Raw genomic sequence first — 576716 nt, forward strand, 5'->3', positions numbered from 1 at the left:
ACTGATCATGGTATCAGCTACTTTTTGAGAAAACCCTGCCTGAGTTAAAACCCAAGATTCAACGGCCAGGCCGTCAAACGTAGGACCTCTGAGTTCTGGTGGTAGATCGGCCCTTGAGATAGAAGATCTGGCCGATCGGGGAGCCGCCATGGAACCCCGGCGAGAAGTTGTACCAGGTCTGCATACCAGGTTCGTCGAGGCCAATCCGGGGCGATCAGGATAGCCGGCACTCTCTCCGATTTGATCTTCTTGATTACCCTCGGGAGCAGTGCCAGAGGAGGGAACAGATAAGAGAGATGAAATTGGTTCCAAGACAGTACCAGCGCATCCACGGCGATAGCCTGGGGATCTCGGTACCGAGAGACAAAACTGGGCACCTTGGCATTCACCTTGGACGCCATTAGATCCACGTCTGGAGTTCCCCAAAGATGGCATATCTGCAAAAAAACCTCGGGATGGAGAGACCATTCCCCGGAGGCTAGACCCTGACGGCTTAGGAAATCTGCCGCCCAGTTTTCTTCGCCCGGAATGTGGACCGCTGAGATCACAGAGTGATTTCTCTCCGCCCAGAGTAGAATCTGTTTTACCTCCTGCATGGCTGCCTTGCTGCGGGTGCCCCCCTGGTGATTTATGTAAGCTACCGCTGTGGCGTTGTCCGATTGAATTCGGACAGGGCGACCCGCCAGAAGATGGTGAAAACGTAACAAGGCTAGCCGAACTGCTCGAATCTCTAAGATATTGATGGGGAGATCTGATTCCCGAGGAGACCAGCGTCCCTGAGCTGTGTGATGGAAGAACACTGCTCCCCAACCCAGGAGACTGGCATCTGTTGTGACCACTAGCCAATTGGTTGGAGGAAAGGGCTTCCCCCTGAGTAGAGATGGGCTGTTTAGCCACCAAGAGAGAGCCTGCTTGATCTGGAAAGACAACCGAAATCTGCGGTTGAGAGAGGATTTCTGTTCCACACTGATAGGATTGCTCGTTGGAGGGGTCGAAGATGAAGCTGTGCAAACGGAACTGCCTCTATGGTTGCAACCATCTTTCCTAACACCCTCATCCCGGACCGAATCGTATGAGGGTATGGTTGTAGAAGATTCCTCACTTCCCGCCGAAGGGCTAGGACCTTGTCCTGGGGAAGGATAGATAGGGCTTGAGAGGTGTCGAATATCATGCCTAAAAAAGAGATTTTCCGAGACGGCTGTAGGGATGACTTCCTTAAATTTACCAACCAACCTAGACGGTAAAGGGTGTCCAGAGTGATGCCGACATTTTCCCTGCAAGATTGAAATGTCGGTCCCTTGATCAGCAGATCGTCTAGGTATGGCAAGACGACTATACCTCGGGAGTGCAGAATGGACACCACAGTCGACATGACTTTTGTGAACACCCTGGGAGCGGAGGCCAGTCCGAAAGGTAATGCCGTGAACTGGAAGTGTAGATTGTTTACGGCAAACCGGAGAAATCTTTGATGAGGCGGAAAGATGGGAATATGAAGATAAGCATCCTGAATGTCTACTGAGGCCAAAAATTCTCCCTTTTTCAGAGAGGCGATGACCGACCGCAGAGACTCCATCCGAAAGTGTCGAACGCGGACAAACCTGTTTAAGAGTTTGAGATCTAGGATAGGCCTCACTGCTCTGTCCTTTTTGGGCACTACAAAAAGATTGGAATAAAAGCCCTGAAACCTTTCTTCCTTTGGCACAGGAGAAATGACACCGCTGATACGGAGAGACTCTATGGAATTGAACAAGCTTTGACGGAGAGATTTGCACCTGGGAAGACGGGATGGGAAGAACCGGGAAGGAGGAAGACGGACCAGCTCTATCTTGTAACCTGAAGATACGAGCTCTGCCACCCACTGGTCGTGAATTACCTGAAGCCAGACCTGGCGAAATAAAAGTAGACGTCCGCCTACTTTTTTGGAGACACCCAGAGGAGGCCTCCAGTCCCTTGGCCGAAAATCTTTGAGTCCTAGATCCTCTGGATCTAGAAGACTGGGGACGCATTCTTCCCCCTTGGCTGGCCGTATAAGAGATCCGACCGTCTCGGTCCTGATTGGGCCGACCCTGCGCAGGAGAGTCTGATGCTGGGGCCCATCTGACATAGCGAAAGGTTCTAAAACGGGCCTGAAATTGGCGCCGAAAAGGCTGTCTAGCCTTCTGCTGAGGAAGAAACTTGCTTTTCCCTCCTGTGGAGTCGGAAATGAGCTGATCCAGCTTTTCTCAGAACAAACGACCACCCTGATACGGCAGGGATGTAAGAGATTTTTTAGAGGTAGAATCAGCCCGCCAGGACCTTAACCAAAGGGCCCTTCTGATGGCAATAGCATTAGACGCAGCCGAAGAAGCACAATCTGCCGCATCCAGAGATGCGTTAATCAGATAGCTACCAGCAGGGCCGGCGTCAGCACCCGGCGTACCCGGGCAATTGCCGGGGCCCTGACAAGATGGGGGGGCCCACTCATGCTGTCTGGGATCAAGGCCGCCATCAGGGCATTACTGCCCTAACTGGCGTATGGGGCCCGATGAGCAGAGGAGGCCCGCATCGGGCCCCCTCTGCTCATCGGGCCCCAGCGGCAGGATTCAGTTAAACACTACAGTTAAAAGCTGAAGAAGGAACCCAGCGCTGGAAAGTGGTTTGGTCCTCATCACATCCTGCACATGCTGTGGTGTGGTCACATGGGCATCATGTGCCGACTGACGTCACGCAGGTCCTACACTTGCTCTCAGGACGCTGCACTTACACACCGTGACCGGCTCACTGCGGACCACTGGAGCGAGGCACAAGGAGTAGCTGTCACCAGCGGGACAGCGCTCCCATCCATCAGTCTTATCTAGACTGCAACATCTTCTTACTATGTCAGGAATACAATTTACAGAACACAGGGGATTTTGCTACAAAGACAAAGGTACTGCCCCTCCTCTAACTTTTTATTGCCTTGCTAATAGTGGTTAGAGATAACCCTGACCTCTTCTTTGCTGTATACAGCTATCTATTATTTGGAGTCTGCACCAGTGCACTTTAGAAGTGGATCTCTCATGCTAATTGCACCATCTATGGGACACTAACCCTATGTACTGAGGTCTGTGGCCGATTACTGCCTGCTACTAGCCATCTCTCTACCTGACCGCCAATCTAACCAACATTTTAATCTATTTAAGCTACTGACTGGTATCTGCCATAACCTACATATGGTCTTATATGTTTTAACTGTTTAACCCTATTTGTATTAAATCGTTTTAATTCTATAGGAGGATAAGCGAAAACACTCTTCTCTTCATTGAATGGTTAAAAGCTGCCAGCCAATCAGCAGCTGGCAGGTGACGTTAGTGCGCACATTGCCAGTGTATGATATCATTGTCATCCGCCAGCAAGTGCGCACTTGAATTGCGTGGAGGGATCATCGCCGCAGGAGCGCGGCCATGTAAGTAGACAGTTTTTATTTTTTTTCATTGAAAGCAGCAGGAGGCAGGATGGGAGACACAGGGGGAAGAATAGAGACACAAGGGGCAAGAATCCTGTATATATACACTGATGCAATGCAAGGCTTGTGCATCGCTCTCGCATAATTGGCATATTGGGGTTGACTTATATAAAGCCCCTCTGCTGTATGGTATTGTGGAATTTACAATAGCTATCACTCATGTAAGAAGTTAAATCTTTGGCATTGTACTATAGCTATATTTCTCTGCTGTATCTGTGCATCATGAATCGTGGTATGTGTTAAAGGGGTAGGGCCCACTGAGACTCTTTCGCCCGGGGCCCTCAAAAACCTGGAGCCGGCCCTGGCTACCTGAGACGACATTTCAGCCAATTCCGCTGACACATTACCTTCTTGGAGAGCCTTAGATAACGAGTCTGACCAAGATATCATAGCCCTGGCAACCCAAGTTGCTGCAAAGGAAGGAAAAAGTGCTGAGCTTGAGGCCTCAAAGACGGAACGAGCCAAGCTCTCTATAAGACGATCCGTAGGATCCTTAATCGATGAGCCATTAGGGAGAGATAGCAACGTGTTAGAGGCTAAACGGGACACTGGAGGATCTACAGAAGGATTTTCTGCCCAATCACTACAAAGTTCCGAAGCAAAGGGATACCTAGCCTTCAGAGCTCTTTGCCCTGAAAAACGTTTGTCCGGGTGCTCCCGATTGCGTCGAATCAGGTCCTCGAACTCAGGGTGAGAGGAAAAGACCCTATGGGCCCGTTTAGTCCGCTTAAATGAGACCTTATGATCAGAGGAAGAGGGGAGCTCGTCTTCTAACCCCAAAGACTGATTGACAGCTTCAATTAGGCTGTCTACTGACTCCTGAAACCCAGGTTTATCAAAATTAAGAGACCCTTCCGACTCGTAGTCAGTCTCAACTTCCCCGCTTTCAGCAGGGGAAGGAGAGCGAGATACGGAACTCCAGGATGCGGAAGCACCTGAGTGCCTGGGCGACACTTTGTGATTCCGCTTTCCATGCGTCTGTCGAGTGAGAGCGCGGCCCCTGCAGGCCGAAGACTCCTGAGACCCCGAGGCCCTCTCTGAGACAGGTGGATTACCGGTCCCGACCGCCGGGGTCTGCAGAGATTTGATCGCTTCAGTAAGGGACGCCATGGATTGAGACAAGGACGTGACCCATTCCGGTGGAGCTACCCCAGCATCTGCTTGAGGGACCGGAGCCGGAGAGACTACTGGAGAACTGGCAGGGGGGGCTCCTGGACGCGTTCAGAGTCACAGGCCTCGCAGAGGCGATTACTTTGGGCGTGCGGAAAAAGGGCACTACAAGATACACAACTGGTAAAAAGAACCGTGTGAGTCTTAACCCTTCTAGACATAACTATCCGTAATGCTATACCCAGGGCCAGAGACTGGGAAAAAAAGAATGCTTCAGCCAGATGGAGGAAGAAGCACTTACCCCAGTCCTGTGTCCCCACGAATACAGAGATGGATCCTGACGGCACGATACGGAGCCCAAATGTGCTGCCTTATATGTCCAGCAGGCTATAGGGGAAGGGACCGCCAAACTATGCTGCAGCCTAGAGTAGGACCGAAGCCGGGGCCTCAATTTTCCCCTTCAGTGAAAGGAGAAGCCGGAACCGGACGTGACGCGCCGGAAGGGGCGGAGCCCCGCAGCACGGCCTGCTGGACGGAAGTCCCGGGCTCCAGGAAGCAGCCCCACGCCTGCAGGAAGCCAGGGAGGGCCGAAGCCTCTGGAGGAACAGCGGTGCCGATCTCCGCCTCCAACGCCGCGGCGTCGCTCCGGAAGACGCTGTGGCGTCGCTGACCTAACGCCGCGGTGCCGCTCAGGATAACGCTGCGGCGCCGCTGTCCTAACGCCGCAGCGCTGCAGGCGCCGCCGCGCTGGATCAAACCGCAGCGCCGCCACCCAGCACGCAAACAGGACGCCTGCCTCACCTGGAGACGCCGCAACAGGTAACCTAACCCGGTGCCAGGAGCCCCCCTTAGTCACACCACACTCAGCGAGGGGTGGAAATAAATGATGGTGCAGGAACCCAAACTCCATTATCCCAGGATAAGGAGAGGGACCGTCCTCCACCCCAGCTAACACCCCGCGCAGGGGTGTAGAAATCAGGGGGGAACACACGGACGTCTAGGTGCACCTGTACAGCCTGGGGTCTAGATACCTCAGGGTGGTCAGGGCCAAGTCCAGTGAAAAAATCCCATGTAGCGGGGAAGGATACGTGGAGAATATCGCACGTGCTTGCCCGTTGATGGTTTGGGGAGATCGGACCCTCAAAAAGGTCCGTCGCCCCCTCAATCCAAAATGTTGAAAGTCGGGTACAAAAATCCAGGACCCAGAGATGTGCCTCCTTGAGACACTAAGCATAAACTGGAGTCTCTGGTAGCCGGTGTCAGGGTGTATACGATGGAGGAGGAGCTAACTTTTTTTCAAGTTTTCTTAGTGTCAGCCTCCTGGCGGCAGAAGCATACACCCACTGTCCTGTGTCCCCCAATGAGGCGAAGGAGAAAAATGATTTTTTATTTTCATGGCTCTGCGTTATAAACTTTAGTGAAACACTTGGGGGGTCAAAGTTCTCACAACACATCTAGATAAGTTCATTGGGGGGTCTAGTTTCCAATATGGGGTCACTTGTGGACGGTTTCTACTGCTTAGGTACATTAGGGGCTCTGCTAACGCAACATGACGCCTGCAGACCAATCCATGTAAGTCTGCATTCCAAATGGCGCTCCTTCCCTTCCGAGCTCTGCCATGCGCCCAAACAGTGGTTCCCCCCACATATGGGGTATCGGTGTACTCAGGACAAATTGTACAACAACTTTTGGGGTCCATTTTTTCCTGTTACCCTTGGGAAAATAAAACAAATTGTGGAGCTGAAGTAAAATTTTTGTGAAAAAAAGTTAAATTTTCATTTTTATTTAAACATTCCAAAAATTCCTGTGAAGCACCAGAAGGGTTAATAAACTTCTTAAATGTGGTTTTGAGCACCTTGAGGGCTGCAGTTTTTAGAATGGTGTCACACTTGGGTATTTTCTATCATATAGACCCCTCAAAGTGACTTCAAATGTGATGTGGTCCCTAAAAAAATGGTGTTGTAAAAATGAGAAATCACTGGTCAACTTTTAACCCTTAACTCCCTAACAACAAAAAAATTTTGGTTCCAAAATTGTGCTGATGTAAAGTAGACATGTGGGAAATGTTACTTAGGCTACTTTCACACTGCCGTCGTGTGACGTCCGTCGCAATGCGTCATTTTGGAGAAAAAATGCATCCTGCAAAGTTGCCCGCAGGATGCGTGTTTTCTCCATAGACTTTCATTAGCGACGCATTGCGATGGATTGCCACACGTCGCATCCGTCGTACGCGTCGTGTTTGGGCGGACCGTCGGCACAAAAAGCGCTACATGTAACGTTTTTTTGTGCGTCGTGTTCGCCATTTTCGACCGCACATGCGCTGCCGGAACTCCGCCCCCTCCTCCCCGCAACTCACAATGGGGCAGCGGATGCGTTGAAAAACTGCATCCGCTGCCCCCGTTGTGCTTTTACTTCACAGCATGCGTCGGTACGTTGGCCCAATGCACTGCGACGGGCCCGTACCGACGCTAGTGTGAAAGTCGCCTTATTAAGTATTTTGTGTGACATATCTCTGTGATCTAAGGGCATAAAAATTCAAAGTTGGAAAATTGCAGACTATTCAAAATTTTCACCAAATTTCCGTTTTTTTCACAAATAAACGCAGGTAATATCAAAGAAATGTTACCACTATCATGAAGTACAATATGTCACGAGAAAACAATGTCAGAATCGCCAGGATCCGTTGAAGCGTTCCAGGGTTATAACCTCATAAAGTGACAGTGGTCAGAATTGTAAAAATTGGCTCGGTCATTAACGTGCAAACCACCCTTGGGGGTAAAGGGGTTAAGAATAAATTTAATATCTAGAAATTCGAATCACCATCATTTTCTCCCATTAAAAATAAATGTTATAATGGAACAGATTTGGTCTCGCGGTAACCACAAAGGTCCAACATTAGCAAAGCACTGTCACACATCACTGCCCTGCACACGGCGGGCTCCGCCCCTGTAGACACACTCAGGGCTCCGCCCCTGTAGACACACGCCGGGCTCCGCCCCTGTAGACACACGCCGGGCTCCGCCCCTGTAGACACACGCCGGGCTCCGCCCCTGTAGACACACGCCGGGCTCCGCCCCTGTAGACACACGCCGGGCTCCGCCCCTGTAGACACACTCAGGGCTCCGCCCCTGTAGACACACGCCGGGCTCCGCCCCTGTAGACACACGCCGGGCTCCGCCCCTGTAGACACACGCCGGGCTCCGCCCCTGTAGACACACGCCGGGCTCCGCCCCTGTAGACACACGCCGGGCTCCGCCCCTGTAGACACACGCCGGGCTCCGCCCCTGTAGACACACGCCGGGCTCCGCCCCTGTAGACACACGCCGGGCTCCGCCCCTGTAGACACACGCCGGGCTCCGCCCCTGTAGACACACGCCGGGCTCCGCCCCTCTATGGACAGGCCAGGCTCCGCCCCTCTATGTACTAACACGTTACGCTGCCAAACCACGTGTTGTGGACGTAGATCACGTGCCGGAAGCAGCGTGCTCCTTTCGCTTTGTTTTGGCCGCGGCGCCTCTGTCGGTCCGTTACTGACTGCCTGCTATCGGGAGATGGAGGCCAGCCTGACCTGCGCCGTGTGTCTGGGGGTGTTCCGGGAGCCGGTCACGCTACCTCGCTGCTCCCATAACTTTTGTAAGAGCTGTGTGCAGGACTGCGCCACCCAGCAGGAGAGCACAGTGGTTCAGCCCAGGAGTGACAAGTATGTTACCGTGGCCTGTCCGCTCTGCCGGAAAGTGAGCGGCCTCTTGGGCGGGCTGACAACGCTGCCCGTTAACACCACATTGGCAGAGGTTGTCAGACTGCTACCGCAGAACGGAAGAGTCAGGGAGAGTGAGACCGCGGACTGCGGCAGCTCGGGGAGGAGCCCCTGCGCGGAGCACCCGGAGAACAAGCTGGAGCTGTTCTGTAAGGTCTGTGAGGAGGCGTGCTGCGGCAAGTGCGTATCCCTCCGCCACCAGGGCATCTTCCACAACGTCAACCTGATGGACATGGTCTTCCAGGAGGAAAAGGTGAGACCTCTTGTGGTGACAGTCAGTACTGCACCCATCTGGCTGATCATGTGATGTCCATCATCCTGTATCACTGCAGAGCTCCAGACTTACCAGTGAGGTGTGTGGGAAAGCTGGGTGACCGCGCAGTCCTCATGTACATCAGTCATAGGCTGCAGCGGCTCCTGTGTATCATGAATGTGGACCTCTGGCTTATTCTCTTGATAATCGGTCTGGCCAGTCCTGCATTGTTTCCCTATGATAATGAATTACAACTGTATGTAGAGTAGGTCACAAATGAGCGGCCAGGGGCCTCCTACTGGTTCCCTCTGCCATCAGACCCCAAATCATTGCTTTATGACTGTCCACATTAATAATGGCGGGGTCTCCTCTGGCTCTAAGAACCTCTGTCCACAGTCATAAAGCAACGATTGGGGGTCTAATGGCAGGGGTCTCCTATTGGTTCGAAGAACCATTGTCCCCTTACATATGGATGTTCGTCATGGAAGCAGAAAAGCAAACACCCTGCCTCCAGGCACGTAATGACCCCTCTTATATTCCTCTACTAGATGGTGGCCCGATTCTAACGCATCGGGTATTCTAGAATATGTATAGTAGTGTATAGCACGGCCCGCAGAGCAATGTGGGCACCATATCCCTGTTAAAAAAATAATTAAAATAAAAAATCATTATATTCTCTCCTTTCCCGCTCCTCGCGACGCTCGGTTCCCAGTAATGCATTGCAGCAATAACACATGACGATGTAGCGGTCTCACTACGTCATCTCCGGTCATTGCCGCAATGGATTCTTGGGTCCGGAGCATCGCGAGGAGCAGGAAAGGAGAGAATATAATGATTTTTTTTATTTTTAACATTAGATCTATTTACTATTGATGCTGCATAGGCAGCATCAATAGTAAAAAGTTGGTCACACAGGGTTAATGGCAGCGTTAACAGAGTGCGTTACACCGCGTTATGCCGCTGTGTAACGCAGTCTAACGGACTGCTAAAACGCTGAGGGGGCACTGATTGGAGGGCAGTAGGGAGGGGCGAATTCGCGGCCGGACTGTGCCCGTCGCTGATTGGTCACGGCCGGCCGCGACCAATCAGCAATGTGGGATTTCCGTTACAAACAGACGGAAGTACCCCTTAGACAGATATATATATATATATATATATATATATATATATATATATATATATATATATATATATATATATATATATATATATATATATATATATATATACACATACATACATACATACATACACACACACACACACACACACACACACACACACACACACACACACACACACACACACACACACACACACCTTTTAAAGGGAGGGGTGGTCTGATCATCTTAAAGGGAATCCAATTCATGCCGCTTGGACCAGGCATCGGCTGCATTACTGCAACCATGCAACCCTATCATGAAGTACAATATGTCACGAGAAAATGTCAGAATCATCAGGATCCGTTGAAGCGTTCCAGAGTTATAACCTCATAAAGGGACAGTGGTCAGAATTGTAAAAATTGGCACCGGTCATTAACGTGCAAACCACCCTTTGGGCTTAAGGGGTTAAAGGGTCAATATTGACTTTCAGGATTGCCGCTTCAAATAGGTGGCGCTACAGAGGTTCTTCCTGCTTTCTGAAGACACCATTTACAAATTTTATTTCCCACAGGAGCATTGCATGGCCTGTAAGTCTCCTTACACTGACATGCCACTATCAACAAGGAGAGATGTTACCCCTTAGACCCCAGTTAGAAGCCTCTCGTGATGCCAACATAGATGGAAAATCATTGTAAAGCATGAAGAACAGGTGTAATCCTCAGGTCACGTGGATCCATCATGCTAATGACGCTAATTTACAAGAAGAATGTGTGATAGACAAACAAAACATTATACAAGTTATCATAAACAATTGTCTGTAACTACATAATGTAAGATGCTGCAGCACACTGACTCCCAAGAGATTGCGACGATCAGAAACTAAGCTGCAGCTGATAAGCTGAATTAGGCTAGCTTTATATCACATTATGAAAATATGAAATTCAAGTAATCCAGGGATCTATACATGTTATATAAATTCATGCTTCACAATGATTTTCCATCCATGTTGTAATTGGCTTAGAGCTAGTTATATAGTTCACTCTGTATATCCTGCCATATCTCGAGACAATGGGAGCTTAGACGCCAGAAACGCATCAGGTTTTATATATTTTTTTGGACTCCATGTTTTTAATTAATCTTTAAGAAAGCATGAAATACGAAAAAATTATTAGACGGATGTGCCGCTCATTTCCGCTTATCCTTGAACCTGCATAAGAAATGCTTTAACTTTAATAGTGTGGAGATGCCATTGTCCCTGACCTCCCCACTTCTGATGGTGCCAGTCGGTGTTCTTTGTGGGTGCAGTTAGCTGACGATGCGCTCCGGTCCCACAGAAGAGGACCGCGGCGGAGGCATCTCCTGTGATGTTTATGCCACCGCCCAGTGTCTCCTACGTGGTGTCTGGGCCGCGGCCCCGTGTCTCCTGTGTGACGTATATTCTGCAGACCTCCCACTGCTTGAGTTCTATAAATGTTATGTGAGCAGTGATGACATGCCGTGTAATATACGTTTGTGTTCGGTACGACTTGCTGCTGTGAGGTTTTCACCAAACTCATCAGTGCAAAGAGTCGTTTGTGCTCCAGACCGGTGCAAATCTGGAAAAGCAGCTACCAGTAGCAATATCATCAATGTCACCTAACCTCACCTGCACCAAAAAGGAGCCGCTCCAGCCGTCACATTAGGGGCGAGTTGTCTAAATGATTGACCAAATATAGTAAGATGTGTATGTACGCGGTTTGTGTTGTGAAATCTGCTGACCGTTTTGCTAATATATAAAATATCTGGCTTGTGTGGCTCATGTTCTAAATTTTTTTTTTTTCTATTTTCTAGCTTCTGTTTTTCAACAGTTTGAAGTCGCTGCGTGAAATACATGAAAGACTTGGAAAGGAAATATCTGAAGATGAGAATGACACTGAAGTAGGTTGTATTCTCTGATAATTGGTGTACAGAAAAATGGCCCCCTGTATGCACTGTAATATTTTGTTGTCTCAGATCTTCAGTACTTAAGTGGTTGTCCAGGTTTGGCAGGCAATTCTGCACTCACTTTGTGACTGCAGCTTGTGAATTCTTACATTGTGTAGTGTCAGGATTATCTAGTGATGGCAGCGAGGCTTGGGTAGTCGTGACCACAAGTACGAGAGATGCATACTTCCGACCACAATCCGACTAGACGTAAACAGCCTCGCTCGTCACTTGTATTGAGTAAAGCTGCTCACTTCTAGTAGCAATGTGGCCAGGCGTATGAATTTTAGGGTATGTGCACACTTTGCGGATTCTCTGCGGATCCGCAGCGTTTTTTGCGGTGCAGAAACGCTGCAGATCCGCAATTGATTTACAGTACAATGTAAATCAATGAGAAAAATAAATGCTGTGCACACTTTGCGGAAAATCGGCTGCGGAAACGCTGCGGTTTAAAAGAAGTAGCATGTCACTTCTTTTTTGTGAATCTGCAGCGTTTTTGTACCCATTCCATTATAGAAAACCGCAGGGATAAAAACCCAGCAAATCCGCAAGAAAAACGCACAAAAAACGCGACAAATCCGCAGGTGCGTTTTCTGCCAGGAGAGGCAGAATCCGCACCAGAAATTCCTAAGCCTAATCTGCAATGTGTGCACATAGCCTAAGGGCTGAGCGCCTGATTCCAGAGATGTAATTTACTGGACTGCTTGGTACAGTTTTGATAGCATCCATCTTTCTTCTTTTACCCTTGTCAGTACCTCAGAGATGGGGGATCTGCCCTTCAAGGACAGGAAACCTATAGAATGAAAAGGAGTAACCTCTCCAATCACATCAGTGGTTTCCTGTTCTTGGGTGTTTGTCCAGGGAGAAGAGACCTTGTCCACTTCTTCCTGGGGTCAGACAAGTGCGACGCTGGTAAGGAGTGCATGACTGTGGGGCGGCGGTGTAAGGGCCAGCCCAGATAGCGCTGAGTGTTTGGACTGCTGTGGCATGGGGCATGTCGGTGTTAAAGGCTGGTGGTGTTAAAGGTCTAACCTTTTCCACCCCCTGCCGCCACTGTGGTACTGGTCAACGGAGTTTTAGTGTGGTCACTTTAGAAGGGTAGCTTCTAGTGGTCCGTAGGTCATCGGGATGGACAAGCCCACAGCCTCCAAGGTGGATCACTCTGAAAATCCGATTCTTCCTCCAAATCTAGACAGATCTGGAAAGTGTGTCGCTAAAATGAAGCACAAGGAATGTGCATTGTGGGAAGCCAAATTGCCAGGTGAATGGGATAAAACATGGTCAGTCATGTATAGAGAAACTAATGTGAAGAATCGCCTACATTTACCTTGGAAATTATATCTATTAATAAAGAGGTGGTCCAAAACACAAATTAATTTTCATCCTAAATGCCTATCTATTTAATGCCGTAATATACTTTAGTTAAAAAGTCCCTACTGTTCACTCACTAGACAAATTCTTGATATTTTTTATTTTACGACTTCCTTTTTTGATGACTCTGCGTATCCTGGCGTGCAGAGATTTTCAAACAAAGGATGCGTCTGGGGGTGTGGGGTGGTTGAGGCTGCGGTCACTGCTGCAGCCTTTGTTTCCCTCTCTGAAATGAAACGTCACCACTGATGCCCATTTCAGGGGATTGGATAGTCCCTTCTCTACTGAGCATGTCTCGGTTGTCAAGTCTGACGGAATTTCGGTAGATTGTTGTCTGTGCAATATGCAGCTCCTATCAGAAGTTCTAAGATGGCAGGAGAGCACCCTGTTAGTGTGCACTGGAGAAGAATACCTGGCGTGCTCTTAGCAGTGCGCTCTCCAGCTTGTAACCCCAGATTCAGATGAAGGGAATTAGGTCTCCTCCTCCGATGAGGGTGAAGCAGGTTGGCCTTGGTTTCTGGTAAAGATCTTGGGGACAAATTGATTAAAGCCATTAGGTCCACCATGAATATAGAGGAGCTTAAAGGACCTAGGTCCATTCATGATCTTGGGGGCCTAGCACATCGTGAACATCAGACCTTACCGGTTAGCGAGCAGATTCTAACACTAATAAAACATGAGTGAAAGAGCAGAAAAGGTTTCAACCTGCGCCAGTGAAGCGGAAATGCGCCTCTCAAGAAGACACTTTGGTGCGTGATCCATCCATGTTAGACAGTGGGAGTTGGCACCATAAGGGTACGTTCCCATGATGAGTGACATTGAGTTTTTGATGCTGCAGATTTTCTGCACAAATTAAATAAATTACGTTAGATGTGGGGGGAGGGGGGGGTTTCAATCCATTTTTAGATTTTTTTACTGCTGTTTTTTTTTTTTTTTCCTCTTTTTGGCATGTCATGTTTTATGCAAAGCTGCTTTGTTTTTTTTTATCCTTGTATTAGGTTTTAGCACAAGTTTGATAATCATGTGGGATTGCAGGTTTGATGCTTTCCCGCTGCGGAAATGTACTAAAAATGCATGTGTGGAATTTCTGCATCTAATGCAAGTCTATGGGGAAATCCTGCACATAAAATTCAAGGGAAATTGACATGTTGCAGACTTGAAAGGTGCGCCGCAGGAGAGTTTACACTGAGCAAAAAAAAAAAACGACAGTGAGCAGAAGATCTTTATAAATCCCATCCACTTTCCTGATGTGCAGTTGTGAGATGCAGTGAAAATACCTGGTATCAAAAACTCACAAAAAAACCTCCTTATGAGCAGCAGGCCAAGTAATGATGGTCTTTCTCCGCTGTAGATGGTCAGAATGAGCCCTGTATAGCCCCGCCCACACTTCTGATTGGCAGCTTTCTGTGTACACTGTCTGCAAGCTGCCAATCAGTGCTGGGGGAGGGGTTGCACAGATTAGCTGGACTGTCTTGCATGTGACACCTAGTCCAAACACATCCCTGGAATCAGGATCTCTGTCCCTACACTTATCCTGCGCTCAAATTAATTAGCAAAAATCTGTTGACAGATTCCCTTTATTGTAAAACAGGAATTGTGTCTCATGTTCTGATTTCTAAGTTAATTGTTCTTTTTTTATTTTTAACCTGCGAAACCTTTAAATTGGACCGCTCTGCGGTAAGTGATATCTAAGTATTTTTCTGACGTGTAGTAAAATGTACATTCAGATATGTGCAGAAATAAACTACTGGTGACTGACATGTTATGTTCTACATTCTGAGATATTGGGATATATTTATGAATGTGCCAGAGTTACCGCATAATTTGCAGCAAAAAACTGTCTTTAATGACTTGCACCATATTTATTATGTGTTAGATGCTTCTCATGACCATGGGGGGTTGGGGGGGCGTGTAACCTTTCTGTTTCAGGCACAATCCGGCTAATTTTATAAAAAAACAGATCCATGGCAAATAGTGAAAAACTGAGACGGATTTGTTTTTTTTGTTTTCACCCGAATACAGTGACTTTCTGTTCCAGAGAGAGATTTTTTTGACGGATCCGCCTGATGTGTGAAAGTAGCCTAAGTGGTGTAAACTCTGACCAGTGCGTATTAAAATCAAGTTCACACTGTCTAAGAATCAGCTTTGGTAAATTAGCCCCACTGATATGTGTATCCTGATGCCTGAATTGTATCTGATTTTATTTTAGTCTATTCTAAAAGCACATGAAGACGCAGTCATGGCCTCTTTTGACGAAGTGCAGAAAGCTCTGGATTTCAAGAAGAACCAACTTCTGGACTTGATTAAGCAGCAGCAAGCCACATGTAAAAAGCGCGATGAAGTACGGAAAGTAACAAAAGCTCATCACAAAACGACTGTTGAAAGCCTTGTAAAGGATTGTGAAAGCATTGTGGATAACTCTGATCCAAGCAGCTTCCTTAAGGTAATGCAGCAGTGTGTGTCACTACTTCTGGGAGTGTAGGGTGTATTCATTCATAACCGTTTGCTGAAAGAAGCTTGCATATGCCTCTTGTCACATGTTGGATTACACATGTCCTGCTACTACGGAATGTGTGTCGTTAGAGCCTTAGCGCTAACTTGCATAACCCTAAGGTACCTGCTGTATTCACTCACCCACAGTAGTTTCAATTTTCAGCCTGACCGTGGATCTCCTGACCCAAACTCTTCGCGCAGTCTTATGTGATGCAGGTAGATAAGGAGACGCACGACAAGATTTGTCATGTATGCCCTGCATATCATAAGTGTTGGGAATACTTTAATTATTTTCCTCCTAAAGAAACCTATTGACAACACATCTCGCATACATGCTCCTAGAGGCTATAACAAATCCACATAAATGTGTTATGATATAAACATTTGTGTGGTGGCCATGTGTCAAGTCGCCTGGCTACCATTTTCTTTAGAAAAAGAAAACTTCTTCACTCGCCCTCCACAGGTCTGAGCCTCTGCCGCTGCTCCTGTTGTCTGTGATTGACTGCTGAGGTCACTGGCTGCAGCACTGTTAATGTCACGTCCATGCTGCAGACAATCAGACAACTGGAGCAGCAGAGGCTCTAAAGTGTGTGTGCAGAAGTGGGGGGACAGGTGTTTTCTGAAACCGGAAAACTTTTAAGCTGACCATACACAATAAATGGCTAACTGCTTTGTTACTCATCACTTCCGCCCCCATACCCCATACGTGGCTGACTTGTATCTAATGTGTATGGGGACCTTTAGGCCATGTTCACACGTTCAATTATTGGTCAGTATTTTACCTCAGTATTTGTAAGCCAAAACCAGGAGTGGAACAATCAGGAGGAGTATAATAGAAACATATGCAGCACTTCTGTATTTATCACCCACTCCTGGTACAGATACTGAGGTAAAATACTGAAGGTGTGAATGCGGCCTTAGTCACACTATCAGGTGGTGTGCTTATGTATTTCAATTAACCTTATTTCTTTCCATTTACAGGTGGCTTGTGGCCTAAATAAAAGGTATGTGTTCTAGCCATCCCTAGCCCTATTCTATTTTGCAACTTTTTTTTTTTTTATTATTATTATTATTATTATTATTTATACGTTTATTCCTCTAATAGTGAGGGGCAGGCAGGAGGGTGGGTCTTAACTCTCCTCATTACTCGCCTGATTTCTTACATGCGCTACTATTAACCCCTTTATGACCTTTGGATTTTCTGTTTTCCCGTGTTCGTTTTTCGCTCCCCTCCTTCCCAGAGCTGTAAGCCTGCCATCACACTAGCAGTATTTGGTCAGTATTTTACATCAGTATTTGTAAGCCAAAACCAGGAGTGGAACAACTAGATGAAAAGTATAATAGAAACATATGCACCACTTTTGCATTTATCACCCACTCCTGGTTTTGGCTTACAAATACTAATGTAAAATACTGACCAAATAATGATAGTGTGACGGCAGCCTTACTGTTTTTCCATCAATTTGGCCATGTGAGGGCTTATTTTTTGCGGGACGAGTTGTACTTTTGAACGACATCATTGGTTTTACCATGTCTTGTACTAGAAAATGGGAAAAAAATTCCAAGTGTGGTGAAATTGCAAAAAAAGTACAATCCCACACTGGTTTTTTGTTTGGCTTTTTTGCTAGGTTCACGAAATGCTAAATCTGACCGCCATTATGATTGTCCAGGTCATTACGAGGTCATAGACACCTAACATGTCTAGGTTCTCTTTTATCTAAGTCAGTGGTTCTCAACCTTTCTAATGCCGTGACCCCGCAATACAGTTCCTCATGTTGCGGTGACCCCCAACCCAAAAAATAATTTTGGTGGCTACTTTAAAACTGTAATTTTATTAGTTATGATTCGGAATGTAAATATCTGATATGCATTATGTATTGTATTCTCATTGCTACAAATCAAACATAATAAATAATCACAAAAACAATTACCGTATATACTCGAGGAGGCTGCGGCACCGAAGATCAGCTGTCCGGGGGAAGGAGCGGGACGGCGGGAGCAGGTAAGTATGTCATATTTGCCTTCCCTCGTTCCACACGCCGGGCGCCGCTCCATCTTCCCGGCGTCTCTCCGCGCTGACTGTGCAGGTCAGAGGGCGCGATGACGCATATAGTGTGCGCGCCGCCCTCTGCCTGATCAGTCAGTGCAGAAAGACGCCGGGAAGATGGCGCCGAGGAGCTGCAAGCAAGAGAGGTGAGTATGTGTTTTTTTATTTTTTTATTGCAGCAGCACAGATTTATGTGGAGCATTCTATGGGGCAATGGTGCAGAGCGCTATATGGCAGAGCTATGGGGCAACGGTGCAGAGCACTATATGGCAGAGCTATGGGGCAACAGTGCAGAGCACTATATGGCAGAGCTATGGGGCAACGGTGCAGAGCACTGTATATATGGCACAGCTTTATGTGGAGTATCTATCTGGGGCAACGGTGCAGAGCATTGTATATGGCACAGCTTATACTCGGGTCGGCTTATACTCGAGTATATACGGTATTTTGAGAAATATTTATTACGAATTCCAATAAATAACAGCTAGAGAGGGGTCCAACCTGACCGCTGCCGCCCCTATAACATCCATATCCCCTGATAGGACGTATGAGCAATGGCAGCTTGGGCCGGACGGACGGTGCAGAACGTCTCATCAGACACCGGACAGCACACAACTGACCCCAATGCTCCAGGAGGGCCAGCAGCACCCTCACCCCCTTCAGTACCACCCTGGACCATGTGTAGAGGGGGCGACCGTGTCGCGGAGTCATGTGAGGACAGGGGCTCAGGGCCACAGGTTGCTGCCTGCTAGGAGCCCCCGGTATAAGGGCAGACATCATGGCTCCGCACCATCCAGGACTGCCAGACACAACAACACAGCTGCCGACCACCACCGCCCCCAGATCGCACGCCGAGGGCCGGCTCAACGGTCACACACAGCGAATGGGTTCATCAAAACAGAGACTAATGTCCTGGCTGCCGGGTGCTCCGCTCACCTTCCTGGGCTTCTCCTCCAGGAGCTTCATTCACGCCCTGCTACTCTACCAACGCTGAGCCGTGGAGTCTTCCTGCCGCCCGCTACGGGGCCCGCGGTGTCCGGCGGCGACTTTACCGGAGCTGAACCGGCCCCGGCGACAACTTCCGGGGCAGCTGCCAGGCGACAGGGAAGGAAGATGAGCGCAGAGCAAGAACTGCTGGTCAGACAGGAGCAGACGAGCGGGGAACGGATCGAGCGGTAGATCTGTGTGCAATAGCGCTAGTGAGGCTGGACAGGACTCTCTGGTGGCGACCCCTGTGTTTTGGTCGTTCGACCCCCCCCTCGGGGTCGCGACCCCCAGGATGAGAACCGCTGATCTAAGTGGTGAAAAAAAAATTCCAAATTTTGCTAAAAAAAAAAAAAATTGCGCCATTTTCCAGTACCCGTAGCGTCTCCATTTTTCGTGATCTCGGGTTGGGTGAGGGCTTATTTTTTGCGTGCCGAGCTGGCGTTTTTAATGATACCATTTTGGTGCAGATACGTTCTTTTGATTGCCCGTTATTGCATTTTAATGCAATGTCGCGGCGACCAAAAAAACGTAATTCTGGCGTTTCGATTTTTTTTTTTTTTTTTTTAATTTATTTATTTATTTTTTTTGAATGGGGTGAAAGGGGGGTGATTTAAACTTTTTATATATTTTTTATTTTTATTTTTTTCAAAAAATTTTTAACCCCTTTACCCCCAAGGGTGGTTTGCACGTTAATGACCGGGCCAATTTTTACAATTCTGACCACTGTCCCTTTATGAGGATATAACTCTGGAACGCTTCAATGGATCCTGGTGATTCTGACATTGTTTTCTCGTGACATATTGTACTTCATGACAATGGTAAAAATTCTCTGATAGTACCTGCGTTTATTTGTGAAAAAAATGGAAATTTGGCGAAAATTATGACAATTTTGCAATTTTCCAACTTTGAATTTTTATGCAATTAAATCACAGAGATATGTCACACAAAATACTTAATAAGTAACATTTCCCACATGTCTACTTTACATCAGCACAATTTTGGAACCAAAATTTTTTTTTGTTAGGGAGTTATAAGGGTTAAAAGTTGACCAGCAATTTCTCATTTCTACAACACCATTTTATTTTAGGGACCACATCTCATTTGAAGTCATTTTGAGGGGTCTATATGATAGAAAATACCCAAGTGTGACACCATTCTAAAAACTACACCCCTCAAGGTGCTCAAAACCATATTCAAGAAGTTTATTAACCCTTCTGGTGCTTCACAGGAATTTTTTGAATGTTTAAATAAAAATGAACATTTAACTTTTTTTCACAAAAAATTTAATTCAGCTCCAATTTGTTTTATTTTACCAAGGGTAACAGGAGAAAATGGACCCCAAACATTGTTGTACAATTTGTCCTGAGTATGCCAATACCCCACATGTAGGTGTAAACCACTGTTTGGGCGCATGGCAGAGCTCGGAAGCGAAGGAGTGCCATTTGACTTTTCAATGCAAAATTGACTGGAATTGAGATGGGACGCCATGTTTCGTTTGGAGAGCCCCTGATGTGGCTAAACATTGAAACCCCCCACAAGTGACACCATTTTGGAAAGTAGACCCCCTAAGGAACTTATCTAGAGGTGTGGTGAGCACTTTGACCCACCAAGTGCTTCACAGAAGTTTATAATGCAGAGCCGTAAAAATAAAACAAAATTTTTTTTCCCACAAAAATTATTTTTTTAGCCCCCAGTTTTGTATTTTCCTGAGGGTAACAGGAGAAATTGGACCCCAAAATTTGTTGCCCAATTTGTCCTGAGTGCGATGATACACCATATGTGGGGGGAACCACTGTTTGGGCACATGGGAGGGCTCAGAAGGGAAGGAGTGCCATTTGAGTGCAGACTTACATGGAATGGTCTGCAGGTGTCACATTGCGTTTGCAGAGCCCCTAATGTACCTAAACAGTAGAAACCCCCCCACAAGTGACACCATTTTGGAAAGTAGACCCCCTTAGGAACTTATCTAGATGTGTGCTGAGCGCTTTGACCCACCAAGGGCTTCACAGAAGTTTATAATGGAGAGCCGTAAAAATAAAACAAAAATTTTTTCCCACAAAAATTATTTTTTAGCCCCCAGTTTTGTATTTTCCCGAGGGTAACAGGAGAAATTCGACCCCACAATTTGTTGTCCAATTTGTCCCGAGTGCGCTGATACCCCATATGTGGGGGGGAACCACTGTTTGGGCGCATGGGAGGGTTCGGAAGGCAAGGAGCTCCATTTGGAATGAGGACTTAGATGGAATGGTCTGCAGGTGTCACATTGCATTTGCAGAGCCCCTAATGTACCTAAACTGTAGAAACCTCCCACAAGTGACACCATTTTGGAAACTAGACCCCCTAAGGAACTCATCTAGATGTGTTGTGATAGCTTTGAACCCCCAAGTGTTTCACTACAGTTTGTAACGCAGAGCCGTGAAAATTAAAAAAAAAAAATCTTTCCCCCCAAAATTATTTTTTAGCCCCGAGTTTTGTATTTTCCCAAGGGTAACAGGAGAAATTGGACCCCAAAAGTTGTTGTCCTATTTGTCCTGAGTACGCTGATACCCCATATGTTGGGGTAAACCCCTGTTTGGGCACACGGGAGAGCTCGGAAGGGAAGGACCACTGTTTTACTTTTTCAACGCAGAATTGGCTGGAATTGAGATCGGACGCCATGTCGCGTTTGGAGAGCCCCTGATGTGCCTAAACAGTGGAAACCCCACAATTATAACTGAAACCCTAATCCAAACACATCCCTAACCCTAATCCCAACAGTAACCCTAACCACACACCTAACCCTGACACACCTCTAACCCTAATCCCAACCCTATTCCCAACCGTAAATGTAATCTAAACCCTAACTGTAACTTTAGCCCCAACCCAAACTGTAGCCCCAACCCTAACCCTAACCCTAACCCTAGCCCTAACTCTAACCCTAGCCCTAATGGGAAAATGGAAATAAATACATTTTTTTAATTTTTCCCTAACTAAGGGGGTGATGAAGGGGGGTTTGATTTACTTTTATAGCGTTTTTTTTAGCGGATTTTTATGATTGGCAGCCGTCACACACTGAAAGACGCTTTTTATTGCAAAAAAATATTTTTTGCGTTACCACATTTTGAGAGCTATAATTTTTCTATATTTTGGTCCACAGAGTCATGTGAGGTCTTGTTTTTTGCGGGACGAGTTGACGTTTTTATTGGTAACATTTTCGCGCACGTGACATTTTTTGATCGCTTTTTATTCCGATTTTTGTGAGGCAGAATGACCAAAAACCAGCTATTCATGAATTTATTTTGGGGGAGGCGTTTATACCGTTCCGCGTTTGGTAAAATTGATAAAGCAGTTTTATTCTTCGGGTCAGTACGATTACAGCGACACCTCATTTATATCATTTTTTTGTGTTTTGGCGCTTTTATACGATAAAAACTATTTTATAGAAAAAATAATTATTTTTGCATCGCTTTATTCTGAGGACTATAACTTTTTTATTTTTTTGCTGATGATGCTGTATGGCGGCTCGTTTTTTGCGGGACAAGATGACGTTTTCAGCGGTAGCATGATTATTTATATCTGTCTTTTTGATCGCATGTTATTCCACTTTTTGTTCGGCGGTATGATAATAAAGCGTTGTTTTTTGCCTTTTTTTTTTTTTTCTTACGGTGTTTGCTGAAGGGGTTAACTAGTGGGCCAGTTTTATAGGTTGGGCCGTTACGGACGCGGCGATACTAAATATGTGTACTTTTATTGTTTTGTTTTTTTTATTTAGATAAAGAAATGTATTTATGGGAATAATATTTTTTTTTTTTTTCATTATTTTGGAATATTTTTTTTTATTCTTTTTTACACATTTGAAATTTTTTTTTTTACTTTTTTACTTTGTCCCAGGGGGGGACATCACAGATCATTGATCTGACAGTTTGCACAGCACTCTGTCAGATCACTGATCTGACATGCAGCGTTGCAGCCTTCACAGTGCCTGCTCTGAGCAGGCTCTGTGAAGCCACCTCCCTCCCTGCAGGACCTGGATCCGCGGCCATCTTGGATCCGGGGCTGGAGGGAGCAGGGAGGGAGGTGAGACCCTCGCAGCAACGCGATCACATCGCGTTGCTGCGGGGGGCTCAGGGAAGCCCGCAGGGAGCCCCCTCCCTGCGCGATGCTTCCCTGTACCGCCGGCACATCGCGATCATCTTTGATCGCGGTGTGCCGGGGGTTAATGTGCCGGGGGCAGTCCGTGACCGCTCCTGGCACATAGTGCCGGATGTCAGCTGCGATAGGCAGCTGACACCCGGCCGCGATCGGCGGCGCTCCCTCCGTGAGCGCCGCCGATCGCGCTGGACGTACTATACCATCCATGGTCATAGGGGCCCACCCCACATGGACGGGATAGTACGTCCGATGTCAGAAAGGGGTTAACTTTTTTTTTTTTTTTTTTTTACTTTTGCCATGCTTCAATAGAAGCTGGCACAAGTCGATCGCCTCTGCTACATAGCAGCGATCATCAGATTGCTGCTATGTAGCTGAACTGCAGACTTGCTATGAGCGCCAACCACAGGGTGGCGCTCACAGCAAACCGGCATCAGTATCCATAGAGGTCTCAAGGACCTCTATGGTTACTATGTAGAAGCATCGCTGACCCCCGATCATGTGACGGGGGTCGGCGATGCGCTGATTTCCGGCCCAATGGCCGTAAGCGCAGGTTAAATGCCACTGTCTGCGTTTGACAGCGGCATTTAACTAGTTAATAGCGGTGGGTGAATCGCGATTTTACCCGCTGCTATTGCGGGCACATGTCAGCTGTTCAAAACAGCTGACATGTCCCGGCTTTGATGCGGGCTCACCGCCGGAGCCCGCATCAAAGCGGGGGTTCTGACCTCAGACGTACTATCCCATCCGAGGTCAGAAAGGGGGTAAAAATAACCAAACTGATTCATGCTTACATGGTCTGTTCGGAAGATATTTTAAGTTAATATGCACTTCGTATGCAATCTGTCACCAGATTTTTGCTGTTCCACTTGAGGGCAGCCTAAAGTAGGGTCTGGGACCCTGATTCCAGTGCTGTTTCTTACTGGACTACTTGCGGTCATTTTACTAAAGCACTAATCTTCTGCAGCTCTGCAATTCCTCTCTATGATGAGCATCTTTCATATTAGCCATAGATCGGCAGCTTTCTGCCTGTGTGGACTGAATGCTGTCACTCGGTGGTGCAGGCAGGGTTAGAGCATCACAGAGAGGACTAGCAGATCTGCAGCAGAGAAGTCGTCTTTATATTCAGAAGCCTAAGGGCTCTTATTTGTCCGTTATAATCTGTCGGATCACAATGTATAGATTGGCCTCACATCTCCTGAACAAATGGTTAAGGCTTCATATATGTTTGAAACAGTCGCGCTCAAGTCAGGAGCTGTGCGGCTAGTCTGTGCATTGTGATCCGACATCGGACCCATCACGAACATATAAAAGAGCACTATATAATAATAATCTTTATATAGCGCCAACATATTGCGCAGCGCCTACTAAACCTGGTGACTGGACTCCCTTTTATTCTGCTGCTGAATCGGCATATCCCTTTAGAATTTCCATTTGGCTCTATGGTTTTCACTGGGAGTTGTTGTATTTTTACAGATTTATCCCTATTACAGGATGAAATCTAACCTTGAACTTATGGAGTTCTGTGCTGATCACCGTGAAGATGTGTGGAGATTTGAGCCACAGTGTGTAGATGTGCAGGCTGTACTAGATGCTGTGACGACACTGAAAATTACAAGCGGCTCCAAGGGTTAGCAGCTCTTCTAGCTTTTTAGTGTAATCTATTGCAGTCTTTATTTAATTGCTCCCTTCCTTATTAATGTCCTTAGGTTGTTGGTGCTAAACTTTATTTTTTTAAGATTAAATAATGATTTACATTGCTGTAATGTTCTTGGAGGTGTTGGAATATATTATAGTCATTTATTTTTTTAAAGTTTTTGTTGAATAAATAAAGTAGAATATTGAGTGTCTGCGGCTGTTCTTAATTTACCCTTTGGACATGTGTGATGTGGTCTCTGTAGCCTAGCCTACATCAATACCTGTAGCCGCTGGCTGTACTACACAGCTAACATCTAGCTTTAAAGAGATGGTGCACTACTTTTTCATTGATGACCTATCCTTAGAATAAAAAGGAAAAGTGAAGGAGCTTGTTCTAATGTGGGAAAGAGGATCGAACCAAAGGGTGCCATGTCTCTGGCTGGGGCAGCACAGCAGTAGCGAACTAAGGGAAGACTGAAGAGGTGGCAAATCCAAAAGGTAAGTAAAAGTCAATAATTTAGTCTTGTATCCATTAAAACGACAAACAAGGGATATAAAATCCTTGTGAGTTTTTAATGGATATAAGATTAAAGAATGATTTACTTTTTGGATGTGCCGTCTCTCCTATTTTTGGGATAGGTCATCAGTGTCTGATTAGTCCAGTCCAACTCCACACCTCCGCCGATCAGCTGTGCACGGTGTCTGTGGCCGCTGGTGGGAACTGCTCGATTGGATCTGCTCCATCTGACAGTGGTTGTGGCAGGGTACTACACATCCACCTTCTATTCAAATCAATGGGGGGCAGGTGTCCAGTACTCTGCCGCGACCACTACAAGAGGACAGAGCAGCTCCGCAAGCGAGAAGTTGCACCCGCCGACACAGAACAATTGATCAGCGGGGGTGCCGGATGTAGGACCCCAGCCAAACATTGATGAGCTATCCTAGTTTGTTTTGCTCAGTAACTTGGATTTTACCAAACGCAACTGATAAAGTGATGTGCAGATTTGGTGTATTTTGTGTCCTCATTAAAAAAAAAAAGCGATTTTAGTATTTTTTTTCCTAAGATTACAGCAATTCATTCAGGTCTACGGGTTAAAATCCACAAATAAGGCACATTTACTGCAATGGAAAATGACATGCTGTGGGTTTTATTTATATATACAGTGCGTATAAAAAAAAAAAATGGTGGGCTTGATAAATCGAAGAATGCACAGAGGGAAATACAGGCATCTACGCACGAGGCGAGCTTAGGGTACCGTCACACTAAAACGACGCTGCAGCGATACGACAACGATGTCGATCGCTGTAGCGTCGCTGGAGAGCTGTCACACAGACCGCTCTCCTGCGACCAACGATCCCAAAGTCCCCTGGTAACCAGGGTAAACATCGAGTTACTAAGCGCAGCCCTGCGCTTAGTAACCTGATGTTTACCCTGGTTACCAGCGTAAATGTAGAAAAAAAAAACACTACATACTTACATTCAGTGTCTGTCCCCCGGCGCTGTGCTTCTCTGCACTGACAGTGAGCGCCGGAAAGCACAGCGGTGACGTCACCGCTGTACTTTACGGCTGGCCGGCGCTCACCAGTCAGTGCGGGAAGCTGAAGGCGAGGGACATGACCAGACACCGGGAATGTAAGTATGTAGTGTTTTTTTTGTTTGTTTTTTTTTTACATTTACACTGGCAACCAGGGTAAATATCGGGTTACTAAGCGCGGCCCTGCACTTAGTAACCCGATGTTTACCCTGGTTACCAGTGAAGACATCGCTGAATCGGCGTCACACACCCCGATTCAGCGATGTCAGCGGGAGATCCAGCGACGAAATAAAGTTTCAAACAATCTGCTACGACGTACGATTCTCAGCGGGGTCCCTGATCGCAGTAGCGAGTCAGACACAGCGAGATCGTAATTATATCGCTGGAACGTCACGGATCGTGCCGTCCTAGCGACCAAAGTGCCACTGTGTGACGGTACCCTTAGCCTGACAAGTCTTGATATCTTTTCAGACTACATTTTTGCCGTATTTTCCCACTGTAAAACTTAGCCTCTATGTATTGATCATTGAGTTAGGAACAATTAGAAAAATAATCTTATGTCTTTGTTGTAGACGGGAAGAAACAAAATGGAAAGTTTTCATTTAAATCTATATCCAGAACTTGGAATCCAGGAATGGCAGCTAATGAGAAGTATTGTGTAAGTGGCCACAAGCTCCGTCTCCTCCTTACCTGCCAAGCCGGCTATATAAATACTGTCTATATATTGTCTATTGTTTTCCAGCCTGTTCAGGATCAAGAACTGATTTATCTTCAAGGCCAGTTTCAGAAATTGTCCATACGTTATGTATGCATAACAAAGATGCCAGAGTATCAGCACTTGTGCTACGAGGTAACAGACGGCTAAGGAGCATTCTTTCTTCAAGAGTTACTAAACTTATTATTTTTATTTTTTTGTAGGCCCTTAAATTCTGTACAGATTGGTGGATGGCCGGAAGCACTAGTTTAATGCCGCTGTCAATGTTTGACGGTGGCATTTAACTAGTTAATAGCGGTGGGTGAAAAGCCGGAGCCTGCATCAAAGCGGAGATTCTCACCTCGGACGTACTATCCCGTCCGAGGTCAGAAAGGGGTTAAGGATGTGCATATTTAGGCATCTGCGTTATTTTAGTTCCCTTTTCCTCCTAAAAAGATTTGTTTAGCAATTGAATTGTACAGATTATGGATGACGTTAAGGTGAAAAAAAAAAAAAAATTCTAAAATGATTCCTCTTAGGCCGGCTTCACACTTGCGAGTTTTACGGACGTAAGAGCGCAGAAACTACGTCCGTAAAACTCGCAAAAAATACGGCACAATTATTCTCTATGCCTCTGCTCCTATCTACCGTATTTTACTGATCAGTATTATACGGCTTTGTACGGCCGTACAAAATCGCAGCATGCTGCGTTTGTCACCGTACTGCGCAAGAAATACGCCAATGAAAGTCTATGGAAGCGTGAAAAATACGGATTACACACGGACCAGCAGTGTGACTTGCGAGAAATACGCAGCGCTGTTAGAGAGAAAAGCCGACAATTCAGTGCGGTGTACAGTAAAATCACACTGACCGCTTACAGTAGAATAGGTAGAATAAATGTGTACACATAGAATAGGTATATATATATATATATATATATATATATATATATATATATATATATATATATATATATATATATATATATATATATATATATGTCAGTAGACACATATATGTATATATATTAATATTTATTCCAGCGCTATACAGCTTGAAAGCCGGTAATTCAATTACCGGCTTTTTCTTTCTCCTTCCTAAAACCCGACATGATTTGAGACATGGTTTACATACAGTAAACCATGTCTTCTCTCCATTTTTTTTTGCAGATTCCACACTACTAATGTCAGTAGTGTGTATCTGCAAAATTTGGCCGTTCTAGCTCTTAAAATAAAGGGTTAAATGGCGGAAAAAATTGGCGTGGGCTCCCGCGCAATTTTCTCCGCCAGAGTAGTAAAGCCAGTGACTGAGGGCAGATATTAATAGCCTGGAGAGGGTCCATGGTTATTGGCCCCCCCCCCCCTGGCTAAAAATATCTGCCCCCAGCCACCCCAGAAAAGGCACATCTGGAAGATGCGCCTATTCTGGCACTTGGCCACTCTCTTCCCATTCCCGTGTAGCGGTGGGATACCCTTTTCTGGGGTGGCTGGGGGCAGATATTTTTAGCCAGGGGGGGCTAATAACCATGGACCCTCTCCAGGCTATTAATATCTGCCCTCAGTCACTGGCTTTACTACTCTGGCGGAGAAAATTGCGCGGGAGCCCACGCCAATTTTTTCCGCCATTTAACCCTTTATTTTAAGAGCTAGAACGGCCAAATTTTGCAGATACACACTACTGACATTAGTAGTGTGGAATCTGCAAAAAAAAATGGAGAGAAGACATGGTTTACTGTATGTAAACCATGTCTCAAATCATGTCGGGTTTAGGAAGGAGAAAGAAAAAGCCGGTTAGCGCTGGAAAAAATAGTTATATATATATATATATATATATATATATATATATATATATATATATATATATATATATATATATATATATATATATATATATATATATATATATATATATATATATATACATATACGTGTCTACTGATAGATATATATAGATAGATATATATATATATATATATATATATATATATATATATATATATATATATATATATATATATATATATATGATAGATAGATATATATATATATAAGATAGATAGATAGATATATATATATATATATATATATATATATATATATATATATATATATATATATATATATATATATATATATATATATATATATGATAGATATATAGATAGATAGATAGATATAATATAGATATATATATATATCTATCTATCTATCATTTTTATATATATATATATATATATAATTTTATTTTTTTTTTTCTTTTTGGGACACATGGATCATTTCAATAGCGGTATGTTGGTTTTGCAAGCCTGCGAGAAAACCACGCAGTACGGATGCCATACGGATTACATACAGAGGATGCCATGCACAAAAAACGCTGACACACCCTGCCTACGGAGGAGCTACGGACCACTATTTTCGGGACATTTCAGCGTATTACGGCCGTAATATACGGACCGTATTTTCATACGCTGAGTGTGAAGCCGGCCTTAGTATGACTTTTTTTTTCTTGCATGACAAAAACATGGGGTGTTGACTTTATATCCTCTGTATCATGTAAGAAACTTTATATTGGACCTTTGAAAAATGAAACTAAAACCAGATCTGTCATTTCTATAGACTATGGCACAACGGATGCTAGTTGTCGTTAAAGGTTATAAACGTGTTTGTGTTTAATTGGTAGGAACTTCGATTGAAGCATTATGAGCCGTCCGTTGTCGTTGTACAAGAAGGAGAGGCAACTGCTTCTGAAAGGCCAAATCTATTTGTTTCCAGTGACTGCATTTACAAATTTTCCATGCCTGTAATAAATCCTGTAAAGACCACCAGACTGAAAAGACAAGATGGATTTGATCGGAACCATGCAGATTCCATCAAAAAACATGTACTGAAAGAAAAATCTACAAAGGCAGACCACGAGAGAATGGAGACAAATTACTGCGTCTCTGCAGCTCCTGCACTGAGAAAAGAGATGTCACTCATGTTCCCAGGTTTTTCCAGGTCTTCCTTAGAAGGACTGAACAATAAATTGCCCTCTGACATTAAAATGGAAGAAACGCCTACTCTCGGCAGTGATCTAAGCAACAAAGCCTCATTTCCAAATTTTTGTGTGGGGAAATCAGAAATTGGAACTATAAAGAAGTCTGGCAGGTTTGAGAAACCTTCTAAAAAGCTGAAGTCTGTGGCATGTGTTGAATCAGTTGCGAGTACGTCTGCTATGGCTGACAACTCTGCCAATACAGTCAGCAGTGTGGGTAATGCAGAAGGTACGGCTCCTCGCTACCTAAATTCCTCTCAGTGCCCGAAAAGCTGCTAATTACCATAAAACCTAATTCTTGAAGTATCTCGCTGCAGTAGGAAAGTTTTAATGCGGAATTATTCTGATTGTAGATTAAGATTGGCTCACTTGGGTTTAGATATTGCCGATTATTGGAAAATCTTGATGATTTTTATTCTCGTTTTTTTTGGATTGTTAGGTTTTGTTGTATTAGGGCAGAAATTAGTGTTTGGTCAGCGGAGATTAATTAGAATAATTAAGATCTTATGTCTGATTACCTTGTCATAATGTGTTCATCTTTTTTTTTTTTTTTTCTTTTCACTTTTCCAGAGAGCATGTCTGTCATTTCTTCCTCTTCAGATGAATTTTATGATGCAAGTTGTAATATCGATCAAGATGTGGCGGAGCCCTGTGAACAGAGCAGCAATCGTAACTCTGCAGGCACTGAGGAATCGTAATCTGTACAAAGGAGTCAGCATTAATGTTATAATATAGTTACGTAAATTAAAAAAAGACCAAGGTCCATCAAGTGCAAGCCTTCTATAGGGTACATCGCAATCTTGTTGGGGTGGATGGACACAGGCCATAGACACGAGTTTCCCAAAGCTGTAAAATCTGAAGATATTGTTATAGAAATGTAGCTTGTAATAAACACATCTAAAGAAACTGGCTTCATCTCTGATACTGTAACATCTCCTGCCGGCAAGTCTGGAGAGTTATGACATGATCTAGTAATGACAACGTTTTTCTCTGCATGGTGGAATTCCCATACATCACTGTTGTGAATTCTGTGGCAGAGCTCCCTCCTGTGGTCACAAGTGGTACTTCGGCTGATTCTCTCTGGGAGCTTCCGTTTGTGGAGGAAACTGGTACTGCTGCTTCTGAGTTTCCTCCCTCAGGTGATCTGGTGAGGTCGTTAGGTGCTTCTCTACTTAACCCCACCTAATGCTTTGATTCATGCTTCCTGTCAATGTTCCAGTGTTGGACTTGTGTTTCTCTGGATCATTCCTGTGGCCTGCTGCTCTGCATAGCTAAGTGCTTCTTTGCTATTTGTTGCTATTTTTTCTGTCCAGCTTGTCCATTTTGTTTTGCTGGAAGCTCTGGGACGCAAAGGGTGTACCTCCGTGCCGTTAGTTCGGTCTTTTTGCCCCTTTGCGTGGTTTTCTTTAGGGATTTGTGTAGACCGCAAAGTTATCTTTCCTATCCTCGTTCTGTCTAGAATATCGGGCCTCACTTTGCTGAATCTATTTCATCCCTACGTTTGTCTTTTCATCTTACTCACAGTCATTATATGTGGGGGGCTGCCTTTTCCTTTGGGGTATTTCTCTGAGGCAAGGTAGGCTTGTTTTTTCTATCTTCAGGCTAGTTAGTTTCTCAGGCTGTGCCGAGTTGCATAGGGAGTGTTAGGCGCAATCCACGGCTGCCTCTAGTTGTGTTTGGAGAGGATCAGGGATTGCGGTCTGCAGAGTTCCCACGTCTCAGAGCTCATTCTATTATTTTGGGTTATTGTCAGATCATTGTATGTGCTCTGACCTCCATGTCCATTGTGATACTGAATTGCCTATCATAACACATCACTACTTGGTTTGTCTTGTCACTGTGTTCTCTGGCCTCAAGCATCGAGACCAGTAAAAGACTAAAGTTGACTTTACTTGAGTGGGCTCACAGCGCTGGCCCGTTCATGCCCTTCCACTATTTGAGAGTTCTACAAAGCTGCATATTCTCAGGTGTTTTTTTTTTTTCCTCTCGCAGTTTTCCTAGACGAACTCAATTCAGATGTCATCGCTCATCAAACACAGAGGGTAGTTTGGTGAAGTCAAAAGGATCACGTCAATTTTTTTGTTTTGTTTTCGTGCTCCCTAATCTTTAACGTGTAAGTGCATTAAAATACTTAACTGTTGCTGCCTCCTGTTTTTATCACTGCTCCGGTTCTCTCCTGCCTCACGTGGTTGCAGTTGTGACCTCCTGGCTCACAGAGCATTTATGAATGAGAAAGTGATCTCTGGCCCAATGTAGGTCTAAGACACAGTAGGTATCGCTCTAACCCAGCGGTCCCCAACCTTTTTGACCTTGAGCCACATTCAGCACTGAGAGAGGGTCGCGAGCCACATTCATCTCTGAGAGTGGGTCAAGAGCAACATCCTGCTTATGTCCCCCTCAAAGTTGTGTCAACCAAAGCCACCGTTGTGGGTATAATGATAACCAAAGCTTTTCCATAGAAATCACTCCAAAGCAGTACACTGAAATCCAGGGGTTCCCACAATACCCCAATTCAGTATTATCCCATCAAGGCACCCAACACTGTTGTATCCAGCTTCAAGAACCTACTCTAACAGCAGGTAGTATCATCCTCCAGCGTACCATACCTAAAACATCTCTAAACCCCTAAGACCAGTATATGTGCATCCAGATCTTATCTTCTGTGCTGGGCTACTCAAATATTCACAATTTTGAGATGTACTCTTCATACCTGTTTGCTAGACCTGGAGCTAATGCACCAAGCTGGCAGTCACGAGCCACAATTCCTGGGACCGCGAGCCACATGTGGCTCCCGAGCTACAGGTTGGGGACCCCTGCTCTAGCCTCACACTGAGAATGTGATCTCTGGTCCATTCATAAACTGAGCCGGCAGGTTCCAACTGCAGCCACGTGATGCAGGAGAGAGTCGGAGCAGCGATGGGAGGGAGCGACGGGTATTTCAATCCACTTGGTGAATACATGATAAAATCAGTGACAGAAGAGACACTAAAAAAAAGCCTGGGAGCTCCTTTTTTAATAATGTATTGTTGCATAAGCGGTTTTCTTGTCGGCGTCGGCTGGGGAGGAAATGTTCGATACCAGCCTGTCACTAACTTTTTTTTTTCTTTTTAATTAAGCAGACTTTTATTGAAGCAGCTGATAAAAACTTCATACCAATGCAAAAGTTACATTAGTAATATTTCTTAATCACCAAAACAATATTGATGTACATAACCACTGTTAATGAAGCTGAACGCTCCCACCCCAAAGGGCCATGCCACTTTTCATGGACTAATCTGAACTGTAATTCCAAACTATATGCATTATCCAAGTGTGTGTGTGTGTGTATATACAGTGGGGCAAAAAAGTATTTAGTCAGTCAGCAATAGTGCAAGTTCCACCACTTAAAAAGATGAGAGGCGTCTGTAATTTACATCATAGGTAGACCTCAACTATGGGAGACAGACTGAGAAAAAAAATCCAGAAAATCACATTGTCTGTTTTTTTATCATTTTTTTTGCATATTATGGTGGAAAATAAGTATTTGGTCAGAAACAAACAATCAAGATTTCTGGCTCTCACAGACCTGTAACTTCTTCTTTAAGAGTCTCCTCTTTCCTCCACTCATTACCTGTAGTAATGGCACCTGTTTAAACTTGTTATCAGTATAAAAAGACACCTGTGCACACCCTCAAACAGTCTGACTCCAAACTCCACTATGGTGAAGACCAAAGAGCTGTCAAAGGACACCAGAAACAAAATTGTAGCCCTGCACCAGGCTGGGAAGACTGAATCTGCAATAGCCAACCAGCTTGGAGTGAATAAATCAACAGTGGGAGCAATAATTAGAAAATGGAAGACATACAAGACCACTGATAATCTCCCTCGATCTGGGGCTCCACGCAAAATCCCACCCCGTGGGGTCAGAATGATCACAAGAACGGTGAGCAAAAATCCCAGAACCACGCGGGGGGACCTAGTGAATGAACTGCAGAGAGCTGGGACCAATGTAACAAGGCCTACCATAAGTAACACACTACGCCACCATGGACTCAGATCCTGCAGTGCCAGACGTGTCCCACTGCTTAAGCCAGTACATGTCCGGGCCCGTCTGAAGTTTGCTAGAGAGAATTTGGATGATCCAGAGGCGTTTTGGGAGAATGTCCTATGGTCTGATGAAACCAAACTGGAACTGTTTGGTAGAAACACAACTTGTCGTGTTTGGAGGAAAAAGAATACTGAGTTGCATCCATCAAACACCATACCTACTGTAAAGCATGGTGGTGGAAACATCATGCTTTGGGGCTGTTTCTCTGCAAAGGGGCCAGGACGACTGATCCGGGTACATGAAAGAATGAATGGGGCCATGTATCGTGAGATTTTGAGTGCAAACCTCCTTCCATCAGCAAGGGCATTGAAGATGAAACGTGGCTGGGTCTTTCAACATGACAATGATCCAAAGCACACCGCCAGGGCAACGAAGGAGTGGCTTCGTAAGAAGCATTTCAAGGTCCTGGAGTGGCCTAGCCAGTCTCCAGATCTCAACCCTATAGAAAACCTTTGGAGGGAGTTGAAAGTCCGTATTGCCAAGCGAAAAGCCAAAAACATCACTGCTCTAGAGGAGATCTGCATGGAGGAATGGGCCAACATACCAACAACAGTGTGTGGCAACCTTGTGAAGACTTACAGAAAACATTTGACCTCTATCATTGCCAACAAAGGATATATTACAAAGTATTGAGATGAAATTTTGTTTCTGACAAATACTTATTTTCCACCATAATATGCAAATAAAATGTTAAAAAAACAGATAATGTGATTTTCTGGATTTTTTTTTCTCAGTTTGTCTCCCATGGTTGAGGTCTACCTATGATGTAAATTACAGACGCCTCTCATCTTTTTAAGTGGTGGAACTTGCACTATTGCTGACTGACTAAATACTTTTTTGCCCCACTGTATGTATATATATATATATATATATATATATATATATATATATATATATATATATATATATATATATATATATATATAATGTCTTATCCAATCACCCCATTGTTTTCCAAATTTACCAATTCAAAATCTATTTTCTCAGCACTGTCTCAACAAAGAAATTATCCAGTGAGCACAGTACTCTGACAATACCGCAGGCAGAGGCGCCTACAGCAGCTATAGCTTGAGAACACCAAACATTTCATGATAAGGTCTCATTCACCCCTTTTTTCCTTCTTCTAGTTCATGGATCGAACTCGTTTCTAGTCTGTGGGGCCCTTCACATGTCTATTTTTGCTGACCAAGTGGCCTCCATAACATCACTTGGTCTTCTCCAGCTGTGTTCTGAGTCTTGAATTTAACTCGCCAATGCATGCATGAGTCGGTAAAAAAAAATCAGATGGCACGCAGATGCTATCCATTTACTGTCAGTTTTTCACTGACTATTAGGAGAAGATAGTGAAACCTCCATCAGTTTTATTTTCATCCAGGGAATAACCAGGAATAAGTGACCAAGCTGATGGTAACTGATGACCCACTGACCAAGAAAATCACCCATGTCTGAATGGGTCCTAACTCTGCTTCCTGGACCATTAGTCATTTGGAAAATGAGCAGTGAGAGGCCAGCAGCAGCTTATAAATAATCATGGCTCTTTTCTGAAACTGGACTACAAAGGATTAAGGCTATGTGCACACGTTGCGGACTAGGCTTAGGAATTTCTGGTGCGGATTCTGCCTCTCCTGGCAGAAAAACGCACATGCGGTTCCGCAGCGGTTTTTGTGTGTTTTTGCTGCGGTTTTTACCCCTGCAGTGTTCTATAATGGAATGGGTACAAAAACGCTGCAGATTCACAAAAAATAAGTGACATGCTACTTCTTTTAAACCGCAGTGGATTTTCCGCAAAGTGTGCACAACGTTTTTTTTCTCATTGATTTACATTGTACTGTAAATTGATTGCGGATCTGCAGCGTTTCTGCACCTCAAAAAACGCTGCGGATCCGCAGAGAATCCGCAACGTGTGTACATACCCTAAATGTGAGACACATCTGAAATCGGCTGCCATGCTGTGCAATCTGAGAAGACCGAAATCTTTAGAGAGCTGTGGCCCCGCTGAGAGTTGAGTGCATCACCCTGTCAGTATTGCAGGCCAGGGGCCACAGTACCTGTCCTGTTAATGATGGAGGTTGCAGCAGTCGGACCATTACTGAATACACGTCATGGTCTGTATTACCCAGGAGGCCTGTTGTCAATGCATTGAAGTCCCAGTGTGGACTGAAACGCGTTGGTGTGAATAATGCCTTAATGGTCTTTCCTAAGGATAAGCCTTAGCCATCTGTTGAACGGCAGACACACCTATAGCTTTAGGTTGTAGACGGTGCTTTGCATGTCAGTCATTTGTCAAATTTCTCTGTATCTGTCTCCTACTAAACATCTGTATCATTTGTTGCAAATAAACAGTTTACCGCAAGGTATGCTACTCCATTAACCATCTGCACCAGCATTATTACTACAGATGGACTTTCTTCTGTATGATAATATTTTATCACTATCCACCAAAGTATATGGTATGTACACACAAAGCAGACCACCTTAGTCTGCTGGCTCATGACGTGGGGGCTGCCTGGCTTGCTCACTCACTTTATTAGATAAATCTGCCCTCATCTTTGTATCCGCTGTAAAGCCTCTTTCACACGTCAGATATTCATGTTTATGTGCTGGTTTTTTTTGGGCTCAGGTAGAACTCCTATCAAGTAGTCCTTGCAAATTCGTGGAGACATTTCTGATATTGTTTTGAGTGTAGGGTCTAACTTGCCAATTGTGAATTTCTGACCAAACTCTGAAGAAAATCACTGGTGACCTTTTTTTTTTTTATCACACGTCAAAAACAAACTGATGTCTGAATGAGGCCTATTTGTCAGGTGGCTTCGCTTTGGTATCAAGCTTGGCCTACCAGCCAGCACTTAATCTTTTGGCTAGAGGGTTTGGAAGGGGGAGCTCTCTGTGCAGAACTGTCCCTAGAAGTAGAGCTGCTGTGCTCTAACAATAATGCAGATCTCACTAATGTTACAAAGCATGGTATTCTTTACACTTCAACTGTGTCATGATACATTGAACTTTAGTTGTAAATTCAGGGCAAATTGATTTGCATTTATTTACGAAAACATCTAAAATTTGACAAGTGTTTAAAATTTTGCAATTTTGAAACTTTGAATTTTTATGCTCTTAACAGATGGTCATACCACACAAAATAGCTAATAAATAACACTTTTTTTTTTTTAACTAAAATGCTTTTTTAGCCCCAATTTTTTTCTCATTTTTACAAAGTTAAAAGGACCACACAATTTGTTGTGTAATTGCTTTGACACCCTATATGTGATGTGATCGGGGAATACTGTTTTAACAGACGGCAGAGCAATATTTGATTTTTGGAGTGAAACTTTTGTTTCTGGAGACACGCACTCTGTAAATTAAGTAAGTGCGCGCTCCTGGCTACAATAATGCCAAACATGTGGACAATAGGTGGTTCAGGTACATTGAGGCTCAGAAGGTAGGGAAGTATTTTGATTTGTGAGCACAGATTTTGCTGAATTTCATTTAGGGGGAGCTATGTGGCTTTTTCAGTGCATTTGTGCTACCAATTACAAGGACACCCCCTACTTATCCTTTAACCACTTCCTGACCTTAGTCGTATCCATATGTTTTGGTTGGGAAAGACTTTCCGACCTTGGACGTGTGGATACGTCATGTCGATGTCACAGGATCACCTACAGGTGTTCAGCGAATCTGACAGCGGACACCAGGCTCTCACTGACAGGAGAGATACCTGCACTGCTCCTGGCAGTTTAATCCACTAAATGCTATGATTAATATTGTTGGCAGCATTTAGAAGGGAAAAGGAGGGGGCTTCCTCTCCCCTCCAGTCGGCGCCAGCGCTACGTCATCACAAGGGCCCAAACAGGGGATGGTTGTATGAGAGGTTGCTCCTAGATTGAAGATAGCCTGTGGACGTTTTACAGACTCGGCGAGATCTTGGACTTCCCTTCCCCCTGTCAAGCAGTCTGTAGCCAACACCTTTCTGAATGGAGATCCCTTAGCCATCAATCGCTTTACCAGTACGGGATCGGGGGGTCTCAGCCTTCCCTTCCCCTTGTCAAGCAGTCCGTGGCCAACACCTCTCTGAGAGAGGTCCCTCAGCCAACAGCCAGCCTGTGCATAATCGGCAGAAATGCAGCATTCCTGATGTGATGCCGCTTCCCTCCATGGTGGGCTCTCAGTATTATAACAGCTCCCCTGGTTTTTCTAGCGGGTGTGGAGCCAGCACAGGTAAGTGCACGGTGAAATGTTATGTTGATGGTCTAGGTCAGGGGTCCCCAACTCCAGTCCTCAAGGCCCACCAACATGTCATGTTTTCAGGATTTCCTTAGTCTTGCCCAGGTAATAATTGCATCACCTGTGCAATGCAAAGGAAATCCTGAAAACATGACCTGTTGGTGGGCCTTGAGGACTGGAGTTGGGGACCTCTGGTCTAGGTCTCTGGGCTGATGCTAGCCTCATGCCTTAGTACCGAAGCTGGGCCTAGAGCCTCATGTGCTGAGGTTTGATTTCATGTATATGCAGCTAGGCCTTGGACCTCTAGGCTATAGTAACGCCATATGTCCAGGCCACATCTCATGATTTGACTTTAGTTAGCTGCATTTCAATGAATGCACAGAGCCTTATGATTGGGCTTCAGAGTGACTTGTGAAGCGTTTCCCATTTTTTGGTTTAATAAGTGCTTCACTCTTCTTTGCAACTTAACTACTCCATCCACAGGAGGACACATAGTGTTAAAGTGAACCTGTCACCTGAATTTGGCGGGACGGGTTTTGGGTCATATGGGCGGAGTTTTCGGGTGTTTGATTCACCCTTTCTTTACCCGCTGGCTCCATGCTGGCTGTAATATTGGATTGAAGTTCATTCTCTGTCCTCCGTAGTACACGCCTGCGCAAGGCAGTACACGCCTGCGCCTATATTTACCTTCATTTGCGGTGAGGCGCCCTCTGCTGGTTGTTCCTCGAGCGTGGGAACTTTCCTAGAAAGCTCCCAGGCTCGAGTTCATATGAGGACAACCAGCAGAGGGCGCCTCACCGCGAATGAAGGTAAATATAGGTCATTGACCTACTTTACCTTCATTCCCCGGGGTTTTGCAGCCACGAGCACCGCTGCATTATAGCAGAGCTCCTGGCTGCAAAATATTTTAACCCCTTCAGATGGATTTACATCGTGGGATGTTACAGATCTTCGGAAGGTATGTATATTATTGGTTTATTATTTTATCTTTGTTACAGAGCGAGGGTCTTCAGATGGATTGAGCGTAGAATAAATTATTACAACAACCTGTTTTTATTTCATTAAAATACTTTTTAATGTGTTTGTGTTTTTTTAACCCTTTACTACTATTGGATTAGTAATGGATAGGTGTCATAATTGACGCCTCTCCATTATTAATTTGGCTTAATGTCACCTTACAATAGCAAGGTGGCATTAACCCTTCATTACCCCATATCCCACCGCTACACGGGAATGGGAAGAGAGTGGCCAAGTGCCAGAATAGGCGCATCTTCCAGATGTGCCTTTTCTGGGGTGGCTGGGGGCAGATGTTTTTAGCCGGGGGGGGGGGGGGGGGGCGGGCAATAACCATGGACCCTCTCCAGGCTATTAATATCTGCCCTCAGTCACTGGCTTTACTACTCTGGCGGAGAAAATTGCGCGGGAGCCCACGCCAATTTTTTCCGCCATTTAACCCTTTAATTTCATAGAACGGCCAAATTTTGCATATACACACTACTAACAGTAGTGTGGAATATGCAAAAAAAAAGGGGGATATGAGATGGTTTACTGTATGTAAACCATGTCTCATATCATGTCGTGTTTAGGAAGGAGATAGCAAAAGCCGGCAATTGAATTACCGGCTTTAAAGCTATCTCGCGCTGTATGAAATATTAATATATACATATATGTGTCTACTGACATATATATATATATATATATATATATATGTAGACAGTATATATGTTTTTATGGGTTTTTTTTACACATGGATCCCTTGTATAGCCGTATGTTGGTTTTGCAAGCCTGCGAGAAAAACACGCAGTACGGATGCCATACGGAGGATGCCATGCGCAAAATACGCTGACACACCCTGCCTACGGAGGAGCTACGGACCACTATTTTGGGGACTTTTCAGCGTATTACGGCCGTAATATACGGACCGTATTTTCATACGCTGAGTGTGACGCCAGCCTGAAGCATGGTGACACTGTTGGGGATTTATTCAAAATTGAAGGCATACTGAACCAGTATGGCTATTACAGCATCTTGTAGCGGCATGCTATTCCTTCCGGTTTGCGTTTAGTTGGACCATCATTTATTTTTCAACAGGACAATGACGCCAAACCAACCTCCAGGCTGTGTAAGGGCTATTTGACCAAGAAGGAGAGTGATGGGGTGCTACGCCATATGACCTGGCCTCCACAGTCACCAGACCTGAACCCAATCGAGATGGTTTGGGGTGAGCTGGACCGCAGAGTGAAGGCAAAAGGGCCAAAAAGTGATAAGCATCTCTGGGAACTCCTTCAAGATTGTTGGAAGACCATTAACGGTGATTACCTCTTGAAGCTCATCAAGAGAATAATAATAATCTTTATATAGCGCTAACATATTTCGGAGTGCTTTACACACATTATCATCACTGTCCCCAATGGAGCTCACAATCTAAATTTCCTATCAGTATGTCTTTGGAATGTGGGAGGAAACCGGAATACCCAGAGGACACCCACGCAAACACGGGGAGAACATACAAACTCCTTGCAGATGATGTTCTTTATGGGATTTGAACCCAGGACTCCTGCACTGCAGTGCTATCCACTGAGCCACCGTGCTGCTGCCAAGAGTGTGCAAAGCAGTCATCAAAGCAAAAGGTAGCTACTTTGAAGAACCTAGAATATAAGACATAATTTCAGTTGTTTCACACTTTTTTGCTAAGTAAAGTTAAGTCCATATATATTTGGACAGACAACATTTTTTCTAATTTTGGTTATAGACATTACCACAATGAATTTTAAACAAAACAATTCAGATGCAGTTCAAGTTCAGACTTTCAGCTTTCATTTGAGGGTATCCACATTGAAATTGGATGAAGGGTTTAGGAGTTTCAGCTCTTTAACATGTGCCACCCTGTTTTTAAAGGGACCAAAAGAAATTGGACAGATTAAATTTTAAATAAAATGTTCATTTCTAGTACTTGCTTGAAAACCCTTTGTTGGCAATGACTGCCTGCAGTCTTGAACTCATGGACATCACCAGACGCTGTGTTTCCTCCTTTTTGATGCTCTGCCAGGCCTTCACTGTGGTGGTTTTCAGTTGCTGTTTGTTTGTGGGCCTTTCTGTCTGAAGTTTAGTCTTTAACAAGTGAAATGCATGCTCAGTTGGGTTGAGATCAGGTGACTGACGTGGCCATTCAAGAATATTCCACTTCTTTGCTTTAATAAACTCCTGGGTTGCTTTGGCTTTATGTTTTGGGTCATTGTCCATCTGTAGTATGAAACGACGACCAATCAGTTTGGCTGCATTTTGCTGGATCTGAGCACACAGTATGTCTCTGAATACCTCAGAATTCATTCGGGTGCGTCTGTCCTGTGTCACATCATCAATAAATACTAGTGACCCAGTGCCACTGGCAGCCATGCATGCCCAAGCCATCACACTGCCTCGGCCGTGTTTTACAGATGATGTGGTATACTTTGGATCATGAGCTGTGCCACGCCTTCGCCATACTTTTCTCTTTGCATCATTCTGGTAGAGGTTGATCTTGGTTTCATCTGTCCAAAGAATGTTCTTCCAGAACTATGCTGGCTTTTTTAGATTTTTTTTAGCAATGTCCAGTCTAGCCTTTTTATTCTTGATGCTTATGAGTGGTTTGCACCGTGCAATGAAACCTCTGTTTTTACTTTCATGCAGTCTTCTCTTTATGGTAGATTTGGATATTGATACGCCTACCTCCTGAAGAGTGTTGTTCACTTGGTTGGCTGTTGTGAAAGGGTTTCTCTTCACCATGGAGATTATTCTGTGATCATCCACCACTGTTGTCTTCTGTAGGCACCTTGGCATGTCAGAGCGGGGTCGCTGGTCAGTGCGCCTGCCGTCTGGGCCACGCTTGGCCTTCGGTATAGGCTGCTGGTTGCCCATGTCAGTGGAGTCCATGGCGGCTGGAGGACCAGGAGGCGGAGCGGGGGGCAGCAAGACGTACTCGTTCAAGGTGGTGCTGCTCGGAGAGGGCTGTGTGGGGAAGACGTCGCTGGTGCTGCACTACTGCGAGAACAAGTTCAACAACAAACACATCACCACCCTGCAGGCATCCTTCCTTACAAAGAAGTTAAACATCGGCGGCAAGAGGGTAAACCTTGCTATTTGGGACACCGCTGGGCAAGAGCGATTCTATGCACTTGGTCCAATCTACTACAGAGACTCTAATGGAGCTATATTAGTCTATGATATAACAGATGAGGACTCCTTCCAGAAGGTAAAAAATTGGGTGAAAGAACTGCGGAAAATGCTGGGAAATGAAATCTGTTTATGTATAGTAGGAAACAAATTAGATTTGGAAAATGAAACCTCTGTATTTACTTTCATGCAGTCTTCTCTTTATGGTAGATTTGGATATTGATACGCCTACCTCCTGAAGAGTGTTGTTCACTTGGTTGGCTGTTGTGAAGGGGTTTCTCTTCACCATGGAGATTATTCTGCGATCATCCACCACTGTTGTCTTCTGTGGGCACCCAGGTCTTTTTGCATTGATGAGTTCACCAGTGCTTTCTTTGTTTCTCAGGATGTACCAAACTGTAGATTTTGCCACTCCTAATATTGTAGCAATTTCTCGTATGGGTTTTTTCTGTTTTCGCAGCTTAAAGATGGCTTGTTCCACCTGCATGGAGAGCTCTTTTGACCGCATGTTTACTTCACAGCAAAACCTTCAAAATCCAAGCACCACACCTCAAATCAACTCCAGGCCTTTTATCTGCTTAATTGAGAATGACATAACGAAGGGATTGCCCACACCTGTCCATGAAATAGCCTTGGAGTCAATTGTCCAATTACTTTTGGTCCCTTTAAAAACAGGGTGGCACATGTTAAGGAGCTGAAACTCCTAATCCCTTCATCCAATTTTAATGTGGATACCCTCTAATGAAAGCTGAAAGTCTGAACTTCAACTGCATCTGAATTGTTTCGTTTAAAATTCATTGTGGTAATATCTGTAACCAAAATTAGAAAAATGTTGTCTCTGTCCAAATATATAAGGACTTAACTGTATATAATACCACATGTGTTAATTCATAGTTTTGATGAATTCAGTGTGAATGTACAATTTTCATAGTCCTGAAAATACAGAAAAATCTCTAAATGAGGTGTGTCCAAACTTTTTGTCTGTACTGTATGTGTGTGTGTATGTGTATAAATATACATATATATATATATATATATGTGTGTGTGTGTGTATATACTGTGTGTGTGTGTATATATATATATATATATATATATATATATATGTGTGTGTGTGTGTGTTTTCACAAATATTTAAGCCCATGGATCCATTACATGTCCATTTTGCAAGGTGGTGAGATTTTTCTCGCCGTACAAATGCCATTCGGATGACACACAGATACTTTTTGGAGAAAAAATTGCATCCTCGTATTGAATACGGATCACTGTTCAGGAACTTTTCTGTGTTACTCGGTCTTAAAAAACGGACCATATTTTTATGCTTTAGGTCAGACACTCTCTACGTTGATTTTATATTTTTTTGATTTTGTCAGATATCTATATTAGTGATGAGCGAGCATACTCGGTAATGCTTGGTACTCGCCCGAGCATCGCTGTACTCGGCGAGCACCGAACATTTCCAGGTTTGCTCGGTAGGAGCTCGGTTCCCCGCTCTGCATGTTTGGCGCTCCTTAGAGAGCCAATCAACATGCCCCTGCACGTAATGCCATATTCATCTTGGTTGTGGCATTACAGTGATTGGTTAGCCACGCAGCGTCATCAGATCTATAAGAGACCTGGTGCCTCCACGCCATGCTCGTCGCATTTAGCTCCGAAGTCAGACAGTATAAGGAGAGGTGCTGCTGAGATAGGGTCAGAAGAATTGTGGATAGCTATGAAAGAGCAGTCATATTTATGTCTGACACCGCTGAACCTACAGCCAGGCATGTCATGTGTGAATGTGACAATGGCCATAACCTGGTGGCGGCTCTGAGGCGAGGTGAGCTTACACATGTACCATGCCTGGCCCATGTGCTTAACCTCGTCGTTCAACGGTTTCTCAAAAGCTACCAGGAGCTGCCGAATCTGCTTGTCAAAGTACGCCGTCTGTGTGTCCATTTTATAAAGTCAGCTACAGCCACCTTTGCCGTGCTTCAGCAGCGTTTGAAGCTTCCGGCTCACCGACTGGTGTGTGATGTCCCCACATGTTGGAACTCTACACTGCATATGTTGGAAAGGATTTGTGAGCAGAAGAGGGCATTGCTGACTACCAGCATCAACAAGGCTGTCGTTATTCAGTTCAGACTCAACATCGTACCAACGGGAGAGGAAAAAATCAAGTCGCACAGCCCATGTTGGAACCCGGTGTGCAGTTGGTTACTAGAACTGACGTACTCAGGAGGTGCTCGCGTTAGAAAACAGTACATGAACTATATCATAGAAAGAGAAACACGCGGCAACACTCACCGAGCCTGTGGTAGGAATTCAACTTTATTGAAGCATCTTTATAACAATCTTCACGGCACGGGGGAGTAGGAAAAGAAGAGGTGTGAGCAGGGAAGGAACGACGGCCGTTTCATGCCAAGACCGGCGCTTCTATGGGTTCAAGCCGTAGTGGAGTGGACATAGATGTCAGACATATGCACCGTCCTACAAAACTTTGAGGACTCCACCAAGATGGTGAGCAGCAATGATGCCATAATTAGCGTCACCATCCCACTTCTCTGCATTCTGAAAAGCTTTCTGCTCACAATGAAAGAGGATGAATTGCAGGCAAAGCACAATGACATGGAGCAAGGAACCGTATAGGGTGACTACACACACCCCAGCCTCATATCGTCCCAATGTGGATTGGTAGACGAGGGGGAGTAAGAACAGGATCTACTTACATGCACTATAGATGGTACTACAAGCACAACTGTCATACGGTCAGTTCAGCATGGAGGGCCTGAGGACTGTGAGAAGGAGGAGGACAGCATGGTCAATCATCCTGTTGGTGAGGACACGGAAGTCTTGCCTGTTAGCAGTCTGGCATGCATGGCTGACTTTATGTTGCGCTGTGCTTCCTGTGACCCTCGCATTATTAAAATTTTCGGTGACACTTCTAGACACATGCTACAAGGAGAACTTTCAATTTCTTCTTCCAGAGGCAGACATGTCTACAAATATGGTGCAGTACCAGAGGGCCATTGTTGTGGGATTATTTTAAAAAAATCCGACCTATGAACGCTGGCGGCAGATGTCATAGTTCCTTGGACAACCAAGGAGTACAGGTGAGAGAGACACAACTCCAATCCAGCAGAGGCAGGGGAACACTGGCAAAGTTCTGAGAGAGTTTTTTCAGACCCTCCCATCGCCCTGGCCCAGAGGCATGGAGTACTGTCACAAGGAGTGCAATGTTTGGGCAGATGCTGAGGAAATACCTAGCTGATGGTACCAACGTCCTCCGTGATTCCTCTGTTCCTTTTAATTATTGGGTATCCAAGCTGGACATGTGGCATGAACTAGCTCTCTACACTGTGGAGGTCCTGGCCTGCCCTGCCGCTAGCGTTTTGTCAGAGCGAGTTTTTAGTGCCACTGGTGGAATTATAACTGATAAGCGCATCCGCCTGTCAACTGAAAATGCTGACAGGTTGACTCTTATAAAAATGAACAAGGGCTGGATTGGGCTAGACTTCTGTACATCACCGAATGACCGTGAAACATAACCTCCAATATAGTGTCTTTTTTGGGGAGGTGTATTCCCATGTTCCCCTTCACACCCACACATGGGTATACACTTCCTGATTTTGGCTATTTGGTGTTATCCTCCTCCTTCTCCTCATCCTCATCATTCACCACCTCTAGAACACCAGAGTGAATGTGTTCCATGATGCTACAGCCACTCTAGTTTTTTGCAAGGGTGTTTATGATGGCCGTAAATATATTATTTACAAAAAAACAATGTGTACCCCCAGGGGGAAATTTTTGTCAGCCCATACACTGTGGTTTCCTGTGGCCATCCAGTACGTGGGTTCAAAGGCTTATTGGGGTGCATGTAACTTTGGGGCAGGGCAGGCCTTACATTCAATGCATAGGCAAACACTATGGGAGACCCACTTTCTTACAATGGGAACATTTTTCAGGAGGCCCTCCTGTACGTGTAAAGGGGTACTGGGGTGCGTTCTAATTTTTAATATTGTAAAAATGCCCAACGAGAAGAGTGCAAAATATAATATATAAAAACAATAGAAGGTGTATAAATATATATATATATATATATAATATATATATATAATGCATATCTTAAAGAGGCACCTTATAAATAGAACATAAATCCCCCCAAAATGATATAGAATATGTGATAATATCGTGATGAAAAATACAAAATGGATGCGTATCAAAGTGCTAAAGTGCAAAAGCAGCAATGAAAAAAGAAATCGTTATATTAAGCACAAAGTTCAAAACAATATTGGGTAATCAAGTACCAAGTACAACAAATGCTGGTGTATATAAAAGTGCTGGAGTGCATATACAACTGTAGAATTATGGATATAAGGTGCTAATCAGTAGCGCCCCCCTACTGGGGGGGCAGATGGGGTCCTCGCCCGGGGTCCCATCCCATGAAGGGGCCAACCCAGAGCAACAGCTGCTTCTGTCCTCAGGCAGCACTCAAGAAGACCACGGCAAATTGCCTGCTCCTCTCTCTTCCAGAGACGCTGCACGCTGACTAGCAGAGACTCTGTGCAGTGTACTGTGCAGCCAGGGCTGGGTTGATAAATTTCTGAACTGCTGGGCTGTCAGTACTGCAGTTAGCTCAGCTTCCTGTGTGCTTTGCTTCATGCACATTGGACCTCCCCTGGGTCCTAGTGCCCACATTACATTTACCTCAGACACTTCCTGACCATGTCTGACCTCATCATATGCTCTGCAACTGCAGCACTTGGATCAGAAATTGCATGTGCCATCAGTAAACTACATGCCTGCAAACTTCATTGGACGGTGGCCAAAATTTATTAAGTTTACTATATTCTCAGGTATGTAATGGTCTCTGTGGGGTGAATGTGAGAGGGTGGGGACTGAAGGGGTGGTGGGTGGAGGATAGGGCAGCGGGGCCTTATTATTATACTTATTATTACAATGTTTAGTGTTATGCACTACATCACATGTAGTAGATGCTGTTTGGGGGGCTGATGGGGAGGTAGGGGCTTATTATTCATACAGCCGGGGTCTTATAAGCCCAGCCTGTGAGTATAACAAGCCCCCAGGGCTGCTGTTAGTGGTAGGCAGACCAGTCAGCTGCCTAAGGCCCCCACTCCCCAAGGGGCCCCCAGCCAGTCACCTGCCACCAGCGTTGACTCCCCCCCCCCCAGTGCCAACTGTCTCCCTGCCAGCGCCAACCGCCCCCACCAGTGCCGACTACTCCCCCGCCAGCGCTGACTCATTTAACTATACCGGCGTCTAAGATGTCGGTACAGTTCAATGCAATGATGGAGGAGAGAGCATCAGCTGATGCTCCCTCTTCCATCATTCCCCTCTGCCTCTGACACTGCGGGTGCGCGATGATGTCACTTGATCATGTACCTGCTGTGTGCCAGGCAGAGCAGCTGCTAAGACCGAAGCACAGAGCGGAGAGCAGCGTGGGGCACGAGGAGAGGATTGTGTTTTTTTAATATATGAATGAGTGAGGTGAGGGGAGGGGGAGTGGATTGGCAACATTATATTCTATGGGGGGCTGTGTTAGAATCTAATACAGCCCCCCATAGAATATAACACAGCCCCCCATAGAATATAGTACAGCCCCCCATAGTATATAATGTAGGCCCCCATGGAGTCTAATACAGCCCCCCATAGAATCTAATACAGCCCTCCATAAAATATATGGGGGCTGTATTAGATTCCATGGGGGCCTACATTATATTCTATGGGGGCCTACATTATATTCTATGGGGGCTGTATTAGATTCGGTGGGAGCCTACATTATATTCTATAGGACCTCTATTAGATTCTATGGGGGACTACATTATATTCTATGAGGTGCTGTATTAGATTCTATGGGGGCCTACATTATATTCTGTGGAGGGCTGTATTATATTCTGTGGGGGCTGCATTATATTCTATGTGGGGGCTGTATTATATTCTATGGGGTAGGCTGTATTATATTCTATGGGGGGCCTATAATAATTTCTATTGGGGCTGTATTATATTCTATGGAGGGGCTGTATTATATTCTATTGGGGCCTACATTATATTCTATCGGGGGCTGTGTTATATTCTATGTGGGGCTGTATTATATTCTATGGGGAGGATGGCATCATACTCTTTTATGGGCTACATTATATTCTATAAGAAGGTAGGCTGTATTATATTCTATTGGTGGCTACATTATATTCTATGTATTAAATTTATTCTATGTATTAAATGTATTATATTCTATGAGGGGTGATTGCATCATACTCTATGAGGGGGCTGCATTGTATTCAATGGGTGGCTCCATTATATTCTATGTGGGGCTAGATTATAATGTATGGGGGGCTTCATTATACTCTATCAGGGGGCTACATTATATTCTATGGGGGCTGCATTATATGATATGAGGAGGGCTACATTGTATTGTATGGAGGAGCTACATTATATTCTTTGGGGGCTGAATTATATCCTATGGGGGTCCGCATTATACTCTATTAGTCGACTACCATAGATACTATGGAGGGTCTGCATTATACTATATGAGTGGGCTGCATTATATTCTATAGGGGGTTACATTATATTGTATGGTGGGGCTCCATTATACTCAGGGGGCTACATTATATTGTTTGGTGGCTGCATTATACTCTGTGGGTTGGCAGCATTATACTATATGTGGGCTGCATTATACTGTATCAAGGACTATGGGGAATACATTATACTATATGAAGAACTATGGGGTGCATTATACTATGGGAAGTGAATTGTACTACATGGATGACTCTGGCGGTGCAGCACTATGAGGAGTGTACTATACTATATGGAGGACTGAGCAGTGTATTTTAATATATGGAGGACTATGAGGAGTGTATTATACTATATGGATGACTATGGGGAGTGTATTATACTATATGGAGGACTATGGGGCAAATTATATTATATGGAGAACTATGGGGTTTGCATTTTACAATATGGAGGACTGTGGTGCATATTATACTATGTGGAGGGCTATGGGGTGTATTATACTAAACAAGCAAAATGCTGCATATTCATCGATTGTTTATGCGGGAACAAAAATCATTGTTCTGAGCAGCACATCGCCAGTGTAAACTGTAGACATGCTGGTGATAACATGATACTGTATGGGGACAGATTGATCTAATAGTGATTGTTCTGTTCCCATCATTCTTTCTCAGTTGTTGTAAAGAGGCCGGGAAACAAGCGAACGACTTCAATATTGTCGATCACACTCGTTTAGAGGCCTGAACTCAGCGCATGTAAATAGAACAGAAATTCTTCTGTGTGATGTGCAATATGTTAGCATTTTGGGCTCCATTTTAAACTTATTGCCTAGGGACCCACTTTGCCTAAAACCGGCCCTGCAAGCCCCCATACAGTAACCACGGCATGAGCTTTTTTATATGTAGTACTGTTATAGTATGTAACATTACTATTATAACAAAGTTATTAAAGGGAGCCTGACAGGTGATACAGGAAGCTCATGGTTTGTGCAGCATCTATCAGCCACGGCTGTAGTATCTCACCAGGTATGTTTGGCTCTATAAAGCTGCAGGGTTTCAGAGAAAAATATACTACTAGCTGCTGAGGTACAGCCCTGGCAGTAGTTTCTCACCAGGTATGAATGTCTGCGGTGTTTGAGAGAAAAACATACTTTTAATAGCTGCTGGTGAGTGAGCGGCGCTGTGTACTAGTCCTACAGACAGGTCCCTGGCAACTTCTCCCCACAAGCTGACAGTGCGGTGCTGTGCAATACTCCTACGGACAGGTCCCCAGCGGCTTCTCCCCACACGCTGACAGTGCGGTGCTGTGCACTAGCCCTACAGACAGGTCCCTGGTGGCTTCTCCCCGCCTGCTGGCAATGCGGTGCTGTGCACTAGTCCTACGGACAGGTCTTTGGTGGCTTCTCCCCACCCGCTGACAGTGCAGTGCTGTGCACTAGCCCTAAAGACAGGTCCCTGATGGCTTCTTCCCGCCTGCTGGCAATGCGGTGCTGTGCACTAGTCCTACAGACAGGTCCCCTGTGGCTTCTCCCCACACGCAGACAGTGCGTTGTTTGCCCCAATCCTATGGACAGGTCTCCGGCGGCTTCTCCCAGTCCACTGACAGTGCGGTGCTGTGCACTAGTCCTACGGACAGGTCCCTGGTGGCTTCTCCCCACATGCTAACAGTGACTGAGAAGTATCTTCCTATGTGCACATGCAGTATAGTTGAGACTTGTCAGTCACTGACAAAAAGCTAAATTTGTTTGTGTGTGTGTATATATATATATATATATATATATATATATATATACATACACAGTGTATATATATAGTGTATATATATTGTAGGGATTTCACTCACTCAGCTGCGACGGCTGACACTCAGGAGACGTGTTCCTTTAAAGTTCACTGGGTTTATTGCTTCATAAACCATGTGGCAAACAACAGAAAACAAATAGCCTTTGGTTCAGGTAAAGAAAAACAAGTGTCCAGTTCATCCGGCTCAGTCCTGAAGCCGTAACACACTCAGGAGGGTTTCACCTCCACACATACCTACCTGTGTTAAGCATTAGGCTTTCTTTTATATGTCTAACCACACCCAGAACCCATCACATGACCAGACATGTGGTTGTGACATCACCACAGGTCCTGAAACACATATAGGTAGCCATGGTTACATCACAGCAACAAGCCATCTATAAGACACATATCTCCCATCGATTAGACATCCTTTAGCCACGCTACATACCTCCCCCCTCTGCCTAAAGCCGTGGGGCTTGGCACTTTCTCCCACTAGACAAGGGATTCTTGACAGGGCATCAGCATTACCGTGCAGCTTTCCGGCCCTATGTTCCACATGGAAACAGAAGTCCTGCAGGGCTAAAAACCAACGGGTGACCCTAGCATTTCTACCCTTCGTTTCCCTCATCCACCTAAGTGGGGCATGGTCGGATATCAGTCTAAATTTACGTCCCAGCAAATAGTACTGTAATGTGTCGACTGCCCATTTTATGGCCAAGCACTCCTTTTCAACGACTGAGTAGTTCTTTTCAGACGAGGACAGCTTCCTACTCAGATAGAGAACAGGATGCTCCTCTCCATGTAGTTCTTGGGAAAGGACTGCTCCCACCCCAACATCTGAGGCATCTGTCTGAAGAATAAACTCTTTCTTGAAGTTTGGGGCCATCAGAACGGGTTGCTTACATAAAGCCTCTTTCATTTCTTGGAAGGCTGAATCTGTTTCTTCGGACCACTTAACCATTACTGATTTTGTCCCTTTTAGCAGGTCAGTCAGAGGCGCCGCCATTGTGGCGAAGTTTGGGATGAACCTCCTGTAATATCCCACGATTCCCAGGAAGGCTTTAACTTGCTTCTTGGAAACTGGTTTTGGCCATGTTTGAATTGCCTCCACTTTACTGATTTGGGGTTTTATTTCTCCATGACCCACTATGTATCCAAGGTACTTAGCTTCTTCTTTACCCAATGCACACTTCTTCGGGTTTATTGTAAATCCGGCCTCTCTTATAGCATCAAACACCGCTTGGACTTTCTCCAGATGACTCTCCCAGTCCGGGCTAAAGATGACGATATCATCTAGGTACGCAGCAGCGTATGCCTTGTGGGGTGCAAGGACTCTATCCATAGCCCTTTGGAAGGTGGCCGGAGCTCCCTGTAGGCCAAATGGCATCCGGACATACTGGAAGCATCCATCTGGTGTAGAAAACGCCGTCTTCTCCTTGGCTTCCTGTGCCATGGGGATCTGCCAATACCCCTTCGTCAAATCCAAGGTGGTTATGTACCTGGCGGGCCCAAGCCTTTCGATGAGCTCATCAACTCGGGGCATGGGATATGCGTCGAACTTGGAGACCTCATTCAACTTCCTATAGTCGTTGCAAAATCTCCACTCCCCATCAGGTTTTGGGAGCAGGACAATTGGGCTCGACCAACCGCTCTTGGATTCCTCAATGACTCCAAGCTTCAACATACGCTCCACTTCCTTGGAGACTATTTCTCGACGGGCCTCAGGAATTCTATAGGGCTTCACGTTCAGGCGCACATGGGGCTCTGTCAGGACCTCATGCTCTATGACCTTCGTGTACCCAGGCAACTCGGAAAACAGGTCCCTGTTTTTCTGGAGTAACTCCCGGCATTGCTGTTTCTGGGACTCCGATAGCGTCTCTGCTATAGTAACCGCTCCAACCTCATCTTCTGGGTTTCTTAACAACGATGGAGTTACTGTCGGCTCTCTATCTTGCCACGGCTTGATAAGGTTGACATGGTATACTTGGAATGGTTTCCGTCTTCCTGGTTGGTGAATTTTATAGTTTACTTCACCAAGTTTCTCGACAACCTCATATGGCCCTTGCCATTTGGCCAAGAACTTGCTTTCCACTGTCGGAACTAACACAAGAACTCGGTCTCCCGGATTGAATTGCCTCACTCTTGCAGACCGGTTGTAGACCCTGGCCTGAGCTTCTTGTGCTTGGAGAAGGTGTTCTTTCACGATAGGCATCACCTTTGCAATCCTCTGCTGCATCAGGGCCACATGCTCAATGACGCTTCTGTGGGGCGTGACTTCGGCTTCCCAGGTTTCCTTGGCTATATCCAGGAGTCCTCGTGGATGTCGGCCATACAGAAGCTCAAACGGTGAGAAACCTGTGGAGGCCTGTGGAACTTCACGAATGGAAAACATCAAATAGGGTAAGAGACAATCCCAGTCTCTACCGTCTTTCTCTATAGCTTTTCTCAGCATGCTCTTCAGTGTCTTGTTAAATCTCTCAACAAGGCCATCTGACTGGGGATGGTACACCGAGGTCCTCAACTGGGAGATTTTCAGGGCTTTGCATAGTTCCCTCATCACCTTGCTCATGAAAGGTGTCCCCTGGTCAGTCAGGATCTCCTTCGGCAGACCTGTCCGGGAAAAGACATGGACCAACTCGCGAGCTATACTCTTTGAAGAAGAATTTCTCAAGGGAATTGCCTCAGGATAGCGTGTGGCGTAGTCCAGGATGACTAATATATACTGATGGCCCCGGGCTGATTTAACTAAGGGAACCGACCAAGTCCATGGCAATTCTCTCGAATGGCACCTCAATAATGGGCAGTGGCACAAGGGGGTTCCGGAAATGAGGAGTGGGAGCAGTTAGCTGACATGTAGGGCAGGACCTGCAATAGTTCACTATTTCCCGGTGGCACCCAGGCCAATAGAACCTCTGCACAACCCGTTCCTGCGTTTTTTCCACCCCTAGGTGTCCACCCAAGATGTGTGAATGGGCCATGTCCAACACCTTCCGTCTATATGGACCCGGCACTACCAACTGCTCTACCAACTCCTCCCTTATTTTCGTGACCCGGTACAACAACTCCCTGCTCATTAGAAAATGGGGAAATCTTGTGTCTGCCCCCGGCTCCTGTACCACCCCGTCAATAACTGTGACATAATTAAAGGCTTCCCTCAGAGTGGGGTCCCTATGTTGGGCAGTCCCAAAATTTTCACCGGATACCTCTAACTCCAGAATGTCAGATGCAGGGGACACTTCCTCCTCATCTCCAGCCAGGACACAAAAAGGAAATCTGTCTGACTCTGGGTGTGGCACCACCCTTCCCGGGTTCACTGGTTCCCTACTCTTGCTAGGGAGCTCAGAACCTTTCCCCCACAAATCCCAAAACAAACAGAAATCCCGGCCAATAATTATAGGGTGCAACAAGTCCTGAACGACGCCGACTATGTGGGACTCCGTGCCACATGTCGTTTCAATGTTCACACTGGCCACAGGGTAGTCCTTTGCATCACCATGTATGCACCGCACTCCGATCTTCTTTCCCGGGAGCAGGTGGAGAGGAAAAGTGGCCCTCACCAGGGTCACTAGGCTCCCCGAGTCTAACAGTGCCGTTACTGCTTGACCGTTCACCTTCACGGGACATGCTTGAGGTCCCTCGTTGGGCGGAGAGTTCACACTGCAAGCTGGATACGCATAGTATGAACAACGGCGTCCCATGCTGCAGTCCATCTGCTCAGTGGTTTGGGAACAACGGGCAGCTATATGTCCTGGCTTGTGGCACCTCCAACAAATAATATCACCCGTGGGGACCTTGGGCACCACCTCCCCCGCCCTTTGTGACCTTGGACGCACCACCCCTTTTTGGGACTCAGCTGCCTTCTGGGATCCCCAGTACGGCATGGGCTGCCTCCCGAAGGAGCCTTCCAACCCTTGGTACCTCTCAACCAGTCCGATCAGCTCGTCGGCATTCTGGGGATCACCCTGGGCAACCCAAGACTGTATAGGCCTCGGGAGGGAATGGACAAACCGATCCATCATCACCCGTTCTACCATCTGTGCAGGCGCAGAGGACTCTGGCTGCAGCCATTTCTGGACCAGGTGCAACAGATCAAACATTTGGGAACGAGGTGGTTTGTCCCGGTGATAGCCCCAGGAGTGAACTCGCTGTGCCCTGACAGTCAGTGTCACCCCCAAACGTGCGAGAATCTCGGCTTTCAATTTGTGATACTCTTTGGCATCCTGCAAGGTCAAATCATAGTACGCCTTCTGGGGTTCTCCCGTCAGGTATGGCGCAAGTACCTCTGCCCACTGCTCTGGCGGAAGTTTTTTCCCTCTCAGCGACCCTCTCAAACACCGTCAGGAAGGCCTCAACATCATCCCCGGGAGTCATTTTCTGCAATGCGTGTCTTACCGTTTTCCGGACGTGGGTGTCATCAGCCAAACCTGGGGTTGGGGCGCTCGCCTTGCCCTGGATGGCGGTTGCCAGAAGCTGCATCTGCTGCTGATGCTCCTGCTGGCTCTGCTGCATCTGCTGCCGTTGCTCCTGCTGGCTCTGCTGCATCTGCTGCTGGCTCTGTTGTAACTGCTGCCGTTGCTCCTGCTGGCTTTGTTGCATCTGCTGCCGTTGCTCCTGCTGGCTCTGTTGTATCTGCTGCATCAACAGCCTGTTGGTCTCTTGCTGCCTTTTCTCCTGCTGTGACTGCATCTGGACCAATTGTTTCAGCAGGTCCTCCATTTTCTCCGGCAATGCTTGCTGGCTTGCAACAGCCTTGACCCAGGACATTCAAAATAAACTCACGTCTCCGCTGGGAACGCTGCCCGCATTCTCCACCAATTGTAGGGATTTCACTCACTCAGCTGCGACGGCTGACACTCAGGAGACGTGTTCCTTTAAAGTTCACTGGGTTTATTGCTTCATAAACCATGTGGCAAACAACAGAAAACAAATAGCCTTTGGTTCAGGTAAAGAAAAACAAGTGTCCAGTTCATCCGGCTCAGTCCTGAAGCCGTAACACACTCAGGAGGGTTTCACCTCCACACATACCTACCTGTGTTAAGCATTAGGCTTTCTTTTATATGTCTAACCACACCCAGAACCCATCACATGACCAGACATGTGGTTGTGACATCACCACAGGTCCTGAAACACATATAGGTAGCCATGGTTACATCACAGCAACAAGCCATCTATAAGACACATATCTCCCATCGATTAGACATCCTTTAGCCACGCTACAATATATATATATATATATATATATATATATATATACTGTATATATATATATAAGGGAATTAGGGGGTCTGGTCTTGATGCTGTCAATAAAATCACAATACAAAAAAATAGTATACTATATTGCTTAAAGGCCAAATATTACCAAGCACAAAGAAATATACTAGAGATGATAGATAGTGCCTTACCATTTATAAATGTTCCTTCCTTACAGCAGAGGTTGGCACCCTGGGAAGCGATATGGCGCCCCCGCTCCACGTCAACTGACCCTTATTTACCCTCTACAGTATTCCCTAATCAAAAAGCCACCACCAAACACCTATTGATATCAAATGCTGTTAGTGCAAATATAGTAATTGATCTGTTGGTGCTTCTTTGATAACCTAAATTGAGCTAGATGTGGCTATGGCTCCACATTAAGGGTATGTGCACAAACTGCGGATATTGCTGCGGATCTGCAGCAGTTTTCCCTGAGTTTACAGTACCATATAAACCTATGGAAAATGAAATCCGTGGTGCACATGCTGCGTAAAAAAACGCGCGGAAAGGCAGGGTTTTTTCCGTAGCATGTCAATTTTTTGTGCGGATTCCACAACAGTTTACACCTGCTCCACAATAGGAATCCGCAGGTGTAAAACCGCAGGTGGAATCCGCACAAAAACCGTGCAAAACCGCGGTAATTCCGCAGTAAATCCGCAGTGCGGATTTCCTGCGGATTTACCAAAAATTAGTGCGGAAAATTCACACCATTCCGCAAAGTGTGCACATACCCTAAGAGAATAAATTGGCATATACAGTTATATGAAAAAGTTTGGGCACCCCTATTAATCTTAAGCTTAATGTTTTATAAAAATAGTTTTTTTTTTGCAACGGTTATTTCAGTTTCATATATCTAATAACTGTTGGACACAGTAATGTTTCTGCCTTGAAATGAGGTTTATTGTACTAACAGAAAATGTGCAATCTGCATTCAAACAAAATTTGACAGGTGCATAAGTATGGGCACCCCACCAGAAAAGTGACATTAATATTTAGTAGATCCTCCTTTTGCAGAAATACCAGCCTCTAGTCGCTTCCTGTAGCTTTTAATGAGCTCCTGGACCCTGCATGAAGGTATTTTTGACCATTCCTCTTTACAAAACATTTCCAGTTCAGTTAAGTTTAATGGTCGCCGAGCATGGACAGCCCTCTTCAAATTATCCCACAGATGTTCAATGATATTCAGGTCTGGGGACTGGGATGGCCATTCCAGAACAGTGTAATTGTTCCTCTGCATGAATGCCTGAGTAGATTTGGAGTGGTGTTTTGGATCATTGTCTTGCTGAAAGATCCATCCCCTGCGTAACTTCAACTTTGTCACTGATTCATGAACATTATTGTCAAGAATTGGCAGATACTGAGAGGAATCCATGCGTCCCTCAACTTTAACAAGATTCCCGGTGCCGGCATTGGCCACACAGCCCCAAAGCATGATGGAACCTCCAACAAATTTTACTGTGGGTAGCAAGTGTTTTTCTTGGAATGCTGTGTTTTTTGGCCGCCATGCATAACACCTTTTTGTATGACCAAACAACTCAATCTTGGTTTCATCAGTCCATAGGACCTTCTTCCAAAAAGAAATTGGCTTCTCCAAATGTGCTTTTGCATACCTCAGCCGACTCTGTTTGTGGCGTCCTTGCAGAAACGGCTTCTTTCGCATTACTCTCCCATACAGCTTCTCCTTGTGCGTTGTATAGTTGACCGATGCACAGTGACACCATCTGCAGCAAGTTGATGCTGCAGCTCTCTGGAGGAGGTCTGAGGATTGTCCTTGATTGATCTCACCATTCTTCTTCTCTGCCTTTCTGATGTTTTTCTTGGCCTGCCACTTCTGGCCTTAACAAGAACTGTACCTATGTTCTTCCATTTCGTTACTATGTTCCTCACAGTGGAAATTGACAGGTTAAATCTCTGAGACAGCTTTTTGTATCCTTCCCCTGAACAACTATGTTGAATAATCTTTATCATTGGACAGTTGTTTTGAGGAGCCCATGATGCCACTCTTCAGAGGAGATTCAAACAGGAGAACAACTTGCAAGTGGCCACTTTAACTAGCTTTCCTCATGATTGCATACACCTGGCTATAAAATCATATAAAATCATATAAAATCAGTAGCACAATTATGAAGCATAACTGAACACAAAGGCCATAACAGGTTAACAGTTAGTACAAGAGAGCTAAATGGTTCATCCTACAGTATATAAATGCACTAAGATGGTCCCAATAACATTGTCTACATGCGTAATAACATAAATAACAATAAAGAAATGGCACATGAAGAAGACAGAACTGCCCCATATATATCAAAAATACACAGTAGATTTGGAGGAAAACACCTGAACATGTCTATGAAAATAATGGCCAAAACAGTAAAAAAAAGCATAGGTGTAGCAAACATGTTGCGTTCGGCGGCACATCAAAATGACGCACGTGGATGCATCCGCAGACAAACGCATGTCCCTGCGTACCCAATGTTAAAGATAGGTACCCAGGACGGATGAACAGCTGTGCGGATATGAAGAGAAAAAGTATGCAGCCCTGCGCAGTGCTGACGAACGCAAATGTGAACCCGGCCTTAGCTGTTTGCTATATCTATGCTTTTTTTTTACTGTTTTGGCCACACTACCAGGAGACAGACATGAATACAGTGCACCCCGGCTTCATGAACTACATTTTCTTTTACTTTTGTTCCTGCCATAGTGAGGTCGTAACATCCGAACACCATATGGTGCGGGCCTATGGCAGAGTAGTGCATCACTGGCATTAAGCTTCCACTTAAAAATTGCACCAGTGTCATAATCCATGTGGTATTTTCCGAAATACTGCCTGTACCACGTGCCACGCCAGAGAGGCAACGGGAGATTAAAGAGGTTAATAAGTGGTTCAAAAATTAGTGTAGGAAGGAGGGGTTTGGGTTCCTGCAGGACTGGGCCGACTTCTTAGTTGGCTACAGGTTCTATGCTAGGGACGGGCTGCACCTCAATGGGGAGGGTGCAGCTGTGCTGGGGGAGAAAATGGCTAGAAGGTTGGAGGAGTGTTTAAACTAGGGATTGTGGGGGAGGGTATTCAATTTATAGGAGGGGAAGATAGTGCAGACAGAGACCTGGGCACAAATAAGGAAGTTGGGGGTGGCGGTGGCATGCGGGGTGGGGTTAGAACAGTTAATAATTTAAGAAAGAATAGAGGTACAGAGAGGAGCATCAAGTGCATGTATACTAATGCCAGAAGCCTCGCCAACAAAATTAGAATTAGAACTAATGTTGTTGGAGCATAATTATGACATGGTGGGGATATCTGAAACATGGCTGGATGAGAGCCATGACTGGGCTGTTAACTTGCAGGGTTATAGTCTGTTCAGAAATGACCGTACAGATAAGCGAGGGGGAGGGGTGTGTCTATATGTTAAATCGTCCTTAAAACCCATCCTGCGTGATAATATAGGCGAATTTAATGAAAATGTAGAATCCCTGTGGGTGGAGATAAGGGGTGGGGGAAAAAATAATAAATTACTGATAGGGGTTTGTTATAAATCTCCAAAAATAATGGAAGCAATGGAGAATATCTTCGTAAAGCAAATAGATGAAGCTGCGACTCAAGGAGAAGTTTTCATGTATCCTTTAAAAAGATGTGTAATAGAGGGGTTACAAGGACACTAAACTTCAGGAGGGCAAATTTCCAACGGATGAGAGAGGATCTTGGTGCAATTAACTGGGACGATATCCTGAGACACAAAAATACACAAAGAAAATGGGAGACATTTATTAGCATCCTGGATAGGACCTGTGCACAGTATATACCGTATGGGAAAAAACATACTAGGAATAGGATGAAACCAATATGGCTAAATAGAGCTGTAAGGGGCGGAATAAGTGACAAAAAGAAAGCATTTAGAGAATTAAAGGAAATAGGTAGTGAGGAGGCATTAAATAAATACAAAAAATTAAATAAATTCAGTAAAAAGCAAATCAAGGCAGCAAAGATTGAGACAGAGAGACTCATTGCCAGAGAGAGTAAAAATAATCCCCAAATATTCTTTAACTACATAAATAGTAAGAAACTAAAAAATGATAGTGTTGGCCCCCTTAAAAATAGTCTGGGTGAAATGGTGGATGAGGATGAGGAAAAAGCAAATATGCTAAATGACTTTTTTTCATCAGTATTTACAAAAGAAAATCCCATGGCAGACAAAATGACTAGTGATAAAAATTCCCCATTAAATGTCACCTGCTTAACCCAGCAGGAAGTGCGGCGGCGTCTAAAAATCACTAAAATTTACAAATCTCCGGGCCTGCATGGGATACACCCCCGAGTACTGCAGGAATGAAGTACAGTCATTGATAGACCATTATTTTTAATCTTTAAAGACTCCATAATAACAGGGTCTGTACCACAGGACTGGCGTATAGCAAATGTGGTGCCAATATTCAAAAAGGGGCAAAAACTGAACTCGGTAATTATAGGCCAGTAATCTTAACCTCTGCTGTGGGTAAAATCCTGGAGGGCATTCTAAGGGATGCTATACTGGAGTATCTGAAGAGGAATAACCTCATGACCCAGTATCAGCATGGGTTTACTAGGGACCGTTCATGTCAGTCTAATTTGATCAGTTTCTATGAAGAGGTAAGTTCCGGACTGGACCAAGGGAACCCAGTGGATGTAATGTATATGGACTTTTCAAAAGCTTTTGATACGGTGCCACACAAAAGGTTGATACATAAAATGAGAATAATGGGGATAGGGGAAAATATGTGTAAGTGGGTTGAGAGCTGGCTCAGGGATAGGAAACAAAGGGTGGTTATTAATGGAGCACACTCGGACTGGGTCGCGGTTAGCAGTGGGGTACCACAGGGCTCAGTATTGGGCCCTCTTCTTTTTAATATATTTCGTTATACCAAGAAACAGAAAAATGATCGGCACAGAGCTTCACTATAGCGCAATTGGAGATTCGCTTAAACGATCTTTTTCAGAAGGACAGATGAGGTCTCCCTTGCTGTGAGCTGCGGGTGGTGCTATGCAATCGTCAGAGTTTTGTACTAGACCATATAATGAGAAGAAAAATGATGCAGCACTCACCCTTGCGCTTCTTCCAAGTGTGCTCTTTATTCAGCAAAACATACTATGCATAGTATGAACCGGCATACGCAGTGATCTGTGAGGGAGCGGGAGTGAGGAGAGTCCGGTCTCTCCTCACTCCCGCTCCCTCACAGATCACTGCGTATGCCGGTTCATACTATGCATAGTATGTTTTGCTGAATAAAGAGCACACTTGGAAGAAGCGCAAGGGTGAGTGCTGCATCATTTTTCTTCTCTTTTTAATATATTTATTAATGACCTGGTAGGGGGCATTCAGAGTAGAATTTCAATATTTGCAGATGACCCTAAACTCTGCAGGGTAATCAATACAGAGGAGGACAATTTTATATTACAGGATGATTTATGTAAACTGGAAGCTTGGCCTGATAAATGGCAAATGAGCTTTAATGGGGATAAATGTAAGGTCATGCACTTGGGTAGAAGTAATCTATATATATAATTGTCTAAGGGTTTTTCTGTCTGTCTGCCTCGACCAATCAGCGACGGGCACAGTATCAACGTAGAAATCCGGGCACAGCGACGATGATGTCATAACGGACGTAAAAATCCCATGTTTCTGATTCAGCTACGGGCACAGTATCGATGTAGATGTCATAATGGTTGCCTCGACCAATCAGCGACGGGCACAATCTGCCACGAATTCTGGAATCATCATTGTCCATATACTACGGGGACATGCATATTCTAGAATACCCGATGCGTTAGAATCGGGCCACAATCTAGTATATATATATATATATCTATATATATAATTGTCTAAGGGTTTTTCCGTCTGTCTGTCTGTCTGTCTTTCTGTCTGTCTGTCTGTCTGTCTGTCTGTCTGTCTGTCTGTCCTGGAAATCCCGGCTCTCTGATTGGTCGAGGCCGCCAGGCCTCGACCAATCAGAGACCGGCACAGCATCGACGTAGAAATCCCGCGTCTCTGATTGGTCGAGGCCGCCAGGCCTCGACCAATCAGCAACGGGCACAGCGACGATGATGTCATAAAGGACGTAGACATCCTGCGTCTGATTGGTCGAGGCCGCCAGGCCTTGACCAATCAGCAACGGGCACAGCGACGATGATGTCATAATGGTTGCCATGGCGACGATGATGTCATAAAGGTTGCCTCGACCAATCAGCGACGGGCACAGTCTGCCGCGAATTCTGGAATCATCATTGTCCATATACTACGGGGACATGCATATTCTAGAATACCCGATGCGTTAGAATCGGGCCACAATCTAGTATATATATAATTGTCTAAGGGTTTTTCTGTCTGTCTGTCTGTCCTGGAAATCCCGCGTCTCTGATTGGTCGAGGCCGCCAGGCCTCGACCAATCAGCGACGGGCACAGCATGGCGACGATGATGTCATAAAGGTTGCCTCGACCAATGAGCGACTGGCACAGTATCGACGTAGATGTCATAATGGTTGCCATGGCGACAATGTCATAAAGGTTGCCTCGACCAATCAGCGACAGGCACAGTCTGCCACGAATTCTGGAATCATCATTGTCCATATACTACGGGGACATGCATATTCTAGAATACCCGATGCATTAGAATCGGGCCACAATCTTGTAAGATGTATAATTATGTGCTTAATTCTAAAACTCTGGGCAAAACCGTCAATGAAAAAGACCTGGGTGTATGGGTGGATGACAAACTCATGTTCAGTGGCCAGTGTCAGGCAGCTGCTACAAAGGCAAATAAAATAATGGGATGCATTAAAAGAGGCATAGATGCACATGAGGAGAACATAATTTTACCTCTATACAAGTCACTAGTTCGACCACACTTAGAATACTGTGTACAGTTCTGGTCTCCGGTGTATAAGAAAGACATAGCTGAACTAGAGTGGGTGCAGAGAAGAGCGACCAAGGTTATTAGAGGACTGGGGGGTCTGCAATACCAAGATAGGTTATTACACTTGGGGCTATTTAGTTTGGAAAAACGAAGACCAAGGGGTGATCTTATTTTAATGTATAAATATATGAGGGAACAGTACAAAGACCTTTCTGATGATCTTTTTAATCATAGACCTGAAACAGGGACAAGGGGGCATCCTCTACGTCTGGAGGAAAAAAGGTTTAAGCATAATAACAGACGCGGATTCTTTACTGTAAGAGCAGTGAGACTATGGAACTCTCTGCCGTATGATGCTGTAATGAGTGATTCATTACTTAAATTTAAGAGGGGACTGGATACATTTCTGGAAAAGTATAATGTTACAGGATATATACACTAGATTCCTTGATAGGGCGTTGATCCAGGGAACTAGTCTGATTGCCGTATGTGGAGTCGGGAAGGAATTTTTTCCCCAGTGTGGAGCTTACTATTTGCCACATGGGTTTTTTTTGCCTTCCTCTGGATCAACATGTTAGGGCATGTTAGGTTAGGCTATGGGTTGAACTAGATGGACCTATAGTCTTCATTCAACCTTAATAACTATGTAACTATATAATTATTTTTGTCTCTCACAAATTCTTTTTGCTCGGTTTTATTTCTACCTGAATAGGTATCAGTCTTTTGTCCAATTTTTTTTTTTTAAAGGGTCTGCCACTGATTTTCGGTAAGGCCGGGTTGACGTTTGCGTATGTGTGCACAATGTATACATGCGTACCCATCCGCATGCATCTTGCGTTCATATATTTAACATTGTGTATGCAGGGACATGCGTTAGCATGCGTTTGCCTGCGAATGCGTACGCGTGCATCGTTTTGCGGGGTGTGGCGAACGCAACCTGTTGCATTTTTTGAGGCATCAATTTTTGCTGGTTTACCACAAAGAAATGCAAAATTTTGCATTTCTGTGCGGGCGCCGCACCCTTTAAATTGCCACATGTGGACACTTCCACATACAACGCATACGCCTGCATACCCAATGTTAAAGATAGGTACGCAGGGAAACTCTGGATGCAGCCGGCAGTAGGCGGAGCCTGGGCGGAGCTTCACGGAGGAAGCAAGGAGGAAGTATGCTGCCATCCCCAGCGCACAGGAACTCAAGTCTGAAACCAGCCTTAGCGCAGACGTATGCATGGGGATGAGTGCGTCAAAACAACGCATTACTGTCTATGGGAACGCATTGATACGCAACGACATGCGTACGCATGCATTCGATACGCATGTGTTCTTCACACTAATCATGTCCAGGAAATGATGTCACCACCTGCAAAATCCCTGATGTATAAAAGGGGGTCTGGAGACAGGTAGTCCATTACTCTCAAGACTCTGGATGCAAGCAGAAGACTCTGGACAAGACTTTGGATGTAAGTATAGAAGCTTTGAAAATGTATGCCTGTCTCTCACTGCATTCTGTACTTATGTTTTTATGTTTTTTTTTTCTTGCTTGCTCCTTCCTTTCCGTGATTACCTGTTGTGGATTGCTCCTGTGGCCCTGTGTAAGTATGAGTGTGTGTACTATGCTGCTCTGCCCAGTCTAACACTCTGCCCAGTTTCACACCCTTTGTGCCTTATTTTTTCCTTGTAGACTGTGCGCTGCTGCAGTCCCCGTTTTGTGCTGCTTTTTCGGTGCAGTGCTGCTATCGCCTTGCTGTGCTACCTGCTGTGCTGTTGGACTGCTGCAATGTAAGTATTGGCCTTCAATTTTTTTTTTTTTTTTTTTGCTTTAACTACATTGTTTTTGTCTTTTTCAAACAAGTTCAATTTTTTCTGTTCTTTTCTGTAGTGTTTCACTTGACTGCTGCGTGCTCTTCAAACATGTCCTCCAGTGAAGACTTGACTGCTTCCCAGGGTGGACATGGCACTGATTATGTAATCACATTGGATATACTGATTGGTACGTATTGGCAATACTACGGAAGTGGTAAACAGGGGTGGAATAAGGGTAGCCAGGGCCCCGGGCTGTTCAGACACTGCGGGCTCCCCGGTCATGTGACGGGGTCATATGATGAGGTCATGTGACAGGGTCATGCGACAAGGTCATCATATACCTGAACAAATTATTGCAGAAAAATAGTTGCTGTGTGAAACTATAACCTGTCAAACATCCATTGATCTAGTCAATTTACCCTTCAGTTAGGAAGAAGAAAAAAAAAAAGAAAAAAAACACATTACTATCACCATAAGTGCCAGTATTCACAGGAGATCTGTACTTGGTATGCAGTGTCTGTGTAGAGGTAATACAGTGATCACCGGTGACATTATACACAGGACCTCTGTATATACTGTAGTATACAGTGTATAGTGTCAGTGTATAGGTAACACTGACTCACCAGTGACGTCTCTAGGTGAAGTCCTTCATCTTTCATCCAGCACAGACCACCATCACTTCATCCAGCCAGGACTCGTTTCTGCAGGAAATAACACAGTTATCTCGAGATCCGCTTGCAGAACACATTACTTAATTTTTCCTAACTTCTACATTACACCACATGAAGAAAAAAGGCAACATAGTGTCACTCTACACAGTAACAGGACTGCCCCCCCCCCATTTAAAACAGTGTCCTCAAAAAATAAAATAAATACATCACTGCAGTAATAATATCCCTTAATTATCCCCTATGGTAATAATAATATCCCCCATCCTGGCCCCATGTATCTCATTCCTGACTCCAGCCATATGTTCTCCCTTCCTGCCCTCATGAGTATCCATTCTGCCCCATATGATCTCCCCATGCTGCCCCATCAGTCTCCATCGTATCCATCCTGCCCCATGATCCTGCACGATCTGTCTCCAATCCTGCCCCATGTCTTTCATTCTGCCCTGTGTCTCCAGTCATGCCCAGTATCTACATTCTGCCCATGTCTCCAATCCTGCCCCACCTGTCTCCAGTCCTGCCCCCAGTGTGTTCAGCATCTCTGATCCAATGTCCAGCGTCTCTGCCCCCATTGTCCAGCATATTGCCCCCAGTGTGTCCAGCATCCTGCCCCCAGTGTGTCCAGTATATTGCCCCCAGTGTGTCCAGCAATCTGCTCCAGTGTGTCCAGCATATTGCCCCCAGTGTGTCCAGCATATTGCCCCCAGTGTCTCCAGCATATTGCCCCCTGTGTGTCCAACATATTGCCCCCAGTGTATCCAGCATATTGCCCCCAGTGTGTCCAGCATATGGCCCCCAGTGTGTCCAGCATATTGCCCCCAGTGTCTCCAGCATATTGCCCCCAGTGTATCCAGCATATTGCCCCCAGTGTGTCCAGCATATGGCCCCCAGTGTGTCCAGCATATTGCCCCGTTTGTCCAGCATTCCGTCCCAGTGTCTCCAGCATTTTGCCCCTAGTGTGTCCAGCATCCTGCCCCTAGTGTGTCCAGCATATTCCCCCAGTGTGTCCAGCATATTGCCCCAGTGTGTCCAGCAATCTGCCCCAGTGTATCCAGCATATTGCCCCCAGTGTGTCCAGCATATTGCCCCCAGTATGTCCAGCAATCTGCCCCAGTGTCTCCAGCATATTGCCCCCAGTGTATCCAGCATATTGTCCCCAGTGTAACCAGCATAGTTCCCCCAGTATGTCCAGGATATTGCCCCCAGTGTGTCCAGCATATTGCCCTAGTGTGTCCAGCATATTGCCCCCAGTGTGTCCAGCATATTGCCCCTAGTGTGTCCAGCATATTGCCCCCAGTGTGTACAGCATATTTCCCCCAGTGTGTCCAGCATATTGCCCCCAGTTTGTCCAGCATATTGCCCCCAGTGTGTCCAGCATCCTGCCCCCAGTGTGTCCAGCATCCTGCCCCCAGTGTGCCCAGCATATTGCCCCCAGTGTGTCCAGCATACTGGCCCGGGCCCCCTGGATTGCCGTTCACAATGAAAAAAAGTTCTCCTCACCTGTCCGCGCTACGGCGGTGAAGCTCTCTCCTCGCAGCTGAAGCGCGCACTTGCCGGAGACTGACAATGGCATCAGACGCCGGCGACGTGCACGGTGCGACTGATGTCAGCTGCCAGCCTTCGATTGCCTGGCAGCTGTTAACTATTGACGTGCGGGCATGCGCTCGCACATCAATAGCGTTTGACTGGGGCCGGTGAGCAGATGCCCATACGCCAGTCAGGGCAGTAATGCCAGATTGACCCTATTATAATCTGCCCCTGGTGGTAAATCATGTATTTTCTTTACAGGAATCTTCCAGTGCGGAAGACCAGGAGCAGTCAAGTGGAAATGAATCTTCCCAGGGCCGTCGGGTTCAAATTCGTGAGGAGGAAAGGCGGAGTGTAAGTATTGTTTTCATTATCAGACTTGTAATTGGATTTTTTTTTCAGGTTTGAATCTTTAAAACTGTATGATTTTTTTTAAATTTTATTTGACCTATAGGTTCGACAATGTGAGGAAGGTCAACATGTTATTCACAATGACCTACTCATTCCACTGGTTCAAGAGCGTGTAGCGTTTGTGGGACCCCCGTGATAGTAATCATTCCGACTCGACGACGACTTGGGGAAGAAGAGGCCAGATCGCTGTTGGATGATTGGGACCATGCAAGGCCACAAGTCAGAAAGGATTTTTGTAAGTATTGCAATGTAGTCACTGTTTTGCTGTAAAGGTTGTTTTCTTTTTTTACAATTAATTTTTTTTCTTTCCCCTTCACAGTCAAGAGAGTAAACGTTCATTGGCGTTTGATGAAGGATCGCTTCAATAAGGATATCAGATGGGAGATGCAGATTAAAGGTGGCGCTGCTCCAAAGTTTTCGAAGTATAAATATAATCAATTGCATGCTGACTTTTCTGAGGCCTGCGCTTGCTCAGCGAATGTGAGTATCTTTTCGGTTGTCTGACCATTATATAAACTTTAAAATTTGTTTTAGTAATGTTTTTCTTTAATTTTCCACACAGAACCTGGAGCAGCACTATAGAACCTGGATCTTCCTCTGTTGGAGCGGCCCCTCATCGACCAGCCAATGAACAGTCTCAACAGTCCCAATCATCCACCAGCGATATAGCAACCGGTCAGGCTTAACAGGCTGGGGAACAGTCAGCCAGTCCATCAGATCTTCCCCTCTCCCAGCCCTCTGCCACTGCTTTTGTTGGGACTTCTCGTCAACCCCAGAAAGCCTGGGAGAGGTCAGTCATGCCCTAGTTTATTCACTTAAGCTCGGTCTTCCAGGGTGGGATGAAGGTGATTGGAGACTGGACAGTGGGTTCACTCAGGTGAACACACTTTTCCAGGATGTGCATAGACGCCTTGACCGCCTGGAAGCCGACCTTCTGAGACCGGCGAAACAATTTTTTTTTTCAGCAATAGAGCTGGGCGTGTCAGAAAATCTTATGCCTGAACTCCAGCTGAACATCATGCAGGCCTGCCAGGCTGCCTACAGCAAGGCATTACAGCAGCAGCAGTCCCAAAGCTATCAGCCGCAGGTGCGATTTTACCAGCATCAACAAGCACAGCATCACTGGCCTGTTCCCCCGGTTCACAGCTACACCATGCTCCAGAGTGCAGCAGCCCTGCAGCAAGCAGCATCCACCACGCTTCAGAGTGCAGCATCCACATCGCCCCAGAGGGTAGCACCCCTGCAGAAAGCAGCATCCATCATGCTCCAGAGTGCAGCATCCACCATGCTCCAGAGTGCAGCACCCCTGCAGCAAGCAGAATCCACCACGCTGCACAGTCTAGCACCATGCACTGCTACAGAGGCGAAAACAAAGAAACTCAGAAGGACTCCAACTATTGACTTGGCGCTGCACCTTAAGACCAGGAGCAAGAAATCTCGGCCAAAAATGCTGCTGCTACCTCCACCCTCATCTTCCAATGGGTCTCTGTCTAATATTTCACTACCTTCCCTTGGTTTTCCCCCTTCCAATTTGCCTATCCCTTCCCACAGTTCAACTCCTAATATGTTGTCTACTCCCAGTGTGTCCTGTCCCATCCAGGATCCATTCCTTCATTTAATTGCCCCTTCCCCTGTAACCCCTTCATCATCAAATGTAACTCAATCATCCCAGCTTAACACCCCCAAGGTCCACAGTATATCACTGTCATACAGACCCCAAACATAAAACCCATTTTTGTTAAATAAAATTTTTATTTGCACAATCCCTGTTTTCTTTGTCTCTTTATGCGAAAGCACACACATGTAGGTATTGTATTGCTGAATCAAGTTGTAACGGGTGTTTAACTGGAGGTGTTTTATTAGTAGTAAAGTTAGCAAACATATGTAGTAAGTCAGCAAGCATATAACATTTTCTTAAAGTGTATTAAACCATATCGTCTTGCCATGCAAGACGTCCAGTATCTGAAACAATGTAAGCAGCATACTTGTCCCTCATGTGGGCAACTTCCACTGTAGTTCTCAAAGGGTGATCATGGTAATCATTTGCCAGGATGTAGATGTGCATAATGGTAAGCGTGCGTTAAAGGGTCTACATTGACTTTTAGGATTGCTACTTCCAATAGGTGGCACTAGAGTTCTAGTCCTCTTCCTCTCTGAAGAGACAATTTGCATATTTCCCAGAGGAGCATCGTGGCTTTAAGTCTCCTAATCTCGACATGCTTAGTGAAAGCGCCCACAGGGCCGTGGGGTACTCGGTACCGGGTCCTGCAGTTAACAGGAGGATGTCACGGTGGCAACCCAGTCCGTGGCCCTGGGCATCAACATTAAAGGGAAAAGTCTTTAAAGGGAATAAAGTTTGGGTTCGTGACGCCACCTGTGGTGTTCGGTCAGTGGGGATCGACGCTGCTTTAAGGGGTCCACTGGGGTGATGTTATGGCAGCTACATGGTATAACTTCCCACAGGTGAAGTGTTTCCCCAGGGCTCCTGTGGTGTAGATGAAAGATAGTGAGGAGTGCAGTAAAGAATGAGGACACAAGGTAGCAGTTGCTTTACCTTGGTTTACTGAAGACTTCAGCATCCACAGTCCAGAGCACCAGATCACAGGGCAGGCAGGGTCTGGCCAGCTTGAAGGGACGTTAGGAGTCCCCTTACCCAAGTGGAAATCAAAAGCCTTCCTCTAGCACCGTGGTAGTCCCTTACTGCTTAAAGCTTCACATAAGGTCCTCACAGATGTTATCTTTCTCTCTGTCCCCAGATAGGATAGGACATAACCGGTATGACTGGTGGCTTGAGGCTGTTTATAGGGACTCCAGCATGCCCCGGCCTCTGAGGGGTGCCACCGTGCCTCCTGGGTATTAGGTCAGACAGGTAACGTGGAGTTCAGCTGTCCATCAGTCTCTGATGTAAGTCATAGAGGTCCTTACAACCTCAGTTGTTCCGGCTACCGGTCTCTGCGCCTCAGAAGGAGGCAGCCTGCTCGGAGCTGGTCTCCCCTTGATGTCCTCTCCTGTGCTTTGCTCTCCTGCACGTACGCTGCAATCAATTCGGCCTTCTAAATGTCTTTCCATGAACTGCTGCACTGCGGCTACACAGCTCCGTAAAACCTTCCTCTGCCTCAGACCTAGTCTGTTTCCTGGCAAGAACTGAACTCACGATGTTCTTTCCTTCTCAGTTTCCTCTTTCTGCCAGCAGCTGCAGACCCCCACATCTGCTGAGCTATTCTCCTATCGTACCAACTCCGCCTCAGCTGATGTTCCACGACAAGCTCCCTTCTGGCAATCTCCCTCTCTCTAGCACATCTTTCTGCTTCCTTCCCCTCTGTCTCTCTGACAGGAACTGACTGAAACTCTCTAACTACTTTCCCTCCAAAACTACCTTATATATGGGGAGTCACCTAGTAAATAGGATCAAACGCTCCCCCTGGTGGCCTGGAGTGTGAATGTGTTACATGTTTGTGGTACCTGGTTGCAATTATCCCTTCTTGCTTTCAAGCGTAACATCACTCTCCCCGTGAGGAAAGCAATGCTACTGTGATGACCAGGACCCTGGGGCGCCACACTTAGCATGTCAGTCTTTGCAAGGAGAAATGATACTTCTTGGACCTCGGTCAGACGCCTCTCAGTCAGCCAAACCAGATCTCCACTTTGCACTGACAAGGGGCAAAGTATTCTGAATACCTTGGGTGCTGTCTCTTGGTCTTCCGGAACCACCACATCGGTGGCTTAAGCCAGTTGCTGCTTTTGGGAGATAGTCAGGAGGATTCGGGAAGGAGATCCTAGGAGCCGTGGACGATGGGATTCCGAATCCAATTCTCTAGGACCGGTGATAGCTAGGTCAAAAATGGATACAGGGTTGACATCGATGAAGATAAGAAGTTGCATTTTTCTCTGGGATATTTGGTCGACATGGTGTTTTATGACATCCTGAAGATTCAGAAGTCTGATATAATATGCCTGCAGGAGTTCAGCAAGAAAGGCAGGTATGTGCTGGTGCTGTCTTCTATGGCTGCTTGCCTGAATGTGTTTACTGCCCTGAAAAATCGAATTGCAAATCCTTTGCTGGAAGGGCTTAACTTTACTGTGCTGTACTCTAAGGGGATATCCCACTTGTAGTTTTCATGCACAACCCTTTTGTTTGCCTGGATGCCATTACTTTATTTTTGAAGAGACATTGCACTTATATTCAGTACTCCCACAGGGTCCTGAATGGAGAAGGGTTCTGGACCGGGAACTACAAATTGAGATTTGGCATGGATCCCCAAGGCCCGGGAGGCATCCATTGCCCCCTCTTAATTTTTCAATTGGGAAAAATAGTTTTTTTTGTTTTTCCCGGATACCCCGATATACTGCAGGAGGTGTAAAAATTTCGGGCATACCCAGGATAATTGTGGGGAGATGCCAACTTGCAGGAATTTCAATGGTTCTGGCCATATGGCCAAAAACTGCACAAATCCTGTTATGTGTAATACTTGTGGTGAGGAGTGCCATAAGTATTAGGACTGTAAGACCAGGATCAGTCCTAGCTCTTACGCTGAGGTCTCAGGTGGAACAGCTGCGCCCCCTGCTGCTGTTGTGGATATTCCACAGGTTACTGGCTCGGATCTTATTGAGGAACCTGAAATCATGGATGCACAGGAGGTGGCCCTGTCCCAAACGGAGTCTCGCCGCCAAGAGGCTGTAGTTTTGGAATTTGCTGAAGTTGAACGTGACCTCCCTCATCAGTCTGATGTCTGTGGAAAGGGGGAGTTGGATGGTTCTCTTGGTAGTTCCCCCTGGGTATCTTGGATAGCTACTGAGGAGGAGTTGGCTAGTTGTGGAAATCAAGGTGACTTCACTCTTGCAAGGCCCTCTGAGGATGAGGAGCCTGGAATTTCCTGTAAGAAGCCGAGGACAAATTGGGTAGACGCCGGCAAAAATTTTTAAGTCCGTTGAGTGAACATAGTTACCCTCAGAACGTCTTTTTTCCTGACACCAATTCTTTTTTAGGCATTCCCGCAGACGTAAACAGTTTTGGGTTGTTGCAGTTCCAGTTGGAAGGTGAAAATGGCTGAAACAGAAGTGGCCTGTTTGTCGTCATGTAAATAATACCATCATGTTATGGCTCCCCAAGCTGGTTGGGGCATTGTGTCCCTGACTGTCAGGCTAATTAGATCCAAATCCAGGAGGACATTCGTCCTAGATTATATCAAACAGATGAATGCTCATATCTTTTGTCTTCAGGATTGTGGGATTGCAGACTCTCCAAGTGATAAGGACTGGCCTTACGGACAGCATGTATGGTCCAGCTCATGCGTTAACAGGAATGATGGGGTAGGGATATTATTGGGTAACAGGGAAATTAGTTAATTAGTTTAGATAGCTACACTTTGGTAGAGGTGGGTAGATGTATAATTGCATATGTTAGCGATAGGGCATGGCGGGCTAGAATTATTAATGTGTACTGTCCATCGGGAAATGACAGAAAAAAGGAAAAATTTGGAAAAATTAAGTTTGTTTCTTCTGGGCAAAATGCCCACAGTTTTAGTTAGAGACTTTAATTGCATCACAGAAGGGAATTGTCACAGACTGGTAAAAAGTTATCCAATCTTATTTCTGATTTTTCCCTTCTAGATGCTGCTGCTCTGAAATTTGGCATCCCACCACCAACAACATACCATGCTGATAGGGGTGGTATTGCATCCAGGATAGATAAAATGTTTTCCAAAAATATGTTGTCTAAGAATTTTGAACAAAATGCTGTACCCTATTCTGATCATGAGTGTTTGAGAGGTGTACAATTGATGACCGTGTGTATGGGGGTGGGGTTTGGAAGCTAAATGTAAAATTGTTAGAAGATGAGGATGTGATGAGTGAATTAAAAATAAAGTATAAAGAGTGGAGAGTATGTAAGAGGGATTTTGTGTGTGCTGGAATGGTGGGACTGGGTTAACGTGTGTTGCAAAAAAATCTTTAAAAAATGGGGCTATAAAAAAGCTGCTATTTGTCGGAGCAGATTTAAGGATTTAAAAAGGCATTTAGATTGGTTAAGAAAGTGTGGAGAAAGTGGGATGGATGTGTCAGATCTGCTGTTTGTGACAAAGGCTATGTGCACATGTTGCAGATTTGCCTGCGGATTTTTCCTCACAGAATCTGCATCTCTTGCTGGAAAACGCAGCCAAAAATCCATGCGTTTTTGGTGCGTCTATTGTGTGGATATGATGCATTTTTTCATCCGGATTTGCATGCATTTTTGAAAGCTAACTAAAGATCTATTATTGAACAAAAAAAAAGAATTGTGATGTCATTTCTTGTCTCTTTTTTGCATACTCTATTGTAGAATGTTTACACATACAGCTAGATAGATCTATAGATAGATGGAAAGAGATAATACCAACCCCGATGCTTAGTAATAACTAGGGTTGAGCGACTTTTACTTTTTTAGGGTAGAGTCGGGTTTTGCGAAACCCAACTATCTCAAAAGTCGAGTTGAGTGAAATCGGCCGATTATCGGGAAAAGTCGGGGATCGACCGAAACACGAAACCCAATGCAAGTCAATGGGGGAGCATAGACGGCAGTGAGTGGAGGCCAGGAAAACACCTACAGTGCCCATTTTAATGGCAAAAACATCCATTCTTGGTACTGAAGCTTGTCAATCTTAATTTGCCTTATAATAATAGTTAGTCATTGGACATTGGGGGTCATTTGACTAAAGTTGTGGGGGGTATGGCTGGGTCAAGTATTTAGTGGGCCCAGGAAACGTGGACCACGTCACGGCAGTGGAGCAGGGAGAGGTAAGTATTTCAACTTTGCAAGTGCTGTGATCCTGAGCAAGCAGGGGTGGCCCACTCGTTCGCATTGGCACAGGGCCCCTCAAAGTATGGTGGTGTGTTTGCACGGCGGGGGCGCCTCCCATTGGCAGCGACACTTTTGCGTACTATGAGGGGCCCTGTGCCAGTGACGTCGCCAACGAGTATCCCCCCCACACCTGATGAAGGAACCTGCACTTTCATCTGCACCTTCCTCTTTGTCCCCGTGTAAGGTGGTATAGTATGCGGGAAGGGGAACCTCACTTTCAGCAGGGTCAGAATCTGGCTGTGTAGCGTGCAAGGGGAATGTAGCGGTCTGGGTCAATGTACCAGCAGAGTCATCTAGCACTGGCTGGGCAATGGGCAGGATGAGGAGGAAACACAGATATAGTCCCAAATATAAAAGTAGGCTAAAAGCAGTTCAAAATTGGTAGCTGGACTAAACAGGCGGCATTGCTTTGTTCAGTGGAGGACAACTGCAATGAGAGGCTGAACACAGTGAGTAGGCCCAAATCAGTAAGTAGTCTGAATGCAGTTCAAAATTGGTAACAGTAGTAAACAGGCGGCACTGCTTTGTTCAGTGGAGAACAGCAAGGAGCGGCAGACACCGTTAGTAGGCCCCAACCAAACTAGTAGGCCAAATGCAGTGTTATATTACCAACTACTTAATGAGAGCATGAAGATCGAAGTTCAGGACAGGAAACCAGGAGAACAGCAAGGAGCGGCAGACACTGTTAGTAGGCCCCAACCAAACTAGTAGCCCCACTGCATTTGTTCCATTTAACAACTATTTAACAAGAGCCTGAAGATAGAAGCTCAGGAAAGGCAACCAGGAGAACACCTTGGAGAGGCAGACACTGTTAGTAGGCCCCAACCAAACTAGAAGCCCCACTGCAGTTTTAAAATTCCGATAGGCTGAAAACCTGACAATTGCAGGTCATTTTTTTAAGAGGACAGCTGTATTGAGTGGCACAGACAGACACTGCTAGTAGGCCTTACACCACAAAGTTGGCTCGATGCAGGTTTAAAAAATGGTTACATGGGTACACAGGCAGCATTGGTGTGGTCAGCGGAGGACTATTGGAAGGAGGGACCGCAGACAGACTTAGTAGGCCTAAAATTAAAAAAGTAGGCTCTATGCACTTTTAAATAGGTTCCAGGGGTACACAGGCAGCATTGGCGTGGTCAGCGGAGGACTATTGGAAGGAGGGACCGCAGACAGACTTAGTAGGCCTAAAATTAAAAAAGTAGGCTCTATGCACTTTTAAATAGGTTCCAGGGGTACACAGGCAGCATTGGTGTGGTCAGCGGAGGACTATTGGAAGGAGGGACCGCAGACAGACTTAGTATGCCTAAAATAAAAAAAGGTGGCTCTATGCACTTTTAAATAGGATCCAGGGGTACACAGGCAGCATTGGTGTGGTCAGCGGAGGACTATTGGAAGGAGGGACCGCAGACAGACTTAGTAGGCCTAAAATAACAAAAGGAGGCTCAATGCAGTTTCAATTATCTTGCAGGGGTACACAGGCAGCATTGGTGTGGTCAGCGGAGGACTATTGGAAGGAGGGACCGCAGACAGACTTAGTAGGCCTAACATAAAAAAAGGTGGCTCTATGCACTTTTAAATAGGATCCAGGGGTACACAGGCAGCATTGGCGTGGTCAGCGGAGGACTATTGGAAGGAGGGACCGCAGACAGACTTAGTAGGCCTAAAATAAAAAAAGTAGGCTCTATGCACTTTTAAATAGGTTCCAGGGGTACACAGGCAGCATTGGTGTGGTCAGCGGAGGACGGAGGGACCGCAGACAGACTTAGTAGGCCTAAAATTAAAAAAGTAGGCTCTATGCACTTTTAAATAGGTTCCAGTGGTACACAGGCAGCATTGGTGTGGTCAACGGAGGACTATTGGAAGGAGGGACCGCCGACAGACTTAGTAGGCCTAACATAAAAAAAAGGTGGCTCTATGCACTTTTAAATAGGATCCAGGGGTACACAGGCAGCATTGGTGTGGTCAATGGAGGACTATTGGAAGGAGGGAACGCAGACAGACTTAGTAGGCCTAACATAAAAAAAGGTGGCTCTATACACTTTTAAATAGGTTCCAGGGGTACACAGGCAGCATTGGTGTGGTCAGCGGAGGACAATTGGAAGGGGTGTCTGACACAGTTAGTACTCCATAATAATACATAGATGTTAATGTCTCGCAAAAAAACAAAACAAACAAAAAAAGGGTGGCATACTTAGGTACAGGGGTGGGCTCCTCTGATGACTTTCAGACATTGTTATTTGGCGCAAAGTATTTACTGGTGTAAATGTAGGACAGGGCCACTGAATATTTTAAGTAGCATCATACATGTCAACAAATTGGTATTGTCAGTGCCAGGCATTGAAGGATTTCACCGCATAGACTAAACAGCGGTGGAGCAGTGACAGATAATTTTGCAAGTGCTAGAGCACAGTTTGAGCTGGGAGGGGTGGGGGGCACTCTCTCGTTCCAGGCGGTACTGGCTCAAGGCCCCTCATGTTATAACGGTGTGTCTGATGTTGGGTGCGTGCCACCACCACCACAGACACTTCATTGTACTATGAGGGACCCGGTGCCAGTGCCGTCGACCAAAAGTGGGCACACCCACCTCTTCAGACAAACGGCACTCTCACGGGTGCTTCTGCCAAGTGGCGAGACCACGGCCACGTGGGGGGAGTCAGCCCATTTAGGGAGGTGTAAGCATGTCGTATGCTGGACATACAGCAGCTGCAAATGGAGAAATTGGAACACTCAGTAAGACCAGTCCAAAAGCAAGACCTTTTTAAAGGAAAGCTAGGTGTCAGCCAGGAAAGGTGGGGCAAAATAATTAGAAATCCATGAGTGGTTCATTTTAATGAAGGTTAGATCATCAACATTTTGGGTAGCCAGACAGGTCCTTTTTTCAGTCAGTATTGAACCAGCAGCACTGAATACTCTTTCTGATAGCACACTAGCTGCTGGGCAAACGAGCTCCTGCAATGCATATTCGGACAATTCAGGCCAGGTGTCTATTTTGGATGCCCAGTAATCAAATGGGAATGACGGGTGATGGAGAACATTGATAGGGGAGGAAAAATAGTTAGTAACCACACTGGACAAATGTTATCCCCTGTCACTTTGAATTGATGCTGCAGTACCTGTCCTGTCTGCGGTCATTGCGAAATCACTCCACAACCTGGTCAGAAAACCCCTCTGTCCAACTCCACTTCTGATTTGTGCACCTCTAACACCTCTCCCCTGTTGCCCCCTGCAGCTCATGTGAGAACCATCACCGGCACTGTGTGCTGGGAATGCCTGAATCAAACGGTCAACAAGAGTTGCTTGTTTGGTTACCAATATTTGTTCAAGGTTCTCATGTGGCATGATGTTTTGCAGTTTCCCCTTATAGCGTGGATCCAGGAGGCAGGCCAATCAGTAATCGTCATCGGTCATCATTTTTATAATGCGGGGGTCCCTTTTTAGGATACACAAGGCATAATCCGCCATGTGGGCCAATGTTCCAGTTGTCAATTCACTGCTTGTGCTGGGTTGAGGAGCACTTTCGGGCAAATCAACATCACTTGCCTCCCTCAAAAACCCTGAACCTGGCCTTGCAACGCCACCAGTTTCTATTGCCCCCTGAGAAGCTTCCTCGTGCAAAAAATACTCATCCCCATCATCCTCCTCATCCTCGTCCTCTTCACCCGCCACCTCGTCCAGTAGACTTCCCTGACCAGACAATGGCTGACTGTCATCATAGCTTCCCTCGTCCTCGGCTGCAGACGCCTGCTCCTTTATGTGCGTCAAACTTTGCATCAGCAGACACATTAGGGGGATGCTCATGCTTATTATGGCGTTGTCTGCACTAACCAGCCGTGTGCATTCCTCAAAACACTGAAGGACTTGACAGAGGTCTTGTAGCTTCGACCACTGCACACCTGACAACTCCATGTCTGCCATCCAACTGCCTGCCCGTGTATGTGTATCCTCCCACAAATACATAACAGCATGCCTCTGTTCGCACAGTCTCTGAAGCATGTGCAGTGTGGAGTTCCACCTTGTTGCAACGTCGATGATTAGGCGATGCTGGGAAAGGTTCAAAGATCGCTGATGGTTCTGCATACGGCTGGAGTGTACGGGTGAACGGCGGATGTGCGAGCAAAGTCTGCGCACCTTCAGGAGCAGGTCGGGTAACTTTCAGGAAGCACTGCACCACCAGGTTTAAGGTGTGAGCCATGCAAGGAATGTGTTTCAGTTGTGAAAGGGCTATGGCAGCCATAAAATTCCTTCCGTTATCAATCACTCACTACCTTGCCTGCCTCAAGATGTACACTGCCCAGCCATGACTGAGTTTCTTGCTGCAAGAACTCGGACAGAACTTCCACGGTGTGTCTGTTGTCGCCCAAACACTTCATTGCCAATACAGCCTGCTGAAGCTTGCCACTAACTGTTCCATAATGGGACACCTCGTGTGCAACAGTGGCAGCTGCGGATGGAGTGGTCGTGCGACTGCGGTCTGTGGACGAGCAGTCGCTTCTGCTGGAGGATGAGGAGGAGGATGAGGGGTGGCGAATGCCTACAGCCAACTGTTTCCTAGACCGTGGGCTTGGCAGAACTGTCCCAATATTGCTGTACCCTGTGGACCCTGCATCCACCACATTAACCCAGTGTGCCGTGATGGACACGTAACGCCCCTGGCCATGCCTACTGGTCCATGCATCTGTTGTCAGGTGCACCTTTCTACTCACAGATTGCCTGAGTGCATGGACAATGCGGTCTTTTACATGCTGGTGGAGGGCTGGGATGGCTTTTCTCGAAAAGAAGTGTCGACAGGGTAGCTCGTAGCGTGGTTCAGCATAGTCCATCAGGGCTTTGAAAGCTTTGCTTTCAACTAACCGGTAGGGCATCATCTCTAACGAGATTAGTCTAGCAATGTGGGCGTTCAAACCCTGTGTACACAGATGAGAGGATGAGTACTTCCTTTTCAAAACGAGAGTCTCTTGTAGGGTGAGCTGGACTGGAGAGCTGCATATGGTGGTACTAGCGGGGGTGCCAGTGGACATGGCAGACTGAGAGAGGGTTGGTGATGGTATTCTTGCTTTTGGCCTACATACAGTGTTTCCTACCAATAACCTGGTGATTCTCTGACTGCTTTGGCCTTGTGACGAAACCTCCACATTTGCTGCAGGTGGTGTGGTAAACGTTGGGCTTACAGTGAGGGAAGGGATGTAGCGTTGCTGACTAGCTTCATTGTGAGAGGGTGCAACAACGTTAAGAGACGTTTGGTAGTTAGTCCAGGCTTGCAAGTGCATGGTGGCTAAATGTCTACGAATGCAACTTGTATTTAGATTTTTAACATTCTGACCTCTGCTGAAGGTCCTTGAGCATTTCTTACAGATGACTTTGCACTGATCATTTGGATGTTGGTTAAAAAAATGCCAGACTGCACTCTTCCTACTATCGGATACCTTTTCAGGCATTGCACACTGAGCTACTTTAACCGGATGGCCACGCTGTCATACAACTGGTTTTGCCACACGTTTTTGGCCAGATACGGGCCTGCCAGATGGAACCTGTTGCGATGTTGATGCCTGCTGTGGCTCCTCCTCCTCCGCTTCAGAGCTACTGCCGGCTGCACCCTGTTCCCCCAATGGCTGCCAATCTGGGTCAACAACTGGGTCATCTATGACCTCCTCTTCTACTGTATGTCCTGTGCACCTTCTTCTGTGTCACCGTGTAAGCCGGTGCTATAGCGTTCGTGACGGAGCTCCATAGTCTCATCTGGGTCAGATTCTGGATCAGTACACTGCGAGGGCAATGTTGTGATCTGAGTCAAAGGATCAGCATAATAATCTGGCTGTGGCTGTGCATCTGTGCACTCCATGTCCGATTCATCTTGTAATGGGTATGGCCTGTTAACAATTTCCCTTTCTAACCCAGGAACGGTATGTGTAAAGAGCTCCATGGAGTAACCCGTTGTGTCGCCTGACGCATCCTTCTCTGTTGTTCTGGTTCAAGAACGCAAGGAAGCGACTTGTCCCTGACCGGGAACATCCAGTGACGACGCACTGCTTTTACATTTTGCACTTTCCGAAGAGGAGGCAAAAGAGCTAGAGGCAGAGTCAGCAAGGAAAGCCAAAACTTGTTCCTGCTGCTCCGGCTTTAAAAGCGGTTTTCCTACTCCCAGAAAAGGGAGCGTTCGAGGCCTTGTGTAGCCAGACGATGACGGTGGCTGAACAACTCGAGACTAAGGCCCCGTCACACTTAGCGATGCTAATGCGATCCCGACAACGATACAACCTGTCAGGGATCGTTGCTGCGTCGCTATGTGGTCGCTGGTGAGATGTCAAACAGTGAGATCTCCCCAACGACGCAGCAGCGATGCGGCGACCTGTAGCGACCTGTACAACTGTGATAGAAATATGTATATCATGTAGATCTCACTTGCATGTATACGCCTTTAAATCATATATATATATATATTCCTATAAATCACATATACTTACACAAAGCATATATATATATATATCTACTCAGCTACTTTATAATCAATTGCTTAAAATGGCTGACATAAACTAATATAAGCCAGACAGACTGTTCGGTGTTTTCCACCCAAAAACCAGAAGAACTCCAGATGTATTAAGTGCTGATGAGTTGTCTCAACTGAGTCCTGGTCAGATGCCTCAACTTTGCCCTACATACCGAGAGCTACATTTTAGTTGCATAATCAGCAGTCATATGAGCATTAATCACAATATTCCATATATATCAGATAACCAATAACTGAATTGTATGTTAATTAACTAACCGCCCCAACCACTCCTTGCTATATGTTATTATAAAAACTATGTATCAGGAAATAAATCTCCAGTCTTTGATTGAATGTCAAGCTGTCATCACGTGTCAGACTCATTCATTCTTTAAGGGCTCAGAAATAATTGGGAGCGGCCGCAGCACACACGGGTAGATTTATCCAACCCAAATTTCCATATCAAGTGGCGCCCAACGGCTCGGACGAAGATATCACAGGAGGGGATCCGGCTGACCGCACAGACGAGGGTGCGGGCCACGGCCTTGGCCCACGGGACGGAGACTGCAGCTCCATCAGAGTAAGGTAAGAAAATTCTATCATCTTACCTGAATGTCCCCTGTGCTCAGTCCGGGTCTGTACCTTTAGCCGGTCAGGTGTGGTCACCACCGCATTCCCAGGTAGTGTAAAAAGTCCGAGCCTGAACCTAAACCCTGGGATATAAGGAGAGGTGTCTGCTGTGTGCCGTGTATATGTTCTGTGTTTGTGTAACATCCGGGAGAAGAAAGGAACAGTGACTGTTTGTGGTTGCTGGGTAACAGACCGCAGGAGGTCAAATCGCTCGATAAGTTATTGCAGGATTCCCGTGCATAGGAGGGATAGTTAATCCCGGGGTAGTTGGCCCCAGGCTCCAGGCACGTGGTAGTGGTAACTTAGAGGGCTACTGCAGATTCCCGTAATGCCGACTATCTAGTTAGATAGGTTGGACCGGGGTGGTAGAAATCCCACCTGTTGTGTTTTTCACTCAGGTGGCCCGGGCATAGGTGTGCCCAGTGCGATTGGCAGTAGTCTGTTTACCCAGCGCTTCTTGCACGTGTCACAAAATAATAAAGAGGGTGTCGAATCTCCTGGATGTCAATGTTCTTTGTCTGTTAATGTCATGTATTGTTGCTTGACTACATAGAATTGAAAAATAAGTTTTTTTTTTCTCCTTCTCTCTCCCCGTCTGTTCTCTATTTAGAACTTCCCCTCCTCCATGCAGTTAGGAGAAATATATGCATTGTAAATCACACGGTCACAACCGTTTTTTTTTTGTCTTTTTTTTCTATTCTTTTTTGATGCTAAGTTTTCTGTTTTTGCATATATATGACATTTATTTGAAGAGGTGAAACTAAATGATATCTATCATTTTTGATGTGACATACATGATTTTTGGTATAACAGCAGCTGCTGATAAAAAGGGGAAGTGTGTCTCTGACTGCATTTGAGCGCAGCGTACACAGAAAAAAAAAAAAAAAAAAAAAAGGAGGGGGGAGAGGAGAAGCCGTTTTAATTTAATTTTATTTTCTGTTTTTTGTTGCTTTTTTGAAGTCTTTAGACCTTTTTTTAAGTTTTTCAAAGTTTCTTTATTTTTCTGCCTCCTCACTTTTTTGTTGTTTAAAAGGGGTCTTTATTTATTTATTTTTCTTCCTTCTCTGTGAAGATCCTGAGTTTTGGATCGTGTACCCAGTTTTTGTATGGTTCTTTTATGTTTTGATTTCAACATCTTGCATCAATTTTTTGAAAGCTCCCTTTTTTCTTCTACTTTTCGTGTCTTTATATACTTACCTACTTGAGATTTTTTATTGTTGTGTTTTTTATTTCTTTTTTTTTTGCAATGGGGAATAATTTGGGCAAGCAACAGGAGAGCCTTTTGCTTCCTGATGAGAAAACGGTTCCTCAAATAGTAGCGCAGCATGAAGGTGTTAAGTACGTGAAGAATTTTAGAAGCTCATGAAAGTATGTGAAATTCATCAGGGAACGGCAGAATTCAAGCTGCAGAATGGCATGACGTAGAAAGGAAAATAAGGGAAGTTAGCTGATGTTACATTGCTCAATGCTGATATGTGGTATACAGTAGCAGCAGAGCTTACATTGTTTAGGTGGTACTGAAAGATATGTGAAGGAGCCAGGAAGTGATTTTTATGTGTACAAAGTAGGGAAAGGTGTTAAACCATCAGCACCTCCCCCATATGGGGATGAAAAATATTGGGTGTGTGCAGACTGCACCCAGCAGAATCCATTGTACAGGGAGACTTGCTCAGCATGTGGTGCGCCCCGCCCAAACTTGGTACAGGGAGATGGCACTGTTACTCTGACAATGCCGGCACGGGCTGCATCAAAGGAGAAAGAATTCTCTTCTTGTCTTTCTCCTCCATCTTTTTCCTCTCAGTCTTCTGCACTGCCCTCTCCTCCTCCTCTTTCATCTCCACCTCTTTCTCCTCCTCTTTCTCTTCCTCACCCTTCTCATTATTCCACACCTCCTCCTACACCACACCCACCTCCTTCACACTTTTCATCTCCTCCTCTCTCTCTCTCTCTCTGAAGCACTCTCCCCCTCCTCTGAATCACCCATCTTTTCCTCACTCAGTTGCTCCCTCCCACCTTTCATCTCCGCTTTCTGGGCCACACTCTCCTTCTCCTGATCTGCTGCCTGTCGGGCAGGTGCCGAGTCCAGGCAGTGTGGTGTCTCTGTATCCAGTGCTCACAGCACAAGGCACATTCTATGTTCCCAATACAGCCAAGCCTCTGACAGTCATGGTATCGGGGGAGGAGGGTGGAGATCCCCCAGTAGAAGGCACCCCCCAAGCCGCAGCAGGCTTCCCCCAGGCAAACCCAGCAGCAGGCAGCTCAGGTCCGGGGACAGGGGGGGAGAGACAGGCATCAGATGTTGATCAGTATCCCCGGTCAGAGCAGCCAACATTCACACCACAATGGAACTATAATCCTCCACAGCCTCAGCAGGGTGGGAACACATCCTCTCACAAAAAGACAATATCCAAGACCGCTTATCAGCCACTGCATGACCCCAGTGCACCCTATCACAACTATTCCTCTGATGAGGATGAAGAGGGGACTTCATACATGCTACCCAGTACTAGAAAGAAAAACCCACGGGCACCTAGGAGACAGGGTCAGATAGAAGCACCACCATTACACTATGTGCACTTCACCCCAAGTCAGGTGACCAGCATCCTCAACAATCTTCCAGATCCAGAGATGCACCCCATGCCATTCTACAGAAGAATGCAGCAGAACCACCGCACATATGCAGCCACCTGGAATGATCTGTGGGCAGTGATGGAGATAAAGGCAGGTGATGCCTTCTGGCCAATCATGAAAGAACACTTCAAGCTTTCAGCAGATTTAGACGTACATGCCTGGGAGTCAGGGCCGAAGCTGATTGAACAACTCAGAGAATGGGCCAAAGGCAGGCTGGCTGGACAGGCCCTCAGCTTACATGACATGAGTCAGGAGAAGACAGAGACTGTGGAGAAGTTTCATGGCAGAGTAATGCAGGTTTTCCAGGACCTGGGCTTCACCATTCATAATCAGATACACAGACAGATGTTGGCACAGGCCTTTGTGCATGGACTCAGAGAACCAATCAAGAAGCCACTGATAGTGGCTGGACCCGAGTACAGGTCAATAGCAATGGACACCCTGCTCACCGTAGCCAAAGGGATCGAGTCCCAGCCAGGAGTGCGGAAGACAACACCCCTTATGGCGGCCATAGACTCTGAAGAGCCACCGCAATACCGAGACAGAAGGAACGTCAGATGTTTCAACTGCGGCAAATTGGGTCATTACCAGAGCCGGTGCAGAGCTCCATCACAACCCAAGACCCTGCCCAGAGGAGCAAGCCGAGGAGCAGACAAGGTGGACAGTGAAGCGCCCCATCCATAGGACAGGGGCAAGCCAGGTCCGCAAGACACCACGCTCCTGACATGCAAAACCCCTTCAGCAGGACCAACCCCTCAAATTACCCTGAAAGTGGATGGCGTTGTCAGGTCTTTTCTTGTGGACACTGGTGCAGCCAGAAGTGTGATGAGACATGTGGAACTCCCTGACCCTACCTGCCTATCAGAATCCTCTGTGTCTTGCGTAGGCATCGACGGTCAAGTCAGAAATTCTCAGCTTACAAAGCCTCTGAGCGTGTGCACTCAGCCAGGAAACTCTATCCTGTCCCAGTTTGTGGTGTCAAGAACCTGCCCACTCAACCTACTGGGGGCAGACCTTCTACAGAAACTAAAAGCAACCATAGTGTTCCAGGAAGATGGGACCGTGACCCTTTCTTCACCTCTGACCCAGGAAGAGTCAGTCATGCTGGCAGCCTTACAGGAACCTCAAACAACCCATGAAGGCCTACCCAAGGAGGTACTGGACGTAGTACCAGAAAGTCTATGGTCTAAGGGACCCCAAGATGTGGGAAAACTTCAAGTTGCCCCGGTGCGGGTATCACTCAAGCCAGGTACTCCATATCCTCGTAAGGCCCAGTATCCCTTGTCCATCGCACAGTCAAGCCGTCTCAGACCAATTGAAGGTGTTCCTGGAAATAGGGGTCGTTGTCCCCTGCACCTCTCCTTGCAATACCCCGCTTTTCCCTGTCAAGAAAAAGACTGTAAAAGGAGAGCCAGCCAAGTTCAGAATGGTACATGACCTAAGAGCGGTGAATGACGCTACAGTATTTGAAACTCCAATTGTGCCGAATCCACACACCCTGCTCTCAAATGTGCCTTCCACAGCAACAGTGTTCACAGTGATCGACCTTGCAAATGCTTTCTTCAGTGTTCCCCTCCATCCAGATGACCAGTTCCTGTTTGCCTTCACGCATCAGGGGGCACAGTACACATGGGCGGTGATGCCCCAGGGGGCCCAGAACAGCCCCTCGCAATTCACCAAAGCAATGTCCACAGTTCTCGCCAACTGGATCACAGAACATGCAGAAGTGACCCTGCTACAATACGTGGATGATCTACTCCTTTGTGCAGTTGACTTTGACACGTGTAAAGCACATTCCGTGTCTCTCCTACTCTACCTGGCGAAACAACACTGCAAGGTCTCAAAGAACAAAGTCCAGTGGTGTCTGAAGCGAGTTACATTCCTTGGGCACTGCATTGCTCACCAGACTAAACACCTGACAGATGACCGGAAGACCACAGTGGAGAGGATGGCTCCCCCAACATCTCCAAAGGCACTACAAGCTTTTCTTGGTCTAGTTTCGTATTGCAGAGCCTGGATCCCTGATGCTTCAGTCCTAATGCAACCTCTGTATGACTGCGTTAACGTAACCCCGTTCCTGCTAACAGATGTGGCCTGCAGTTCGTTCAAGAAGCTAAAAGACTCAGTGGTCTCAGCGCCAGCGCTAGGCCTACCTGACTACGAGAAGCCATTCCGTCTCTACCTGATGGAGAAAGAAGGCCATGCTACTGGAGTCCTGACACAGACTCACGGGGGAAGACAGAGACCTCTAGGCTATTTTTCAGCTCGCCTGGATCCAGTTGCAAGGGGAGCCCCCTCCTGCATGAGAGCAGTATTTGCAGCACACGCCCTCCTGGACAAAACAGCTGACATCATTCTTGGACATCCACTGGAAATCCTGGCTCCACATGACATCTCAGCAATTCTCAACCAAACCCAGCCAAAACATCTCTCCGCAGCAAGACATCTTCGTCTACAGTGCTCACTACTACTGCCTGACAACGTCACCATCTCCAGATGTACAGTCCTCAATCCAGCCACTCTACTCCCACTCCCAAGGGGGGATACAGATATGGACCCTCCAGATCAAAATCTGCATGATACCTTCCACAAGGATCTGGATTTGCTCCGACCAGATGATCATGATTGCTTCAGCATCATGCAACAGGAAACAGCAGGACTACCCAATGTGGCAGAAGAGCCACTGGCCAACCCAGAGTTGATCCTCTATGTAGATGGCTCCAGATTTGCAGATGATGAAGGAAGATTTCACACGGGATGTGCAGTGACCAGCAATCAAGAAATCCTGTGGTCCAGGAGTCTGCCACCTAGCCTGTCAGCCCAAGAAGCAGAACTGATAGCGCTGACGAAGGCTTGCCAGATTGCAGAAGGCAAAACTGCGAACATTTACACTGATTCAAGGTATTCGCATGGCATAGCACACGACTTCGGACCCATCTGGGCTGCAAGAGACTTCATCACAGCAAGCGGAACAACCGTAAAGCATCATGGAGCTATTAAAGACCTACTGAGCGCACTCCAACTCCCAAAAATGGTGGCAGTACTGAAGGTCAAAGCACATGGAAAACTGAACACAGTAGAGGCACGGGGCAACAACATGGCAGATATGGCAGCCAAAGAAGCCACCAAAGGAAGACAGTATGGAGAAATGGGAGAGGTCGTAGAGCCGGACGGCTACTACGTGGCAACTGAGGACAAGACACCAGATGAGATGACGTCTTGGGATCTATTAAAGAAGTTGCAAGAACAAGCCCCAAAGGAGGAAAAGGTGAATTGGATGCGGAAGGGTGCAACACATCAAGAAGGAAGGGTATACTCAATGGACTACAAACCCTGTTTACCCCGAAGCATGTACCCTATGGTGGTCCAGTGGGCACATGGGCCCACGCACAGATCAAAGACACAGATGAATGATCTGATTGGTGCTTACTGGTTTGCTCCAGGGATCTCCACCCTAACAGCCAAGTTCACTAGCAGCTGTCTGACCTGCGGCAAATGCAACCCTGGAAGAATGGAGAAAGTTCCCACACATCATCTTGCCAGACCGCTGTACCCCTTCCAGAGGATCCAGATAGACCACATCCAGATGCCGCCAAGTGGGGGATTCGAATATGCCCTTGTGGTCGTGGACGTGTTTTCAGGATGGCCAGAAGCTTTCCCAGTGAGGAATCAGTCAGCAAAGACTACTGCAAAGAAGCTACTCTCAGAGATCGTGTGCAGATACGGGGTCCCAGAAGTGATAGAGAGTGATCAGGGGCCCGCATTCACAGCAAACCTCACAAGGGAGATCTGGTCAGCAGTAGGGTCAGGCTTAGGCCTACACACTCCCTACCACCCCCAGAGTAGCGGGAAAGTAGAAAGACTGAATGGGACACTCAAAAACAGGATGTTAAAAGTTGCCCAAGAGACACGTAAACCATGGCATGAAACACTCCCCATCGCACTGTTTAGTGTCAGGCACACTCCCCGGGGCCCAGAAAAGCTGTCACCTCATGAGATTCTGTTTGGGTCCAGCCCTCGGTTAGGGGTATTTTTCCCCCAGCAGTTGACAATGCAATATGATACTTTGTCTGCTTATGTAATTGAACTCACCAAGAAACTTGCTAACATCCATTCTCGAGTTTTTTCTTCATTACCAGATCCAGGATCGGTACCCGGTTCGCACTCCCTGAAACCAGGAGACTGGGTGTTGGTGAAGAAGTTTGTGAGGAGAACGCTCGACCCCAGATTTGACGGTCCCTTCCAAGTGCTGCTGACGACACCAACCTCTGTGAAACTAGAGGGAAGGCCCACTTGGATCCACGCATCGCACTGCAAGAAGGCTCCCATACCAGAAGATACGCCTAAGCCAGAATGATCCGCAGGATGATGGAAAAGACAGTCAAAGAAACAACAAACCTGATGTCGCATCTCCTCCTGGACGAACCTATCCGAATTCAGATTCACCCACCTGATGGCTCCTCCAATCCTGATGACGACGAATATGTGGAACTGATTGAACAGAGTCGCCAATATGAGACCATGCATGTTTCTACCCCCGTTTAGGGACAGATCTCCTGATCGCTCATTGCGAAAGACTGTACGGTGTAGGGCGTAGACACTAGGTTTGCGTCGGATCGCTGGCAGCACAAAAGAGTTGCAGCGCTTTGGGACAGGAGGCTAGGCTTAGGGCAAGTGATATCTAAGGGGGGCTTGTGATAGAAATATGTATATCATGTAGATCTCACTTGCATGTATACGCCTTTAAATCATATCTAATATATAATTGCCTAGAATACTACTTCCTGCAATTTGTGCCAACTTCCTGTCCGGAGCTAATGTCCGGAGCTAATGTCCGGAGATAAGTGACGTCAACAGTGTCCAGTGTCTGATTGGTTGCTGCCTGCTGCGAGCGACCAATCAGAAACGTGCCGTACTGTGACACACTCCGCCCACCATTTTGGTGTGATTTTTGAATTTTTACCTCACAGCAAGTTTCTACTGCGTGGAGGCGGGCCCAGTGACGTTGCTCTTCAAGCTCCTGCCGAATTTCGTCAAAAAAATGATAATACCATTTACCAAAACTATATATATTTAGTTGTGAAGTGGTTCAGTGACATTTTCACACCAATTTTGAACTTTTGTTTGGTGTTTTCTCCATATACTGCCTATTATTCACTGACTGTTATACTGAGAGACTGCCGTTTATTAACCTCTTCTTTGCCACATTGGGTATATTGCTCTATTATTTGCCACATAAGGACATTGTCCATTATTGCCCAGCAATTTCTTAAATAACAAGAATTGTCAAGAGCTGGTAAGTGCAGCCATTTTTTGTTCTTTCTTACTATTATTTATTAATTGTATTATTCTTACATTTGAATAAATAAAGTATATATGGATTCTAGACTCCCGATTCTTTAGAATCGGGCTGCCATCTAGTATATATATATTCCTATAAATCACATATACTTACACAAAGCATATATATATATCTATCTACTCAGCTACTTTATAATCAATTGCTTAAAATGGCTGACATAAACTAATATAAGCCAGACAGACTGTTCGGTGTTTTCCACCCAAAAAGCAGAAGAACTCCAGATGTATTAAGTGCTGATGAGTTGTCTCAACTGAGTCCTGGTCAGATGCCTCAACTTTGCCCTACATACCGAGAGCTACATTTTAGTTGCATAATCAGCAGTCATATGAGCATTAATCACAATATTCCATATATATCAGATAACCAATAACTGAATTGTATGTTAATTAACTAACCGCCCCAACCACTCCTTGCTATATGTTATTATAAAAACTATGTATCAGGAAATAAATCTCCAGTCTTTGATTGAATGTCAAGCTGTCATCACGTGTCAGACTCATTCATTCTTTAAGGGCTCAGAAATAATTGGGAGCGGCCGCAGCACACACGGGTAGATTTATCCAACCCAAATTTCCATATCACAACGATGTCACATGGCAGCTATTTCATGACGATTCAGACCTCAATGAGGGACGTCCTGTCAACGAGGTCGTTGGTAAGGTGTCAAACACAGCGATGTGTGCTACCCAGCGGGACCTCAACGATCAAAAAAAGGTCCAGGCCATTCCGACATGACCAGCGATCTCACAGCAGGGGCCTGGTCGCTGCTACGTGTCAAACATAGCGAGATCGCTACTGAGGTCGCTGTTGCGTCACAAAACTTGTGACTCAGCAGCGATCTCGCTAGCGATCTCGCTTTGTGTGACGGGGGCTTTAGGTGCTATATTGCCTTTCCCACGACCACCAGATGCTCCACCACCACTACCATCATTACCAGCTGGCATTGACCGCCCACGGCCACGACCTCTTCCACCAGACTTCCTCATTCTTGGAAATATGTAACCAAACGAACAAACAGTATTTGGTGTCATGCCGTTGCTGCCGCCGCCTCTCCCCACTGCAGCTCGCCGGGGCCGCGCGCGCGTCGCATTCAGCTCTGCGCGTGCGCACATCTGATTCCTCTGTTGGCGCTCTTTCCTGTCCTCTCCGTCATCCTGGAGGACTGTAACCCGGAAGTAGCTCCCATGCTGCTATGTAAACCGCTTCCTGCTTCCTCGGTATGGTGGGGATTCTAAAGCGTGCCGCGGCTTTCTTAATCAATGCCAGTTGCATTTTGAATTATCTCCGCTACTTTATCCTACTGACCGAGCTAAGGTTGCTTTTATAGTATCCCATTTGGAGGGTGAGGCTTTGGCGTGGGTTAATCCCCTCTGGGAGCGTGATGATCCTTTGGTCTCCCAACTCAATCCGTTCCTGGATACCTTCTGTAAGGTTTTTGATGAACCTGGTCATCTGGTCTCTACCACTGAGTCCCTCTTTAATCTTTACCAGGGTACTCTCTCAGTAGCCCAGTACGCCATCCGTTTCCGGACTCTGTCCTCAGACCTTGGGTGGAATAATGAGGCTTTGGTTGGAGCGTTTTGGCGTGGTTTGTCTTCACGGATTAAGGATGAGTTGGCGGGACAGGACACTCCCACCTCTTTGGATGATCTTATCTCCTTGGCCATACGCATTGATCTGCGCTTTCAGGAGCGCACTCGTGAGCTTGCCAGAGAGAGGAGACCTCTTCGCCAGACCACTGTTGCTCGAGGGACTTCTTTTTCTCAAGCAGCCCCGGTGGCTTCTTCATCTTCTCCTGAACCCATGCAGGTCGATCGCCTTAAGTCTTCTGAGCAACGCCGCAAGGAGAGACTCGCACAAGGTCTTTGTTTTTACTGCGGCAGTGCCTCTCATCTCTTACGCGCTTGTCCTCAGAAGCCGGGAAACGCATCCGCCTAGGACAGGTAAGAGAGGCCTTCCTAGGTGGTTATGATTCCTCTCCGCCTCTGGTTTTGTCTGTTATTCTACATTTAGGTTCCCGTCACTTTTCTCTGGAGACTTATGTTGATTCAGGAGCGGATGGGAACTTTGTTCAGCTCGAGGTTGTTAACAGGCTTGGGATACCTGTTAGACCCTTGGAGACTCCTAGACAAATAGCTTCCGTCGATGGTCAGCCTTTGCGGGAGACCGTCAACTTGGTTACGGAGGAAGTCGAACTTCAGATTGGAGCTCTTCATCGTGAGAAACTGGCCTTTTATGTTTTACCTTCTTTGTCTCATTCTTTCCTTGGTTAAGAGATCACGAACCCATGCTGGACTGACGTACTGGAGATGTTCTACGGTGGGGACAGTCTTGTCTGAACAGGTGCCTGCTTCCCGTCAAGCCTGTGTCCTCCTCTCGGTCTGCTTCGGAATCCGTGGGAATTCCTCCAGCCTATTGCGCTTTCTCGGACGTCTTTAACAAGAAGGAAGAGGAGATTTTGCCGCCGCACCGCTCTTATGACTGCCCGATAGACCTTGTTCCTGGTTCTACTCCACCTAGGGGTCATATTTACCCATTGTCTCCTACCGAGACTCAAGCCATGTCCGAATATATTCAAGAGAATCTGGCCAGAGGCTTCATTCGAAAGTCTTCCTCACCTGCAGGAGCTGGGTTCTTCTTCGTTAAAAAGAAGGACGGTTCTCTTCGCCCATGTATAGACTACCGGGGTCTCAACACCATCACGATCAAAAACAAGTACCCACTTCCTCTCATACCTGAACTCTTTGATCGTCTACGTGGAGCACGAATCTTTACCAAATTGGATCTCAGAGGAGCTTATAATTTGATCCGTATCCGTTCTGGTGACGAGTGGAAGACTGCGTTTAATACCAGAGATGGTCATTATGAATATTTCGTTATGCCATTCGGTTTATGCAATGCACCCGCAGTCTTCCAGGAGTTCGTAAATGAAGTTTTTCGCGATCTTCTTAACACCTGTGTTGTGGTGTACTTGGACGATATCCTTGTGTTCTCTCCAGATCTGTCTACTCACAGAAGAGATGTACGGCAAGTACTTCAGCGTTTGAGAGAGAATCGGCTGTACGCAAAACTGGAAAAATGTGTCTTCGAACAGTCATCTCTACCCTTCTTGGGTTTCATCATTTCCGACGCTGGTTTGTGTATGGATCCGGGAAAAGTTTCTGCCGTGCTCAACTGGCCGTGTCCTCTTGGAGTGAAAGCAATTCAGCGATTTCTTGGATTTGCTAACTACTATCGGCAGTTTATACCTCACTTTTCCTCTCTTTCAGCTCCAATCTTCTCCATGATTCGGAAGGGTGCCAATCCTCATCTGTGGTCGTCTGAGGCTGAAGAGGCTTTCCGGTCCATCAAGCAAGCCTTTGCCTCAGCTCCTATTCTTCATCGTCCAGTGGCCAATAAACCCTTCATCCTTGAAGTAGATGCTTCTGCAATTGGAGCTGGAGCTGTGCTCTTGCAGAAATCCTCTTCTGGTCGTCTTGTGCCCTGTGGTTTTTTCTCTAAGATCTTCTCCTCCTCAGAAAAAAATTATTCCATCGGCGATAAAGAACTTTTGGCAATCAAGTTGGCATTAGAGGAGTGGCGGTACCTCTTAGAAAGGGCTTTACATCGTTTTATAATCTACAGCGATCACAAGAATCTGGCGTATATTCGTTCTGCGCAAAGACTTAATCCTCGGCAGGCCAGTTGGGCCTTGTTTTTCGCCAGGTTTGACTTCGAACTTCGTTTCTTGCCAGGAAATAAAAACTCCAAAGCCGACGCTCTGTCTAGGTCATTCCAGGTGGTGGATTTGGAGGACGAGCCTGCACACATCATTGATCCTGCCAGAGTCATCACAGTTGCTCCAGTCTCTCTCACTTCGTTGCCTCCGGGTAAGACCTTTGTCACTGAAGGGAACAGGAGACGTGTCTTACTTTGGGGTCACGCCTCCAAACTGGCTGGACATGTTGGTTTCAAAAAAACCTTTCGTTTGATCTCTCGTTTTTACTGGTGGCCAACGTTGTCTAAGGATGTCCAAAGTTTTGTCGCCTCTTGTCCTTCCTGTGCCAAGAATAAGATTCCCAGGCAACTACCTTCTGGGCTTCTACATCCTTTGCCAGTACCTTCCACTCCGTGGCAACATTTATCTATGGATTTCATCACTGATTTGCCTCACTCTTCTGGTTCCACCGTCATCTTCGTGGTCATGGACCGTTTCTCCAAGATGGCTCATTTCATCGCTCTCCCAGGTTTACCTTCTGCTCCCGAATTGGCAAAGATTTTTGTTCACCATATTTTTCGTCTTCATGGTCTTCCTTTGCATATTGTTTCTGACTGAGGTGTTCAATTCACCGCCCGCTTCTGGAGATCCCTCTCCAAATCTATGAACATTTCGCTTGATTTTTCTTCGGCCTACCATCCACAGTCCAATGGCCAGGTGGAACGTACTAATCAGACCTTGGTAACTTATCTCCGTCATTTTTCCAATTCTCATCAGAATGATTGGTCTGACTTACTGCCATGGGCTGAGTTTTCTTACAATAACCATCCCAGCGAAGCCACTAACAAATCTCCATCTTTTATCGTCTACGGTCAACATCCTCTTCCGGTTCCTCCTGTCTCTACTGTACCAGCGGCTGATCTTCTGTCTAGAGAGTTCTCCAGGGTCTGGCAGGAGACCAAATCCGCCCTTGAGTTGGCTCAAGTTAGGATGAAGAGACATGCGGACAAAAGACGTCTTGATTCTCCTATATTCCATCCTGGGGACAAGGTTTGGGTTTCTTCTAAATTTATCCGTCTCAAAATCCATTCACATAAGCTGGGTACTCGCTATATCGGTCCATTCGAAGTTTTGTCTCGTATTAATGACGTTTCTTACAAACTTAAGTTGCCTGCCTCTCTGCGTATTTCTAATTCTTTTCATGTGTCTCTCCTTAAACCTGTAGTTTTTAATCAGTTTCATTCTTCTAACCTTTGTTCTGCTTCGCCTGTTTCTGAGGATGATGTCTTTGAAGTTAGGGACATTTTAGCCATGAAAAAACTTAGAGGGAGAACTTTGTTTTTGGTTGACTGGAAGGGTTTTGGTCCTGAGGAGAGGTCCTGGGAGCCTCTAGAGAACATTCGGGCTCCTCGTATTTTGTCACGGTTTCTTTCTAGTCTTAAAAAGGAGGGGCGTAAAGATGGGGGTACTGTCATGCCGTTGCTGCCGCCGCCTCTCCCCACTGCAGCTCGCCGGGTGCGCGTGCGCGTCGCATTCAGCTCTGCGTGTGCGCACATCTGATTCCTCTGTTGGCGCTCTTTCCTGTCCTCTCCGTCATCCTGGAGGACTGTAACCCGGAAGTAGCTCCCATGCTGCTATGTAAACTGCTTCCTGCTGCTTCTCTGTGCCTGATGTTCATTTGTGTTTACAAGTGCTTCTGGCCACCTGTGGTCTCTGTGCGTTCCTAGCTCTCTGACTTTGGGTCTCCTCCGCCCTCTGCAGTGCCTGCCTGTTTCCTGTGTTCCTGCCTTGTTCCTTCAGTTCCTTTTCCTCTGTGGTACCTGCCCGGCTCCTATATCTTTTCCTTGCTCCCGTCAGCCTCGGTGTCTCCATATTGTCCTGCCAGCCTCCGTGCCTCCGTAGCGTTCCCATCTTCTCCCTTGTCTCAGTAGTTCCTTTCTGTTCCCTCTTTCCCTTTGTGCCTGCTGTGTTCCCATCTGATCTCAGTCGACCCTCCAGCTTCCGTGGCGATAGTCCCTCACGGGCCTGCCCCTAACTCTCCCTGTATAGGGGGCGGTCCACCTGGTCAGCTCGTCCGAGAGGGGTTCGTCATCACGGTCCAGTGGGTCCACTCTCCGTTTTTCACTGTTTGAATCTACATGCTCTAATAGGACTGCACTCGGGTGACATCCGAGTGCAGCCAGATTCTTACAGCGTCACATTTGGTACTGTAAAACCAGTTACAAGGTGGACTCACAATTGTTGTGAATTTAAATCTCCCTTTATAGGTGTGTGAGAGTGCAGGGAAAATCAAGCCCACCAGGGCCGGACTGGCCATTGGGCAGTTCTGGCAAATGTCAGAAGGGCCGGTGCCAGTAGTGGGCCGCTGCGCACCGACTCACCCTCCCCCACCAGCGCCGCAACCGCATTCAACTATACCGGCGTCTATGACGCTGGTACAGTTGAATGCAATGATGGAGGAGAGAGTGTCTGCTGACGCTCCCTCTCCCATCATTCCCCACTCTTCCACTGACACTGCAGGTGCACGCGCATTCACTGTGTCCCAGGCAGTGCAACGGCAGCCACCGAGACAGGAGCAGGGAGCAATGCGGGCACGAGGAGAGGTGAGGAGAGTGTGCTTGTTTTTTTTCACTGGACTGCGGGGCCATTCTCAGGGGGGAGGAGAGATGCGGGCTGTGCTGTATACTACTATGTGGGCTGTACTGTATACTACTATGTGGGCTGTGCTATATACTATTGTGTGGGTTGTACTGTATACTACTATGTGGGCAGTGCTATATACTACTGTGTGGGCTGTGCTATATACTACTATGTGGGCTGTACTGTATACTACTATGTGGGCTGTGCTATATACTACTGTGTGGGCAGTGCTGTATACTACTATGTGGGCTGTGCTATATACACTACTATGTGGGCTGTGCTATATACTACTGTGTGGGCAGTGCTGTATACTACTATGTGGGCTGTGCTATTTACACTACTATGTGGGCTGTGCTGTATACTACTATGTGGGCTGTGCTGTATACTACTATGTGGGCTGTGCTATATACTACTATGTGGGCTGTGCTATATACTACTGTGTGGGCTGTAGTGTATACTACTATGTGGGCTGTGCTATATACTACTGTGTGGGCTGTGCTATATACTACTATGTGGGCTGTGCTATATACTACTGTGTGGGCTGTGCTGTATACTACTGTGTGGGCAGTGCTGTATACTACTGTGTGGGCAGTGCTGTATACTACTGCGTGGGCTGTGCTGTATACTAGTGTGTGGACTGTGCTGTATACTACTGTGTGGGCTGTGCTGTATACTACTGTGTGGGCTGTGCTGTATACTACTACGTGGGCTGTGTTATCTGCTATGCGGGTTGTGCTATATGCTATGCGGGTTGTGCTATAAACTATGCGGGTTGTGCTATATTCTATGCGGGTTGTGCTATATGCTATGCGGGTTTTGCTATATACTATGGGGGAGGCAGGACTATACTATTGTGTGGGTATATTATATTCTATGGGGAAGGCTGTGTTATATACTATGGGGGTATATTATATTCTATGGGGGAGGCTGTGTTATATACTATGTGGGGTATATTATATTCTATGGGGGAGGCTGTGTTATATACTATGGGGGGCTGCATTATATTCTATGGTGGGGGCTACATTATATATTATGGGGAGTTGGGCTGTATTATATTCTATGGGGGGCTGTATTAGATTTTAAGAGGGATGATTGCATCATACTCTTTGATGGGGCTGCATTATATTCTATGGGGGCTACATTATATATTATGGGGAGGTGGGCTGTATTATATTCTAATGGGGGCTGTATTAGATTTTATGAGGGATGATGGCATCATACTCTTTGATGGGGCTGCGTTATATTCTGTGGGGAGGTGGGCTGTATTATATTCTATTCGGGGCTACATTACATTCTATAGGGGGCTGTATTATATTTATATTCTTTGAGGGGTGATTGCATCATACTCTATGAGGGGGCTGCATTAAACTATGAGGGGGCTGCATTATATTCTATGGGGTGGCTGCATTATACTGCATTACATCGGTCAGTTTTACACAGTCAAAATGCCTGTTATACCCTGCATATTCTAGAGCCTATCAGACCACTGTAGTTGGCAGACCAAGAAGTCATTATTTGAATTCTGGTTGCCATGATAACCATTGGCACCCTGTGGTGGCTTTGTGGGGGTCCCAGTGGGGTGAGAGAGGAAGCCCCCCTACCTCTTGCAACCTTCTAAATGCCATGATCGCTATTGATTGCACCATTTGGAGGGTTAAACAGACAGTGGTGGTGCTAGAACCGGTCCTATTATAGCAGTGGCTAAGCTCCAAGCATTGATCATGTGGGCACAGCTCCTATGTTAAGATAATCACCTGGACGCATTGGTATGTTCATTTGTAGAAACTCACTTTAAATTAGGACATACCACTACGTCTAATGTCGTGAAGGGTTTAAAGATGAAAAAAAAACTATAATATACAAAATGCTGATCATATATTAGGGAATTGCTTTATTACAAATTTCAAAATCCACAATGACATAAGCTTCAGACTAACATATAGTTTAAAAAAAAGTTTTGAATTACCTGTATGATGAATCTGGCTAGTCTAAAAGACTGATAAAATATATTGTGGGTTGGTCTTTAACACATTTATTTTTTTTGCTTTCATTAAGTAACCTCTTAAAAGTAAAAAGTATGTGCTCTCAGTGATCATTTTTTATGGAAAGTTTGTTAGATTTGTACCATTTGTAAACATTTTTTTTTAATTGTCAACTTTAAAGTGATTCTTGCTTGAAATGTAGTGATACAGTACTTAGACTTACTACACTACATCTAATTTCTCCTTATACATTGATTTCAGCTGTTCAAAGGCCAGTGCAACTGGGTCGGTTTCACACAATTCTTTCAAAGAAACACTGTAAGAAAAAGAGAAAAATCATAAGTTATTCATATCCTCGCTTGTACGCACAAGGCACAACAAATAAATCTAGCATTGCCTATCTGACCTTCCTAAGTAAAGTGTTAGGCTACTTTTTTCACATACTTATGGCCTATTGGCATATTTACATGTCAGAGTTTGTTTCCATAGGAAAAAAATACCATCTGGTTTTGATCCAATATGCAGATAAAAATCGTTACGTCAGAGCGGAAATCTGCTCTAACAGAATAGTGATGGCTGCAGCAATGAGAGCGCACACCCGTTCAGTGGATCCCTCGGGGCTTACGTTCATAACCCCTGCAAAAATGGGATTCAGACGTATGCACCGACGAGGCCATACACTATAATGGTGGCGTCAGAAAACGTGCTCTCTGACGTGCATCATTTTCGGGCGTGTACACCTACTAGAGGCGGACTCACAGGTGTCTACTGATTGATAACACTCATCAATATTTTGCACCTGTATTACTTCCATACTCAATTGTGACTTGTCTGCAACATGCAGTGAACTCATATCAGTAATTGTGGCCTTATTCCAGTGATGTGTTTTACTGTAGTTTTCCTTTCCAATGAATTGAATCAGACTATTTAGCCTTCAGCTGCTTATAATTAATATCCTTTGCTACTGACACTAAAAAGTGGTGTAACTAGCATCCGGTCGGCTCGGTGACAGATTTGACAGGAGCCCCCCTTATCCTGGTGTGTGTGTGTGTGTGTGTGTGTGTATATATATATATATATATATATATATAGAGTGAGAGAGAGAGAGAGAGAGAGAGAAGGATATATATATACTAGCTGAAGAGCCCGGCGTTGCCTGGGCATAGTAAATATCTGTGGTTAGTTATAGCACCTCACTTCTCTTATTTTCCCATTACGCCTCTCATTTTCCCCATCACATCTTTCATTCTCCCTCTCACATCTCTCATTTTCTCCCTCACACCTCTCATTTTCCCCTCACTCCTCTCATTCCCCCTAACACTTGTCATTTCAACCTCACATCTGTCATTTTCCGATCACTCCACTATTTTCCCTCACTCCTCTCATTTTGCACTCACACTTTTTCATTTTCACCTCACACCTCTCATTTTCACCTCAGTATATACATGTTTGTCATCTCCCTTATATATAGTATACACCTGTATGTCATCTCTTGTATATAGTATATAGCTGTATGTCATCTCCCCTGTATATAGTATATACCTGCTGTGTGTCATCTCCCCTGTATATAGTATATACCTGTATGTCATCTCCTCCTATATATAGTATATACCTGTATGTCATCTCCTCCTGTATAGAGTATATACCTGTGTCATCTCCCCTGTATATAGTATATATATGTGTGTCATCTCCTCCTGTAAATAGTATATACCTGTATGTCATCTCCTCCTATATACAGCATATACCTGTATGTCATCTCCTCCTGTATATAGTATATACCTGTAGGTCATCTGCTCCTGTATATAGTATATACCTGTGTGTCATCTCCTCCTGTATATAGTATATACCTGTATGTCATCTCCTCCTGTATATAGTATGTACCTGTATGTCATCTCCTCCTCTATATAGTATATACCTGTGTGTCATCTCTCCTGTATATAGTATATACCTGTGTATTATCTCCCCTGTACATAGTATATATCTGTATGTTATCTCCTCCTGTATTAGACCTCGTTCACACGTTATTTGGTCAGTATTTTTACCTCAGTATTTGTAAGCTAAATTGGCAGCCTGATAAATCACCAGCCAACAGGAAGCCCTCCCCCAGGCAGTATATATTAGCTCACACATACACATAATAGACAGGTCATGTGACTGACAGCTGGCGTATTTCCTATATGGTACATTTGTTGCTCTTGTAGTTTGTCTGCTTATTAATCAGATTTTTATTTTTGAAGGATAATACCAGACTTGTGTGTGTTTTAGGGCGAGTTTTGTGTGTCAAGTTGTGTGTGTTGAGTTGCGTGTGGCGACATGCATGTAGCAACTTTTTGTGTGTCGAGTTGCATGTGACAGGTTAGTGTAGCAAGTTGTGTGCAGCAAGTTTTGCGCATGGCGAGTTTTGCACGTGGCGAGTTTTATGTGTGGTGCCTTTTGAGTATGTGCAAGCTTTGTGTGAGGAAACTTTTGCATGTGTTGCAACTTTTGTGCATGTGGCAATTTTTCCGCGTGTGCAAGTTTTGCGTGTGGCGAGTTTTCCATGAGGTGAGTTTTGCATGTGTGGCGAGTTTTGCGTGAGCCTAGTTTTGCATGTGGCGAGTATTACACGTGGTGAGTTTTGAGCGGTGACTTTTGTGTTTCGACTTTTATGTGGCGAGGTTGGTGTATGTGTGGTGAAATGTGTGCTGAGGGTGGTATATGTGTTCAAGCACGTGGTAGTGTGTGGCGCATTTTGTGAGCATGTTCATATCCCCGTGTGTGGTGAGTATCCCTTGTCGGGGTCCCACCTTAGCAACTGTACGGTATATACTCTTTGGCGCCATCGCTCTCATTCTTTAAGTCCCCCTTGTTCACATCTGGCAGCTGTCAATTTGCCTCCAACACTTTTCCTTTCACTTTTTCCCCATTATGTAGATAGGGGCAAAATTGTTTGGTGAATTGGAAAGCGCGGGGTTAAAATTTCACCTCACAACATAGCCTATGACGCTCTCGGGGTCCAGACGTGTGACCGTGCAAAATTTGTGTGGCTGTAAGGGTCACCAATCTAACCCTAAGGGTCACCAATCTAACCTTAAGGGTCACTAATCTAACCCAAGAAGAGGTGCGAAACCGGCTAAATAAGATTAAAATAGATAAATCTCCGGGTCCGGATGGCATACACCCACGAGTACTAAGAGAACTAAGTAATGTAATAGATAAACCATTATTTCTTATTTTTAGGGACTCTATAGCGACAGGGTCTGTTCCGCAGGACTGGCGCATAGCAAATGTGGTGCCAATATTCAAAAAGGGCTGTAAAAGTGAACCTGGAAATTATAGGCCAGTAAGTCTAACCTCTATTGTTGGTAAAATATTTGAAGGGTTTCTGAGGGATGTTATTCTGGATTATCTCAATGAGAATAACTGTTTAACTCCATATCAGCATGGGTTTATGAGAAATCGCTCCTGTCAAACCAATCTAATCAGTTTTTATGAAGAGGTAAGCTATAGGCTGGACCACGGTGAGTCATTGGACGTGGTATATCTTGATTTTTCCAAAGCGTTTGATACCGTGCCACACAAGAGGTTGGTACACAAAATGAGAATGCTTGGTCTGGGGGAAAATGTGTGTAAATGGGTTAGTAACTGGCTTAGTGATAGAAAGCAGAGGGTGGTTATAAATGGTATAGCCTCTAACTGGGTCGCTGTGACCAGTGGGGTACCGCAGGGGTCAGTATTGGGACCTGTTCTCTTCAACATATTCATTAATGATCTGGTAGAAGGTTTACACAGTAAAATATCGATATTTGCAGATGATACAAAACTATGTAAAGCAGTTAATACAAGAGAAGATAGTATTCTGCTACAGATGGATCTGGATAAGTTGGAAACTTGGGCTGAAAGGTGGCAGATGAGGTTTAACAATGATAAATGTAAGGTTATACACATGGGAAGAAGGAATCAATATCACCATTACACACTGAATGGGAAACCACTGGGTAAATCTGACAGGGAGAAGGACTTGGGGATCCTAGTTAATGATAAACTTACCTGGAGCAGCCAGTGCCAGGCAGCAGCTGCCAAGGCAAACAGGATCATGGGGTGCATTAAAAGAGGTCTGGATACACATGATGAGAGCATTATACTGCCTCTGTACAAATCGCTAGTTAGACCGCACATGGAGTACTGTGTCCAGTTTTGGGCACCGGTGCTCAGGAAGGATATAATGGAACTAGAGAGAGTACAAAGGAGGGCAACAAAATTAATAAAGGGGATGGGAGAACTACAATACCCAGATAGATTAGCGAAATTAGGATTATTTAGTCTAGAAAAAAGACGACTGAGGGGCGATCTAATAACCATGTATAAGTATATAAGGGGACAATACAGATATCTCGCTGAGGATCTGTTTATACCAAGGAAGGTGACGGGCACAAGGGGGCATTCTTTGCGTCTGGAGGAGAGAAGGTTTTTCCACCAACATAGAAGAGGATTCTTTACTGTTAGGGCAGTGAGAATCTGGAATTGCTTGCCTGAGGAGGTGGTGATGGCGAACTCAGTCGAGGGGTTCAAGAGAGGCCTGGATGTCTTCCTGGAGCAGAACAATATTGTATCATACAATTATTAGGTTCTGTAGAAGGACGTAGATCTGGGGGATTTATTATGATGGAATATAGGCTGAACTGGATGGACAAATGTCTTTTTTCGGCCTTACTAACTATGTTACTATGTAGCTGCGACGGTTCAGATGCCAATCCCGGACATACACACATACACACACACACACACACACATTCAGCTTTATATATTAGACTAGCTGAAGAGCCCGGCATTGCCTGGGCATAGTAAATATCTGTGGTTAGTTATAGCACGTCACTTCTCTTATTTTCCCATCACGCCTCTCATTTTCCCAATCACATCTTTAATTTTCCCCCTCACATCTCTCATTTTCTCCCTCACACCTCTCATTTTCTCCCTCACTCCTCTCATTCCCGCCTAACACTTGTCATTTCGACCTCACATCTGTCATTTTCCGATCACTACACTATTTTCCCTCACTCCTCTCATTTTGCACTCACACCTTTTCATTTTCACCTCACACCTCTCATTTTCACCTCAGTATATACATGTTTGTCATCTCCCTTATATATAGTATACACCTGTATGTCATCTCCTGTATATAGTATATACCTGTATGTCATCTCCCCTGTATATAGTATATACCTGCTGTGTGTCATCTCCCCTGTATATAGTATATACCTGTATGTCATCTCCTCCTATATATAGTATATACCTGTATGTCATCTCCTCCTATATATAGTATATACCTGTATGTCATCTCCTCCTGTATATAGTATATACCTGTGTGTCATCTCCCCTGTATATAGTATATATCTGTGTGTCATCTCCTCCTGTATATAGTATATACCTGTATGTCATCTTCTATATATAGCATATACCTGTATGTCATCTCCTCCTGTATATAGTATATACCTGTTGGCAATCTGCTCCTGTATATAGTGCCAGTCATTACACTGGCTACCCATCCACTCCAGAATCCAGTACAAAACTACTACCCTCATCCACAAAGCACTCCATGGCTCAGCACCACCCTACATCTCCTCCCTGGTATCAGTCTACCACCCTACCCGTGCCCTCCGCTCCGCAAATGACCTCAGGTTAGCATCCTCAATAATCAGAACCTCCCACTCCCGTCTCCAAGACTTTACACGTGCTGCGCCGATTCTTTGGAATGCACTACCTAGGTTAATACGATTAATCCCCAATCCCCACAGTTTTAAGCGTGCCCTAAAAACTCATTTGTTCAGACTGGCCTACCGCCTCAATGCATTAACCTAACGATCCCTGTGTGGCCTATTTATAATAAAAAAAAAAAAAAAGGTTCCTCGCATCATGTTCTCATACACTTTATGCAGTATTAGCCCTCTGTGTCTGTACTGCTACATACTTAGGCAGGTAACTGGTTCATGCAGCTATACATGAACACCTGAGCCTTACACTATAGCTGGTCCGAATAACTAAAGCAATTGTTACCATCCACCTCTCGTGTCTCCCCTTTTCCCCATAGTTTGTAAGCTTGCGAGCAGGGCCCTCACTCCTCCTGGTATCTGTTTTGAACTGTAGTTCTGTTATGCTGTAATGTCTATTGTCTGTACAAGTCCCCTCTATAATTTGTAAAGCGCTGCGGAATATGTTGGCGCTATATAAATAAAATTATTATTATTATTATTATATAGTATATACCTGTGTGTCATCTCCTCCTGTATATAGTATATACCTGTATGTCATCTCCTCCTGTATATAGTATGTACCTGTATGTCATCTCCTCCTTTATATAGTATATACCTGTGTGTCATCTCTCCTGTATATAGTATATATCTGTGTGTCATCTCCCCTGTATATAGTATATACCTGTGTGATCTCCTGTATTAGACCTCGTTAACACGTTATTTGCTCAATATTTTTACCTCAGTATTTGTAAGATAAATTGGCAGCCTGATAAATCCCTAGCCAACAGGAAGCCCTCCCCCTGGCAGTATATATTAGCTCACACATACACATAATAGACAGGTCATGTGACTGACAGCTGCCGTATTTCCTATAAGGTACATTTGTTGCTCTTGTAGTTTGTCTGCTTATTAAACAGATTTTTATTTTTGAAGGCTAATACCAGACTTGTGTGTGTTTAAGGGCGAGTTTCGTTTGTCAAGTTGTGTGTGTTGAGTTGCGTGTGGCGACATGCATGTAGCTGAAGAGCCCGGCGTTGCCTGGGCATAGTAAATATCTGTGGTTAGTTATAGCACCTCACTTCTCTTATTTTCCCATCACGCCTCTCATTTTCCCAATCACATCTTTCATTTTCCCCCTCACATCTCTCATTTTCTCCCTCACACCTCTCATTTTCTCCCTCACTCCTCTCATTCCCCCCTAACACTTGTCATTTCAACCTCACATCTGTCATTTTCTGATCACTCCACTATTTTTCCTCACTCCTCTCATTTTGCACTCACACCTTTTCATTTTCACCTCACACCTCTCATTTTCACCTCATCACCTCAGTATATACATGTTTGTCATCTCCCTTATATATAGTATACATCTGTATGTCATCTCCTGTATATAGTATATACCTGTATATCATCTCCCCTGTATATAGTATATACCTGCTGTGTGTCATCTCCCCTATATATAGTATATACCTGAATGTCATCTCCTTCTATATATAGTATATACCTGTATGTCATCTCCTCCTGTATATAGTATATACCTGTGTGTCATCTCCCCTGTATATAGTATATATCTGAGTGTCATCTCCTCCTGCATATAGTATATACCTGCATGTCATCTTCTATATATAGCATATACCTGTATGTCATCTCCTCCTGTATATAGTATATACCTGTGTGTCATCTCCCCTGTATATAGTATATATCTGAGTGTCATCTCCTCCTGCATATAGTATATACCTGCATGTCATCTTCTATATATAGCATATACCTGTATGTCATCTCCTCCTGTATATAGTATATACCTGTATGTCATCTCCTCCTGTATATATATGTACCTATGTCATCTCCTCCTCTATATAGTATATACCCGTGTGTCATCTCTCCTGTATATAGTATTTATCTGTGTGTCATCTCCCCTGTATATAGTATATACCTGTGTGTCATCTCCTCCTGTATTAGACCTCGTTCACACGTTATTTGCTCAGTATTTTTACCTCAGTATTTGTAAGCTAAATTGGCAGCCTGATAAATCCCCAGCCAACAGGAAGCCCTCCCCCTGGCAGTATATATTAGCTCACACATACACATAATAGACAGGTCATGTGACTGACAGCTGCCGTATTTCCTATATGGTGCAATTGTTGTAGTTTGTCTGCTTATTAATCAGATTTTTATTTTTGAAGGATAATACCAGACTTGTGTGTGTTTTAGGGCGAGTTTCGTTTGCCAAGTTGTGTGTGTTGAGTTGCGTGTGGCGACATGCATGTAGCGACTTTTGTGAGATGAGTTTTGTGTAGCAACATGCGTGTAGCAACTTTTTGTGTGTCGAGTTGAATGTGACAGGTTAGTGTACCAAGTTGTGTGCAGCAAGTTTTGCGCATGGCGAGTTTTGCGCGTTGCGAGTATTATGTGTGGTGCCTTTTGAGTATGTGCAAGCTTTGTGTGAGGAAACTTTTGCATGTGTTGCAACTTTTGTGCATGTGGCAATTTTTCCGCGTGTGCAAGTTTTGCGTGTGGCGAGTTTTTCATGAGGAGAATTTTGCACTTGTGGCGAGTTTTGCAAGAGCCTAGTTTTTGCATGTGGCGAGTTCTGCGCGTGGCGAGTTTTGAGTGGCGACTTTTGTGTTTTGACTTTTATGTGGCGAGGTTGGTGTATTTGTGGTGAAATGTGTGCTGAGGGTAATATGTGTTCAAGCACGTGGTAGTGTGTGGCGCATTTTGTGTGTGTTCATATCCCCGTGTGTGGTGAGTATCCCATGTCGAGGCCCCACCTTAGCAACTGTACGGTATATACTCTTTGGCGCCATCGCTCTCATTCTTTAAGTCCCCCTTGTTCACATCTGGCAGCTGTCAATTTGCCTCCTACACTTTTCCTTTCATTTTTTCCCATTATGTAGATAGGGGCAAAATTGTTTGGTGAATTGGAAAGCGCGGGGTTAAAATTTCACCTCACAACATAGCCTATGACGCTCTCGGGGTCCAGACGTGTGACTGTGCTAAATTTTGTTGCTGTAGCTGCGACGCTTCCAACACTTTTCCTTTCACTTTTTCCCCATTATGTAGATAGGGGCAAAATTGTTTGGTGAATTGGAACGCGCGGGGTTAAAATTTCACCTCACAACGAAGCCTATGACGCTCTCAGGGTCCCGACGTGTGACTGTGCAAAATTTTGTTGCTGTAGCTGCGACACTTCCAACACTTTTCCTTTCACTTTTTTCCCCATTATGTAGATAGGGGCAAAATTGTTTGGTGAATTGGAACGCGCGGGGTTAAAATTTCGCCTGACAATATAGCCTATGACGCTCTCGGGGTCCAGACGTGTGACTGTGCAAAATTTTGTGGCTGTAGCTGCGACGGTGCAGATGCCAATCCCGGACATACACACACACACACACACATTCAGCTTTATATAGTAGATATATATATATATATATATATATATATATATATATACAGTATATATGTGTGTGTATATATACATATATATATATATATATATATATATATATATATATATATATATCTCCCATCCTAGTATATACGGTATGTTCCTTATACTGAGCTCCGTTCTGGAACATACATCCCCAATCCTGGTATGTATATCCCCCATTCTGGTATATGTCCTGTTCTGACGCTGTTCTTAAATGGAAAAAATAAACAATAAACTCCGCTACCATGGCGCGTGGCGTCCTCTTCTGAAGCCAGCAGCGGACTTCGGCGTGCAAGTGACAGGAGCGCATAACACTGTCATGTGCACCCAGTCACATGCATGCCGACATCAGCTGCTGGCCTCTGATTGGCTGGTAGCGTATATTGCCGCGCACGGACTTCTCGAGTCTATGTGCTGTAATACACTTCAGCTGAATGTGTGTCTTTGGACGCACATCCACAGTTGAAGTTTGTGCGGGCGTCGTCAGGCTCCTTACCCAAATGGACCTCTACGACCACAGTTGTTACACCCCTGACTTTATATGCTTGAAGCACCTAGTCTGTAGTGATTAGAACTTAGTTTTTCATATCAATTAAAACCCAGAAACCTTTAGATTAAAAAAGCTGTTAGCATAATTTTTCATGTGAAAGTAAAGGCATGGCCATAATGACACTGTTATGCAGATGAAATACATACCTTTAGTGAAGAAATCCGCTTTACGTCCATAGGGGCGGGACTGTGGGTAGAGTCTTCAGCTTCTGCCTTGAACCCTCTGGTGTCTGAAAATTTGCAAGGGTAGCATTTGCACAGATTTATCTTCTGGCGGTCTTCAGTAAAATGCTGCAAGTGGCCTTGTATTAGATTCAGATCTCTGCTCAATTATATCTCTAAGGACATCATTGAGCTGAGATCTCGCTCAGCTACCGGCACTATTTTATTGAAGGCTGCCAGCAGATCAAACTGCGCAAGCACCGTCCGCAGTGAAGCCTGCGCAAACTTTTAAACAGGAGGCAGGTCAATCTCAATGTAGTGACCTGTCATACAGACACTGGAGACAGGAGGAGGGGCCGGCGCAGGAACTGAAGACCCTAACCATAGTCTTGCCTCTATGCACCTAAAGGTTATTACACCAAAACTTCAAATGCTGATTAAAGAACAATGAGGATGCAGATTCCTTCACTAAAGGCATCTATTTCATCTGTATAGCAGCGCTTTTAAGGTCAGGGGTCACAATTGCAAGTGCAATGCGAGTCTCTCGCCTCAATACCCAGTACTGCCACAGGCACTCGGGACCAGAGTGTACGGCTGCAGTACCGGGTATTGAGGCGAGAGTCTCGTGCTGCCCTCACAAGTGTGACCCTAACAGACAAAATCAAGTTGACAGGTTCTCTTTACTTACCCATGATAAGTTTTTGGTGACGTTTTAACACTGCTATTTTCGCTGTGCAAAAAACACAGCGTTTAATGATTCCAGTAATATGAATGGGTGCATCTTTGAAAATTCTTCTGCAGAAACGCACTAAAAACACATGTAATCCACACTTGACTGTATCAATAAAGTTTTGTCAAAGCCGAATACTTGGAAGTGTTTAAAAACAAAAGAACATTATTTAACCCCTTAACAAATGCTGATACACATTAAATCGGCGGCCGCTGAGGGGCCTTATTCCCTCCCTATTCGGGAATAAGTGTATTGCGCCTCCCAGAGTCTGAAAATCTCCAGAGGTAGCCGAGACCCTAGAGGGCACGAACAGAGCCATTTTTCCAGTCCTCAATTACGTGATCACCGTTATTCAATGAATAACGGCAGTCACGTAAATTAAAAAAAAGTGTGTTGGCTATAAAAATCATTTCACTCACTTCTGACATGATGTAACATGTCAGACGAGAGAGAAATGATGTTCCTAAGCTGCCTTCAGTACCATTGCCAACCCCCAGGCCCTCCTGCTCCATCCCCCAGCCTCCTGCCTCCACTTCATGAAAACAAAAATAGTTGAAGCATGAGCAGTGCACTCGCAGAGATCTGCCAGCCTGCACCCAACAACAGCAGGGAAGTTTCCTATTGGACCCAGACTTTTGATCACTTCATGCAAATTCGAGTAGTGAGCAATTGCGCTCAACAAAATCCATGAGGGTAGTTTCGAAAAGGGGTCACTTGTGGGAGGCTTCTGTTGTTCAGGCACCATAGGTGCCCTGCAAATGAGACATGGAGGCCACAATCTATTTCAGCCAATTTCTGTCCCAAAACTAAAATGGTGCTTTTTCTGTTCCAAACCCTGCCAAAGAGAACATTTTGACTATATGTGGAGTATCGCTGTGACATTTTGTTCAAACTTTTTTTTTTGTGATATTTTCACAAATAAATGCAAGTCATATTAAATAAATGTTGCCACGCTAATGAAATACGATAAGTCACAAAAAAAAACAATCTCGGAATCAGTGGGATCCGTTGAACTGTTCCAGAGTTATGACCTCTAAGTGACAATAGTCAGATTTAAAAAATTTAGCCAGGTCATTAAGGTGAAAATTAGCTTGGTCACTAAGGGGTTAAAACATAAAATGCCAAAAAGAGACTAAGACCACAGCATCAAAAACAGTATAAAAACGTAACTGTAATGTAACCTAATTTAGCTAATAGGTGCAGAAATACTGCAGATTATCAGCAACATCAAAAACACACCAAATTCTTAGAGTGGGAAATGGCCAAAATATTTGGACTGCAACATTCGTTTGATGTCTAAGAACAGACTAACAAGCTTTATGTCATGATTTATTGTCTCTGTAACGCCTCCTTTACACGTTCTTGTTTCGAGTATGTGTGGTATCCATTTTTCACGGATACCTCACATACCCATTATAACCTATGGTGTTATGTAAATGTCCATTTTTTTTTTGCAGCATGGATGACAAGGGCCAATGCAATTCTATGGGTCTGATAAAAAAAAATAACAGAGCACACGGATGGCATCCGTGTGCTGTACATGTTCAACATTTCTTAATCTATACTGGAAAAATACCGATGATACACTGATGGTAAAAAAGGAAACACTGATGACACGGTACCATTTTTTTCACGTATGTCTTTAAGCACGGATGTGTGAAGAAGGCCAAAGGCCTGGTTAGACGGCTGTATTTCACATTTCTTGTACAGACAGCAATACCCGGATCGACCACTGGACTCCTGACCCAAACTAACAGCCTCACAAACTTGTAAAATTCCTTGAGGCTGGTAATTTATGTCATGAGACTCATAGTTGGTCAGGGCACTGCCAACTCTGTGAAACCATATGCGAGTGGCTAGTAAAGAGAGAGTATCATTGTCAAATTTAATGGGACTTCTTTTTTTTACATAGAGTTAAGTGTTGATGCAAACTTGTATGAAGGTGCACATGAGTATACAGTTTTATACGGCATTCGTTCAATTCCTAAGGTGCCTACTTTCAGGAAATGAAATTATATTTTATAATGTAGGTTTTATTTCTTTATATGAAAATTGTAGTGGCATAAAAAGGTTTAATGCCAAAATCTGGAGGGGATCCCATAGAAAATTATTCTAAAAGCATTGTTTGTATTTATTTTTTTAATTCTCCTAATTTTTGCTTTAAAATGGATGCAAAATACTGATTTCAATGCCGTCACTAGCACTAACACATCCAAGGGCATTATTACAATGTGCGAGCACTGAAGATGGGTGTTACCACTGTGGGGGGCACTTAAAAGCAAATTATTACTGACTGCAGAGAAGATCTCTTGTATATGGGCACTGATGGCGGACTATTATCACACAGTGGCACTATTTTTGTGGATGTTGTGGTAATCATTTGTGACAACATATGATAACATAACAGTATATCTGAAGTACAGCATTTTGAGGTATCATGCCATACTGCGGGCACACTAATAAAGGCAAATAGTGCAAAAGGCAATAGAATTGGGGTAACATTTTAATGCTGGTTTGTGTAGATAGAAGAAGGTTAGGTGGGTAGTGGAAAAGTAAGGTGCCAACGTCATCCTGCCTCTGCATACAAGTTCTTAATCGAAGAAGTCTTTGTTACAGTATGGGCCAGATGGAAAAAAGTTAGCTACAATTGAAGTAGATGCAGCGCACCAGAGATCTGGTCGTTGCAGTAACGTCGCTCTGCCACTAAGGGGAGAGATGGTACGTCTGATGGCACTAAAGGAGTTCTACTGACCAGGTATCACCAGCACACATTACACTTCACACTCCGGCCACTAGGGGGAGAAAAAGGCTTTATTTATTGGGCCCCTCCTCACACTGGTAAAACTAGGGGTTGGATAGGAAGTTAGTCAGAAGCTGACTGGGTTGGATTCAGGCAACATCCCGTGGCAGGGGGTGTTGCAGGGAGAAGATTCAGGGGGGTCCCTGTCAGGCGTGGGAACCTGGCAGGTACCTAGCGAACAGAACAGAACGTTACGGAACCGCGCCTGCACTACCTTGCGGCGGTATCCTAAGAAAGAGACACGAAGCGAAGGATATTGTGTAACAGTGAGAAACGAGATCAAGCACAAAGGAGAGCCAGTAGGAGTCGTGCCCCGAGAACGGCAACATCCTACTGAGGCGCGTAGCCGGTGGCCGGAATACCGAGGAAGTAACTGACTCTATGCCTTACTTCAAACTCCGCAGGACAGTTAATTATAGGTTGGCTGTCTACCTTACATCACCTACGCAGACATAGGGGGCAACGCGTGGAGAGGGGCATCTCTAGGGTCCCGGGAGAGCTCCGAGCCTACCTGTCAAACGGGTGCATCCTAGCCATAACATACCTGGGGGACGAGAAACTAGAAACATCTGGAATGAATTAGAAAGAACTAGAAAGAATGAGAACAGAAGTTGTGAGGACTATTCCGAATGCTCAGCAGGGTAGCACTACAACACACAGGCGCTATTGGTAGGCAACGATTTCCACCTGTAAAGGGAACTCTGGAGGTGCCATCGGACCGGCCGGTCTCAGACAGCCCTGTTAACTGTGCTCTGGATTGAGGATCCTGAAGTCTTCAGTAAAGAGGTAAAGAGACTGCAACCCTGTGTCCTCGTTATTGTCTGCACCGCACACCATCACCATCCACCTTACTGGGAAACCCTGAGGATATACTTCACCTGTGGGAAGTTACACCATCTAGCTGCCATCACATCACCCCAGTGGACCCCAAGCAGCGTCGGTCACCCTGACTGAACACCACAGGTGGCGTCACGAAACCTTGACAGACTCACATCACCTATCTTTGGACGCCCCTTCGCAGGGTCATGGACCAGGTCCAGCCACCGTGACATCCCCAGAACTAAGCCAGCAGAGGACCGGTACCGAGTAACCCGCGGCCCTGCGTCTGGGGGCGCTCCATAGACATACATTTTAATAGGATGTTAAAACGTGATGTGAATCTAGGCAGTCACTATGTGGTGGTAATATTCACCATGACCACGGTTTCTGGAAATAATCCGTCTATTGTGTTATTTTGTCAGTGTGTCTGCTTTTGCCATAAGTATTTTTCACGTACAGACCCATAGACTTGTATGGGAACTCTTCATAATTGATATCGATAAAACAAAATAGACATGTCTCTGTGATTTTTGCACAGACACACAGTCCCTAAAATAAAACGGACATGTGAAGAGATTCATACTACAATGGGTACGTGTTCTATATGTGAAAATTACGGCTAGAACATATTGATGTTACACGGACATCTGAATAAAGTTTTATAGTAGCTTTATATAAGAAAGGTGGATTATTTAATAAATAAAAGAACTGGTTAGGAATAATGTCTTACCTTATAGATGCAATGGTAAGGTAGAAGTCCCTTAGTTTATAATAGGCATCCCCTGAATTAAACCTGTGAAAGATGTACAAGAAAAGATTCCTATTTAGTGAATGAAAATGGCAAAATATGCATATTGTGGGGTTTAGCCACAAATAAAAGTTGATTTTAATAGATAGATCTTGGAATAATAATAACTTCCACAATTTGATATGTTTAAAAATAATGTTCCTGTGCTGAGATCTTATTCAGGTGCCCATGCTGTGTACTGTCTAATGGCTGTGTCTGACTGTGCAGGAACACTTCCCCCCTTTTCCCCCTCCCAACACTCACTTCTGCCGGCGAGTGCTGATCAGTACTTAAAGGGAACCTGTCACCTGAATTTGGCGGGACTGGTTTTGGGCCATATGGGCGGAGTTTTCGGGTGTTTGATTCACCCTTTCCTTACCCGCTGGCTGCATGCTGGCTGCAATATTGGATTGAAGTTCATTCTCTGTCCTCCATAGTACACGCCTGCACAAGGCAAGATTGCTTTGCGCAGGCGTTTACTATGGAGGACAGAGAATGAACTTCAATCCAATATTGCAGCCAGCATGCAGCCAGCGGGTAAGGAAAGGGTGAATCAAACACCCGAAAACTCCGCCCATATGACCCAAAACCAGTCCCGCCAAATTCAGGTGACAGAGTCCCTTTAATTGCTCAGTTTTTTTTTATTTTGTGCGCCCTGTATCAGCTGAGCACTGATAAGTGACACAAATCACTGATCAACATCCAGTTTTTCAGGACTTTTTTTGTCCCTATCAATCCCCCCCCCCTTTGCACCGCCTCCGTGCCTGCATCCTGAGTTTATCAGTGACGCAAATGACTGATCCGAACTTGTGCTTCCTGTTTTCAACTTTCTTTCCCCAATTTTTCTACCCCACCCCATTTTGCACCCCTCTGTGTGTGCGTCCTGCAGTCGCCATTATCAGGCGTAACCCAATGAATAGTATCCGCACACGCTTTAAGCAATAACTTTTTTTCCCTATTTTTTTTTACCCCTTTTTTGCACCACATCCATGTGTGCGTCCTACAGCTGTCAACTGCTGGTCGGTGACGAACATCACTGACCCGGTCTCCAGTTGTTTTTCTTTGTAGAAAAAAGAATTGAGTACAAAAATTTAGATTGTTGTTAGGATTAGATTAAGGACAGTAAAAATATACTGTAATAATCGTCGTCTACTGCAGTATTTTCTTACTGAATTGACTTAGAGTCAGATAGTAAAGAGTAAAAATATACCATAGTAATCGTCTACTATGGTATTTTTTACTTGATTGAGTCAGGTTTAGTGTCAGAGAGTAAAGAGTAAAAAAAATATTAATTTAGATTTCACAGTGACTTATTATGACTCATGCAGGGACTATTGACCTCCTGTTTCTACATATAGCTTAGAAGACTTCAGATAGTCAATTTTTAATCAGGTGATGTCTTAATGAAAAACAAAAGAATTAGCTGGTTGGAAGGGCAAAATGAGCAATTGTAAGTGCACAGTACTGTATATAATATGATGACTGCAATATATTACGAGAATAAAAACTTTTTTTTTTTTTTATCAATTAGTGTTTATTGAAGATTTCCAAAACAATACAGTGCAGTCAAACAGTAATAACAGTAACAGAGGTCAATTAAAAATGACCAGAAATAAGTAAGGAGAAAAACCAAACCAATCAGAAAGGAAGAAGTAGGGGAGAGAGGCGGGGGGAGGGGGAGAGAGGCGGGGGGAGGGATAGGTACAGTAGGGGGAATAGGGGAGGGGGGGGAGGAAAGGAGTATAGGCATTCACAAGACATTATCTAGCAATTCAGTTATAGACAAGGGGTCCTGGCAAACTATGGCAGAATAAGAATATTACAAACACAAAAACAGACATGTCAATTATGCTTACTTATTCCCACTCAAGTAAACGATCAAACAAGGTGGTGCGGGTCAATAGAGGAATGACCACTATGTAACCAAGGGTGCCAAATATTTTGTCCTTTGGTTTTGGCAGTCATGGAGTGAGCCAAAACGAGTTCATATTGGCAGTGGACATTAAGTTTATTAATTAATTCACTAATATTGGGAGGATTAGTGTCTTTCCATCTTGAGGCGACTAATAACCTGGCAGCTATTAGAATATGTGATAGTGTACCTCGAAGTATGTGTGGAATGTCCTCCAGGCCGATGTGAAGAATGGCCTGCCTAGGTGACAAAGTCAGCTGGATCCCCAAGACCTGTGCAATTAAAAGGTCCATATCTCTCCACCAGGGCTGAAGAATTGGACACGACCACCAGGTGTGTTCCAGAGTTCCCCTGTGACCGCACCCCCTCCAGCATTTGTCCGACCCGGCAGGGTCATAGTGAGCCACCTGAACCGGATATTGATACCATCTAAGGTGTACTTTTTTCAATTGTTCGAGATGATTGACGCAGGCAGATACCCGTAATACTTCATAGGATAGGAATACTTGGATAGGAAGTCCAGTTCCTGTTCCCACTTGATCATATATGGCAGTTTAACATCTTCTGCTGGGTCATTTAAGGCTTTATATAATATTGAAATTCCCTTCGGGCCAGAGTCAGGTAGCAAGAAATAACCATTAACCCTGTTATTTAAACGGGAGTTGAAGAAAGGCAAGTTTGGGGAATTATGAAGTAGATGACGTATCTGCAAATATTGATAGAAATATCTCCGGACATTCGGGAAGTTGGAGGCCAAGCGGTCAAAGGGGACAAGGCCAGCGGCATCCAATATCTGCCGTAATGTTACAATTCCAGCATCAACCCAAGGCTGGAAATTAATAAATGGGATGTGTGTCTCAAGGGCTTTTAAGGATAGGGAGTCATGAGATAATTTATTCAAGGAAGGGACCAGTGTCCTCCAATAGTGGAGCGCGATTTTCATGGTTGGTAAGGGAGGGGAATAATCAGTGATTGCAATAGTTTCAGCCTCAAGAATTGTGCGGGTAGATCTAGTTTTGGCATAGTAGTTTTCTATTTGGAGCCATCTATGGTCTTTGTCCGCCTGCCACCAGTCTCTAAGTCCAGTTAGTATGGCCGCTCTATGGTACAGCATGAGGTTCGGCATTCCCAGCCCTCCCCGTTTGTACGGATAGTACATCAAGGTCCTAGAGATTCTAGATTTTTTGTGTGACCAAATATAATCGTATGTCATAGTTTGTAATTTCAAAATCAAACGTTTGGGGATTTTTAATGGGATACACCTAAGGAGATACAATATTTTAGGCAAGATCATCATTTTGAAAACATTAATCCTGGCAATCCAGGATGTCATAACTTTGTGAAAATGGTCAAGTTGTGCCCTAACCTGTGTGATCAATTTAGAGAAATTCTTCTCGACAATCTGTTCAGAGCCTGTCAATATAACTCCCAAGTACGGGATACCCTCTGTCACCCATTTAAATGGAAACTCAGCCTCCATTTTCGACTTGGCCGCGCACGGAACTGCCACCGGAAACAACAAGGACTTTGTGGGATTCAACCTGTAGTATGACACATTACTGAATTCCCTGAGTTCCAAGGTAATAGTTGTCAAGGATGTCTCCAAGTTGACACAGGATAGAATAACATCATCAGCATACAAGCCAATTCTGTGCTCCATCTGTCCAACCCTGATGCCGGTGATATTAATAGAGGTTCTTATGCGTTCAGCGAGCGGCTCCATGCACAGTGCGAAAATAATAGGAGAGAGTGGGCAACCCTGACGAGTGCCATTCGTGATCTGAAGCGGACCAGATAAATAACCGGACGTCAAGACCCTGGCACAAGGAGTCGAGTACATAGCACAGATTGCTGAGAATATTGGGCCTGACAGTCCAAACCTTTCCAATACTGCCCGAAGATACCCCCAGTGCACCCTGTCAAAAGCCTTCTCAGCATCAAGCGACAGGAATGCACTGGGTAGGCCAGACAGCTCAGCTATTTTAATCAGATTCAGCATGCGCCGTACCCCATCTTTCATCTCACGTCCGGCCACAAAACCCACTTGGTCCGGTGAAATTATAGTTGGGATAATAAGCTTTAGTCTGGACGCTATAATTTTAGTGAATATTTTGACATCCGAATTGAGCAGAGCAATGGATCTAAAGTCACCAGGGTGTGTGAGGGGTTTCCCAGGCTTGGGTATGGTAGATATGGTAGCTTCCAAACCAGGAGCCGTCACAGTACCCGAGTCTCTCCACACTGAGAATAATCTCTGCAAATATGGAGTCAGCAACAGATAAAAGGATTTATAATAGTCATTCGTCAACCCGTCTGGACCTGGGGCCTTATGAGATTTAGTTTGTTTAATCGTCGAGTTAATTTCTACATCTGTGAAGGGAGAATTAAGGTAGTTTAGCTGCTCAGATGTAATACGGGGTAATTTTATAGAGTCTAGATATTTATAAATAGATTGGTGATCCGGCTGGGGAGTAGAAGGGTCATCTTTTAAATTATACAAGCCGGTATAATATTCTGCAAAAGCTTGGACTATGTCCTGAGGGTTCCTGAGGACCTTCCCATTTTTATCTAAGATATGGTCCACTCTTGATTTAGCTTCCCTCTTACGTACTCTGCGCGCCAGGAGTGCACCTGCCCTATCACCTGCAGCATATAGATTAGTCTTGAATTTCTTCATGTTATGTGCATATCTGGCCAAGAGATTTTCTCTCAATTTAAACCTAATCTGATAGATCTCCTCAGAGATAGAAGGCGTGGGAGCAGACTTGTTGATATTGTCTAAATATTGCAGGTGGGAAAGTTAAGTCTCTCTGCCACTCTCCCTCTTCCTTTTCAGGTAGGAAGCTCGTTGGAGAAGCACACCTCTAATCACTACTTTATGCACCAACCATAAGGACTCATCAGAAACCTCTCCATTATCATTTATCTGAAAGTAGTGTTCCAACTCCGAAGAGATCCTATCTAACACCTCCCCATTCAACAGCAATGCGTCGTTTAATCGCCACCTAAAGGCTGGGTTAGCTTGGTGTGCTAAAGTAAGAGTTAGAGTGATGGGAGCGTGATCAGACCACGTTATTAAGCCTATAGTTGCGGATCTAAATCTGGACAAGGTTGCACTGTCTGTTAGAAAATAATCAATACGGGAGTATGTGGAATGCCTGGAAGAGTAAAAGGTATAATCCCTCTAAGATGCACGCGAATATCTCCAATAATCATGCAGGTGAAATTCGCCTGTGAGGAGAGTCAAGTCCCCTCTAGGTCGTCTGCTACCAGAAGAGCAATCAAGGTCCACATGCATGGGAAGATTAAAGTCACCACATATTATATTGCTGCCCTTCACATTCTCAGAGACCTCATGAAGGGTTGTTCTCAGGAATTTATGTTGTCCCTCATTGGGAGCATAAAGATTTGTCAACGTGTGTAACTCACCATTCAATAAGCACGTGATAGTTAAGCACCTACCCGTGGGGTCATTATTTTGCGCTATCAATTTAAAAGCGATTGTATTTTTCACCATGATGCACACACCAGCCTTTTTGGTTGGGCCATTAGCAAATAGAATGTGTGGGAAGAGGGGATGACGAAGCCTAAAATTATCCTCGACCAACAAATGGGTCTCCTGAAGCAGATAATATCTGCCCTCGACCGCTTCACCTCCCTCCACATCATAGATCTCTTCTCAGGGGAGTTTAAACCCCTGACATTCAAAGAAAGAATTTGTAAAGTCATGGTACCATTATACTAAAGTCTATACGGCTGGTATTACCCAGTGACCCCACTGGCGATGTACCAAACTAATATACAAATAACTGCCAGTTCCATAATAGCAATCAAAAATCAATATAGACAGAGTATGCCCGGGGATTTGGAGAGAAAAAACCTGGAGGGAAGAAAGGGGAAGGGCAAGTATGTAGTAAAAAGAACCAGAAAATAAAAAGAAGTAAAAAAAAAAAGGCAAAAAAACCCAAAACAAATTATAGGTCAATATACGAGGAATCCTCGTAGGAACGTCCGGAACAGTCCAGACAGTCCGCAGAACAGAATCTGCGTGGAGGGGTGGAAGTGAGAGGTTCACAATTCAAAGGCCCACTGAGGGGTGCAGTAGGAGAGCTCAGCAATCCAGACACTGTCCGTGTGGCACTGTCAAACCGTAGACCAGTCTGAGGCTATTTTCTTTCCTGTATCCGCAGGTCTGGGAGCAAAGGGTATTTTCCAGGCCGTAAGCCTCTCCTCTGCCTGTTTAGGCGAGGGGCAGGCGACCGTGTGTCCTTCATAAGTGATAATCAAACGCACAGGATTAAACCCCCATCGGTAACGTATGTTGATGTCCCTCAATGCTTTACAGACATGGGCGTATTCTCTCCTTTTGGCCAGGGTAGCAGCTGACAAATCCGGGAAGACCTGGAGATCCCGGAATTCAGGGGGAAGGTCAGGGGGGCTCCTTATCTGCCGCAGGAATGTCTCTTTAGTAGTGTACAAATGAATCCGTGCAAGGATGTCTCTAGGAAGAGATGGGTCTAGATGCTTGGGCTTGGGTGTTCGATGTACCCTGTCCGCCAGTAGATCTCTCGAGGAAAGTGAGGGCAGGGCAGCCTGCATAAAATTCTGGAGGAAAGCAGCTAAATCTTTATCTGCAACATTCTCAGGGATTCCTCTCACACGACTATTGTTCCTCCTGGATATGTCCTCTAAGTCGTGCAATTTATTAAATGCCCCTGCTAACTTGCCTTTTATAACTTGGTTTTCATCCACCAGAGCGTTAATTACAGAGACATATTCGGACATTTTGTTTTCCAAATGATCCGTGCGGGCCCCTAAGGAGTTAATGTCTCCTCTTATCTCCTTCAACATGTCCTGCATATCCTCTTTTAATGAGGCACGTATAGATGTGAGGAATTCTTGCATATCCCCCCTGGTCATAGGTGCAGAGCTGCTATATTGTGCTCCCGCTGAGGTCTCACCTCTTTCTGAATCCTGGGAGCCGCGGGAGGAGTGTGATGATCTGGAGGGAGAAGCCCGCGCCATTTTCCCTGCGGCATATGCGGTTTGAGACCGCGGAAAGAAGTCTGGCAGGCGAGGAGGAGAGGCCTTCTTATTAGATCTGCCTCGGGTCATCATGTGCCCAGTCGTGCTGCGGTTCTAGCGGTAAGCGCCTCAGCGGTCAGGAGAGTCAGTGAAAGCCGGTATGAGCCGCGTTATGTCTGGTGATGCCAAAGCTCGTCATATCATTTTTGGTCCAGCATGACAAGATTAGGTGTGGGACAAGCCCAGGACAGTGTACTTGAGGGTGCAACTCAGTGATGAAGTTGTAGAAGCAGAGAAAACACATACAGGAAGCACACTGTCTCTGATATATGTCTCATTTTTCTCCTGGGTGCTGCTGCAGGAAAAGGGATGGGATTCCAAAGAAATAGTTTATCTTCTCTTATGGAGGAGAGTGACAGTGGTAGACAATCAGCTTCTGTTGACTAGAAGGGATATTGTCAGCCTCCCTTAACTCTCACACTGGAGTCGTGTTTGCTCAGCAGAGGAGGATCTGTCCTGGCCCCCCCACTATGAGAACAGGGCTATTGCAAGCCTGTGCAGGCTGTAATCACCTCTCTGCTCAGGGGAAATCTCCTAATAGATCTGACTGTGGGCAGAGAAGGATTAAGGAAACCTCTGGAAGATGATAAAAGTGCTGGTGTTTCTGCTGTTAGATGTGTGGGAAGCGAGAGGTGCAGAGAGCAAATCACAGGCCCTCCCCCACAGGAGAAGCACTAGCCTGTTACACTCACCAGGCCTCGAGGCTCAGGCTCCAGAGATCGAGAATAAAAACTTTGATGGAAGGAGGAGTGCTTATTCAAAGAGGACCTGACATCTGATGCATGTTGCCCAATTCCAATGCACAGTGGCTTCTCCCCATCCACTGCTCTGGATAACAGGTCTTTGCCTATATGTGCACGTAGGCAGACAACGGTTGAACTAGGGCAGCTGGCGAGGAGAAGCCACCGAGTAACCCCTGTCCGATTAGTATGACACGTGGCTTGGTCCCTGGCGACTATTACGTATGTTTTTCTCTGAAACACTGCAGTATTCAGAGTCAAACATGCCTGGCAGCCAGAACAGTCCGTGCCTGATACATACTGCCCACGGATTGGACAACATGTATCAGGTGTCAGGATCCGAAGACTGCCGAGTGCAGTCAATACTGCCTGCAGTTAATGAGCGGCCCCGGAAGGAGAGACAGCGGGACGGGAGGACGCATCGCTGGATGGGTAAGTATAATTATAATGTTTATTATCAATTTTAAGCTTTTTTTAGAGAACACTTGGCTCACTGCCTGAGACAGCGGGACACAGACCCTGATCTGGGACGGTTGGAACTAGGCTAGATGTCTTGTACCAATATTAAAGTTGTTTTCTGTATAGTCTTTTTATTTTTCCCGAACACTTGAACGCTTATTTAGATGTTTTGGACAAATTCATGAAATGCGACTTTCAGGACAAAAACAATTAAGCAAATTGCAAAAGATAAATAAGGCTCTAAGTGTTTAAAATTTTCTTTGTAATCTCCTGAGACAACGCTCTCTTTAGCTTGCCTTGGTCCATGTTCAGTGCAGTACACACCATGATACTATACAGCACTGTGACTACTTTTCTCCCTATAAAGAGGCAGACTGACTGATTATAAGTTTGTAGACATCGGTGATACTTAATGCAGAGGACATGTCTTAGTATAACATGTCTCTATGGTCAAATTATTTTCAACCTTTTCTAAGGATACCATCATTTTTGTACAGGCCATTTTCATTAGTTTTTTTTTTTTTTTTTTTTACATTTTATTGTGGATCCTCTATTCAAAAGCAATGTCTGATTTTCAATGGTTGATATTTAGTAAACTGAAAATTACTTTTATCGGTTTCAAGTTATTTCAGTGACCATTGTTGTGTCTTTAGCTGAAGGGTATTAACAGTTTTTTATCCATGTGTATAACAACGTTAATTGAGCCCAGGAGACCTGACTTCACTAGAACGACGCCAGCCCCGGAGGTGAGAATACGCTGTTTTGATTTTACATGGGGTAATATAGCAATTGAGAAGGGGTCGTCCGAATAGTGGACAACCTCATTAATTATTTTAGTAATAACTAGATAAACAATAGGAATGCATAACTATATTCTGTAAGTAAAGAAGAGTATAAAACATACCCATTATCGTCCACAATGGCTTTCAGGCAACCATGTTTGAAGAAATCCAAGGCATAGGAGTTAAGGTACCTTTTTCGTCCAGAAGTACAATTACTCACAAATGGTAAGAGTGGAATATGCTTCTCAGGAATGTAAGCGGTTTGCATCATGAGCTGTTGGAACATCATAGGTACCATTTCAAAGTTAAAGGAAAGAAACTTTTTCTCTAGCTTGATGCTATATATATTGGAAGTGGTATTATATTTCCCCTGCCTCACCCCCACCATCTAAACAAATGCAGTTGATTGCATTAATCATGTGCCTGGAAAAGGCCTGAGCCTGTTCATTTTTGTAATGTTTAAAATTGTAGCAATATGTCAGTTGATGGACTTTCCCTCTGATTGCTGTAATAAGATTTAAGACTATATGCCAAAACGCATAATATGGCACTCTCACCCCCTTTGGTAAGACTGGATCCCTCATTACTCTGCTTCTCTTCATGATAAAATTGAGTTGAGTGTACCTGCAACAGTGTACCTTTTATGTTCATTCATTTCATATTTTTATTGAACTTTTTACTTACACTGCTCAAGTTTTCCATGTTCAACAAGTCCTCATTGGTATTTCCTGAAAGACATGCGAAGGGGGAGATCCCATTTCTTCCCTCACGGGATGGCATCAGGTGATCGACCAATCCTGAATCCTTACACTCTGCACCTGAAAAGTCTGATTGCAGACAGTGCATTAGAGAGAACATGCTTAGAGAAATAAAAAATAGAAACAAACTTGAAATATAATTAAGATATAATGACATCATGGAAAAATTATTTATCTTATTCATTGGCAACTGGCTGCAGCAGGAGCCTCCCCATCTCCCTGAACAAGTCTCATCTGCCTAGCATCCATTAAATGAGAAGGTTACTGGTAAAGAAACCCATGTTCTCTGCAGGACAGCTTTTATGACTGATTTGCTAGCTTTTGTCGTAATTTAACCCCTTCTTAAAGCTGAGTATTTCTCAAGCCTTCAGAATTCATTATAAATCAAGTCGGTGATGTATGAGCTCCAGTGGCTGTTGAACTCCTATGTCACTGAGTTGATAAATGATGAGCTGAAAGGACTGGTATGCAAATTGTCTCTTCAGAGAGGTAGAGGACTTGAACGCTAGTGCCACCTATTGGAAGTAGCAATCCTACAAGTCATTATCAACCCTTTAATGAGCCTTGGCACATGCCTTAGATAAAAGCCAAATCAGAATCTCAATTTGTAGACACAGTGTTTCGGGGTATTGCCCCTCGTCAGTACAAAGTATGAGACCTGATTTCCCTGGGTGAGAGGCTGAGACTGGGAATTAAAGGGTAAGGTTTCTCCTTATGGAGAGTAACAGGTCTGGCATGCCAGTATAAGGAGACTTAAACGCCTGGGATAGACTTTTGACACCTGCTTCTGTGATCAAGCAGGCAGGGAAATGTGTAACCTCAGAAAGCAGCAGCTGCAATCTCCTGCTGTGTCGTATCTGTATACTCAATTATCAAAAGTGACATTTTTTTTAAAGGGAACCTGTCACCCCGTTTTTTGAGATTGAGCTATAAATACTGTTAAATAGGGCCTGCGCTGTGTGTTCCTATAGTGTATGTAGTGTACCCCGATTCCCCATGTATGCTGAGAAATAACTTACCAAAGTCGCCGTTTTCGCCTGTCAATCAGGCTGGTCAGGTCGGGAGGGCGTGGTGACATCGGTGGTTCTTCCTCAGCTTTACGTTGGTGGCGTAGTGGCGTAGTGGTGAACAAGCAGCGCGCGATCTGCGCTGTAATCCCTTGCATCGGTGGGGGCGGCCATCTTCCTGGGGCCGCGCGTGCGCAGATCGAGTGCTCTGCTGCACGGGGCTTCAGGAAAATGGCCGCGGGATGCCGCGCGTGCGCATTAGAGATCGCGGCGGCCATTTTCCCAAAGCCGAGATGCAAACTCGGCTTTGGGAAAATGGCCGCCGCGATCTCTAATGCGCACGCGCGGCATCCCGCGGCCATTTTCCTGAAGCCCCGTGCAGCAGAGCACTCGATCTGCGCACGCGCGGCCCCAGGAAGATGGCCGCCCCCACCGACGAAAGGGATGACAGCGCAGATCGCGCGCTGTGTCTTCACCACTACGCCACTACGCCACCAACGTAAAGCTGAGGAAGAACCAGCGATGTCACCACGCCCTCCCGACCTGACCAGCCTGATTGACAGGCGAAAACGGCGACTTTGGTAAGTTATTTCTCAGCATACATAGGGAATCGGGGTACACTACATACACTATAGGAACACACAGCGCAGGCCCTATTTAACAGTATTTATAGCTCAATCTCAAAAAACGGGGTGACAGGTTCCCTTTAAACCTAAAGCGGTTAAGGGTATTTGCACATAACCCCTTTTAGACAAGTTGCTCAAAGCATAAGTTGCTGCAGGAAAATGCTGGCAGTGTTTTTCCTGAGGCGTATTTTTCCATGCCTCTTGCATTGATCTTTTAGCTGTTTTCCTACTCATCATCAAGATAATTAATTAGCTAATTAATTAGCTCATTTTTTGCAGGATGAGTTGTAATTTTTAATGACAACATTTATTTTACCATTTAATGCTCTAAAAAATGAAAAAAAATCAAAATGAGGTTGAATAATAATTATTTGTTTGGTGACACTTTGCTGTAAAAAAAATTAATAGGTAACTATGAAGGAAACCTTGATTTTAGTATTTTTTTCCTATTTCAGTTTTCACACTTTGAGATAAATATCTTAATATTCTATTAGTTTGGACAATTGGGCACACAGCTATACCAAAGATGTTTGTTTATTTTAGATTTCTCAATTTAGCTATGGGAAAAAGTGATGTTTAAAGGGACACTGTCACCTGAATTTGGAGGGAACAATCTTCAGCCATAGGGGTGGGGTTTTCGGGTGTTTGATTCACCCTTTCCTTACCCGCTGGCTGCATGCTGGCTGCAATATTGGATTGAAATTCATTCTCTGTCCTCTGTAGTACATGCCTGCTCAAGGTAAGATTGCCTTGTGCAGGCATGTACTATGGAGGACTGAGAATGAACTTCAATCCAATATTGCAGCCAGCATGCAGCCAGCGGGTAAGGAAAGGGTGAATCAAACACACAAAAACCCCGCCTCCATGGCTGAAGATTGTTCCCTCCAAATTCAGGTGACAGTGTCCCTATAAACTATTATATTTAGTTTTTTTGTACAGTTTAATATTTTTATGTTTTAATGGACTTGAGCTTGTGATCACTTGAATCCTATGCAATGAGTGCAATACTGTTGTTTTACAGCTATTTGTGTTTCATACGTGTGCAAACATGGGACTCACTTGGGACTACTGTCAGCTGTCATGACAATGCAGCAAGTCGGAGGTTAAAGGGAACCTGTCACCCCCATAGCCCATAAGATCCTACTAACAGATTGCCTTTAAAGGGGCATTAAAAGATTAAAAAGAAAGTTTGCTCTGATCCCAACAGTTTAAAGGGAATCTGTCACTCCCAAAATCGAAGGTGAGCTAAGCCCACCGGCATCAGGGGCTTATCTACAGCATTCTGTAATGCTGTAGATAAGCCCCCGATGTATCCTGGAAGATGAGAAAAAGAGGTTAGATTATACTCACCCAGGGGCGGTCCCGCTGCTGGTCCGGTCCGATGGGCATTGCGGTCCGGTCCAGGGCCTCCCATCTTCTTACGATGATATCCTCTTCTTGTCTTCACGCTGCGGCTCCTGCGCAGGCGTACTGATTTGCCCTGAGGGCAAAGCAAAGTACTGTACTGCACTGCGCAGGCGCCGGGAAAGGTCAGAGAGGCCCGGCGCCTGCGTACTGCAGTACTTTGCTCGGACCCGGACTGCAGCGGGACCGCCCCTGGGTGAGTATAATCTAACCTCTTTTTCTCATCTTTCAGGATACATCGGGGGCTTATCTACAGCATTACAGAATGCTGTAGATAAGCCCCTGATGCCAGTAGGCTTAACTCACCTTCGATTTTGGGGGTGACAGGTTCCCTTTAAACTGTTGGGATCAGAGCTAACTTTCTTTCTAATCTTTTAATACCCCTTTAAAGGCAATCTGTCAGTAGGATCTTATGGGCATGCATGTCATAGAAAGCTGAATAAAATGATATCTTGATATCTGCGATCCAATGTTTTATTCCAGAGAAATCCAAGTTTTGCTTAATATATAAATGAGCTGTTAAGATCTACAGGCAAGACATAGATCTCCCCAGGAATCTTCCTCCAGAGATTATATTAAATGAATGGAGGCGTTACCAGTGTGAGACATGTAATGACTGAGAATCTGCTCAACTGATCTACAACTCTCACACTGGTAATGCACGGCAGTCTAAGAAAATAAAGTTGAGCTCTTATTGGTTTGGTTGCTATAGGCAACACGATCAGTTGACAATAGGTAATGGTTACAGCTCACCCCTTCCTGCATAGTCTCCCTCCGCACGTGACAGAGAATGGTTAAAAAACCTCTCCCATGGAAATCAATAGGTTATTTTTTGATTGAACCTTTTTTATATAAATATGTTTTTGCTGCTCAGACAAGATAGCTTCCCCACAATCCCGTAAAAGTAACAGAATAAAAAAATATACAAAAAAAATCTGAAGAAAAATATATGCTTTACTCTAGGATTTGAAAAGTTAAAAAAAAAATAAGGTGACACTATCAGTTTTGTTTGGTTTCATACAGTATATGGATGTGTAAATTGCTAGAACTTGACTAGTTTAATAAGGGAAACACAGTATGCCCCCTTCATGACTGCATTTGTGCTATTTTTCTTTAGGTTTGGTGTTTTTCATCTGCTTTTTATTTGTTCCCTGTTCTTTTAAATTTAAGTCTTTATTTAAGCTTACATGTGTTTTGGGTTTTTTTCATGTTTTTTTTTTTTTCATGTTCACCTTTGTGGAATGGGTTTGGGTATTTCAGATGTTTTTGGCTGCTTCCACAATTGTGACTTTTTTAAAAAAAATCCCCAAATACTTGTGCAAATATACTCTGGTCCAGCATGAAGTGATTTCACATACTTCTGAATATTTTGCAACATTTTAGCAGAACATGCAACTTTTTGCTCTTAAAAAGTTGCAAAAAAGGTTTAAGACAAAAACAAAGAGCATTTTTTATTTTGCAGAGAATTCTAGAAAAATGTGAGCCATGTTAAAAAAAAATTGGTGTAAAAGATATCAATGAATGCCACAAGAAAAGAAAGACTTTTTTGGCATTTTTCTCCATAGAAATGCTAAAATACTTGTTAATAAAATAAAAAACACTAATTAAAAGTCATCACCATTTTATACATGCATTTAAAAAAAACAATAATAATAACAACAACAACAACAAAACAACAAATTGTGAAGGAGGCCAAAAGCATTCTACAAATATGCTAGAAAATACTTACTGATTTTTGAAAGTGGTAGCTGGTGCTCCTTCTCCATATCTGCCAGTTTAGAACCTGCAAGAATGCATTGTCCAAATAGGGTTGCAACTTTCCAGTTGTATTCCTCCACAACAGAAGCAAACACTTCTGGAAGACAATCAAGGAAAACCTGTTCCAAAATAAAGTGTATGAGTTATTTATTTATTTTTTAATCTCATTTATTAAAATCTCCAGAACATGCATACTTGTTTATATGGTGGTAATGAGGTGGCATTATTCTACTGCGTCATCTATTGAAGCCATAGGTTGGATGTCCAGATGTTATATACCGTACCACTGATATATTTAAATTGTTTCCACCTTCCGACTACAGAAACATCTCACATGCTTGTTTTAGCTGAAAGAGTTTTCATTATCAAAATATTGATCCAGTGTAACGAGTTTTAAAAATATATTGGTATGAGATTTATGAAACCAATCATAGAATCATAGAGTGTTAGAGTTGGAAGGGACCTCCAAGGTCATCGTGTCCAACCCCTGCTCAGTGCAGGACTTACTAAATCAACTCAGACAATCAATCATAACACAGCATTTATTTCATATATTGCTATGGAAAAAATAAAAGCGTACTTGTTTGGTTGCTATGGGCAGCAAATACTATTTTTCATTTACATTTCAGTTTTCATGAATCTTCCTTATTGTTTTTAATCCTTCTCACAATATAGGAAAACACAATAATTATGCTATAGAAAAACTAAAGCTATATCCAACAAGGCCATTTTCATAAAAATTGCAGTATGTCTAAGGCCGGGTTCACATTAGCGTTTCTGTGCGCAGCGTATGATCCGCATACATCCACATGCGTCATGCGTACATTGTTGTGAATTCTGCTCTTGGGTTCCCTCCGGTGGTTGAAGGTGGGAATGCAGTTGTCTCTGAGTCACAGTCCTGGCCAGGTGTATCTGATAATTACAATTCGGACTGGGATATTTAGGTGTGCAGGATCCTTTAGCCCTTGCCAGTTGTCAATGTTCCTTGTGAAGTGATGGATCACTTTCTGGCTTCTCCTGCTCGCTGCCAATTTCAGCAAAGATAAGTGTTTGGCTCTTTTTGTATTTGTGGCACTCTGCTGTGTGCTTTTTTCAGTTTTTATTCCTGCTCTGATTATAGGATTCACTGGAGTTGCAGATTTACGCTCCTACATCTATTAGTTAGATGTAGGAAGTTTTTGTAATTTCTGCTGTGGAGGTTTTTGAAGGGTTTTTTACTGACGGCACAGAACTCTGTCCTATACTGTCCTATCTAGCTAGTGTGGCCTCCTGTGCTAAATCCTGTTTTCTGCCTGTGTATGTTTTTTCCTCTCCGACTCACCGCCAATATTTGTGGGGGGCTGTCTATCCTTTGGGGATTTTCTCTGAGGCAAGAGAGTATTCCTATTTCTATCTTTAGGGGTAATTAGTCCTCCGGCTGTGACGAGGTGTCTAGGTGTGTTAGGTACACTCCACGGCTACTTCTAGTTGCGGTGTTAAGTTCAGGATTGCGGTCAGTACAGTGGCCAGTGGCCACCTTCTCCAGTGAAAGTTCTCATGCAGCTCCAAGGTCACCGGATCATAACAGTACATATCTTTAACATAGTATACGCAGGGACATGCGTGGTTTCGCGGTGTGCTGCGATGCCCGGCGAACGCAACATGTTGCATTTTTGAGGCATCAAATATTGCACAATCTTCCGCATGCGGGTGATTGTGGGTGAGTGCGTAAAAAAAACGCATTACTGTCTATGGGAACGCATTGGTATGCAAGGACATGCATACACATGCGTTTGATGCGCATGCGTCCTTCGGACTGCGCATGTCCAGGAACCGATTGAGACATGCCCGTTAAGACATGCCCTCCTGGAAATATGTGCATAAACAACGCAAACGCAAGCAAAATGTATGCATACGCAGCGGGGTTTTTTTTCATCATGCATAAGCATAACCATGCATTTGCATGTGTTTTGGCATGCATTGTGTATGCAGATGATACACTGTGCACAGAAACGCTAATGTGAACCTAGCCTAAGATTCCTTTAACAGTTCTCTAATTTCAAGTATAAAAATAAAATATATTTAATACAATATATTTTTTAAATATATGCTCCCATAAGTGATCCCATTTTGAAAACTATGTGACACTTTTCCAGAGTCTTTGTTCTACCGGTAACGTTTGACACCCCTCCACATCTCTTGTGGCAGATGACGGACCCGAGTGGGGGATGGTTTTGTGTGGGATAAGTTAGATGTTTTATTGGTAACATTTTTGGGGGTATAAAACATTTTTTGATCACTTTCAATATAAGGTGGTGTCACATTCTTGTAATCTACGCTGATCACTTACGTCGGGGTTAATAATAATAATAATAATTTTATTTATATAGCGCCAACATATTCCGCAGCGCTTTACAAATTATAGAGGGGACTTGTACAGGCAATAGACATTATAGCATAACAGAAATCACAGTTCAAAACAGATACCAAGAGGAATGAGGGCCCTGCTAGCAAGCTTACAATCTATGAGGAAAAGGGAAGACACGAGAGGTGGCTGGTAACAATTGCTTTAGTTATTCGGACTGGCCATAGTGTAAGGCTCAGGTGTTCATGTAAAGCTCCATGAACCAGTTAACTGCCTAAGTATGTAGCAGTACAGAAACAGAGGCTATTAACTGCATAAAGTGTATGAGAACATGATGCGAGGAACCTGATTATGTTTTTATTTTTTTGAATGGGCCACACAGGGATAATTAGGTTAAATTATTTTAAGGCAGTAGGTTTACACAGGTTACACAGGTTTCTGTGTAAATCCCGCAAAAATGCGATTCAGACTCTGAGGGAATCGCCCACCATAAAGAGAAAGATGGAGACACATTGAAGTCCATTTAGCATCTGTTCAAGTGGTATCCATCTTTTTAGGCATTCACAGAACTGTGGTCGTCCACACCTATGCACTAAAAAGTCGTCTAAAATGATGGGACATCACTGAAATGGAGACGGACTCCATCTTCCTTTTTTCCTTCTGCGGTTTTGTCTAAATCTCGTTTTTGGGGATTTACACAGAAACCCAGACATAAGCGCTCAGGAGAGAGCTTAGAATAAATGTGAGCCAAGCCCTGTTCTGAATTTTGCGAGGTGAAATGAACATATAGACAGTAGTATAAGAATAGTTGTTTTTATTTTTGAGTGGTTCACCTTGCGGAATATATGATAAGATGGCTTCATTCTTCGGGTCTATGTGATTCAAATGACAGCAGATTAATATGATTTTTATGTTTTGCTGCCATCACACAGAACACACAGAAAAAATGTTTGTTTTTTATAAAAAAAAAAAGTTTTATAATTTTGGCGAACAACGCTGTATGAGGGCTTGTTTTTTGGACAACGAGTTGGGGATTTTTTTGGTACCACTTTGAGGTATATAACACTTTTGTTCATTATTTATTCAGATATTTCAGACACAGAATGACGAAAAACAGCAAGTCAGTAACTGTTTTTGTCCATTTTTTTGGCACAGTTCACTGTGCGCTAAAAGTGATAAGACCGATTTATTCTTCAGGTCAGCAAGATTACAGCGATACTATGCTTTGCTTCTTTTACAGGCTAAAAACATATTTTACAAAACTTTATTTTTTATTTTTTTCCCGATTAAGCCATATTAGAGTTTGTTTTTTGCAGGACAAATTGGTAGTTTTATTTATACCAAGGCAGATACTAGCAAGGAGGCTAAGGACATACAGACTTAGCAAGTCTAGCAGGTACTAACGAACATGGACTTAAAAACTAGCTAGCGTGTTTAGGAAACAGACTATCGACATTGCACCGGCAACTACATGCAGGTGAAGGTGCCTTAAATAGTAAGTGTCTTCTAGCCATTGGCTGGGGACACTTTAGGACGGTGCGCTCATGGAAGGAGACCACCCTAAGCACAGTGCCCCGGGGATCTGTGCACCATGCGCATACCCCGGACAGCAGCAGATAAGAAAGGAGAAGGAAGTGTGGGACAGGGGCAATGGTGGGTGAGTTAGTTGGTTTACCTGCTGGGGGAGGGAAGCAGCATGCAGGGACCCCGGCGCTACAGTACCCTCTCTTTACACCCTCTCTTTTTTAAGTCTGCAAGAAATTTCTCCAGAAGGTGAGGGGCATGGATGTTTTCCCTGGACTCCCAGGACATCTTCTCAGGACTAAATCCATTCCCATCCACAAGAAAAGTTTTTTCCTCTTATCCTCTTGTTGGCCAGAATGTTCTCTACCTCCAAAAATGTCTTCAGTGCTGACTGGGGTAGGAGTGGTACCCAGATCTTTGAAAAAATGACTGAGGACAACAAGCTTGAGGAGAGGCACATGAAAAGAATTGTGGATCCGTAAAGAGGCCGGGAGTCTGAAAATGTAGGCTACTGGATTAATTTGGTTTATAACCTCAAACAGATTGATGATGCAAGGGCCAATTTTATAATAGGGTATCTTGAGACAGACATAATTATATGACAGCCAGACTTTGACCCCACAACGAAACAGAGGCAGACCCAGACGTCTCTTGTCTGCGTGTCTTTCATCTGTTCAGAGGACTTCAAAAATGTGGAGTTGGCGTCCTCTCATATCTTAGATAAACCCTTGATGAGGGATTCAGCAGTAGTCATATTGGAGGAAGTAGAAACAGGAAATGGAATATTCGGATGTTGACTGTAGACCAGGGGTGTCAAACTGCATTCCTCAAGGGCTGCAAACAGGTCATGTTTTCAGGATTTCCTTGTACTGCATAGGTGATAATTTAATCACCTACACACATGATTACAGCACCTTGTGCAATGCTAAGGAAATCTTGAAAACACGCATGGTTTGCGGCCCTCGAGGAATGCAGTTTGACACCCCTGCTGTAGACCACAAAAAAACAGATTTGGCAGAGGATTCACTCACATCGCTGTTGTATGAAAATTTAGCTCAAGGCAGGATTTCGGCCCAGTCACTGTGGTGGGAATTGATGAAGTGTCGCAGGAAGTTGGTCAGGATCTAATTGAGCTGCTCATTCTGGACATAGGATTGAGGATGGCAGGCCGAAGAGAAATCCAGAGTGACATTTAGTAATGTAGGTGGCCCTCTAAAAGCGATAAGTAAATTGGACGCCTCTATTCAAGACAATATAGAGGCATAAATATGTAGAATATACTTCTCTACAGGCACTGGATGATCAACTTAAATATATATCTCAAAGCATAAAAAAATAAAAAATATAATCCCTTCACAACATATGACGTATGTACAGTGTGTACGGAAAGTTTTCAGACCACTTTAAATTTTTCACTCTTTGTTTCATTGCAGCCATTTGGTAAATTCAAAAAAGTTCATTTTTTTCTCATTGATGTACACACTGCACCCCATCTTGACTGAAAAAAATAGAAATGTAGACATTTTTGCAAATCTAATAAAAAGAAAAACTGAAATATCACATAGTCATAAGTATTCAGACCCTTTGCTCAGACACTTATATTTAAGTCACATGCTGTCCATTTCCTTGTGATCCTCCTTGAGATGGTTCTACTCCTTCATTGGAGTCCAGCTGTGTTTAATTAAACTGATAGGACTTGATTTGGAAAAGCACACACCTGTCTATATAAGACCTCACAGCTCACAGTGCATGCCTTGTAACTTCTGTGTAATGGTAATCAAGTAACACTGATGGGTGGGGAAGGTTCAAATTTCTACACATGTCCCTAATGATTCTATTGGCTCATATATTTTTCCTTTGTCTGTGACACTATTTAAAGTACCTATATGTGCTAATAAACCAGAAATACTGGGTACACCATATAAGGCTGTGCTGTATTGATTTCCCAAGTGCACGTAAAACAATTCTTATTAATTTGGAGGTCGAAAGACATAGAAGAGCGTGTATTTCGCTCACAGGTACATCATCTCCGAGACCGGCCTGAAAATGGATCCCGAGAAGGTATCCGCCATTTTGAAGTGGCCTCGTCCATATGGTCTAAAAGCTATCCAGTGGTTTCTCGGATTTGTGAATTACTACCGCCAGCTCATTCTGCATTTCTCCTCTCGGACTGCTACTATTTCAGCCCTAACCCGCAAGGGGGCCAATCCTAAGATATGGACTCCAGAGGCAGAAAACACCTTTGTTTCCTTAAAACATGCCTTCTCCTCAGCTCCTGTGCTGCACCGGCCAGACAATAACAAGCAGTTCTTTCTGGAGGTGGATGCTTCATTTGTTTAAATTCTTGTTACTTTAATAGCAAATTTAAAATTTAAAACTTTTAAGCTTTCTTGTATATGCCTCTTTATCCCTCTCATCCGGTAGTTTGGGATATATTGTTAATTATTCCCTTTGGACAGAAGCAGATTACATGCAAAAGACTGAACAATAGAAGCACCTCTTCCCTCGACACGATAGGCCTCCTGACGATGCTTGGTCATCTTTACCTGGTGGTTAACCTGCATGGACTCTGAAGATGTTGCCAGAACTGAGGCTTGCTGCATGATTAGCCTTTGAAAGTAGGATCCAGTCTTCTCTCGCTGGTCACCTCTTTTGAATTCTCCTGAAACCTGATGTCAACCAAAGTTGCAAGAGACACCAGGTCATCCAGTGAGGTGGGTATATCATGACTAGCTAGCTCATCCTTGTGTCAGGACTTGAACCCAGCAGCTCTTGTGCACCAGGCTGCAGCTCTTCCCTCTGAGCTTTTCAGCTTGCTGGACAGTTACTTGCTAATCCAGATACTAATACCTGTGTTGTTTCTGATTGTCTCTAACCTGATTGAATACCCTACTTAAACATGGGATTGCACTTCCTTCCTTGCAAGATTTTTGAGCTCACAGCCTTTACTCAAGCCTCCATTCACCTGCTGCTTCATTCCAAGATCATACTGCTACTACCGTGTACCGACCCCTGGCTAATCATGAGTACCTAAGCTGCTGATCCTTAACCCCTTTACCCCCGAGTGTGGTTTGCACGTTTGACCGGGCCAATTTTTGCTATTCTGACTACTGTCACTTTATGAGGTTATAACTCTGGAACACTTCAACGGATCCCGGTGATTCAGAGATTATTTTTTCGTGACATATTGTACTTCATGATAGTGGTAAAATTTCATAGGTATGATTTGCAGCTATTTGTAAAAAAAAAAACAGAAATTTGGTGAAAATTTTGCAATTTTCAAACTCTGAATTTTCATGCCATTGAGTCACAGAGATATGTCACAAAAAATAGATAATAAATAAAATTTCCCACATGTCTACTTTACATCAGCACATCACTTTCTATTCCCATTTTTGGGAGGTAGAATGAAAAAAAAGCAGCAATTCAGGAATTTCTTTTTTTGGGGGGAGGGGGGTTTATGCCGTTACGTGTGTGGTATAATTGATATCAAAATTTATATTCACCGCACTCTCTTGTGGATTATCATACAAAAATTATGAATTTATTGTAACATAATCTGGGAGCGTAACAGAATACTGAACAAAGCGACATATAAGAAAACATTTGGGCTCCGCTGGAGCCTTTGTCACAAAATCGCTTATTCAGGTGAAAAGGACATTTAGAGAGACTAGGGATAAGGATCCCAGTGGTGCTGCAAAAAGACTAGTAGAAAGTAATATCAATATGTAGTAGCGCAATATTCTGCTGCTGAGGATCTGTCTGAATCACAGTCTGAAGCGGCGCTCCCGCGCCCTGCTGTAGTGGAGTGAACTACGGTTCTGCGATTCAGACAGATCCTCAGCAGCAGAATATTGCGCTATTTCATATGGATATTACTTTCTGCTAGTCTTTTTGCAGCACCACTGGGATCCTTATCCCTAGTCTCTCTAAATGTCCTTTTCACCTGAATAAGCGATTTTGTGACAAAAGGCTTCGGTGGAGCCGAAACGTTTTCTTATATGTCGCTTTGTTCAGTATTCTGTTACGCTCCCAGATTGTTACAATAAGTTCATAATTTTTGCATGATAATCCACAAGAGAGTGCGGTGAATATAAATTTTGACTTGTATTTGTGACCATCTGGTCTGTTACACCAGCACCTCGTCTATTGGACAGAGTGCACGCTATTCTTATTGGTAAAATTGATGACAGTGTTATTATCGGGTCAGTACGATTACAGCGATACCTCATTTATATCGTTTTCTTATGCTCACAAAAAATAAAGGAAACACTTAACAGAATATAACTCCCAAGTAAATCAAACTTCTGTGAAATCAATCTGTCCATTTAAGAAGCAACACTGTTTGACAATCAATTTCACATGCTGTTGTGCAAATGTAATAGACAACAGATGGAAATTATTGGCAATCATCAAGACACCCTCAATAAAGGAGTGGTTTTGCAGGTGGGGACCACAGACCACATCTCAGTACCAATGCTTTCTTGCTGATGTTTTGGTCACTTTTGAATGTTGGTTGTGCTTTCACATTTGTGGTAGCATGAGACGGACTCTACAACCCACGCAACTGACTCAGGTAGTGCAGCTCATCCAGGATGGCACATCAATGTGAGCTGTGGCAAGAAAATTTGCTGTGTCTGTCAGCGTAGTGTCCAGAGGCTGGAGGCACTACCAGGAGACAGGCCAGTACACCAGGAGACGAGGAGGGGGCCGTAGGAGGGCAACAACCCAGCAGCAGGACCGCTACCTCAGCCTTTGTGCAAGGAGGAACAGGAGGAGCACTGCCAAAGCCCTGCAAAATTACCTCCAGCAGGCCACAAATGTGCATGTGTCTGCACAAACGGTTAGAAACTGACTCCATGAGGATGGTCTGAGTGCCTTACGTCCACAGATGGGGTTGTTCTCACAGCCCAACACCGTGCAGGACGCTTTGCATTTGCCACAGAACACCAGGATTGGCAAATTCGCCACTGGTGCCCTGTGCTCTTCACATATGAAAGCAGGTTCACACTGAGCACATGTGACAGACGTGACAGAGTCTGGAGATGCTGTGGAGAGCGATCTGCTGCCTGCAACATCCTTTAGCATTACCGGTTTGGCAGTGGGTCAGTAATTGTGTGGGTGCCATTTCTTTGGAGGGATGCACAGCCCTCCATGTGCTTGCCAGAGGTAGCCTGACTGCCATTAGGTACAGAGATGAGATCCTCAGACCCCTTGTTAGACCATATGCTGGTGCAGTTGGCCCTGGGTTCCTCCTAATGCGGGACAATACCAGACCTCATGTGGCTGGAGTGTGTCAGCAGTTCCTGCAAGATGAAGGCATTGAAGCTATGGACTGGCCCGCCCGTTCCCCAGACCTGAATTCGATGGAACACATCTGGGACATCATGTCTCGCACCATCTACCAACATCACATTGCACCACAGACTGTCTAGGAGTTGGCAGATGCTTTAGTCTAGGTCTGGGAAGAGGGCCCTAATGAGACCATCCGCCGCCTCATCAGGAGCATACCCAGGTGTTGTAGGGAGGTCATACAGGCACATTGAGGCAACACACGCACAACTGTACATCATTTCCTTGTCTTGAGACTTTTCCACTGAAGTTGGATCAGCCTGTAATTTGATATTCCACTTTGATTTTGAATATCATTGCAAATCCAGTCCTCCATGGGATATTTATTTTGATTTACATTGATCACTTTTATGTTTTATTGTTCTCAACACATTCCACTATGTAATTAATAAAGATTTGCAATTGAAATATTTAATTCAGTGACATCTAGGATGTGGTATTTTAGGGTTCCCTTTATTTTTTTGAGCAGTGTATTTTTTTTTCATTCAAATATTTATTAGAATTTTTTACTTTTTTTCCTACTATTTTTAAACTTTTTTGCGTTGTCTCACTATGGGACAATAATTTTTTGCAGGCTGATCGCTTCTATAGCATGGAGATGCAGCAGCATCATAATGACATCTAGTCACCATGGCAACGATCGGGACCCTGCGTCACGCCGCAGGGTCTCCGATCGAAAGGCAGAGGGTCTGTCAGACCTCTACAGTCTGTGATCACTCCTGGCACTTAGTGCCGGGTGTCAGCTGTCAGAATCAGCTGACACCTGGTGGAGATCACCCTCACACCACTCATGTGGACGGGCGATCGCGCAGATGTAATAGTCCGTGTGCCATGTACTGATGTGTAGTTTAGCTAGTAAAACAGATGTGCAAAATAATATTTGTGACATACAGATTAGGAGATAGATAGGCATGGTTAAATGTAGGGATTTGGGGGAATTTTCATTTTGCATTTAAAAAACCCCAAATGAAACCCAAAATGATTTGCACAAGAAATGAAAAACTCTGTACAGTCAACTTGTGATAAGCAAGCACATTGTCTCAGACTGACACTTATTTTATTTGATTTTTCTGTAAAAATTATTGTGCTGCCTTGCTATTTCTTTTTAATGCATTAAGAGAATAGAAATAATGAAATTGAAGTGTAGTAGGATCGCTGCCATATCTTTATCTTTATCTCTATGATCTCCCTTTGCCTTATCAATTGAATATTTATATTATTATTAGACTACTACACTCATCATCCTTATTGCTGCAGTTGTACAACACATTACTGTCTGGAGTACTTGTCCAATGTTTTAGGACTTTCTCTTACTATCTTTATTGCTGAGCTGTGAGCTCTGACATCCTCTCACTATTTGAAATCATGTTTAAAATGGCTGCTACGTTCCCTGCCTTTTATATAGGCTGTTATAGTCCCTTCTGATTGGTTGCACAAAACCATGTGATCTGATAGCTGCTAAGCATTTTTTTGGGCGATTTGCGCAAGTCAAAAAGCAAATTGTTTTAATTCATTGAGATCTGTGAATTTCATAAAATTTCGCTCAAATTTGATTTGCATTGAGTTGATTTGCTCATCTCTAGCTGCTATGCTTTGGTTTTTGGCAACCAAAAGTGTAAAGTTACAGGGATGCTACCCTCTAGTCAAGTTCACTGAATCCTGTAGGTCAAACATGTGCAACTTTTTTATTTTTTTACCTTTGACTGTGAAAAAACTTCATCCCCTGGAAATCTGTTTGGTGGTAAGTATTGTCTCCCGAATAGATTTGCCAATATCAGTACAATGTTTTCCATTACTGAGTCAGGGAATTTGGTAGGATCTATGTAACAATAAACACAATGGTATGAATTAGCATGTGCCTTGATATTTTTTTTTTTCATTTACAATGCCCAAATTAATCAAAACGGATTGTTAACTCCATTAGAAAGTTATCAATGGTCTATTTTATTTATTTACTGTGTTTAAAAAAAATCAGTAGTACACATGAAAACAAGAAACTTTGTATTGTATCTTATTTGAAAAATCTGCTTCTTTCTGCACCAGGATTAATCATTCATTTTCAAAATTCTCTATTTTTGGGTAAAATATTCCTTCAGTGAATACAGATTTTACCTTTACTGAGATTTCAGTTGTTGTTCATAAAGTTCTATAACGAACTGGTATTTCAGTAGAACTTGAAACAGAATGTCTGTCTGCCTCTAGGTCCTCACTTCTCCCTCCATATAATTTTAAAACCACAAACTGTCATTTATCTTAGTAACGTGAACATTTATCTTCACTGAAAATAGATTTTAGAGATTTTACCCATTAAGGAAGAAAAATCAATTCGGGAGGAGAAGCAAATTTCTCTGATAAGATATATTACAAACAGGGGCCATCTCGAGCAGAGAGGCATATGTCCTCTAGGACGGTATCACAACAGCTGTCACTGGCCACTTGGCTGCTTTAGTGGCCCCAGGCTGGAACTGCTTGGGTGTGCCAGTCTGGCCGCTTGACAATTTAGCAGAAGCAGCCACGCAGCACAGTTGTTGACTTGACGTTACTCAGAATGCCTAGCACTGCCCACTAGAGTGGATCTTCAAGCAAGACTCTGGGCCAAAAAGGAAGCAAGCAGCACAGCAGTAATTGACAGCAGCCCAATCCCTCATGTATATATGCAACTATAATTGTATGCATACAGTGGATATAAAAAATCCACACACCACTATTCAATTTCCAGTCTTTTGCAATGTAAAAAGAAATCATACCAAAAACAATCCATCTTTAATGTCAAACATATAAAATGTACAGGTCATTGTGATACATACTAAAATCATTTTGAGGGCGATTTTCCTGACATTTCCTCAATTTTATTTTACAGCAAAAGCCATGGTCATGAACAGCTTAAAACACAGCAAAGGAATCCCTTTTGCAAGTTATCAGCAAAAGGGTACAAAAAATTCCATGGCATTAGAGATAACATTGAATCCCGTGAAGACAGTCTTCAAGAAGTGACTGAAATTTGGCACAACAGTGACATTACTTAGGACTGGACATCCCTCAAAAATTGATGAAAATAAGAAAATTGGTCTGGAAGGCTGCAATGAGGCCTAAAGCAACAAGAAAGGAGTTGCAGGAGTTTCTAGCAAGCACACTGATGGCGTATGGCATGTGGAGTGCCCGCTAGGGCTGTGGGGTACTTGGGCCAGGTCCGACGGTTTTTAAAAGAGTGGTCACAACAGCAGTGACCCGGTCCGTGGCCCTGGGCGTCCAATGAAATTAATGAAATGATGGGAAATAAAGTCTATAGGGGATATATTTGTATAAGTTCTTATGATCAGTAGGGTCCTCTCTTTTTCCTGTAAAGTGTAAGCTCTTATAGTCAGCAGGGCTCTTTCTCTCCTGCAGAGTGTAAGCTCTTATAATTAACGGGTTGTCTTTCTCTCCTATAGAATGTAAGCTCCTATATTCAGCGGTGTCCTCTCTCTCCTATGGAGTGAAAGCTCAGTGAGGCTCTCTCTGTTCCCCAAGTGTATTTCCAAGCAATTATAAGATGTTCAGTATTGAAGTTTGCACAAATTGATTTGCTGCAAATCATTTTTTTTGGTTGAAGTGGGCGAATTCGACTTTCAAAAGATACACTTATCTGTAGTTCCAGCATCTATGCAGTAAGCTTGGTTTTGTTCCCAAATCTATGTAGGAAGCTTGGTTTTTATTTCTGTATATATGTAGTAAGCTAGATTCTGTCCCTACATCTATGTAGTAAGCTTGGTTTACTTCCCAAATCTATGTAGTATACTGATGAGTAAAAGGGTAACAATGTTTTGAACTTTTAACTTTCAGGCTCCATATCTCAACATCCACTATTGCTTCGTGAGAGTACCATCATTTTACAGGCAATGATCTTGGCTATCTCATACATAAATTTGACTTGAGGGCATATGATTAGTTATGCAGATTCTTGTCATGTCACTGCATTGTTACTGCTTTGCTCCTGGTGGTGGAAAAATCTTTTTCTTCCTGTATGATACAAAATACAGCCTGTTCTCACATAATAGTTTAGTGTATTCTTAGGTTGATTTCCAAGCGAAAGGTCACTGGTTTGAATCAAGGGGCATCCATGAAGAAGATTTCATAAGAAAAGAGAAATCGCATCATCCATCTCATCGATAGCAGTATTTCAGCCAAGAAAATTTTCAACTGCATCATGTGAGTGCCATGACAGTTGGAAGAATACAAAATGACGTCCATCCATCCATTCAAAAGCCAAGAGGTGGATGTTGAGGCAAAATATCGGAGGCAACAAGTTGGCTCATAACAAGGTCTTTTAGTTCTGGCATGACAAATATGACAGTGGAGGTGGCTCGTATGTTTCATAATAATGAGATCACGAACACCCATGCAAGCACCTTTGGTACTGTTGTCATCTCAATGTAGAATGCTTGCTTTTTGTTCCCGTATCTATGTAGTATGCTTGGGTCTGATCCAGCATAAAGTAAAATTGATTTTGTGATTCTGTTCCTGTATTTATGTAGTATACTTCATCCTATTCCAGTATCTACTATATAAAGTGTCAGTTATCTGGTGAACTTGATTCTATGTAGAGTCTGATATTTTGCATTTTGTGTAGTGGACTACTAGATCTGTATTTGGAATGCTGATTTTTGACTACTGAGTCAGATATTTCAATTAAATGGTTACTATAGTGTTAGATCACTGAACTATGCTTCATCAGCTACAATTAATGCAAAAATCTTGTTACTTACTGCTCGCCTTATTTTGCTGTGTTTGGTATTGTAGCTCTTAACGTACACTGGTATGAGATCCGTTCTAAGGATCGTGGTGGGTCCCAGTGGTCAGTTGGATACTTTTTGATTTTTGGAATAACCCTTAAAAGTGTAAAACAAGTCTGTACCTTAGATCATGTATTGCTATTAGTAGTTTAGTGTATTATAATACAGGAAAAATTCCATATTAAGCCATGGAGTGCTCTTCATTCTGCTTTTCCTATATTCCTTATAGAAATACAAAAAATGAACTAAAACTGAATGTCATTGGAAAACAATAATGTTTAATTTTCACAGTTCAATTTTAATAAATTCTATGAAACACTCCTAGGGTTAAAAAAAAAAAAAAAGCTTCAATGTGAAAATCACAAGATTACCAATTTTGTTTTTTTTAAGAAAGATCATGATATGAAAAAAATGCCAAAATAAAAAAAGACATGTAACATAAAACCTTGAATTAAACAAAAGTTAATTTTGTGATAAAGCGTTCCTTTTAATAAATATTCTTCCTATTGCTGGCCATGTCCCTGTATGCACCATAATTTGCAATTTTTTTGAAGCCCAAAAAAGATTACACGTGGGTTTCTAAATACGCCTTTCTGTTTTAGAGGAAAAAAAACTGCTAAAAAGGAGTAACTACCGTATATACTCGAGTATAAGCCGAGATTTTCAGCCCAAATTTTTGGGCTGAAAGTGCCCCTCTCGGTTTATACTCGAGTCAAGGTGGGTGGCAGGGTCGGCGGGTGAGGGGGTGAGGGCGCTGAGGTATACTTACCTAGTCCCAGCGATCCTCGCGCTGTCCCTGCCGTCCCACGGTCTTCGGTGCTGCAGCTCTTCCCCTCTTCAGCGGTCACGTGGGACCGCTCATTAGAAAAATGAATAAGCGGCTCCACCTCCCATAGGGGCGGAGCCGCCTATTCATTCCTCTAATCAGCGGTGCCGGTGACCGCTGATTAGAGAAAGAAGCTGCGGCACCGAAGACCAGCTGTGACAGGCAGAGGGAGCGTCAGGATCACTGGGACTAGGTAAGTATTTTATATTCACCTGTCCGCGTTCCAGCCGCCGGGCGTCGCTCCATCTTCCCGGCGTCTGCGCTCTGACTGTTCAGGTCAGAGGGCGCGATGACGCATATAGTGTGCGCGGCGCCCTCTGCCTGATCAGTCAGTGCAGAGACGCCGGGACCGGACGCTGGGAGCTGCAAGCAAGAGAGGTGAGTATGTGTTTTTTTTTTTTTTTTTATTGCAGCAGCAGCAGCGGCGGCACAGATTTATGTGGAGCAGCTATGGGACAAAATGAACGGTGCAGAGCACTATATGGGGCACAGATATGGGGCAAAATGAACGGTGCGGTGCAGAGCACTATATGTGTGACGATCTGACTGCACTCTGATGTAATCTGAGCGCAGTCCTATAGTGACCGTGAGAACGGAAGACTGAGACAATCTGACTGCACTCTGATGAAATCTGAGCGCAGTCCTATAGAGACCGTGAGAACAGATGACTGTGACAATCTGACTGCACTCTGATGAAATCTGAGCGCAGTCCAATAGAGACCGTGAGGACGGAAGAACCGGACAGAGAGTGGACCCTCTGGGTCATGGTACTGATACACCCAGGGACGAGCGAACCCGCGATGACAACCCCTATACAGGGATAGTTGGGGAGCAGGCCCGAGGGGAACAATACCGCAACAGCTGGCACCAAGAGGGACGGCTCTGGAAAGGACAGAAGGGACGAACCAAGGGAGACAGGCTGGGAAAACGGAGGGAAGACAGGAGGAGAATGAGCCTGAGAAAATGGACCAGGCCGGAGCAGAAAAGGATCTGAACCAGACAGGGCCAAGCGAAGGTACAAACTGCACACAACAATCAGGCACCTCCATTATGGAGGCGAGGCCTGATATAGCCCAAAGAAGTACCTGATTGGAGGAGACAGGAGCAGGGAGGGTCCGAAATGGTTAACTGGAGGAAGAAGTGCACGCCCGCGTCCTAAGGCGCATGTGTGGAGCAGGTACAGGACGGGAGGGAAGAGGAGCGCGCACCCCACGCCGAAATCCCCGAGCAGCAGGAAGAGGACGCGGGGAACCGGCGCGACACTGAGAGCGGCGAGGAGAAATGGAGAGAGCGGGACTGATAGGAGAAGCGGCCGCAGCATCAGAGGACAATATGGGGCAGAGCTATGGGACAAAATGAACGGTGCAGAGCATATATGGGGCACAGATATGGGACAATAATGAACGGTGCCGAGCACAGTATGGGGCACAGCTATGGGACAAAATGAACGGTGCAGAGCATTGTATATGGGGCACAGCTATGGGACAAAATGAACGGTGCAGAGCATATATGGGGCACAGATATGGGACAATAATGAACGGTGCCGAGCACAGTATGGGGCACAGCTATGGGACAAAATGAACGGTGCAGAGCATTGTATATGGGGCACAGCTATGGGACAAAATGAACGGTGCAGAGCATATATGGGGCACAGATATGGGACAATAATGAACGGTGCAGAGCACTATATGGGGCACAGCTATGGGGAAATATGAACGGTGCAGAGCACTATATGGCACAGCTATGGGGAAATAATTATCTATTTTTATTTTTGAAATTCACCGGTAAATGCTGCATTTCCACCCTAGGCTTATACTCGAGTCAATAAGTTTTCCCAGTTTTTTGTGGCAAAATTAGGGGGGTCGGCTTATACTCGGGTCGGCTTATACTCGAGTATATACGGTACATTAATTGCGCCAGCCAAAGTATTTCGGAATGTTGTATAACTTTTTATATGGTGAATAAGCTTTATTTATCTGAGACCACTAATGCCTTCAAAAGATTAAGGACATTCATAACCATTTACATGTTTAATTTTTAGTTTTTAGCTTACGAAAACATACACATATAATTTTTTTACAATTAGACAATATAAGAAATACCTTCTGATGTTGGTTTGCACAGTTGATGAAACAAGCCTTTTTCTAGAAAGCGGACAAACACAAAATTTGATGGTTCATGGTAATGTAAGTGAGTAACAAGTCCTGTAAATGCAATGGGATCACAATCTTCATTCAAGTATCCCTACAAGAAACAAATATAATGTACAAGATAATATTGTAAGTACAAGTCTTTTAAAAATTATTATTATTATTATTTATTGTTATAGCGCCATTTCGATGGTAGGCGAGAGTCTGATGTGTTGTGGTAGAGGGTTCCAGAGTAGGGGTGATGCGCGAGAGAAATCTTGTATGCGATTGTGGGAAGAGGAGATAAGAGGGGAATAGAGGAGATTGTGAGGATCGGAGGTTGCGTGTAGGTAAGTATCGGGAGACGAGGTCACAGATGTATGGAGGAGACAGGTTGTGGATGGCTTTGTATGTCATGGTTAGGGTTTTGTACTGGAGTCTCTGGGCAATGGGGAGCCAGTGCAGGGACTGACAGAGGGGAGAGGCCGGGGAATAGCGGGGGGACAGGTGGATTAGTCAGGCAACAGAGTTTAGAATAGATTGGAGGGGTGCGAGACTGTTAGAGGGGAGGCCACAGAGCAGGAGGTTGCAGTAGTCAAGGGGAGAGATTATGAGGGCATGGACTAGGGTTTTTGCAGATTCTTGGTTAAGGAATGAACGGATTTGTGAAATATTTTTGAGTTGAAGTCGGCAGGAAGTGGAAAGGGCTTGGATATGTGGTTTGAAGGAGATATCAGCGTCAAGGATTAAAAATAAAAAACTTTAGGTAAAAAAGCATGATTATAAAAAAAAATCATCAATTTCCCAAGCTGGGTATTTCCAGATGGGACTAGCACGCCTCTAATATATTGGGAATTTCTTCTGCAGAAATGCTGCCGGTTTGCCACATAGTTCACACTTTGCATTGTAAAGGTGAATTTTGCCTTGAAAATCTGAAGCATAAATTGACAAGGACTGAAAATCCACATCACGGGTCAATTTACGCTGTAGATTTTATAGGTAACATATGGATGAGATTTGGTAAAATCTCATTCACAATACTGCTTTTGTAATAAAGTGCAGATTTTCAATCCAGAAAAATTGCAGCAAATCAACCCATGTGAACATACCCCCAGAGGGCATTACTAGTCCAACTGCAGAATTATTTGCATTTGCTAAAAAAGGCATATAAAACTAACAATGCACAGGAATCACATTTTTTATCAAAATCTTTGGAAATCTGCTTTTTATTTACATCACAATCAACATTGCAATTTTTTTTAACCCCTTCGCCCTGGGCCATTTTCGATTTTTTTCGTTCTCATTTTTCGCTCCCCTTCTTCCCAGAGCGGTAACCTTTTTTATTTTCTGTCAATATGGCAGTGTGGGGGCTTGTTTTTTGTGGGGCGAGTTATGCTTTTGAAAGACTCCGTTGATTTTACCATATAATATACTGGACAATTGGGGAAAAATGAAATCCGCTGTCATGTGCTGATGCGGGCTCAGAGCCGGAGCTCGCATCCAAGGGGGAGACAAGAGATATGACGTATATATACGTCATATGTCGTGAAGGGGTTAAAAGAACTTTTTTCTTTTTTTTTTTTTAAATATATTCTAAAATTATTGGCACCATTAAAAGTGTTGAAATAAAACTAAAAATAGTGACGTATTTGGAAAGAAAAGGTGTCAATGTTCCTTTTTTAAAGGTGTTCCCATTTTAATTTTTTTATGTTTTCAGATGTATAATTAAAATCGATCCTCCACCCTGGGATCAAAAAGTGACATACATTTATCATGTATTGTCACCCTACATTGTGCCCTCCATGTATTTCCCGGTGTATCCTGTACTGAGATCCACGTGCCACGCCTCCTATTTCTGAGAGTTACTGCAGTGGCATGGGGAGACTAAACTACACATTTCTTGACTTCCTATCCCACAGTACAGGAAAAGTATAGGTGTGGTTTAGGCTTACCGCTGGTCCCCCCATGACTTAGCATGGCACTAAACCAAAAACTTGCATCCAGGAAGAAAAATACGCCACTTTGAATGAGAGACAGCGGGTGGCAAACAAAATGACCAGGTAGAGTGTACAAGAAACCATGTGAGAATGTGTAGTCACTTTTTAACCCTTTGCTGGAGAGTCACGCTAATTAACGTTATCATTTTTAAAAATGCCTGCTTATGTATGATTCCTATGTTTTTTTGCACTATAATGTATTGCATTTATCTATATGACAGTGATTTAGCCTGTGCAATAAATATTTTTATAGAATACACCAACTTAAAATGTATAGAAAAAAATAAGATACGTGTCCTTTTCATATTTTGTTTGAAAAAAAAATTACAGTCCTAATTGGGCACTAAAATACCTTTTAAATAGTTCTGCTCTTTCCAGTTATTTTTATATATTGGACATGATTTTTTATTTTACTTTTTATTTTATCTGGGGCAGGATTAAAAATAGCAGTTTGACTAGCAGTGGTTTTCTTCTTTTTTTAATATACTTATTTTTTATATGTTGTGTGTATTTTACGCAGTGTGTTATCCATAAGGTCATAAAAGACAATTGGTCATTTAAATACATCTTCTTAAATTACAAGTTTCCCAATAATATTAGTCACAGTTGTAGGACACATTAAGCCTCCTTACATTTCAAAAACCTGACCGGCACATCCAAACATAGACTCAGTGTGAACAGGTGCTGAACCTAGAGTCGCCAACTCGTATATAGTTAAGTAAATAAGGCAGCACACTGCAGCGCTAGAACATACAAACTTGAAAAACGAAATTTGAACTGCATCACTGCACTAGAAATATGAAAAATGAGAGCTTTTAGCGCATAAAAATGGCCAATTTTATGTGTACCCGGTAGCCCCGTTAGGGCATCTCTCTTATACTAGGTCCTAAACTTGCCTTACCTCGCTGAGAATAAACGTCTCCATCTGAATGGGTACATGTGAAAACCTCTTACTAGACTAAAATTCTCTCTCTCTGTGGAGGGGTATTGGAGCTGCTGTAATTAAAACACCTGAAGCTAGGCGGAGTGCACGATCAGAAGGCTAGAGAATACATTTCAAAAACCTGACCGGCACATCCAAACATAGACTCAGTGTGAACATGTGCTGAACCTAGAGTCGCCAACTCGTATATAGTTAAGTAAATAAGGCAGCACACTGCAGCGCTAGAACAAACAAACTTGAAAAACGAAATTTGAACTGCATCACTGCACTAGAAATATGAAAAATGAGAGCTTTTAGTGCATAAAAATGGCCAATTTTATGTGTACCCGGTAGCCCCGTTACGGCATCTCTCTTATACCAGGTCCTAAACTTGCCTTACCTCGCTGAGAATAAACGTCTCCATCTGAATGGGTACATGTGAAAACCTCTTACTAGACTAAAATTATCTCTCTCTGTGGAGGGGTATTGGACCTGCTGTAATTAAAACACCTGAAGCTAGGAGGCGGAGTGCACGATCAGGAGGCTAGAGAATACATTTCAAAAACCTGACCGGCACATCCAAACATAGACTCAGTGTGAACAGGTGGTGAACCTAGAGTCGCCAACTCGTATATAGTTAAGTAAATAAGGCAGCACACTGCAGCGCTAGAACATACAAACTTGAAAAACGAAATTTGAACTGCATTACTGCACTAGAAATATGAAAAATGGAGGGGTATTGGACCTGCTGTAATTAAAACACCTGAAGCTTATACCAGGTCCTAAACTTGCCTTACCTCGCTGAGAATAAATGTTATGCGCTAAAAGCTCTCAAGTTTTTGAAATGTATTCTCTAGCCTTCTGATCGTGCACTCCGCCTCCTAGCTTCAGGTGTTTTAATTACAGCAGCTCCAATACCCCTCCACAGAGAGAGAGAATTTTAGTCTAGTAAGAGGTTTCACATGTACCCATTCAGATGGAGACGTTTATTCTCAGCGAGGTAAGGCAAGCGTAGGACCTGGTGTAAGAGAGATGCCGTAACGGGGCTACCGGGTACACATAAAATTGGCCATTTTTATGCGCTAAAAGCTCTCATTTTTCATATTTCTAGTGCAGTAATGCAGTTCAAATTTCGTTTTTCAAGTTTGTATGTTCTAGCGCTGCAGTTTGCTGCCTTATTTACTTAACTATATACGAGTTGGTGACTCTGGGTTCAGCACCTGTTCACACTGAGTCTATGTTTGGATGTGCCGGTCAGGTTTTTGAAATGTATTCTCTAGCCTTCTGATCGTGCACTCCGCCTCCTAGCTTCAGGTGTTTTAATTACAGCAGCTCCAATACCCCTCCACAGAGAGAGAGAATTTTAGTCTAGTAAGAGGTTTTCACATGTACCCATTCAGATGGAGACGTTTATTCTCAGCGAGGTAAGGCAAGTTTAGGACCTGGTGTAAGAGAGATGCCGTAATGGGGCTACCGGGTACACATAAAATTGGCCATTTTTATGCGCTAAAAGCTCTCATTTTTCATATTTCTAGTGCAGTAATGCAGTTCAAATTTCGTTTTTCAAGTTTGTATGTTCTAGCGCTGCAGTGTGCTGCCCTATTTACTTAACATTCAGCCTCCTGTCTGCATTACATAACTGATCTGAGTCTGCCAAGACAGAAATACTGGCAAAACACGATTGCTAAGATGAGAGAAGTAAGCACTGTTAGTACTTCCTAAACTTTACACACAGCTTTGTTCAGTGTTGTGTATACAGCGATCAGGAAGGCAGAGACGGTATTATTCCATCTCTGCCTTCTCATTAGGAAGTCTGGCTATGTCTGACAGCCAACTCCTTGCTTCAGCAGCTGCAGACGCTCTGTTGAAAAACATCACTTCAAAGTCATATGCACACCAGATCAACATTTGAAGACACTGGGTTGTCTACAATTAGTTAACTTATCTCTTCACATTAGGCTTTATAAAAATACAGCAGTAATGCACTATGTACATAATACATACCTCACAGAGAAGAAATTGCAGTGAGAATATGCAGTACAGTTTTAGCATCTGTGCTTCTTGTGGCTTTTTGAATGACATAAGAGGATGCATCAAAATTGATAAAACCTAAGTTCAGAAACATAGTTTAACTGGTTAGTGACCCATGATGTACATTTTTGTTACAGGTTCTTAAGCAAAGTATAAAGTTGGTAAAGTAGCTCTGGCTGCTTCGTACACAGTAGATGCTGGCTGTGTTGCATAGCTGGCCTCTGCCTGTAACTTCAGTGAATACGATGACTAGTCGGGTGGGTATCCTGTGACTTCTCTTTGTCACACCTCACTTGATGGTCAGAAACCAAGCTAACATGCTGCTAAGACTATAAATATTTTCCATATCACTCCTTGGTATGTGAGCAGAGGACTGTACGACACCATTTCCAGTAACTGTAAGTTTTTAAAAACTTATAACAATATACGAACAATAGGAGAGTATATATTCAATATGGCTCACCAAGGGGAGTTTTATAATAAGAAAAATATTTAAGAAATAAGAAAAACACATTGGGACATATTTATGAATATTGGATAAGTCTAGGAAAGTGTAAGCTGTTTGATAAATCTGGTACATATTTAGACTGACTAGAGTAAGGGCCCGTTAACCCTGGCCAATTGCAGCTGGTAAACAATTGGCAATTGCCTACATGTTTCTTGATCGACGGTCGTTTAACAGACTGTTAAGATGGCTTTGAGCACTTACATTGTACTTAGAATCAGAATGGTCAGTAATAGATTGTTCTGTGCTCTCAGGCTATCATTGTTCTTGCTTATACAGGACATGTTCTACTGAAAACGATGATTTTGTAAGAAAGCCAAAAGATAATAGTCTGCTAGTCTGACGGGTAATCGACAGTCCATTTATACTGCATGAATATTGAAAAACAAGCGTTCCTAGAATAATTGTGCACAGTAAATGCAAGTTTATTCTGCTTATATTTTGGGATGGTTTCTGCCCGAAATTTGCTACAATGTTTTGACTTTTTTTTGTTTGTTTTTTAACTCATTCAGCAAAGTCATTGTGCATTCCTTTGGGTAGCTTTAGGGGCCACTTAGCATTGCTATCTACACTGGAAAACAAGTGGGTGGATAGAGGGTGGACTCTGCCTACAAGATCTGCACTTTATGTGGATATTCTTTTGGAGGTTACTTATTTAGTTAGTTATCTTTTGTATATACTGTGGGATCTGTGCCCTTTCTGATGTATTTATTATTATTTATTGTACTATGATACTGTGATATTTGCTGTCGGTTTCTGCTTGTTTTTAATAATCATATTTAATAAAATGATTTTAAAGTATCTGATGCTTTGATTTAATATTCACTTTTGAGTAGGTTCTTAGATTTTATAGTGAATATTATTTATTCATTTGGGTGAGTTTTCTCAATGAGTGATATTTGCTGTCAGTTTCTGCTTGTTTTTAATAATCATATTTAATAAAATGATTTTAAAGTATCTGATGCTTTGATTTAATATTCACATTTGAGTAGGTTCTTAGATTTTATAGTGAACTAGCTGAAGAGCCCGGCGTTGCCTGGGCATAGTAAATATCTGTGGTTAGTTATAGCACCTCACTTTTCTTATTTTCCCATCACGCCTCTCATTTTCCCAATCACATCTTTAATTTTCCCCCTCACATCTCTCATTTTCTCCCTCACACCTCTCATTTTCTCCCTCACTCCTCTCATTCCCCCCTAACACTTGTCATTTCGACCTCACATCTGTCATTTTCCGATCACTCCACTATTTTCCCTCACTCCTCTCATTTTGCACTCACACCTTTTCATTTTCACCTCACACCTCTCATTTTCACCTCAGTATATACATGTTTGTCATCTCCCTTATATATAGTATACACCTGTATTTCATCTCCTGTATATACCTGTACGTCATCTCCCCTGTATATAGTATATACAGGTCCTTCTCAAAAAATTAGCATATAGTGTTAAATTTCATTATTTACCATAATGTAATGATTACAATTAAACTTTCATATATTATAGATTCATTATCCACCAACTGAAATTTGTCAGGTCTTTTATTGTTTTAAAACTGATGATTTTGGCATACAACTCCTGATAACCCAAAAAACCTGTCTCAATAAATTAGCATATCAAGAAAAGGTTCTCTAAACGACCTATTACCCTAATCTTCTGAATCAACTAATTAACTCTAAACACATGCAAAAGATACCTGAGGCTTTTATAAACTCCCTGCCTGGTTCATTACTCAAAACCCCCATCATGGGTAAGACTAGCGACCTGACAGATGTCAAGAAGGCCATCATTGACACCCTCAAGCAAGAGGGTAAGACCCAGAAAGAAATTTCTCAACAAATAGGCTGTTACCAGAGTGCTGTATCAAGGCACCTCAATGGTAAGTCTGTTGGAAGGAAACAATGTGGCAGAAAACGCTGTACAACGAGAAGAGGAGACAGGACCCTGAGGAAGATTGTGGAGAAGGACCGATTCCAGACTTTGGGGAACCTGAGGAAGCAGTGGACTGAGTCTGGTGTGGAAACATCCAGAGCCACCGTGCACAGGCGTGTGCAGGAAATGGGCTACAGGTGCCGCATTCCCCAGGTAAAGCCACTTTTGAACCATAAACAGCGGCAGAGGCGCCTGACCTGGGCTACAGAGAAGCAGCACTGGACTGTTGCTAAGTGGTCCCAAGTACTTTTTTCTGATGAAAGCAAATTTTGCATGTCATTCGGAAATCAAGGTGCCAGAGTCTGGAGGAAGACTGGGGAGAAGGAAATGCCAAAATGCCTGAAGTCCAGTGTCAAGTACCCACAGTCAGTGATGGTGTGGGGTGCCATGTCAGCTGCTGGTGTTGGTCCACTGTGTTTCATCAAGGGCAGGGTCAATGCAGCTAGCTATCAGGAGATTTTGGAGCACTTCATGCTTCCATCGGCTGAAATGCTTTATGGAGATGAAGATTTCATTTTTCAGCACGACCTGGCACCTGCTCACAGTGCCAAAACCACTGGTAAATGGTTTACTGACCATGGTATTACTGTGCTCAATTGGCCTGCCAACTCTCCTGACCTGAACCCCATAGAGAATCTGTGGGATATTGTGAAGAGAAAGTTGAGAGACGCAAGACCCAACACTCTGGATGAGCTTAAGGCCGCTATTGAAGCATCCTGGGCCTCCATAACATCTCAGCAGTGTCACAGGCTGATTGCCTCCATGCCAAGCCGCATTGAAGCAGTCATTTCTGCCAAAGGATTCCCGACCAAGTATTGAGTGCATAACTGAACATTATTATTTGATGGTTTTTTTGTTTGTTATTAAAAAACACTTTTATTTGATTGGATGGGTGAAATATGCTAATTTATTGAGACAGGTTTTTTGGGTTATCAGGAGTTGTATGCCAAAATCATCAGTATTAAAACAATAAAAGACCTGACAAATTTCAGTTGGTGGATAATGAATCTATAATATATGAAAGTTTAATTGTAATCATTACATTATGGTAAATAATGAAATTTAACACTATATGCTAATTTTTTGAGAAGGACCTGTACCTGCTGTGTGTCATCTCCCCTGTATATAGTATATACCTGTATGTCATCTCCTCATATATATAATATATACCTGTATGTCATCTCCTCCTATATATAGTATATACCTGTATGTCATATTCTATATATAGTATATACCTGTATGTCATCTCCTCCTGTATATAGTATATACCTGTGTGTTATCTCCCCTGTATATAGCATATATCTGTGTGTCATCTCCTCCTGTATATAGTATATACCTGTATGTCATCTTCTATATATAGCATATACCTGTATGTCATCTCCTCCTGTATATAGTATATACCTGTAGGTAATCTGCTCCTGTATATAGTATATACCTGTGTGTCATCTCCTCCTGTATATAGTATATACCTGTATGTCGTCTCCTCCTGTATATAGTATGTACCTGTATGTCATCTCCTCCTCTATATAGTATATACCTGTGTCATCTCTCCTGTATATAGTATATATCTGTGTGTCATCTCCCCTGTATATAGTATATACCTGTGTGATCTCCTGTATTAGACCTCATTCACACGTTATTTGCTCAGTATTTTTACCTCAGTATTTGTAAGATAAATTGGCAGCCTGATAAATCACCAGCCAACAGGAAGCCCTCCCCCTGGCAGTATATATTAGCTCACACATACACATAATAGACAGGTCATGTGACTGACAGCTGCCGTATTTTCTATATGGTACATTTGCTGCTCTTGTAGTTTGTCTGCTTATTAATCAGATTTTTATTTTTGAAGGATAATACCAGACCTGTGTGTGTTTTAGGGCGAGTTTTGTTTGTCAAGTTGTGTGTGTTGAGTTGTGTGTGGCGACATGCATGTAGCGACTTTTGTGAGATGAGTTTTGTGTGGCAACATGCGTGTAGCAACTTTTTGTGTGTTGAGTTGCATGTGACAGGTTAGTGTAGCAAGTTGTGTGCAGCAAGTTTTGCGCATGGCGAGTTTTGCGCGTGGCGAGTTTTATGTGTGGTGCCTTTTGAGTATGTGCAAGTTTTGTGTGAGGCAACTTTTGCTTGTGTTGCAAATTTTGTGCATGTGGCAATTTTTCCGCGTGTGCAAGTTTTGCGTGTGGCGAGTTTTCCATGAGGTGAGTTTTGCACTTGTGGCGAGTTTTGCATGAGCCTAGTTTTTGCATGTGGCGAGTTTTGCGCGTGGCGAGTTTTGAGCGGCGACTTTTGTGTTTCGACTTTTATGTGGCGAGGTTGGTGTATGTGTGGTGAAATGTGTGCTGAGGGTGGTATATGTGTTCAAGCACGTGGTAGTGTGTGGCGCATTTTGTGTGTGTGTTCATATCCCCGTGTGTGGTGAGTATGATGTCGGGGCCCCACCTTAGCAACTGTATGGTATATACTCTTTTGCGGGGTTAAAATTTCACCTCACAACATAGCCTATGACGCTCTCAGGGTCCAGACGTGTGACTGTGCAAAATTTTGACGCTGTAGCTGCGACGCCTCCAACACTTTTCCTTTCACTTTTTTCCCCATTATGTAGATAGGGGCAAAATTGTTTGGTGAATTGGAACGCGCGGGGTTAAAATTTCGCCTCACAATATAGCCTATGATGCTCTCGGGGTCCAGACGTGTGACTGTGCAAAATTTTGTGGCTGTAGCTGCGACGGTGCAGATGCCAATCCCGGACATACACACACACATACACACACACACACACACACACATTCAGCTTTATATAGTAGATATTATTTATTTTTTTGGGTGAGTTTTCTCAATGAGTGGTTTATTAGCAGCATCTAAGGGGTTAAACAGATATGGATGGTGTAAACACTGATCGTAGCTGATACAGCAAGTTGTCAGCTATAGTGGACAGCCAATAACTGCTGGATTGTCACCTGTATGGGGAGGCTATTCTCTTATATCTCAGGTCAGTTAAAAGATGCATTGGCGGTCATTAAGGGGTTAATACAAAAAGTATGTGGTTATTTTTTTCTTTTTTGTGTAGTCTAAGCACCTGCTAAATCGGTATTACGGTATTGCATTATATTATGTTGTCTTTTCTCTTTTCCTTTTATAAAAAAAAATGTAAGAGGAAAAGTATTTATAATACTAATGACCTTAAAGAATCTTTTAAGGAACCAGTCATCTTGACAATATTATTTTACTTGCAGGCAGAATGGAGTTGACCAGATTGATAAACATTGATGTGGGAAAAGTTTCAGTGAGACTTGCATTATATTTAATGAAATCCCAGGTATTTATATGCATATGAGTCAAGTTATACCGAATCTTTTCCAACAAACCTGTGTATCCTTCTGCTCAGCTTCTCCTCAGTATAATACTGTCCATAACAGGTTTAAAAACAGAATATATTTTAGATGACAACTGAAGAATAATGAGAATGAGTTATGCTAAAAAAAGACTTTGAATGGTATATCAATTGAAGAGACAAATCTCTGAAACATAGACTTACCTTGGTATTTGCATCTTTTTTGTCATCTGCTTTGGCTGCAAGTAACATTAATCTGAGAATGAAGGAAACACTTAGAGGAAATTGCCCTTTTAATTGAGGAACATTGGACTTCAAGAGCTTTTTCATCTTAGGCATTGGGATATTGAAAAAATAGACATTTCCAACAAGGTCATGGCCTCTTCTTCCAGCCCTTCCTGCCATCTAAAGAGGGAACAGTACCGGTACAAACAATTTCTTACTTTGAAATGAATTATGTAACCTCAAGTTCTTGGAAAACAACTAGCATCTCGATAGCATTATCTTGTTGTTTATGGTATCTTGGTCATCAATTTGACAACATCAAACTACTAAAAGACCCTGAGACAAACTAAGGCCTGAATGATTGTAGAATGGCCTACTTTATAGTATTACACAGTCAAACATTATTTCCTTACCATTTTGCATTTTCTTACTAGCCATATGCTTGGTGCTGACAACTCCATGACCGTGCCTTATTATGGAACATATCTCATTTGTACATTTACTTTGCACTATAGATGAGTGAATTGGTTCAAATTGAATTTGTGCAAAATTTTAGGAATTTGGTGAAAACGTCAGATTGAAACTAATTTTTGATTTGCCTCAGGAAATTTCCAAAAATAGCCAAAGAAGACTCACGACATTAGGCACAGCCAGGAGGGCTTTTAAATCACATAATACAGACAGTTAATCAGTAGGGACAGTCATTCTGCTGTGCTTTACTTTCTTTTCAGGGCAATTTATACACATGGCAATTGGAGGCTTTGTAGTACTTGTGATTTGCATTGAATCAAATTTTGGGGAAAATATTGGCATAGCTGGTGATTTTGAATGCCAAAAGATTCACTCATCTCTACTTTGCATAATTTTATAAATAATCAATACCCCTCCTGAAAATATACATCCCTAATTTGCATCATATTTCAAAGCTCGATTTTGCCCATCTGACATATTAGATTATTACAAAATACAGTAAGTATCCTATGTATTGATCCACTAGAAATTATCCAACTATGGCATTAGTATCAATAGTAAAATTCTCCTGACTGTTTCACTTTCAAAAACAAATTGAGTAAATACCTGTCTGTAGTTCAGGGCATCTAGATACAGAGAGTCTTGTAGGAAAACCACAGATTTGCATGGCATGTTGATTCCCAGAGCAAGTGAGCTGGTGGACGACACAACCTGAAAATAATCACATTTCTAATCAATAAATCTAATACTAGCAAATGATTACCTGAAATAAATGTATAAATTTACAATTCATTCCAGTAAGGTTTGTCAGAATCAGGGCCCGCTTTACTACCCGATGCACAGAGGTAAGTGCCGGGGCCCTGAGCAAGTAGGGGGCCCACTCACTGTCGGGGATACCAGGCCCCCATCATGCTTTAAACTGTTTGAAATGTCCCAGGGCAGAGGGCTTGATAATGCCACTATAGCACACCCTCTGCACTGAGCGATGCAGGGCGAACAGATGCTGAGGAGATCAGAGCTCTCCATTATTTTATAGGTATGGATCATTATATGGGGCTCATTCTGTATGGAGCATTATATGGGGCCCATTATTCTGTATTGAGAATTATATGGGGCCCCTTATTCTGTATTGAGCATTATATGGGGCCCATTATTCTGTATGGAGCATTATATGGGGCCCATTCTGTATGGAGCATTATATGAGGCCCATTATTCTGTAAGCAGCATTATATGGGGCCCATTATTCTGTATGGAGCATTATATGGGGCCCATTATTCTGTATTGAGCATTATATGGGGCCCATTATTCTGTATGGAGCATTATATGGGGCCCATTCTGTATGGAGCATTATATGAGGCCCATTATTCTGTAAGCAGCATTATATGGGGCCCATTATACTGTATGGAGCATTATATTGGGCCCATTATTTTGTATGGAGCATTATATGCGGCCCATTATTTTGTATGGGACAATATATGGCATCCATTATTCTGTATGGAGCATTGTATGGGGCCCATTATTTTGTATGAAGCATTATATGAGGCCCATTCTCCATGGAGCATTATATCGGGCCCATTATTCTGTATGTACTATAAAAAGCAGATTTCACATCAATGACAAATGGGAAAAAAATATGCGTGCTCATGTGAACCTACAATTAAACAGGCCTTGCATTGCATGGATCTGTAGTACGGTACCCATAATAGAGAATAAAAAATGTTACATGTTACATCAGTTGCTATATTATAAATATATTAATATATTATTTCTTATAAGTATTACTTCTTAGGGAGGATAATTTTGGAAGGGTTACCATATGTTGGCACACAGAGCGCCTTCCATTACAGAGTAGGAAGCTGTATGGACATCCAGCACATGAGCCCTAATTTTGTTGTACAGAACCAATGATCAATACTGAAAAGCAAACCAACATCCAAAAGAGATTATGAGCCAGCCCTTCTCTTGCCTGATCTCACGTATGCTTTTCTGGATAACAGGGCAAAAATTCCCATAGACATATTACAAAACCTTGTTGAAAACCTTCCAAGAAGAGTGGAAGCTGTTATAGCTGCATCAGTGTCTGACAACACAAATGCTCTTCTGGATGACAGAATGGAGCATTATATTTCCATGAATTACAAAATCTTGCAAGATTTTATAGATACAGCTCCATATTAATGCCTATGGATATCATAAAAGTTCTTGTAGGTGCAATGTGTATGGACTATCATTCAATTTCAAATTATCCTCACTTGAAAGTAAATAATTGAAATCACAGGCTAATCCAATTTTGTGTGAATTTCATCACAGTAACTAATAATGTGACTCAGTAGTTTGTATGGCCCATGTGACTGTATGCATCTCCAACAATGTCCTGATGAAATAGCAAATGGAGTCATTGGGTACTTCCCACCTAGATTCTGGCATCATTTGGCTTCTGGACATACAATGGTGCTGCTTGGCAGTGTTGAATGAACTTATAATGCCCCAGCTGTTTTCAATTGGGTTCAGGTCCGAGGAACTTAAAAGGCATCACTGCTTTTATCATTTAGGACCTGTCTAAACACGATGCTCTCATAATGTATGGTATTTTCCACACCAGGAGGATCCGAGGGCCAATTTCATCAGCATAAAGTCTGACTATGGGTTTGAGGATTTCATCCAAGTAACGGCAGTCATTGTTCCATTAACTAACACATGGAATTTTTGCAAGCTGCCAAGAATAGGCCTCCCAGACCACCACCAAGTTGGTCATGCTGGACGATGTTGAATAACATTCACAATGGCATATCCAGATTTTTTAACATCTACCTCAGTATGCTACTTGCTCCCATATCTGAAGAAAGCAGGGTTCCGTTGGCAGACCTATTAAGTCTAGTATTCTCTGGCAAATGTCAATCAAGCTGCATGGTGCTGGACTGTGAGAACAGGTCCCAGCACAGGATGTCAATACCTCATGTTACCCTCATCGAGTCTGCCTCTGACTAGCTGGAAACATGCACACTGATAGCTCGTCAAAGTCATTTTATAGGGCTTTGACAGTGCTCCTTCTGTTCCTTTTAGTACAAAGGAGCAGATATTAGTACAGTTGTGCTCAAAAGTTTACATACCCCGACAGAATTTTTGCTTTCTTGGCCTTTTTTTCAGAGAATATGAATAACACCAAAACTTTTTCTCCACTCTTGGTTAGTGGTTGGGTGCAGCTATTTATTGTCAAAACTACTGTGTTTTCTCTTTTTATTCGCTTATTAAAGGGGGTTGTCCAGGCTTCTTAGAAAACTCTACATACACCCAATGCGAAAAAAACAAAAGAGTAATAGATCAATAATATAGAAAATATATATATTTTTTACAAATATCATGCACAAGATTGATTTGACATCTTGTGCATGATAATTGTAATAAAATGTATAATTTTCTATATTATTGAGATCTATTATGTTAGGGCTGGCGGAATGCACCGAGTAAATATAGAGATGTTATTTGGTGCGTTCGCAGCCCGGGGTCCACCGTGCAGGAAAAGAACCTGCTGCTGGCAAACGGTGGCACAATATGGCGGTAGAAGCGAACTCTGTTGCTTCACAGAGTCGCTATAAAGAAAGGACTGTGTCCTGTTCAACTCCACAGGAATACACAGTAACTGCCGAGCAGATAGCAGCTTGTGGTCACGCATTCCAGGAGGCAAACATGCAATCTCCTCACCGGAGGAGCCGGTATTCTAGTGGCTTATTTCAGCCGGGGCCCTGAAACCAAACACACAATCTCCTCACCGGAGGTGCCGGTATTCTAGTGGCTTATTTCAGCCGGGTCCCTGAATACACACAAGCGTGACCACACTGGCGCAAAACTCATGTCATGCATTGAAACTAGCCTTATATAGAGCTGCAGCATGTACAGGACCTTCCTAGAAGGACCAATGAGAGGCTGCCACAGAGCTTGAGGAACTACAGGACCTTCCCGGAGAACCAATTGGTCTTGCTGCAGTATCTAAGCATGTGACCCTCGATCTCCAATGAGAGATCTTAATCTGGGCTTGCTCAGAAGGGGAAAAGCAGGACTTTTCCCAAAAGCATCTGCTTGCCGCTGCCCAACACTGGCTTCAATGGCAGAAGCTGGAAAAGCAGCAATAACCCTTTGCACAGAGTCAGACTGAGCGAGACGCTGGGACTGACGTCTCCGCTGAGCAGGCTCCACTGCAGCAGGAAAATAATGGGAGACCGCAGCAGAGATGGCCCGAGATTCCCCCTGTGCAAAGGCGGGAACTCGACCCCTAACATATTACTTCTTAATTTTTTCTGCTTTTGGTGTATGTTCAGTTTGACACAAAGGGATCTATATGTATTTTTCTGTGAGGTCATTAACTAGTTGTTTATTTTTGCACTACAACAGTTTCCATCCATCATACACTAAACAGTCATTGCCATATAGTCAGTTTCTAAGGGTAAAAAAAGTGAATAACACACAGGAGGGATATCAAGAGCAGTCCACTGATCTATTTAAAAGATTTAGGGGTACCCTGATATCCTGTTAAAAGCAGCTATGGATAAAGTGGAGAAACAGCAATAGAGAATAATATAGTAGCTAAAAAGCAGAAAAAGAGACTAACCTTCTGTATTCAGTCTGGTCCCATGGACCGATACATACGCTCCTCCATTAGGAAAAACTGGCACATTTTGGGGAGAGACAAAGAACTACCGGAAATTGTGGCAAGAGGACCTCTCATTTCGAGCAAACGAAGTACTGGACTTAAGAATGTTTAAGGGTACCGTCACACAGTGAAATTTTGATCGCTACGACGGCACGATTCGTGACGTTCGAGCGATATATCTGTGACGTTCGAGCGATATCGCAATGTCTGACACGCTCCTGCGATCAGGGACCCCGCTGAGAATCGTACGTCGTAGCAGATCGTTTGAAACTTTCTTTCGTCGTCTAGTGTCCCGCTGTGGCGGCATGATTGCATGGTGTAACATATATCGTATACGATGTGCGCATAGTAACCAACGGCTTCTACATCGCACATACGTCATGAAATTATCGCTCCAGCGTCGTAGATTGCAAAGTGTGACAGCAGTCTACGACGCTGGAGCGATATTGTTACGACGCTGGAGCGTCACGGATCGTACCGTCGTAGCGATGAAAATTGCACTGTGTGACGGTACCCTTAGTCCGAAACTGCATAAGCAAACCAAGTACTAATTGGCTGAGTGTTGGAATTCCTAGGGGAAATCAGAAGTGCGAACATTGCCCGTTTTGTAAGTTTCATAGGACTGATTGAGTAATCCGCATGGGGGCAGTTAGCCATAATGTATTACAATTTATATAATGTAAAAAGGATTTTGTGGTGTACGTAGTCTTCTGCCCGTGTGGGCTTTACTACCTAGGTAAGACAATACGCCTCCTATACGTAAGAGGGAACACCACAAATCCATTTGTCAGGTAAAGGTGTACCATGTTTAATCAGTCATATTAAGGAGAAACATGGGGGAGATCCCGATGTCCTGATGTTTACAGGCATAGAAAGAGTCACTCTGCCTCTGCGGGGGGGGGGGGGCAGTCTGCACAAGTTATTGCTGAGGCAAGAAGCAAAGTGGATCATGCGCACAGGAGCGATGGGATTACATAATAGAGTGGATATGTCCATGTTTTTATGAAAAATAAACAACTAGTTAATGGAGAAATTTTAGTTTATTACATAATTAGCTATATAACGAATAGGGTATGCATTGTAAGTAAGCTTAGCCTAGCGTTGTCCTGATATTCATATCCCCCATAACAAGTAATGCAAAGATAACCTGAATAGGAGATTGTCTCCTTTCGTTCCCTCAAAAATGCCACACAGGGAATTAGATACATGTGATGCCGTAATGTTTTTAATAAACTGTATGTATTTTATCGTCTAGTGGGAGGTGGATACGAAGGGAGAAGTATACTTGAGCCATAGTATGTCTCCCTCCGTAACATCCTCTTACACACTGACCCATGGAAGCGCTGTGTAGCGCGAAATGGCCGTCGTCAGCACTGGCTTGCACATCCGATTAACCCATTCTCCTGGCTATGACATTTTAATCGTTTGAATAAAGCATGAAGTTTTTAGGACTGGTGAATGCCATTCATGTTGTTTCTTCTACAATCTATTTCCAAGTGTTTTTCTGGACATGCACCTGAAGTCCACTGACACAGCAAGATTGCAACACATGTGACCTAAAAGGTTTCAGCCGGACAGCGGTGCCATCATTTTTTCTATTGAAGCGCTGATATATATCTAAATATATATATATATATATATATATATATATATATATATATATATATATACTGCTCAAAAGAATAAAGAGAACAATAAAATCCCACATCCTAGAAATCACTGAATGAAATATTCTAGTTGTAGATCTTTATTCATTGCACAATGGAATGTGTTGAGAACAATAAAACCTAAAAATTATCAAGTTAAATCACAACTAATATCTCACGGAGGTCGGAAGTTGGAATGATGCTCAAAATCTAAGTGGAAAATGAAGTTACAGGCTGATCCAACTTCAGTGGAAATGCCTCAAGACAACAAAATGATGCTCAGTAGTGTGTGTGGCCTCCATGTGCCTGTATGACCTCGCTACAATGCCTGGGCATGCTCCTGATGAGGTGGCGGATCGTCTCCCGAGGGATCTCCTCCCAGAGCTGCACTAAAGCATCTGCCAACTCCTGGACAGTCTGTGGTGCAACGTGACACTGGTGGATGGTGCGAGACATGATGTCCTAGATGTGTTCAATCGGATTCAGGTCTGGGGAACAGGCAGGCCAGTCCATAGCTTCAATGCCTTCATCTTGCAGAAACTGCTGACACCCTCCAGCCACATGAGGTCTGGCATTGACCTGTATTAGGAGGATCTCAGTGCCAACTGCACCAGCATATGGTCTAACAAGGGGACTGAGGATCTCATCTCTGTACCTAATGGCAGTCAGGCTACCTCTGGCAAGCACATGGAGGGCTGTGCATCCCTCCAAAGAAATGGCACCCACACAATTACTGACCCACTGCCAAACCGGTAATGCTGAAGGATGTTGCAGGCAGCAGATCGCTCTCCACAGCATCTCCAGACTCTGTCACGTCTGTCACATGTGCTTAGTGTGAACCTGCTTTCATCTGTGAAGAGCACAGGGCACCAGTGGCGAATTTGCCAATCCTGGTGTTCTGTGGCAAATGCCAAGCATCCTGCATGGGTTTGGGCTATGAGCACAACCCCCATCTGTGGACGTCAGGCACTCAGACATCCTCAAGGAGTCGGTTTCTAGCCGTTTGTGCAGACACATGCACATTTGTGGCCTGCTGGAGGTCATTTTGCAGGGCTCTGGCAGTGCTCCTCCTGTTCCTCCTTGCACAAAGGCTGAGGTAGCGGTCCTGCTGCTGGGTTGTTGCCCTCCTACAGCCCACTCCACATCTCCTGGTGTACTGGCCTGAGTTTATAAGGGATACTCTTACAGATATACAAGCAATATATATTGTTGTGCCCAAGGGTTTTGTACGGTATCCTAATAGCAAGGAGACCGATTGATTGTGGTCTATTGTTTGGGGTCCGAATAGTGGTGACACCGAGTGATTTTGGATTGCATATATTTGGGAATAATCAGTACACCAGGGTGATCTGGATGTGCACTAGGCCAGATACTTATAATTTCTGTACATCAAACTGCATTGTGTCTGGAGTACATGCATTACGAATGAGTGTCATATCAAGGGGATCCGTACATATATGTGTAAACCTGGGGAGCATTTATACATGTTTGACAAGCACTACAGCACATTATTACATATTATACCCTTAAACATCTAACAAGGGACAGGTTAGTGGATAGTCGTCGTGGAGCGGGGGCGCCACTGTCGTACCACAATAGGGTGCCAACCTCCGCTGACAGGTAGGGGCAGAGTAGATAGCATCATAGACCCCTTTTTTTGTTTCAATCATACAAACGATTGTGGTTTGTTATGACTGTTTATGTGTTCCTATCCCATCCTGTTAGGGCCCAATAGGGGTAGGAGGGATAGTCGACGGTGAGCGGGGGTGCCAATTGCGCAGGATTATAGGGTGCCAAACTCCGCTGGCAGGCAGGGTGCAGGTAGTGCAATACAGGGCTAGGCACCACCCTGGTCTTTTCTATGATATGTTGTTGTCATGGTGATGGTTTGTGTTAAGTGCACTTATTTTGTTGGTTTTTAATATAATAATAATAAAGGTAATTTTTATCTAGTCAACACAGGGGATTTTTTTCTGTGAATTTCTTTTGGCCTGTCTCCTGGTAGCACCTCCAGCCTCTGGACACTACGCTGACAGACACAGCAAATTTTCTTGCCACAGCTCAAATTGATGTGCCATCCTGGATGAGCTGCACTACCTGAGCCAGTTGTGTGGGTTGTAGAGTCCATCTCATGCTACCACGAGTGTGAAAGCACAAACAACATTCAAAAGTGACAAAAACATCAGCCAGAAAGCATTGGTACTGAGATGTGGTCTGTGGTTCCCACCTGCAGAACCACTCCTTTATTGAGTGTGTCTTGATAATTGCCAATAATTTCTATCTGCTCTCTATTCCATTTGCACAAAAGCATGTGAAATTGATTGTCAAACAGTGTTGCTTCCAAAGTGGACAGTTTGATTTCACAGATGTTTGATTTACTTGGAGTTATATTCTGTTGTTTACGTGTTCCCTTTATTTTTTTGAGCAGTGTATATATAATGTATGTAGAGTGCAAATTTAACACCCCAGGGTCCTGGTTGTTACAGTGGCATTGCTTTCCTTACAGGAAGAGTGATGTCACGCTTGGAAGCAAGGGAAGATCTCTTCTATCAGGTAAACACATACAGTGGGGCAAAAAAGTATTTAGTCAATCAGCAATAGTGCAAGTTCCACCACTTAAAAAGATGAGAGGCGTCTGTAATTTACATCATAGGTAGACCTCAACTATGGGAGACAAACTGAGAAAACAAAATCCATAAAATCACATTGTCTGTTTTTTTAACAATTTATTTGCATATTATGGTGGAAAATAAGTATTTGGTCAGAAACAAACAATCAAGATTTCTGGCTCTCACAGACCTGTAACTTCTTCTTTAAGAGTCTCCTCTTTCCTCCACTCATTACCTGTAGTAATGGCACCTGTTTAAACTTGTTATCAGTATAAAAAGACACCTGTGCACACCCTCAAACAGTCTGATTCCAAACTCCACTATGGTGAAGACCAAAGAGCTGTCAAAGGACACCAGAAACAAAATTGTAGCCCTGCACCAGGCTGGGAAGACTGAATCTGCAATAGCCAACCAGCTTGGAGTGAAGAAATCAACAGTGGGAGCAATAATTAGAAAATGGAAGACATACAAGACCACTGATAATCTCCCTCGATCTGGGGCTCCATGCAAAATCCCACCCCGTGGGGTCAGAATGATCACAAGAACGGTGAGCAAAAATCCCAGAACCACGCGGGGGGACCTAGTGAATGAACTGCAGAGAGCTGGGACCAATGTAACAAGGCCTACCATAAGTAACACACTACACCACCATGGACTCAGATCCTGCAGTGCCAGACGTGTCCCACTGCTTAAGCCAGTACATGTCCGTGCCCGTCTGAAGTTTGCTAGAGAGCATTTGGATGATCCAGAGGAGTTTTGGGAGAATGTCCTATGGTCTGATGAAACCAAACTGGAACTGTTTGGTAGAAACACAACTTGTCGTGTTTGGAGGAAAAAGAATACTGAGTTGCATCCATCAAACACCATACCTACTTTAAAGCATGGTGGTGGAAACATCATGCTTTGGGGCTGTTTCTCTGCAAAGGGGCCAGGACGACTGATCCGGGTACATGAAAGAATGAATGGGGCCATGTATCGTGAGATTTTGAGTGCAAACCTCCTTCCATCAGCAAGGGCATTGAAGATGAAACGTGGCTGGGTCTTTCAACATGACAATGATCCAAAGCACACCGCCAGGGCAACGAAGGAGTGGCTTCGTAAGAAGCATTTCAAGGTCCTGGAGTGGCCTAGCCAGTCTCCAGATCTCAACCCTATAGAAAACCTTTGGAGGGAGTTGAAAGTCCGTGTTGCCAAGCGAAAAGCCAAAAACATCACTGCTCTAGAGGAGATCTGCATGGAGGAATGGGCCAACATACCAACAACAGTGTGTGGCAACCTTGTGAAGACTTACAGAAAACGTTTGACCTCTGTCATTGCCAACAAAGGATATATTACAAAGTATTGAGATGAAATTTTGTTTCTGACCAAATACTTATTTTCCACCATAATATGCAAATAAAATGTTAAAAAAACAGACAATGTGATTTTCTGGATTTTTTTTCTCAGTTTGTCCCCCATAGTTGAGGTCTACCTATGATGTAAATTACAGACGCCTCTCATCTTTTTAAGTGGTGGAACTTGTACTATTGCTGACTGACTAAATACTTTTTTGCCCCACTGTACATGCAACATGTTCGCACTCCAGGCCAGAAGGGGGAGCTCTGAACCCGACTTTCCATGGAGCTGCTCTTGATATACATTCTGGCTGGAGGGGAAGTGAGTGAGCAGTCTGTCAAGAAGAAAGACTAGTGTCAGACAGAGAGTGTCAGAAGGACTGAAGGGGGTCGTGCAGCCTTAGTAGCTACAGTTCCTGGGGAAAGAGATAGCGAAAGAAGGACAGTTGTAGAGAGCATGCAGGAGAGAAAAGTACCAGAGAGAGACATCTGGGAAGTATAGCTGTGACTGGGCTACCTCCCTGGCTGAGCCAGGAGGCAGAGACACATAGGGCCCGGGTCGTGATAGAAACCCTATATAAAGGCTCGAGTCACCTGTCGTACGGGTTTGTGTCCCACCTTTATGGAGAACAGAGGAACTGTGAGGACCTTGCTAGAAGCCATAGGCAGTAAGGGAGTATAACACCACCGTGCTATGAGGAAGGCTTTCATCTCCACCTGGTAGAGGGGACTCTGAACTTGCTTCCAAGCCGGCCGGACCCTGCCTATACCTGTGATCTCGTGCCCTGGACTGCGGTTGCCTGAAGCCTTCAGTAAACCAGGTAAAAAGACTGGAAAACTGTGTCCTCCGTTCTTTACAGCACCACTCACCAGCCTCATCTATTCACCGGGAGCCCTGCGGACCTACTTCACCTGTGGGAAGTTGTACCATCTAGCTGCCATAATATCACCCCAGAGGACCCCTTTAAGCAGCGTCGGTCCCCACTGACTGAATACCACAGGTGGCATCATGAACACAAACTTTATTAAACCCTTAAAAAGACCTTCCCCTTTGATTTGGTGCCCAGGGCCATGGACTGGGTCGCAGCCACCGTGACATCCCCTTTAAGTACCGGACTCGGTACCCAGTACCCCACGGCCCTGGCGGGCATTCCACATAGATAGATTGATGCAAGAAAAGCCGGAAAATCATCTGCTCATGTGACCGCGACGTCATTGAAGGTCCTTCACTCACCGCATTCTAAGGAACGGAGGGAGACGCTAGCAGCGCTGTGAGCCAGGGCCCGTCCGAGGGTGAGTATTTCCATGTTTTTTATTTTTATTCTTTATTTTTTACATGAATATGGATCCCAGGGCCTGAAGGAGAGTCTCCTCTCCTCCAGACCCTGGGAACCACACGCCGAAATGCAGGATCGCTCCTTGCACACGCCGTACCCGGCGTATAAGATGACCCCCGACTTTTGGGACATTTTTTAGGGGTCAAAAAGTCGTCTTATATGCCGGTAAATACGGTATACCTCTGCCAAGCATGTGGATGCTAAAGGTGGATTATTCACATTGGGGTTCAGAAGGGAGGGAGACATTTGGATTTGGTAGTGCAGAATTTGCTGAACTTCTTTTGAAGTGCGGGGAGCCATAGCGCTTTTCCATAGCTTTTGTGCTACCAGTAATGTGGAAGCCCCCTATATTTCCATTAACAGTTGACGGACCTGAGTGGGGACTTGCTTTTTTGTGGATTGAGTTGAAGCTTTTATTGGGAACATTTTACGTAACAATTTGAATCACATTTACCCAACGCTCTATACTGAGCACTTACTTTGGGAGTTTCCATCTAAATCGCTGAGTGACATGATTCAGATGCAACCCCGAGGGACACATTCACTATAATGAGGCAGCAGAGCTACTCTGGACTCCATCTGGCCTCTATTCAGTGTTGTCCTTTTCAGAAGTGCACAAAATTTGCAGACTGCGCTATTATGCAATCCAAATAAAAAGATAGACACCGCCAGATCACAGGCAAGACGGGATCCACAGTGCCTTCATCTGCATCATTGTAGGGAATCATTCACAGAGGTTCCATTTGAATTACGCATTTCAGAGATCTACACGGAAATCCTGGTGTAAGCACTCAGCTTGGAGCACAAGATAAATGTGAGCCGAGCCTTACCGCGATCTTTGGGAGGTAGAATGAACAAATCAACAGCAAGTAAATAATTGGTTTAATTTATTTTTTACGCCGTTCCTTGTGCAGCATAAGTGATTAGACGACTTTACTCTTTGGGTAAATGCGATTACAGCAATACCAGATTTATATTTGGTTTTTAAGTTTTGCTACTGACATACACTAAAAGACACTTTTTATTACATCACCATATTTTGAGAGCTATAAGTTTTCTATATTTCGACCAACACAGTCATGTAATGGCATGTTGTTTGTGGGTCGAGTTGACATTTTTATTATGATTTTTGTGGAGGCAGAATGAACAAAAACCATCAATTCAGGAATTGTTTTTTGTTTTTTATGTAGTAAAGTTGATAAGACAGCTTTAATCTTCGGGTCAGTAAGATTACAGCGATAAGGCATTTATATAGTTTTTTTGTGTTTTGGCAATTTTGCAAAATGAAACAGGAAAATACAAAACCATGGTTGAGAAGATAAAAACACATTCATCTAGGGTAGAAAGGAAATCTAAGGAGTGCCAAAAGTTAGCAAAACAACTTTAACCTCCCAGAAACCTAAAGAGGTGAAAGTGGAATGAAAACAAATGGACTCACTGAAGAAATTAAACTGGTGTTTATCATGGTAGGAAAACCCCTTAGTTGAAGGGCTGGAATTCTTAAACCCAAGTCCAGGTATAGCCGGCAAGGGAGTGCAGTGAAGGGTGAACATATAAAACCCAACCCAGAATGTGATAGTGCAGACCAAAGTGGGAAAATGGAAAACACCTGGAAAGAAGCAACACAAAAAGGAGGAACATACACAATTGGAACCATCAGCGTTTGGTCAGAGAAGAAAAGGTAATAGCTCAGCAGACAGAGGAACCAACCAAGCAGCAATAGGTCAGCAGATCGAATCTCCAAACTGTGCCTTGACACCATCCTGGAGATGCTGGATTACCTTTAGAAACATAATGGGTAGCAGATACTGCCTCGTTTTTCTAGGAGAGACAAGGACACTAGCTAAACAAGAGGAGGCTAACAGGAGTAATTATCTGTGGCTATCTCGTGCAAAACCACTAGATTTTTTGAGTTATCTTACTGTTGTATCTACAGTGTACATGTTTGCGCTTTCATTTGCGCAAAGCTCGTGAAACTGATTCACAAACTCTAATGCTACCTAAATAAACAGCTTAATATCCCTAAAGTTTAATTGACTTTGGGGTAGGATGGTTTCACACATCATGAAACCTGGATTATTCCTGCTTTGAAAAACCTGCTCTGACCATCAGATCTCCTGATTTAAGCTAACTGCTTCAGACATTGCTTATATTTAAACCTTAACTGGTAGAAAGTCACTTTAATCTCGGATTGCTTTGATATAAATGAATACACCACACATCAGAAAGAACTACATCTAATATTTTGAATGACCGCTATGATTTTTCATGACAGCACTAAATCTTCTAGTTATGCAATGAATAAGGCGTCATATTGCAACATGTATCTTTCCATTCTTCAAGAACAACCTACTTTATTGCTTGGATACTAGATGGAGAGTGATGATCAGTTTGTCTCGTCAAAATTCCCCATAGATGTTCAATTGGGTTCTGACCTGGAGATATTTTTATCTTGTTCATTTTCAGAAATGCAACAGATGTGTGAATTTATAATACTTTACAAGGGTAAGTTTTGCTGAAAAAGACATTGTGGCAAGTGGTTTAAATTAGATGAAAAATGTTTTGTTTGCATATGTTATCTATATATATATAAAGCTGATTGTATGTATCAAGCCACGCTGGCTCCACGTGGCCCGCCCACACCACATAGCCACACTCACTCAACATGCCAAGACCCATCCACACGGCCTATATTGTTAGTGCACACGGGTGGAGACACATTCACCTCGAAAGCCATCCTGCAAATTTCATCGGTTGGGATGTCCCAGCTATTGCGAGTTACAATCAGGGCTGCCGCCTTCAGAGTATCAGTGTGCGTCAGGCACGGGTCACATCTAGCTCCGCCATTTCTAGATTGGAGTTGCTCCTGTGAGGCATAAGTATGAGGAAATAGCCAATATATGAGGTAATCTACTATATAATTGTCTAAGGGTCACTTCCGTCTGTCTGTCTTTCTGTCTGTCATGGATATTCATTGGTCGCGGCCTTTGTCTGTCATGGAATCCAAGTCGCTGATTGGTCTCGCCAGCTGCCTGTCATGGCTGCCGTGACCAATCAGCGACGGCCACAGTCTGATTAGTCCCTCCCTACACCCCTGCAGTCAGTGCCCGACGCCTGCTCCATACTCCCCGCAGTCAGCGCCCGCTCCATACTCCCCTCCAGTCACCGCTCACACAGGGTTAATGCCAGCGGTAACGGACCACGTTATGCTGCGGGTAACTCACTCCGTTACTGCCGCTATTAACCCTGTGTGACCAAGTTTTTACTATTGATGCTGCCTATGCACCATCAATAGTAAAAAGATCTAATGTTAAAAATTAATAAAAAATAAAAAATCATTATATACTCACCTTCCGCTGCCTTTCCTGCTCCTCACGGCGCTCCTGTGACCGCTCCATGCAAGCAGCAGGTTCCGGTGCCAAGGATGGTATGCGAGAAGGACCTGCCATGACGTCACGGTCATGTGACCGCGACGTCATCACAGGTCCTGTGAGAAGGACCTTCCATGACGTCACAGTCATGTGACCGTGACGTCATCACAGGTCCTGCGCTCATACCAACCCTGGGACCAGAAGCTGCCGCGTGCACCGCACACAGAGCCAGGACTTCAAGGGGACTTCGGAAGGTGAGTATATGTTTATTTTTTATTTTAAGTCTGTATACTATGTGGCTCTGTGCTGTATACTCCGTCGCTGTGCAATATACTACGTACGTGTCTGGGCAATATACTACGTGGCTGGGCAATATACTACATCGCTGGGCAATATACTACGTGACTGGGCAATATACTATGTGACTGGGCAATATACTACGTGGCTGGGCAATATACTAAGTGACTGGGCAATATACTACGTGGGCTGTGCAATATACTACGTGCTCTGTGTTATATACTAGGTGGCTGGGCAATATACTACGTGGACATGCATATTCTAGAATAACCGATGCGTTAGAATCGGGCCACCATCTAGTCTAATATATAAGGCGAGAACCGATATAGGAGGTAATATAAACCCATGTATGGGGAAACATCAAATATATGAGGTAATATAATCTGATGTATGAGGTGAGATCTAGGGTTGAGCGAAACGGGTAGGCCATTTTCATAAGTCGCCGACTTTTGGCAAAGTCGGGTTTCATGAAACCCGACCCCTGTGTGGGGTCGGCCATGAGGTCGGCGATCTTCTGAATCTGGTATCGGAATTCCGATACCGAGTTCCGATATGTTTGCAATATAGGAAATCGGTATCGGAATCCATATTTAAGTGTAAAATAAAGAATTAAAATAAAAAATATTGCTATACTTGCCCTCTGACGCGCCCTGGTACTAACCGGCAGCCTTCCTTCCTTAGAATCAGCTCGTGAATGACCTTAGATGACGTCGCGGCTTGTGATTGGTCACGCGACCGCCCATGTGACCGCTCACGCGACCAATCACAAGCCGCGACGTCACCAAAGGTCCTTCAAGCGCTGATTCTTAGGAAGGAAGACTGCCGAAAAGAAGCAGGGCGCTTCCGAGGGTGAGTATATACCTAATAGAAATACCTAATAGGAATATACTCACCCTCGGACACGCCCTGCTTCTTTCCGGAAGCCTTCCTTCCTAAGAATCAGCGCTTGAAGGACCTTCGGTGACGTCGCAGCTTGTGATTGGTCGCGTGAGCGGTCACATGGGTGGTCGCGCGACCAATCACAAGCCACGACGTCATCTAAGGTCCTTCACACGCTGATTCTAAGGAAGGAAGGCTGCCGGTTAGTACCAGGGCGCGTCAGAGGGTAAGTATAGCAATATTTTTTATTCAAATTCTTTATTTTACACTTAAATATGGATCCCAGGGCCTGAAGGAGAGTTTCCTCTCCTTCAGACCCTGCGAACCATTGGAAACCCAATGCACTGCATTGGGTTTCGTGTTTCGGCCGACCCCGACTTTTTTATAGGATCGGCCGATTTCACTCGACCCGACTTTTGATAAAGTCGGGTTTCGTGAAACCCAACCCGATCCTATAAAAGTAAAAGTCGCTCAACCCTAGTGAGATCCAATATATGAGGTGATAATCTCAAAAATGAGGAAATTGCCAATATATGAGGTTATGTAATCTATTATATGAGGCGAGATGCCATATATGAGGTAATATAATCCAATGTATGAGGGAATAGCCAATATACAGTGCCTTGCGAAAGTATTCGGCCCCCTTGAACTTTTCAACCTTTTCCCTCATATCATGCTTCAAACATAAAGATACCAAATGTAAATTTTGGGTGAAGAATCAACAACAAGTGGAACACAATTGTGAAGTTGAACGAAATGTATTGGTTATTTTAAATTTTTGTGGAAATTCAAAAACTGAAAAGTGGAGTGTGCAATATTATTCAGCCCCTTTAACGTAATAATAATACTAATCTTTATTTTTTATATATCGCTAACGTATTCCGCAGCGCTTTACAGTTTTCACACATTATCATCGCTGTCCCCGATGGGGCTCACAATCTAAATTCCCTATCAGTATGTCTTTGGAATAATACTTTGGAGTAATACTTTGTTGCTCCACCTTTTGCTGCGATTACAGGTGCAAGTCGCTTGGGGTAAGTCTCTATCGGTTTTGTACATTGAGAGACTGAAATTCTTGCCCATTCTTCCTTGGCAAACAGCTCGAGCTCAGTGAGGTTTGATGGAGGTCATTTGTGAACAGCAGTTTTCAACTCTTTCCACAGATTCTCGATTGGATTGAAGTCTGGACTTTGACTTGCCCATTCTAACACTGGATACGTTTATTTGTGTGTGACGGGGTGTACGGCAGAGCAAGAAGGGACAACAGGCCGAGGGATGATTCAACAGATTTATTATGAAGAACGCTGTAACAACACATGCAGGTAGATCTACAGAGTCCACAATTAGTCCAATGGAACAGGTTCGGGGGCACCTCCCGATAATCCTTGTGCCAGGTAACAAAGCAATAGTCCACAATTAGTCCAAGGGATCCCAAAACAATCTTACGAACGACGAGATATGTCCTCAGCTCAAGTCTCACCCCGTTCGCTTCCACAGTCCTAGATGGGCGTGTGGTCTTGCCTCAGCTAAGAATCCCCACTCCTTCTCCTTCAAGGATCAACTCACATCTGATCTCAAAATAAGAATGGATTGTCTGAGTTCCTGGGATCCGCCCATGAAGGGGGGTAGGTGTCACACCTTCTATTCAATGGTTGGGTCCACCAGAAGATTCTAGACTGGTGGGTTCCGCTTAATCTATGTAGTATGTACATTTGACTAGCCACCTGCTGTGAGGAAGAATGGCTATTCCTCCACTAGTGATGTTGACAAAGCTTAATTACATTAGAGCTTAGGGCTGCAAGTATTGGGGAAAGGAGACATATTGTTACAGGTGAACTCCCAGCCCAAGAAAATACCTAAATTACAGCTAATAGACACCAGAGAACAGTTACATACATCAAATGGCATATTATTCAAATACAGGACAGGGCAAAAGTACATATCATGACAATCCCTTCCCCTCCCAATTTGTGTACGTACTAGGGACCTCTACAGGTCGCTGGTTAAGTACACACAAGCAGAGCGTAACTTACATGTGGTTTCATGCAGCCACGAATTGGCATCGTAGCTCTCCCACATCATTGCCCAGGAGAACATCTGCAGGCAGACCACCCATCACCCCAACCACACATCGCCTGACCCCAAAACCAAAGTTCAGATCCACAGAAGCTGTGGGAATAGTCCTCCATTGTCCACCAGCCAGTTCAATGACAATCCCAGGTCCTCGATGGATTGCCTCAGGCCGAACCACTCGGGGATCAGCCAGTGTGAGGAAAGCCCCTGAGTCACAAAATCCAATAAGTCTCTGTCCATCCAGCACGACCTCCTGCAAGTGCTTACCTCGATGAGCAGAAGTCGTCATAGCTGCAGGTCGCACACCATAAAATCCTAGTGGTGCAACATGGGTGGGTGAGGCACTAGGCCAGTCATCACGTAGTGGTGACAAGTCGTCCTCCATGGCACTTGGCTGTACATAATTAATAATACGACTGGGTACAGGATTAATCCTCATTTGAACAGCTGGGCAGGAGGCTTGCAGATGTCCCGGCTGTCCACATCGATAGCATTTGTGCTGGGTCTCATTCCATCCAAGGCGTCCTCTTGGGTGAGGGGTAAGGGCACCTGGAGGCCGGCTCCCACCTGAAGGTGCTGAAGGGGTTTGAGGACGACTTCTCCATGAGCTGGCTGGGCATGAGGCCTGCAGATGCCCCAGATGCCCACAACCATAACACCTGCGCTCTGCTACTTCCTCTCCTCGTCGTATTCCAGAAAATGCAGTAGAAGCAACTGGAGGCACTTTTGCACGGGTATCAGCATGAGGTGGTGGCTTAGAGGAATGGGGAACAATGGGGACAGAAGAACTGGGGGCAACCGGTGTTGTGGAGCTGGTAGGCCTCTCTCCATCCTCCAACAGAACCCTCCACTGAGGCTTAATGGTGAGAGCCTCATGAGCGAGAGATGCAGCTTCCTCCACAGTGGCTGGTCTCCTCTCACGCACCCATTCCCGGATCTCAGCAGGGCACTTGAAGTAAAACTGCTCTTTTAGGATAACCTGGAGGAAGGTCTCCCAGGTTAAGGCCTCCTCTGCCTCCAGCCAGCGATGACATATTTGTTTGAGTCTGTGGGCATACATCTTGAAAGACACTTACTCATCACAGGCTAAAGTACGGAACTGAGTCCTGTAAGTGTCTGGGGTAACAGCATAATGTTCTAGAATAGTCAGTTTAATCTCCGCGTACTCACAGTTCCCCTGAGGGTCCATAGCTCTATAGGCTGCGGCAGCTCCACCCTCTAAGAGCCCCACCAGATGTCGGACTCGGTCCCTTTCTGGGACTTCCATTAATCGACACTGATGCTCAAAGTCCTGGAAGAAGCCCTCAATGTCGCCTACAGCCTCATTAAAGGGCTTGAAGTCTTTGCAGAACACTCTGGGGAGTTCCCTCATGGTGGGTGCTGGGGTTAGAGTCTGTCTGGAGCTTCTAGCTGCTTCCAAAGCGATCTGCCTCTCCAGCAATGCCATCTCCTGAGCTTTGTGAATGGCCTCCCTCTCCTCGGCTCTGTGAATGGCCTCCCTCTCCTGAGCTCTGTGAATGGCCTCCCTCTTATCGTCCCTGGTGGCCTCTTCTCCCAGCAATGCCAACTCCTCCTCGTACCACACAACCCACTGACTTTTTTGGGTATTTACCTCCGGCTGCCTTCTTTCCTTCATTTGCTGTGAGGATCCTTCCTCAGCGTCATCTTGCAGGCGAACTCCTTCCAATGCCTCAATTAGCTGCTCCTTGGAGAGTCCTTTAAAACGGACTCCTACTTCACGGGCCTTTGATTTTAGGCTCCCCAAAGTCCAGTTCTTGTACTCTGCGGTGTTGGTTCCCGATGTTGGGCCATTGTCCTCCATTCCTTCTGCTCTGATCCCACTGCTTGCCACCAGTTTGTGACGGGGTGTACGGCAGAGCAAGAAGGGACAACAGGCCGAGGGATGATTCAACAGATTTATTATGAAGAACGTTGGAACAACACATGCAGGTAGATCTACAGAGTCCACAATTAGTCCAATGGAACAGGTTCGGGGGCACCTCCCGATAATCCTTGTGCCAGGTAACAAAGCAATAGTCCACAATTAGTCCAAGGGATCCCAAAACAATCTCACGAACGACGAGATATGTCCTCAGCTCAAGTCTCGCCCCGTTCGCTTCCACAGTCCTAGATGGGCGTGTGGTCTTGCCTCAGCTAAGAATCCCCACTCCTTCTCCTTCAAGGATCAACTCACATCTGATCTCAAAATAAGAATGGATTGTCTGAGCTCCTGGGATCCGCCCATGAAGGGGGGTAGGTGTCACACCTTCTATTCAATGGTTGGGTCCACCAGAAGATTCTAGACTGGTGGGCTCCACTTAATCTATGTAGTATGTACATTTGACTAGCCACCCGCTCTGAGGAAGAATGGCTATTCCTCCAATAGTGATGTTGACAAAGCTTAATTACATTAGACCTTAGGGCTGCAAGTATTGGGGAAAGGAGACATATTGTTACAGGTAAACTCCCAGCCCAAGAAAATACCTAAATTACAGCTAATAGACACCAGAGAACAGTTACATACATCAAATGGCATATTATTCAAATACAGGACAGGGCAAAAGTACATATCATGACATGTGAACCATTCCATTGTAGATTTTGCTTTATGTTTGGGATCATTGTCTTGTTGGAAGACAAATCTCCATCCCAGTCTCAGGTCTTTTGCAGACTCCAACAGGTTTTCTTCAAGAATGGCCCTGTATTTAGCTCCATCCATCTTCCCATCAATTTTAATCATCTTCCATGTTCCTGCTGAAGAGGGAGCAGGCCCAAACCATGATGCTGCCACCACCATGTTTGACAGTGGGGATGATGTGTTCAGGGTGATCAGCTGTGTTGCCTTTACGCCAAACATATCGTTTGGCATTGTTGCCAAAAAGTTTGAATTTGGTATCATCTGACCAGAGCACCTTCTTCCACATGTTTGGTGTGTCTCCCAGGTGGCTTGTTGCAAACTTTAAACAACACTTTTTATGGATATCTTTGAGAAATGTTTTTTTTTTGCCGCTCTTCCATAAAGGCCAGATTTGTGCAGTGTACGACTGATTGCTGTCCTATGGACAGACTGTCCCTCCTCAGCTTTAGATCTCTGCAGTTCATCCAGAGTGATCATGGGTCTCTTGGCTGCATCTCTGATCAGTCTTCTCCTTGTTTGAGATTAAAGTTTAGAGGGACGGCCGGGTCTTGGTAGATTTACAGTGGTCTGATACTCCTTCCATTTCAATATAATCGCTTGAACAGTGCTCCTTGGGATGTTTAAAGTTTTTGAAATCATTTTGAATCCAAATCCTGCTTTTAACTTCTCCACAACAGTATCACAGACCTGCCTGTTGTGTTCCTTGGTCTTTACGATGCTCTCTGTACTTCAAACAGAACCTTGAGACTATCACAGAGCAGGTGCATTTATACGGAAACTTGCTTACACACAGTTGGATTATATTTATCATCAATAGGCATTTAGGACAACATTAGTTTATTTAGAGATCCACAATGAATCTCTGGAGTGAGTTTGCTGCACTGAAAGTAAAGGGGCCGAATAATATTGCCCACTTTTCAGTTTTTGAATTTCCACAAAAATTTAAAATATCCAATAAATTTTGATCAACTTCACAATTGTGTTCCACTTGTTGATTATTCACCAAAAATTTCTATTTGGTATCTTTATGTTTGAAGCATGATATGTGGGAAAAGGTTGAAAAGTTCAAGGGGCCGAATAGTGGAACCTTTTATAATGGCACATAAGCAGTCTGCCATGGGCCATGCATGAGGCATCAGGGTCTGGGCCAGCATTTACAGCTTTCAATTGCAGTTTTAATAAGGGCCTGGTGGTTAAGGGAGTTGTTGTGAATTCAGCTTTTGGGCTCCCTCCGGTGGTTGTAGAGGGTAATGCAGTTGTGCCTGGACTGCAGGAGTGGACAGGTGTATCTACTAATTGCAAAACTGACTGGGGTATATAGCTTTGCTGGATCCTTTAGTCAGTGCCAGTTGTCCATTGTTCTTGAAGGATTCACTTCCCTGCTGGTCTCTCCAGTTTGCTGTGTTTTTCTACAAAGATAAGTCCTGGCTTTGTTTTTGTTGTCCACCTGCGGTGGACCTTATAGTTTTGTGCATTTTCATGTTTTTGTCTTGTCGAGCTTGGTCTGTGAAGGATTTTTTGCAGCCTAGCTATTTCTCTGGAGATGCAGATATACCCCCCATGTCTTTAGTCAGATGTGGTGATCCGTATTTTCTGCGGTGGATATTTTCTAGTGTTTTTATACTGACCGCATAGTACTCTGTTCTATTCTTTCTTTTTAGCTAGTATGGCCTCCTATGCTAAAATCTGATTTCATATCTGCGTATGTTATTTCCCTCTCCTCTCACAGTCAATATTTGTGGGGGGCTATCTATCCTTTGGGGATTTTCTCTGAGGCAGAATAGGTTTCCTGTTTCTGTCTTTAGGGGAAGTTAGATCTTAGGCTGTGCCGAGGGGTCTAGGGAGTGTTAGGTACCCCCCATGGCTACTTCTAATTGCGCTGCTAGGTTCAGGGTTTGCGGTCAGTACAGGGACCACCTTCTCCAGAGCACGTCTCATGCTGCTCCAAGGCCACCAGATCATAGCAGTACAACTAGCCAACAATGAGTTAATTGCATCTCAGAAGAAGGGTGGAAAGATTTTGAGCCATTTTTTTTTCCTTAGCCTGTTTGGTCTGTTCCTCCCTCTTTACCTCTGGGTGGCTACGGAGTCTAGTATTAACATGAATGTTCAGGAGTTAGTTTCTCGGGTGGATCCGCTTGCTGCTAGGGTACAGGGTATTTCAGATTTCATTGTTCAGACTCCTGCCATAGAACCTAAGATTCCCTCCCCTGATTTATTCTTTGGTGACAGATCCAAATTTTTGAGTTTCAAAAATAACTGTAAACTGTTTTTTTGCATTAAGACACCGGTCTTCTGGTGATCCTATTCAGCAGGTTAAAATCATCATATCTCTGCTGCGTGGTGACCCACAGGATTGGGCATTTTCCCTGGAATCTGGCAATCCTGCTTTGCTTAATGTTGATTCATTCTTTCAGGCATTGGGGTTGTTGTATGATGAGCCTAATTCTGTGGATCAGGCTGAGAAAATCTTGTTAGCCCTGTGTCAAGGTCAAGAAGCGGCAGAATTGTATTGCCAGAAATTTTGAAAATGGTCTGTACTGACTAAATGGAATGAGGATGCCTTGGCGGCAATTTTCAGAAAGGGTCTTTCTGAATCCGTTAAAGATGTTATGGTGGGGTTCCCCACGCCTGCTGGTCTGAGTGATTCTATGTCTCTGGCCATTCAGATTGATCGGCGCTTGCGTGAGCGCAGAATTGTGCACACTTTGGCGTTGTCCTCTGAGCGGAGCCCTGAGCCTATGCAGTGTGATAGGATTTTGTCTAGAGCTGAACGTCAAACATTCAGGCGTCAGAATAGGTTGTGTTTTTACTGCGGCGATTCTGCTCATGTTATTTCTGATTGCCCTAAGCGTACTAAGAGAATCGCTAGTTCTGTTGCCATCAGTACTATACAACCTAAATTTCTGTTATCTGTGACCTTGATCTGCTCATTATCATCATTTTCTGTCATGGCATTTGTGGATTCAGGCGCCGCTCTGAACTTAATGGACTTAGAATTTGCCAGACGTTGTGGTTTTCCCTTGCAGCCTTTGCAGAACCCTATTCCTTTGAGGGGCATTGATGCTACACCGTTGACTAAAAATAAGTAGATCAGAACAGAAAATGCGGCAGCACTCACCCATCTGTGGTCCAATTCTTTATTCAAAACATGAACAAATACAGCCTTGCGGTCCGAGGGAGTGCAGATGGACGGGAGGTGAGCAGGTGAACGACGACAGCTGTTTCGCGCTGATCAAAGTGCTTCTACAGAGACCTGTAGAAGCGCTTGGATCAGCGCGAAACAGCTGTCGTCGTTCACCTGCTCACCTCCCGTCCATCTGCACTCCCTCGGACCGCAAGGCTGTATTTGTTCATGTTTTGAATAAAGAATTGGACCACAGATGGGTGAGTGCTGCCGCATTTTCTGTTCTGATCTACATGTTTGCATCTATCTTCCATGCGAGCACCTCCTATACTGAAGTCAGTCCGTCACCACTCACTGCTGCTGATCTGCCGGAAGAAGGAAGGCTGTGCAGCTCACTTTTTCCTTTGTTTGTTGACTAAAAATAAACCTCAGTTTTGGACACAGCTGACCATGCTCATGGCACCAGCCCATCAGGAAGATTGTCGTTTTCTGGTGTTGCATAATTTGCATGATGATATTGTGCTGGGTTTTCCATGGTTGCAGCTACATAATCCGGTGTTAGATTGGAAATCCATGTCTGTGACTAGTTGGGGTTGTCAGGGGGTTCATGATCAGGTTCCTTTGATGTCAATCTCCTCTTCCCCATCTTCTGAAATTCCTGAGTTTTTGTCTGACTTCCAGGATGTATTCGATGAGCCCAAATCGAGTTCCCTTCTACCGCATAGGGACTGTGATTGTGCTATTGATTTGATTCCAGGTTGTAAGTTCCCTAAGGGCCAACTTTTCAACCTGTCTGTGCCTGAACATACCGCCATGCGGAGCTATATTAAGGAGTCTTTGGAGAAAGGGCATATTCGGCCATCTTCTTCACCGTTGGGAGCGGGGATCTTTTTTGTTGCCAAGAAGGATGGCTCCTTGAGACCCTGTATTGATTATCGCCTCTTGAATAAGATCACGGTTAAATTTCAATACCCCTTGCTTTTGCTTACTGATTTGTTTGCTAGGATTAAGGGGTCTAGCTGGTTTACTAAGATTGACCTTCGAGGGGCATATAATCTTATTCATATCAAGCAGGGTGACGAATGGAAAACTGCATTTAATACGCCCGAAGGCCATTTTGAATACCTTGTGATGCCATTCGGACTCTCTAATGCCCTATCTGTGTTCCAATCCTTCATGCATGATATCTTTCGGAGTTATCTTGATAAATTCATGGTTGTATATTTGGATGATATTTTGATTTTTTCCAATGATTGGGAGTCTCATGTGAAACAGGTCAGGATGGTATTTCAGATCCTCCGTAATAATGCTTTGTTTGTGAAGGGGTCAAAGTGCCTCTTTGGAGTGCAGAAGGTTTCTTTTTTGGGTTTCATTTTTTCTCCCTCATCTATAGAAATGGATCCGGTTAAGGTTCAGGCCATTCATGATTGGATTCAGCCCACATCTGTGAAGAGCCTTCAGAAATTCTTGGGCTTTGCTAATTTTTATCGTCGTTTCATTGCCAACTTCTCCAGTGTGGTTAAACCTCTAACCGATTTGACCAAGAAAGGTGCTGATGTGACGAATTGGTCCTCCGCAGCTGTTTCTGCCTTTCAAGAGCTTAAACGCCGATTTTCTTCTGCCCCTGTGTTGCGTAAGCCAGATGTTTCTCTTCCATTTCAGGTTGAGGTTGACGCGTCTGAGATTGGGGTAGGGGCCGTTTTGTCTCAGAGGAATTCTGATGGTTCCTTGATGAAACCGTGTGCCTTCTTTTCTCGGAAGTTTTCGCCTGCGGAACGCAATTATGATGTCGGCAATCGGGAGTTGTTGGCTATGAAGTGGGCATTTGAGGAGTGGCGACATTGGCTTGAGGGGGCCAAGCACCGTATTGTGGTCCTGACCGATCATAAGAATCTGATTTACCTTGAGTCTGCCAAACGGCTGAATCCTAGACAGGCTCGATGGTCCCTGTTTTTCTCCCGTTTTGATTTTGTGGTCTCGTACATTCCTGGTACTAAGAATGTTAAGGCGGATGCCCTCTCTATGAGTTTTTTTCCTGATTCCCCTGGGGTTCTTGAGCCAGTCGGCATTTTGAAGGAAGGGGTGATTCTTTCTGCCATCTTCCCTGATTTACGACGGGTTCTTCAGGAATTTCAGGCTGATAAGCCTGACCACTGTCCTGTGGGGAAACTGTTTGTTCCTGATAGATGGACTAGTAAAGTGATTTCTGAGGTTCATTGTTCTGTGTTGGCTGGCCATCCTGGGATTTTTGGTACCAGAGATTTGGTTAGTAGGTCCTTTTGGTGGCCTTCTTTGTCACGGGATGTGCGTTCTTTTGTGCAGTCATGTGGGATTTGTGCGCGGGCTAAGCCTTGCTGTTCCCGCGCTAGTGGGTTGCTTTTGCCATTGCCGGTCCCTGAGAGACCTTGGACGCGTATTTCTATGGATTTTATTTCCAATCTTCCTGTTTCCCAAAGAACGTCAGTTATCTGGGTTGTCTGTGACCGATTTTCTAAGATGGTTCATTTGGTGCCTTTGCCTAAATTGCCTTCTTCTTCTGATTTGGTTCCGTTGTTTTTTCAGCATGTGGTACGTTTGCATGGTATTCCGGAGAATATTGTGTCCGACAGAGGTTCCCAGTTTGTTTCTAGGTTTTGGCGGGCCTTTTGTGCCAAGCTGGGCATTGATTTGTCTTTTTCCTCTGCATTTCATCCTCAGACAAATGGCCAGACTGAGCGAACTAATCAGACCTTGGAGACCTATTTGAGATGCTTTGTGTCTGCTGATCAGGATGATTGGGTGGCTTTTTTGCCATTGGCCGAGTTTGCCCTTAATAAATCGGGCTAGTTCGGCTACTTTGGTTTCGCCTTTTTTTTGTAATTTTGGTTTTCATCCTCGTTTTTCTTCTGGGAAGGTTGAGCCTTCTGACCTTCCTGGTGTGGATTCTGTGGTCGACAGGTTGCAGCAGATTTGGGCTTATGTGGTGGACAATTTGATGCTGTCTCAGGAGGAGGCTCAGCGTTTTGCTAACCGTCGTCGGTGTGTTGGTTCCCGGCTTCGGGTTGGTGATCTGGTTTGGTTATCTTCCCGTCATGTTCCTATGAAGGTTTCTTCCCCAAAGTTTAAGCCTCGATTTATTGGTCCTTATAGGATTTCTGAGATTATTAATCCGGTGTCCTTTCGCCTGGCGCTTCCGGCCTCTTTTGCTATTCATAATGTCTTCCATAGATCTTTGTTGCGGAAATATGTGGAGCCCGTTGTTCCCTCTGTTGATCCTCCGGCCCCTGTATTGGTCGATGGGGAGTTGGAATATGTTGTTGAGAAGATTTTGGATTCCCGTTTTTCGAGACGGAAGCTTCAGTACCTTGTCAAGTGGAAGGGTTATGGCCAGGAGGATAATTCTTGCCTCTGATGTCCATGCTGTTGATTTGGTTCGTGCCTTTCATCGGGCTCATCCTGATCGGCCTGGGGGCTCTGGTGAGGGTTCGGTGACCCCTCCTCAAGGGGGGGGGCACTGTTGTGAATTCAGCTTTTGGGCTCCCTCCGGTGGTTGTAGAGGGTAATGCAGTTGTGCCTGGACTGCAGGAGTGGACAGGTGTATCTACTAATTGCAAAACTGACTGGGGTATATAGCTTTGCTGGATCCTTTAGTCAGTGCCAGTTGTCCATTGTTCTTGAAGGATTCACTTCCCTGCTGGTCTCTCCAGTTTGCTGTGTTTTTCTACAAAGATAAGTCCTGGCTTTGTTTTTGCTGTCCACCTGCGGTGGACCTTATAGTTCTGTGCATTTTCATGTTTTTGTCTTGTCCAGCTTGGTCTGTGAAGGATTTTTTGCAGCCTAACTATTTCTCTGGAGATGCAGATATACCCCCCATGTCTTTAGTCAGATGTGGTGATCCGTATTTTCTGCGGTGGATATTTTCTAGTGTTTTTATACTGACCGCACAGTACTCTGTTCTATTCTTTCTTTTTAGCTAGTATGGCCTCCTATGCTAAAATCTGATTTCATATCTGCGTATGTTATTTCCCTCTCCTCTCACAGTCAATATTTGTGGGGGGCTATCTATCCTTTGGGGATTTTCTCTGAGGCAGAATAGGTTTCCTGTTTCTGTCTTTAGGGGTAGTTAGATCTTAGGCTGTGCCGAGGGGTCTAGGGAGTGTTAGGTACCCCCCATGGCTACTTCTAGTTGCGCTGCTAGGTTCAGGGTTTGCGGTCAGTACAGGGACCACCTTCTCCAGAGTACGTCTCATGCTGCTCCAAGGCCACCAGATCATAACAGGGAGTGGTGTAAGCCTTCTTAGCTGGGAGCCCTGATTAGAGATGAGTGAACTTTTTAAGGTTCCGTTCGGTTCACCAAACAAGTTTGCCGAACAATTCACCGAACGTACTTGAATCCCATCAGTACAACCAAAGAAGAACATATAAGGAAGTTACACGCCCAATATAAAAATTGAAACAAATTTTATTAATATATTATAACATTAACATACATATAAATATAATTATAAAAAGGAACACAGACAAAGACACTGCCAACACGGGCATGTACCAAGAATAAGCACCATACAATATAAACAGATGTTCAGTATACGTAGAAAACAGCCACTATCATAAATAAATTCACCATTGATATATCCAATAGAGGTGACATAGATCAACGTGCATAAATAAATGCTACAAGACTATACCAACATATTTAAATAAAAATATACGAGCAAAGAATGCTTCATAAAATTTAGTTAAAGCGTGTATACACAATACAAGGTTTATCCTGGCTACGTCTATAAAAAGTGCTAGATGTTCAAAGTGCTTAGTGCCTCTATCAACATTATCCGCTATCCTCAAAAAATATATATATATTTTAATATGATTTCAACACTCCAATTAATTAATACGAGTGGTAGAGATATTGATTGGTTTTGCTATACAATATACAGAATATATGTACTTTCAAAGAGTATAGCAGAAAGCTAATTGAAAACTTGTCCAGCCACATGTCATTTGTTCCAGATGGTCAGTCTAAACAAAGGAATGTAAATGACCGAGTAATTTACATTTAGTGTACACTTTACACTTATCTTCAAAGATGAGAACCAATGGAATGGACTTGTTCCCATGAGATGGTATCATGTAAATGTTAATTAGACAGATACTTGTTAAGCTTTGAGAGATGCCAGGTGGGGAGTTCTTATCTATTTGGCCTGAAGGAAGTGTCACACTGGCATACAGGGTATAGATCAAAAGCCTTCAGATAAGATTCAATGGTCAGTTTTAACATATAAATGGAAGTATTGCTTGAGACTAGAGGGACAGAGAGACAGCTTGATGGAGAGAAAGACACAGATGGAAGAGAGAGGACAGTGAGAGAGATGGCTCATTGACTCCTACCATTTCAATGTAATGTATGACTATTGATTATGTGCTATTTTAATGATTGTTTATATTTATTATCTTTTATTAAGTAAATTCATTTTAGTTTATTCAATTTTCGTGTGAGAATGTATTTATTCATCACAATTCTTTGAACCGTAACAAAACACAGGCACAGAAGCCACCACAAATGTTACACAGACTGGAATAATGCAAGTTTAAACTTTCAGGAGACAACTGGATGATCTTATCCATCAGGACACCACCAGCAGCACTGAAGACATGTTCTGAGAGAACACTGGCTGTTAGGCATGACAAAACCTCCAAGGCGTGACAGGAGATCTCAGGCCACTCTTACATTTTTGAAGACCAAAATGCAAAAAGATCCAAACCCCCAGATGGCACTGATATTGAACTCCAGATACTCCTGCACCATCCTCTCCAGTCATTCACAACGTGTCAGACTTGTACTGTGTTGCGCTAACTGGTCTAAAAAATGTGTGAAATCACTCACAGAAATTGCTTATGCCACTAACGCTGCTGCTAATGTTTTTGCTATGACGTCTTGACGTTCCTGGGGTTGAACGTCTAGAACTGAGATGCACATTATGTGCATCACTGCTGTCTTGGGGAAAACCACTCTTACGTTTGTCTACAGGTGTGTTTCAATACTCCAGCGTGCTTTTCCTTTACATCTGGCTAAATTTACTCTTGTACAGTGGATTTAACAGAGTGGCAACCCAGTAGCCAGCACTATTTCTAACACACAGAATTTGGGCATCATGTTGAAGATAGTGCAACAAGAAGGAGTGTAGGGCACTTCCATGAGGTCCAAGTCCATGGTGTGTTGGTGGCAGGGTAAAACTTAAGGTTGCTTCCTCCATCCCCTCCCACCAACCATGGACAACAGAGAGGGGATCAGTATCCTCTTCATCTTCTGAGTGTTACACATCCAACACCTTGTCCTCCTCCATTTGTTCCTCTGCTCTTGCACTTTCACTAACAGTTTGTCTAGTACCACGAGTGCCCCTCGATCGCTGTAAGACACCCTCCCATGCCACTCAACTGTGTGACGACAATCCGGAAATTTTAGATATTGTTATGCATTTCACATCCTCCTCTCCTTCCACCTCTTCCTCTGGGACCACCACCTCCTCACGCAGACTATTCAAAGTGTGCTTCAGGATGTAGATGAGCTTGAATAGTTATACTGATGACAACATTGTCAGCGCTAACCTTCTTAGTAGCCATTTCAAAACTGTGCAGAAGGGTGCAGAGGATCATCATCTGTGCCCACTCTGCAATTGTGATTTTCACCAAGTCCGTACTGCGTTGTCCCAGGCTATGCAAAAGGACATATTGTACCAGTGCTCATCGCTGCTTCCAGTTACTGCAACATATGCAGAGCAGAATTCTACCATGTTGGAACATTGCAAATAAAACGGTTAACCGGTAGGTCAAAAGATGTCTGCAGCGATGCAAGTCGATGACCTGCGGGGGGCAATTGTCGGAGGTGAGCATACTGCGACTGTAATTTTTGCAGCAGCGTATCAAGGCCGGGATAGTGGTAGAGTTATTGCTGTAACATCAGGTTGAGGACATGAGCCACGCAAGGCACGTATGTGAGGTTGTCCCAGCATAGGGCCGCCACTAGGTTTGTACCATTATTGCATGCAGCCTTCTCTGCCTCCAGGTTCAGTGAAAACAGCCGTTGCTCTAACTCAGCCTGGATAGTTGTTGACAACTCATGAGCTGTGTGACTGCGATCTGCAAGGCATATTAATTTGAACACTGCCTGATTGCGGTGAGCCATGGCTGCGCAGTACAGAGGTGGGGAGAATCTATCTGCACTGTTGGAACATATGTCTGATTATGGGAGAGGTTGAGGGCATAGGTGAAGCTTATAGATGAGGTGGAAGGGCCAGAAGCAGTGGAGGAACTGTTAGATACAGAGGTTTGTCCCACGAGCCTTGGGAATTCAAAGACTTGTCGAATAGCCCCTTGACCTGCACCACAGCCACCAGAATCACCCAGTGTCCAGTCAGTGAGATGTAATGCCCCTGCCCATGTTTGCTCGTCCAGATGTCAGTGTAGAAATGCACCCTGGCAGACATACATTTTTTCAGGGGACGGGTGATGTCTGCGACATGTTGGTGTAGCTCACACACAGCTTTCTTAGAGAATTGCGACTGTGTAACTGGTACTGAGGAACTGCGACGGCCATCATCTTTTCGAAACCTTCTGTATCCACCAGGTGGAATGGCAGCATTTCTGTGGCCCACAGATTGGAGATGGTGGATTTCAAGCTCTTAGCTTTGGTATGCGTAGGAGGAAACATTCTTTTATGTGACCACAACTACGGGACCAAGGGCTGGATGCTGTGCTGAGAGAGGGCGAAGTACAGAGAACAGGACAAACTGTTGGACTGTGAGTGAGGTGCAGGCGGAAATGTTATGGTGGATTGAGAAAGATGTGTTGTGTTAGATGACACAAAAACAGCAGTCATGTCCACTTCCATAACAGATGATGGGCTCTCACTCACCCTGACTGTAGGGCATAAATTAGTGGAGCTTCTGTGGCCAGAGACCTGTGTCAGAAGACTTGGCATGGTTAATGAGGATGAAGAAGCAGCAGATGTGGTTGATAGCATGCCGGTGGTTGGCGAGGCCCCTAGTATGAATTTTAGCACAATGAGATTCCTAGGCAAGGGCATGTTGGTCGTGCATGTGCTGGTTCATGCATGTAGTTGTCAAATTATTGCATCTTTTGCCTCTACTGAATTTTTTTTTTTTGCAAATTTGGCAGATAACATGTGTTGGGTCAACATTTGCTGTCTCAAAAAAGACCCAGGCTAGGCAACCCTTGCCTCCACTGCAAACTGCATACTTGAGACCGTTGCTGGCCACATCTAGAAACCCAAAAGAGAAATGGACACAATGAGCTAAAATATAACAGTTTTTATTGAAAGAACTATATATATAAATATTTAACAATGATGAAAGGTAAAAATAGTTAACAAGATGCACAAAAAATAAAATAAGAGAGGCGACACTAGTGACGCACACGGAGCAAGTAATATACTATAGGAGCAACACAAAGACTAAATTATAAATAGTTCTACTAATGCCACATTTACCAATATAGAAATAAGGCAGTCCTCACTAGAAATCATGTGTAATGCATAGGTGCAGGTAGTAAGAGGTCCGGCTAATGAATAGCGTATATAAATGTATGGCAAACGAGATAATATATAATATATGTGCTCTCTGAGATACTAATGCAGGACAATATACACAATAGGATGTAAAGAATAAATAGGGATAAAGTGCCTAGTGCAAGATATATGCATATATATTCAGTAGTAATCCATACCAAGATAGAGTGGCAAAAAGAGCTATATGGCAAAGATAAGCCAAAATTAAGCCAAAATCCAATAAGGATAAGACATCCCAGGTAGAAAGTCCTGTACTAGAAATGGAGTCTAAAGTCTTCCACCCAAAGTATATCTGAACTGTCAGAAAAGTGCAGTATGCATAAGTAGGGTACAGACCTGGATCCGTGTGCGGGAGAGGGAGCCCCGACGCGCGTTTCGCATGTATTGCTTCCTCGGGGGGCGCCCTCTCCCGCACACGGATCCAGGTCTGTACCCTACTTATGCATACTGCACTTTTCTGACAGTTCAGATATACTTTGGGTGGAAGACTTTAGACTCCATTTCTAGTACAGGACTTTCTACCTGGGATGTCTTATCCTTATTGGATTTTGGCTTAATTTTGGCTTATCTTTGCCATATAGCTCTTTTTGCCACTCTATCTTGGTATGGATTACTACTGAATATATATGCATATATCTTGCACTAGGCACTTTATCCCTATTTATTCTTTACATCCTATTGTGTATATTGTCCTGCATTAGTATCTCAGAGAGCACATATATTATATATTATCTCGTTTGCCATACATTTATATACGCTATTCATTAGCCGGACCTCTTACTACCTGCACCTATGCATTACACATGATTTCTAGTGAGGACTGCCTTATTTCTATATTGGTAAATGTGGCATTAGTAGAACTATTTATAATTTAGTCTTTGTGTTGCTCCTATAGTATATTACTTGCTCCATGTGCGTCACTAGTGTCGCCTCTCTTATTTTATTTTTTGTGCATCTTGTTAACTATTTTTACCTTTCATCATTGTTAAATATTTATATATATAGTTCTTTCAATAAAAACTGTTATATTTTAGCTCATTGTGTCCATTTCTCTTTTGGGTTACTATATTGGATATTATGGCGGAGCTCTTTATCTCCGGTGCCCCATTTATAGGTTTATTGGCCACATCTAGAGTTGGAGCTGAGCAATGCTAGTCTTGGTTGCATCACTTCGCAACATAACCTCATCTTGCTCCTCCTCCACCTACTATGCTGAGCTACTCAGATGTGTACCTCTGGGTTCACACCAAGTGGGATCTATAACCTCATAGTCGTCCTCTCTGTTTTCACACGGAGAGTCGCCCACCTCCTCTTCCTGCCCTGACACCTACTTTGTCCGCCTCTGGATCCATCATGAAAACATTTTGGGCATTGGTGCAGATGCTTTCCTCTTCTTGATTCTGTGAATCTTTGGAGCAGACCTCTGTTGCCCATGAAATAGAATGCGTGAACAACTCTGCAGACTGGTCCATCTGTGGTTCTTCAGTCAATTTTACCTTTAGAAATTTGTGACGAGCGGGAAACAAGGGTGACTAAGATGCCACCTCTGATGATTGTACTGTGTGTGATGTTAAGGTGGAGGAAGAGGAGGAGAGGCCATTTGAAACAGCACTTGCCATCCACTGTAGCACATGCTCTTTCTGAGCCTTATCTACAAAGCGTACCACTGTGCGGCTGTAAAAAAAAAGGGAGTCAAGTAAACCATCCAGTAACAGATTTTGTCAGTGGTCTTTGGTTAGGACGAGACAGTGTTTGTTTACTTGAGCTTTCATTAACCTTAATATCTAACCCACCTTCACGTCGAACACCCAGCCTATTCCCCCTTCCACCATGACCACTCATGTTGCACGTAGCCTTTTCCTCTTGTAACCTGCTGTTTCACAACCTTAAGGTACCGTCAAACTATGCGACGCTGCAGCAATACCGACAACGATGTCGATCGCTGCAGCGTCGCTGTTTGGTCGCTGGAGAGCTGTCACACAGACAGCTCTCCAGCGACCAACGATGCCGGTTCCCTGTTAACCAGGGTAAACATCGGGTTACTAAGTGCAGGGCCGCGCTTAGTAACCCGATGTTTACCGTGGTTACCAGCGTAAAAGTAAAAAAAAAAAACACTACATACTTACCTTCCGCTGTCTGTCCTCCGGCGCTGTGCTTCTCTGCACTTAAGCACAGCGGCCGGAAAGCCCACGGTGGCGTCACCGCTGTGCTCTGCTTTCCGGCTGGCCTGCGCTCACATTGCAGAGAAGCAGAGCGCCGGAGGACAGACAGCGGAAGGTAAGTATGTAGTGTTTGGTTTTTTTTTACTTTTACACTGGTAACCACGGTAAACATCGGGTTACTAAGCGCGGCGCTGCACTTAGTAACCCGATGTTTACTCTGGTTACCAGTGAAGACATCGCTGAATCGGCGTCACATACGCCGATTCAGCGATGTCTGCAGGGAGTCCAGCGACAAAATAAAGTGCTGGACTTTCTGCAGCGACCAACGATGGCACAGCAGGATCCTGATCGCTGCTGCCTGTGAAACTGAACGATATCGCTAGCCAGGACGCTGCAACGTCATGGATCGCTAGCGATATCGTTCAGTGTGACGGTACCTTTAGACCCACAGATGACAGTCAACTGTCACTAAATGAACAATCACTATTTATTTTCTTAGTGTGCCTGAACAACACTGTTATGCATAATGATTTTTAAGTGGAAATCTGGCCTTGTGATTTGTCACTGAAACAAAGTTTTATCACAAACGATATGGATTAGCAAATGGGGCCTCCTGACTGCAACACAGTTTTAGCACAATCTAGTTAGATGCTGGAAGATCGATTTCATACAGGACAGGATCCTATCTAGGTAACTGACAACTTCACTTTCAGCAGCAGCAGCAGGACTAACAGCAGAGCCCTCTCTGCACTGTGACACTGAATAAATGGTGCCAGCAAAACAAGATGTCTGCTTTTTATATGTACAGGGACATGTGACTTCGTAAGCCGATCTCAGACGATCTTGTGTCATGACATTGTGGAAGATTTCTGCTCCCTGATTGGCAGCCGAAATGTACACACATTAAGTTATTAAAGAAAAAAATCACAATCCGCAGCTCCTCACCACTCCCCTCATCAAGCACATGCCCCTGCTCATCATGCAGCAGCACTAGCCAAAGTCATCACAAAAGCATTAGTGGAAATGCAATGATATACAGAACTGTGACCGACTTTTGCCGACTTTGAGTAAAAAACCTTGGGAAACTGAACACGAATCTGAATGTGCTATGTTCATGCCAAATTTGAGATTGGTGAACGTTTTCCAAACAAGTTGGCTCTTCTCTAGTCATAGCTAATAAAAAGGGAAAGCAATTCCTATTATAGAGTGAGAGTCTGACAGTGGTAGGGCAAGGTTCAAGTACAGGCTGTGATGGTCCCTAATAGTACCAAGCTACCAAACAGCAGGAGGGCAAACAGAGTTTAGTAGTACTCATGCACCCCCAACAGGACACTACCACCACAATATTTCACTCTAGGCATTATGCATTTAGGCTAGCTTCACACTAGCATTCCTCCGTGAAGCCTGCCCACTGCCGCGTCTCTTCCTTCAGCTCCACCTATGTTTGCATCCTGCGTATCCTATCTTTAACATTGGGTACGCAGGCCATGCGGATAAATGCGGATACCTTCGCATGCGTCGTTTTGAAGCTACGCAGACCAAAATTCAACATGTTGCATTTGATGCAGGTCAGCGCAGAGTCAACACAACACATGCAGAGGCATCCGCATACATCCGTATGGCCTGCTTACCCAATGTTAAAGATAGGGTATGCAGGACGCATGCAGACGTAGGTGGAGCTGAAGGAAGAGGCGTGGCAGTGGTCAGGCTTCACAGAGGAAGAAGGCTTCCGTCCGCGGCCCTGCCGAACGCTAGTGTGAAACTAGCCTTAGAAAAAATAATTTAGAAAAATGCATGGTTCCTACAGTGAAACATGGTGGTGACAGTGTGCTTATATGGGGCTGCAGGAGTCTGGTGTCGGGGAGGTACATTTCATTGATGAATTCACCGATATACTGCTCTATATTTAAAGAAAAGATGCTACCATTACTCCCTGGGCTTGGTACACATGCACTTTTCAAATATTACAATGATCCAAGTCACAAATCTGTTGCATTTCTGAAGAAGAACAGGGTAATGGTGATTCAGTGGCCAAATATGTCTCCTATTCTGCACCCAATTGACCAACTATGGGGATTTCTGAAGAAACAATCACTTTCCATACAGCATCCAGACTGTAAAAAAGTTTGTTCTTGAAGAATTAAAAAAAGGATATGTTGCAATATGTTGGCAACCTGTTCATTCCATGTCTATAAGATTTGGTGCTGTACTTAAAAATCATGTCATACAAAATACTAGTTGTAGTAATGGTAGTAGTTTTTATGTGGGGTGTATTCATTTTTTCATCAACTAATTTGAGTAAAACTGAAGATTTTGTAATGAAAGTCATATGACTAACCTTACTTTCGTGTTATGGGTTAGAAAAAATGTTCTATTAAATTTAGTCTTGTCATAATGTTGAATATTGTTCTTCTGTTCAGTGACATATTGATTAACATTTTACTTTTCAAAGGGAGTGTACTCATTTATGCTGAGCACTGAATATGCCCATGAAACAGGTCAGGAACATGGTGGTCAGGCAGGGTCTTCCAATTTGAAAACAGTCCGTATTTCATGAATGTGTGAAACCAGCCTTATATTGTGATGTGCAAGTGTTGCCTTAATTTTTTGTTACCAGCAGCAGTTTCCATATTGGGACACCCATCACTGGGTGTCCCAATATGGCGGTCGGTGAACTTCCTCCATTTGGAATTCTGGGATACAGTGACATCTGGACAGAACAGGAAATGAAAACATTACAAAGCTATTATATAAACAGATTATTGCAGTTATATATTTAGAATGTCCTTTTCTTGCTATCAGAATTAGGATATTGTATAACTGCTGATTTTAGCAGTAAAAATACTCACTCTTACGTAACCCATCCTAAATAACATCTCAACAAGTCTCCTTCCTTTTGCATCCACTGATCCATGGTGATAACCAATTCCTTTTTGTGTCAAACGTTTAAGATTATGGTGCCGTGAATTTCTTGATCTGTCGTACATTTGCAATAATGTCTATAAAAGATAACAGAATTTGCAAAAATTGCGTAAAATCCAGATTTTTTTTTTAACAAAATTATTGTTTGTGCAGTTACCTGGTTGGTGAATTAGATCACACAGTTCGGCAGTGCATGATATGATAACTGAAAACACAGTATCAGCAAAAACAAATTTAAAAAACCTACTATTACCGACACAATATATCTGTAGGTATAATCAATATGTTCTGAATCAGATACAGTTGTGCTCAAAAGTTTACATAACCCAGCAGAATTTTTGCTCTCTTGGCCTATTGTGTTTTCTCTTTTTAATTTATAATCACAGCCAAAAACATCCAAATGACCCTGATCAAAAGTTCACATACCCCATTTCTTAAAACCATGCATTGCCCCGTCTAACATCAATGACAGCTTGAAGACTTTTGTGGTAGTTGTGGATGAGGTTCTTTATTTTCTCCGATGGTAAAGCTGCCCACTCTTCTTGTCAAAAAGCCACGAGTTCCTGTAAATTCCTGGGCTGTCTGGCATGAACTGTGCGCCTGAGATGTCAACAGAGTGGCTTAATGATATTGAGGTCAGGAGATGGCCACTCCAGAACCTTCACATTGCTCTGCTGTAGCCAATGACAGGACAACTTGACCTTGTGTTTTGGATTGTTGCAATTTTGGAACATCCAAGTACATCCCATATGCAGCTTCTGGGCTGATGAGTGCAAATTTGCCTCCAGTATTTGCTGTTAACGTGCTGCATTCATCTTTCCTTCAGTTTTGACCCAGTTTCCTGTGCCTTTGTAGCTCACACATCCCCAAAACATCAGCGATCCACCTCTGTGCTTTACAGTAGGAATGGTGGTGGTGAATTGGCCATGTTGACCTCTCTCCAAATGTAACCTTTATGGCTGTGGCCAAAAATTTCAACTTTGGTCTCATCTCTCAAAATTATCTTGTTCTAGAAATTTTGAGGCTTGTCTCTGTGCTCTTTTGCGCATTGTAGGAGAGATACTGTGTGGCATTTGCGCAGTAATGGCTTGCTTCTGGTAACTTGACTATGCAGCCCATTTTTCTTCAAGTGTCTCCTTATTGTGCATCTTAAAACAACCACATAGCTAGTTTGAAGAGAGTCCTGTACTTCAGCTGATGTTATTTGTGAGTTTTTCTTTGCATCCCGAACAATTTTCCTGGTAAGTTGTGGACTAAAGTCTTGTTGGTCTACCTGACCGTGGTTTTGTTTTTACAGATTTTTCATTTATTAATCACAGTTTGAACTCTGCTGACTGGCATTATCAATTACTTGGATATCTTTTTGTATCCCTTTCCTGTTTTATACAGTTCAACTACCTTTTCCTGTAGATCCATTGACAATTCTTTTGCTTTCCCCATGATTCACAATCCAAAAATGTCAGTGGCTGGATAAAATATGCAAGTCTGTCTGGATCCCATATACTCACTAAGCTTTTATGCACACAAACTGATTACAAGCAAACAGGTCACAGGTGAGGATGTTACTTTTAGTAGCCATTCACACCCATTTGTGTCAACTTCTGTGCATGGCCAAAATCACCAGGGTATGCGAACTTTTGATCAGGGTCATTTGGATGTTTTGAGTTGTCATTATGATTTAAAAAAGAAAGCACAGTAGTTTGACAATAAATGTCTTCACCCAACCACTAACCATGAGTAGAGAAAAAGTTTTGGTGTTTTCATTCATATTCTCTGAAAAAGGCCAAGAAAGCAAAAATTCTGCTGGGGTATGTAAACTGTTGAGCACAACTGTACATATGCAACTACATTACATTTTTATAACATTGCCAAGTTCAATGGCCAAAATAAAAAAAAAAAAAATGGACACTCCTAGAAATATAGATTTGATATTTAAACATGGAGTCATTGTCCAAAAACATTGAAAGGAAAAATAACATATAAAGATATATTTTATTTATTCCAATTTTAAACAGGCTGACACACATAGCATGCAATAAAATCAGTCACACAGCGACAATAACAGATATTAATGGCCAAAAATCTACAGTAGATAACCGGCTAGGGAAAATGAGTTTCCAGTAAATAACACATGAAATTAAATCAAAAGTCACGCACTAATACAGTAAGGACAATCAAAACTGTTCATACATCAAGGAAGAAATAAAGTACCTGTGAATGTATATTATTAGGACCTCCAACTTATGGCAGTTGAAAGATAAACATCATCATACAGGGAGCAGGGAAAGGGAGTAGTGGTGCCTCACCATAATCCAAATGAACACAGGTGCCAGGAACAAGTGGCTGGAAACCACTCAATAGCAACAGCAAAAAGGAAAGGAAAAAGTTCCAGCACCAGGCATCTCTTCCTAAAATCTTCAGTACTTTATTCTCATGGTTTTACTCAAAAGAATGGGTATATAAGAGCAGTCCCACACGTCCAGATAAAAAATCGGTACCAGAATTATCCGTGTCCGTGTGCATGTGCGTTTCTGTGGCACATCAGTGCGGCACACGTTTGCCGTCCGTGTGCCACACGCACCGTGCTAAAGTTTAGCGCTGTCCCCTGCATCTGGTGCTGAAGCCGCCATTCATATCTTCTTTGCAGCAGCGTTTGCTGTAGAGAAGATATGAATATTCCTTTTTTTTTTTTTGTTTCTTGTGTTTAAAATAAAGATCCATGTTCCCACCCCCCTCCCACCCCCTGTGCGCCCGCCCGCTGTTCTTAAAATACTCACTCGGCTCCCTCGCTGGCTGGCGCTGCTTCCTGTCCTGGCCGCACCTTCTACTGTATGAGCGGTCACGTGGGGCCGCTCATTTACAGTAATGAATATGCGGCTCCACCCCTATGGGAGGTGGAGCCGTATATTCATGACTGTAATCAGATGGCTTCCTAAAGCTGATGGCCGCTGCAGTTCCCCAGTACTAGTTTCCCAGTCACAATTACTTCTCTAAGAAACATGTGCCTGCGCTACACCAGCATGTCGCAGACCATATCACTCATTCCCTGAAACATTCTATGTCTGCCAGGGTGCACTTCAACACTGACACCTGGAGGAACAAGCATGGACAGGAGCGTTACATCATGCTGACTGGGCACTGGGTGACTCTGGGGGCTGTGGGGGAAGTCGGGGAAGGGGCTGCGCCACAAGCCTTGAAATCCCCAAAGATTGCAGGGTGCTTGGGGATGGATAACGAAACCACTGCACACCTTAAGATAGAGAACTAAACTACTAGTCATCAGGGGTTAGAGAACTAAACTACTAAACAGCTATGATTGGAGAACAAAACAAATACACACCAGAACATTTAGAAGTAAACTAAAAGACAACAGGGGTTGGTGAACTAAACTACTAAACAACTTGGGTTGGAGAAATAAACTAGTACACACCAGGGGATGGAGAACTAAAGTACTAGACACCAAGGTGTCACTAGACACCATGTCTTTGAATCACCAGGGCTTTCAGAACAAACCTCTGTATCTAACACTTCCTCCGGTGCTTCTGCCTCTTCCCCCTCCTCTAGGGCCTCCACTTGCGCCCTCAAAATCTCTCTCAAGGAAACACATATTACAACACTGCTAAGAGACTCCCCTCCACCTCTGTACTGCGCTTTAAGGGGCCACTGCAATCAGGCAGTGTTTAAATTAATATGCTTTGGAGATCGCAGTCATACTGATCAAGAGTTGTGGACAGCTATCCATGCTGTGTTTGATCAATGGCTGTGTTCACTCAACCTGAAGCCAGGGAAGGCCATGTGCGATAAAAGTGCGAACCTGATTCCGGCCCTATGCCTGCGCAACCTCACACATGTGCCTTGCATGGCTCACATCCTCAACCTAATGGTACAGCAATTCCTCCACCACTGTCCCAGCCTGGATGCGCTGCTGCAGAAACCACTGTTGTTGTGTGCTCACTGCCACCATTCCACTTAAGTTGGTATAGAGATATTTCAGACTACCGGTTAACTAGTTGATATGCAATGTGACTACACTGTGGAGTTAAACTCTGCACATGGTGCAGTGACTGAGGCAGCAGCGCTGAAACCTGGTGCAGTATGACATTTTGCATAGCCGGGCACAACACAGTATGGACGTGAAGCAATTCAAACTTGTGGAATGGACACAGATAAAGGAGCTCTGCACCCTTCTGCACTTTTTTGAAAATGGCTACTAAGATGGTTAGCACTGACGATGCCGTCATCAGCATCGCTATTACTGTCATCTACATGCTGGAGCACACTTTATATAATCTGGGTGAGGAGGTGGTGGTGATCCTGGGGGAAGAGGAGAAAGCAGAGGAGGATGCCTTTAGGGTAAACAATATCTCTAAGTTCAGGCCTGTCATCTCACATGCGGTTGTCATGGGAGAAACAAATCGAGAAGGCCAGGAAAAGGATGAGAAGCAAGAGGTGATGCATGAGCTCTTAGGAGATGAGGATAATGATTCCCTCTGTTGTCCGTGGTTGCCAAGAGGGGATGGAGGAAGCAAGCTTGAGTGTTATCCCACCACCAGCACAGTATGGACTTCATGAAAGAGACCAACCTATGAGCACCTTCTTGTAGCACTATTTGCAACATGATTGTTGCCCATATTGTTAGGATTCAAAATACTACTGGGTTGCTGGTTTGCTCAATCCACGATACAAAAGTAAATTTTGACAGTTGCTTCCCTTTCTAGAAAGGGACATGCCCATGCTGCAGTATGAAAACATGCTTGAAGACAATCTTGACAGTAGTTTTCCCCAAGACAGCAGTGAGACACACAATGTGCATCGCAGTGATAGGCTTCCAACCCCAGGAACATTGAGTCGTCAACGCAAAAGCATAGGCAGCCTTGCAGTGCTGGAGTCCTGTGTCACAACCCCACCAAGGACAGCATCTGCAAAGAAGTTTGTATGTTCTCCTCGTGTTTGTGAGGGTTTCCTCCCAGTACTTATTTTTCTTCCCACGCTCCAAAAAAATACTGATAGGAAATTTAGATTGTGAATCCCAATGAGGACAGTGCCAGTAATGTCTGAAAAGCGATGTGGAATTATTGGTGTCATATAAGTGATTTAAAAAAAATTGAAATTGATGCTCAGTCGCACTCAGGTGGCATAAATATTAGTTTTGTAGACTACTATTGTCAGAAAAACGTAAGGATAGTGACACGGCTAATTGACTCAAAGGTGGTGGAGGACTGCCGATCTCGGCAACACACATAAAGGAGACCCAACTAGGAGTCTACACATTTCCAAATATGTGGCATCAATTTCATCACAGTAGAAATAGTATAGTAGGGACCTACAGGTCTTCCACTACTTCCAACCCAGTAGATGGACAGTTGGACACCCAACAAGGAGTGTTCACATTTCCAAAAATTTGTGGCAGACACTACCAAAGTGGCATCAATTTCTCCACAGTAGAAATAGTATAATAGGGATCGACACGTCTTCCACTACAGCAATCCCAGCAGATGGACACCCAACCAGGAGTTTTCAGATTTGAAAAATTAGCAGCAGACACCAACAAAGTGGCATCAATTTCACCACAGTAGAAATAGTATAATAGGGACGGACACGTCTTCTACTACACCCAACCCAGCAGATGGACACCCCCACAAGGAGTGTTCACATTTCCAAAAATTTGTGGCAGACACCAGCAAAGTGGCGTCAATTTCACCACAGTAGAAATAGTATAATAGGGACCAACAGGTCATCCATGACACCCAAGCAGGACTGCTCACATTTCCACAAATTTGTGTTAACATCAGCAGCACCAGCAACAGCAGGCACAGAAACCCCACTAAAAATATCACAGACTGCAATTACAAGAGAACAATGCAGCACACCAAAAACTAAAGCATCCAGTAACAGAAGTTGTCAGTTGTCTTTGGATAGGACGTGGCGTTGTTGGTTCACTAGTGCTTTCACAAACATTAAAACCTACCACACATACACCTTGAACACCAATCCTAATCGTAACATTGTTTTGCGTGGAATAGGAAGCCTATATAACATAGACTAGATGCACCAAACAATTTCAAACTGAGATCTACCCTACTTTATGACGTTAGCAACATAAGATTTTTTTTTTTCCTGTGGATGAGGCCTTTATGATAAAGAAGATATGGTCCAAACAATTTCAATATGAGATCTTCCCTACTGTATAATGTTAGTAACAGAAGAATTTTTTTTGTTTGGATAAGTTCTCCTGTAACAGACTAGATGCTCCAAACATTTTCAAAATGAGATCTCCTCTACTGTATCACGTTAGTAACAGAACAAAATTTGTTTTTAGTGTGGATGAGGCCTGTATAATCTACAAGATATGCTCAAAACAATTTCATGTTCGGATCTAGCCTGCTATATCATGTTTGCAAAAAAAAAAAATTGTGTAACAGCTGGGCACACAGAACAATTTCACCGCTACTAAATGACAATGTAGCATATGGCGGGCTGTATCACGTTTAGCAGCAGATTTTTTTTGTTTTTTAATATGCGTGAGGTCTGCAGACTTCTTCATTTCGCTGCCACAAAATTATAACGTGGGATATGGTGGGTTGTATTATGTTTACTAACAGATTTTTTTTTATCTGCATGAGCTCTACAGACAGCTGTATTTCACCACCACAAAATTATATCTTGGTATATTGTGGGCCGTATTATATTTAACAACAGAATTTTTTTAAAAATGGGCATGAGCTCTTCAGTAAGCATCATTTCACCACCAAAAAATTACAACATGGGATAATTTCAAAAGCTTCTTGCTTTTTATCTTCCTACTCCTACTGATTTCGGGGGACATCTCCCCCAACCCCAGTCCACCATCCCACAACCTCAACCGCTACCCTACCTCATATCAAAACCATTCTAAACTTATTAATATTACTTGCACTCCCTCGTCTCTCTCTTTCAATTGTTCTTTTGGAATCCACGGTCTGTATGTAACAAGCGTCCTTTCCAGCACAACTACTTTCTGAACAACTCTAAATCTGTTAGCCCTCACTGAAACCTGGAACCAGGACTCTGACACTGTCTCCCCTGCTGCCATTTCCCATGGTGGCTTACAATTCTCCCATTCCCTGAGACCCACAAACAGACCTGGTGGTGGAGTCGGCATACTCCTGTCCCCACAATGCACCTTCCAGGCCATCCCCCCAGTTCCATCACTCTCATGCCCTTCTTTTGAGGTCCACACCATCAGGCTCGTTCATCCCCTCTCCCTCAGAGTAGCGGTCATATATCGGCCCCCAGGATCACCCACCCACTTCCTGGACCATTTCTCAGCCTGGCTGCCGCACTTCATGTCTTCAGACCTCCCAACCCTTATCCTGGGAGGCTTTAACATCCCCATTAACAGCCCCACTTCCACATCTGCATCCCAGCTTCTATCACTAACTACTTCTCTCGGCCTCTCACAGCTCTCAACCTCTGAGACACACAAGGACGTAACACCCTTGACCTGGTCTTTGTCCGGTTCTGTTCAATCTCCTACCTAAACAACTCACCGCTTCCACTCTCTGACCACAACATTCTTTCCTTCATGCTCACAAATCCTGACTCACCCGAGCACACTCCTACCTACCATTCAGTCAGAAATCTACATGCTATTTACCCTCATACACTGTCAGACTCCTTACACTCATCCCTGTCCCGAATCTCCTCTCTTTCCTGTCCTGATCTGGCTGAATATCACTACAATGACACTCTTAGAAGCACCCTGGACCAAGTAGTGCCCCTCATCCTCTGAACCTCCAAACACAGAGTAAAACAGCCCTGGCTCACATCACAAACTCGACTTCTCCAGCGATGCTCTATAAGTGCTGAACGCTTATGGAGGAAAACTCGCACACCAGAAGACTTCATCAACTTCAAATTTATGTTAAAAACCTATAACTCTGTCCTTCACCTCACCAAACAGACCTACTACACCACCCTGATCTCCTCACTATCCAACAACCCCAAGAAACTTTTTGACACCTTTCACTCCCTCCTTAGGTCCAAAGCACAAGCCTCTATCACAGACATTTGTGCTGATGACCTGGCCTCCCACTTTATAGAGAAAATAGACAATATCCATCAGGAAATCCGCTCCCAGCCACCAAGTGCAGTGACTCCCATCCCTCTCTGCATTTCCCCTGGCTCACTCTCCACATTCGATCCCATCCCCGTATTATATTTAACAACAGATTTTTTTTTTAAAATGGGCATGAGCTCTGCAGTAAGCATCATTTCACCACCAAAAAATTACAACATGGGATAATTTCAAAAGCTTCTTGCTTTTTATCTTCCTACTCCTACTGATTTCGGGGGACATCTCCCCCAACCCCCGTCCACCATCCCACAACCTCAACCGCTACCCTACCTCATATCAAAACCATTCTAAACTTATTAATATTACTTGCACTCCCTCGTCTCTCTCTTTCAATTGTTCCTTTGGAATCCACGGTCTGTATGTAACAAGCTTCCTTTCCTGCACAACTACTTTCTGAACAACTCTAAATCTGTTAGCCCTCACTGAAACCTGGAACCAGGACTCTGACACTGTCTCCCCTGCTGCCATTTCCCATGGTGGCTTACAATTCTCCCATTCCCTGAGACCCACAAACAGACCTGGTGGTGGAGTCGGCATACTCCTGTCCCCACAATGCACCTTCCAGGCCATCCACCCAGTTCCATCACTCTCATTCCCTTCTTTTGAGGTTCACACCATCAGGCTCGTTCATCCCCTCTCCCTCAGAGTAGCGGTCATATATCGGCCCACAGGATCACCCACCCACTTCCTGGACCATTTCTCAGCCTGGCTGCCGCACTTCATGTCTTCAGACCTCCCAACCCTTATCCTGGGAGGCTTTAACATCCCCATTAATAGCCCCACTTCCACATCTGCATCCCAGCTTCTATCACTACCGTATTTTTCGGACTATAAGACGCACCGGACTATAAGGCGCACCCAGGTTTTAGAGGTGGAAAATAGGGAAAAAAAATATTTGAAGCTAAAAAATGTGGTAAAATATTTAATAACATAAATGACATACTATTATATGTGGTGTTATTATATATAATAGTATGTTATTATGTTGGAAGCTGCAGGACCAGTGTGGTGTCTGTAAAGTATTGTATGAAGATGCTGGAGGGTGAGTATAAGAATGGGGGCACAGGGCTTATATTTAAAGCACCACTCCAGCACTGCAAAATAACACTGGAGTGCTGCTTTAAAATCCCATGGGAGAACTATAACTCCCAGCATGTCCTGCAGATCCTATGACATGCTGGGAGTTATAGTTCACCAAAGGAGTGGCATAGTGCTTTATTGTGTTTTGTAAAGACTAACCTCTTAAATGTGACAGCCAGCCACACTGTGGTGAGGTTAAAGCTGGAGCATCCCATTACTTTACACAGAGCAGTCCCTCGTTTCCTTTCCACAGCACAGGTTTTGAGGAAGCTGCAGATTCTAGTGGAGACTGGAGAGCCTGAAGGACCTGTGATGATGTCAAGAAGAGGGAGGGCTCTGAGCTGCCATGTGATGCTCCAGCCCGCCCACTCCTGACATCATCACAGGTCCTCCTGCACAGAACTCAGCGTCCAGCCCAGGCATGGCAGGCAGGTATGCAGCCATCTCCTCTCTCCCTTGGCCCCTGCTGCTGCCTCCTCTCCCCCAGACACACAGACCTGCCCAGCTGCTGCAGGAATCGGGAGCACATGGTTTCTCCAGCGCTGATTCTGGGCAGCGGGGACATCCTGAAGTGGGATAACAGTGCGATCCCACTCACTGCTGCCCCCCTCCCCACATGCTACATCCGTACCATAAGACGCACCCACACTTTCCTCCCAAATTTGGAGGAAAAAAGGTGCGTCTTATGGTCGGAAAAATACGGTAACTACTTCTCTCAGCCTCTCACAGCTCTCAACCTCTGAGACACACAAGGACGTAACACCCTTGACCTGGTCTTTGTCCGGTTCTGTTCAATCTCCTACCTAAACAACTCACCGCTTCCACTCTCTGACCACAACATTCTTTCCTTCATGCTCACAAATCCTGGCTCACCCGAGCACACTCCTACCTACCATTCAGTCAGAAATCTACATGCTATTTACCCTCATACACTGTCAGACTCCTTACACTCATCCCTGTCCCGAATCTCCTCTTTCCTGTCCTGATCTGGCTGTACATCATTACAATGACACTCTTAGAAGCACCCTGGACCAAGTAGTGCCCCTCATCCTCTGAACCTCCAAACACAGAGTAAAACAGCCCTGGCTCGCATCACAAACTCGACTTCTCCAGCGATGCTCTATAAGTGCTGAACGCTTATGGAGGAAAACTCGCACACATGAAGACTTCATCAACTTCAAATTTATGTTAAAAACCTATAGCTCTGTCCTTCACCTCGCCAAACAGACCTACTACACCACCCTGATCTCCTCACTATCCAACAACCCCAAGAAACTTTTTGACACCTTTCACTCCCTCCTTAGGCCCAAAGCACAAGCCCCTATCACAGACATTTGTGCTGATGACCTGGCCTCCCACTTTATAGATAAAATAGACAATATCCATCAGGAAATCTGCTCCCAGCCACCAAGTGCAGTGACTGCCATCCCTCTCTGCATTTCCCCTGGCTCACTCTCCACATTCGATCCCATCACAGAAGAAGAAGTCTCTATGCTCCTCTCTTCTTCTTGTCCGACTACATGCACTACTGACCCCATTCCCTCTCATCTCCTCCAGTCTCTCTCTCCAGTCATCACAACTCACCTAACTACAATCTTTAATCTCTCCCTCTCCTCAGGCATTTTCCCACCTTCCTTCAAACACTCTATCATTATTTCACTATTAAAGAAACCCGCCCTCTACCCATCCTGCACAAATAATTACAGACCGGTCTCCAACCTCCCCTTCTTCTCTAAACTCTTGGAGCACCTAGTCTACTCCTGCCTTACCCGTTACCTCTCCACTCACTCCCTCCTAGACCCTTCACAGTCCGGCTTCCGCCCCCTACATTCGACAGAAACGGCATTCATCAAAGTGACCAATGACCTTCTAACAGCAAAATGTAATGGTGACCACTCTCTGCTCATTCTTCTCGACCTTTCTGCAGCTTTCGACACTGCTGACCAACCTCTCCTACTCTCTAGGCTCCAGTCACTAGGCATTAAGGACACTGCTCTCTCCAGGATCTCTTCCTATCTTCCTGACCGCTCTTTCAGTGTTCACTTCGCTGGCTCCACTTTGTCTCCTCTTCCTCTCACTGTTGGGTACCTCAGGGCTCAGACCATGGCCCCCTTCTCTTCTCTCTCTACATGGCCCCAACTGGACAGACCATCAGCAGATTTGGCTTTCAGTACCATCTTTATGCCGATGACACACAACTATACATGTCATCCCCTGACCTTACCCCTGCTGTACTACAGAATGCCAGTAACTGTCTGTCCGCAGTCTCCAACAGCATGTCCGCTCTCTATCTGAAACTCAACCTCTCCAAAACTGAACTACTTCTGCTCCCGCCATCTACCATCCTCCCTAAATCTGACATCTCCCTTTCTGTCGGTGGCACCATAATAACTGTGCAAACAGTGGAATTTCATGGCCACTAAATAAAAAGGTGAGATATGGCTTGCTGAATCACGGTAGCAACTGCAAAAAAAAAATTTCATGGCCAACAGCTCAAATCACAGAACAATGTCACTTCATCACTAAATGACAACGTGGAATATGCCTTGCTGTATCACATTTAGCAAGTGAATACATACATGAAGCACAATAGAAGCAGTGCACAACTCACTTGTAGGACATATGCCATGCTATCTCTGTCTGTGCACATCAATAATGGCACAAAAAACAACAATCATCAAACACCACCATTATCATAGCCAAAGTGCTCAAAATATTTTAGTGGCAATGCGAGTATTTTCCTGCATTTTTTACCAAATTTTTCCAATTTTTTCCGATTCTATAAAATTTTGCTTGTGTTTCCCACGAGCAAATTTGTTTAAAAAACGATTGCCAACATAAAATCGGTACGAACATGGCACATTCGGATTTGTGCCGATTTTATGTTTGGCAATCATTTTTCAAACATATTCGCTCATTACTAATTATAACCACTGTTGGCATTAACTGGGCAATATATAAGTAAAGATGTGACCAGATAGAGTATTGTGAGAAATATGATTCCTAGTTATCATGTGATGAGGATCATAATAAACAGGCAAATGAAAAGCATAATAAGGCCCATGAAACTGGGTATAATAATAATAATAATAATAATAATTTTTATTTATATAGCGCCAACATATTCCGCAGCGCTTTACAAATTATAGAGGGGACTTGTACAGACAATAGACATTACAGCATAACAGAAATACAGTTCAAAACAGATACCAGGAGGAATGAGGGCCCTGCTCGCAAGCTTACAAACTATGAGGAAAAGGGGAGACACGAGAGGTGGATGGTAACAATTGCTTTAGTTATTCGGACCGGCCATAGTGTAAGGCTCGGGTGTTCATGTAAAGCTGCATGAACCAGTTAACTGCCTAAGTATGTAGCAGTACAGACACAGAGGGCTATTAACTGCATAAAGTGAATGAGAACATGATGCGAGGAACCTGATTGCCTATTTAAAAAAAAAAAAATAAAAAATAAATAAATAAAAACAATAGGCCACACAGGGATCGCTAGGTTAATACATTGAGGCGGTAGGCCAGTCTGAACAAATGAGTTTTTAGGGTACGCTTAAAACTGTGGGGATTGGGGATTAATCGTATTAACCTAGGTAGTGCATTCCAAAGAATCGGCGCAGCACGTGTAAAGTCTTGGAGACAGGAGTGGGAGGTTCTGATTATTGAGGATGCTAACCTGAGGTCATTAGCGGAGCGGAGGGCACGGGTAGGGTGGTAGACTGAGACCAGAGAGGAGATGTAGGGTGGTGCAGAGCCATGGAGTGCTTTGTGGATGAGGGTAGTAGTTTTGTACTGGATTCTGGAGTGGATGGGTAGCCAGTGTAATGACTGGCACAGGGTAGAGGCATCGGTGTAACGGTTGGTGAGGAATATGATCCTGGCAGCAGCATTCAGGACAGATTGGAGCGGGGAAAGTTTGGTAAGAGGGAGGCCGATTAGTAGAGAGTTACAATAGTCCAGACGAGAATGAATAAGTGAAACAGTAAGAGTTTTTGCAGAGTCGAAAGTAAGAAAAGGGCGAATTCTAGAAATGTTTTTGAGATGCAGGTAAGAAGAGCGAGCCAGTGATCGGATATGGGGGGTGAATGAAAGGTCAGAATCAAGGATGACCCCAAGGCAGCGGGCATGTTGCTTTGGAGTAATGGTGGAACCGCACACGGAGATGGCAATGTCAGGCAAAGGTAGGTTAGTAGAGGGAGAGAACACGAGGAGTTCAGTTTTTGACAGGTTTAGTTTCAAATAGAGGGAGGACATGATGTTAGAGACAGCAGTAAGACAATCCCTGGTGTTTTCTAAAAAGGTCGGCGTGACAACAGGAGAAGAGGTGTATAATTGGGTGTCGTCAGCATAGAGATGGTACTGGAAACCAAATCTACTGATTGTTTGTCCAATAGGGGCAGTATACAACGAGAAGAGGAGGGGACCTAGGACTGATCCTTGAGGAACCCCAACAGTAAGGGGAAGGTGAGAGGAGGAGGAACCAGCAAAACATACAGTGAAGGATCGGTCAGAGAGATAGGAGGAGAACCAGGAGAGAACGGTGTCCTTGAGGCCGATGGAGCGGAGCATAGTGAGGAGGAGCTGATGATCCACAGTATCGAATGCTGCAGAGAGATCCAAGAGAATTAGCATGGAGTAGTGACCATTAGATTTAGCTGTTAGTAGGTCATTAGAGACTTTAGTGAGGGCAGTTTCAGTAGAGTGTAAAGAGCGGAAGCCAGATTGAAGAGGGTCGAGAAGAGAGTTATCTGAGAGATAGCGGGTAAGACGGGAGTGGACCAGGCGTTCGAGGAGTTTAGAGATGAAGGGAAGATTAGAGACAGGTCTATAATTAGCGGCACAGTTTTGATCGAGGGATGGTTTTTTAAGTAATGGATGTATGATGGCATGCTTAAATGAGGAGGGAAAAATACCGGAAGTGAGGGAAAAGTTGAATATTTTTGTTAGATGAGAGGTGACAGCTGGGGAAAGGGACTGGAGGAGATGTGACGGAATGGGGTCACTGGTGCAAGTGGTCGGGCGAGAAGATGCAAGGAGCCTGCTTACTTCTTCTTCTGTAACTGCGTCAAAGTCAGAGAGTGAACTAGATGCAGTGGGGGAGGGAGGACAGTGAATGGTATGAAGAGATTGGGAGATGATTTCCTGTCGTATGTGGTCAATTTTTTCTTTGAATAATTGGCCAGATCGTCAGCACGGAGATCCGTGGTTGGGGCCTGCTCTCTTGGGTTGAGTAGGGACTGGAACGTGTCAAAGAGACGTTTAGGGTTATTGGACAGGGAGGTGATGAGGGTGTTGAAGTAGGTTTGTTTGGAGAGGTGAAGGGCAGAATTGTATGTCTTTAGCATGAACTTATAATGGATGAAATCTTCGAGTAGATTAGATTTTCTCCACAGACGTTCTGCGCACCTGGAGCACCGCTGCAGGAAACGTGTTTGCAGCGTGTGCCACGGTTGTTGCCGTCTGTGCCGAGTTGTTTTATGTATAGGAGGAGCAGCTTCATCCAAAGCACTTTGCAGGGTTTCATTGTAATGCTTCAGAGCAGAATCAGGACATGAGATGGAGAAGATTGGGGCCAATGAGGACTGCAAGTTCTTCATAAGTTTCTGGGTGTTTATGGCCTGTATGTTTCTATAAGTGTAGAAAGTAGGGGTGACCTGAGCGGGATGGCAGTTCTTGATAGAGAATGAAAGAAGGTTGTGGTCAGAGAGTGGGAGAGGGGAGTTTGTGAAATCATCCACTGAACAAAGCCGGGAAAAGACCAAGTCAAGGGAGTTTCCATCTTCATGTGTTGGAGAGTTAGTATGCTGCGAGAGGCCGAAAGAGGAGGATAGAGATAAAAGGTGAGAAGCAGATGGGGAGAGGGGAGAGGCAATAGGGATGTTGAAATCACCCATGATAAGGGTGGGGGTGTCACAGGAGAGAAAGTGTGGAAGCCAGGTGGCAAAGTGATCCAGGAACTGATGACAGGGGCCGGAAGGACGATACACCACCGCCACTCGCATGGAGAAGGGGACGTAGAGTCTGACCACATGGACTTCAAAGGAAGGGAAGACAAGTGAGGGTAATTGGGGGATAACTTGGAAAGTACATTTGGGTGAAAGGAGCAGACCAACGCCTCCACCTGCTCTGTTGTCTGATCTTGGGGTATGAGAAAAGTGTAGTCCACCATATGAAAGAGCAGCAGCAGCGGTGGTGTCTGACTGCTGGATCCAGGTTTCAGTAAGAGCCAGGAGATTAAGAGAATTAGAAAGGAAGAAGTCATGAATGAAGGAGAGTTTATTACACACAGAGCGAGAATTCCAAAGGGCACAATTCAAAGAGACAGAAGGCATGCAGGGAATATTAATAAGGTTAGAGGGGTTTCTGGGTGTAGCAATTGGGAGGTTTGACTGGCTATAACATGGGGGGCCGGGGTTTGGAGAAATGTCTCCAGCGACTAGGAGAAGGAGGATCGAAAGAGTGAGCAGATGGTTAAGTGATTTGTGAAAGCGTCTCTTGTGTTGGATGGTGGGACTGAATGGATCTGCGCTATTAAGCAATGTGAACAGAGTATGAGTGCTATACATAGGAGAGGCAAGGACAGGGGCCGATATGGATGGAGTGTAGAGAGTTAATGCAAGGGCGGTGAATGTGAGTGAATGCAGGAGCCAGGAAATAGATGATACAAATAAATATGGTGAGTATTTGTGCTGTTTCAAGTGAATAGGGAATAGATTTAGATTGTCTTACCTGTCTCCTGCCCTGTCTAACTGCCATGTTATAACTGCCGAGTACTTAGAAAAAAAAAGAACTTTGAATAAAAATACACGAATACTAAGGCACGAATGCACCCCTGCACGAATGCATCCCCAAGCTAAGTCTACATTTATAGAAGGCTAGCCCTTAGATCTCTTTTTTTTTTTTTTTGGGTTAAAGCTCGTTAGCAATCAATCTAACTCAGTTGAGACAACAGGACACAATAAATGTAGTGATCAGATAAACAAATGTCCAGGTCTACATGGATCATAAACCACTTTGAAACAGTTATGTGATCTCTCTGAGTAAGCACATGCAAAAGTCAGATTAAATATCTATAAACACAAACAAATGCATAATAGGATGAATAACATATACAGATATATGCAGGATTCAATGCCGAAAATAGAATGACTCAGATACCATCCAAGCTGCTTGCTGTCAGGTATAGAAAATGCATGTCAAAAAATAAATGAATAAGAATTATCTGACATAGTGAGGGCATCTTAAACATCAACAAATTGTGTGGTCCATAAATGGGCAACAGTATATTTAATACGTAGGCTTAATATTATCTATGAGCCCACAATACAATGAAAAACATCAAAAGGAAAGAATTCAGTGTATATACAGTCTATAACCCATAAAAAGGCCAACAACCCTTAACATATAAGCCTCCCTATGTATATGCACACAAAATATACATTGCACAAAAAATGCCCGTCCAAAATACTAACAGCCTTTCACAATTTTTATCCATAGTATACCCTAAGTAGTCAGGCAACAAAATACAGGCATCCAAAAACGGTAAGAATGGAATTTCCATACATCATGAAGATCATATCCACAACGAATTATAGCTGTGCGAGAGAATCCGTATGGAGGACTTCTAAAGATTGCTATCCCTTAAAAATAATAATAAAACACAAAATACATAAAACACAGGAAAAGAGCACACATAATTAAAATCCAGATCAAGAGAAAATGGTATAAATATATATAGGAGGACAGAACACACAGTAAGTTACAGGGAGCTGGTATAGCAGATGAATGTAGGCTGAGCATGGGTAAGGTGTTCCAATCCTTGTAGACATTCAATATGATTATGATGTGCACTTTATGCATTGATAAGCCACCCTCATATACAGTCATGGCCAAAAGTATTGACACCCCTGCAATTCTGTCAGATAATACTCATTTTCTTCCTGAAAATGATTGCAAACACAAATTATTTGGTATTATTATCTTCATTTAATTTGTCTTAAATGAAAAAACACAAAAGAGAATGAAGCAAAAAGCAAAACATTGATCATTTCACACAAAATTCCAAGAATGAGCCAGACAAAAGTATTGGCACCCTCAGCCTAATACTTGGTTGCACAAACTTTAGCCAAAATAACTGCGACCAACCGCTTCCAGTAACCATCAATGAGTTTCTTACAATGCTCTGCTAGAATTTTAGACCATTCTTCTTCGGCAAACTGCTCCAGGTCCCTGATATTTGAAGGGTGCCTTCTCCAAACTGCCATTTTTAGATCTCTCCACAGGTGTTCTATGGGATTCAGGTCTGGACTCATTGCTGGCCACCTTAGAAGTCTCCAATGCTTTCTCTCAAACCATTTTCTAGTGCTTTTTGAAGTGTGTTTTGGGAAAATTGTCCTGCTGGAAAACCCATGACCTCTGAGGGAGACCCAGCTTTCTCACACTGGGTCCTACATTATGCTGCAAAATTTGTTGGTAGTCTTCAGACTTCATAATGCCATGCATACGGTCAAGCAGTCCAGTGCCAGAGGCAGCAAAGCAACCCCAAAACATCAGGGAACCTCCGCCATGTTTGACTGTAGGGACCGTGTTCTTTTCTTTGAATGCCTCTTTTTTCTCCTGTAAACTCTATGTCGATGCCTTTGCCCTAAAAGCTCTACTTTTGTCTCATCTGACCAGAGAACATTCTTCCAAAACGTTTAAAGGTACCTTCACACATAACGATATCGTTAACGATATCGTTGCTTTTTGTGACATAGCAACGATATCGTTAAGGAAATCGTTCTGTGTGACAGCGACCAACGATCAGGCCCCTGCTGGGAGATCGTTGGTCGCTGAGGAAAGTCCAGAACTTTATTTCGTCGCTGGACTCCCTGCAGACATCGCTGGATCGGCGTGTGTGACACCGATCCAGCGATGTCTTCACTGGTAACCAGGGTAAACATCGGGTTACTAAGCGCAGGGCCGCGCTTAGTAACCCGATGTTTACCCTGGTTACCAGCGTAAAAGTAAAAAAAACAGTACATACTTACCTACCGCTGTCTGTCCCCGGCGCTGTGCTTCTCTGCACTCCTCCTGCACTGGCTGTGAGCGTCGGTCAGCCGGAAAGCAGAGCGGTGACGTCACCGCTCTGCTTTCCGGCCGCTGTGCTCAGTCAGTGCAGGAGGAGTGCAGAGAAGCACAGCGCCGGGGACAGACAGCGGTAGGTAAGTATGTACTGTTTTTTTTTACTTTTACGCTGGTAACCAGGGTAAACATCGGGTTACTAAGCGCGGCCCTGCGCTTAGTAACCCGATGTTTACCCTGGTTACCCGGGGACCTCGGGATCGTTGGTCGCTGGAGAGCTGTCTGTGTGACAGCTCTCCAGCGACCAAACAGCGACGCTGCAGCAATCGACATCATTGTCGGTATCGCTGCAGCGTCGCTGAATGTGAAGGTACCTTTAGGCTTTTTCAGTTAAGCTTTGGCAAACTCCAGCCTGGCTTTTTTATGTCTCGAGGTAAGAAGTGGGTCTTCCTGGGTCTCCTACCATACAGTCCCTTTTTATTCAGACGCCAACGGATCGTACCCACGGACTGCAGGGCAGCTTGAACTTGTTTGGATGTTAGTCGAGGTTCTTTATCCAACATCCGCACGATCTTCCATTGAAATCTCTTTTCAATTTTTCTTTTCCATCCACATCTAGGGAGGTTAGCCACAGTGCCATGGGCTTTAAACTTCTTGATGACACTGCGCACGGTAGACACAGGAACATTCAGATCTTTGGAGATGGACTTGTAGCCTTGAGATTGCTCATGCTTCCTCACAATTTGGTTTCTCAAGTCCTCAGACAGGTCTTTGGTCTTCTTTCTTTTCTCCGTGATCAATGTGGTACACACAAGGACACAGGGCAGAGGTTGAGTCAACTTTAATCCATGTCAACTGGCTGCAAGTGTGATTTAGTTATTGCCAACACCTGTTGGGTGCCACAGGTAAGTTACAGGTGCTGTTAATTACACAAATTAGAGAAGCATCACATGATTTTTCGAACAGTGCCAATACTTTTGTCCACCCCCTTTTTTATGTTTGGTGTGGAATTATATCCAATTTGGCTTTAGGACAATTCTTTTTGTGTTTTTTCATTTAAGACAAATTAAATGAAGATAATAATACCAAATAATTTGTGTTTGCAATCACTTTCAGGAAGAAAATGAGTATTATCTGACAGAATTGCACGGGTGTCAATACTTTTGGCCATGACTGTACAACCCTGATTTGACATAGTGGATATTTATCTTTCAACTGCCTGGAGGTCCTAATAATTGGTGTATACATGCACTGGCAGTTTATATCCTCCTTGATGCATGAACAGTATTAGTGGGTGACTTTTGATTTAATTTAATGTGTTAGTTACTTGAAAACCATTTGCCCTAGCCTCTTATCTATTGTGGATTTGTGGCCATTAACATCTGTGCTGGTCGCTATATGACCAATTTTATTGCATGTTATGTGTGTCAACCTGTTTAAAATTGGAATTAATAAACTATATCATTGTACGATATTTTACCTTTCCATGTTTTTGGACAATGACTCCATGTTCAAATATCGAATCACTATATCTGTAGGTGCAGTTCATAAATTACGTAAAGGTAGATGACCACATACACTCTTCAACATTGAAATTGCAACACTTAGAAGAAATTGGAACTCACAGGATGGATTGACATGCTAATGATATGCAAATGAGGAAAAAATTGAAACAAATTTTCAAAACATCTCAACACAAAAGTATGTGCGCAATGGGAGACAAGTCTGGAGACACTGCAGGCGATCCAAAGGCGGCTGTTAAATGCCGCTCTCAAACTCACATGACCGTTGGTTGCCGATGGGTTGGCATGACAACCCGACGTCTTCAGCAGACTCCTGTGTTTGACATTGCCGGATTGCTATGAGCATCGCACAGCATTTCTGCTACACACAGGCAATCTGATCATCGCCTGTGTGCAGCAGAGGCAATCAGAAATCAGACAACTGCAGCTTCTTGTCTCCCATGAAGACTATTGAAGCATGCAAAAAGTAAAAAAAAATGTTTTAAAAATATAAAAAATATATAAAAGTTTAAATCATTCCCCTTTCGTCCCATTCAATATAAAACAATAAAAAAAATCAAACATACACATATTTTGGCATCATTGCGTTCAGAATCGCCTGATCTATCAATATAAAGAAAAGTTTTAACCTGATCGCTAAACAGCATAACGAGAAAAAAATTAAAACGCCAGAAGTATGTATTTTTGGTCGCTGCTACATTGCAATAAAATGCAATAATGGGTGATCAAAAGATCATATCTACATCAAAATGGTATCAATAAAAATGTCAGCTTGGCACGCAAAAAATAAGCCCCTACCCAACCCCAGATCACGAAAAATGGAGAGGCTACAGGTCTCGGAAATTGGTGCCCAAATTTTTTTTTTACCAAAGTTTGCATTTTTTTTTCACCATTTAAAGCAGTGTTCCCCAAGTCCGGTCCTCAAGAGCCACCAACAGGTCATGTTTTCAGGATTTCCTTAGTATTGCACAGGTGATAATTGCATCACCTGTACAGGCAAGCATTCAATCACCTGTGCAATACTAAGGAAATCCTGAAGACATGACCTGTTGGTGGCTCTTGAGGACAGGACTTGGGGAACACTGACTTAAAGGGTACCTGTCACCTCAAATTGGCAGGATATTTAAATGAGTTTTTACCGGTCCAAAGGGTGGCATTTCATCTTCATTTCTCCACCCCGTCCGTCCCTGTTGTCCGCAATATGTTAGTGAATTAGAGTACGTGTGCACCATAGTTGGAGTGTGCGCAATGCAATCTTCGGTCGCGCACGCACAGTATGCTTTGCCCAACTGTGGGCAAAGCCGAAAAGCATTACTACGCATGCGCCCGCGCAATGCGTCCCGGAAGTATTTCGCTGTGTTGCGGGACATAGTGTGCGGGCACAAGCGCAGTAATGCTTTTCGGCTTTGCCCGCAGCTGGGCAACTGAATCATTGTTGAACCGCATGGATGCAGTCCTTCAAGCTCATGGAAGTCACACAAAATATTAAATATGATTCTAATAGCACCACAACTTCATTCACCAATGTTATGCAACATATATTTGTATTTTAGTTAATTATTTGTTTGAATATCACATTACTTTCTGTGGGCGACAAAACATTTGTCTTGCCAAAATCTGACCATTCTGTGTCCAATAACCGATCAATATTTCTGCATTGATGCCAATTTATTTTCTTAACCAAACCACATTTTGGAGGGTTTCAGCTTTCAAAAGAATAATTTATACAACCAATGGATGATTTTAAAGTCAGGTTATAAGCTTTATTTTACATAACATGGGTAAGCGACATAACTTCTGTCAGGGAGTTTATGGTATACTGAAAATACTGCTCTCAACCAATATATGTTTCTTCCTTGAACGGAAGCTACATACTAAAGAAGCAAATGTGATATATGCTGCAAATAATATTATTCCTGCACTGTATAATGATCTGAAAACTGTCACAAAACAGTTTTCAAAATGTAGTCAAATAATGAACAATCATGATGTATTGCCTTGCCAATCACCACAGAGCAGGAAATAATATTGAGCCCCATAGTAAAATTTGAAATGAAATTTCTCCATAGCTTCCACCTTTACACGCACAAAGGACATGACAATCTAAATTTTATGATTTCTTGTGACTTTCCCTCTTTTTTTTTTACTCCTGGTGATTTGCATTTCAGTTTCCATCACTACCTTGACAAACCTTGGAAGTGGTAATCTGCATACAGCAATGCTCTTAAATGCAAAAACAAGTATAAACCCACTAACTCTTTTATGCACCATATCTGCTTTATGAATATTGAAGGGGTTGATCGCTTCTGTATTTCACCATACTTGTTGAAAACGTGGTTTTGTGGCACTTACTTATATTCAAGTATTATAGGTTTTACTTCTGCACTTATTATTGCAGTCTTACTCATAGACTTCAGCTCTCCTGTCCACAAAATTGGAGCTAGTGGAGGAGACTGTGACCAGACCTGTTCATTGGCAAACTGCAGTTGAAAAACAGCTTTCCTGTTTGTAAGGGTGTGTGACCAGGGCTGTCATGTGCCCCTTTTTCGTTTTACAGCATTTGTATAAAGTGTGTTCTGATATGTGATTATTGACTGTATTAAATATGTAAAAGTGCATAGAGTTTTTCATAGGCACTAATGTATAATCACAGAACAAAATGTATAATACCATGCTTCTGGAGATATTAGGGAAACTGCATGGTAAGCACAGGTTAGGGTTTAGCACCCAGAGTAGAGCCGATTAGATCTCAGAAAGTTAATATTTGGGGGGGGAGTTAGTGGAACAAAAAGGAAAGGACTTCCTGGTTAGACAGTTGGTGAGAGTGACAGTTAATAGTTGAGGGTGCAGTGGGCCTAAAGAGAAGCAAGTACTCATTGTGTCTAGGGCCGTAGGGGATTCTCTTCGTACATTACCGAAACATCCAGAGCTCAAGGCTCAAGTCGGGGGCTATGGAGAGCACTGACAATCCTTCCGTACAGAGGAAGATAGACATGGAACCATGTGAGGGGAATTTAAATGCTCTCTCTGATGCTGCGGAGTTGAACGGGAAATCCCTGGGGCTGCTGGAACTAGCAAGCATAGGGAAAGTTCAGGCAGAACGGAAAGTGTGCTGTGCTATGGACATGAACAATGGAAACGGTTAGCCCCAATACTGCATGTTTATTTACTATGAAAATGTACAATTATGTAAACTTCTTTATTATAAAACGAGCTGGGTGTCCCCTGCTATGTGTGTGACGGTACCTGGATCTGAAATCGTGGATGCGGAAGGGCCATGCGGGAGAAACTTGAGTGTTATGCACCACACTTATAACACAGGGGAATTGGGACACTATTTTACTGTATGGTGCCAGGGTGTGGGAACACTACAGCCCCTCGCCCAAGACTACCATCCTGAGCACCTTACATTGTGCACAGTGGTTTCCATTTGAAGGAGGCTGATGGACACATGCCCCGCCTTTAGCTGCCATTTTTAATTCAGGAGTGCTGTGAGGAAAGTTTTATAACTGTTGAGAAACTGCATTCACTGAAAAACATCAACTATGAGACATGAAAGACTTTAGAGTTCTCTGTCTCTAAGGAAACATATTCCGCAGAGCAGAGCTGCAGACAGGTGTGAGGAACTGGGTACAGATGGACAACCATTGCAAAGTATTTCATACGGCAGTGATACTGTTGTACATACACTGCAACTTATTCTACAAGCTCCCTTAGAATGATAGTTTAAAGATATACTATAAATTCTGCTTGGTAGCACATGCCTCCTGCGTCTCTGAACGCTGCCTTACCTCTTTATCCACAGCCTTGACATCAGCATAAGTACAATCAGATGGTACCTCATAAAACTTTTTGATCGTTTTCATTAAACTGTTATAATTGGCTACTTTGCTCATCAGTTCTTCGTTTTTACTTGATGTTCTGTTGATAACATTGGAATTAGTTTGGAATATGAATAAGTTGACACAAGTAATATGTTTTCAGTTTTTAAAAGCCAACGGTTTGTCAGTCAAGAAATATATTGAAATCTTCAAGGGCTAAGTGTGAAGGAAAGGGCTCGATCAAATAACTATATTTTGAGTGATGTACCTGAAAAAAATTGATAAATGGATCAAAATCAGACCAATGTTACTCAATTTAACTAAATGATTTTTTTCACTGACTAAATCTGTGTGTGAAAAATCCCAGTATGCTCTAGTTTCTTCCACCCATTGAGTCCACAGTTGTGTCTAGTTTTACCACTAAAAGGGAATGTCGGGGCGAGACTTGAGTGCGACAGTGGTGTGACGCCACAGGTTGTCTGATTAATTACGAGTTGTGGCATTCCATTTGTCAGAAATCTTACTTCACTCAGGGACTGGAGTAAGATTAGTGTTGATGTGCATGACACCTGTCAGATGCACCTGATTCTTTAAGAGGCACTTTAATACTCCCCGCCCCCCTCATCAGTACCGGCAGTCTTGAGTAATCGGTGCCAAAATTTTAAAGAGTACCTGTAAATGTAATATTTATTTCATAAATCAATATTACAAGTGAAATTAAGAAACTTTCTAATATATTTTATCAGATAAATCTGCTTCCTTCCTCCTCCTAGACTGATAATTTACTCTGGAAATTCTCAATTCAAAGGTAAAATCTGTCTTCCATGATGACAGATGTTTACATTTCTGAGCTAGGAGATGACATTGACTACTGATAAGATTCCATACAATGGTTCTCTTGTTAAAGCACAGGCTAAATGCCCGTTGGGCACACAGTGAGAGTGTGATTTATATATCCTGTCAGTCTCCTCTCTTCTCTATTATGTCATAGCTGTTTTCTCAGTTATTTATCCTGTTTCACTCTTGCAATATATAGAACAATTTACACATTATAAACATATATAACTTTACTATCCTTACCATCAGGTCTCATGTGATTTTTTGTGACATTCATTCCCTATTTTTTTGGAGATCTAATATATTATTTTCTGTCACAGTATTTATTGAACCTTTTTATAGTCATATCACTATATCTATATGCAATAACCTAATTAATCTCTTGTTCCCTTGTTGAGTATGGGAGTTTCTGACATTAATTATTGCTACTTCACAGCCATTTCAGGATGAATGGTTTATGATAATTGCATTATTTGCACATAACTATTGTCACGATATATATAGTGACCCCACGAGGGGGAGGTCGGCAGATGGCACGACACAAAGGAATGGTAAAGTGGTGAGGAAGGCTCTACCAATAGGGAATGAGGAATGGTCACCTCCTGCGCAAACCTGAGCCTGACCCTGCACTCCCCTAACACCCTAAGTGGGTCCTTCCCCCCACCAGTCAGGAACCTCATCCCTCACCATCACCTCACACTGTCCTGGCTAGCGCACCAGCTGGCAAGGGCGCTAGCCTCACCACTGTAGATAGTACAACACAGGGGACAGTGACAAACACGAGACAGATGGGATAATAACACAACTTAGCTTTACAACTTCCTCTGCTGCAAACACCGCACAGCAGAATAAAGGCACCAGGATCACGAACTCACAAAATAGGCTGATAAACCAAAGCAGCCAGCAAGCTCCTTACTCCAGGCTTGGTCACTGTAGATTGCTCTATCACTGACAGTCCGCTGATGCATCAGGTGACCATTTAAAGGATGGTGGGAGTGGTCACCACCCACAACAGCTGACCTAACAACTCTGCAGTTACAACAGATTGCCAGCGAGGGAAACAGGCATTAACCCCCGTTGGCACTGAAAGGAAACAAGCGTCATTTAAATCCTAGTGGAACCAGAGCTGCCACGAATCCAAAAATGGATTGTGACAACTATTAATTTTAATATTTGCCTGAACTGGCTGTTTGGTGGACCTTACATCGTGTTCCAAATTATTATGCAAATTACATTTTTCTTGGATTTTCCTAAATGGTCGGTGCAAATGACAGTCAGTCTAATAAAAGTGAAAAAAACAGCAACCAGCAGCACTCAATCAGCCAGGATGCACGCTCCAACGTCCATGGATCCACTGGACCAATACTCACAATATAGAAAAAGGAGCAGCATCCAATCCAGGTGAAAGATATAAAGTCTTTATTCCACCACCATCATACAACGTTTCGGCCTGGCATGGCCTTTGTCAAGTACTTGACAAAGGCCATGCCAGGCCGAAATGTTGTATGATGGTGGTGGAATAAAGACTTTATATCTTTCACCTGGAATGGATGATGCTCCTTTTTCTATATAGTCAGTCTAATAAAAGTCATCACCCATTAGAGTATACATCGAGTTTTATTGAAGAAACCTCCCAATGATAACAGTATAATCTCCAAAACGAATAAAAACTCAAAATGCAGTGTTCTAAATTATTAGGCACAGTAGAATTTCTAAACATTTGATATGTTTTAAAGAACTGAAAATGCTCATTTGTGGAATTTGCAGCATTAGGAGGTCTGTTGTGAATTCTGCTCTTGGGCTCCCTCCGGTGGTTATGAGTGGTAGTGCTGCGGTAGTTGGATCGCAGCATTTATCAGGTGTATCTATTTTTTGCAATTTGGGCTGGGCTATATAGCCTTGCTTGATCCTTTAGTCAGTGCCAGTTGTCCATTGTTTTTGGAGGATTCACATCCCTTCTGGTCTCTCCTGTTTGCTGTGCTTTTCTTCAAAGATAAGTCCTGGCTTTGTTTTTGCTGTCCACCTGCTGTGGACCTTATAGTTCTGTGCATTTTCATGTTTTTGTCTTGTCCAGCTTAGTCTGTGAAGGATTTTTTGCAGCCTAGCTATTTCTCTGGAGATGCAGATATACCCTCCATGTCTTTAGTCAGATGTGGTGTTTAGTATTTTCTGTGGTGGATATTTTCTAGTGTTTTAATACTGACCGCATAGTACTCTATTTTTCTATTCTTTCTTTTTAGGTAGTATGGCCTCCTATGCTAAATCCTGATTTCATTTCTGCGTATGTTATTTCCCTCTTCTCTCACAGTCAATATTTGTGGGGGGCTGTCTATTCTTTGGGGATTTTCTCTGAGGCAAGACAGGTTTTCCTTTTCTGTCTTTAGGGTTAATTAGTCCTCCGGCTGTGTCGAGATGTCTAGGGAGCGTTAGGTACATTCCACGGCTACTGCTAGTTGTGGCGTTAAGTTCAGGTCTGCGGTCAGTACAGGTACCACTTTCTCCAGAGAACGTCTCATGTTGCTCCTAGGCCACCAGATCATAACAGTACAACTGGCCAACAATGAGTTAAACGCATCTCAGAAGAAGGGAAGGAAAGTGCTGAGCCATTTTTTTTTTCTGTAGTCTGTTTTGTCTTTCCTTCCCTCTTTACCTCTGGGTGTCTCAGGAGTTAGGCGCTGGCATGGAGGTTCAGGAATTGGTTTCTCGTGTGGACCAACTTGCTGCTAGAGTACAGGGTATTTCCGATTATATCGTTCAGACTCCGGCTTTAGAGCCTAGAATTCCTACTCCTGATTTGTTTTTTGGGGACAGGTCCAAATTTTTGAGCTTTAAAAATAACTGTAAACTGTTTTTTGCTCTGAAACCCCGTTCTTCTGGTGATTCCATTCAGCAGGTTAAAATTGTTATTTCCCTGCTGCATGGTGATCCTCAGGATTGGGCATTTTCCCTGGAATCTGGCAATCCTGCTTTGCTTAATGTTGATTCTTTCTTTCAAGCATTGGGGTTATTGTATGATGAACCTAATTCAGTGGATCATGCAGAGAAGACCTTGTTGGCCCTGTGTCAGGGTCAAGAAGCGGCAGAATCGTATTGCCAGAAATTTAGAAAATGGTCGGTGTTGACTAAATGGAATGAGGATGCCTTGGCGGCAATTTTCAGAAAGGGTCTTTCTGAATCCGTTAAAGATGTCATGGTGGGGTTCCCCACGCCTGCTGGCCTGAGTGATTCTATGTCTCTGGCCATTCAGATTGATCGGCGCTTGCGCGAGCGCAGAGTTGTGAACGCTGTGGCGTTGTCCTCCGAGCGGAGCTCTGAGCCTATGCAGTGTGATAGGATTTTGTCTAGAGCTGAACGACAAAGATTCAGGCGTCAGAATAGGTTGTGTTCTTATTGCGGCGATTCTGCTCATGTTATTTCTGATTGCCCTAAGCGTACAAAGAGAATCGCTAGTTCTGTTACCATCAGTACTGTACAACCTAAATTTCTGTTATCTGTGACCTTGATCTGCTCATTATCGACATTTTCTGTCATGGGATTTGTGGATTCGGGCGCCGCTCTGAACTTAATGGACTTGGAATTTGCCAGACGTTGTGGTTTCCCCTTGCAGCCTTTGCAGAACCCTATTCCTTTAAGGGGCATTGATGCTACACCGTTGGCTAAAAATAAACCTCAGTTTTGGACACAGCTGACCATGCGCATGGCGCCAGCCCATCAGGAAGATTGTCGTTTTCTGGTGTTGCATAATTTGCATGATGATATTGTGCTGGGTTTTCCATGGTTACAGCTACATAATCCGGTGTTAGATTGGAAATCTATGTCTGTGACTAGTTGGGGTTGTCAGGGGGTTCATGGTCACGTTCCTTTGATGTCAATTTCCTCTTCCCCCTCTTCTGAAATTCCTGAGAGACCTTGGACGCATATTTCTATGGATTTTATTTCAGATCTTCCGGTTTCCCAGAGGATGTCGGTTATCTCGGTGGTTTGTGACCGGTTTTCTAAGATGGTTCATTTGGTACCTTTGCCTAAATTGCCTTCCTCTTCTGATTTGGTTCTGTTGTTTTTCAGCATGTGGTTCATTTGCATGGCATTCCGGAGAATATTGTGTCCGATAGAGGTTCCCAGTTTGTTTCTAGGTTTTGGCGGGCCTTTTGTGCTAAGCTGGGCATTGATTTGTCTTTTTCTTTCGCATTTCATCCTCAGACAAATGGCCAGACCGAGCGAACTAATCAAACTTTGGAAACTTATTTGAGATGCTTTGTGTCTGCTGATCAGGATGATTGGGTGGCTTTCTTGCCATTGGCCGAGTTTGCCCTTAATAATCGGGCTAGTTCTGCTACCTTGGTTTCGCCTTTTTTTTGTAATTTTGGTTTTCATCCTCGTTTTCTTCAGGGCAGGTTGAGCCTTCTAATTGTCCTGGTGTGGATTCTGTGGTTGACAGGCTGCAGCAGATTTGGGCTCATGTGGTGGACAATTTGGTGTTGTCTCAGGAGGAGGCTCAACGTTTTGCTAACCGTCGTCGGTGTGTTGGTTCCCGACTTCGGGTTGGGGATTTGGTCTGGTTGTCTTCCCGTCATGTTCCTATGAAGGTTTCTTCCCCTAAGTTCAAGCTTCGGTTTATTGGTCCTTATAGGATTTCTGAGTTTATCAATCCAGTGTCTTTTCGTTTGGCCCTTCCAGCCTCTTTTTCCATCCATAATGTGTTCCATAGATCTTTGTTGCGGAAGTATGTAGTGCCCATTGTTCCCTCTGTTGATCCTCCGGCAACGGTGTTGATTGATGGGGAGTTGGAGTATGTGGTTGAGAAGATTTTGGATTCTCGTTTTTCGAGGCGGAGGCTTCAGTATCTGGTCAAATGGAAGGGTTATGGCCAGGAGGATAATTCTTGGGCTGTTGCCTCCGATGTTCATGCTGACGATTTGGTTCGTGCCTTTCATTTGGCTCGTCCTGATCGGCCTGGGGGCTCTGGTGAGGGTTCGGTGACCCCTCCTCAAGGGGGGGGGGGTACTGTTGTGAATTCTGCTCTTGGGCTCCCTCTGGTGGTTATGAGTGGTAGTGCTGCGGTAGTTGGATCGCAGCATTTATCAGGTGTATCTATTTTTTGCAATTTGGGCTGGGCTATATAGCCTTGCTTGATCCTTTAGTCAGTGCCAGTTGTCCATTGTTTTTGGAGGATTCACATCCCTTCTGGTCTCTCCTGTTTGCTGTGCTTTTCTTCAAAGATAAGTCCTGGCTTTGTTTTTGCTGTCCACCTGCTGTGGATCTTATAGTTCTGTGCATTTTCATGTTTTTGTCTTGTCCAGCTTAGTCTGTGAAGGATTTTTTGCAGCCTAGCTATTTCTCTGGAGATACTCCATGTCTTTAGTCAGATGTGGTGTTTTGTATTTTCTGTGGTGGATATTTTCTAGTGTTTTAATACTGACCGCATAGTACTCTGTTCTATTCTTTCTTTTTAGCTAGTATGGCCTCCTATGCTAAATCCTGATTTCATTTCTGCGTATGTTATTTCCCTCTTCTCTCACAGTCAATATTTGTGGGGGGCTGTCTATTCTTTGGGGATTTTCTCTGAGGCAAGATAGGTTTTCCTTTTTTGTCTTTAGGGTTAATTAGTCCTCCGGCTGTGTCGAGATGTCTAGGGAGCGTTAGCTACATTCCACGGCTACTGCTAGTTGTGGCGTTAAGTTCAGGTCTGCGGTCAGTACAGGTACCACCTTCTCCAGAGAACGTCTCATGTTGCTCCTAGGCCACCAGATCATAACAGAGGTCACATTCACTGAACAAAAAAGATATTTAACTCCAAAACATCCTAACAGGCCAAGGTACATGTTAACATAGGACCCCTTCTTTGATATCACCTTCACAATTTTTGCATCCATTGAACTTGTGAGTTTTTAGAGAGTTTCTGCTTGTATTTTTTTGCATGAAGTCAGAATAGCCTCCCAGAGCTGCTGTTTTGATGTGAACTGGCTCCCACCCTCATAGATCTTTTGCTTGATGATACTCCAAAGGTTCTCTATAGGGTTGAGGTTAGGGGAAGATGGTGGCCACACCATGAGTTTATCTCCTTTTATGCCCATAGCAGCCAATGACTCAGAGGTATTCTTTGCAGCATGAAATGGTGCATTGTCATGCATGAAGATGATTTTGCTCCTGAAGGCACTCTTCCGCTTTTTATACCATGAAAGAAAGTTGTCAGTCAGAAACTCTATATACTTTGCAGAGGTTATTTTTACACCTTCAGGAACCTTAAAGGGGCCTACCAGCTGATTCCCCTAGATTCCGGCCCAAAACAGGACTCCTCCAGTTCCTTGCTGACATCGCAGCCTTGTTGGGACATGGTGGCCATCCACCAACCATTCACTACTCCATCCATCTGGACCATCCAGGGTTGCTCAACACTCATCAGTAAACAAGACTGTTTGAAAATAAGTCTTCATGTATGTCTGGGCCTACTGCAACCATTTCTGCTTGTGAACACTGTTTAGGGGTGGCCGAATAGTAGGTTTATGCACCACAGCAAGCCTTTGAAGGATCCTGCACCTTGAATTTCGAGGGACTCTAGAGGCACCAGCAGCTTCAAATAACTGTTTGCTGCTTTGTAATGGTATTTTGGCAGCTGCTCTCTTAATTCAATGAATTTGTCTGACAGAAACCTTCTGTAATAATTATATGGGTACTACGGAATCTGATAGCATGGGATAAAGCCAGTCTGAGAGCAAAGTTGCAACAAAAGATGTATTTACTCAAAAAACAGAAATGTAAACAGAACTAACAGATATTTCTGCAATTGTAACGAGGTCCTCAGCTCTATAAAGAGAATCACAGCAAACAGAATAGCAAACAAAACATGGTACAGATATTCCTGCAATAGTAACGAGGTCCTCAGCTCTATATAGAAAGTCACAGCAAACAGAAAAGCGGGGAGCGACCGCTAATGTGAACCAGTCCAGCAAGGAAATAATGTGGAAGCAAACAAGTCACTTGAACGAGGAAGTCCAATAATGTTATAGTGCAAATGCACACAGTACTTATATTATGAAGTTCAGCAAAACTTGCTAGTAGGAGTCCAATTGTTCACAGATGGTGCTTCATCTGAATGACGTCCTGGAAAAGAAAGGACGAGGGGAGAAAGAGGGAGAGCGCTATCTAAGCGTAGTAGATGAATACATCTTTCTTGGAAAGAAACGCTCAGCTTGAATCTTGCTCACCTGGTGTGGTTGTGCAAAGAGGCACAACACTGGGAAAAGTTTAGTACACAAAGGAAATCCTTCCACTGGTGTGCTGCACGTCGCAGCAGTTCCAAAGGCGAGAGGTAGCTGAATGGGGTGAAGCAGACCACCAAGTAGAGAGCAGCAGAAGCAGGGAGTGAACCAGCAAACAGGCAGATGCTCTGGAGCCAGCAGCACAAAATACTCAAGCACAGGTGAACAGAAGACCCGGACTTAAATAGTCAGGGCAGACAGGAAGTTCCATGACAGGGCGAGATCCAAGACTCCATCTTGGATCAGGGCGAACAGACACCAGGAAAGTCCAGAATCCTTACACCTTCCTCATTATGCCTTTATCTGCATGAACTCTGTCTGTGCTCTGTTTCAGTCAAAATCTCTTCACAATATGATGATCACTCTTAAGTTTTCATGAAATAACTAATGTTTTCATACCTTGTCCAAGGCATTGCACTATTTAACGCTTTTCAGCAGAAGAGAGATCCTTTAAATTTCCCATATTACTTGAAACCTGTGGCCTGCTTAATAATATATAACATAATTTTTAAGTAATTTTCCTTTAATTAGAATCACCTGGATTCAAATTATCACATGTGTTTAAGATTGATTTAAGTGAACCATTGAATACCATCCACAAGTTTATTTGAAAAACAAAACAATTAAATCTTTATGACACTTAAATCCAATTTGCATAATAATTTGGAACATGGTGTATATATGTATGCACTACTTTGAATGAATCATTGTTATATGTATTTTTATTTATATAGCCCTAACTCCTGTGTATTTTATCTTGTTGAGTTGTTTTCATTTGGTTCGTCTTGTTATAATTTATATGATTTAATCAATAAAATGTTGAATGTTATATATATATATATATATATATATATAGAGTTGTGCATCAAGTTTATAGGTTCATAAATGGGAGAAGGCAAGATCTCGGCTTCTAGCTTCTCCCTCTTCACCCTCTCTTTCCACTACGTAGAAGATGACAGATGCTAAGATTCAATCTCAGTCATTTAAAATCTGTCTGCTCTGAATACAGATTTACGTGGGAATTGAGAGTTTTTAAAATGAATGATGAAACCTGGTGGAGACAGAAACAGATTTTCAGTCACATTACAAAGTTGCCTATTTTCATATGTACTATTGGTTTATGTAATACTGTATATACTCGAGTATAAGCCGACCCGAGTATAAGCCGAGGTACCTAATTTTGCCACGGAAAACTGGGTAAGCTTATTGACCCGAGTATAAGCTGGGCATGCATTGTCCCCTCATACCTGTCCTGCTATGCATGACTCCCCCTGTCCTATCCTGGTATGTGGCATCCTCGTCCTGCCCTGGTATGCATGGCTCCTCCAGTCACGCATGGCTCAGCTCCCCCAATCCTGCATGACTCGGCTCCCCCGGTCCCGCATGGCTCGACTCCCCCATCCCATCATTGTATGCATGGCTCACTCACTCATTGTCTCAGCGCCAGCAGCTCTTCCTGTGCTCAGCGGTCACATGGTATCGCTCATTAAGGTAATGAATATGCGCTCCTCACCTATGGGAGTGGAGATGCGTGCATATTCATTACCTTAATGAGCGGTAATGAACAGGAACTTCAGGAAGAGCTGCCGGGACAGCGGAGATGTAGGAACAGAGATGCAGCAACGGTGTGAGGAGGGCGAGTATGATGTCTTCTGTTAGCCGGCGGCTGCAGCTGCAGCTGTCACTGTGCCACAGCTGCCGGCTCCGGCCGCTGCTCTATCTCCCCCACTGGCTTTCTGGACAATGACTCGTGTATAAACCGAGGGGGGCATTTTCAGAAAAAATGTGCTGAAAAACTTGGCTTATACCCCAGTATATACGGTAATTAAAATGAAGGTTACTCTTTAAACATATGACATTTAGTCTGTGTTCCCTACTGATGAGTTGGGTGTGAGATACTGATTGTACAGAGCACAATACACATACAATGAAGTAGAAACTTATGAGAAAGATCATTATTATGCCTACAGTATGTAAAGGATTTAAATGTCAATTCTACCTTGAAGGACTTGTATCCATCTTTGCTGACCTAGGTAAAAACAAAGAATTGACTTTATTTACCGATCATCACATTTTTAGCATTTTATATGCAAATTAGGTATTAACATCCATACAAAAGTATTATACATATACATTATACATTTGTCTACCTAAGGGTATGTGCACAGGGCGTCACTATGTGGATGCAGGCGGAATTGGCAAGTTCTTCAAGGTGAAAACACTATGAAAATGCCGGGAGTCGTTTTCCTGGAGTATTATTTTTCCTGGCATTTTTTCAGTCATCTTTGGGGTAGCATTTTTGCTCTATACTTTTAAAGGAAACCTGTCACCCCCCCCCCCCCCAGGCATTTGTAACTAAAAGATCCACATTGTGTAGCAGTAATGCTGCATTCTGACAAGGTGGCTCTTTTAGTTCTGGTCCCTGGCACTGCTGAAAGAATCATTTTAAAATTTGCCCCTCATACTGTGAAATCACCATGGGGGCAGGTCTTTTCCCCCCTAATCCAGACGCCTCACAGCAATCAATCATGGCCTCTGCGCTCTGGGCGCCGCCTCATCTTCCTTCAGTAGTGTCCCCGGCGCCTGCACTGTAAGATCGAAAGGCAGCGCAACTGCGCATGCCCGAAAAAAAAATAACTGCGCAGGCACCGGGGACGCTAATGAAGGAAGAGGAGGTGGCGCCCGGCGCGCAGGCCATGAGTGATGGCTGTGAGGCATCTGGATTAGGGGGGAAAGACCTCATGATTTCACGGTATGAGGGACAAATTTCAAAAACGATTCTTTCAGCAGTGCCAGGAACAAGAACTAAAAGAGCCACCTTGTCAGAATGCAGCATTACTGTTGCACAAGGTAGCTCTTTTAGTTACAAAAGCCTGGGGGGGGGGGTGACAGGTTCCCTTTAAGTAAGTAGAGCTGGCAGCTTTCAAACACAGCCATTCGAAGAAGCAGCATGGTACTTCTCATAACGACCTTTTTTTCTTCTCCAGTAAGATGGTGCCACCGGCGCGTGCACAGTAGCAGTTATCGGATCACAGCTATTGCTAGGTGCTACTGCGCAGGTGCGGCAGGCGCCATTTTCATTTTTTTCCCCTACCTGGATAACATCAAGAAAATGTATTATTGCCACACTAACCATGCAACTATGCTGCAGAGCAGAGCCCACAGCCGGCACCCGCCTTCTCTGTTAGGCTACGTTCACATTAGCGTCATGCGACGCTGCGACGCCGACGCAACGCACAACGCATCGGAAACGCACGCAAAAACGCACCTTTTTTGACGCAAGCGTCGGACGGATGCGTCGTAAAACGCAGCATTTTTGGTGCGTTTTTGTAGCGTTTTTACAAAAAACGCAGTGTTTTACAATGCATGCGTTGTCAAACAATGATAATATCTTTAGACACAATTTAGTGTCTAGACACTAGATAACACCACCAATGAATAGAAGAGGGTGGGTCTAGTGTCTAGACAATCGATAATGCCACCAATGGGTAGATGAGGGTGGGTATTAATGTAATAGTGGTATATATACCCCGGCATAGATTATTTCCAACCATAGAGCATCAAGATGGATCGTCCCATGGAGAGTATCTACCTCACTTTTGAGCTGGAATTAGCCCTTGCTATTGCTTATGCTATTGCCTGTCATGAACCGAGGAAAAGAGACAAACTACGGAGAAGGAGTCGTCGGCGTTTTTGGCTACACCCTATAGTGGAAGTCCGAGAGAGTCGTGGAGCCTACCATTGTCTGTTTGGCGAGTTAAATGACAACCAGGATAAATACTTCGAGTACACCAAGATGTCTCAAAACAGCTTCCGATATCTGCTGCGTCTGGTGGAAGCAGCCATTTCCAGGCAGGACACGCAGCTCCGTAAAGCAATTTCCCCCGAGGAACGTCTGCTGGTGACTCTACGGTACGTAATGGAATGTGAAGGATTTATATGTTCTTGCCATTTTTTAAAGTAACGTGTTTTTGTTTTGTGGGGTGGGGGATTGTAATTAAAAATGAAAAATTCTTTCATAACAATTTAATTAATTATATTTATTTATTTTTCTTCTTGTCAGTTTCCTGGCTACCGGAGAGACATTGAGATCCCTGCATTTCCAGTTTCGGATTGGAGTCTCCACACTGTCTGGTATTATTGCCGACACATGCCGCGCATTGTGGGACAACCTCCGGAAGGAATTTTTACCCATCCCTACAAGAGAAATATGGCATGCCAACGCCCAAAAATTCGAACAAGTGTGTTCTTTCCCTAACTGTATTGGAGCCGTGGATGGGAAGCACATTAGGATTACCAAGCCTTCAAGAAGTGGATCTCTTTTTTTTAATTATAAAAAATACTTTTCCACCGTGCTGATGGCAATTGCAGGTGCGGACTGCAGGTTTCTCGCTGTGGACATTGGAGCGTTTGGTCGTGCAAATGATTCACGGACATTTAAGGAGTCTGATATGGGCCGAAGATTGTACAATAACAATTTTAATTTCCCCCATCCACGACCTCTTCCCAACACCGAAGGCCCGGCCCTGCCATTTGTTGTTGTTGGTGATGAGGCTTTTCAAATGAGTGGCAACCTACTTAAACTGTACTCCAGTCGTGGGTTGGACCGCACCAAAACTATATTTAATTATAGACTGTCCAGGGCCAGAAGAACTGTGGAGTGCGCCTTTGGAATCCTTGTCTCCAAATGGCGTATCTTAGGATCCGCTATAAATTTGAAAATTTAGACAGTGGATGAGGTGGTGAAGGCGTGTGTGGTTCTCCACAATTTTATTATTGATAAAGAGAGAGTCAACGTGGAACTCGATGAACCCATACCAAATCCATTGCCTGATTATCAAGATCATCCTCTGCGTACAACTGTGGAGATTGCTCATATGAGGGACCAATTTGCTGCATACTTTGTTTCTGATGTTGGCAGTGTTTCATGGCAAGATCAAATGGTTTAATTCTTCGTGTTATTATGATGTCATGTAAACACTGTGGAGTCCATGTCATTTAACCATCCTATGTATGGTTATTGTTATAATGTCCCCTGATTGTATAATGCGTTGTGTTTTGAAATAAAGTTCTTGTGCCTTTCCATTTTCAAAAAAAAAATCTCCCATACGTTTTTCCATAGTAATAGAATTGTAAAATCCAATTTTATTGAAAGTAATGTGTGTCCCACAAAATTTGTGTGTTCCATAGTTTTGACGTATAACATAATCGGCTCCCACCTTGTCAACCATTTTTAATCCGGCAGACTATTTGCATATGGAACCAGGCTTGACAAGGAGGGAGACGATCATGTTTGCAAAACTCTACAGAGTGAACACTATTGTACTCAGGATGCTAGAATACGTCCAGAGTCAAATAGTGGCGACACTGTGAACATTGCTTCCACCTCACCTGACCAATATTCATAAGGTACATTAATAAAACTATTATCCAACGATACCGACCAGTGATACGACTGGACCGAGATCGTTGTTTAGTTGTCGCGTGGTTGCTGGAGAGCTGTCACACAGACAGCTCTACAGCAACCAAAAAAGAGCAAGTCCCGTGTAATCTGGGTAATGTTATGAAGCGCTTTGCCACACTCACGATGTTTACCATTGTAAATGTAATTTTAAAAAATACAAAAAATCATTATATTCCGGTGTGTGACACGTCCATCGCCGTCAGCTTCCCGTACTGTGCCAGCCCTAAAGCACAGCACAGCGTTTATTATTAAGTCAACGGTGTGCTCAGCTTTACGGGCGGGAATCACAGTGTCAGTGCGGAAAGATGACGGCGAGGGACGTGGTAGACACCTTTTTATATTAGTGGGGTATTGTTCACTTTTTATTTGAGTGTTTAAAACACTGCGCTAGTAACCCAATATTCCCCTGTTTAAAACAAAGACATCGCTGGATCGGTGTCTAACTCGCCGATCCAACAATGACAGCGTGTGATCAGTTACCCAAAAAAATTCCAAAACATTCGCTGACACCAAAAATCTCACAGCAGGGGCTCAATCGTTTTACGATTTCAGAAAAGATAACGTTGGTTACACACAAAACCAACTATATCGTTACTGAAATCGTTGTGTGATGGTACATTTTAAACTTGACATATTGAGCAATGCTGTTTGTGTTTGTAACATCTGAGTACAATGAGCGACAGCCCTATAAAACAATGAAAAAAAAAATTGATAAAATATTGTCAGACATTGCACATCAGGTGTTACAAAGACAATATTTGTGTATACGGCGCAAGGTGTGATTTGGTGCAAACTTTATTTGAGACAATAAAAACTAATTTTTTAAAAAAAACAACACAAATTTATTTAGGGATACAAAAAAAAATTGGGGAAATGTTATTAGGGGGTACCAACATCGGCAATTAAAGGGGATTGATATCCCACACTTTTTTGGGGTGTGGAGGAGACCGAGGAGTAGGACGAGGGGGAGGAAGCAGCATAGTCTATGACACTAGACGGGATGCCGACATCAATCCAGCCAGTGGATGGTGGCGAGACTGCCAAAGCAGGAGGTGAGGGAGGAGGAGGGACGACCAGTGTCCTTGGCTGGCTACTCCGGCTCCGGGTCGACCCAGGCTGTGTAGATGGTGTACTCCTTGTAGACCCAGGCTGGGTACTGGGTGTACTCCGTGTAGACCCAGCCTGGGTACTTGGTATGCTCCGGGTCGACCCAGGCTGTGTTCTGGTGGTACTTTTGGGAGCAGCCATAGCCAAGGTCGTAGTGCTTGTCGTCGTCGTCTTCTTCTTTTTTTTCCTCCTCTCTCCCTCTGGGTGTGGGTCGGCTTCCCGTCTGTGTGCCCTTGAAGGCCTGTCATGCTCTGAACTTTGGGGCTCTGTTCTGTGGTGGCGGTGGCGGTGGCCCTCGGCACGCGGAGCTCTGTGGTGGTGCTCTGCAGCAGGAGTCGGAGTCATGGCAGCCAGCGATGGTACTGCGGGCACATTTGTCGCTGACTGCATGACCCGAGCCTGCTGCAGAGCAGTGACATATACATTGTTGCAGCCCTGCATGACCGAAATCTGGAGTTCCGGCGTAAGATGTTCAACCATCCCGTTGTGAATTGCAGTAAAAAAAATGTTTGGCCGGCCTCGCGAGATCCGTTTCAATGTTTTCAAGGCGCCGTTCGATATTGCACATTTTATCGCACAGCGCCTTGAAACCATTCTGAAATACGGTGCTCAGATGTAAAAATTCGGGCATGGCCGCCCTGTCCGAGGCCCACTGACGCTGTCGGGAAGACCCGAAGGAAGGAGCGACAGAGGCCTCGGCCAGGGGAACATCTGATGGAACGGCTGCCGGTTCGCCAGATTGTGGTGGTGCAGACCTGCTCTCGCTGTGGGATGGCTGCGACTGTTCAGATGGCGCTTCACAAAGGACCGCTCCAGAGGGTCGGACAGTCTCGCGGGTGCTGCTGTGTGTTCTGTGAAAACATAAGGAAACCATTATTATACTATCACATTTCACATGCGTCATTAATTAACTTTACCGCCAGGTATCCATTGCCGCCATTAATATTAAACTATTTTTAATATTGACACTGCATATGCACCATCAATATTAAAAAAAGGCATTTATTTAATTCAAAATAGTCACCCATGGTTGTGCTTTGCAACGCCAGACAATTATGCTTACGTTGGAACTGCCATGACGTCATGGTCATGTGACCGAGACGTCATCACAGGTCCTGCGAGCTGAGCAACCATGGGAACATAACCTACCTTGCAGTAGAAGGTATGCCGTGTCTATTATATTTTACTTTTTTGTGTGTAAAAAATCTGGGATACACCTGGATAGCCACTATACTACTCCACTATGAAATATTGGCTGGGCATGGCCAATCTACTATCTTTCTGTGTTCTGTATACGTCAGATTTCATTGAAATTGCTAGTAAGTCAAGCTCACCATTGTAGTAATCCCAGAAGGGTGCCGCTGTGTAAAGTGTAAGAAGACCAGAAATGAATAAAAAATTCGATCATCGAGGCGTGAAAATTAAAAACAAAATACTTTATTCACTTCAATCAGAAGCAGAGGATGAAACATCTGCACAATACAAAAAAACACTATCTACGCGTTTCAGGTCTGATGTTCCCTGTCACCTGAAAAGCGTAGATAGTGTCTATTGTATTGTGCTGATGTTTCATCCTCTGCTTATGATTGAAGAGGATAAAAGTATGTATTTTTTACTTTTCACGCCTCGGTGAACTTGCCTTTTTTTCTTCATTTCTATACTTGGTACTTGCCAAAATAAATGGCTGGGCAATAAGCTACGTGGCTGGAATGTAGTATGTGAATATGCATGTTGTAAAAACTAGGTGTGTGCATAGGTACTATACTTACTCTCTGCTTTCAAGGACCGGTCGCAAGAACTGCAGTATACGGTTGTACTTGTACACCGAGGTCCTTGAAGCGGCAGCACCACTACGGGTCTGTCCCTCCTTTTTCAGGCCCCTCTTGAAACGGTCCTTCATGGAGCGCCATCTGGTCCTCAATTGTTTAACTGTGTATAAATTGAAAAAATAAAAAAGGTTTTAGATAATATATTGAAAACGATTACGCAACCGTGTGCAATCCCAATAGAAGACATCACAGACGGTTGTGTAATCCTGGCATGATGGGTCACAGCAGCATTTTGGAAATACTTACAGAAACTAGCTTTGGCCTTGGATGAAGCGCTGTCGAAGCCATCCCACAGCGATTGTGCCACCTCTAACCACAGACGCCGCAATATGCCCTGGTCCGCGTGCCGGGGGTCACGGCTGTCCCACAACGGGCCCCGTGCTTCAATGGATGCCACCATCATGTCAATATCCAGTGGTTCATCCAGGGCCCGTTGTGAAACCTAGAATAAATGGAAAATATTAATGTTTGCAAGATAAAAAAAATTGTCCCTACCTCCTCCACCGCCACCTACCACACACAACACCACAACCTCCCACCATCCCCCATACCCGCAAAAACAAAAAAATTAAACAAAAAAAAAGAATAGGTTTGAAAGAAAAACTTACTCTCCGTCCTGCAACCACAGCTTGGCCCCGTCGTCCCTGCTGCTGCTCCCTCTCTTCCTCCTGGTTCTCCTCCTCACTTGAAGAAGCCTGCAAAATAGTTTACCAAAAAGTTGAGTGACCCATGTACAAATGACAGCGAATATAGTAATAGTAGATCATGTACTCACCGGACTCCTCAGCGGTGGGGTGTTGCTCGAATCGCTGCCGCTGGCCATGACTAATGCAATTCTGAAATAAAGAACAAAATAACATTGATACTATGCTCCTATGCACAATCCAGCAATATATAAAAAAAAATAAAAAAAACATTTAAACCACAAAGAACATTGCACTCCAAGTGAACTAACGCTGAGCAAACAACACTGCCACATTGATTAAATTAAAGAAACAATGGCAGAGACAACCCGATGCCAGAGTAAACAAAAGCCTAAAGATAAGAAAACTAATCTACAACAGACCCAATGTAGAAATCCCAAAAATTTTTTTTTTTTTTTTTTTAAAAGTACAGTATGCACGGAGCAACACAAAAAACACAATAGATTTTTGAAAGGAAAAAATTAACAACCCCCAAAAATTAAGGGCAGAAACATTAATAACACACCATACTTTACAATAAAACCGACAGGGCCAGAGACAATAAAAGGGCATACAACGCCATACATCGCAACCAGAAACATACAACGATGTCTTTACACAACCACAGTGCTGAACATAATACACAACTTGCAATAAAAAATTAATAAATGTAATAAAAGGGCTCAGAATCATTCTATACTACCATACTTTATAATTAAACCGACAGGGCCGGAGACTATTAAACGCCATCATATAACGCAAGAATAAAACATCACAACTGAATACAAAAAACAGCACCAAACCAAAAAATGGAAAAGAAAAATCTATCCTTGAAAGAACAATAATCAAGGCCGCAGACAATGAAACGCCATCCTATACAACGCCATACATCACAACCAGACTAAAAATACAACAATATCTTTAACCACAGTGCAGAATATAAAACACAACTTGAAAAAATAATTTTAAAAAACATGTAGAAAATGCACACAATCATTCTATACTTACATCTCTGGACAGCGGAGGGAAAGACAGTCTTTTTGGGTGTCTGGTCTGTTGTGTAGCCTGCAGCAGAAGTGACAAACAATCCAACATTTTCTTTATATATGGGGGATGTTTTTCTCACTGTTTGCACTGTCTAGACACTGTCTAGACACTTTTTTGTTTCATTTTATCTAACGACGCATGCGTCGCACAACGCACGCACGACGCACACCGGCGACGCAAGTGCGTTGTCAATAGGTTTCAAAGGGAAATTGTAACGCATTGACGACGCACGAGCGACGCAAGTGCGACGCGCGCGTTTTTTGGACGCTACAAAAATGCTACATGGTAGCGTCTCCGACGCCACCCAGGTGCGGTGAAACGACGCATGCGTCGTGCGTTTTACCGAAAACGCACGACAACGCAACGCATGCGTCCCCAATGATAAAGATAGGGGCGCATGACGCATGCGTTGTCGTGCGTCGGCGACGCAGCGTCGCATGACGCTAATGTGAACGTAGCCTTAGGCATTCATTATGCACACTAGGGGGCAGGACAGTGAGGGATCAGGGACCAGTCAGCAGTCAGTATTATCAATATCTAATCAGAGCACCACATACACCAACCCCGCCTTATGGTACTGTATAAGTATCTCATTAACACAAAACTGAAAATAAAGATTAAAGAACAACCATAAGACGGATTTAATCAACCAAGTGTTAGGTGTCAAGTTCCCGCCTCTGCACAGGGGGAATCTCAAACCATCTCTGCTGCGGTCTTCCATTCTTTTCCAGCCGCAGTGGAGTCTGCTCAGCAGAGATGTCGGTCCCAGCGTCTTGCTCAGTCTCACTCTGTGCATAGCGTTACTGCTGCTTTTCCAGCTTCTGCCATTGAAGCCAGTGCTGGGCAGCGGTGAGCAGACGCTTCTGGGACTAAGTCCTACTTTGCACACACTGAGCATGTCCGGGGTAAGATCTCTCAGTGGAGATCTAGGGTCACATGCTCAGGTACTGCAGCGACTTCCATTGGTCCTTCTCATGGAAGGTCCTGTAGGTACTAGGACTAAGTTCTGCTTTGCACACTGAGCATGCCCATGGCAAGATCTCTCAGTGGAGATCTAGGGTCACATGCTCAGGTACTGCAGCAATTCCATTGGTCCTTCTTTGAAAGGTCCTATACGTGCTGCAGCTATTAAAGGCTCGCATGGCCGCACGGCCATGCCCTAGTGTACATTTGTAAACGTGTTATGTGTTGTGAGTGAAATTCGTTCCTTAAAAAACCCTCCCTATTGGATGACTGTTCGCGGAAGGTGTATGATTGCTGTCTAGCGCCCGACTTACCCAACAGCACGTTACACACCAATACAGCGTCTAGTTGCTGTGTCTGCCAGTGCGGCGCCGTGCGCTTTCACATCGCTTTCCTGACCCAAGCCTGGGTGGTTAGTGGCGTCCGCCAGTGCGGCACCGCACGCACTCTCGTGCATTCTTTAGTTATTATTTTGGTAACCCTGACACCCCAGTTACGGTGTCGACCGCAAGTAGTCTACACAGACTCACATCCCAAGTCTTAGGACTGAGCTCGGAGACTCCTTGCTCGTGCTCTTGTGTGCGGTACCGCAGCCCTGTGACTTAACAGGGTTCGCTTCCTTCACACAGGGTGAAGTTAACCCGTGTGTGTAGTCACATTGTACCGCCATATAGTCCGTCATTACTTGGCAGCAGGCTCCATCTCTGCACAGTGGACCCCGGGCTGCGAACGCACCTTATTCTACCTATCTTATTATTTGGTGCGTTCCGCGAGCCCTGACACCAACGTATCATTGTATTCAGTATAACGGCGCCGACCTGACACTGTGTGTACGTTACTATGCACAATCCTGGTGATGACAGGTTCCCTTTAATTTTCATTCATTCATTTGATACTGGAAATACCAACTTTCCAATTTTAGCAAAGCTCTTAGGCCGGATTCACACATCCATATATTGTGGTTCAAATATGGACTGTAATGTATGGACCGGACTTGGGTCTTCTTACCCAAACTTGTCAGCTTTATGTATGCCCATGAGGGTGTTGAGATTGGTCGAGGGACCCCACGGCCAATCTGTGCATTATGGACAAGGACAAACAGATGTGTGAATACAGCCTTAGGGTATATTCACATACTGCAAATTTGTTCCAAACATTTTTGCAGTCGTCCCATTTACTTAAAGGGAGCTTGCAGGAATCAATGTCAATGACATTTAGGTGAATTTTCACAAAAATGTCTGCACTAAGTTGCATTACATGAGCATCCTGTTATTAGTGCATCCGTCAACTATAGACTGTTTCCGAAAGGGATTAGCAGAATAATGAATGAAGTCTGGACAGGCTGTAAGTGAGGATCACTAAGTTAAGGAATGTAATATACACAGATATTAAACTTTTTTATGTAGATTATATTGTTATGTAAACTGTATAAATTAGAGATTTAAGGTTAACATATATTCTGGTCTTTAATCAATCAGTAGAAATCACATCTGTTAATAATAAATAATAAAGGTCGATTTATTTCAGTGTAATGCAAGGGCAATGTTTACAGCCCAAAAAGGACCTGTCACTTATTATGTCATTTTTTAACTTTAACTGTTCTAAATGTCACTCTTTTCCTTATTCCTGCACCTCTCCATTTCTAAGATATAGCCCTCTCGCCCTGTATATAAATCTACACTTTTATCCAAATGGGTATGGCCTTCAAGAAGACTGTCATAAAGAAGAGTTGCAGACTACTTGTCTATAAAGACAAATTATGTGCAGTAAAGAGGAGGCAATATATCAGGCATAGAGAAGATTTGGAACAATGTGAGATTCAGGAGAAGAGCTGCATTTACAACGGGTAAAAAATTACATATTTATGGTAAGTGAGAGATCCTCTTCACGTATAAATTCATAAAAGGGTGAGATTCCGCCTCTCAGTGTGATGCATAATGATCACGATGTTGCATAATTGCACTTACTGAAGGGTCTTTCCTAATTTTTCTGCTTTTGCTTGAAGTTTCTGGATATTTTTCGTCTCCTCCTCAGACCGTCTCATTTCCAACTTATGACTCAGATGTTTGTACAGCGTCTTCGCTAAATTTTCCACTAAATCTAGTTTAAATCTAAAAAGACAACACATTAAAAGTCAAATCATTTTTTGATTAATAGTTTGTCTGCACAGTAAATAATTTTATTGAATGAAACTGAATAGAAACCAGACGCATTGTGCCCGACAGCTATAATATAACGCTGGGAGCGTCACTCTGTCCGAAGCCTCTATAGACTGCGCAAGCGCAAGCGCCGGCGCAGTCTGGGCCTCACAGAGCGACGCTCCCGGGAGATCGCGGTGTGCGTTCACACTGAACGCACACCGCGATCTCCACCGCATAAGCAGGGATTGCCAGGAGGGTGAGTATCGGCCTATATTCACCTGTCCCCGTTCCATCACTGAGCGGCGCCATCTTCCCGGTCTTCGGCCTGTAACCTTCAGTTCAGAGGGCGCGATGACGCGCTTAATGCGCGCCGGCGCCGCCCTCTGACTGAACAGTCACAGCCAGGAGACCGGGAAGATAGCGGCGCTCAGCGATGGAACGCCGGACAGGTGAGTATAGTAAGTGCTGGGGGGGCCTTAGCTGGCGGCGATACCGGCACCTGACCCCCACAGCGCGCCGGTGTCCCCGCCTGCTCAGGCCCCCCAGCACTCGGCGCAGAGCGGGTCAGAGGCAGTATGGGGACGCAGGATGGAGCAGCACATAAGGATGGGGATGCAGGATGCAGCAGCACATAAGGATGGGGATGCAGGATGGAGCAGCACATAAGGATGGGGACGCAGGATGGAGCAGCACATAAGGATGGGGACGCAGGATGGAGCAGCACATAAGGATGGGGACGCAGGATGGAGCAGCACATAAGGATGGGGACGCAGGATGCAGCAGCACATAAGGATGGGGACGCAGGATGGAGCAGCACATAAGGATGGGGACGCAGGATGGAGCAAGCACATAAGGATGGGGACGCATGATGGAGCAGCACATAAGGATGGGGACGCAGGATGCAGCATGAACATAAGGATGGGGATGCAGGATGCAGCATGAACATAAGGATGGGGACGCAGGATGGGAGCAGCACATAAGGATGGGGACGCAGGATGCAGCAGCACATAAGGATGGGGACGCAGGATGCAGCATGAACATAAGGATGGGGACGCAGGATGCAGCAGCACATAAGGATGGGGACGCAGGATGGAGCAGCACATAAGGATGGGGACGCAGGATGGAGCAGCACATAAGGATGGGGACGCAGGATGGAGCAGCACATAAGGATGGGGACGCAGGATGGAGCAGCACATAAGGATGGGGACGCAGGATGGAGCAGCACATAAGGATGGGGACGCAGGATGGAGCAGCACATAAGGATGGGGACGCAGGATGCAGCATGAACATAAGGATGGGGACGCAGGATGCAGCATGAACATAAGGATGGGGACGCAGGATGGGAGCAGCACATAAGGATGGGGACGCATGATGCAGCAGCACATAAGGATGGGGACGCAGGATGCAGCATGAACATAAGGATGGGGACGCAGGATGGGAGCAGCACATAAGGATGGGGACGCAGGATGCAGCATGAACATAAGGATGGGGACGCAGGATGGGAGCAGCACATAAGGATGGGGACGCAGGATGCAGCAGCACATAAGGATGGGGATGCAGGATGGAGCAGCACATAAGGATGGGGACGCAGGATGGAGCAGCACATAAGGATGGGGACGCAGGATGCAGCATGAACATAAGGATGGGGACGCAGGATGCAGCATGAACATAAGGATGGGGACGCAGGATGCAGCATGAACATAAGGATGGGGATGCAGGATGCAGCAGCACATAAGGATGGGGACGCAGGATGCAGCAGTACATAAGGATGGGGACGCAGGATGCAGCAGCACATAAGGATGGGGACGCAGGATGGAGCAGCACATAAGGATGGGGACACAGGATGCAGCAGCACATAAGGATGGGGACGCAGGATGCAGCATGAACATAAGGATGGGGACGCAGGATGCAGCAGCACATAAGGATGGGGACGCAGGATGCAGCAGTACATAAGGATGGGGACGCAGGATGGAGCAGCACATAAGGATGGGGACGCAGGATGCAGCAGCACATAAGGATGGGGACGCAGGATGCAGCAGCACATAAGGATGGGGACGCAGGATGCAGCAGCACATAAGGATGGGGACGCAGGATGCAGCAGCACAAGGATGGGGACGCAGGATGGAGCAGCACATGACAGGATGGGGACGCAGGATGGAGCAGCATATGACAGGATGGGGACGCAGGATGGGAGCAGCGCATCACAGGATGGGAGCAGCGCATCACAGGATGGGGACGCAGGATGGGAGCAGCGCATGACAGGATGGGGACGCAGGATGGGAGCAGCGCATGACAGGAAGGGGAACGTAGGATGGAGCAGCACATGACAGGATGGGGACGCAGGATGGAGCAGCGCATGACAGGATGGGGACGCAGGATGGAGCAGCACATACCAGGATGGAGACAATATACCAATATAAATGCTCGCCACCCGGGCGTAGAACGGGTTCAATAGCTAGTTCTATATAATGTTATAGCACTGGAGATTGGTGTGATATCCAACATCATAACTACCTTATTCCTTGTTTTATTTCGTGACATGTTAAGGACACACTAAATGGTACATATCAACTATTTTTCTTGCCAATAATTAAACCAGATGCCGACAAGTTTTATTTTTTGATTTGCTTTATTTGTCTTATAATCTATTTTCTGTATAAGATTATGGAACCGCTCTCTCTTTAGAGCTGCCTCTGTTGACAATGGTTCTGAGCTATGCTTTACTACATCATCAGGAGGGAACTGGTATTTGGAGAAGACTTCTGTGGGAGAGTTTTGTGTACGTGCGCTATAACCTGTACACAGTATATTGTGCAGATAGGGGAGAAGGTAAGCTGTGTATATCACCTACATAAAGAACAACAAGAACTCCTGGAAATAATGATATGGCACCACAATTGATCAATTCTATCTGATTACTTGAAGGGGCAGGAAGAATGTCTACATTTACAGATCTGAGATTAGTTCTCCAAGTTGTTTGGAACAACTTTCCTGCTGAGTTCCTTCAAAAACTGCTTGGAAGTAACTAGAACTCATGGTTTCATGCTACTTTGAAGTCAATGGGCGGTCACACCAAATATTGGTTTGATTTATATTTTTCTTTTGATCATTCACTAGGGGTTACGCAAATGGCATAGTCCAGCAGTGGACAACCATTTCAAATTGATTTAATTTCCAAGTGCTGAAATCAGCTTCTAAGGGAACATTCTTACATGAGGCCAAATCAATGAAAATCACTACATTGGTAGCCAACATACTACAAATTTCACCTAATTGACTGTACTTAATTATCTAGTAATTTGCAATACTTTTTTAGAAACTTTTGTCCTACAATCAAAAGACTGATGGCATATTCTTAAGATAGCAGATCAATATCTAATCAGTGGCGATATGACTCTCCGCAACCTGGAGATCGAACGTTTGAAGGGGCAGGGCACAGGAGTGAGTACTGAAGCTTACAGTATTTATATTCCTCTGTCTACCTGCATGGCCTTTAAAATTGACACCTGCCGCATGCACTATCTAGACAGTTTACAGAAAGACTGAGGAATAATAATAATAATAATCTTATTTATTTAGGGCTATCATATTCAGTAGCACATTACAATTGAATGGAGACTTGCACAGACAAGAAAAACATTACAATGTAACTCATAGTTCAACAGTTACAGGAGGAGTGAGGTCCCAGATCATAAGTTTACACTCTATAAGGAAATGGAGGGGACACCATAGGTAAAATGTGTTGTCCATGTATAGTCCAGCCATCATTATAAAAATAGGGATGTTCAAATAAAACTAAAACTGCATGAATCAGTCATCAGCCAGTATTTAAGTGCAATTACGAAGAGCTATTGGGAGCATGAAGGATATGGAGAGAGATGAATAGTAGGGGTTGATCCGAGGAAAATTTAGAAAGTGGGAACATGGATTAGTTAGATTAGTGAAGTGAGGTGATAGGCCTGTCTAAAGAGATGTGTTTTTAAATAAAGGTTAAAAATGTGGGGTTTAGGTATTAATTGGATTGTCTGGGGTAGTGCAATCCAAAAATGAGAGAAGTCTTGGAGATGAAAGTGAGAGGTTTGGATTATAGAAGACGTTAGTCTTAGGTCAGTTGCAGAATGGAGACCATGGCTAGGATGATAGACAGTGATGAGGGAGGAGAAATAGTGTGATGCAGAACTATGGAGATCTTTATGTGTGAGAGAAAGGTTTATATTGTACTCTGTAGTAGATGGGTAACCAGTGCAATGACTGGCAAAGGATGGCTGTAATGACTGCAATTAGCATAGCGCCTGCCTGGCGAATTCAGAATGAATTGGAGAGCAGAAAGAGACTGATTAGCAGAGAGTTGAAGACGAGAATGCATAATAGCGACAGTAAGAAATTTTGCAGTTTCAAAGGTGAGAAAACTTTGGATTCTGGAGTTGTTTTTAAGGTGCAGCTGACTTGAGTGAGTGAGTGAGTGAGTGAACGGATATAGGGAGTAAAGGAAAGTTCTGTGTGAAATATGACCCAAAGACAGAGAGCATGCTGTTGGGAGTTATGGTTAAACCACACAAGGCAATTGCAATTTTGGGTATAGGTACTGTATATAGGTTACCAGAGGGAGAAGACATGAGTTTTTGGGAGAAATTCCGTTTCAGATAGAGGGAGGACATGGTGATAGAGACAGCAGACAGAAAGTCACTGGTATTTTGGATTAAGCTGGATGTAATGTCAGGAGAAGATGTGTATAATTGCATGTCATCAGCATTTACATTGTACAGGAAACCAAATCTGCTTATGGTTTGCTCCATAGGGGCAGTGTTTAGAGAGAACAGTGGGGTGGGGCCTAGGACTGAACTTTGAGGAAACCCAACAGTAAGGGGAAGAGGAGAAGAAGAAGAAAAGTTGGTAAATTATACATTCAGTGGATGCATGGTCTGAGAGGTAGGAAGAGAGCCAAGAGAGCAGTTTCTTTGAGGTCCAGAGAGCACAATATTGTGAGGAGGAGCTAATGGTCCTCAGTGTCGAATCCTGCAGAGAGATCCAGGAGAATCCGCAGGGAGTAGTGACCGTTAGATTTAGCTGTTAGTAGATCATTAGAGACTTTAATAAGGGCAGTTTTTGTAGAGTTTAAACATCTGGTAAATGGAAACAGTGCCTGCAGGAGAGCCCTAAGGATATGTGCACACGTTGCGGATTCTCTGCGGATCCGCAGCGCTTTTTGCAGTGCAGAAACACTGCAGATCCGCAATTGATTAACAGTACAATGTAAATCAATGAGAAAAGAAATGCTGTGCACACTTTGCGGAAAATCCGCTGCGAAAACGCAGAAGTAGCATGTCACTTCTTTTTTGTGAATCTGCAGCGTTTTTGTACCCATTCCATTATAGAAAACCGCAGGGGTAAAAAACGCAACAAATCCGCAAGAAAACCACAGCAAAAACGCACAAAAAAAGCTGCGGAACCGCACAAAAAACACGACAAATCCGCAGGTGCATTTTCTGCCAGGAGAGGTAGAATCCGCACCAGAAATTCCTAAGCCTAATCTGCAACGTGTGCACATAGCCTAAACCTTCACACAGTGGCACAAAGGAGTGGGGAGGAGTCAGACCTCCACCATTATAATATTTATGGCGTATCCTAAGAATATACCTATCCTTTACATTATTTATACAGCATCATAAATACAAGTAAATTTAACAAAAATACGACTAATGAAGTGTTAACTTACTTTGGATGTATGTTTGTTTTTTTAAATAAAGAAAATGCACTTACGCAAAAAACAGAGCAGGAAGTTTGTTCATTTTGTCGAGTTTTTCAACAAGCAGAGGAAAATATTTGCAGCAGTCTACCTCAGATGGCTCGTTAGTTCTAAGACTTTCCAGCACTTTTGAAACCTTAAAAAACATGATCATAAATTAGATATAGTTTAACAGCATTAAAAAAAACATGGCTTCTTTCTTTCAAAAACACAACAACACTTGTCCGTGGGTTCTTATGGGTTCTTATCTTCACCTCAGCTGCATATAAGTAAAATCTACTGAGCTGCAATCAGTGGAGCATTGTCCACATCGCAAGTCAAACTTTCCACCTCAGCTGGTTAAGGCCGGTTTCACACGTCAGTGGCTCCGGTACGTGAGGTGACAGTTTCCTCACGTACCGGAGCCACTGACACACATAGACACAGTGAAATCAATGCATCTGTGCAGATGTCATTGATTTTTTGCGGACCGTGTCTCCGTGTGCCAAACACGGAGACATGTCAGTGTTCGTGGGAGCGCACGGATTACACGGACCCATTAAAGTCAATGGGTCCGTGTAAAACACGTACCGCACACGGACGTTGTCCGTGTGCAGTCCGTGTGCCGTGCAGGAGACAGCGCTACTGTAAGCGCTGTCCCCCCCACTGGTGCTGAAGCCGCCATTCATATCTTCCCTGCAGCAGCGTTTGCTGTAGAGAAGATATGAATAATCGTGTGTAAAATAAAGATCTATGTGCCCAGCCCCCTCCCACCCCCCTCCCATAGGGGTTGAGCCGCATATTCATTACTGTAAATGAGCGGCCCCACGTGACCGCTCATACAGTAGAAGGTGCGGCCAGGACAGGAAGCAGCGCCAGCCAGCGAGGGAGCCAGGTGAGTATTTTAATAACAGCAGGGGGGGGGGGCGCACAGGGGGTTGGAGGGGTTTTGGACACATAGATCTTTATTTTACACATGATTATTCATATCTTCTCTACAGCAAACGCTGCTGCAGGGAAGATATGAATCGCGGCTTCAGCACCAGATGCAGGGGACAGCGCTAAACTTTAGTGCTGTCTCCTGCACGGTGCGTGTGGTACCCAGTGGGCACACGGGCGGCACACATGTGTCGCACGTGTGCCACACTTATGTGCCACAGAAATGCACCGGCACACGGACACGGATAATTCTGGTACCGATTTTTCCGGTACCGGAATTATCTGGACGTGTGAAACTGGCCTAAAGGAGATATAGAGAGAAAGAAAAGCGGGCACCAATCCAATACACAAATTAGGGATCAGCCATTGCATATAAATAATTACTGAACAAAGAGGGAAGATATGCAAACCAATAGGATTCACCTTAAATAATCAATTTTATTGTACAAAAATCATAATCCATAAACAGAGCCAGGCAAGACATACATTTAAAAACATTTAAAACAATGATATGGCTAAATAGACTAGACATAAAGAATTTTACCCGAGGGAAAAAAAGGGAAGCTAATACTTCACGACATATGTAGAACAGGAAAAATTACCAAAAAGTGCTAAGTGTGCGAATACACCAATCTTGGTCAAATATAAATCCTATTGTTTGCTGCCAACTGACCCCCTGAGTACTATAACAGATAACATGTACTCCAGCCTAATATCAGGAGAAGATATATCATGGATCCTATCTTGTCCAAAACGGCATGTGTGCAAACAGATGGTAAACAAGAGCAGACCCCTGTAAAAAATGATCAGGGAAATAAATATACTGCAATACTACAATGTCCTAGTAATTTACATAAACATGATTAAAGGAGGTGGCAACTTAAAGCGAATCTATCAGCAGGTTTTTGCTACCTCATCCGAGAGCAGCAGTAGGTAAAAATAATCTGAATCCAACTTTGTATCGTTTAGTTTATTGGTGCAATCATTCTGGCACAATTAAAACCTTTAGGTTTGGAATGAAGCAGAGCTGAGAAAGCTAACCCCACCCACACCACAGCTAACCCCACCCACACCAGACTCTCTGTGCACAAAGTCCATAGACAGTGAGTTGCTTATCAAAGGAAGGGGCATTACTGGTCTAGTCCAGCAAAGTTAATCTCTTAGTGATAAAACCTTCACAGTCAGTGAACAACAGACCGCACTTTGACAAGTGACACATCCCTGAATTCTGTGTTGTAGCCTCTATCACCTGCTGTCTAGATTACATCCCAAAAACCTGCTGACAGGTTCCCTTTAACCTACAGGTTTGCACTTCTGCACAAATTTGTGTCTGGGTATTTTAAGGTTTACTGTTTTTGATGGATTATAAAATGCACCGGATTATAAAACGCACCAGACATTTTGGAAAGGGAAATAGGAAATAGGATTTTTTTTACATAAAATTGTGATGCTTCTTATAATCCACTTTTACAGTAGCTTACATGGGTAGCGGCGGATGTGGTTTGGGGTCCCAGGTGGCAGGGTTACTGCTGTAGGAAGCAGGCAGAGGCATGAGATGCTGCGAGCCCCGGGCTGGTAGAAGACGTTGTTGGCAAATGTAGGAGTGGGGTGATGCTGTGGGCCTCAGGCTGGTATTAGGTGGTGATTGGTGGGGTGGGGGCTACGCCGACATTTTGTGAAAGCCTGGAGCCCCACACTTTCCATACTTTTCAATTCGGTGCACTCCAGGAAAATGGCCGCCGTAGACAGCGCATGCGCCAGAGGTGGACATACTGCATGTGCAACCGGTGCATCTGCACCAGGGCCTGGAGGTGGAGGGGGCCCCTGGAGGGGTCTAATAATGACGGCAATCTGGACTGTTTCTCTGGCTTTGAGGTCCCGGGGGGGGGTCTCTGGCCAGATTGCCCTCATGTGCGGCGGGCAGGGAGCGATCCCTGCAGCTCCGCTGAATATAGGAGAAAATGGCAGCGGAGCGGGCCTGCAAGGATCTGTTCTGCTTCCTGCCACAGTCGCATGGCTGGATGACATCATCATTCAGTGTACGGCTGTGCCAGAGAAGGGAAGCTGCCAACGACAGTAATGCTGCAGCTGCAGGAAACGTGGTGAGAGGTGAATGGTGCTGTGAGTGTGTGTTGCATGTGTAGAGGTGAGTGGTGCTGTGTGTGTGCACTGCGGCTGTCGGAGAGTGTGCAGAGAGGTGAGTGATGCGCGAACTGTGTGTGTGCGGTGGTGTGTGTGTATGTAGTTGAAGGAGAGAGCAATAATGGGGGTGGTGAGGGAGGAGGCAATGATGGAGTGGTGGGGGAGAAAACAATGATGGAGGTGATGGAAAGGGCAATGATGGGAATGGTGGGGGAGAAGGCAATGATGGTGGTGGTGGAAAGGGCAATGATGGGGAGAAGACAATGATGGGGTGGTGGGGGAGAAGGCAATGATAGAGGTGGAAAGGGCAATGATGGGGTGGAAGAGAATAAGGCAATGATGAAGGTGGTGGAAAGGACAATGATGGGGTTGTGGGGGAGAACAATGATAGGGGTGGGGGAGAGGGCAATGATGGAGGCGGTGAGGGAGAATGCAATGATGGAGGTGGTGGAAAGGTCAATGGTGGGGTTGATGAGGGAGAAGGCAATGATGGAGGTGGTAGAAAGGGCAATGATGGGGAAAGCAATAATGGGATGGTAGAAAGGGAAATGATGCAGGTGGGGGAGAGGACAATGATGGGAGTGGTTCGGAAGAACAATGGTTGTTGGAGAGTGCAATGATGGAGGTGGTGGGGAGAACAATGATGGGGTGGTGGAGAAGACAATGATGGATGTGGGTGATTGGGATGGGAGTAAGGGGGACTTATAATGGACTTATGAAAAGGAAGAGGGGGAGAAGGACATAAGATATGGATGTGAAATGAATTGGGTGGTGGAGGAGGGGGTTAAGCCCCTGGTAGCATCCTCTCACATTCTCACAATTCATTGTGATGCTATTGGGGACTTAAGATTTATTGAGGAGAGGAGCCGATAAGGTGCATAGGACATTTTATAATGAACTGAAAGGTGGGAGAAGACTCTGTCAGGAACTTGTAATAAATTGGGAGGTGGCGAAGGATGCTCAATGCCTGATAATGTCTTCTCCCACACCCAAATTCATTATGTTGCTTTAAAGGACTTATAATGAATGGGGGGACACAGGACAGGGACTAAAGCTATGTGCCCACATTCAAGATTTGAAGGAGAAAATTCTGCTGCATGTCCTAATGTGTTGGCAGGAAGGACTCTGTGTAAAATACATTTATTTTTTTATGTTTTTACCATGCTTTTATTACATATTTTCCCCCGTTAGTATGGGTGAAATATGCTGCAAGAATTGACATTATGCAGATTTGAATTTGCTGCAAATCTGCAAAGAAAAAATAAGCAGTGAGACTTCTCTGGATCTCATTCACTTTTTTTGTACTGTAAAAACTAGCATATATTCCATGTGCACATAGCCTTACAGGTAATTGAAACCAAAGAAAAAGCACTATGTGCATATACTCTAATGAAAATAAATAGAAAAGCAAGTGCATTAACCCCTTCACCCCGAAGCCTGTTTTCAACTTCCTGATCAGGCCATTTTTTTCAATTCTGACTACTGTCACTTGAGGTCATAACTCTGAAATGCTTCAACGGATCCTTGTGATTCTGAGAAAGTTTTCTTGTGACATATTGTACTTTATGATAGTGGTAAAATTTCTTTCATATGACTTGCATTTATTTTTTAAAAAAAACTTAAATTTGGTTAAAATTTTGAAAATTTCGCAATTTTCATACTTTTAGTTCTTATGCCCTTAAATTAGAGACTCATATCACACAAAATAGTTAATAAATAACATTTCCCACATGTCTGCTTTACATCAGCAAAATTTTGGAAACATAATTTTTTTTGGTTAGGAAGTTATAAGGGTTAAAAGTTGACAAGTGATCTCTCATTTTTACAACAAAATTAGCAAAACCATTTTCTTTAGAGACACTTGAAGTGACTTTGAGGGGTCTATATGACAGAAAATGCCCTAACCCTTCAGCTGCTTCACAGGAATTTTTGGAATGTTTTTCACAAATAATTTACTTCAGATCCGATTTGTTTTATTTTACAAAGGGTAACAGGAGAAATTGGACAACAAAAGTTGTTGTAGAATTTGTCCTGAGTATGCCGATACCCCATATATTGGGGTAAACCACTGTTTGGGCGCATGACAGAGCTCGGAAGGGAAGGAGCGCCGTTTGACTTTCCAATGCAAAATTTGCTGGAATTGAGATCGGACACCACGTCACGTTTGGAGAGCCCCTGATGTGCCTAAACAGTGAAAACCCCCACAAGTGACACCATTTTGGAAAGTAGACCCCTAAGGAACCTATCTAGATGTCTCGTGAGCACTTTCAACCCCCAAGTGCTTCACAGAAGTTTATAATGTAGAGCTATAAAAATAAAAAATCATATTTTTTTCAGAAAAATGATCTTTTTGCCCCAAATTTTTTATTTTCTCAAGGGTACCAGGAGAAATGAGACCCCAAAAGTTGTTGTGCAATTTGTCCTGAGTTTACCCCATATGAGGTGGTAATCCACTGTTTGGGCGCATGGCAGAGCTAAAAAAGGAAGGAGCACCGTTTGACTTTTCAATGCAAAATTTACTGGAATTGAGATCGGACACCATGTCGCGTTTGAAGAGCCCCTGATGTGCTTAAACAGTGGAAACCCCACACAAGTGACACCATTTTGGAAAGTAGACCCCCTAAGGAACTTGACTAGATGTGTGATGAGCACTTTGAAGCCCCAAGTGCTTCACAGAAGTTTCTAATGTAGAGCCATAAAAATAAAAAATCATATTTTTTTTCACAAAAATGATCTTTTCCCCCCAATTTTTTAATTTTCTCAAGGGTAACAGGAGAAATTGGACCCCAAATCTAGTTGTGCAATTTGTCCTCAGTACGCTGATACCCCATTTGTGGGGATAAACCACTGTTTGGGTACATGGCAGAGCTCAGAAGGGAAGGAGACACACCCCTAACCCTTATTCTAACTCTAATCCTAACCCTAACCCCAACCGTAAATGTAATCCAAACCCTAACCCCAACCCCAACCCTAGCTTTATCCACAACCCTAACCCTAACTTTAGCCCCAACCCTAACTTTAATCCCAACCCTAAGCCTAACTTTAGCCCCAACCCTAACCCTAACTCTAATGGGAAAATGGAAATAAATACATTTACCATATATACTTGAGTATAAGCCGACCCCCCCTAATTTTGCCACAAATAACTGGGAAAACTTAATAACTCGAGTACAAGCCTAGGGTGGAAAATGCAGCCGCTACTGGTAAATTTCAAAAATAAAAATAGATACCAATAAAAGTAAAATTAATTGAGACATCAGTAGTTTCAGTGTTTTTGAATATCCATAATGAATCAGGAGCCCCATATAATGCTCCATACAGTTCATGATGGGCTCCATAAGATGCTCCATATTAAAATATGCCCCATATAATTCTGCCCAAATGTTGACTATGACCCCATAAGATGCTCCATAGACACATTTGCCCCGCATAATGCTTCAGAAATGTGGATTATGGCCCCATAAGATGCTTCATACAGATATTTACCCCATATAATGCTGCATATGGCCCCATACAGATATTTGCCCCATATAATGCTGCACATAGCACCATAAATAGGAATAAGAGTCAGTTAAAAATACATACGGCGACTCAATCAGAAATTATTTACACCGGAGAAACATGAGTCAAAAATTGGCCACAAATTAGCAAAAAATTACATGTATTGAAAATACGCATTATTAATTTTCACCTAAAAAATGTATAGCAATAGCGGACTTACTAGTATTCATGTGTGTGTAATATGCACTTTTATGTTAACACTTGATTTACCTGTGTCCTGTTCTGTATACCTGGATCATTGGTTGCATTCACGGATATAGTCACAATGTATTTCCTATGAACTGTTATTTCCTATACATTTTTTAGGTGAAAATTTATAATACGAATTTTCAATAAATGTAATTTTTTGCTAATTTGTGGCCCATTTTTGACTCATGTTTCTCCGGTGTAAATAACATAGCCCCATAAGATGCTCCATACAGATATTTGCCCCATATAATGCTGCTCATAGCCCCATACAGATATTTGCCCCATATAATGCTTGATAGATTGGGGAGGGGTGTCAGGAACGTAGTATGCAACCATCCTCCCCAAATCAGTCCCCAACAAAACATCAGTGGGCAAATTATCAGACAGCTCCACTTCCTTCACCCCGCTCCCGGCACCCCAATCAATATAAACCCGGGCCATTGGTAAGGGACAGCTGATGCCCCCAATCCCAGTGACAGGGTTTTCCCCGGAATGATTTATTCAGGGGCCGCCAGTTCGGGTAGGATAAGGGTTCGTTCAGCCCCGGTGTCCTTGAGGCCTGTAGCAACATGGCCTCCCACAGTGACGTGCTGTACGTTGTCACACACCCTCCCAACCATGCCACCCACCATAAGAACTGCTGCATTAGGCCCTGGGGCCTTGGGTGGGGGGTTCTTCGGCTTGTCTGGGCAGTAGGGACTGATATGGCCAGTCTGCTTGCAGTGGAAACACTGGTGAGGTTCGGTGGTAGGTCTGGTACTGTTGGCCACAGGGACAGGACCTCTGGTGTGTTGGCTGACAGGGGTACTAGCGTTGGTTGCAAGCTTACCCCCTCTCCAGCTGGTGGTGACTGGCTTTCGCACTTCTGATCTACAGTTGGCCTCATAGGCATCGGCAATCTGCGCTGCTTTCGTCACATCTTTGGGTTCTCTGTCCATCACAAACTGTCGCACCTCAGCTGGGCAAAGATGTAAGAACTGGTCTTTGATCATCAGGTCTCGCAGCTGTGCAAAGGTGATCACTGACAGTCCTTGGGTCCACTGGTCAAAGCGGGTCCCCAGTCCATGTGCCACATCACTGTAACTGTCTTGTGGGCCACGTTGGAGGTTCCAGAACTTTCTACGGTAAACCTCGGGTGTAAGCTGGCACATTGTTACCAGGGCCTGCTTGATGGCTTCATAGTCACCATCTTGTTCTTGAGGGAGGGCAGCAAACGCCTCCAGAGCTTTGCCTCTCAGCCCTGGTGTCAAGTATCGTGCCTATTCATCTGTAGGCAGCTGATACTGTCTGCAGGCTTTCTTAAAGGCCCGGAGAAAAGTGTCCAAGAGGGGGTCCCACCGGACAAGAAAGAACGCCCCGACGCGCGTTTCGCGGCTAGAAAGCGCCGCTTCCTCAAGGCGCTTTCTAGCCGCAAAATGCGCATCGGGGCGTTCTTTCTTGTCCGGTGGGACCCCCTCTTGTGCCCTCCATTGGTAAGCCTACCCTTCAGCTCTATCGTGCTATTATCACTTACATAGCCTGCTATTTGGTTACTGTGTTACATTAGCTGAGACATATGTGGGTTTACTCATTATTTGATGTGATGTGGGGTTTTTTCTTTTGTTTCCCCTCTGTTACTTATTGAGTATCTGTATGGGGGTTACGAGGGGGTGTTCCCCTTTTTTGCCTGTTTGCGTACACCTCCTATTGGATTGTATTACTGTGTTTTTAGCTATTTTTTGTACTAATAAAGACACTTGTTCATTATAAAAAATATTCTTACGTCATGCTCCTTTTGTTCTCCAATTTATATAAGTATACAAAACATTCAAGATTTTGTGGTTCAGAATCCGATGTCAGAGCCTAGGATTCCAATTCCTGATTTGTTTTTTGGTGATAGATCTAAGTTCTTGAATTTCAAAAATAATTGTAAATTGTTTCTTGCCTTGAAACCTCGCTCCTTAGGTGACCCTGTTCAACAAGTAAAGATCATTATTTCTTTGTTACGTGGTGACCCTCAAGACTGGGCATTTTCCCTTGCACCAGGAGATCCGGCATTGCGTGATGTTGATGCATTTTTCCTGGCGCTTGGATTGCTTTATGACGAACCTAATTCAGTGGATCAGGCAGAGAAAACTTTGCTGGCTCTGTGTCAGGGTCAGGATGAAGCGGAGATATATTGTCAGAAGTTTAGAAAGTGGTCTGTACTCACTCAGTGGAATGAATGTGCCCTGGCAGCAATCTTCAGAAAGGGTCTCTCTGAAGCCCTTAAGGATGTCATGGTGGGGTTTCCCATGCCTGCTGGTCTGAATGAGTCTATGTCCTTGGTCATTCAGATCGATCGACGCTTGCGTGAGCGTAAAGCTGTGAACCATTTGGCGGTACTATCTGAGCTCTGAGCATGGGCCTGAGCCTATGCAATGTGATAAGACTTTGACCAGAGCTGAACGACAAGAACACAGACGTCGGAATGGGCTATGTTTTTACTGTGGTGATTCCACTCATGCTATCTCCGATTGTCCTAAGTGCACTAAGCGGTTTGCTAGGTCTGCCACCATTGGTACGGTACAGTCTAAATTTCTATTGTCTGTTACTCTGATTTGCTCTTTGTCATCCTATTCTGTTATGGCATTTGTGGATTCAGGCGCTGCCCTGAATTTGATGGACTTGGAGTATGCTAGGCGCTGTGGTTTTTTCTTGGAGCCCTTGCAGTATCCTATTCCATTGAGAGGAATTGATGCTACGCCTTTGGCCAAGAATAAGCCTCAGTATTGGACCCAATTGACCATGTGCATGGCTCCTGCACATCAGGAGGATATCCGCTTTCTGGTGTTGCATAATCTGCATGATGTGGTCGTTTTGGGGTTGCCATGGCTACAGGTTCATTATCCAGTATTGGACTGGAAATCTATGTCTGTGTCCAGCTGGGGTTGCCAGGGGGTACATGGTGATGTTCCATTTTTGTCTATTTCGTCTTCCACTCCTTCTGAAGTTCCAGAGTTTTTGTCGGATTATCGGGATGTATTTGATGAGCCCAAAGCCAGTGCCCTACCTCCTCATAGGGATTGCGATTGTGCAATTAATTTGATTCCTGGTAGTAAGTTTCCTAAGGGCCGATTGTTCAATTTATCTGTGCCAGAACACGCCGCTATGCGGAGTTATATAAAGGAATCCGTGGAGAAAGGCCATAGTCGCCCGTCGTCATCACCGTTAGGAGCAAGGTTCTTTTTTGTGGCCAAGAAGGATGGTTCTTTGAGACCTTGTATTAATTACCGCCTTCTTAATAAAATTACAGTCAAATTTCAGTATCCTTTGCCGTTGCTGTCTGATTTGTTTGCTCGTATTAAAGGGGCTAGTTGGTTCACCAAGATAGATCTTTGAGGGGCGTATAATCTTGTGCGTATTAAACAAGGCGATGAATGGAAAACAGCATTTAATATGCCCGAGGGCCATTTTGAGTACCTGATTATGCCATTCGGGCTTTCCAATGCTCCATCAGTATTTCAGTCCTTTATGCATGACATCTTCTGAGAGCACCTGGATAAATTCCTGATTGTGTATTTGGATGATATTTTGGTCTTTTCGGATGATTGGGAGTCTCATGTGAAGCAGGTCAGAATGGTGTTCCAGGTCCTTCGTGCAAATTCCTTGTTTGTGAAGGGGTCAAAGTGTCTCTTTGGAGTTCAGAAGGTTTCATTTTTGGGGTTCATTTTTTCCCCTTCTACTATCGAGATGGACCCTGTTAAAGTCCATGCCATTTACGATTGGACTCAGCCGACATCTGTGAAGAGCCTGCAAAAGTTCCTGGGCTTTGCTAATTTTTATCGGCGCTTCATCGCTAATTTTTCTACTGTTGCTAAACCGTTGACTGATTTGACCAAGAAGGGTGCTAATGTGGTCAATTGGTCTTCTGCGGCTGTAGAGGCTTTTCAGGAGTTGAAGCATCGTTTTTCTTCTGCCCCTGTGTTGTGCCAGCCAGATGTTTCGCTTCCGTTTCAGGTTGAGGTTGATGCTTCTGAGATTGGAGCAGGGGCTGTTTTGTCGCAAAGAAGTTCTGAGGGCTCGGTGATGAAGCCATGTGCTTTCTTTTCTAGAAAGTTTTCGCCTGCTGAGCGTAACTATGATGTTGGTAATCGTAAATTGTTGGCCATGAAGTGGGCATTCGAGGAGTGGCGTCATTGGCTGGAAGGAGCCAAGCATCGCGTGGTGGTCTTGACAGATCACAAGAATTTGACTTATCTTGAGTCTGCCAAACGGTTGAATCCGAGACAGGCTCGATGGTCATTATTTTTCTCCCGTTTTGATTTTGTGGTTTCGTACCTTCCGGGCTCTAAGAATGTGAAGGCTGATGCCCTCTCAAGGAGTTTTGTGCCTGACTTTCCGGGTGTTCCTGAGCCGGCGGGTATTCTCAAAGAGGGGGTAATTTTGTCTGCCATCTCCCCTGATTTGCGGCGGGTGCTGCAAAAATTTCAGGCTGATAGATCTGACCGTTGCCCAGCGGAGAAACTGTTTGTCCCTGATAAATGGACTAGTAGAGTTATCTCTGAGATTCATTGTTCAGTGTTGGCTGGGCATCCTGGAATCTTTGGTACCAGAGATTTGGTGGCTAGATCCTTCTGGTGGCCATCTTTGTCGCGGGATGTGCGTTCTTTTGTGCAGTCCTGTGGGACTTGTGCTCGGGCTAAGCCCTGCTGTTCTCGTGCCAGTGGGTTGCTTTTGCCCTTGCCGGTCCCGAAGAGGCCCTGGACGCATATTTCTATGGATTTTATTTCGGATCTCCCCGTCTCTCAAAAGATGTCGGTCATTTGGGTGGTTTGTGATCGCTTTTCTAAGATGGTCCATTTGGTACCTTTGTCTAAATTGCCTTCCTCCTCTGATTTGGTGCGATTATTTTTCCAGCATGTGGTTCGTTTACATGGTATCCCGGAGAACATCGTTTCTGACAGAGGTTCCCAGTTTGTTTCAAGGTTTTGGCGATCCTTTTGTGCTAGGATGGGCATTGATTTGTCTTTTTCCTTGGCTTTCCATCCTCAGACAAATGGCCAAACCGAACGAACTAATCAAACTTTGGAAACATATCTGAGATGCTTTGTTTCTGCTGATCAGGATGATTGGGTGTCCTTTTTGCCGTTGGCTGAGTTCGCCATTAATAATCGGGCCAGCTCGGCTGCTTTGGTTTCGCCGTTTTTCTGCAATTCTGGTTTCCATCCTCGTTTCTCTTCAGGGCAGGTTGAGTCTTCGGACTGTCCTTGTGTAGATACTGTGGTGGATAGGTTGCAGCAGATTTGGACTCATGTGGTGGACAATTTGACATTGTCCCATGAGAAGGCTCAACGTTTCGCTAACCGCCGGCGCTGTGTAGGCCCCCGACTTCGTGTTGGGGATTTGGTTTGGTTGTCGTCTCGTTATGTTCCTATGAAGGTTTCCTCTCCTAAGTTTAAGCCTCATTTCATTGGTCCGTATAAGATTTCTGAGGTTATCAATCCTGTGTCATTTCGTTTGGCCCTTCCTGCTTCTTTTGCCATCCATAATGTGTTCCATAGGTCATTATTGCGGAGATACGTGGCGCCTGTTGTCCCATCCGTTGATCCTCCTGCCCCGGTGTTAGTTGAGGGGGAGTTGGAGTATGTGGTAGAGAAGATTTTGGATTCTCGTGTTTCGAGACGGAAACTCCAGTACCTGGTCAAGTGGAAGGGTTATGGTCAGGAAGATAATTCCTGGGTTTTTGCCTCTGATGTTCATGCTGCCGATCTGGTTCGTGCCTTTCATTTGGCTCATCCTGGTCGGCCTGGGGGCTCTGGTGAGGGTTCGGTGACCCCTCCTAAAGGGGGGGGGGTACTGTTGTGAATTCTGTTGTCGGGCTCCCTCCTGTGGTCATGAATGGTACTTCGGCTGGTTATGTCCATGGACTTCCTCTGGTGGGTGTTTCTGAGTTTCACAGGTGATGAGGTTAATTCGTTAGCTGCTGCTCTATTTAACTCCACTTAGATCTTTGCTCCATGCCACCTGTCAATGTTCCAGTATTGGTCTGTTCTCTCCTGGATCGTTCTTGTGACCTGTCTTCCCATCAGAAGCTAAGTTCCATCTCGTATTTCTTTGGTTTGCTATTTTTCTGTCCAGCTTGCTATTTAATTTGTTGTCTTGCTTGCTGGAAGCTCTGGGACGCAGAGGGAGCGCCTCCGCACCGTGAGTCGGTGCGGAGGGTCTTTTTGCGCCCTCTGCATGGTCTTTTTGTAGGTTTTTGTGCTGACCGCAAAGTAACCTTTCCTATCCTCGGTCTGTTCAGTAAGTCGGGCCTCACTTTGCTAAATCTATTTCATCTCTGTGTTTGTATTTTCATCTTTACTCACAGTCATTATATGTGGGGGGCTGCCTTTTCCTTTAGGGAATTTCTCTGAGGCAAGGTAGGCTTTATTTTTCTATCTTCAGGGCTAGCTAGTTTCTTAGGCTGTGCCGAGTTGCATAGGGAGCGTTAGGCGCAATCCACGGCTATTTCTAGTGTGTTTGATAGGTTTAGGGATTGCGGTCAGCAGAGTTCTCACGTCCCAGAGCTCATCCTTATTATCAGTAACTATCAGGTCATTCCGTGTGCTCTTAACCACCAGGTCCATTACTGTCCTGACCACCAGGTCATAACACATAGGCTCCAGCAGACAGACTCACTGCTGGGGTCTGGCAAAAACTTATAAACCGCAGCCTGTGACATCACCAACAGGGCTGGCTTACCCAGACCCTCCTCCCTCTTCAGTCTTAGTAAATTTCACACAAGTTTGTCTAATGCCTGTATCTCCGCTACCGAACATGTCAGAATCATAACACACCCAGCATTCATCTCGTATTAACATTGGCATTCTAATGAGATCAAATATGTCCTATTTGTGATGCATAATTACAGAGAAATCCCTACTTTTTACCTGATGGCGTTGGAAGCTCATGTTTAGAGTGGCTGACAGAACCGCCGAGGAATGTTAAATATGTATTTTTTCTTTTTCTAGCCTAAATCGTTGGCCCAATATCTTACAATAATGGAACAAAGGACTTCTTGCATTTACAGAAGGGAATCAGACCGGTTTTAGCTAGCACAACTTTCCACTGCAGCTATGGCAGTCGTAAATACCTTTCTTCAATAAAACTCCCCCACATACATTGACAAGGCAAGCTCTTGCCTTAGTGAAAGGGAAGGGGGGGGGGGGTTATCCCACAGCCTGGGCTAACAAGAGAAACTAAACTTATATGATATTTCATACAATATCGTGACAGCTACTGTTACAGATTAAAAGACACTTTTTATTGCAAAAAATAGTTTTTGCATCACCACATTTTGAGAGCTATAATTTATCCATATTTTGGCCCACGGAGTCATGTAAGGTCTTGTTTTTTTGTGGGACGAGTTGACGTTTCTATTGGTACAATTTTCGGGCACATGACATTTTTTGATCACTTTTTATTCCGATTTTTGGGAGGCAGAATGAACAAAATCCAGCAATTCCTGCATTTCTTTGTGGCGAGGGCGTTTATACCGTTCCGCGTGTGGTAAAATTGATTCCTCTTTATTATTCTTCATTCAGTACGATTACAGCGATATCTCATTTATATCTTTTTTTATGTTTTGTCGCTTTAAACAAAAAATAAAATAATATTTACAGACTTAAAGGGAACCAATCAAGAGATTCATGCCTCCCAAATTGTGGGCAGTATGCATGATTTCAGTCAGGTATACTATTATACCTGAGCATTTCAGAGAAGATATACTTTGAAGATCCATTTGGTGACAATAGTGAGAGATCAGACTAGTTCGGCTTTGTCCACAGACAACTTTTCCCAGAGCTGCGGCAGGTGATTGACATGTCTCTCCCTATGTACATGCAAGGGAGAGGCCTATTAACCCCTTCACCCCAAAGCCTGTTTTCACCTCCTGACCAGGCCAATTTTTACAATTCTGACCACTGTCACTTTATGAGGTCACAACTCTGGAACGCTTTAACATATCTTGGTGATTCTTAGAATGTTTTATCGTGACATATTGTACTTTATGATAGTGGTAACATTTCTCTGATATGACTTGCATTTATTTGTGAAAAAAATGGAAATTTGGAGCAAATGTTTAAAATTTCGCAATTTTCAAACTTTTAATTTTTATCGCACAAAATAGTTAATAAAAAAACATTTCCTACATGTTTATTTTACATCAGCACAATTTTGGTAATATCATTTTTTTTCTAATTTTTACACAAAATTTGCAAAACCAATTTTTATGGGAACCACCTCGCATTTGAAGTCACTTTGAGGGGCCTACATGACAGAAAATACCCCAAAATGACACCATTCTAAAAACTGCACCCCTCAAGGTACTCCAAACCATATTCCAGAAGTTTATTAACCCTTCAGGTGCTTCACAGGAATTTTTGGAATGTGGAGGAAAAAAATAAACATTTACTTTTCTTACACAAAAATTTTAATTTATACCTAATTTTTTTTTGCTTTTGCAAGGTTAACAGGAGAAAATGGACCATAATTGTGTTGTTCACTTTCTCTTGAGCATGCCGATACCCCATATGTGGGAAAAATCTACTGTTTGAGCACAAGGCAGGGCTCGGAAGGGAAAGAGTGCCATTTCACTTTTTGAATGTAAAATTTGCTGGCATAATTTGCGGAACGCCATGTCATGTTTGGAACGCCCCAGATTTGACTAAACAGTGGAAACCCCCAACAAGTGACACCATTTTGGAAACTAGGCCCCTTATGGAACTTATCTAGATGTGTATTGAGAACCTTGAACTCACAGGTGCTTCATAGAAGTTTATAAAGTTAAGCGGTGAAAATAAAAAAATCACATTTTTCAAAGATAAATCTTTTTTTAGCTCCAAATTTTGCATTTTCATAAGGATAACAAGATAAATTCCTCCATACAATTTGTTGTGCAATTTCTCCTGAGTGTGCAGATACCCAATATGTGGGGGAAATCTACTGTTTGGGCGCACGGCAGTGCTTGGAAGGAAAGGAGCACCATTTGACTTTTTGAATGTAAAATATACTGGAATAATTAGCGGGTGCCATGTTGCATTTGGAGAGCCCTTGATGTGCCTAAACAGTGGAAATGCCCCCACAAGTGACACCATTTTGGAAACTAGACTCCTTTGGGACCTTATCTATATGTATATATAGCAGCTTGAACTCCCAGGGGCTTCACAGAAGTTTGTAATGTTAAGCAGTGAAATTAAAAAAAAAACTTTTTTAGCTACAATTTTTTTATTTTCACAAGGACAAAAGGAGAAAATGGACCCCAAAGTTTGTTGTGCAATTTCTCCTGAGTTCACTGATTCCCTATATGCGGTCAAAAACTACTTTTGAGGCACAGTGCAAAGCTCAGAAGGGAAGTAGCGCCATACAGTATTACAGTGCAGATTTTGCTGCACTTGTTTGAGGGTGCCATGTTACATTGGCAGAGCATAAGTGACCCATTTTTATCAACTGAACCTCTCAATGAATTCATCTAGGGGTGCAGTGATTATATTGACACCACAGGTGTGTCACAGACTTTTATACCATTGGGCAGTGAAGTAAAAATAATTAAAATTTTTACAATCAAGATTGTGTGTTAGCTCCAAGTTTTACATTTTCACACTGGAAAATGGGTTAAAATGGCACCAGAGTGTGTCCCTCAATTTCTGCTGAATGTAGAAATACCCAATATATGGCTTTACAGTACTACTTTGCCATACGGAGTGACTCGAGAGAGATGGAGTGCTATTTGCCTTATGGAGCACAGATTTTCATAGACTAGTTTGAAGATTCCATATAAAGAGCCCCTAAGTGCTAGAAATCCCCCATCAAGTGACCACATTTTGGAAATTATAACCCAAGGGGAATTTATCTACAGATGTAGTAACAATTTTGACTCCATGAGTGTTTTCCAGAAACAGTATATTAAACAAAAAGAGGGGGCACCACAATTTCTAAAGGGATCCAACCAGGTCTAACTACAATATGCCATAATACAAAAAAAAAAAAGAAAAAGAATAGACCATAAAAGGGGATCACCTAAGGCATGGATCACATGAAAAAATATATAAATTTTTATTTCATACAAATATACAACATGGACACAAAAAACCAACAGAGAACAAATATTAAAAACATTTAAAATCGGTCAACCATGTGACCTACAAACACGTAACCTAGGCCTATAATAGGGCCAAACCCCCTGAATATCCACACCCCTTTACATATAATATCTCATACGAATAACCTATATACATGTAACCGTGATAATTATAACTGTGAGGTCTATGTGAACAATACTCAGCACAATGGAAGAGTGAAAAAAGACCCCTTGAAAAATCACATAACGAGTTAGCAACATCAGTAAACAGAGAAATCTATATAGGCATATAGTACAACACTTAAAGGGGGAGCCAGTAAATAATGCAATACCAACACGTTTATCTATTGAATGGTATATACGTGGTGTAAAAGCAGATCACGTCCATCAGTCTCATTACAGGCTGAATGTCCACTGACCCAATAACACACAATGTACCCCCATTAGCGGCCTCAAACAATGAAAAATGTAACGTTATCCAAAAAGACGCTTGCTAACACATTACCAAGGCCACCAGGCCTAAATAGTCATGAGATCCATAGTAGCGTGGTGATAACCAGAGCTGCAGAGCGCACACAGAGCCACCTGGGGAGTGGAAGACAGGAGGTGTGCTGACCCGACGCGTGTCGCCACACACAGTGGCTTCGTCAGGGGTGTCTCTTGCTGGTAAGTTGTGTCCTTTTATATAAACCAATCACACAAAGTAGCGGCAGCTGAGTTGCTTACCGGAGGAGGCATGGAGAGAGTCGGCGCTGAATTCCCTTTCCTGGCGTCTATAGAGTTCTATCAGCGCATGCGCCCGAGGGCGTCCCCTCTGCGCTGCGTCTAGGTCCGGTTGCCATGAGCGTTTAGCAACCCCCCGCCTGTGGTGCTCCCTCTTTTTGTTTAATATATTGCTATTGTATATGCGGAGCGTTTTGTTCCTGCATCTTCTGGGTGTGGCACGCAATTTGGTCACTTTACATTAGGGTTATTTTGACCAGCTATTAAATACTGGTGCTAGATTGTGGCATGGATTTGGCAGCTAGGGAAGCGGCATGGAATAGTCAGGTGGGCAATATTTTTGGTGAAGCCCCTACTACTTTGGCCATTGGTGGCCCTGATGATCAGGACTTTCACACAGTATCTAAGGAATTAATTGGTTTACACAAAGCATTAACTAGAACTTGGTGGAATATAAAAACCCTGGAAGAATATAAAAAGGTGGGTCTGGTGCCCAGAGGGTTGAGGGTACAAATCTTCCCGGCTTGGGAAGCTGACATCAATTTCCAAAGGACATGGGAAAATGGTTTATCAAAATGTTCAAACATTCTCATGGATTTGCTTATCGAGCATGATCGTGTACTATTGTCCACTATTAAAGAAAAAATTAAGACTATTCAAAAACCAAGCTAGAGAAATTTGATAGGAAAACTCTGGTTGAGCCATTTCAGGACCAGCTTAAAAATATTGTGGAGAAATTTGAAAAGGAGGTTATAGGAGGAAAAAGGCAAAAATTTAGGAGAGACCAACTGGACTTTAAAAACGGACGAGCATATAGATGGTCACATAGGGGTAACTCAAGGGGGACCAATTCTACTGTACCAGCAGACAAGGATATAACATCTGAACTGACATCAAGCGATTTTTTATCGTCCGAACAAAGCGAAACCAAAGGCACAATCGGAGGGGCCGAAGGAGGAGATACCGCAAAAAGGAAACGGAACAAGAACTACAGGGTCTGGTCTCCCAAATACAGGCGGGAGACACGACAGAACAGGAAATATTAGGATCCTCTGATACGCCGATTGGCGTTGCAATTCCCGGTAAGCTTTCTATTATTAACCTGTCCTCCTATACTCTCTCCGCAGTAGAAACTTCGGTATTGGAGAGGGGCCTCTCCTTTTGTCCCATGAACATCATGGACAAATTTACGGTAATCAAGGATGTTTACCTTTTCTGCAGACAGTTGGCGTTTAAACTTTTATATCATCAACCATCAATTGTGGATGACCTACCCTTGGGGGAACGACAAGTCTTTAGAGATCTACTGGACCTTTTGGAGGAAGGAGACAGAGGACAGTCACGGAGAAAATTCCCGGGTAGGTTGCCCTCACAGGCCACACCCTCTTTATCTCTGTTTCCAGCCATTCACAGTTTTTTCAATGCAGTATGTGATGAGATACACTCCTTAAAATTGGACCCTAACAAGGGGAGAAATCTAAGTAAGGCTGAGGAGAAGGCCATTATCAAACTTGGCAAAAACAGGGAGTTTGTCATTCGAGAGGCCGATAAAGGGGGAAACTTGGTAGTGTGGCCCACAGAACTATATCTGGATGAGGTAAAGCGCCAACTGTCGAATTCTGATTGTTATCAGGTCTTACCTTCGGACCCCTCTGATGTATTTAGGGCTAAACTGGATCGTTTATTAGACTCGGCATTCACTGGCAACACCATAAACAAACGCGAAAGGGATTTTATGACCAACCATCATCCAAGAGTACCGACCTTTTACCTAATCCCGAAAATTCATAATTCTGTACAGACACCTCCAGGTAGACCTATTGTGTCCGGGATTGGGGGCCTCCTGGAGCGCCCGTGCACTTACATTGACTTCTTTTTACAGCCTCTTGTCGGGTCTTTGGATTCTTATGTTAAGGATTCCACATTTTTGGTTCACCAACTACAAGACTTGAGAGTTCCAGCTGGTGTTTTCTTCATCACATTAGACGTAGAGTCTTTGTATACTTGTATACGACATGATCTGGGGCTCCAGGCAGTCGCGTTCTTCTTGGATAAAAATACAACAGGTGACAGGCAACATGACACTTTTTTACTTGATTTACTCTCTTTCGTACTCGATAAAAACTATTTTGTGTTCGATCGGGCCTTTTATAGGCAAGCCAGAGGTACTGCGATGGGTGCACGCTGTGCACCCTCGTACGCAAACCTATTTTTGGGGTGGTGGGAGTCAACCAGGGTGTACTGTCTGGAGGGGTTCTCTATGCATGTCATCAAATGGTATCGCTATATAGATGATATCCTTTTTCTCTGGACAGGCACCCTGGAAGAATGTCATCAATTCATTACGACTCTCAACCAGAATCCATGGAATATACGGCTGACCTCACATATTTCACAGAAAGAGGTGGAATTCCTGGATCTTAAGCTTTACCCCATTGACGGGTGCGTGCATACTACTCTATATCGCAAGCCAACGGCGACTAATAGTCTTTTACAATTCTCAAGTTTTCATCCACAGCATTTAAAAAGAGGAATCCCAAAAGGGCAATTCTTCCGTATTAAACGAAACTGCAGTACTCAAGAGGACTTTCGCATGCATTCGCAGGACTTGACTCATCGATTTAAGGATAGAGGCTACCCGAAAAAGGTAATTGCGAATGCATTTACTACAGCAAGAGATATGGATAGAAGGGACTTACTGCAACCTCGTATGAAGGGACCCCCAAAACCTCTGGGAGTGATCACCACTTATAACAATCAGTGGCAGGAGGTTCGGGGGATACTCTCCAAATACTGGGGGATATTACGCAGCGAACCCAGACTTAGACCACATATCTCTGTGCAACCGAATTTGGTAGCCAGAAGGCCTAGGAACCTCAAGGACTGCTTAAGCCATAGCCACTTTAAGCGTCAGACAACTCGGCTAAACAGAGGGATCAGATTGGTTGGGACATTTCCATGTGGCAATTGCAGTATTTGCCCTTTCATTATTGACGATGTGACATTGACCCCAGTCTCTTCTATGTTGCAGATGGCGGCTGGTGCCTATTTCAATTGTAAATCTCGGAATTTGATCTACGCCTTGATTTGCCCGTGTCCGAAGGTTTATGTTGGGCAGACGACACAGGAGTTGAAAAGGAGAACACAACAACACTTCTCAAATATCACTACAGCAAAAAAAGATGTAGAAAGGGGCAGAACTTTGTCTTCCGTGGCCTCACATTTTCTTTCGGTGCACAACTCCCAATATAAAGGAACACGGATCATGGGCTTGGAGAGGGTTCAATCTGACATCAGGGGTGGAGATGTAACGTTGGAACTATTGAGACGCGAGTCAAAATGGATCTTCAATCTGAACGGTCAAACCCCATCTGGTCTCAATGAAGATCTTCTGTTTACAGGGTTTTACAAACAATCCTGAGGGACTAATGTATTTTGACCTCTGATCACATTTGAAAAAATCCTTTTGAAAAACTTGTTTCCATCTGTCATTTGGGTATTCTCCTGTGGCTAGGCTCATTGTATTCAACTTTATTATGTGCAGGTTAGGCCATATATTTCGGGTATACTGATGGCCATTTGGGTCTTGAATTGACCCTTGCCACCGGGGCTCTTCAGTGAACGTACATATGTTTACTTGAGTCGCGCCTTGGTAACTTACATTTGATTCTATAGCACCGATTTGAACCTCTATGTGAACAATACTGGTTATTACTTCAGCTTAAGCCTATATATCCCTATTAGTGATGTCTGTGTGAACATTATCGTCTTGTATGGTTCCATGAAAATTTGAATTCTAATTTGAAACACATTTGGCGCAGATTATTGGGTTCCACAGTGGAATCTCTCTTTCTAAAATTGGAGTTTTTTTTTTTTTTTTTTTCCCGTGTTGGTCATAATACCAGTATCGAGGTATGTGTTAATAGGGGCAGATGCCTACTTCAAGTAACAACAAACACATGCAAAATTTGGGAGCCCACGGGGGATGTATATATTTGGTATAAGGTAATAACTACCGGTGGGCATCTTGTACTGTATATTATGTTACTGAGATTAGTCTGGTAGATGGTTTTGAATGTGAAGTCCCTTCTGTGGGACTACAAATCTCACTACTCGGCTATTTCAAAATGATTTGACAAGTGAATTCACCTCCACAATGTGTCGGGGGGCTGTTTTGTTTTATTCTGAGTTTAACTGTTTCCTATTATATGCCCACCCAGTGGTGGATATGTACCCAATAAAATGTTAATTATGGATCTTCTAAAGTATTTAATATTTTGTTACAGTAAAATTCTCTATTTATGGTACATTTTGTCTATGTTGTGCCATCCAGCTTATATATTGGACAACATGAGGTGAAACGTGGGTGCTCAAGACTTGTGCTGTCTTCCGTCTGCTAATGACATCACATTGTAGATAGATGTAACACGGGGTGATGCCCAGTTGGTGTGTCTGTTGGGGTTGTTTGCCCCTGTGGATGGTACATCTAGCATGTATATATTTGTTAACCTCATTTGAGGGGACTGGTTATTCAACCCGATGGTGCACTAGTTGGTACAAATAATACGCAAAGACATAACGAAAAATCTTCATATAAATGAGACCTCAAAGATATGTCAGTTGAGGCTATGTCCTTCCCCAGGGTACCTTGCTCTTATCACTACTTTTTGTGTGCTTAAAAGTGCTGAGGTGAGATTATATGAGATAATTGGGCAGCTGGCAGGAAGTTCTTGTCAGTTGTGCCTGTGTTGTTTTAAACCTCTATTTCTTGATGTTCTCGTCACTGGCACAATTGCCCCTGGGGAGTGAAGTAGCAGGCAAGGACTCTGGCTATATCCGGGGCAATGTGCCCTGAATGGTCATGTTTACTTCATGATGTTTTTCCATCGGTTTGTCATGAGTTCCATATGGTGGGCTAACTCCTTTTGTACACTGGTTTCAAACAATATATGGTTTATTATCCTTGATGGTATATAGGTTGATGTGCCTAACGGCACCTAACTTAACTCTGTATAGATACATAGTGGAGGAATTATCTATCTGCGCCCTCTACAATGATATAAGATCTTGTACATGTGTGACGTGCCCAGATTTTTTAAATTTTGATTTATGTGAGAACTCCTGGCATTTATGTACAGGGGGCGATTTAGTTATGATTTTCTGACCCACTACAATCTTGCTTTTGCCATGAGTGTGGCAAGTGGGCGGAGCACTGTTACAACCACTACTACTATACTGCGAGTGTCTGGTTAAGACACAGTATAGGAGGAATTTCCTCATGCGTCTATGTGTGCTTTCTGGTATTTCGCCTAATGCTAGATTGCGGAGTAGGGACCTGTATCCCTTACTAGGCTGTGTGAACATATGGATGTGCGAAGCACCATAGCGCTTGGGATGTGATGTATTTCTGAGCCCTTCAAATGTATATGTGTGTGAGCGGTAATATGGGCCAGACAAGCGTCTGCGTGTCCATAGCAACCCGGCTCTAGCTATGATGACTTTAAGCGGGCGGAGTTTGTGTTACATACCCAATGACAACCGAGTCCTAGCTGTGACGATATCAAGTGGGCGGGGGGTTGCTAAACGCTCATGGCAACCGGACCTAGACGCAGCGCAGAGGGGACGCCCTCGTGCGCATGCGCTGATAGAACTCTATAGACGCCAGGAAAGGGAATTCAGCGCCGACTCTCTCCATGCCTCCTCCGGTAAGCAACTCAGCTGCCGCTACTTTGTGTGATTGGTTTATATAAAAGGACACAACTTACCAGCAAGAGACACCCCTGACGAAGCCACTGTGTGTGGCGACACGCGTCGGGTCAGCACACCTCCTGTCTTCCACTCCCCAGGTGGCTCTGTGTGCGCTCTGCAGCTCTGGTTATCACCACGCTACTATGGATCTCATGACTATTTAGGCCTGGTGGCCTTGGTAATGTGTTAGCAAGCGTCTTTTTGGATAACGTTACATTTTTCATTGTTTGAGGCAGCTAATGGGGGTACATTGTGTGTTATTGGGTCAGTGGACATTCAGCCTGTAATGAGACTGATGGACGTGATCTGCTTTTACACCACGTATATACCATTCAATAGATAAACGTGTTGGTATTGCATTATTTACTGGCTCCCCCTTTAAGTGTTGTACTATATGCCTATATAGATTTCTCTGTTTACTGATGTTGCTAACTCGTTATGTGATTTTTCAAGGGGTCTTTTTTCACTCTTCCATTGTGCTGAGTATTGTTCACATAGACCTCACAGTTATAATTATCACGGTTATATGTATATAGGTTATTCGTATGAGATATTATATGTAAAGGGGTGTGGATATTCAGGGGGTTTGGCCCTATTATAGGCCTAGGTTACGTGTTTGTAGGTCACATGGTTGACCGATTTTAAATGTTTTTAATATTTGTTCTCTGTTGGTTTTTTGTGTCCATGTTGTATATTTGTATGAAATAAAAATTTATATATTTTTTCATGTGATCCATGCCTTAGGTGATCCCCTTTTATGGTCTATTCTTTTTCTTTCTTTTTTTGTTTTCCAGAAACAGGCAGCAGTTGATGTTGCTGAGTGAAAATTGCAAACTACCATTGTAGTGACAGTACGTTGTAGTGATCAGTATGTTGCAGTCACCAGTACATTATACCCAGCTCATGCATCTGTAGACACGCACCTGTAAATTAGGTGGGCTCTTATCACTACAGAAATGCCCAACATGGGAGATTAAATGTAATTTAGACACACTGAGGCTGAGAAGGTAGGAGGGCATTTGGATTTGGGAACAGAGAATTTGCTGAATTTCTTTTGGCGGGTGAGGAGCCATTTTGCTTTTCTAGAGCCTTTGTGCAACCAGTAACATGGAAGCCCCGTATATTTCTGTTAACAGACGACAGATCTGAGTGGGGACATGCTTTTTTTGTGGATTGAGTTGAAGATTTTATTGGTAACGTTTTACATAACGTTTGGGATCACATTTATCCAGCACTCTACAGTGAGCACTTACTTTGGGGTTTCCATTTAAATCTCCGAGTGACATGACAGATGAAACCCCTGATGGATCCATTCACTATAATGAGGCAGCAGATTTACTCTGGACTCTGTCTGGCCTCTGTTCAGCATTGTCATTCGTTTCAGAAGTGCACAAAACTGTGGCCAATGGCACTTTTATGCAATCCTAAAAAGAGGAACACCGCCTGATCACTGGTCCTATGGCATTGACAGTGCCTTCATCTGCCTCATTAAAGGGAATTTTCCACTGGGGGTTCTGTCTGAATCACGTACAGTTAGGGCCAGAAATATTTGGACAGTGACACAATTTTCGCGAGTTGGGCTCTGTATGCCACCACATTGGATTTGAAATGAAAGCTCTACAACAGAATTCAAGTGCAGATTGTAACGTTTAATTTGAAGGGTTGAACAAAAATATCTGATAGAAAATGTAGGAATTGTACACATTTCTTTACAAACACTCCACATTTTAGGAGGTCAAAAGTAATTGGACAAATAAACATAACCCAAACAAAATATTTTTATTTTCAATATTTTGTTGCAAATCCTTTGGAGGCAATCACTGCCTTAAGTCTGGAACCCATGGACATCACCAAACGCTGGGTTTCCTCCTTCTTAATGCTTTGCCAGGCCTTTACAGCTGCAGCCTTCAGGTCTTGCTTGTTTGTGGGTCTTTCCGTCTTAAGTCTGGATTTCAGCAAGTGAAATGCATGCTCAATTGGGTTTAGATCTGGAGATTGACTTGGCCATTGCAGAATGTTCCACTTTTTGGCACTCATGAACTTCTGGGTAGCTTTGGCTGTATGCTTGGGGTCATTGTCCATCTGTACTATGAAGCGCCGTCCAATCAACTTTGCAGCATTTGGCTGAATCTGGGCTGAAAGTATATCCCGGTACACTTCAGAGTTCATCCGGCTACTCTTGTCTGCTCTTATGTCATCAATAAACACAAGTGACCCAGTGCCATTGAAAGCGATGCATGCCCATGCCATCACGTTGCCTCCACCATGTTTTACAGAGGATGTGGTGTGCCTTGGATCATGTGCCGTTCCCTTTCTTCTCCAAACTTTTTTCTTCCCATCATTCTGGTACAGGTTGATCTTTGTCTCATCTGTCCATAGAATACTTTTCCAGAACTGAGCTGGCTTCTTGAGGTGTTTTTCTGCAAATTTAACTCTGGCCTGTCTATTTTTGGTATTGATGAATGGTTTGCATCTAGATGTGAACCCTTTGTATTTAATGTCATGGAGTCTTCTCTTTACTGTTGACTTAGAGACAGATACACCTACTTCACTGAGAGTGTTCTGGACTTCAGTTGATGTTGTGAACGGGTTCTTCTTCACCAAATTAAGTATGCGGCGATCATCCACCACTGTTGTCATCCGTGGACGCCCAGGCCTTTTTGAGTTCCCAAGCTCACCAGTCAATTCCTTTTTTCTCAGAATGTACCCAACTGTTGATTTTGCTACTCCAAGCATGTCTGCTATCTCTCTGATGGATTTTTTCTTTTTTTTCAGCCTCAGGATGTTCTGCTTCACCTCAATTGAGAGTTCCTTTGACCGCATGTTGTCTGCTCACAGCAACAGCTTCCAAATGCAAAACCACACACCTGGAATCCACCCCTGACCTTTTAACTACTTCATTGATTACAGGTTAACGAAGGAGACGCCTTCAGAGTTAATTGCAGCCCTTAGAGTCCATTGTCCAATTACTTTTGGTCCCTTGAAAAAGAGGACGCTATGCATTACAGAGCTATGATTCCTAAACCCTTTCTCCGATTTGGATGTGGAAACTATCATATTGCAGCTGGGAGTGTGCACTTTCAGCCCATATTATATATATAATTGTATTTCTGAACATGTTTTTGTAAACAGCTAAAATAACAAAACTTGTGTCACTGTCCAAATATTTCTGGCCCTAACTGTATTTCAGAGATTTACATGGAAAACTCGGCGTAAGCACTCAGAGCAGGGCTCAGGAAAAATGTGCACCAAGCCTTACTGCGATCTTTGGGAGGCTTGCATACTCCTCCATGCTGCTGTATCTACTGACAGTGACATCAGAGGGTTTACATTTCTGCAATTGGTACTAGCACTGATCATGGGCGTTGCTGTGGGGTGTCAGCTGTCACATACAGCTGACACCCGCACCTGATCGCCACTGCACTCAGCGTGAGGCCGCGCAATTGATACGCTGTACTAGTAATGCTGTTTGCGCAAACGCAGTTCCCACAGAGCATAACTAGTAATGCACATGTCGGGAAGGGGTTAATCATTTAGCGTGACACTGAGAATAGCCAGTTAGGTGCAAACACTAACTAGTCATGTCTCTGACTTTGCCAGAGCATTTCAGAAATGATAGTTGAAATGCCAGAGTGTTTCAGAGAATAATATATGTGGCTGAAAACTTGCAACCAGGCTGCAATTCAAGCTGTTTAGAAACACAAATTTTCTGACAAGCTCTCTGTAAAGCATCTGGTACAAGAACTTTACTGTGAGGTTCATATATAGGAGCGTATATCGAAGGTTCCCATGACATTTTAATCAGCATTAAAAAGACTGTGCTGCTCTATTTTACAGATAAAAATAATCATGCCAGTTGTATCTGAATGTTTCATGACATACAGTATAATAAGGAGTTTCACGTACGGTACATACTAGGTTCTAATGGAACACTAGGGACATGCGAGATCTGATCTCTGACATACCTGTGGTTCTTAGTCATGTATGTATGCTGAATGCACAAAACGTTATGGAAGAGGAAAAATATATCTTTGTACCATGTTAGCCAGTAGATAACAAAATATAAAGATTTGAGAGTCCTCAGTGGTTGATGCTTTTTAATGGCTAACTGAAAAGACTGTAGTAAATAGCAAGTTTTCCAGACTACTCAGATCTCTTGAAAGGTATCAACCCAAGATTACTGTCAAATTGTAATATTTTTCTATCTACTGGCAAACATGGTACAAAGATATATTTTTCCTAAATAAAAATGGAGGATACTAGAATGTACCACATCTTTATCTTTATGTAACTAATGACACTATGTCTGATGAAGAGACTTGAGTAGTCTTGATAGCTTGCTATTTGTTACCATCTTTTTCAGTTAGCAATTAAGTAACAATCAATACTCTCAAATTTTTATATTTTTCCAAAACATTATGGCAAATGATTTTTTCTTCTTGTAACTAATGGGTTAAAAAAAATAACACTGAATTAAAAATAATTTTGAAAATGTTAGCTCCTTCTGTGCCTTTTTGGGATTGACACTGAAGGATTAAATACTAAGAACCTCTTGATCTTTATCCTTGTACACACAGTGTACAATTATTAGGCAAGTGAGTTGTTACAGAACCCCCAGCACCAAGAATATGTTACGCAGTATATATTATGTATAATAGGTTCCATGTGAAATGCATCAGTCCACAGGCTGTGCCCCTGGTCAGAGGGGACAAGATATTCTCCTTCTGATCTCCCCTGTTATGAACTGGTGATTCAGAAACACAATGGACCTGGTGGTTAAGAGCACACAAAGTGACCTGATAGTTACTAATAACATAGGACGAGCTCTGAGACGTGGGAACTCTGCTGACCGCAATCCCTAATCCTATCACACCACACTAGAGGTAGCCGTGAAGCGCTCCTGACCAGACCTAGGCGCCTCGTGCACAGCCTGAGAAACTAGCTAGCCCTGAAGATAGAAAAATAAGCCTACCTTGCCTCAGAGAAATTCCCCAAAGGAAAAGGCAGCCCCCCACATATAATGACTGTGAGTGAAGATGAAAATACAAACACAGAGATGAAATAGGTTTTAGCAAAGTGAGGCCCGACTTACTGAATATTTAAGTAAATAGGGCAGCACACTGCAGCGCCAAAAACATGCAAACTTGAAAACACAAAATTTGAACTGCATTACTGCACTGAAAATATGAAAAATGAGAGCTTTTAGCGCATAAAAATGGCCAATTTTATGTGTACCTCGTAGCCACGATAAGGCATCTCTCTTATACGAGGCCCTACGCTTGACCTACCTCTCTGAGAATAAACGTCTCCATCTGAATGGGTACATGTGAAACCTCTCCTTGGACTCAAATTCTCTCTCACTGTGGAGGGGTATTGGACCTATTATAATTAAAACACCTGAAGCTAGGAGGCGGGGAGTGCACGATCAGAAGGCTAGAGAATACATTTCAAAAAACCTGATCTGCACATCCAAACATAGACACAGTGTGAACAGGTGCTGAACCCAGAGTCGCCAACTCGTATATATTTAAGTAAATAGGGCAGCACACTGCAGCGCCAAAAACATGCAAACTTGAAAACACAAAATTTGAACTGCATTACTGCACTGAAAATATGAAAAATGAGAGCTTTTAGCGCATAAAAATGGCCAATTTTATGTGTACCTCGTAGCCACGATAAGGCATCTCTCTTATACGAGGCCCTACGCTTGACCTACCTCTCTGAGAATAAACGTCTCCATCTGAATGGGTACATGTGAAACCTCTCCTTGGACTCAAATTCTCTCTCACTGTGGAGGGGTATTGGACCTATTATAATTAAAACACCTGAAGCTAGGAGGCGGGGAGTGCACGATCAGAAGGCTAGAGAATACATTTCAAAAAACCTGATCTGCACATCCAAACATAGACACAGTGTGAACAGGTGCTGAACCCAGAGTCGCCAACTCGTATATATTTAAGTAAATAGGGCAGCACACTGCAGCGCCAAAAACATGCAAACTTGAAAACACAAAATTTGAACTGCATTACTGCACTGAAAATATGAAAAATGAGAGCTTTTAGCGCATAAAAATGGCCAATTTTATGTGTACCTCGTAGCCACGATAAGGCATCTCTCTTATACGAGGCCCTACGCTTGACCTACCTCTCTGAGAATAAACGTCTCCATCTGAATGGGTACATGTGAAACCTCTCCTTGGACTCAAATTCTCTCTCACTGTGGAGGGGTATTGGACCTATTATAATTAAAACACCTGAATGTATTCTCTAGCCTTCTGATCGTGCACTCCCCGCCTCCTAGCTTCAGGTGTTTTAATTATAATAGGTCCAATACCCCTCCACAGTGAGAGAGAATTTGAGTCCAAGGAGAGGTTTCACATGTACCCATTCAGATGGAGACGTTTATTCTCAGAGAAGTAGGTCAAGCGTAGGGCCTCGTATAAGAGAGATGCCTTATCGTGGCTACGAGGTACACATAAAATTGGCCATTTTTATGCGCTAAAAGCTCTCATTTTTCATATTTTCAGTGCAGTAATGCAGTTCAAATTTTGTGTTTTCAAGTTTGCATGTTTTTGGCGCTGCAGTGTGCTGCCCTATTTACTTAAATATATACGAGTTGGCGACTCTGGGTTCAGCACCTGTTCACACTGTGTCTATGTTTGGATGTGCAGATCAGGTTTTTTGAAATGTATTCTCTAGCCTTCTGATCGTGCACTCCCCGCCTCCTAGCTTCAGGTGTTTTAATTATAATAGGTCCAATACCCCTCCACAGTGAGAGAGAATTTGAGTCCAAGGAGAGGTTTCACATGTACCCATTCAGATGGAGACGTTTATTCTCAGAGAGGTAGGTCAAGCGTAGGGCCTCGTATAAGAGAGATGCCTTATCGTGGCTACGAGGTACACATAAAATTGGCCATTTTTATGCGCTAAAAGCTCTCATTTTTCATATTTTCAGTGCAGTAATGCAGTTCAAATTTTGTGTTTTCAAGTTTGCATGTTTTTGGCGCTGCAGTGTGCTGCCCTATTTACTTAAATATATACGAGTTGGCGACTCTGGGTTCAGCACCTGTTCACACTGTGTCTATGTTTGGATGTGCAGATCAGGTTTTTTGAAATGTATTCTCTAGCCTTCTGATCGTGCACTCCCCGCCTCCTAGCTTCAGGTGTTTTAATTATAATAGGTCCAATACCCCTCCACAGTGAGAGAGAATTTGAGTCCAAGGAGAGGTTTCACATGTACCCATTCAGATGGAGACGTTTATTCTCAGAGAGGTAGGTCAAGCGTAGGGCCTCGTATAAGAGAGATGCCTTATCGTGGCTACGAGGTACACATAAAATTGGCCATTTTTATGCGCTAAAAGCTCTCATTTTTCATATTTTCAGTGCAGTAATGCAGTTCAAATTTTGTGTTTTCAAGTTTGCATGTTTTTGGCGCTGCAGTGTGCTGCCCTATTTACTTAAATATATACGAGTTGGCGACTCTGGGTTCAGCACCTGTTCACACTGTGTCTATGTTTGGATGTGCAGATCAGGTTTTTTGAAATGTATTCTCTAGCCTTCTGATCGTGCACTCCCCGCCTCCTAGCTTCAGGTGTTTTAATTATAATAGGTCCAATACCCCTCCACAGTGAGAGAGAATTTGAGTCCAAGGAGAGGTTTCACATGTACCCATTCAGATGGAGACGTTTATTCTCAGAGAGGTAGGTCAAGCGTAGGGCCTCGTATAAGAGAGATGCCTTATCGTGGCTACGAGGTACACATAAAATTGGCCATTTTTATGCGCTAAAAGCTCTCATTTTTCATATTTTCAGTGCAGTAATGCAGTTCAAATTTTGTGTTTTCAAGTTTGCATGTTTTTGGCGCTGCAGTGTGCTGCCCTATTTACTTAAATATATACGAGTTGGCGACTCTGGGTTCAGCACCTGTTCACACTGTGTCTATGTTTGGATGTGCAGATCAGGTTTTTTGAAATGTATTCTCTAGCCTTCTGATCGTGCACTCCCCGCCTCCTAGCTTCAGGTGTTTTAATTATAATAGGTCCAATACCCCTCCACAGTGAGAGAGAATTTGAGTCCAAGGAGAGGTTTCACATGTACCCATTCAGATGGAGACGTTTATTCTCAGAGAGGTAGGTCAAGCGTAGGGCCTCGTATAAGAGAGATGCCTTATCGTGGCTACGAGGTACACATAAAATTGGCCATTTTTATGCGCTAAAAGCTCTCATTTTTCATATTTTCAGTGCAGTAATGCAGTTCAAATTTTGTGTTTTCAAGTTTGCATGTTTTTGGCGCTGCAGTGTGCTGCCCTATTTACTTAAATATATACGAGTTGGCGACTCTGGGTTCAGCACCTGTTCACACTGTGTCTATGTTTGGATGTGCAGATCAGGTTTTTTGAAATGTATTCTCTAGCCTTCTGATCGTGCACTCCCCGCCTCCTAGCTTCAGGTGTTTTAATTATAATAGGTCCAATACCCCTCCACAGTGAGAGAGAATTTGAGTCCAAGGAGAGGTTTCACATGTACCCATTCAGATGGAGACGTTTATTCTCAGAGAGGTAGGTCAAGCGTAGGGCCTCGTATAAGAGAGATGCCTTATCGTGGCTACGAGGTACACATAAAATTGGCCATTTTTATGCGCTAAAAGCTCTCATTTTTCATATTTTCAGTGCAGTAATGCAGTTCAAATTTTGTGTTTTCAAGTTTGCATGTTTTTGGCGCTGCAGTGTGCTGCCCTATTTACTTAAATATATACGAGTTGGCGACTCTGGGTTCAGCACCTGTTCACACTGTGTCTATGTTTGGATGTGCAGATCAGGTTTTTTGAAACGACTTACTGAATAGACCGAGGATAGTAAAGATAGCTTTGCGGTCAGCACAAAAACCTACAAACAACCACGCAGAGGGCGCAAAAAGACCCTCCGTACCGACTAACGGCACGGAGGTGCTCCCTCTGCGTCCCAGAGCTTCCAGCAAGCAAGAAAAACCAATATAGCAAGCTGGACAGAAAAAATAGCAAACAAAAGTAACACAAGCAGAACTTAGCTTATGCAGGGCAGACAGGCCACAAGACGATCCAGGAGAGAGCAAGACCAATACTGGAACATAGACTGGAGGCAAGGAACAAAGAACTAGGTGGAGTTAAATAGAGCAGCACCTAACGACTTAACCTCGTCACCTGAGGAAGGAAACTCAGAAGCCGCAGCCCCACTCACATCCACCAGAGGAAGCTCATAGACAGAACCAGCCGAAGTACCACTCATGACCACAGGAGGGAGCTCGACCACAGAATTCACAACAGTACCCCCCCTTGAGGAGGGGTCACTGAACCCTCACCAGAACCCCCAGGCCAACCAGGATGAGCCAAATGAAAGGCACGAACCAGATCGGCAGCATGAACATCAGAGGCAAAGACCCAGGAATTATCTTCCTGACCATAACCCTTCCACTTAACCAGGTACTGGAGTTTCCATCTCGAAATACGAGAATCCAAAATCTTCTCCACTATATACTCCAACTCCCCCTCAACCAAAACCGGGGCAGGAGGATCAACGGATGGAACCACAGGTGCCACGTATCTCCGCAACAATGACCTATGGAATACATTATGGATGGAAAAAGAAGCTGGAAGGGTCAAACGAAAAGACACAGGATCAAGAACCTCAGAAATCCTATACGGACCAATGAAACGAGGCTTAAACTTAGGAGAGGAAACTTTCATAGGAATATAACGAGACGACAACCAAACCAAATCCCCAACACGAAGTTGGGGACCCACACAGCGCCTACGGTTAGCGAACCGTTGAGCCTTCTCCTGGGACAATGTCAAATTGTCCACTACATGAGTCCAAATCTGCTGCAACCTATCCACCACAGTATCCACACCAGGACAGTCTGAAGACTCAACCTGCCCTGAAGAGAAACGAGGATGGAAACCAGAATTGCAGAAAAACGGCAAAACCAAAGTAGCCTAGCTGGCCCGATTATTAAGGGCGAACTCAGCCAGAGGCAAAAAAGACACCCAATCATCCTAATCAGCAGAAACAAAACATCTCAGATATGTTTCCAAGGTCTGATTGGTTCGTTCAGTTTGGCCATTTGTCTGAGGATGGAAAGCCGAGGAAAAAGACAAATCAATGCCCATCCTAGCACAAAAGGCTCGCCAAAACCTCGAAACAAACTGGGAACCTCTGTCAGAAACGATGTTCTCCGGAATGCCATGTAAACGAACCACATGCTGGAAAAACAATGGCACCAAATCAGAGGAGGAAGGCAATTTAGACAAGGGTACCAAATGGACCATCTTAGAGAAGCGATCACAAACCACCCAAATGACCGACATCTTTTGAGAGACGGAGAGATCCGAAATAAAATCCATAGAGATGTGTGTCCAGGGCCTCTTCGGGACTGGCAAGGGCAAAAGCAACCCACTGGCACGAGAACAGCAGGGCTTAGCCCGAGCACAAATCCCACAGGACTGCACAAACGAACGCACATCCCGCGACAGAGACGGCCACCAAAAGGATCTAGCCACCAAATCTCTGGTACCAAAGATTCCAGGATGACCAGCCAACACCGAACAATGAACCTCAGAGATAACTCTACTAGTCCATCTATCAGGGACAAACAGTTTCTCCGCTGGGCAACGGTCAGGTCTATTAGCCTGAAATTTTTGCAGCACCCGCCGCAAATCAGGGGAGATGGCAGACAAAATTACCCCCTCTTTGAGAATACCCGCCGGCTAAGGCAAACCCGGAGAGTCGGGCACAAAACTCCTAGACAGGGCATCCGCCTTCACATTCTTAGAGCCCGGAAGGTACGAAACCACAAAGTCAAAACGGGAGAAAAACAGCGACCAACGAGCCTGTCTAGGATTCAACCGTTTGGCAGACTCGAGATAAGTCAAGTTCTTGTGATCAGTCAAGACCACCACGCGATGCTTAGCTCCTTCAAGCCAATGGCGCCACTCCTCGAATGCCCACTTCATGGCCAACAACTCTCGATTGCCAACATCATAATTACGCTCAGCAGGCGAAAACTTCCTGGAAAAGAAGGCACATGGTTTCATCACCGAGCCATCAGAACTTCTTTGCAACAAAACAGCCCCTGCTCCAATCTCAGAAGCATCAACCTCGACCTGGAACGGGAGCGAAACATCTGGCTGGCACAACACAGGGGGCAGAAGAAAAACGACGCTTCAACTCCTGAAAAGCTTCTACAGCAGCAGAAGACCAATTGACCACATCAGCCCCCTTCTTGGTCAAATCAGTCAACGGTTTAGCAATACTAGAAAAATTATTGAGGAAGCGACGATAAAAATTAGCAAAGCCCAGGAACTTTTGCAGACTCTTCACAGATGTCGGCTAAGTCCAATCATAAATGGCCTGAACTTTAACAGGGTCCATCTCGATAGTAGAAGGGGAAAAAATGAAACCCAAAAATGAAACCTTCTGAACACCAAAGAGACACTTTGACCCCTTCACAAACAAAGAATTTGCACGCAGGACCTGGAAGACCATTCTAACCTGCTTCACGTGAGACTCCCAATCATCCGAGAAGACCAAAATATCATCCAAGTATACAATCAGGAATTTATCCAGGTACTCTCGGAAGATGTCATGCATAAAGGACTGAAATACTGATGGAGCATTGGAAAGCCCGAATGGCATAACCAGGTACTCAAAATGGCCCTCGGGCGTATTAAATGCTGTTTTCCATTCATCGCCCTGTTTAATACGCACAAGATTATACGCACCACGAAGATCTATCTTGGTGAACCAACTAGCCCCCTTAATCCGAGCAAACAAATCAGACAACAGCGGCAAGGGGTACTGAAATTTGACTGTGATTTTATTTAGAAGGCGGTAATCAATACAAGGTCTCAACGAACCATCCTTCTTGGCCACAAAAAAGAACCCTGCTCCCAATGGCGACGACGACGGGCGAATATGACCCTTCTCCAAGGATTCCTTTACGTAACTCCGCATAGCGGCGTGCTCAGGCACAGACAAATTAAACAGTCGACCCTTAGGAAACTTACTACCAGGAATCAAATCGATAGCACAATCGCAATCCCTATGCGGAGGTAGGGCACTGGACTTGGGCTCATCAAATACATCCCGGTAATCCGACAAGAACTCTGGGACCTCAGAAGGGGTGGATGATGAAATAGACAGAACTGGAACATCACCATGTACCCCCTGACAACCCCAGCTGGACACGGACATAGATTTCCAATCCAATACTGGGTTATGGACCTGTAGCCATGGCAACCCCAACACGACCACATCATGCAGATTATGCAACACCAAAAAGCGAATATCCTCCTGATGCGCAGGAGCCATGCACATGGTCAGTTGGGTCCAGTACTGAGGCTTATTCTTGGCCAAAGGCGTAGCATCAATTCCTCGCAATGGAATAAGATACTGCAAGGGCTCCAAGAAAAACCCACAGCGCCTAGCAAAGTCCAAGTCCATCAAATTCAGGGCAGCGCCTGAATCCACAAATGCCATGACAGAATAGGATGACAAAGAGCAGATCAAAGTAACGGACAAAAGAAATTTCGACTGTACCGTACCAATGGTGGCAGACCTAGCGAACCGCTTAGTGCGCTTAGGACAATCGGAGATAGCATGAGTGGAATCACCACAATAAAAACACAGCCCATTCCGACGTCTGTGTTCTTGCCGTTCAGCTCTGGTCAAAGTCCTATCACATTGCATAGGCTCAGGTTAATAATACCGCCAACTGGTGCACATTTTTACGCTCACGTAAGCGTCGATCGATCTGAATGGCCAAAGACATAGACTCATTCAGACCAGCAGGCATAGGAAGTCCCACCATGACCTCCTTAAGGGCTAAAGAGAGACCCTTTCTGAAAATTGCTGCCAGCGCACATTCATTCCATTGAGTGAGCACAGACCACTTCCTAAACTTCTGACAATATATCTCTACCTCATCCTGACCCTGACACAGAGCCAGCAAATTTTTCTCTGCCTGATCCACTGAATTAGGTTCATCATACAGCAATCCAAGCGCCAGAAAAAACGCATCAATATCGCATAAAGCAGGATCTCCTGGCGCAAGGGGAAATGTCCAGTCTTGAGGGTCGCCACGTAATAAAGAAATAATGATCTTAACTTGTTGAACTGGGTCACCAGAGGAGCGGGGTTTCAAAGCCAGAAACAGTTTACAATTATTTTTGAAATTCAGAAACTTAGCTCTATCTCCAGAAAATAAGTCAGGAATAGGAATTCTAGGTTCTAACATAGATTTCTGAACCACAATGTCTTGAATATTTTGTACTCTTGCAGCGAGATGATCCACAGAAGAAAACAGACCTTTAATGTCCATCACTACACCTGTGTCCTGAACCACCCAAATGTCTAGGGGAAAAGAAAGACAAAACACAGTGCAGAGAAAAAAAAATGGTCTCAGAACTTCTCTTTTCCCTCTATTGAGAAGTATTAGTACTTTGGGCCTCCAGTACTGTTATAAACTGGTGATTCAGAAACACAATGGACCTGGTGGTTAAGAGCACACAAAGTGACCTGATAGTTACTAATAACATAGCGCGAGCTCTGAGACATGGGAACTCTGCTGACCGCAATCCCTAATCCTATCACACCACACTAGAGGTAGCCGTGGAGCGCTTCTGACCAGACCTAGGCGCCTCGGGCACAGCCTGAGAAACTAGCTAGCCCTGAAGATAGAAAAATAAGCCTACCTTGCCTCAGAGAAATTCCCCAAAGGAAAAGGCAGCCCCCCACATATAATGACTGTGAGTAAAGATGAAAATACAAACACAGAGATGAAATAGGTTTTAGCAAAGTGAGGCCCGACTTACTGAATAGACCGAGGATAGTAAAGATAGCTTTGCGGTCAGCACAAAAACCTACAAACAACCACGCAGAGGGCGCAAAAAGACCCTCCGTACCGACTAACGGCACGGAGGTGCTCCCTCTGCGTCCCAGAGCTTCCAGCAAGCAAGAAAAACCAATATAGCAAGCTGGACAGAAAAAATAGCAAACAAAAGTAACACAAGCAGAACTTAGCTTATGCAGGGCAGACAGGCCACAAGACGATCCAGGAGAGAGCAAGACAAATACTGGAACATAGACTGGAGGCAAGGAACAAAGAACTAGGTGAGTTAAATAGAGCAGCACCTAACGACTTAACCTCGTCACCTGAGGAAGGAAACTCAGAAGCCGCAGCCCCACTCACATCCACCAGAGGAAGCTCATAGACAGAACCAGCCGAAGTACCACTCATGACCACAGGAGGGAGCTCGACCACAGAATTCACAACACTCCCCCACCTTTGTAATTCCCACAGTAAATATCAGCAGGCTCCGGCCCCCTGCGGCTATTGTAATGTATGTCTGGCCTGCTTTTTCTTTTGGCCTGCCCTGTGTATCTGTGTTATATATTTTGTGTGCTGTGAATAAAGTGTGTTCTTTTAGACTGGAAATACGTAGAGTAACAGTCAGCTTTTATATGCTCTCACATAATCAAGGAATTCCAGCCAGCGTCCTTCATTCAGAATCCAGCAAAAGCAGAGTGGACCTCCTGAAACACGGGGGTGCTGAAAGAGGTACTACAGCCCAGTAGACCCCGTTACACTGGTGGCAGACAGCGGGATGTGATACCCCTTCTACAGGAGGAAAGGAATGAATGGAAGACAACTACAAGATGTTAAAGAGGACTACATTAAAAAATCTGGTGGAAGCCCGAGGGTTAATCGCCAGCAACCAAACAAAAGCGGATTTGATAGCAGCCATCATGGAACACGACAGTGCAGCGCCCCCCAATGTGAGGGAGGTAAAGAACAGACTGGCGTTCTATGGCCCAAACCCTGCAGTAGAGATCATACGAGAGGTGATGGCTGATGTGCGTACTGATCTGAAGGAAGAGATGGCCGAGTGGACCAGGATAGAGCTAACCAAGATGGAGATGGCAGAGCGGACCAAAGTGGAGCTGGCCAAGATGGAGATGGCAGAGCGGAGAGAGGAGAGTCAGCGAACAAGGGGAGCTCTGGCCTCCGCCCAGGTACCTTCAACAGTAAGCGACAAAAAGATCCAGTATAATGCCTTCCGACAGCTGGGGGAGGCTGAGGAAGACATTGATGGCTTTCTGCAGGACTTTGAGCGGCAGTGTGCCCTTCATCAAGTGAAGCCGGAGGAATGGGTTCAGATTCTGGCCAGCAAGTTGACAGGCCGGGCAGCGGACGCCTATCACACGGTACCTGATGAGGACTGTATGGACTATGAACGGATCAAAGAAGTGATCTTGGCCCGGCATGCGCTGACACCAGAGGCATACCGCCAAAAGTTCCGCGGACTTATAAAACGATACCCACGCTGAATGGGCCTGTAAATTACGGCGGTCACTGCTACAGTGGGTACGAAGGAGCCAAGCAACCACTAAGGAGGACAACCTCCAGCTCTTCTTGTTAGAACAATTCTTTAATGGACTAAACCCCAAGACACAGGAATGGCTTCGGGACAGGCGGCCAATGACTCTTGAGGAAGCCGCTCATCTGGCCGATGAACATCATGACGCCAGGAGGCCTCAGTTGTCCGGATCAAAGATGGTCACTAGGGGTCCGCCCATGGACCTGGAGGGCCCCAAACCACCGAAGATTGTAGGGGGACCAGCTAGAAACCCGGCCTACCAGTTCCCCTGGGGCGCGATGCCACACCTGCCGTCAGCTGGGCCACCTGCAAAGACAATGTCCCAACCAGACTCAGCATACCCAGTGGCCAAAGGTGGGAACAGCTACCTTCCGCCGGGCCGCTGTACACTGCTACCAAGGTGAAGCTGACCCGGCATTGGGGGCTACAACTAACCAAGGGGTGGAAGACATGGAGGAAGTGCTGCATGAAGTAGACCCCGTGCAGGCAGCCCGGGCAGATAATCGACAACAGCATCGACAGGTCGTGTGGGTTAATGAGAAACGCATGCAGGGACTAAGAGATTCCGGAGCAACTTTGACCCTTGTGAAGCCTCATATCGTCCGGGACCAAGAGAAGACGGACCAGACAGTGGCAGTCCATGTAGCAGGGGGAGCCATACATCGACTGCCCACTGCCAGGATTCACCTGAACTGGGGAGTTGGGGATGGCCTTGTTGAGGTCGGCTTGATGGAGGATTTGCCTGCAGACGTTTTGCTGGGAAATGACTTGGGGCCCATGTTGTCTGCCTTTCTCGGTTGCCCCTCTGGCTGAGACATATCCTGTGACCACCTGGAGACAAGCTCGAGCTGCGGAGGCAGAATCACACTCAGAGGAGGCCCAGGTAAGACATCCCAGCCCTACACGTATTCCCATAGCCAGACACATTTCTTGGGCCACTCCAGATGAATTTAAGAGGGAGTTACTTGAGGATCCTTCATTGGAGGGATATCGTGGGAAGGCACAGGAGGGGAGAGGGGTACTGGAAGGGGAACAGTTTATATGGAAGCAGGGACTCCTCTACCAGATCACAGAGCAGCGCCACACAGGGAAGAGCCCCACTATAAAACGACAGCTGGTAGTTCCCAAGAAGTATAGGCAGGAGTTACTGCGAATCTCTCATGACATACCCTTGGCCGGGCACTTCGGCGTCAGTCGCACCAGGCATAGTCTGACACAAAACTTCTTTTGGCCGGGGGTAACCTATGATGTTCGTCAATACTGCCAGACCTGTGACAATTGCCAGCGCATTGGCAAGAGGGGAGATCGATGCAAGGCCAAATTACGCCCCCTCCCCATTGCGGAGGAACCATTTAGCCGAGTGGTGGTCGATCTGATAGGGCCGTTAGCCAAACCCAGTCTGTCAGGGAAAAGGTATAGATTGACAGTGGTAGATTATGCCACATGGTATCCAGAGGCGGTTGCGTTACCTAACATACTGGCAGAGACGGTGGCGGCTGCCCTGCTCCAGGTTTTCTCACGGGTTGGATTTCCCCAGGAGATTATCTCAGACCAGGGTACACAGTTTACAGCAGAGGTGACCAACCAACTGTGGAAGCTGTGTGGCGTAAAGTCCATTAGAAGCGCCCCGTACCACCCACAAACCAATGGGTTGTGTGAACGCTTTAACGGGACGTTAAAGCAACTCATTGGGACTTTTACCAGGACCTACAGGGACTGGGAGAAATTCTTGCCTCACCTCCTGTTTGCCTATCAAGAGGTGCCCCAAGAATCCACGGGGTTCTCCCCATTCGAACTGGTATACAGGAGACGGGTAAGAGGACCCCTAGACTTAGTGCTAGAACACTAGGAAGGGGAGGGCATCATAGAAGGGGTACCTATTGTACCCTAAGTGCTGGAATTCCAGGACCGCCTACAGGAGCTGACCCAGGCTGTACGTGGGAACATGCAGGTGGCCCAGCGGCGCCAGCGCATATGGTGAGATCAGAGGGCCAGAGAGTGCACCTTGGAAATAGGGCAGAAGGTCCTGGTGTTAGAGCCCACTAGGCAGAACAAGTTCCAAGCTGCATGGCAGGGGCCCTACAAGGTAGTGGGGAAAATAGCCGACAACACCTATAATGTCGCCGATTGTGACGACCCCAGGGTTATCCGCATGTTCCACGTGAATATGCTGAAGCCCTATCGGGAGCGCCCTGAAGAGGTAGTGGCCATCTGTGCACCTGAAGCAGAGGATTTAGCCAGACTTCCCTTGCCTGATGTCTTAGGGGAGAGGACTCAGTCTAAAACATGGGACCAGGTACACTGGGGTGAAGACTTAGGTCCCCGGGAGAGACAGCAGACGGAGGAGTTGTTGAGGCTGCGACAGAGGATGTTTTCGGGGAAACCCGGGTACACTCACCTGGCACAACACAAGGTTGAGACCCAGGATCAGACCCACCTGTGACAACCCCCCTTCCGCGTCCCTGAGTCTGTACGAGAAGGGATGCGACAAGAGATACAAGAGATGTTGCGTTTAGGGGTCATTAAAGAGTCAGATAGTCCCTGGGCATCCCCCGTAGTGTTAGTGCCCAAGAAGGATGGGACTACACGGTTTTGTGTAGACTATCGTAAGCTCAATGAGAAAACAGTGACGGATGCGTATCCCATGCCGCATGTGGATGACTTGTTAGACCGGCTGACAGGGGCAAAGTATTTGACCACCATCAATCTATGCATAGACTACTGGCAGATTCCCCTTAGTCCTGATGCTATTCCCAAGTCGGCATTTGTCACCCCGTTTGGCTTATTCCAGTTTCGAGATATGCCATTCAGGATGAAGACTGCCCCGGCGACCTTCCAGAGGCTGGCTGACCGGCTTCTGGATCGTCTCCAGGACTATGCATGTGCCTACCTGGATGACATCGCCATCTACAACGCGACATGGGAAGAGCATCTAAATCACCTAGAGACAGTATTAGACAGGATCCACAAGGCCGGAATCACCCTGAACCCAAACAAGTGTCACGTGGGCAAAGCAGAGGTTCAGTATTTAGGGCATTGGGTGGGAAGTGGGAAACAGAGACCAGAATCAGCCAAGATTGAGGCCATAGCCAAATGGCCCACCCCACGCACTAAAACCCAGGTCATGGCGTTTCTAGGGACAGCGGGGTATTACAGGAAATTCGTTCCCAATTACAGCAGCGTGGCCAAGCCCCTCACTGATCTGACCCGTAAGAACCAACCCCGCCAGGTAACCTGGACCCCAGATTGTGAGGAAGACTTCCGCCAGCTAAAGGATGCCCTCACCAATACCCCTGTATTGGCCGCACCCGATCCAACTAAATGTTTCCTTTTTCACACAGACGCTTCTATGTTTGGATTGGGGGCAGTACTAAGCCAAGTCGGGCCGGACGGCCAAGAACACCCGGTAGCTTACCTGAGTCGGAAACTACTGCCCCGTGAAGTGAGATATGCGGCCATCGAGAAGGAGTGCCTTGCAATAGTATGGGCACTCAAAAAGTTACAACCATATTTGTATGGACGACAGTTTTCCCTCCTAACGGACCATAATCCCCTAGTCTGGCTTAATCGGGTCTCCGGAGACAACGCCAGATTACTGCGGTGGAGTTTAGCCCTACAACCTCTGGACTTCACCATCCACTACAGACCCGGCAAACAAAACGGTAATGCCGATGGACTAAGTCGACAAACGGAACTTGTACCAATCCCATAAACTTCGGTCATCCCCAAACCGATCCGTTAAGGATCAGACTGTGTATGCCGATCGCGTCGCTGAAAAGGGGAGCCGTGTTACAGAACCCCCAGCACCAAGAATATGTTATGCAGTATATATTATGTATGATAGGTTCCATGTGAAATGCATCAGTCCACAGGCTGCACCCCTGGTCAGAGGGGACAAGATATTCTCCTTCTGACCTCCCCCACCTTTGTAATTCCCACAGTAAATATCAGCAGGCTCCGGCCCCCTGCGACTGTTGTAATGTATGTCTGGCCTGCTTTTTCTATTGGCCTGCCCTGTGTATCTGTGTTATATATTCTGTGTGCTGTGAATAAAGTGTGTTCTTTTAGACTGGAAATACGTGGAGTAGCAGTCAGCTTTTATATGCTCTCCCGTAATCAAGGAATTCCAGCCAGCGTCCTTCATTCGGAATCCAGCAAAAGCAGAGTGGACCTCCTGAAACACGGGGGGTGCTGAAAGAGGTACTACAGCCCAGTAGACCCCGTTACATGAGTATTTTAACCATATCATTTTTATCCAGATTTTCCAACTCTAAGCTGTAAAAACTTGATTGATTATTGGTTTCAGTAGATCAGGTTGGTTTCAGTAAATCAGGTGATGTGTAATGAGGAATGATGAGGAATAAACATATAAACATCCTTTATCAAGGTGTGCAGAATTATTAGGGAATTTGCTTTCCTCAGGCAAATTGGGCCAAAAAACACTTTAACTGACTCTGGAAGGTCAAAAATTGTGAAAAATGTTATAGAGGGATGCAGCACTGTCAGATTAAGAAGCTGACAGACTCCAATGATGGAAGACTTATGACTTATTGAAAAGAAGGGTTGCAATACTCGTCACTTTTATTTTTTTTAAATGTCAGAAATATATTTTTGAGTTGTTTGGTTTTTATTCTTACTTTAGCAGATGAAAATAAACAATTGATATGGAAACATTAACATTTTACGTAACCAATAAATGAAGCAGAAACAGCATGAATCAGCTTAGCTTCTATTGAAATAATACCTGACCAAAATATCGACTGTATAGAATACTTGGTGAATGCAAATACTTCAATATATTACCTTTTTATTATATCCTTTTTGAACCCAGTCAATGAATTCTTTTTTCAATGCCTTTTCATACTCGGTTACATCATTTTTTGTTATTATTATTTTGTCCTTCAAATGTATGTTTGCTTCAGGATCTAAAGACTAGAAGGTTAAAAAAAAGGTTGAGAATAATGTGATTTTTTTTCTTTGAACAGTGTAAAGGTTTATATTTGCTATATTTAAATTATATTGCTTCCCTTGTTGCAATACATATACATGTGGATCGCAGGCTCGTGATGTATGGATCACAGTTGTTTCCCAGCTTAATGCATTAGCACCAGGTTTAGCAAAGAGCTAAACCAAACTTACTCTATTTTTCAGATTATAAGACACACTTTATTCCCCACAAATTTTGGGGGAAAATGGGGGTGCGTCTTATAATGCAGATATACCTTACCGGCCGCAGGCTGGGATGAAGGGGTGTTCAGATGTGCGGTGCGTCGCGATGCTGTGGGTGTTCGGTCCTGCGGGTGTTTGGTGCTGCGGGGGCTCTGCCAACATCTTGTGAAAGCCCAGACCTCCCGCAGTTACATGGTTTCCTATTTAGTGGACTGGACTCCGGGAAAATGGCTACCAGCCGGCGACCGCGCATGCCAGGATGGAGATCTCAGCACCAAGATCTCGGCAGATGATATTGTATGTCAGAAATGCAGTTTACATTTCATATATTCAATATTTTCATATATCTTGGAGCACACTATGTGCTGCTGCATATTTTGATTTCTGCAAGTAATTTAGTTAATGATAAGTAATCAGTATTTATCATTTTAGGTGAATTTTCAGGCATCTTCATGTCTGTATAATTGTTAGAATCTGTTTAGTTTGTTCCTATCCGCCTTTTTCTTCTGGAGTTCTGGCTGCTGGTCTTTTTCCTCTGGTGCTGGCTTTGTGTTGGGTCAGGTGTTTGTATCATTCTTTATTAACCAGCACCTACCTCCCAGTCCTTGCTGGACAACAGTGTTAATCTGCTTGAGCTCTAGCTTGGTTCTTTGCTTTGTCTTCTGTGGGTGTTATTTGTGCAGTGCTGGTACCTCTGGTTCTGCTAGACTTAGTTTCTGATTTCTATTGGTTTCTGCAGCCTTCTCTGTGTTTTCCATTAGGAGGTGACCCATTTTTGTACCCAGTCCTTAGCTCTTTTAGGGAACCCCTTCCCCCTATCTATAGGTCTTCGCTTGAGATTGAGATTGAGGATCGTTGGTGGGTCTATTCGCAAGGAATGGGTCGCCCACTCCATCGTAGGGTTTCAGCCTAGTCATAGTGCAGGGTCAGTTTTCCCCCTTAGTCCTGTGTTGCAGATCCACAACAATAATACATTGAAAGGAGCTTGTCATGCAAAAATACACTAATAACCTGCAGATATGGGGTTAATCAGCAGGTTAAAAGCATTCAGAAACTTCCCTGCTGGCTGGGTGGAATGAACTCTATTTCTCCCGGCAATATCGGGCTTTCAGTCATAAGGGGGGTCATAGTGAGCACCAGCTGTAACCGCACCCCCCACACTGACTGAAAGATGACTCTAGTGTCATTTCTTTACTCCTTGTTTTTATGTGTTTTTTCATGGATTTTCTTACTTATATCTGAATTTACTATGTGCACATTCCAATAAGAATCAGAATAAGCATTGCATGGACAGATATATACACACACATTTATATACAATTCTTTATCACATTTATTGTGTCTAATTTATCAGACAACTCTACAAATTAATATAACATCTTACCTCTACATTTGGCATTTTAGGCCATGCTGCTACCATGCAGTCATACAACTGTATGCTTTCCCTCGGAGAGAATGTAAGATCCTTTGGAATACCATAGTTCTTTATCTAATAGAAAATGAGTAAAAACACTTGATATTTGCCTAAATACTGAAACATTGAAATTAGCATTGAATTTAAAGGGAAACAGTCAGCAGGTTTTGGCTACCTCATCTGAGAGCAGCATGATGTAAGCAAAAAGACCAGGAGTCCAACGATGTATCGCTGAGATTACTGGAGCAGCCGTTTTCATACAGAGTTTTTAGATCTAGCAATGCAGCAGAGCTCAGAAAGCTGCTCCCGCCCACACCAGGCTCTCAGACCCTGAGCTGCTTATCATAGAAGAGGGCGGAGGTGAACTTGTAAGCATCAGGCTAGATAGTGACATCTATGTTAATCACAAGGTGATTAACCACTTAGTGACGGAGACAATTTTCACCTTAATGACCAAGCTAAAATTTAAAATTCTGACCACTGTCACTTTATGTGGTTATAACTCTGGAACGCGTCAACGTATCCCACTGATTCTGAGATAGTTTTTTCTTGACATATTGTACATAATGATAGTGGCAAAATTTCTTTGATATGGCTTGTGTTTATTTGTGATAAAAAGAGAAATTTTGCCAAAATTTTGAAAATTTTGCAATTTTAAAACTTTTAATTGTCACACAAAAGAGTTAATAAATAACATTTCCCACATGTCTACTTTACATCAGCACAATTTTTGTGACTTTGAGGGGTCTATATACCAGAAAGTACCCAAAAGATGCACCATTCTAAAAACTGCACCCCTCAAGGTGCTCAAAACCACATTCAAGAAGTTTTTTAACCCTTCATTTTCTTCACAGGAACTGAAGCAATGTGGAAGGAAAAAATGAACATTTAATATTCTTTCACGAAAATGTTAATTTAGACCTGCAAGGAGTTTATGTGGGTTTCCTCTGGGTTCCATGGTTTCCTCCCACATTTGAAAGACATACAAATAGTTAATTTATATAGTGAGCCCCAATAGCGGCAGTGATGATATTGTATGTAAAGCGCTGCGGAATATGATACCGCTATATAAGATAAACATAATAAATAAAATAAATAATCTCTTCCTCATCCAAGTAAAAATCTGTGGCTTTCAGTAAAAACAGTGGTTCCCCTGTAAGGATGGGCAATAATTTTGATGTTTAAGCTTGAAAGTTTTGTCTAGAATCAGTATAAAATATAGTACCAACATTTTGTATATTGCAGAATGACGTCAATTCAATTTTATTTTATTTGTAGATTTCCTTTCAATTTAACATTTAACTTTTTTTCTGTTAATTACCCCCAAAAAAACAACTTTGGCTAATATCAACAATATCAAGAAAGGGCAACCAAAGAAATGTAAGTATTTGTCATGAGTGTTTATTTATAATCCCATTAAATTAGGTAATCTAACAGTTTGCCAAGGTTCCCCAAATCACCACAGTGTATTTATTGCTATGTGAATACCCTACCTTTTTAACCCGTTACTTGCCAAATTAGAAATTTTAATTTTACGGATTTTTCAGAAAAGGGCGTCCCAATATTCAATTAAAAATGACAATGACATGATTTCCTATTTTGAAAACATTCATTTTACAAACACAACACAAAAAATTGGACCTAATTATAAAAATTATAAAATCTTAGTTGCTAGAAGCAAAATATTAGGCGTCCAAAAAAAAGGACATTGGCAGATAATGGGTTAATGTCGAAAGGATTACTGTATATTGCAAAAAAATATTTTATAACTTTGGTGGAAATATGCTAATTAGCGGATGACTAGCTATGTGGGCATTGTGAGTAACATCATTTGCAAGAGTGGTGCAACAACAAGTTCCTTGCTTATCTCTGCCTCCGGTTACACCTGGCGTGTATCACCAATGCCTCCGTGGGAATACCCAGTGAGCAAAAGAAGCCAGGCTTGCTGTGCACTGTCAGGGAAGCAGAGATTTGCAAAGAACTGTCAGACCTGGCAAATCATGATACTGACGCTCACGGGGCATGATAACATGAGTAATGGGATGACTGGTCTGGGGATAAAACAACAGGTCCACAACTAGTCACCCACTAATTAGCATATTGCCATGAACGTTGTTGTGAATTCTGTGGCTGAATTCACTCCTGTGGTCACAAGTGGTACTGCAGCTTCTGAGCTTCCTCCCTCAGGTGTTCTGGTGAGCTCGTTAACTGCTTCATTACTTAACTCCGCCTGATGCTGCTATCCTTGCTCCTTGTCAATGTTTCAGTGTTGGATCTGAGCTTCTCCTGATTGTTCCTGTGACCTGCTGTTCTGTATAGCTAAGTGCTTTTTGCTATTTTGTTGTTTTTTTTCTGTCCAGCTTGTCTTTTGTTTTGCTGGAAGCTCTGAGACGCAAAGGGTGTACCGCCGTGCCGGTAGTTCGGCACGGTGGGTTTTTTTTGCCCCCTTTGCGTGGTTTTTGCTTTAGGGTTTTTTGTAGACTGCAAAGTTCGCTTTACTGTCCTCGCTCTGTCCTAGAATATCGGGCCCCACTTTGCTGAATCTATTTCATCCCTACGTTTTGTCTTTTCATCTTACTCACAGTCATTATATGTGGGGGGCTGCCTTTTCCTTTGGGGTATTTCTCTGGGGCAAGTCAGGCCTATTTTTCTATCTTCAGGCTAGCTAGTTTCTTAGGCTGTGCCGAGTTGCCTAGGTAGTTGTTAGGCGCAATCCACAGCCGCTTTTAGTTGTGTTTAGGATAGGATCAGGTGTGCAGTCTACAGAGTTTCCACGTCTCAGAGCTCGTTCTTGTATTTTTGGGTATTTGTCAGATCACTGTGTGCGCTCTGATCGCTAAGCACACTGTGTCTCTGGATTGCCTTCATAACACCTGTCATTAGCAGACATAACAGTACAAGGAGCCAAACTGATGATTCTCAATAGAGGGAAAGAAAAAGTTCTGACATCATTTTTTTTTTCTCTGCTCTGTGTTCATTTTTTTTTTTTCCCCTAGACATTTGGGTGATTCTGGACACAGGTGTGGACATGGATATTCAGGGTCTGTGCTCTTCAATGGATAATCTCGTTATAAATGTACAAAAAATTCAAGATACTATTGATCAGAAATCTATGTTAGAACCAAGAATTCCTATTCCTGATTTGTTTTTTGGAGATAGAACTAAGTTTCTAAGTTTCAAAAATAATTGTAAGCTATTTCTGGCCTTGAAACCTCATTCTTCTGGTAATCCTATTCAACAGGTTTTGATTATTATTTCTTTTTTGCGCGGCGACCCTCAAGACTGGGCATTTTCTCTTGCGCCAGGAGACCCTGCATTGAGTAGTGTCGATGCGTTTTTCCTGGCGCTCGGATTGCTGTACGATGAGCCTAATTCAGTGGATCAGGCTGAGAAAAATTTGCTGGCTTTGTGCCAGGGTCAGGATGATATAGAAGTATATTGTCAGAAATTTAGGAAATGGTCAGTACTCACTCAGTGGAATGAATCTGCGCTGGCAGCTTTGTTCAGAAAGGGTCTCTCTGAGGCTCTTAAGGATGTCATGGTGGGATTTCCTATGACTGCTGGTTTGAATGAGTCTTTGTCTTTGGCCATTCAGATCGGTCGACGCTTGCGCGAGCGTAAATCTGTGCACCATTTGGCGGTATTACCTGAGGTTAAACCTGAGCCTATGCAGTGCGATAGGACTATGACTAGAGTTGAACGGCAGGAATACAGACGTCTGAATGGTCTGTGTTTCTACTGTGGTGATTCCACTCATGCTATTTCTGATTGTCCTAAGCGCACTAAGCGGTCCGCTAGGTCTGCCGTCATTGGTACTGTACAGTCCAAATTCCTTCTGTCCATTACCTTGATATGCTCTTTGTCGTCGTTTTCTGTCATTGCGTTTGTGGATTCGGGCGCTGCCCTGAATCTGATGGATTTGGATTATGCTAAACGTTGTGGGTTTTTCTTGGAGCCTTTGCGGTGTCCTATTCCATTGAGAGGAATTGATGCTACACCTTTGGCCAAGAATAAACCTCAGTACTGGGCCCAGCTGACCATGTGCATGGCTCCTGCACATCAGGAAGTTATTCGCTTTCTGGTGTTGCATAATCTGCATGATGTGGTCGTGTTGGGGTTGCCATGGCTACAAACCCATAATCCAGTATTGGATTGGAATTCCATGTCGGTATCCAGCTGGGGTTGTCAGGGGGTACATGGTGATGTTCCATTTTTGTCGATTTCGTCATCCACCCCTTCTGAGGTCCCAGAGTTCTTGTCTGATTATCAGGATGTATTTGAAGAGCCCAAGTCCGATGCCCTACCTCCGCATAGGGATTGTGATTGTGCTATCAATTTGATTCCTGGTAGTAAATTCCCTAAAGGTCGATTATTTAATTTATCCGTGCCCGAACACGCCGCTATGCGCAGTTATGTGAAGGAATCCCTGGAGAAGGGACATATTCGCCCATCGTCATCACCACTGGGAGCAGGGTTCTTCTTTGTAGCCAAGAAGGATGGTTCGCTGAGACCGTGTATTGATTACCGCCTTCTTAATAAGATCACTGTTAAATTTCAGTATCCCTTGCCATTGTTATCTGACTTGTTTGCTCGGATTAAGGGGGCTAGTTGGTTCACTAAGATAGATCTTCGTGGTGCGTATAATCTGGTGAGAATCAGGCAAGGAGATGAATGGAAAACTGCATTCAATACACCCGAGGGTCATTTTGAGTATCTAGTGATGCCGTTTGGACTTGCCAATGCTCCATCTGTGTTTCAGTCTTTTATGCATGACATCTTCCGTGAGTATCTGGATAAATTCCTGATTGTTTACTTGGATGACATTTTGATCTTCTCAGATGATTGGGAGTCTCATGTGAAGCAGGTCAGAATGGTTTTTCAGGTCCTGCGTGCTAACTCTTTGTTTGTGAAGGGATCAAAGTGTCTCTTCGGTGTGCAGAAAGTTTCATTTTTGGGGTTCATCTTTACCCCTTCTACTATCGAGATGGATCCAGTTAAGGTCCAAGCCATCCAGGATTGGATTCAGCCGACATCTCTGAAAAGTCTGCAAAAGTTCCTGGGCTTTGCTAATTTTTATCGTCGCTTCATCTGTAATTTTTCTAGCATTGCCAAACCATTGACCGATTTGACCAAGAAGGGTGCTGATTTGGTTAATTGGTCTTCTGCTGCTGTGGAAGCTTTTCAGGAGTTGAAGCGTCGTTTTTGTTCTGCCCCTGTGTTGTGTCAGCCAGATGTTTCTCTTCCGTTCCAGGTCGAGGTTGATGCTTCTGAGATTGGAGCAGGGGCGGTTTTGTCACAGAGAGGTTCTGATTGCTCAGTGATGAAACCATGTGCTTTCTTTTCCAGGAAGTTTTCGCCCGCTGAGCGTAATTATGATGAGGGCAATCGAGAGTTGCTGGCCATGAAGTGGGCATTCGAGGAGTGGCGTCATTGGCTTGAAGGAGCTAAGCATCGCGTGGTGGTATTGACTGATCATAAGAACTTGACTTATCTCGAGTCTGCCAAGCGCTTGAATCCTAGACAGGCCCGTTGGTCGTTATTTTTTGCCCATTTCAACTTTGTGATTTCGTACCTTCCGGGCTCTAAAAATGTGAAGGCGGATGCTCTGTCTAGGAGTTTTGTGCCCGACTCTCCGGGTTTATCTGAGCCAGCGGGTATCCTCAAGGAAGGAGTCATTGTGTCTGCCATCTCCCCTGATTTGCGGCGGGTGCTGCAAAAATTTCAGGCGAATAAACCTGATCGTTGTCCAGCGGAGAAACTGTTTGTCCCTGATAGGTGGACTAATAAACTTATCTCTGAACTTCATTGTTCGGTGTTGGCTGGTCATCCTGGAATCTTTGGTACCAGAGAGTTAGTGGCTAGATCCTTCTGGTGGCCATCTCTGTCACGGGATGTATGTACTTTTGTGCAGTCCTGTGGGATTTGTGCTAGGGCTAAGCCCTGCTGTTCTCGTGCCAGTGGGTTGCTTTTGCCCTTGCCGGTCCCAAAGAGGCCTTGGACACATATTTCGATGGATTTCATTTCTGACCTTCCCATTTCTCAAAAGATGTCAGTCATTTGGGTGGTCTGTGATCGCTTTTCTAAAATGGTCCATCTGGTGCCCTTGGCTAAATTGCCTTCCTCCTCTGATTTGGTACCTTTGTTCTTTCAGCATGTGGTTCGGTTGCATGGCATTCCTGAGAATATTGTTTCTGACAGAGGTTCCCAGTTTGTTTCAAGGTTTTGGCGAGCCTTTTGTGGTAGGATGGGCATTGACCTATCCTTTTCCTCGGCTTTCCATCCTCAGACTAATGGCCAGACCGAACGAACCAATCAGACCTTGGAAACATATCTGAGATGTTTTGTTTCTGCAGACCAGGATGATTGGGTGTCCTTTTTGCCGTTTGCTGAGTTCGCCCTTAATAATCGGGCCAGCTCGGCTACCTTGGTTTCTCCATTTTTTTGCAATTCTGGGTTCCATCCTCGTTTCTCTTCAGGACAGGTTGAGTCTTCGGACTGTCCTGGTGTGGATTCTGTGGTGGATAGGTTGCAGCAGATCTGGACTCAGGTAGTGGACAATTTGACCTTGTCCCAGGAGAAAGCTCAACTTTTCGCTAATCGCAGACGCCGTGTGGGTACCCGACTTCATGTTGGGGATCTGGTTTGGTTATCTTCTCGTCATATTCCTATGAAGGTTTCCTCTCCTAAATTTAAACCTCGTTTTATTGGTCCGTATAGGATTTCTGAGGTTCTCAATCCTGTGTCTTTTCGTTTGACCCTCCCAGACTCCTTTTCCATACATAATGTATTCCATAGGTCGTTGTTGCGGAGATACGTGGCACCTATGGTTCCATCTGTTGAGCCTCCTGCTCCGGTTTTGGTGGAGGGGGAATTGGAGTATATTGTGGAGAAGATTTTGGATTCTCGTGTTTCTAGACGGAAACTCCAGTATCTGGTTAAATGGAAGGGTTATGCTCAGGAAGATAATTCCTGGGTTTTTGCCTCTGATGTTCATGCTTCCGATCTTGTTCGTGCCTTTCATGCGGCTCATCCTGGTCGGCCTGGGGGCTCTGGTGAGGGTTCGGTGACCCCTCCTCAAGGGGGGGTACTGTTGTGAATTCTGTGGCTGAATTCACTCCTGTGGTCACAAGTGGTACTGCAGCTTCTGAGCTTCCTCCCTCAGGTGTTCTGGTGAGCTCGTTAACTGCTTCATTACTTAACTCCGCCTGATGCTGCTATCCTTGCTCCTTGTCAATGTTTCAGTGTTGGATCTGAGCTTCTCCTGATTGTTCCTGTGACCTGCTGTTCTGTATAGCTAAGTGCTTTTTGCTATTTTGTTGTTTTTTTTCTGTCCAGCTTGTCTTTTGTTTTGCTGGAAGCTCTGAGACGCAAAGGGTGTACCGCCGTGCCGTTAGTTCGGCACGGTGGGTTTTTTTTGCCCCCTTTGCGTGGTTTTTGCTTTAGGGTTTTTTGTAGACTGCAAAGTTCGCTTTACTGTCCTCGCTCTGTCCTAGAATATCGGGCCCCACTTTGCTGAATCTATTTCATCCCTACGTTTTGTCTTTTCATCTTACTCACAGTCATTATATGTGGGGGGCTGCCTTTTCCTTTGGGGTATTTCTCTGGGGCAAGTCAGGCCTATTTTTCTATCTGAAGGCTAGCTAGTTTCTTAGGCTGTGCCGAGTTGCCTAGGTAGTTGTTAGGCGCAATCCACAGCCGCTTTTAGTTGTGTTTAGGATAGGATCAGGTGTGCAGTCTACAGAGTTTCCACGTCTCAGAGCTCGTTCTTGTATTTTTGGGTATTTGTCAGATCACTGTGTGCGCTCTGATCGCTAAGCACACTGTGTCTCTGGATTGCCTTCATAACACCTGTCATTAGCAGACATAACAGAACGTGATGACACAGACTTTTTCAATATGCACTAATCCTTTAGAAAAATAAAAAAGCTTGTTAGGTATGGTAGTCAGCAATAAATACATGGAATGGTTTGAGGAATCTGCGCAAGCGGTCTGGTTCCCTTTAAAGGAACAAGCACACCTCACTTGCGTTTCCCTATTATGCAGGTGATAGTGTCCTCCTGCACGCCATCCTCCAGCAACACAGGCACTCAGTATATTTATTTATATATATATTATCACTGTATGTCACAGTTGTCATTCAATATTTTTATTATTATCCTCTATTGTGAACTGGTTCTCCCTAATTTATATAGCCTTACTCCAGAGAAACACGCGCGAGGTGTATTTGATTAGCGGGTGGCTATATATCTATGATTTTTCAATTATGGAACTTCTTTTTTTTTTTTGCTTATTCATATTTGTTTGATATCTCTTATGATTTATGAGGTATCCATCTTTCTTTTTATTCCACCCATCAGTGGTGTCTCTTACACATGACATGTACATGAGTGGTGGCTCACTCAGCATGTCTACTTAGCCTTTTACATTATGTTACACTCCATACACATTTTTTTCATGATTTTGCCATTAAATGTATAACCTAATTCACCTCTGCAAGTGTATTTTCATATGTCTGCTATACCCATGTTTGTATTTTTTTTTATTGTATCTGTGATTTTACTTTTAGCACAATAAAATGTAGTTGTTATTACATTTGCCTGACTTTCGGCTTTTTCTGTGTTATACATTTGAATTATTTTTTACTTTTTTTTCGTAAACTTTTGACTTGATAATTTACAGTCATTATTTAATTATAACACTAAACAAATAGTCTTATCACAAATGTTAAAATACTTACTGTCTAGGTGAACAGGAATATAGTGAAAGAAAAAAATGATCTCGCCGTACTAAGCTTTTGGCATGCTTGCTTGATCTTGCTGAGTGCCATATCCAAAGCTGCTGACCCACAGAGAAATCCACAAAAATGTATTAAGGAGGAAAGGACCTCTGTTTAAAAATTCTTCAAGGCTTTATTTCACATTCAAAGGGAATAAAACCTCTACATGTTAGCACCAAACACTATTGACGTATTTCTAACTCTGTTTAAAAATTTTTAAACAGAGGTGTCTTCCTCCTTTGTACATTTTCGTGAACATGATTAGTGACAGAAGTTATTACATACTACTATATATACTTACATGATCTAATGTCAAGAAAGCACATGGATGGTAATGTTCAAAGTTAATATTGGAGTCTATCACAGAACATGTATACTTTTCCAGATCATTGTATCGTTTGTCATATTGAACTGCAAAAAACAGAATATTTGAATTTATTATGTATAGGACAAAACAACATATTTCAATGAAAGAATACAACTATTGCTAAGCATTAAATATGGAATTTTGTGCAGACTGACCAGATTCATCTATTTTTTTCTTGTATTTAGAAAACATTCTAAACATTTGAAATGCTTTTCGCACAGGCTCCACATAATGTTGGCCTCAAAACTCAAACCGAAGAAAACACCAATCACTTACCATGAAGTGAATTATCCCAAATAACCTTAGACTATATCGATATACATACAGCTCTGGCAAAAATTAAGAGACCACTGCAAAATGTTCAGTTTGTCTGATTTTTCTCTTTATAGGTATATTTTTGAGTAAATGTAAATTTTTCTTTTATTCTATAAACTTCGGACAACATGTCTCCGAAGTTCCAAGCAATACATTTTGTTATTTTTTCTGACAAAGAAAAATGGTCAAAATAAAAAAAAAAACAGTGCTTTCAGAGTTCAGAAATCAATATTATGTGAAATAACCATGATTTTTAATCTCAGGTTTCATGCGTCTTGGCATGCTTTCCACCTGTCTTTCACACTGCTTCTGGCTCAAAAATGTAAGCAGTTCTTCTTTGTTTGATGGCTTGTGACTATCCATCATCCTCTTGATTACATCCCAGAGGTTTTCCATGGGGTTCAGGCCTGGAGATTGGGCTGCCCATGACAGGGTTTTGATGTGGTGGTCTCTTAATTTTTGCCAGAGCTATATATCATGCAATTAAAAGTATGTACATATGCTTGTATAGATGGTGTGTTGGCCTTCAGAAATTTTTTCATCTTTGGTCTTAAGGTACCTTCACACTCAGCGACGCTGCAGCGATACTGACAACAATGTCGATCGCTGCAGCGTCGCTGTTTGGTCGCTGGAGAGCTGTCACACAGACAGCTCTCCACCGACCAACGATCCAAAGTCCCCGGGTAACCAGGGTAAACATCGGGTTACTAAGCGCAGGGCCGCGCTTAGTAACCCGATGTTTACCCTGGTCACCAGCGTAAAAGTAAAAAAAACAAACACTACATACTTACCTACCGCTGTCTGTCCCCGGCGCTCTGCTTCTCTGCACTCCTCCTGCACTGACTGTGAGCACAGCGGCCGGAAAGCAGAGCGGTGACGTCGCTGTGCCCGTTGCTGATTGGTCGAGGCCTGGTGGCCTCGACCAATCAGAGACGCGGGATGTCTACGTCCATGCTGTGCCGTTCTCTGATTGGTCGAGGCCGCCAGGCCTCGACCAATCAGGGACGCGGGATTTCCAGGACAGACAGACAGACAGACAGACGGAAAAACCCTTAGGCAATTATATATATAGATATTCTCTGCACCTTTGATTATGGCCCCATAGATGCTCCTTATAAAGCTGTGCCCCATATATATATGCTCTGCACCGTTGATTATGGCCCCATAGATGCTCTTATAAAGCTGTGCCCCATATATATATGCTCTGCACCGTTGATTATGGCCCCATAGATGCTCCTTATCAAGCTGTGCCATATAGAATGCTGCTGGTGCTGCAATAAAAAAAATCACATATTCACCTCTCTTGCTCAGGACGCCGGCGCTTTCAATATTTACCTGCTCCTCGTGCGGCTCCGTCTCCAGCACTGACTAAGTCACAGCGCCCTCTAACCTGAGCGTCACTGCTAGAGGATGCTGCATATGGAGCCACACCGGAGCGAGGAGCAGGTAAATATAGCGCAGCGCTGCGCTCCCCGTATACTTACCTGCTCCTGGCGCGGTCCCTGCAGTCCCTGGCTTCCCCGGCGCCGCATCTTCTTCCTGTAATTGAGCGGTCACAGTTACCGATCATTTACAGCAATGAATATGCGGCTCCTCCTCTATGGGAGGTGGAGCCGCATATTCATTTCTGTAATGAGCGGTGCCATGTGACCACTCAGTACAGGAAGAATCTGCAGCGCCGGGGAAGCCAGGGACTGCAGGGACCGCGCCGCAGCAGGTAAGTATAACTACACAGCCCCCGCTCCCCCTCCCCTGCTGACCTCCCGGTATATGACTCGAGTATAACCCGAGAAGGGGACTTTCAACTCAAAAAAATGGGCTGAAAATCTCGGCTTATACTCAAGTATATACGGTAATTCCCTACTTGAATTTCACCACTGCGGCTTCTTCATGGGCATCACACCCCAGAGGAAGCCACAGCACCTTGGAAGTAGAACCACTTGATTACTGAATCTGAATCTCTTCAGCTAAGTCCTTAGTTTACGTAAGACACAACGCTATTTATGCATTATATCTTAGGGCCTGTGACAAGCACAATATGTGTTTTTTTGCTGCGACTTGGAGGAGAGGTGATTTTTCTTGTTTTTACAGGACAGATTCGTCTGTTCAGGTTTTATATAAAATAATATAATTTATATATAAGAGGCAATACGACTTATGGGACCCCAGCCAGTATAGGGTATACAGTTCTTAATCTTTGAAGTTCCTTTACAATCCTTTAATACACAGGGTTGCCTGGTTTTACAAAAGTTTTACAAAGAAGGTGAATCTCCATGGGCAGAAAGGTCATTTTTTTTATTTTCATTAGAAAAAATTGTGAGTACATCTTCTGGCATATAGTTACCTAGTTGAACGTTGTAAGATCTTTTTTCTGATTTTGCCATTTTTCTCCGTATCGCCCTTTTGGGTGGTATTGACATATCACTCATTTCTTTTTCTTCACTGGATTGCCAATATTTTTTGACTGATTGTAACCACCTAAATAACAAAAGTAATCTTATTACAAATCAGTAGATATATTAATGAATCATCAATCTTGTTCAGCAGAAATGTACAGAACATACTGAGTTAAATGTTCAGGATTACTGATGGTTGCAGACAAAGCCAGGAATGGGCATGGAATCATAGCCATTATGTGGTCCCAGGTTTCGGCTCCGATTTCTCCTCCTAAGCAGTGCACCTTGCAAAAAAATAAAACAAAAAGGTTGCGTGTGTAGCACCGACATTCTGGTATCTGAGTCTACAGGGAAATTTTTCCTTACTATCTACATAAGATTAAGCAGTGTCATATTTTTTTTATGAGATGATAATTTACAAATTGAAAAATGTGGCAGAGAACTTTAATATAGCTGTTACATGTTCCACAGGCTGCACCAAAAAGAGTATTGACTTGTCAAAATAATGCCCTAAAATGGGTGTGTTGGGGTCTTTTTTGGATGATTCTGTGGGTTTAGGTTTAAATGTCCCAAATCTTGCTTTGTAACATGAGGTTGTGGTAACTGATCAACAGTTATTCTAGACATTAAAGTAAAACTGACCACACCAGATGCTGAGAACAGCATAGGTTGATAACAATTTTAAAATAAAAACAATAATATAGGGTTGAAAACATAAGTTACTGTATATAGTTTTGTAGTTTATGTAATGGGTTCTCTATTACTGTACATTTTTTAAACTTTAACAGTTTGGTTGCAATGGTGTACATTATTATTTTTTTTATCACTGAGCTGAATTCTGAGACCAATAAACAACAAAAAAAAGTTAAGTAGCCTTTTATTTGAGCACAAGCTGTATTTTTAATACCCCATGATTTTGGGGTAAATGCCGTATAGTGTATTGAAAAATGTTTAACTATTGAGGCTGCTAAAAAAAATTGCAATTTTGGATTTTTTTTTTGGCTTTCATTTTCTTGACATTCACAAAGATATATATATAGATGACAAGTTTATTCTGTGAATTATTACAATTATGGAGGTGTCAAATTTATATAGGTTTTTATGTTTTATTATCTTTGCATTCTAAAACCAGTTTCTGTAGTCATATACTTCTTCATTTTTATATTCTATGTATATATTTTTATATTCTATGTAAATAAATAATAAAAAAAAAAAAAAACGTGTGGAATCCCCACCATTTTTGACAACCAGCCTTGCTAAAGCTCACAGCTGTGTTCTGGTATTCTCAAAACTGGTAAGGGGCCATGGATATTGACCCCCAGCCTAAAAATATCAGCCTGCATCTGCCCAGAAAGGGCACATCCATTAGAAGCGCTTTGCCCAGCTCTTCCAACTTGCCCTGTAGTGGTGGCAAGTGGGGTTATAGTTGTGTGGTTGATGCCACCTGATGACAGCAAGAATAAAGTCTTTTATTTGAAAAAATGACACAGACACCTTTATTATTCTTAATTAAACCATACTTACTTGAATGCCTAATTCAAGCGAAGCCCTTGATCTCCTGTAATAAAAGTAAAATAAAAAAACAATATACCATACCTGTCCTTTGTTATGTTCCACGCAGTAATCTATATCTGGGGGATATACAGTTTTCAACCTGGACCTCCAGTCACTGAGCTCCATTTTTAGTCGGGCTGAACTGCGATCAGATCCCCGCTAGAACAGTGAGCATGCAGGGCTCACGGTGCTAACGGGGATCTCACAGAAGTCACCACAGCTCAGCCCGGTTGGGAACGGAGCTCAGTGACTGGAGGTAACCTCTATAACGTCACCCCTGGTCACTGAAGCTCCATTCCCAAGCAGCCCTTTCACCAATGGTTTTCAGCCGGGATGGTCGCATCTTGGCACCATCCAGGTTGAAAACTGTATATTCCCCAGACATGGATTACGGCGTGGGACACAACAAATGGCAGGTATGGTATATTGTTGTATTATTTTACTATTATTACAGGAGATTGAGGGCTTTGCTTGGATTAGGAGTAATAATAAAATGTTAAACTGTGCTTTGTTTTTATTTCAAATAAAATACTTTATTCTTGCTGTGTCTTTATTTACCATACAACTATAGGATTAGTAATGGATAGGTGTCTTATAGATGCTTCTCCATTACTAAGCCATGGGCTTGATGTCACCGGTGACATCATCCCCACAACTACTACCCCACTTGCCACCTCTACAGGGCAAGTGGGAAGAGCCGGGCAAAGCGCCAGAATTGGTGCATCTAATACATGTGCCTTTCCTAGGCAGCTGCGGGCTGCTATTTTTAGGCTGGGGGGTCAATATCCATAGCCCCTTACCAGCCTGAGAATAACAGAACACAGCTGTGAGCTTTAGAAAGACTGGTTGTAAAAATGGGGGAGAAAAATGGGGGAGACACCACACCATTTTTTATTAAATATTTATTTAAATAATTAAAAACATAGCGTGGCGACCCCTCTAGTCTTGATATCCAACCTTGCTGAAGCTGACAGCTGAGGGTTGCAGCCCCCAGCTGTGAGTTTTGTTTGGCTGGTTATCAAAAATACGGGGGACCCACACCATTTTTTTAAATTACCTTATTTATTTACAGCGCAGGAGCGACAGATGAATACTCCCATCTGCCGCTCCTGCTATCACTGTCACAGCAGGGGTAGGCTGATGGGAGTAATAGCCCCATCAGCCGCCGCCTGTTGTCTATTTTACTACTTATAAGTAAACCTCATCATTCTCCCCTGCTCATGCCGATCACCGGCAGAGCAGGGAGGAATGAGGAGCGCCGGGGAACAGCGCTTACTGTAACGCTTCTTCCCTGGTGCTGATGCGTGTCACATGGATTATATCCATGTATGTTATGTGTATGCATGTGTGCGGGACGTTTTATGGCCCATGCTCACATGAAAAAATGGACATGTCAGCGTGTTTTGCCCACGGACACAGGGTCTGTGGAAACACACTGACATATGCACAGACCCATTCACTTGAATAGGCAAATAGCGCTCCATTCCTACTGAGTCTCTCCACATGGCTAAGTAGCACTGTACAGCCACATATGGGGTATTGCCGCGTTCAGTAGAAATTGTGGGACAAATTTTGTTGCCAATTTTACTCACTTCTTGTGTGAAAATGTAAAATCTTTGGCTAAAATAAAATTTTGGTGGTTAAAATGTAGTTATTTTGTCCTCACTGCCCAATGGTATAAAATTCTGTGACACACCCATGGTGTCAATATGATCACTGCACCCCTAGATGATTAATTGAGAGGTGTAGTTCATAAAATGGGGTCACTTATGGGGGGTTCTGCTGTTTTGGCACCTCATTGATTTTCCCAGTGGGTCATGGCACCTGCAAACCATAACAGTAAAATCTGGTGCTCCTTCCCTTCTAAGCTCTGCCATGCACCCAAACAGTGGTTTATCCCCACAAATGGGATATCAGTATACTCAGGACAAATATCACAACAACTATTGGGGTCCAATTTCTCCTGTTACCCTTGGAAAAATAAAAATTTGGGAGCAAAATATCATTTTTGTGAAAAAAATATGATTTTCTATTTTTTCAGCTCTACGTTATAAACTTCTGTGAAGCACTTGTGGGTTCGAAGTGCTCATCACACATCTAGATATGTTCCTTAGGGGGTCTAGCTTCCAAAATGGTGTCACTTGTGGGGGTTTACACTGTTTAGGCATATTAGGGACTCTCCAAACGCGACATGGCGTCCAATCTTAATTCCAACCAATTTTGCATTGAAAAGTCAAACGGCGCTCCTTCCCTTCTGAGCTCTGCCATGCACCCAAACAGTAGTTTACCTGCACATATTGGATATCAGCGTACTCCGGACAAATTGCACAACAACTATTGGTGTCCCCTTGGTAAAATTTAAAAAATTTGGTCGGAATTAAATTTTTTGTGAAAAAAAGTTAAATGTTCTTTTTTTTAAAAAAAAAAAAAACATTCAAATAATTCATGTGAAGCACCTGAAGGATTATCAAACATTTTGAATGTGGTCTTGAGGGGTGCAGTTTTAAGAAAGGTGGCACTTTGGGGTATTTTCTATCATATGTGAGGTGGTCCCTAAAATAGAAATGGTGTTGTAAAAATGAGAAATTGCTGTTTAATTTTTAACCCTTATAACTTCCTAACAAAAAAAATGTTGGTTCCAAAATTGTGCTGATGTAAAGTACACATATGGAAATGTTATTTATTAACCATTTTGTGTGACATATTTCTCTGTTTTAATGGCATAAAAATTCAAAGTTTGAAAATTTCAAAATTTTCACCAAATTTCTATTTTTTGCACAACTAAACATAAGTTATATCAAAGAAATGTTACCACTAATGTGAAGTACAATATGTCACAAAAAAACAGTCTCAGAATCGCCAAGATCCATTAAAGCGCTCCAGAGTTATTACCTCATAAAGGGACAGTAGTCAGAATTGTAAAAATTGGCTTGTCAGTAACATGCAAACCACCCTCAGGGGTAAAGGGGTTTAAGGGGTTGTCCAGCACCTAAAATGTATTTTTTAAATATCTATCCTTAGACCCCACAGTTGTAATTTACTTTATTACACAATGCCCTACATTTTTCGGCATCCTGCTAATCTATAAATGTGTTATTTCTTACTTCACCTCCTGTGATGTTTTGTTTAACAGTCTCAAACAGGACATCACATGAGGTTGGGGTTATACTTATTCCCCACAGCGTCCATTGCTCCTTTTGGATCAGGACATCATTAGATGGTGGCACTGCAATTACTCACTAGTTTCTTGCATCGCTGCCACCTCTGAAGACATTTTGGATCATTGGTGGGAGATCTCCGCTGTGGGAGATCTAAGTGCAGGTCCAGTGCTCTTGTCAGGTGGTGGAGATAGAAGCAGTGAGGGCCACCAGCACTACTCCAAAGCTTCTCGCACATCTCTCAAATGAATCATCAGCAAAGAACTATGATAGAAGCAGTATTTGACACAAGCGCCGCCCCTGATGATGATTCTTTTGAAGGCAATGATAGAAACTGTGGAGTGTTGTTTGTGTCACTCACTGCTCTATCTCTGTCCCCTGATGACATCTTCTTTTAGGTAGAAGGTACAAGAGATAGAAGCTGAATGCCAACGCTAGACTCGCATTTCCTACAGCATCCATCACCTAGGATCTAGGAGACACAGGAGGCAGCGATGCAAGAAACTAATGAGTAACTGCTCCCTGATAATGTCCCGTTTCTGGAGAGGCGATGGATGCTGCAAGAAAATGAGTGCAGCCCCAGCCTCCTGTGAGGTCCTGCATGAGACAGTTCTCAAACAAAACAGAACAGGAAGTGAAGTTAAAAAAAAACACATTTAGGGATTAGCTAGATAGGGAGAAGTGTTGGGTATTGTGTAATAATAAAGCAAATTACAAAAGTGATTAGGGTGTAAGGATAGGTATTGAAAACATCCATTTTAATTGCCAAACTACCTTTTTAAGCTGTACCTGAAATTGCAGCTCATCCTATTTAAAAATCAGACATATACATAAGAATGACAGCATTTTGAGAGAAGAGGACCCATTTTTGTAACTCTTGGCAATCCTTTTAAGACATAATAATACATACCTCATCAAATATAACGTATTTGATTCTATTCACCCAGTCTTGTCGATGTGGACACAATAGAAGGATTTCAAAACACTGTGGCACAGTTACCAGAACCTGTTATGAAACAGTGAATAACATGAAATTCAAAATCCAATCTGCACATTGTACACTTCTATCTATAAATACAGTGCTTAAAAAACATTTTTCAGTGCAACATTCGTGTCAGACTCAATCTATATAGTCCGTGTTTAACACTGGTATCTTATTATATGTCAAAGTAGCCTTTGGGGCTCCATAGACAAAAGAACCAATTGCTCAAATGCTAAATCTGCAGCCTTTGTATGTAGGTTCTCTAATGATATACCACTAAAAATATGATAAACAAATGGTAAAAATAAAAAATAGACTCACCTTGTACACTAAGACCTATAAATTCCACAAGTCCAAATTTATTGTTGAGGCATCAAATAAATTTAGTCAATAGACAGAGCCCATAATTCCTCAACAGACAAAGAAGCATATTTATGAAGGAAATGGCAGATGTTGTTTGGCACAAAATACAACAAAATCATGTGATTTTCGGGTTATTTACAAACTTTTTGTGCCACAAACACAACAGTATTTCTTAACATGCTCAACAGTTTGCTCCTGAAAACTTGAAAGTAGGCGTGCCTTAAGATGTTCCAGACATATGGATGACTAGTTTTTTAGAAAATATGGTGCAAAAAAACAAAAAAATGTATACTTCCCAACGGGTGAGGTTTGACGCGCTTAGCATAATTTTAGCATTTACACTGGCTAGGCATCCAATTAAAAGTTATTTACGTTAGACTGAACATAATTCACTGGACAAATATAACAATAATGTGTTCTATTAAGTGATTGTTGACATATTTCTGACTTTAAAGACTTTACAATAACAAACATTTAATAAAGCAGCTTGAAGTGCAAAGGTAAAACATTGCCTTCTACACTACTCAAAATACCACATCCTAGATATCACTGAAAAAAATATTCCACTTGTAAATCTTTATTCACTACATAGTGGAAAGCGTTGAGAACAATAAAACATAAAAATTATCAATGTCAATCAAAATTAATATCTCACGGAGGCCTGGAATTGGAACGATACTGAAAATCAAAGTGGAAAATCAAATTACAGCCTGATCCAACTTCAGTCGAAATGCCTCAAAACAAGGAAATGATGTTCAGTTGTGTGTGTGTGGCCTACACGTGCCTTTATGACCTCCCTACAACGCCTGGGCATGCTCCTGAAGAGGCGGCGGATGGTCTCCTGAGGGATCTCCTCCCAGACCTGGACTAAAGCATCTGCCAACTCCTGGACAGTCTGTGGTGCAACTTGACGTTGGTGGATGGTGCGAGACATGATGTCCCAGATGTGTTCAATCAGATTCAGGTCTGGGGAACGGGCGGGCCAGTCTATAGCTTCAATGCCTTCATCTTGCAGGAACTGCTGACACACTCCAGCCACAAGGTCTCGCATTGTCCTGCATTAGGAGGAACCCAGGGCCAACCGCACCAGCATATGGTCTCACAAGGAGTCTGAGGATCTCATCTCAATACCTAATTGCAGTCAGGCTACCTCTGGTGAACACATGGAGGGCTGTGTGGCCCTCCAAATAAATGCCACCCAACACCATTACTGACCCACTGCCAAACCGGTCATTCTGAAGGATGTTGCAGGCAGCAGATCACTCTCCATGGCGTCTCCAGACTCTGTCACGTCTGTCACATGTGCTCAGTGTGCACCTGCCAATGCTGGTGTTTTGTGGCAAATTCCATGCGTTTTGCATGGTGTTGGGCTCTGAGCACAACCCCCCATCTGTGGACGTTGGGCACTCAGACCATCCTCATGGAGTCGGTCTCTAACCATTTGTGCAGACACGTGCACATTTGTGGCCTGCTGGAGGTCATTTTGCAGGGCTCTGGCAGTGCTCCTTCTGTTCCTCCTTGCATAAAGGCTGAGGTACCGGTCCTGCTGCTGGGTTGTTGCCCTCCTACGGCCCCCTCCACGTCTCCTGGTGTACTGGCCTGTCTCCTGGTAGCGCCTCCAGCCTCTGGACACTACGCTGACAAACACAGCAAACCTTCTTGCCACAGCTCGCATTGATGTGCCATCCTGGATGAGCTGCACTACCTGAGCCATTTGTGTGGGTTATAGAATCAGTCTCATGCAACCACGAGTGTGAAGGAACAATCAACATTCAAAAGTGGCCAAAATATCAGCCAGAAAGCATTGGTACTGACATGTGGTATTTGGCCCCCCCTGCAGAACCACTCCTCTATTGAATGTGTCTTGATAATTGCCAATCATTTCCATCTGTTGTCTATTCCACTTGAACAACAGCATGTGAAATTGATTGTCAAACAGTGTTGCTTCCTAACTGGACAGTTTGATTTCAGAGAAGTTTGACTAATTTGGAGTTATATTCTGTTGTTTAAGTGTTCCCTTTATTTTTTTGAGCAGTTTATATTATAGGCTGTGGTATTGAATCATGGCATTGACCTTAAAGAGTAACCATTGTTTAAATTTTTATTTCAGAAATCAATAGTATACTTGAGAATAAGCAACTTTGGAAAATATCTTATCTGAGAAATCTGCTTCTTTCGTCTCCTGGACTGATCAGTCATTTTCAAAATTCTCAATTCAGTCATTACTTAGGAGATGAAGAGAACAGTTGACACTGATGACATTCTATGTAGAGGGGAGGAGGGAGGATCCCTGGCTACAGTTCCTCCCTCCTCCTGTCTACATAGAATCTTGTCTGCAGCAGCTCATCTCCTATCTTGGTAATGTAAATATCTTGTCTTCACTCAATGCAGATTTTACCAGTGAATTGATAATTTTGAGAATGAATGATCAGTCCAGCAGGAGAAAAAAAACAGGTTTCACAGATATTACAAAGTTGCTTATTTGCATGTGTACAGTTGATTTATGAATTATGACAGATAGTCTTTAATTTGACGTTTTATAGAAAAAAAAATTCTAACATCAAGATCAGGTTAACCCCTTTCTGACCTCAGAAGGGATAGGTCAGATCCCCTGCTTTGATGTGGGCTCCGGCGGAGAGCCCACATCAAAGCCACGACATGTCAACTGTTTTGAACAGTTGACATGTGCACGCAATAGCGGCGAGTGGAATCACGATCCACGCGCTGCTATTAACTAGTTAAATGCCGCTGTCAAAAGCTGACAGTGGCATTTAACTACCACTTCCGGCCGGAAATGCGGCATCAACGACCCCCGTCACATGATCGGGGGTCAGCGATGCGTCAGGATAGTAAGTAATCATAGAGGTCCTTGAGACCTCTATGGTTACTGATGCCGGTTTGCTGTGAGCGCCACCCTGTGGTCGGCGCTCATAAAAAGCCTGTAATTCAGCTACATAGCAGCGATCTGATGATCGCTCCTATGTAGCTGAGCCGATCCAGTTGTGCCAGCCTCTAGCCTCCCATGGAGGCTACTGAAGCATGGCAAAAGTAAAACATTTTTTTTAAAAGATATGAAATAGATAAAAACAAGATAAAAAAGTTTAAATCACTCCCCTTTCGCCCCATTCAAAATAAAACAATAAAAATAAAATCAAACATATACATATTTGGCATCGCCGAGTTCAGAATCGCCCGATATATCAATAAAAAAAGGATTAACCTGATCGCTAAACGGCATAGCAAGAAAAAAATTTGAAATGCCAAAGTTATGTTTTTTTGGTTCGCTGCAACATTGCATTAAAATGCAATAACGGGCGATCACAAGAAACAAGAACGTATCTGCACCAAAATAGTATCACTAAAAATGTCAGCTCGGCACGCAAAAAATAAGCCCTCAGCCGACCCCAGATCATGAAAAATGGAGATGGTACGAGTATCGGAAAATGGCACAATTATTATTTTTTTTTTTACCAATTAGATAAAAAAATAACCTAGACATGTTTGGTGTCTATCTATGAACTCGTACTGACCTGGAGAATCATGATGGCAGGTCATTTTTAGCATTTATTGAACCTAGCAAAAAAGCCAAACAAAAAACACGCATGGGATTGCACTTTTTTTGCAACTTCACCGCACTTGGAATTTTTTTCCCATTTTCTAGTACATGTCATGGTAAAACCAATGATGTTGTTCAAAAGTACAACTCGTCCCGCAAAAAATAAGCCCTCACATGGCAGAAAAATAAAAAACTTATGGCTCTGGGAAGGAGGGGAGTGAAAAATGAACACAGAAAAAACGGAAAATCCCAAGGTCATGAAGGGGTTAAAAGTGTGTGATTCTCAGCTGCCTTGCCTTACAAGTAAAGGCAAATAAAGAGAGGAAATGATCCAGCTTCCAAGTTTGCAAAAATGTATTGGATTAAAAAATGTTAATAGATTCCATCATTAGTGTGGACACAGCTGCTCGTTTCGAACATCCATTGCTTTCTTTAACAAAGCTTTGTTAAATAACGCAATGGATGTTCGAAATGGGTAGCTGTGTCTACACTAGTGATGGAATTTATTATTATTTTTTAATTCAATAAATTTTGCAAGCTTGGAAGCTGGATCATCTTCTCTCTTTATTTCTACAATTGGTCCCTTGTAGATCCGTGCCTCCTGGGATGCCTACCTGGGGTGAGCTGGTTAATCCTTTTCTAAAGGTAAATAAAGCCTGGTTACTGAAAAATCTGATGTTCTCAAGAAAGTTTGGTTAGGGAGTGTGAATCAAACCCTAAGGAAAAGAACTTTCAAAACACTGTAGATGGCATGTTCTAGAGACAAATACTAAACAAAATAAATCTGTGCTAAAACATCACAGTCGAGAAAAAAAATGAATGTTGGCAGCTAATTATAAAGCCTGAGTTGTTCCCAATACAAATCAGCTTACAAATAGTATTGACACAATTATTACGGTAAGTCAAAATTAAAGACAAATTACTGACCTTTAACAACACAGCAAATAGCCGTGAGTTTCAAGCTTCTACCCCCGGCCACCGGCCCCCACGTATTTTACCTCATACATACCTGGCTGTTTAGAGCATCAGTGCGATAATCTCGAGTGAAAACCCCGCACAGCACAATTCCATTTGGTAGATCTTTATTGAACTGACTCATAACAGTGGCTACAACTTGATTTACAAGGGCCTATATAGGACAAATATATTTCATAAAAGGTCTTAGCATATTATATGGAACTCTATAATTGATACATGTAATGTATACAGTTAGAATAATATACCAAATTAAAAAAATTAACAGATCTTGAACTTTTTTTTATTCTATTCTAATAATGCATCAGATTTACCAATCAGGTCTCATATGTAGTTAGGGTAAACAGACAAGACAGTCTAAAAATTCACCAAATTTATATTAGTGGCTTATGATGGATGATACATTTAGCTGATCTTTTATTTAGCGCTATAGTCTCAGCTCACTTTTCAACACATTTTTGTACATTAATGCTGACTTACTTTGACAATTTATTAATCTGTTCCTAGCTAAGTCATGAACCTTTTAAGAAGGCGAGTGCTACATTGTGTGTGTACCCGAATTAACACTGAGTGCACCACCAAGCTCATTCAATTTCAGTGCGAAAGCACGCATAATGATATGACACAGCATTCATTCGCTCTCAACTCCAGACACATGTCTATCTCTATAAGATACCTTTTTTATTATGCAAATAAGAAGACGTGATGGTATATCAAGCCACAGGCCACACCAGGTAGGCACCGAAGCATCCTCATTTGTATATGAAATAAAAGTTGATTTTTAATAAAATATTAGCTTAAACTTTAAATGCCTAATATGAATTTAAATGTTTCATTGCCATTTTGAGAGTGACAGACTCCCTTTAATGACATATGCATTGAGAAGAGGAAAGAAATATGTAATCTTTATTGTCGAGAAAACAATTACAGATTTACAAAGAAAATCCCAATTAGTAATTTCCTGCTCAAGGTTTTGAAATATTTTTTTCTTGAAGCATGAGCAGAACAAGTGATAAACAAGATTATTACAAATTTCTTGAAATAGGAAAGGTAGACAGATAAGCTTTACCAGACTGAGCCTTGTCTTGGACAAACGCTTTCATTTCCAACATAAACTGAGTGGATGGCTTTCTGTTTTGGTGTTAGTGCCAGCTTGGCTTTTCCACATGTACCTAATTGCTATTTAATTCAGCTGAATTATTGCAGTTTTGTCTGTTTTGTGGTAGAGTTTCTATTTTAGAGGCAAATTCCTTTACACTTTCTATCTTAACACATTGATTGTTATGAAAGGTAATTCAGTACCACAATGGACATAGAGGTCAGCGCACATACAGTGACCTGGCAATAACCCAAAAAACAAGAACGAGCTCTGAGACGTGGGAACTCTGTTGACCGCAATCCCTGATCCTCTCCAACCACACTAGAGGCAGCCGTGGATTGCGCCTAACGCTGCCTATGCAACTCGGCACGGCCTGAGAAACTAGCTAGCCTGAAGATAGAAAATAAGCCTACCTTGCCTCAGAGAAATACCCCAAAGGAAAAGGCAGCCCCCACATATAATGACTGTGAGTTAAGATGAAAAGACAAACGTAGAGATGAAATAGACTTAGCAAAGTGAGGCCCAACTTTCTGAACAGAGCGAGGATAGGAAAGGTAACTTTGCGGTCAACACAAAACCCTACAAAAACCACGCAAAGGGGGCAAAAAGACCCTCCGTACCGAACTAACGGCACGGAGGTACACACTCTGCGTCCCAGAACTTCCAGCAAGCAGAAAAAACAAATTGACAAGCTGGACAGAAAAAAAACAGCAAACAAATAGCAAAGAGGAACTTAGCTATGCAGAGCAGCAGGCCACAGGAACGATCCAGGAGGAAACAAGTCCAATACTAGAACATTGACTGGAAGCCAGGATCAAAGCACTAGGTGGAGTTAAATAGGGTGGCACCTAACGACTTCACAATATCACCTGAGGAAGGAAACTCAGAAGCCGCAGTACCACTTTCCTCCACCAACGGAAGCTCACAGAGAGAATCAGCTGAAGTACCACTTGTGACCACAAGAGGGAGCTCTGCCACAGAATTCACAACAATTGATGTTTTCCTTGATCTACCTATATAATTTTTATTACCTTCCCCAGTTTTATATACAGCTGAATGGGGACAATCAAAATATTTTGCCACACTCTGTGATATTTCTACCGTAAAGTTTTTTAATAAAGATACAGCCAGATGATGCAGCTGACTGATGCAGCCAAAGTTCCAGCCAACGCTATGGTCGATTCTCGCACAAGTTTGCTTCACAATGGTGAAACCATTGACCCATTGCATGTGTGTGAATGTTGAGCACATCTTAATCCTTTCAGTTAATTTAAAGGGTTGTCTGCTATTTGGACAACTCCATCTTAGATACTATAGTCTCCAGTGTAAAATAAAAATAACAAATATTCACATCCTGCACTGGTGCTATTTTAATGTTGTCAAACAAATAAAGCAGCACTCTGTAGCGCCATAGCATGCAAATATGAAAAATGAAAATTGAATTGCATTACTGCACTAGAAATCTGAAAAATTGTGAAAGCTTAGTGCATAAATTGGCCAATTCATGTGTACCCGGCAGCCACGTTAAGGCGATTCTTGTTTCCAGGACCTAACTTAATGCCAATCCTCTCCTAGACTAAAGTCTTCATCTGTATGGGAATTTAATGTGAATCCTCCACAGAGATATAGATTTCAGTCCAAGAGAGGATTCACATTGAGTTGCCATACAGACTTTATTCTAAGAGAGGATTAGCATTGTTAGGTCCTGGAAAATAGAATCACCTTAACGTGGCTTCCAGGTACACATGAATTGGCCAATTTATGAGCTAAGCATTCTCAATTTTTCATATTTCTGATGCAGTAATGCAGTTCAATTTTCACATTTCATATTTGCATGCTATGGCGCTACAGTGTGCTGCTTTATTTGTTTGATTGTATATGAGTTGGTGATTCTAGGTAAGCACCTGTTCAGACCTAGTTTATGTTTGAATGTGACGATCAGTTTTTTGCAATTTTAATGATGTCGGAACCAGGCCTCCCAGCGTTTTCATGATGATGTTAGATGACATGAGCACTTCAGCTAATCAGTGGTGGTTGATGGGCTGATTTACTCACACATTCTTCCAATGAACCTCAGATGTCTAAAGGAAGCAAAAACTGCAGCCCATTCGCAGTCACTGATTGGCTGCAGGGCTCATGTGGCATAACATCATCATGTGAGCCTTGGAAGGCAGGAGTAAGGCTATGTGCACACGTTCAGGAATTCTAGCAGAAATTTCCGGAGAAAATCCGGACATTTCTGCCAGAATTCCGCACCAAATCTGCATGCAGAATTACCGCGGTTTTACCGCGGTTTTACCGCGAAATTACCACGGAATTACCGCGGATTTGCCGCGGAATTTGCGCGGATTTTCCCAAAAATTTCTCACTGCTTAGCCAGTGGGAAATCCGCGCAAATTCCGCAAAATTAATGGACATGCTCATTATTTTTCCGCAAAGCGTTTTTTGCGCGGAAAATAGCGCAGCATGTGCATTAAAATTGCGGAATTCATGTTAAATGATAGGATGCTTAAAGTATGCGGATTATTTGCGGATTTATAGCGTTTTTATAGCGCAAAAACGCTTACAATCCGCAAATAATCCGGAACGTGTGCACATAGCCTAAGGCTACTTTCACACATCAGGTTTTCGCTGTCAGGCTCAATCCACCTAAATTTTAAAAAAACTGGATTCGGCGAATGTTGCCGCCAGATCCTTTTTTTTCCCATAGACTTGTATTAGTGCCGGATTGCACCGGATGACACTGCGTTTTGTCCGGTTTTCGACTGATCTAACGTTTCCAGTTTCTGGAAAAAATGTCCATAGCAACGTTTTTTGTCTCCAGCGAAAAAGCCGGAAGTACCGGATCCGGCACTTTCGGCTGTTTGCTAGAATGGAAGTCTATGGGAGCCGGAAGGTGCCGGATCCGGAAAATGACGGATTCCGGTGACGGATTCCGTTTTTTTTTAAACTGAGCATGCTCCAAATTTTTTTTAACCAATAATCTAGATATATCAGCCGGATCCGTCGAAAAAACGCATCGTCACATCAGTTTTTCATAATCTGCGCCGGATTCGGTTTTTCCAACATTCGCCGGATTGTGCCTGATGCAAAAAACCTGATGTGTGAAAGTAGCCTAACACCTGTAAAGTCTATTAGTACTATCTTTTATAAAGGCACAGTTGATTGGCCTCGGGGAGACCAAAACATCCAACACCGCGGAGACACCAGCACGTGTTTCTCAACGCAGTGATTCCAGAACACTGCCCCCATCCCTTATGGGAAATATGCAGATGCATGTAAAGAAGCTGCGGAGACACCATCACGTGTTTCTCGACGCAAGCAGTGAATAGCCAGGCCTTTCCCCGGGAAGGAACAACCACGGGAAGGGCAGCATCCTATGAAGGAAAGCCACCTATGCCAAGCATGGTATCCATCCACAGACAGCTGTTTCGGGGTTTTTGCCCCTCATCAGTGTGGAGTAGGAATCTGGCTATTAGGAGCAGTGCCTAGTAAAAAGGAATTACTGCGTTGAGAAACACGTGATGGTGTCTCCGCGGTGTTGGATGTTTTGGTCTCCCCGAGGCCAATCATCTGTGCCTTTATAGCCTTTTTACTAGGCACTGCTCCTAATAGCCAGATTCCTACTCCACACTGATGAGGGGCAAAAACCCCGAAACAGCTGTCTGTGGATGGATACCATGCTTGCCATAGGTGGCTTTCCTTCATAGGATGCTGCCCTTCCCATGGTTGTTCCTTCCTGGGGAAAGGCCTGGCTATTCACTGCTTGCGTCGAGAAACACGTGATGGTGTCTCCGCAGCTTCTTTACAGTACTATCTTTTAGTTATAGACTATTTTGCAATTTTAGGCTTGTAATTTAGTTCTCTAAAACAGATATCAAAACATGTCCATTTTTTTTTTCAAATTGATTTGTGAATGTGCCACAAAATGAAAAGACCGTGTGAATATTCTCCAAGGGTGTCGATTCCATCATTTTTGCCACAGGTTTTATAAAAGCTGCTTTACAACACTGCTGAATGATTTTTTGTTTCTAAAAACCTACAGTCTTACCTTAGTGGGAGCAACATAAACCACAACGGCTTCATTGCTTTGTTTTAAAACTTTCTCCATACAATAATAAGATGCGTATGTTTTTCCTGATGATGTTGGAGCCACAATTACTGCAGATTCATTGTTATCAACTGCATCAAGAAGTTCTCTCTGAGAAAAGAAAAATATACTCATTTTTAGGGTGCAGTCAGACGGCAGTAAAAATCGGACTGCAGTGCACGGACTGGCCAGCGGCTCTCCCGATCCGAGCAGGACAGCTACATAGGAATACCTGATGCTGTACGGTCAGGTCAAGAGAGCCGCCGGCCAGTCTATGCACTGTGGTCCAAACTCAGTCCGATTTTTACAGCCATCTAACTATGCCCTTAGATAGCTAAATGGGTTACAAAAATCCCTACATGATTAGGGTTTAAAAATGTGAGATTTAAAAACAATGAGTTCATCCAAAATGGTGCATCCATATGGCTCCAGTAGCCTGTGATAGCAGCCACATGATAATTACATATATGGCGTCAGAACAACTTAACATTACAGGATGTATATCATACAGGGTGGTTGTTTGTTTTTTAATTCTATTTAATTTTTTCCTACTGATGTTTGTGATATCGGAAAACTTGCAAAAATGAAAGTGTGTGGATGTAGTCTAAAGAGCTTAAGTGTTCCTATTTCTATTTGTGTCTCTTACCTGCCATGTGTCTGGAATGAAATGCTGCACTCTTGGGTCTGGATCACTTCTTTCATCCCTCAGCAAATGTGGTCCCATATACTGAAGCTGGAAACGAACGGAACCAATTCCAACTGCATACCTCTCCTCTTCTTTATGGCTGGGCAACTATTAAAAATATATATGCTCATTTCCTCTTCTTTCTATATTTGTATTGTAAACTTTTTTATATTAAATATATAAGCTATCTATCTTTGCTGCCTTGCAGAGCGCAGGTCTTGTTATTATTAGATATCAGATTTGTTCCAGACAATTACGGTATGTGATTTTTGACCCTGATTCCAGCAATGTATTGTTTGCTGGGCTGCATGTTGTACTTTTAATAAAATCATGGTTTCTCTGCTGCAGATCTAGCAGTTCTAGTAAATCAAAAGAGGCCAGTTTTTGTTGAATTTTGTTCCCACTGCACTGCTAGGCATGGCATTTTTTGTCTTATTAAACTCTGCCTTTTGGTTCCATGGGCCATTTTATTTAGTAATACATTTCATGGTTTTTACAAGGTGACGTGTCTCACAGATTCTCAAAGAGTATACATTTAAACTGCTCTGTATTATTACCCTGTTAGCAATGCCTCCTTGGAAAAGACTAGTAAAATTAGCACCAGGCCCATATCTCTGTAACCGTATGGCAGATATAAAACAGCAAAGAAACAAAATCCACCTCCGACAACCACCCCCAAAAAAACCCCAGCATGCTTGGAAGCAGTGGGAATAAACTAAAAACTTTCCACTTTTGACCAGGTGATGTGACAGGTCCTCCTTAATTGGTTGCACATACAGTCATGACCTAAAGTGTTGGTACCCTTGAAATTGTTCCAGAAAATTAAGTATTTCTCCCAGAAATATTATTGCAATTACACATGTTTTGTTTCATGCATGTTTATTTCCTTTGTGCATATTGGAGCAACACAAAACACAGAGAAAAAAAAGCAAACTGGACATAATTTCACACAAAATCCTCAAAATGGTTCAAAATAGTTAATATGTGGTTGAACACCCTTTGGAATAAATAACTGCAATCAATCGCTTCCTATAACCATCATCAAGCTTCTTACACCTCTCAACTGGAATTTTGGACCACTCTTCTTTTGCAAACTGCTCCAGGTCTCTCACATTTGAATGCGCCTTCTTCTAAGGCCGGGATCACACATACGCGAGATACGGCCGAGTCTCGCAGGTGAAAACCCAGCTCTGGCACCGGCACTCTGGAGCGGAGCGTGCAGCCGCACAGCAATACATGGAGCCGCACACTCCGCTCCCAAGTGCCGGCGCCAGAGCTGGGTTCTCACCTACGAGACTCGGCCGTATCTCGCGTATGTGTGATCCTGGCCTAACAGTAATTTTAAAATCTCTACACAGGTGTTCAATGGGATTTAGATCCAGATTCATTGCTGGCCACTTCAGAACTATCCAGCTTTTTGTTTCCATTAATTTCTGGTTGCTTCTTAAAGGGAATCTGTTACTCCTGGGATGTATATGCACTCCTGCGCAGGCGTCGGTGGGTCATTGTGACCTCCGGCGTTTGCGCCAATAATATGCTCTCCTTACTTCCTGCCTGCACAGTCATCATTAGGAACCATGTGTACATGGCAATGACTATACAGGGAGGAAGTGGGAGAGCACCTTATTGGTGCACACAACGGAGGTGACTGGAGCAGAAGTCGCCGGCGCCTGCACAGAAGATCACTGAAGGGAGGAAAAGGTGTGTATTTCTGAGGGAGTACGGGGCACAGGATTCTGGGGCCAAAACTGAGGCTCTTGGAAGGCACCACACGCCCCAGAGCCTGGAAGAAATCATTAACATAAAGACAGAATATAACATTTCTCAGCAAGAAGGGCAGCACGGTGGCTCATTGGATAGCACTGCAGCCTTGCAGCGCTGGAGTACTGGGTTAAAATCCCACCAAGGACAACATCTGCAAGGAGTTTGTATGTTCTCCCCGTGTTTGCGTGGGTTTCCTCCGGGTACTCAGGTTTCCTCCCACATTCCAAAGACATACTGATAGGGAATTTAGATTGTGAGCCCCATCGGGGACAGTGATGATAATGTGTGCAAACTGTAAAGCGCAATGGAATATGTTAGCGCTATATAAAAATAAAGATTATTATTTATGATTAAGAAGACCATTAATATGAGGCATGCCCACATTAATAGGTCATATTAGTCCCTGGGGGTGACAGATTCCCTTTAAAATATCCTTGGGGTCATTATCCTGCTGGGAAGACCATGACCTAGGACACAAACCCAGCTTTATGATTCTGGACACTACATCGTGACTTCAAATCCTTTGATAATCTTTGGATTTCGTGACACCTTACATACAGTGCCAGGAGCAGCAAAACAACCTCCAAACATCTTTAAGCCTCCAACATATTTGACTGTAGGTACTGTGTTCTTTTCTTTGTAGGCTTCATTCAGTTTTCAGTAAACAGTAGAATGGTGTGCATTACCAAAAAGCACTATCTTGGTTTCATCTGTCCACAAGATGTTTTCACAGAAGGATTTTGGTTTACTCGTACTCATGTATGTATTTTGGCAAATAGCAGTCTAGCTTTTTTATGGCTCTGTGTCAGCAGTGGGTCTTCCTGGGTCTCCTGCCATAGCTTTTAATTTTACTCAAATGCTGATGGATAGTTTGAACTGTCAGTGATGCACCCTGAGCCTGTAGGACAGCTTGATTTTTTTGGGAACTTGATTGGGGCTGCTAAACCACCATCCCGACTATCCTGTGCTGCAACCTTTCATCAATTTTTCTCTGCCATCAATGCCCAAGGAGATAGTAACAATGCCATGGGTTGTAAAGTTCTTGATTATGTTGTGCACCAAGATCTCTGCAGACAGACTTGTAACCTTGAGATTTTTTATATTGTTAAACAATTTTGATGCTCAAGTCCTCAGACAGTTCTCTTCTCTTTCTGTTCTCCATGCTTAGTGTGGCAGACACAGACATGTTATGCAAAGATTGAGTCAATTTCTCCCCTTTTAATCTGGCTTCAGGTGTGATTTTCATATTGCCCACAACTGTTACTTGCCACAGGTAAGTTTGAACAAGCATCACATGCTTGAAACAAAGTTGTTTACCCACAATTTTGGAAAGGAGCCAACAATTTTGTCCTGCCCATTTCTGGGGTTTTGTGTGAAATTTGTACTATTTCTTTTTTGTGTTGTTCCAATACACACAAAGGAAATAAACATACGTACAGTATAACAAAACACGTATAACTGCAATAATTGTCTGCGAGAAATACCTCATTTTCTGCAACAATTTCAAGGCTGCCAACACTTCTGACCATGAATGTACTAGTGATGCAGTTGTTTTATTAAGTAGTACTGTTCTACAATGTGAATATATGGCAAAATTAAGTTCTACTTTTAAGCACAGTGAGATAACAACACTCAGATTAAACTCTGACAGAGTTTGAGACAATTGTCATTAGCATAATCAGTCCAATTCTCTCTCATGAGGGGACTGATGACTGTGTGATTCCAGCCTAAAAAGAACAATTTAGAGATAATGCAACTAAAAAAGTATAAATGACACTCTTTATAGAAAACAAAGTCTAAGGCGATATTTAAGAAAATGTACCCTTCAATTACTGTATTTAGTGATCTGGTACGAAATTAAATTAATTTAACCAGTAATAAATCGATTTCCCTCAACTATAAAAAAAATGTCTTTAGGCTGTGAAGAAGGTGAGGACATCGCACAAACAACAGGTGTTGTATGGTCATATAACTGACATTGATGTGGAGTGAATTACAAAATTTTAGAGATCACATCTACTGCTAGAAGTTAAATTCTTCTTCCAAAAATAGAAAAATATTACAATTTGAGAGTCCTCAGTGGTTGATACCTTTAAGGGTAGGTGCACATGTTCAGGAATTGGCATGGCTTTGGACTCAGCACATGTCAGCTGCGTCCAAATTGCTCCCGGCTATTGAACTCAGGTGATTCCGCATGTGTTCACTGAACCATGCGGAATCACTGCATTCGCAATACATTGTACGGGTGAAAATTATCATGCAGGGGCTCGCGTCTCTGCAAGATAACTAAACATGCTGTGGTCTGGAAAGACGAGACGCATGTCCGTCTCCGCGCGGTGATCCTCAGGAGTCTCAGCACGCATCCACTATGCTGTAACATCTGGACGCTGCGGGTTGGATGCTGGCTATTTATTATTGCCATCTTTTCAGTTAGGCCGGCGTCACACACAGCGTATGAAAATACGGTCCGTATATTACGGCCGTAATACGCTGAAAAGTCCCGAAAATAGTGGTCCGTAGCTTTTCCGTAGGCAGGGTGTTTCAGCAGTTTTTGCGCATGGCATCCTCCGTATGTAATCCGTATGTCATCCGTACTGCGTGTTTTTATCGCAGGCTTGCAATAAAACACGGCTATACGGCTATACAAGGGATCCATGTGTTAAAAAAAAAAACATATATACTGTCTATATATATATATATATATATTTATATATATATATATATATATATATATATATATATGTCAGTAGACACATACAGTGGGGCAAAAAAGTATTTAGTCAGTCAGCAATAGTGCAAGTTCCACCACTTAAAAAGATGAGAGGCGTCTGTAATTTACATCATAGGTAGACCTCAACTATGGGAGACAAACTGAGAAAAAAAAATCCAGAAAATCACATTGTCTGTTTTTTTAACATTTTATTTGCATATTATCGTGGAAAATAAGTATTTGGTAAGAAACAAACAATCAAGATTTCTGGCTCTCACAGACCTGTAACTTCTTCTTTAAGAGTCTCCTCTTTCCTCCACTCATTACCTGTAGTAATGGCACCTGTTTAAACTTGTTATCAGTATAAAAAGACACCTGTGCACACCCTCAAACAGTCTGACTCCAAACTCCACTATGGTGAAGACCAAAGAGCTGTCAAAGGACACCAGAAACAAAATTGTAGCCCTGCACCAGGCTGGGAAGACTGAATCTGCAATACCCAACCAGCTTGGAGTGAAGAAATCAACAGTGGGAGCAATAATTAGAAAATGGAAGACATACAAGACCACTGATAATCTCCCTCGATCTGGGGCTCCACGCAAAATCCCACCCCGTGGGGTCAGAATGATCACAAGAACGGTGAGCAAAAATCCCAGAACCACGCGGGGGGACCTAGTGAATGAACTGCAGAGAGCTGGGACCAATGTAACAAGGCCTACCATAAGTAACACACTACGCCACCATGGACTCAGATCCTGCAGTGCCAGACGTGTCCCACTGCTTAAGCCAGTACATGTCCGGGCCCGTCTGAAGTTTGCTAGAGAGCATTTGGATGATCCAGGGGAGTTTTGGGAGAATATCCTATGGTCTGATGAAACCAAACTGGAACTGTTTGGTAGAAACACAACTTGTCGTGTTTGGAGGAAAAAGAATACTGAGTTGCATCCATCAAACACCATACCTACTGTAAAGCATGGTGGTGGAAACATCATGCTTTGGGGCTGTTTCTCTGCAAAGGGGCCAGGACGACTGATCCGGGTACATGAAAGAATGAATGGGGCCATGTATCGTGAGATTTTGAGTGCAAGCCTCCTTCCATCAGCAAGGGCATTGAAGATGAAACGTGGCTGGGTCTTTCAACATGACAATGATCCAAAGCACACAGCCAGGGCAACGAAGGAGTGGCTTCGTAAGAAGCATTTCAAGGTCCTGGAGTGGCCTAGCCAGTCTCCAGATCTCAACCCTATAGAAAACCTTTGGAGGGAGTTGAAAGTCCGTGTTGCCAAGCGAAAAGCCAAAAACATCACTGCTCTAGAGGAGATCTGCATGGAGGAATGCGCCAACATACCAACAACAGTGTGTGGCAACCTTGTGAAGACTTACAGAAAACGTTTGACCTCTGTCATTGCCAACAAAGGATATATTACAAAGTGTTGAGATGAAATTTTGTTTCTGACCAAATACTTATTTTCCACCATAATATGCAAATAAAATGTTAAAAAAAACAGACAATGTGATTTTCTGGATTTTTTTTTCTCAGTTTGTCTCCCATAGTTGAGGTCTACCTATGATGTAAATTACAGATGCCTCTCATCTTTTTAAGTGGTGGAACTTGCACTATTGCTGACTGACTAAATACTTTTTTGCCCCACTGTATATGTATATATATTAATATTTCATCCAGCGCGATATAGCAGAAAGCCGGTAATTCAATTACCGGCTTTTGCTTTCTCCTTCCTAAACCCGACATGATATGAGACATGGTTTACATACAGTAAACCATCTCATATCCCCATTTTTTTTTTGCATATTCCACACTACTAATGTTAGTAGTGTGTATGTGCAAAATTTGGCCGTTCTATCTACTAAATTAAAGGGTTAAATTGCGGAAAAAATTGGTGTGGGCTTCCGCACAATTTTCTCCGCCAGAGTAGTAAAGCCAGTGACTGAGGGCAGATATTAATAGCCTGGAGAGGGTCCACGGTTATTGGCCCCCCCCTGGCTAAAAACACCTGCCCCCAGCCACCCCAGGAAAGGCACATCTGCCTATTCTGGCACTTGGCCACCTAATTGACGCCTCTCCATTATTAATTTGCTTAATGTCACCTTACAATAGCAAGGTGGCATTAACCCTTCATTACCCCATATCCCACCGCTACACGGGAATGGGAAGAGAGTGGCCAAGTGCCAGAATAGGCGCATCTTCCAGATGTGCCTTTTCTGGGGTGGCTGGGGGCAGGTGTTTTTAGCCAGGGGGGGGCCAATAACCGTGGACCCTCTCCAGGCTATTAATATCTGCCCTCAGTCACTGGCTTTACTACTCTGGTGGAGAAAATTGTGCGGGAGCCTACGCCAATTTTTTCCGCCATTTAACCCTTTAATTTAGTAGATAGAACGGCTAAATTTTGCACATACACACTACTAACATTAGTAGTGTGGAATATGCAAAAAAAAGGGGGATATGACATGGTTTACTGCATGTAAACCATGTCTCATATCATGTCGGGTTTAGGAAGGAGATAGCAAAAGCCAGCAATTGAATTACCGGCTTTAAAGCTGTCTAGCGCTGGAAGAAATATTAATATATATACATATATGTGTCTACTGATATAGATATATATATATATATATATATATATATATATATATATATACCTATTCTATGTGTACACATTTATTCTACCTATTCTACTGGAAGCTGTCAGTGTGATTTTACAGTACACCGCAATGAATTACCGGCTTTTCTCTCTAACAGCGCTGCGTATTTCTCGCAAGTCACACTGCTGGTCCGTGTGTGATCCGTATTTTTGGGGCTTCCATAGACTTTCATTGACGTTTTATTTGCGCAATACGGTGACAAACGCAGCATGCTGCGATTTTCTACGGCCGTAGAAAGCCGTATAATACTAATCAGTTTAATACGGCAGATAGGAGCAGGGGCATAGAGAATAATTGTGCCGTATGTTTTGCGAGTTTTACGGACGTAGTTTCTGCGCTCTTACGTCCGTAAAACTCGCAAGTGTGACGCCGGCCTTAGACAGTAAAACGTATCAATCACTGAGGACTTCCAAATGTTAATATTTTTCTATCTAATAGCTAACACTGTACAAAGATATATTTTTCCTGTTCCAAAAAAATATACTTTTGGAATTTCTGTTTGAAATACCCATTACTGTGGATATGATGCTTGTTATGATATAATAGACAACAGATTAACACATACCTTGGATGGCTCTAATGAATGGGCCAAGTTGTCAAAACCGAGGCGATGGAGATAAGCAGCTATCAGGTGTTGATCGTCCTTCTGTAATAAATCTTGGTAACCATTCATGATGGCTTGGATTGTTTTCATAATTTCCACAACAATATTTATGTCTCTTTGATCTTTAGCTAAAATAAAAAATAATAATATCAACAAAAACTGCTATAAAAAGAAATAACAGTGCCTACAAAACGTTTGGAAAAGATTAAGAAATGGAAAAAAAAGTTGCAATTATGATATGGTTTCATAATTGCAACTTTTTTTCCTGGACAATTTAACTTGTTTTGACCATAGATTTCAAGTGTAAGGCCGGGGTCCCACTGGTGAGTGCAATGCGAGAAACATGCGCAAGTCTCTCGCCTCAATACCCGGCACTGCCCCCAATCCAAATTTTCAAATTGTTTGTGCAGGTAAGGCCGGCGTCACACACAGCGTAAAACAATACGGTCCGTATATTACGGCCGTAATACGCTGAAAAGTCCCGAAAATAGTGGTCCGTAGCTCCTCCGTAGGCAGGGTGTGTCAGCGTTTTTTGCGCATGGCATCCTCCGTATGTAATCCGTATGGCATCCGTACTGCGTGGTTTTCTCGCAGGCTTGCAAAACCAACATACCGCTATAGAAGTGATCCATGTGTCCCAAAAAGAAAACAAAATATATATATACTGTCTATATATATATATATATATATATATATATATATATGTCAGTAGACACATATATGTATATATATTAATATTTATTCCAGCGCTATACAGCTTGAAAGCCGGTAATTCAATTACCGGCTTTTTCTTTCTCCTTCCTAAAACCCGACATGATTTGAGACATGGTTTACATACAGTAAACCATCTCATATCACCATTTTTTTTGCATATTCCACACTACTAATGTTAGTAGTGTGTATCTGCAAAATTTGGCCGTTCTAGCTCTTAAAATAAAGGGTTAAATGGCGGAAAAAATTGGCGTGGGCTCCCGCGCAATTTTCTCTGCCAGAGTAGTAAAGCCAGTGACTGAGGGCAGATATTAATAGCCTGGAGAGGGTCCATGGTTATTGGCCCCCCCCTGGCTAAAAATATCTGCCCCCAGCCACCCCAGAAAAGGCACATCTGGAAGCCATTCCCCGGGGTTTTGCAGCAAGGAGCAGCCTGCATTAGCAAAGCTCCTTGCTGCAAAATGTTTTAACCCCTTCAGAAGGATTTACATCGTTGGACGTTACAGATCTGGCAGAAATCCGCATGCTTTTTTGTGCGGATTTTGCGCGTATTTGACGCGTTTTTTGCGCAGATTTTTTGCGTTTTGTTCCGGACACTCCAATTTAATGGGAAATCCGCAAAAAATCCGCAAAAATAATGAACATGCTCGTTTTTTTTGCGGACTGCGTTTTTTTTCTTGCGGAAAAAAACGCAAACATATGCACAAAAAATGCAGAATGCATTCTAGATGATAGGATGCATAATGTTTGCGTTTTTTAGCGATTTTATAGCGTTTTTATCGGGAAATTCTGCAAAAAAAAAAACGCTAAAAATCCGGACATGTGCACATACCCTTAATCTGATGGATACTGTTAAAAATGGAAGCGATACAGAAGTCATTGTGCCAACCTAACACTTCTAGAGGATAAGTACATTCTCTTAAGTCATTACATATATTCCATGCATTGATGTGGAGATGGATCTGGTCTGCTCTGATGGGACGAGCAATGCGCTATGTATCAACCCTGATAATGTGATAATAACCGGTCTTTAGTATTTTGCTCAATAAACTTTAGATTGTTGAATTTGCACACATTTGGTTTTCCAGGCAGCCATGTACCTTCTTATGTACAAGAAATCTAATTGTAGCCTATACTTTCTATTCTATTCCTTCCCACAATAATGAGACTTACAGGTTTTGTAGGATCCTTCCAATGTATTAGTAGCCAATGCTAATGTAAATTAGGATTATAAAAACATAGTACCAGAATTTGCTGTCACGCTGGGTTTATATGACAACAACTCCTAATGAGAATTTTCAGGGAGTCCTCTGATTATGTCCATCTTCCAGACCTACACTATTATCACACTGTTGTCCCACTCTTTAGCGCTATGGGCTTATCTGGCAAAAATGTACTTCCTTAGATTTCCTCATACGCCTAATGTCTCAATAGTTAATAAATCATCAAGATTTCCCCCCAGGTAACATTGCAGGTGAATTCAGGTGGTGGGAGAATAAAGACCTTAATAATATATATGTCTAGGTTATAATATGCCTTCTACTGAATGTTAACGGTATCAACACAACTCATTTCCTTCACTTCCTTCCTCAAATGGATCCATGGAGCTCTCAATGAGAAAACAATATTTGTACATATTAGTTCACTTATTGTGGTGGAACAGGCACAATTTCCATCATCTTCACTTCTTTTACTCTCACGTAAACTTTCCTATGTTTAAAAGGGAGAAGGACTCAGAGAATCCTCATCTATTAGAGAATGGCAGGAAAAGTCAGAGGCTATTGCTAAACTTTATATGAAAAAAACATTGTCTGAATCTGGCGACAAGCTTCTCCTTAGGCCGGCGTCACATTAGCGAGTTTTACAGACGTATGACGCATAAAATACGTCCGTAAAACTCACCTAACAAACGTCCCAATTATTCTCTATGCCCCTGCTCCTATCTGCCGTATTTTACTGATCAGTATTATACGGCTTTCTACGGCCGTAGAAAATCGCAGCATGCTGCGTTTGTCACCGTATTGCGCAAAAAAAATGCCAATGAAAGTCTATGGAAGCCCCAAAAATACGGATTAAACACGGACCAGCAGTGTGACTTGCGAGGAATACGCAGCAGTGTTAGCAAGAAAAACCGGCAATTCAGTGCGGTGTACAGTAAAATCACACTGACCGCTTACAATAGAATAGGTAGAATAAATGTCTACACATAGAATAGGTATATATGTCAGTGAGACACATACAGTATATGTATATATATTAATATTTCATCCAGCGCGATATAGCAGAAAGCCGGTAATTCAATTGCCGGCTTTTGCTATCTCCTTCCTAAACCCGACATGATATGAGACATGGTTACATACAGTAAACCATCTCATATCCCCATTTTTTTTTGCATATTCCACACTACTAATGTTAGTAGTGTGTATATGCAAAATATGGCCATTCTAGCTATTAAATTAAAGGATTAAATGGCCCACGCCAATTTTTTCCGCCATTTAACCCTTTAATTTAATAGCTAGAATGGCCAAATTTTGCACATACACACCACTAACATTAGTAGTGTGGAATATGCAAAAAAAATGGGGATATGAGATGGTTTACTGTATGTAACCATGTCTCATATCATGTCGGGTTTAGGAAGGAGATAGCAAAAGCCGGCAATTGAATTACCGGCTTTAAAGCTATCTAGCGCTGTATGAAGTAATAATAAATATACATATATGTGTCTCACTGATTATATATATATATATATATATATATATATATATATAAATATACAGTATATATGTTTTTTTTTATTTTACACATGGATCCCTTGTATAGCCGTATGTTGGTTTTGCAAGAATGCGAGAAAAACACGCAGTACGGATGCCATACGGATTACATACGGAGGATGCCATGCGCAAAAAACGTTGAAACACCCTGCCTACGGAGGAGCTACGGACCACTATTTTGGGGACTTTTCAGCGTATTACGGCCGTAATATACGGACCGTATTGTCTTACGCTGAGTGTGAAGCTGGCCTTAGAAGGTACCTCTCACCTCAGATACTGGGGCAGATATTCCCAGGATCTTCTCCCTGTTGCTTTAGAGGTTGTGGAAGTTGGACTGTATACATTATATTTAATTTTACGTCTAATTTGCAATCTCTTATTGAATTACACAGTTATAAGATGTTATTTAAATTGTCTTAATAAAAACATTGAAACAGAAAAATATAAAAACAGAAGTTTTCAATTTCTGTAATAAAACTACCTACATTTCATTTTGCACTCATCTGTCCATTTATCAAAGCAAATTTTTAGTGTTCTTATTTGTGCTCGGTATTTCACAGATGGTGTCTGCAAAGATATGATGAAAGTATCCAGTTTTTTTAACCCAGGGAAGAAATCTGCCATGACTTCTTTTTCCAAAGATGAGGCCATAATCTTCCATTGCTGCTGTTCCTTTTTCTCCTCTGCTTCCTTACTCTTCTTTAAATTCTCTTCTATTATTTGATCCTTTTTTTTCTTCTGTAAAAGATGGAATGTGGAAATTATATGGCAGGTATAGGCTATCCTGTATGGAAACATTTATTTTATTTAAGAAGTTGTTAGGTTAATAAAGCTTAAAGGAAACTGTCAACACGATGTTGTAATGTAAAGTAAAGACATGGCTATTATGGGGCTGTACTAATTACATCAATACCTTTAGTGAATAAATCCACTTTGTGGTTCTTTTTAATCACCATTTGAAGTTTTCTGCTACTTAGATTTTGGTGCATAGGGACAGGACTGTGCACACGGTCTTCTCTTCCCTGTCTGTGATTCCCTGCCCCTCCGCCTGCCTCCAGCCTTTAAATGACCCCCTTCTCTGTTTCAAATCTCAGCAGTGACCAGTCCTTCAAAGACCAAAAACATAGGAGCTGGGGAATCACAGACTGGAATCAGGTGGAGGGGCCAGGGAATTATAGACAAGGAGGAGACCTAGTGCACAGTCCAGCTCCTGTGCACTGAAATCAAATTAGCAGAAATCTTTAAATAGTGATTATTAAAGAGCCACACAGCAGATTTTTTCATCAAAGGTGTCAGTGCTATCATTACACCATTACAGCAATGTCTTTACTTTACATTAGAGTTGAGCTAATATGTTCAGAATCAGTCGCCGAATCTGAATTTGCCATATTTGTGTCATATTGGTACCCTATACATGCCGAATTTATGTTTGACAATCGATTCTCAACATATTCGGTCATTTCTACTCCCATTGATTCCAAAGACGGCAAATATTGCAAATACAATAACGTAATCGGAACCGAATTTTGAAAAACTCGCTCAACTCTACTAAAGAGCAGACAATCTTGCGAGATTTGATACTTTAAATTTAAACTTTTGCTATTTCTAAAAATTTAGAAAGGGACTAGTTTCAAAATTATACAGCGGACTCGTTCTAAAAAATATGCTACACAAGTCTAACTTTTTAATTGCCTGGGAAAAAGTAGTCAATACATCATCCACCTGAATAACTATCTTTCGATGTTTGCATGAATTTTCTCAGTGTATAAAAATACAAACAACAATAAAACAACAACAAGGAAGCATCAAATTTCCGCCGAACTTAAAAAGACGATACCAATTGGAGATGCAGGTGTGTAGTTGCGATCCTCTAACATTTTTTATTACAATTACGCAAACATTCACAAATTTTTAGCGTAATGGGATAGTCTAGTTCACTAAAAATGACATCAAATCTACAACACATCACATGTATTTAATGATCGTGATAGAGTCACTGGTAATGTATGTGAGGGGAGATATGTGTCACAAAGGTTGCTATCTTCAGTGATGTGAAACCCAGAAGTTCTCTCCAGCATGTTATGTGCTGAGGGGTTAACCAGCCATTACATGGTTGGGCTTTTTGTGAGTAGGTGTAAGAGATGGGCAGGACGCCTACTCACCTTATCTCCACCTCAAAGGTGTGGTTGAAGAAGTTAAATGTCTAGCTACTGAGTTTTTTTCTCTACTGTGTGTTTGGAGACATGGAAGTCTCCAGTCGGGAGCTCCAGCGGGTGCTGAAGTTTATTGTATCCTAAGTGGGTGAATACTGCAGGCATATGGACTCAGATCTACCTCTCTGGCTCAGATGTTGCCTCTCTTCTGTCCAGAATCCCGGAGTGTCTGTCAGACGTGTCCTCCTTCTTCAACTCTCGCTTCCTAAAACTCAATGTAGGAAAAACCGAACTCATCATCTTTCCCCCATCTCGCGTATCCCCCCTACATGATCTATCTATTATAGTAAACGGCATCACGCTCTCTTCCGCACCTGAAATCCGCTGCCTCAGGGTAACTCTCGATTCTGCCCTGTCCTTCAAACCGCACGTCCAAACTCTTGCCACCTCCTGTCGCCTCCAACTCAAAAATATTGCCAGAATCCGTCCCTTCCTCAGCCCACAATCTACTAAAAATCTTGTGCATGCCCTCATCATCTCCCGCCTTGATTACTGCAACACCCTCCTCTGTGGCCTCCCCGCTAACTCCCTTGCACCACTCCAGTCTGTCCTCAACTCTGCTGCTCGGCTAATCCACCTCTCTCCTCGCTACTACCCTGTTTCACCCCTCTGCAAATCCCTCGACTGGCTCCCAATTCCCCAACGAATCCAGTTTAAACTACTAATACTGATCGACAAAGCCATCCACAGCCTGTCCCCTCCCTATATCTCTGAACTAATCTACCACTATCTTCCCTCACGTAATTTTCGATCCTCCCAAGACCTCCTACTCTCCTCCACACATTCGTTCCTCACACAACCGCCTCCAAGATTTCTCCTGAATATCCCCCATCCTCTGGAATTCCACGCCTCAACACGTCCGATTATCCACCACTTTCGGATCCTTCAGACAGAACCTGGAAACCCATCTCTTCAGGAAAACCTACAGCCTGCAATAACCATTCTGCCGCCTCACCAATCGCCTGAGCTGCCGCCTCACCAACCACCCTAGCTGACGCACTTCCAACAAAGTAGACACTCCAGCTCCAGCAAGATGGGTAAAAAGTTGCAAATTTTATTAATCCAAAGTGGCAATAAAAGCAGAAAAATTCCTTACAACAAGTGGACCAGACAGGTGATTGTAAGAAAACAGCTACGCGTTTCGACCTATAGCGGTCTTACTCATGCCCATGCAGCTCCAGGAATGAGCGTGCTATATATCCCATACAGGCTTGAAACACGCCCCCCAAGCCCAAGGAATTTTTCTGCTTTTATTGCCACTTTGGATTAATAAAATTTGCAACTTTTTACCCATCTTGCTGGAGCTGGAGTGTCTACTTTGTTGGAAGTGCTGCTGCTGGACGTCTGGATCAGGACGGGCTCCCGTGCTCCGCTTTCGATGGTCTGGTTGGTGAGCTGGCTGCGACTTTTTTAGTCGTTTTTTTTTCTTGTTGCTGCACCCTAGCTGACGCCTCACCAACCACCCGAGCTGCCGCCACGTCACCAACCACCCGAGCTGCCGCCACGTCACCAACCACCCGAGTGGCCGCCACGTCACCAACCACCCGAGCCGCCGCCACGTCACCAACCACCCGAGCTGCCGCCACGTCACCAACCACCCGAGTTGCCGCCTCAACCACCCGAGCTGCCGCCTCAACCATCCGAGCTGCCGCCTCACCACCCCCAATGCTGCAGCACACCAACCTCCTGTCTCTTCCCCATTATCCTGAAGAATGTAAGTCCGCAAGGACAGGGTCCTCTCCCCTCTGTACCAGTCTGTCACTGTAAATTTGTTTACTGCTAACGATATCTATAACCCTGTATGTAACCCCTTTTCACATGTACAGCACCATGGAATTAATGGTGCTATATAAATAAATAATAATAATAATCTATATACATAATTGTCTAAGGGGTACTTCCGTCTGTCTGTCTGTCCTTCTGTCACAGTTATTCATTCGCTGATTGGTCTCGGCAGCTGCCTGTCATGGCTGCCACGATCAATCAGCAACGGCCACAGTCCGATTAGTCCCTCCCCTACTCCCCTGCAGTCACTGCCCGGCGCCCGCTCCGTAATCCCCTCCACCAACGCTCACACAGGGTTAATGGCTGCAGTAACGGCCCGCGGTGTAACGCACTCCGTTACCTCTGCTATTAACCCGGTGTGTCCCCAACTATTTACTATTGATGCTGCGTATGCAGCATCAATAGTAAAAATATGTCATGTTAAAAATACTAAAAAAAAAAAAAACCTGCTATACTCACCCTCCGCCGCCTTTCTCGCTCCTCTCCACGCTCCCGGGACCGCTCCATTGCAAACGGCAGCTTCCGGTGAGGTCCCATCCCAGGGCTGGTGTGCGACAAGGACCTGCCATGACGTCACGGTCATATGACCGTGAGGTCATCATAGGTCCTGCTCACACCAGCCCTGGGACCAGAAGCTGCCGCTTGCAATGGAGCGATCCAGGGAGCGTGGCAAGGAACGAGAAAGGCGGCAGATGGTAAGTATAGCAGGACTTCAACGGGCCTTCGCGAGGTGGGTATATGTTTATTTTTTTTAAGTCTCTATACTACGTGGCTCTGTGCTGGGCAATATACTATGTGGCTGGACAATATACTCCGTCGCTGGGCAATATAGTACGTCACTGGGCAATATACTATGTGGCTGGGCAATATACTACGTCACTGGGCAATATACTATGTGGCTGGGCAATATACTACGTCACTGGGCAATATACTATGTGGCTGGGCAATATACTACGTCAATGGGCAATATACTACGTGGCTGGGCAATATGCTACGTGGCTGGGCAATATACTATGTGGCTGGGCAATATACTACGTGACTGGGCAATATACTACATCGCTGGGGAATATACTACGTCCCTGGGCAATATACTACGTGACTGGGCAATATACTACGTGGCTGGGCAATATACTACGTCGCTGGGCAATATACTACGTGGACATGCATATTCTAGAATACGCGATGCGTTAGAATCGGGCCACCATCTAGTAATAATAATATGGACTACGCAATACGTTTTATTTTTCATTCAGGTGTTTCTCATTAACCTGCAGATATGGGGTTAATCTGCAGGCTAATAGTGTTATAATGCTGTCCAGCGTGTGTTCAATCACCACTCTAAGAATGCAGAGCGAAGGCTGTGACCGTGCCCCTGGCACTCACTGACAGCTGACCCCCAATGCAGATGGAGTGTCAGTCAGGGCCCGGGGCTGCTATAGCTGTCACTCTGCATTCTCAGAGCTGTAACTGAACCAGTGCAGCACCACTACCATGACTGAAACGGGAACGTTGCTGGGGAGAATAAAGTTAATTTTCTCCCTGCAAAATTTGCAATTTATATTATTCCCTTATATGTAAATCCATATAATTCAAAGAGGGTGTACATAAATTTTCTCATGAATGTACTGTGCATACATTTTCCTCCCCAAACAGCTACAGTAGGATAATCACTATTATAGTTACTAAAAAACACTTTTGATAATATTTTCTTTTGATTCTGCTTGTCAAGTTAAAAGAAAAAAATCACTGGCTGTATTAACTACACCATAAATATATTTTGCATAAATTTTTAACCCCGTAATGACTGCCAATACGTGGCAGTTAAGGATAATTAAACCAGAGCGCGGCTTTTTAATGGCACTGAGGAATACGGGTATAGCGCCCCCAATCCCCCCCCCCTCCTCACCCAGAGTTGGAATTTCTCCAGGGTCTTGGCTATGGGGATAGCTGAGACCCCAGAGAACATGACTCGGGTCGGTTTTACCGACCTCGGTGTTGCGATCGCTGTTATTAACAGTATAATGGTGACCACAAAAAAAAAAGTCTGATTTTCCATTTAATTTCTCTCTCCTCTGAATTGATCACACATCAGAAGAGAGAGAAATGGGGTGTGAGGACTGGCGGAACGCACCGAGTTAATATGGATGTTATAATTGGTGCGTTCGCAGCCTGGGGTCCACCGTGCAGGAGACAACCTGCTACTAGAAATTGACGGCACTATATGGTGGTATAAGTGAACTCAGTTGCTTCACTGAGTCACACAGAAAAAAACACGCTCTTCCCTGTTAGCATTACAGGGGAACACAGCTAACTGCTGAGCTGATGCAGTCAGTGGTCACGCACACAGAAAAGCACTTCAGGACCTTCCTTGAGGACTAATGGGAGCTGCAGCAGTACCTGAGCATGTGACCCCTGACCTCCAATGAGAGGTCTTACCCTGGGCATACTCAGAAAGGAAAAAGAAGGACTTAGTCCCGGAGATATCTGCTCACCGCTGACCAGTACTAGCTACAATGACTGAGCCTGGGAAAGCAGCAGAAAACATCTGCACAGTATCAGGCTGAGCCAGACGCTGGGACCGACGTCTCCGCTGAGCAGGTTCCACTGCGGCTGGAGAGGAATGGGAGACCGCAGAGGAGATGGCTCGAGATTCCCCCTGTGCAGAGGTGGGAACTCGATCCCTAACATAACCCCCCCTCCTTGGACCCCGCTACGCTCGAAGGCAGCAATGAGCAGCGGAGCTCGAATATTATCAACAGGCTCCCAGGACCTGTCCTCTGGGCCATAACCCTTCCAGTCCACCAAATAAAACATTTTCCCACGTACCACCTTACACCCCAAGATAACATTTAACTCATAATCGTCCGAAGACGAACTTGATGTCCCAGCAGATGACTCGGAAAACCGGGACATGTGTACGGGTTTGAACAGGGACACGGTGATACCTAGACGTGGAGGGAAGGGCCAGATGGTAGACCACTGGGTTAACCTGCTCGAGAACCTTGAAAGGTGCCAAGTAGTGAGGAGCAAACTTAGTGGACTCAACTCGCAGCCTGATGTTACGGGCAGAGAGCCAGGAGCAAAGGTTGGAGCAGGGCGCCGATGTGCATCTGTGGAGGACCTCATTCTCTCCTTTTAGGCTCGGATAGCATCCTGAGTGCGGTCCCAAATGTCCCGTCCCTCCACAGCCCAGTCTGCCACCCTGGAGTCGGCAGAAGACACGGGCATAGGCACAGGAACCCGAGGATGCAGACCACAATTAAGGAGGAATGGAGTCTGACCAGTGGAGTTGGCTACGGTGTTATTAAGCGCAAACTCCGCCCACGGTAGCAAGGATGCCCAGTCATCCTGCCTGTCAGAAACGAAATGTCGCAAATATATGACCAAGGTCTGATTGGTCCTCTCTACCAACCCATTTGTCTCGGGATGATATGCTGAAGAGAGATTTAACTCAATGCTGAGTAAATGACAAAGCTCTCTCCAGAACCGAGACGCAAGCTGGGGACCCCGGTCACTGACAACTTTGTCCGGCATACTGTGTAGGCAGAAAATGTGTCTTATAAACAACGCTGCCAAGATCCGTGCAGAAGGTAACCGTAGAAGCGGCACCAGGTGCACCATTTTAGAAAAATGGTCGGTGATTACCCAAATGATGGTGCAACCACGAGACTTGGGTAAGCCCACAACAAAGTCCATCCCGACCATCTCCCAGGGCCTGTCAACCACCGGCAGGGGATAGAGTAACCCAGACGGCCATTGTCGAGGTGACTTATTTTTGGTGCAGGAGACACACGCCCGAACATAGTCTCCAATGTCACAGGCCATATGCAGCCACCAGTACGTCCTTGCCAACAGCTCAGATGTCCTCTTGGTCCCAAAATGTCCACCCACCCTGGATGAATGAGCCCAAGAGAGAACCTCCAGTCGCAAATTAGTAGGTACAAACGTCTTGACTGAAGGCACCGATTCTAGCAAAACCAGAGCCACGGCTCTCAGGCTCTCAGAAGGGACTATAAGCCGAGGCTCCTCTTCCTCCTCCACAGACGACACAACGGAGCAAAAGAGAGCGTCAGCACGAATGTTCTTCTCCCCAGAGAGATAATGGAGGGTAAAATGGAATCGGGAGAAGAATAACCAAAGTCAAGAAATGCAGAATGAACTGACGGTAATAATTAATGAACCCCATAAAACGCTGCACCGCTTTGAGAGAATGAGGTTCCTGCCAGTCCATCACAGCCTGTAGTTTGGCAAGATCCATAGCCAATCCCTGAGCAGAGATGACATAACCAAGGAAAGGCAAGGACTCCTGCTCAAACACACATTTCTCCAACTTGGCATAAAGAGAAGTTGCCCATAAGAGGTCGAAGACCTTGCGAACCTCTCTCTGGTGGGAGTCAATATCTGGAGAGTAGATGAGTATATCATCCAGATAGACTAAGACCAAGGTGGAGAGCATATCCTGGAAGATGTCATTCACAAAGTGTTGGAAAACGACTGGGGCATTACAGAGCCCAAAGCGCAGCACCAGATATTCATAATGCCCATCCCTGGTATTAAAAGCCGTATTCCATTCGTCCCCCTCACGGATGCGAAATAGGTTATAAGCACCCCGCAGGTCTAATTTGGTAAATACCCTTGCTTCCCGTAGCCTATCGAAGAGCTCAGATATCAGGAGCAAAAGGTACTTTTTCTTAACGGTGATGGCGTTAAAACCCCTGTAATCTATGCATGGACGTGGTTCTCCTTTCCTCTTCTGCACGAAGAAGAACCCCGCCCCTGTAGGTGACACTGACTTCCTAATGAACCCCTTGCCAAATTCTCCTGGATGTATTGGGACATAGCCACCGTCTCCGGAAGAGAGAGGGGATAGACCCGTCCCCGAGGAGGTTCAGCACCAGGCATGAGGTCAATAGGAAAGTTATATGGGCGGTGAGGTGGAAGGGTCTCTACAGCCTTCTTGGAGAACACGTCGGCATAGGACCAATAGCACTTGGGTAGGGAAGTGAGATTTGCGGGTATCACTGTAGTGGAAACCTGAACGGACCCCCTCACACATCTGCCCTTACAAGATTTGCTCCAACCCAAAATTCTCCTTGAAGACGACTCTATAAGAGGAGAGTGAAAATGTAACCAGGGCATCCCAAGTAGAATCTCATCCATCCCCTCGGGAAGGACAAGCAGGGAGATAATCTCCTGATGGGAAGGAGACATAGATAATGTGAAAGGGATGGACTGATGTGCAATTTGTGTGGGCAGCGTTGACCCATTTACCACTCGAACAGTCACTGGCCTGGCGAGCATCACCAGGGGTATGGCATGGCATTGGGCGAAGGCAGAGGACATAAAATTCCCCTCCGCCCCAGAGTCCACACAAAGCTTGACTTTGAGAGTGGAAGAGCCTAAAGTGATTGTCTCTTTAAAGGACAACTTGGAGGAAAATGCCGCTGTATCTAGTGAACCTCCTCCAATGGTTATTAGACGCAATCGTTTTCCTGACTGATGAAGACATTTATTGGCATAATGTCCTAACTGTTGGCAAATATTACAAACCACGGATACTCGAGCGGCCCGGGACTTAGGTCCCGCTCGAGAAACCTCCATGGCCTCATGGGCGTCAGACGCCTGAACAGGAGATTCCAGAGGGCTGGCGAAGGTAGGAGCCAACCGGAACCTGTGCCTACACTCCCTGATGGCCAAGGCGTCCTTCACATGGTCTGCCAGTCCTTTCCAGATCACCAGAATAAGGACTTTTTCCGCCACTCCAGCTCTGATGCCAGAGTCCGGAATTGGACGGCGAACTGGCTGACCATGGACGAACCCTGTGTAATTGCCAACAGTTGGACTGCCGTATCGTGGGTGATGCGTGGTCCTAAAAAGACCTGTTTCAAAGTGTCCAGAAAGCAAGGAGCACTCTGCACCACACGATCATCACGCTCCCACAGCGGCGTAGCCCATTCCAACGCCCTGCCCGACAAAAGGGATATGATAAATCCCACCTTAGCCCGTTCCGTAGGAAAACGTGCAGCCAGAAGCTCAAGATGTATGGTGCACTGGCTCACAAATCCTCGACATAGCTTACTGTCACCAGCAAACTTGTCTGGTAGCGGGAGATGGGATAAAGTCGGAGCAGGGGTGGCAGAGGACAAACTAGCTGCAGCTACACTAGCAGCCTGAACAGCAACTGCGGTAACATCCACAGCCGAGGTTGTGCGCTCAAGAGCAGCCAACCTACCCTCCAGCTGCTGGATGTACCGCTGTGGACGCTGATCGTCCGCCATTTTCTAGCCAGACCCTGGCGCTATTATGCGTGGACTGGCAAAATGCACCAAGTTAATATGGATGTTATAATTAGTGCGTTCGCAGCCTGGGGTCCACCATGCAGGAGACAACCTGCTGCTAGAAAATGACGGCACTATATGGCGGTATAAGTGAACTTAGTTACTTCCCTGAGTCACACAGAAAAGAACACGCTGTGCCCTGTTAGCGTTACAGGGGAACACCGCTAACTGCTGAGCTGATGGCAGTCAGTGGTCACGCACACAGAGAAGCACACAAAATCTCCTCACCGGAGGTGCTGGTATTCTAGGGGCTTATTTCAGCCGGGTCCCTGAATACAATCATACAAACTCCTCACCGAAGGTGCCGGTACTCTAGGGGCTTATTTCAGCCGGGTCCCTGAATACAATCATACAGGCGCGACCACAATTACCGAGCTCATAACATGAAGTGATACTAGCGCATGGCCGTGCGGACATGCAAACTGTCACGATCCATGTTTGGATCTGTGGCAGATCTGCTTTCCCTCAGATATAAACTTTTTTCCTTTCTGGTCATTGGGGGTTAATGCAGTTTACTCCACCCGGTGGCCGATGGTGTTATTGCATTGCATTGCTGTTGGGTCAGCTGATGCTTGTGACCACTCCCACTATCCTTTATAAGGTCACCTGGTGCATCAGCTGACTGTTGGTTATACAGGTCTTTGGATACCAACCTTGCTGGAAAAGGAGCTTGCTGAGTGCTGTTGTTCTTCAGCTAAATACTCATTCCTGGTGCCTTACTCTGCTGTGAGGTGCATTGCAGCAGAGAAAGCTAAGTGTGGTGTTTTTGTTTCTTTGTCCCTTTGTAGTTTGTGCATTCACCTTTTGGTATCGTGGTCACGCACACAGAAAAGCACTTCAGGACCTTCCTTGAGGACTAATGGGAACTGCAGCAGTACCTGAGCATGTGACCCCTGACCTCCAATGAGAGGTCTTACCCTGGGCATACTCAGAAAGGAAAATGAAGGACTTAGTCCCGGAGATATCTGCTCGCCGCTGACCAGTACTAGCTACAATGACTGAGCCTGGGAAAGCAGCAGAAAACATCTGCACAGTATCAGGCTGAGCCAGACGCTGGGACCGACGTCTCCGCTGAGCAGGTTCCACTGCGGCTGGAGAGGAATGGGAGACCGCAGAGGAGATGGCTCGAGATTCCCCCTGTGCAGAGGTGGGAACTCGATCCCTAATATAACCCCCCCTCCTTGGGCCCCGCTACGCTCGAAGGCAGCAATGAGCAGCGGAGCTCGAATATTATCAACAGGCTCCCAGGACCTGTCCTCTGGGCCATAACCCTTCCAGTCCACCAAATAAAACATTTTCCCATGTACCACCTTACACTCCAAGATAGCATTTAACTCATAATCGTCCGAAGACGAACTTGATGTCCCAGCAGATGACTCGGAAAACCGGGACATGTGTACGGGTTTGAACAGGGACACGGTGATACCTAGACGTGGAGGGAAGGGCCAGATGGTAGACCACTGGGTTAACCTGCTCGAGAACCTTGAAAGGTGCCAAGTAGTGAGGAGCAAACTTAGTGGACTCAACTCGCAGCCTGATGTTACGGGCAGAGAGCCAGGAGCAAAGGTTTGAGCAGGGCGCCGATGTGCATCTGTGGAGGACCTCATTCTCTCCTTTTAGGCCCGGATAGCATCCTGAGTGCGGTCCCAAATGTCCCGTCCCTCCACAGCCCAGTCTGCCACCCTGGAGTCGGCAGAAGACACGGCATAGGCACAGGAACCCGAGGATGCAGACCACAATTAAGGAGGAATGGAGTCTGACCAGTGGAGTTGGCTACGGTGTTATTAAGCGCAAACTCCGCCCATGGTAGCAAGGATGCCCAGTCATCCTGCCTGTCAGAAACGGAATGTCGCAAATATATGACCAAGGTCTGATTGGTCCTCTCTACCAACCCATTTGTCTCGGGATGATATGCTGAAGAGAGATTTAACTCAATGCTGAGTAAATGACAAAGCTCTCTCCAGAACCAAGACGCAAGCTGGGGACCCCGGTCACTGACAACTTTGTCCGGCATACTGTGTAGGCAGAAAATGTGTCTTCTAACAACGCTGCCAAGATCCGTGCAGAAGGTAACCGTAGAAGCGGCACCAGGTGCACCATTTTAGAAAAATGGTCGGTGATTACCCAAATGATGGTGCAACCACGAGACTTGGGTAAGCCCACAACAAAGTCCATCCCGACCATCTCCCAGGGCCTGTCAACCACCGGCAGGGGATAGAGTAACCCAGACGGCCGTTGTCGAGGTGACTTATTTTTGGTGCAGGAGACACACGCCCGAACATAGTCTCCGATGTCACAGGCCATATGCAGCCACCAGTACGTCCTTGCCAACAGCTCAGATGTCGTCTTGGTCCCAAAATGTCCACCCACCCTGGATGAATGAGCCCAAGAGAGAACCTCCAGTCGCAAATTAGTAGGTACAAACGTCTTGACTGAAGGCACCGATTCTAGCAAAACCAGAGCCACGGCTCTCAGGCTCTCAGAAGGGACTATAAGCCGAGGCTCCTCTTCCTCCTCCACAGACGACACAGCGGAGCAAAAGAGAGCGTCAGCACGAATGTTCTTTTCCCCAGAGAGATAATGGAGGGTAAAATGGAACCGGGAGAAGAATAACCAAAGTCAAGAAATGCAGAATGAACTGACGGTAATAATTAATGAACCCCATAAAACGCTGCACCGCTTTGAGAGAATGAGGTTCCTGCCAGTCCATCACAGCCTGTAGAGGAAAATGCCGCTGTATCTAGTGAACCTCCTCCAATGGTTATTAGACGCAATCGTTTTCCTGACTGATGAAGACATTTATTGGCATAATGTCCTAACTGTTGGCAAATATTACAAACCACGGATACTCGAGCGGCCCGGGACTTAGGTCCCGCTCGAGAAACCTCCATGGCCTCATGGGCGTCAGACGCCTGAACAGGAGATTCCAGAGGGCTGGCGAAGGTAGGAGCCAACCGGAACCTGTGCCGACACTCCCTGATGGCCAAGGCGTCCTTCACATGGTCATCGTGTTATCCTCTATATTGTTTATTTGCTTTGTGGTGCTGTTTACACTGTTCACCCCCTGGGGTGGGGGTTGGGGGTTTAGTACAGGGTTTAACAGGAGACAAGGACAGGTCAGTGACTTGGGCCTCCCTACCTTCAAGGGTACCCCCAAGTTAAGGAAAGACAGGGCTTCCCCTAGCCTGAGGGGCAGTTCAGGGGCCCAGATTCCTCATCTCCTGTTTTCCTGTAATCTGTCCCGTGACATTATAACCAACCTTCCCATTTTTTTCCCCCTCTGGTCAGCTATGGCTCAAATGCAGGCCTTTGCCCAACTGCTTCAGACCCTCATTGATGAGTTTAAGGTGGTGCAGCAGCTGCAGCAGTTGGTGGGGTTTTGGGCTTCGGCCCAGGTACATGCTCAACCAGAGCCCAAGATATCTCTTCCTGACAGGTTTTCTGGAGGGAGAGATACATTTTTGGTTTTTCAGGAAGCCTGTAAACTTTACTTCAGGCTCCGCCCTCATTCATCAGGGAGTGAGGAACAGCGTGTGGGGATTATAAACTCCCTTCTTAAGGGTGATCCCCAATCCTGGGCTTTCTCCCTGCCGGCCAGTTCTCCATCTTTACGGTCAGTGGATGAGTTTTTTGCGGCCTTGGCGCTTGTGTATGGGGACCCTGATGGCGTCTCCCTGGCAGAATCCCGACTGCGTAAAATCAAGCAGGGGGCTCGGCCGGCTGAGGAGTACTGCTCAGAGTTCAGGAGATGGGCACTGACACACAGTGGAATGACCCTGCCCTTAGGAGCCATTTTAGGCCAGGTCTGTCTCCAAGGTTGCAGGATGCTCTTGTGCAGTATGCCGCCCCCAGGTCATTGGAGGCCACCATGTCCCTTGCCATCCGGGTAGATAGACGCTTGAGGGAGAGACATACACCTAATGTGTCTCCGGTAGTCCTTGCTAGGGAGGGGGACACACCTGAGCAGGTGGATGAACCCATGCAGGTGGGAGGAGTTGTTTTCTCAAATGGGGTTGCCTGCGGTTCGCCGTGTTGTGGGGGCATGTTTTTACTGTGGGCAGACTGGTCATTTTATCGGTGTCTGCCCAGCTCGCGCCAAAAAACCTGTACCACCTAAGAAGCGGATTCCCCTTGTCGTGTGGAGGGAGGCGACCAGGGAGTGTATATTTCCTCCATATCTTCTCCTCAGTGTAACCTGTCAGCTGAAGTAGTGGTTGGCGGGGTAACTGAGTGTATACCGGTGTTTGTGGACAGTGGAGCAGGTGTCAATCTGGTGGATGCTCATTTTGTCCAGACCCATGGCCTGAGGTGTAGGACACTAACTAAACCCCTAAGTGTCCAGGCCATTGACTCCGTACCACTCAGCCAGTGGTGGGTGACCCAAGTCATGGATGATATACACCTGCGTATAGGGACTCATCATGAGGAGTTCCTGTCGTGCTACGTCTTAAGGGGAATACCAACACCCATCGTTTTAGGACTCCCTTGGTTGAAAAAACACAACCCGGTCATAGATTGGTGGTCAAGGGAAGTGGTCAGCTGGGATCAGTCGTGTGAGGGCTGCAGCCCAGGGGCAACTGTCTCTGCCGTCCTTCTACAACCTACCCTTTCCTCTCCAGTGGGGGCAGCAGAGATGCTGCTAGAGAGTAGGGGCAAGACTCTTCCCTCACTACATGCTAACCAGGTGTGTCAGAGACCTCTTAGGAGGAGGGGTCAGAGGAGGGTGGTGGTTCCCTCTGAGCATAATGGGGGTGTGAGTTTGGTGACACAGGGGGACGCCTCTGTTGTCAATTCCTCTAGAAATTCACTATCTTGTGGCAGACGCATGCATGTATATAAACGTTCAGGTCCGGACCTGGGTGTGAATGAGTATGTATGGGTGTCCACCAAAAACATCAGGTGGCAGTGTGCAACGGGGTCCTGGAGTTCCAGGGTGATTGGGCCATATCGGGTGTCAGCCATTCTCAGCCCAGGGACTTATCAGTTGGAGTTACCCCCAGTTATGCATATACACAACTCATTCCCCAGGTCGGCGCTCTGGAGGTTTGTGGCGCCTCCGGAGCCCGCTCTGGTGGCATTTTCATAAGACCACGTTTGCCGTAAACCTGAGTCAGGTGACTGCCAAGGTGAACGTTGGTTGATGGAGGCGTCCTCACCATAGGTTATGTGGTGAGGTCTGATGTTGAGTGTCCAGAGGCCACTCATTGAAAGGGGGGTACTGTCACGATCCATGTTTGGATCTGTGGCAGATCTGCTTTCCCTCAGATATAAACTTTTTTCCTTTCTGGTCATTGGGGGTTAATGCAGTTTACTCCACCCGGTGGCCGCTGGTGTTATTGCATTGCATTGCTGTTGGGTCAGCTGATGTTTGTAACCACTCCCACCATCCTTTATAAGGTCACCTTGTGCTTCAGCTGACTGTTGGTTATACAGGTCTTTTGATACCAACCTTGCTGGAAAAGGAGCTTGGTGAGTGCTGTTGTTCTTCAGCTAAATACTCATTCCTGGTGCCTTACTCTGCTGTGCGGTGCATTGCAGCAGAGAAAGATAAGTGTGGTGTTTTTGTTTCTTTGTCCCTATGTAGTTTGTGCATTCGCCTTTTGGTATCGTGTTATCCTCTCTATTGTTTATTTGCTTTGTGGTGCTGTTTACACTGTTCACCCCCTGGGGTGGGGGTTGGGGGTTTAGTACAGGGTTTAACAGGAGACAGGGACAGGTCGGTGACTTGGGCCTCCCTACCTTCAAGGGTACCCCCAAGTTAAGGAAAGACAGGGCTTCCCCTAGCCTGAGGGGCAGTTCAGGGGCCCAGATTCCTCATCTCCTGTTTTCCTATAATCTGTCCCGTGACACAAACCTTTTATAGCTGCAGCAGCTTCAGGACCTTCCTAGAGGACCAATGGAAGCTGCTACAATACCAGAGCAACTTCAGGACTTTCCTAGAGGACCAATGGGAGCTGCAGCAGTACCTGAGCATGTGACCCCTGACCTCCAATGAGAGGTCTTACCCTGGGCATGCTCAGAAGGGAAAAAGCAGGACTTAGTCCCAGAGACGTCTGCTCGCCACTGACCAGTACTGGCTACAATGACTGAGCCTGGGAAAGCAGCAGAAACCATCCGCACAGTATCAGGCTGAGCCAGATGCTGGGACCGACGTCTCCGCTGAGAAGGTTCCACTGCGGCTAGAGAGGAATGGGAGACCGCAGAGGAGATGGCTCAAGATTCCCCCTGTGCAGAGGTGGGAACTTGACCTCTAACATGGGGTCTCCCGATCTCCCCAATACCTCTGATGTCCCTGCATCCCCCCGTGAAGTCCCATCGGCATCTTCTTCCAGGAAGAAAATAGTGGGCGCATGCGCAGTGCGCCCACCGAGATCTGCCAGCTGGCACCAGGCAACAATAGGAAAATTTTCTTATTGGTTAATTTTGTTCACTGTGATAGACCTTATCACAGTGATCAAAATAAAAAAGTAAATAAAACCCCCTTTATCGCCCCCTTAGTTTCCATTAGGGATAGAGTTGGGCTAAAGCAGGTTGGGCTAAAGTGGGTTGGGCTAAAGCTAGGGTTAGGGTTGGGCTAAAGCTAGGGTTAGGCTAAAGCTAGGGTTAGGGTTGGGGCTAGGGTTAGGGTTGGGCTAAAGTTAGGGTTGGGGTTAGGCTAAATCTAGGGTTGGCTAGGGTTGAGGTTATGGTTTGGATTACAGTTAGGGTTGGGATGAGGTTTAGGGGTGTATAACGGTTAGATTTGTGGTTAGGGTTAGGGGTGTGTTAGAGTTAGGATTGGGTGGTTCCACTGTTTAGGTACATCAGGGCGTCTCCAAACACTACATGGTGCCACTATCAGCGTACTCAGAAGAAATTGCACAACAAATTTTGTGGTCCATTTTCTCCTGATACCCTTGTGAAAATAAAAAAAATTAGTTCCAAAGTAAATTTTCTGTGAAAAAAGTGCTAATTATGCAAATTGGCTCTTCAGAGAGGAAGAGAACTAGAACTCTAGTGCCACCTATTGTAAGTAGCAATCCTACAAGTCAATGTCGACCCTTTAACGAGCCTTGTCACATGACTTAGGATAATGGCCAAACCAGAATCTCAATTTGCACTGTGTTTTGGGGTACTGCCCCTTGTCACTGTAAAGTAGAGATCTGGTTTGGCTGAGTGAGAGGCGTCCGACCGATATCCAAGAAGCATCGTTTTTCCTTGTGGAAATTGACATTCTAAGCATGCCGAGATGAGGAGACTTAAAGCCGTAATGCTCCTCTGGGAAATATGCTAATTATGCAAATTGTCTTCAGAAAAGAAGAGAACTCTAGTGCCAACTATTGGAAGTAGCATATTTCCCAGATGAGCATTACGGCTTTAAGTCTCCTCATCTTGGCATGCTTAGCATGTCAATCTCCGCAAGGAGAAACGATACTTCTTGGATATCGGTCAGACGCCTCTCACTCAGCCAAACCAGATCTCCACTTTGCACTGATGAGGGGCAGTACCCTGAAGCACAGTGTCTGCAAATTGAGATTCTGGTTTGGCTATTATCCTAAGACATGTGACAAGGCTCATTAAAGGGTCGACATTGACATGTAGGATTGCTACTTACAATAGGTGGCACTAGAGTTTTAGTTCTCTTCCTCTCTGAAGAGACAATTTGCATAATTAGCATATTTCCTAGAGGAGCATTGCGGCTTTAAGTCTCCTCATCTCGGCATGCTTAGCATGTCAATCTCTGCAAGGGGAAAAGATACTTCTTGGAGATTGTGAAAAAAGTAAAATGTTCATTTTTTCGTTCCACATTGCTTTCATTCTCGTCAAGCACTTGAAGGGTTAAGAAACTTCTTGACTATGGTTTTGCGCACCTTGAGGGGTGCAGTTTTTAGAATGGTGTCACTTTGGGTATTTTCTGTTATATTGATCCCCCCCAAACTCACTTCAAATGTAAGGTGGTCCCTAAAAAAATGGTTTTCTAAATTTTGTTGGAAAAATGAGAAATTTCTGGTCAACTTTTAAGCCTTATAACGTCCTAACTAAAAAAAAAATTATGTTTCCAAAATTGTGCTGATGTAAAGTAGACATTTGGGAAATGCTGTTTATTAACTATTTTGTGTGACACCACTCTCTGCTTTAGGGGTATAAAAATAAAAATTAAGTTATATTGAAGAAATGTTACCACTAACATGAAATACAATATGTCACACACAAAAATCTCAGAATCAGTAGGGTACATTGAAGCGTTCCAGAGCTATAACCTCATAAAGTGACAGTGGTCAGAATTGTAAAAATTGGCCCGGTCATTGAGTACCAAATTGTCTCTGTCACTAAGGGGTTAGATATGTTTTCCTTTATGAACTCACCTGGGGCTCTTTTTTTCTTACTACAGTCTTGTGAGCAGAACTTTTCTCTTCTAACTTATTATTCTGCAATATAATCTTCTTCGCTGTTTTCACACCTAAACTTTGTCCGTAATGATGTTGAAATGCTTGTAGTTTTTGATAATTGCGTAGCAAATATTTACCATCCTTAGCCTTGTCTGTAACAATGAAAAAATAATTATAAATTAGTTCTATTATTTTGAATGTTATACAGTGGGCCACAAAAACAGAGCCTATAGAAAGCAATTTTCATGTTTTGTGGTGGCCTCACTCATGATTTTTTTTTTTTTTTTAAATTGCTTTTTGTTCCATTTGTGCATTTTAACATTTTTCCAAACATAGCATGCTCTGTGGACTAAATTTTTATGCATTCTAACAAAAGCCTCTCCATAGATTAATGGCATTAAAAACTAAAAAAAAAACTAAGTTAACAAGTGCCACACAAGAAAAACAGTTTAGATTGTGTTTAATATTTCCCTTATGACTTTAAACGGAATCTGTCATTAGGTTTTTGCTATGCAATTTGAGAGCAGCATGAGGCCTGAACAGAGAACAAGATTCCAGGGATGTGTCACTTACCGGGCTGCTTGGTGTAGTTTTGATACATTCATAGTTTTATCAGCAGGAGATTATCACTAGAGAACTAATAAATTTCCTGCCATGTAGTCCTCCATGTTCATTAGCTCCATTTAACCCAACTCCCACCAATGATTGGAAGTTTTCTGCTGATGCACAGTGTACACAAAAAGGTGCCAATCAGTGGTGTAGGTGGGTTAGACAGAGCTCAGCATTTTGAGAACTGGTAGATTGCAGCAGGTAAAAATGTTTTTAAATAAAAAATAAAGCAAGCAGCCCAATAAGTAACACATCACTGGCTTCAGGGTCTTTGCCCACATATCAGAAATGCATAAAAAACTAAAAACAAAAGAAGAAATGAACAAAGACTATAATGTCATACTCTAACCCTAGCACAGAGAATGCTTGTGTAAAATGCTACAAATTTATTAAGATAAAAAGAAACATTTATTAAGAGGGCTAGGGCTCAATAAATTTATAACATCTTTCACCTACTCATTTGCATTATAATTTCTGCCATGAATTAAAGTTAATTTGTCACCCATGCCCCCCTTCTTGTACGTTTTGCTCACTATTTTAGAAACTTGGTAAGAACTGGAGAAAATGGAAAAAAAAACTTGCACATCTTTTTGCAAAGTGAACATGTGCAAATTCTCTCCTTCTCTCTCTATATTTTTTTCCAGTAATTTTATATTTCTGTATAAACCAGCAAGCTTTTTTATCAATATATTGAAATCATTTTTAAAATGTTTATTTTTTTTAATGTCCTATCCCCACTGTTACATGTATTTAATTTATTAGCTCCTCCTGAGCCCCCTGCAGCCATTCTTGTGGTCTGAACTTCTTGTGATCTTGAACTTCCTGCAAGCTCTCTTTCTGTGCCATTAGACATCATTTCCTCGAAGGCAGTGCACTCTGGCTTTTCTGCCAGAACTGTATCAGTCCAAAAATTCACTCATTCCTACTATCTTTGCCACCCACATTACCTACAAAGTACCATCCTGAGACTCCTATACAGTCTCAAGATGGACACATTACTGCCCACTTGATTTCTCCCTCCTAATCCTGTCATGAGACTTTCTTGAAGTCAATCATATTCCAAGTGCAGACAATGGCACCACTCAGGGTTAGTACACTGTAAGAGAGCAATATTTCATATAATATATGAAAACTAGTCCTGTGAAACACTCAGCACCATACCCTCTGCCCAAAGTCAGATCGAAACTTTAAAAGCATTTCAAATTATGAAAATTCCTCATTTCACACTGGCTTTTCAATGTGTTAATATAATCTGTGAGTCTGGAAAAACTCTTTAAAACTTGGTGTTTATCAACTCCTATAAAGTAGACTATATGAGAAATGTCTGATCAGCATGTCATATAGAGATGAGTGAATATAATATTCGAGTGGAATTGATTTCTACTTGAATATTACAAAAATCCACATTCGCCATTTGCCGAACCATACAAAGCCATGTGTATAAGTACTTTCTTGTCTTTTACATTTTATGTTTATTATATTTTGTGGTCTGGAGAGACCCCAGATCATAATAAGGTGCAATCATTTAGCAGAGAATAATGTAGCTGTGAATCGAATTCTCATGGAAAATCCACACGATTTGACAAATTTGAATTTTGTTAGGTCCGCTGATCTCTAATTGCATATCTATAGCATCCTACTAATAAAGAAAAAAACATTTGAAAGCACACCAATGCAACAACAAAAATCATCCCCAAAAAATAATCTTTGTATAAAGTACATTTAATATTGCACTATAGACTTTAATGTAACATGTAGCCAAATAAAAAAGCTGCTAAAAATTGGAATGAAAAATACTGGAAAACTAGTCAAAAACCCTGTCCTGTGGGTAAATTTTGTCAAGATGAAGCAACGAACTTTCTGACTGGAATTATACAATAAAATCTTCAATAGATTCATTATTATTTTGTCTCCTGTACTGAGAATAATAAAAAATGTCTACCTTCACGTTCACACTTTGTTCTGTCATAGTCATCACTTAGAGGGCGGTGTACATGCCAGTGCCAAAGTTCATCGTACATTTCTGTGTTTTTCAAGATAGGAATTCGTGGATCATCACTAAATAATAAAACAATTACCATAAATAAAAGAAACATATTTCAAATCTCTTATGAAAGGGAGTAGCCCGAGTCATCTGTCGATAAATCTGTATACCTGCTTAATACCGGGAGTTGCTTTATCAGATCTCCAGCATAATCTTCAATGACATCAGAACGTATTGGTATCAAACCAACAGGGAGAACTTCTTTTCCTATGACTTGTGAAAATAAAACAACAGAAATAAATATTGTTGTCTGGTCTTATGATGTTAGTGACTTAACCTTAGCATGACCGATGACTGGTCAAGGGGTATGCAAGGGTGGGCATCTGCCTTGTCCTTCCTTGACATGCTGTCTTGCTCTTTGGTACTTAAAAATGATGCATGAGTTAGCAGAGGATTAATGATGTCAGCTGCCTACAAGTATATGCAGCGCCCCAGGGTCCTGGTCATTGCAGTAATATCGTTCTCCTCTAGGGGGGAGTGATGTTCCGTTTGGAGGCAAAGGACAACTGAATCCAGGTATCACAAACATGCAACATATTTCGCACTCCAGGCCACCAGGGGGAGCTCTGCTCCTATTTATTAGGGCACTCTTCACACTTAGGTAAAACTGGTTGCCTGGGGAGGAAGTTAGTTAGTTGCTGGCTGACCTTCGCTCAGGTAGTTGGTCCCTGACAGGGGTGGGATCCTGTCAGAGATCGAGACAGAAGGAGAGCTGCAGCTTCTAGAAAGACACTGAAGGAGAACTGTAATGCAGAGAGGGTGAAAAGTTGTAGCAAAGGAGTGGATACCAGGAGGGGAACAGCCCTACACAGGCTGCCAGTCGGAACACCGAGGGAGCAACGATCCTTTATGCTTTGCTCCAGAGACCGGTAAGACAGCTAATTTCACATTACCTGTCCGCCCCTACACCCAGGAGGCAAGGTGGCACCCCTTAGAGGCTGGGGCATGATAGAGTCCCTGTAAAACGCCTCAAGCCACCGGTCATATGGGTTTGTCCCATCCCTCTGGGGGACAGAGAGAGACATAACATCTACAACAACTGTGAGGACCTTATGAGAGGCTTAGCAGTAAGGGACTACAACACTGCAGCGCTAGAGGAAGGCTACTGATTTCTACCTGGACAAGGGGACTCTGGACTTGCCTCTAAACCGGCCGGACTCTGTCTGCCCTGTGATCTGGTGCTCTGGACTGTGGATGCTGAAGCCTTCAGTAATGGTAAAGAGACTGCAACCTTGTGTCCTCGTTCTTCTCTGTGCCTCTCACCATCCACCATCTACACACTGGGAAGCCCTGGGGACATACTTCACCTGTGGGAAGGTATACCATCTAGCTGCCATAACATGACCCCAGCGGACCCCTTAACGCAGCGTCGGTCACCCTGACCGAATACCACAGGTGGCGTCATGAACTCTTTCTCCCTTTAAAGACCTTTCCCTTTTACACGGACGTCCCAGGGCCACGGACCGGGTCAGCCACCATGACATCCCCTTGTGAACCGCAGGACCCGGTGCCGAGTACCCCACGGCCCCACAGGGGCGCTCCATATAAAGGGTGTGAGGAATATCTACAACTATACGTTGTGTGTCCTTTATGTACACTGCTTAGCATAAGTCAGTACACCCCATTTGAAAAGTAAGATTTTAATCAAAATCTCACTGAATACAAGAACAATTTTCACAATTTTGACAAGACTGAATTTGATAATACATTGTTTTAACACATAACATGAAAGTAAGGGTAATAATCTAACCTTTCATTTTAAAATCTTCAGTTTCACTCAAATTAGTTGATATAAAAAATGAATAAACCCCACATCAAAAACAACAATTTTGTATGACTTCCATAATTTTTTAATACTAGGGTTAGGACCGTCCTAACCGGATACACCTTAGCGCTGGTGGGATGGCTTTTACACTTTTTTATTATAGCAACAATGTATACTGAGTGCCTTATGTTATTTATATGCATTATTGCTTTTTACTTACTGTAGCATTCACACAGACAATGGAGTCCAAAAACATTTATCTATGCTCAGGAGTCATGAGACCAAGATAAATGTTTTGGAACTAATTGTCTCAAAATTGTATGGCATTGGTGAGGAGTACACAGAAATGTGTAGGGCTGTATGATTTCCAAATTGAGTGGATCCTCAAATAAACCCTCACTAGATGACCATAAAATGTAACTTTTATTTCTATTAAAATAAATTAAATACAAAGGGTATAAAACGTTTTGTTCCTAATCTGTCTCAGAAGTCTGCAGTTATTTTATGCAGTATTCCTGCTAATTTATACTTAGAAAGTGTATAGCACACGGTATGCTAATACATATTGGCAGAATAGGACAACAAATTTTAGCACCAGCGTCACCCCAACATGTTTCACCACACTAGCGGCATCATCAGGGGATGGGGCATAGGCTTACCTTAGTCCACCTAATAAATTCCCTAAGAATAAGGGCTTACGGGCTTATTCACATTGTTGATTTTCTCACTTGATTTGATTCACAAAAAAAAAATGATTAGAACAGATGATTATGATCTGATTTTTTTGTGTTATGGGTCGCTCACACAACCGAATAAATTGGACTAGCCCAGTGTTATTCCATGGGGCAGTGCACATCTGCGATTATTTAGAAACCTTTTGCTTCAACAAGGCATAGTACACACTATAAATTAATTAATTGCGATTCACACTATTTTGTCTATTTCATTGAATGAAAACTAAACAAAGGGATTGCTGAACACCTCATAAATATAAAAAATAATTACAGTACATATTCAGGAGCGGCAAACACAAGACTCGTTAAAGGGTCGACTGTGACTTGTAGGATCGCTACTTCCAACAGGTGGCGCTATAGAGTTCAAGTCCTCTTTTTCTCTGAAGAGGCAATTTGAATATTAAATTCCCCAGAAGAGTATTGCATGGCGAATAAGCCTCCTTACCTTGACAAGCCAGAGCTGGCATGTCACTCTCCACAAGGAGAAACCTTACCCCTTAGGCCACCGTCACACTTGCGAGTTTTATGGACTTATGAGCACAGAAAATACGTCCGTAAAACTCGCAAAACAAACGTCCCAATTATTCTCTATGCCCCTGCTCCTATCTGCCGTATTTTACTGATCAGTATTATACGGCTTTCTATGGCCGTAGAAAATCGCAGCATGCTGCGTTTGTCACCGTATTGCGCAAATAAAACGCCAATGAAAGCCCCAAAAATACGGATTACACACGGACCAGCAGTGTGACTTGCGAGAAATACGCAGCGGTGTTAGAGAGAAAAGCCAGTAATTCATTGCGGTGTACAGTAAAATCACACTGACAGCTTACAATAGAATAGGTTGAAATAAATGTGTGTGTGTATGTGTATATATATATATATATATATATATATATATATATACCTATTCTATGTCATTGAGACGCATATATGTATATATATTATTACTTCATACAGCGCTAGATAGCTTTAAAGCCAGTAATTCAATTACCGGCTTTTGCTATCTCCTTCCTCAACCCGACATGATATGGGACATGGTTTACATACAGTAAACCATCTCATATCACCATTTTTTTGCATATTCCACACTACTAATGTTAGTAGTGTGTATGTGCAAAATTTGGGCATTCTAGCTATTAAAATAAAGGGTTAAATGGCGGAAAAAATTGGCGTGGGCTCCCTCGCAATTTTCTCCGCCAGAGTAGTAAAGCCAGTGACTGAGGGCAGATATTAATACCCTTGAGAGGGTCCATGGTTAGGACAACCAGCAGAGGGCGCCTCTTATGAACTCGAGCCTGGGAGCTTTCTAGGATAGTTCCCACGATCTAGGAACAACCAGCAGAGGGCGCCTCACCGCAAATGAAGGTAAATATAGGTCATTGACCTACTTTACCTTCATTCTCCGGGGTTTTGCAGCAAGGAGCTGCGCTGCATTAGCAGAGCTCCTTGCTGCAAAATATTGTAACCCCTTCAGATGGATTTACATCGTTGGACATTACAGATCTTCGGAAGGTATGGATATTGTTGGTTTATTTTATTTTTTTGTTACAGATCGAGGGTCTTCAGTGAGTGGATTGAGCGTAGAATACTTTGTGATTTTTTTTTTCATTAAAATAATTTTTAATAATGTGTGTGTTTTTTTGTTTTTTGTTTTTTTTTTAACCCTTTACTAGTATTGGATTAATAGTGGATAGGTGTCATAATTGATGCCTCTCCATTATTAATTTGGCTTAATGTCACCTTACAATAGCAAGGTGGCATTAACCCTTCATTACCCCATATCACACCCCTACACGGGAATGGGAAGAGAGTGGCCAAGTGCCAGAATAGGCGCATCTTCCAGATGTGCCTTTTCTGGGGTGGCTGGGGGCAGGTGTTTTTAGCCAGGGGGTGGCCAATAACCGTGGACTCTCTCCAGGCTATTAATATCTGCCCTCAGTCACTGGCTTTACTACTCTGGCGGAGAAAATTGCGCGGGAGCCTACGCCAATTTTTTCCGCCATTTAACCCTTTAATTTAGTAGATAGAATGGCTAAATTTTGCACATACACACTACTAACATTAGTAGTGTGGAATATGCAAAAAAAATGGTGATATGAGGTGGTTTACTGTGTGTAAACCAGGTCTCATATGTCGGGTTTAGGAAGGAGATAGCAAAAGCTGGCAATTGAATTACCGGCTTTAAAGCTATCTAGCGCTGTATGAAGTAATAATATATATACCGTATATACTCGAGTATAAGCCGAGATTTTCAGCCCAAATTTTAGGGCTGAAAGTGCCCCCCTCGGCTTATACTCGAGTCACGGTAGCGGTGGGGTCGGCAGGTGAGGGGGTGAGGGCGCTGAGGCATACTTACCTAGTCCCAGCGATCCTCGCGCTGTCCCTGCCGTCCCACGGGCTTCGGCGCTGCAGCTTCTTCCTCTCTTCAGCGGTCACGTGGGACCGCTCATTACAGAAATGAATAAGCGGCTCCACCTCCCATAGGGGCGGAGCCGCTTATTCATTTCTCTAATCAGCGGTGCCGGTGACCGCTGATAGAGAAAGAAGCTGCAGCGCCGAAGACAGGAGGGGACAGCGCGAGGATCGCCAGGACTAGGTGAGTATGTTATATTCACCTGTCCTCGTTCCAGCCGCCGGGCGCCGCTCCATCTTCCCGGCCGGCGCCTCCATCTTCCCGGCGTCTGCGCTCTCTGACTGATCAGGCAGAGGGCGCGATGACGCATACAGTGTGCGCGGCGCCCTCTGCCTGATCAGTCAGAGCAGAGACGCCGGGAAGATGGAGGCGCCGGAACGAGACGCTGGGAGCTGCAATCAAGGGAGGTGAGTATGTGGTTTTTTTTTTTTTATTGCAGCAGTAGCAGCGGCAGCACAGATTAATGTGGAGCATCTATGGGGCACAGTGAACGGTGCAGAGCACCGTATAAGGCACAGCTAGGGGGCACAATGAACGGTGCAGAGCACCGTATAAGGCACAGCTAGGGGGCACAATGAACGGTGCAGAGCACCGTATATGGCACATCTAGGGGGCACAATGAACGGTGCAGAGCACCGTATAAGGCACATCTAGGGGGCACAATGAACGGTGCAGAGCACCGTATAAGGCACAGCTAGGGGGCACAGTGAACGGTGCAGAGCACCGTATATGGCACATCTAGGGGGCACAATGAACGGTGCAGAGCACCGTATATGGCACATCTATGGGGCACAATGAACGGTGCAGAGCACCGTATAAGGCACAGCTAGGGGGCACAATGAACGGTGCAGAGCACTGTATAAGGCACAGCTAGGGGGCACAATGAACGGTGCAGAGCACCGTATATGGCACATCTAGGGGGCACAATGAACGGTGCAGAGCACCGTATAAGGCACATCTAGGGGGCACAATGAACGGTGCAGAGCACCGTATAAGGCACAGCTAGGGGGCACAATGAACGGTGCAGAGCACCGTATATGGCACATCTAGGGGGCACAATGAACGGTGCAGAGCACCGTATAAGGCACATCTAGGGGGCACAATGAACGGTGCAGAGCACCGTATAAGGCACAGCTAGGGGGCACAGTGAACGGTGCAGAGCACCGTATAAGGCACAGCTAGGGGGCACAATGAACGGTGCAGAGCACCGTATAAGGCACAGCTAGGGGGCACAGTGAACGGTGCAGAGCACTATATGGGGCACAGCTATGGGGAAATATGAATGGTGTAGAGCACTATATGGCACAGCTATGGGGAAATAATGATCTATTTTTATTTTTGAAATTCACCGGTAAATGCTGCATTTTCACCCTAGGCTTATACTCGAGTCAATAAGTTTTCCCAGTTTTTTGTGGCAAAATTAGGGGGGTCGGCTTATACTCGGGTCGGCTTATACTCGAGTATATACGGTACATATAGTATAGTATATATGTTTTTTTTTTGTATAGCCGTATGTCGGTTTTGCAAGCCTGCGAGAAAAACACGCAGTACGGATGCCATACGGATTACATACGGAGGATGCCATGTGCAAAAAACGCTGAAACACCCTGCCTACGGAGGAGCTACGGACCACTATTTTGGGGACTTTTCAGCATATTACGGACGTATAATACGTTCCGTATTGTCTTACGCTGTGTGTGACGCCGGCCTTAGACCTCAGTCCAGAGCCTCTCCCCTACCCAAATCCATTTTCATGCTTCGCAATGACGAGATGCAAAGTCTTCGGAATACCTTGAGTGCTGTCTCTATGCATTATGCACAGTGCGGGGCTAGGATTCCTGGGCATGCGCACTGCGTGTGTCAGTCTGTCACCCAGGTCCCCCGCCTTACAGCATCTGTATAGTCAGCTGATCGTGCCTCCTCCTAGCAATCGCCGGGAAAGAATTGCTAGGAGGAGGCACGATCAGCTGAATATACAGACGCTGTAAGGCGGGGGACCTGGGTGACAGGCTGACACACGCAGTGCGCATGCCCAGGAATCCTAGCCCCACACTGTGCATAATGCATAACACACTGCGGGGCTGGGATTCCCAAGGTGGGTGGCCGCACTGCTCGCACAGGCGCAGTATGCAAGCCTGGCTGTGATGTCAGACGGCCAGAGCTTACTGCGCCTGCCCCACACAGTTGTACACAGCACAGGCACAGGTTTTGAAGCGAAAACAGCGCGGAGGAGGTGGCGCCGAAAGCCCCTGAAGATTGGAGTGACGGCAGAGTAGCGGTTCAAGCTGGGGAGCGAGGACCCGCCTCCATGGACAAAGAGAGGTATTTTGGATAAATTTCAAAGCGCTTTATTTTGGGAATACATGAACAAAAAACTAAAAGAGCCACCTTGTTAGAATGCAGCATTACTGCTGCACAAGGTGGCTCTTTTAGTTTATAACGGCTGGAGGGGGTGACAGTGGCCCTTTAACTCTACAAATTAACATATTACATTTTACAACTTGAGACAATGCCATATAGCCAACTGCTACACATTATATATATATATATATATATATATATATATATATATATATATAGTAAACAATATAGATAACACAAAATAATAACATGAAAATATTATAAATATATTCTTACCCTGTACAGACGAATCTTGTGATAGTAAAAGTGTTGATGTCTTTCTGAGTTCATACGACAGAAAATCTTCACTATCAGGGATAAAACTGCCTACAGAAACTTTTATACTTTCCCAGAGGCTTTCATACAATTGATTTATTTCATTACCGAATTCAAATGTAAATTCTGCAAGAAAACAGTAAATGAGACAGTGAAGGCCCTATTTACCATGCATGCTTTTTTCCAATTTTAATAATGCCCTTCCTTTTTGCAAAGTTGCAAAGTGTATTAGTTCGGGACATGCTCAAGTATTCAAGCCGCCAGCTTTCAGTCATGGGGTTGCACAGAACAGCTGCATTTATCGCTCACAACACCGCTCACTATACTGTAAGCAGTGGCTGTAAGCATGCCCTGACACTTTTACAGCTGACTCTGCACCAAATCTGTGCAGAATAAGCTGTCAATCAAGTGCCTGCGCATGCTAACAGCCACTGCTTACAGTATAGTGAGCGGTGTTGAGGGCAGTGGTGAATGCAGCTGCTTTATGCAACCTCATGACTGAAAGCTGGCAGCAATCTGGAGGAAATTATTTTATTTTATTCTGGAAGCCAGACTTTCAGTAAGGCAGTTGGACAACATTGAAGCACAATTAACCTGTATATGAACCCTATGTCTGCAAGTAAATAGCAATTTTTCAGTGTGGATTGCTGTACACTAGAGATTAGCAAAACTATTAGGTGCAATTCGAACTTATGACAAATTTTTAGGAATGTTCTCACATGACCTTGTGCACAGCTGGGTTACATAGCATAGCAGAGCCAATCAGGAAGAGCATCATAGCCCAAATAAAAGCAGAGGCAGGGGATGCAGCAGCCTTTTTGTGTTGAAACTGGATATTGAAACAAGGCCACAGCACACAGGTTTGCCATAGAGACAGTGAAAGAAAATTGTAAAACACTGAAAAAAAAAATATAGAATATGTGATAGAACAGCAGTGAAGAACAGTGTTACTTTGACATTACTAAGGCTTTGTTTGCATTAAAGAGCTTGAAAGTTGTTAGTTATAGTCCTAGTGTAAGAGTAAGGAGTAGCGATGAGCGAATTTGTTTGGAAAACAATTGCCAAACAAATTCGGCACAAATATGGCACATTTGGATTCGTGATAGGAAGCGCGAGCAAAATTTTACAAAATTGGAAAAAATCGTTAACATTTGATAAAAGTGCGGGAAAATATTTGCATTGCCACAAGAGTATTTACAGCACTTTAGCAATGATAATAGTGGTGTATCATTAGCGTTTGGCATGTGTTTGATGAGGGGAGGGGGTTTGCAGAACTCAGAGGCGCGGTGTTCTTGTAAGAAGTCTTTATTTTTTTCCTAACTTTATGTATGCACATTGCAGCAAGCCAATCAGGGCACAGGAAACACCCACAATGTCCTGACACAACAGCTTGTGTCATTTGCTGCTGAAATCATGTCCCTCTCCATATAAATAGCGGATATCTTGTTTTAGCGCCATTTTGACACTGTAACAGCGCATGGAAGCTACTCTTGATGCTGACACTGTTAGCAGCAAGATTTTAGCTAGTTAGCTAGGCGGTTGTGTATCAGTCAGATAGTGTTGCAAGCTAGTGTCCATTATGGCTGTTAAATTTTGGCCATTACTGAAGTCCACAGACAAAGCCAGCAGGGCACATGTCCTACAATTGTGTTGTGCACTGCTTCTATTGTGCCCCATGCACGAGTATAGCATTCTAAATAATATTTCTTCACTAGCTAAAGGTTAAACAACCTGCTGTATCCCACCTTGTCATTCAGTGCTGTGGTGATATGAAACTGTCTGCAGACCTAAGGCACATTTTAAAAAAATCATTTTTTTCTGTTGCTGAATATGATACAGCCTGCCAATCCCACAAGGTTCAGTTGTAGGGCCATCCCTCCATCTTAAAGGGATGGCCCGCATCAACCAAAGGTATTCCCAACCTATAGCTGGGTGACACCTTCTATTTAAGGCTTCTCCTCCAATAAGGAGGTGCCTCAGCTATGTTGTTAGTTTGCCTTGCATGCTTGCTAGTTGTCAGGTTCTCCAGGTCTGCCTGTCTGCTTGTCTACCCTGTACCCATCTGCTCTTACCTGTCTGTGCCCGTCTGCTCGTACCTGTCTGAGATCTTCTGTCCAGCAGCCGGTCAATCTGCATCTGCCAGTGCTTTTCTGTTCCTCAGCCTGTCCAATCTGCACCCGTGGTTCCAGAGTACCTACAGTGCCTGCCTGCATTTTTCATCCCTCCTTTGGGCCATAGCAGCTTACCCGCTTTAGGGGGTCAGCTGCTACCTTCTGTAGGTCAGCCATGGATTAGCACCTGGTGCCACCTCTTTGTACTATATAGCGACAGGGTCTGTTCCGCAGGACTGGCGCATAGCAAATGTGGTGCCAATATTCAAAAAGGGCTCTAAAAGTGAACCTGGAAATTATAGGCCAGTAAGTCTAACCTCTATTGTTGGTAAAATATTTGAAGGGTTTCTGAGGGATGTTATTCTGGATTATCTCAATGAGAATAACTGTGTAACTCCATATCAGCATGGGTTTATGAGAAATCGCTCCTGTCAAACCAATCTAATCAGTTTTTATGAAGAGGTAAGCTATAGGCTGGACCACGGTGAGTCATTGGACGTGGTATATCTCGATTTTTTTCCAAAGCGTTTGATACCGTGCCGCACAAGAGGTTGGTACACAAAATGAGAATGCTTGGCCTGGGGGAAAATGTGTGTAAATGGGTTAGTAACTGGCTTAGTGATAGAAAGCAGAGGGTGGTTATAAATGGTATAGTCTCTAACTGGGTCGCTGTGACCAGTGGGGTACCGCAGGGGTCAGTATTGGGACCTGTTCTCTTCAACATATTCATTAATGATCTGGTAGAAGGTTTACACAGTAAAATATCGATATTTGCAGATGATACAAAACTATGTAAAGCAGTTAATACAAAAGAAGATAGTATTCTGCTACAGATGGATCTGGATAAGTTGGAAACTTGGGCTGAAAGGTGGCAGATGAGGTTTAACAATGATAAATGTAAGGTTATACACATGGGAAGAAGGAATCAATATCACCATTACACACTGAATGGGAAACCACTGGGTAAATCTGACAGGGAGAAAGACTTGGGGATCCTAGTTAATGATAAACTTACCTGGAGCAGCCAGTGCCAGGCAGCAGCTGCCAAGGCAAACAGGATCATGGGGTGCATTAAAAGAGGTCTGGATACACATGATGAGAGCATTATACTGCCTCTGTACAAATCCCTAGTTAGACCGCACATGGAGTACTGTGTCCAGTTTTGGGCACCGGTGCTCAGTAAGGATATAATGGAACTAGAGAGAGTACAAAGGAGGGCAACAAAATTAATAAAGGGGATGGGAGAACTACAATACCCAGATAGATTAGCGAAATTAGGATTATTTAGTCTAGAAAAAAGACGACTGAGGGGCGATCTAATAACCATGTATAAGTATATAAGGGGACAATACAAATATCTTGCTGAGGATCTGTTTATACCAAGGAAGGTGACGGGCACAAGGGGGCATTCTTTGCGTCTGGAGGAGAGAAGGTTTTTCCACCAACATAGAAGAGGATTCTTTACTGTTAGGGCAGTGAGAATCTGGAATTGCTTGCCTGAGGAGTTGGTGATGGCGAACTCAGTCGAGGGGTTCAAGAGAGGCCTGGATGTCTTCCTGGAGCAGAACAATATTGTATCATACAATTATTAGGTTCTGTAGAAGGACGTAGATCTGGAGATTTATTATGATGGAATATAGGCTGAACTGGATGGACAAATGTCTTTTTTCGGCCTTACTAACTATGTTACTATGTTACTATGTTACTATGTTACCTCCTTGGGTTGCAGTTTTCACCTGCTGCCACCTTGCCTGTTACAGTCTCCATGTGCTGGTTTGGCTGTACTGGTAGAGGTGTCAGTCCCCGCTATACTTATTCTACTCTATTGCAATTGATGCCACTTTGCTGGTGTCTGCAACTAATTTTTGTAAATGTGTTCATGCGTGTTGCCTGTAGCAGTAGGCCTCCAAGACCGTCAGGCCTCCACTTCCTTGGAGTTAACTACCCGTGTTATCCTTAAATTTTTCTGACAATAGTAGTCTACAAAGCTGATATTTGTGCCACCTGAGTGTGGCTCAGCATGAAAGCAGGTAGAGGCTTTACATGTGGTATCAGGGCTCTGAGCAAAGGAGGTCTACACCGATCCCTCACCCACCTCATCTTACTGTGACATTCAATTGAAAGCTGCAAATGCTGTTCCAGACCCCGATACCTCATGTCTGGCTGATTGCTGCCATGCCATGCTAAAATTTGTACTGTGGGTGAATTGAGGCCACTTTCATTTTGTCTGTCCTTCATTTGATGTGTTTTGGCAGCAATTCGGGCAGTTATAAATTGTTGTGCATGCGTTTGTTTTTGCCTCCCATTAACCTGAATGGCGTTTGGTTATGTTTATCTAATATTCGACCAACTAATCTACGAATATTGCAAATTCGGAGATCGTAATGTGAACCGAACATTGAAATATTCACTCATCTCTAGTAAGGAGAAAGAAGAAAAAAAAATCTTAAAAAAAAACATCTTCCTTGAAGAAATTCATATTTTTGCAAAGATATAATTTTAGCGTATTATTGTTGTGTGTCGTTACATTTGTTTTTAAGCAATATCTCACATTGGGGCTGTAGCAGGTGCGATAACAGGCAGGATAGAAAAAAAGTTAGCAACTGGCCAGCCCAGGAGGTGGGAAGACCTAGTTCCTGGTTTCAAGGAGTCTACAGAGTATTGGAGAAGAAATAGAAAAGTTTGCCTGCTCATCGTAAATGTTCACAAAAAAATATTTCTTGAGGTAGCAAGTCCTGTGAAGTAACTAAAGACAAATAGTAGCATTTAAATCCAGACAGGGCCATAACATCTTTAAAGGGAATTTATCATGTAAAAAAAACACTATTAACCTGCAGATATGGGTTAATCTGCAGGCTAATAGTGTTCTAAAGCTGCCCGCCAACCACACTGCAAGCTGGCTACCAGGAAGAAATTAACTTTGTTCCTCCTGGCAGTGTCCAGCTTTCAGTCACTGATGCATGACCAGCACGGCTTCAGTCACCCCTCAATACATAGTGAGTAGCAACTATGCTCTGATACTTTCAGCTGGCTGTGTACTGATGCACTGGTGAGTAGCCTGTCAGTCAGTGCTGGGGCGTGGTTACAGTTGCCTCTCTCTATGTACTGAGTAAAGACTGAAGGTGCTCTAGCTATGCCTCTAAAACTGAAAGCTGGGCCTGCAAATTAACAAAATATCTGCAGGTTAATAGCATTGTTTTTTTTTTTTACATGACAGTTTCTCTCTGACGCCTGAGAGAAAGGAGCTATAGTGAATAGGGTCTAAAGCCACAAGTAGAGCTGTGGATTGTGGGGGCCTAGACACCAAGAAGCTGGGCTGAATTGATGCAACCTGTAAATTGCTACTGAAGGCATAAGGAAGAAAACTAGGCTGATCGGGTCGTGGTACAGGTATTACTACAGAAAATGCGTTGTGAGCAGAGATATAGATGGAGAGTAGACATGTAGAAAAACAGCTCAGGTTATATCTGCCGCATACATGAAATGTGCTTTGTAAGCCTTATGCCACCACTTGCAACAGCTAAGCTTGGCATCTGTTGTAGACAGAAGATGTGGCTAATGAGTTACATTGCCTTGACAAAGTGTTCACACCCAGTGAAATTATCCAGATTTTTTCATGTTACACCCACAAACTTAAAGTGAACCTGTCTGCAGGATTTAAAAATGATACCTGGGGTGAAGAAATCAGTCTTGTGGTTCTTGTGTAATCAGTGTTAGAAGATTTCAGTTAATGATAGGCCCATGCTCTGGGGTGGGACTGTAGAAAGAGTCTTGTGTTCCTGCTCTAAGCCAGAGAAAGCAAGGAAAGACCTGCCCACAGGCCTGCCCCGAAGCACAAACATGTTTCATATGATAGAGACAGACTGTGCTTCGGGGCAGGCTGTAAATCACCGTATATACTCGAGTATAAGCCAATATTTGCAGCCCAAATTATTGCGCTGAAAGTGCCCCTCTCGGCTTATACTCGAGTCACGGTGGGCGGCAGGGTCGGAGGGTGAGGGGGAGAGGGCGCTGAGGCATACTTACCTAGTCCTGACCCTCCCCCTGCCTGTCACACTGTCTCCGGGTGCCGCAGCTCTTCCTGTCAGCGGTCACGTGGGACCGCTCATTAGAGAACTGAATATGGACTCCACTCCCATAGGGGTGGAGCCACATATTCATTCCTCTGAGCGGTGCCCGTGACCGCTGACAGGAAGAGCTGCGGCACCGAAGACCGTGTGACAGGCAGGGGCAGAGTCAGGAGCGCCGGGACTAGGTGAGTATTTTATATTCACCTGTCCGCGTTCCACACGCCGGGCATTAGCTCCATCTTCCCGGCGCCGCTCCATCTTCCTGGCGTCTCTGCACTCTGACTGTGCAGGTCAGAGGGCGCGATGACGCATATATTGTGCGCGGAGCCCTCTGCCTGATCAGTCAGTGCAGAGACGCCGGGACCGGACGCCGGGAGCTGCAAGCAAGAGAGGTGAGTATGGGTTTTTTTTTTTATTATTGCAGCAGCAGCAGCAGCAGCAATGGCACAGCTTTATAAGGAGCATCTATGGGGAAATAATGAATGGTGCAGAGCACTATATGGCACAGATATGGGGCAATAATGAACGGTGAAGAGCACTATATGGCACAGCTATGGGGCCATAATGAACGGTATGGAGCATTTATTTTTGAAATTCACCGGTAGCTGCTGCATTTTCCACCCTAGGCTTATACTCGAGTCAATACGTTTTCCCAGTTTTTTGTGGCAAAATTAGGGGGGTTGGCTTATACTCGGGTCGGTTTATACTCGAGTATATACGGTATTGAGATTTTATGTGATAACTAGCAAAATTTAGCAAATATTTGTCAAGTGTTAAGTAGTGTAAGTGAAAAATGGATATCAAATTATTTTAAAAATATAAATCTGAAAATTGTGATGTGCATTTTTATTCAGCCACCTGTTGTCTGATACCCCTAAATAAAATCCTGAATGACCAATTGCTCCCAGAAGTCTAATAATGAGTAAATTGAGTGTGTAATTTATTCTCAGTATAACGATAGCTGTTCTATAATGTCCTCAGAGGTTTGTTTGAGAATATCAGGGTTTAAACAGCATTTTCAAAAGCAAGGAACACATCACACAGGTCAGAGATAAAGTTTTGGAAAAGAATAAAGCAGTGTTAGGTCATAAAAAAGCTCAAGGTCTTAAAGGGAACCTGTCACCCCGTTTTTTCAGATTGAGATAAAAATACTGTTAAATAGGGCCTGCGCTGTGCGTTACAATAGTGTATGTAGTGTACCCTGATTCCCCACCTATGCTGCGAAATACATTACCAAAGTCGCCGTTTTCGCCTTTCAATCAGGCTGGTCAGGTCGGGTGGGCGTGGTCACAGCGCTGTTTCTTCCCCAGCTTTACGTTGGTGGCATAGTGGTGTGCACATGTCCCAGTGCCGAATCCACTTGCGCACACGTTAAGAAACAGCGCGCGATCTGCGCTATTACTGTCTTCGGTGGGGGCGGCCATCTTCCTGGGGCCGCGCGTGCGCAGAAGAGATCGCGGCGGCCATTTTCCTGAAGCCGAGTATGCAAACTCGGCTTCAGGAAAATGGCCGCCGCGATCTCTTCTGCGCACGCGCGGCATCCCGCGGCCATTTTCCTGAAGCCCCGTGCAGCAGAGCACTCCATCTGCGCACGCGCGGCCCCAGGAAGATGGCCGCCCCCACCGAAGACAGTAATAGCGCAGATCGCGCGCTGTTTCTTAACGTGTGCGCAAGTGGATTCGGCACTGGGACATGTGCACACCACTATGCCACCAACGTAAAGTTGGGGAAGAAACAGCGCTGTGACCACGACCAGCCTGATTTGACCACGCCCACCCGACCTGACCAGCCTGATTGACAGGCGAAAACGGCGACTTTGGTAATGTATTTCGCAGCATAGGTGGGGAATCAGGGTACACTACATACACTATTGTAACGCACAGAGCAGGCCCTATTTAATAGTATTTTTATCTCAATCTGAAAAAACGGGGTGACAGGTTCCCTTTAAAGGGACTCTGTCACCTGAATTTGGCGGGACTGGTTTTGGGTCATATGGGCGGAGTTTTCGGGTGTTTAATTCACCCTCTCCTTACCCGCTGGCTGCATGCTGGCTGCAATATTGGATTGAAGTTCATTCTCTGTCCTCCATAGTACACGCCTGTGCAAAGCAATCTTGCCTTGCACAGGCGTGTACTACGGAGGACATAGAATGAACTTCAATCCAATATTGTGGCCAGCATGCAGCCAGCGGGTAAGGAAAGGGTGAATCAAACACCCGAAAACTCCACCCATATGACCCAAAACCAGTCCCGCCAAATTCAGGTGACAGGTTCCCTTTAACATCTCATAACTTCAAACATACCAACACATGGCTTTCCACCTAAACTGACATCCCAAGCAAAGACAGCCCAAAATTAGAGAAGCAGCCAAGAGGCCCATTGTCACTCTGGAGGAGCTGTAGATACTCACAGCTCACATGGGAAAATCTGTCCACAGGAAACATATAGTCGCATACTCCACAAATCCAGCCGTTATGGAAGAGTGGCAAGAAGAAAGTCACTTTTGAAATCAAGCCATAAGTTCCATTTGCAAATTGCAAAAAGTCATGCAGGGGACACATATAGCATGTGGAAGAAAGTGATATGATGAGACCAAAGTAGGGATAAATTTTATGTTTGACAGAAGACTAACACTGCACATCACCCTGAAAACACCATCCCAATCATCAAATATGGTGGTGATGGTAACATGCGTTGGGAATGCTTTTCTTCAGTAGGAACAGGGACCTGGTAGAGGCTACAAAAGACTTGAGACTCGAACATTGGCTCACCTTCTTACCAGGACAAAGACCCTTAGGCCGGAGTCACACATGCGAGAAACACGTCCGTGTCTCACATGTGAAAAGCAAGCTCTGGTGCGGCACTCCAGAAGGGAGCGTGCGGCCGCATAGCAACACATGGAGCTGCACGCTCCGCTCCCAAGTGCCGGCACCAGAGCTTGGTTTTCACATGCGAGACACGGACGTGTTTCTCGCATGTGTGACTCCGGCCTCAGTATACTTCCAGAGCTACAATAGAATGGTTTAGATCAAAGCATTTTCATATGTTTGAATGGCTCATTCAAAGTCCAGACCTAAATCTTATTGAGAACTGTGACAAAAGGTGAAAATTGCTGTTCACAGACACTCTCCATCGAATCTCTTTGAGCTAGAGCTATTTTGCAAAAAAATGCACAAAAAGTTCAGCCTCTAGATGTGCAAAGCTGGTAGAGACGTACAACAAAAGACTTGCAGTGGTAAATGCAACGAAAGGTGGTTCTTCAAAGTATTGACTCAAGGCTGAATACAACTGCACCTCACAATTTTCAGATTTATATATTTAAAATAGTTTGAAAATCATGCATCATTTCACATGAAAAAATGTGGAAAAGTTCAGGGTATGAATACTTTTTCAAAGCACTGTATATGCCTGATACCATTTGTACAAAGCCATTATCAAGTTCTTCATTAAAAATGTGCTATTATTATAAAATGGGCTAAAATTTTACTTATTTGTCAAGTAAATCTGGGGCTGCTGTACAATTTGTTAGTATGTGGCCTATGTGTTAAAGCACAAGAGAAAACTGGCAGCACACACACCATGAGGATCTGGTGTTTTGGGCTGTAACACTATACCTTGGCCCTAGGAGATGTCAGGGCAATTGGAGACTTTATAGTACTACTGATTCACCATTAATTAATAGAAATCGAAATGATTCTCTCATCTCTACTGTACATGCCGAAAATACACAACAAAGAAGAGTAATATTAAATGTTGTAGAACTGTAGCATAATTTACATTTTCTATAGACATATCCCCTTTTGGAAATGTTTTGCCTAATGTGATATTATTGTAAGACTTCCGTAACATACCCCATTGCAGGGTTTTTGTTTTTTTCTTGTAAAAAAAACACTTCTTAATTTTCAGAGTTTTCTCATTCTGTTTGTAACTAATGGTTTTGGTAACCTTTTATTTGGAGCATGCATTTCTTATGGCTTTTTAATGTCCTATAGAAAATACTATTAAAAAAACACCAGAAATAAAATGTCACAGGCCTAGAGCGGCGTCATTTGTATATCATGCTAAAACAATAATGTTGAACGGGGCCTACAAAGAACAGGTGCGTGGGATTATGGCAGGTAGGAAGAGGCTTGAAGACAGACATGGACACTGGAACAATGACCTGTGAAATAATTCACTCATTTCTATAATAGACTAAAAAAAAGCAAAAAAAATAAACAAGAATAAAAACATTGTTCTTGCCTGGAGTATAATTTCTGTTGAGGTGCATGAATTTATAAACTGGCGTGCACCTCTTAATGAATTAGACTTTTCTTATTCATGCACGCCTATTATTAAGACTGACATACAAAACACCAGTCTTATTGAATCGTTCGTGACCTATTTTTGGTTTGTTTTTTAATGTTACATCATAACATAAAACATGATGCCTTAGAGCACATACATACCTGCATTTTTCTCTTTTTCACAGTAATATGCTATGTTTTCCAGCAGTAACTCATCACTTATATCAGACACATAGGTCCAGTCAATCATTTCAGTTTTGATGAGATTTTTCATTTGAGTCAAAGCAAGTTCTTCACATTGAGTATACTAGGAAGCACAAAATTGAGTTGAAAAAATAATTGAAAATGTGGATAAAATAATCGGAGAGAAGATTTCATTAGTTTATAACCAGATAGCTAGCATAAGCGGTATGCATATTATATATTGTTCCACAATAGGGACTGAGTACTACAGCTATTAACAGTGGTAAGCCATGAACCGCAATAGGATGCATAGAGAAGAAGACCTCAGAGCAAAACTCCAAATGTACCCCCCTCGTATGTTACTGTGTTAGGCTTTGCTACAATGGAGCTGTCCAAGCAAAATTAAAATTTTACCAGTGGCTTGGAATATTAACAAATATAAAATGAAGCTGTACTCATCTACCGGCACTTAGGCTAAGTTCACACTTGCGTGTGGCCGGTCTGCGTATGGCTGCGTAGTTCCTCCCTTAAGCTCCTCCTACTTCCACATGCGTCCTGCGTCGTCCTGCATACCTATCTTTAACATTGAGTATGCAACTTTTTGCGTTCCCTTGCGGTCAGTGGGCACGTCAAAACGCAGCATTCTCATACAACACATGTCACTGCGTACTCAATGTTAAAGATAGGTATGCAGAACGCATGCAGAAGTAGGCGGAGCATAGGCAGAGCTTAAGGGAGGAACTACGCAGACAAACCACACGCAATTGTGAACCCGGCCTCACTGGGATTTTGAGATGGCAGCTCCGTGATCTGCATTTGCACCAAAAGAAAGACATCACGCTTCAAGGCACCAACAGGACAAGGAACCGTGAATGGCTGCAGTGATCAACGATGACATCAGGGATGACACGCTGCTGAAGACACCTAATCAGCCAATCACAGGTCTCAGCGGTCCTGCTGCCTGTTTGAATATTGCCAGTTTCCTTTCGGTGCAAGTGCAGACCATGGATACACTGAATCCTGGTAGGTGCCAATAGGAGAATAAAAAGAGAGAAGCCAGCGCTGCTTGTGGTCAGAACGCAATTTGAAAAGCGCAAATGCGCATATTAAATTCTGACTGTATATCAAAATGAGATATTTAGCAAACAATTGATCAATTCTTTGAGCCACCCCGCCATGTCACGGCAATCTCTTGGGGCAGTCCTGCTCTACGATTTTTATATTCGCTGTGCCATTACGGCCTCCTTAATATGCTGGGAGAAAGACCACATTAGTCCCGCTGTAAGTTTTTTTATGTTTTACTCACTGTGCCATTACGGCCTCCTAAATGTGTTAAAAGCGGGACCATATTGAATGCAAACCGTACCTGTAGCTTTTCCGAATCACTCCCATGGAAAGGGTATGCGACAATAACGGTCGACCAGGTCCAAGCATGGACATGTCAGATCTGACCTCCACAATGCCTGACCAGCACCATGGCTTAAAGAGAGAGACAGGCCCAGGCACAGGTGTATTAATTAAAACAGAGCCCGGGCAGGGCAGGGCTGCTGTAAGTGTGTACAGCAGCCTAGATCAATCACAATGAAAACAGAAAGAATGGCGTAAATGACCCAAGCGCGCACGGCAACAGTGGTGGTCAGCCACAAACCAATACAAAGCAAAAAGAGAGAAGCCAGCGCTGCTTGTGGTCAGAACGCAATTTGAAAAGCGCAAATGCGCATATTAAATTCTGACTGTATATCAAAATGAGATATTTAGCAAACAATTGATCATTTCTTTGAGCCACAACGTCACGGCAATCTCTTGGGGCAGTCCTGCTCTACGATTTTTATATTCGCTGTGCCATTACGGCCTCCTTAATATGCTGGGAGAAAGACCACATTAGTCCCACTGTAAGTTTTTTTGTTTTACTCACTGTGCCATTTTTTTTTTTATGTGGTCTTGCATTTAGTTCATTTGGGAGGCCTTTATGGCACAGCGAATATAAAAAACGTAGTGTAGGACTGCCCCAATATGAGATTGCCGTGAAGAGGCGGGGTGGCTCAAAGAATTGATCAATTGTTTGCTAAATGTCTCATTTTGAAAATACAGTTAGAAATTAATATGTGCATTTGCACTCTATGTATTGCGTCATAACCTTAGGCTGCGCTGGCTTCTCCCCTTTTTTTGCCAATAGGAGAATGCAGCACAATTTTATATGTTTTAATATACCAAGCCACTGGTAAAATGTGAATTTTGCCTGGCCAACCTCTTTGAGTTCCCGTACACATTAGGCAAAAGTCAACCTAATCCACCAATATCGGACAGAGAGAAGGATCCAACCTGTTGAATTATAAAGACAGCTTGTCAGTAAAAAAAAATGGTATTTACCTGCAGCTACAGGGGTAATTAGTATTTAAACACAGTTTAAAGCGTGTGCTGGTGTCCAATTGTCAGTGTGGCTGCAGGGTGAAAATGAAGTTGTATTCTCCCTGCAGCTGCTCGCTTCAGGTCATTGGGGTGGCTTTGAGACTGTGAACAGTCAGCGCTCACTACAACATGTAGTGAGCGCTGACTGTTCACAACCTCAGCGCCACCCCAATGACTTGCGTCCGACCAACTAATCAGAAGAGGGTCATGGGAAACCAATTGTTTAGCATGATAACCATGTGCCTCCTCAATTCTCCTGTAACTACTATCTTACTACTGCATAAGAGAACCACAATTTACCCTAATGTATAGTATAAGCGACTCAAAAATGGCAGGTTAAAATACCCTAAGGAGGCTATACAATACCATAATAAAAAAATAGTCGACTTACTTCTTATTTTTCCACCATTAAAAATAAAGAAATAAAAAAAGAATCACTCTTGGTATCTCTGCATTTGGTCTATAAAGATATAAATTAATTAACCCGATGGGTAAAGAGAGAAAAAAAAGCAATTTCCAGAATTGTGCTTTTTTTTTGGCAACTCCACTGATATAATGCATTAATAAGAGATCAAATCATCTTATCTATGCCTATATGGAAACAATAAAAAGGTCAGCTCAATATGCAAAAATCACGGTTCACATTTTCATGTATCTCTGATTTTTGTATATGAGAACACATTGTTCAATATAAAATCATACAAATTTCAGAATATTCTGAGGTATTAAAACTGCATTATGTCCAACTGGTCACGGTTTTCATTGGGGTTTGTGCAACTGAATACTTTCAGCTTTTAAACGATTATCATAATGGCAAATATAACACCAGCAAGCAACAAAAATCTTGATATTGGACATATACAGTATGTACACCAGCAGAATGCATCACTGACACCAGTACTTGTAGAACAAGAAATGATAGCGTACCATGCAAACAAATGAGGAAGCACTTCTGGTCCATTTTGCATTTAGCTTTCGGATTCGTGCTCGCTGTGAAAGTGGCAAAGTGATCATTAGCGCCACACAGAGGCATTGCATTTTGCACAAGTTAATTGCATCTTCCATTGTCAGACTGTTCTTGTCCTTTAAGAAAAAGAAAATGCTGTAAAATGATTGATATGTTGTATTGGGATGTAGACACGCTTGTCCTGCACTTTACTGCATCATTTTAAAAATAAGTTTGCAAAAGGAGCTTAACAGCTTCCCATTCAGTGACAAGTAAAAGTTTGGACACGCTGGACAAAATTGCTGTTATTGTGAACAGTTAAGTAAGTTGAAGATGAAACGATCTCTAAAAGACCCAAGTTAAAGATGACACATTTCCTTTGTATTTTAGGCAAAAATATATATATACATATACAGGTGCTTTTCACTAAGTTAGAATATCATCAAAAAGTTAATTTATTTTAGTTCTTCAATACAAAAAGTGAAATTCGTATCTATAATATAAAGCTGGGAGCGTCACTCTCTCCGAAGCCTTTATAGACTGCGCAAGCGCCGGCGCAGTCTGGGCCTCACAGAGTGACGATCCCAGGAGATCGCGGTATGCGTAAACACTGAACGCACACCGCGATCTCCAACAGAGAAGCAGGAACCGCCAGGAGGGTAAGTATGAGCTATATTCACCTGTCCCCCGTTCCACCGCTGCGCGCCGCCATCTTCCCCGTCCTCGGCCTGTGACCTTCAGTTCAGAGGGCGCAATGATGCGCTTAATACACGCCGGCGCCGCCCTCTGACTGACCAGGCACAGCCAGAGGACCGGGAAGATGGCGGCGCGCAGCGGTGGAACGGGGGACAGGTGAATATAGTAAGTGCTGGGGGGCCTGAGCTGGTGGCGATACCGGCACCTGACCCCCACAGCGCGCCGGTGTCCCCGCCTGCTCAGGCCCCCCAGGACTCGGCGCCCAGCGACGATAGGTGAGTATGGAATTTTTTTTATATATATATTGCAGCAGCATACGGGGCATATACAATGGAGCATCTTATGGGGCCATAAACCATAATGGAGCAGTGTACGGGGGCATATAGTATGGAGCATCTTATGGGGGCCATAAACCATAATGGAGCAGTGTACGGGGGCATATAGTATGGAGCATCTTATGAGGCCATAAACCATAATGGAGCAGTGTACGGGGGCATATAGTATGGAGCATCTTATGAGGCCATAAACCATAATGGAGCAGTGTACGGGGGCATATAGTATGGAGCATCTTATGGGGGCCATAAACCATAATGGAGCAGTGTACGGGGGCATATACAATGGAGCATCTTATGGGGCCATAAACCATAATGGAGCAGTGTACGGGGGCATATACTATGGAGCATCTTATGGGGGCCATCAACCTTTATGGAGCAGTGTACGGGGCATATGGATGGGAGCAGCAAATTAAAGAACGGTGGCGCAGGATGGGAGCAGCACATGACAGAACAGGGGTGCAGGATGGGAGCAGCACATGACAGAATAGGGCAGCACATGACAGAACGGGGCGCAGGATGGGAGCAGCACATGACAGAACAGGGGCGCAGGATGGGTGCAGCACATGACAGGATTGGGACGAAGGATGGGTGCAGCACATGACAGGATGGGGACGCAGGATGGAGCAGCACATGACAGGATGGGGCGCAGGATGGAGCAGCACATGACAGGATGGGGGACGCAGGATGGGTGCAGCACATGACAGGATGGGGACGCAGGATGGGAGCAGCACATGACAGGATGGGGACGCAGGATGGGAGCAGCACATGACAGGATGGGGACGCAGGATGGAGCAGCACATACCAGGATGGAGACCATATATCAATATAAATGCTCGCCACCCGGGCGTAGAACGGGTTCAATTGCTAGTATTATATAGTCATTACAGACAGAGTGATCTATTTCAAGTGTTTCTGTTAATGCTGATGATTATGGCTTTTTACAGCCAATGAAAACCCAAAAGTAATTATCTCAGTAAATTAGAATGAATAACAAAAGACACTTGCAAAGGCTTCCTAAGTGTTTAACCCCTTCCCGACCTTTGACGCCACCCACGTAGGCGTTATGAAAGTCGGTGCCAATCCGACCTGTGACGCCTATTTGGCGTCATGGAAAGATCGCGTCCCTGCAGATTGGGTGAAAGGGTTAACTCCCATTTCACCCGATCTGCAGGGACAGGGGGAGTGGTAGTTTAGCCCCCGTGGCTACGATCGCTCTGATTGGTTGTTGAAAGTGAAACTGCCAATCAGAGTGATTTGTAATATTTCACCTAAAAAACTGGTGAAATATTACAATCCAGCCATGGCCGATGCTGCAATTTCATCGCCCATTGCTGGAAACACTGATGTGCCCCCCCCCCACCGATCTCCACCCCAGTCCTCCGTTCTGTGGTCTGCTCCCCTCCGTCGCCCTGTTTGCTCCCCGGTCCTCCTGTCCGCTCCCCCCATGCTCCCATGCCACCCCTCCGTTCTCCGATGCCCCCCCGTTCCCCGATCTCCCCCCCTCACACTTACCGAGGCTCCCGGTGTCCGTCCGTCTTCTCCATGGGCGCCGCCATCTTCCAAAATCGCATGCGCCCGCCGAATCTGCCGGCCGGCAGATTCGTTCCATGTACATTTTGATCACTGTGATAAAACCTATCACAGTGATCAAAATAAAAAAAAAGTAAATGACCCCCCCCCCCTTTATCACCCCCATAGGTAGGAACAATAATAAAATAAAGAAAATATATATATTTTTTTTCCACTACAGTTAGAACTAGGGTTAGGGTTAGGGAATGTGCACACGTATTCTGGTCCTTTTTCCGCAGCGGTTTTTATAAATCTGCAGTGCAAAACCGCTGCAGATTTATCGCGGATTTACCACGGTTTTTCTACGGATTTCATTGCGGTTTTCTATTGGAGCAGTTGTAAAACCGCTGCGGAATCCGCAGAAAGAAGTGAAATGTGCGGAATGTAAACCGCTGCGTTTCTACGCAGTTTTTTCAGCATCATGTGCGCAGCGTTTTTTGTAAACTTATGGGAAACTGCTACAGACCCGCAGCGGCAGAAACGCTGTGGATCCGCAGCGTTTTCCGCATCGTGTGCACATACCCTTAGAATTAGGCTATGTGCATACGGTGCGGATTTGGCTGCAGATCCGCAGCGGATTTGGCTGCGGATCCGCAGCGGATTGGCCGCTGCAGATTCGTAGCAGTTTTCCATCAGCTTTACAGTTCCATGCAAACCTATGGAAAACCAAATCCGCTGTGCCCATGGTGTGGAAAATACCGCGCGGGAACGCTGTGTTATATTTTCCGCAGCATGTCAATTCTTTGTGCAGATTCCGCAGCGTTTTACACCTGTTCCTCAATAGGAATCCGCAGGTGAAATCTGCACAAAAAACACTGGAAATCCACGGTAAATCCGCAGGTAAAACACAGTGCCTTTTACCCGCGGATTTTTCAAAAATAGTGCGGAAAAATCTCACACGAATACGCAACGTGGGCACATAGCCTTAGGGTTAGGGTTGGAATTAGGGCTAGGGTTGGAAATAGGGTTAAGATTAGGCTTGTGGTTAGGGTTATGGTTAGGGTTAGGGGTGTGTTGGGGTTAGGGTTGTTGTTAGGGGTGTGTTGGGGTTAGGGTTTGGATTAGGGTTATGGTTAGGATTTGGATTAGGGTTAGGGGTGTGTTGGGGTTAGGGCTGTGGTTAGGGGTGTATTGGGGTTAGGGTTGTGATTAGGGTTATGGCTAGAGTTGAGATTAGGGTTAGGGGTGTGTTGGGGTTAGGGTTGTGGTTAGGGGTGTGTTGGGGTTAGGGTTGTGATTGGGGTTATGGCTAGAGTTGGGATTAGGGTTAGGGGTGTGTTGGGGTTAGTGTTGGAGTTAGAATTGAGGGGTTTCCACTGTTTAGGCACATCAGGGGTCTCCAAACGCAACATGGCGCCACCATTGATTCCAGCCAATCTTGCGTTCAAAAAGTCAAATGGTGCTCCCTCCCTTCCGAGCCCCGACGTGTGCCAAAACAGTGGTTTACCCCCACATATGGGGTACCAGCATACTCAGTGAAAACTGGGCAACAACTATTGGGGTCCAATTTCTCCTGTTACCCTTGTGAAAATAAAAAATTGCTTGCTAAATCATCATTTTGAGGAAAGAAAAATGATTTTTTTATTTTCACGGCTCTGCGTTGTAAACTTCTGTGAAGCACTTGGGGGTTCAAGGTGCTCACCACATATCTAGACAAGTTCCTTGGGGGGGTCTAGTTTCCAAAATGGGGTCACTTGTGCTGGGTTTCTACTGTTTAGGCACACCAGGGGCTCTGCAAATGCAACATGACGCCCGCAGACCATTCCATCAAAGTCTGCATTTCAAAGCATCACTACTTCCCTTCTGAGCCCCGACGTGTGCCCAAACAGTGGCCCCCCCCCCCACACATGGGGTATCAGCGTACTCAGGACAAACTGGACAACAACTTTTGGGTTCCAATTTCTCCTGTTACTCTTGTGAAAATAAAAAATTGCGGGCTAAAAAATAATTTTTGAGGAAAGAAAAATTATTTTTTATTTTCACGGCTCTGCGTTATAAACTTCTGTGAAGCACTTGGGGGTTTAAAGTGGTCACCGCACATCTAGGTTAGTTCCATGGGAGGTCTAGTTTCCAAAATGGGGTCACATGTGGGGGAGATCAAATGTTTAGGCACACCAGGGGCTCTCCAAATGCGACATGGTGTCCGGTAACGATTGGAGCTAATTTTTCATTCAAAAGTCAAATGGTGCTCCTTCCCTTCCGAGCCCTGCCGTGCGCCCAAACAGTGGTTTGTGACCACATATGAGGTATTGGTATAAAAATAGCTCTCATTTACACCCCCGCATCTGGTTTCCTCCACGGAGTTGGAGAAACAATATGGAGTTTCCCCTGATGAGTTGAAAAAACGAAACGCGTAGGGAAATGCTTAGTTTATCTTGGGGTAAAGCCTGCTATTGGTAGAGTGGACTTGTGTGTGGCTGGAATGTGCCCCCTCTCTGAATACAGCGCCAATAACTAAGGATCTCATCCACATTAGATGAAAGAAAAAGAGGTGAGATCGTTCTGATTTTTTTACATTCCAGTCGTGGTTCATGCAATACGTCCGATTATGGATATTGAATAAGATGGAACATGCGACTGGTAAATTGTGCTGACATACATAGTTTCGGTTAGCATCTACCTTCCCTGGAGACATATGTTTATTTGGTCTTCCTAGGTCTCGGGGATTGTTTGTGGTATTAGACATTCTTGTGAATGTGATTTTCATGTAAGTCCTTGTCAGTTTTTTTGCTTTTGGTATTTTGGTTATATACCATTTTAATTATATTTATTAAAAGTTAATTTTTATAGTCTCATATTGATCACACCCTGCTTAGTCTATTGCTTTTGGATTGGTGGATATCGGTTATTATTCCGAGGAAAAAAGTGTGTCTTAAAGTCCGAAAAATACGGTATATTTTCATCTTTTACATTTAAAAAATTACAAAAAAGAAAATGGACTGATGCAAAAGTTTGGGCACCCTTGGGAGATTTGTGTGCTCAGATAACTTTGACCAAGGTTTCAGACCTTAAAGGGAACCTGTCAGCAGGATTGTGCTGTGTAATCTACAAACAGTGTCAGAGTGGCTCTGTTATACTAATTAAAATGATGCCTGGATGATGAAATCCGTCTTGTGGTTGTTTAATCTTATTTTCAGTTTTGAGTTAATGATATGCTCGTGCTCTGGGGCGGCCTGTGGAGGGGGGAGAAGGGGCTTTATGTGGTGCTCTGATTAGGTATTCATCAGCGACCTGCCCCCTATTTTACATAATGAATATATATATATATATATATATATATATATATATATATATATATATATATATATATATATATATGCCAAACAAAAAAAGGAAAGCAGCACTCCAATAGAGTATGAAGGTGAAAAAGCTTTTTCACCTTCATAATCTATTGGAGTGCTGCTTTCCTTTTTTTGTTTGGCATATTACCTGGATGGACATGAGGATGGTCTTTTCCAGGAGGCCTGGCACCCATCGGTGAGCTTTGTGCTGCACTCATTTTTTTATTATATATATATATATATATATATATATATATATATATATATATATATATATATATATATATATGATCCCCTTCTGTAGGCAGGCTCGGCTGCACCTGCAATGCATCATGATCACATCTATAATGTGTATTTAATTGTTTTCTTTAATGGCTTCCATAAATTCCTAAAAAAAAAAAAAAAAAATCAGTTTGATAAGGGCACCAGCCAGACCTGTACAGTAGCTGCTACAACGCAAGCGCCGGCTGCGCTATCTTGATAGAGCAAAAAAAATTGCCTCCTCCAAGATGGCGCAGCCAGCACCTGCACAGTAGCATCTATGGTATCGCCATAGATGCTACTGTGCAGGGTCGGCCGGCGCATCTTAGTGGAGACAATTTATTTTTTTGTTCTCTAGCAAGATGGAGCCGCCTGCGAAGTAGCATCTATCAGCGATCCGATAGATGCTACTGCGCAGGTGGCGCCATTTTGGGGGAGGAATTTTTTTTTCTCTAGCAAGATGGTGCCGCTGGCTTTTGCGCAGTAACAGATATCGGATCACCGACAGCTGCTACAGCACAGGTGCGGCAGGGGCCATTTTCAAGCTGATTTTTTTTTAATGAATTTATGCATACCATCAGAGAAAATAATTAAATACATACTATAGATGCAACACATTATATGTGTGGTGCCTGCCTGCAGAAGGAGATTTTTTTCCCAATATATACAGTATATAATATTCATTTTGTGAAATAAGTGGCAGGTCACTGAGGGATCAGTGTCCTGTCAGAAGCCATACTGATGAATACCTCATCAGAACACCACATGAAGACCCCCCCACAGCCCCGCCTCGAAGCACGGGCATATCATTAACACAAAACTGAAAATAAAGATTAAACAACCACAAGATGGACTTCCTGTGTTGGTGAGACACATTTTGTCAGTGAGACAAAAAAAAACACTGCTAGCAGTGTTTTTTTTCCATTGCTTCAAGTACCGCATTTACCAGATCGCGGCAAAACCGCAAGTGCTGCACATGTCCGGAAGTCCCATAGGGCATGAATGAGGCCGAACGCAGTATTGCTGTAAGTGATCCGTTACGCGGCAGACGTGGAAAAATTGCCGGATCTGCTGCAAAAGGCGACTTTCACATCAGCAATTTTTGCCAAAGTCACTGCTGATAGTGTCATACTCACTAAAGGCAGCACTAAAAGTGGGTGTGTGTGTTTCTGTAAGTGTGAACATATTTGTTTTTGGTTTATGTATGATACTGAATAGAGCAGAAGTCAAGCATGCGAACCTCCAATCCATTCATGGCTGAGCTGCAGAGTCCTGTTCTTGGGATTGCCGATGCTCCTAGTGGTCAGTCCCCCAAAAGTTAGTAAGTTATCCCTTATCATCAGGATTGGGGATTTATTTGGGGAATGACCCTTTATCAGATACCAGATGGTATAGATACCAGACATATAATTTAATATAATATATACATGGTTGGGCTCAGCAGAACCGAATCCTAATGAAGATATATATCTCAATCTCAGTAAAAAATATATATAAATATTTATTTTTTTTTGGAGGTGTGTGGAGGCCCAAATAGAACTTTTGCTTTGGTGCCCTGTGAACTCTATGTACGCCCCTGCTTGCAGGGCGGTGATAATAAGGACAATCTAGCCTGTTGCTCAGAGCCTGAGGCAATGGGGTCCCATAGCCAGATTGTCCTCATCATAAACGACCTGTCCAAGGGGGGTCAAGCACATTTCTTGCACAGGGACCCCAAGCTGTCAGTGTCCACCCCTGTGTCAGAGGTAGATATTTAGGAAGGTGCAGCATAAATGAAAGGTTTTAATAGCTTTGTAATATCAGAGATTTCAATTTTATTGTAAGTAAACCAAAGAAACAACATAATGCTCTAGTGCCCTATTGCCTACTTACCAGGTGCCGTATATAAAATGTCTGCCCTCTTACATGGCTTCCTCAGGGATTGATGCAACTTCTACCTTTAGGCCGGCGTCACACTGGCGTATTGCATCCGATGCGATATGCTAATGACACGCGGCTCCTGCTCGCAGCAGAGCCGGAGCCGAGTGTCATGCGTCTGTGCCCCGATTCTCTCGCACAGGGAGGATCGGAGCACAGATGCGGAGGAGGCGGAGAAATGACTTTCTCCATCTCCTCCATTGCTGGGGTCCGCTTATAACGCACATCACTCGGATGTTATCCGAGTGGTGTGCGCTGTCTCACTCGCACCCATAGGCTTATATGGGTGTGAGTGAGCCGAGAGTTTTCCTCTGTGCGAGACAATCGCAGCATGCTGCGATTGTCTCGGACCGAGGAAAAGGGCCGGCAAAAAGTCGGCTGCTGGGAGCTGCCCCATAGCTTAACATTGGTCCGAGTGCAATGCGATTTTTTTTTTTTTTTTTTATCACATTGCACTCGGCCGTTTAAAACGCCAGTGTGACCCCAGCCTTACGTTCCCTATAAGTAAGCTCCCTGGCTTTCTAGGTAATTTCCCACGATCTATGAACAGCCAGCAGAGGGCGCCTCACCGCAAATAAAGCTAAATATAGATCATTGATCTATTTTTAGCCTTATTCCCTGGGGTTTTGCAGCAAGGAGCAGCCTGCATTAGCACAGCTCCTTGCTGCAAAATGTTTTAACCCCTTCAGAAGGATTTACATCGTTGGACGTTACAGATCTGCGGAGGGTAAGTATATTGTTGGTTTATTATGTTTTTTTACTCACAGAACGAGGGTCTTCAGTGACTGGATTGGGCGTTGAATAAAATACTGCAACACCCATTGTTTTTATTTCATTAAAATAATTTTAAATAATGTGTTTGTGTTTTATTTAACCCTTCACTACAATTGGATTAATAATGGATAGGTGTCATAATTGACGCCTCTCCATTATTAATTAGGCTTAATGTCCCCTTACAATAGCAAGGTGGCATTAACCCTTCATTACCCCATATCCCACCGCTACACGGGAATGGGAAGAGAGTGGCCAAGTGCCAGAATAGGCGCATCTTCCAGATGTGCCTTTTCTGGGGTGGCTGGGGGCAGATATTTTTAGCCAGGGGGGGGCCAATAACCATGGACCCTCTCCAGGCTATTAATATCTGCCCTCAGTCACTGGCTTTACTACTCTGGCGGAGAAAATTGCGCGGGAGCCCACGCCAATTTTTTCCGCCATTTAACCCTTTATTTTAAGAGCTAGAACGGCCAAATTTTGCAGATACACACTACTGACATTAGTAGTGTGGAATCTGCAAAAAAAATGGAGAGAAGACATGGTTTACTGTATGTAAACCATGTCTCAAATCATGTCGGGTTTTAGGAAGGAGAAAGAAAAAGCCGGTAATTGAATTACCGGCTTTCAAGCTGTCTAGCGCTGGAATAAATATTAATATATATATACATATATGTGTCTCACTGACATATATATATATATATACCTATTCTATGTGTACACATTTATTCTACCTATTCTACTGTAAGCTGTCAGTGTGATTTTACTGTACACCGCACTGAATTACCGGCTTTTCTCTCTAACAGCGCTGCGTATTTCTCGCAAGTCACACTGCTTGTCCGTGTGTAATCCGTATTTTTCACGCTTCCATAGACTTTCATTGGCGTATTTCTTGCGCAGTACGGTGACAAACGCAGCATGCTGCGATTTTGTACGGCCGTAGAAAGCCGTATAATACTGATCAGTAAAATACGGCAGATAGGAGCAGGGGCATAGAGAATAATTGTGCCGTATTTTTTGCGAGTTTTACGGACGTAGATTCTGCGCTCTTACGTCCGTAAAACTCGCATGTGTGACGCCGGCCTTAGTAAGCAGCCTAATCTGCCAAACTCCCAGGCCCAATCTGCTGCTGCATTTTCTATTACCTGTTTGGGTTTAGATTCAGCATGTATTCTCAGTGCCATGGAGCATGAAACAACACAAGTGATTGCCCGGGCATCTCTCTGACTTGTAGGAAGAAGAGTAATGCATTTTTGAACCTATAAGAGAAAAGAACACTTTAAAAATGTTATTGCTGCAGACTCAGTTTCATTATACAGCTGATATCAGGCTGTATTCATATGTACTAGATTTACGGCTTTTTTCTTCCAGTAGCAAAAGCTCCACAAAACTGGCAAAAATAAAGTATATTCTAAAGCTAACTTTATACACATTTTTGGTACTCTTTTTTTGGTGAAGAGAGGTTCAGCATTTTAACATTTGTTTTTTCTTAAATTTTTTAAAAGGGTTTTAGTATTTAGATTTTTCTTAATTTATTTATTCACCTGGAACTATTGTTTGCACTTATGATGAATCTTTATAAGTTCAGAACTATGATTGAAAACCAATCGGTTTGAAACGCAGAAGGACATGACTTTCCCGGGTTACTTGCCTTTTTTCTAAACTAATGGTTTTAGATTTTTGTTTTTAAATAATCATTCATGAATCTATTGCTGGATTCCTTTCCTTCTTTGCCCTGGAGTGCGCCGGCACTTGGGAGCGGAGCGTGCAGCTCCATGTATTGCTATGCGGCCGCACGCTCCGCTCTGGAGTGCCGGCGCCAGAGCAGGGCTTTAACCAGCGGGACTCAGACGTATTTCTCGCAAGTGAGAAGGAACCCTTAGTGGGGAAAATAAGTATTTGATACCCTGCCGATTTTGCAAGTTTTCCCATCTACAAAGAATGGAGAGGTCTGTAATTTGTATCGTAGGTACCTTTCTACTGTGAGAGACAGAATCCAAAAATACAAAAAAGGAAATCACATTGTATGATTTTTAAATAATTAAATTGAATTTTAACCCCTTCCCGACCTTTGACGCCACGTAGGCGTCATGAAAGTCGTTGCCAATCCGACCCATGACGCCTATGTGGCGTCATGGAAAGATCGCATCCCTGCAGATCAGGTGAAAGGGTTAACTCCCATTTCACCCGATCTGCAGGGACAGGGGGAGTGGTAGTTCAGCCCGTGGCTACGATCGCTCTGATTGGCTGTTGAAAGTGAAACTGCCAATCAGAGCGATTTGTAATATTTCACCTATTAAAACTGGTGAAATATTACAATCCAGCCATGGCCGATGCTGCAATATCATCGGCCATGGCTGGAAACACTGATGTGCCCCCACCCCACCGATCGCCCCCCCAAGCCACCGATCTGTCCGGTACACTGCTCCGGCTCCCCTCCATCCTGTGCTCTGCTCCCCCCGTGCTCTTGTCTGCTCCCCCCGTGCTCCAATCACCCCCCAGTGCTCCGATCCAACCCCCCTGCACTCCGATCCACCCCCCCGTGCTCCGATCCACCCCCCCGTGCTCCGATCCACCCCCCCGTGCTCCGATCCAACCCCCCATGCTCCGATCCACCCCCCGTGCTCCGATCCACCCCCCGTGCTCCGATCCAACCCCCATGCTCCGATCCACCCCCCCGTGCTCCGATCCACCCCCCCATGCTCCGACCCCCCCCATGCTCCTCCCCACCCTATCATACTTACCGATCCTCCCGGGGTCCGTCCGTCTTCTCCATGGGCGCCGCCATCTTCCAAAATGGCCGGCCAGCAGATTCGTTCCAAAGTGCATTTTGATCACTGTGATATCACCTATCACAGTGGTCAAAATAAAAAAAAATAGTAAATGACCCCCCCCCCCCCTTTGTCACCCCCATAGGTAGGGACAATAATAAAATAAAGAATTTTTTTTTACACTAATGTTAGAATAGGGTTAGGGTTAGGTTAGGGTTAGGGTTTCGGTATGTGCACACGTATTCTGGTCCTCTGTGGATTTTTCCGCTGCGGATTTGATAAATCCGCAGTGCTAAACTGCTGCGGATTTATGGCGGATTTACCGCGGTTTTTCTGCGCATTTCACTGCAGTTTTACAACTGCGATTTTCTATTGGAGCAGTTGTAAAACCGCTGCGGAATCCGCAGAAAGAAGTGACATGCTGCGGAATGTAAACTGCTGCGTTTCCGTGCAGTTTTTCTGCAGCATGTGTACAGCGATTTTTGTTTCCCATAGGTTTACATTGAACTGTAAACTCATGGGAAACTGCTGCGGATCCGCAGTGTTTTCCGCAGCGTGTGCACATACCTTTAGAATTAGGCCATGTGCACACGGTGCGGATTTGGCTGCGGATCCGCAGCGGATTGGCCGCTGCGGATTCGCTGCAGTGTTCCATCAGGTTTACAGTACCATGTAAACCTATGGAAAACCAAATCCGCTGTGCCCATGGTGCGGAAAATACCGCGCGGAAACGCTGCGTTGTATTTTCTGCAGCATGTCAATTCTTTGTGCGGATTCCGCAGCGTTTTACACCTGTTCCTCAATAGGAACAGGTAAATCCGCAGGTAAAACGCAGTGCCTTTTACCCGCGGATTTTTCAAAAATGATGCTGAAAAATCTCACACGAATCCGCAACGTGGGCACATAGCCTTAGGGTTAGAGTTTGAATTAGGGTTGTGGTTAGGGTTGTGATTAGGGTTATGGCTACAGTTGGGATTAGGGCTAGGGGTGTGTTGGGGTTGGTGTTGGAGGTAGAATTGAGGGGTTTCCACTGTTTAGGCACATCAGGGGTCTCCAAACACAACATGGCGCCACCATTGCACACTTCCGAGCCCCGACGTGTGCCCAAACAGTGGTTTACCCCCACATATGGGGTATCAGCATACTCAGGACAAACTGCGCAACAATGACTGGGGTCCAATTTCTCCTGTTACCCTTGTGAAAATAAAAAAATGGTTGCTAAAACATCATTTTTGAGGAAAGAAAAATGATTTTTTATTTTCACGGCTCTGCATTGTAAACGTCTGTGAAGCACTTGGGGGTTCAAAGTGCTCACCACATATCTAGATAAGTCCCTTGGGGGGTCTAGTTTCTAAAATGGAGTCACTTGTGGGGGGTTTCTACTGTTTAGGCACACCAGGGGCTCTGCAAACGCAACGTGACACCCGCAGACCATTCCATCAAAGTCTGCATTTCAAAAGACACTACTTCCCTTCTGAGCCCCGGCATGTGCCCAAACAGTGGTTTACCCCCACATATGGGGTATCAGCGTACTCAGGAGAAACCGGACAACAACTTTTGGGGTCCAATTTCTCCTGTTACCCTTGGGAAAATAAAAAATTGCAGGCTAAAAGATCATTTTTGAGAAAATATATATATTTTTTTTTTCATGGCTCTGCGTTATAAACTTCTGTGAAGCACTTGGGGGTTCAAAGTCCTCACCACACATCTAGATTAGTTCCTTTGGGGGTCTAGTTTCCAAAATGGGGTCATCTGTGGGGGATCTCCAATGTTTAGGCACACAGGGGCTCTCCAAACGTGACATGGTGTCCGCTAATGATTGGAGCTAATTTTCCATTTAAAAAGCCAAATGGCGTGCCTTCCCTTCCGAGCCCTGCTGTGCGCCCAAACAGTGGTTTACTCCCACATATGGGGTATCAGCGTACTCAGAACAAACTGGACAACAACATTTGGGGTCAAATTTCTCCTATTACCCTTGGCAAAATAGGAAACTCCAAGCTAAAAAATCATTTTTGAGGAAAGAAAAATTATTTTTTATTTTTATGGCTCTGCGTTATAAACTTCTGTGAAGCACCTTGGGGTTTAAAGTGCTCAATATGCATCTAGATAAGTTCCTTGGGGGGTCTAGTTTCCAAAATGGGGTCACTAGTGGGGGGTTTCTACTGTTTAGCCACATCAGGGGCTCTGCAAACGCAACGTGATGCCCGCAGAGCATTCCATCAAAGTCTGCATTTCAAAACGTCACTACTTCCCTTCCGAGCCCTGCCGTGTGCCCAACAAATTTTAGGATCCATTTTATCCTGTTGCCCATGTGAAAATGAAAAAAATTGAGGCTAAAAGAATTTTTTGTGAAAAAAAAGTACTTTTTCATTTTTACAGATCAATTTGTGAAGCACCTGGGGGTTCAAAGTGCTCACTATGCATCTAGATAAGTTCCTTGGGGCATCTAGTTTCCAAAATGGGGTCAATTGTGGGGGAGCTCCAATTTTTAGGCACACGGGGGCTCTCCAAACGTGACATGGTGTCCGCTAAAGAGTGGAGCCAATTTTTCATTCAAAAAGTCAAATGGCGCTCCTTCCCTTCCAAGCCCTGCCGTGCGCCCAAACAGTGGTTTACCCCCACATATGAGGTATCAGCGTACTCAGGACAAATTGGACAACAACTTTCGTGGTTCAGTTTCTCCTTTTACCATTGGGAAAATAAAAAAATTGTTGCTAATTGTTGCTAAAAGATAATTTTTGTGACTAAAAAGTTAAATGTTCATTTTTTCCTTCCATGTTGCTTCTGCTGCCGTGAAGCACCTGAAGGGTTAATAAACTTCTTGAATGTGGTTTTGAGCACCTTGAGGGGTGCATTTTTTAGAATGGTGTCACTTTTGGGTATTTTCAGCCATATAGACCCCTCAAACTGACTTCAAATGTGAGGTGGTCCCTAAAAAAAATGGTTTTGTAAATTTCGTTGTAAAAATGAGAAATCGCTGGTCAAATTTTAACCCTTATAACTTCCTAGCAAAAAAAAATTTTGTTTCCAAAATTGTGCTGATGTAAAGTATACATGTGGGAAATGTTATTTATTAACTATTTTGTGTCACATAACTCTCTGGTTTAACAGAATAAAAATTCAAAATGTGAAAATTGCGAAATTTTCAAAGTTTTCGCCAAATTTCCGTTTTTATCACAAATAAATGCAGAATTTATTGACCTAAATTTACCACTAACATGAAACCCAATATGTCACGAAAAAACATTCTCAAAACCGCTAGGATCCGTTGAAGCGTTCCTGAGTTATTACCTCATAAAGGGACACTGGTCAGAATTACAAAAAACGGCCAGGTCTTTAAGGTCAAAATAGGCTGGGTCATGAAGGGGTTAATGCATGAAATAAGTATTTGATCACGTACCAACCAGCAAGAATTCTGGCTCCAATGACCTGTTAGTTTTTCTTTAACCCCTTCATGACAGGACGTATTTTCGCTTTTGCATTTTGTTTTTTTACTCTGCTTCTTCCTAGAGCCATAACTTTTTTATTTTTTTCTCACAATGGCCATGTGAGGGCTTTTTTTTGTGGGACAAGTTGTACTTTTGAACAATACCATTGCTTTTTACATATCGTGTACTGGAAAACAGGGAAAAAAAATCCAAGTGCAGTGAAATTGCAAAAAAAGTGCAATTCCACAGTGTTTTTTTTTTTTTTTTTACCATGTTCATTAAATGCTAAAACTGAGCTGCCATTATGATTCTCCAGATCATTACGAGTTCATAAACACAAAACATGTCTAGGTTCTTTTTTATTTAAGTGGTAAAAAAATAGTCGCCATTTTCCAAGACCTGTAGAGTCTCCATGTTTAGTGATCTTGGGCTGAGTGAGGGTTTATTTTTTGCTCTCCGAGCAGACATTTTTAATGATAACATATTGGTGTACATACGATCTTTTGATCACCTGTTATTGCATTTTATTGCAATGTAGCAGCAACCAAAAAAAACGTAATTCTGATGTTTTTAATTTTTTTTTTGTTACGCCGTTTAGTGATCGGGTTAATTATTTTTTTTATATTGATAGATCGGGCAATTCTGAATGCGGAAATACCAAATATTTGTATATTTGATTTTTTTTTTTCTTGTTTTATTTTGAATAGGGCAGAAGGCGGGGTGATTTCAACTTTTATAGTTTTTTTATTTTTTTAATATTTTTCAAAACTATTTTACTTTTTGCATGCTTCAAGAGCCTCCATGGGAGACTAGAAGCTGCAGTTGTCTGATCGGCTCTGCTACATACAGACGATGAAGAGATCCCCTGTACAGTATATAGCAGAAATGCTCACTTGCTATGAGAGGCGACCCCTTGGCGGCTCTCATAACAATTCGGCTATGACAACTACAGAGGTAGGGTGACTCGCGATCATGTGACGAGGTCGACAATGGGATTTCTGGCGCGTTTATCGGAAGTGCGAGTTAAATGCCAAATGTTTAAACCTAAGTCTAAGAACGCACTTGCGTTCAAAACGCGTCTGGTATCCTCATTTATGTGTCCCCTGGACTATTCCTCCATCATAGAGGATGTTTGCTTCCTGTATTTTTTATTTTTTTTACTGATTTTTAATTCTTCTGGAATAAAGACTTCATGATTTTAACCATGTCTCCATGAATTGTGGATCAGAAGCTGGATCAACTTTTCCCTCCCTAAGACCTGCACAAGGCTGGAATGGGCTACAGGACATTAGGCAAGCAGCTTGGTGAGAAGACAATTGTTGTCGCAATAATTAGAAAATGGAAGAAACACAAGATAACTATTAATCTTCCTCAGTTTGGGACTCTATGTAATATTTCAAATTGTGGGGTAAAGATGATTCTGAGAAAGCCCAGAACTACCCTGGAGGGCCTAGTCAATGTCTTAAAGTGAGCTGGGACCACAGTCTCAAACATTACTGTTAGTAACACAATATACCGTCATGGATTAAAACCTTGCAGGACACGCAAGTCCCCCTGCTCATGCCAGCACATGTCCAGGCCCGTTTGAAGCTCGGCAAAGAACATCTGTATGATCCAGTAGAGGCATGGGACAACAAGGTCAGATAAGATCAAAATAGAACTTTTTGGTATTAATTCCACTTGTCATGTTTGGAGGAAGAAGAAGGATGGCTACAACCCCAAGAACACTGCCCCAACTGTGAAGCATGGTGGGGGAAACCATACTTTGAGGGTGCTTTTCTGCAAAGGGAACAGAACAACTGCACAGTATTAAAGGGAAGATAGATGGGGTCAAGTATCACGAGATCTTGGCCAACAACTTCCTTTCCTCAGTAAGAGCATTGAAGAAGGGTTGTGGCTTGGTCTTCCAGCATAGGCAACTAAGGAGTGGCTCTGTAAGAAGCATTTCAAGGTCCTGAAGAGGCCTGTCTCCAGACCTGAACCCAATGCAAAATCATTGAAGCTCAGTGACAGCCCCGAAACCTGAAAAATATGGAGAATATCTGTATGGAGGAGTGACTCAAAATCCCTGCTGCAGTGTGTGCAAACTTGGTCAGGAACTACAGTAAACGTCTGACCTCAAATTGTAAACAAAGGTTTCTGCACCAAACATTAAAGGTACCGTCACACTAGACGATATCGCTAGCGATCCGTGAAGTTGCAGCGTCCTGTCTAGCGATATCGTTCAGTGTGACAGGCAGCAGCGATCAGGCCTCTGCTGTGATGTCGCTGGTCGGGGAAGAAAGTCCAGAACTTTGTTTCGTCGCTGGATCTCCCGCTGACATCGCTGAATCGGCGTGTGTGACGCCGATTCAGCGATGTCTTCGCTGGTAACCAGGGTAAACATCGGGTTACTAAGCGCAGGGCCGCGCTTAGTAACCCAATGTTTACCCTGGTTACCATCGTTAAAGTAAAAAAAACAACCACTACATACTTACCTACCGCTGTCTGTCCTCGGCGCTCAGCTTCTCTGCTCTGGCTGTGAGCACAGCGGCTCTGCTTTCCGGCTGCCCGGCGCTCACAGCCAGAGCAGAGAAGCTGAGCGCCGAGGACAGACAGCGGTAGGTAAGTATGTAGTGGTTGTTTTTTTTACTTTAACGATGGTAACCAGGGTAAACATTGGGTTACTAAGCACGGCCCTGCGCTTAGTAACCCGATGTTTACCCTGGTTCCCGGCATCGTTGGTCGCTGGAGAGCGGTCTGTGTGACAGCTCTCCAGCGACCAAACGGCGACGCTGCAGCGATCCGGATCGTTGTCGGTATCGCTGCAGCGTCGCTTAGTGTGACGGTACCTTAAGTTCTGTTTTTCAATTGTATTAAATACTTATTTCATGCAATAAAATGCAAATGGATTATGCAAAAATTATACAATGTGATTTTCTGGATTTTTTTCTTTTTTATATACTGTCTCTCACAGTTGAAGTGCACCTATGATAAATATTACAAAACTCTCCATTCTTTGTAGATGGGAAAACTTGCAAAATCTGCAGTGTGTCAAGTACTTTTTTTCCCCACCTTGTGCAATCTTTTGATAAGGTGTAAATGCTGCTGTTCTCATGATTTTGTCCTTGTTTCGGCTTGTCTCTCTCAAGAACTCCTTAAGAAAGGCAAGGAGAAATGCACGTTGGAGTCCTAGGGTCTTGATTGTTCGGTCAATTTCTCATTTTCATATATAGTATATTTCTACCTAATATCTGTATTGAATTCATGTTATACTAATTATGCTATACTTATATCTAGTTTGTGGATAAATATATATATATATATATATATATATATATATATATATATAAATATATATATATATATATATATATATATATATATATATATATATTTATATATATATATGTATATATACACACACACACACACACACAAAACCAGAGTATTTTCCTCTAGCACACTATGTGTTGTGAGGGTTTAGTTAAAGTTTCATACATGGGCTGGTTTTATGCGGGCATCCATAGAGTGGGTGGGAGGGTGCCCGCCTTTTCTCCATCTGCACAGCCGTGTACTGACAGGACCTGTGTGATGTCACAATTATGTGGTCAGTCACATGATAGATAGGTGTCACATGGTCTAGGGCAGTGGTCCCCAACTCCAGGCCTCGAGGGCCGCCAACAGTGCAGGTTTTCAGGATTTCCTTAGTATTCCACAGGGGTTGGAATCATCACCTGTGCAGATGATCACATAACCACCGATGCAATACTAAAGAAATCCTGAAAACCTGCACTGTTGGTGGCCCTCGAGGCCTGGAGTTGGGGACCACTGGTCTAGGGTTTAAGTGGCTTTGCAAGACAGCAATGTGCAGTGTAGCTGGAGAGGAAACACTCCAGGAAAGTGTTTGTGCCCGTGTGGCATGCTATGGACCTGTACCGTGGACACTATACCATCGAGAGGGCTAAACCCCACTAGGAAAAGGCCTTGTTTATTTTCCTTTGCTTGGTTTATGCTGCCTCACTTACCCAAGCATGTTCTTAAAGAGACAGTTTTGTTTATACCAGTGTCCAGCCGAGTGAGACGCTCTACCACATTATATATATTTACTTAATATTATACTCCATCTTTTTCAATACTATATCCCTTTGTATGAAGCCATGTCAATTAGTATAGAGTACAATACTGACTATATATATATTCTACCCATACCTGATGCATTTTCCATGAATTTTATTTTGCACTACATGTTTTTACTGTAGTTATTAATATTTGTGTGTACTAATAAAATTATATTTGTGAATTTTATTTTGTGGTTATTCATTTTTGTATGTTTTTTTCAGCTTAGGATACCTAATTAGTACATGTATGTGTTATTTAATATTTGTGTAGGTTTACAGGGAACCAGCCTTTTTTCAAAGAATATGAATGATAACATCAAAACTTTTTCTCTACTCATGGTTAGTGGTTGGGTGAATCCATTTATTGTCAAAATACTGTGTTTTCTCTTTTCAAATCATAGTGACAACCCAAACATCCAAATGACCCTGATCAAAAGTTTGCATACCCTGGTGATTTTGGTCTGATTACATGCACAGAAGTTGACACAAATGGATTTGAATGGCTACTGAAGGTAATATCCTCATCTGTGACCTGTTTGCTTGTAATCAGTGCATGTGCATAAAAGCAGAGTGAGTTTCTGGGATCCAGACAGACTCTGGCATCTTTCATCGAGCCACTGACATTTCTGGATTGTGAGTCATGGGGAAAGCAAAAGAATTGTCAAAAGATCTACGGGAAAAGGTAGTTGAACTGTATAAAAGAGGAAAGGGATAGAAAAAGATATCCAAGGAATTGATAATGCCAGTCAGCAGCATTCAAACTGTGATTAACAAATGGAAAATTATAGGCTCTGTAAAAACAAAACCACGGTCAGGTTGTCCACAACTGCCAGGAAAATTGTTCAGGATGCAAAGAAAAACCCACAAAACTAGCAGTGTGGTTATTTCAAGTTGAACAATAAGGAGGCACTTGAAGGAAAACGGGCTGCATGGTCGATTCGCCAGAAGAAAGCCATTACTGCACAAATGCCACAAAATATCTCTCCTACAATATGCAAAACAGCACAGATACAAGCCTCAATACTTCTTTAACAAGGTAATTTGGAGTGATGAGACCAAAATTGAAGTTTTGGCTACAACCATAAACATTACATTTGGAGAGAGGTCAACAAGGCCTTTGATTAAAGGAACACCATTCCTACTGTAAAGCATGGAGGTAGATCACTGATGTTTTGGGGATGTGTGAGCTACAAAGGCACAGGAAACTTGGTCAGAGTTGAGGGAAAGACGAATGCAGCACATTATCAGCAAATACTGGAGGAAAATTTGCAATCATCAATCCAGAAGCTGCGTAGGAGACGTACTTTGACTTTCCAACGTGACAACAATCTAAAACACTAGGTCAAGTTGACCTGTCATTGGCTGTAGCAGAACAAAGTGAATTTTCTGGAGTGGCCATCTCAGTCTTCTCACCTCAATATCATTGAGCCAATCTAGGGAGATCTCAAGCGTGCAGTTCATGCTAGACAGCCCAGGAATTTACAGGAACTGGAGGCTTGTTGCCAAGAAGAGTGGGCAGCTTTACCATGTGAGAAAATAAAGAACCTCCTCCACAACTACCACAAAAAACTTCACGCTGTCATTGATATTAGATGGGGCAATACACGGTATTAAGAAATGGCGTATGTGAACTTTTGATCAGGTTCATTTGGATGTTTTGAGTTGTCATTATGATTTAAAAAGAGAAAACACAGTATGACAATAAATGGCTTCACCCAACCACTAACCATGAGTGGAGAAAAAGTTTTGGTGTTATCATTCAAATTCTCTGAAAAAAGGTCAAGAAAGCAAAAATTCTGCCGGCGTATGTAAACTTATGAGCACAGCTGTATACTTAATGGACATATTATCTCACAAGTATAGCAGTTTTACAGACATATTTTACTAAACAGCAAGAATTTGTACCTGTTCCTTCCAGTTCATGGACTTTAGGGGTTTAAAGAGAGGTTTGGGCAAGTTGTCTTTTAACATAATAATTGTTGTTGGAAAGTTTTTGTTTACCTAAAGAAAAAGAAGGAAATCAGTAATATTGTTATCATCACCTTCAACATCACATTTACTCATTCAGTATCCAATATGTAATCCTTGCCCATTTTTATTAATTATTTGCATTTCAAATTTGGATGAGACTAGTCCATAAACTAGTCCATAAACTTCTTACCTTTGTTACCGATGCTTTAGTCTTAAGGGAAGATCTGATATGGTATCCATAAACCCTGAGATGATCAGATTCCTGTCCATCAGTTAGCACAACATCAATGTTATTTTCCAGAGAATCTAACATTAGCATATTTAAGAAACATGTTTGCTCAGAATTCATTCCAATATCAGACACCATCAGAAAGTAAGGAGACTGCTTCCTGAGAAAAGATTTCCATTCTGATGATAGAAAGTTTGAGAACGTGTACACGGTTGTGTTTGTATTTTTCTGCAGGTGAATTTCCAATTGAGTTCGCCAGGACATTAGTATCGGCCATCCAGAATATGTTTCTTCCATATCCTATAAGTAGCCCAAAAAAACACTTGAGGTGATATATGTGTTCAAAATGTTATTCAATTGAGGAAATAATGCAAAATATCAATTAACATGAAGATACAAAAAAAATCAGAGTTAGCAAAATGGAACTCTTTGGGTCCTTTCATTTAATTCACAAAGGCCATTTTTAATTCTATCCCTACAAATGTGTTTCTAAGGTGATATACAGTATAAGCTACTGTAGAGATTCTTAAAGCAAAAAGAAATTACAGAATGGCTGCAAATTACTGGACTATACAGGAGCTATCAATCAATTCTCTCAACTATGAGATCACTATTGATTTTTGGTTGAAACTAAATCTCGCAGATTCCCTGCCCAACAACTACTGATTGAAGCTGTACCTCATAGGCTTTTTGCTCTTTTTCTCCATGACTTAAAACAGATGTCCTGGTTTAGCAAGAAAGTCTACTGTCACTTGATGCACACTCCTGGCCATATTTCGACTAGACGGGCGCATCTTTGCTCAATATAAATGAATTGAGCAAGGACTCACATGTCTAGTCAGAATGTGGCCAGATGTATGCAAATCACACACTTGTAGTCACATGACGACCCACTTCCGGTGCCGCCATAAGAGAATCCTGACTGCTCGCACTGTGAGGATTCACATAGTGTGATTGCAGATGTGTGTGTCAATCCTGGGACAACCCGTTTAATTATGCCCATTGTACTGGTAATACTTAGAATACTTTAATTTATTTCAGGTAATTCTCCCGGCTATGGTAATGCTCCCAAGTTCCATGCAGAGCGGCATCAAAACAGGTAGATTATGAATTCTGGTCTTTGGTAGTCTGACAATGCTCTAAGGCCGGTTTCACACGTCAGTGGCTCCGGTACGCGAGGTGAGTTTCCTCACGTACCGGAGCCACTGACACACGTAGACACAGTGAAATCAATGCATCTGTGCAGATGTCATTGATTTTTTGCAGACCGTGTCTCCGTGTGCCAAACACGGAGACATGTCAGTGTTCATGGGAGCGCACGGATTACACGGACCCATTAAAGTCATGGATCGTTATTTTAAACACAATTATTCTTATCTTCTCTATAGCAAACGCTGCTGCAGGGAAGATATGAATCGCGGCTTCAGCACCAGATGCAGGGGACAGCGCTAAACTTTAGTGCTGTCTCCTGCACGGTGCGTGTGGTACCCAGTGGGCACACGGGCGGCACACGTGTGCCACACTGATATGCCACAGAAACGCACCGGCACACGGACACGGATAATTCCGGTACTGATTTTTCCGGTACCGGAATTATCTGGACGTGTGAGACTGCCCTAAGATGTAGACAGGAATGGGAATCAGGGAAACTGCAGCAGAAAGAATAAATAGGATGCCACTTCTATATTGGCTATGTATTATGCATTTATTGTGATGTGGAGGGCTGCTCTAACCTCTTATTTTCAGGGCAATTTTTTATTTTTGCACTTCCATTCTTTTCTCTTTTTCCAATATAACTTTTTTATTTCTCTGATATAACAGTAGGATTTTTTTTTTGTGTTACGAGTTGTAGTTTTGAACCATACTATTCATTTAATTGGACAATGCACTGAGTAACAAAAAATATTCCAAGTGTGGTGAAAAATATGCGATTTTTGGATTTTGTTTTTATATAGTTCATTCTATGATAAAAAAAAAAAACTCTAGAAATCTGATTCTCCAGGTCAGTACGATTACAGTAATATCAAATGTACATTTTTTTTTTATTTTAAAAGAAAAAAAAATTAAGACGTTTGTAAAATAAATAAATAAGTAAATTGTTTTTTGCTGCTATTCTCCAACACTATAACATTTTTATTTTTCCATCAATATACCGTAGATGTGTGAGGGTTTGTTTTTCCCTGGTGAGCTGACATTTTCATTGATAACAAGGCATGGTGACCGAAAAACACATTATAATTTTTTTCTCAATTATTTTAATACACTGGATTTTTCTCATGCAGAAATGCATGCCCTTATATGCCTTGAAATGCTATAAATAACATTATTAATGGATTTGTGAGGAGTGTCCTGCCACACTCAATGCTTTTGTGCATGCAAATCAACAAGATCCACAGCTTTCAGGTCCTTTTCTGTTGCCAAACAATGGCATCCCAGAATCTGAAGGCAGTTATAGGACATTGAGGGTATGCAGGCAGCTTACAATAGGACAGGAAACATGTAACCTGACATTGTTGTGTTGGAAAACGGCTCCCTCCTGGGACACTTTAGAGAAATGGCCATATTACTGGTTCCATGATTTACCCAATATGTGCTGCAAGGGAAATTAGATGTCACACAGTGTGCATCAAACATTGTCTAATCAGAACATCACAAGGCGTTTGCACAACATTTACATACGAATCAGACATCCAGCTACAGGCATTTCAATTACCTCATGCTACCGCTTTCAAAGGCTATCATGGTCCAGAGCAAAACGGCAATTGAGGCTGCAATGGAAGTCTATCTTCTTCAGTGATGAGTCTCGCTTTTGTTTTAGATGCTACGATAGCCATAGATTGATCTGGAGAATAAATGTGCAGCGCCATGAAGATGCCTTCGCGAAGGAATGTCACATCGGTCCTACTCACAGGATTATGGTGGCAAAACATTGATTTAGTCGTGGAACCAATTGTGAGGTCATTTCTCTAAAGTGTCCCAGGAGTTAATTTTTAACAGGACAACACTAGGTCGCATGTTGTTTGTGCTACGGTCATCAGCCTAAGTAGCCTAAGCGTGCTACCATGGACAGGAGCATCTCCAATTGACCACATCTGGGACATCATTTGTCAGCCACTGCAAAGGGAGCTGCCAGCAGCTTGCCCAGGTGCGCTAAATGTGTCAGAACATTCCTCAGACAACCATTAATAACCTCACTAATAGCATGACAATGCTTGTAAACACGTTTTTCTGCATGTGGCACTCATACATCAGTAAATTGAGATGTTTTTGATAATTTTTTTCCATATTTTTTTTTTCATTTGCATGCACATAACATGTTACCCTATCATTTAATTTCTATAACTCCAAGACTTTTTCTTCTTGGTGTTGCAATATCAATGTTGAGGAGTGTATCTATCTACATACATCTACATGTCATTCCTACTAAATTAGAATATCATCAAAAAGATAATTTATTTCAGTTCTTCAATGCAAAAAGTGAAACTCATATAATATACTAGATGGAGGCCAGATGCTATCACATTGGGAGGGCGGTATTGTCGCTATGGGGGCAGGCTTTGCAGCATTGAGAATCTATTCCCCCATGTGCTCACTCACCTATCCACTGTCTTTCCCCATGTGCTGATTTCTCCGGTCTATGCTCTCTTTTTTCACCTGTCTACCCCATGTGCTATCTCCCCCGGTCTCTCTCCTTCTGGTGCTGTGTTCTCCAGTCAAAAACAATACTGACATGACAGCAGGAGATTGCAGAGGATACATTTTGTGAGGTAAAATATTTTTTAAAAAAGTCAGTGAAATATTTTACCTCACAAAATGAATCCACTGTGATCCCCTGCTGTAATGTCAGTATTGTCTTTTGCTTCCTCTCCTGCCCAGGAGATGTGGTATGCTCCGTGCACGGTCAGACACAGGCAATTTTTAAAATGAACTTTCATTCATGGGAAAACCCCTTTAATGTGATCGGCTTCCTATGCCTGTAGACACGTCGCTCATCTGCCACCGGGATCAGCCGAATGATTCACTGCACCTGCACGTAATTTGCAGAGGCGCAGTAAACCAGACCGCCGACATCTTTGTGCAGACAGATAGCAGTGGTCACATTAAAACAGCGCATGCGCTCCTCCTGTGCAAAGATGGCAGCAGTCAGTGAATCATTCAGCTGATCCCAGTGGCGGCGTGTCCGCGATGGTGTTCCGCTGGTGGTACCGCACAAGAGGCTGCGTGAGTGTGTGAGTCCAAATGTGAGTGCGAATGTGAGTGTGTGAGTATGAGAGTGTGTGAGAGTGTGAGTGTGTGAATGTGAGTGTGTGAGTATGTGTGATGCGTATGGCGTATAGAGTGTGTGGTTGTGTGTGTGTATGTGGTGCGACGGTGTTTCACTGGTGGTACCGTGCAATAGGTTGGTACCAGGAGCAGTTTCCATATTGAGACACCCATCACTATGGCTTCAAGCCAATGAAAACACAAAAGTCATTATCTCAGTAAATTAGAATACTTTATAACACCAGCTTGAAAAATGATTTTAAAATCTGAAATGTTGGCCTACTAAAATGTATGTTCTGTACATAAGTCATATTGCACGACTCGTTAAAAGGTTGATTATGACTTGTAGGATCGCTACTTCCAACAGGTGGCACTATAGAGTTTAAGTCCTCTTTTTCTCAGAAGAGGCAATTTGCATATTTAATTTCCCAGAGGAGCGAATAAGCCTCCTTACCTTGACAAGCCAGCTGGTATGTCGCTCTCCATAAGGAGAAACGTTACCCCTTAGACCCCAGTCCAGAGCCTCTCACCTAGCCAAATCAGTTCTCATGCTTCGCAGTGACGAGGGCCAACAGCCCGAAACACCAAGTCTGCGCATTGAGATACTGATTTGGCAATTTGCATTGTTCTGTACATGCACTCTATACTTGGCCGGGGCTCCTTTTGCACCAATTACTGCATCAATGCGGCGTGGCATGGAGGCGATCAGCCTGTGGCACTGCTGAGGTGTTATGGAAGCCCAGGTTGCTTTGATAGCAGCCTTCAGCTCATCTGAATTGTTGAAGCTGGTGTCTTCCATCTTCCTCTTGACAATACCCCATAGATTCTCAGGTCAGGCGAGTTTGCTGTACAATCAAGCACAGTGAAACTGTTGTTTTCAAACCAGGTATTGGCGCTTTTGGCAGTGTGGACAGGTACCAAGTTCTGCTGGAGAATGCACATTTTCATCTCCAAAAAGCTTGTCGCAGAAGGAAGCATGAAGTGCTCTAAAATGTCCTTGTAGATGGCTGCGCTGACTTTGGTCTTGATAAAACACAGTGGACCTACACCAGTGTCAAGGTCAGCTGCGGCCACCAATGCGGCCAAGCCCATAAACGCCCCCAAGCCGACCAACCTCAGAAGGCATAGGGCACACGTCCCCTGGGGATGAAATACGGACCCTTTAAACCGCAGAAGGGGACCCGGGCCTACCCGCACTAGCGGAGGGCAGAGACCAGGGTTCTGTGGCAGCTGAGCATGTGGACAAGGAAAGTGACACGTAGGACTTGATTACACCGCACAACTTCAGGTATAGAGAAAGTAAAGTTTACTAAAGTAAAGTCACACAGTACATAAACAAAACATGACGAAGTCAGGCTCCCGATTCCACACCTCCAGAAGGGTACCACCCAGTGGACCCCAAGGCACCAACGGATCACCGAGGCACACATAGGCGGGACATCAGGACCCAGGCAGGACATCAGGGTACAAGAGGACATCAGGGCGCAGGCAAGACATCAGGATACAGACAGGATATCAGGACATCTGGACTCAGGAAAGACGTCACGACATAAGGACACAGGCACGACATCAGGACACAGGAATACTGGATAGACATCTGGGACACTGGCGTGGCAGCCCAGGTCATTAGCTGGGACTCTGGCGTGGCAGCCCAGGTCATCAGTTACATCAGGACATCGAACACAGGAAGGACATCAGGACATCAGGGAACACGAGGTCATCAGGATGCAGGTAAGACATCAGGACAAACGAGAATGTCAGGACATCAGGGTCCATGAGGTCATCAGGACACAGGCAGGACAACAGGGTACAGACAGGACATCAGGACATCTGGACCCAGGGTCACCGGCAGACATCAGACAGGAGTCGTTCGGTTCCGGACATCTGACACGACCTACAGGCTGTTATGATTAGGTAATTCAGTACCACAATGGACATAAAAGTCAGAGCACATACAGTGACCTGACAATAACCCAAAAACATAGAACGAGCTCTGAGACGTGGGAACTCTGCTGACCGCAATCCCTAATCCTCTCCAACCACACTAGAGGCAGCCGTGGATTGCGCCTAACGCTCCCTATGCAACTCGGCACAGCCTGAGAAACTAGCTAGCCTGAAGATAGAAAATAAGCCTACCTTGCCTCAGAGAAATACCCCAAAGGAAAAGGCAGCCCCCACATATAATGACTGTGAGTTAAGATGAAAAGACAAACGTAGAGATGAAATAGATTTAGCAAAGTGAGGCCTGACTTTCTAAACAGAGCGAGGATAGGAAAGGTCCTGCGTGCTAATTCTTTGTTTGTGAAGGGATCAAAGTGTCTCTTTGGTGTGCAGAGGGTTTCATTTTTGGGGTTCATCTTTTCCCCTTCTACTATTGAGATGGATCCGGTTAAGGTCCAAGCCATCCATGATTGGACTCAGCCGACATCTCTGAAAAGTCTGCAAAAGTTCCTGGGCTTTGCTAATTTTTATCGTCGCTTCATCTGCAATTTTTCTAGTATTGCCAAACCATTGACCGATTTGACCAAGAAGGGTGCTGATTTGGTCAATTGGTCTTCTGCTGCTGTGGAAGCTTTTCAAGAGTTGAAGCGTCGTTTTTCTTCTGCCCCTGTGTTGTGTCAACCAGATGTTTCTCTTCCGTTCCAGGTCGAGGTTGATGCTTCTGAGATTGGAGCAGGGGCTGTTTTGTCGCAGAGAGGTTCTGGTTGCTCAGTGATGAAACCATGCGCTTTCTTTTCCAGGAAGTTTTCACCTGCTGAGCGAAATTATGATGTGGGCAACCGAGAGTTGCTAGCCATGAAGTGGGCATTCGAGGAGTGGCGTCATTGGCTTGAAGGAGCTAAGCATCGCGTGGTGGTATTGACTGATCATAAGAACTTGACTTATCTCGAGTCTGCTAAGCATTTGAATCCTAGACAGGCTCGTTGGTCGCTGTTTTTTGCCCGTTTTGACTTTGTGATTTCGTACCTTCCGGGCTCTAAAAATGTGAAGGCGGATGCTCTGTCTAGGAGTTTTGTGCCCGACTCTCCGGGTTTATCTGAGCCGGCGGGTATCCTCAAGGAAGGAGTAATTGTGTCTGCCATCTCTCCTGATTTGCGGCGGGTGCTGCAAAAATTTCAGGCTAATAAACCTGATCGTTGCCCAGCGGAGAAACTGTTTGTCCCTGATAGGTGGACGAATAAAGTTATCACTGAGGTTCATTGTTCGGTGTTGGCTGGTCATCCTGGAATCTTTGGTACCAGAGAGTTAGTGGCTAGATCCTTCTGGTGGCCATCTCTGTCGCGGGATGTGCGTGCTTTTGTGCAGTCCTGTGGGATTTGTGCTCGGGCTAAGCCCTGCTGTTCTCGTGCCAGTGGGTTGCTTTTGCCCTTGCCGGTCCCGAAGAGGCCTTGGACACATATCTCTAAGGATTTTATTTCGGATCTTCCCGTTTCTCAAAAGATGTCAGTCATTTGGGTGGTCTGTGATCGCTTTTCTAAGATGGTCCATCTGGTACCCTTGTCTAAATTGCCTTCTTCCTCTGATTTGGTGCCATTGTTCTTCCAGCATGTGGTTCATTTGCATGGCATTCCAGAGAATATTGTTTCTGACAGAGGTTCCCAGTTTGTTTCGAGGTTTTGGCGAGCCTTTTGTGGTAGGATGGGCATTGACTTGTCTTTTTCCTCGGCTTTCCATCCTCAGACTAATGGTCAGACCGAACGAACCAATCAGACCTTGGAAACTTATCTGAGATGCTTTGTTTCTGCCGATCAGGATGACTGGGTGTCCTTTTTGCCGTTGGCTGAGTTCGCCCTTAATAATCGGGCCAGCTCGGCTACCTTGGTTTCGCCGTTTTTCTGCAATTCTGGGTTCCATCCTCGTTTCTCTTCAGGGCAGGTTGGGTCTTCTGACTGTCCTGGTGTGGATACTGTGGTGGACAGGTTGCAGCAGATTTGGACTCATGTAGTGGACAATTTGACCTTGTCCCAGGAGAAGGCTCAACGTTTCGTTAATCGCAGACGCCGTATGGGTCCCCGACTTCGTGTTGGGGATTTGGTTTGGTTATCTTCTCGTCATATTCCTATGAACGTTTCCTCTCCTAAGTTTAAACCTCGTTTCATTGGTCCGTATAGGATTTCTGAGGTTCTTAATCTTGTGTCTTTTCGTCTGACCCTCCCAGATTCTTTTTCCATACATAACGTATTCCATAGGTCATTGTTGCGGAGATACGTGGCACCTATGGTTCCATCTGTTGACCCTCCTGCCCCGGTTTTGGTGGAGGGGGAATTGGAGTATATTGTGGAGAAGATTTTGGATTCTCGTGTTTCGAGACGGAAACTCCAGTATCTGGTTAAATGGAAGGGTTATGCTCAGGAAGATAATTCCTGGGTTTTTTCCTCTGATGTCCATGCTCCCGATCTTGTTCGTGCCTTTCATGTGGCTCATCCTGGTCGGCCTGGGGGCTCTGGTGAGGGTTCGGTGACCCCTCCTCAAGGGGGGGGTACTGTTGTGAATTCTGTGGCAGAGCTCCCTCCTGTGGTCACAAGTGGTACTTCGGCTGATTCTGTCTGGGAGCTTCCGTTTGTGGAGGAAAGTGGTACTGCGGCTTCTGAGTTTCCTCCCTCAGGTGATCTGGTGAGGTCGTTAGGTGCTTCTCTACTTAACTCCACCTAATGCTTTGATCCATGCTTCCTGTCAATGTTCCAGTGTTGGATTTGTTTCTCCCTGGATCATTCCTGTGGCCTGCTGCTCTGCATAGCTAAGTTCCTCTTGCTATTTGTTTGCTATTTTTCCTGTCCAGCTTGTCTATTTGTTTGCTGGAAGCTCTGGGACGCAAAGGGTGTACCTCCGTGCCGTTAGTTCGGTACGGAGGGTCTTTTTGCCCCCTTTGCGTGGTTTTCTTTAGGGTTTTGTGTGGACCGCAAAGTTATCTTTCCTATCTTCGCTCTGTTAAGAAAGTCGGGCCTCACTTTGCTGAATCTACTTCATCTCTACGTTTGTCTTTTCATCTTAACTCACAGTCATTATATGTGGGGGGCTGCCTTTTCCTTTGGGGTATTTCTCTGAGGCAAGGTAGGCTTATTTTTCTATCTTCAGGCTAGTTAGTTTCTCAGGCTGTCGAGTTGCATAGGCAGAGTTAGGCGCAATCCACGGCTGCCTCTAGTGTTGTTTGGAGAGGATTAGGGATTGCGGTCTGCAGAGTTCCCACATCTCAGAGCTCGTTCTATTATTTTGGGTTATTGTCAGATCACTGTATGTGCTCTGATCGCTATGTCCATTGTGATACTGAATTGCCTATCATAACAAAAAACCATATAAGCAAGCTGGACAGAAAAAAACAGCAAACAAAATAACAAAAGCGGAACTTAGCTATGCAGAGCAGCAGGCCACAGGAACGATCCAGGAGGAAGCAAGTCCAATACTAGAACATTGACTAGAGGCTAGGATCAAAGCACTAGGTGGAGTTAAATAGAGAAACACCTAACGACCTCACCACATCACCTGAGGAAGGAAACTCAGAAGCCGCAGTACCACTCTCCTCCACCAACGGAAGCTCATAGAGAGAATCAACCGAAGTACCACTTGTGACCACAGGAGGGAGCTCTGCCACAGAATTCACAACAACAGGCACCACCAGTCATCAGGCTCCTAGCTCCAGGAAGCGGTCATCAGGTTCCAGACTGCGTTCGTCAGGCTCCGGGCATCGGACCTAGGAAGGAACTCAAGCGTGATGGTGCAAGCACCGCCGTACTGATCGTGAGTCAGACGGGGTTAACACCGCATGATAGTCAGAGCACAGAGTAGTAGATGCTCAGCAGAAACACCGGTATCAAGAGACTCAAAGTAACTGGGAATGAGGCTCCAGATGCAGATTCCAGGACATAATCACAGCACAGTTCAGACAGGTTCATGTACAGGACAGGTACAGGATCAAGGATTTGGGCCTGGATATACCGCCTCCAGGACAGGTGCCAGAACAGGACAAAACAGGAATCAAGGCAAGGACTTTGGTACCAAATCATAGACAGTAGAGGTGCAGGAACACAAACACACATAGCAAAGTTAAGGAGCTTTGTGAGTAGCTCAGCCCCGCCCATAGGGCAGGGGAACTTTATATAGGAGCTGCCCCTCAGAAATTGGCTGGGGACAGCATTTGAAGTACACACCCTCACCCTGATAAAAGCAGAGGAGGTGTGGCCGCGCATGCCCTAAGTACAAACAGAAACCATTACAGCACAATCAGTGCAGGAACTGAGGCTAAGGGCACCTAGCTGTGACTGCAAGCACTGACCCACGTGGAAAGTCATGCACCAGCTGCAAATGACCTCACATCCCGTGGAGAGCTTCCACAGTGGCAACCAGGGACCGCACATGAGGAAGGTATGCAGCAGGGCAAAGACCTATACACCCATGTACGGCTGCGCAGTAGAGCAGGGACCTGAGAAGGCTCCATCCAAGTAACAGCCAACAGTATCCCAGCTCAAATTAGGGGGAAAAGAGTAAAGGGTTAAAGCAAACATATGCATTGTCATGCTGAAAACCAGAAACAGACAGAACGGCATGACAACCAGCAGATGACATGGCTCCCCAAACCATCAATGATTGTGGAAACTTCACACAAGACCTCAAGCAGCTTGGATTGTGTGTCTCTCCACTCTTCCTCCAGACTCTGGGACCTGATTTCAAAATGAAATGCAAAATTTACTTTCATCTGAAAACAAAAAATTGGACCACTGAGCAATAGTCCAGACCTTTTTCTCTTTGGCCCAGGTAAGACGCTTCTGGCATTGTCTTTTGGTCATGAGTGGCTTGACACAAGGAATGCGACACTTGTAGCCAATGACCTGGATACGTCTGTGTGGTGGTGGCTCTTGAAGCAATGACTCCGGCAGCAGTCCACTCCTTGTTAATCTACCCCAAATTTTTGAATGGCCTTTTCTTAACAATCCTTTCAAGGCTGCGGTTATCCCAGTTGCTTGTGTACCTTTTTCTTCCACACTTTTTCCTTTCCACTCAACTTTTCATTAACATGCTTGGATACAGCACTCTGTGAACAACCAGCTTCTTTAGCTATGACCTTTTGTGGCTTACCCTCCTTGTGGAGTGTGTCAATGACTGCCTTCTGGACATCTGTCAAGTCAGCAGTCTTCCACATGATTGTGGAGCCTACTGAAACAGACTAAGGAACCTATTTAAAGGGAACCTGTCACCCCGAAAATCGCGGGTGAGGTAAGCCCACCGCCATCAGGGGCTTATCTACAGCATTCTGTAATGCTGTAGATAAGCCCCCGATGTTACCTGAAAGAGGAGAAAAAGATGTTATATTATACTCACCCAGGGGTGGTCCCGCTGCTGGTCAGGTCGGATGGGCGTCTCTGGTCCACTGCGGCGCCTCCCATCTTCATTACAAGACGTCCTTTTCTGATCTTCAGCCACGGCTCCGGCGCAGGCGTACTTTGCTCTGCCCTTTTGAGGGCAGAGGATAGTACTGCAGTGCGCAGGCGCCGGAAAGGTCAGAGGCCCGGCGCCTGCGCACTGCAGTACTTTACTCTGCCCTCAACAGGGCAGAGCAAAGTACGCCTGCACCGGAGCCGTGGCTGAAGATCAGAAGAGGACGTCTTGTAATGAAGATGGGAGGCGCCGCAGCGGACCAGAGACGCCCGTTTGACCTGACCAGCAGCAGGACCGCCCCTGGGTGAGTATAATATAACGTCTTTTTCTCCTCTTTCAGGTAACATCGGGGGCTTATCTACAGCATTACAGAATGCTGTAGATAAGCCCCTGATGCCGGTGGGCTTACCTCACCCGCGATTTTCGGGGTGACTGATTCCCTTTAAACGCTTAGGAAGCCTTTGCAGGTCTTTTTTTGTTGCTTATTTGAATTTACTGAGATGACTTTTGGATTTTCATTGGCTGTAAGCCATAATCATCAACATTAAGGCTGCAGTCACACTATTAGTATTTGGTCAGCATTTTACATCAGTATTTGGAAGCCAAAACCAGGTGAGGAACAATCAGAGGAAAAGTTTAATAGAAACACGTCACCACTTCTGGATTTATCACCCACTCCTGGTTTTGGCTTACAAATATTGATGAGAAATACTGACCAAATACTGATAGTGTAACTGCAGCCTAACCGAAATAAACACTTGAAATAGATCACTCTGTTTGTAATGACTCTATATAATATGAGTTTCAGTTTTTGTATTGAACAACTGAAATAAATTTAACTTTTTGATGATATTCTTATTTTGTGAGAAGCTCCTGTATTTCTATCACTAAACTCTCTTGTCCCTATTTGTTGCATCTACTTCACATGGGGTAGTCCTCCTCTCATTACCATATAATATTAGTTTGTTCAATAACAGAGCACTACACAGCATAAACAGGGAGAGAGCAGAGAAACTACTGGTGGACCTACACTCCAGCCACAGGATAAACAGTATGGGCCACTATTACGCCAAGTTGATACTAGCATTACAGAATGCTGTAGATAAGCCCCTGATGCCGGTGGGCTTAGTTCACCTTCGATTTTGGGGGTAACAAGTTCCCTTCAAGTAGAATAAGATTATTTTTTTTTTTTGCAATAAGCTTCATCAGCATGTATGAAAAAACCAAATGTAGCATGACAAAAATGCAGGAAAAAAACACAAAAAAAACGCAGCAAAAAACGCAAGAAAAACCAAGCAAAACCTGCCTTTTTTATGCGACTTCTTTCCTGCCAAGAGAGCAGGTTTTGCCGGGAAAAAAAAAATAAAATACTGAAAAACCGCCTAGTATAAACATATTCTTACAGATTAAAATGTAATAAATTTAGAAAACCATAAGCAATTTTAAATTGATGTATATAGCAAATACTTTTTCTCTTGCATTTTGAACAAAGTCTTTATCCACAATGTTTAAATGTATAATTTGCCATCACAAAAAGTTCTATAACAATTCTGCTGTACCATACAATAAAATAGTGTGCAATTGTTGTGCATTTTAGGAATTATTTCCACAATGAAAACCTGGAACAGTTCAGACTGACAGAGATAGTTACCAACCTGGAAGAAGACAACAACATATCTTGCTCCTTTGTCTGCTAAATTAAGCATGAAACGCTCTACCAAGAAGAAGAAATGTAAACTTTGTCCTTCCTTCAGGGATTCATCAAAAGTGCAGAATAATAATAACGAATCTCCATCAATGACGAAGATATCAGATTCCACATAATCATTAAGAAGGCTTGCAAAGCTGAAGCAAGAGAAGAAAGTAAATTGTGATAATTGGTTTAAGGCTGGAGTCACACACAACGTATAAAAAATCGTTCCGTTTTACACGGACGAGAATCGCAGAAATGTTCCCTGAACAGTCATCCGTATGTCATCCCTGTGCATTGCGAGAATGCAATTTTCGCGCATGTATGCATCCGTGTGACATCCGTATGGCATCCGTATGGCGAGATTTTCTCGCCGGCTTGCAAAATGGACGTATAATTGATCCATGGGCTCAAATATTCGTGAAAACATATATACAGTCTATATATACTGTATATACACACACATATATATATATATATATATATAATGTCAGTGAGACACATATATATTTATATTTCATTCAGAGCTAGATAGCATAATAGCCGATAATTCATTTGGCGGCTTTTGTTAAATCATTACAGAACCCGACAGGATAAGAGACATGATTTATATACAGTAAACCATTGCATATCCATTAGATTTATATATGTCCCTTGCTAATAATGTTAGTAGTGTTTGTGTGTAAAATTTCGGAGCTATAGGTGTTAAATTAAAGGATTAATTCATGGAAAAAACTGTTGTGGGCTCCTGCACAACTTTCTCTACCAGAGAGGGAAAGCCAGTGAGTGAGGGCAGATATTAATAGCCTAGAGAGGGACCATGGTTATTGCCCCCCAGATAAAAACATCTGCCCCCAGCCACCCCAGAAAAGGCGCATCTGTAAAATGTGCCAATTCCAGCACTTAGCCTCTTTCTTCCCACTGCCCAATAGCAGTGTCATATTGGGTAATAAGGGGTTAATGTTCCCTTGCTATTGTAAGGTGACATTAAGCCTGGTTAATAATGGAGAGACCTATCCATTATTAAGCCACTAGTCTGAAAGGGCTAAAAAACACACACATTAATAATAAAGTATTTTAATGAAATAATTATAGTATATAACTGCTTAGTGTAGCAAGTTGTGTGCAGCAAGTTTTGCGCATAGCGAGTTTTGCGCGTGGCGAGTTTTATGTGTGGTGCGTTTTGAGTAGGTGCAAGTTTTGTGTGAGGCAACTTTTGCATGTGTTGCAATTTTTGTGCATGTGACAATTTTTCCAGGTGTGCAAGTTTTGCATGTGGCGAGTTTTCCATGTAGCGAATTTTGCGTATGGATGGAGGTGATGGGCAATGGTGGTGGTGGGAGGCAATGATGGAGGTGATGAAATGGACAATGATGGTGGTGGGGGGGAGGCAATGATGGAGGTGATGATGGAGGTGATGAAATTGACAATGATGGTGGTGGGGGGAGAAGGCAATGATGCAGGTATACAGGTATATACTATATACTGTATAAGAAGACATGACACACAGGTATATACTATATACAGGAGGAGATGACTTACAGGTATACACTATAAGCAGAAGAAGATGACATACAGGTATATACTATATATAAGAGGAGATGACACACAGGCATATACTATATACAGGAGGAGATGACATACAGGTATATACTATATAAAAGAGGAGATGACACATAGGTATATACAGGAGGAGATGACATACAGCAGGTACATACTATATACAGGGGAGATGACATACAGGTATATACTATATACAGGAGATGACATACAGGTATATACTATATATGAGGAGATGACATACAGGTATATACTATATACAGAAGAGATGACATACAGATATATACTATATACAGGAGGAGTTGACACATAGGTATATACAATATACAGGAGGAGATGACATACAGCAGGTATATACTATTTACAAGGGAGATGACATACAGGTATATACTATATACAGGGAAGATGACATACAGGTATATACTATATACAGGAGATGACATACAGGTATATACTATATACAGGAGATGACATACACGTGTATACTATATATAAGGGAGATGACAAACATGTATATACCGAGGGGAAAATGAGAGTTGTGAGGTGAAAATGAGAGGTGTGAGGTGAAAATGAGAGGTGTGAGTTGAAAATGAAAAGGTGTGAGAGCAAAATGAGAGGAATGAGGGAAAATAGTGGAGTGATCGGAAAATGACAGATGTGAGGTCGAAATTACAAGTGTTAAGGGGGGAATGAGAGGAGTGAGGGGGAAGAGAGGAGGGGAAAAATAAGAGGAGTGAGGGGGAAAATGAAAGGTGTAAGGGAGAAAATGAGAGATGTGAGGAGGAAAATGAAAGATTTGAGGGGAAAAATGAGAGGCGTGATGGGAAAATGAGAGAAGTGAGGTGCTAAATGAGAAGCGTGATGGGAAAATAAGAGAAGTGAGGTGCTCTAACTAACCATAGATATTTACTATGGCCAGGCAACGCAGGGCTGTTCAGCTAGTCTAATATATAAAGCTGAATGTGTGTGCGTGTATGTATGCCTGTATGTCTGGGATTGGCATCTGCACCGTCGCAGCTACAGCCACAAAATTTTGCACAGTCACACGTCTGGACCCTGAGAGCATCATCAGCTATGTTGTGAGGCAAAATTTTAACCCCGCGCATTCCAATTCCCCAATTTTGCCCCTTTCTACATAATGGGGAAAAAGTGAAAGGAAAAGTGTTGGAGGCAAATTGACAGCTGCCAGATGTGAACAAGGGGGACTTAAAGAATGAGAGCGATGGCACCAAAGAGTATATACCATACAGTTGCTAAGGTGGGGCCCCGACATGGGATACTCACCAAACACGGGGATTTGAACACGCACACAAAATGGGCCACACACTACCACTTGCTTGAACACAAATACCACCCTCAGCACACATTTCACCACACATACACCAACCACACCACATAAAAGTCAAAACACAAAAGTCACCGCTCAAAACTCGCCACATGCAAAACTTGCCACATGCAAAACTAGGCTCGCGCAAAACTAGCCACACATGCAAAACTCACCTCATGGAAATCTCGCCACACGCAAAACTTACACACGCGGAAAAATTGCCACATGCACAAAAGTTGCAACACATGCAAAAGTCGCCTCACACAAACTTGCACATACTCAAAATGCACAACACATAAAACTCGCCACGCGCAAAACTCGCCATGCGCAAAACTTGCTGCACACAACTTGCTACACTAACCTGTCACATGCAACTCGACACACAAAAAGTTGCTACACGCATGTCGCCACACAAAACTCATCTCACAAAAGTCGCTACATGCATGCATGTCGCCACATGCAACTCAACACACACAACTTGACACATGAAACTCACCCTAAAACACACACAAGTCTGGTATTATCTTTCCAAAATAAAAATCTGATTAATAAGCAGACAAACTACAAGAGCAACAAATGTACCATATAGGAAATACGGCAGCTGTCAGTCACATGACCTGTCTATTATGTGTATGTGTGAGCTAATATATACTGCCAGGGGGAGGGCTTCCTGTTGGCTGGGGATTTATCAGGCTGCCAATTTAGCTTACAAATACTGAGGTAAAAATACTGCCCAAATAATGTGTGAACGCGGTCTAACACAGGAGAAGATGACATACAGATATATGCTATATACAGGGGAGATGACACACAGATATATGCTATATACAGGAGAGATGACACACAGGTATATACTATATACAGGAGGAGATGACACACAGGAATATACTACATACAGGAGGAGATGACACACACACATATATACTATATATAGGGGAGATGACACAAAGGTATATACTATATACAGGAGCAGATGACACACAGGTATATACTATATAGAGGAGGAGATGACATACAGGTACAGTACAGACCAAAAGTTTGGACACACCTTCTCATTTAAAGATTTTTCTGCATTTTCTTGACTATGAAAATTGTAAATTCACACTGAAGGCATCAAAACTATGAATTAACACATGTGGAATTATATACTTAAAGGGACTCTGTCACCTGAATTTGAAGGGAACAATCTTCAGCCATAGGGGCGGGGTTTTCGGGTGTTTGATTCACCCTTTCCTTACCCGCCGGCTGCATGCTGGCTGCAATATTGGATTGAAGTTCATTCTCTGTACTCCACAGTACATGCCTGCGCAAGGCAAGATTGCCTTATGAAATCGGATAAACTTATCCTCAGAAGCAGAGGCGACTCTTGGTCTTCCTTTCGTGGGGTGGTCCTCATGTGAGCCAGTTTCTTTGTAGCGCTTGATGGTTTTTGCAACTGCAGTTGGGGACACTTTCAAAGTTTTCCCAATGTTTTGGACTGACTGACCTTCATTTCTTAAAATAATGATGGCCACTCGTTTTTCTTTACTTAGCTACTTTTTTCTTGCCATAATACAAATTCTAACAGTCTATGCAGTAGGACTATCAGCTGTGTAACCACCAGACTTCTGCCCAACACAACTGATGGTCCCAACCCCATTTATAAGGCAAGAAATCCCACTTATTAAACCTGACAGGGCACACCTGTGAAATGAAAACCATTTCCGGTGACTACCTCTGCAAGCTCATCAGGAGAATGCAAAGAGTGTGCAAAGCAGTCATCAAAGCAAAAGGTGGCTACTTTGAAGAACCTAGAATATAAGACATATTTTCAGTTGTTTCACACTTTTTTGTTAAGTATATAATTCCACATGTGTTAATTCATAGTTTTGATGCCTTCAGTGTGAATTTACAATTTTCATAGTCATGAAAGTACAGAAAAATCTTTAAATGAGAAGGTGTGTCCAAACTTTTGGTCTGTACTGTATATACTATATATAGGAGGAGATGACATACAGGTATATACTGTATTCAGGAGGAGATGACACATGTATATACTATATACAGGAGGAGATGACATACAGGTATATACTATATAAAAGAGGAGATGACATATAGGTATATAGAGGAGGAGATGACATACAGCAGGTATATACTATATACAGGAGATGACATACAGGTATATACTATATATAGGAGGAGATGACATACAGGTATATACTATATACAGAAGAGATGACATACATGTATATACTATATACAGGAGGAGATGACACATAGGTATATACAATATACAGGAGGAGATGACATACAGCAGGTATATACTATTTACAGGGGAGATGACATACAGATATATACTATATACAGGGGAGATGACATACAGGTATATACTATATATAAGGGAGATGACAAACGTATATACTGAAGGGAAAATGAGAGGTGTGAGGTGAAAATGAAAAAGTGTGAGTGCAAAATGAGAGAAGTGAGGGAAAATAGTGGAGTGATCGGAAAATGACAGATGTGAGGTCGAAATTACAAGTGTTAGGGGGGAATAAGAGGAGTGATAGGGAAATGAGAGGAGTGAGGGGGAAAATGAGAGATGTGAGGGGGAAAATGAGAGATGTGAGGGGGAAAATGAGAGATGTGAGGGGGAAAATGAGAGATGTGAGGGGGAAAATGGGAGATGTGAGGGGGAAAATGAAAGATGTGAGGGGGAAAATGAGAGGCGTGATGGGAAAATAAGAGAAGTGAGGTGCTATAACTAACCACAGATATTTACTGTGCCCAGGCAACGCCGGGCTCTTCAGATAGTTTTCTATAAATCTATACTTACATTGAGTTTTGGTGAATCATATATTTACACTTGTTAGCAATTGATTCATAAAGTTTCTTAAGCCCTAGATAATCAACATAGAAGAGAAAATCAGTGATAAATAATAACACAAATCGCTTTATATCAGCATAAAGAAAGTTTCTGAATTCTTAAAAATAAACAAATCACAAAATTTAACCCCTTTCTGACCTCGGACGGGATAGTGCGTCCGAGGTCAGATCTCCTGCTTTGATGCAGGGCTCCACGGTGAGCCCGCATCAAAGCCGGGACATGTCAGCTGTTTTGAACAGCTGACATGTGCCCGTAATAGGCGCCCGTAATAGGCGCGGGCAGAATCGCGATCTGCCCGCACCTATTAACTTGTTAAATGCCGCTGTCAATCGCAGACAGCGGCATTTAACTACCACTTCCGGCCGGGCGGCCGGAAATGATCGCATCGCCGACCCCTGTCACATGATCGGAGGTCGGCGATGCTTCAGAATAGTAACCATAGAGGTCCTTGAGACCTTTATGGTTACTGATCTTCGGCAGCTGTGAGCGCCACCTTGTGGTCGGCGCTCACAGCACACCTGCAATTCTGCTACGTAGCAGAGCCGATCGTGCTATGCCTGCTTCTAGCCTCCCATGGAGGCTATTGAAGCATGGCAAAAGTAAAAAAAAAAAAAGTTAAAAAAAATGTGAAAAAAATAAAAAAATATAAAAGTTTAAATCACCCCCCTTTTGCCCCAATCAAAATAAATGAATAAAAAAAAAATCAAATCTACACATATTTGGTATTACCGCGTTCAGAATCGCCTGATCTATCAATTAAAAAAAAGCATTAACCTGATCACTAAACGGCGTAGCGAGAAAAAAATGAGAAACGCCAGAATTACGTTTTTTTGGTCGCCACAACAAACATTGCATTAAAATGCAATAACGGGCGATCAAAAGAACGTTATCAGCACCAAAATGCTATCATTAAAAACATCATCTCGGCACGCAAAAAATAAGCCCTCAACCGACCCCAGATCATGAAAAATGGAGGCGCTACGGGTATCGGAAAATGGCACAATTTTTTTTTTTTTTAGCAAAGTTTGGAATTTTTTTTCACCACTTAGGTAAAAAATAACCTAGTCATGTTAAGTGTCTATGAACTCGTACTGACCTGGAGAATCATAATGTAAGGTCAGTTTTAGCATTTGGTGAACCTAGCAAAAAAGCCAATCAAAAAACAAGTGTGGGATTGCACTTTTTTTGCAATTTCACCGCACTTGGAATTTTTTTTCCATTTTCTAGTAAAGACATGCTAAAACCAATGATGTCGTTCGAAAGTACAACTCGTCCCGCAAAAAATAAGCTCTCACATGGCCAAATTGACGGAAAAATAAAAAAGTTATGGCTCTGGGAAGGAGAGGAGTGAAAAATGAACACGGAAAAACGAAAAATCCCAAGGTCATGAAGAGGTTAAGGATCAAAATAAGGTAGGTACTCTTAGTAGATAAACTATTTGATCTAAATTTGTAGTATTTCTGGGGTGGCTGGGGGCAGATGTTTTTAGCCGGGGGGGGGGGGGGCAATAACCATGGACCCTCTCTAGGCTATTAATATCTGCCCTCAGTCACTGGTTTTACTACTCTGGCGGAGAAAATTGTGCGGGAGCCCACGCCAATTTCTTCCGCCATTTAACCCTTTAATTTACTAGCTAGAACGGCCAAATTTTGCATAGACACACTACTAACATTAGTAGTGTGGAATATGCAGAAAAAATGGTGATATGAGATGGTTTACTGTATGTAACCAGGTCTCATATCATGTCGGGTTTTAGGAAGGAGAAAGCAAAAGCCGGTAATTGAATTACCGGCTTTCTGCTATATCGCGCTGTATGAAGTAATAATATATATACATATATGTGTCTACTGATGTACAGTATATATGTTTTTTTTTTACCCATGGATCCCTTGTATAGCCGTATGTCGGTTTTGCAAGCCTGCGATAAAAACACGCATTGCGGCTGCCATACGGATTACATACGGAGGATGCCATGCGCAAAAAACGCTGACACACCCTGCCTATGGAGGAGCTACGGACCACTATTTTCGGGACTTTGCAGCGTATTACGGCCGTAATATACGGACCGTATTTTCATACGCTGTGTGTGACGCCAGCCTTAGCCCTGTGTATCTGCAGTGTTTTCACTGTTTCTGTGCACAATTACATAATCTTGCAGGGAAACAGCTCTTTCATTTGCAAAAATCTCGTGGACAATCAAAATGGCCACTCAGTTTTGCAGACGAAGCAACTGTCTATTGCCAAAATTCTATGATTGTGCAGGGAATCAGTGGAAATTCTAGAAGAGTAGCAGACTAAACGGAAGCTGCAGGATTCTATTGTACTGTATTTTGGCAAAGAGTATGTAAGAACTGCTCACTTATTGCATGGAAAATTAGAAAATCAATACCAACTTTAAAAAAAAAAATTAAGATTAAAACATCAATTGCTTTTATCACAGTATTAAGCTTTTCTCACTGCCAATATTGCACACTCACCTGAGTCCTCCTCATTTTTGTCTTTGCTGGTGTCAGATGCATCTTCTTCTTGGTTTGGACCTCCACAGTCCATGGTTGTTGAAAACTTGAACAATGCAATGAAAAATATTGATTACAATAAAAGTATTAATTTGCAAAATACTTCCCATACTTATCACAAAGACAGCCATAACCATATGAAGTTGGCGCATCACGTGTTAACTTCACCATATGGATAAGTGCTCATGTTTTCTTAAAGCACTGCTCCAACGGCTTTTATTATGGCATTGCTAGATTGGTGCATTAAATGTAAGTCCCCTGCCCCGTCTAATACTCATCTTCCAGCGTTTTTGCCCGTATTCGCAGCCGCGCCTGTCAGTCTCTGGCGAAAAGTGACCTGTTCGCAGCTCCAGTGTTTCATGAAGCTGCGCAGAGATCACTTTACAATACAAGTCTATGAGAGAAACATTTTTCAGTACTGCAATCCTGGTTCACCTCCAAGAACAGAAAACCACTTTTGGGGTTTTTAAATTTAAATAATTTTTTTAAACTTCAACCTAAACATATTTTCTGTCTTAATCTTTATTCTTTTCACATGATATTGCTGGCAAAAAATATTAAAATTAGCTTTACTCACTCTCCACATGCCCAGTGATGACTTTACATTGCTGCCCTTTTTTGATAAGCTACAGCAGTGATGTCATCACAGCAGCCAATCACTGATATATGGTTTTATTAATATTTGAAAAATATAAATCTGAAAACTGCGACAGGCATTTATATTTATCCAAATACTTTTGTAGGACCACCTTTAGCTGCAATTAATGCTGCAAGTCTTTTGGGGAATGTCTCTGCCAGAAAATCATGCCAGAAAATGCAACTGTATTTACCTGCCTAGATCACAAAAACTTATGCAGTAACAAGATGCTGCAAACCTCTTAGATGAAAGTGGAGGCAACACAGGTGAAAAATACTAATGAGACAACCACTCACAACTTGCCAATTCGGGGCGTGGTCCAGTGCATTACCGCCCTGACTGGCATATGGGGCCCGGGGGGCAGAGGAGGCCCGCATCGGCCCCCATCTCATCTACCCATCGAGCCTGGGCCCCAGCAGCAGTCTTCTGACGGTACACTGAATCTGCATCTGAGACGCAGGTTCCGAGTCCTCTTTTGCCTTGCGGGCCCATCCGCGCTGAAATGCCTGGGGTGGACGTCAGTGCTGGACAGCGGCCAGGTAAGAAGAAGGTTTTTTTTTTATTTTTTCTGAATGCGGCAAGCCCGGGGCATGATAAAGACAAAAGGGCAGGATGGTAGACACAGGGGCTTGATGGAGACATGGGGGCAGGAATGAAAACAACACAGGGGGCAGAATGTGCGGCACGGGGCAGGAATGGAAACAACACAGGTGGCAAGAATGGAAACAACACAGGTGGCAGGAATGGAAACAACACAGGTGGCAGGAATGGAAACAACACAGGGGCAGGAATGGAAACAATACAGGGGCAGAATGTGAGGCATGGGGCAGGAATAGAAACAACACAGGTGGCAAGAATGGAAACAACACAGGTGGCAGGAATGGAAACAACACAAAGGGGGCAGGAATGAAAACAACACAGGGCAGAATGTGAGACACAGGGGGCAGGAATGGAAACACAGGGGGCAGAATGTGAGGAACAGGGCAGGAATGGAAACAACCCGGGGAAGGAATGGAAATAACACAGGGGAAGAATGTGAGACACAGGGGGCAGGAATGGATATATCACAGGGGGCAGAATGTGAGGCACGGGGCAGGAATGGAAACAACACAGGTGGCAGGAATGGAAACAACACAGGTGGCAGGAATGGAAACAACACAAGGGGAAGAAATGGAAACAACACAGGGGCAGAATGTGAGACACAGGGGGCAGGAATGGAAATAACACAGGGGGCAGAATGTGAGACACAGGGGGCAGGAATAGAAACAACACAGGGACAGGAATGGAAACAACACAAGGTGTGAGACACGGGGCAGGAATGGAAACAGCACAGGGGGCAGAATGTGAGACACAGGGGGCAGCAATGGAAACAACACAGAGTGCAGGAATGAAAACAACACAGGGGGCAGGAATGGAAACAGCACAAAGGGCAGAATGTGAGACAAGGGGCAGGAATGGAAACAACACAAGGAGAAGGAATGGAAACAACACAGGGGGCGGGGATGGAAACAACACAAGGGGCAGGAATGGAAACAACACAGAGTGCAGGAATGAAAACAACACAGGGGGCAGGAATGGAAACAACACAGGGGGCAGGAATGAAAACAACACAGGGGGCAGGAATGGAAACAACACAGGAGGCAGAATGTGAGGCATGGGGCAGGAATAGAAACAACACAGGTGGCAAGAATGGAAACAACACAGGTGGCTGGAATGGAAACAACACAAAGGGGGCAGGAATGAAAACAACACAGGGCAGAATGTGAGACACAGGGGGCAGGAATGGAAACACAGGGGGCAGAATGTGAGGCACAGGGCAGGAATGGAAACAACCCGGGGAAGGAATGGAAATAACACAGGGGAAGAATGTGAGACACAGGGGGCAGGAATGGATATATCACAGGGGGCAGAATGTGAGGCACGGGGCAGGAATGGAAACAACACAGGTGGCAGGAATGGAAACAACACAGGTGGCAGGAATGGAAACAACACAAGGGGAAGAAATGGAAACAACACAGGGGCAGAATGTGAGACACAGGGGGCAGGAATGGAAACAACACAGGGGGCAGAATGTGAGACACAGGGGGCAGGAATTGAAACAACACAGGGGGCAGGAATGGAAACAACACAAGGTGTGAGACACGGGGCAGGAATGGAAACAGCACAGGGGGCAGAATGTAAGGCACGGGGCAGGAATGGAAACAACACAGGGCGCAGAATGTGAGACACAGGGGGCAGCAATGGAAACAACACAGAGTGCAGGAATGAAAACAACACAGGGGGCAGGAATGGAAACAGCACAAGGAGAAGGAATGGAAACAACACAAGGGGCAGGGATGGAAACAACACAAGGGGCAGGAATGGAAACAACACAGTAGGCAGCAATGGAAACAACACAGGGGGCAGGAATGAAAACATCACAGGGGGCAGGAATGGAAACAACACAGGAAGCAGAATGTGAGGCACGGGGCAGGAATAGAAACAACACAGGTGGCAAGAATGGAAACAACACAGGTGGCAGAAATGGAAACAATACAAGGGGCAAGAATGGAAACAACACAAGGGGCAGGAATGGTAACAACACAGGGGCAGAATGTGAGTCACTGGTCAGGAATGGAAGCAAAACAGGAGGCAGAATGTGGGGCACGGGGCAGGAATAGAAACAACACAGGTGGCAAGAATGGAAACAACACAGGTGGCAGGAATGGAAACAACACAAAGGGGGCAGGAATGAAAACAACACAGGGCAGAATGTGAGACACAGGGGGCAGGAATGGAAACACAGGGGGCAGAATGTGAGGCACAGGGCAGGAATGGAAACAACCCGGGGAAGGAATGGAAATAACACAGGGGAAGAATGTGAGACACAGGGGGCAAGAATGGATATATCACAGGGGGCAGAATGTGAGGCACGGGGCAGGAATGGAAACAACACAGGTGGCAGGAATGGAAACAACACAAGGGGAAGAAATGGAAACAACACAGGGGCAGAATGTGAGACACAGGGGGCAGGAATGGAAACAACACAGGGGGCAGAATGTGAGACACAGGGGGCAGGAATGGAAACAACACAGGGGGCAGAATGTGAGACACAGGGGGCAGGAATAGAAACAACACAGGGGGGCAGGAATGGAAACAACACAAGGTGTGAGACACGGGGCAGGAATGGAAACAGCACAGGGGGCAGAATGTAAGGCACGGGGCAGGAATGGAAACAACACAGGGCGCAGAATGTGAGACACAGGGGGCAGCAATGGAAACAACACAGAGTGCAGGAATGAAAACAACACAGGGGGCAGGAATGGAAATAGCACAAAGGGCAGAATGTGAGACAAGGGGCAGGAATGGAAACAACACAAGGAGAAGGAATGGAAACAACACAGGGGGCAGGGATGGAAACAACACAAGGGGCAGGAATGGAAACAAAACAAGGGGCAGGAATGGAAACAACACAAGGGGCAGGAATGGAAACAACACAGTGGGCAGCAATGGAAACAACACAGGGGGCAGGAATGGAAACAACACAGGGGGGAGAATGTGAGCCACAGGGGGCAGAATGTGACATGGGGCAGAATGTGAGGTGGGGCAGAATGTGAGACACAGGGGGGCAGGATGTGAGATACCGGGGCAGGCTGGGAGACACAGGGCAGGATGGAGACAACTGGGGCAGGAATATGGGGCAGGGAGGAGACAGATGGGGCAGGATGGAGACAGATGGAGCAGGCTCATGGTATAGGATGGAGACACATGGTACAGGATCATGGGGCAGGATGGATACGATGGAGACAGATGGGGCAGCAGGATCATAGGACAGATGGGGCATCAGGATCATTGGACAGATGGGTCAGGATCATGGGACAGATGGGTCAGAATCATGGGGCAGGATCGGGAGATCATATGGGGGCAGAATGGATACTCATGAGGGCAGGATGTGAGAACATATGGCTGGAGCCAGGAATGAGATACACGGAGCCAGGGTGGGGGATATTATTACCATAGGGGCTTATTAAGGGATATTATTACTGCAGTGATGTATTTATTTTATTTTTTGAGGATTCTGTTTTAAATGGGGGGGCGGTCCTGTTACTGTGCAGAGCGACACTATGTCGCCTTTTTTTCTTCATCTGGTATAGTGTAGAAGTTGGGAAAAAATTAAGCAATGTGTTCTGCAAGCAGAGCTCTAGATAACTGTGTTATTTCCTGCAGAGACGAGTCCTGGCTGGAAGACTTGATGGTGGTCTGTGCTGGATGAAGATGGAAAGCGAGGCTGATGGACTTCATCTAGAGACGTCACTGGTGAGTCAGTGTGTTACCTGTACACAGACACTGCTTACTAAGTATAGATCTCCTGTGTATAATGGCACTTATGGTGATAGTATTGTTTATTTTATTAATGATCAGTATTGCAGTATCCAGTCATTATGTGGCGGTAATATGTGATCTGGACATGGTGTGGTGTTATTTGTCCCTTGTATGCGCTATTATTCAGTCACTGTGGTGGTAATATGTGATCTGGACATGGTGTGGTTGTATTTGTCCCTTGTATGTGGTATTATAGGTCACTATGTGGTGGTAATATGGTGTCTGGTCGTGGTGCAGTGGTATTTGTCCCTTGTATGTGATATTATTGGTCATTTTAAAAATTGAAAAATAAATAAAAATATACCGAAATTGTATTGCGTATTTTAACAAATTTTTAATAGGTTAGCGTAGAGTAGGGCCTGGCAAAAAGAGTCTACCTTGTCAAGGAGGCAGATTAGAAAAATCTTTGGGCCAAAACAAGAGCTGCTGGCTATATGTGTGATCTGGTAATGGGAACTAATCCACTGGGGAACAATTTGAAAAAAAAATTTCTGTTGAGTTAGGTTTTTGAGCTGATTTATACTAAAATTGGCATGCTGATTCCAAAAATGTAGTCAGTTTTTTTCTAGCACGTCAAGTTTTTCCTCCACAACTTACCTGCCAGAGAAGCACAATTGCACTGATATCTGTAATAAGACTTGTTATCTGATTACAATTCGACTCATATAGAGCTACGTGGCAACTTGTAAGAGTAGTCACAACTGAGACAGTGTGGTGAGAGGTGTGTGCAGCTCCCAATACGTCATAATTATCAATATCTTTACACAAAAAATTTATCATAGTAGGAATAAATAGGATTTGTGATAGCTTTTCTCTTTACATTGGGCGCTTAGTTGTAATTTATATATCTTTTATGATTTTTTTTCTTTGTTAGTTTGTAACTTTCCATCTCAGTGTTTTATTTACATGTGTACATATTTCCTTTGTTTCAGATCATGTCTGCTTCTTATATATTTCATTTTTTGTTCATATTTGTACTATTTAAAAAAAAAACTTTTTAGGTACAGTAGTTTACATATTTTTGAGAAGACAAAAATTCTATAGTTCAAAAACTTGACGTGATAGAGAAAAACTTAGATCATTTCTGGATTCAGCATCCAAAAATTAGTTAAGAACAGTTGTCTGACCTAACTCCTAAAAAATTGTGTTCCCCACACATTATAATGTGTGATTGGTGAGAAATGGAGTTTTTCCAAGAGAGAGCTGCGGGACTTTGAACAATTCAAGGGGTGGAGGCGGAGCTGGAGTGGAGCCTGGGAGGAGTCTCAATAGGGCCACGAAAATGTTGCTAGTATGGGGCCCTGAAATTCCTAGTGGCAGCCCTGGCGTGGGCAATTTATCAGTATTGAAATTAATTGCACACAATTAATCTAACCCATTGTTTCCCAAACTCCAGTCCTCACGGACCCCAATAGGTCATGTTTTCAGGATTTCCTTGGTATTGCACAGGTGATTGAATTATCAGGCGTTCTCTCACTTGTGCAGCACTGATCTAAGCCCTCTTTGCTCTTCTCTACAACTTTATCCCTGACCTATCTGGTGTGTTCCTTGCTTTTCATGTTGCTGATTGATCCCTAATGTTCTCAACCAAACCTCTGAGGTTTTCACAGAACAGATGTTATGCTGAGAATAAATTACACACAGGTATAATTACACTCAATTTCCTAATTGTGTAACTTATGAAAGCAAACGGTCACTCAATATTTTATTTAGGGGGTATCAGACTACAAGGGGCTGAACACAAATGCATGTCACAATTTTTATATTTATGTTTTAAAAATAATTAGACTACTTACTGTTGGCATATGACATAAATCTCAATATAATATATTTTGTTGGTGTAACGTGAAAAATCATGGACAAGTTTTCAGATTATGAATACTTTTTCAAGACACTGTATGTATCCCCAGAAGAACAATATAAAAAAATAATAACATTTCTCCCTCTGAAAAACAAGGCTTCAAACAGCAATGTCAGTGAAAAGAAATAATGGCTGCTGAAATACAGGGAGGAAAAATGCTTTTTTCATTCTGATAAGTTGTTAAACCTGCGCATGCATTACAGTACTGTAAAAAAAATGCTGCAAAAAAAGAATGCTTTAAAAAAAATAGAAGTGTCAATAGTTTATTTTTATCAATTATCAAAAATGCTAAGTGAATAAACTAAAGAGAAATCTAAATTAAATCAATATTTGGGGTGATCGTCCTTTACCTTCAAAACAGCACAAAGTCAGGGGTTTTATAGAATTATAGTCGGGAGCATGAGTAACCAATTAATCAATGGCCAGATGAAGCACTAAGTAGCATGAAACGACAGTCTACTTTTTTAACTTACTGCCCTGAATAATGAATAAAGAAACAAAATCTGTGAGTGCCACACTTTTCTTGATGTAGGAAGATGTCAATACCTACAACTACATCATGAAATTCCATCTATGTCGGTGAATGTGATTATCGATCTTCCATGGATCCAGTTGTGTGAAATCGTAAGGTGGAATTCACTGCAGGAGTAAATCAATTCTTCAGAAATGATGATGAGAAAAAAAATGTTTTCCTTTATAGGTACATAGGAGTTGTGTCGATGACAACTCCACCAGGTGAGCGTAACCAGAACTCTCCAACTCTCCTTCATTAGAGTATCACCCTATTGTGCACTCTATTACCCACTTTTAGGTTTATTCATCAATGTTCCATAACATGGGAGTAATAATTATAGCATTTTTCTATATCTGCATAAAACCTTTGCATAATGCTACATGCAAATAAAAAGCTATACAACTTAGTAATATACTTAACGCTTTGATTGCTGATTATTTGAAAAATATTTGGAAGTAACGGAGTGCGCTGGTATTAAATCTGGAGACTGAAAAGCCATACATTCTCTGCTCTCAGCTACCATATGGATATATAATGTCGTATGATGCGTTAACAGAAGACATAGACTTCATTGAAAATCTGCATCATAGCAGACATGCTTCAGATCTGAAAATCCACTACATTTGACTAATATTTGGTAAATCTTATTTAGATATTTTAGACTGTGCTTTGTTACAGATTTTCCTTTAGCTTAGGCAGATCATCTTTACTAACCTGGTTTATAAAACCTACAATAGTCATGTTTTGAGAAGGAGCTGTACAAATATGCCAAATATAGTATTTACCTTATATCTAAGCAGAATGAGATGCAAGCCTGAATAATGGTCCAGTCTTCTGATCCCACTCCCAGGAAATGTTTTCCGGCAGCACTCAGCTGTCAACGTAGATACTGTACATTGTGTCATGAGTAGGAGGGGTGATGGAAACCGAAAGCAGCTTAGTTTCGTTTCTCAGGCTTCAATTTATAAGCAGATTGGTTTCTATTTCTAAGATTTCTTTCCAGCACTGTCATGACAGAAACTGTGTCAAAGGTTTTAGGTTCTAATACAAATGTATATAAAGCATGAAGACGTGATAGATATACCACTAAACAATAGCTTGCTAATCAATAAAATGAGCACAAGAATACAATTATCATGATCATCCAAATACATTATGAAGATAACAGATTATGAGGGAATACGTGATCTATAAGCTGCATTGAGGGTATGTGCACACGTTGCGGATTTTGCTATGGATCAGCTGCGGATTTTGCTGTGGATTCGCAGCAGTTTTCCCTGAGTTTACAGTACCATGTAAACGTATGGAAAACAAAATCCGCAGTGCACATGCTGCGGAAAATACCGTGCGAAAGGTTTATTCCGCAGCATGTCAATTCTTTGTGCGGATTCCGCAGCGGTTTACACCTGCTCCATAATAGGAATCTGTAGGTGTAAAATCGCAGGTAGAATCCACACAAAATCAGCAAAAAAATAGCGGTAAGTCTGCTGTAATTCCGCATGAAATCCGCAGTGCGGTTCACCTGCGGGTTTACCAAAATCAGTACGGAAAAATCCGCAAAACTTTCTTTTGGGGGGGATGTTTATACCTTTCTACGTTTGATAAAATTGATAAAGTAGTTCTATTCTTCAGGTCAGCACGATTACAGCGATACCTCATTTATATCTTTTTTTATGTTTTGGCGCTTTTATACGATAAAATCTATTTTATATAAAAAATAATTATTTTTGCATCGCTTTATTCTGAGGACTATAACTTTTTTATTTTTTGCTGATGATGCTGTGTGGCACCTCGTTTTTTGCGGGACAAGATGACATTTTCAGCGGCACCATGGTTATTTATATCCGTCATTTTGATAATTTTGATAATTTTGATTATTTTTTACGGTGATCACTGAACTAGTGGGACAGTTTTATAGGTGGGGTCATTACAGACGCGGCGATACTAAATATGTATACTTTTATTGTTTTTTTTATTTAGACAAAGAAATGTATTTATTGGAACAATATATATATATTTTTTCTTTATTTAGGTTTTTTTTTTTACACGTGTAAATATTATTTTCCTTACTTTGTAACATTGCCCCAGGGGGGGACATCATGTTACAGTGACAGATCGCTGATCTGACACTTTGCACAGCACTGAGTCAGATCAGCGATCACACAGGCACTGAAGCAGGCTTGCAGGACCCGGAAGGCCCCTCACGGCCATTTTGGATCCAGGGCCTGCAGGGAGGAGGAGGTAGGAGACCCTCGGAGCAGCGCGATCACATCACGTTGCTCCGAGGGTCTCAGGGAAGCACGCAGGGAGCCCCCTCCCTGCGCGATGCTTTCCTATGCCGCCGGAATGCTGCACTCATCTTTGATCGCAGTGTGACGGGGGATAATGTGCCAGGAGCGGTCCGTGACTGCTCCTGGCACATAGTGCCGGATGTCAGCTGTAATAATCAGCTGACACCCGGCGGTGATCGGCCACCCTCCCCCTGTGAGCGCGGCCGATCGCCTATGACATACTATTCCGTCCATGGGAAGTAGGGCTTACCCCACATGGACGGAATAGTACGTATAATGACAGAAAGGGGTTAAAATTACTACAAACATTAAATAAATGTTTATTTTATTTTAATTCAATGTTGCTTTTCACCTTAATTCCTTCTCAGCTGGATGGAATATTAGTTTCCTGTTCAAATCGTCGAGAACAAGACATTTCACATAATTGTGATATTTTGTATTTTTAGTTAACATGTTTTTTGCTACCACATTGACTGTGGTATATATGTAGGAAATGGAAGGATCTTATGCTTGGTCAGTGATCTATGTCATAGAACCAGTCTTGGACTGGGACTAAAATTCAAACCTGGCATTTGAAAGCACGTGGGTTCATGCTGCCACACACTCCCCTTTCTCCAGATGGAGGTCTCTATTACAAACATTATCATGCTTGGAAGAAATCAATCTATACTACAAGACCACTGTTACCAACAATATTATTATATAAGATTAAATAATAACTCTATGCCATGACTGCATAATCTCACCACATAGTCATAGAATAATGTAGTCATACTCATCATTAAAGGGAATACAAAACTCCCAGATACATATTGTGAGCGCACGAGGTCTGGCAGTAAATACGCCAAAAGACCCCGACCTCACCAAATCAGCTCAAAACAAACCATGCCAAAAGGAGAGCAATTCAGAGCAATGATTTATAAAACAAACTTTAATTGCCATAAATAATACAAAAACATATATCAAAATATTACATTATCTAATGACTAGAGCACAGGATGAATGTCCCAGGAATGCTGGAAAAGCGCCCATCCCCCCACTCCCCCAGATGTAAATACCCTTGTAATGGTATGCATAAGAAAAAGCACCTACACTATCCAACCAAGGTCACCCCAAAGCAGTGGGATTCTATAGTAATGCCATTAAGTATGGTGGTGGAAAAAGGGTGCTAGCACTTACCACTACACAGAGGTAGGGGGGGGCGGTCGGGCGACCATCACTTACATTCCGGTGTCTGTCGCGTCCCCCGCCATCAGCTTCCCTGCACTGTGTAAGTGCCGGCCTTAAAGCAGAGCGGTGATGTCACCGCTGTGCTCTGCTTTACGGCCAGCCGGCGCTGACACAGGATGCAGGAGGAGTGCAGGGAAGCAGAACGCCGGGGGACAGACACCGGAATGTAAGTATGTAGTGTTTGGTTTTTTTTACATTTACACTGGTAGCCAGGGTAAATATCGGGTTACTAAGCGCGGCCCTGCGCTTAGTAACCCGATGTTTACCCTGGTTACCAGTGAAGACATCGCTGAATCGGCGTCACACACGCCGATTCAGCGATGTCTGCGGGACATCCAGCGACGAAATAAAGTTCTGGCCTTTCTGCTCCGACCAACGATGTCACAGCAGGATCCAGATCGCTGCTGCGTGTCAAACACAACGATATCGCTATCCAGGACGCTGCAATGTCACGGATCGCTATCGATATCGTTAAGTTGTTCAGTGTGACGGTACCTTTACTCTGGATTTCTCCCGCACTCCAATGGTATACTGATAGGAAATTTAGATTGTGAGCCCCAATGAAGACAGTGCCAAAAACGTCTGTGAAATGGTGTGTAATTAATGGAGCTATATAAGGAGGCTTATTCGCCGTGCAATGCTCCTCTGGGAAATTAAATATGCAAATTGCCTCTTCTGACAAAAAGAGGACTTAAACTCTATAGCGCCACCTGTTGGAAGTAGCAATCCTACAAGTCACAATCAACCCTTTAACGAGTCCTGCAATATGACTTAGGATGAAAGCCAAATCAGTATCTCAATTCGCAGATATGGTGTTTCGGGCTGTTGGCCCTCGTCATTGCGAAGCATGAGAACTGATTTGGCTAGGTGAGAGGCTCTGGCCTGGCGTCTAAGGAGTAACGTTTCTCCTTATGAAGAGTGACATACCAGCTGGCTTGTCAAGGTAAAGAGGCTTATTCGCTGTGCAATGCTCCTCTGGGAAACTAAATATGCAAATTGCATCTTCTGACAAAAAGAGGACTTATATAGCGCCACCTGTTGGAAGTAGCGATCCTACAAGTCACAATCAACCCTTTAATGAGTCGTGCAATATGGCTTAGGATAAAAGCCAAATCAGTATCTCAATTCACTGACACGGTGTTTCAGGCTGTTGGCCCTCGTCAGTGCGAAGCATGAGAACTAATTTGGCTAGGTGAGAGGCTCTGGACTGGGTAACATTTCTCCTTATGGAGAGTGACATACCAGCTGGCTTCTCAAGGTAAGGAGGCTTATTCGCCGTGCAATGCTCCTCTGGGAAATTAAATATGCAAATTGCCTCTTCTGACAAAAAGAGGACTTAAACTCTATAGCGCCACATGTTGGAAGCACTGACGAGGGCCAACAGCCCGAAACACCGTGTCTGCGAATTGAGATACTGATTTGGCTTTTATCCTAAGTCATATTGCACGACTCGTTAAGGGGTTGATTGTGACTTGTAGGATTGCTACTTCCAACAGGTGGCGCTATAGAGTTTAACTCCTCTTTTTGTCATAATAATAATAATAATAATAATCTTAATAATAATAGAAGAAGAGGCAATTTGCATATTGGAGCTATATAAATAAGTAAAAATTGAAATAAGCAATTTCTGTGAGTCATTTCACACATTTTTAGACCAGTCAATTCACCAGCAGAACAGACTATACGTCTGACACGTAGTGAATGACTGGAGAAGATGGTTTAGGAGTATTTTGAGCTTAATATCAATGCCATCGGGGGGGAATTGAACTCTTTGCATTTTGGTCTTAAAAAACTGAATAGTGGACTGAGCTCACCTGTCACTCCTTGGAGGTTTTTTCATACCCGGCAGACAACGTTCTCTCAGAACATGTCTTCAGAGCTGCTGGCGGTGTCCTGACAGATAAGCGCATTTGCCTGTCCCCAGAAAGTGTAGACCACCTAACTTTCATCAAGATGAACTAGTCATAGATGTCCAATGACTTTTGCATCCCAGTCGCAGACTGGGCAGACTAGGGGATGGTGTCGTTTTTAGTGTGCTGCATTGATCTCACATTATTGCAGTCTGTGACATCTTTGTCACGGCTTCTGTGCCTGCTGTTGCTACTGCTGCTGATGTTACAAACAATTTTATGAAATGTTGAGACTCCAAGTTGGGTCTCCATCTGGTGGGCTGCCTGTAGAGGAAGAGGTGTCAGAGCCCCGTTATACTATTTCTACTCCGGGGAAATTTATAATGTCTGTAAAGCGCTGTGGGATTAATGAAGCTATATAAGTGAGTAAAAGAAAGATTGCCTTGTGCAGGCATGTACTACGGAGGACAGAGAATGAACTTCAATCCAATATTGCAGCCAGCATGCAGCCAGCGGGTAAGGAAAAGTTGAATCAAACACCCAAAAACCCCGCCTCCATGGCTGAAGATTGTTCCCTCCAAATTCAGGTGACAGTGTCCCTTTAAGCTAGAAATGCTGCTCCAAGTTCTGTCCCAGAACCAGTCCCATGCTGACATGTGTGTGAAATGTGGCCTGCTGGCTGGACCACACAATTAGCACAAAGGATTTATAAATGGAAATGTAGCCTGCTTTCTGTAGGACGCTATTAGTCAAAACTATTTAGATGCAGAAAAGTGGACTGCTGACTGGAGAAAAACTAGTAGCACTAAATTTTATATACGGTACTTAAATGTGGCCTTGTTTTAGGAGCATGCTATTAGCACAAACGATTTGCATTTTCAAATGTGGACTCCTGCATGGCAAAAATATTAACAGCCCAAAGTATTTTTCTGGAGAAATGTGGCCTTTCTTCTGTACCAAACAATTTATATTTTGAAATGTGGACTCCTGCCTAGGCCAAAATATTACTAGCTCAACATATTATTCTGTCAACATGTGGCATTGTTTCAGGACAATGGTATTAGCACAAGAAATTTATATTTTCAAATTTGCACTTCAGATTTGTCACTGAAACAAAATTTTAGCACAAACGATTTGGAGTAGGTAATTGGGCCTCGTGGCTGCACCACTATATTAGGCTTAAAGGGAACCTGTCACCTGGACTAATAACCATGTATAAGTATATAAGGGGACAATACAAATATCTCGCTGAGGATTTGTTTATACCAAGGAAGGTGACGGGCACAAGGGGGCATTCTTTGCGTCTGGAGGAGAGAAGGTTTTTCCACCAAAATAGAAGAGGATCCTTTACTGTTAGGGCAGTGAGAATCTGGAATTGTTTGCCTGAGGAGGTGGTGATGGCGAACTCAGTCGAGGGGTTCAAGAGAGGCCTGGATGTCTTCCTGGAGCAGAACAATATTGTATCATACAATTATTAGGTTCTGTAGAAGGACGTAAATCTGGGGATTTATTATGATGGAATATAGGCTGAACTGGATGAACAAATGTCTTTTTTCGGCCTTACTAACTATGTTACTATGTTACCTGAATTTGGCGGGACCGGTTTTGGGTCATATGGGCGGAGTTTTTGGGTGTTTGATTCACCCTTTCCTTACCCGCTGGCTGCATGCTGGCTGCAATATTGGATTAAAGTTCATTCTCTGTCCTCCGTAGTACATGCCTGCACAAGGTAATCTTGCCTTGCGCAGGCGTGTACTACGGAGGATAGAGAATGAACTTCAATCCAATATTGCGGCCAGCATGCAGCCAGCGGGTAAGGAAAGGGTGAATCAAACACCCAAAAACTCCACCCATATGACCCAAAACCAGTCCCGCCAAATTCAGGTGACAGGTTCCCTTTAACAATTTTTAAGTGGAATTCTGGCCTTCTGATTTATCTCTGAAACACAGGTTTAGCACAAATGATTTGGAGTAGCTAATTGGGCTTCATGGCTGCACTACTAAATTTGGGAGTAGCAAATGGGGATTCCGGAGACTGCCACACAGTTTTTACACAATCTACTTCAAAGCTGGAAGATAGCACAGGACAGGATCCTATCTATTTCACTGACAATTTCACTTTCAGCAGTACTAGCTGTAGCGCAGGAGTGGCCTCTCTGCACTGTGGCACTGAGCAAGTAGCGCCAGCAAAGCAAGATGTCCGTTTTTTATATGGCCAGGGACATGTGACTTCAGCAGCCAATCACAGAAGACCTTGTGTCATGATGTTGTGGATGGTTTCTGTGCCTTGCTTGGTTGCCAGAAGCAACACACATAAAGTTAACGGGGAAAAAATTGTGTGCACCACTCCTGTAATCTCTTCTCATCCTCTTTTTTTAAATAAAAAATCAGATCAATTTTGTTGATTATTTGATTTTATAAGAAACTAGCTGAAGAGCCCGGCGTTGCCTGGGCATAGTAAATATCTGTGGTTAGTTATAGCACCTCACTTCTCTTATTTTCCCATCACGCCTCTCATTTTCCCAAACATATCTTTCATTTTCCCCCTCACACCTCTCATTTTCTCCTTCACTCCTCTCATTCCCCCCTAACACTTGTCATTTCAACCTCACATCTGTCATTTTCTGATCACTCCACTATTTTTCCTCACTCCTCTCATTTTGCACTCACACCTTTTCATTTTCACCTCACACCTCTCATTTTCACCTCATCACCTCAGTATATACATGTTTGTCAACATCCCTTATATATAGTATACAACTGTATATCATCTCCTGTTTATAGTATATACCTGTATTTCATCTCCCCTGTATATAGTATATACCTGATGTGTGTCATCTCCCCTATTTATAGTATATACCTGAATGTCATCTCCTTCTATATATAGTATATACCTGTATGTCATCTCCTCCTGTATATAGTATATACCTGTGTCATCTCCCCTGTATATAGTATATATCTGTGTGTCATTTCCTCCTGTATATAGTATATACCTGCATGTCATCTTCTATATATAGCATATACCTGTATGTCATCTCCTCCTGTATATAGTATATACCTGTAGGTCATCTGCTCCTGTATATAGTATATACCTGTGTGTCATCTCCTCCTGTATATAGTATATACCTGTATGTCATCTCCTCCTGTATATATATGTACCTGTATGTCATCTCCTCCTCTATATAGTATATACCTGTGTCATCTCTCCTGTATATAGTATATATCTGTGTGTCATCTCCTCCTGTATTAGACCTCATTCACACGTTATTTGCTCAGTATTTTTACCTCAGTATTTGTAAGCTAAATTGGCAGCCTGATAAATCCCCAGCCAACAGGAAGCCCTCCCCCTGGCAGTATATATTAGCTCACACATACACATAATAGACAGGTCATGTGACTGACAGCTGCCGTATTTCCTATATGGTACATTTGTTGTAGTTTGTCTGCTTATTAATCAGATTTTTATTTTGAAGGATAATACCAGACTTGTGTGTGTTTTAGGGTGAGTTTCGTTTGTCAAGTTGTGTGTGTTGAGTTGCGTGTGGCGACATGCATGTAGCGACTTTTGTGAGATGAGTTTTGTGTGGCAACATGTATGTAGCAACTTTTTGTGTGTCGAGTTGCATGTGACAGGTTAGTGTAGCAAGTTGTGTGCAGCAAGTTTTGCGCATGGAGAGTTTTATGAGTGGTGCCTTTTGAGTATGTGCAAGTTTTGTGTGAGGCAACTTTTGCATGTGTTGCAATTTTTGTGCATGTGGCAATTTTTCCGCGTGTGCAAGTTTTGCGTGTGGCGAGTTTTCCATGAGGTGAGTTTTGCACTTGTGGCGAGTTTTGCAAGAGCCTAGTTTTTGCATGTGGCGAGTTCTGCGCATGGCGAGTTTTGAGTGGCGACTTTTGTGTTTCGACTTTTATGTGGCGAGGTTGGTGTATTTGTGGTGAAATGTGTGGTGAGGGAAATATGTGTTCAAGCACGTCGTAGTGAGTGGCGCATTTTGTGTGTGTGTTCATATCCCCGTGTGTGGTGAGTATCCCATGTTGGGGCCCCACCTTAGCAACTGTACGATATATACTCTTTGGCGCCATCGCTCTCATTCTTTAAGTCCCCCTTGTTCACATCTGGCAGCTGTCAATTTGCCTCCTACACTTTTCCTTTCATTTTTTCCCATTATGTAGATAGGGGCAAAATGGTTTGGTGAATTGGAAAGCGCGGGGTTAAAATTTCACCTCACAACATAGCCTATGACGCTCTCGGGGTCCAGACGTGTGACTGTGCAAAATTTTGTGGCTGTCGCTGCGACGCCTCCAACACTTTTCCTTTCACTTTTTTCCCCATTATGTAGATAGGGGCAAAATTGTTTGGTGAATTGGAACGCGCAGGGTTAAAATTTCGCCTCACAACATAGCCTATGACGCTCTCGGGGTCCAGACGTATGACTGTGCAAAATTTTGTGGCTGTAGCTGCGACGGTGCAGATGCCAATCCCGGACATACATACATACATACATACATACACACACACACACACATTCAGCTTTATATATTAGATTACATACATTATACATTATAGTACAAACACAATAAACTTAATAAACAAGGTAAACCCTTAAAACTTATATAGTCCTATTCCTGCCAAGGTAGTCCATACCAAGGAAAGTTATCAATTTTGTCCAAATGAAGATTTTACCAAAGACTGGTGACATGTTATTAAATACAGGGATTATACCAAAACTAGTATTGGTTGTATGTTCACTAACAACATGTTCAAGAACAGAAAATAATTGGTATCTATATGTCCTCAACGTACAATATTTAAAAAGCCAAAATAGCCAACCGGTCTAGTACAGTTATTCTGAGTAGGTCCACAGATGCCACCCTAAGGGTGACCAGCCACCCATATATTTATAAACTTTTTTATTGAGTTCCTTTTAATGTAAGTGTGGCACCCCAGGAGTCCAGTTGCCAGAGTGGCATTAACTTCCTCACAGGGGGTGATGTCATGCCTGGCAGCAAGAAGGGATCCCCTTGGCAGGTAACACAAACATGCAACACCTTCCTGACTCCAAACCAGAAGGGAGAGCTCTAAACCCGGTTTCAGGGGAACTTCCCTATGAGTTCTGGTCTGGAGGCGGAGTTAGTGAGTGTGTGTGTAGGGACAGTGAGTGAGAGTAGAGGAGGCAAGTGAGGAAAGCCTGGGGTGTGGAGCTGTGACTGAGCTCACCCCAGGATTAAGCACCAAAGAGACCGGACACCGGAGTCACCGGAGGTACTAAAGGCCCAGCAACTAAAACAGGAGAGCAGGAGATTGCAGGTCTCCTGGTCTCATCTGACGCCTGGAGGCACCACAGCAGGTCAGGAGCCTGGGGCTGCCAGTGAGAAGACAGTGCCCATGAAAGGCTCATGTTGTCTGCCATACTGGTTAGGAGTAACAGACACTGAGAGGAACTTGTGCAGAGGTTCAGGCAGAAAGGGACAGAGAATACAGTGCAGAAGGAAGGCCTCCAAACCCACCTGGCTAGGTGGATCCAAGTTACTTCCAGGCTGCCCCGATCCCATCATCACCTGTTACCTGTGCCCTGGACTGCACCTGCAATTCACCAGTAAAGTGTAATGGAAACTGCAATCCTTTTGATCTGCAATCATTTCCTGCACCCCACCGTCTATCATCCCTTACCAACTGTACCGGAAGCCCTGGGGCCCCGCTCCACCTGTGAGGAGCAGAACCATTCCAGCTGCGTTACCATCGGCCCCAGAGGTCCCTTTAAGCAGGGTAGACTATCCTGGCCGGTCACCACAGGTGGAGGTACGAATTATCCCCCACAGACTTTATTTTCCACTTCCCTTCATCATTTTTATTGGATACCCAGGACCATGGACCGGGTCACTGCTACCGTGACCACCCCTTTTATCTACCGTCGAACCCAGCCCAAGTACCCTACAGTCCTAGTGGGAGCTCCATTAGTACTTCTTTCCAGATATATGGTATTATTAATTTTAGCTTTCAATTCCTCCAATGTTGAGGGATTACGGTCTAACTAGTGCAATGTTAACAATTTCCTGGCCAGAAACAGTATTCTCAGAATGGGGGTAGTCACAGGGGATATTAAATCTACCCCCACCCCCAGAAGGCCCAGTATCCACACCCTAGGATCAAGTTGTATGTGTATCCTGAACACTTGTTTAATCAGGGAGGTCACTCCCACCCAGTAGTGGCTTATATCAACACATTCCCATAACATATGCATCAGGTGGGCCCCATTCGTACCGTATCTCGTACATGAGTCTTCAGTCCAAGCTCCAATTTTAAACAATATAGTAGCTGACTTATATACCCTGTAGATAAGGAAAATTTGGGACATTCTTTGGGACTCAGAGATAGTATAGGTGTTGTTTCAAGTATATAATTCCATTGTTCTTCAGATATGTTGCCAACATCCTCTTCCCACTTTGATCTGACCAACATGATGTGCTCTAGATATAAAGGTAATAATATCTTGTAAATGGAGGAAATAAGGCCCTTTGTATTAGATGCTGTAGATATTAAATCTAAGATATACCATATTTTTCGGATTATAAAATGCTCCGGATTATAAGACTCAACCCAAATTTTGAGGAAAAAAACAGTATTTTTTTTTAAATAAAATGGTGGTGCTTCTTATAATCCATGCATCTTATTGCTTACCGGGGTGGTGGCTGCAGTGAAGTGGGGTCCCAGGGTCGCTGCTGGAGGCGGTGGGAGTGGGGTGATGCTGCAGGCCGCAGGCTGTGATCAGGGGGTGTTCGAATGTACGGCGCACCGCTGCAGGCGTCTGGTGCTGCTACAGGTGTCTGGTGCTGCTACATTTGTTTCCGGCGCTGCTGTGGGGGTCTCCGGCGCTGCGGGGGGGGGGGGGCTCTGCCGACATTTTGTGAAAGGCCAGAGCCCCCGCAGTTCCATAGTTTCCTGGGTGGTGGACTCCAGGAAAATGGCCACCGGGGGTGGCGCATGTGCAGATGGAGATCTCAGCACCAAGATCACGGGAGCTGAGATCTCAGCCCTCATCCCAGCCTGCGGCCTGCAGCAATAGAACCAGTAAGGTATATCCGCGTTATAAGACGCACCCCCATTTTCCCCCCAAATTTGGGGGGAAAAAGTGCATCTTATAATCTGAAAAATACGGTAGTAATTAGTGATATCTACCTTAGAAGTCTTAATGTGTATCTGGAAGGCATGACAAAGCTGCAAATACTGATAGAAGGCTCTATGTGGAATGCCAAACCCAGAGCGTATCTAATCAAAACTTTGGATTGATCTGTCACATATTATTTTGGTCAATAGCAAAATCCCTCTGAGTTCCCACTCCCCAAAGCCCTCTAGTTTAGCTATTTCGCTTAGTTTAGAATTGTGCCACAGAAGGGAAGTCCAGTACACGAGGAGACATGGAGGGGGCCGTAGGAGGGCAAAAACTCAGCAGCAGGACCGATATCTCAACCTTTGTGCAAGGAGGAACAGGAGCACTGCCGGAGCCCAGCAAAATGACCTCCAGCAGGCCACAAATGTGCATATGTCTGCACAAACGGTTAGAAACCGACTCCATGAGGATGGTCTGAGTGCCCGACGTCCACAGATGGGGGTTGTGCTCACAGTCCAACACCGTGCAAGATGCTCGGCATTTGCCACAGAACACCAGGATTGGCAAATTCACCACTGGCACCCTGTGCTCTTCACAGATGAAAGCAGGTTCACACTGAGCACATGTGACAGACGTAACAGAGTCTGTAGACGCCGTGGAGAGCGATCTGCTACTTGCAACATCCTTCAGCATGACCGGTTTGGCAGTGGGTCAGTAATGGTGTGGGGTGGCATTTCTTTGGAGGGCCGCACAGCCCTCCATGTGCTCACCAAAGGTAGCCTGACTGCCATTAGGTACCGAGATGAGATCCTCAGACCCCTTGTGAGACCATATGCTGGTACAGCTGACCCTGGGTTCCTCCTAATGCAGGACAATGTCAGAGCTCATGTGGCTGGAGTGTGTCAGCAGTTCCTGCAAGATGAAGGCATCCATACCACAGAGTGTCCAGGAGTTGTCGGATGCTTTAGTCCAGGTCTGGGAGGAGATCCCTCAGGAGACCATCCGCCACCTCAACAGAAGCATGCCCATGCATTGTAGGGAGGTCATACAGGCACATGGAGGCAATGCACACAAAACTGAACATCATTTCCTTGTCTTGAGGCATTTCCACTAAAGTTGGATCAGCCTGTAATTTGATTTTCCACTTTGATTTTGAGTATCATTCCAAATCCAGACCTCCATGGGATATTGATTTTGATTTACATTGATCATTTTTATGCTATATTGTTCTCAACTAGTGTTGAGCATTCCGATACCGCAAGTATCGGGTATCGGCCGATATTTGCAGTATCGGAATTCCGATACCGAGTTCCGATATTTACCGCATATCGGATACCGGAATCGGAAGTTCCCAGAATTCAAACTGCACGAATTCAGCCAATGAGGAATGAATGGAAGTGTGGGCACATCCTGTTTAGCATGGTGGGCATGTAACTACTGGCAAGGCTGTGATTGGCTGCTGAAATGATGTCATGATGCACTATAAAAAACGCTGCCGCCATTTTGCGCTCACTCTGCTGTGAATTCAGTTAGGGACAGGACGCTGTGTTCTGACTGAGGGCCAGTTGAGATAGCGAATTGCTTCATTGCGCTTTTCCCAGGCTAATTTAGCAACCGCTGTGTTCACCTTGCTTTTGCCTTGCAGCGCTGTTTTAACAGCGTTCTGCAAGGTCTCTGTGTGTGTGTGTGTGTATGTGTGCAGCTCACTCTGTAGTCTGTGTGCAGCCATAGCCGGTTGTATTCAGCTCAGGGGGCTTCACACTGCCTCATACTGTTCTATCCATTGTCCTTTTTTGCTAATAGTGCAGCCTGCTGCACATTTTTTCAAAAATTTCCTATTAGTGGCTTTCCACCCGTATCCAGCTAAATTGTGGAAAAACACTACATAGGATAACATAGAGGAGGTTTTTTGGGCCTTGCAGCGCCGTTTACGGCTGTCTGCACGGTCTCCGTGTGAGTGCAGCTCGCCCTGTAGTCTGTGTGCAGCCACAGCCGGTTGTATTCAGCTCAGGGTGCGTCACTGCCTCATACCGTAAAATACATTGTCCTTTTTTGCTAATAGTGCAGACTGCTGCACATTTTTTTAAAAATTTCCTATTCGTGGCTTTCCACCCGTATCCAGCTAAATTGTGGAAAAACACTACATAGGATAACAGCCGTTTACGGCTGTCTGCACAGTCTCCGTGTGAGTGCAGCTCGCCCTGTAGTCTGTGTGCAGCCACAGCTGGTTGTATTCAGCTCAGGGTGCGTCACTGCCTCATACCGTAAAATACATTGTCCTTTTTTGCTAATTTTGCAACCTGCTGCACATTTTTTCAAAAATTTCCTATTAGTGGCTTTCCACCCGTATCCAGCTAAATTGTGGAAAAACACTACATAGGATAACAGCCGTTTACGGCTGTCTGCACAGTCTCTGTGTGAGTGCAACTCCCCCAGTAGTCTGTGTGCAACCACAGCCGGTTGTATTCAGCTCAGGGTGCGTCACTGCCTCATACCGTAAAATACATTGTCCTTTTTTGCTAATAGTGCAGCCTGCTGCACATTTTTTCAAAAATTTCCTATTAGTGGCTTTCCACCCGTATCCAGCAAAATAGTGGAAAAACACTACATAGGATAACATAGAGGAGGTTTTTTGGGCCTTGCAGCGCCATTTACGGCTGTCTGCACGGTCTCCGTGTGAGTGAAACTCGCTCTGTAGTCAGATCTGCCCCCCCCCAAAAAAAAAGGAAAGTTCACCAAACACACCACTTTACAGTTGTGTAGGCCACATTAGCTCATAATAAAGTCTAGTCCACACTTTAGAAAATTAGTGTTAGGAGGAGCTGTTCAGGAATAAGCACACTAAGGCCGGCGTCACACACAGCGTATGAAAATACGGCCCGTATATTACGGCCGTAATACGCTGAAAAGTCCACAAAATAGTGGTTCGTAGCTCCTCCGTAGGCAGGGTGTGTCACCGTTTTTTGCGCATGGCATCCTCCGTATGTAATCCGTATGGCAGCCGTACTGCGTGTTTTTATCGCAGGCTTGCAAAACCGACATACGGCTATACAAGGGATCCATGTGTAAAAAAACAAAAAACAAAACATATATACTGTGTATATATATATATATATATATATATATATGTCAGTAGACACATATATGTATATATATTAATATTTCATCCAGCGCGATATAGCCGAAAGCCGGTAATTCAATTACCGGCTTTTGCTTTCTCCTTCCTAAACTCGACATGATATGAGACATGGTTTACATACAGTAATCCATCTCATATCCCCATTTTTTTTGCATATTCCACACTACTAATGTTAGTAGTGTGTATATGCAAAATTTGGCCGTTCTAGCTAGTAAATTAAAGGGTTAATTGGCGAAAAAATTGGCGTAGACTCCCGCACAATTTTCTCCGCCAGAGTAGTAAAGCCAGTGACTGAGGGCAGATATTAATAGCCTGGAGAGGGTCCATTGTTATTGGCCCCCCCTGGCTAAAAACATCTGCCCCCAGCCACCCCAGAAAAGGCACATCTGGAAAATGCGTCTATTCTGGCACTTGGCCACTCTCTTCCCATTCCCGTGTAGCGGTGGGATATGGGGTAATGAAGGGTTAATGCCACCTTGCTATTGTAAGGTGACATTAAGCCAGATTAATAATGGAGAGGCGTCAATTATGACACCTATCCATTATTAATCCAATACTAGTAAAGGGTTAAAAAAAAAAACACACACATTATTAAAAATTACTTTAATGAAAAAATCACAAAGGTTGTTGTATTAACCCCTTCAAGACCCAGCCTATTTTGACCTTAAAGACCTTGCCGTTTTTTGCAATTCTGACCAGTGTCCCTTTATGAGGTAATAACTCAGGAACGCTTCAACGGATCCTAGCGGTTCTGAGATTGTTTTTTCGTGACATATTGGGCTTCATGTTAGTGGTAAATTTAGGTCAATAAATTCTGCATTTATTTGTGATAAACACGGAAATTTGGCGAAAATTTTGAAAATTTCGCAATTTTCACATTTTGAATTTTTATTCTGTTAAACCAGAGAGATATGTGACACAAAATAGTTAATAAATAACATTTCCCACATGTTTACTTTACATCAGCACAATTTTGGAAACAAAATTTTTTTTTGTTAGGAAGTTATAAGGGTTAAAATTCGACCAGCGATTTGTCATTTTTACAACGAAATTTACAAAACCATTTTTTTTAGGGACCACCTCACATTTGAAGTCAGTTTGAGGGGTCTATTTGGCTGAAAATACCCAAAAGTGACACCATTCTAAAAACTGCACCCCTCAAGGTACTCAAAACCACATTCAAGAAGTTTATTAACCCTTCAGGTGCTTCACAGCAGCAGAAGCAACATGGAAGGAAAAAATGAACATTTAACTTTTTAGTCACAAAAATTATCTTTTAGCAACAATTTTTTTATTTTCCCAATGGTAAAAGGAGAAACTGAACCACGAAAGTTGTTGTCCAATTTGTCCTGAGTACGCTGATACCTCATATGTGGGGGTAAACCACTGTTTTGGCGCACAGCAGGGCTTGGATGGGAAGGAGCGCCATTTGACTTTTTGAATCAAAAATTGGCTCCACTCTTTAGCGGACACCATGTCACGTTTGGAGAGCCCCCGTGTGCCTAAAAATTGGAGCTCCCCCACAAGTGACCCCATTTTGGAAACTAGACGCCCCAAGGAACTTATCTAGATGCATAGTGAGCACTTTGAACCCCCAGGTGCTTCACAAATTGATCCGTAAAAATGAAAAAGTACTTTTTTTTCACAAAAAAATTCTTTTAGCCTCAATTTTTTCATTTTCACATGGGCAACAGGATAAAATGGATCCTAAAATGTGTTGGGCAATTTCTCCTGAGTACACCAATACCTCACATGTGGAGGTAAACCACTGTTTGGGCACATGGTAAGGCTCGGAAGGGAAGGAGCGCCATTTGACTTTTTGAATGAAAAATTATTTCCATCGTTAGCGGACACCATGTCGCGTTTGGATAGCTCCTGTGTGCCTAAACATTGGCGCTCCCCCACAAGTGACCCCATTTTGGAAACTAGACCCCCCAAGGAACTAATTTAGATGCCTAGTGAGCACTTTAAACCCTCAGGTGCTTCACAAATTGATCTGTAAAAATGAAAAAGTAATTTTTTTTCACAAAAAAATTCTTTTCGCCTCAATTTTTTCATTTTCACATGGGCAGTAGGATAAAATGGATCATAAAATTTGTTGGGCAATTTCTCCCGAGTACGCCGATACCTCATATGTGGGGGTAAACCACTGTTTGGGCACTCGGCAGGGCTCGGAAGAGAAGGCGCGCCATTTGACTTTTTGAATGGAAAATTAGCTCCAATTGTTAGCGGACACCATGTCGCGTTTGGAGAGCCCCTGTGTGCCTAAACATTGGAGCTCCCGCACAAGTGACCCCATTTTGGAAACTAGACCCCCAGGGAACTTATCTAGATGCATATTGAGCACTTTAAACCCCCAGGTGCTTCACAGAAGTTTATAACGCAGAGCCATGAAAATAAAAAATAATTTTTCTTTCCTCAAAAATGATTTTTTAGCCTGGAATTTCCTATTTTGCCAAGGATAATAGGAGAAATTGGACCCCAAATATTGTTGTCCAGTTTGTCCTGAGTACGCTGATACCCCATATGTGGGGGTAAACCACTGTTTGGGCGCACGGCAGGGCTCGGAAGGGATGGCACGCCATTTGGCTTTTTAAATGGAAAATTAGCTCCAATCATTAGCGGACACCATGTCACGTTTGGAGAGCCCCTGTGTGCCTAAACATTGGAGATCCCCCAGAAATGACACCATTTTAGAAACTAGACCCCCAAAGGAACTAATCTAGATGTGTGGTGAGGACTTTGAACCCCCAAGTGCTTCACAGAAGTTTATAACGCAGAGCCATGAAAATAAAAAAAAAATTATTTTCTCAAAAATGATCTTTTAGCCTGCAATTTTTTATTTTCCCAAGGGTAACAGGAGAAATTTGACCCCAAAAGTTGTTGTCCAGTTTCTCCTGAGTACGCTGATACCCCATATGTGGGGGTAAATCACTGTTTGGGCACATGCCGGGGCTTGGAATTGAAGTAGTGACGTTTTGAAATGCAGACTTTGATGGAATGCTCTGCGGGCGTCACGTTGCGTTTGCAGAGCCCCTGATGTGCCTAAACAGTAGAAACCCCCCACAAGTGACCCCATTTTGGAAACTAGACCCTGAAAGGAACTTATCTAGATGTGTGGTGAGCACTTTGAACCCCCAAGTGCTTCATAGAAGTTTATAATGCAGAGCCGTGAAAATAATAAATACGTTTTCTTTCCTCAAAAATAATTATTTAGCCCAGAATTTTTTATTTTCCCAAGGGTTACAGGAGAAATTGGACCCCAAAAGTTGTTGTCCAGTTTCTCCTGAGTACGCTGATACCCCATATGTGGGGGTAAACCACTGTTTGGGCACACGTCGGGGTTCAGAAGGGAAGTAGTGACTTTTGAAATGCAGACTTTGATGGAATGGTCTGCGGGTGTCACGTTGTGTTTGCAGAGCCCCTGGTGTGCCTAAACAGTAGAAACCCCCCACAAGTGACCCCATTTTAGAAACTAGACCCCGAAAGGAACTTATCTAGATGTGTGGTGAGCACTTTGAACCCCCAAGTGCTTCACAGACGTTTACAACGCAGAGCCGTGAAAATAAAAAATCATTTTTCTTTCCTCAAAAATTATGTTTTAGCAAGCATTTTTTTAGATTCACAAGGGTAACAGGAGAAATTGGACCCCAGTAATTGTTGCGCAGTTTGTCCTGAGTATGCTGGTACCCCATATGTGGGGGTAAACCACTGTTTGGGCACACGTCAGGGCTCGGAAGTGAGGGAGCACCATTTGACTTTTTGAATACGAGATTGGCTGGAATCAATGGTGGCGCCATGTTGCGTTTGGAGACCCCTGATGTGCCTAAACAGTGGTAACCCCTCAATTCTAACTCCAACACTAACCCCAACACACCCCTAACCCTAATCCCAACTGTAGCCATAATCCTAATCACAACCCTAACCCCAACACACCCCTAACCACAACACTAACCCCAACACACCCCTAACCCTAACCACAACCCTAATTCCAACCCTAACCCTAACCCTAAGGCTATGTGCCCACGTTGCGGATTCGTGTGAGATATTTCCGCACCATTTTTGAAAAATCTGCGGGTAAAAGGCACTGTGTTTTACCTGCGGATTTTCCGCGGATTTCCAGTGTTTTTTGTGCGGATTTCACCTGCGGATTCCTATTGAGGAACAAGTGTAAAACGCCGCGGAATCCGCACAAAGAATTGACATGCTGCGGAAAATACAACGCAGCGTTCCCGCGCTGTATTTTCCGCACTATGGGCACAGCGGATTTGGTTTTTCATATGTTTACATGGTACTGTAAACCTGATGGAACACTGCTGCGAATCCGCAGCCAAATCAGCACCGTGTGCACATAGCCTAATTCTAAAGGTATGTGCACACGCTGCGGAAAACGCTGCGGATCCGCAGCAGTTTCCCATGAGTGTACAGTTCAATGTAAACCTATGGGAAACAAAAATCGCTGTACACATGCTGCGGAAAAACTGCACGGAAACGCAGCGGTTTACATTCCGCAGCATGTCACTTCTTTGTGCGGATTCCGCAGCGGTTTTACAACTGCTCCAATAGAAAATCGCAATTGTAAAACCGCAGTGAAATGCGCAGAAAAAAACGCGGTAAATCCGCCATAAATCCGCAGCGGTTTAGCACTGCGGATTTATCAAATCCGCAGCGGAAAAATCCGCAGAGGACCAGAATACGTGTGCACATTCCTAACCCTAACCCTAACCCTAGCCCTAACCCTACCCCTAACCCTACCCCTACCCCTAACCCTACCCCTAACCCTACCCCTAACCCTAACCCTAGCCCTACCCCTAACCCTACCCCTAACCCTACCCCTAACCCTAACCCTACCTCTAACCCTAACCCTATTCTAACATTAGTGGAAAAAAAAAAATTCTTTATTTTTTTATTGTCCCTACCTATGGGGGTGACAAAGGGGGGGGGTCATTTATTATTTTTTTTATTTTGATCACTGAGATATAATCTATCTCAGTGATCAAAATGCACTTTGGAACGAATCTGCCGGCCGGCAGATTCGGCGGGCGCACTGCGCATGCGCCCGCCATTTTGGAAGATGGCGGCGCCCGGGAGAAGACGGACGGGACCACGGCTGGATCGGTAAGTATGATAGGGTGGGGGGGGACCACGGGGGGGGGATCGGAGCACGGGGGGGGGAATCGGAGCGCGGGAGGGGTGGAACGGAGTGCGGGGGGCGTGGAACGGAGCACGGGGGGGCTGGAATGGAGCACGGGGGGTGGAACGGAGCACGGGGGGGGTGGATCGGAGTGCAGGGGGGGTGATTGGAGCACGGGGGGGTGATTGGAGCACGGGGGGAGCGGACACGAGCACGGGGGGGAGCGGAGCACTGGACGGAGGGGAGCCGGAGCAGTGTACCGGCCAGATCGGGGGGGTGGGGGGGCGATCGGAGGGGTGGGGTGGGGGCACACTAGTATTTCCAGCCATGGCCGATGATATTGCAGCATCGGCCATGGCTGGATTGTAATATTTCACCCGTTATAATGGGTGAAATATTACAAATCGCTCTGATTGGCAGTTTCACTTTCAACAGCCAATCAGAGCGATCGTAGCCACGAGGGGGTGAAGCCACCCCCCCTGGGCTAAACTACCACTCCCCCTGTCCCTGCAGATCGGGTGAAATGGGAGTTAACCCTTTCACCCGGTCTGCAGGGACGCGATCTTTCCATGACGCCGCATAGGCGTCATGGGTCGGATTGGCACCGACTTTCATGACGCCTACGTGGCGTCAAAGGTCGGGAAGGGGTTAATTTATTCTACGCTCAATCCACTCACTGAAGACCCTCGATCTGGAACAAAGTCATGAGCAGCTGCATTAGCGGAGCTCGTGGCTGCAAAATATTTTAACCCCTTCAGATGGATTTACATCGTTGGACGTGACAGATCCTCGGAAGGTATGTATATTGTTGGTTTATTATTTTGACTTTGTTCCAGATCGAGGGTCTTCAGTGAGTGGATTGAGAGTAGAATAAATCAATACAACAACCTTTGTGATTTTTTCATTAAAGTAATTTTTAATAATGTGTGTGGTTTTTTTTAACCCTTAACTAGTATTGGATTAATAATGGATAGGTGTCATAATTGACGCCTCTCCATTATTAATCTGGCTTAATGTCACCTTACAATAGCAAGGTGGCATTAACCCTTCATTACCCCATATCCCACCGCTACATGGGAATGGGAAGAGAGTGACCAAGTGCCAGAATAGGCGCATCTTCCAGATGTGCCTTTTCTGGGGTGGCTGGGGGCAGGTGTTTTTAGCCAGGGGGGGCCAATAACCATGGACCCTCTCCAGGCTATTAATATCTGCCCTCAGTCACTGGCTTTACTACTCTGGCGGAGAAAATTGTGCGGGAGCCCACGCCAATTTTTTCCGCCATTTAACCCTTTAATTTACTAGCTAGAACGGCCAAATTTTGCATATACACACTACTAACATTAGTAGTGTGGAATATGCAAAAAAATGATGATATGAGATGGTTTACTGTATGTAAACTATGTCTCATATCATGTCGGGTTTAGGAAGGAGAAAGCAAAAGCTTTCTGCTATATCGCGCTGGATGAAATAATAATATATATACATATATGTTTCTCAATGACATATATATATATATATATATATATATATATTTATATATGTAATCTATAATATAACGCTGGGAGCGTCACTCTGTCCGAAGCCTTAATAGACTGCGCAGGCGCGACGCTCCCAGCGTTACATTATAGATGCCACCGAGAGCAGGGGGTCGGGAGTACGGGGAGATGCCGCCGAGAGCAGGGGGTCGGGAGCACGGGGAGATGCCGCCGAGCGCAGGGGGCGGGAGTACGGGGAGATGCCGCCGAGAGCAGGGGGTCGGGAGCAGGGGGGCGCCGTATGTGCGCCCGGCACAGAAAGTTTTTACTTACGCCAGTTCCGGCGCCATTGTCTTTCTCCTCCTGGTGCCGGAATCGGCGCCTGCGCAGTACGCGCTTTCCGGCGCCATTTTATTGAAGACACACTGCAGTGTCTTCAATAAAATGGCGCCGGAAAGCGCGTACTGCGCAGGCGCCGATTCCGGCACCAGGAGAAGCAAGACAATGGCGCCGGAACTGGCGTAAGTAACAAATTGCTGTGCCATGAGGCTGCGGCACTTCATGCCACAGCCATTTGTTACTTACGGCATTTCCGCCGCCATTCTCTTTCTCCTCCTGGTGCCAGAATCGGCGCCTGCGCAGTACGCGCTTTCCGGCGCCATTTTAATGAAGACACACTGCAGTGTCTTCAATAAAATGGCGCCGGAAAGCGCGTACTGCGCAGGCGCCGATTCCTGCTGCCGGAACCGGCCCCTGCGCAGTCCGCGCTTTCCGGCGCCATTTTCTTGAAGACACACCTGCAGTGGAGCCAGACGATAGGTGAGTATGGTATTTTTTTTTTTATATGGCAGCAGCATACGGGGGCATATAATACAATAGTGGCGCAGGATGGGAGCAGCACATGACAGAACGGGCGCAGGATGGCAGCAGCACATGACAGAACGGGCGCAGGATGGCAGCAGCACATGACAGAACGGGCGCAGGATGGCAGCAGCACATGACAGAACGGGCGCAGGATGGCAGCAGCACATGACAGAACGGGCGCAGGATGGCAGCAGCACATGATGGAGACCATATACCAATATAAATGCTCGCCACCCGGGCATAGAACGGGTTCAATAGCTAGTATATATATATATACAGTTAGGTCCATATATATTTGGACAGAGACAACATATTTCTAATTTTAGTTATAGACATTACCACAATGAATTTTAAACAAAACATTTCAGATGCAGTTGAAGTTCGGACTTTCAGCTTTCATTTGAGGGTATCCACATTAAAATTGGATGAAGGGTTTAGGAGTTTCAGCTCCTTAACATGTGCCACCCTGTTTTTAAAGGGACCAAAAGTAATTGGACAGATTAAATAATTTTAAATAAAATGTTCATTTTTAGTACTTGGTTGAAAACCCTTTGTTGGCAATGACTGCCTGAAGTCTTGAACTCATGGACATCACCAGACGCTGTGTTTGCTCCTTTTTGATGCTCTGCCAGGCCTTCACTGCGGTGGTTTTCAGTTGCTGTTTGTTTGTAGGCCTTTCTGTCTGAAGTTTAGTCTTTACCAAGTGAAATGCATGCTCAATTGGGTTGAGATCAAGTGACTGACTTGGCCATTCAAGAATATTCCACTTCTTTGCTTTAAAAAACTCCGGGGTTGCTTTGGCTTTATGTTTTGGGTCATTGTCCATCTGTAGTATGAAATGACGACCAATCAGTTTGGCTGCATTTGGCTGGATCTGAGCACACAGTATGGCTCTGAATACCTCAGAATTAATTTGGCTGCTTGTGTCCTGTGTCACATCATCAATAAACACTAGTGGCCCAGTGCCACTGGCAGCCATGCATGCCCAAGCCATCACACTGCCTCCGCATTGTTTTATAGATGATGTGGTATACTTTGGACCATGAGCTGTACCACGCCTTCGCCATACTTTTCTCTTTCCATCATTCTGGTAGAGGTTGATCTTGGTTTCATCTGTACAAAGAATAATCTTCCAGAACTGTGCTGGCTTTTTTAGATGTTTTTTTTAGCAAAGTCCAGTCTAGCCTTTCTATTCTTGATGCTTATGAGTGGCTTGCACTGTGCAGTGAACCCTCTGTATTTACTTTCATGCAGTCTTCTCTTTATGGTAGATTTGGATATTGATACGCCGACCTCCTGGAGAGTGTTGGTCACTTGGTTGGCTGTTGTGAAGGGGTTTCTCTTCACCATGGAGATTATTCTGCGATCATCCACCACTGTTGTCTTCCGTGGGCGCCCAGGTCATTTTGCATTGATGAGTTCACCAGTGCTTTCTTTCTTTCTCAGGATGTACCAAACTGTAGATTTTGCCACTCCTAATATTGTAGCAATTTTTCGGATGGGTTTTTTATGTTTTTGGAGCTTAAGGATGGCTTGTTTCATCTGCATGGAGAGCTCCTTTGACCTCATGTTTACTTCACAGCAAAACCTTCCAAATGCAGGCACCACACCTCAAATCAACTCCAGGCCTTTTATCTGCTTAATTGAGAATGACATAAGGAAGGGATTGCCCACACCTGTCCATGAAATAGCCTTGGAGTCAATTGTCCAATTACTTTTGGTCCCTTTAAAAACAGGGTGGCACATGTTAAGGAGCTGAAATTCCTAAACCCTTCATCCAATTTTAGTGTGGATACCCTCAAATGAAAGCTGAAACTCTGAACTTCAACTGCATCTGAATTGTTTTGTTTAAAATTCATTCTGGTAATGTCTATAACCAAAATTAGAAAAATGTTGTCTCTGTCCAAATATATATGGACCTAACTGTATACCTATTCTATGTGTACACATTTATTCTACCTATTCTACTGTAAGCTGTCAGTGTGATTTTACTGTACACCGCACTGAATTTCCAGCTTTTCTCTCTAACAGCGCTGCGTATTCCTCGCAAGTCACACTGCTGGTCCGTGTGTAATCCGTATTTTTGGGGCTTCCATAGACTTTCATTGACGTTTTATTTGCGCAATACAGTGACAAACGCAGCATGCTGCGATTTTCTATGGCCGTAGAAAGCCGCATAATACTGATCAGTGTAATACGGCAGATAGGAGCAGGGGCATAGAGAATAATTGTGCCGTATGTTTTGCGAGTTTTACGAACGTAGTTTCTGCGCTCTTACGTCCGTAAAACTCGCAAGTGTGACGCCGGCCTAAGCTTTGCTTGCTTATCTTTATCTGTCAACCAAACATGTCTTGGTTCTTTTTTATCTAAGTGGTGAAAAAAATTCCAAACTTTGTTTCAAAAAAAATTGCTTCATTTTCCGATACCTGCAGCGTCTCCATTTTTTGTGATCTCGGGTTGGGTGAGGACTTATTTTTTGTGTGTCGAGCTGATGTCCTTATTGATACCATATTGGTGCATATACGATCTTTTGATCGCTCATTATTGCATTTTAATGCAATGTTGCGGTGACCAACAAAATGTAATTCTGGCATTTTTACTTTTTTTCTTGCTATGCCGTTTAGCGATCAGGTTAATCCTTTTTTTTATAGATAGATCGGGCGATTCTAAGCACGGCGATACCAAATATGCGTATGTTTGATTTTTTTTATTGTTTTATTTTGAATGGCGTGAAAGGGGGTGATTTGAACTTTTTTCTATTTTTTTATTTTTTTTATATTTGTAAAAAAATGTTTTGATACTTTTGACATGCTTCAATAGTTTCCATGGGAGACTAGAAGCTGCTATATCCCGATCAGCTCTGCTACGTACAGGCGATGATCAGATCACCTGTATGTAGCAGAATTACTCACTGGCTATGATCGCCAACCACCAGGTGGCCACCAGGTGGCGCTCATAGCAGTCATTACAACCTATCGGCGGATCGCAATTCTACCCGCGGCTGTTCCGGATTCATGTCAGCTGTTCAGAACAGCTGACAAGTGCTGGGAAAGATGTGGGCTCCGGTGGTTAAAGGGAGGAATTCCGACATCGGCGCAAATGTACACCCGATGTCGGAAAGGGGTTAAATGGCCTTGCCATATGACACTGAGCAGCAGTAGAGGATACTCTGTAAGAATCTCACTGGTCAAGGTGTTTTAATGTGACTCAAGATACCAGTGAAAGGGTTCCTCAGGGCAGAGCTGGCTTCAGGTTTTCGTGGGCCCCAAGCAAAAGAGTCTCATCGGGCCCCTTTAACATATACCACAATTCATGATGCAAAGATATGACAGAGAAATATAGGTGTAGTACAATGCCAAAGATTTCACTTCTTACATTACACGAGTGACATCAATAGCTCAGAAACTGGACAATATAGTCCTCCATATAGTATTATGGACACCACATAGTGCTCCACATAGAATAATTTGCCCCATATATTGCTCATACAGTATAATGAGACCCATATATTGCTTCATATAGAATAATGGACCCCATATAATGCTCCATACAGTATAATGAGCCCCATATAATGCTCCAAACAGTATAATGAGCCCCATATAGTGCTCCATACAGTATAATGAACTCCATATAATGCTCAATATAGAATAATAGACCCTATATAATTCTTCATACAGAATAATGGACCCCATCTATTGTTCCATACATAATGAGCCCCATATAAGACTCAATACATAAAGAACCCCATATAAGGCTTCATACATAATGAGTCCCACATAATGCCCCATACAGTATATAATGGGCTGTATGTATTGCTCTATACATAATGAGCCCCATATAATGCTTCATACATTAATACATTCATCCACCAAATGTCTTTTTTCGGCCTTACTAACTATGTTACTATCAATATTGTATCATACAATTATTAGGTTCTGTAGAAGGACGTAGATCTGGGTATTTATTATAATGGAATATAGGCTGAACTGGATGGACAAATGTCTTTTTTCGGCCTTACTAACTATGTTACTATGTTACATAATGAGACCCATGGAATGTTTCATACAGTATATGATGGGCTCCATATAATGCTCCAGTATATGATGGGTCCCATATGATGCTCCAGTATATAATGGGCCCCATATGATTTTCCAGTATACGACGGGCCCCATATGATGCTCCAATCTAAGATGGACCCCATACAATACTTCAGTATATGATGGGCCCCGTATAATGCTCCAGTATATGATGGGCCCCATATAATGCTTCAAACATAAAAAAAAAATACTCACCTCTCCTCGCTGGCCGCTGCTCTGCTCCGGATTCCCTAGCATGGCCATCTTCCAGCTCTCTGCGCTGACTTAATGTCATTGCACCATCTTGCCTGACACATCAGTCAGAAGACGCTACAGCACAGGGACAGGGAGAGGTAAGCATTGCAAGTACAAGGGCCCTGACCAAGTGTCGGGGGGCCTACTCGCGGTGCTGGCACCGCTTGCTCAGGGCCCCAGCACTTGTCTGGGTGCTGACAACGGCCCTACCTCAGGGTATAGGTTGTAAACCTCTGCAAATGTGTCTCTCTGTGGTCACATCCTTCTGGAGGATACAAGAGCTCAGAGTCCATGACTGTGACAAGGAAGGAGTCAGCTTTATAAAAAAAACAACAACTTGATTTTACTGGGAACTTGAAGAAATATAAATACAGTTGGTAGCAGGTACAAATGGTTTCACATTAGGCAGGTCCCCAGCAACGAGAATTGCCTTATCGTTGCTGCCGGGTACACATGAATTGGCCAATTTAAGCACTAAGTATCCTCATTTTTTCCTATTTTCTAGAGCAGTAATGCAAATCAAATTTCATGTATTTCATGTTTTGCATGCTATAGCGCTATAGAGTGCTACTTTATTTGTTGGTTATATATGGAGATGGCTACTCTTAGTATGCACCTGTACACACCTGTTTCCAGTTTAGGAAATGAACGTCAGAGTTTTGATATTTGTATGCATCGGCTCTCTGAGCACTCCACCCTTCGGACTCAGGCAATTTTAATTACAGCAGTATCTTACCTTCCCATATAAATGTAGGCTTCAGTCTAAGAGAGGATTTACATTAGGCAGGTTCCCAGCAATGTTAATAGCCTTATCTTGGTGGCTAGGAACACCTGAATGGTCCAATTTATGTGCTAAGTATTCTCAATTTTTCCTATTTTCTAGAGCAGTGATGCATTTCAAATTTCATATATTTCATGTTTGCGGGTACCTGTGCTGCGCTGGGTCTGGAGCTGTCGAGGCTGCGTCCTTTGTTTCCTGGGGGAAGGAATAGGGGTCTGGACAGGCCCCATAACCCATGAAGAGGGGGTAAGTGTTGAGAGAGAGAACCCGGCCAGAAGCTGAGGTAGTGTGCGAAGCTGCAGGGAGTCCCCCGCCATCAGCATGCGAGTAGAAGGGCAGGCAGCACGCTCTGCACACCAACTGCCGGCACTGCAATGGACTGCAGCAAACAGACCTGGTGGCCTAGAGAGAGATCGGGTGCAGGACTGCCATTTGCACCCCGATTCACCAGGGTATATCTGCCGGGCCACGTCAGGCTTAGACAGTGTCGGAGCCCATCGCAGTAATAAGGAGAGTGTCGGGAGCCACGTTCAGCTAAGCGCCGCACGACAGCCTAAGTGTCAGGGCATAGTTCAAGACTATTTGCTGCTGCCCTCGTTGTCGGACTGTGGTCTGTAGGACCCTGCCGGAGAAGCAAGCACGCCAGTGGTTGTCGGCGATTCAGTCTTGGCGGGAAGAGGCAGCATGCAGCATAGAGAGAAAAGTGCAGCGTGCCCAGTAGCTCGCAGAGGTGCCATGTGCTTCATGACTGTGAGTACAGCACACGAGCTGCAAAAAGAGAACCAAGTACTGGATAGACTTTTGTAACCCACCTTACCAGCATATACTTTCCCACCCACGGGAGACCCTGATTGTGCTGCGACCTTGTTTGCTGCGTTTTTGTGTTTTTTTTCATTTAAGACAAATTAAATGAAGATAATAATACTGTTAAGTCCTTCTCAGTCCCTGGCTTACTAGAGGTAGGGATCCAGAGTAAATGACACGCAAACAAGGTATTGTGTGATCATATACAAGGGAAGCCCAGGAGCACATCTCTCTCTCTGGGCTTTGCCCTCCCTTTATATAGAAAAGAATTATTCTTTTACAGACATGCGCACAAGCGCTCATATTTCACTATCTCTTACATAAACAATCTATACCAGTCTTTATCAGTAGAAAGTTACATCATCTGGAAGGTGAATGAAAGGCTGCTATTGAAAGAAGGAATGCACACATGATTACTTCCATAAAAGGAAATGTCAAGTCAGCAGAAATGTATCTTGTTGTAAGCGAGATTTCTCAGGAAGAAGATAAGATGGATTCCTTTAGTTCAGTCTGATCTCCACAATTCCCCCCTTTGACATTTTCTTTTATTTATTTTATTACCACAGGGCCAAAGACAAAGCCTTTATTTGGTATTACACATGTACATGCTTGTATTCAATAAGAGAATCAAATCTAGTATTAATTCTTCCGTTTAACTCTCGCAACCTTTTCTTTGTTTTGCAATAAGTACAGATATTACAAAGGGATAGCAAAATAAGCGCAATAATCAGTATTAGCAAAGGATAACATAAGAGAAGAAGGAAAAAAAACTTTATACTCTTGCATCTATTACACAAAGTTTATCTGTGCATACTGAGATACTCTTGAGCACAATCTGGAATAGTACGTATATGACTACAATAATCATAACTATATGTATTATGCTCTGCATAATCCCAGCAACCCACCCACCGATCCCTCTGAACCAGTTGGCTGGGTTAAGAAAAGAAAAGGTATCTGACCACCAGCTATCCTTATTCTGGTCATTGTCTTTGTCATACTGATCTCTGAGTCGTTGTACGTCCTTTAATTTAAATGTCATACTCATAGTACTATTCGGGTCTATATAATGACAGCAGGTGGGTCCGATGATTTGACACATACCCCCTTGTGAGGCAGTTAGGTAATCCAATACCAGGGTATGTTGGTTAGTGACTATTATAAGCTGATTCTGTACAGCTATACTAGTGTTTAGTATATCCAATATATCCCAGATCTGATCATCTAGATAATCCGTGGCTCTAACTAATTTATCCCACATCTGTGTTAACATAGGATAAATAAAAATGGTACTAGCAATTTTGTTAGGAATTCCCATTTGTACTATATGTGGCCTCCCCGAGGGACGTGGTGAGTTATCTGCAGCTCTTTTATACAGTGTGTGCTTGGGCACGGCTTGCATATTCACTTGTTTATTTGAAATTATGAATGTAGCCGGGGTTAGGCGTCCTAATGTACAAGTACCCTTTATACCTACGGGAAGCCATTTATATGCTCCTTCTCCGCATATCCAAAATGTACCTTCAGGCAGATCCCATAGAGCTGAGTGCTGCAATACCAATCTGTGAGCCAAGTCCACAAATCTAGATACATTCTGAAGCATACACCAAGAGGGTTTTTGTCCCAAGGGGCTACAGTACCCGGCTGCGGGATTCCCACATACAGGCATTCCTTTGACATACTCATTGGATTCATTACAAACCAGGTTCCCCAGCTTACTTGTACAACTGTTTGCATCACCTTGGGGGAACAATTTAGAATGTTTCCATTTTCTATTATGTATGTATCTTTCCAATACTACAGGTTTGAAAGCATCAGAGGGGGGGACGGTTGTACTGAAACTAAGCTGTAGATTTTCTGTGGGGACCTGTCCTAAATTAGTTAATCCAGTCTTATTTCTAGGTACCCATTTTCCTCCCCTAAATGCTAAATATTGTAGATGTGTGTTACTCCCTGAGAGATTACCCTGCCACCAAGGAAATTCTACCCATCCCACAATTGGTATGGCGATTGTAGTATTCCACAGCCTAGCATTACCAATTTGGTTGTTGGCCAGGTTGTCTGAACAATTAGGCCAAGCGAATATTTCTTCTGCTAATACGGGAACTGCTAGAAAAGGTATACTTGTGGCTGATACCGGCGAATGGGTACAGATCCAACAATCTGTCAGGGTTTGTGTATTGTTTAACAAGTCATGCACTAATTTTCTATGATGTTGTACGAATCTATTGTTCAAAGGGGCTAGAGAATTCAGTCTATCCCACGCCTCCGTTGAGGTTATCATTATTAACATCAATATCATGAGTTTATACTGCTTTTCTTGCAATGGCTTGCATGTATCCATGATGCCTTTCCTTCAAGCTTGACTGATGTAGGTGTTGTCAACAGGACTTGGAAGGGTCCGTCAAACCTTGGTTCTAGAGCCTTTCTGGTGTGTCTTTTTACATAGACTTGATCACCTGGTTCCAACTTGTGACTTCCTTCTGTGTTGTCAGGATCTGGAAGGGAAGCAAAAACTTGTGCATGCACCTTAGTTAATTGTTTCTGAAGATTTTGCACATAAGAAGTCAGTGACTCAATATTTAACACAAGTTGCTGTGGAAAATAACATCCTAAATTGGCAGTCCTGCCAAACAAAATTTCATATGGAGACAGTTTAGTCTTACCCCTTGGGGTATTGCGTATTGAGTAAAGGGCCAGTGGAAGGCATTCTGTCCAAGGCTTTCCTGTTTCAGCCATGGCTTTCTGTATTTTTAATTTTAAAGTTCCATTCATGCGTTCTACCTTACCAGAACTTTGAGGATGATACGGAGTGTGTAACTGACTTTCAACACCCAACATTTTTAGTACATTTTGAAATATTTCTCCAGTGAAATGAGTACCCCTATCTGACTCGATCACTTCAGGGAGACCATAACGGGGCACCAGTTCGGTAACTAGCTTTACAGCAGTGTTTTTAGCTGAAGCCTTCCGAACTGGATAGGCCTCTGGCCACCCCGAGAACATGTCCACACATACCAACACATACTCATACCCATTACTTTTTGGCAGCTGGATAAAGTCTATTTGTAATCGCTGAAACGGGTAGAGAGGTCGGACGTGGTGCTTCATAGGGGTCTTTGTTGTCTGTCCGGGATTATGTGCCAGGCATATAACGCATGCAGCACAATAGTCTCTTGCATAGTTGCCAAAACCTGGAGCCAACCAGACTTGCTTTGCCAGTAGTGTCATTGCATTTGCAGACACATGAGTAGGGTGGTGCAGTCCACCAACTACAATCGGATACCAGGCTCTAGGTAGACATATTAGTCCATCTTTCTTCCAAATTCCCGCTTGTTCTTCTGCCCCTTCCTTTTTCCACCTGTCCCTCTCCTCTTCTCCTGCATCTTCCTGTGCTTGTCTCAGTCTATCTTCAGTATTTTCTGTGGGGTTTACAGTATGAACCTGTTGTAAGGGTTTGACAGCTGCTGCTTTGGCTGCTTTATCAGCCCTATCATTTCCCCTAGATTCCCTAGTGTCGAGTCTCACATGTGCAGCTACCTTGATTACTGCTACTTCTTTTGTTTCTTGTGCAGCCTCTAAGATCTGTTTGATCAGAGAAGCATGTTTTACAGGTTGTCCTGACGCTGTCATGTAACCTCTAGCTCTCCAGATTACTCCAAAATCAAACACAATACCATGTGCATACCTAGAATCAGTGTATATATTAGCTGTCTGGTTCTCAGCTATTTTAAGAGCTTCAATCAATGCTGTTAGTTCTGCTTCTTGTGCAGACTGTTTCGGTGGAAGTGGTTCTGCTTTGAGAGTTTCAGATTCTGACACAACTGCATACCCTGTATGGAAGTTACCTGTGTCATCTGCAAACCTACTACCATCTATAAACAGCTCTAAATCTGGATTTTGAAGTGGTGTTTCGGATACATTGGGTAAGCCTACCGTTTCTTGTAAAATGAGCTCTGTACAATCATGTGTGTCTGTAGGGAAAAAATTTGCGTGGATCAGTGTCCTTATTCCCCCCTTCAGACTCGAGAGGTAGCAGTGTAGCTATATTGAGAGTCTGAAGCCTAGCAAATGTGATAGTAGAGGGGAGCAACAAAGAACACTGTAGCCGCAAATGTCTGGCCATGGAAATGTGTTTTGGTTGGACCTGGTTTAATATCCCATAAACATCATGTGTAGTTTGAACTGTGAGTGGATACTCTAGAACAATTTCTGATGCTTTGTCCAACAATAGTGAGACAGCAACAACTACACGTACACAGGTTGGCGCTGCTCTAGCTACGGGATCTAACCTTGCTGAAAGATATGCAATTGGTCTTTGTTTCCCTGCATGCTTCTGGGTAAGAACTCCTGTAGCATGGGAATCAACTTCTGCAGCCATAAGCTGAAATGGTTTGGTGTAGTCTGGTAGCCCTAACGCTGGAGCTGAAACAAGGGCATCTTTTAATTGTTGGAACGAAATCTGACCTTCTTTTGTCAACAAATAAGGTTCACTTTTTACACAGTCATACAGTGGTTGCATTAGTTGACTGGCATGTATAATCCATTGTCTACAATGAGACACTATTCCTAAAAATGCTCGTAGCTGTTTATGATTTCTAGGCTCATTCATCTGTCTTATTGCTTCAGTTCTTTGTGGTGTAAGATGCTTTTTACCTTGAGAAATGCAATGACCTAGAAAGACCACTTTGGTCTGACAAACTTGTAGCTTTTGTCTATTCACTTTACACCCTTCTTTTTCTAAAAAACATAGTAAACTCACAGTGGACCTTTCTGCAGTTTCTAGATCTGGGCAGCAAAGTAGTAGGTCATCCACATACTGCAAAATTACTACCTGTGGTTCGGGTTCAAACCTCTGAAGGACTGTTTGTAGGGCATTTGAATAAAGAGTAGGGGAGTGTATCATTCCCTGTGGAAGGCGTGTCCACGCCAACTGTTTGCCCTTAAATGTAAATGCAAACAAATGCCAACTATCTTGGTGTAAAGAAACCGAGAAAAATGCATTTGAAAGATCTATTACAGTAAATACTTGAGAACTGGCTGGTATCTGTGATAGTAACGTATGAGGATTGGGTACAACTGGGGTGATTGGATCTAGAACTTTGTTTATTTCTCTTAAATCATGTACCATACGATATTTGGGCATAGAACTCTTATCAAGAGTTCTCTTTTTGACTGGATACAGAGGAGTGTTAGCAGGTGATTGTATCTCTACCAAAACTCCTTTCTCTTTATATCCCTCTATCTGTTTTGTAATCGCTAGTTCCTGCTGGGCACTCACAGGGTATTGTCTGAGCTGTGGGAGAACAGTTCCTGGTTGCACAGATAGTTTTACAGGAGAGATATGCAATAGTCCCACATCGGTGTCACCCTGTGCCCACAGTGTTTCTGGGACCATTGAGAGGTCTAGATCTGTGGTGTACTCTTTTTCTTCAGCATAATCCTCAAAAGCCTGAATTCTAACATATTGTTCTAATGTTTCTGCATCATCAGGGATAGTCAGTATAACTGTGCCATCTTCCCTAAAATTGATGTTAGCTTCTAATTTCTTTAGGACATCAGTTCCTAACAAACATGTTGGGGCACCTCTGGCATACAAAAATCTGGATGCAAAACATTTAGGTCCTAATGAGACCTCTAGGGGCACAGTATATGGCAGTGTTCGAATTACCCCATCATAACCCTCAGCAAAAGTTGTTTGTTCTGAAATATCTTCCGGATTCGGAAGAAAATCTTGATTCAAAATTGAGGAAGTTGCACCTGTATCTATCAAAAATGGAATCTCTCTCCCCCCCACATTCACCTGTATCATAGGTCTTCTAGCTGGTAGGGAAGTTTGTAACACATCGAGTCAATCTGAATCTGGTATGGGACCATCTATGATGGTAGATTTCTGCTGGTTGTCCGTTTGGGGAGGGTTATTTCTGGGAACAAATTTGCCTGACTTTATATCTGCCAACTTCTTCCTGCACTCTCTTTGGAAATGACCTGGCTTTTTACAGTAGTGGCAAGGAAAGTTGTGTCTCACTCTTCCTCCTGTATTAGCTTGTGCTATTCTAACAGGCTTACGATTCTCTCTCATATCCATGACTATTCCTAAACATCGTTGTTTCACAATATTTGGTTGTTCAATTGTTCTCCAATCTGGAGTAGAGGATTTAAATTTTTCTCTGATTTTCGGATCTAGCCCCTCTATTAATTGTTTTGTAAAAAGTCTCCTTACTGAAGCATCAGTCAAATCCAATCCTTCATCCCTAAAGCTATTTTCTAATTCTTGACTATATTCTTCAATACTTTGCCCAAATTTCTGCATAATCACACCCGTAGATCCCCTTTCCCTCTGTTTTTCTCTCATGAAAATTATTAATGCCTCTGTGAACTGGGTACCTGATGCTTCTGTCTGTAAGGCACCCCCTTCTGCCACTGGTCTATTGGGCTGTAGGTGTGTCAATAATTCCTGAAAAAGTCCGGGGGACATTTTCATTCTACATAATTCTTCCCCGTCTGCCCAGACCCCAGCATGAGTCTGCATGATTTGTTGTATGTATTGTGCAAATCGGATGGGATATTGAGTGGGATCAGGCGCATTATGCAGGAGGGACATACCTTCAGCAGGGGACCAAGGAAAATACTGTCGGGTCTGGTGATATCTAGTTCCCATTACCCCGTCAGCACCAGGTTCCCTAAAGGGTCTTGGTACTACCCTAACAGGGGCAAGTACAGCGCCATGTCTAGGTGTACCACAGACTAGGCAATCATTTCTCCAATCTGGATTTTGTTGTCCACAGTGTGAACATACCCATCCTCCTACCCCACCAAGATTGGGATACAAGGCTGGAAATTGTTTTCCTCCTTCTGCTCCTCCAGATGGTACAAATGATTGGGCTTTTGGATCTAGGTAAGGTGGTGGGATTATGTCACAACTTTTTCCCTTCCCCATAATCCATTTGGAAGTGTCTGGATCATACTTCCAATTCTCCTCTTTAGCTGTTTTTGAGACCTCTATCATACAGTGTATGATTTCTTCCCACCCATTGTCTTTGATAATTCCACCTCGTTCTTTACTCAGTCTTTCCCATTCAGTGCTAAACATAAGTGCTTCTGAAATTCCCAATTTTTCTCTTACCCTTCTAATCTGACTTCTGACTGTCTTCCCACATCTTTCCTGTATGATATCTGCTGCTTCCACTTGTCCTAAGACGGTTTTTGTCTGTTTATTTCCCATTTTTCTTTTTCAATATTAGCTATTTCTACCCCAGGTGACGTTTGGACAATCACTTATCCTAGGTGATGTCTCGTTGCCTTCTCTCCTAGGGAGCTAAAATATTGAAGGGCTGATCTGCTCCATTCTTTCTAATGTGCAGAATGTACTTAAGTGCTATTATGCACGCAAACAGACCCAGCAACACCATACAGATCACAAAACTTTCTGTGTCAGTTAGCATACTTGTCCCAGGCTCATGGACCCGCGTCCTGGGCTCATTCTATCAAACCTTATCCAGAAATGAAGGAGGTTAAGCACTTAAATGAGAGTCAAGCATGGGCGGAGGTCTCCCCGAAAGGACGCAACCACATGACCCAGTTAGGCTGACTTCCGTGTATAAGGCTTATACCCCAACTATTTCGGCTTATTTTTCTACGCACTTTTGCTCTTCTTTCACAACATACCACAACCTTCACTCTGTTCACACACTGCCAGGGACAGGACTCATAAATCTATACAATATAGTAACCCGAGTTTTATAGGTATCTACTCACTACTAGACTAACCCAGCGTGACACGGCTCATAGAGATCTTTCGGATAATACAAGGCAGATAAAAGAGAACTAATAATGTCTCTTACCTGGCCAGGTTTTTCAGTTCATTTGCCGTCCATTATCCCAGATCTCCGTTGTCCGTATCCGCAGGTGAATCTCGAGCAAATACTCTCATCTCGGGTCCCTGTTCGGTGCGCCAAAGAAATGTTAAGTCCTTCTCAGTCCCTGGCTTACTAGAGGTAGGGATCCAGAGTAAATGACACGCAAACAAGGTATTGTGTGATCATATACAAGGGAAGCCCAGGAGCACATCTCTCTCTCTGGGCTTTGCCCTCCCTTTATATAGAAAAGAATTATTCTTTTACAGACATGCGCACAAGCGCTCATATTTCACTATCTCTTACATAAACAATCTATACCAGTCTTTATCAGTAGAAAGTTACATCATCTGGAAGGTGAATGAAAGGCTGCTATTGAAAGAAGGAATGCACACATGATTACTTCCATAAAAGGAAATGTCAAGTCAGCAGAAATGTATCTTGTTGTAAGCGAGATTTCTCAGGAAGAAGATAAGATGGATTCCTTTAGTTCAGTCTGATCTCCACAATACCAAATAATTTGTGTTTGCAATCATTTTCAGGAAGAAAATGAGTATTATCTGAGTGGGGCAGAACCGTTGAATCTGTTCTGAGTGCTACTGGGATGACTATTGGCCCTTTTCTGCTCAGTTTGGCTGAATTGGATAATTAAATGCCACTTTTACTGTGACTTGATGTTAACTTGATATAATCGGGTTGTGTTCGGCGGCGCAACAGATATTGCATTCTGATAATGGGGAGCGGGAGAGTTATAGGAGAGTAGAGTTTGTATTGTTAGGCTGTAAAACAGCGTTCCCAGATCTCGAATTGAGAGGGTGAGTCGATTTTGATACTCTAAGAGTTGGTAGGGGTTAAACGTAACTCTTTTTGGTTGGAGGAGAGGGGAAGTTAGAGAGTTATTTCAGTTGGGAATTGGAGATGGAGGGGGGAAAGGGCGAAGGGGGAGGGATGGGACAGAGACCCTAGGGAGTCTGAACTCATTAAATTTTTTCTCTAAGTCATCATGGGTGGGGATATTAAAATTTTAAGTTGGAATGTTAGGGGCCTTGCAAATGCTACTAAGGGTACTGCTATTTTCCAATATGTATTGAAACAGAAGCCCTCGGTGATGTGCCTTCAGGAAACCCACCTGGTGAAGGAAAAGGTTGATATGCTGCAAAAGAGATGGGTGAGGAAGGCGTATCACTCGACGTTCTCAAATTATGCCAGAGGTGTGTCCATATTGATACACACTAGTGTCTCGTTTGAAGAGATTGAGGTTACTATTGATAAAGATGGCCAATATGTGGTCTTAGTATGTAAGATTTTTAATAGATTAATTTGCATCGCGTCCATATATATTCCACCACCATACTTCAGGAAAAAGTTACAGGAGATTCTGGAAATTTCGGGTAGGTGGGATGGGGTTCCCCTCCTTGTGGTGGGTGATGTAAATAACATAGCTAACAATCATTGGGATAAAGGAAGACATGCTGTGTTAAGAGGGGAAGGGAATGTTACTCCTTTTGGGAATTATTTAAAGGAAATAGGATGGATAGACTTGTGGTGGGTGCGTAACGCTGATAAATATATCTACTCTTGCTATTCAGCAACATATGGATCTTTATCTCGAATTGACGTTGCTTTGGGAAATGAGGGAATGAATAACTTAATACACGAGGTGGCGTGTAGGCCTAGAGCACTATCGGATCATAGACCAGTATTGGTATGGCTACAATTGACAGGGCGGAGCGAGTTGGCGGGGGCGGGATGGAAAATTCACCCTTCCTGGTTACAGCTTTTAGATATGGAGCAGGTGGGTGCTGAACTAGTGGAGTTTTTTAGGATTAATGATGGGAGTGCAGGGGCCCTTGCAGTATGGGACACTATGAAGGCATACCTGAGAGGAATCTTGTTCCGAGACATCTCGAGACATAAAACTAGGTCCAGAATCCAGGATAATGCGGTGATGGAGGAGCTGAGGGTGGCAGAGGAGGCTTTGGGCACTCGGAAAACTAGGGATATGCAAATTCGTCTGAGGGCGGCTCAGGCAGCGGTCAATCAACTACATATGCACAGGGCAGATAGGTTGAGGGCCTTTCAAAAAGAAACATATTATTTGGAGGGTGAAAAGGTGGGACATTTGCTCTCGGTGGTTGTCTCTGCACAGCGGGACTCTTCTCATGTATATTCCATAAGAGCAGAGCACGGTACGGCGGTTACTGAGGGGGGAAGGATTTTAGAGGTGTTCCGGAAATTGTACAGCAAATTATATTCCTCTAGAGTGGAAAAAAGTACTGAGGAGATGGACGGATATTTGAAAGAGGTTGATTTGCCCAGATTAGGTAGAGAGGAATGGGAGTGGATGGATAGACCGCTTGGGGAGGAAGAGTTGAAGGCGGCTCTGGCGGGGATGGCAGGGTGGAAGGCTCCGGGGGCGGACGGTATCCTGGTAGAGGTCTATAGAATTCTTAATGAAGAGTTAATGCCCAAATTGGAGTGGGTGTTTACTGAGTCATTGGAGAGGAGAATGCTGCCTCCGTCAATGAGAGAGGCCATTGTTGTGGTCATCCCTAAAGCTGATAAAGATCCTCAGCAGCCGGAGTCTTACAGACCAATTTCACTCTTAATGGCTGACATAAAGATTTTGGCAAAGGCCCTAGCGAACAGGCTGTCCCAAGTGATTGATAAATTGATTCATCCTGACCAGTCTGGCTTATGCCTAATAAATCTACGGCAATCAACTTAAGGAGGCTATTTTTAAATATGCAAATCCCTGCTGACAAGGCCGGAAAAAGGGTAGTGGCGTCATTAGATGCCCATAAGGCCTTTGACTGTGTGGAGTGGAATTACTTGTGGTCGGTTTTGAATCGCCTAGGGTATGGCCCGAAATTTATCTCTTGGGTGAGGTTGCTGTACTCTGCCCCAACAGCAAAAATTAGAGTCAACAATATGCTGTCAGAGGGTTTCCCGCTGTTTAGGGGCACCAGACAGGGGTGTCTGATGTCTCCGTTGCTCTTTGCTCTGGCTGTGGAGCCGTTAGCTGCTAAAATAAGTGGCTCAAAGGAGGTGAGAGGTTTTAATTACGGTAGGAGAGAGGATAAAATCGCCCTATATGCCGATGATATTTTGTTGTTCCTTGAGGACTTGGAGAGGTCCCTGTGCAATGCGGTGGATATAATTGAAGAGTTTGGTCGGTTTTCAGGACTCACGATAAATTGGGCTAAGTCTTGTATGTTGTTGATTGAGGGGGACGGTTTGGGCAATGGAGAGAGGACATTGACTTCAAGACTGATAGTTGTCCAAAAATTCAAATATTTGGGGATTCAGATTGCTCTCCCTTTGACTAACTTTGAGGATTTTAATTTAAGCCCGCTATTGCAGAAAATACGTACTAAAATTTTGGCGTGGAACAAATTACACTTGTCGGTGGTTGGTAGGGTGAATCTTCTAAAGATGATCGTAATGCCACAATTACTATATGTGTTACACAATTCTCCTATATGGATTACACAAAGTAGGTTCCTTAGGATTAGGTCTTTGTTTGGCGAACTAATATGGGGGGAAAGAGTCCTAGGTTCAAACAAGAGATACTTCAAAGGCCCAAAGCAGAGGGGGGTTTGGCACTCCCTAATCCTTGGTTATACTTTTTAGCAGCACAGTGTCAACATTTCAAAGGATGGGGGGAGGAGCCAGGGAGGGTGCAGATTCCTAATAGTTTGAGGTTCTTTCTAAAGGCGGAGGTTTTGAGTGACAGTTTGGAAGGAGGACAGTTCAAGAGAATGGGCTCACAGGGTTGCACTATTAGACTAATTCATAGAGTGTGGGAACAAGTAAAGCTTACCAGGGGGTGAACAGATTCACCAGATTCTCTCCTATATGGGAAAACATATATTTACAAGAATTTAGGCAGAGGGAGGGATTTCGTTCTTGGTCTATGGCAGGTGTTGAACGGTTGGGACAGCTGATTAGTCAGGGTAGACTTAAATCATTTGAGGAGCTGCAGGAAGAATTCCAACTGCCACAAACTGAATTATACCAATATAGCTGTATCTCCCATGCTTACCAAGCACAAAGTAAAAGGGGACCCATAGTGATGCAGGTAGACCTCATGTTACTCTTTGTCCTTAAGAACAGTTGCACGAAGGGGGCGATATCGGAAATATATGGGTTTCTCCTTTGCTCATTTCTTGAAAAGCATCCCATCAGGGCTAGAGGGAAATGGGAAGCGGAATTGGGACCAATTGATAATGATAGATGGGAATCGATTTTAGAATATGTGCCTAAGATATCAATGAGCGAGTTATTTGTAATTCACTGGGCCTATAGAATCCCTGATAGATTGTTCAAAGCTGGTTTGAGACCTAATTCAGAGTGCCCTAGGTGCTCACAATCCCAAGCGGGAATATTGCACATGTTGTGGCACTGCCCTAGACTGTCCTCCTTTTGGATAGTGGTACTAAACCGTATTGAGTTGGTGTATGGTTGCACTATCCCTAGGAGCCCATTGACTTGTATACTGGGATACGTGGAAGATATTGTAACGGATAACACGATAAAAACAGTTATTGTATGACTGTTATTCATTGCAAGAAAGTTGATCGCTAAATTTTGGATTAGAGAAGAGCCTCCGACAAGGAGAGATTTTCTTAAATAAACGGGTTATATACTTTCATTGGAAAGAAGTATCTACACCAAGAGGAATAAGCTGGACCTCTTTCACAAGTTATGGCAGCCGTGGATTAATTTGATCTAATGTGTGGAATTGGGATGTGCGGAGTTCGGAGTCCTTTAGGAAATACAAAGGACTGCTATTTCACTATTTTCAGGATGATAGGAACTGTGAGGTTCTTGCTGGGGTCTCTGAGGGTTGGGTGGGGAGAGGGTGTTTGGGAACGGGGAGAAAATATCTTTAAAAGTTTGTTTGTAACAATGTTACGAGAATTATTTGTAATATCTTGACATGGTTAATAAAAATCTATCTGATAAAAAAACAAGGTTAAACAAAAAGGGAAAAGGTGACATAGGGAAAGAACCTCTGGATCACGACACTGTACCACGGAGTGGAGCACCAGGCAAGGTGTACCCCAATAAAGGGATTCCATCATCACAACAACAGGAGGCCTGAATGCTGCAAATCCAGGAACAGAGGACAATGTTATGGCTGGTAATTCAGTACCACAATGGACATAGAGGTCAGTGCACATACAGTGACCTGGCAATAACCCAAAAACTAAGAACGAGCTCTGAGACGTGGGAACTCTGTTGACCGCAATCCCTAATCCTCTCCAACACAACTAGAGGCAGCCGTGGATTGCGCCTAACGCTACCTATGCAACTCGGCACGGCCTGAGAAACTAGCTAGCCTGAAGATGGAAAATAAGCCTACCTTGCCTCAGAGAAATACCCCAAAGGAAAAGGCAGCCCCCACATATAATGACTGTGAGTTAAGATGAATAGACAAACGTAGAGATGAAATAGATTTAGCAAAGTGAGGCCCAACTTCCTGAACAGAGCGAGGATAGAAAAGGCAACTTTGCGGTCAACACAAAACCCTACAATATCCACGCAAAGGGGGCAAAAAGACCCTCCGTACCGAACTAACGGCACGGAGGTACACCCTCTGCGTCCCAGAGCTTCCAGCTAGCAGAAAAAACAAATTGACAAGCTGGAATAGAAAAAACAGCAAACAAATAGCAAAGAGGAACTTAGCTATGCAGATCAGCAGGCCACAGGAACACTCCAGGAGGAAACAGGTCCAACACTAGAACATTGACTGGAAGCAAGGATCCAAGCACCAGGTGGAGTTAAATAGGGTAGCACCTAACGACTTCACCATATCACCTGAGGAAGGAAACTCAGAAGCCGCAGTACCACTTTTCTCCACCAACGGAAGATCACAGAGAGAATCAGCCGAAGTACCACTTGTGACCACAAGAGGGAGCTCTGCCACAGAATTCACAACAGTACCCCCCCCTTGAGGAGGGGTCACCGAACCCTCACCAGAGCTCCTAGGATGACCAGGATGAGCCATATGAAAGGCACGAACAAGATCGGGAGCATGGACATCAGAGGCAAAAACCCAGGAATTATCTTCCTGAGCATAACCCTTCCACTTAACCAGATACTGGAGTTTCCGTCTAGAAACACGAGAATCCAAAATCTTCTCCACATTATACTCCAACTCCCCCTCCACCAAAACCAGGGCAGGAGGATCAACAGATGGAGCCACGGGTGCCACGTATCTCCGCAACAATGACCTATGGAATACGTTATGTATGGAAAAAGAATCTGGAAGGGTCAGACGAAAAGACACAGGATTAAGGACCTCAGAAATCCTATACGGACCAATAAAACGCGGTTTAAACTTAGGAGAGGAGACCTTCATAGGAATATGACGAGAAGATAACCAAACCAAGTCCCCAACCCGAAGTCGGGGACCCACACAGCGTCTGCGATTAGCGAAACGTTGAGCCTTCTCCTGGGACAAGGTCAAATTGTCCACTACATGAGTCCAAATCTGCTGCAACCTGTCCACCACAGTATCCACACCAGGACAGTCCGAAGACTCAACCTGCCCTGAAGAGAAACGAGGATGGAACCCAGAGTTGCAGAAAAACGGTGAAACCAAGGTAGCCGAGCTGGCCCGATTATTAAGGGCGAACTCAGCCAAAGGCAAAAAGGACACCTAGTCATCCTGATCAGCAGAAACGAAGCATCTCAGATATGTTTCCAAGGTCTGATTGGTTCGTTCGGTCTGGCCATTAGTCTGAGGATGGAAAGCCGAGGAAAAAGACAAGTCAATGCCCATCCTAGCACAAAAGGCTCGCCAAAACCTCGAAACAAACTGGGAACCTCTGTCAGAAACGATATTCTCTGGAATGCCATGTAAACGAACCACATGCTGGAAAAACAATGGCACCAAATCAGAGGAGGAAGGCAATTTAGACAAGGGTACCAAATGGACCATCTTAGAGAAGCGATCACAGACCACCCAAATGACTGACATCTTTTGAGAGACGGGAAGATCTGAAATAAAATCCATAGAGATATGTGTCCAAGGCCTCTTCGGGACCGGCAAGGGTAAGAGCAACCCACTGGCACGAGAACAGCAGGGCTTAGCCCGAGCACAAATCCCACAGGACTGCACAAAAGTACGCACATCCCGCGACAGAGATGGCCACCAAAAGGATCTAGCCACTAACTCTCTGGTACCAAAGATTCCAGGATGACCAGCCAACACCGAACAATGAACCTCAGAGATTACTTTATTCATCCACCTATCAGGGACAAACAGTCTCTCTGCTGGGCAACGATCAGGTTTATTAGCCTGAAATTTCTGCAGCACCCGCCGCAAATCAGGGGAGATGGCAGACACAATTACTCCCTCTTTGAGGATACCCGCCGGCTCAGATACACCCGGAGAGTCGGGCACAAAACTCCTAGACAGAGCATCCGCCTCCACATTTTTAGAGCCCGGAAGGTATGAAATAACAAAGTCAAAACGGGCAAAAAACAACGACCAACGAGCTTGTCTAGGATTCAACCGCTTGGCGGACTCGAGATAAGTCAAGTTCTTATGATCAGTCAAGACCACCACGCGATGCTTAGCTCCTTCAAGCCAATGACGCCACTCCTCGAATGCCCACTTCATGGCCAGCAACTCTCGATTGCCCATATCATAATTTCGCTCAACAGGCGAAAACTTCCTGGAAAAGAAGGCACATGGTTTCATCACCGAGCAATCAGAACTTCTCTGCGACAAAACAGCCCCTGCTCCAATCTCAGAAGCATCAACCTCGACCTGGAACGGAAGCGAAACATCTGGCTGACACAACACAGGGGCAGAAGAAAAACGACGCTTCAACTCTTGAAAAGCTTCCACAGCAGCAGAAGACCAATTGACCACATCAGCACCTTTCTTGGTCAAATCGGTCAATGGTTTAGCAATACTAGAAAAATTGCAGATGAAGCGACGATAAAAATTAGCAAAGCCCAGGAACTTTTGCAGACTTTTCAGAGATGTCGGCTGAGTCCAATTATGGATGGCTTGGACCTTAACAGGGTCCATCTCGATAGTAGAAGGGGAAAAAAATGAACCCCAAAAATGAAACCTTCTGAACACCAAAGAGACACTTTGATCCCTTTACAAACAAAGAATTAGCACGCAGGACCTGAAACACCGTTCTGACCTGCTTCACATGAGACTCCCAATCATCCGAGAAGATCAAAATGTCATCTAAGTACACAATCAGGAATTTATCCAGGTACTCTCGGAATATGTCATGCATAAAGGACTGAAACACTGATGGAGCATTGGCAAGTCCGAATGGCATTACTAGATACTCAAAATGGCCCTCGGGCGTATTAAATGCAGTTTTCCACTCATCGCCTCGCTTAATACGCACAAGATTATACGCACCACGAAGATCTATCTTGGTGAACTAACTAGCCCCCTTAATCCGAGCAAACAAATCAGAAAACAATGGCAAGGGGTACTGAAATTTAACCGTGATCTTATTCAGAAGGCGGTAATCTATACAAGGTCTCAGTGAACCATCCTTCTTGGCTACAAAAAAGAACCCTGCTCCCAATGGCGACGATGACGGGCGAATATGCCCCTTCTCCAAAGACTCCTTCACATAACTCCGCATAGCGGCGTACTCAGGCACAGATAAATTAAACAGTCGACCTTTTGGGAATTTACTACCAGGAATCAAATCGATAGCACAATCACAATCCCTATGCGGAGGTAGGGTATCGGACTTGGGCTCATCAAATAGATCCCGGTAATCAGACAAAAACTCAGGAACCTCGGAAGTGGTGGATGATGAAATAGTCAGAAATGGGACATCACCATGTACCCCCTGACAATCCCAGCTGGACACAGACATGGATTTCCAATCTAATACTGGATTATGGAATTGTAGCCATGGCAACCCCAACACGACCACATCATGCAGATTATGCAACACCAGAAAGCGAATAACCTCCTGATGTGCAGGAGCCATGCACATGGTCAGCTGGGTCCAGTACTGAGGTTTATTCTTGGCCAAAGGCGTAGCATCAATTCCTCTCAATGGAATAGGACACTGCAAGCGCTCCAAGACAAACACACAACGCCTAGCATACTCCAAGTCCATCAAATTCAAAGCAGCGCCTGAGTCCATAAAAGCCATGACAGAATACGATGACAAAGAGGTAACGGACAGAAGAAATTTTGACTGTACCGTACCAATGGTGGCAGACCTAGCGAACCGTTTAGTGCGCTTAGGACAATCAGAGATAGCATGAGTGGAATCACCACAGTAGAAACACAGCCCATTCAGACGTCTGTGTTCTTGCCGTTCAACTCTGGTCAAAGTCCTATCGCACTGCATAGGCTCAGGTCTAAGCTCAGGTACTACCGCCAAATGGTGCACAGATTTACGCTCGCGCAAGCGTCGACCGATCTGAATGGCCAAAGACATAGACTCATTCAGACCAGCAGGCATAGGAAATCCCACCATGACATCCTTAAGGGCTTCAGAGAGACCTTTTCTGAAAATAGCTGCGAGCGCACCTTCATTCCACTGAGTGAGTACGGACCACTTTCTAAATTTCTGACAGTATACCTCTATTTCATCCTGACCCTGACACAGAGCCAGCAAATTCTTCTCTGCCTGATCCACAGAATTAGGCTCATCGTACAGCAATCCGAGCGCCAGGAAAAATGCATCGATATTGCTTAATGCACGATCTCCTGACGCAAGAGAAAATGCCCAGTCCTGAGGGTCGCCACGCAAAAAAGAAATAACGATCCTAACTTGTTGACCTGGGTCACCAGAGGAACGAGGTTTCAAAGCCAGAAATAGTTTGCAATTATTTTTGAAACTCAGAAATTTGGTTCTATCTCCAAAAAACAAATCAGGAATAGGAATTCTCGGTTCTAACATAGAATTCTGAACCACAAAGTCTTGAATACTTTGTACGCTTGCCGTGAGCTGATCCACACATGATGACAGACCTTTAATGTCCATTGCTACACCTGTGTCCTGAACCACCCAAATGTCTAGGGGAAAAAAAAAAAAAAAAACACAGTGCAAAGAAAAAAAAATGGTCTCAGAACTTCTTTTTTCCCTCTATTGAGAATCATTAGTACTTTTGGCTTCCAGTACTGTTATGGCTGGTAATTCAGTACCACAATGGACATAGAGGTCAGTGCACATACAGTGACCTGGCAATAACCCAAAAACTAAGAACGAGCTCTGAGACGTGGGAACTCTGTTGACCGCAATCCCTAATCCTCTCCAACACAACTAGAGGCAGCCGTGGATTGCGCCTAACGCTACCTATGCAACTCGGCACGGCCTGAGAAACTAGCTAGCCTGAAGATGGAAAATAAGCCTACCTTGCCTCAGAGAAATACCCCAAAGGAAAAGGCAGCCCCCACATATAATGACTGTGAGTTAAGATGAATAGACAAACGTAGAGATGAAATAGATTTAGCAAAGTGAGGCCCAACTTCCTGAACAGAGCGAGGATAGAAAAGGCAACTTTGCGGTCAACACAAAACCCTACAAAATCCACGCAAAGGGGGCAAAAAGACCCTCCGTACCGAACTAACGGCATGGAGGTACACCCTCTGCGTCCCAGAGCTTCCAGCTAGCAGAAAAAACAAATTGACAAGCTGGAATAGAAAAAACAGCAAACAAATAGCAAAGAGGAACTTAGCTATGCAGATCAGCAGGCCACAGGAACACTCCAGGAGGAAACAGGTCCAACACTAGAACATTGACTGGAAGCAAGGGTCCAAGCACCAGGTGGAGTTAAATAGAGTAGCACCTAACGACTTCACCATATCACCTGAGGAAGGAAACTCAGAAGCCGCAGTACCACTTTTCTCCACCAACGGAAGATCACAGAGAGAATCAGCCGAAGTACCACTTGTGACCACAAGAGGGAGCTCTGCCACAGAATTCACAACAGGACAACCCGTATTGACAGGCTAGAAATACTGTGGAATACTTGGCTCTGCTGGTGGAGAGAATCCCAAAAGCTCCATGAAATCCTAGAAAGGTTGATCCCGCCGGTACCAGAATCTGGAAGGTTCCGTGAGGAGAGGCTAAGTCAACTTGAAGTGGGAACTGGAGAGACCAGAGGAATACAGGATAGCCATCGCCAGGAGAGGACTCTGTGAAAATAGAGATGTAAGTGATAGGGAAATCAGGGACTACCCTAACATATTCCTTTAATTTATATATATTTCTAACAAGACATGCTAGGACATGTTAGATCGCTGTGTCATTCTGACCTTTTCATTAGAGCTGCTGACATTATTGACATGATGGACTACACCTAGAGTTATATTGATCTAGGGTGGCTAATGACAGGTAATGGGGCTACAAATAGCTAGCTTACGCAGATAATGGGTTATAAACTGTATTAGGGTGAGGCTAATTACATTGATTTTGGGACCTTATGATGTTAAGCACCTGTTCACAGTTCACTTCTAATGGAAAATCACCTGATCAATTAATGATTATCTCATTCTGTAATAAACAGCTGATGTGCACATGACAAGAGTGTATACACCCACTGAAAAGAGTATATAAGGGCAAGATGTAATTGATGAAACTTTATGGCTCTGGAAACAGATCATCTCTGTCTCTGTTCCATCACTGCTCGAGAATCATCATATCTGGCAACCATCCAATATCCCTGAAGGTCTGACTTGCAGACCAACCTAATATTGTGGTATCCCTGGGTGGGCTGGTCGAAACAGAAGACTCTCCAATATCTTGGACCCGGCAGCCGACAGACCTTAGGTGCAGAGGGAAACACAGACTACATCACCAGTGAAGGTAGAGAACATTAATTTCTAACAATCTCTCTATGTCTCCATCTGTCTCACAGTCTGCAGACCGGATTCCTGGTATGCTATAGTCGAGTCTTCTTACATGACCAGCACATATTGTTTGGCAAAGAACCTTAGAATATCCTAGTGATACTTAAAAGGTATATTGGATTGGTAAATTTTATGTGCTGCTATCTCTGTTATATGTTCTGTTATATGTTTAGTGTATGACTGAAGTGTGTGATTCAACCTTGAGGAGATGTCCTCTTGGGGAGTGATAGAGATATGGTGTAAAAAGCCGATCGAATCGGGATAGGTCCTCTGCAGTTCTCTCTGGTAACCCAGCGGGCACCCTTAGTCAGGGGTCACGTCTGTCTGTCTTGTCCTATATGTACGCACAAGCTGCCCCCCTATATGGTGCTAGTAGATCGTGAGAGAATTTTGATCACATTGATCTGCCTACTGCTAGTTTGTTTTGCTCTCTGGTTGATATATAGGGTTTCTGTGTATGCTAGATTAAATCTAAGGAACATGCCATTTTCTTACTAGGAGGCCTGAGTGGGATTAGTGAAGCGACGCTGAGGCGGTCACAAGTGGTCAAATCACTAATCATTGTTCCTGAAGGTTCACAGGCCCACAAACTGTGAAATTCAGTTTAGAGTTCAAAAGCTGAGGACAATAAGGGAAACTATTGTTTCTGGGAGTCAGAACACCTGCATACTGTGAGAACAGTCAAGGTTTGTAAGCCGTGGGCAAAAAACGGGCACTATAGAAAGCCGAGTTGGGACCGGGAGAAGTGGGCACAAAATAAGGGCTACACATCAGCAGAGCAGTAGGACATCAACCAGAAAACCAGAGAACACGACAAAGAAAGAGAGAGGGAGTAGGCAGAAATGGGAAATATAGATAGCAAAGAGCACAGGGAGGGGTGCAGCGTCCATGAGATAGTGAAGGAAAGGTAAAGTCGCTGTGAAAGACTCAAGTAAGTTGTTAAAAGGTTTGGGGATGAAGAGTAACCCGCTAGATTCTTCCCTCTGGGACTCGGCTCTGGCGACAAGTATGGGATGGATTACGGACAATAAGTTAGTAATACAGGCAAGGGCTTGGGCAGATGTAGAAAAGGTGTTGAAAAGAGAAGGTGGTTGGGCTAAGGTAAACACCACAAGGGATAGGATACCGAATGAAAGCAAAAATGCCTCCACCATATCAACTTCATCTCATGGCTCCTGCTCTGCCAGGTCCAGAAGGATAGGTTTGTGTGTGTGGACAGCAAAACCCCGACTGGCGTGAACAATGTTCTGCCAGCGGGAGGCCAAGACCCCACGGGGTGACAGGACTTTATCCTGTCATTTACACTCAGACTAGGGCACAAGAACCTGTGTACAATATGGCGGCAATAAAACCAGAAGATCATAACATAATCACAATGGAGGATGGAGAGTATCAACCTCCCACTCTCCAGACTATGGACGCAACCGGCGCTACAGGCGCAACAACATCTACCCCTAGATGCACAACTGCACCAATGACTACTATGATGACTGTTTCTCACTTCAAACCGTGGAGCCCAAAAGACCACATGACGCTAATCAAGGATGTCCCAGACCCATTTGACTTACCAATGGCCTTCTATAGATGGATGATAGGACTAAACAATATCTACACATGTACATGGGGAGACTTAGAGTCCATCTTAATAGGGAACATTGGGGACACAAGAGTGAAGTAAGTTCTGGAGGCAATAACTAGGGCAGATCATTTTATTTAGAACAGGAGTTGGGAGCACAGTATATCAGGGTCGTAGAATTGAGGTGCACTTTCTAAAAGGTCTACAAACATGGTGCCAGGTGAGGGTAGGGAAATCCACAATTTCCCTTCTGGACGTAGTACAAGGCCCCGATGACACAGTAGACCATTTCTGGGGGAACTTGAAACTGAGACATACAGATTTGGGTTATGAAGAAATGGGAGATGTAGGTAGGAAGCTTTTCCATGGGGCATTTATAACAGGGCGTAAACCACAGCTCAGACAAAAGGTCCAGGCAGCTAAACCCGATTAGAGAACATGCCCAATAGAAGAATTGGTGCGGGTGGCAAAAGGGGTTGAACTAGATCAGAAGACAAAGACAATACAAATACATTATGCTTCCAATGACATTCAGAACGGTCACAGGACTAATTCTGCCAAGAAGGACCGGCGACAGATTGAGTGCTATAACTGTGCGAACAGGGGGCACATTAGCCGTCATTGCAGATTACCCAGGAAAGAGAACCAGCCCAAGATGGATGCTCCAACCCAAAACCCACAATAGGAAACAGGCAACCCCGTAGCTATCTACCCCCTTAGGGCACCCTCATACCCAAGCCCACAAGGGGTAGTCACAGTACATCTCCCAGATGATAGAAAAATCCCATTCGTGGTGGATACGGGGGCAGCCAAAACAGTTATCCACCAGGAACATGTCAGATCATCAAATATATCAGATGATACCTTCTACACTCAAGGGTTTGAGGGACTGATCCAAGAATGTAAATTGACTAAACTATTGCCCCTCCGATTAGTTGACCACACATGTCTCGCAAGGCTACTGATCAGTGACAAATCACCTGTTAATTTGCTAGGTTCTGACATACTCCAAGTAATACAAGCACACATCATGTACGAACCTGATGGTACATGTAAGTTGACAGCTGGTATTCCAGAATCCAGATTGTGTAAAGTACTGTCGCACCTGCATATACCAGACTCCCCCTCCCCACCTGAAGGCGATGAGTCACTGGCACAGGTCCCAGATGCGCTATGGGCAATGTCCAAAACTGATATCGGACATATGCCAGTTCCTCCAGTAATGATTAACTTGAAACCAGGAGGTAAGCCACCGCAAATCAGACAGTACTCTTTAAAGGGAACCTGTCACCCCCGAAGATAAGCTAAGCCCACTGGCATCAGGAGCTTATCTACAGCATTCTGTAGAGGTTAGATTATACTCACCCAGGGGCGGTCCGATCCGATGGTCGTCGTGATCCGTGTCCAGCGCCTCCCATCTTCTTACGATGACATCCTCTTCTTATCTTCACGCTGCGGCTCTGGCACAGGCATACTTTGTCTGCCCTGTTGAGGGCAGAGCAAAGTACTGCCGTGTGCAGGCGCCGGGAAAGGTCAGAGAGGCAGACAGGGCAGACAAAGTACGCCTGCGCCGGAGCCGCAGTGTGAAGACAAGAAGAGGATGTCATCCTATGAAGATAGGAGGCCCAGACCGCGACGCCCATCGGAGCGGACCGCAGCGGGACCGCCCCTGGGTGAGTATAACATAACCTCTTTTTCTCATCTTTCAGGTTACATCGCGGGCTTATCTACAGCATTCCAGAATGCTGTAGTAAGCCCCTGATGCCGTCATCTTCGATTTTGCGGGTGACAGGTCCCCTTTAATTGCTGCCCAGGAAGAAGTAATAGGAAAGAATATCACAGATCTAATTGCTTCTGGGGCCATAAAATCCACAAAATCTGTAGCAAACACTCCCTTATTTCCAGTAAAGAAAAAGGGCAGAAAAGGGGAGCTGGTCACTTACAGAATGGTCATTGACCTTAGGGCCATAAATGCAGTCACTGAATTACTCACGCCAGTGGTACCCAATCCATGTACAATTATGTTACAGATCCCAACAACGGAAGCTTGCTTCACCTGCATTGACCTCGCAAATGCTTACTTCTCTGTGCCTCTACACCAGGACTGTCAATATATGTTTGCTTTCACTTTCTGGGGCCAGCAGTGTACTTGGATGGTGCTACCGCAAGGGGCTCACAACTCCCCAACCTTGTATACTGCTATATTGCAACTTGTTTTGCATGATTGGATTATTCCACATGCTGAGGTAGTCCTATGTGGATGACCTACTCCTTTATGCCCCAAATAGAGATGTATACTGTGAAGCTACAATCTCACTGCTTCAGCACCTTGCTTTCAAAGGATGTAAAGCCTCAAGAGAAAAATTACAGTTCTGTCAACTAAAGTTTGTATTTCTGGTACATTGCATATCACAGGGAGCACGTCATTTGACTGAGGATAGGAAAAGGGCAGTTGAACTACTAAAGCCACCCACAGGGGTTCAACACCTACACACTTTCCCGGGGATAGCATCATATTGTAGGCCTTGGATTCGCTCTGCATCCATTCTCATGCAGCCACTCTATGATTGTCTACCCACGCAATCTTTTCACCTCAGTCAGGAGGCATTACTCAGTTTTTTTGTCTACCCACGCAACCTTTTCACCTTAGTCAGGAGGCATTAGACAGTTTTTACTCTCTCAAACTGGCAATCGTTTCTGCTCCAGCCTTGGGTACCCCAGACTATGCTAAACTCTTTCTCCTTTATTGTACAGAAATTCAGGGACATGCTACAGTGGTCCTAGCACAGAAACATGACCAACAGAACAGGCCTGTTGCATACTACTCTGCCCAGTTAGATCCAGTTGCCAGAGGAGCCCCCTCATGTGTTCGAGCAGTAGCAGCCGTCTCACTTCTGCTAGACAAGGCATCAGAGATTGTATTGGACTATCGACTAACCATCTACACTCCACATGATCTACACAGCATACTCAGCCAGGTCCAACCCATATACATTGATGTAGCCAGACATCTCATACTTCAATGTGCACTCTTAATGCCTTCCAATGTCACCTTAAAACGATGCATGACTTTGAACCCAGCTACTCTAATTCCAATTCATGTAGTGGATTCAAAAGGTGGAGAAGGGGAGGAAGGACAAGGAAAACCACTGTTTTTGCAAAATTTGATAGAAGAAGAACTATTTGATGCATACCATGAACATGACTGTATAGCCCTTATGGCTCAAGAAACTGCAGGTTTCTCACATGTTTCTGATGTACCTCTCACTAATCCAGATGTTGAGCTTTTTGTCTCACCAGTTATGCCCAGGGCCTTCAAAAGAGGCTCTCACTCGTGCGTAAACAAGTGTTTTATTCTATTCCAGACCCAGAGAGCCGAGAAGGAACCCATTCTCTCCAGCCTGGAGACTGGGTGGTGGTTAAAAGACATACACGGAAACCACTGAAGCTGAGGTTTGATGGACCCTTCCGAGTCCTCCTCACTACAGCCACATCAGTAAAGCTTGAGGGAAAACACACCTGGATCGATGCAAGCCACTGCAAGATCCTGGAACAGAAAAGTGATCATCCTGCTTCTGATGATGCTGATAACCAAAGTGACACTTATAAGACAAAGGCTCCTTTTAAATTTGATGTTGAGAGAAATATGAACTGGATGAATTATCTTTACTATAATCAACAGAGATTCATAACGTATGCTAGGGATACACATAAAATTTAAGCCCACAATGATGAATATGATAAAGACGCCACAATTGAGAATAAGATATGACTTTCCCTAGTATGGGGGATTCGGCAGAAGAAAGTGAGAAGAAAGTCCGACACTCTCACTAGGCCTTTGGAGTACCTGTAGGTCAGAGGAAGAATCATATCTGTTCTCAAAAAGGGGGACTGATAGGGAAATCAGGAGCCACCCTAAAATAGTCGTTTAATTCATATATATTTCTAACAAGACATGCTATGACATGTTAGTTCGCTGTGTCATTCTGACCTTTTCATTAGAGCTGCTGATATTATTGATATGACGGACTATGCCTAGAGTTATATTGATCTAGGGTGGCTAATGATGAGTAATAGGGCTACAAATAGCTAACTTATGCAGATAACGGGTTATAAACTGTATTAGGGTGGGGCTAATTACATTGATTTTGGGGCCTTATGATATTAAAGACCTGTTCATGAGTCGCCCACCAGCAGGGTACTCTGCCCCGGGTCAGGTCGCTATTAAAGGGGATGTCACGGTGGCTGCGACCCGGTCCGTGGCCCTGGGACTCACTGTAAAAGGGGAACGGTCTTTAAAGGGAATTGTGATAAAGTCTGTTGTGACGCCACCTGTGGAGTTCGGTCAATAGGGAGACTGATGCTGCTTTAAAGGGGTCCTCTGGGGGATGTCATTGCAGCAATGATGGTGACGCTTCCCACAGGTGAAGCGTGGGTCCCCAGGGCTCCCAAGGTGTATGGCGATGATGGTGTATGCCAGTCAATGAGTAAAGGACACAGCATTGCAGTCTTTACCTGGTTTACTGAAGATGTAACAGGCCCCAGTCCAGGGTACCGGCAACAGGTAGGTACATTAGGTGTCCAGGCAGCCCTGAAATAAGTGAAATCCCCTTGGCAAGTCAGGTTGGGAGCCTTCCACTTTGCGCTCGCTCTGAAAAAGACATCTAATTAAAATAATTTAACATTTTTAAAGGTGTTCACGAGTTGTATTTTTGCTTCATTTTTGTCACTTTTGTTACCCAGTTTTGTCACAAAATTTAAATGGTTTCCAGGAAAGTGAATGACAATCCTGAAGTCTCCTGCACAAGTTGCTTATTTTTTACTTTTTGATTTAAATCTACAGCATGTCAATTCTTTCAGCATTGTTAGCATAGATTTCACACATACTAGTGAGTAGGGAAAAATTTCCAACAAAAACGCTTGTAAAAAACACAATAAGAATAGGGATACAGAAATGGTGCAGAAACTTCAGCTCATATACTTGATTTTATGATATTTAGGACGTGTAGATAAAGCTCATATATTTAACTTTTAGGCTATGTGCACATGTTGCAGATTGCATGCGTTTTTGCCGCATTTTTTCACCGCAGAATTGCGACAAAACGTATACACAACACAGCCCATTTAATTTAATGGGATTCCGCAATGCTGTGCTAATGCTGCGTATTTTTCCGTGGCGGAATCGCATTGCGGAAAAATGCGCAGCATGCTCAATCTTTGTGCGATTTTGCACACATAGGAATGCATTGATCCGCTTACTTCCCACATGGGGCTATGTGCGGATGGTACCTGGGTGTGGAGGAGAGGAGACTCTCCTCCAGGCCCTGGGTACCATAGCCCAGTTAAAAAAAAAAAAAAGAAAATAAAAAATAGTTTTATACTCACCTTCCGGTGGCCCCTGAATGCAGCCCAGGCCTTAGCGATGCTTTCGGCAGCTCCCGTTCCCAGTAATGCCTTGCGACAATGACTTGTGATGACGTAGCTGTCTCGCATAATGCTAAGTCATCTGGGGTCATTGTCGCGAGGCATTACTGGGAGCGGGAGCTGCTGGGAGCATCGCGAGGAGCGGGAAGGCTGCCGGAAAGAGAGAATATCACGATTTTTAATTTTTTTGATTATTTTTAACATTATATCTTTTTACTATTGATGCTGCATAGGCAGCATCAATAATAAAAAGTTGGTCACACCTGTCAAACAGCAATTCTGCAACGTGTGCACATAGCCTCAGTGTTGCTATTAACATATAGCTGAAGTCACAGTTCTACAGCCTACTTTTGCAAATGCAATTAGTTGCTTTCTCATTAAAGGGACACTGTCACCTGAATTTGGAGGGAACAATCTTTAGCCATGGAGGCGGGGTTTTGGGGTTTTTGATTCACCCTTTCCTTACCCGCCGGCTGCATGCTGGCTGCAATATTGGATTGAAGTTCATTCTCTGTCCTCCGTAGTACATGCCTGCACAAGGCAATCTTGCACAGCGCAGGCGTGTACTATGGAGGACAGAGAATTGACTTCAATCCAATATTGCAGCCAGCATGCAGACAGCGGGTAAGGAAAGGGTGAATCAAACACCCAAAAACCCCGCCTCCATGGCTGAAGATTGTTCCCTCCAAATTCAGGTGACAGTGTCCCTTTAATGTTCAGAAAATTGGTTGCAAGATTAAAAACACTGTTTAATTTGTTCCATGCATTACAATTATATCATACACTTTCACACAACTTTTATACACCGCCACCAGTAATATTGACAAGAGATTCCTGCACACGAAGAACAGACATTATTCATTATTATGGATTGCACTGGAAACGATGACATCCAGCACCGTGTTGGCTGACCCTTTTAATCAACCTTAATGGGTAGTTGAGGATAAGACTTGGGAACAAGGTTTTCTCATTGCTGCACAAGGAACATTCAGTAGGATGTAAAGTTATTTCTGAACTGTTTCCAGATCTATTTAAAGACTGCGATGAGTGTTGTGCAGCTGTGATACACTATGTGCTGTCACTTGCCATTTTTATAAAGCCAACACAAATGTTTGAGGATGTACATTTACTGTATCCGTTCTCAGGTGTCCATTCTACACAAAAGTTTCATACACACTACTCAAAAAAATAAAGGGAACACAAACAAAAGAATATAACTCCAAGTAAATCAAACTTCTGTGAAATCAAACTGTCCACTTAGGAAGAATTACATATTGCACGACTCGTTACAGAGTTGATTGTGACTTGTAGGATCGCTACTTCAAACAGGTGGCGTTATAGAGTTAAGTCCTCTTTTTCTCAGAAGAGGCAATTTGCATATTATATTTCCCAGAGGAGCATTGCATGGCGAATAAGCCTCCTTACCTTGACAAGCCAGAGATGGTATGTCACTCTCCATAAGGAGAAACGATACCCCTTGGACCCCAGTCCAGAGCCTCTCACCTAGCCAAATTAGTTCTCATGCTTCGCACTGACGAGGGCCAACAGCCCGAAACACCGTGTCTGCGAATTGAGATACTAATTTGGCTTTTATCCTAAGTCATATTGCACGACTCGTTAAAGAGTTGATTGTGACTTGTAGGATCGCTACTTCCAACAGGTGGCGCTATAGAGTTAAGTCCTCTTTTTCTCAGAAGAGGCAATTTGCACTTAGGAAGAAACACTGTTTGACAATCAATTTCGCATGCTGTTGGAATAGACAACAGATGGAAATTGTCGGCAATTATCAAGACACATTCAATAAAGGAGTGGTTCTGCTGGTGGGGACCACAGACCACATCTCAGTATCAATGCTTTCTGGCTGATGTTTTGGTAACTTTTGAATGTTGGTTGTGCTTTCACACTCATGGTAGCATGAGAAGGACTCTACAACCAACACAAGTGGCTCAGGTAGTGCAGCTCATCCAGGATGGCACATCATTGCGAGCTGTTGCAAGAAGGTTTGCTGTGTCTGTCAGTGTAGTGTCCAGAGGCTGGAGGTGCTACCAGGAGATAGGCCAGTACACCAGGAGACATGGAGGGGGCCGTAGAAGGGCAACAACCCAGCAGCAGGACCGCTACCTCAACCTTTGTGCAAGGAGGAAAAGGAAGAGCACTGCCAGAACCCTGCAAAATGACCTCCAGCAGGCCACAAATGTGCATGTGTCTGCACAAACGGTTAGAAACCGACTCCATGAGGATGGTCTGAGTGCCCGACGTCCACAGATGGGGGTTGTACTCACAGCCCAACATCATGCAGAGCGCTTGGCATTTGCCACAGAACACCAGGATTGGAAAATTCGCCACTGTCGCCCTGTGCTCTTCACAGATGAAAGCAGGTTCACACTGAGCACATGTGACAGACCTGACAGAGTCTGGAGACGCCGTGGAGAGCGATCGGCTGCCTGCAGCATCCTTCAGCATGACAGCTTGGAAGCGGGTCAGTAATGGTGTGGGGTGGCATTTCTTTGGAGGGCCACACAGTCCTCCATGTGCGCGCCAGAGGTAGCCTGGCTGCCATTAGGTACCGAGATGAGATCCTCAGACCCCTTGTGAGACCATATGCTGGTGCGGTTGGCAATGGGTTCCTCCTAATGCAGGACAATGCCAGACCTCATGTAGCTGGAGTGTGTCAGCAGTTCCTGCAAGCTGAAGGCATTGAAGCTTTGGACTGGCCCGCCCGTTCCCCAGACCTGAATCCGATTAAACACATCTGGGACATCATGTCTCGCACCATCCACCAATGTCACGTTGCACCACAAACTGTCCAAGAGTTGGTGGATGCTTTAGTCCAGGTCTGGGAGGAGATCCCTCAGGAGACCATCCGCCGCCTCATCAGGAGCAAGCCCAGGCATTGTAGGGAGGTCATACAGGCACATAGAGGCCACACACACTACTGAGCATCATTTCCTTTTCTTGAGGCATTTCCACTGAAGTTGGATCAGCCTGTAACTTCATTTTCCACTTTGATTTTGAGCATCATTCCAACTCCAGTCCTCTGTGGATATTAGTTGAGATTTATGTTGATAATTTTTAGGTTTTATTGTTCTTCACACATTCCACTATGTAATAAGTAAAGATTTTCAACTGGAATATTTCATTCAATGATATCTAGGATGTGTGATTTTAGTGTTCCCTTTATTTTTTTGAGCAGTGTATTTCCTTCCTTGTGTTGAGAGTTAATTTTGTTTGCCACTTATTTTTAACAAGTATTTTACTCTTGACAATGTTTATCTTGGCCTTAGAGCTGTATTGTGATTTTTTCTAAAATAAATTGTTTCTAAATATTAACTTATTTGTCTCAAATAATTTAAAATACCTACAGTTAGAGCCAGAAATATTTGGACAGTGACACAATTTTCGCGAGTTGGGCTCTGCATGCCACCACATTGGATTTGAAATGAAACCTCTACAACAGAATTCAAGTGCAGATTGTAACGTTTAATTTGAAGGGTTGAACAAAAATATCTGATAGAAAATGTAGGAATTGTACACATTTCTTTACAAACACTCCACATTTTAGGAGGTCAAAAGTAATTGGACAAATAAACATAACCCAAACAAAATATTTTTATTTTCAATATTTTGTTGCAAATCCTTTGGAGGCAATCACTGCCTTAAGTCTGGAACCCATGGACATCACCAAACGCTGGGTTTCCTCCTTCTTAATGCTTTGCCAGGCCTTTACAGCCGCAGCCTTCAGGTCTTGCTTGTTTGTGGGTCTTCCCGTCTTAAGTCTGGATTTGAGCAAGTGAAATGCATGCTCAATTGGGTTTAGATCTGGAGATTGACTTGGCCATTGCAGAATGTTCCACTTTTTGGCACTCATGAACTCCTGGGTAGCTTTGGCTGTATGCTTGGGGTCATTGTCCATCTGTACTATGAAGCGCCGTCCAATCAACTTTGCAGCATTTGGCTGAATCTGGGCTGAAAGTATATCCCGATACACTTCAGAATTCATCCGGCTACTCTTGTCTGCTCTTATGTCATCAATAAACACAAGTGACCCAGTGCCATTGAAAGCCATGCATGCCCATGCCATCACGTTGCCTCCACCATGTTTTACAGAGGATGTGGTGTGCCTTGGATCATGTGCCGTTCCCTTTCTCCTCCAAACTTTTTTCTTCCCATCATTCTGGTACAGGTTGATCTTTGTCTCATCTGTCCATAGAATACTTTTCCAGAACTGAGCTGGCTTCTTGAGGTGTTTTTCTGCAAATTTAACTCTGGCCTGTCTATTTTTGGTATTGATGAATGGTTTGCATCTAGATGTGAACCCTTTGTATTTACTGTCATGGAGTCTTCTCTTTACTGTTGACTTAGAGACAGATACACCTACTTCACTGAGAGTGTTCTGGACTTCAGTTGATGTTGTGAACGGGTTCTTCTTCACCAAATTAAGTATGCGGCGATCATCCACCACTGTTGTCATCCGTGGACGCCCAGGCCTTTTTGAGTTCCCAAGCTCACCAGTCAATTCCTTTTTTCTCAGAATGTACCCAACTGTTGATTTTGCTACTCCAAGCATGTCTGCTATCTCTCTGATGGATTTTTTCTTTTTTTTCAGCCTCAGGATGTTCTGCTTCACCTCAATTGAGAGTTCCTTTGACCGCATGTTGTCTGCTCACAGCAACAGCTTCCAAATGCAAAACCAGACACCTGGAATCCACCCCTGACCTTTTAACTACTTCATTGATTACAGGTTAATGAGGGAGACGCCTTCAGAGTTAATTGCAGCCCTTAGAGTCCATTGTCCAATTACTTTTGGTCCCTTGAAAAAGAGGACGCTATGCATTACAGAGCTATGATTCCTAAACCCTTTCTCCGATTTGGATGTGGAAACTATCATATTGCAGCTGGGAGTGTGCACTTTCAGCCCATATTATATATATAATTGTATTTCTGAACATGTTTTTGTAAACAGCTAAAATAACAAAACTTGTGTCACTGTCCAAATATTTCTGGCCCTAACTGTATGTAAGGAGATGACAGGGGTCGTCATATGCCCCCTCCCTCTTTGCACAGTATTCATAGTAACTGTGTGCGGTTCCATAATAATTGTGACTGTTAATGTGTTCATGTAATGTTGCTGTATTATGTATAAGGCCAGGATCACACTTGCGAGAAACTCACACAAGTCTCACATCTCAATACCCGGCACTGCCGTCGAAACTCGGGACCGGAGCATGCGGCTGCATGTATTTCTATGCAGCTCAGTGCTCCAGTCTCGAGTGTCGGCGGCAGTTCTGGGTATTGAGATGTGAGACTCGTGCGAGTTTCTCGCAAGTGTGATCCCAGCCTAAGATTAGGGATAGTGTTGTGAATTCTGCTTTTGAGCTCCCTCTGGTGGAGGTAGATGCTAATGCAGTTGTTCCTGGACTGCAGTCTTGGACAGGTGTATCTGCTAATTGCAGTTCTGACTGGGGTATTTAGGCTTGCAGGACTCATTAGTCCTTGCCAGTTGTCAATGTTTTTTGGGATATGATGGATCTCTGTCTGGCTTTTCCTGCTTGGCTGCCATTTCAGCAAAGATAAGTGTCTGTTTCTTTTTCCGTGGCACACAGGCTGTGTGCTTGTTTTTGTTTGTAATCCTGCTCTGATTGTAGGATTCGCTGGAGTTGCAGATATACGCTCCTACGTCTTTAGTTAGATGGAGGAAGTTTTTGTATATTCTGCTGTGGATATTTTTGAAGGGTTTTAATACTGACCGCACAGAACTCTGTCCTATCCTGTCCTATTTTAGCTAGAGTGGCCTCCTGTGCTAAATCCTGTTTTTCTGCCTGTGTATGTTTTTTCCTCTCCGACTCACCGCCAATATTTGTGGGGGGCTGTCTATCCTTTGGGGTTCTGCTCTGAGGCAAGATAGTATTCCTATTTCCATCTTTAGGGGTAATTAGTCCTCCGGCTGTGACGAGGTGTCTAGGATTGGTTAGGTACACTCCACAGCTACTTCTAGTTGCGGTGTTAAGATCAGGATTTGCGGTCAGTATAGTGACCACCTACTGCAGTGAAAGTTTTCATGCTGCTCCAAGGTCACCGGATCATAACAGGATAGCATAGGATAAAAGTGGGACACACTAGAGGTAGGGAGTGAGAGTCTTAGAATAGTTATATTTAGCATACAGGGTTTTACAGGTTGGGAAGACTTACAGATGAGTGCAGTGTAGAGCAGTAGGATGTGGTAAAGGGACTTTTACCTTTTCCTTTTGAAACCGGACAAGGTGAATGGGAGGAAGCTGGTGGGACTAAAAACATGGACGTCAAGGGACAGGGATTGTCCAGGAAGAGCAATGATTGCCAGGATGGGACAGGGATTGTCCAAGAAGAACAATGATTGCCAGGACATGACAGGGATTGTCCAAGAAGATCAATGATTGCCATGATTTGACAGGGATTGTCCAAGAAGAGCAGTGATTGCCAGGATGGGACAGGGATTGTCCAGGAAAAGCAATGATTGCCAGGAAGGCATGGAGAGTCCTTAGGAATGTCACTATGTACGCACTGAGTCGCATCTGTAATGCAAACCCTGTTGATGAGCGAAGGTGAACTGTTAAGAATGGACATTGAATCTGGAGTTGTTTGTGAGACCCGTGGATCTGGAGTCGGAATGAGAGAAGCAGAGGTAACTACGGCAACGAATGGGATTGTTCTGCTGTGCACGTTGCACATACAACAGAAGGGACATTATACTTTATTTGTGGGGCGCTGGGGTGTGGGAACACTACAGCTCGTTATCACGACTACCACCCTAGCTACCTTACACCTACATGAAGATTTCCACAGTGTAACACACAGGGTAGTCTGTAATAAAAATTTTCAAAAACAGACTTCGACCTCCAGAAAGTGATTTTCTTATGGTGTTTTAGAATAAAACAAAATTGTTAATGTAGGAGCCTGTCGACAGGTCATGCCACCTGTGGTTCATGCAGCATGACCAACCTGACAGGCTTCATTTAAAAAGTTGGACTGGAAATGTGGCACCCCTGGAGTTCGGGTACCACAGTGGTGCTGCCTTCCTCTCAGAGAGGGTAATACCATGCCTGGAGACTAGAGGGATCCCTTTGACAGGTATTCAGCACATACAGCACTGTCCTGACTCCAGGCCAGAAGGGGGAGCTCTACACCTGACTTCAGGGGAGCTGCTCTCTCTGGTCGGGAGGAGGAGTCAGTTGCTAGGTCCTTGCTAGGCAGTTATGCAGTTGACAGTTGGTAGCAGACAGTGAAGGAGCACAGAGGAACTTAAGAGCTAGAGGAGGGCTGCGATTGGGCCCCCTAAGCTACAGCGCAGGAACTGGCCACCGGAAGCCTGAGGTTGTGCGGAACTACAGGTCCCACAGCAGAACCGGAGGGCAGGAAACTGAAAGGGATTGCGCACATTACACCAGAGGTACAGCAACAATTAGAGTCTGGAGTCACCATGTATAGAGACCTGTTGTGAATTCTGTGGTCAAGCTCCCTCCTGTGGTCATGAGTGGTACTTCGGCTGTTTCTGTCCATGAGCTTCATCTGGTGGATGTGAGTGGGGCTGCGGCTTCTGAGTTTCCTTCCTCAGGTGACGAGGTTAGGTCGTTAGGTGCTGCTCTATTTAACTCCACTTAGTTCTTTGTTCCTTGCCTCCAGTCAATGTTCCAGTATTGGTCTTGCTCTCTCCTGGATCGTCTTGTGGCCTGTCTGCCTTGCATAAGCTATGTTCTGCTTGTGTTACTTTTGTTTGCTATTTTTTCTGTCCAGCTTGCTATATTGGTTTTTCTTGCTTGCTGGAAGCTCTGGGACGCAGAGGAAGCACCTCCGTGCCGTTAGTCGGTACGGAGGGTCTTTTTGCGCCCTCTGCGTGGTTGTTTGTAGGTTTTTGTGCTGACCGCAAAGCTATCTTTACTATCCTCGGTCTATTCAGTAAGTCGGGCTTCACTTTGCTAATACCTATTTCATCTCTGTGTTTGTATTTTCATCTTTACTCACAGTCATTATATGTGGGGGGCTGCCTTTTCCTTTGGGGAATTTCTCTGAGGCAAGGTAGGCTTATTTTTCTATCTTCAGGGCTAGTTAGTTTCTCAGGCTGTGCCCGAGGCGCTTAGGTCTGGTCAGGAGTGCTCCACGGCTACCTCTAGTGTAGTGTGATAGGATTAGGGATTGCGGTCAGCAGAGTTCCCACGTCTCAGAGCTCGTCCTATGTTGTTAGTAACTATCAGGTCACTTTGTGTGCTCTTAACCACCAGGTCCATTGTGTTTCTGAATCACCAGTTCATAACAGAGACCCCAAAGGGATGGCTCAAGTTGCCTGCCATGCAGGGACTGTCCCAGGACAGAGTATCTGAGGACCTTGTCAGGACACCACAGGCAGCAAGGGACTAATAGTCAGCGCAAAGTGGAAGGCTCCCAAACTGGCCTGGCAATGGGATTTCCTCTTGTCTTCAGGCTGCCCGGACTCCATCGACACCTGTTGCCGATACCCTGGACTGAGGGTGTTCTACATCAGTAAACCAGGTAAAGACTGCATCCCTGTGTCCTCCATTTATTTGCCGGTATCGCTTCACTTGTGGGAAGCGACATCATCTTTGCTGCAGCACCATCTCCCCCAGAGGACCCCTTTAAGCAGCATCAGTCACCTCTGACCGAAAACCACAGGTGGCGTCACAAACTTTCAGTATTTCCACAACCCCTTAAAAGACCATCCCTTTTACTTGGGCACCCAGGGCCACGGACCAGGTCTCTGCCACCATGACCACCCCTTTAATCTTTAATTGCGACCGGACCCGGTACCGAGAATCCCCACTGCCCTAGCGGTTGACCCAAATTGGCATCACGAACAGGATAGACCGACCCATTGTGCTCCTAAAAGACTGTACTTAAAAGAGAGACTTTATTAAATTGTGTGCCAGAGACTTTAATGAGCTTTTAAAGCATCGCCATAACTGCGTCACACAGTGCGTGCTTTATTTTCAAAATAGCCACCAAAAACATCCACCATAAAGAGTGCCACAAAGAGCGCAGGAAAAGAGGGGTGTGCCATCGTGGGCGGAGCCTGAAGAAAGAGTGCAAAGAGGAAGTGGAAGCTGTGCTGACAGGAGAACTGCAAGTGACGACGCCAGAAGCCCCGAAAAGAGGACCGGGAGAAGCACCTGACCGCACGCAGGAGGAACCGCTGCAGACTCCGTAGGAGAGACATCAAGCCTCTGCAAAAGGGAAAGGGACATATCCGACCCAGGAGGAGAACTGGCGGCAGTCACAGCAACAGGCCCCATGATGCCCCCAGGCCCCGCAATGGACGCAGCCGCAGTTTCTGCAAACCAGCCAGACCCTGCCACAGTAACAGATCCTATAATGCCACTATCCATGCCTTATATACCAGGAGCGTCCTGGCTGCCACAATATTCAGGGGAGTGACATTCGTTGAGTGACTTTAAGGAAAGGCTCTGCAGCCTATTTTAAGTATATCCCCTGACAGATCATCATCAAAAGGTCAACATCTTAAATTCTTAAATGGTCAATTAATTGGTGCAGCTCAAAGAGAAGTGAAATCCTGGCCAGATATTGCAAAGAGAACTGTTAAGTAGAGTTGAGCGACTTTTACTTTTTTCGGATCGAGTCGGGTTTCGCGAAACCCGAATTTGTCAAAAGTGGGGTCGGGTGAAATCGGTCGATTATTGCAAAAAGTCGGGGGCCGACTGAAACACGAAACCCAATGCAAGTCAATGGGGAATCAAAGTCGGCAGTTAGTGGAGGCCAGGAAAACACCTACAGTGTACATTTTAATGCCAAAAACATAAATTCTTATTACTTAAGCTTGTCAATCTTAATTTACTTTATAATAATAGTTAGGCATTGAAAACTGGGGGTCATTTGGCTAAAGTTGTGGGGGAGGGTAGGGCTGGCTCAAGATTTTCATGGGCCCAGGAAACGCGGAATACGTCACGGTGGTGGAGCAGGGAGAGGTAAGTATTTCAACTTTGCAATTGCTGTGATCCTGAGCAAGCAGGGGGGGGCCCACTCATTGGCACTGGCACAGGGCCCCTCATTGTACGATGGTGAGTTTGACGGCGGGTGGCGCCTCCCACTGGCAGACACACTTTTGAGTACTATGAGGGGCCCTGTGCCAGTGACGTCGCCAATGAGTATGCCCCCCCACCTGATGAAGAAACCTACACTTTCATCTGCACCTTTCTCTTTGCCCCCATGTAAGGTGGTATAGTATGCGGGAAGGGGAACCTGACTTTCAGCAGGGTCAGATTATGGCTGTGTAGAGTGCAAGGGGAATGTAGCGGTCTGGGTCAATGTACCAGCAGACTCATCTAGCAGTGGCTGGGCAATGGGCAGGATGAGGAGGAAACACAGATATAGGCCCAAATAATAAAGTAGGCTAAATGCAGTTCAAAATTGGTAACAGGACTAAACAGGCGGCATTGATTTGTTCAGTGGAGGACAACTGTAATGAGTGGCAGACACAGTTAGTAGGCCCAAATAATAAAGTAGGCTGGATGCAGTTCAAAATTGGTAACAGGCCTAAACGGGCGGCATTGCTTTGTTCAGTGGAGGACAAAATAATGAGTGGCAGACACAGTTAGTAGGCCCAAATAATAAAGTAGTCTAAATTCAGTTCAAAATTGTTAACAGGCCTAAACGGGCGGTGTTGTGAATTCTGTGGCAGAGCTCCCTCCCTCGGCTGATTCTGTCTATGAGCTTCCGTTGGTGGATGTGAGTGGTACTGCGGCTTCTGAGTTTCCTTCCTCAGGTGATGTGGTGAAGTCGTTAGGTGCTGCTCTATTTAACTCCCCCTAGTGCTTTTCTCCTGGCCTCCAGTCAATGTTCTAGTATTGGTCTTGCTTCCTCCTGGATCGTTCCTGTGGCCTGTCTGCTCTGCATAAGCTAAGTTTTGCTTGTGTTATTTTTGTTTGCTATTTTTTCTGTCCAGCTTGCATTATTGGTTTTTCTTGCTTGCTGGAAGCTCTGGGACGCAGAGGGAGCACCTCCATACCGTTAGTCGGTGCGGAGGGTCTTTTTGCCCCCTCTGCGTGGTTGTTTGTAGGGTTTTGTGTTGACCGCAAAGCAATCTTTCCTATCCTCGGTCTGTTCAGTAAATCGGGCCTCACTTTGCTAAATCTATTTCATCTCTGCGTTTTGTATTTTCATCTCAACTCACAGTCATTATATGTGGGGGGCTGCTTTTTCCTTTGGGGTATCTCTCTGAGGCAAGATAGGCTTATTTTTCTATCTTCAGGGCTAGCTAGTTTCTCAGGCTGTGCTCGAGGCGCATAGGACTGGTCAAGAGCGCTCCACGGCTACCTCTAGTGTGGTTGGATAGGATTAGGGATTGCGGTCAGCAGAGTTCCCACGTCTCAGAGCTCGTTCTATGTTTTTTTGGTAATTGTCAGGTCACTTTGTGTGCTCTGAACTTCAATGTCCATTGTGGTTTTGAATTACCTGTTCATAACAGTACTGGAGGCCCAAAGTACTAATGCTTCTCAATAGAGGGAAAAAAGAAGTTCTGAGACCATTTTTTTTTTCTTTGCACTGTGTTTTGCCTTTTTTTTCCCCTAGACATTTGGGTGGTTCAGGACACAGGTGTAGTGATGGACATTAAAGGTCTGTCTTCATGTGTGGATCATCTCACTGCAAGAGTACAAAATATTCAAGACTTTGTGGTTCAGAATTCTATGTTAGAACCAAGAATTCCTATTCCTGATTTGTTTTCTGAAGATAGAGCTAAATTTCTGAGTTTCAAAAATAATTGTAAACTGTTTCTGGCTTTGAAACCTCGCTCCTCTGGTGACCCAGTTCAACAAGTTAGGATTATTATTTCTTTATTACGTGGCGACCCTCAAGACTGGGCATTTTCCCTTGCGCCAGGAGATCCTGCATTATGTAATATTGATGCGTTTTTCCTGGCGCTCGGATTGCTGTACGATGAACCTAATTCGGTGGATCAGGCAGAGAAAAAGTGGCTGGCTCTGTGTCAGGGTCAGGATGAGATAGAGATTTATTGTCAGAAGTTTAGAAAGTGGTCCGTGCTCACTCAATGGAATGAAGGTGCGCTGGCAGCTATTTTCAGAAAAGGTCTCTCTGAAGCCCTTAAGGATGTCATGGTGGGATTTCCTATGCCTGCTGGTCTGAATGAGTCTATGTCTTTGGCCATTCAGATCGGTCGATGCTTGCGTGAGCGTAAATCTGTGCACCATTTGGCGGTATTATCCGAGCATAAACCTGAGCCTATGCAGTGCGATAGGACTTTGACCAGAGTTGAACGGCAAGAACACAGACGTCAGAATGGGCTGTGTTTCTACTGTGGTGATTCCACTCATGCTATCTCCGATTGTCCTAAGCGCACTAAGCGGTTCGCTAGGTCTGCCACCATTGGTACGGTACAGTCAAAATTTCTTTTGTCCGTTACTTTGATCTGCTCTTTGTCATCTTATTCTGTCATGGCATTTGTGGATTCAGGCGCTGCCCTGAATTTAATGGACTTGGAGTATGCTAGGCGTTGTGGGTTTTTCTTGGAGCCCTTGGAGTGTCCTATTCCATTGAGAGGAATTGATGCTATGCCTTTGGCCAAGAATAAGCCTCAGTACTGGACCCAGCTGACCACGTGCATGGCTCCTGCACATCAGGAAGATATTCGCTTTCTGGTGTTGCATAATCTGCATGATGTGGTCGTGTTGGGGTTGCCATGGCTACAAGTCCATAACCCAGTATTAGATTGGAAATAAATGTCTGTGTCCAGCTGGGGTTGTCAGGGGGTACATGGTGATGTCCCATTTCTGTCTATTTCGTCATCCACCCCTTCTGAGGTCCCAGAGTTCTTGTCTGATTACCGGGATGTATTTGATGAGCCCAAGTCCAATGCCCTACCTCCGCATAGGGATTGTGATTGTGCTATCGATTTGATTCCTGGTAGTAAGTTTCCTAAAGGTCGACTGTTTAATTTATCTGTGCTTGAGCACGCCGCTATGCGGAGTTACGTGAAGGAGTCCTTGGAGAAGGGTTATATTCGCCCGTCTTCGTCGCCATTGGGAGCGGGGTTCTTTTTTGTGGCCAAGAAGGATGGTTCGCTGAGACCTTGTAAAGATTACCGCCTTCTAAATAAAATCACGGTCAAATTTCAGTACCCCTTGCCGCTGCTATCTGATTTGTTTGCTCGGATCAAGGGGGCTAGTTGGTTCACCAAGATAGATCTTCGTGGTGCGTATAATCTTGTGCGTATTAAGCGGGGCGATGAATGGAAAACTGCATTTAATACGCCCGAGGGCCATTTTGAGTACCTAGTTATGCCATTCGGACTTGCTAATGCTCCATCGGTGTTTCAGTCCTTTATGCATGACATCTTCCGAGAGTACCTGGATAAATTCCTGATTGTATACTTGGATGATATTTTGGTCTTCTCGGATGATTGGGAGTCTCATGTGAAGCAGGTCAGAATGGTGTTTCAGGTCCTGCGTGCTAATTCTTTGTTTGTGAAGGGATCAAAGTGTCTCTTTGGTGTTCAGAAGGTTTCATTTTTGGGGTTCATTTTTTCCCCTTCTACTATCGAGATGGACCCTGTTAAGGTCCAGGCCATTTATGATTGGACTCAGCCGACATCTCTGAAGAGTCTGCAAAAGATCCTGGGCTTTGCTAATTTTTATCGTCGCTTCATCTGTAATTTTTCTAGTATTGCTAAACCATTGACCGATTTGACCAAGAAGGGTGTTGATGTGGTCAATTGGTCTTCTGCTGCTGTGGAAGCTTTTCAAGAGTTAAAGCGTCGTTTTTCTTCTGCCCCTGTGTTGTGTCAACCAGATGTTTCGCTTCCGTTCCAGGTCGAGGTTGATGCTTCTGAAATTGGAGCGGGGGCTGTTTTGTCGCAAAGAGGTTCTGATTGCTCGGTGATGAAGCCATGCGCCTTCTTTTCCAGGAAGTTTTCGCCTGCTGAGCGAAATTATGATGTTGGCAATCGAGAGTTGCTGGCCATGAAGTGGGCATTCGAGGAGTGGCGTCATTGGCTTGAAGGAGCTAAGCATCGCGTGGTGGTCTTGACTGATCACAAGAACTTGACTTATCTCGAGTCTGCCAAACGGTTGAATCCTAGACAGGCTCGTTGGTCGCTGTTTTTCTCCCGTTTTGACTTTGTGGTTTCGTACCTTCCGGGCTCTAAAAATGTGAAGGCGGATGCCCTGTCTAGGAGTTTTGTGCCCTACTCTCCGGGTTTGTCTGAGCCGGCGGGTATTCTCAAAGAGGGAGTAATTGTGTCTGCCATCTCCCCTGATTTGCGGCGGGTGCTGCAAAAATTTCAGGCTAATAAACCTGATCGTTGCCCAGCGGAGAAACTGTTTGTCCCTGATAGGTGGACGAATAAAGTTATCTCTGAGGTTCATTGTTCGGTGTTGGCTGGTCATCTTGGAATCTTTGGTACCAGAGATTTAGTGGCTAGATCCTTTTGGTGGCCGTCTCTGTCGCGGGATGTGCGTTCTTTTGTGCAGTCCTGTGGGATTTCTGCTCGGGCTAAGCCCTGCTGTTCTTGTGCCAGTGGGTTGCTTTTGCCCTTGCCGGTCCCGAAGAGGCCTTGGACACATATCGCTATGGATTTTATTTCGGATCTACCCGTCTCTCAAAAAATGTCGGTCATTTGGGTGGTTTGTGATCGCTTCTCTAAGATGATCCATTTGGTACCCTTGTCTAAATTACCTTCCTCCTCTGATTTGGTGCCATTGTTCTTCCAGCATGTGGTTCGTTTACATGGCATTCCAGAGAACATCGTTTCTGACAGAGGTTCCCAGTTTGTTTCGAGGTTTTGGCGAGCCTTTTGTGCTAGGATGGGCATTGATTTGTCTTTTTCCTCGGCTTTCCATCCTCAGACAAATGGCCAGACCGAACGAACCAATCAGACCTTGGAAACATATCTGAGATGCTTTGTTTCTGCTGATCAGGATGATTGGGTGTCCTTCTTGCCTTTGGCTGAGTTCGCCCTTAATAATCGGGCCAGCTCGGCTACCTTGGTTTTGCCGTTTTTCTGCAATTCTGGGTTCCATCCTCGTTTCTCTTCAGGGCAGGTTGAGTCTTCGGACTGTCCTGGTGTAGATACTGTCGTGGACAGGTTGCAGCAGATTTGGACTCATGTAGTGGACAATTTGACCTTGTCCCAGGAGAAGGCTCAACGTTTTGCTAATCGCAGACGCTGTGTGGGTCCCCGACTTCGTGTTGGGGATTTGGTTTGGTTGTCATCTCGTCATATTCCTATGAAGGTTTCCTCTCCTAAGTTTAAGCCTCGTTTCATTGGTCCGTATAGGATTTCTGAGGTTCTTAATCCTGTGTCTTTTCGTTTGACCCTTCCAGATTCTTTTTCCATCCATAACGTATTCCATAGGTCATTGTTGCGGAGATACGTGGCACCTATGGTTCCATCTGTTGATCCTCCTGCCCCGGTTTTGGTGGAGGGGGAATTGGAGTATATTGTGGAGAAGATTTTGGATTCTCGTGTTTCGAGACGGAAACTCCAGTATCTGGTTAAGTGGAAGGGTTATGGTCAGGAAGATAATTCCTGGGTCTTTGCCTCTGATGTCCATGCTGCCGATCTTGTTCGTGCCTTTCATATGGCTCATCCTGGTCGGCCTGGGGGCTCTGGTGAGGGTTCGGTGACCCCTCCTCAAGGGGGGGGTACTGTTGTGAATTCTGTGGCAGAGCTCCCTCCTGTGGTCACAAGTGGTACTTCGGCTGATTCTGTCTATGAGCTTCCGTTGGTGGATGTGAGTGGTACTGCGGCTTCTGAGTTTCCTTCCTCAGGTGTTGAGGTTAAGTCGTTAGGTGCTGCTCTATTTAACTCCACCTAGTGCTTTGCTCCTGGCCTCCAGTCAATGTTCTAGTATTGGTCTTGCTTCCTCCTTGATCGTTCCTGTGGCCTGTCTGCTCTGCATAAGCTAAGTTTTGCTTGTGTTATTTTTGTTTGCTATTTTTTCTGTCCAGCTTGCATTATTGGTTTTTCTTGCTTGCTGGAAGCTCTGGGACGCAGAGGGAGCACCTCCATACCGTTAGTCGGTGCGGAGGGTCTTTTTGCCCCCTCTGCGTGGTTGTTTGTAGGGTTTTGTGTTGACCGCAAAGCAATCTTTCCTATCCTCGGTCTGTTCAGTAAGTCGGGCCTCACTTTGCTAAATCTATTTCATCTCTGCGTTTGTATTTTCATCTCAACTCACAGTCATTATATGTGGGGGGCTGCTTTTTCCTTTGGGGTATCTCTCTGAGGCAAGATAGGCTTATTTTTCTATCTTCAGGGCTAGCTAGTTTCTCAGGCTGTGCTCGAGGCGCATAGGTCTGGTCAGGAGCGCTCCACGGCTACCTCTAGTGTGGTTGGATAGGATTAGGGATTGCGGTCAGCAGAGTTCCCACGTCTCAGAGCTCGTCCTATGTTTTTTGGTAATTGTCAGGTCACTTTGTGTGCTCTGAACTTCAATGTCCATTGTGGTTCTGAATTACCTGTTCATAACAGGGCGGCATTGCTTTGTTCGGTGGAGGACAACTGTAATCAGTGGCAGACACAGTTAGTAGGTCCATATAATAAAGTAGGCTAAATGCAGTTCAAAATTGGTAACAGGACTAAACAGGTGGCATTGCTTTGTTCAGTGGAGGACAACTGTAATGAGTGGCAGACACAGTTAGTAGGCCCAAATACTAAAGTAGGCTAAATGCAGTTCAAAATTGGTAACAGGACTAAACAGGCGGCATTGCTTTGTTCAGTGGAGGACAACTGTAATGAGTGGCAGACACAGTTAGTAGGCCAAAATCTTAAAGTAGACCAAATGCAGTTCAAAATTGGTAACAGGACTAAACAGGTGGCATAGCTAGGTACAGGGGTGGGCTCCTCTGCTGAGTAGCAGACAATGGTAGTAGGCGCAAAGTATTAACTGGTCTAAATGGAGGCCAGGGCCCCTGTATATTTTAACTATCATCTATCATTTCAACAAATTTGTATTGGCAGTGCCATTGAAGGATTTAACAGCACAGACTACACAGTGGTGGAGCAGGGAGAGGTAACTATTGCAAGTGGTAGAGCACTGTCCGAGCAGGGGGGAACACTCTCTCGTGGATGGCGGTACTGGCACAGGGCCACATATATTACGACGGTGTGTCTGACGTTGGTTGTGTACCACCACCGTCAGAGACACTTCATTGTACTATAAGGGACCCTGTGCCAGTGCCGTCGCCCAAGAGTGGGCACACCCACCAGTCCAGGCAAACGGCGCCCGCACGGGTGCTTGCGCCAGGTGGTGACCACGGCCCTGTGGGGGGAGTCAGCCCATTTAGGGAGGTATAAAAATGGCCTATGGTGGACATTCAGCAGCTGCAAATGGAGGAATTGGAGAAGTCAGTAAGAGGAGGCCAAAAGCAAGACATTTTTCAGGCAAGCTACGTGTCAGCAGGGGAAGGTGGGGCAAAATAATTTGAAATCCACGATTCCATCATTTTAATGAAGGTTAGATCATTAGCATTCTGGGTAGCCAGACGTATCATTTTTTCGGTCAGTATTTAACCAGCAGCACTGAAGACTCTTTCTTGCACACTAGCAGCAGGGCAAGCGAGCTCCTGTAATGCATATTCTGCCAATTCTGGCCAGGTGTCTATTTTTGATGCCCAGTAATCAAAGGGGAATGACCTGTGAGGGAGAACATCAATAAGGGAGGAAAAGTAGTTCGTAACCATTCTGGACAAATGCTGTCTCCTGTCACTTTGAATCGATGCAGCAGTACCTGTCGTGTCAGCGGTCATTGCGAAATCACTTCACAAACTGATCATAAAACCCCTCTGTCCAACGCCACTTCGGATTTGTGCACCTCTAACACCTCTGCCATGTTGCCCTCTACAGCTCGTGTGAAAACCATCACCGCCGCTGTGTGCTGGGAATGCCTGAACCAAACGGTCTACAAGAGTTGCTTCTTTGGTAGCCAATATTTGCTCAAAGTTCTCATGTGGCATGATATTTTGTAATTTTCCTTTATATCGTGGATCCAGGAGGCAGGACAAACAGTAATCGTCATCGGTCATCATTTTGATAATGCAGGGGTCCCTTTTAAGGATACGCAAGGCATACTCAGCCATGTGGGTGAATGTTCCAGGTGTCAATTCACTGCTTGTGCTGGGTTGAGGAGCACTTTCTTGCAAATCAACATCACTTGTGTCCCGCAAAAACCCTGTACCTGACCTTGCAATGCCACCAGTTTGTATTGCCCCCTGCGAAGCATCCTCCTCCCATAAATATTCATCCCCATCATCCTCCTCCTCTTTGTCCGCCACCTCGTCAAGGAGAGTTCCCTGAGCAGACAATGGCTGACTGTCATCAAGGCTTCCCTCCTCCTCGGCTGCAGATGCCAGCTCCTTAATGTGCATCAAACTTTGCATCAGCAGACGCATTAGTAGGATGCTCATGCTTATGATGGCGTCATCTGCACTTACCAGCCGTGTGCATTCCTCAAAACACTGAAGGACTTGACAGAGGTCTTGTAGCTTCGACCACTGCACACCAGACAACTCCATGTCTGCCATCCAAGTGCCTGCCCGTGTATTTGTATCCTCCCACAAATTAATTACAGCACGCCTCTGTTCGCACAGCCTCTAAACCATGTGCAGTGTGGAGTTCCACCTTGTTGCAACGTCGATTATTAGGCGATGCTGGGGAAGATTCAGCGATCGCTGATGGTTCAGCATACGGCTGGAGTGTACGGGCGACCGACGGATGTGCGAGCAAAGTCTTCGCACCTTCAGGAGCAGGGCTGGTAACTCCGGATAATTTTTTAGGAAGCACTGCACCACCAGGTTCAAGATATGAGCCAGGCAAGGTATGCGTTTAAGCTCTGAAAGGGCTATGGCAGCCATAAAATTCCTTCCGTTATCACTGACTACCTTGCCTGCCTCAAGATGTACACTGCCCAGCCATGACTGAGTTTGTTGCTGCAAGTACTCGGCCAGTACTTTCACAGTGTGTCTGTTGTCGCTCAAATGCTTCATTTGTAACACAGCCTGCTAACGCTTACCACTAGCTGTTCGATAATGGGACATCTCGTGTGCAACACTGGCAGCTGTGGATGGAGTGGTCATGCGACTGCACTCTGTGGACGAGCTTTCGCTTCTGGAGGAGGAGGGGTGGCGAACGCCTACAGCCAACTGTTTCTTAGACCGTGGGCTAGGCAGAACTGTCCCACTATGGCTGTCCCCTGTGGACCCTGCATCCGCCACATTAACCCAGTGCACCGTGATGGACACGTAACGTCCCTGGCCATGCCTACTGGTCCATGCATCTGTTGTGAGGTGCACCTTTCCACTGACTGATTGCCTCAGTGCATGGACAATGCAGTCTTTGACATGCTGGTGGAGGGCTGGCATGGCTTTTCTCACAAAGAAGTTCCAACTGGGTAGGTCATAGCATGGTACTGCGAAGGCCATCAGGTCTTTGAAAGCTTCGCTTTCAACCAACCGGTAAGGCATCATCTCTAACGAGATTAGTATAGCAATGTGGGCGTTCAAACCCTGTGTACACGGATGAGAGAATGAGTACTTTCTTTTCCTAAGGAGAGTCTCTTGTAGGGTGAGCTGGACTGGAGAGCTGCATATGGTAGAACTAGCGGTGGTGGTGGTGGTGGACATGGCGGATTGAGAGAGGGTTGGTGATGGTATTTTTGATGTTGGCCTACATACAGTGTTTCCTACCAATAACCTTGTGATTCCCTGAATGCTTTGGCCTTGCGACGATACCTCCACATTTGCTGCTGGTGGTGTCCTAACTGGTGGCCTTACAGTGATTACCTTCATTCTGAGCAGGTGCACCAACGATACGGGACGTTTGGTAATTAGTCCAGGCTTGCAAGTGCATGCTGGTTAAATGTCTAAGCATGCACGTTGTATTTAAATTTTGAAGATTCTTCCCTCTGCTAAAGGTCTTTGAGCATTTCTTACAGATAACTTTGCACTGATCATTCGGATCTTGGTTAAAAAATTGCCACACTACACTCTTCCTATTCCTACTATGGAATACCTTTTCAGGCATTGCACGCTGTGCTACTTTCACTGGATGGCCACGCCGTCCTAAAACTGTTTTTGGTTTTGACACACGTTTTTGACCTGATACGGGTCTGCCAGATGACAGCTGTTGCGATGTAGATGGCTGCTTCGGATCATCCTCCTCCGCTTCTGAGCTACTGGCAGCAGCACCCTCTTCCTCCAGTGGCTGCCAATCTGGGTCAACAACTGGGTCATCTATCACCTCCTCTTCAATGTCATGTGCACCTTCCTCTGTGTCACCGTGTAAGGTGCTATAGCGTTCGGGACAGGGCACCATAGTCTCAGCAGGGTCAGATTCTGGCTCAGTACACTGCGAGGACAATGTAGTGATCTGAGTCAGTGGAACAGCATAATAATCTAGCTGTGGCTGTGCATCAGTGCACTCCATGCCTTGTAATGGGCAGTTAACAATTTCCCTTTCTAACCCAGGCATGGTATGTGTAAAGAGCTCCATGGAGTAACCTGTAGTGTCGCCTGACGCATCCTTCACTTTTCGTTTGGGTGAAGGACACAAGGAAATGTCTTGTTCCTGACCGGGAGCATCCACTGACAACTCGCTGCTTTTATATTTGGAACTTTCTGAAGAGGACGCGAAAGAGCTAGAGGCTGAGTCAGCAAGGAAAGCCAAAACTTTTTCCTGCTGCTCCGGCTTTAAAAGCTGTTTTCCTACTCCCAGATAAGGGAGCCTTCGAGGCCTTGTGTAGCCAGATGATGACGCTGGCTCAACACCTCCAGCCTTAGGTGCTATTGTGCTTTTGCCACTACCACCAGATGCACTACCACCACCATCAGTACCAGCTGGCAACCCCCGCCCACGGGCTCTTCCACCAGACTTCCTCATTTTTTGGAAAATCTAACCAAAATAACAACCGTTATATGGTTCTGTAAAACAAGGTAGAAGGTGTATATAAACTTGTTGAGAATTTAAATCTCCCTTTTTTGGGGGAGACTGAACCAAAACTCAGGCCCTGTGCATAAAACAACACAATGTAAGAAGCAGAAAGTGGCTGACTGATATACTACAAACTAACAGGACTGAAGTATATCCACTTTGTGAGAATTTGAATCTCACTTTTTTTTGGGAGACTGAACCAAACCTCAGGACCTGTGCATAAAACAACACAATGTAAGTGGCAGAAAGTGGCTGGCTGATATATTACAAACTAACAGGACTGCAGTATATCTAGAGTGCCCCCAGACGCAGAGCCGTGGGGTACTCGGTACTGGTCCTCTCTGTCTCAGTCCTGGGGTTGTCACGGTGGCTGGACCCGGTCCGTGACCCTGCTAAGGGGCGTCCAATGAAAGGTGATGAAAGTCTGTCAAGGGTTCGTGACGCCACCTGTGGTGTTCGGTCAGGGTGACCGACGCTGCTTGGGGTCCACTGGGGTGGTGTTATGGCAGCTAGATGGTATACCTTTCCACAGGTGAAGTGCTTCCCCAGGGCTTCCAAGTAGTGTAGGTGGTGATGATGTGAGGCGCGGTTAATAACGAGGACGCAGGGATGCAGTCTCTTTACCTTTTTACTGAAGACTTCGGGATCCGCAATCCAGAGCACTGCTAACAGGGCTGGCTGAGACCGGCCAGTCCGAAGGCACATCCAGAGTTCCCTTTGCAGGTGGAAATCAGTGCCTACCAACTAGCGCCTGTGTGTTGTAGTCCTTCCCTGCTGAGCACCACGGGATAGTCCTCACAACTTTTGTATTCGTTCGTTCTCTCTCTCCGTCCCCCAGTTTATCTGGCTAGGACGCACCCGTTTGACGGGAAGGACTGGAGTTATTCTGGGACCCTAGAGACACCCCTCTCCCACAATTGACCCCTATGTCTGCTTAGATGATTTAAGGTAGACAGCCAACCTATAATCAACTGTCCTGCCGCTGTTTGAAGTAATGCTTGAAGTCTGTAACTTCTTCGGTGATCCGGCCACCGGCTACGCACCTCAGTAGGATGTTGCCGTTCTCGGGGCATGACTCCTACTGGTTCTATCTCCTTGTGCTGCGATTTCGTTTCTCACTTCTCCACAATATACTCCGCTTTGTGTCCTTCCTTAGGATGCCGCCGCAAGGTAGTGCAGGCATGGCTCCGTAACAATCTGTCCTTTCAGTTAGGTACCTGCCAGGAACCCACCCCTGACAGGTCCTCCCTGGAGCTCTCCCAGGCTGCTTTCTGACTAACTTCCTATCCAACCCCCAGTTTTACCAGTGTGTGAGGAGTGGCCTAATACATAGTGCCTTTTGCTCCCCCTGGTGGCCGGAGTATGAAGTGTAATGTGTGACTGTGATACCTGGTCAGGTGAACTCCTTTAGTGCAATCAGACATAACATCACTCCCCTTAGTGGCAGAGCGACATTATTGCAACGACCAGGACTCTGGGGCGCTGCATATCCACTTTGTGAGAATTTGAATCTCACTTTTTTGGGGGGAGACTGAACCAAAACTCAGGCCCAGTGTATATAACAACACAATCTAAGTGGCAGAAATTGGCTGGCTGACATACCACAAACTAACAGGACTGCAGTATATCCACTTTGTGAGAATTTGAATCTCACTTTTTTGTGGGGAGACTGAACCAAAACTCAGGCCCAGTGTATATAACAACACTATCTAAGTGGCAGAAAGTGGCTGGAAGATATATGAAAAAATACAAGGACTGTAGTACAATTTCAATCTCCCTACAATGATCTCAGGAAAAGTATGGCAGCAATAAAAAGGACTGCTGCACACAAAAGTATGGACAAATAAACAAGATAACTGTGCAGAAAGGAGCAACAGGATTTTTGCTTTTAAAAAAGCAGTTGGCTTGCACAGCAGCGTGCAAACAGCAATGCAGCTATCAGGGAGCCTTATAGGGCAGCCTAATAAGCTACAGAGCTGATGCACAAAAATATAGCCTCCACTGTCCCTGCAAAAAAATGGTGGTGTTGGACAGTGGAAATCGCTACAGCACAAGCGGTTTGGGGGTTAATCTTCCCTCCCTAACTATATCCCTTCTTCTGATGAAGCTGCAGCAACCTCTCCCTATGTTAAGATCGGCAGAAGTAAGATGGCGGCCGGCATGCATGCCCCTTTATAGCCCCTGTGATGCCGCAGAAAGCAAACCAATCACTGTCATGCCCTTCACTAAGATGGTGGGGACCGAGACCTATGTCATCACGCTGCCCACACTCTGCGTCCTTCTTCATTGGCTGAAAAATGGGGCTGAAAGCGTCATACGAAACACGACTTTTGCGCGCAGATCGCCGACCTCATGGCCGATCCCACACTAGGATCGGGTCGGGTTTCATGAAACCCGACTTTGCCAAAAGTTGGCGATTTTTGAATTTGTCCGATCCGTTATGCTCAACCCTAGTAGCCAGTAATGGTCAGCCTTTGCCACAGGTGGGGTACAAGGGAGTAACCATTAAGGTAGGGCGGGTAGAATTGAAGGCCCAAGAACTGGTGATTGTTGACTGGTGATAATTTAACCCTATGATGACCTTAGGTACTAATGTAACAGAAAACGGTTTTGGCGAGGTTATTGTCTTATTACAACAGGTGGCCAAAACTGCTGGTTCCAGTGAGCAGCGTGTCCTGCAAAAAGAAATCAGAGCCCTGGTGCAGAGACAACAGGTAGAATTGTCTAGTGGAGAAATTGGCTCTGTCACAGTGAGTGATCCGATCCCCATTGCAATACCCCCCAGAAGTGAAATGTTAATCTGGTGTCAGGCAGCAATAGGCCTCAGAGGTAAAGACTACCAGGCCCTGGTAGAACCTGTGTATTCAGATAGTAGGCCCACAATCCTGACAGCTAGGGGGGTGGTCGATGTCTGCAAGGGGACGGTATCGGTACTTGTCCTTAACTGTGGAGAGAAAGAGGTTCAGTTACCCAGATATGCTACAATTGCTAAACTGTTTGCTGTTAATAATAATGCAATAAAAGCAACAGAACCCTTGGTGCCGTCCGACCAGGTGGAGGACAATCGCTCTGCAGGACAGTTGGAGAATTGGTGACAGAAATTACATGTGGGCACTGACTCTACCCCATCACTCCCCCCCCCCCCCCCCCCCTTCGTTAAATCCAGTACCTCCGGGACTGGGAAAAGAAAACAATACATCAGCAAAAAGACATGCTATAGAACAAATTAATTTAACTGACCTTCCCTTTATGGGAGGTGAGAACACTTGAACGTTGCAAACAATAACATATTTACATTATGCGCGCGACTTCAAGTAGGAAACAATTATTAACTAGCTATGAAACACAATTACCCATACAGGTATACTATCTACTAAGTACTAGTACCCTCTAAGGGAATACTATAAAACCTCAAAGTGCAAATCAACATTTCCTTTATTCTTCTACACATGCAGGACTATCTATCAACCCCCACGGGCTCACTGCATTTTCCTTCAATTTTTATTCAACCTATCATTTATTTTAACCTCAATTTTATTCAAAGTACATCATTTTAAACCATTTCCTATTCTACATACTATCGGCTATGTAAACATTATTACTATCTAGCTACTCAATACTTCCAAACATTATCACTTTTAAGCAAAGTGCAATTAACGAACTTTCCCTTTAAGGGTAAACTCAACTCTTTTCTGCGGTAGTGCATAGTATCAATACACAAGTCAATTATCAACTCTCAAATGACGAGAACTTTCACGAGGTCATGAGGAACAGTCTCTTCAAAAAGATCTTCTTGTAAAACCAGTAGAGAGCACCTTTAAGAATGTGCAAACTATTTACAAGCAGTTCAGGAATCATTCACCGTCCATGTTCCTGCAGTCTTTAAGGCAACGATGAACTTGTGCAAAACTGATGAAAACAAAACATAGGATCCCTTTAAGTAGGGGACTCCTTTAAGAGTTAACCCTGGACGGGTTCAGTACTTTAGCAGCAAACAGATGAACAGTTAACTATGTACATTCTTGTCGGATTCTTTCTATTGGAATAGCTCTGGAGGTAGTACCGGCGGGGGTAGTCCTGCTGGATACTGGCGACTACCTGGTACTACATAGAGCGCATCCGCACTCCTGATGGGGGTCTGTGTGCTGACAGTTCTTTGCTCTACTAGGGCACCAGCACACCTGGAGCACAGAACGACAGGTGCTCTTTCAGGAATGGCGGCTGTTGTGTCTCTCACCTAGCCAGATGAGGGCGGTGTTGGGCAATGTGGAGCCTCCAGTGATAACGGATCCAAGTCTCTAGGTGGCGATGGCAGGGAGTCGATGGGCACTAGGAGGATCTCGTCGGTGGCTGGGGCAGGTTCGAATTGCTTACCTGCCGCCACGGCGTCTCCTGTGTCGGTCTCCTCCACTGCAGGTGGTGGCTCCGTCGTTTGGCTGCACTGCTGCTCCTTGGCGGTAAATGGCAATACACAGTTCTTTAGTAAATCACAGTTCAAGTACAATTCTGGCACAGTTCTTAGGTGCACATGACCCGATTTTCGGCTTAAGTAGATCCTGTTTGTGACGCCAAAGTTGGAGCGCCCCCGTAGGGCTGTGGGGTACTCGGTACCGAGTCCTTCCATTCTCAAGGGGGATGTCACAGTGGCTGAGCCGGTCCGTGGCCCTAGGGATGTCCGTTGTAAATGGGGGAAAGGTCTTTAAAGGGATAATGTTCGTGATGCCACCTGTGGTGTTGTGAATTCTGTGGCAGAGCTCCCTCCTGTGGTCACAAGTGGTACTTCGGCTGATTCTCTCTATGAGCTTCCGTTGGTGGAGGAGAGTGGTACTGCGGCTTCTGAGTTTCCTTCCTCAGGTGATGTGGTGAAGTCGTTAGGTGCTGCTCTATTTAACTCCACCTAGTGCTTTGATCCTGGCCTCCAGTCAATGTTCTAGTATTGGACTTGTTTCCTCCTGGATCGTTCCTGTGGCCTGCTGCTCTGCATAGCTAAGTTCCGCTTTTGTTATTTTGTTTTCTGTTTTTTCTGTCCAGCTTGCATATTTGGTTTTTCTTGCTTGCTGGTAGCTCTGGGACGCAGAGGGTGTACCTCCGTGCCGTTAGTCGGTACGGAGGGTTTTTTTGCCCCCTTTGCGTTTTTGTTTGTAGGTTTTCCTTTGGGGTATTTCTCTGAGGCAAGGTAGGCTTATTTTCTATCTTCAGGCTAGCTAGTTTCTCAGGCTGTGCCGAGTTGCATAGGGAGCGTTAGGCGCAATCCACGGCTGCCTCTAGTGTGTGTTGGAGAGGATTAGGGATTGCGGTCAGCAGAGTTCCCACGTCTCAGAGCTCGTTCTATGTTTTTGGGTTATTGTCAGATCACTGTATGTGCTCTGACTTCTATGTCCATTGTGGTACTGAATTACCTGATCATAACAGTACTGGAGGCCTAAAGTACTAATGATTCTCAATAGAGGGAAAAAAGAAGTTCTGAGACCATTTTTTTTTCTCTGCACTGTGTTTTGCATTTTTTTTCCCCTAGACATTTGGGTGGTTCAGTACACAGGTGTAGCGATGGACATTAAAGGTCTGTCTTCATGTGTGGATCAGCTCACGGCAAGAGTACAAAAGATTCAAGACACTATTGATCAGAAATCTATGTTAGAACCTAGAATACCTATTCCTGATTTGTTTTTTGGAGATAGAACTAAGTTTCTGAGTTTCAAAAAGATTGTAAACTGTTTCTGGCTTTGAAACCTCGCTCCTCTGGTGACCCAGTTCAACAAGTTAGGATCATTATTTCTTTTTTACGTGGCGACCCTCAGGACTGGGCATTTTCTCTTGCGCCAGGAGATCCTGCATTGTGTAATGTTGATGCGTTTTTCCTGGCGCTCGGATTGCTGTACGATGAACCTAATTCGGTGGATCAGGCAGAGAAGAATTTGCTGGCTCTGTGTCAGGGTCAGGATGAGATAGAGGTATATTGTCAGAAATTTAGAAAGTGGTCCGTACTCACTCAATGGAATGAAGTTGCGCTCGCAGCTATTTTCAGAAAGGGTCTCTCTGAAGCCCTTAAGGATGTCATGGTGGGATTTCCTATGCCTGCTGGTCTGAATGAATCTATGTCTTTGGCCATTCAGATCGGTCGACGCTTGCGTGAGCGTAAATCTGTGCACCATTTGGCGGTATTATCTGAGCATAAACCTGAGCCTATGCAGTGCGATAGGACTTTGACCAGAGTTGAACGGCAAGAACACAGACGTCAGAATGGGCTGTGTTTCTACTGTGGTGATTCCACTCATGCTATCTCTGATTGTCCTAAGCGCACTAAGCGGTTCGCTAGGTCTGCCACCATTGGTACGGTACAGTCAAAATTTCTTTTGTCCGTTACCTTGATCTGCTCTTTGTCATCTTATTCTGTCATGGCATTTGTGGATTCAGGCGCTGCCCTGAATTTGATGGACTTGGAGTATGCTAGGCGTTGTGGGTTTTTCTTGGAGCCCTTGCAGTGTCCTATTCCATTGAGAGGAATTGATGCTACGCCTTTGGCCAAGAATAAGCCTCAGTACTGGACCCAGCTGACCATGCGCATGGCTCCTGCACATCAGGAGGTTATTTGCTTTCTGGTGTTGCATAATCTGCATGATGTGGTCGTGTTGGGGTTGCCATGGCTACAAGTCCATAATCCAGTATTAGATTGGAAATCCATGTCTGTGTCCAGCTGGGGTTGTCAGGGGGTACATGGTGATGTCCCATTTCTGTCTATTTAGTCATCCACCTCTTCTGAGGTCCCAGAGTTCTTGTCTGATTACCGGGATGTATTTGATGAGCCCAAGTCCGATACCCTACCTCCGCATAGGGATTGTGATTGTGCTATCGATTTGATTCCTGGTGGTAAATTCCCAAAAGGTCGACTGTTTAATTTATCTGTGCCTGAGCCCGCCGCTATGCGGAGTTACGTGAAGGAGTCCTTGGAGAAGGGGCATATTCGCCCGTCATCGTCACCATTGGGAGCGGGGTTCTTTTTTGTGGCCAAGAAGGATGGTTCGCTGAGACCTTGTATAGATTACCGCCTTCTAAATAAGATCACGGTTACATTTCAGTACCACTTGCCGTCGTTATCTGATTTGTTTGCTCGGATTAAGGGGGCTAGTTGGTTCACCAAGATAGATCTTCGTGGTGCGTATAATCTTGTGCGTATTAAGCGAGGCGATGAATGGAAAACTGCATTTAATACGCCCGAGGGCCATTTTGAGTACCTAGTAATGCCATTCGGACTTGCCAATGCTCCATCAGTGTTTCAGTCCTTTAGGTATGACATCTTCCGAGAGTACCTGGATAAATTCCTGATTGTATACTTGGATGATATTTTGATCTTCTCGGATGATTGGGAGTCTCATGTGAAGCAGGTCAGAACGGTGTTTCAGGTCCTGCGTGCTAATTCTTTGTTTGTGAAGGGATCAAAGTGTCTCTTTGGTGTTCAGAAGGTTTCATTTTTGGGGTTCATTTTTTCCCCTTCTACTATCGAGATGGACCCTGTTAAGGTCCAAGCCATCCATGATTGGACTCAGCCGACATCTCTGAAAAGTTTGCAAAAGTTCCTGGGCTTTGCTAATTTTTATCGTCGCTTCATGTGCAATTTTTCTAGTATTGCTAAACCATTGACCGATTTGACCAAGAAGGGTGCTGATGTGGTCAATTGGTCTTCTGCTGCTGTGGAAGCTTTTCAAGAGTTGTAGCGTCGTTTTTCTTCTGCCCCTGTGTTGTGTCAACCAGATGTTTCGCTTTCATTCCAGGTCGAGCTTGATGCTTCTGAGATTGGAGCGGGGGCTGTTTTGTCACAGAGAAGTTCTGATTGCTCGGTGATGAAACCATGCGCCTCCTTTTCCAGGAAGTTTTCACCTGCTGAGCGAAATTATGATGTTGGCAATCGAGAGTTGCTGGCGATGAAGTGGGCATTCGAGGAGTGGCGTCATTGGCTTGAAGGAGCTAAGCATCGCGTGGTGGTCTTGACTGATCACAAGAACTTGACTTATCTCGAGTCTGCCAAGCGGTTGAATCCTAGACAGGCTCGTTGGTCGCTGTTTTTTGCCCGTTTTGACATTGTGGTTTTGTACCTTCCGGGCTCTAAAAATATGAAGGCAGATGCCCTGTCTAGGAGTTTTGTGCCCGACTCTCCGGGTTTGTCTGAGCCGGCGGGTATTCTCAAAGAGGAAGTAATTGTGTCTGCCATCTCCCCTGATTTGCGGCGGGTGCTGCAAAAATTTCAGGCTAATAAACCTGATCGTTGCCCAGCGGAGAAACTGTTTGTCCCTGATAGGTGGATGAATAAAGTTATCTCTGAGGTTCATTGTTCGGTGTTGGCTGGTCATCCTGGAATCTTTGGTACCAGAGAGTTAGTGGCTAGATCCTTTTGGTGGCCATCTCTGTCGCGGGATGTGCATTCTTTTGTGCAGTCCTGTGGGATTTGTGCTCGGGCTAAGCCCTGCTGTTCTCGTGCCAGTGGGTTGCTTTTGCCCTTGCCGGTCCCGAAGAGGCCTTGGACACATATCTCTATGGATTTTATTTCAGATCTTCCCGTCTCTCAAAAAATGTCAGTCATTTGGGTGGTTTGTGATCGCTTCTCTAAGATGGTCCATTTGGTACCCTTGTCTAAATTACCTTCCTCCTCTGATTTGGTGCCATTGTTCTTCCAGCATGTGGTTCGTTTACATGGCATTCCAGAGAATATCGTTTCTGACAGAGGTTCCCAGTTTGTTTCGAGGTTTTGGCGAGCCTTTTGTGCTAGGATGGGCATTGACTTGTCTTTTTCCTCGGCTTTCCATCCTCAGACTAATGGCCAGACCGAACGAACCAATCAGACCTTGGAAACATATCTGAGATGCTTCGTTTCTGCTGATCAGGATGACTGGGTGTCCTTTTTGCCTTTGGCTGAGTTCGCCCTTAATAATCGGGCCAGCTCGGCTACCTTGGTTTCTCCGTTTTTCTGCAACTCTGGGTTCCATCCTCGTTTCTCTTCAGGGCAGGTTGAGTCTTCGGACTGTCCTGGTGTGGATACTGTGGTGGACAGGTTGCAGCAGATTTGGACTCATGTAGTGGACAATTTGACCTTGTCCCAGGAGAAGGCTCAACGTTTTGCTAATCGCAGACGCTGTGTGGGTCCCCGACTTCGTGTTGGGGATTTGGTTTGGTTATCTTCTCATCATATTCCTATGAAGGTTTCCTCTCCTAAGTTTAAACCTCGTTTCATTGGTCCGTATAGGATTTCTGAGGTTCTTAATCCTGTGTCTTTTCGTTTGACCCTTCCAGATTCTTTTTCCATCCATAACGTATTCCATAGGACATTGTTGCGGAGATACGTGTCACCTATGGTTCCATCTGTTGATCCTCCTGCCCCGGTTTTGGTGGAGGGGGAGTTGGAGTACATTGTGGAGAAGATTTTGGATTCTCGTGTTTCAAGACGGAAACTCCAGTATCTGGTTAAGTGGAAGGGTTATGCTCAGGAAGATAATTCCTGGGTCTTTGCCTCTGATGTCCATGCTCCCGATCTTGTTCGTGCCTTTCATATGGCTCATCCTGGTCGTCCTGGGGGCTCTGGTGAGGGTTCGGTGACCCCTCCTCAAGGGGGGGGGTACTGTTGTGAATTCTGTTGCAGAGCTCCCTCCTGTGGTCACAAGTGGTACTTCGGCTGATTCTCTCTATGAGCTTCCGTTGGTGGAGGAGAGTGGTACTGCGGCTTCTGAGTTTCCTTCCTCAGGTGATGTGGTGAAGTCGTTAGGTGCTGCTCTATTTAACTCCACCTAGTGCTTTGATCCTGGCCTCCAGTCAATGTTCTAGTATTGGACTTGTTTCCTCCTGGATCGTTCCTGTGGCCTGCTGCTCTGCATAGCTAAGTTCCGCTTTTGTTATTTTGTTTTCTGTTTTTTCTGTCCAGCTTGCATATTTGGTTTTTCTTGCTTGCTGGTAGCTCTGGGATGCAGAGGGTGTACCTCCGTGCCGTTAGTCGGTACGGAGGGTCTTTTTGCCCCCTTTGCGTGGTTGTTTGTAGGGTTTTGTGTTGACCGCAAAGTTACCTTTCCTATCCTCGCTCTGTTCAGAAAGTCGGGCCTCACTTTGCTAAATCTATTTCATCTCTACGTTTGTCTTTTCATCTTACTCACAGTCATTATATGTGGGGGGCTGCCTTTTCCTTTGGGGTATTTCTCTGAGACAAGGTAGGCTTATTTTCTATCTTCAGGCTAGCTAGTTTCTCAGGCTGTGCCGAGTTGCATAGGGAGCGTTAGGCGCAATCCACGGCTGCCTCTAGTGTGTGTTGGAGAGGATTAGGGATTGCGGTCAGCAGAGTTCCCACGTCTCAGAGCTCGTTCTATGTTTTTGGGTTATTGTCAGATCACTGTATGTGCTCTGACTTCTATGTCCATTGTGGTACTGAATTACCTGATCATAACACTGTGGTATTCGGTCAGGGTGACCGACGCTACTTAGGGGTCTGCTGGGGTGATGTTATGGCAGCTGAATGGTATACCTTCCCACATGTGAAGTATGTCCCCAGGGCTTCCCAGTGTGTGAATGGTGGATGGTGTGAGGCGCAGTGAAGAAAGAGGACACAAGGTTGCAGTCTCTTTACCTTTACTGAAGGCTTCAGCGTCCACAGTCCAGAGCACCATATCACAGGGCTGGCAGAGTCCGGCCAGTCTGAAGGCAAATCCAGAGTCCCTTTATTCCTTTATCCTTTATTCACACAGCCCCTCATCATCCCCCCATTCCCCACACAGCCTCTTATCATCCACTACACAGCCCCTCATCATTATCCCTCCATTCCCCACACAGCCTCTCATCATCCACTACACAGCCCCTCATCATCCCCCCATTCCCCACACAGTCTCTTATCATCCACTACACAGCCCCTCATCATTATCCCTCCATTCCTCACACAGCCTCTCATCATCCACTACACAGCCCCTCATCATTATCCCTCCATTCCCCACACAGCCTTTCATTATCCACTACAGAGCCCTCATAATCCCCTCATTCCCCACACAGCCTATCATCCACTACACATCCCCTCATCATCCCCCCATCCCCCACACAGCCTCTCATCATCCCCCCATTCCCCACACAGCCTCTCATCATCCACTACACAGCCCCTCATCATTATCCCTCCATTTCCCACACAGCCTCTCATTATCCACTACACAGCCCCTCATCATCCCCCCATTCCCCACACAACCTCCTATCATCAACTACACAGCCCCTCATCATCTGCCCATTCCCCACACAGCCTCTCATCATACCCCCATTCCCCACACAGCCTCTCATCATCCACTACACAGCCCATCATCATCCCCCCATTCCCCACACAGCCTCTGATCATCCCCCATTCCCCACACAGCCTCTCATCATCCACTACACAGCCCATCATCATCATCACTCCACAGCCTCTTATCATCCACTACACAGCCCCTCCATTCCCCACACACCTCGGTAATCTCCGCACATGGCTCCATGCTGCAGACCCTCAGTCCTCTCCTCACATGGCTCCATGGTGCAGGTGAAACCCCTCATTTCCCACTTATTTTCTCTAGCAGCTTCCTGCTATTATGTCATCACAGTAATGAAGGAGGCCCCGCCCCTTCCAGTGACATCATTACCTCCTGAAATCACCTCCATTCTAGTCACTGCAGTCAGATCTTCAATTGTACTCGTGTCTGTAAGATACGAGTACAATTGAATACTGGGAGTCGGCGCGCTGCAGCTTCTCTGTGCCGGCTGTCAGCTTGACAGTCGGCACAGAGAACAGCTGACTTCCAGTCCAGGGGGCGGCAGAATGCAGCTGCCAGGGGAGACACTGCGGACCACCGCATTAGGCAGCCCGACTGCGCCCCCCTGCCAGCTACGACCGGGGCACATGCCCCGGCTGCCCCCCCGTAGATACGCCACTGCCTGGAGACAGGATGGATCCCTTTGACAGGTATTCAGCACATACAACACTGTTCTGACTCCAGGCCAGAAGGGGGAGCTCTACACCCGACTTCAGGGGAACTGCTCTCTCTGGTCGGGAGGAGGAGTCAGTTGCTAGGTAGTTGCTAGGCAGTTAGGCAGTTGAGAGTTGGTAGCAGACAATGAGGGAGCACAGAGGAACTTAAGAGCTAGAGGAGGGCTGCGATTGGGCCCCCCTAAGCTAGAGCCCACCGGGAGCCTGAGGTCATGAGGAACTACAGGTCTCACAGCAGAACCGGAGGGCAGGAAACTGAAAGGGACTTGCCAACATTATATCTGAGGTACAGTAACAATTAGAGCCCAGAGTCACCGTGTATAGAGACCCCAAAGGGACAGCTCAAGTTGCCTACCATGCAGGGACTGTCCCAGGACAGAGAGTAACCGAGGACCTTGTCAGGACACCACAGGTAGCAAAGGACTAATAGTCAGTGCAAAGTGGAAGGCACCCAAACTGGCCTGGCAAAGGGATTTCCTCTTGTCTTCAGGCTGCCTGGATTCCATCGACACCTGTTGCCGGACCCTGGACTGAAGCTGTTCTACATCAGTAAACCAGGTAAAGACTGCAACTCTGTGTCCTCCATTTATTTGCCAGCATTCACCATCCCTGCCAAACACACCGGGAGCCCTGGGAACCTCACTTCACCTGTGGGAAGCGACACCATCTTTGCTGCAGCATCATCGCCCCCAGAGGACCCCTTTAAGCAGCATCAGTCACCTCTGACCGAAAACCACAGGTGGCGTCACAAACTTTCAGTATTTCCACAACCCCTTAAAAGACCGTCTTTTTTTCTTGGGCGCCCAGGGCCACGGACCGGGTCGCTGCCGCCGTGACCACCCCTTTAATTGCGACCGGACCTGGTACTGAGTATCCCCACTGCCCTGGCAGGAGACCCAGAAACTTAGAATTTTTCCTCTCTTCTACTTTCATCTGAAATCACCTAAGAAGCTCAGTTCTCATGTCGAGTTGCTCTTGATTGAGTCTAGCTTCCACACAACCATACAAATAATGTACATATAGAACAGCTGTATATCCTAGACATATATATCCATATCTACAAAGAGTGAAAAGCCACAAAAAAGGCATGTATAAATCAGGTATGGGTATAGTATGAATAGTTGGTATTGTATTTTCTAATAATTGAAAATGACTATATGGAAAATAGAGCTCTGGCAAAAATTAAGAGACCAATGTTCAGTTTGTCTGATTTTTCTCTTTATATGTATATTTTTGAGTAAAATGTAAACTGTTCTTTTAGTCTATAAACTTCTGACTACATGTCCCCGAATTTCCAAGCAATAAATTTTGTATTTTTTTTCTGAAAAGGTGAAATGGTCAAAATTAAAAAAAATAACCAGTGCTTTCAGACCTTAATAATGCAAACAAAACAAGTTCATAATCATTTAGAAACAAGAATACTAATGCTTTAACTCAGGAAGAGTTCAGAAATCAATATTTTGTGGAATAACCATGATTTTTAATCACAGCTTTCATGTGTCTTGGCATGCTTTCCACCAGTCTTTCACACTGTTTCTGGCACAAAACTGTAAGCAGTTCTTCTTTGTGTGATGGCTGGTGACTATCCATCATCCTCTTGATTAAGTTCCAGAGGTTTTCAATGGGGTTCAGGTCTGGAGATTGAGCTGCCAAGGACAGGGTTTTGATGTGGTGGTCTCTTAATTTTTGCCAGAGCTGTATATGGCATTGGGATAATAAGATATAATAATAAGAGGTATTATGTATCTATATATCAACCACATGGATTAAAAATAACATGGCTTGCAAAAGCCAGAAAGCCAAGGCGAAACGTACATCGGAGTCCTAGGCTATGTGCACACGTTCAGGATTTCTTGCAGAAATTTCCTGAGCAAAACCGGACATTTTCTGAAAGAAATCTGCATGCATTTTTTGAGTGTTTTGCTCGCGTTTTTACCGCGTTTTTGGTGCGTTTTTTTCCGGATTTTTCCGGATGTTCCCAATGCAATAATATAGTGGGAAATCCGCAAAAAATTCGCAAAATTCATGAACATGCTGCGTTTTTTACCCCAACGTCAAGGGTCCTCATAATATTGCGGGTCCTACCACTAATATCACAAAACAGCTCACATAGAAAAAAACTCAGAAAAAATACATACCATGCGATACGGCCTTCCCAAAACCCTGTCTGATGACAAATGCACACTTATTGCAGGATGTGGCCAGGCCTCTTTTTGTTGGTTAGGTTTTCTGGGGCGTCTGTCACTGTGTGCTGCATATTATAGTGCTGGGCAGCCCGCCTGTTAACCCCTTTCTGACCTCGGACGGGATAGTACGTCCGAGGTCAGATCCCCTGCTTTGATGCAGGGCTCCGCGGTGAACCTGCACCAAAGCCAGGACATGTCAGCTGTTTTAAACAGCTGACATGTGCCCGTAATAGGCGCGGGCAGAATCGCGATCTGCCTGCGCCTATTAACTAGTTAAATGCCGCTGTCAAACGCAGATAGCGGCATTTAACTACCTCTTCCGGCCGGGCGGCCGGAAATGACGTCATCGCCGACCCCGTCACATGATCGGGGGTCGGCGATGCATCAGAATAGTAACCATAGAGGTCCTTGAGACCTCTATGGTTTCTGATCGCCGGTAGCTGGGAGCGCCACCCTGTGGTCGGCGCTCACAGCACACCTGCAATTCTGCTACATAGCAGCGAACAGCAGATCGCTGCTATGTAGCAGAGCCGATCAGGCTATGCCAGCTTCAAGCCTCCCATGGAGGTTATTAAAGCATGGCAAAGGTAAAAAAAAAAAGTTGAAAAAAATGTTAAAAAAATAAAAAAAATATAAAAGTTTAAATCACCCCCCTTTCGCCCCAATCAAAATAAATCAATAAAAAAAAAATCAAATCTACGCATATATGGTATCGCCGCGCTCAGAATCGCACGATCTATCAATTAAAAAAAAGCATTAACCTGATCGATAAACAGCGTAGCGGGAAAAAATTTCGAAACGCCAGAATTACGTTTTTTTGGTTGCCGCGACATTGCAACGTATCTGCACCGAAATGCTATCATTAAAAACATCATCTCGGCATGCAAAAAATAAGCCCTCAAACCACCCCAGATCATGAAAAATTGAGACGCTACGGGTATCGGAAAATGGCGCAATTTTTTTTTTATTTTTTTTTTTAGCAAAGTTTGGAATTTTTTTTCACCACTTAGGTAAAAATAACCTAGTCATGTTAGGTGTCTATGAACTCGTACTGACCTGGAGAATCATAATGTCTGGTCAGTTTTAGCATTTAGTGAACCTAGCAAAAAAGCCAAACAAAAAACAAGTGTGGGATTGCACTTTTTTTGCAATTTCACCGCACTTGGAATTTCTTTCCCGTTTTCTAGTACAAGACATGCTAAAACCAATGATGTCGTTCAAAAGTACATCTCGTCCCGCAAAAAATAAGCCCTCACATGACCATATTGACGGAAAAATAAAAAGTTATGGCTCTGGGAAGGAGGGGAGTGAAAAACGAACATGGAAAAACGAAAAATCCCAAGGTCATGAAGGGGTTAATACAAGGGGCATCATAAATAGGTTGCATACAGACACTGTGCACCACACTTATCAGTGTGACTGGCGTCCTATGTGAGTTGTATCAATGTGCATTTTTTCTACTAGGCAGCCAACCCCTGCAATGTTTGGTTGGTGTGGGGGTGGCTGTTTTTTCAAGTAGTTTGCACCGGTGCCGCCCCTAGCCTTTATCAGTGGAGTTCTGCTGCATCCTGCTGAGTGTGCATTTGTCATCAGACAGGGTTTTGGGAAGGCCGTACCTCATGGTATTTTTCCTGAGTTTTTTCTATGTGAGCTGTTTTTTGTTATTCTCACTATATGACAGAATGGCAGCAAAGCTACACAGGAACTCCAATCGCCTTCTCTGTGACTGAGCCGGAACAATGGTGTAATCACACTAGTAAGTACGCGACAGCCACAAGAAGAAGTTGAGTCATATGGAGAGGTAGTTTTAAAAACTTTTTTTTTCAATAAAGTGAATGAAATGGTGGTGCGAGAGAGGAAATTATAATGAATTGAAGATGGGGGGTAAGAGAAAGGACATTATATTATAATGAATTGAGGATGAGGGAGATGGGAGAGAAGACATCATATAATGATTTGGGTGGAGGGGGGCATGTCAATATAATTAATTGGAAAGGGCATGGTAATAATGAGTTGCAGGGTACATGCAACTGTGATGAATTGGGGGAGTGGGAGGTACACAATGATGGGACATTAAGGACACAGAAGAGTGACGTTAATGGATTGGGGGAAAGAGTACAGTGGCTAATTAATTTTGTATGGGGGGAAAGTGGCTAATTATAGTTAACAGGGGCACAGTGGTAGAATAAATTTGGAATGGTGGCTTGCATAGTTATATATTAACCCCTTAGCGACCGCCGATACGCCTTCTAACGGCGGCCGCTAAGGGTACTTAAACCACAGCGCCGTTAATTAACGGCGCTGTGGAAAAAGTCAATAGCGCCCCCCAGAGGCCGATTTTCTCCGGGTCTCGGCTACCGAGGGTAGCCGAGACCCCAGAGAACATGATTCGAGGGGTTTTTAACCCACCCCGCATTTGCGATCGCCGGTAATTAACCGTTTACCGGCGATCGCAAAAAAAAAAGCGATCTCTTTTTAATTTCTCTGTCCTCCGATGTGATCGCACATCGGAGGACAGAGAAAAGGGGTCCAGGGTGGCCCCCCAATACTCACCTAGCTCCTCCGATGCTCCTCGTGTCTCCCGGTGGGCGCCGCCATCTTCAAAATGGCGGGCGCATGCGCAGTGTGCCCGCCGGCCGGCAGCGGGAGAATCTTTGGGGTCTCGGCTGCCGGGGGTAGCCGAGACCCCAAAGAGCATGATCGGGGTCGGTTTTACCGACCCCTGTTTTGCGATCGCCGGTAATTAACTGTTTACCGGCGACCGCAAAAAAAAAAAAAAAACTCCAAGTGTAATTCTCTGTCCTCTGATGTGATCGCACATCAGAGGACAGAGAAATAGGGGGATTCGGGGACCCTACAATACTCACCTGTGTCCCTGGATCCTCTTGCTGCTCCTCCTGGCCGCCGGCAGAAGAACATGGCGGACGCATGCCCAGTGCGCCCGCCATCTGTCTCCATCTGCCGGCCGGCAGGAGAACAGCAGTTGGGGCTAAAATTAGGGTTAGGGGTAGGGTTAGGGTTAGGGTTAGGTTAGGGGTAGGGTTAGGGGTAGGGTTAGGGGTAGGTTTAGGGTTAGGGTTAGGTTAGGGGTAGGGATAGGGGTAGGGTTAGGGGTAGGGTTAGGTTAGGGGTAGGGTTAGGGGTAGGGTTAGGGTTAGGTTAGGGGTAGGGTTAGGGGTAGGGTTAGGGGTAGGGTTAGGTTAGGGGTAGGGTTAAGGGTAGGGGTAGGGGTAGGGTTAGGTTAGGGTTAGGGGTAGGGTTAGGGGTAGGGTTAGGTTAGGGGTAGGGTTAGGGCTAGGGTTGGGGCTAAATTTAAGGTTAGGGTTGGGGCTAAATTTAGGGTTAGGCTTCCTTCACACTTACGTCGGTACGGGGCCGTAGCAATGCGTCGGCCCGACATACCGACGCACGTTGTGAAAATTGTGCACAACGTGGACAGCGGATGTAGTTTTTCAACGCATCCGCTGCCCAATCTATGTCCTGGGGAGGAGGGGGCGGAGTTACGGCCACGCATGCGCGGTCAGAAATGGCGGATGCGACGTACAAAAAAACGTTTCATTGAACGTTTTTTTGTGCCGACGGTCCGCCAAAACACAACTGATCCAGTGCACGACGGATGCGACGTGTGGCCATCCATCACGATCCGTCGGCAATACAAGTCTATGGGCAAAAAACGCATCCTGCGGGCACATTTGCAGGATCCGTTTCTTGTCCAAAACGACGGATTGAGATGGATGCCAAACGACGCAGGTGTGAAAGTAGCCTTAGGGCTAGGGTTAGGGTTGGGGCTAAAGTTAGGGCTAGGGTTGGGGCTAAAGTTAGGGTTAGAGCTGGGATTAGGGTTAGGGTTTGGATTAGGGTTGGTATTAGGGTTAGGGTTGGCATTAGGGTTACGCTTGGGATTAGGGTTAGGTTTGGCATTAGGGTTAAGGTTAGGGTTGTGATTAGGGGTGTATTGGGATTAGGGTTAGGTTTGAGGTTAGGGTTGAGATTAGGATTAGGGGTGTGTTGGATTTAGGGTTTTGATTAGGGTTGACATTAGGGTTGACATTAGGGTTGTTTTGGGGTAAGGGTTGTGATTATGGTTAGGGTTAGTGATTAGGATTATGGATCAGGTTGGGATTAGGGTTAGGTGTGTGTTGGGGTTAGGGTTGGAGCTAGAATTGGGGGGTTTCCACTGTTTAGGTACATCAGGGGGTCTCCAAACACGACAGCCAATTTTGCGCTCAAAAAGTCAAATGGTGCTCCCTCCCTTCTGAGCACTGCCGTGCGCCCAAACAGTGGGTTACCCCCACATATGGGGCATCAGCGTACTCGGGATAAATTGGACAACAACTTCTGGGGTCCAATTTCTCTTGTTACCCTTGTGAAAATAAAAACTTGGGGGCTACAATATCTTTTTTGTGAAAAAAAAATATTTTTTATTTTCACGACTCTGCATTCTAAACTTCTGTGAAGCACTTGGGCATTCAAAGTTCTCACCACACATCTAGATAAGTTCCTTGGGGGGTCTAGTTTCCAAAATGGGGTCACTTGTGGGGGGTTACTACAGTTTAGGTACATCAAGGGCTCTGCAATCGCAACATAATGCCCACAGACCATTCTATCAAAGTCTGCATTCCAAAAATGCGCTCCTTCCCTTCCGAGCTCTGCCGTGCGCCCAAACAGTGGTTTACCCCCACATATGGGGTACCAGCATACTCAGGACAAATTGGACAACAACTTTTGGGGTCCAATTTCTCTTGTTACCCTTGTGAAAATAAAAACTTGGGGGTAAAAAATCTTTTTTGTGGAAAAAAAATATATTTTTTATTTTCACGGCCCTATGTTATAAACTTCTGTGAAGCACATGGGGGTTCAAAGTGCTCGCCACACATCTAGATAAGTTCCTTAAGGGGTCTAGTTTCCAAAATGGTGTCAATTGTGGGGGGTTTCCACTGTTTAGGCACATCAGGGGCTCTCCAAACGCACCATGGCATCCGATCTCAATTCCAGCCAATCCTACATTGAAAAAGTAAAACGGCACTCCTTCTCTTCCAAGCTCTGCGGTGCGCCCTAACAGTGGTTTACCCCCACATATTGGGTATCAGCGTACTCAGGAGAAATTGCACAACAACTTTTGTGGTCTAATTTCTCCTGTTACCCTTGTGAAAATAAAAATTTGTGGGCAAAAAGATCATTTTTATGTAAACAAAAGCGATTTTTTATTTTCACGGCTCTACGTTATAAACTTCTGTGAAGCACTTGGGGGTTCAAAGTGCTCACCACACATCTAGATAAGTTCCTTAAGGGGTCTAGTTTCCAAAATGGTGTCACTTGAGGGGTTTCCACTGTTTAGGCACATCAGGGGCTCTCTAAACGTGACATGGCGTCTGATCTCAATTCCAGCCAATTCTGCATTGAAAAAGTCAAACGGCGCTCCTTCACTTCTAAGTTCTGCGGTGCGCCCAAAAAGTGGTTTACCCCCACATATGGGGTATTGGCGTATTCAGGAGAAATTGCATAACAAAATTTATGGTTACATTTCTGTTTTTACACTTGTGAAAATAAAAAAAATGGTTCTGAATTAAGATGTTTGCAAAAAAAAGTTAAATGTTCATTTTTTCCTTCCACATTGTTTCAGTTCCTGTGAAGCACGTAAAGGGTTAATAAACTTCTTGAATGTGGTTTTGAGAACCTTGAGGGGTTTAGTTTTTAGAATGGTGTCACACTTGGGTATTTTCTATCATATAGACCCCTCAAAATGACTTCAAATGTGATGTGGTCCCTAAAAAAAAAATGGTGTTGTAAAAATGAGAAATTGCTGGTCAACTTTTAACCTTTATAACTCCCTAACAAAAAAAAAATTTGTTTCCAAAATTGTGCTGATGTAAAGTAGACATGTGGGAAATGTTATTTATTAACTATTTTTCGTGACATATCTCTCTGATTTAAGGGCATAAAAATACAAAGTTTGAAAATTGCAAAACTTTAAAAATTTTCGCCATATTTCCGTTTTTTTCATAAATAATCGCAAGTAATATCGAAGAAATGTTACCACTAACATGAAGTACAATATGTCACGAAAAAACAATCTCAGAATCAGCGGGATCCGTTGAAGCGTTCCAGAGTTATAACCTCATAAAGTGACAGTGGTCAGAATTGCAAAAATTGGCTCGGTCATTAAGTACCAAATTGGCTCTGTCACTAAGGGGTTAATGGTGGTAGCGCATTTGTTTTCAGCAGAACAGTGTTGGAGGTATTCAGATGTGTACATATATGTGACCTTTTTTATTTTCAGAGGTGGCAAACTGCATTGACTGAGTCATGCGGTGAGGACATAGATATTAAAGATTGAGAAAATGAAGAAGAAAAAGGCTGTAATCACTCGAGATGTCAGTGGTAATTTACTGGATTTGAATATTTATTTTGCATAGGGGTACTATATGGGTGTATGGATACATGGACTGATCGGCAGCACTGAAGAACACCAATCTGTAAACCATTACTGATGATCAGTGTTTACTGTGGTGTGTGTGTTTAAAGGGACACTGTCACCTGAATTTGGAGGGAACAATCTTCAGCCATGGAGGCAGGGTTTTTGGGTGTTTGATTCACCCTTTCCTTACCCACTGGCTGCATGCTGGCCGCAATATTGGATTAAAGTTCATTCTATGTCCTCCATAGTACACGCCTGCGCAAGGCAAGATTGCCTTGTGCAGGCATGTACTACGGAGGACAGAGAATGAACTTCAATTCAATATTGCAGCCAGCATGCAGCCAGCGGGTAAGGAAAGGGTGAATCAAACACCCGAAAACCCTGCCTCCATGGCTGAAGATTGTTCCCTCCAAATTCAGGTGACAGTGTCCCTTTAAGCAGGCTAATAAACAATGCAAACTGAGTGATCTTTCCCATATCATATAGCAGATAGCATATTTTTTACAGGTGGGTGAAAGGATTCAGACTGACTCTACAACGTGTGGACAAATAAACCACGTTATTCTGAGATCTTGAATCTTGACTTGTATTGAAAATCAGCAGTGCAGAGTAAACCCACCTTCCATGCTATGTATAGCGCCACTTTTTCTGTCATTTTGCAACTGCAAATGTACTCCAGAGCATCTGTGAGTTAATCATGTGACGTGAGGAAATCATGCGACATGTCACGTTACATATTGGGCACTGGGGGGTCACGGCTTCTAAACTGCCCAGGGATCTGGCTAATCTTAATCCGCCCCTGAGTGTATTCAAATATGTATATACTGTTGTGGAAATCCCTCTTTAGGAGAGCTTTAACCGGGACACAATTGGTCTTGGTCTCAAATCAGGGCAGCGATCAATCGGAGACAAGAACATTCATAACGGAATCGGTTGGTTAGTCTGGAGTATTACATCACTACCAAAAGAAGAGCTAACAGAAGAAAGAAATTATTTGCGTAGTAAAAATGAGTAAAATAAACAAAAATATTGTAATGGTTAACATTTTATAGCTTGCTTTGATTATCATTTAAGCAATTTATATCTAGCTTTAATATAGTATAAGTCCTGCTTGTAAAAACAATAGGACAGGATATACAGTAGGTTTGTTGATTTTAAGAAACTCCTTAAGCTGTGTGTTATGGCAAGTCTATCATATATTCTCAATTAGTCACATTAGATACAAAGTTTTCCTTAAATTTCATCAGTCTTGTTCAGGAAGACGGGGCATTGTGTTATAGTAAAGTGATTCAAGGCTTAGAACAAGTTTGCAAATAAGATGCACCAAAATCATGTGATGCGTGCCTCTTAATGAATTTGGCGTATAGTACTCTAGAAAATCCTTCATCAAGATTCGTGTGCACAACACCAGTCTTACTGAAATGGTTCCTATCTGTGTTGAGGTAATTTTGCTGAGAAAAACATTAGGAAATTATTGAAGAACATGGTGTTGTGACACCCCGGGTTCCTGGTTGCCACAGTGGCATTGCTTTCCTCACGGGGAGAGTGATGTCACGCTTGGAAGCAAGGAAGGATCTTCTTTATCAGGTAATCACAAGTGTGCAACATGTTCACACTCCAGGCAGAAGGGGGAGCTCTGATCCAGCTTGTGGGTGGTTCCCCTATATATATATATATATTCTGGTCTGGAGGGAAAGTGAGAGCAGACAGTCTGTCAGAGGGACAGAGAAGAGAGCAGTCATTGCCCAAAAGGGCTATCGGGAAATGATATAGCCAAAATGGCTCAATTAGTTGTCATGCTACATATAGAGAAATACATCAATTACCTGGGGCCATATTTGTAACAGGGTGACAGTCCGTGGCTACACCTCAACGCGCATTTCTCCGCCTCTGAAGTTTTGTCAGGAGGTAAGTAGCATTGTGTCTGGTGTCTATTTATATCATACCTTAATTTGTTACATCTGCAGCTGTAGCGGCACGTACCCGGAATGTTACCGCTCCGTGACGAGAGCGGTGCTCAGAGCTCGCATCTCCTGGTCACATGATCCGGTCAGCAGACCAGGCCCGTCACCATGACAACGCGACGCTCATGTAGAGCGCCGACTCTCACACTGAGAGACAGCGCATGCACGGCTCACACTCAAGTCTGCATATGTGGAACTAGCCCTTCAAGGTACAGATATCCTAAAAATTTTAATGATAAAGGTTCAATTACAATGCAAAAAACAGCCTATATTGGTACATCAACAGACTTCCTATTTAAATCTCCATGTAAACATAACCATGATTTCCCATTTGTGCTATCCCTGCTATTAAGTGTATGCATCAACACATAACTATTTAAGTGAGTCATTACAGTATAAATATTATATAATCAAATAAAAATAAGTGCTAGATCTTATTAAAGACTATACATATATTATAATTGTATGCATAACTGTTATTTATATAAACATAAACAAAGCTAAATATAGCAGCATTTTATAATCAATAGTGATATATAGTGTACCCATTTAGTGAAAAAATATCTTGCACAATAATAAAAAACACAAATAAAAAAGTACTAATTATACTAAAAATAATATATCAATAAACATTATCAGATAAAGTGCATACATGTGAATAAATAACAAGGTGCAGTAATAAAAACATCTTATGCATGTCACATGCGATCCATAATAAATAACATCTTGTTATTATATCCTTGCTGTAGACATTCAATTCGGACATTAGAGCGATGCTATTCATCAATTTCTTGTCTGTAGATGACCCACGTACAGTATATCAGGTCATTACATCATAATCTGTGACCTACTCCATCAACCATTTAGCAGCTCTAAAAGATAAGACTAGAATAAATATAGATCCTATAAATAATATTCAGACAAAACATAACATAAATTATTAAATAAAACAATACACAAGACGAAATACACACAATACTAAAATCCGTGCACTAATTAAATAAAGGATTTTAAGCTCAGCGTTTCATTAAGACCATAGTTTAATGTTTAATATTCATAGTGAAGCTAGCCATCTTATAGTGTAGATGTGAGATAGTTCAGTATGCAGATAATATTGAATATTACAGTGAGAATTTTATATATTAGAAGTAAAGCTAATGTTTTTGTACTTCAGAATAGGGAGTATTGCTAAAAATAGTATACCCGTAAAGGGTAATTACCATTTTATAATTAGCACTTGATATTTAATGTTATAAGAAAGTTCTATTTTTGAAACCTATTTATACCATGTAATAAAGTTCGGTAATGTTTAAAGTATTAATTACCTCCCATAAATGGAAGCCAAAGTTTATATGTGTTTAACCTGTGTACACGCATATCCAAATTTTGCATATCTTTTCCTAACCTGTTATTGTTGTTTTCTTTACCCAGTCCGGGTGTACTGGATTTAACGGGGGGGGGGGGGGAGTGTGACACCCCAGGTTCCTGGTTGTCACAGTGGCATTGCTTTCCTCACTCGGAGAGTGATGTCACTCTTGGAAGTATATGTCATCACATGCAGTTGTGGTTTGCAGTATGTGGGACGCACTGTACAGACACTGCGGTCCCGCATTAATGGCCACAGAAATAGAGCAAAAAATGGCTTTTTAAAACATAGTCTCTCAAGGCATCTACTACTTAAACATAATAAAATTTTTAACATAAAAGTAACTCCAGTGGAGCAGATGCCCTCTGGAGTTGCAAACAGGAATGCTCTTTTAAACTGGAAAGAAACGTTTTGGATATATCGTTTGGGAACATTATTTCCAAATGGATTGAATGATATCATAGAGAGAGTTTAAAGGATATTTTATTTTTTTATTTTTTATTTTTATTTATTTATTTATTTATTTTTCTTGTGTTTTTTTTTTTTCTTTTATATATATATTTTTTTTTTTGCTCTCTTTCTTGCATCAATGTTAACAAGGCTGTATCAATCAGTGGGTGTTTTCCTGAACTTGGTCCACACCCCAAATCAAGTTTCTGAGACTGGGATAAAAGGTTTGATACTATATATAAGTGTAATTGAATTTTATACTAGTAGAATTTGTACTGTGTTTTTATGATACCTGAAGAAGGATATATACGAAACGCGTTGTATCTCTTCTATTTTAAGTTATGAAATAAAAAAATATGAAATATCATCTTTGAATGTGAGTCCTGGGAAGCGCTGCCATTCATGGGCTGGATGTGCTTTTCTTAAACTCTTGGAAGTGAGGAAGGATCTTCTTTATCAGGTAAACACAAGCATGCAGTATGTTCACACTCCAGGCCAGAAGGGGGAGCTCTGATCCAGCTTGTGGGTGGCTCCCCTATATATATTCTGGTCTGGAGGGAAAGTGAGAGCAGACAGTCTGTCAGAGGGACAGAGAAGAGAGCAATCAGACAGTGAAAGTCAGGAAGACTGAAGGGGCCATGCAGCCACGAGAAGTGCTGCAGCTCCTGGCAAGAGATAAAGAAGAGAAAGAATAACAGATTGTAGTGAGCGTGTATGGGAAGTGTAACGCAGGAGAGTGAAGAACTGGGGAGTTAGCTGCGACCGGGCTACCTCCCTACTGAGCGCAGACACTGGTAGCCAGAAGACCGAGGTTGTGAGGGACTCCACGTCTCACAACAGAAACTGGCAGAACAGCTGGAATACAAGTCACCTGTCCGCCCTTACACATGAGGATACAGTAGCGCATATACCCGGGTCATGATAGAGACCCTGTAAAAAGGCTCAAGCTACCTACCAAGGACTGGCGCATAGCAAATGTGGTGCCAATATTCAAAAAGGGCTCTAAAAGTGGACCTGGAAATTATAGGCCAGTAAGTCTAACCTCTATTGTTGGTAAAATATTTGAAGGGTTTCTGAGGGATGTTATTCTGGATTATCTCAATGAGAATAACTGTTTAACTCCATATCAGCATGGGTTTATGAGAAATCGCTCCTGTCAAACCAATCTAATCAGTTTTTATGAAGAGGTAAGCTATAGGCTGGACCATGGTGAGTCATTGGACGTGGTATATCTCGATTTTTCCAAAGCGTTTGATACCGTGCCGCACAAGAGGTTGGTACACAAAATGAGAATGCTTGGCCTGGGGTAAAATGTGTGTAAATGGGTTAGTAACTGGCTTAGTGATAGAAAGCAGAGGGTGGTTATAAATGGTTTAGTCTCTAACTGGGTCGCTGTGACCAGTGGGGTACCGCAGGGGTCAGTATTGGGACCTGCTCTCTTCAACATATTCATTAATGATCTGGTAGAAGGTTTACACAGTAAAATATCGATATTTGCAGATGATACAAAACTATGTAAAGCAGTTAATACAAGAGAAGATAGTATTCTGCTACAGATGGATCTGGATAAGTTGGAAACTTGGGCTGAAAGGTGGCAGATGAGGTTTAACAATGATAAATGTAAGGTTATACACATGGGAAGAAGGAATCAATATCACCATTACACACTGAACGGGAAACCACTGGGTAAATCTGACAGGGAGAAGGACTTGGGGATCCTAGTTAATGATAAACTTACCTGGAGCAGCAAGTGCCAGGCAGCAGCTGCCAAGGCAAACAGGATCATGGGGTGCATTAAAAGAGGTCTGGATACACATGATGAGAGCATTATACTGCCTCTGTACAAATCCCTAGTTAGACCGTACATGGAGTACTGTGTCCAGTTTTGGGCACCGGTGCTCAGGAAGGATATAATGGAACAAGAGAGAGTACAAAGGAGGGCAACAAAATTAATAAAGGGGATGGGAGAACTACAATACCCAGATAGATTAGCGAAATTAGGATTATTTAGTCTAGAAAAAAGACGACTGAGGGGCGATCTAATAACCATGTATAAGTATATAAGGGGACAATACAAATATCTCGCTGAGGATCTGTTTATACCAAGGAAGGTGACGGGCACAAGGGGGCATTCTTTGCGTCTGGAGGAGAGAAGGTTTTTCCACCAACATAGAAGAGGATTCTTTACTGTTAGGGCAGTGAGAATCTGGAATTGCTTGCCTGAGGAGGTGGTGATGGCGAACTCAGTCGAGGGGTTCAAGAGAGGCCTGGATGTCTTCCTGGAGCGGAACAATATTGTATCATACAATTATTAGGTTCTGTAGAAGGACGTAGATCTGGGGATTTATTATGATGGAATATAGGCTAAACTGGATGGACAAATGTCTTTTTTCAGCCTTACTAACTATGTTACTATGTTACTATGTTACCTGTCGTACGGGTAGTGTCCTACAAACCTGGAGGACAGAGAGAACACCTGAGGACCTTGATAGAGGCTTAAGGCAGCAAGGGACTACACCACAGTGCCAGAATGAAGGTTTCTAACCACACCTGGTAAGGGCGACTCGCAACTCGCTTCCAAACCGGCCGGACCATTGACACCTTTGATCCGGTACCCTGGACTGTGGCTGCCTGAATTCATCAGTAAACCAGGTAAAGAGACTGCAAACCTGTGTCCTCCATTTCTTGCTATACCACCCACGATCTTCATCTATACACCGGAAGCCCCGGGGACCCAGCTTCACCTGTGGGAAGCCATACCATCTTAGCTGCCATAACATCACCCCAGTGGACCCCTTTACGCAGCATCGGTAATATCATCGGCCATGGCTGGAAACACTAATGTGAACCCACCCCACCCCACCGATCGCCCCCCCAGCCCTCCGATCTGTGGTCCGCTCTCCTCCGTCCTGTGCTCCGCTCCCCCGTCCTCCTGTCCGCTCCCCCTGTCCTCCTGTCCGCTCCCCCCGTGCTCCAATCCCACCCCCCTGCACTCCGATCCACCCCCCGCACACCGATCCACCCCCCCACACACCGATCCACCCGCCCGCACACCGATCCACCCGCCCGCACACTGATCCACCCCCCCATGCTCCGATCCCTCCCCCCCATGCTCCGACCCCCCCCCCCCCCCGTGCCCTGATCTCCCCCCCCCTTATACTTACCTAGCCTCCCAGGGTCCGTCCGTCTTCTTTCCTGGGCACCGCCATCTTCCAAAATGCGCCCGCCGAATCTGATAAAATAAAAAAAAGCAGTAAATGACCCCCCCCCCTTTGTCACCCCCATAGGTAGGGACAATAATAAAATAAAGAATTTTTTTTTTTTCCCCCACTAAGGTTGGAGTTAGAACTAGGGTTAGGGTTAGGGTTAGGGTTAGGGGTAGGGTTAGGGGTAGGGTTAGGAATGTGCACACGTATTCTGGTCCTCTGAGGATTTTTCCGCTGCGGATTTGATAAATCCGCAGTGCTAAACCGCTGCGGATTTATGGCGGATTTACCGCGGTTTTTCTGCGCATTTCACTGCGGTTTTACAACTGCGATTTTCTATTGGAGCAGTTGTAAAACCGCTGCGGAATCCGCAGAAAGAAGCGACATGCTGCGGAATGTAAACCGCTGCGTTTCCGTGCAGTTTTTCTGCAGCATGTGCACTGCGATTTTTGTTTCCCATAGGTTTACATTGAACTGTAAACTCATGGGAAACTGCTGCGGATCCGCAGCGTTTTCCACAGCGTATGCACATACCTTTAGAATTAGGCTATGTGCACACGGTGCGGATTTGGCTGCGGATCCGCAGCGGATTGGCCACTGCGGATCCGCAGCAGACTTCCATCAGGCTTACAGTACCATGTAAACATATGGAAAACCAAATCCGCTGTGCCCATGGTGCGGAAAATACCGCGCGGAAACGCTGCGTTGTATTTTCCGCAGCATGTCAATTCTTTGTGCGGATTCCGCAGCGTTTTACACCTGTTCCTCAATAGGAATCCACAGATGAAATCCGCACAAAAAACACTGGAAATCCGCGGTAAATCCGCAGGTAAAACGCAGTGCCTTTTACCCGCGGATTTTTCAAAAATGGTGCTGAAAAATCTCACACGAATCCGCAACGTGGGCACATAGCCTTAGGGTTAGGGTTGGGTTGGAATTAGGGTTGTGGTTAGGGTTAGGGGTGTGTTGGGGTTAGGGTTGTGGTTAGGGGTGTGTTGGGGTTAGGGTTGTGATTAGGGTTACAGCTACAGTTGGGATAATGGGTAGGGATGTGTTGGAGTTAGAATTGAGGGGTTTCCACTGTTTAGGCACATCAGGGGGTCTCTAAACGCAACATGGCGCCACCATTGATTCCAGCCAATCTTGTATTCAAAAAGTAAAATGGTGCCCCCTCACTTCCGAGCCCCGACGTGTGCCCAAACAGTGGTTTACCCCCACATATGAGGTATCGGCGTACTCGGAAGAAATTGCTCAACAAATTTTAGGATCTATTTAATCCTATTGCCCATGTGAAAATGAAAAAATTGAGGCGAAAAGAAATTTTTTGTGAAAAAAAAAAGTACTTTGTCATTTTTACGGATCAATTTGTGAAGCACCTGAGGGTTTAAAGTGCTCACTAGGCATCTAGATAAGTTCCTTGGGGGGTCCAGTTTCCAAAATGGGGTCACTTGTGGAGGAGCTCCAATGTTTAGGCACACAGGGTCTCTCAAAACGCGACATGGTGTCCGCTAACGATGGAGATAATTTTTCATTGAAAAAGTCAAATGGCGCTCCTTCCCTCCCGAGCCTTACCATGTGCCCAATCAGTGGTTTACCCCCACATGTGAGGTATCGGTGTACTCAGGAGAAATTGCCCAACAAATTTTAGGATCCATTTTATCCTGTTGCCCATGTGAAAATGAAAAAATTGAGGCTAAATGAATTTTTTTGTGAAAAAAAAGTACTTTTTCATTTTTACGGATCAATTTGTGAAGCACCTGGGGGTTTAAAGTGCTCACTATGCATCTAGATAAGTTCCTTGGGGCGTCTAGTTTCCAAAATGGGGTCACTTGTGGGGGAGCTCCAATTTTTAGGCACACGGGGGCTCTCCAAATGTGACATGGTGTCCGCTAAAGAGTGCAGACAATTTTTCATTCAAAAAGTCAAATGGCGCTCCTTCCCTTCCAAGCCCTGCCGTGCGCCCAAACAGGACAAATTGGACAACAACTTTTGTGGTTCAGTTTCTCCTTTTACCATTGGGAAAATAAAAAAATTGTTGCTGAAAGATGATTTTTGTGACTAAAAAGTTAAATGTTCATTTTTTCCTTCCATGTTGCTTCTGCTGCTGTGAAGCACCTGAAGGGTTAATAAACTTCTGGAATGTGGTTTTGTGCACCTTGAGGGGTGCAGTTTTTAGAATGGTGTCACTTTTGGGTATTTTCAGCCATATAGACCCCTCATACTGACTTCAAATGTGAGGTGGTCCCTAAAAAAAAATGGTTTTGTAAATTTCGTTGTAAAAATGAGAAATCGCTGGTCAAATTTTAACCCTTATAACTTCCTAGCAAAAAAAAATTTTGTTTCCAAAATTGTGCTGATGTAAATTAGACGTGTGGGAAATGTTATTTATTAACTATTTTGTGTCACATAACTCTCTGGTTTAACAGAATAAAAATTAAAAATGTGAAAATTGCAAAATTTTCGCCAAATTTCCGTTTTTATCACAAATAAACACAGAATTTATTGACCTAAATTTACCACTAACATGAAGCCCAATATGTCACGAGAAAACAATCTCAGAATCGCTAGGATCCTTTGAAGCGTTCCCGAGTTATTACCTCATAAAGGGACACTGGTCAGAATTGCAAAAAATGGCAAGGTCTTTAAGGTCAAAATAGGCTGGGTCATGAAGGGGTTAAAACTTGCTTTTGGTGCATATCATATTGCTTTTGGTGCGTATAATATATACAGAGGCTTGTAAAAGTTTTGGCACCTCTGCTCAAAATTACTGTTATTGTGAACAGTTAAGCAAGTGGAAGATGAAATAATCTCTAAAAAGGCTAAAGTTAAAGATGACAAATTTCCATTGTATTTTAGGCAAAAAATATACAAATAGTTTTGTTTGTTTTTTTATTTTAAAAATTACAAAAAGGAAAATGGGCAGATGCAAAAGTTAGGGCACCCTTGGAGATTTGTGTGCTCAGATAACTTTAACCAAGGATTCAGACCTTAATTAGCCTGTTAGGGTTATGACTTGTCGCTATCATTGTTAGGAAAGCCCAGGTGAATCCCTAGTTAGTACTACACTTCTGTCCTACCTGGCTGTGGAGGTTGGCACCCTACGGGGGAGCCCAGGTGATGCAAATTTCCCAGCTTCAAAAACTCAGTCTCAAAATCCTCTAACCTTGTGACAAGCGATGGACACCGCGTCGCATGGACTAATCTGTTCCACAGCTCCTCGCAGGCCACCCACGCTATTCCAGACCCTGTTTTGGTCGGACCCTGTGAGCCTGCTTCTATCTACTTCCTGAACTCACAGCACTGGCAGAATTTCACTGCCTCACCTTTCACCGCTCCTATTGGCAGTACGTTACTGAGGAAGGCCAATATTGGCCGAAACGTTTATCTTCTCTCTTGTTAATAAATCCCAAGAGATTCACCATAAGTTGAGTGCCGGGTTTATTTTATATTGATATATGGTGTGGGATCCTACCCGGGCACCTTCACAGGGTAGTGCTTACGGTTCTTTTTCCCAAACTCTACACTGTGACATCCCTTCAGATATTTGAAAACAGCAATTAAGTCTCATCAGCTAAACATTCCCAGATCCTTTAACCGTTCCTCGTAGGACATACTTTGCAGTCGGTTTACCATCCTGGTAGCTCTTCTCTGAACTTGCTCCAGTTTTTCAATGTCTTTTTAAAAATGTGGTGCCCAGAACTGGACAAAGTATTCCAGATGAAATCTGACCAAGGAGGAATAGAATGGGATAATTACTTAACTTGATCTAGACTCTATGCTTCTCTTAATACATTCTAGAACTGTGTTTGCCTTGTTTGCTGCTGCATCACACTGTTGACTCATGTGCAGTCTGTGATCTATTAGTATACCAAAGTCTTTTTCACACATGCTGTTGCTTAGTTCTTTTCCTCCCATTCTATAGATGTAATTTTTATTTTTCTTGCCCAGATGTAGAATCTTGCATTTGTCCCTGTTAAATACCATTCTATTAGTCACTACTCATTGTTCAAGCTTATATAGATCCTTCTGAATCCTTTCTCTGTCTTCTCTAGTGTTAGCTACCTTTCCTAGATTTACATCATCTGGAAATTTGACTAGTTTACCTTCAGTTCCTTTATCTACATCATTTATAAAAATGTTGAACAACATTGGGGCTAGGACAGAACCTTGTGCTACCCCACTTGAAACACTTTTCCAATTGGATATGCAACCTTTTATTACTACTCTTTGAGTACGGTCACTGAGCGAATTATGAATCCACCTAACCGTAGCCTTGTTAATCCCATACTTGCTCATTTTTCAATAAGGATAGTATGAGATACTTTATGAAACGCTTTGCTGAAGTCGAGATATACTATATCTACTGCATTTCTATGATCCACCCAGTTAGTGATTCCATCATAGAAGGAAATTAGATTTGTCGGGCATGACTTGTTTACTTCAAACACATGCTGGCTCTGGTTAATTACTGTATTCTTATACAAGCACTTACATACATGCTGTTTAATAATATGTTCAAATAACTTTCCTGGAATAGAAGTAAGGCTCACTGACCTGTAATTTCCTGGCTCCATCTTCTTTACTTTTTGGAAGATAGGGACAACATTTGCCCTTCTCCAATCTTCTGGGACTTCTCCTGTTTTCCAGGATATTTCAAACATTCTGGTTCGTGGTTCTGCAATTTCCTCTGCTAACTCTTTCAGTTCCTAGGATGTAATTCATCTGGACCAGGAGGTTTAATTTCATTTAAATTAGCTAAGTGTTCCCTCACCATCTCTCTATTTATAGATTCTTTTATATAGGAATAGGAAGTTTGACTTTTTCAACATCATTTTTGACCACTTCACCCTTTTCATCCTATAAAAATCCTATAGCATCTTTGACTTTTCGTTTGCTTTTGACATACCCCCAAAATGCTTTTTTACAGCTTTTGGTCTCCCTTGCAAGCCTTACTGCATTACTGGTTTTAGCTCTTCTAACTCTTGCCCTGTATTCCCTGCAAACCTCATTATATTCTTATTTAGATATTATGCCCCTTTTTCTATTTGATATACTTTTCTTTTTTCCTTTTTAACAAGTGATTAAGTTCTGTGTTCGTCCATCCTGGTCCATTTAAATGCTTCCAATTCTTCCTTCTTTCCAGGATTGTTACCAATTGTGCAGTGATAATTTCATTTAGCAAAATCTACCATCCTTCTTGGACATTTTCGTACTTTAGAACATCCAGTCATTGGACCTTTCCTTCCCTCTTTCTGACTCCATTAAAATATGCCTTTCTGAAGTCTAACCTTAAAGTCTGAGTGCTCGCTGGTCTTCCTTCTCTTACAATCTAAAAATTGAGGATAGCATAATCACTGACTCCGTAATTCCCAACCAACTTTACTACTGTAATTGCCAACCAATGAGGTCCCAGATGTGCCAGTGGGGCAGCCATTTCCCCTAAGTGTCTCAGAAGCTGTTTTTCAACACAAAAACTCCAGGACGCATGTTGCTATTGCTCCTATGAGCAGCTTGAGGGTACTAAATGTGCTACCATTGCCTACAACGTCTCTGGATTTGTCTTGTAACAAGCAATCTGGAACATCATTGATTGGCAATTATTAAGGGAGCTGCCAGCAACAGATCTTGATGATTGGTGTGCCAAAGTGCACACCAATATTCCTCAAAAAAATCTTTGATAACCTTTATGACAGGCTTTCCCTGACAAAGCTACATGTGTTAGCGATACACATTTGGATTTTGTGGGCCTCATTACACCGGATTGTGGCAGGTATATGTTTGATTGTGTATATTTTCTGCAGCTATTAGCATGGGTCAATGTGTGATAATGCAAATTACTTACAGCAATTGTCTACCAACTTTGGTGTCTCTGTTTTAGACTTGAAGGCTATGTGCCCACGTTGCAGAAATGCTGCGGAAATGTCCACAGCATTTCCGCAACTCCCATGCATGTCCGCATGCATTTTCCCAAAAAACACAGAATGCTTGCGCTTTACAAGCGATTTGAAGCATCGCTTGGAAAAGTGATTGACAGGTTGGTCACACATGTCAAGCATAGTGCTTGATAAGTGTGACCAACTTTTTACTATTGATGCTGCCTATGCAGCATCAATAGTAAAAGATAGAATGTTAAAAATAATAATAATAATAATAATAATAATAAAAACAATAATAAATAATTTTTAAAAAATGGTTATTCTCACCTTCCCACGGCCCCCGATCTCCTCAGCGGTGCTCCCGGTACGTTCCATTCCCAGGGATGCTTTGCGCAAAGGACCTTTGCGACATCACGGTCGCGTGACGGCAACATCATCTCAGGTGATTCACACAATGCATCCCTGGGAAAGGAAGCTGCCGTGTGCACCGCTGAGAGGCGGGAGGACTCCGGGGGCCATCAGAAGGTAAGTATATGTGGCACCCCTAGGGGTATTTGCCACAAAAATAGTTACTGACAGTAAGTACAAATACTAAAATAGCAAGACTGCACTACCACCTCCGGCCAGAAGGGGGAGCTCCAGAGACTCCCCTTGATCCATTCTGGTCTGAGAGAAGAAATGGCAGTTGGGCTAAGGAGCTGAAAGTGAGAGGTCATACAGCTGAATCTCTAACAGCCCTGTGACTGTTACCAGGCCTAAATCACTGGCCTGAGGAGAAGAGGGATAGAGAAAAAGGACATTGTGAGAACCGGGTAGCATTAATCACTACCCAGAACAGGCGCAAAGACGGATACCGGATCCGTGGCTGTATTCATTATATATAATACAGCAACCGGAAAAACGTGAGGTGATATCAGCTTCACTAGGGCCGGACGCAGCAACAGACACAGAGTTCAGCGGTACTCCCAGAGGGGGTAAACCGATAAAAGGACTCGGGTTGCCCGTCGAACCAGGACCTGGAGGGGACAGATTGGGCCGGCAGCCAGTTCACATACAGCAGCAGGGCCACACAGAAATTGCGCACAATAAGAGGCGAAGACCCCGGCAGGGTCAAAGTAACTCAGAGTTCCCATACAGACTCCGGTGACAGGACTGGTTGTAAATCCTTTTATGTTAAAGTAAACTGGTTAAACGTTTCAGTGCCTCAGTCTTTCATTTGGACAATAGCCATCTATCCAGGATCGGGATCGTCACCGCTGGGAGAACCTGCTGCTGATCAAGTAAGTGCCTGTCCCCTCATGATACCCCTTACACTGTGCATTGCCTGAGGCCACGGCACCGGGTCAAGCCACCCGTGACATCCCCCTCAAGAGACAGACTCCATTGATCCGGTGCTGGGTATCCCGGTCTCCTGGGCGTCACAATTGGCGTCACGAACAGGATCTAGCCAGCCCGTATACCGGGTATTGTGTGCCGTGATTGGAGCCCAAAACTGTGAAAACTGGGATGAAAAATCTTGAAAATTGACTTTATTAAAGAAAAATCCATTCCCCATTGAAAACTATTGAAAGTGACTTTTCCCCATTGATTATAATGGAGTAAAGATGGCCACCATCCCCTGAGGTAATCACTTCATAACCGTTAGGCACGAGACTGTTAATTGAGCTACGCCATTACCTGAGCCCCAGTCTAACTGAAAAACTTCAGAATCCGCCATTACTGAGCGCGCGGCGGGCGGGAGCAGCAGGGGGCATGTCATTGTGGGAGGCACCTAGCTGAGCGCTCTGACATCAGAGCAAGGGGAAAAATCGATCCTGCTGCACAGCGGAACGAATCTACACTATCCCGACGGAAGCGGAGGACCGGAAGGGTCCGGATTAACTAAGGGGGCACAGTATGTCGCAGCACGGAGACGCCGCAGCACCCGGCAACGCTAATGCAGCTGAAAGACAGAGTGTCAATAGAGAGTCCGGTAGCACAGCGGTGCAAGGAGTGGCGCCCATCATGCCGGTGCTGATGCCATATACCCCGGGTGGCCCATGGCTTCCAATGTATGAAGGTGAGCCTAATACCCTTGACGATTTCAGAGAAAAGATGCTGGCCCATTTTGACATGTTCCCTGTGGGTGAAGTTCAGCGTGTTAGTCTCCTGATGATGCAGTTAAGTGGCCATGCTAAGCGAGAAGTCACAGCATGGGCAGCTGATCTAAAAGGCACTGTTGAACGCATATTTGCTGGATTAAAAGCTACATTTGAAACCACGGCCAGCAGCAAAGCTAAAATACGATTCTTTAATTGCAAACAAAAAGCTAATGAGGGCGTGAGAGACTTTGCCTTAAACCTGCAGGAAGCCCTTAAATCACTTACACTGGCTGAACCCATTTTTAACACCGGAGCGGATAAACTACTAAGAGATCAATTTATTGAGGGACTCTACACCCCTTCTCACCGGGGGCATGTGAGCATGCTTGTTTTTAAGAACCCTGAATTGACATTTGCCCAATTAAAGGAGAGCGCTATACGTCTCCAGCTGGCAGAGGCACCTCGGGATCAGGATCCTGCGCAACCCATGGCAGAGGCACCTCAACAACAGGGAGTGCCAGTGACATCAGCTATGTCTGGGGCCATTGCTAAGCCCCTGGGGCCCAGTACTAATGAGGCTCTTCAACAAAAGCTTGACTCTTTAGCTGATGTTGTTGCTTCAATGGCTAAAACCATGCAGGAGATGAGAGGACACAAGATGGAGTTGGCAAACTGTAGAGAGGATGTTCCATGGATGAGACCCCGGAGATACCCGACATGGAGAGGACGACCCCGCGACCGCTACCAACCGGATGGACAGCCCATTTGCCGCCGTTGCCAGCAGCCGGGCCACTTTGCACGAGATTGTGATTTAAACGGGAATCCCCTGGGAATGCGGGCCGCTTCGCAGGAATGAACTTTCAAGGCCCAACACCCTGGCACGACAGGTACATCGGAGGACGACCCATTATCCCTATCGTGCTGGACGGAATTCCCCTCAACGCTTTGCTGGACACAGGTTCCCAGATTTCATCTATACCGTTTATCCTTTATAAGAGGTACTGGGCTGATGCAGATATTGATAAAGGGCCCTCTGATGTTGAACTAGATATATGGGCCAGTAATGGTAAGTTGGTACCGAAACTAGGATTCAGGGAGATGACCATAAAGATTGGTAAAGTAGAACTGAAGAAACAGGGTATAATTGTTGTTGATGTTGACCGGCGGAACTGTGAACCAACTGTATTGATAGGAATGAATGTGCTAGAGAACTGCTTTTCCGAAGTCATTTCTGTCTTACAGCAAATTGCTGAAACTGCCCAATCCTGCCAGCAGAGAGTTCTCCGGAGGGAAATAAAAGTATTGATGTTAAGGCAACAGGTAGAAGTTGCAGGTGGAGAAATCGGCAGTGTGAGGGTAAGTGATCCAACGTCTATTGTAATCCCACCAAAAACAGAAATGCTGGTATGGTGTAGAGCAGCCATTGGTACTAAGGGACGAGATTATCAAGCCTTAATAGAACCAGTGTACACCGACAGCAGGCCCACTATACTCACAGCACGAGGGATAGTCGAGGTACACCGGGGACGAGTGCCGGTACGACTTTTGAACTGTGGAGAGGAAGAGGTCACTTTGCCAAGGTATGCTACAATGGCAAAGCTATATACTGTTGACAACAATGCCATCACAACCATTGAGCCCTTAGAACCAACCTGTCAGGTGGAAGGCAATGGCTCAGATGGAGAAATGGAGGATTGGTGCCAACAGCTACACGTGGGCATAAATTCAACACCTACCCATCAAAAACAAGGGGTGTATAGGCTAGTGACGGAATATGAACAAGTCTTCAGTAAACACCCATTGGACTTCGGACGGATAGAAGGGGTAGATAGAACTGTATTAATGGACGCTATTTGAAGTGACTTTTTACAGAACTCTATTTTTGTTTCCTTGAGTGGTTTTTGTAACTTTTCATTTTTAAGACTCTGTACATATTAATTGTTATTTCAAAATGTTATTGTCCCACAGTCCCGGAGTACTGTTCTTAACTAAGGGGGAATGTGGCACCCCCAGGGGTATTTGCCACAAAAATAGTTACTGACAGTAAGTACAAATACTAAAATAGCAAGACTGCACTACCACCTCCGGCCAGAAGGGGGAGCTCCAGAGACTCCCCTTGATCCATTCTGGTCTGAGAGAAGAAATGGCAGTTGGGCTAAGGAGCTGATAGTGAGAGGTCATACAGTTGAATCTCTAACAGCCCTGTGACTGTTACCAGGCCTAAATCACCGGCCTGAGGAGAAGAGGGATAGAGAAAAAGGACATTGTGAGAACCGGGTAGCATTAATCACTACCCAGAACAGGCGCAAAGACGGATACTGGATCCGTGGCTGTATTCATTATATATAATACAGCAACCGGAAAAACGTGAGGTGATATCAGCTTCACTAGGGTCGGATGCAGCAACAGACACAGAGTTCAGCGGTACTCCCAGAGGGGGTAAACCGATAAAAGGACTCGGGTTGCCCGTCGAACCAGGACCCGGAGGGGACAGATTGGGCCGGCAGCCAGCTCACATACAGCAGCAGGGCCACACAGAAATTGCGCACAATAAGAGGCGAAGACCCCGGCAGGGTCAAAGTAACTCAGAGTTCCCATACAGACTCCGGTGACAGGACTGGTTGTAAATCCTTTTATGTTAAAGTAAACTGGTTAAACGTTTCAGTGCCTCAGTCTTTCATTTGGACAATAGCCATCTATCCAGGATCAGGATCGTCACCGCTGGGAGAACCTGCTGCTGATCAAGTAAGTGCCTGTCCCCTCATGATACCCCTTACACTGTGCATTGCCTGAGGCCACAGCACCGGGTCAAGCCACCCGTGACATCCCCCTCAAGAGACAGACTCCATTGGTCCGGTGCTGGGTATCCCGGTCTCCTGGGCGTCACATATATCCTTATCTTTATTTTAATTCTTTTTTTTACTGGAATATTGTATCCAGGGCCTGAAGGAGAGTCTCCTCTCCTTCAGACTCTGGATACCATGAAGCACTCACTTTACGCATGGTGGGCATAGCCATATGCGTAAAGTGAGCGTTTCAATGCAATCCTATGGCGGTGGAATCGTCGCGATTCCGCAGAAATAATGAACATGCTGTGGATTTTACTGCTATGCGATCCCATAGGATTGCATGGGAATGCATGTTTAAGCATTTTTTAAGCATTTCCACTGCGGCAAAAAACGCGGCGGAAACGCATAAGAAACGCAACGTGGGCACACAGCCTAAGTTGTTTTGTATTTTTTCCTTTCCTCCCCTTTCTTTTTTCCATGATTGTGCAATATTTGTGCTTCTATAAATTGATTTAAAGGGGGTTGTCTAGGAGGCATACATATCGCTGCTGTTCACACATTATTGGCTGGATGCATTTGTATTTATGCATCATTTTTTTTCTTGCCACTTCTGGCTTATTCCCATGGGAGTTGTATTTATTGAATCGAGGATTTAATATTAATATATTTTTGTTAGCCCATTTATTTATACTCTATTGGGAGTTTGTGCATGTATATATATATATGCTTTTTATGTATGTTTTTAAATATTTTATGTTTTTGTACTTTGTGTTCTCAATAAAGCCTTTTTTCACTTGCTATGTAGGGTATGTGCACTTTTATTTGCGCTGTCTTTCTCTTTTTTGTCCATTACATGTTTTCATGAGCAATAGTTGCACCCCTTATTATTATTTTGTAACTATTATGAGCGGTGCCTGCTAATTTCTCTTTTTCAACCTTTTTGATAGTATGACAAAGCATGTAAGTGCAGGTATTTCTGCATATGTTGCTCATATTAAATTGATATTAAATTGACGTTTTATAAATTTTGTTTCCATCTTGTCATAATTTGCATATCATTACCATGTCTATTCACCCTTTGCTTTCCTTAACACCATTGCAATCTCATTGTTGAGGAGTGTAGAGCCGACATATTCCACAGTGCTGTACACATACTTGTAGAATTTATACCACAGAATATGTGATGGTGATTAAAATTTTGTGAAAAATCTCCTAAGAACTTAATGTGACTGTTAATGTTGAAAATCTTTGTCTAGATAATACCACGAAACCCACAGTCCTCTGATATCTGAGAGGGAAGTGTCAGTGAGGAGTGAAGGTATTTCGGCAGGGCCCAACAGCCTCTCTCTTGGAATTTCAGATAGCAGTTCACTGAAACATGAGATCAGTTACCAAATATAGTTGACTAGAGAAAGAATGACATGGTCCTGTGGGAACAGATGCAAGGTTCAGGCCATATTCACCTCATGAGTGCTGTGGGGACAAAGCAATACTTAATGTATAGCAAAACATCTCTTTTCCATAACTAAGCTCTTCTAGAGACCTCTTCCAGGACTTTACGGTAAGTCTTACTATCTTATATCCATCAGTTATGTTCAAAAATTAGAAAATTACTGCAAGGGAAGATTTATCACATTGATTATATCTTGCGATGTGCTGCAACAACATTACTGATATAAAGTTGGACATCAGATTTCATCTTCCCAAATGTATTACTGCAATAATTTACATAAATAATATTTTTTACTTTTTTTCCTACTAATAATGACAATGTTATAAATCTTCCTTAGTACCACATCATTTATAAAATGTTCTGCTTCTAAGTACATTTATTCGAGATTTAGGTTAGATCACGTAAGCACTAAATTGTTAGATAATGCCTGCAATGACTATGATAACACCTTGTAATTTGCAAGCAATGAGGTTCCATTCATAATATTTCATATGTTTATGCCAATTGCTTTATGAATGGTCATCACGAACATGAAGCTGGACAGATAACTGCATTTTACATTTGTTAATTTGCTTATTCCACATTTTCATTATTTTCATTCTGGTAATAGGAAGAGAAATCTCTAGAAGAGTCATCATGCAGTTATGTTGGACGTATGCTCTGACACCATTTATTTTTTCTTGTTTATGCTAGAATCATTCTTCAGGATGGCACAAAGGGTCCTGGATCAAGCTCTGCCGGTTTTAATTACAGATGTCTATCCTAAAGCAGAATGCTTGTCTGAGAGCATGTCCGAAGCTTCTTCCCATGACTCTTTCTATGATTCTTTATCAGACTTGCAAGGAGAAACCATTGATGGAAACTTCCCAGAGCTCTCTGCCTTCCTTAGTCAAGAGGAAATGAACAAGAGTCTTGACATTGCACGTGAGGCCTTTTCAAGCCCTCCTTCTATGGATTCACCTCAAGGACATGTTTTGTCTCCTCACATTAAGCAACCTGATAGGTCTTTTAAGGAACTTAAATTAAGAAATTCAGAAGGCATCAGAAGACGGGACAATGCACTTAATAAATCGGGAAGAGCCAGCAAACCAGAGCACTCAAATGTCCGTGGAATGATATCACCATTTCTAACCACTAGTCCAAGCATAATTCGAGCTTTGCAAGCCCAAAAAGCATCAAAACACCACACTAAAGGAGGTTTTAACACACTCCCAATTCCAAAAGCAAGGGCAAAAACATTTCCCGGTAACAAAGATGTTAATCCTCAAAGTGACATGTGTCAAAAAGCTGCTAATTTTATTGACGAACTCTCTGCGATATTTAGAGAGACAAATAAAGCAAGAGATAAACGACCAAATGGAGATTCTTCTTCCCCTGATAGTGGCTACCTCTCACCAAAAAAGGATAACACAATTACCATTAACCCCACAGTTAATGAAAGTTTAATAGACAAGCAAGAAGAAAAATCAATAGATGTGACCACTGCACAATATACTCAGGATAAAACAGAGAAAGTAGAGGAGGATCCTAAGCAGATTAAAGAAGAGAGCAGGCATGATCCGGCTGATAAATCTTACTCTACTTCTTCAGCTGCTCGATTTGTTCAGAAACTGAAAAGTCAAGAAGTGGCAGAGGGGAGCAAAGTAAGGCTAGAATGTAAAGTGATTGGAAACCCCAGCCCAGAAGTCAGGTAAGCATCCAATCAATACTTTTCTTGTCCTTAGCATTCAGCATTACATATAAAAGAAAAGTTCTGATCCGAGTGCTCACTGAGGCTAGGTTCACACTTGTGTACCATGGTTTTGCTTTTCCGTGCGGTCGGCGGGCGCATCAAAACGACGCTTCTGCATACATCCACATGTCCTGCATACCCAATGTTAAAGATAGGTATGAAGGATGCATGCAGAAGTAGGCGGACCTAAACGGAAGAAGTGCGGAAGTGCGGAAGTGGACAGAGCTTCAGGGAGGAAGTGCACAGCCGTTCACAAAGCCCCGGTACACAAGTGTGAACCTAGCCTGAAAACATGTTTTCGTAGTTTGCATGGATACCTATGTACGACAAAACGTCATTTAGTTTTAATGTACCTAGCGCGAATAGTAGTAAGCATTGCTTCTTGTTAAAGTTGATCTATTAAATTGATGAGCTGCTTTGCGTCTTTAAAGTATGTTTACAAACTTCATATTTACTATGAAATGTTGGTGCAAATCTTACCAAAAGTCTAAATACTCATATTGTACAATGTAATTTCATGGTTTGTTTTTTTTGTGGATTCTAACCATATGGTGTGTATTTGTAGACTTGCTGCATTCCCGAGTCAAAATTATTTCTATGTAACACATGTAGATTTTGGGTAATGATTATATTTAGCTTAAAAGGTCCATCATTCTAGGTCCAAGTGTTACTGTTCTGTACTAACTTCCTGCATTATTGATTCATGCCGAGGAGCAATGATGGGGACAAACTCAATGCTAAAAAGATCATTCTGTTTGCATACACAGTACATGTTATCAGACGTTACGCATAATGAACGTTTTGCTCATTCGTTGGGTGACCTTCAGCATATTTGCAGTGACCAAAACATAAACGTTCCTACAAATACACACTCGATGATTATTGGCTCATGTAAAAGGACCTTAAGTGGGTACACTCAAGTTTAGAAATAATTCCCTTTTCCTTAGATTGCCATGGGTCCAAAAAGCTCTTCAAAGTCCCATGTGAATAAAACGGTAGTCATTCGTCATGTGCACTGCCACTTTTCAGAGCCTCAATTCTTGGGATCAGTGTGGGTCCCAGTGGTTGGACCCTAGTGACCAGGATTCCAGACTTGAGAATATCTATTTAAGACTTTTTTCACAATTGGGTGTTTTAATCAATGTTTTGCATCAATGCAATCAAAGCCAGAAATGGGTTCAAAACAAGGAGGAGGTGCACATCTTTCTATTATCCTTGGCCTCATTAAGACAGCTGTAAATGCAGGCATATTTTAGCATTTAAATTACAGCTGGAAGACATGGCCTTATTGCAAAGCTACGGACCTGAACTATCAACAGTAATGACCACGATGCTGATAGTTCAGATCTTCAAATCTGAATTAAAGTCTTAAGACTAACAGGAACTAAGAATGGTTGCCAACCATCCAGAAATTCCAGGACAGTCAGTAAAAATGTTGCCCCATCCGTTAAAAAAAAACTTAAGGTATGTGTGATTTTTTTTTTAAGATGAAGAAATTTATACTGATTATTTTGACTGTAATTATCATCATTTGACGGTTCACAGTGAATGCAGCTGATTTCTTGATATCAGAATTATGGGCGGTAGACACAGATCACATTGATCATAATTATAGTGCTTCATTCTGGTTTTCCAATGTATCCATAAAAATATTGTCTGTTCCTGATTTTTTGATAAGCTGTCCAGCAAAAAATAAGAAATCAAGTTGGATTAGTAGAAAGAGGTTACTTATATATTCTCATTAAACTCATAAGCTTAGATGAGGTAGAGAGAGAAAAATAACACAGCATATAAGCAATAAACTGGCTCTGTGATCATAGCACACACAAGATATACGGTAGATTCAGATAAGTTCCAAGTAAGATTATAGAATACTAGATGGTGGCCCGATTCTAACGCATCGGGTATTCTAGAATATGCATGTCCAGGTAGTATACTGCCCATCCACGTAGTATATTGTCCATCCACGTAGTATATTGCCCAGACACGTAGTATATTGCCCAGTGACATAGTATATTGCCCAGCCACGTAGTATATTGCCCAGTGACGTAGTATATTGCCCAGTGACGTAGTATAGCTACGTAGTATATTGCCCAGTGACGTAGTATATTGCCCAGTGACGTAGTATATTGCCCAGTGACGTAGTATACAGCACAGAACCACGTAGTATATTGCACAGCGACGTAGTATACAGCGCATAGCCACATAGTATATTGCACAGCGACGTAGTATATTTCCCAGCGAAGTAGTATACAGCACAGAGCCACGTAGTATATTGCACAGCGACGTATTATATTGGCCAGTCACGTAGTATAGTAAAAATAAAAAAAAACATATACTCACCTTTCCAAGGGAGCCCTTGTAGTCCACGGCAGCTTCCGGTCCCAGGGTTGGTATGAGCGCAGGACCTGTGATGACGTCACTGTCACATGACCGTGATGTAATGGCAGGTCTTTGTAGCGCGGGGCCTGTGATGACGTCGCGGTCACATGACCGTGACGTCATGGCAGGTCCTTCTGCCACCGGAACCTGCAGCGGAAGATGGCGGCCGGCGCGAGCTGCTACGGAGGGTGAGTATAGCAGGTTTTTTTATTTTTTATTATTTTTAGCATTACATTTTTTACTATTGGTGCCGCATAGGCAGCGTCAATAGTAAAAAGTTGAGGACACACGGGGTTAATAGCGGCGGTAACGGAGTGTGTTACCCGTGGCATAACGCGGTCCATTACTGCGGCATTAACCCTGTGTTAACGATTACCGGAGGGGAGTGTGTGGGCGACAGGCACTGACTGCAGGGAGTAAGGAGCGGCCATTTTCTTCCGGACTGTGGCCGTCGCTGATTGGTCGCGGCAGCCATGACAGGCAGCTGCCGAGACCAATCAGCAAATGAATAACCGTGAAAGAAAGAAAGAAGGACAGAAAGATGGAAGTGACCCTTAGACAATTATATAGTAGAAGGCTGTGTTCACACCTACAATTCTGGTACAGCATGATATAACCAAAAAGTAAAAGCTAAAGACAAAAACCTGGAAGCAACATATCTGTCCATGTCGTTTTCCAGTCAACACATGTACAAAACACATTTCAGCAAAAAGCAGCTCTTCGAATTGTTCCTTAGGGTAAGTTCACACTGGGCGTTTTTGCTGCATCTTATGCTAATTTTCAGCAGCATTTTACAGTACCAGTAAAGCCTATGAGATTTTAGAAATCTCATCTACACACATTGTTTTTTTTTGTCATCGGGATTTTGTGCTTTGCTGTTTTTTTGGACATAGAGCATGTCACTTCTTTCAGCGTTTTTGCAGCGTTTCTCACCCATTGGCTTGAATGGGTGTTGAAAAAACGCTGCAAAAATGCAGCAAAAAGCAGCTATCTTTATTTGCAGCCTTTTTTCTGCAGAAAAGTCATGGACACTAGCATGGACAAAGAGACACAAGTTAGCCCAAAAAATGCACCAAAACTGCAACAAAAGCACACCAAAAAACGCACCAAAAACGCACCTAAACCTGAACATACCCTAAAACTTTTTAAAGAAAAACTGCATCTTTGTTTTTTACATTTGATATGAATATGGAAAAAATCACAACAAAGAGGGTATATGGTTTGGTTTATTTTACAGCAAGTCATAAAAATCTACTCATTTTTGTAAACCTCATTGGTATTAGATATCTTACATTGTAAACAGTGTAAAATCTGGATGCCGCAGTATTTAGGCTGAGCAGAAAATGCAAGTTCTGAATGCAGACCAGTATGATATGGTCTACAGGTCAGACCATGTTTAGCTCTTGTGTCGGTGTCAGATCACTTTTGGTAACACTTTTATGATATAAAATGGGCGTATTACAGACATAGGCCGGAGTTAAACTTAACGTATTAAAAATCGGTCCAATTCTCTTCGCCGAGAGTTGCACGTGTGTTCTCCGTATTGTCATCAATGTGTAATCCTTTTGCAATGCGATGATTCGACTTCCTCGCATCTATGTATCAGTATGACATCTGTATCCAATACGTATGCAATGCGATTTTAACATGAGCTTTCACATACAGCAGTTAGCTGTCATTTAAACATAATTTTAAAATTAAATATTCTTCAAAACACACACACACACACACATATATACAGTGTATACACTGCTCAAAAAAATAAAGGGAACACTAAAATCCCACATCCTAGATATCACTGAATGAAATATTTCAGTTGCAAATCTTTATTCATTACATAGTGGAATGTGTTGAGAACAATAAAACATAAAAATGATCAATGTAAATCAAAATGAATATCCCATGGAGGTCTGGATTTTGAATGATACTCAAAATCAAAGTGGAAAATCAAATTACAGGCTGGTCCAACTTCAGTGGAAATGCCTCAAGAAAAGGAAATGATGCTCAGTAGTGTGTGCGGCCTCCATGTGCCTGTATGATCTCCCTACAACGCCTGGGCATGCTCCTGATGAGGAGGCGGATGGTCTCCTGAGGGATCTCCTCTCAGACCTGGACTAAAGCATTCACCAACTCCTGAACAGTCTGTGGTGCAACGTGACGTTGGTGGATGGTGCGAGACATGATGTTCCAGATGTGTTCAATCGGATTCAGGCCTGGGGAACAGGCGGGCCAGTCCATAGCTTCAATGCTTTCATCTTGCAGGAACTGCTGACACACTCCAGCCACATGAGGTCTGGCATTGTCCTGCATTAGGAGGAAGCCAGCGCCAACCACACCAGCATGTGGTCTCACAAGGGGTCTGAGGATCTCATCTCGGTACCTAATGGCAGTCAGGCTACCTCTGGTGAGCACATGGAGGGCTGTGCGGCCCTCCAAGTAAATACCACCCCACACCATTACTGACCCACTGCCAAACTGGTCATGCTGAAGGATGTTGCAGGCAGCAGATCACTCTCCACGGCATCTCCAAACTCTGTCACGTCTGTCATATGTGCTCAGTGTGAGCCTGCTTTCATCTGTGAACAGCACAGGGTGACAGTGGCGAATTTGCCAATGCTGGTGTTCTGTGGCAAATGCCAAGCATCCTGCAAGGTGTTGGGCTGTGAGCACAACCCCCATCTGTGGACGTCGGACACTCAGATTACAGGCTGGTCCAACTTCAGTGGAAATGCCTCAAGAAAAGGAAATGATGCTCAGTAGTGTGTGTGGCCTCCATGTGCCTGTATGACCTCCCTACAACGCCTGGGCATGCTCCTGATGAGGAGGCGGATGGTCTCCTGAGGGATCTCCTCCCAGATCTCCTCGTATAATAGATAGTTGGATAGATTAAAAGCTGGCAAATGATCTGCCGTGTACATTATAATCACAGCTGGCTTTCCCTCTGCTGGTTCCAAAAACTGCGTAGGAGCCCACGCCATTTTTTAAATGAATCTTTATTAATTACATACATGTCCCATAATTTGTGCACACACACTACTAATTGGATTGGTCACTGTTGGCTCCTGCAGTGATTTTACAGAAGCCGGCAGATGAATTACCGGCTTTTCTTCTATCTTTCTGTGCTATATAAATACATATACATATGTGTGTGTTACTGACATGTTTATATATGTATTCTATGTGTATATTTCTAATCTATCTATTCTATTCTAACCTGTCAGTGTGATTTTATTGTACACCGCACATGAATTACCGGCTTTCCAAAGGACACCGGTGCGTAAAAAATGGACAGCACTCGCCTGCTGCAAGTGCTGTGCATTTTTTGCTCTCTCACCAATAGACTTGCATTGGCGAGACTCAGCCGATATAAGCGTAAAATCGCAGCATGCTGCGATTTCACTCTCACGTAGAATACACCCGAGAAAAAAAACGATGATCTGAGCTTCCCCATAGATTAACATTGGTCCGAGGGCTATGCAATGTTTTCTCACATTGCACTCGTCCTTATTCAACGCTAGTGTAACTCCAGCCATGGAGGGATTTTTTCACTTCTGCAGCAGAAGATAAGTGCGATCGGTGATATCACGTCTACAAACAGGTTGAATAGAATAGCACAGTTGCTTGATACCTGTACTCACTGGCGACCTGGCAGATATCTGTAGATGAAATACGCCTTTAATGGAGATGTCCAATGTCAAATATATATACTGTCCTCACATAATAGGTGACAAGAATGTAATCACTGCGGTTCCTGATACTGGGACCCCACTGATCAGGAAAATGGAGATCTTAAAGTCCTCAATGAGAATGGAGTAATTGCAATAAGCTCTATTTACTGCCCCAGGAGTGTTGGTTGCACTTTCTACCAATCCATTCACATAGGGACTTTGGGCCCCTTATTACAGTGATCTGTGGGGCATCTCAGCAACTGGACACATAACAAACTTAAAGGGAACCTGTCACCTGAATTTGGCGGGACTGGTTTTGGGTCATATGGGCGGAGTTTTCGGGTGTTTGATTCACCCTTTCCTTACCCGCTGGCTGCATGCTGGCTGCAATATTGGATTGAAGTTCATTCTCTGTCCTCCATAGTACACGCCTGCACAAGGTAATCTTGCCTTGCGCAGGCGTGTACTATGGAGGACAGAGAATGAACTTCAATCCAATATTGCAGCCAGCATGCAGCCAGCGGGTAAGGAAAGGGTGAATCAAACACCCGAAAACTCCGCCCATATGACCCAAAACCAGTCCCGCCAAATTCAGGTGACAGAGTCCCTTTAAAATGATCACCTATGTAGTGGATAACTGATAAAGGTTGTTTATGGGACAATCCATCTACAACTATTCCACGCATGCTACTGATGCATACTTTATGGTGACCTAACTTAAGTATTACTGAGAGGATCAAGGTCAGATATTTGTAATGTAGCAGAAACTGACTTTAAAAATATATATATAGTGCAGGCATTGATCAAAATAATGAAATTGATTTACATTTGTCTTTGGGTAGATTAAAATTTAAAAAAGTATAAAAACAAAAAAAAAGTTTACTTACATATGAGAACATATAATATGTGCAAAAATCTGATGAATTAAAAACATATGTGCCCCTTGCTAACAATTCACAGTAGAGACGGCGCTTGTTTAGTGAAGACTTATGTATGTCGTTCATCAGTCAGAGGGAGCTTAAGGTCCATAAACTTTTACCAATCAGTGGTCCAGTTAATGCTGTTTACACAGGCAGAGTAATGTAATAGATGTGCACCATGTGATCTGCAATAGTTCTGTTTACACAGGACAATGCGCTGACGAAAATGATGACTTGAATAACTGAAATCTCTAGCCTCACTTTCTCCTCCCAGAGCTTTCAATCCCATGGCTGATTCTAAATATCGTGACTTTGGGCATGCACAATGAATACCTACATGCCAGAGACTTGAGGTCACACTGCACATTTCCAAAGATGCTGTGTTTACAAGCAGCCGCACGATTCAAAGTTCCAAAAGGAGAATATAAGGACGGCTCAGAGATCTCAGTAAAGCCTTAGTGGGTATGCTGTCAGTACACGGGGAAGGACTTGGCAGTGTGTAGTGCACGCTTTTCCAACTTATCTGGTCATTTGAATATGTGACAAAAGAAGTGTAATAAGGTAAGTGTCAGTACATGCTATAAACATGTCCAATATAATGGGATTGTCTGTAATCAATGTTAAAGACAAAATCACCAAGCCACAAATTTGAAAGCAAATTTCATGGAAAATCTAAACGAGAGCAGGGCCAATCTTATACTGAACATCATCTTACATTGGAGAGTCCTTCTGCCTTATCCTGGATTTTATATGACATTTCACATGGTTAAGGAATTTTAGGGACAAGCTGCATTTATTTGGGGGTACTAGGGACATGCACTATTTACAATGATGAGCAAAAGGGTAACAATGTTTTGAACTTTTGACTTTCAGGCTCTTTAACTCTCTATCCAGTAGTAGTAGAGCTTCGAACGTTCAGCTACCATCATTTTATAGACTATCATCTTGGCTATTTCATACATAAATTTGGCTGGCTTGCAACTATTTAGATTATGATTAGTTATGCAGATTCTTGTCATGTCACTGCATTGTTACTGTTTTGCTCCTAAAAATCTAAATTTAAATTTTTATTTTTTTGTTAGTATTTTTGTAAATCTGCTTTTGGCTTTCAGCACTGCCTGAATCCTTCTGAGCATGCTATCAATTAGATTCAAGCATGTGTCCACCGAAATCTGATCCCAGATCTCTTCTACACGTTGCCAAAGTCGGTACATACTGGTCGACTCACTTGGGTATATATACAGCTTTTTCTTCCACTCTACCCATAAGTGTTGGGTTGAGGTCTGGAGACTGTGGGTTTCAATCCAGCACCTCTACTTCATTGCTGTTAAACCATAAATCTCGACAAATGCTTGGGGTCATTGTCCTGCTGGAACACTAAGTCGTCCTTTTCATAGCCATGGTACACAAGTGTACGAAATAACTGTAGGACACTCACATATAGCTCAGCATTGAGACCACCACCATCGATCCTGGTCAAGTATCCAATGCTTTTGGCTGTGAAACAACCCTATATCATCAGGCTTCCTAAACCGAACTTGACAGTTCCTTCAATTTCTCGATTCGTTAGCCCCTTTTTCCCTTCTTTCTTTAAGAACATTTGCACCCATCATAGCCTGGTCTATTGACTTTTGTCTCATTGCTCCAAATCACCAGTTTACAATCTTAAACTGTCCACTTTTTGTAAAACTCGAGCTGACTTTTCTCATGACGATATTGAAGTCGAGGCTTCACCTTTTTTGGGCCACCATTCCTGACTTCTGTAATATGTGTCACACAGTGCTTGCAGGAAAGAAATATATCTTGGTACCGTGTTAGCCAGTAGATAGAAAAATATTTAGAATTGAGAGTCCTCAGTGGTTGATACCTTTTAATGGCTAACTGAAAAGATGGTAACAAATTGCAAGCTTTCGAGACTATACAGGTCTCTTCATCAGGCAAAGACTAAATCAAATTCTGAAGAATCACATATTTATGCACAACATAGCATAGAAAAAAAAAGGGAAAAACCATGGATAAGACAGGTGACATGAAGCAGAATTACCATGAGTGATAAACAGTTATGTCCATAAATATTGGTGCAAGCTTTCCAGACTACACAGGTCTCTTCATCAGGCAAAGACTAAAACAAATTCTGAAGAATCACATATTTATGCACAACATAGCATAGAAAAAAATTATTTATGGACATAACTGTTTATCACTCATGGTAATTCTGCTTCATGTCACCTGTCTTATCCATGGTTTTTCCCTTTTTTTTCTATGCTATGTTGTGCATAAATATGTGATTCTTCAGAATTTGTTTTAGTCTTTGCCTGAGGAAGAGACCTGTGTAGTCTCGAAAGCTTGCAATTTGTTACCATCTTTTCAGTTAGCCATTAAAAGGTATCAACCACTGAGGACTCTCAATTCTAAATACAGTGCTTGCATGAACTTCTGTGATCTTACTATTACAAAGCATACAAGCCAACTCCCCTGCCATGTTTTTCACGCCAGAAAGGCCTTGTGATGATTTAAAGATGATCTGCAAAGAGGAGTGGACCAAAATTCTTCCTGACATGTGCACAAACCTCATAATCAACTGCAAAAAAAAGTCTGCTGTGCTTGCCAACAACGGTTTTGCTACCAAGTATTAAGTCTTGTTTGCCAGAGGGATCAAATACTTATTTCTCACTGCAAAATGCAAATACCGTATATATTCGAGTATAAGTCGACCCGAGTATAAGCTGAAGCACCTAGTTTTGCCATGAAAAATAGGGAAAACTTATTAACTCAAGTATTATTATTATTATTATTTATTTATGTAGCGCCATTATTTCCATGGTGCTGTACATGAGAAAAGGGGTTAAGTACAGAGTTATAGTTAGTTATAGATATAGTTTACAGTAAACAAATTTACAATGACAGACTGGTACAGAGGGGAGAGGACCCAGTCCTTGCGGACTTACATTCTATGGGGTATGTAGTGTACCCCCATCCCTATCCTGATATGCATGGCTCCCCATCTCTGTCCTTGTGTGTATGGCTCCCCATCCCTGTCATTGTATGCATGGCTCCCCGTCCTTGTATGCATGTGTAATAGAGTGCAGGGTTGAGTATGTCACCATGGAACAGACAGACCAACTGTTGGGGGGATTTATTAACAGGGACAATATTCTCCTCGCAGGGAGAAAACAGTAGAATATAAACTGAAAAGATAACGGTGCAAAATATGGGAGTCAAACAGTGTTACAGAATTAAGCGGGATTTCCTGAGAAAAAGAACACTTGTCAGTCTGATGAGGACTTGCTTGAAGGGTTGTCTTCTCTAACGTACGCACTGAGAAACAGCGGCACTTGTCGTCCCTCTGTTGTCCGAGGCTGAGTAGTCTCTAGGAATCCGCTGCCTGGGGTTTTGGGAGTTAATATGATATGCACAGGCTCTGAGTCTTTAGCTTTTACAGCACAGCCTATCCTGGGAAAATGATGCTCTTAACAGGAATCAGGGGCTCTGCACTGATACCGTGGGTACCAGGGGTCACAGTCTCTGCACGGGCCACTGTCTCTGCACGGGCCACTGTCTCTGCATGGGTGTCAATTCGCCCCTCTCCAGTCACAGCAGAGTCCGCTTTCATGTACTCACAAGATGCAGTCTTTCTGGGCAATCTCCCTGCATTTGTCCTCTGACCGGGAGCCCTCTCTCCTCCCCAGAGCGCAGCTTTGTCCTGCCCTGACCGCTGCACACGCTGCTCTGCCACTTGCGTGCGCGCCTTTCCCGCTCTCTGCCTGGCTTCCTTCCTGTCCAAGTCTCCAAGTCTGCCCCCAGGGAACCTGTAGCACAACTCAATGGTTCCAGGCACGGAGCAGAGAAGGTAACCGCCCCTGGACTCTTCTTGTGTTCCACATCCTTACATATGGCTCCACATCACTGTCCTTGTATGCATGGCTCCCCACCCCTGTATGCATGGCTTCTTATCCCCGTTCTTGTATGCATGGCTCCTTATCCCCTATCCTTGTATGCATGGATCCTATAAAAAAAACACATCCTACTTACCTTCCCCGTGCGCCCTCACTGCATCTTGTTCTGATGCCAGCAGCTCTTCCGGCCGAGTGATCACGTGTCCCCGCCCAGTAAAGTAATGAATATACACTCCACGCCTATGGGAGTGTAGAGGGGTAAATATACATTACCTTAATGAGTGAGGGACTCATGATCGCTGGGCCGGAAGAGCTGCTGGTGCTGGAATGAGATGCAGCGAGAGCGCGCAGGGAAGGTAAGTAGGATGTGTGTTGGAAGCTGGCTGCTGCAGCTGTAACTGTGCACGCTATAAGAGAAATGAATGAATCATATGTGATGTATATAGTCCCAGTGTATCCTATATGATATACTGTATATAAAGCAGTCTTAGTGTATCCTATGTGATGTATGCAAAAGTCTCAGTGTTTCTTATGTAAAGTATGCAGCAGTCTCAGTGTATTCTATGAGATGTATATACAGTATTCTCAGTGTATCTTATGTGATGAAAATACAGCAGGATCAGTGTATTCTATCTGATGTATATACAGCTGAGTTTCAGCATATCCTTTTGTGATGTACACAGCAGAGTCTCAGAGTATTGACATGTGATATATATAGCAGTCTCAGAGTATTATATTTGATGTATACTGCCGTGTCTCAGTGATGTATATGAAGCAGTTTCAATGTATCCTATGTGATATGTATAGCAGTCTCAGTTACTCCTATGTGATGTAAATATGGCAGTCGCAGTGTCTTTTATGTTATGTACGCTGCAGGAAATTTGTATTTTTGATAATTTTATTATTGAAAATTACAGTGTTGTCGGTCAATCCAAGGGTCAATAAACCTGAATATTTAAAAAAGTAAAAGTGAGGTTTTGTTTTTTTTAGAAGAATATTTATGTGTCTTACTATTGGGTAACTATTAGTGAGCGTATTTATTAGGCAACTAAATTAAAAAAAATTAATTTCCCATCTCAATTGTTTACTTTTATCCGTTAAAGTGAACATAATAACCAAGACGCTCAAAATGTACAAAAATACATTTCAGACATTTTAAAAATATATATATATTAGTGACCAATATAGCCCCCCTTCCTTTCAATAACAGCCATAAGCCTTCAATCCATGAAGCGTGTTAGTTTCTTAATCTGTTGACTATCAACTTTTTGGGCAGCTCCAACAACAGCCTGCCACAAAATTGTTGAGAGAGGTGAGTGTTTTCCTTATCTTTTAAAAAGGTCACACACATTCTCAATAAAGTTTAGGTCAGGTGAGGAAGGGGCCATGTCATTATTCTGTCATCTTTAACCCTTTTTCCCCCAAGGGTGGTTTGCACGTTAATGACCGGGCCAATATTTCCAATTCTGACCACTGTCCCTTTATGAGGTTATAACTCTGGAACGCTTTAACGGATCTTAGCGATTCTGACAATGTTTTCTCGTGACATAGTGTACTTCATGATAGTGGTAAAATTTCTTCTATATAACTTGTGTTTATTTGTGAAAAAAACGGAAATTTGGCAAAAATTTTGAAAATTTTTCAATTTTCCAACTTTGAATTTTTATGCCCTTAAATCACAGAGATATGTCATATAAAATAATTAATAAGTAACATTTTCCACATGTCTACTTTACATCAGCACAATTTTGGAACCAAAAATTTTTTTTGTTAGGGAGTTATAAGGGTTAAAAATTGACCAGCAATTTCTCATTTTTACAATACCAATATTTTTTAGGGACCACATCACATTTGAAGTCATTTTGAGGGGTCTATATGATAGAAAATAACCAAGTGTGACACCATTCTAAAAACTGCACCCCTCAAGGTGCTCAAAACCACATTCAAGAAGTTTATTAACCCTTCAGGTGTTTTACAGGAATTTTTGGAATGTTTTTTAAAAAATTAACATTTAACATTTTTTCACAAAAAATTTACTTCAGCTCCAATTAGTTTTATTTTCTCAAGGGTAGGAGAAGAAATTGGACCCCAAAAGTTGTTGTGCCATTTGTTCTGATTATGCCGATACCCCACATGTGGGGGTAAACCACTGTTTGGGCGCATAGCAGAGCTCGGAAGGGAAGGAGCGCCGTTTTTGACTTTTCAATGCAAAATTGACTGGAATTGAAATGGGACACCATGTCACGTTTGGAGAGCCCCTGATGTGCCTAAACATTGAAACTCCCCACAAGTGACACCATTTTGGAAAGTAGACCCCCTAAGGAACTTATCTAGCTGTGTTTTGATAGCTTTGAACCCCCAAGTGTTTCACTACAGTTTATAATGCAGAGCCGTGAAAATAAAAATTATTTTTTTTTTTTTCACAAAAATTATTTTTTAGCCCCCAGTTTTGTATTTTCCCAAGGGTAACAGGAAAAATTCGACCGCAAAAGTTGTTATCCAATTTGTCCTGAGTACGCTGATACCCCATATGTGGGGGGAACCACCGTTTGTGCGCATGGGAGAGCTCGGAAGGGAAGGACGACTGTTTTACTTTTTCAACGCAGAATTGGCTGGAATTGAGATCGGACGCCATGTCGCGTTTGGAGAGCCCTGATGTGCCTAAACAGTGGAAACCCACAATTCTAACTGAAACCCTAACCCCAACCATAACCCTAACCACACCCCTAACACACCCCTAACCCTAATCCCAACTGTAAATGTAACACACCCCTAACTCTAACTTTAGCCCCAACCCTAACTTTAGCCCCAACCCTAACTCTAACTTTAAACCCCAACCCTAACGCTAGCCCCAACCCCAACCCTAACCCTAGCACTAACCCTAGCCCTAATGGGAAAATGGAAATAAATACATTTTTTTAATTTTTTTTATGTTTCCCTAACTAAGGGGGAGATGAAGGGGGGTTTGATTTACTATTTATAGTGGGTTTTCTAGCGGATTTTTATGATTGGCAGCTGTCACACACTAAAAGACGCTTTTTATTGCAAAAAATATTTTTTGCGTTACCACATTTTGAGACCTATAATTTTTCCATATTTTGGTCCACAGAGTCATGTGAGGTCTTGTTTTTTGCGGGACGAGTTGACATTTTTATTTGTAACATTTTCGGGCATGTGACATTTTTTGATCGCTTTTTATTCCGATTTTTGTGAGGCAGAATGACCAAAAACCAGCTATTCATGAATTTCTTTTGGGGGGGGCGTTTATACCGTTCCGCGTTTGGTAAAATGGATAAAGCAGTTTTATTCTTCGGGTCAGTACGTTTACAGTGATACCTCATTTATATCATTTTTTATGCTTTGGCGGTTTTTATACGATAAAAACTGTTTTATAGAAAAAATAATTATTTTTGCATCACTTTATTCTGAGGACTGTAACTTTTTTATTTTTTCGCTGATGATGCTGTATGGCAGCTAATTTTGTGCGGGACAAGATGATGTTTTCAGCGGTACCATGGTTATTTATATCTGTCTTTTTGATCGCGTGTTATTCTACTTTTTGTTATGATAATAAAGCGTTGTTTTTCGCCTCTTTTTTTTTTTTTATGGTGTTCACTGAAGGGGTTAACTAGTGGGAGTTTTATAGGTCGGGTCGTTACGGACGCGGTGATACTAAATATGTGTACTTTTATTGTTTTGTTTTTTTATTTAAAGAAATGTATTTATGGGAACAATATTTTTTTTTTTTTCTTTATTTATGAATTTTTTTTTATTTTTTTACACATCTAAAAAAATGTTTTTTTTTACTTTGTCCCAGGGGGAACATCACTGTATAGTGACAGATCATTGATCTGACACTTTGCAGAGCACTGTGTCAGATCAGCAATCTGGCGTGCCCTGCTGCTTAGTTACCAGAGCCTGCTCTGGACCCGGAAGTACTCCCTGCAGGACCCGGAAGTAGCCCCGCTGCCATTTTGGATCCAGGGCCTGTAGCCAGTAGCTCAGAATCTGTACAATATGAATCTGACAAGTACATGTACAAGATGGAGGGATCATGCGGGCCCATATTATGGAACTGTACAACCTTCAAATTGTATGAAACCATAATATGGCACTTATAGGAATTTATAGCTATCCTGCACCACTGTAGGTGTCCAGTTTTATACAGAGACACACATAGATTTCATGCTATATTCCATATGAATACAACAAAAAATTAGGGTCGTATTCCTTCGGATGCCAAATAATTGAGCAATTCTTCATGTTCACCATTATTTGTCGTAAAGTGAAGGCATTGTATAGTGCTCATAAACTCCTTATGCTGTGTAGTTTTATCTATGCAATCCATACTATTCACACCCATTATTCTTACCTTGGTCTTTGTTTACTTGCTGCAGTGATGACTTTGGTAAGGTTACAGTCTTAACCCCTTAGTGACAGAGCCAATTTGGTACTTAATGACCGAGCCAATTTTTGCAATTCTGACCACTGTCACTTTATGAGGTTATAACTCTGGAACGCTTCAACGGATCCCGCTGATTCTGAGATTGTTTTTTCGTGACATATTGTACTTCATGTTAGTGGTAACATTTCTTCGATATTACTTGCGATTATTTATGAAAAAAACGGAAATATGGCGAAAATTTTTAAAATTTTGCAATTTTCAAACTTTGTATTTTTATGCCCTTAAATCAGAGAGATATGTCATGAAAAATAGTTAATAAATAACATTTCCCACATGTCTACTTTACATCAGCACAATTTTGGAAACAAAATTTTTTTTTGTTAGGGAGTTATAAGGGTTAAAAGTTGACCAGCAATTTCTCATTTTTACAACACCATTTTTTTTTAGGGACCACATCACATTTGAAGTCATTTTGAGGGGTCTATATGATAGAAAATAATGAAGTGTGACACCATTCTAAAAACTACACCCCTCAAGGTTCTCAAAACCACAAAGGAAGGCAAAGTTTGAACAGCTTAGAGATGCCCTTAATCTGGTAGACTGGGACAATATCCTCAGAAATGAGAATACAGATAATAAATGGGAAATGTTTAAGAACATCCTAAATAGGCAGTGTAAGCGGTTTATACCTTGTGGGAATAAAAGGACTAGAAATAGGAAAAACCCAATGTGGCTAAACAAAGAAGTAAGACAGGCAATTAACAGTAAAAAGAAAGCATTTGCACTATTAAAGCAGGATGGCACCATTGAAGCTCTAAAAAACTATAGGGAGAAAAATACTTTATCTAAAAAACTAATTAAAGCTGCCAAAAAGGAAACAGAGAAGCACATTGCTAAGGAGAGTAAAACTAATCCCAAACTGTTCTTCAACTATATCAATAGTAAAAGAATAAAAACTGAAAATGTAGGCCCCTTAAAAAATAGTGAGGAAAGAATGGTTGTAGATGACGAGGAAAAAGCTAACATATTAAACACCTTCTTCTCCACGGTATTCACGGTGGAAAATGAAATGCTAGGTGAAATCCCAAGAAACAATGAAAACCCTATATTAAGGGTCACCAATCTAACCCAAGAAGAGGTGCGAAACCGGCTAAATAAGATTAAAATAGATAAATCTCCGGGTCCGGATGGCATACACCCACGAGTACTAAGAGAACTAAGTAATGTAATAGATAAACCATTATTTCTTATTTTTAGGGACTCTATAGAGACAGGGTCTGTTCCGCAGGATTGGCGCATAGCAAATGTGGTGCCAATATTCAAAAAGGGCTCTAAAAGTGAACCTGGAAATTATAGGCCAGTAAGTCTAACCTCTATTGTTGGTAAAATATTTGAAGGGTTTCTGAGGGATGTTATTCTGGATTATCTCAATGAGAATAACTGTTTAACTCCATATCAGCATGGGTTTATGAGAAATCGCTCCTGTCAAACCAATCTAATCAGTTTTTATGAAGAGGTAAGCTATAGACTGGACCACGGTGAGTCATTGGACGTGGTATATCTCGATTTTTCCAAAGCGTTTGATACCGTGCCGCACAAGAGGTTGGTACACAAAATGAGAATGCTTGGTCTGGGGGAAAATGTGTGTAAATGGGTTAGTAACTGGCTTAGTGATAGAAAGCAGAGGGTGGTTATAAATGGTATAGTCTCTAACTGGGTCGCTGTGACCAGTGGGGTACCGCAGGGGTCAGTATTGGGACCTGTTCTCTTCAACATATTCATTAATGATCTGGTAGAAGGTTTACACAGTAAAATATCGATATTTGCAGATGATACAAAACTATGTAAAGCAGTTAATACAAGAGAAGATAGTATTCTGCTACAGATGGATCTGGATAAGTTGGAAACTTGGGCTGAAAGGTGGCAGATGAGGTTTAACAATGATAAATGTAAGGTTATACACATGGGAAGAGGGAATCAATATCACCATTACACACTGAACGGGAAACCACTGGGTAAATCTGACAGGGAGAAGGACTTGGGGATCCTAGTTAATGATAAACTTACCTGGAGCAGCCAGTGCCAGGCAGCAGCTGCAAAGGCAAACAGGATCATGGGGTGCATTAAAAGAGGTCTGGATACACATGATGAGAGCATTATACTGCCTCTGTACAAATCCCTAGTTAGACCGCACATGGAGTACTGTGTCCAGTTTTGGGCACCGGTGCTCAGGAAGGATATAATGGAACTAGAGAGAGTACAAAGGAGGGCAACAAAATTAATAAAGGGGATGGGAGAACTACAATACCCAGATAGATTAGCGAAATTAGGATTATTTAGTCTAGAAAAAAGACGACTGAGGGGCGATCTAATAACCATGTATAAGTATATAAGGGGACAATACAAATATCTCGCTGAGGATCTGTTTATACCAAGGAAGGTGACGGGCACAAGGGGGCATTCTTTGCGTCTGGAGGAGAGAAGGTTTTTCCACCAACATAGAAGAGGATTCTTTACTGTTAGGGCAGTGAGAATCTGGAATTGCTTGCCTGAGGAGGTGGTGATGGCGAACTCAGTCGAGGGGTTCAAGAGAGGCCTGGATGTCTTCCTGGAGCAGAACAATATTGTATCATACAATTATTAGGTTCTGTAGAAGGACGTAGATCTGGGTATTTATTATGATGGAATATAGGCTGAACTGGATGGACAAATGTCTTTTTTCGGCCTTACTAACTATGTTACTATGTTACTATGTTACATTCAAGAAGTTTATTAACCCTTTACGTGCTTCACAGGAACTGAAACAATGTGGAAGGAAAAAATGAACATTTAACTTTTTTTTGCAAACATCTTAATTCAGAACCATTTTTTTTATTTTCACAAGTGTAAAAACAGAAATGTAACCATAAATTTTGTTATGCAATTTCTCCTGAATACGCCAATACCCCATATGTGGGGGTAAACCACTGTTAGGGCGCACCGCAGAACTTAGAAGTGAAGGAGCGCCGTTTGACTTTTTCAATGCAGAATTGGCTGGAATTGAGATCGGACACCATGTCACATTTAGAGAGCCCCTGATGTACCTAAACAGTGGAAACTCCCCACAAGTGACACCATTTTGGAAACTAGACCCCTTAAGGAACTTATCTAGATGTGTGGTGAGTACTTTGAACCCCCAAGTGCTTCACAGAAGTTTATAACGTAGAGCCGTGAAAATAAAAAATCGCTTTTGTTTACACAAAAATGATCTTTTCGCCCACAAATTCTTATTTTCACAAGGGTAACAGGAGAAATTAGACCACAAAAGTTGTTGAGCAATTTATCCTGAGTACGCTGATACCCAATATGTGGGGGTAAACAACTGTTAGGGCGCACCGCAGAGCTTGGAAGAGAAGGAGTGCCGTTTTACTTTTTCAATGTAGAATTGGCTGGAATTGAGATTGGACGCCATGTCGCGTTTGGAGAGCCCCTGATGTGCCTAAACAGTGGAAACCCCCCACAAGTGACACCATTTTGGAAACTAGACCCCTTAAGGAACTTATCTAGATGTGTGGCGAGCACTTTGAACCCCCATGTGCTTCACAGAAGTTTATAATGCAGAGCCGTGAAAATAAAAAATATTATTTTTTTCCACAAAAAAGATATTGTAGCCCCCAAGTTTTTATTTTCACAAGGGTAACAGGAGAAATTGGACTGCAATAGTTGTTGTCCAATTTATCCCGAGTACGCTGATGCGCCATATGTGGGGGTAAACCACTGTTTGGGCGCACGGCAGAGCTCGGAAGGGAAGGAGCGCCTTTTTGGAATGCAGACTTTGATAGAATGGTCTGTGGGCATTATGTTGCGATTGCAGAGCCCCTGATGTACCTAAACTGTAGTAACCCCCCACAAGTGACCCCATTTTGGAAACTAGACCCCCCCAAGGAACTTATCTAGATGTGTGGTGAGAACTTTGAATGCCCAAGTGCTTCACAGAAGTTTAGAATGCAGAGTCGTGAAAATAAAAAATATTATTTTTTTCACAAAAAAGATTTTGTAGCCCCCAAGTTTTTATTTTCACAAGGGTAACAAGAGAAATTGGACCCCAGAAATTGTTGTCCAATTTATCCCGAGTACGCTGATGCCCGATATGTTGGGGTAACCCACTGTTTGGGCGCACGGCAGAGCTCAGAAGGGAGGGAGCACCATTTGACTTTTTGAGCGCAAAATTGGCTGTCGTATTTGGAGACCCCCTGATGTACCTAAACAGTGGAAACCCCCCAATTCTAGCTCCAACCCTAACCCCAACACACCCCTAACCCTAATCCCAACCTCATCCATAATCCTAATCACTAACCCTAACCATAATCACAACCCTTACCCCAAAACAACCCTAATGTCAACCCTAACCATAACCCTAATCAAAACCCTAAATCCAACACACCCCTAATCCTAATCTCAACCCTAACCTCAAACCTAACCCTAATCCCAATACACCCCTAATCACAACCCTAACCTTAACCCTAATCCCAAACCTAACCCTAATCCCAAGCGTAACCCTAATGCCAACCCTAATCCAAACCCTAACCCTAATACGAACCCTAATCCAAACCCTAACCCTAATCCCAGCCCCAACCCTAACCCTAGCCCTAGGGCTACTTTCACACTTGCGTCGTTTGGCATTCCGTCGCAATCCGTCGTTTTGGACAAGAAACGGATCCTGCAAATGTGCCCGCAGGATGCGTTTTTTGCCCATAGACTTGTATTGCCGACGGATCGTGACGGATGGCCACACGTCGCGTCCGTCGTGCACTGGATCAGTTGTGTTTTGGCGGAGCGTCGGCACAAAAAAAGTTCAATGAAACGTTTTTTTGTACGTCGCATCCGCCATTTCTGACCGCGCATGCGTGGCCGTAACTCCGCCCCCTCCTCCCCAGGACATAGATTGGGCAGCGGATGTGTTGAAAAACTACAGCTGCTGCCCACGTTGTGCACAATTTTCACAACATGCGTCGGTATGTCGGGCCGACGCATTGCGACGGCCCCGTACCGACGTAAGTGTGAAAGAAGCCTAACCCTAAGTTTAGCCCCAACCCTAACCCTAAATTTAGCCCCAACCCTAACCCTAAATTTAGCCCCAACCCTAGCCCTAACCCTAGCCCTACCCCTAACCTAACCCTACCCCTAACCCTAACCTAACCCTACCCCTACCCCTAACCCTACCCCTAACCCTACCCCTAACCCTACCCCTACCCCTAACCCTAACCCTAACCCTAACCCTACCCCTAACCCTACCCCTACCCCTAACCCTACCCCTAACCCTAATTTTAGCCCCAACTGCTGTTCTCCTGCCGGCCGGCAGATGGAGACAGATGGCGGGCGCACTGGGCATGCGTCCGCCATGTTCTGCTGCCGGCGGCCAGGAGGAGCAGCAAGAGGATCCAGGGACCTAGGTGAGTATGCTAGGGTCCCCGAATCCCCCTATTTCTCTGTCCTCTGATGTGCGATCACATCAGAGGACAGAGAATTACACTTTACTTTTTTTTTTTGCGGTCGCCGGTAAACAGTTAATTACCGGCGATCGCAAAACAGGGGTCGGTAATACCGACCCCGATCGTGCTCTTTGGGGTCTCGGCTACCCCCGGCAGCCGAGACCCCAAAGATTCTCCCGGTGCCGGCCGGCGGGCGCACTGCGCATGCGCCCGCCATTTTGAAGATGGCGGCGCCCACCGGGAGACACGAGGAGCATCGGGGGAGCTAGGTGAGTATTGGGGGGCCACCTGGGACCCCTTTTCTCTGTCCTCCGATGTGCGATCACATCGGAGGACAGAGAAATTAAAATGAGATCGCTTTTTTTTTTTTTTTGCGATCGCCGGTAAACGGTTAATTACTGGCGATCGCAAATGCGGGGTGGGTTAAAAACCCCCCGAATCATGTTCTCTGGGGTCTCGGCTACCCTCGGCAGCCGAGACCCCGGAGAAAATCAGCCTCTGGGGGGCGCTATGGACTTTTTCCACAGCGCCGTTAATTAACCCCTTCCCGACCTTTGACGCATACGCTGCGTCATGAAAGTCGGTGCCATTCCGACCCATGACGCAGCATATGCGTCATGGAAAGATCGCGTCCCTGCAGGCCGGGTGAAAGGGTTAACTCCCATTTCACCCGATCTGCAGGGACAGGGGGAGTGGTAGTTTAGCCCAGGGGGGGTGGCTTCACCCCCTCGTGGCTACGATCGCTCTGATTGGCTGTTGAAAGTGAAACTGCCAATCAGAGCGATTTGTAATATTTCACCTAAAAAACTGGTGAAATATTACAATCCAGCCATGGCCGATGCTGCAATATCATCGGCCATGGCTGGAAACACTTATGTGCACCCACCTTACTCCTCCGATCGCCCCCCCAGCCCCCCGATCTGTGGTCCGCTCCCCTCCGTCCTGTGCTCCGCTCCCCCGTCCTCCTGTCCGCTTGCCCGTGCACCAATCACACCCCCCGCGCTCCAATCAAACCCCCCCGCACTCCGATCCCCCCCCGCACACAGCGACCCCCCCGTGCTCCGATCCACCCCCCCTGCACAGCGATCCCTCACCCCGTGCTCCAATCCTTCCCCGTGCTCCAATCCTCCCTCCCGTGTTCCGATCCACCCCCCCATGATCCGATCCATCCCCCCGTGCCCTGATCTCCCCCCCCTTATACTTACCTGGCCGCCCGAGGTCCGTCCGTCTTCTTTCCTGGGCGCCGCCATCTTCCAAAATGGCGGGCGCATATGCAGTGCGCCTGCCGAATCTGCCGGCCGGCAGATTCGTTCCAGAGTGAATTTTGATCACTGAGATAGGTTATATCTCAGTGATCAAAATAAAAAAAATTGTAAATGACCCCCCCCCCCTTTGTCACCCCCATAGATAGGGACAATAAAAAAAATAAAGAATTTTTTTTTTTTCACTAAGGTTGGGGTAAGAACTAGGGTTAGGGGTAGGGTTAGGGGTAGGGTTAGGGTTAGGGGTAGGGTTAGGGCTAGGGTTAGGGTTAGGGGTAGGGTTAGGGTTAGGGGTAGGGTTAGGGCTAGGGTTAGGGCTAGGGTTAGGGTTTCGGTATGTGCACACGTATTCTGGTCCTATGCGGATTTTTCCGCAGCGGATTTGAAAAATCCACAGTGCTAAACCGCTGCCGATTTATCGTGGATTTACCGCGGTTTTTCTGCGCATTTCACTGCGGTTTTACAACTGCGATTTTCTATTGGAGCAGTTGTAAAACCGCTGCGGAATCCGCAGAAAGAAGTGACATGCTGCAGAATGTAAACCGCTGCGTTTCCGTGCAGTTTTTCCGCAGCATGTGTACAGCGATTTTTGGTTCCCATAGGTTCACATTGAACTGTAAACTCATGGGAAACTGCTGCGGATCCGCAGCATTTTCCGCAGCGTGTGCACATACCTTTAGAATTAGGCTATGTGCACACGGTGCGGATTGGCCGCTGCGGATCCGCAGCAGTGTTCCATCGGGTTTACAGTACCATGTAAACATATGGAAAACCAAATCCGCTGTGCCCATGGTGCAGAAAATACCGCGCGGGAACGCTGCGTTGTATTTTCCGCAGCATGCCAATTCTTTGTGCGGATTCCGCAGCGTTTTACACCTGTTCCTCAATAGGAATCCACAGGTGAAATCCGCACAAAAAACACTGGAAATCCACGGTAAATCCACAGGTAAAACGCAGTGCCTTTTACCTGCGGATTTTTCAAAAATGATGCTGAAAAATCTCATACGAATCCGCAACGTTGGCACATAGCCTTAGAGTTGGGTTGGAATTAGGGTTGTGGTTAGGGTTAGGGGTGTGTTGGGGTTAGGGTTGTGGTTAGGGGTGTGTTGGGGTTAGGGTTGTGATTAGGGTTACGGCTACAGTTGGGATAAGGGTTAGGGGTGTGTTGGAGGTAGAATTGAGGGGTTTCCACTGTTTAGGCACTTCAGGGGGTCTCCAAACGCAACATGGCGCCACCATTGATTCCAGCCAATCTTGTATTCAAAAATTCAAATGGTGCTCCCTCACTTCCGAACCCCGACGTGTGCCCAAACAGTGGTTTACCCCCACATATGGGGTACCAGCATACTCAGGACAAACTGCGCAACAATTACTGGGGTCCAATTTCTCCTGTTACCCTTGAGAAAATAAAAAATTGCTTGCTAAAACATCATTTTTGAGGAAAGAAAAATGATTTTTTATTTTCACGGCTCTGCGTTGTAAACGTCTTTGAAGCACTTGGGGGTTCAAAGTGCTCACCACATATCTAGATAAGTTCCTTGGGGGGTCTAGTTTCCAAAATGGGGTCACTTGTGGGGGGTTTCTACTGTTTAGGCACACCAGGGGCTCTGCAAACGCAACGTGACGCCCGCAGACCATTCCATCAAAGTCTGCATTTCAAAAGTCACTACTTCCCTTCTGAGCCCCCACGTGTGCCCAAACAGTGGTTTACCCCCACACATGGGGCATCAGCGTACTCAGGAGAAACTGGACAACAACTTTTGTGGTCCAATTTCTCCTGTAACCCTTGGGAAAATAAAAAATTCTGGGCTAAAAAATTATTTTTGAGGAAAGAAAACGTATTTATTATTTTCACGGCTCTGCGTTATAAACTTCTGTAAAGCACTTGGGGGTTGAAAGTGCTCACCACACATCTAGATAAGTTCCTTTGGGGGTCTAGTTTCCAAAATGGGGTCACTTGTGGGGGGTTTCTACTGTTTAGGCACACCAGGGGCTCTGCAAACGCAATGTGACGCCCGCAGACCATTCCATCAAAGTCTGCATTTCAAAAGTCACTACTTCCCTTCTGAGCCCCCACGTGTGCCCAAACAGTGGTTTACCCCCACACATGGGGTATCATCGTACTCAGGAGAAACTGGACAACAACTTTTGGGGTCAAATTTCTCCTGTTACCCTTGGGAAAATAAAAATTGCGGGCTAAAATTCATTTTTGAGAAAATAATTTTTTTTTTTTATTTTCATGGCTCTGCGTTATAAACTTCTGTGAAGCACTTGAGGGTTCAAAGTGCTCACTACACATCTAGATTAGTTCCTTTGGGGGTCTAGTTTCCAAAATGGGGTAATTTGTGGGGGATCTCCAATGTTTAGGCACACAGGGGCTCTCCAAACGCGACATGGTGTCCGCTAATGATTGGAGATAATTTTCCATTTAAAAAGCCAAATGGCGTGCCTTCCCTTCTGAGCCCTGCCGTGCGCCCAAACAGTGGTTTACCCCCACATATGGGGTATCTGCATACTCAGGACAAACTGGACAACAACATTTGTGGTCCAATTTCTCCTATTACCATTGGCAAAATAGGAAATTCCAGGCTAAAAAATCATTTTTGAGAAAAGAAAAATTATTTTTTATTTTCATGGCTCTGCATTATAAACTTCTGTGAAGCACCTGGGGGTTTAAAGTGCTCACTAGGCATCTAGATAAGTTCCTTGGGGGGTCCAGTTTCCAAAATGGGGTCACTTGTGGGGGAGCTCCAATGTTTAAGCACACAGGGTCTCTCCAAACGCGACATGGTGTCCGCTAACGATGGAGATAATTTTTCATTCAAAAAGTCAAATGGCGCTCCTTCCCTTCCGAGCCTTACCATGTGCCCAAACAGTGGTTTACCCCCACATGTGAAGTATCGGTGTACTCAGGAGAAATTGCCAAACAAATTTTAGGATCCATTTTATCCTGTTGTCCATGTGAAAATGAAAAAATTGAGGCTAAAAGAATTTTTTTGTGAAAAAAAAGTACTTTTTCATTTTTACGGATCAATTTGTGAAGCACCTGGGGGTTTAAAGGGCTCACTATGCATCTAGATAAGTTCCTTGGGGCGTCTAGTTTCCAAAATGGGGTCACTTGTGGGGGAGCTCCAATTTTTAGGCACACGGGGGCTCTCCAAATGTGACATGGTGTCCGCTAAAGAGTGCAGCCAATTTTTCATTCAAAAAGTCAAATGGCGCTCCTTCCCTTCCAAGCCCTGCCGTGCGCCCAAACAGTGGTTTACCCCCACATATGAGGTATCAGCGTACTCAGGACAAATTGGACAACAATGTACGTGGTTCAGTTTCTCCTTTTACCATTGGGAAAATAAAAAAATTGTTGCTGAAAAATCATTTTTGTGACTAAAAAGTTAAATGTTCATTTTTTCCTTCCATGTTGCTTCTGCTGCTGTGAAGCACCTGAAGGGTTAATAAACTTCTTGAATGTGGTTTTGTGCACCTTGAGGGGTGCAGTTTTTAGAATGGTGTCACTTTTGGGTATTTTCAGCCATATAGACCCCTCAAACTGACTTCAAATGTGAGGTGGTCCCTAAAAAAAATGGTTTTGTAAATTTCGTTGTAAAAATGAGAAATCGCTGGTCAAATTTTAACCCTTATAACTTCCTAGCAAAAAAAAATTTTGTTTCCAAAATTGTGCTGATGTAAAGTAGACGTGTGGGAAATGTTATTTATTAACTATTTTGTGTCACATAACTCTCTGGTTTAACAGAATAAAAATTCAAAATGTGAAAATTGCGAAATTTTCAAAATTTTCGCCAAATTTCCGTTTTTATCACAAATAAACACAGAATTTATTGACCTAAATTTACCACTAACATGAAGCCCAATATGTCACGAAAAAATAATCTCAGAACCGCTAGGATCCATTGAAGCGTTCCTGAGTTATTACCTCATGAAGGGACACTGGTCAGAATTGCAAAAAACGGCAAGGTCTTTAAGGTCAAAATAGGCTGGGTCATGAAGGGGTTAACGGCGCTGTGGTTTAAGTACCCTTAGCGGCCGCCGTTAAAAGGCGTATCGGCGGTCGCTAAGGGGTTAATCTATTCTGCCTCCACGACTTAGAGTGTTGCATAGTTTGATCACAGAGGAAACTTGTGAGAGTAGATTATATGGCGGCGTAATTCAACTTTTATCTACACAGAACATGAGGTACATGCATCAGCTTCTTAATAAAGCCTTTGTGAAAATTTCTGCTGTCATATCTTCAGTTGGGCAGTACTCTAAATTTAGGATTCCTTGTTCCTGGTGATCTCTCAAGAAGTGAAACCTTACATCAGTGTATTTAGTTTTTGGATTAACTCTTTCCATCTGAGCAAGAACTAGACATCCTTGATTGTCCTCATACATCTTTGTTGGTCCTAATTGTTGTTGTCCTAAGTCTGTTATCAGTTGTCTTAACATAGAACTTCTTGACTGGCATGTGCTACGGCGACATATTCTGCTTCTATCAACGACAGTGTTTCTATAGATTGTTTCTTACTAGTCCAACTAATTGGTCCACCTGAGAGCAAGAAAAGATAGCCACTGGTAGATTTCCTGTCAACTGGATCTCCAGCCCAGTCTGCATCAGCGTATCCGGTTAAAATGCATTTCTCACTTGCAGGTAGCTTCAGTTTAACACTGCTAGTCCCTTTCAAATAATGGGTTACTCTCTTCACTGCATTCCAATCAATTTTGTTGGGCTCTGACACCTTCCTGCTCAAAATTCCTACTGCTGCTGCAATGTCTGGCCTTGTAACAGTCGCAAGATATAATCATTTTCTCATTGCCTTTCTGTATTGTTCATTATTCGGAAACAGATTCTGTTCCCTATTTATTTCCTTCAGATAGTTGGTTTCCATTGGAGACTTTACTGGTTTTGCATCTTTCAATACAAATATTTCGATTATGTCTTGAATCAAGTGATTTTGGTTAAGAAGGAAACTCTTGTCTTCTTCTCTTTCTATCTGCATTCCAAGTACTGTTTCACATTTCCAACATCTTTGATCTCGAAGTGTTGATACAAAGTTTTCATTATCTCCGCCTCATCCCTTTCTTTTTCAAAACAAACTAAACTATCGTCCACATATATCAGCACATAGATCCATCTGTCTGTCTCTTTGTATATAGACAAGGATCCGCTTTGCTTCTTTGAAAATGTTCATTTATGAGTACTTCTGTGATTTTATCATTCCATGCTTTAGCATACCTTTCCGTAGCTTCCAAACAATGTTTGGTTTCTTTTTATCCTTGAATCCTGGGGGTTGTTCCATGTAAATGTCTTCTGTTAAGTCTCATTTAGAAATGCTGCTTTTACATACAGATGTTTCAACTGCATTTGTTTCGTTGCTGCAACTGCAAACAAAGTTCTGATTGTGATGTGTTTGCCAATGGGAGCAAATGTCTCATCATAGACTTCTCCATATTTCTGAGAATAGTCTTTAGCTACGAGTCTTGCTCAGTATCGATCAGCTGTGCCATCTGCTTGGTATTTTACTTTAAAACCCATTTAGATCCTATAAACTTTTTTTCATTTTGGTAGTTCTGTCAGTGTCCACATCTTTGAATGATGCATGGATTTTATTTCTGTTTCTGCAGCCTTTATCCATTTGTAGGCCTCTTCTTCTGAAAGTTGAGATATGTCCTCCCAAGATGTAGGTTCATAAATTTTTACTTGTCTTGTATGAAAGATGTTGAAGTGGTCTTCCCTTGTTTTCTCTTAAGTATCTTGGCTCTCTGTCTGTATGGAGCCCTTGACTTTCATTTTTTTTTTCATCGATTTCCACTTCTTTCTCATCAGATGTTCTTGCAGTTATATCACTGTCGTTTCTCTCATTTTTCGTCTCCAGTGATGTCATTATGTCATCATTTAGATCTTCAATGAATGTTACACTGTTACTCACTGTGATTCTGCCTGTGTAGGGATCAAGGATTCTGTATCCTTTGTAATTGTCACTATTTCCGACAAATATTCCTTCAATGGCTCTGTTTTAAAGTTTGGAGCGTTTTTCTTCTGGAATAAACTCAAAAACATTGCAACCAAAAACTCTTAAATGACTCACACTTGGATTCTTACATTGCCACAGTTCATATGGGTTTTTTTCAGTTTTCTTGAAAAACTTCTGTTTTGCAAATAAGTAGCTGTCATTGCTGCTTCACCCCAGTATTTTTCTGGTGGTTTGGAATCTGTTAGCATACACCTTATCTTTTCAGTCAGAGTTCTGTTTTTCCTTTCTGCTATCCCGTTCTGTTCAGGTATGTATGGAACAGTCTTTTGATGTTCTATTCCATTCTGTCTTAAGTAGTTTTCTATTTGGTGTCCTGAAAATTCACCTCCATTATCACTTCTGATGATGATTGGCTTCCTCTGAAACTTGTTATTTGACTTTGTCATGTAGTCTATTTTTTCAAAAACTTCACTTCTGTTCTTTACCAAGTACCTGACTGTGTATCTTGAGTAGTCATCTATGAAGGTCACCATATATCTATTACCTCCTGATGTGGTCACTTTCATGGGTCCACATACATCAGTGTGTACCAAGTCAGGTGGTCTTGTGATTTTTGTCTCACTCTCTTTAGGTATAGATCCTCTTGTAGCTTTAGATTTTATACAACATTCACATTTTACGGCAATTGATCAATCAGATATCAATAGGTCTTTTGTCAAATTCTTCTTTTGTAATGCCATTATACGCCACATGTGAATACAATTCTTGTGATCATGTGTACATAACTTCATCTGTTACTTTGAATGTGTCTAGATGATATAATTGTTCACCTGTTTTGACATTAATTATTACCTTATCTACTGCTAGGATTGTACAATTATCATCTTTGAATTTTACAGTAAGCCCTTTGGTTGTCAGACGCTTTACGGATAACAATCCTCCTTCTAGTCCTGGAACATATAACACATCCTTTACTAGTAATTTTGAATTATGTGTGGCGCCCCAGGGTCCTGGTCGTCACAGAAGCAGTGCTTTCCTCATGAGGAGAGTGATGTTATGCTTGGAGGCAAGGATGGATAACTGTCACCAGGTAAACACAAGCATGCAACACATTCATACTCCAGGCCACCAGGGGGAGCTTTGGATCCTTTTTACTAGGTGACTCCCCATATATATGGTAGTTTTGGAGGGAAAGGTCAAAAGATTTCTTGCCAGGAAACAGACTGGATCAGTCTGAGGCAGAAGAGGGTTTACGGAGCTGTGTAGCTACAGTGCAGCAGCTCCTGGAAAGAGACATACATAAAGCTGAATATCTTGCAGTGAGCATGTAGGAGAGCAAAGCGCAGGACAGGATACCAGTGGGAGATCAGCCACGAGTAGGCTGCCTCCTTCTGAGGCGCAGAAACTGGTAGCCGGAACACCGAGGTTGTAAGGCCCCCCACAACTTACATTAGAGACCGGTAGGACAGCTGAACTTCACGTTACCTGTCCACATTAATACCCAGGAGACACGGTGACACCTTTAGAGCCTGGGGCATGCTAGAGTCCCTATAAACAGACTCAAGTCACCAGACATACGGGTTATGTCCTATCCTATACGGGGGACATCTGTGAGGACCTTATCTAAAGCCATAGGCAGTAAAGGACTACAACACCATGGAGCTAAAGGAAGGCTTTGATTTCCACCTGGATAAGGGGACTCCTAACTTGCCTCTAAGCCAACCGGACCCTGCCTGCCCTGTGATCTGGTGCCCTGGACTGTGGCTGCCTGAAGTCATCAGTAAACAAGTAAAGAGACTGCAACCTGTGTCCTTGTTCTTTACTGCACCTTTTACCATCTTCCATCTACACACCGGGAGCTGTTATGATCAGGTGGTTTAGGAACAACATGAGACAAGCCCTGAAGGAGGTGGTATCTGTACTGACGGCAACCCTGAACCTAGCAGCGCAACTAAAAATAGACGTGGGGGGTACCTGATGCTCCCTAGACCCCTCGGCACAGCCTAAGATCTAACTTCCCCTAAAGATGGAAACAGGAAACCTATCTTGCCTCAGAGAAAATCCCCAAAGGAAAGATAGCCCCCCACAAATATTGACGGTGAGAGGAGGGGAAAATAACATAAGCAGAAATGAAATCAGATTTTAGCATAGGAGGCCAGTCTAGCTTGATAGATAGGACAGGAAAGGATACTGTGTGGTCAGTATAAAAACTACAAAACAATCCACACAGAGTTTACAAAATCTCCACACCTGACTAAAGGTGTGGAGGGTAAATCTGCTTCCCAGAGCTTCCAGCTAACAGAAAAAATCCATACTGACAAGCTGGCCAAATATAGAATGCACAGAACAATAAGTCCACAACATGGAGACTGAAAAGAGCAAAGCCAGAACTTATCTTTGCAGAACTGGTCAGGAAACCAGGGGAATCCAAGCAGAGATGTAAATCCAGCCAGGAAACATTGACAAGTGGCACAGGCTGAAGAAAGAGCCAGACTTAAATAGCGGATGATAAGTGGAGGCAGCTGATGACAGCTAACTCCAAGGAGCAGCCATACCACTAGACACCACAAGAGGGAGCCCAAGAGCAGAACTCACAAAAGTGCCACTTACAACCACCGGAGGGAGTCCAAGAGCGGAATTCACAACAGGGAGCCCTGGGGATAAACTTCACCTGTGGGAAGTTATACCATCTAGCTGCCATAACATCACCCCAGAGGACCCCTTAAAGCAGCGTCGGTCCCCACTGACCAAATACCACAGGTATCTAGATTGTGAGCCCCATCGGGGACAGTGTCAATAATGACTGTAAAGCACTGTGAAATTAATAGCGCTATATAAATGAGTAAAAATAAATATTACCAGCATATAGGGACCAAATTATACAACATGCAAGGAGAAATACTGCCACGCCGTGACCAGACCACAAATTACCAACACATAGAGCCCGAATACTACAATATTGATTATGAATACAAACTACAATACTAACAACACTGTTATTACCACCAGTGACAATACACACAGTACCTCTGTATATATAGTGTCAGTGTACAGGTAATACAGTGATCACAGGTGACATTATACACAGGAGCTCTGTATATAGTGTCAGTGTACATGTAATACAGTGACCATCAATGACATTATACACAGGAGCTCTGTATATAGTGTCAGTGTACAGGTAATACAGGGATCACCTGTGACATTATACACAAGAGCTCTGTATATAGTGTCAGTGTACAGGTAATACAGGGATCACCAGTGACATTATACGCAAGAGCTCTGTATATAGTGTCAGTGTACACATAATACAGTGATCATCAGTGACATTATACAAAGGAGCTCTGTACACAGTATACAGTATATAGTGTAAGTGTACAAGCAACACAATGACTCAATGGTGACATCTGTAGTTGAAGTTTTTTTTCTTCATCCACTGCAGACCATCATTACTTCTTCCAGCAAAGACTCGTCTCTGCAGAAAATAACACAGTTAGCTATAGCTGATTGCTTCCAGAGCACATCCCCCGCTATTTTCCTCGACTTCTATACTATGTCAGATGAAGAAAAAAAAGACATAGTGCCACCCTGCACAGTAGCAGGACGCCCTTTTGTTCTCCCTATGGAAGATCATAAGCTCAAAAGTAAATTACAGCAGTAATAATGTCCCCTGATTGGCCCCTACAGTAATTATGTCCCCACTTGCCACCATAAACCAATAATGTTCCTCATCCTGACCTCGATACAGTAATTATGTCACCCCTTTATTTAATAAGGTGCCAGATCCTTGACCCCTTTATTTAATGTCTCCATCTTGGACCCCAATGTCCACCTTAATAAGGTCCCTATCCTGGGCCCCTTCCATTAATAATGTCCTCATCCTGGGCCCCTTTATTTAATGTACCCTCCCTGGGCCCCTATGGCCGTCCCTATGGCCACTACCTTGCCCAACTACAGAGGGGGGGATTCTTCTTACCTTCTTGAACTCCCCGGCATCCTCTTGTGGCTTCATATTTGGCGTGGTCGTTACAATGGCTGCCGACTGCAGCTGTGACACGGCACTCTGCTCTGTTGCAGGCCATGCACTGACGTCACATAGCAGTAACATTGAAAGCCCGCCGGCATATCAAAGGCTGCAGGAGTCATTTTACAAAACTGCTATGTGACTTCAACACATGGCCTGTCACAGAGCAGAGCACCCTGTTATGTAGGCAATCCAGTGACACAGTGTGCCAGCAATCAGAGCACATACAGTGATCTGACAATAACCCAAAAACAATAGAACGAGCTCTGAGACGTGGAATCTCTGTAGACTGCAATACCTGAACCTAACCTAAACACAACTAAAGGCAGCTGTGGATTGCGCCTGACACTACCTATGCAACTCGGCACAGCCTGAGGAGCTGACTAGCCTGAAGATAGAAAAACAAGCCTGACTTGCCTCAGAGAAATACCCCAAAGAAAAAGGCAGCCCCCCACATATAATGACTGTTAGCAAGATGAAAAGACAAACGTAGGGATGAAATAGATTCAGCAAAGTGAGGCCCGATATTCTAGATAGAGCGAGGATAGCAAAGAGAACTTTGCAGTCTACAAAAAACCCTAAAGCAAAAAACCACGCAAAGGGGGCAAAAAGACCCACCGTGCCGAACTAACGGCACGGCGGTACACCCTTTGCGTCTCAGAGCTTCCAGCAAAACGAAATGACAAGCTGGACAGAAAAAGTTGCAACAAAAGCAAAGAAGCACTTATCTAAGCAGAGCAGCAGGCCACAGGAAAGATCCAGAAGATCAGATCCAACACTGGAACATTGACAAGGAGCAAGGAAGACAGAATCAGGTGGAGCCAACAAAGCAGCCAACGAGCTCACCAGAACACCTGAGGGAGGAAGCTCAGAAGCTGCAGTACCACTTGTGACCACAGGAGTGAATTCAGCCACAGAATTCACAACAGTACCCCCCCCCCCTTGAGGAGGGGTCACCGAACCCCCACCAGAGCCCCCAGGCCGACCAGGATGAGCCACATGAAAGGCACGAACAAGATCTGGAGCATGGACATCAGAGGCAAAATCCCAGGAATTATCCTCCTGAGCATAACCCTTCCATTTAACCAGATACTGGAGTTTCCGTCTAGAAACACGAGAATCCAAAATTTTCTCCACAATATACTCCAATTCCCCCTCCACCAAAACCGGGGCAGGAGGGTCAACAGATGGAACCATAGGTGCCACGTATCTCCGCAACAAAGACCTATGGAATACATTATGTATGGAAAAGGAGTCTGGGAGGGTCAGACGAAAAGACACAGGATTGAGAATCTCAGAAATCCTATACGGACCAATAAAACGAGGTTTAAATTTAGGAGAGGAAACCTTCATAGGACTATGACGAGAAGATAACCAAACCAGATCCCCAACACGAAGTCGGGGACCCACACGGCGTCTGCGATTAGCGAAAAGTTGAGCCTTCTCCTGGGACAAGGTCAAATTGTCCACTACCTGAGTCCAGATCTGCTGCAACCTGTCCACCACAGAATCCACACCAGGACAGTCCGAAGACTCAACCTGCCCTGAAGAGAAACGAGGATGGAACCCAGAATTGCAGAAAAATGGAGAGACCAAGGTAGCCGAGCTGGCCCGATTATTAAGGGCGAACTCAGCCAACGGCAAAAAGGACACCCAATCATCCTGGTCTGCAGAAACAAAACATCTCAGATATGTTTCCAAGGTCTGATTGGTTCGTTCGGTCTGGCCATTAGTCTGAGGATGGAAAGCCGAGGAAAAAGATAGGTCAATGCCCATCCTACCACAAAAGGCTCGCCAAAACCTTGAAACAAACTGGGAACCTCTGTCAGAAACAATATTCTCAGGAATGCCATGCAAACGAACCACATGCTGGAAGAACAAAGGCACCAAATCAGAGGAGGAAGGCAATTTAACCAAGGGCACCAGATGGACCATTTTAGAAAAGCGATCACAGACCACCCAAATGACTGACATCTTTTGAGAAACGGGAAGGTCAGAAATGAAATCCATCGAAATATGTGTCCAAGGTCTCTTTGGGACCGGCAAGGGCAAAAGCAACCCACTGGCACGTGAACAGCAGGGCTTAGCCCTAGCACAAATCCCACAGGACTGCACAAAAGTACGTACATCCCGTGACAGAGATGGCCACCAGAAGGATCTAGCCACTAACTCTCTGGTACCAAAGATTCCAGGATGACCAGCCAACACCGAACAATGAAGTTCAGAGATAACTTTACTAGTCCACCTATCAGGAACGAACAGTTTCTCCGCCGGACAACGATCAGGTTTATTCGCCTGAAATTTTTGCAACACTCGCCGCAAATCAGGGGAGATGGCAGACACAATGACTCCTTCCTTGAGGATACTCGCCGGCTCAGATGAACCCGGAGAGTCGGGCACAAAACTCCTAGACAGAGCATCCGCCTTCACATTTTTAGAGCCCGGAAGGTACGAAATCACAAAATCGAAGCGGGCAAAAAATAACGACCAACGGGCCTGTCTAGGATTCAAGCGCTTGGCAGACTTGAGATAAGTAAGGTTCTTATGATCAGTCAATACCACCACGCGATGCTTAGCTCCTTCAAGCCAATGACGCCATTCCTCGAATGCCCACTTCATGGCCAGCAACTCTCGGTTGCCCACATCATAATTACGCTCAGCAGCCGAAAACTTCCTGGAAAAGAAAGCACATGGTTTCAACACTGAGCAACCAGAACCTCTCTGTGACAAAACCGCCCCTGCTCCAATCTCAGAAGCATCAACCTCGACCTGGAACGGAAGAGAAACATCTGGTTGACACAACACAGGGGCAGAACAAAAACGATGCTTCAACTCCTGAAAAGCTTCCACAGCAGCAGAAGACCAATTAACCAAATCAGCACCCTTCTTGGTCAAATCGGTCAATGGTTTGGCAATGCTAGAAAAATTACAGATGAAGCGACGATAAAAATTAGCAAAGCCCAGGAATTTTTGCAGACTTTTCAGAGATGTCGGCTGAGTCCAATCCTGGATGGCTTGGACCTTAACCGGATCCATCTCGATAGTAGAAGGGGAAAAGATGAACCCCAAAAATGAAACTTTCTGCACACCGAAGAGACACTTTGATCCCTTCACAAACAAAGAATTAGCACGCAGGACCTGGAAAACCATTCTGACCTGCTTCACATGAGAGTCCCAATCATTTGAGAAGATCAAAATGTCATCCAAGTAAACAATCAGGAATTTATCCAGATACTCACGGAAGATGTCATGCATAAAAGACTGAAACACAGATGGAGCATTGGCAAGTCCGAACGGCATCACTAGATACTCAAAATGACCCTCGGGCGTATTAAATGCAGTTTTCCATTCATCTCCTTGCCTGATTCTCACCAGATTATACGCACCACGAAGATCTATCTTAGTGAACCAACTAGCCCCCTTAATCCGAGCAAACAAGTCAGATAACAATGGCAAGGGATACTGAAATTTAACAGTGATCTTATTAAGAAGGCGGTAATCAATACAGGGTCTCAGCGAACCATCCTTCTTGGCTACAAAAAAGAACCCTGCTCCCAGTGGTGATGACGATGGGCGAATATGTCCCTTCTTCAGGGATTCCTTCACATAACTGCGCATAGCGGCGTGTTCAGGCACGGATAAATTAAATAATCGACCTTTAGGGAATTTACTACCAGGAATCAAATTGATAGCACAATCACAATCCCTATGCGGAGGTAGGGCATCGGACTTGGGCTCTTCAAATACATCCTGATAATCAGACAAGAACTCTGGGACCTCAGAAGGAGTGGATGACGAAATAGACAAAAATGGAACGTCACCATGTACCCCTTGACAACCCCAGCTGGATACCGACATAGAGTTCCAATCCAATACTGGATTATGGGTTTGCAGCTATGGCAACCCCAACACGACCACATCATGCAGATTATGTAGCACCAGAAAGCGAATAACTTCCTGATGTGCAGGAGCCATGCACATGGTCAGCTGGGTCCAGTACTGAGGTTTATTCTTGGCCAAAGGTGTAGCATCAATTCCTCTCAACGGAATAGGACACCGCAAAGGCTCCAAGAAAAACCCACAACGTTTAGCATAATCCAAATCCATCAGATTCAGGGCAGCGCCTGAATCCACAAACGCCATGACAGAATACGATGACAAAGGGCATATCAAGGTAATGGACAGAAGGAATTTGGATTGTACAGTACCAATGACGGCAGACCTATCGAACCGCTTAGTGCGCTTAGGACAATCAGAAATAGCATGAGTGGAATCACCACAGTAGAAACACAGACCATTCAGATGTCTGTGTTCTTGCCGTTCAACTCTGGTCATAGTCCTATCGCACTGCATAGGCTCAGGTTTAATCTTAGACAATACCGCCAAATGGTGCACAGATTTACGCTCGCGCAAGCGTCGACCGATCTGAATGGCCAAAGACATAGACTCATTCAAACCAGCAGGCATAGGAAAACCCACCATGACATCCTCAAGAGCCTCAGAGAGACCCTTTCTGAACAAAGCTGCCAGCGCAGATTCATTCCACAGAGTGAGTACTGACCACTTCCTAAATTTCTGACAATATACTTCTATATCATCCTGACCCTGGCACAAAGCCAGCAAATTTTTCTCAGCCTGATCCACTGAATTAGGCTCATCGTAAAGTAATCCGAGCGCCAGGAAAAACGCATTGACATTACTCAATGCAGGGTCTCCTGGCGCAAGAGAAAATGCCCAGTCCTGAGGGTCACCGCGCAAAAAAGAAATAATAATCAAAACCTGTTGAATAGGATTACCAGAAGAATGAGGTTTCAAGGCCAGAAATAGCTTACAATTATTTTTGAAATTAAGAAACTTAGTTCTATCACCAAAAAACAAATCAGGAATAGGAATTCTTGGTTCTAACATAGATTTCTGATCAATAGTATCTTGAATCCTTTGTACATGTGTAACGAGATTATCCATTGAAGAGCACAGACCCTGAATATCCATGTCCACACCTGTGTCCTGAAACACCCAAATGTCTAGGGGAAAAAAAAGACTGAACACAGAGCTGAGAAAAAAAAATGATGTCAGAACTTCTTTTTTCCC

The 576716-nt window shown here is 44.0% G+C and overlaps 2 protein-coding genes across 2 annotated transcripts; one reads left to right on the forward strand and one right to left on the reverse strand.

The window, feature by feature from the left end:
* The first annotated feature begins 8045 nt into the window (after window positions 1–8045).
* Window positions 8046–30501, forward strand: LOC138656876 (uncharacterized). The gene is made up of 9 exons (XM_069744199.1): window positions 8046–8604; window positions 11538–11624; window positions 15250–15483; window positions 16515–16537; window positions 24189–24325; window positions 26441–26526; window positions 26611–26718; window positions 29242–29824; window positions 30166–30501. Exons 1-9 carry the CDS (start codon window positions 8146–8148, stop codon window positions 30291–30293), a joined length of 1845 nt encoding a protein of 614 aa, XP_069600300.1. The 5' UTR covers window positions 8046–8145; the 3' UTR covers window positions 30294–30501.
* Window positions 30502–97027: 66526 nt separating this feature from the next.
* LOC138656877 (probable ATP-dependent RNA helicase DDX60) lies at window positions 97028–472837 on the reverse strand. The gene is made up of 40 exons (XM_069744200.1): window positions 472815–472837; window positions 422254–422473; window positions 414056–414140; window positions 411528–411591; window positions 405794–405983; window positions 392466–392804; window positions 392210–392305; window positions 381151–381264; window positions 371157–371312; window positions 367800–367944; window positions 357133–357297; window positions 349694–349796; window positions 349482–349597; window positions 346907–347082; window positions 328711–328963; window positions 324702–324868; window positions 316966–317112; window positions 316281–316430; window positions 311165–311284; window positions 306165–306260; window positions 300711–300826; window positions 300491–300624; window positions 297766–297875; window positions 288659–288763; window positions 286909–287037; window positions 243349–243470; window positions 237415–237558; window positions 226354–226383; window positions 216229–216358; window positions 192575–192724; window positions 155648–155752; window positions 154550–154750; window positions 148549–148653; window positions 143599–143740; window positions 137596–137717; window positions 126650–126797; window positions 121810–121952; window positions 121248–121399; window positions 112091–112153; window positions 97028–97457 (listed from the first exon to the last, which is right to left on the reverse strand). The coding sequence occupies exons 2-40, from the start codon at window positions 422371–422373 to the stop codon at window positions 97364–97366; spliced, it is 5247 nt and encodes a 1748-aa protein (XP_069600301.1). The 5' UTR covers window positions 422374–422473; window positions 472815–472837; the 3' UTR covers window positions 97028–97363.
* Between the last annotated feature and the right edge of the window lie 103879 nt (window positions 472838–576716).

This window comes from Ranitomeya imitator, chromosome 1, assembly GCF_032444005.1.
Source record: "Ranitomeya imitator isolate aRanImi1 chromosome 1, aRanImi1.pri, whole genome shotgun sequence".
Lineage (NCBI taxonomy): Eukaryota > Metazoa > Chordata > Amphibia > Anura > Dendrobatidae > Ranitomeya > Ranitomeya imitator.

What these genes read in the sequence shown, in the direction of transcription:
- LOC138656877 (XM_069744200.1), bottom strand. Translation starts at nt 422,373, where the DNA reads ATGACACAATGTACAGTATCTACGTTGACAGCTGAGTGCTGCCGGAAA. An exon ending in TGAAAAAGAGAAAAATGCAG is followed by an intron (nt 357,298 to 367,799) that starts GTATGTATGTGC and finishes GTTTTCTTGCAG; the next exon opens with AATTTACATTTGAATTCGGT. An exon ending in ATTCATTAGAGCCATCCAAG is followed by an intron (nt 317,113 to 324,701) that starts GTATGTGTTAAT and finishes TATTTTTAATAG; the next exon opens with TTGCCCAGCCATAAAGAAGA.
- LOC138656876 (XM_069744199.1), top strand. Translation starts at nt 8,146, where the DNA reads ATGGAGGCCAGCCTGACCTGCGCCGTGTGTCTGGGGGTGTTCCGGGAG. An exon ending in ATCCAAGCAGCTTCCTTAAG is followed by an intron (nt 15,484 to 16,514) that starts GTAATGCAGCAG and finishes TTCCATTTACAG; the next exon opens with GTGGCTTGTGGCCTAAATAA. An exon ending in CAGTGTGGGTAATGCAGAAG is followed by an intron (nt 29,825 to 30,165) that starts GTACGGCTCCTC and finishes TCACTTTTCCAG; the next exon opens with AGAGCATGTCTGTCATTTCT.